General features: G+C 40.3%; 1 protein-coding gene across 2 annotated transcripts; it reads right to left on the bottom strand.

Moving 5' to 3' along the window:
* Positions 1-105,280: 105,280 nt before the first annotated feature.
* Positions 105,281-532,813, bottom strand: CDH13 (cadherin 13). 2 transcript variants are annotated; one of them, XM_058845796.1, is made up of 14 exons: positions 532,663-532,813; positions 447,554-447,665; positions 380,039-380,247; positions 351,067-351,183; positions 326,138-326,290; positions 284,158-284,302; positions 234,617-234,795; positions 185,285-185,425; positions 156,324-156,506; positions 155,084-155,337; positions 134,724-134,866; positions 126,141-126,374; positions 124,698-124,913; positions 105,281-110,693 (listed from the first exon to the last, which is right to left on the bottom strand). In XM_058845796.1, the coding sequence occupies exons 1-14, from the start codon at positions 532,705-532,707 to the stop codon at positions 110,686-110,688; spliced, it is 2,139 nt and encodes a 712-aa protein (XP_058701779.1). In that variant the 5' UTR covers positions 532,708-532,813; the 3' UTR covers positions 105,281-110,685. The 2 variants fall into 2 exon arrangements, with proteins under 2 accessions (XP_058701779.1, XP_058701778.1); XM_058845795.1 differs by lacking the exon at positions 105,281-110,693 and having other exon boundaries at positions 124,660-124,913.
* Between the last annotated feature and the right edge of the window lie 43,903 nt (positions 532,814-576,716).

The following is a 576,716-nucleotide window of genomic DNA, read 5'->3' as shown; positions in this document are numbered from 1 at the left end:
CAGGGAGCTGTGAATTAATCACATTTTGGGAATGCACAGCTGTGCCAGGCTGGGAGGCAGCCCAGGGGCAGAGCCTGAAAATCCTAATTTCAATCCAGGGATTTCCAATCACCCCTCAGACACTTTGCTTAGGCCTGCTGGAGAACACCCTCCCAGAAGGAGATGCTGCCATGGGAACAGCAAAGGGAGCCCTTTAATATTCTGTGCATTGAGCAGCCTTGCTATCAATATGCTTTTAGGATGGCAGCATTGCTGAGTTTAATGATTAAAGATGCAAAAGTGCAGTTCGGTTCTGTACTTCCCAATGAAAATTAGACCCTCCAGAGATTATGGATAAATGACTACATATCCCAGAAAGTAATTTGAGCAAGTTCCAGATCACTGACCAGAAGAAAATTCAACTACTGAACACAAAGACATGTTTGCAGCCATGAACGCTATCTGACAGGGTAACTAGATTATGTCAGATTCTGCTTACAGGCAACTGAAAATAAATAAACCTGAAAAATTACTTCACAGGGTATGACTGTAGGTGGTGAAAAATACCACTCACCAAGAATTGTGATCCAGACCAGAATTACCTTTATGTTCCTAATCTGCTCTCAAGGCTTCTTTTTTGTCTTTAAAATAATAATAACAATAAAAAAAAGCTACAACCTTAATATTTCTTACATGTCAGCTCAGACCCCCTTGGGTTAATACATTCTGCAGTCTTGTTGTTTACTTCTCATTAAGCTAAATGTTTTATGCAAATCATCTGACATAAAGCCAGACGACCAATCTAGAAAGGCTGTAATTCCATCTGATGAGTTCATTCAACTGAAATCTGTACTTAATTTCCATAATTATACTACCCTATTCTCATAATGTGAACTGATTGCTGCAAAAACACAAAATAACTGAAATGCATTCAGATTTAAAATATGAAAATGATACGTCCCTTTGGGCGCAAGAGTTATGTTTTACAAACAGTTTCTCTATTTTCTTTATTTTCTCCAACAAAATATCTCTTTATTTAAGGCTTTGCCAGCCTCATTTAAAGACTATTAAAATGATAAGAGCTATTTCTAATGCAGTGTTGCCTTGCTGGTAAAAAAAAAAAAAAAAAAAGGAAAATTAAAAATAAGAAAAAAAGCAGGGGAAAAGAGAAGAAAATTGAGGGAAAGAAAAACCCAACCACACCAGGGCCTTAATAATTATATTAATACATTATGCTCAAAAGCCTGAAGATCGCTGTCTTGTCATGGAGCTTAAACTCAGAACAAACTGGCTGTGCTCTTGCTGACAAGTCTAAGTGTCTCCTTAATTATAGAATCAGACAAATGAAGTTGCTGCTGCACCAATCGGGCACGGGCAGAGCTTGGCTGGAAGGAGCTGCCAAGGGCCTGAACTTTCCTTGGGAAGCTCAAACCTTCCAAAAATCAGCCCCAAAGATGCCCTTTGGCTCTCAGGCCAGAAAGAAAAGCTGTGCTCCAGCTCTGGGCTGGGTTTGTGGAGCTATTTGAAGGAATCTGCTGTATAAAAGGGTGATAATTTTCAGCATGCCCCTTCCTAAGGTGACAGCCCTAAAAACTAAGTCACTAAGTCACCAGAAGACCAGGCTTTTTATCTTTTATTTATTTAGTTTTTCTCCTTCTGTCTGGTTGTATAACCAGAGCTGTCTTATTGGCAACAATTACAGAAATTTGTGCTGACCAACACTCAGCACACCTGATGGGAAGGGCAGGATGCCAAAGAGGTGTTTGAAGAGGTTAAATGACATTAACCTGGTGGTGTCACCAAGCCCTCCCCCCCACCTGTAGAAAGGTGCTGTGATATTCAGAAATGTGTGTTTCCCTGCAAAAAAAAAAAAAAAAAAAAGTGCATTTAAATATTTTTCTGTCTCTTGCATAGAACAACCCAAATATTTCCTTGGGTTACTCAGAAAAGCAGTGGCTATTTTTATGTAAAAGCACTGATCCCCCTCTCAGGTTGACCCAAGAATTGCAATTTCCTTCTCCAGTGTCAAGGGGGTGCTTATTTATATCACAATTTGTGACCACCCATTTGTCTGTCCCCACGGATTTGTGTTTCCAAATCAATTTTTTAATCTAGGTGCGCTCTCCTGCCCGGTAACTCTGTCTTTAGTGCTGCAGCAATTCAGCTCTGCTAATGATAATTGTAACCCTGCTTTGAAACCCTCCCTCCTTCTCTGTGGGGGGAAAAAGGCAAAATTGCAGCAGTTTTATTTCTGTTCTCGTTTTAATCGTTCTCATCTCAGGCGTTTCTGGACTCTTCTGGGTGGTAGCTGGTTTCAGGTTTTGCCTGGACTCTGTGTGCTCTGAACTTGCAAAGAGCTGGAAAATGCAGCTCAATTTTTTTTTTAAACCTTTTTAAACCAGAGGTTTGAGTGTGCAGCAGACAGTTCCAGATGATGGATGGCGAAACCAGTGAAATGTGCCACGCTGCTGTGAGCCTGGGCAATAATACTGCTCCAGGAATTCTATGGGATGCAGATAATTCTGCTCTTACCATGATGACCTTTCTGGGGAGGGAAAAAAAAAAAATAAAAAATAGAAAAGAGAGCAGAATCTCTTTATAGCTTTCTAATAAAAATAAGAAGTAATCCTGTTAAATTCAAGCTCATCCAGCTAAATCACTTGAGCTTTCTCATATCCCTGCTTTAAATATCCTCTGCTGACTTTGCTGAAATGGGAAACACTCCTGGATAAACAGCAGCTGGCCCTGCTGGGTGGGGAGAGGGATGGCAGCACATCTGTCAGTGCTGGGAAATGCAGAATTACACTCTTGGGTCACAGAGATGTTCGTGGGGCTCTGGAATTTGGGAATTTCTTAAAGAACTGGGGCAAACTTGGGACTTGTGTGGAGTTGCCCAAGTCTCCACTCTGGTTTGTTCTGTTTGAGCAGAGCCCCGTGCTGGGACACTCAGAAGGACGAGTGTCACTTACTTCATTGCCACTATCACTTCCTGGAGCAACTGGTTATTCTGGAAGAATGAATTCTCGCTGATTTAATTAGTTTAATGGCCTGGCAGTGTCTAAACCCAGAAAGCTTGTTCCTGCTAACTGGAAAGCTCTCTGGGCTGAAAACAAAGGTTGCTCATAGCCTCACGGATTAATGACTTTATATTTTTTAAGTCAGAACTCAGAGAAAAATGAAAAATATTCCATAAACCAAGTCCTAGGGATTTCACAGTGGAGAAAAGTCCCTTTAAGAAACTAAATTGCATTTTGCTTGTCTGCAGGAAAGGCTAAGGAGGCCAATTGGAGAGGGATGTCATTTGTTCTGAAAAGGGTTGGCCACTGTAGATTCCTTCATCTATTGGAGAAAATGACCTAATTTTAGTCCAGATGAGCCTGCTTTGGATTCAGCACTTTGGATTTGTGTGCATTGAATGATTCTGCTTTCACTGGGCTTATTTGCATGAAGCAATTTGGATGTAGTTTGGTCATAAAAAGACTCTTGTCTGTATTTTCCTGGAGTTTTCTAAGTGATAAACTGTAGTATTTACTTAATGAGGAGCATAAGAATATTTTTCCATTGTCAGTGGCTCCCTGGGATTTACCTGAATCAATCTCAGTGTTTTATTGCCACAATGTTCACCAAATACATATTTTTGTTTCTATCTCTCCCCCCTTCCTTTTCCTGCCGTTCGAAGTTACAATAATTCCAATGGGTTTGGTTTATGATACACAAAATTTCCAGCACAGATTTGCACTCCAGCTGAGCAGATAAAACCATTAATAGATTTTTTAAATTATTGACATTAAAATATTTTTATTGTGGTTGCAGGTGCTACCATTTCAATTTACCACACAAACAGCACCGCCTTTATTTTTATCTTTTTATTTTTATCTTTTATTTTTCCGTTAATGAGATCTCTGTGTGCCTCCCAGAGCTGTTGGTTTGTGACCTGGGGGATGGAGGGGATGAAGCTGCTGGGGTCACTCTCTTGCCACCACAGCTCTTCTCCTTCCAGCACTGCTCCCTCCTGGCTGCTCTGCCTGGAAATACTTATTTCTTGTTTATTTAATGTGTAAAGTGCCTATTTAAAGTAATATCCAACATATAATAACAGAGAACGTGGTTCTTAAGTCTTATCTGCAGATTTTCTGAATATCAGGCACTGGGAGCAGAGGGAGTTGAATAATCATCAAGAAAGTGCCTGAGAGAAGGATTTTCAGATTTTCACTTAGGCACGTGCTTCTGTCTCTTTACAGTCCAGGGCTTTAAACCCAGCCCTTAAAAATGAGATTTTAATGTTGTTTGCACCAGGTGGAACCAAAATAGGATGAAATAAAGGACTGAAGAGAGACTTGGGGGATAGAGAGGTGCCATTATACAGAGGGAAAATATTTAGTATTTAATAATAAGTATTTATGAACATCTGCAAATATTATTGCGTTTTACGTGAAGCTCCTCTGGTAACAGCTTCGTGTTCCTCCAGGCTAAAGGGAAATTCATTGGGAGAACCTCTGCTTTGCTGGATGATCTTTCTGTGAGAAGTGATCAGGGTGGAGAAGGAGGAGGGAAATAGAGCAGCCCCTGGGGAGGCAAAAGGGATTAAATTGAGGTGTGTGGGTGGAAATCTCCTTTGCAGTCTTACATCAATTTTACAAACCCACAAATTAATTGAGGTGATTCAGGACAGCTTAAACCATTGGAAGGTTTTACTCACTGCTGGTCTGAAAGGTTTCAATGAAAATATACTCTGAATGCTGGCTCAGTGATTGGAATTCATGTATTGGCTACCAACCCAACACCTAATCAGAATCTATTACTGCAGCTCCTCCTAACAAAAAAATGTATGTTCTGGAGTGTAATTCCATCAAATTATCTGCCATATCCATGGATTCAGCCCCCTCATCTTCAGAGAAACAATCGTGCAGAGCAAATATTGGCACATCTTGTGCACCTCAAGCTGCCATCCCCATTGTTCCAGGTTTTGCATTACATTTGGAAAATAAACTCGATTTTAATTTTTCTCTAAACATCATATGATAATCCCTGCATGTTTGCTTTACAAATATGCTGTCTAATTAGTAGATTTCTAATTAAGTTCATATGCAAAATGGTTGTATCAGGTGCCCATCTCAAGCATTAGAACCTTTGGAACCCCCAGAATTTCTGGTGGCCTCGAGTAGCAGTCCCATCTGCACGAGGCACACGCTGTTGCAAAGCCCTTTAATCCCACGAGTTTCTGCCAAAGGGATTTAGGAACAGATCTCACAGTGCTGATACAAGCTGAGCCTGAAGAAGCCTGATCAGGCAAAGCTGCCCAAGATCCTTGGGATCATCACCAGGGTCTCCACCTGGCTGCAAACTCACACAACCGTCCCCACATGCAGGATTTTAAAGTTTATTGTACAGGTGAAGCCAAAGCCTTGCCCAAAAGTCACGGTCCTGGACACTGCAGCGAGCTCAGGGATAAAATGGGAATCAGGAATTTCCCTGTTTTCCTGCTGCTGGGGCAGCACAAGGGGTGTTTTCTGAGCGTGCCTGTGCTCAGCAGAGCCGTGTCTGGAGCTGATAGGGGAGATCAAGCTCTGCTGGAGCTCTGCTGACACATCCTGGTGCTGCAATCCCTGTGCTAATGCCTAATCCTGCTCCTTCACCCTGCCTCGCTGAAACACCTCGGCAGCAGATTGCCAGAGCCAGAACTCGCTCCGTCTGCACTGCCTGCAGCTGTACATGAGGCTGCATTGTGCAGAGAGAAGGAATAAACCCATTATCTGCTTAGTCCCACTGCTGACAGTGTGGCCATGAATAACGAGAGCAGAATTTGGTTGTTAATCCTTCATGTGCAATTAATTTCTCTTTCAAGTACATGCTCAGTTCCTCCTTGAGCCCGTGTAAATTACTGGCATCTGTAGCATCCTTTTGCAGTTGTTTCCCAGCCCTGCTGTGTGTGGTGGCAGGAATTACCTCTTTCCAGGAGTTTGGATTGTGCTCTTTCCCATTTATTCCACGCCCCTGCTTTTCCAGGGATGCAATAGTGAACGGCAAGTGAGGAGTTATTGCCTCTCCATCCCTTCAAACCTGGCACACTTCTGTCATATCCCACCAAATGATTCTTTTCCTAGGCTGAGTAGTCCCAACTTATTCTATCACTGCTTTTGTGGAGAGTTATTAGACAGCCTGGTTTCCACTTTCTGAATTTTTTCCACTTGTAATATATTCCTTTTGAGATGAGAGAGCCAGTCCTGTGCCAAATATCCAAAGTCTTTCTGTAATGGCTCCTGATGTGGTGCACAGGATTGTGGCTGCCCTTTCCTCAGGGCTGAGATATTCAGGTCTCTGGGATCTCCCTCTCAAGGGCTTTTAGACTTGCTTTGGCTTCTAAATAATCTTCTTTTTTTTTTTTTTTTTTTTTTTTTATTTTTCCTTTATTTCTTTGCCTTTTGTCTGTATGCTTTTTGTGATGTGTGCCCTTTACCAAATAATTCTTCTCAAGAGAAATTGTGAAATAATTAGAACCCGCACTTCCCCCCTTTTTGGATTGCTGGGGAACGTGGTTACTTGGAAGCCAGTTGTGTCTCTGGAGCTTTCCCTATTCTCTAAACTCAATGAAGGGCAAAAAATACAATGGAAGCATGAAATCTGAAACTGACTTTGTTATCAGTATGAACCTTGGATGTCTCTCTGTTGTCACCCAGTCCTTGTTATGGGTGAAATCCAAGGCCACCTAAATTCCAGCCTGTGTAAATTTGCAGCACCATCAGCAGCAGATGGACTGTGGGAATATTCTGCTTCATCTTTATTGCCAGTTCCTGGATATTTGGGACCAACAGCTGTGCCCCAAAAAGGTAAAACAGGAATTATTCCCTCCTTTTGAGGCATCCCCTCCAGGTTAGCTTTGTTCTGTTTCTCTCAGTCCCTTTTGTGCAGGAATGTTCACCTGTGAGGCCGTAATGAGCACCTTGTTAAAGCCGGGAATATTTCACTTTGATCCTTGGGAGGGATGACAAGCTCCCTGCATAATCAGAATGGCTTGGGCAATCAACCTCAGCAGGAGCTTATTTTCTACTTCTAGTTCATTTATAATCCATACAATATTTCACTGTTCTTTAAGGATATATCTTCACTTTTATATATATTTTATATGGACTTTACATTATGGCTTCTCAGATGAGAGTCTTAATGTGAGATCATGCATACATTACCCACACACAAATAAATTATACATGTTCTATTACTTCTCCTTTTCCTTCCTCACCTCTCATGTACAAACTGAGATACCAAAATTATATATCTTGATACCAAAAATGTGTATTAAATGCCTGCTTAGGGTATTCCCACTTTTCTGAAACATTACTTACTTCTGTTTATTGGACTAGAGTGGAGATTAAAATTGGAAAAGATATTTTCATAGTTTGTCTGCTTTGGAAGAGAAATCAAAGAGAATGAACTGATTCCTGCACCAGTGGAGACACAGATTTAGTGTTAGCTTGCAGGAGAGACTGATTGGGAAGAGGAATGGCTTGGCTTGGTAACTCACATTTATGATGGATTATAAACCACAGTGATTTACTATTTAATGCAGGGGGAAGAACTGTGGCATTTCTAAGCTTTGACTGAGGGAAGGAATGAAATATTCACAGAGTTCTCAGCCCACAAGTGGCCCGTGTTATCCCAACAGAAATCCCCACAGGTTGTGGGTCAGGCAGCAGGCAGGGCTCTGCAGCAACCTGACTTTTTAACAGCAGCCACTGGAGGAGGGAGGAGTGGGAATTAAGGATGCTGAAGTGAATCATCTGCTGAATGGCTGGGAAACAGAGTGCCCTGTTTCTGAACACAACATTCTGGAGGACTTGGAGACATCAGGAGGGCTTGCTGCAGAAAAGAAGAGTGGCAGAAATAGCTCGGAGCTGTGATGAGCTGTAAGCAAAATACCAAGAATCTGGTTTGTTTTTTTCTACTGCTCAGGGAGAAAGTGGAAAAGGTAACTACCCACGGATTCCAGGTCAGCATTCCCTGCCAGAGCAATCCTCTCATCGCAATAGCTGTGCCCATCATGGAACATGACAAGTGCAGGATGACTGTCTCTCCCTGGCAGATGCATTTCAGGATGTTAATTAGAATTTCTTAGTGAAGTGCAGCTACACTGCAAAATATTTATGCTCTCAGTGCCTGTGCTGGGGTTTGGATCAAGCACTTTGGGGAAAATAGCATGATTTTTGAGGAAAATAGCATGATTTTGGTGCCTCACTGTGCTGTGGCTGGACTGAAAGCTGGGAGAATACTTTTCATTCTCCACTCCCACCATCCCTCTTGAGATCTTATTTAAGTTCTGAAAAGAACTTTCAACAAAATTGAGTTCAGTCCCTCTCCAGACTTCATTTCATGTGAATCTCCCACCAAGCAATTTTAATCACAATCACCAACCTAAGAGTAATTTTAACAGAAGGCACATTTGTACCTGTCAGTGTTCATTCCAGAAACCTTGATCTAGATGTTAAATTTGGGGAAACACAAATATACAGAAAATTCCATGCATGCAGCTGAAACAATTTATATTCTTCATTCTGACTATTTGTAAGTGAACACCCAGCCAATAACTATTCAAATGAATTTATTTGGGCTGAAATAATGTCAGAAACTCAAGAGCTTTTCATGTACAATTCAGCACAAGGAAAGAGGTGAAATAATGTACAATTGTAGCTTGAAATTTCTATACCAAGGCATTCACCCTCATTTTCTCAGTCTCCCTCCGTTAGTAGCAGGAGGGTGAATCCTTTCTGGAGGGATTTTCTCAGTGCTGGGTGTGTGTGATAATGTGCTGAGACTTTACTCATAAGAGATCAAACTGACTCCTTAGATCCGACTCCTCGGTGTTCCAACTAATCTGAATCCTGTGTCTGGTGTAAAAATTCATTTTAACGCTCTCCCTCTGGAGATGGATCCCGATGGGAGAGGAAATCCAGCTCAGTGAGGGTCCCTCCAGGGATGGAATCTCAAACCAGACAAGTTCAGGGAGCTTCAAACACAACTTCCACTCCTTCTGGGTCAGGACACCCACACCAGACCCACACTCAGCTGCTCTCCCTGAAGTGTGGATCTACTCCAAGCAGAGGTTTTGGGAATAAGCTCACACAAAGGTTATGTGAATGGGGAAAAAAAATTGCATTTCTAAGAAAAATGCTGCATGTAGAAAATGCATTTCCTTCTTGCAGTGGCATTCAGTAAGAAAATGATCTCCCAGCACATTCCATCATGCAGAAAGCAGCACACTGCAGTCTGTGCTCTGCAGTCCTCATGCTCCTACATCCCTTTCCCTGACCCCATTATCTGCATGGCAGCACTCTAGAATTAAATTTGCAGCCTTGTAGAAGTAGACTGTGCTTCTCACAGTGAGCATTCCTTTCCAGCAGAGCTTCTGAACACCTTTTTTTTTTATTTTTTAATTTTTTTTTGTGCAGCAGCAGCTACAATCTGTCTGTTCACATCTGTTCATGCAAGGGCCCTAATTTATGAAGGCCCCTCTCCTTGCCAGCAGATTGTGTTCCCTGAAATTCTCTTTTAAAAGAGTAACTCTCAATAAGGAGCATGAAACAACCTGGTGGCAAACCCAACATGGGGTTTAGTGGCTTTATTTTCCCAGCTGTGGGGTGCAGTCCATTGCAGAGGAGTGGATTAGACACACCAAGGTACAAGAAAACCTCTGTATTTTCTTGAATTTCTGCAACAAACATGCATAAATCAATTCTTAAATGCTCCACTTCTGCCCCCCAAAATGTAAAGATAGATGTCATTTAGCCCTGAGCTGCTTTTTGGGTGTTGTACTTCCACTAATCTTTAGCACAAATTGAAGGGCAGGTCGATGGTGAGTAGTGAAAAGCTGTTGTGCTGCCTGCCTTTTGAAGCTGAAAAAAGAAGGGAAAAGGGCCTGGAACAGTTTCCTCTTGGATTTAGTGTCCAACAGCAAGATGTGAACAGCCTTGGTAGAGAGAAGGATTCTTGTCTCCCCAGATTTTAGCCCTCAGCCAAAAAGAGAGCACTGGAGAGCATTGGCAGAGCAGGAGTGGGAGCCACCTCACTGCAGCAGACAAGAAAACCTTTAATTAGGAAAAGAAGGCATTTATGAGATGAGAAAGTTCCAGCAGGCCTTGTACAGGGTCTAAAGACAAAGACAAAGACACAACCTTTGGTGTTTATGTGAAAACAGGAATCTCCTCTGGTTGGAAATGTGATTTCTGTGTGGCACTAAACCATCACACTTGTGACATCCTCCACTTCCAAGCACAGATATTGCAGGAGGGCTTTGTCTGCCTGTCCATCCCCTAAAGGGGATGATGTTTGCAGCCTTTGGAGGAAAGGAGGGCAGGGTGGAAGTTCCTGGAGGGTTAGACCTGACCTGTGGCTGCAGCTAATCCAAACTTCCCAAGAAAACCAAATATCGTGGATTTCTTCCACGCTGCTCTTGCTGAGGAGCGTTTTACTAAAATCCCTTCTGTGCAGACACATCCAGACTGAAGCTGAAAAAAGAGTGTTTGACTTTTTTGGGCCTCTATTCCTTTCCCTTATCTTCCTGTCTTTTATTGCACCAGATGAAATGAAAACTACAGGACATGGCATTTTTATCTCCTCCTTCATCCTGAGACACCTCTTTTCCTTGCCATGATAAGGTAAATGGAGTGAGCCTTTAAGCACCCCATTGTAAAGCATCTATTTGAATGCCAGAGTTTCTCTATCAGCCTCTGAGTGCTGGAGTGTTCAGGAAGAGATAAAAATCACATTTCTGTTTCTGCTCACATTGCCTCTGTTTATAGAAAGATTTCATTAGTGCTTTTTGTTGCAGCATCATCCTGGAAATTCATCCATTCCTCTCTGAATCCACTCGGAGCAGCAAATCTTTTTGGAGTAATTTATTTCCAGGCTATAAATCCTCTGTGTGATCGGGATAGGCATGGCCAGTTCCTTGTGTTTGTTGCATTTCCCTGTCTCAAAGTCTCCTTTGTTTGAATTCCCCCAATTTACCAAGCAGTTTTGTTCAGGTTTCTACCAATTTTTCTCTCAAGCAGCAGCTACAGCAGCCACCAATTTTCTCAATAGTGATTTTATATTTAATTCTGGATCACTGATGAAAAGATTGAATTCTAGGAGGCAGCGATGCACTAAAATTCCATTTTTCCATGACAACTTTCCTTGAAAACAGGTTTGTAAAACCTGCCATATGGCTGGTTATTGATGCACTTAATGTTTATATGAAGATGGTACAATACTAAATTTAAACAGAATATTGTAAATTACACTGCTGTAACATTACATTTACAGGAATTTAAGGGTTTTACCTCCATAAACTGCACTTGTAATTCTACCAGGCTATGAAATTAGGTTAGGCTGGCAAATCTTTCTCCCACAGAACCACAGTGACTCTGGTCAAATTGTAATTCTTTATCAGATAAATTCCTTTTCAAATTTTTGATGCTCTGGCTGAGTCATTTCATTTGGTCTTCCTGGCTCAACATTTCCACTCTTACATTTTCTTCCAAATTTTTTTGGTGGTTTGCTTGAATAGTTGAGCTATCTCCCAAGCCTCTTCTCATCAAACTCTTGCAAGATATCCGTTCTGTCTGATTTTTGATGTTCTGATGGACTCTATTCAGCATGCTCTCAGAGAGGATTTAAGCCCCATGACTGGAAGGCACTTCCAAGCTTCTTTCACTACTGCATAAAAATCTCATAAAAATAAGATTTAAATCAAAAGCCAGTCACTTCTTGTTGAATCCTCCTTGCACTTTGTTTTCTTTCTTTTTCCTGACCAATTAAAGCAAAAATATAAGCACTTGTTTTCCTGAAAGAGCCCTTCTGCCTCTCAAGCTTTCCTCCTGCTTGTAAAATTCCACAATACTTGTTTAGAAAGACTTTTGGGGCGTGCTACTTTCACTAAATTCAGTTTATAGCTGTAGTCTTTGAGCTGAAGTCATCTGGGCACTGGGAATTTAAAAGAAAAGCCACAGGAACAAAACAGTTTGTGAAGGAAGGGAGAAAAAAAAATCTCCTTTGCAAAGCAGAGAATTCTTTTTCTGCTTTTCCCTGGATACATTTAATGAGAGGAAAAGGACTCTTGCAGTGACACCTAATTGCTTTTGTTCCTGTGTATTCCCCCTGCAAAATGTTAGAAACTGCAGATCTTTTGCTGGATTTGAGGACAGTTGTCAATCACTTTTCACTGACAAAAAGACAAAGAAAGGATCACCAGCCCCCTTTAGGCATCAAAAATCTTCCATTTGGTGTATTTTCTGGCGTGGTATTTTTCATATTTCTGGACACAGGCTCATTTCATACCCCCTGTTCCCTCCATCACCTGTAGGACTTGCACCACTGGGCCAAAAAATGTCACACCTTGGGGAATATTGCATTTGCACAGTTCCACTTCCAGCAGGGTAAAAAATATCGGCCGCATTTGGCGTTTCCCTTTGAAGTAGAAGGGAAATTTGGATTGCAGAAATCCCCAGGCCTGTGTGTAAGGGAGGGGTGACCTGGTGAAGAAGATAAAATAGGAACCAGATGTGCCAGCAGATGTGGCAGAGCCTTGCCTGGTGCAGAGCCCATCTCACCTGAGCACAGTGATAAACAAACCCTCCCAGCTCCCCTGGTAGCAGGAGATTCCCTTATCCCATTTTTATTCCCTTATAATAACATAATATAAGGATTCCCTTTTTCCAGCTGAGGTTCCTCTCCCCTCAGTTTGGACAGGATGTTCTTACCAAAGCCTTATTTCCACCTCAGAGTACAAGAGCATTTCTTCAAGCCTCAGTATTGCTCTGGGACTGAGAGGAGAACAATGGGCACTTTCTAATTGCCCCAATTATTTGGGGTTTGATCTCATTTTGGTGGGATCTTTTCCGAGCAGCTGCTCCAGGAGGTGAAGTGACAGCGCTTCACTCTGCTCCAGCACAAATCTGTCACTCAGACAGGCAGCAAACACATAAAGGCAGCCTCATTCCTCCATCAGAAACCTCGCTGCTCCCGAGTCCAAGCTGGAGATAATTGTTTGGAGAACTCGCTCTGCCATCTCCATGCTGAAACACCGGCCTCGTTCCGCCAGGGAAGAGTGGGAGTTTCATGGAGCTGGGAAAAAACAATGTTCAAACAAATTGCTGGTAATTTATAAGTGCCAAATGGCACTTCTGGCACCTTAATTATGCCTTGTTTCATTATCCCTGGGCTGGTGAGAGCAGTTCTGATGCACAGATTTCACTTGTGCCTGCTCTGAGGCAATGCAGGGAGAGGAGAAGCAGCTGCTGTTTGCAGCGATTTCTGTGGCATGGGGCACTGCTGGGGGATCCTTTGAGGGAGCTCTTTTTGATGTGCTGGGCTCTGAGAGAAGCTCTGGAATGCTTTGGAAGTTATGTGAAATGCTGTTTGTTATTCTGTGGGGATGGAGGCCCTGAGGCTCAGCAGGAATGGATACCTGTGCTCCTCAGGTGTCGCTGTATTGGGAACGGAGAGAAGAACGACACAGACTCTCTTGTGGGTTGAACAGGAAAGCTCTTAAGGTTTATTACCTCAGATCTTCTTTTGTAGACCAAAAGTCTGGAAAGGTAAAACTCTTACTGGTCAGTGAACTAACACATCACCATCATTGGTCAGTGGGGTTCACCACCCCTCCACCTTCTCTTGCAAGAAAACAAGAACCTGACAAACAGCACCTGCATGGCTGTCTTCTATCTCTGAGGATTGTTTTAACTCCTCCTTATGATTTCCCAGGCCACTTTCTCAAGTGAGACTGAGAGAGTTATGCAGCCTGCTTTTCCCCAGGCACTGTGCTCCCTGTGTTTGCTCCCAGCATCCATTCTAGGTGCTCAGGAAAGGGCTGCAGGCAAACCAGAGCCTGCAGGGACACTGCCACAGCGGGCAGAGCCAGCACACAGCACCACAATCCTGGGGCCATTCTGCTTTTCTTGAGACTGAGCTCCACCCAGGCAGGCTCCCAGCTCCTCTCCAACCTGTAGTTCCATTCTGCAGGTGACCACCCTCTGCAGTCTCTGTGCTTGTGAGGAGAGGGGCACAGCCATGGCAGTGACACGTTCCCCACCCTGGTGTGATCTCGGTGGAAGATGCGAGGTTTGGGTCTGAAACTCAGAGCCTGTGGTGGGCACCACCACCGTGAAGCTCAGGGGGAGCCTCGTGGTGCCAGGGGAGCTGCAGCAAATCTGCCACTTGGTTGGCCCAGGAATTCTGAAAATAGGCCATTAGGCTGGAGGGGTGTGCTTGGGAAAAAAACAAACAAACAAAATTCCATTATTTTGAAATTGAGTCAGTGAGGAGCTCTGCCCACCACACTGAGGCTGTGCTGGGTGTGCTGCAGGAGCTGTGGGGTTCAAGTGGTTCTTTACACCAGCCCAGCGTGCTGTTATTACTGATTATTAATTATTATTTATTGTTATTATTAATTATTCTGCTGTTTTCTGGGAGCTGGTTACATTTCTGTGCTGCTGTTTCAAGGATTGCAGCCCTGGCTGTCCTGACTCAGCTCAGTTTAACCTGACTAACACCCAGCTCAAGGGGAGAGCAGCAATCTGTACGTGCCCAGCCCTGGTGGTGTGTAATGAACTCCTCAATTCCTCCCTTCCCCAAACATCCCTTTTATTTGCAAAATTGAGTTGAAATGTCAGAGCTTCACGCTGACACGCTCCAGTCTCTGATGGATTCATTTCTGCTCTGCTTCTCTGTATTTCTTTTCATTTGCTCTGTATAAGGAAAAGGTAATAACTAAATCAGATTTCCAGGGTTAACCTCTTGTGTGTAGTTCATAATTTGAAGGACCTTATGTAGTGCTAAATGGGAATAACCCTTTGGGCAGTTTGAAAAGGCTTACTCAGAGAACTTTTTATGATTGTTTCCTTTGGCTGCTGCTGGGATTTCTTTGGCAATTACTTTTTTTCTTTATTTTTAATATATATTAGCAAGAGATACTGATATTTTTGCGGAATCCTTTCAGTTTCCTATTAACAAAACACATCCCCCCTTTTTTAGAAGACACCCCAAAACTATTAGAATAATGAGTAACAAAAATAAAGTTTGTTTTTATTTTTTTTTCATATTCTTAACTGCCTTCCAGCATCTCCACAGCTGTGCAGCCTCATTTCAATAATGGGCCTTGAAGCCATTCAATGAAATGTGCTCCAAGAGGGCAAATTATAAAGAAGCTGCAATTTGCAAGGCTACACTGACACCAAGTATTAATTCACTACAGGAAGGGTTGGGACCTCAGCAAAATGAGGTGAAAAACAGCCCTTATAAGTTTCTTTGTACTTTTAAAGTTATGTCTCTATTCTAGAATTTATTTTTCAATAGCATCTTTTGTATGTCTTGGAGTATATTGTCCAGCTCTTTTGTTTGATATTAGAAATGACCCAGGCTTTATTTTCCCCCCAGTTCAGTTCCATGGAGCAGCTGTAGGAGGCATTGATTCTCTGATTTACAGAAGAGATCTTTGGGGGTTTTTCAGCCAAAATTCTCCCATTGTTAATCAGTAGGTAATAGCAAGGACAAAACATTCTCATATTCCTCCAGTCCCTTTAGAAGTCTTCAGTGGTTCTGCCCTCCATTTCATTAAATCATTAAAACCCTGTAAATTTTAGGTATAATGGGGAGAAGAGAATATTTTTCTCATTTGCTCTGGGCCTGTCACATACAAATGATTTATTTGGGCTTGCACAGTTCCATTCCTAACAGGGTAAAAAATATCGACCACATTACACATTTCCCTTTTAAGCAGAAGGACGATTTAGATTGCACAAATCCCCAGGCTTCTCTTCAGGATATGTGACCTGGTGAAGAAGATAAAATAGGAACCCAGCTCTTCCTGGAATGTGAGATGGATCTGGGAGAACAGGTTTCAACCTGCTCAAGGATCTTGCCAGAATTTCCTCCCCACAGTCCTCTGTTTCCTCCTTCTGTGAAGGGGAAGGGACCTATTTTTGGGAGCTGCTCAGCACTTGTAACCTCCTCTGTATTCCTTGGGTTTGAGGCTGAAAAGTGAAATTCACCTGTACACTGAAAGCAGCACTTCTTTTATCCTATTTGATGGGTCTCCTGTGTAGGAGTGGGAAAAAAAAGCACAAAAATGTGTGTCAGATTAACTTTTCAGTAATGTGTATTAGATACACCACAAGGAAATCTGTTTACTCCTCAGGTAGGAAGGTACAATTTCAAAATTTTTTAAAATTTTTTTATGAGATTTCCAGCCAAGCTCTGTATCCCCAAGGTTTCTGCCTAATTTATCCACAGTCTAAAGTTCTAGAAAGAGTAATTATAAAGATTTCATAAATATGATTCCTTGGACTCCCACACCATTTAGCAGGAATAGAAGACAAGACTCAGGCCTGAAAAATCCGTGATATAGAGATGTTCCTTCAAGTCCTGTCTTTCCATAAAATTCATCCTTTCCTGGGCTGGGTGATGTTGCTATACCCAACAACCAAATAAACTGATGCATTGCCAGCTTGTCATAATTTAAAAATCATTAATAATCTCCTTTTGTGATGACTGAGCCCTTCAATCCTTACTCCCCACAGTAGCCTTCATCCTTGGCCCCAGGAGCAGTCAGGAATTCTGCTATCCTGGCAGAAAAACACTGGAGGATCTGTCTTGTGGCTGCTAAAAACTGGCACTTTCAGCATTATTTCCTGCACAAACAGAACACAAGGATGTGCCATCTTTGCCTGCCGCTTAAATGCCTTAAAATTTCATTCAGACAATTTAAAAAGGTGCAAAAATGTAATCAAGAGCTGCCAACCCACAGTAAATTATTCAGGTTCTCGATTAGAAGGGGGATGTGAAGAAATAAGATTTGTTAATGCTTCTAGTTTGTGTTGTCTTGCTGTGGCAATTATACTTTCAAATATGATGTGCCTGGATCTGCAGGGATTATGTGCATAACTGATTGATTGGAGAAGCTGAGGATGCGCTGCCTGTGCTAATTTGGGACAGGGGGAAGGCTCAGGAACAGCCCCTGGCTCATGTTTGGGGCTGAGCCTAGAGCTCTGTGCCCTCTGACACATTTGAATGGATTTTTATCAGCTTTTCCTAAGGAGCGTGTGATGGGAAGGGAGTTCTTGCTGGTATTAAACCAGTTGGACCTTCTGAGGCTTTTTAAAATTATTATTATTATTATTATTACTATTATTATTATTATTTAATATTAATATAATATTATATATAATTATAATAATATAATATAATAATTATTATATATTATTGCTATATAATTATCATCATAATAAATTATTATTAGTATTATCATTATTTATTATTATTAATATTAGTAAATAACAATAACAATAACAATAACAATAACAATAATAATAATAATTCTTCATGACTTGCCCTAAGGGGATGGGCTCTGCCTTGGATCTCTTCACCTTTTGTCCTTCATGCAAATGTACCAAGAGAATTCCAGAAATGCTTTACAAATGCTGAGTTTTAGGGCTGGATAGAAGGGAGCCTGGAACTGAGAGCTTTTAGAAACAGGGCAGGTCTAGCTGGGAAAAGTTCACCGCCTGCACTCATACCTCTTACACCTCATGGTTTTTCAGGTACATTCTCATCCCAGCAATCTCCAGCAGCTCCCTGGACTGCCACAATTTCAGTGCACTCCTCTCTCATACCTTGATTTTTTTTCCCTTTCCATCTAAAACTTGTTTTGAGTCTCCTCTCTTTATTTGTTTGGTTTTTTTTCAGACCTCTCCCTCTTCAGTGGTTTCAGTTCCCTGATTCCTGTATCTCTTTTCCCCTGCCCACATCATCCTGCACTGCTGATTTCTCCTCTCAGAGAACACACCGTGGGCTCCCAGCACAGAGTGAAAACCAGACCTTTCATCTCTGTGTCCAAGGAAATTTCCTGTACCAGGAGCTTGCAGGGAGCACAGACATTGGTGTGAGCAGCTGTGTTCAGCCAGTGCACGCTCTGCTGTGAGCAGGGCTCGGTGCCACAGCCAGCCCAGAGCAGCTCACAGGGCTCCAGCACAACCACTGACACTCATCTCAGGCCTTTAGATGCAGGAAGGTGAGGAAGAAGGGAAGAAAGAAAAGAGAAAAGAAGGAGAAAAGAGAAAAAAAAATAAGCTGTTTTTGTAGTAAAGCTCCAGAAAAGGTGTGACAGTAAGGCACAGCTTAAGTGGCCTTGCTTAGGAAAAAAATGAATGTGTGGGGATGGTTTGTATCCACCTTTCACCCATTCTGAGCTTTCTCCCTTCACTGCTGGGGAGCTGCTTTCCTTTTCTCCACTGTAATCACTGTGTACATTTATTTTCTCAGGGATGCAGTTTAATGCCAGGCACAGTTCATTTTGTCCTTAAGAAGGTCAATAAATCCTGGCTGAGCATCACAGGACGCCTCTTCAGCTTGGTGAGAACGTGAAGCTGGAGTACACACTCACATTAAACGTGTCTTTCTCCTCCTCTCTGTGTGCCCAAGGATATATTGCACGGAGCAACCAGGTGTGCTTCTGTCCAAACACACAGGGACAGAGTTTTTGGGTGCTGAGGGGAGCTAAACCAGCTCCTCCACAGTAATTTAGCAGTTTAACACCTCTGTTACAGCTCAGGCTGTCTCCTTTCTGCTGTTCCATTATTGTCCCTCAGAATGTTCCTCCAAACAGGGATCTGCTGATCCTTGCAAGGAGGACAGGTAACTCCTGGTTATTTGTTGTATTATTTTTATTGGCCAAATTCAGCTCCTTCCCAAGTGGGAGCAGTTCTGGAGCTGTTGCCACAGTTCCATTCACAGTCACAAATAAAGGGAGTTTAGCCCATCATCTCTTTCCTCAGAGAGAAATCACAGCCTGGCTCTCGCTCCTCCTTGATGCATTTATCTCCTTTTCTGCCAGGTAAGGAGCGGAATTAGGATTTAATGAATACAGATGGATTTACACGTGGAGGCTGCTGGACACAGACAGACTCCCCTTTTCCAGCTGGCTTTTCCAGTTGCCAGAGGGGCAGCACATGCCTGCTCTGGTTTGTGTCAGCACTTGGAACATCCATCCTGGGGGCAGCAGGCACTGAAGGGATGACACCACACCTCCATTCTGCTGGGGAATGTGCCTTGTCCCCTAGCACTGCTGTAAATGCCTGTTTGAGGGGATTCAGCATCTCATTTTACACTGTTTTGTTTTTGGTTTTTTTTTATCCCTTCTCTCAAACTGTCAGGGATCCTCTTAGTAGAAGTAGGAAATTAATTTCCACTTCAGAAGCTGCTTTGGAATAGACACTACACTGCAATTTGATTTTTGGTATAACGTCTTTCCTACATACTGAACCCATATCTCTTTGGTAATTTTGCCATTATAAAAAACAATGGCTAGTACAGTTTATCCACCCCCCTCCCTCCCCCCAAATCTATTTAAAACTTAGAAAATAGCCTAAGGACTTTGTTCTCCATACCCAGCATTTAGAATCATTATCATCAAATCTTTTACAGGCTGGACATTATCTTGTCTTAGCATCACTTCCCAAGGTATAAAGCACTGGGGGGTTAAGGAATGGCTTGCCAGAGCTCATGGACAGAGTAGTTAAATGACTCTGTTATATCCTTCATAAAAAGAGATTTTCATGCATTACTCCCAGCACACTGAGACATGAACGTCTCGCTGTCTACATCTTAAGGTGTCCTTGAGAAATCTCCCTGTGACAGGAATGATTTGCTCTAAGAGCTTCAAAAATTGGCTTCCAGGAAAAAAGGCAGAAGCGAGGAGCACATCCCTGGCGTTGAGACAAGCAGGGACAGCAAATGGGGCTGGGATTTTCTGAGGTGCTCTGTTTTCAACGGGGTAAAGCAGAGAAGTCAGGGATGGAGGGTTTCCCCTTCAGATATCTCAGCCCTGAGTACTTCAAAGCCAAGGCTCGGTTTCTCTGCCTCGGAGGAGCAGCAGGACTTGCATATTTTAAGGTGAACTTGTAAATGGGCCCTTCTCAAGGCTCCTTAAGAGCACTTGGAGATGTGCACAGGAGGAGAATCATTATTGGTGCTTCTCAAGCTGCAGCTGGCTCTGGGTGATTTGAAAGACCCAGGAACACCGTGACAGTTCCTGGCACTTCTCTTTCCTCGAAACACAGGCAGGAATTTTCAGTGTTAGTTAGCAGGAGAGACAGAAGAGATGGGGAAAGCAGAAGAAACAAATCAAATCCAAGAGGTCACGTTCTGTAGCATCCTTGTGATTGGGACAGCAGTGGAAAAGGATGTTCTGAAATCAGAGCTGGTTTTAGGCTATTTTGTAGGATTTGTACCCAAAATGAGAGAAATCCAAGGGCAAATCTGAATCCTGGGGGAAAATTCTGTTGTGGCTGTCGTAGTGCAGCAGGTGGCCCTCAGTCAAAGCAGGCAATTCCAGGCAATTGGAATATTGGAATTGGAATTGGAATATTGTGGTGCTTGGAAAAAGAAGAGGAACGTGAGGGTAAAGCAGCGACATTTTTGCCTTCAGCTTTAAATGCAAGAGGACTAGTTGAAAACCTTAACCTCAGAAAAAGAGTGGAATAAGGGAATCTAATTAAAGAGCTCAAACCTTGTAATGGTAGAGCTAATGTCAGCATTATTCATACCTCAACGTGGAAAAATTTGACAAAAGAGCACAAGCAGAATTTAAATTGAAATAAAGACACAGGGGGGGACATCTTTGTCTGAAAGTAATAAATGTTTGGAGCGAGCTACCTGTCAAGGTTTAGGAGGTGATGGCATGGAGGGCATTTTCAGGGGGCAGCTCAGGTTTGCCTGTGGGAATGAGGGGTTGACATGGATGAGCTCAGGTGAGCCAAGGTTCTGGGGGAAAGAAATTGGCAGGAGACAGACTCCTGTTTGATGTCTTTATTAGGATTCAGCTCTTGGGGTGGGGGCCCGAGGGGTTGCTTGCACCACGGCTGTTCCCACACTGGCAGCTCCAAGGAAAAGGCACAATTCGGCTTTGTTTTTTTGGTTTTTTTTTGTCACACTGCAGAGCTAGGGCTTCCATCCTCATGGGAATAACCAGGAAATCTGTCATTCTGGCTCATTGTCTAGGGTGGTCAGTCCTTTCCTGTCCTCTTAGGCCATGGTGATGCAGGAAGATGGTTTCTAAGCAGGCTTAGGTGATGCAGGGAGATGATCTTTCATCATAGCTTGCTAGAATATGTTTCTTTGCTCTTTTATTCCTCTGTTAGCTCAGAGTTTTGGGGTCTTGCATGTCTTAGTTTGCACATTATTTGGTTGCACAGCTCCCTGGAAATTGCTTGGTTCTGTGGCACAGCTCTTTAAGGGGTTGCTTTTGTCACAGCATGGCAGGGAGATCAGGGAAAGGGATAGAGGAATGTCTCATTAGAACTCTTAAAACACTTCAACTGCTAAGTAATTAACATTATTAATAACCATCGGAGTAAACAAGGGGTACACCAAACAAGGTTTACAAATGGGATAAGAACATTAACTGTACATAATAAAAGACAGGATTTTAACCAGGGGGGATTTCTGGAGAGATTTTATTTATGACATGGGGGTTTGTGCTCCTGAGCAGCAGAGCACCAGTGGAACCTGCTGTCCTGCAGTGGACAGAATTTCCTTGAACTCAAGTTTGAGATCTTTGCCATGACCTTTGTGAAAACCTTTCTCCCTGGGGCTGGGCTGTTTTCCCCTCCTGCCCCAATATTTGGTGGCCAAGGCAAAAATTGTTTAATTTGTTACTGTTGCCACAGAGCTAAAATAGGTTATTTGTTCATAAAGATGAAGGAAGAAATGGGAGGAGAATGGTTTGGAGTCAGCTTTACAAAAAGATCTTTTAAAGACGAGTTTTTACCTTTTTCTGGCCATTATTAACACCTTTTCTCAAGTGTTAGTGTCCATCACTGATCCCAGGTGAAATGCTGCCCATATTGGCATTTGGGCCTTCTCCTGAATTACCAGTTTCACAGTCTGGTGTTTCCCTGATGAATTCTCTTCTGCTTTAGATTGGTTTTATTCTCAAATTCAGGCCACTGTTAAAATTTTCGGAGCCTCACAGAGTTTAATTCCATATAATGACATGATGGAGGTTGTTTTGACAGCTCGTTGTAGATTCGCTGTAAACACGGTTGTTCTGTAGGAATTGCAGCTTCATTTTCTTCCATGAATTCAATGGAAATTAAAAATAAAATAAATAAAATCTTTAATCCACTGTCACTGGCCATTATGAGCTTCCAAGAGAAAAGGACTGCAAAGAGCATTTTTGGGATTTAGACACAGAATCCAAGCCTGGTAAAGTCATGTGGAGTCTTTCAATCTTTTTTCATAATCTGAGAGTGGGACCTGTTTCCATTTGGATAAATGGATCTTTTTTTTTTCACACAGATCCAAATTAATGAAAATCTTTCTGTAAACATCTACTGATTGCAGTACCTTGAATTTCTCATTTATTTTTTAGAAGACTCTTGCATGCTTCAGTAAATATTTTCTCATTTACAGAAAGTTTTGTGAGAATCCCCAGAGTGCTTATTGCAGGGGAACTGAGGCATTCACAATGACAGTTTTTCTGGCAAAAAAATAAAAAAAAATTAAAATTACCATACAAGTAGAATACACAAGGTTGTTTCCTCAGCTGCCACAAAAATCATCATTACATCCATCTGTGCGTGTTTGTCAACATGATTTGTTTCAAACAGGCCAATTTGGAAGCCCAGACCCATCTGACACCCATCTGGTGAGGATGCACCCACACAAACACACTCCCTGTGCCCAGGACTCATCCCTTAACACAAAACCCAGCCTGGAACCTGCAGATCCCAAATGCAGAATTTCCTACAGCTCCTGTAGGAAATGAAGGTGGATTTTAGCTGGGCCATCAAGAAGATTTGTTTGATTGCTCATTATGTTGGTGTCAGCTGAATTGCATTTGTTGTGCTTCCAAGTGATGTTCTCTCACTGGAGAAATTCTCCTTGTCCCCAAACGCAAAGTTAAATTGTTTTTTTGTCCTTTGAGTGAAATTTCATTGCATCTATAAGTTTGGTCCTTTACTAAGTCCTTTAGACTGCTCAATAGAGCAGGAGGCAAGATTGCTTAAAAAACATTTTTATTACTATTATTTTAATTTTTATTTTATTTTTTTATTTGTTGGGCAGGCAAAACATGCAGAAGTCTACCTTCCAGAAAAAAACAAATTAAGTACCTATAGAAAAATAAAATGTCACAAAAAAGTAGCTGCAAACACAACAGAAGAACAACTTCCTATGGCTGATTTCTATTTTTAGCAGATTCCTACTTTCAGCTGGCAACAATGGAACTGTCAGTTCAACTAATGCAGTGCTTTAAATTTAATCACCTTAATTTATTCACACTGACCAGAAACAGAAATACAGGGTCCTTTTAATTAAATAACAGTCCCTCAGAATGCAGGAGAAGGAAAAAAAGAAAGAGATACCCATAGGGGATTATTATTCCAACTTTCCTGCTTTCAATAAGGACTTTCAAAACCCTCAAGAGTCACTTATGGTCCTTTCCTATTAATGAAATGATTAATAGAACATCATAATTACTCTTTAACAAGGCAGGACATGCTTCCCTCGGAGTCAAGGGGAAAAGCAAAACAAGGATTATTCTAAAAAATTTGGTCAAACAACTGAGAGGTAAAGAGGGGAAAATAAAATCCAAGCAAACAAAGCAGAGCAAAAAAAAAACCATAAAAACCCAAAACCCAAGCTCTCTTTAACTGATATTGTGGATTCTTTAAACTCTTCTTTGCAAATCCCACCTGAAGGCAATGCCTTCGTGCAGCCTCTTTTTCTGCAAGGTGATATGATTTTTATTGAGGAATTAAATTTTAGCATTTACTGGAAATTGTGAATTTTCCCTGCTCTTTCACCTCCATTTTATTTGTTCTTTTTCTTATTAAAACCAGGCTACATGAGTACTTAAACCTATGAATAAGCAATGAATCAGAGCTTCAAAATGACGCTCAGACATCGCTGGAACCCAGTGCCAAGAGTTTGAAATCCCCTCCTTTTTCTGGGCAGGGTGTTCTGCATGGGCAGGGCAGATCCAGGGAGCTGCTGAGCGGTGAGCTGGGCTCAGTGCAGGAATCAGGAGCCTTCAGGAACCAGATAAATTCCCTTTCTGACTCAAGGTGTAACCTCAGGGCAAGCCACTTAACCCCTTCTGGCTGCTTTTGTCACCTGCTGGCTGATGGTGTAGAATAAAAAATATAAAAATAAAAAATTCTGGCGCAAGGAATATTATTGAAAAGAACAAGGGAAGAGCCAGGAGCCCACACATTTCACATCTCTCACTCCTGGGTGGTGCTCTCCAAAAATGTCTCATCTGAATGGCAATGTCTGCAGGAGTCACAAATTACCAGAGTTAGAATGGATTATAAATCTCAAGTAAAGCCCAGTCAATTCTACAAGTGATATATTTCTTTTATTACTGACCCTTTATTGCTTCTCTCTCACACACGCATCTATCTTTATCTATCTTTTGTTCTTGGGCACAGGGGGTGTTGTGCTGCATTAACATTCCTCTCTGCAGCTTTTCTAGCCAGCCCCATTTTCTTTCCTTCTTGCATCAAGAAATTTGAATTTATTTTTTTTTTTAATAGTTTTTTATTTTATTTTTTTTTCTGGACCTCTCTTGGCTATGAAACAAAACACAGGGATATGAGAGTTATTTAAAAAAGCATCCTGGGGAATTTGAATATTTATCCCCCCCCAGTGATTGCCAGAATACAGGGGGGTCACTTATTCTCACCACTTTTTTTTTTTTTTGAGGGAGGGAAGGAATAAAATATTTCATTTCAGCTTCATTTGGAATCAGAAAGGCAAATTTTTAGGTTAGGGAGCACTGATTTAATTGGTCTGGGGTAATTATGGGGAAGGGAAGGGAAGGGAAGGGAAGGGAAGGGAAGGGAAGGGAAGGGAAGGGAAGGGAAGGGAAGGGAAGGGAAGGGAAGGGAAGGGAAGGGAAGGGAAGGGAAGGGAAGGGAAGGGAAGGGAAGGGAAGGGAAGGGAAGGGAAGGGAAGGGAAGGGAAGGGAAGGGAAGGGAAGGGAAGGGAAGGGAAGGGAAGGGAAGGGAAGGGAAGGGAAGGGAAGGGAAGGGAAGGGAAGGGAAGGGAAGGGAAGGGAAGGGAAGGGAAGGGAAGGGAAGGGAAGGGCTCTCTGGTAACTGATCCTGAACAATAACCTCAGAGTTTTGCAGAGCTGCTCAAAAGCCAGGCTGGACCCTCAAGCCTGAGCAATCAGAAAATGCCAAACCAAACCCAGAGGACACAGAGAACGTGTGAGGTCGGGTCTGCACCACAGACAAACAGCAGAGATAAACCTCTCATGAAAGGTTTATGATGCCAGTGTTCAGTGTTGAGGGGCAAGCTGGACTCTTTATTTTACACCAGAAAATCTTGCTCCACTCCTGGCAGCAGAAGAGGAAAGTTGTGCAGATCTCCAAGTCCCCACCATTGTGATTCCTGAATGTGAAAATCTCTTGTAACAAATACACGGAATGCCACGACAGAGAGAGACAAATCTCTCATCTACCCTCAGGGACCAAATGCAACTTACAACTGCTGAGTGAATAATTAGTGTTAATTAGCAGTAGAAATTGATGCCTTTGGAGATAGTCTGCCAAGTTTTTAAGCACTTTAATACTAATGGATTTTTTTTTCTCTGGGATAAATCTTTATAGAGGAAGCGAGTGCAAATTGATTTTTAAAGAGCCTGTCCAATGCTGAATTTATCTTACGAAAACATTGGCTTTAAAAACAATTACATTTACTTTCAGTGTGTTTTAACGCTTTTTCCAGTGGATTAATTTCTCTTTAAATATTTTTGCTATCATTTTTTTTGCCTAGTTTCTTGGAAAAGGAGTATGTGGAATACGTGTACATTTTTGGAAGTTGTTAGGATAAAATATGCCACCATGTCAAGCTACTTAGTTCCTAAATCATTCTTCAATTATGAAGAAGTATTCAGCTGTAATGATAATGGCAGTCTAATGACACTTTGAATCACGAGAGTAAAGTTCACTGAGTAGAGGCAAAGACCTAAGAGTTAAGAAAATTGTCCAAGCAATTTCATGTCCTCTCTGTTCAACCAGTCGCTGCCTGAACCCAGAATCCTTTTATTTAAGTTTCTTTTCACATCCTTCAAGCGAAAATCAAGTAATAAGGCCAAAAGGATTTGGAGCAAGGGCTTGGCACTGCCCTTCTGACTCAGCTAGCGTTTGGGATTTGGGCATTTCCATGGGGAAATCAACATTCCCAGCCAGGATTGAGGGCTGGCACATGGACAGTGGCACATCCATGGCTCTGCCCTGCTGCTCTGGGCAGGGACGAGGGCACGTCCACTCTGACTCCTCTTGCTTACCTGAGGAATCAGACTGAAAAGCCAAAGTTAAACAAAATATCCCAATTTCCAGAAGTTCTGGGCACCTTGGTTTCTCCCTGAAGTTTCTGAGAGAGATGTTTATTCAAGACATCAAAACTCTGACGGAGAAAGCTTCGAGACATTTGCAGGCAGTTGATATGGAAAACTCTAAAGCAGCACAGAATAAAAGCTGTTTCTTACATTACACTGCAGCCAGGAGTCAGGGAAGTAAAACAGTGAAGTAATTTCTTTGTTTTTATTGCCAGAAACACATTGAGGACTTTCTGGAGAAATCATAGCTGAGGGGAAGGTTTGAAACAGATACATGTTCAATATTAAGCACATTAATTACCACAAAAGTGTGGAGCTTTTCTAACAGGTGGTGTAGCAATTCCAGGTTCCCTGAAAAGTCTGCTGCGTTTTTTTTCTAACACTGTTCAAAATGTGCAGGCAACATACAAACCAAATTAATTTCCTGCAGCAAGAAGAAAGGACCAATTTAGATTTACAGGGGAAAATGGTTCTTTTTTGCCACTGATGAGACCTCAGAATGTTTGTTCACAGAGGTACAAACATGAGAGTCTCAAAATGAGCAATGGCTGACAAGAGCCTCTCTGCTTCTCCCTCCCTTCCACCTTTAGAATTATTTAGAATATTTTCTTACAGGTCATGATCCAAACCCAGCTCAAATCCATGAAATACCTCCAGTGATTTCCATAACCTTTGGATGAGGCTTTATTTGAAAATCGCTGGGTGCTCCACAAGAGCAGATAATTCTGTGACCCTGCAGGGAACCTCTGAGGACAGGTTACATTTGCCTTAATGACAAATTGAACTTTTGTTCATCACGTGCATAAAAAGGGAGACAAGCCACAGAATTTATCTGGTGGATCACAGCAATGGTGAATTAAAACCTTGAATTCAAACCTGTCACCAAAGCCCACAGACCATTTTTACAACCTAGTTTCTCAATCACACTGCATATATAAATTGGAAATGCTTTTTTTGTTGTTTTGAATAAACATATTTTCGTGTTTGTCTTCCAGATGAATAGAATGATGCACGTGTTCTGCGTGGTTTTCTATGCAAAATTAAAGATATGTGGACCACAAAGAGCCTGTGACAGAGCAGTGAGAGAGGGCGAGGGTGTGAGCCCTGGCAACACAAGTGATGTGGAGCTGGCCCAGCCTCTGCGTGGTTTCACTGCTGGAAAAGCCCATTCAGGCCCCTGAAGCACAAACTTTTCTCAAGAGAAGCCTTTCCATGATTTACAGGAAAGTTTCATTCTCAGGTATTCCGAGATTCTGTGCATTTTTAAATCCTGAGACACCATAATTCCTGAAGAGGTGTTGTTTTGGGTTGTGCTTATACTTTAGAGCAGCACTTGTTGAGTTTAATTTTCCCTCTTAATATCAGAGACAGCATTGATTTGAGTTTAGGGTAAATAAAAAGTAATTATCGTACGAGGTATTTTACCCAAATAATCCCTGTTTCAGCCTTTACACAGATTTCAGTGATACAAAGCCTCTCCACACAGCCCTTGCTCCTCCTCTCTGTGTTTTATCAGGCAGTGTTTCAGACACACAGCTCTGAAGATGTGCATTTATGCTTGGTTGGGCTCAGGTTCTCGGAATTTTTCTCCTGAACAAAACATGAAAGGAGACAAGCAGTGGGTATTGAATTATTTTTGTTTATACCAGCTAACACCAGAGGCTTTGGGGATCACAAATATGCTGTGTGCTGGTATTAGGAAATTCAGCACTTTATCAGAATGTTGGGTTTACAGGCCCCTGGAGAGTGACAGTTTTTCCTGGTTTTCAGTGAAAATACAGAGCCAACACTCGGTGCTCACACCTTTCCCTGCCTGCACCCTCCTCCTCCCCTGTTCAATAAAGTCCTTTGCTCTCTGGGTATATTAAATACAGCTTGATTACTCGGGAGATTACTCTTTTTTTATTGCTTTTGACTCTTTATTACTGCTCATTAGAATGTTATTAACTTGGCCTCAGTTACCTCCATCCCCAACACCTGCTTCTCATGGCAGAGCCTTCCCAACATCCCCAACACCTGCGCCTCGAGCGCTGCCCTTGGGCTGCAATCCCTGATGGATTCTCGGAGGTAAGAGCCTTTTAATTTGTGAGATGCTGTTGTTAATGATGCTGAGGAGTGTTTCCATCCTGCCTGCCTGTGCTGGCTGACACCGACAATGTTTTGGAGCAGTGTTCCAGTGGGAAAGAGGCAGGGTTCAGTCTGCTTTTAACTGCAGTGAAAAATCTCTGTGATTAAAGTGTTTTTCTGTGAAAAATCTCCCTGGGGAGAGCGCAGACATGGCATGCCCTGCCATGGTGGGGGAAATCCTGTGATTTTGGGATGTTGGGGGTTGTCTGGAGTGTCCCCAAGGCCACCAGTCCTCTGCAGCCCTGGCTCCACTACTCTCAGCATCTCGGCAAAGAAGAGTCTCTGATTTTTTTTGTTTTAACTCAGAGAAGGCCAAGCTAAAACCAGAATTTCTCTTTTTATGAGTAACAGTCCTCAACCTGAGGCTGTTAAATGATTGCAAAGCAAAGAGCTGTAAGAGGAAAGGGAAAAGAAGGGGGAAATGGAGAGCATCAGGTGATGTTGTGATAGCAGCTGGTACCTGAGGAAAGGTGCATTTCTGGGGACTGTCACGCACAGAAATGCTTCCCCACCTCTCTCCTGATAGCTACAGCTCACAAATAAACACCACAAGAGTTTTCAGGCTTCCTCTTTTTCCCTTTAGTCTGATTTGTCTGTTTTCAAAGCTGGAATGAAATCACAAACTCCCCCAGAGAGGAGAGAGAGGGCAGGGCATCAGGATATAAACTTATCCACACAATTTAGATTTTGTTTTTACTGAATTATCCAGTACCAGAGCTCTCAAACCTCATGCACCTATAATCCCAAGCCAGTGTTGTGGGAATTGTCAGAATTTGTAAGGAAATAAGAAGCTCTTGAAAGTCTATTTTTACCAATGCGAGACCCAGGCAGCTGGAGTGCAAAGTTGTAATAAAAAATAAATTGTATAACCCTTTTTGTGCATTAAAATTAGCCATTTGCTGAAAGAGTTTTGGATCAGGTCTGAACTCCAGCATGTATAAAACTCCTATGTCTTTCTATTTTTATTGTTCCTCTGTTCCAGAATTCTTTTGATCTGAAGAGACCTATATTTATTCTCAGCCTTTCCACCGTGGGGCTTTTTCTTGTTTGGTTTTTGTTTTCCTTTGAAATAAAAGATTGAATTGAATTCAAACACGCAAATAATGGATTTCTAAATGGATGGTTTGATATCATAAAAGTAAAAAGGGAATTTGACTGCCTTCTAAAAAGGCCAGGTTGTCAGAGGAGATTTGACATTTCCTTGGTAAACTGAAAATGTTAAATCGTTTCAAGCCATTGTAGTTCATCTGCTTTACCTTTAAGCAATTATAGAAATCTTAACTAATCAACATTACTAATTGGAAAATGATTCTGAATTGAAAATTCAAGCCTATTTCCTGAAAAATGCAGCCACGGAACATTGTATACTTTTTAGGATTCAGAGTGGAAAGGTGGAAATTTGTTCAAGAAAAAATAGCTAAAAAATAGTGTTTGTTGGGTGTCTTTTTGGCAGTTTGTGCCCAACTGCAGAACTTCTCTTACCTGCTCATTGCTAGTTGATATCCTGGGAATGGAAACAGAAGGAATTCTGGCTCCCTTTCCCAGTGTGTGTGCTGGGAATGTAGGAGCTGTTTGGAGCAGAGAACACCTGTGCATGGCAGCCAAAATTTAGATTTTACAGCGAGTTCTGAGCAGTTTTTAAGCATCCCACTCATTGTGTAGATGTGTAAGATGATTTAAAAATCAGGGTTTTGTTTGACAGCCTGAGCTCTTTGGCCAGATATCTTGATGTCTGGAATGGGGGAGTATTGGAGGCAGGATATTTCGGGTACCAAATGAATGCAGAGGAGCCTTTAGGGGATTTCACACCCACTGCAGGGCAGAACCCCCTGATGGCAGCTCTAAATGTCCTGAATGGCACCAGAACCCCTCCCAGCCCTGCTCTGCTTTCTGTTCCATCCCAGAGGGAAAGGAGAGGGAATTTCCCAGTGACCAGGGAGGTTCCCCCTGCCCTGGGCTGTGTGGGAGCAGCTGCTGCTGCAGTTTCCCCTGTCACTGTGTTGAGTTTTAACCAATATTTGTCCATCTGAACTGAAAAGGAGTTAGCAGCAGCCTTTCAAACAGAATTCCCTCCCCTATTTGATACCTTTTTATGGTTATTTTTTGGCATGCCCTGACAATAGTGGATATTTCTATGCCCAGGTTTCTTTGCACTGCTCACCACCCACCTCTTGCCCCTCTTCATTCACAATAATGTGATTATTAGTCCCAACAATGTGATTATTAGTCCAAATAATGTGAATTAGTCACAATAACATGATTATTAGTCCCAATAATGTGATTATTAGTCCCAATAATGTGAATATTAGTCACAATAACGTGATTATTAGTCCCAATAAGAGCTGAAGCAAGTGATTGTGCTGCTGGAACTGAGGCTCCACTTATTTGTCTTTAATGAGCTGCTTTTTTTGTCTTTTTTCTTCTCAAGGCTATAAGGCAGCCATGAAATAGCAATGAGACAGCAGAAGGTCATAATTTGAAAAAGCTTTTTATTTTTAAAGAAATATTGATACAGTGGAATTGATTGTTTTGAAGATAAATGAGGTGACAGGCACTTTTTGTATCTCTTTCTATGAATTTTCTGTCTCAGCATAATAGCGACCCTTTTTTACCTCAGAAAACAAAAAGTGACTTTTTCAGCTTGAAATGCTGTGCTGGAGACGGCTTCAAAAATCAAATTGATGTCAGTGGAAACAAAGTTTTGAGGGAGGAGATGAATGGAATCATGATGTGATGTTATCAATACGTAAATCTGGGAAAAGGAGAGATAACTGAATTTTAAAATGGAAACATTGCAGGAATCTGGCGGAGCAAGGTGGTGAAACCCAGGAAGCCCCAAGTGCCACATCCAGGTGGATTTTAAATCCCTCTAGGAATGGTGACTCCATTCTCCTTGGGCTGCCAGCTCCAGGCCTTGACAAACCTTTAGGTGAAGAATTTTTTCCTGATATCCAGCCTCACCCTGGCCATGCACAAATTCAGGTTGTTGTTATTAGCAAGGATAATTGTGTCAGGGTGGCTGAACACTGCTGAGCTGCCCAGCAGAAGAGCATTGATGATTTTTTTACTCACTTGAGCATGTACAGAAGTCTCCAAGTAGCAAAAATATCAAAAGGCCACTTCCAGCTGGGAACTGTGTTTTTCCCCATGACTAAACTGGCCAACAGCAGGATGAAAACTAGATGGGGAAAAAGTTGCACTTGAAAATCACTTGTTGCTCTCCTTAGCAAAAGAAAAAAATCATGGGCACACTGTGAGAGAAAGGGATTTAATCTGATAAATATCATCTCCTCAGCCACAGGAAAACGCAGCAATTGGCCAATAAACCACGTGTGTCCCCATGATGGATACAGGAAAGGCTGAAAGTCCCTAAATATTTCTTAAGAAAAGAGGAAAAAACCATTAAATTTGTGTTCTGTAATGCTGCAGTCCGGGCTGGATAATAAACAGCTGTTGCTCTCAAGTTCCTCAGTACATTAAAGGCATATTTTATTGCCATTCAATTAGAACTGTGTTGCACTTTTGCCTGTGTGTCTGGTTCCCATACTGACAGATAAACTTGTGCTGGATTGGGGAAATCATTCCTGGATTTCCCGAGCTGTCCCGTGCCTTATGACACACCAGAGGAACAAAAGGACATCCAACAGAAGCTCTTTCTTCTTATTTCTGTATTTTATCTTTGGTTGGGCATTTCTTTGAGGGCTACGTGATAAAGTGGTGTTATTTTTAATTGGCTTCAATAATTACAGCACACCATAAAATCCTCCTGGTTTATCTTTGAAGTTGGTTATTATATCAGAGATGAGCGATGCAGAAAGCCCAAATGGTCATTTTTGGGGGGCAGACTTTAGTGGTTCATCCAGCATTTTGTACACCCTGTTCTCTGCTCCTTGGGCTTTCCAGACCCAAGAAATGAGTGCAGATTTGGGAGGGTTGCCAGCCCCAGGTGACACACAGCCAACACTTTTTTCCCATTCAGGACTCTGCTGTTTTGTTTGTGCAGTGGCCATTATTTAAATTCATGTTTCTGTGAGAAATAATTGGTTTTCTGCTTATTTCTAAAGCAAGCAAAGAGTACTATGCAGACCAGAAGGCTTTGTTAATCAGTGTGGAATGTGCCATGGAAAACTCTTTGCCAGCTTTTGCTCCTGGAAAATCAGAAGGCTGACAGAATTGTGCCATAACTGCAGTCTGGACAATTTTCTTTATTTCTTCTCTTTTTAATGTGCTTCATTAGGTTTCACAATATACATACATGCAGAACAAACCAGGGAAATGGCTGAAATGAAGAGAAATGTTCTCTTTATTCTCTACAAAGGCACACAAGAAAAGGAAGATCTTAAAGATTGGATTTTGTTAACATTTTTTTTTTTTCTCCTCACTTTTCCTTTGCTTCTTTGTTTCCCTTCTCATTCCACAAAGACATTGATTTATTTTGTTACCATTTGGGGGGTTTGTTTGCATGATTTTTATGTTTTAATTAGAAATATGTCTGCACACAGCTTTGTGTTCACACACAGACAACTCCCCCCACACCTTCAGAAAACCATTTTCTCCTGCCATGTGAATATTTCCTAATGCCATTTGCTGATCACTCTGCATGATCAGAGTACAATAATGCTTTCCCTGTAGAAATGTTTGTGGCAAACTCTATTATTGTTACAGAAACAATCACTCTATTTTGATTCCTGTGAAAAATTGACACATTTCCCGCAGACTTTATTTTCATTTCCCTCAGATATCGTGGAAGTCAAATCAAATCAAATCAGCCCCAATTTATTACAGCATTTAGCACCACTCACTCGTTGGGAGCTGCTTTTTAAACCACAGCTCAGCCCTCTCCCCACCTCCTCCTCTGAATAACCAGGAAGGAGCAGAAAGCCCAGGATTCCAGGGCAGGAGGATGATTTGAGCAGGTCCTTCCTCTGCTGCCTGAAAATTGGCTCCCAGGCAGAGCAGCAGGAGCTGGAGTCTTCCCAGTGCCATTGTGAGCTCTGGGTCACACCTGAATATTCTGGAAAATGCCGTCCCCAGGGAGCTGGATTTCCATGGCACAGCTGCTGCACCTTAACCACGTCGTTTGTCGAGCTCCATTTGGTTTTTTTCCCCCCATGTTTTGAAGAGTTTATCAGACAAAATTACAAATTAAGTTTTATCAGCCTTTCAAATGCCAAGACTTTTTGTGTTTTCTCTGCACACAGACCCAGAATAAAATTACTGCAGAGAGCACGGGAGAGGAGCCAGAATTTGGTTTTGATTAATACTTTGAGCACATTCCTAGATTAAATATATATATATATGTGTGTGTGTGTGTAAATATATATATGAAAACATTTAATAATAACCTTTTTCCTGGCTGAGATGCCATGCTTGGCATTTTACTCTCATCCATTTCTGAGGCTGCTGGTTTGATTCCTGAGGTCAGGGTTGTTTGGAGCTCTGCATTTCTCAGGCCACACCAATGTGGATGTTTATTTGAGCTGATGAGCTGCAGGAAAATCTCTCTGCAGCTGTAGCAGGATGGTTATGGCAGCAGCACAGGTTATTATCCCTCAGGTGTAATTTTGGCTCTAAATTAGCGGGCAGCAGCCCTTTCTGTCAAGGCAGGTAGCTCAGAGACACGAAAAACCCCCTGCAACAATGATATTTAGCATTTTGCAGTGGCTGATCTCCCTTGCATGCCTTGCAGCAGCACTGCAGCTCCTCTGGGCTGGATCTGCAGCTGCAATTGTGAGTTTGATGTGGCTCTGTGTGTGCCACAGACGGGCCTGGCCAAGGGAACTGTGGCACAGGGATCAGCTGCCATGGGATGGCTTCAAACAGACCAGGCTGTTGTGTGAGCGTGTCTTTTGGCAGGAATTATCACATTTCCTCTGCTCAGTTTAAGCAGGGAACACACAAAATGTGGGTTACAGGGATGAGCAGGCATTGTCTCAGCACAGGGCCAGGGTGGAGGGAATTCCCACCTCTGAGTGTTGAATCAGAGCCTTTCTTGGAGCTGAATATCAGCTGTGACAGGCTCCTGCCAGAATGACAGAGCAGCAAGGCAGTCACTTGGAATATAAATATTTCCATGTATCTGTTGAACAGTTTCTTCGTAGATATTCTGGCTGAGCAGTGTTGTCCTGTAATAAAACCAGCTAATTAATGTCACAGAGGGTTTGTGCATAGCTGTCCATCCAGCTGTGACCAGGGGACTCGGGGACATTGTGCTGGCTGCACACACACTTCACACCTTCAGTTCTGCAGCTTTGGAAATGTTAAAATATTACACAAATCCAAGTAACTCTCAAGGAGCTTGCAGATTTCTTAGGGAGCCTGAAACACTCGAGAGAAAGGAACCTTAACAATATTATTTCTTCGCTGATAAGATCCCCAAATCCCTGGCAGCTCAAAAATTACAGAGGATTTAGAAGACTTCATGCTCCAGGTTATAAACTGACAGTGAGGCAGTCACAGGGAGAAGTTCTGTCTTGCAGGGACACTGAGCCACTATTACTTGCAGCTTTCTAATTCTCTGCAACCTGAGCCTTGGCAGGTGGCTGTGAAGAGAAGCCAGAAATGTCACTGCTTCCACCCCCTATCATGGCTGAGTTATTTTCCTGAATGCTTCCCCCATCATCCTCCCAGAGAGGATGGAGATGGAAAGGAAATCTGTCCTGAGAATTCAGCTGCTCTGAGAATCCGAGCTCCTCCTGCTCCACCTGGGGGGATTCCTGAGGGAGACAAAAGTTCTGGTGCTGCACTGGGGAAATCCAAACAAAAGGGATGTTCTGCTGCAGTAGCACAGCTTTGGGGAAGGGCAAAATGATATTTATTCATTTATCCATCTATCCTGGCACAGATTTGGCACTAAAGGACAGTACTGCTGCACCTCCCCTGCCTGTTAGACCTTGGGTTTTGATTTATTTATTCATTGGGTGGAATCCAAGCCTGCTGTGCCGTGGCTCTGGGCAGGGAGGGGAGCAGTTTTGCTGGGGCCTGCCCAGGTGAGATTGCTCTGCCACATCCACTGCCTGCTCCAGAACTGGCCAGAAAAGGCATTTTCTCCCTGCTGCTTTGGCTCTGGAGTCCAGTTGTGCCATTCAGTTACAGTGCACAGAGCCCCAGAGGAGCTGAACTAACAGTGAGCGAGTTTCCTTGGCAATTTGATATCGATGGGTGTGATCTGCAGTGAATTCAAAGGAGTTTTCTAGGAGCAAATGGTTATTGTAGCTGATGTTCACGCCAGTTTGCTTTGCAGGTCGTGCATTTCAGGTCCCAATAGGTTTTAAGATGGAACAGATCTCTTAAAAGAGTTTTTGCAGCTAGGAAAACTTTTAAAACTTTTCCCAGGCCCTTTGTTGTCTGGAATAACGCCACCCCCGAGCAGATGAGATGGGCTCAGGTGGAGGTGGAGCTGTGCTGCTCCCCTGGGATGGAATGGGAGCAGCCTGGCACCAGCTGAGAGCCCAGCCAGGGGGGTTCAGCATCTTTAATTCCAGGAGAAAACCCCACTTTGCTGCAGGCAGCCCAGGCAGGGAGGCTGGGGTGCTTTGCTCTGTGCTGCAGTCCCTAAAGCACAGCGAGATCTCCAGACCACCCTTGAGCCAACGCTCCAGATCTCCTGGGTGTGCTCAGGAAGGCACAACTTAATGGGGTAAAACTGCTGAATTCTGCTTTTCTGGAGGAGGGAATGCTAATTTAATGAGTGTGTGTGTCTTGGGTAAGTGGTTCCCTCCATGTTTTTATCTGTTGATATTAGTTACACTCCAGCTGCCTTCCTGAGCTCACTCTTTTTCCATCAGGATGGTTCCCTTCATAAATGTTTTGCATTTAGCTGCTTCATAAGTATAGAGAAAACAAATCCAGGCCTCCCCTGAGGAAAAGAAGGGAATTATTCTGTCTAAAATAGTCTTTTTTCCACATGGATTACTGCCCACAAGAGCAGTTCATCTGACTCATGGATTCCATACTTTGAGAAGGGTTTTCAGCACACTCCAGAAGTCTAATGGCTTTGTAGAGTTTAATTAAAGCCTCCTAAGAAGTGTTTTTTCCTAAGGGAAAACAGGCACCTGAATTCAATGACTGTTTTCTGCTGGACAGTGGTTCTGGGGTAATTAACAGGTGCAGGTACAACACCAGGGTGGGAATGTTGTAGCAGGATGGAAGAGCAAACCTGAAAAGAAATGGTTTGCTGAGGATATTTTCTCATAAAAACACTTTCTCTGAGAAGTTTCTGTGCTGTTCTGGGACTGAACTCTTCTGTTTCCTGCTGCTGGAGCTCTTGGATGATGAAGCAGCTTGGGGTATGGATTTCCTGCCCATCTCTCTGTTAGGGGTAAGATGTGAACACAACTTTTACATATTCCCAGTCTATATTTGATCACCAAAATCAGAAATTTGGAAGTGAGGGCAGAAATACAGCTTAGTCCTTCAACTGTCTGCAGGGCTCTTTTTTCTCATTTCCCTCATCCTTTTTTGAAGTTTTATCTTTTTCACTGAGAGTAAAGAAAATTAAGTTACTTATGGGTAATTCATGAGCTAGAGACTGAAAATTTGGATTAAATATTTAAGATTTTTTCTAAACAGTTTAATGAAATAAGCAAATGCTAGATAGGTATTTTTCTTCCACATGTCAATCATTCTCAAATTATGTTAGCTCCCTAAATTCTTTTTACATGATAATGACATCTCATTATTCTATTAATGGGCAGCAGCAGGATTATCTGTGTTTGTTTTCCATTAGTGCTTATGCACCTTGGCATGCCTGAACAAGTATTTGAAAATCAAACTTCCTCTTTCCTTGGGAACTCGGGACAGGTGAAATTTCTCATAGTTCTCTCAGTATGGATATTTAAATGTTAAGTTTTAATTTTTTATTTGCTTTCTTTTCCTGTAAGCTTTTTTTGTTTGATTTCCAATCACTGAGTGATTGAGCAGTTGGAGTAGGAGCTGCCCTGGTGTCCCACAGCAAATTCCAGGGCAGAGTTTGGGAAGTGCTATCAGTGGATTCCACTCTGCTTGTGCTGGATAAAGATCTGGCTCTAAGCTCTCTAAACACCCTGCCAGTCCTTAGAATCTGAATATCTTTATTAGTTATGTTTGTAGAATATTTACATCAGGAAAAGGTGGAGCCAAGTCAGTAAATTTGACTGAGGCAGTGAAAAATGGAGCATTTTTCTGTTTGTTGGTTTGGTTTCTTTTTTACATTTATTGCTGAAGAAAGCCTGAAATAAGTTCCAGTTCAGCACCAGTGTGGGGTTTTCCCTTGTGATTTCCAGGGCTTGGTCCAAGCTCTGACAAGATCAAAACCTTCTGGAGTAGGTGTGAGGGGTTTTTGAAAGAAACACAATATATTTGGTGATGATGAGGTTTGTCTGTCCTGCAGGTGAATTAAATTTTGCCTTCCAGCAAGAACACAGGCTGCTTGCTGAGAGCTTCCTCAGGGAGATTTCCACATGACTTAATTTAGGCTTTTTATAAAAGTAGAGCAATGGCTGGTGAGGATTTGCTGGTGCTGCTATAGGACATCAGTACAACACAGCATTTTCTTCTTAAATCTTGCAGCCTTTTTTCCTCTTTTCCTTTAAAATATGTCTCAGAATGACTTTCTTTTCCCCCCTGTGTTATTGTGAAGCACTCTGCACTTCCCACAAGCCATCTAGACAGAAATCTTCTCTGACCAGGCTGATTTGCAGTATTTCCATGTTGTCTGTAGCTGGGGGGTTCCTGTGACACCTTGGCAAAGCACACACCTTATTTATTCCGTACATTAATCAAATAAAGCTTGACATGAAGTCATTGGGTTTGACAGAAGATTTATGGGGGTTTCAGCTGGCTTTGCAGGAGCCCCATGATATTTTTTGATAATCTATTGAACAGAATTAGTTAAAAGCACTTTTATTTTTTTATTAAGTCCTTCTGTCCCAGCAGGTTTGTAAAACAGCTTGTGGAATCTCACACAGCTAACCCCTAGTAAACTTATAAATGTAGCCTAATGCTTTTCTTTACTTTCTTTCCAACTTTTGTGAATTCTGTAGAATTTTGTGTGCTGCTGGTCCTTCTGCTCCCCATCTTGGTGTTTGACCCATGAGATGCTGTTTGCTCCCCTTCACTTTCTTCTCTCTCCCTCTAAAAATGGTCTGAAGCCTTGGACAAAATGCATTTAAAGGATGATTTTGGCTTTAATAAAGAGGACCAAGGAGTGGTGCAGAGAGGGGTGGAAAACAGACATATAAAATTATAATGATAATTAAAGAAAACCAAATCCCAACCCTAGACCCCCTTTCGATCTTGTATGTAGACTTTGTCTGCAAAGTTTTTGCATCAGAGAGTTGTTTGTATTGACTGTGATGATTACAAAATTTCTGTGCTATAAAACTTCTTTTCCAATCCCACAGAACATCCAGACTCAATGTCAGTAATTCAATCTTTCCCCAAGGTCTGAATTCCCTTTCTATACATCAGAGTCAGATCAAGGCAAGCTGATGGATTTTCTGGCAATGTTCGGATCCAATCTGTGGCTAATTTACCTCCAGGAAAGTGAATATTTCCTTCCATTACATCAGAAAGTTCTGTTCTTGAATTTTCCTGTCAGCTTGACTTGTACCAGAATTTTCCTTGATATCAGATTAGAGAGACATAATTTGGTTTGGTGGTGGCTGACTTTAAAGCCTACCCCTCCACCATGAGGGGTAGGTGAGGTTTTAGTGAGATTCAATGGAAATGTTGACAGAATGGAAATAAATGTCCCTGTGGGAGGTGTCAGCTGTGCCAGAATTTACAGATCTGCCCCCAAAGTCTTTCCCAGGTTTGGTTCCTCCACCTGCCCACTTCCCTGGAGGTGTTCTGCTGGTGGAGCTGTAGGCACTGAAAATTAACCTGCACCAAAACAAACTCTGCCAGGAAAAGCTGCAAAACTTTGGTTTGCTTCGAGTCAGATTTTAAAGTCACCCGCTAAATGTTGATTTGTTTGCTTTCAAAACTGCAAAATACATCCTACAGCCAGCACCTCCTGCATCCAAGAATGGTTTCAAAGAGAGGTGGCAAACTGTGAATGCACACCTGAGCTGTCTTTGACTGCAATAAACCAGCAGAGGAGAAATAAATATGTATTTAATGTAGAAATTAAAAAAAAAAAAGCAAAAAAAAAGCTTTCCTGGCCAAAAAAAAAAGTTGAGACTTTGTCCCACACATGCATCAGCTGAGTTGCTGTTTCTGGGATATCCAGAGGATGTGTTTTACATTTGCCCCTTTCCCAGGTGAATTTATAAACCTTGCTCCATGTCCCCTTGTAGGAAACCGTGCCAGAAAACACACAAGGAAATACCTGGAGCTGTTTTCCCTCGGTGCCACGTTTGAATGACTTTCCTTGACTACAGTGGAAAACAAACTCAGATTTATTGCACATTCCAAAAGCACTCCCCACGTAGCTTTGCAGCACTCATTTTTTTTTTTTTTCAGGATCAGTAATCAGCAGCACCACAAATTCATCCACAATTTTACCTTTCCTCGCCTCTGCTTTGCCTCCCTGCATGGCATTTGCTGAGAGATGACTTTTGCCCATCAGTTTGCAGAGGGTCCCACACAAGTTGTAAATAAGGAGCTGGCCAGAGGGAATTGTGGAATTATTCTACCTTTTCCTCCTGGGTAAGGAAGCCAGCCTAATTAATGACTTCCCTCCAAGTGGAGAGGTGCAGAATGGTAATTTGGATATGGCAAAGCTGGGATTTATTGTTAGTTCAGAAGGCTGTGAGTGCCAGCTCTGCAGTTCTCTGCATCTCAACTCACAACTGGGATCAATATTGCAGCTGCAGCCTCCACTTGTATATTTTATTTATGGAACACATATTTCGAAACTTTTTGGTTTTGTTGTTGTTGTTTTTAAAGAGTTACTGACACTTTGATTTAGGCTAGCCAGGATTTATTTTGCTTTCTTTTGAAAGTGGTACAACAGCTGCTAGTGATGGTGTTTGGGGTGTGTGCACCTTCGCCTGTGTGCATCAAACCTGTCACTCTCAATTCCACTGAACTTAATTTCTCCCCCAGCCTCCCCTGGCAGAGCTTTTGTCATGAACACATCCCATGGCCAGCAGAATGGAATAAAGCCTTTGGTATTTGTGAGAAATATGCTTTGGACAGATCTGGGAAATTCCAGTGAGCTTTCTGAGCAGCTGCCAGTGGTGGCAGAGGTTTATTTAAAGCAAGGTCACAGCTCTGAGCATCCCTTTTCCCTGAGCTGAGGGCAGCATCTCTGCTCAAACCTGCAGCTCTCTGCCCTGTGCTGACACTCACAGCTGTCCTGGCTGTTATTTACTGAGGAGGGCACAGGAAGTGAGCATTAAAATGGGAATTGCTGCTTCCAAATCCTCCACATGCGCTCTGTGTGTGTGTGTATTTATAAAACATGCTGAGATATACTTTGGGTAGGTACTGGAGGGGTGCAGGGTCACGGCTCTTTTGGAGTTTTCCTCTTCTCAACCTTAATTTTGCCTTTAAGAAAAAGAATCATTCAATTAATGATTATCTAATAAGCCCATTTGCAGAAGGGTTTTTTTTGTATTTTAAGTTAGTTGCATTCCCATATTGCTTTTGTTTTGTGTCTCCTGGTTATTGATCTCTACTAAATATCTGTGAATGTTAACTTTTTCTTTTTTCTTTTTTAATCAAGAAAAGAGCAACATCAGCTGGACAAAATGGAGATCAGGCAGTTACAATTTTCCTCCTTTGCATTTAATTCCTTCCCACTCTCTGGGTTTTGGGCTTTCCTTGTGGCTGTGTTCAGGCCAGTTGTGAAACCCCAAAATCTCAGGGCTTCAGGAAAAACTTAAGCTTTAAAAAAAGCTTTAATTCAATCCCTCTTTTTGCCACCAGCCAAACAGTCTGCCCTCACCCCTGAGGGGTATATTTTTAATTTTCTATTCTATAAAACCACAGCCTAACAGCCGAGTTGTTGCCTAAAATGTACCATGATGGAAGCCTGGCTGTAGCTTTGATATATTGCAGGAAGGCTGCATTCATGAATTGTGAATAAGAGCAACAATTTTTCAAATATATATTGTCAAAGCCGTTTTCTCTCCAATAACACTGCCCATAAAATGTAACAAGTGTAATGGCTGTTTTACTCCCAGTTAAAAAGTGCATACAATTGTAATATATCAGTCGTTGTTAAAATGACATCTGGGAATATAGGGAGATTTTTCTTGCCCTTTTTCCTGCTTCTTTACTACCAATGTTTCCTGGTAAAGGTATTAATATTAAAGAATTGCTAGATTCTAGGGCAACACCTCCATGCATATGTGTATATGCACATAAATATGGATATATCTGTATGTATTTGTTGGAATAGATATAACTGTGTTATATATATGTGTTATATAACTATAAAAATATGTGTTTAGTGACACAATAATTTCCCTGTAGGTCACATAATTGACTTCTCTGTGTACCTTTACTCACCTCTGCCAAATCCAGGGTGGCTGTAGCTGGCCATGGCCATTCTGAAAAGTTTTTTGTTCCCAAATCTCACGGAAGGAAAGGGTTGCTGCTCCAAAGATCACAAAGCTGAAAGGGATGGTCTTGATTTGACTGATTCAATGAAGTCAGTTGCAGTCAAATTAATTCTTCAACTGCACTTCAAAAGCTTTCTAATGCAGGTTTTTAAAAGCTCAAAAGGTCTGACAAAGGAATTCAAAGTGACTTCTGAAGGAGGATTTCTGTGCTCTAAGCAGCCAGCCTGCAATCCTCCATCAGCTGAGGACAAATGCAAAGCTCCCTTCTGCTGAGGCCAGGATTTCATCCACACTCTGGGATTTTGGGGTACTTCTCATCAGAGATGTTTGAAGTCTTTAACAGGAGCAGCAATGTTGAAAATCCCTCTTAACAGTGTGGCACTCACAGAGCCTCATGTCCCCTCCCCAGATCCTCCAATAAGTCACTCCTTAAACCTAAACCCTCTTTCCTACACTCGCTCCTCCATCCTGCACTGGGGCTTGTCCTCACCGAATTCGTGATGGAATCGGCTCCAGGGACTCCAGCTTTGGACCAAGGGTTTAGAAGGCAAATCCTTGAGAGCAGGAAACTGCATTTATTCATTTGGAAAGCTGTAAAGCTCCTCGCCTCAGTTGTAGGGCCAGTGAATGAGCTGAGGCCTGGCTGGTGCTGGATTAGGGGTTTTCTCCAAATTTCCATTGCTTGATGAGCAATCTGGATTAGCAGCACAGCTTCTTGCCCCAGATGGCTTTCAAAGCCTGGCAAGGGGTAAAATGAAAGCAGAGCTCTGTTATGAAGGTTGATATAGTTAAATATTCCTGCTTAGTCTGAAGTGGCTGCTTTACCCTTCTTCATAAAGCTCTACCCTGAACGGGTTACCTCATTCAGGTTGGTGTTTGTTAGTGAGTAATTGCATACTAAATACATAAATCAGAACACAAACTGTATCCAGCCATCCTTTTGTTTCAAGCAATGATTTGGAAAGCATTCAGAAGAGATGTGAAGTACCTTTGTCATGGGCCAGACAGAGTCAAGGATAGCTCTAAAAATAAATTCTAGATAAATGTTTTATTACACGGTGTGTCTCTCAGTGTTTGTGGACAGAAATTGCTAATGTAAAGATGTTGTTCCAAAGTTTCTGATATGGAATTTGACAACAGGCTAAAACTAAAAAAAGGGTTTTTTTAAAAAAGTGAGTTCTTTTCCTGGTTATGCTGAGCTGAAGCTGACTTTCACAGGATTCAGTCCTCCCAAGAGAGAAGGTGAGGTAACACTGAGCCAGGGATATGCCACAGGACAGAATTCTTTAGGTTTAATACCAGCCATTGCTAATATAATCATGCTGAAGTGGTGGAGATTGAGCAAAGCTGTGATCAAAGGCCTGTGGGCTCCTTAGCAGACTCTAGGCTACTTTGGATAATAAATTTATTTCTGTCAGAGGGAGAAGTTGCTATTGTTTCGTAGGATGTAATTTTACTGGTGCCACCTAAAAATCAGGTTCTGCTGCTGGAACACCAATTGTGTTTTCTGTGCTCCAGTGCATCTGCCAAAGATGGGAAGTGATCAGGAGTTAACCTTGCCCAGTGTGTTTGTCGAAATTCTAATGGCAGGCTCAAGAACAATGGTCCATAACATCCAAATGTAATAAAAACAAACCTGTGCTGATCCCAGCCAAAGTATTCAGTGACATGGAAATGCTGCTCTAGCCCTGATTTCTGTGCTCTGCTGTGAATCCTGGTGACTTCAGTTTGGTGTGTACAGGTGAAAAGAGAGCAGATCCAGAGGCGCTCCTGTCCGTCTGTCTGTCCCTAACCCCCCTGGGTGCTCCTTTCTGATGTCTGGAACCAGTGCTGCTGCACATTCTCTGCTGGTTTTGACACACCCAGGTGGTGAGGGAGACAGCTTCACCTGGCTGGGGGCACAGGAGCTTTAATCTCACTGTGGTCCCCTCTGGGCTGGCAGGGGGGATGCTCCGGGTGCCCCTGGGTGATTCCCCTGCTCTGCCCAGGGCACAGCTGGCTCACCCCTGGCACTGGGGGCTTGCAGGGTGCCCGTGGTGGCAGGGAAGGATGTGAGCAGATAAATGTCCTGTTCTGTTTCCCTGACTGCAGTCAAAGGGGTGGAATAGATGGGCTTGGAAAGGCACTCTGTGATTTTGCCTGAGACTTTCTGGACAGCAAGAGTGAGAGTGGGGAGGGCAGAGAGCTCCTGTGCCCGTGGGAGGAGAGGGCAGGGTGCAGATAAAAGAGAACCTGGAGAGCTCTTTGGAGCAGTGCACCAGGCCCTGTGGCAGATGAAGCCTCGGGGCTGTAGAGCAGACAGCAGGGCTGAATCTCAGAGGTTTTCTGTCCCTTTGAGGGGTCTCTTGAAGGTTGCTCACTAGGGGGAAGGTGTGTGGAGCTGTAAATGTTTTCAGGAGCTGATTGTCTCTATTTGTACTGCTTCTCCTCTCCCAGTTCATTTCTGGTAGTGTGAGGATGCTGTGCCTGAGTAGAGAGGCCCCATCCACAGTCTGGCTGTGGCACAGAGCAGGTGAGACAGCCTTGGTGCCACAGAAACATTGCAAATTCACATTTGCTGGAGCACCTCTTTCCCCTGGCCCTGCCTCTCCTCTCTCTGCTGACAGGTGGCTGCACAGCAGCACTCCAATATTCACTTTGATGTCCCCTTCCTCACGCAGCCTGTTCCGATATCAACAATTCTTTTTCTGGCACGGATTCCCCGTTATTCCCTGAACCTTTCCCTCCATCATTGCTGAGTGCTCAGGATTGGGTAATGCTGTGTTAAGGGATGTGGCCACACCGGGAGGGGTTTCTGCTGCTGAATATCTCATAATATCTCATTTTGGAGGTGTGGCAAACACAGACTAAAGCAGGGGCTGTCTCAGTGGGGTTTTGTTTTCTCCCCTTCACTTGTTCCTTCTTTAACATCGGTAACTGCAGCAGAGCAAAGGCATTTTGAGATAAATTCTTGAAGTTTCTTTAAATTCTTGCCCGATGGAAAGTTTGGGCTCTGGGGAAAAAGAATCGCAGGGAGGTGAGCAAAAGTATCTGAAATTACACTGAAATCGCTGCTGGTGTGAAAAGAGGAGACTTGAGAGCCTGAAGGGAAAAGTTTGTACTCTGAAAATTCATGGTGACAGTTGAATAAGCAATTCTTTAATATCGGCTTCCAGAAGCTGAGTGGTAAAGGGAGACACAGGTGTTTTGTTGAACAGTGAATTAATAGATCATGGTCTCTTAATATGAATGTTGCTGCGTTGTTAGTATTGGAAATTTGTAACAAGTTATTATTCTGCAACTTTTTACTTCTTTTTTTTTTTTTCTGTGTGTGACTTCAATCCATCTTCTTTTCCAAGTTGCCATTTTGATACATGGGAGGAGAAAAAAGGGCAAGGAAAATAACAGAAATCTTGAGGAAGAAACACTTTAAAAGCTATCCATAGAAAAAAATATTTCTTTTTCACCTTACTGTGAGTAAAGGACTGAGCTGGCATGAAGTTGGCTCATCCTCGCTTTACCCAGATCCCTGTCATGGTATCAGGAGCTAATGACTCCTCTTTACCTATTGAGATAGTGGTAAATTCTATTTACTGTTGTCCCCTGAACAGCTAGGGCAGAAGGGGATGAGAGAGGATGGATAATCTCTTGGAAGGCAGCGTTTAACACCTGTCTGGGAGGAGATAATTGCTGCATTCCAGGGGGATTAGCAGCCAGGAACTTTTTCAGAGCGAAGCCTCAGCTATCTCTCCCCAGGTGGATGTCTGCAGACACTGAGCACAGAACGAAGGATGCAGGAATAAAGCACGGTGCGTGCAGATGAAATGTGGCTTGTGCCTCAAAACCGGGGAGAGATTTTTCTTTCTCAGAGCTCTCCTGGCTCAGAAGGGCTTGGGAATGACTGAAGCGGTGCCTGTGTGTCGCTGGAAGCCACAGAGTATAAAGTGAGGTTCATATCACAGCAGCTGGGGTTTTACTTTCTCAGGAGGGAAAAGCCTTTATTTCGGGGTTTTCAACCCTTTTTATAAGGTGTTCTGATCCAGATTAACCTGATTGGTATGAGGAACAACACCTCCCTCATCCCACTGGTGGGACAAGAGAAAAACACTCTCAGAACATCTATGTCATTGTTTTGAGAACTAAAATCTTATTTACAACAGCAGTCCTTGAGACAGAAAAGTTTCCCAAAAGACTTTCCTTTGGGAAACAGCCACTGAGAGCCTGAAACTCTGTCAGGTTCCGAAAATCATGATCATACCTGTGTTCAGCAGGAAGGGTGGCTGCACAGGAGACGAAAGCTCTGCACTCACCTGTGAGCAGGAAACTGCAGAATTTTACAGTAGCGTGGCTTTGGGATGGATTACCCCCAAAAAGCAGCCTCAGACAGAGGCCTTGGTTTTGTTTTTGGCACTTAATTTGCAGTATTAAGTGCTGCAATCAACACATGTAATAATTAACACAGAATTATTTTAACAATAGACTTGATTTTAACTCTCCAATAACCTTTACTCTGTTTAACACTGAGATTTGTGTCAGACACAGAATTTTAGGAGAGAGGAAGAGCTGTTTTGTAGTTTTCTGAAGAGTAATCCCAGAAAAGCACATTGCTTGGCACAGCATTTTAATTTTGGAGTGAAATAAAGCTCCAGTGAGATTTGCAATTTCCATTGTAGCCCTGTGACCGCTGTCAGTATTTACAGCCCTGGGTGAGCACAGTGTTCCTGACCTGCTGGAAGAACACAGGAACTGAAATTCTGCATCAATTGACCCTGCAAGGAACAGGGAGTTGGACTCAGAGATCCCTAAGGGTCCCTTCCAGCTCGGGATGTGGCGCTCGGTGCCATGGTCAGGGTGGTTGGTGTGAGGTCACAGTGGTGGAGGCAGAGGCACAGAAAATATTCCTTTATCTGTGCTGACAGGCTCAGACACTCCAGAGAACACCGAGTTTAATCTGAGACCATGGAGAAGGCTCCTAAAACTAAGTGGAGAAACTGAGAATAATGGGAGTGTGTAAATTAGAATTATATTAAGTCAATGGGTGAGAGAGACTTTAGCATTTAAGCTGTATTAGTAAATAAGAGATAACATGGAGGATTTAGGGCATTGTCCCTTTCTCCTTCTTCATCTTCTTCTAGGGTTTTTGGGTAACATTAAGTCATTGGATAGAAGAATCTGCATTGTAGGACACAGGTGTTTGGTTATTGGGTTATAAATGAAAATAAGTAACTTGGCATTTCATGATTGGCTAGGTTGACACTTAAAAGACCTTGAAGAGATATCTCAGCCCTCTATTTCATACCTTGTTAGCCCAGTGTGCATAGCTCCTCACTGTCTGTAAATATGGAATATAGGGGAGGGAGAATAAACAACAGAGCCCAAACACAAAAACTCTCTCGTTAATCCTGGTCCTGAGGAAAAGAACTGAGCTATCAGTGTCCTCCCAGACATCGTAGGTTGGACTTGATGATCTCAAAGGTCTTTTCTAACCCAGTTAATTCTGTGATTCTCTGGTAAGCTATGACTCCCTGTTGTTGTCTAATTTCAATGGAAGCCAACAGCCCAGTTTTGTGGATTTTATCCTGAAGTTCACCTACTCTTTCCTTTCCAATACACTCAGAATTTGTCATGTTGCAGTGATCCTTGTTGAATGAACACAAATCTCTTACTGTAACAGCATCTCATGTAGAGAAATTATATTTTGTAATGTGGATGTATTGTTTCTAAACACTCAGATGAAATTGCAAATATGGTTGAAAACACCTCAGGAATGATAATAATTCTAAATTCTCCTCATTCTGGCATGCTTTGAAAATTATCTCCCACCTTGCTGCTGTGCTGGGAATTACCTCCTGTTTAGCAGGTAAGTCGTGACCCAACAAACCACTGTGGTCTGAGGCAGAATAAAGATTTAATCACAGCGAGGAGGCAGAAAATGAACTGTTTATGTTCCAGTTGCTTTCCTGTCACACCGTGTGAGTGGTGTTAATAGAGAGGGGACCAGAGCCACCAAAGGTGTTTGCAGCTAATGTGTCCTGCTTTGCATTTGGAATAAGCAATAAAAAATGCTGATTGCACTTGTCTGGCCATCAGCTGAGTTTGTCATTGTCACACGGGCACAAATAGAGAAAAGAGCTGTGACTTTACCTGATTTGAATGTCTTGGAGGTTGTTTTTTTTTTTTTTTTATTATTTTTAATTTTTAATTTTAAAAATATTCCTTTCACGCTGGAAACATTCTGCACCAGCACTAATTTCCGGTGAAACCAAAGGATCAGAAAATGCGGAATGACCTCGCAATCAGAAGCAGCAAGTGGAGTTTAATTCATTTTCCTGGAGAGTGCTTGCCAACACTGCCATGGAGAGCTCGCTGCTGCTCCAAAAGTCACTTGTGCTTATAATAATTAGAGTTCCAATGATCTGGAACTGCTTGATTCAGCTGAAGTTTTGGCAGGTGGTTGACACAAAGAAGACAATTAAAACACTGTGCTAGCCTTGAAAACGTCATTTCAAATTATTTGCGTGCCTGTAATACCATTACACTCATTAAAAAAAAAAAAAAAAAAGTCCATCTATTAGCTATGGACGTGTAGTTATCGTTTTCTGTCACATAAAACACGTGAATTACGGATTTTGGGAATAAATGGATTGAGAAAGTTCACTTGGTTAGCTGCATTAAGCGTTTGGATATTATAAATTAAACTGTTCCTCTCTATATTTTGATATATGATAGCTCAAGCTCACTTGGCACTCTTAGTAAGCTTTTCTATCTGGAATTGTGCCTGATGAGCAGGTCTAAATGTGGAATTGCCCAAAAATGCATGAGAAGTGTGCCCTTCCTCTTCCAATACACACACAAAACAAGATCACCTATGGAAAGCTCATAATAAATCCTTTCTATCATTTTTGAACCCGCTCAGATTTGCAAAGCCCCATCCCTATATGAGAAAATGCCAATTTTGCCACCAGATGTCAGCTAAGATTTAAGGAGCTGATGTTTTCCTGGACCCAAAGGTACTTTTGAGATAGTGCAGCCCAAATCAGTTCCTAACAACTGCTAATGGACTTTCAGGCTTATTTTGAACTGAGCATTAGAATGTCTTTTAGATGAAATATAAGATAACACATCTTTTATGATCGGTGACCATTCAGCCACCTGCTTCTGTCTCTGTGCCTGTGCAAGCTCCTCTCACACAAGCTTTGAGGATTTGCTTGACCTTTTGTGCTTTTTTGTTGCTAATTTGGTGAGAAGATTATGCAGGACTTTGTTCTTAAAGTGCACCTTAAAAGTTTTATCTTAATGTTAAATAGGCTCTGACCACGATGAATTCCACATCTAAGTGTAGAAATGTCGCCCTGAAAATTAAACCTGATAAAGTTTTTATAGTTTTAGTTACTTTCCCATGAAAGTTCTATAAACATAAGTTGTTTATCACATTCCTTCTAAGAAATGTCTTTTGATGGACGTTTCTCATGACCAGTGTGCTTGGGAAGGTGGTGACTTAATTATCCAATCCCTGCTCATTGTCGAGAATCTATAAATACTGGAGTCAGAGAATAAAGGGGTTTTCTGTTCTGACCCTGAGAGGCATCTGTGTGAATCATTTTGTCTCTGTTAGCCACACAGAAGTTTTGTGGACATTACCCCTCAGAGTTCAGTGCTCAGCTGGCCGTGTTTGGGCACTCTGTGCTCAAATTCCGAATTCCAGCCTCGATGATGCCACGCAGGAGAGCAGAGTGATGTGCTAAAGAGCACAAATTGTATTTATTTCTTCAGGACAGAGATGCTCGTGCCAGTGCTGGAGGAGGGGTTGGAAGCAGCCACAGAAAGGGGAGGGAACAGTTGGAAAGGAACTGAGTTTAATTGGGAACTGTTGGCTTTTTACCGCTCTCAGGACCATAACATTTCTTTTGTTATCACGTGGACTAGCTGCATAAAAAATAACGACTCCTGTTGACTCAAGAATTGGTGTTTTCAATCTTAAAGGGTCTGTCTTCCTTTTTGTAAAATTCTGTTATGTCATTCCCTGTGATGAATTCTCTGATGTCAAATCATGGTCCTGTTTCATTTGCTGTCAACAGCCTTTTGTGATAGGTCCTTTACTTGTCCCAGGCTCTCCCGAGCGAAGAGAACTCCAAGTTTTGCATCTCTCATGTGATTCAGTTGCTAACAGCAGTAGATGCCTATTTAGGAGAATAATAATCAGGAAATAAATGTGTGGAGTTTGGTTTTTGTTGTTGTTTTGGTGGGTTTTTAATCTCAGGGTTCTTTTGTCGTTTGGTTTTAAACTCTCAAATCTCAATACTGAGCCAAAGTCCCGTTACAACATTTCCACCATGGAAAAAGAAAATTGCAGGCAGTTTTTCCTATTAAATGTTGAACTGCTGAAAGCCAAAAAGCCATCCAAATGAGAACTTGCTGTGCAGGGCTTTTTGAAATTTGAGTCATGACATAAAGTGCCTTGTGAACTGCTGCTGCCCACAGCCATTTCATTAGGTTGCAGCAGGAATATTTCTTGCACCTATCAGCAAAACATCTTGAGGAAAAACTGTCCTGACCTACGATCACAACTGCTTGCCTTGTGGAAGTCAGCACTGCAAGCTTCATATTGCATTGCTCAGGCAGCACAATATTTGTTAGATATTAATTGGTACCAGTGTAGAAAGTGTTCCGGCCATGTGAGAAGTCCAAAGCCAATTTTGCTGCCTTGCAAAGCCCTGAAAACAACACGTGGCTGCCATTAATAACTGAGACTTTACTAAGTGGTTGAAGAGGAATGTAGGTTATAGCAAGAGCTACTGCTTTTCAAGAATTAGCTGCATGGAAAAATGGAAGGTTCAGAAAAGAGATCTGTGACTAACTCGGGCTTTTCTAGTCCTAATGTCAAGACTAAATTATGAAGGGACATCCAGGGAAGAGATGTGTGGCAACAGACTGTTAATCTTTGCTGGCAAGGATGTGAGGAGATCCAGTGGCTGGAAGCAGATAAAATCTGGCATATTTGAGAATGAAGGGACCTCTGAGGGAGTGTCAGAGCTGCAGCAGGATTGAAATGCACAGTGAAAGTTGTCCGAAGGTTCTTGAGCTGTGTGCAGGTAGAGGGCTCAAAGTTCCTCCTGTAGTCTGAAATCAGTGAAGAATCAATTCAGTGCTGTAAGGAGAAATTGCTGTGGCTCTGCAGTGGAGCAGCTCAAGGCTCTGGACTCCTGGATTCAGTTCCAGTTTTGCTCCAGACCTTCTGGTGGTGTTGGACAGCTCCTCCTCTGCACTTCAGGCTTTGCTCTGCAAACTGAGCGTGGCGCTGGCTCTGGGATGTCAGGCTGTGGATGAACTGCAGAAGCTGGACACAAAATCCTGCCTTTGCTTTCCTGGGAAGTGGCAGAGCCTCCTTAGTTGGGTGTGCCATTTGGCAAGCAAAGTTAGCAGCTCAGGTCAGTGTTTTGGGGGGATGTGTCTTGGCCAGGCTCTGCAGCGCTGTCCATCTTTCCCTCCCCGTGTCATCCCCGCTCTGCCTCTCCACCTGCATTTTCACAGGCGGTTTTCCTTTTGTCTCACCCTTGCTCCTAACCCTGCCTGGCCTGGATAACGGGAAGCTGAGGGAGATGTGGAGTTACCTGCAGCAGAGGTGGTGGATTACCTGCACAGCTTCGCTTGTGGTGGTGTGTGAGTACCCGAGAGGGGGATGCTCACAGACACAGCACCTGTGGAACACCCTCCTCTTCCTGGGGACAGCCCCCTCCTCACACAGCCTGCTCGGATAGCACAAAGGTTTCCTCAGGGTTTTATCCATTCTAACTCTGCTAATCTCCAAAAAAGAAGCCTCTTATTCTCTGCCACTGCCAGACCCCCAAAGGGAGGAAATGCAAATCAAGTTTTGGTAATAAATAAGGTAAGACAGCCCAGGAAGAACCGGCAATGAGGCTTGAAAATGAGGTTGGGAAATCTGCATCTGTACAGATGTGCGTGGTGAGATTTGTGCACATAAAATGTCAGGCTCCACGTTACATGAGCCCATTTGCAGTTTTCACAAATAAAGCACCAGCAGGCTTTCCAGGGTGAGGAAATGGGACTGGGATCTTCTCTCCTGCCGTGACTCATCTCAGCCTTTATATTCCGATATTCAGATATTCGAGCCACTCTGTGCACCCAGGGCTGTGTGTGTGCAGGTATTTATACAAGAACAAATAGTCTGAAGCAAATAGCTTTGAATATTCAGCCCTTAATGTGTAACATTTAATCACTAAATACCGAGTTCAACGCAAACTGTTTTGCTGATGATGATGATGGAATGATTAATAAAGTGGTCTGAAATGTAGTTCAGAGCTTCTCTCTAGGGAGTCTTCCTTCGCCAATTTTGGCAAGATGGCCTCCTGCAGCAACAGAATCAGAAATGCCAATCATAATTGAAATTTTTAATTACATTTCCTGCTTTATTTCAAGGTAACAAGCGTCTGGGTCGGTGGTGTTTTATTTTTCCTCCTCTTTGAGTGTTGATAGTGCTGAATGTGTACAGGCTTCCTGTGAGCCCTTGGCTTTCTGAAAATGATAAAGGATGAGTACAACGGCAAAATGAGTCCCTTCCAGAGATAACCACAGTGTTTTGCAAGCTTTTTCAAAGCCCTGTCAGGCACGCTGCAATTTTACTTAAACAAAATCCTCAGATTTCACGTGGCATTAAAGGGAGGTTTGAGGGAGTGGAATGGTGCAGCTGAGCTGAGCAGTGTGCAGGGGCTCCAGCCTCACAGCACCACCCACACCTCAAACCATAAATCGTGAGGAAAAGGTAGAAGAAGACAAAACCCAAGCAGGGATTTCTCAGAGAGACAATTTCTTTGCTTCTTGTGAAAGGTTAAGGCTGCCATCCTCCTGGTCAGCAGGGAGGAGAGCAGAAGGGCACTGGGAGGGTGGGTGAGGTTTCCAGGGTCAGGCCAAGGAGGGGATGAAGGAATTCACCCTGAAGATGGAGAAATCATTGCAGCCTGCTCAGCAGGGGCTGCCTCAGAGAGTGCCCAGCTCTGGCACCTGGGACTGCTCCTCCACAACGCCCTGTTTATTCCAACTGATTCCCATTTATCATTTATATTATGTATTATTCCCAAATTCCAATTGATTCCCGTGAGGTTTGGGATCTGTGCAACCCTGGAATAGAAATGGTACAATAAAACCTAAGAGACGCCTCCCCAGACTGTTTTGCCTCCTGTTGCCTGCTTAGCCCACCTGCAGTCAAAGTCCTTTAGTTACAGACAGTTACTTTTGGCCAGGATGGGTTGTTTTTTTTTTTTTGCATGTCTAACTACTTTTTTAATGTCTTAATGATTAGGAAAGGCCATCAGGGAGGAAATAAAGCAAGCTGGAGTTTTGCCATGGAGTAGGCACTCGGTATTGAGTGGCTGCTCCTCAGCAGACCCTCAGCTGCCAGGTCATTACCACAGGGACCCCTGTGTGTATCTGTGTGTGCTGCTGTCATGTTTTCCCTTTGATATGGGCTTAGCTCTGATTTTCCTGCTGAAATACAGTGAGCTACGCTGAGGCTCTGGCCTGAAGACCCTACTGCATGACACTTTCTACATTTTAATTTTAAACACAATTTATTATTATGCTGGATGTCCTTCTGACAGAACTTTTCAGTGCATAAAGTTACTGTATGTCTTCCTGAGGAACTCCTGCTTGGTATTTCCGTTGGCCAAGGCTTTGAAACTTGAACACCTGAATTTTTTTCCTTCTGGAAAGGCACTGAAAATCCTCACTTCTGTGCTGGTTTTGTCTGTTTGTGATAAAGCTGATGGCAATATTTCTTAGACACAGCAGGGTCAAATTCCTCCTTCATGTGTCTTTTTTACCTCAGAGATGTTACAGCAGAAATCTCCTTCAGGCTGTGTTGTCAAAAGATCTCATCTCCTGTTTGAGAACCAAAGTTGCCCAGTTTTCAGAATATATCAACACATCAAGGACATTCTCAGCACAGAGTTTCAGTGGAAACACCCAGAGTTTCTGAAATGTTGTTCTTTTTCTTAGATACATAAATTGTAGCTGAGCTTGTCAGAAAATCTCATCTTGGCAACGGAGCTGGCAACGTTCAACTCCAGGTCTGAGCATCCTGTAAATTAAACTCGATGTTAATCTAGCAAAGTCAATAGCTGGATTTTGCATTAGAGGTTCCTGTAAATATTTGCTAATTTTAAACATCTAATTTAAAAATATAAATCAGTTATTTATAGTGTTCTATAGTGCTATTAGTGCTCTTTTGTGGGATTTCCATAATACTGTATTTTTGCCTTTCTTCATTTCAAATTTAATGTTCCTATTTAATTTTTGCATTTCAAAAAAACTAGCTAAAAAATTGTTTAAGATTCAGAGAGAACTTCAAATTCTTGATTTTCAGATCAGGGGGAGAAAAAGCACAAATGCTTTTTCAAATGGAAATTCTAGTACGAAGGTAAAAATTACTTTTGAGCCATTAATTTGCTTTTAACTCTGCCATGTCTGAAAACAACTGTGGGAAAATTAGTGTTTGTTCAAGAGTGAATTTGTATAACCAGCATTTTAGCAGATTATACAGCAAATATGCTGTTTGTTTCTTTTTTTTTTCTGGGGACTTGAAATACAAAATGGTTTTGTTGTTTTTTTGGTTTTTTTTTTAGTAGAATTACAGGTTTTAATTAATTTATTTATTCATTCTGCGTTGGTTTGTGCTGTGGTTTTGGCTTCATTGAGATGCCAGCTGCAGCAGAGGCCCCGGGGTGCTCGCTCTGAGTTCTGCTGGTGCTTGTTTTACAAAAACTGCCTCGTGCACCACAAGGATGCTTTGGGTTCAGGCAATGGAAATTCTGTCCCTGGAGAGGTGGGCACCGTGTCACCGAAACTGCAGGAAAAACAAAACCCCTCCAACAAGGTTTTTAGTGCTGGGGAATTCAGGTGTAAGTCCCTTGTCGTTCTGGCCGGGATGTGCTGCAGAATAATTTCATCCACGCGCTGCCTGGGCTGTGCAGAGAGAATTGTTCCATCACACGTCATCTTTATTCCATTTCCCCCACACTTACACAGCCAAAACCCAGAGAAATTCTCTGGCTCCACGTTCACTGGGCACAAATGCAGCTCTTAGCATTTGGTTTCCTATTGTTTATTGATCCTTTTGCCTTCTATATTGATTAGTTCTCATTTTTTGTTTTCTTATGGATGTTTTCCCAGAGCAGGTGTCTGCAGCTGTGCCTGAGCTGATGTTTGGGGATGATGGTCATTAATGGTCATTAATGGTCATTAATGGTCATTATCTTGTGTGTATCTGTGCTGCCCCCAGTCTGTTGAGAGGTTCTTTGAAAAGAAACTTAAATTCCTTTCCATCTGGGCAAAGGTGAAGAAAACCTCTGATTAAAGTTATGTGAAAAATGTTAAATTTGGGATGGTTTCCAGCACTGCTGCTGCAGGATGTCAAATCCCAGGGGACAGGCAGGGCTGGCCAGCTGCCCAGCAGGGGCTGGCCTGGCACAACTCTCAATAATTTCCCCTCCTTTTTTCTCAGTTTCATGTGTGGGAGCATTGCTTTCTGACTCTTTAATGTCTAATGAGGAATTTCTTATTTTCAAATACCAATTTCCTTTGGAGATGAATGCAAACTCATCTACCAGCTTCTTCCCTCCTTGATGATGCAGTAAAGAAATATTCATCAGGCAGCCAGAGCTGTCTTTATTTACTCCTGTTCTCCTTTCCTTAGAGCTTCTTGTGCCTCACTTGTGCTTTCTGCATAATTATTCTTCATAGTGAAATGAAAAACCGACTCTAAGATATTTTCTTGGTGTGAACACAACACTCCATCCCAAGGCAACACTTGCAGATTCAAATTTAATTGTGAATTAATGGAAAAGGGAGAGAAAGAGGCTTTATGTTGTAAGGGAAACTTACTCTGCTTGTTGCAATAATGAATGTTTTAGAGATTTTTTTCATATTTATCCTTAATTCTTGTAGTTATGCTTTGCTTGAATGCTCAGATTTTTCCTCTGGAATGTCTCTGGAATCTCTGGAATATACAGCTTGTTCCTAAAGATCCTTTCAGCCAACATTCACGAGGAAATTTCTATAGATTCTCTAGCAACATCCTTTTATTTTCACTTGGCACTCATGCTTGAATCCATTCTTTCACAAAGATTTTTTTTTTCCTTTATCTGCTCCTTGGACCGTGTCTCTGCTCTCTCTTTACATTCCTGCTTTGCCTCTTTCTTTATCACATCCAATCGAATCTCTCAGGTTCCCTTTTAAAGCCATTTGCAGCCTCTCTTTGCCCTAACCCTTATCTCAGGGCTGGTGTCCAAAGCCAGCCCCATATCTGATGCCAGCCCCTATCTCCTGCTCTTAATATGAGGAGCAAACAGCTTTCAGCCTTCTCCTCCTCACTGGGGAAATGATTTCTGTGCTAACCACAGAGCCACGGCTTGCTTCTCTGTCAAATTCCTCTTTTAAAACAAATTTCTCCTCTAAAACCCCATTTTGCTGGGATTCCTTCAGAGCTCCTGTGTGACTCTGCTGCTGCTGAGACAGAACTCTGCCATGGGATGAGTGCTCAGCACAGCCCTGCTCTTTATTTCTGCTCCTTTGTGCCCAGGAGTGGATCCTTTTCATCAGAAAAAATGTGTTCTGGAGGGTTTATTCATTATTTTTATTTTTTTTTTATTCTGGTTGCATATGTAGGTCATCCAAAACAAGTCATAAATTAATATTGGATCTGTAAAAGTGTCTCTTGTCTTGACAGGGAAAAGGTTGAGATCAATTCTGAAAAATTGAGAAAAGATTTATTTTGACAGTTTTTAAATTTATTTTTTTAAGTGACAGCTCTTGCAATAGATTTATTTTTTTTTTTAAATGCAAGTGTAACAACTGGGAAACAAAATCAAATCATATTTCAAACTGAATGATGTGTGCTTGGAGCTAAATGCTCTGAGTTTGGGGCTCATTTAAGGATAAGAGAAATTCTTTGGCCTTTTGGAGATGTAAGGAGAACCTTCCCTCTGATTAGAGTGGAAAACTTGTGGGAAATGTGCAAATTTGATGCAAAATCTTTGTCTGCCAGTCCTCAAGCTAATGGAAAGGGAAAATAGGATGTGTCTATGTAATTGTAGACCTTGATGAGATTTTCAAATATCCCGTGTTCCGTATTTTTTCTCCATTGGGGTCAAGAATATTTTTAGGATCTGTCAGTCTGCAGCTTCCAAAGTCATTTTTTAGTACTTTGCTTAGTCTGGGAAGGTATTTCTTGTTACCTAATGTGATTTTTCTTGCCTCAATTTAAATCTCTTTGTTTGTCAAAGACAGAACCCTTCCCTCCTGGATCAGTATCTGATTTTTTCCTCAGGCTTCACAGCCACGTTTGTCCTCTAAGGAAAGTTGAGATGTATTTTTGAGACCTTTGAGCCTCATCAGAAGTTCCTATAGATGTTTTTTTCTGGTCTTCCTTCATCTTCTGAGCTCATATGAGACTTCACTCTCTCTTTTGTGCTCTGAAGACATAAACACACTTGAAATACTGTGCAGCTTTACAGAATTTTCCATGTCTTCACTGAAGTCTAAAGCTTTCATGAGAACAAAACAAAACAAAAAAGATCAAAATTTGATTTCAATATGCAAAAACAAGGACTTCTCCAAGCCCTGCAATCCTGGATGGGGAGGATTTCACAGAGGAGAGGAATTTCTGCAGCAGGACCAATGGGTGATTGAATAATTAGTGAGGAATTCAATCACTGTATAGATTCTCTGTGGGCCTTAATTACACTTTTCCATGCATGATCCCGCAAGCCTTATGCAAGTGAATTTTCATTAAAGCTGAAGAGAGATTTTTATTGCCTGAGAATTACAAATTTAGGCTGTTGGCATGTTTGGATTTGCCTGTTTATTTTGTGTGGTTTGGATGGATACCCAGTACTGGACTTTTTTAAGCTCTGAATTTCAAGCACCCAGATCTGCTCAACTTCTCTGTGGTGAAAAAGGACAAAGCTCTGCTTGGCAGTGAGGTGCAAAGAAAGAGAGAAATTCTGCTGGGCATTGGACTTTGTGTCTGCAGAAAACAAAAGCAAAACATCAAACTTGGAAGTACGTGGTTTCCTGTTTTTCCAGAAAATTCCTCTGATGGACAGAGGCAGTAAAGCAGCTGCAGGAAAATAACAGGCAAGATTCTGCATGGGTAGAAAGGCGATAAAATAATAATAAATAAATAAAATCCTGATGGGAAGCTAAATCAGGTTGCAGGGCTGGAGGAGAATGTGGATATTGTTGGAAAGTTCTAGCTTGTCTTTATCCAGGAGCTCTGCAGTAAAATCTCGGTAAATATTCACCCTCAAAGGAGTGCACAGGTTCCCTGCCATGAAATCTGAACAGAACCAGCTGAAAGATTCCTTTGGAACCTTACACAAACCTGGGGAAAAGTGTTTGGAAGATATATTTTCAGAGGTACTATGTTAAAACCTCACATTTTCTGTGTTGTAGCACAGCTTCACCTTTTTTTATTTTTTTCTGTCACAATGTAAATGTGGCTTTATTTTCTTAAAATGCTGAGGAAAAAAATGATCAGAATTTCACTGTCTTTGCTTTCCCTAGCCACAAAAGGGGATATTCTGAATAACCTCTATAGAAAAAGGAAAGCTGTATGAGGGAAATGACATTTTTAGTCTGAATTCCCAAATCAGTGACTTGGCTCTGGGATTACAGGGTGTGCAATCAGGACTGGAGAGGAAGGGTTAGGGCTGAATGAGATGTTTCTGTTTCAGGTTTCCAATTTAGATATTCCACTTTTCAGTAGTAACAAATGGCATTGAAGTTTGTGGTGGTCTGGTTAGAGTTCACTGCCTGTTCTAGGGAACGAATTTCACATCCTGCAGCATTTGCAATGGAAATACTTTGGAAATTATTCACATCAATAATATTTGAATAATTGTGTATAATGGAATGTGTTTGGCAGGGCTGTGATTGGAATTGGGTATTTTGGGAGGGAGGAGGGAGAGGGACGAAGGTTTGTCTGTGAGATGTGTGATCCTCATGGGGATGAACTGAGAAGAAAAGAGTCAGGTCAGGTACAGCACAAGTGCTGGTCACACAAATCTGTGGTTCTGGATCCTGCATTGCTGGAGGAACCTGGCTCTGCTTTTGTGCCAGCACTTGGGGCTTGGGAAAACACTTCTGTTCCCCCAAGCTGTGAGATTCCCCCTCACTTTCTGAGAACAAAGGTTCTCAGAAACAAATGTAAGGAGGCAAAAAATTTCCTCTGTTCGTTTTTAATTGATTTTCAGGCCAGATCTTAAGGGACAGCAGAACAAATGTTTCTTATATACCAAGAAGAAAATACTTTTTTTTATTATTATTTTTTATTTTTTTTTGCTACCATTAGGTCAAACATCAAAGGAGAGGATAAAGCCTTGATGTTTCTTTTCTCATTGTTTTTTATGTTACTTTTCTGATCTTTGGGACGGGTTTTGTGGGGACATTTCTATCCCAGAACTCTGACATTTCCTGGGCTGTCATGAGGGCTTGTGCACAGAGATTGAAACCACAGGGCTCCAGGGACAAATGGACATCCCAAACTAGCAAAACCTGACTTCTTTTTTGTTCAAAAGACTGAAAGTAGGTGTCTGATTTTGTTCACTGCTCTCTCTTGAGGGCTGTTCATTAATCCAACTCTTCTAAAATCTCAGGAGACATTTGGCTCTGACTGAAACCTTGTAGAGCATTTACTCCTTCCTGGAAAAGGTCCTGATCCAGTGTTAGATCAGGCTTGCTCTGACAGATCTGCTTTATTTGTGGTTACAGCCATTGACAATTACTTTGGTAACTATAACTACAGACTAATTAGGAAAAAGCACTATTTAAATGCTAAATAGATAAGGGAACTAGAATTCTTTTAGCTTGTCAAATTGATCCATTAAATCTCTGTGTGTTGTACCTGTAATTTCAAAGCTCCAATTATCATGCACTTAGTGAAAGGAGTGATAAGGTTTTCTGGAGCAGAAAGTGATAAGAGATTAAAGTGAAAAGTTGCCTAATAATAACTTTCACTAAAAGCTATCAACAGCAAATGTATACCTCTGATAAGGACCAGGAGGCAAGAACTTCAAATCCTGATATCTGCAAGCAGACAAAGTGAGGGAGAGCAGGAGCTGGAGGGAAATGTCATCACTGTTCAGACGGGGTTTCAAACAATGCCCTGGCAGCCCACGCTCCTGCTGAGGGCTGTGGGGTGTCCATGAAACCCAGCCACCCTGGCCTCTGGAGGAGTTCAGTGTTCCATGTGATCCAGGACAGAGTCATCTGCCAAAAAGGCACCAGAGGCCAGAGGATCTGAGCCCTGGTGACATTCCTGCCTCTCCGTGGGATTGGTTTTGGCTGAAAGCATCCCTGGAGACAGGGATGCTCCTAGGGGTGCTCAGAGCTTGTTTGGAAAATTGTGTTGCACTGCATCTTCTCCTGAAAATCTTTGGTGGTAGGATGGAGAGGAATGACCTAAATGCAGATGAGAATTCAGGCCCTGGTGAGGACTGGAGTTTATGGAGGGTTGGGGGTGTTTCCATTTCTAATCCACAGTGGGGGAAGCTGAGTAAACTCTGTCTGGGCTCAGTGCTTTTCTGTTGATCCAAATCTTTGAAATGGGAGCTGGAGAGGTTTTTAGAAAGCCTGGAAACAATTTTTGAAAGGGTTTAAAGGTGAGAGATTTCTCGCGGGACAAATAATTCTGAGAAAAATATAAAAAGAGGAGGAGGGTGGCCTTAAGAAATGGTGAGATAGAAAGGATTGTTCTTGCTAAACAGAACTCACTTCACAGGAAAACAATGCAGAACTGGCCGTTGTTTGTGAGAAAGGTGAAAGAGAAGAAAAGAATCATTCTTTTTTGAGAACCCAAGAGGCTTTATTTCATTTTGAAACCAATTCTTTGTAGCATAATGGCAAGAGAGCATATGTATTCTAAATGGCACTTCAACCCCTCTTCAAAAAAAAGCCATCAGTGTTAAAACATCCTTTCTTTGTGGTGTTGCTTTCTTGTTTTCTTGCTGTCTTTCTTTCTCTGTTGGTGGATTGGAAATGCTCAGCCTAACTTCGGTTTTAGAGATACTGCTGGTGAAATTTTGCATAGAAAGGGAATGAACCTGAATCTTTTTCAACTCCTGATAATAGAGAAAAAAAAACCCGAGAAACATGCAGGTAAAAGACAAGAAAAAAGTGATCATTTTGCTTTTAGAGTCTCTTTGGAAGTTTGACTTTAAATGAAGGGATGTTTTTATTTGAATGGTTGAAAGAAAACAATTAAAAGGTTTTGCCTCTCAGAAATAAAAATTCCAGGAGAGGGAATGTTGATGTTCAGATGGTTGAAATACACTTTTAAAGCCTCCTTGAGCTGAAGTGCATCCCCTGGACCAGGGGCAGCCACACATGTCATGGGTTTGTAGGAAGGTGGCAGGAGAAAAGAACACTGGGGGAGAAGGAAGGAAGGAAAAATATGGGGTGAGATTCTGGTATTTTCAAGATGTATAAAGGAATCAGCATAAGATTTCTTCATGTTTTGTTTTGCAGAACCTTATTCTGAAAGGGATTTATTTTCTGAACACACTTAAATTTTGTGATAAGGGTTAGGGAGGAGTCAGGAAGCAACACTGTCCTCCAGACAATTAAAAAATTATCTGCCTTCATAATAGGAACACTTCAACAGCAGCAGCCCTAAAATTGTGGCTCAGTTGTCATAATATTTGCCTTTCTTACAAATATACAATTTTTTTTCAAAAGCTGTTAGTAACAGAATAGGTGAAGAATTATTATTGATGGTGAAAACTGTGAAACCTCTAAATGTAGTTATGGTTCCTTAAGTGATGGGAAGATGTGGTTGTGCTGTGATTGTGTTTGACAGACTGCTGATGTCCTCTCTGACAGGAGAAAGAGGAATGACTCAGATTTAAACATTTCATTAGACTTTTTCCGTGTCTCGGGACAATTTAACATCAAACTAATAAATAAGGGATTGGAGTGCTGACAGAGGGGTGGGTGGTGAGAAGTGGCTGAATATTTTTGGCTGTGTGAATGTCACCTCAAAGAAGGCTCCCAATAGTGGAAATTGTCCAAATCCACACTCCCCAAAGAACAGTTTGGTACTGGGGAAAGGTGCAAGGTAGAATTGTTCCAATATTGGCCTGGCAGGGAGCTTTTCATATGGAATAATCTCACTGAACTTCAACGTGAGCAGAAATAACCAAGCAATATCTTTATGCCCGCTGAAGGAGCACAAATAATTTCTTTTAGTAATAGTAAAATAAGGATTTTTGGTGTTTCCTTCCTCACTGTGGGCCTCAACACCTCAAACTTTTGAACAATTTGTCTGCACCAGTGACTCTGTGCTGCTGGGTCATGGGATCTGTGAGTGCTGACTGCTCTTCCAGCCGCAGGAAACAATTTGTTCCTTTATATATTTAGAGATTCTGTGAGATAAAATGCAAGAACTTTGTAATAACAATAATAACACCTGAGAAGCCACAGGTGTCATAGGGGACTTAGATTTTTTCTTAGCTAACATGCATTAAGTGTGAGTTAAAAACTAAACACTGCATCAAAGGTCTGCAAGAGACACTGCCAGGCTGAAATAATCCATCTTGACCAATTTGAAAATTACAGCAGATTTAAATCTAAGTATTTTTCACTTTTTTGAGCTACTTTTTTTTTTTTTTCCCCCCTTTGGGATTATGGATGGCTGTTGACCACATAAAGAGGTCTCTTCAGGGAAATCAAAGATTCCTGGAAGGCTCCAAAATCCCCTCTTGGAGCTGCAGAGGGAGAGCCCCAGCCCACTGTGTGATGCTGGATGTTCCCAGCAGGAAGAGAGCCAGGTACCTGAACTGACATGATAGATTCCCCTTCCACCTGCTGCCTCCATCTCATTAGACTGCAGTGATTAAAGAGTTATCAAAATTTAATACTTCAAAATGACTGCACAAAAGCGACTTCTCCTCACGAGAAGGCGTCCTTAGAGGCTGTCACTCACGTACACAGAATTCTTCCCACAAATCTCTTCCTCTGGGCGCTCCCTCCCCACCTGCACACTCAGCCCTTAAATTTATGAGGAAGTGGTGAAACCTTTAGCCAGCAAGAGCCACTCCTGAGGATAAATATGGGCTCTAAATTATTTCAGCCCATCGGGCATATTGTTTATTAAACTTCGCCTGGTGAGAGGGGGCAGATGGATGTGCTGTGTCATTGCCAGCTGTATTAATTGCATGCTAAAGATTTTCAATTATTTAGGTAGAAATATGGATTGGAATTATACCAGGATTATTCAGGTGACTCTGACAAGCTGCAGCTCCAGAGATGTATGGAAACAAATTAGGTGCAGCTTAGTTTGATCAGGCATCGACTGTTGTCACCTTGCTGCTGTTTTCTTTTCTTCCTCCCTTCTGTGCACTCCATGCACAGATGAGATGAGAATGCACAGATGAGACCCAGAAGAGCACGAGCTGGTGCTGAAACAATTAATTCCTAGCATTTTTCCATCAGTACATCTGAAATAGTCCTGTTGCCACCCTCATTACTCAGGAGGAAATGCTAAGGAGCCCAGTGACTCACCCACATGGAGAAAGGTGAGAGCTTTACTTAGAGTCTGTTTATCTTGGATTCAACCCATGGCAGTGGTTCCTCAGCTGTTTCCCTGTGTAAAACCCCCCTGACACGAAAAAGCACCTTCAGAGGGTGGTACCTGGGCTGAGGATCAGGGTTCTGTGCTCCCTGCACAGTGTTTGCTCGTGCCAGCTTGGAGCTCTCTCTGCATGAGGCTGCAGAAGCAAAGAGGATGAAAAAGTGGGGCAGAAAAACCCTCTTTGGAGCCTCTAATTCATCATGTTTGCCTGTAGCTGACACAACATGAATTTTCTTTTCTGGATAGCGATAGATTCTGTGAATTGTGATCGAGTGCCTGGCAAAGTTCTGCTGTGCAGAGTGGGTGCTGATAAGGCTGGCAGCCCCTGTGGAATGGGATCCCTCAGTATCTGTGCTGGGATATATTACATTTTCAACAACTTCATGTAAGAAATTCAAGAACTTCATGCAGAAACCCAGAAGTAAACAAAAATCACAGCATAGGAAAGTCTGAACTAATGGAAAACAGTTAAACTTACACAAATGCCTGTATTAACCACCTGATATTTACTGCTGCTTTTATCCCAGTTTATACCCTGGTATAAAAAAATCCAAATTTTTGTGGTCAGTTTTATATATGCACTGGCTCTGTCTTCTCACAGATTAGCTTTAAGGAAAAAGAAACAATTGCATAATACGTATCATTTGAGTTTAGAGGCAAAGGAATTATTTAATAAAAAAAAATAATCAATCTGCAATCTGTCTGCCATCAGAGACTTGGTATAGCAGCTCATTCTTCTGCGTCAGGCAGGAAGGGTCATACCTCTGCTTTTATATAGATTATTTACTTCCTAGATGTCATATTCAGCTCTTAATTTCCAGTATATTAGCGTGTCCCTTTGGCTCCCTCTGTGAGTTACCTGTGTCAGGAGGTTAGGGCCAGAGCACATAAATGTTAATTTAGGAGGTGCAGTAGCTTTTGCAGCACTGAGCTTACACGTCAAAAATTTCTAATATAATTTTCAGAGTGTGGAAGTGTGTGAAAGATGTGGGAGTTAAGGGGTCAGAGACAGCACAGGGTAGAAATGGCTGGGGGATAACTGCAGGGTACAAAAACTGGTAATTTGGTATGGTTTTGACCTGGTAGGGGTGTGAAAAACCCTCCCCACCTTCATTTCCTTATGTCAGCTTACTCTAGGGAACATAAACGATAGCAGAGATGCAAAGAGGAGGAATGGAGTTCATTCTGCCCTTCATCTCTCACCAAAAACAAGCTCTAAGCAGCTATTGATGGGCAGTGGGAGGTGGAAAACACTGGGGGAGCAGTAGTAACACCTGTAATGGGATATGAGAGCTGATGGGTTTATTTCCAGGCAAGCTCTGGTTGGTTTTCATGGTCTCTCCCTATCACACTGTGGTTTATTATTCTTTTTCTAATTGACTGCACTTATTGGTGCTGCAGGGTTAAGATTCCCTTGTCCTAGCACTGACCACTTTCAGTTTCATAGAGACACACCCAGAGCAGTGCAGTTCACTTGCTGCAGATACAAAGAGGAAGAGTTTTACTGATTTATGCATCAATCCCTTCAGCATTGCTCTGGAAGCAGAGAGGCTCTTTGGCCATGGCACAGCACACTGCACCAGTGGGCAGACTCTCACCCTTGGAGAAGTGGAGCCTCCAAAGGTTGACATTTTCTACTTGTGGTGGGAGTAAAGACAAGAGGTGGCCAAGCTGGCCAGCCAGAGGTTTGTGCAGTTGCAATGCTGGAATTGGCAGCAGGTTGCCTACTTGTAACTCGTTTTTCTCTGGCCAAACCCGAGGATGTTGCTGCAAACTGCGTGTCCTGATGATCTCAGAGCTGCTGGCTGCAGATGTGAGAATTGCAGCTCTTGTGAGCAATAAGGAGCTGCACAGAGGCAGGAGTGATAATGACAGCATGAATATGCAAGCAGAGCTCACTGCCAGCATCATCAGCACAGATGTTCTCCTGCATCTGGGGTCCACACACGATTCATCCATTTTGCACATGTTCCCACACAGCCAGCTCCTCCCAATATTTCCACCCAAAGGGGGATGGCTGACTCTTCAGCCTTTATCATATTCTCCTCAAGTTTACCCTGCTAACATCTGTGTGCAGCCATTATCAGCCTGGCTCTTGCTCTGTGTTGGTGCTGATTTCCTCTTCTGGTGACAGCAACGCTCTCATTTTCCATCCCATTGAACATGGAAAATAAAGCAACTGGTGCTGTCAGACGTCAGCCTGCACTCTTATCCCACCCAACCCTGGAAGTGCTGAGTCCTGTTATCACTTCTGGGATAAGAGTGGAGCTGATGGAATCACCTCTTCCATGCATCAGGACAGCTGGGCTGTGCTGCTGGGCATCACCCTGCAGTCAGGACATTCCCTCAGCTCTGTGTGACACACTCCACCATCCACCCACCAGACTTTGCACCTTCCCTTCATTTCTGTCCTGTCAAAAAACCAAAAAAAGCAGCCAGCCTATTTATCAAATGGTTACAGAGCTCTTCTGGTCTGTGGGTTTGCTGGAGTCAATCCCATTTTCTGTAAGGAAGGCCTAGAATCCTCTTGCCCTGTTTTGAACATTGAGGAGTGATTTATCTGTAAAGGTAGGTGTCCAAAAATTATCTGCTGCTTCTGCCACATTCGAGAGGAATACCTGTCAGCTCAGCATGACTTTATCCTGCCCATATTTGAGTTTTTACCTGCCCATATTTGAGTCTTCAAGCACCTCCAGTCATGTTACAGAAGTCTGTGAAAGTGTGGAATAATTTGGGTGGGAAAGGACCTCTCAGATCACTTCATTCCATCCCCCTTGCCATGGACAGAGAACTTTCTACCAGGCCAGGCTGCTCCAAGCCTTGTCCAGCCTGGCCTTGAACGTTTCCAGTGGAGTTGAAAAGTCACGTGCAAGCTGTGAAAACGACCACAAGCGCAGGATTGGCAGCATTCCCTCAGATATTCACCACGGTTCTTCCTCCTGGGAAACACAGAAATTGTTGAAATGAAGGAGCAAACAGCTTTGTGAGTCCCTTGGAGCAGGACTGGGTGAGGTTATTAAGAACATGTTGCAGTTTAGCTATCAAAAGTCTTTGCAGGAGTTGGGTTGTTCTTGGCTTGCTCGTTAGCGGTGTGTGCTTTCCGTGAGCAATAATTGAGATTAAACATCCTCTGGGGAAGGAAGTAATTTATTTTGTAGTAAACTGATATCTGTTGATATTTTAACATTTTCTTACATTATTTATCAATAGATTTGCACCCATGAACTGGAAAATATAATCTGTTATTGGGTAAGAAAAGTAATTTAATGTTAAAATTAAATAAAATATTAATTACATATGACAAGGCTTATGTAGCACAGACCACGTACTATATATTATTACAAATTGTTCATGCTGAATAAATTGCTTTGCAGAGGAAATAGGAATGCATTAGCAGAAAATAGAAGCACTGGAAGGTGGCTGTTCACTTTCCTAGATTGGTTGGTATGGTTGAGCAGGTTGCACATGTGGATTCATCTCCTGAAGACAGGAAAGCAGGAGAGAAATTGGGGGATGGCAGCTGTCTATCCTTGAGTCTGGAAAGGCTCTGCTGGCTGGAAGCTCCCTGACTGCAAGGTACTGTAATTCTGTAATGTGAATTGTTTTATAATTCTGTAATGTGTGATCGGTTTATGTCTCCTTTTCCTCTCCTGTTTGACAACCTGCAGCTGGGAAATTTGGGGCTTCCACACCACAGTTTTCCAGTTCATCAGAACCCTAATGATTCAAGGAACGGTGTAATTGGGCAAAGAGCTGGATTAAGATTGTGACAATTAATTTAGGACTTTAATTCATGTCAGGCAGAGGACAAGCTTGGCTGGCACTGGGGAGAACGGTTAAATGGTGGTGGGGAAAGCATTTAATTTCATCCACAACATCAATATTCTCTATTAACACCAGATCTCAGCGCAGGCCTTCAGCACACAATTATCCCTGGATTGTACATTAATTTCTGTGTTGAGTCTTGGCCTCATTTAGTGTTTTATGTGCTGAACCAGCTGATGTCTGAAGCAGGGAACTGCTTGCTTAGATGGATGATGTCCTGGCAGTGAGCACAACACCTCTGAAAGTTGTTGGAATAACCTGCATGGTCTCTCAGGCTGGAAAACCTTCCTGAATTTCACACAGTCGAGAAAAATCGTGGCTTTGAACTCGGCGTTGCTTTGGGTCAAGATGATTTATTCTGAGGAAACGCTCTCAGCTGCTGCACCCTGACCCCGGCAGAGCTGGTTCCACTGCACCTGCACAGCCTCTCCTGCAGCACTGCTGGAAGGTCACCTCTTTGTAGGATTTGTGACAAAGATGAAAGTTCTCTCCAAGACTTTTTCCTGAGAGCTAAATCCACCACAAAACCAGGGCTTTCAAGACTTTTTCTAAGCACAGAAATGTTGAGCACTCAGATAAAGATCATACTTTATTATTTATTTTTTTTTTTCTCCCTTCAAGCCACCTCAAAAGGCATCTGTGTTTAATTCACAGATACTCTGAACCCATTTGGGAGTGTTCTGCAACTCCCATCCCTTTTCTACAACCACTGTAATATTCAGCTAATTTGACTATTTTTGTTCTTATGCAAGCTATGTGTTTCTCTGGGCTTGTTGTTGAGTGATTAATTATTAATACTTGTGTAATTTTGCCTGAATATCTCAAAGCTCACGATTTTTGCAGTATCCTTTAGAGTGCTGGATTGTCAAATGCCAGTAAAACTTAGTGCAAGAAAATTAATTGTCAAATTTATGGAATGAGGCCTGAATAATTGCGTTGCAGCTGACTATATTTTAATAATATCCTCCACCGAGTGATACAATAATCTAAATATTCACTGTGTGTATCTGTCAGTCCGTGTCCATCCTTCATGTTTTCCTTATCTAAGGGCCTTAACATCACAGGCCCTCTTTGGTGCATGCAGTCATGCATACATTCAAATTCACTGCAGTGAGATGATTTTCCTGGCATTCCTTTGCACATCTGATGATAAAATTCTGGTGTACCACTTAGTTATGATGCAGGATGATTCCTGCTCCGCTGTCTCTCAAAGCTATCAGTCTATTTCATCTGTATTTCCACCTTGTCTCTCTGAGCACACGAGAGCAGTGATGAATTCCACTCTTAAAAATGTGCTGTATTCTGGTTACACAGACACAAAAAGCAGCATTAACTACCCAGAACATCCAGAGTTTGAGGAGAGTGCTCAGGGCAGCTGTGCTGGAAACAGCATTTGCTGGATGGATCCAGCAACCCTGAGCTACGAGCAGGAATCCCTTTGCTCTAACACGTGCTCTCATGAGCATATTAAATTAATCTATGCCCCTGAATCAGGGTGTGTGGATATTTCCTGCCAGGAATGCTGGTGGGAGTCTATTGCCTGTCATAACATTGATCCAGGCAGTCAGCTCCGACGGATTTGTTAAAGGGGTTTTTACATCAGCACATAAAGCCAGGAATTTATGGCTTGCCATAAGGCAGGGAAAGCGAGGCTTCAGCTCCCTGTGGCGCTCTGAGCATCACACATCAGGAATGTCACTGCTCCTCCGAGCATCTATTACTCCAACCTGCTGCTAAAACGCAATTCCAGGCTGTGCCTCATGTATTCCAGGAGATGGGCTAAGACAGGAGGATGGATAAGTTGCTGTGGGGTGGTGGCACTGAGCTGGTAAAACTTATCCTGCTCTGGAACTTTTTGTGATTTTATTTCTGAGCGTGGTCCTTTCCAACCCCACTGTTGATAACCCTGGCAGTTCAGATGGCTGCTAACGGGACGGATGAATTGAAAACACAGGAAAATCCAAGTGATGGAGTTAAAAAAGTGCCACAGCTGAATGATGGATTGTCAGTCTAAAATGAACTTTTTCATGCCGACAAACTCCTCTGCAAGCTCCATTTGTGTACAGCAGCTGATGCTAATTGCTGCTAGCAGTGCTGCTCGGGCTCTCCTCCAGTGCCTCTCTGCTGAAGGGCCTCTTTCAGTTCTCAAGAGCAATTTTTGTCCCCCTGTGCAGCCAGCAGCAGTTTCCCAGCAAGTCCTCACAGCCTTCCAAAAGCTGCTGCCAAGACCTTAGAGCTTCCTTTCCATCCATCCATGATCTCCAGACTGAGTGCTCCCAGTGACAGCAGCAATTATCACCAAAGAGGCACAGCACAGGTGAGTTTGGACTGTCTCTAGGAATAATTCACACCTTTAAAACAATGATGTGATTCACAGCAGCCACAAGCACCCAAAACCAGCCGCTGCTCCAGCTAGGTTGAGGTGGAAGGGAACCCTTTGAGTCTGAAGGGAGCATTTTCTTCTCTTCAAAGAGCTGCAGAATCTACTGATGGTGATACTTTGGTCTGACAGGTATGAACTCCCTCGTGCAGATTTTAATTATGTGTGATCTGTGCTTTTCTGTGAGTCAAAGTATCCTCACATGGATACAGCGAGCCCCTGAGCTGACTCCTGCTTTGCTGGGCGAATTTCAGCCTTGTTTCATTTTCATTTCATGCACCGGTGTACAAATTTCTTATCAGCTTCTCGCCAGAGTAATGTGTGTCCCATGCTGGGCAGCTGGATGTCAGGGCAGTGTAAAAATAAAATTGTTTTCCATTGGCTGGGCTTTGGGAATGGAGAGTGAGCAGAAAAGCCAGTTACATCCCAGCCCCGTTTCATACATTTCTCAGGTAAATAGTGACCACAATCAAAGAGTTGCCTGCTGGCTGCTTGATACCTGGCATGAGGAGCAATAACAGCACTGGCTGTGCCTCTCACTGATGTGATCATTGCTGTCCTTGGAGCTGCTCTCCGTGGGAGATGTGGGGTGTCAGTGCACATCTGATGTGTGGCACACACACTCACACTGCTCCAGAAAAGCCTCTCAGTCCCTCTCCCATCCCAGCTCAGGCTCTCAGTGTCCCCTCCTTCCCTGCGCTCTGGAAGGGGGGTGGCAATGGGTGGGTGCTGTCAGAGCCCCGTGCTCTCCTGCAGTGATGGAAATCTGCTCTCTCAGACACACAGACCTTTCCCTTTACACAGACAATCCAGGTTTTAGCTGGACTGCAGCGAGGGCTGGGCTCTGTGCCGTGTTCTGGAGCGAGTCCTCTCAGCGCTGCTCTCAGAGGACGGACAGGAAAACAGGAGAAGAGGAACTCTGGGAAGGAATGTGCTGGCAGAGGCTGAGAGCCAGAGTTCCTCATGAGCTCAAACTGCTCTTTGCAAAAGTTTGGTCAGAAATCTCTAAAAGACCCACACAGGTAAAGAACATAAGGAAACCTGACTTCCCATGTGCTTGGGTCTATGGTTCATTGATCTAGATGACTTTCTCTTTTTATTTTGAATGTTTCATTGTGGTCACAGCCCTGATCAGACATCAGAGTCTGCTTGGAGCAAATTCTTGGGGTGCTTTAGATGGCCCATTGGAGGTGAGAGAAGCTTTAAGAGTAGATGACCTGGAGTCCAAGAAAGGTCTGGCTCAGAGTGCAGCCTTTTTCTCAGTGGATAACCTTCATAACCTCTCTCTCTCTGCTGCTTCTTATAAAGCTTGCAGGTATTCTGTAGCTTTTAAACTTTTCCCCCTCAAATTTGATTGAAACCTGATGGACTGGCTGAAAACCTGATTAGTGAAGGAAAGACAAGCTGCAGACCCTTTCATCTCTCTTATTCCCTGATAAGATACCAGCTAGTCTCTATAAATTATAAAAGAGCCGCCCTAAATTTCACAAGATAGGCTTTATCACGAGGAGGAAGAGAGGGAAAAAACCCAAATTATTTGTTTATTCCCTGGATAATGCTTCAGCCATCATTATTCTTGGAACCCTGTAGCTTGCCACATCAAGCGAAGCATCAGTTTCCAGGCACCCTGCTGACCACAGGAGGAAGGATGCCAAGTCCTTCCCAAGCCCAGGACAAACAGATGTGCTGCCTGCAGTGCTGAGGTTGGATCAGCTTCTAGGAAATTAACATTATTTAGCCTTTAGCAGAGAAATCCCATCCCGGGTACTCTTTAATAATTTTTCTCGTAGCCTCTGTTTCATTTGTACAAATTCCCCGGTGTCTCTGGTGATTTTTCGGATCTGCACAGGATCCAGTGCAGAGGATCAAAGGGCAGAGGCTGGAAGGGCGAGCACGTGAGCCTGGCTGATGTGGCACAGGAGTGCAGGCTCCTCACTCTGCTGGCTGCTGCTCCCAGCACAACAAAGAAAATCCCTTTCCAAGTCCAATGACTGTCTGAAGCCCATTCAAACCAGAGCAGGACAAGCCTCAGAAGGGCCCGGGGTTCTGTTTGGCTCAGATAAGCTGCAGAACTCTTCTGATGATTATCAGGAAGTCTTGCATCTGCCAGACTTGGCTGCAAAACTTGTCAGAAGCTCCCAGCTTCCTTTGGACATTTTTTTTTTTTGCTGCTGCCTGCTTTGAGGCAGAGGCACCTCTGGAAGGGGATCAGTGGTGGAGATGTGTGGCACAGCAGAAACCATTCAAATGGACAAAAGTGTCGGTGTTCCAAGGAATGTGGCACTCAATTCTCTGATTCCAGCTGGGCAGGGATGATAGAAAAGTGTGTGGAAAGGAGAAACAGCCATTGTCTTTTAGATCCCAGCAGCAACAATAACATTTCCACTCTTCTGGTTGCAAAAATTTTTCATTTCTGGGCCGGTTTCCAACACATTTTTGGAATTTTTCATTTCTGTACATCTCATGCAGACCAGGACAGAGCTGCTCCTCCTGCCATCTCCATAATTTTAGGTGGAACAAACCACAGATTGTGGCTAACATTCCGACAAGGTACAGATTATCAGTAAGTGGTGCTCATTTGGCTGCTCTCTTTCCTCGGATTCTGCTGATGTTTGTGAGACCTCTGCCCCATGCAGCTGCCTGGGTTTGTGTCAATCCTGCTTTTTCCTATTTCCACCACCCTTTTCCAGGGAACCATCAAGAGGAAATGACAAGGCAGAAGAAGTCTGAGTGTTAGAAAAGAACATCCTTTGAAGAATTACACCAAAATATCCTCATTGTGGAGATTCTGATCCTTGTGCAGTATTTGTTTGAGGTTATGCCTGTCCATGTTCCATTTCTGGAAAGTTCTGAGTTGCAGATGCACAGGTGGTGAGAGTGTTCTTTTCAAGTAATTGCATTCAAATGGCAATTCTGGGACACTGACATCCCCAAACCTTTAGAACAGCTTTCTTAAGTGGTTTGAAAAAAATAAAAATTCACCAGGATCCATTAAGAGCAAAACCTTTATGTTAAAGCTCAAATTTTGCTTTAAAAAAGATTAAGAAAGATTAATCAGCAGTTACCAGGCTACATCACATGTGGAGGAAGTTCAGACGAGCCTAGAGTTGAGGAGGAGTTTAACTGACATGAAAGTACGAGGCTGGGATGATTTTGCCATTTGGAAATTTCTCTGGCTTTGCTTGTCAAGGAGCTGATTCTAGAGGAATCTTTGCACTGTAGGCTGAAAAATGCATTTTGAGACCCAAATTCCTGAAACATAATGGTTGTCAGACCACAGAACAGTGCAGGGAGTGAATTCTGAGGGAATCACTCCATGGATTCTCCCCAAAACTGTGTATTATTGTTACTCTCATATTTCCATTGGATCAATCCTTACTCCAGGAGATGATTCCACAGTCGTGTCCAGGTTTGTCTCAGGGTTCTTCTTTCTCTGGGCTGAAGAAACCTGTCTCTTGTTCCCTACATTTTTTACTGGTATTTTATTTTTTACTGGATTTATTTTTTCTGGTGCACCTGAGCTTCAGCAAGGGGGGGAACTTTGCAAGCTCTGCTTTTTGCCATCAGCTTAAGAATTTCTGTTTCTTTTTGCAAAGAGAAGACTGTGAGAGTGTCAGGCATCTTAAGTTTTTCAGATTATAAATTCTATTATTTCTCAGCCTGAAGAGCCCTTGACCACAGCTTCATTCTTTGTTTCCCACAAGACCCCCTGATTAAGTCAGAGGGAATAGTCAGGATTCAAAGAAAAAGTGTCACTTCTAAGTAAAAAATAATGACTCAAGTAGAAGGATTTCACATGAATGCTTTTCCACTCTGATTTGGATGTATTTTGGGTATAAGTGTTAAATGTATTATTCTCTTTGGTGATTCTGCAATAATATCTTGCATCTCTAAGAAAAAGATTTAAAAAAAAAAAAAAAAAGAAGTTCTATGCTGGCTTCAGAGCCGTGGCTGAATTAATTCTTAATATTCTCAGGGTTAAAGCATCATCTTTATTTGAATGGCAAGGGAAAACCTTGGGGTTATTCTCTTTACAGACAAAAAAAATCTCTCCAGAATACCACTCATCAGTGGGTGCTGTGTTATCCCTGAGCAGCACCTGAGCACAGGATCCTCTCACTGTGCACTGCAGCCTCTCCTGGTGCAGCTGTATTCCTTATTATTATTATTATTATTATTATTATTATTATTATTTTAGCAGTTTCAATTGTGGTTTCTGTAGAAGTGAGAACAAAAAAAAAAAAAAGTCCACCTAGGAGTTTTCTGCTGTCTCCCTCACAAGGACCATTTTGTTTTTACTTTTAACTCTGCAACACATCCTCAACTCGGACTGGAATTAACTGGAATTAACTAATGGGATTAACATTAATCTAATTTAGATTGTTAATTACCTGCCTTCAGGTAGGCTCGTGGATCATCATGGGCTAAGGGGAGCTGCAGTGATTGTGCAGTAATTCCGGGCTGGCAGCACATTAAGAGATGTGTTGAGGCACAGAGGCTGGCTGCTGGCCTGGGGACAGTCCCTGGGTGTGTGTGTGAGCCCAGGGCAGCTCTGATGGTGTCTGAATGCAGGAGGGTTTGTGGGTTTTGTTCTGGTGTGTCCAACTCCATCAGCTGTGCCCACAGGCAGATAAAATCCTCCCTGCTGTCCCTGCAGGGGAAGGGCTTTAATCAGCCTGTGCTGGGAGACAAATCCTGCTAATTTCGTCCATGCTGATAGGCTCCTTATCTCTAATGAGACAATTTCGGCTGATAATAATCTGGAAGTTGTTTTGTTTCACCAAGAGAAGGATGGCTCCAGCTCTCCAAACCTCACTCCATTTACTCAAATACTGCAGTGCATGGCAGGCTCTCCTTCAATTCACTGGCAAACTTCTGCTTTGATGGATTCAATTGCTGTGGTAATTCTAGTAATTAATTCCCAGCAATCCAGCAAAGCTGTTGAATCGAGAGGATCTGAAACCTGTTGCTGGGTGTCGATGGCAGTGACTGGGCAGCACAGAGGGAGAGCAGCCAGTGGGACTCTGCACAGTGTCTGTGGCCAGGGCCTTGCTCTCCTTCTGCTCTCCCTGAGAGCCAGCCAGCTCTGGTGAATGAGGATACAGGAAAGATTTGCATATATGTGAATATATATTTATATAAAATAAATATAGTATGGCTTTTCAGATGTGGCAAAATATTTGAGATACTGATTTTTTGTTTTGCTTTGTCAAAGCAGAAAACTTCTCCTTCCTTCCTTCCTTCCTTCCTTCCTTCCTTCCTTCCTTCCTTCCTTCCTTCCTTCCTTCCTTCCTTCCTTCCTTCCTTCCTTCCTTCCTTCCTTCCTTCCTTCCTTCCTTCCTTCCTTCCTTCCTTCCTTCCTTCCTTCCTTCCTTCCTTCCTTCCTTCCTTCCTTCCTTCCTTCCTTCCTTCCTTCCTTCCTTCCTTCCTTCCTTCCTTCCTTCCTTCCTTCCTTCCTTCCTTCCTTCCTTCCTTCCTTCCTTCCTTCCTTCCTTCCTTCCTTCCTTCCTTCCTTCCTTCCTTCCCTCCTTCCCTCCTTCCCTCCTTCCCTCCTTCCCTCCTTCCCTCCTTCCCTCCTTCCCTCCTTCCCTCCTTCCCTCCTTCCTTCCCTCCCTCCCTCATTTTTGGGGTTCTAGACTCTGTTCTGAGGTTCCAGGCCCAAAGTTTTTGGGTTCTCATCTCAAAATTTTTGGGGTTCCTGGCCCAAATTTTTGGTGTTCTCTACCCTAACCCTTCTCATCCCAAATGTTTTGGCTTTTAGACGCAGAATTTCGAGGTTCCATACTCAGAATTTGGGGTTCCAGACTCGGAGCTTCAGGGTTGTGGACTCAGGTTTCGGGGTTCTGCAGTCGGGGTTTGTGACTCGGGTTTTGGGGGTGTCCTAGTTTAGGGCAAATTAGGGAGGAAAACTCCAAATGGGGATTTCTCCAGGGAAATGCCCCCTCCCCACCAACTGGTCCGGGAAAGGGAAAAAAAAAATAAAATTCCTTGGAGAGAAGTGGAAAAAGCTGTTTATTTAACAGAAATTTGAATAATATTAAATAATAAAACCTCTTGCTGTTCGATGGGACGGGAAGTCTAGGAAGAAAAGTCCTTTTCATGTGGTGTAGCTCGGCTCGCTCAGGTTCTTATCAGTCCCTCTGGCGCTGGAAAGTGCCGAGGCCCAGGCCCCGGTGGGTCACAGGTGTGAGCTCCTGGGGTTTGGCTGGGTGTTCAGTCCAGAGCAGGCTTGCACAGATCCAAGAAAAAAGGGAAAAAAAACAAAGGTGCAGGGAACTCCTCTGCCTCAGCTAGCTAAAACTAACTAAAAGCCAGAGAGAAGCTCTGTCCCGCTGTCTGTCCGTGCTGCAGACACCACAGTCCAGGAGCGAGATGTGGGTGAGTGATGTTTTCTTTAACACAAACTGCGGCTTCTTCTTCCCCCTCTCTTGCTCTCAGAGCCAGTCTTAAAGGTGCAGAACTTAATATAGAACATAAATCAGACGATTGGGGATACCAGTATCATAAAATCACCCCAGGACAGGGGGTTCTAAGTTCGGGTTCTAGACTCAGACTTTGGGATTCAAGGCTCAGGTTTTGGGGTTCTAGACTCAGATTTTTGCGGTTCCAGGCCCAAATTTTTGGGGTTCCTACCCTAACCCTTCTCATCCCAAATTTTTGGTGTTCCTGGCCAGAAATTTTGGGGATTTTATCCCAAATTTTTGAGGTTTTTGTCTTAAATTTTTGAGGATCCAGGTCCAAATTTTTGGGGTTCTCATCCCAAATTTTTGGGGTTCCTACCCTAACCCTTCTCATCCCAAATTTTTGGGGCTCTCATCCCAAATTTTTGGGCATCCTACCCTAACCTTTCTCATCCCAAATATTTTGGGGTTCCAGGCCCAAATTTTTGGGGTTTTTATTTTCAGTGTTTGGGGTTCCAGGCCCAATTTTTTGGGGTTCTCATCCCAAATTTTTGGGGTTCCAGGGCCAAATTTTTGGGGTTCCTACCCTAACCCTTCTCATCCCAAATTTTTGGGGTTCTCATCCCAAATTTTTGGGCATCCTACCCTAACCCTTCTCATCCCAAATATTTTGGGGTTCCAGGCCTAAATTTTGGGGGTTTTTATTTTCAGTGTTTCGGGTTCCAGGCACAATTTTTTGGGGTTCTCATCACAAATTTTTGGGGTTCCAGGGCCAAATTTTTGGGGTTCCTACCCTAACCCTTCTCATCCCAAATTTTTGTGGTTCCAGGCCCAATTTTTTGGGGTTCCAGGCCAAAATTTTTGGGGTTCCAGGCCCAAATTTTTGGGGTTCCAGGCCCAAAGTTTTGGCTTCCTACCCTAACCCTTCTCGGCCCAAATTTTTGGGGTTCCAGGCCCAAAGTTTTGGCTTCCTACCCTAACCCTTCTCATCCCAAATTTTTGGGCTTTTTAACGCAGAATTTTCGAGGTTACATACTCCGTTTTTTTGGTTCTAGACTCGGAGTTCTGGGGTTCCAGACACAGAATTTTGAGGTTCCAGACTCAGAATTTTAAAGGTTCCATACTCAGGTTTTGGGGTTCTAGGCTTGGGGGTTTTGGGGTTCTAGACTCGGAATTCGGCGTCCCAGACTCAGATTTTGGGGTTCCAGACTCAAGCCTCGAGGTTCTAGACTCGAATTTTGGGGTTCTAGATCGGGTTCTAGGGTTCTAGATCGGGTTCTAGATCAGGTTCTAGGGTTCTAGATCGGGTTCTAGATCAAGTTCTAGATCGGGTTCTAGGGTTCTAGATCGGGTTCTAGATCGTGTTCTGGGTTCTAGATCAGGTTCTAGATCAAGTTCTAGGTCGGGTTCTAGGGTTCTAGATCGGGTTCTAGATCAGGTTCTAGGGTTCTAGATCAGGTTCTAGGGTTCTAGATCGGGTTCTAGGGTTCTAGATCGGGTTCTAGATAGTGTTCTGGGTTCTAGATCAGGTTCTAGATCAAGTTCTAGGTCGGGTTCTAGGGTTCTAGATCGGGTTCTAGATCGGGTTCTAGATCGGGTTCTAGATCAAGTTCTAAGGTTCTAGATCAAGTTCTAGGTTCTAGATCGGGTTCTAGATCGGGTTCTAGATCGGGTTCTAGATCGTGTTCTAGATCGGGTTCTAGGGTTCTAGATCGGGTTCTAGATCAGGTTCTAGGGTTCTAGATCGGGTTCTAGATCAAGTTCTAGATCGGGTTCTAGGGTTCTAGATCGGGTTCTAGATCGTGTTCTGGGTTCTAGATCAGGTTCTAGATCAAGTTCTAGGTCGGGTTCTAGGGTTCTAGATCGGGTTCTAGATCAGGTTCTAGGGTTCTAGATCGGGTTCTAGGGTTCTAGATCGGGTTCTAGATCGTGTTCTGGGTTCTAGATCAGGTTCTAGATCAAGTTCTAGGTCGGGTTCTAGGGTTCTAGATCGGGTTCTAGGGTTCTAGATCAGGTTCTAGATCGGGTTCTAGATCAAGTTCTAAGGTTCTAGATCAAGTTCTAGATCAAGTTCTAGGTTCTAGATCGGGTTCTAGATCAAGTTCTAGATCGGGTTCTAGGGTTCTAGATCGGGTTCTAGATAGGGTTCTAGATCGTGTTCTAGATCGGGTTCTAGATCAGGTTCTAGGGTTCTAGATCAAGTTCTAGATCGGGTTCTAGATCGGGTTCTAGGGTTCTAGATCGGGTTCTAGATCGGGTTCTAGGGTTCTAGATCGGGTTCTAGGGTTCTAGATCAGGTTCTAGATCGGGTTCTAGATCAAGTTCTAAGGTTCTAGATCGGGTTCTAGATCAAGTTCTAGGTCGGGTTCTAGGGTTCTAGATCGGGTTCTAGATCGTGTTCTAGATCGGGTTCTAGATCGTGTTCTAGATCGGGTTCTAGATCAGGTTCTAGGGTTCTAGATCGGGTTCTAGATCAGGTTCTAGGGTTCTAGATCGGGTTCTAGATCAGGTTCTAGGGTTCTAGATCGGGTTCTAGATCGGGTTCTAGATCGGGTTCTAGGGTTCTAGGTCGGGTCCTAGGGTTCTAGATCAGGTTCTGGATCGGGTTCTGGATCGGGTTCTGGATCGGGTTCTGGGTTCTAGACTCGGGTTTGGGGGTTCTAGACTCTGTATAATTTTTGGGGGGGTTCAGGGCCAAATTTTTTTGGGGTTCCAGGCCCAAATTTTTGGGGGTTTATCTTAAATTTTTGGGGTTCCAGGCATCCCAAATTTTTGGGGTTCCAGGCCCAAATTTTTGGCTTCCTACCCTAACCCTTCTCATCCCAAATTTTTGGGCTTTTAGACGCAGAATTTTCGAGGTTACATACTCCGTTTTTTTGGTTCTAGACTCGGAGTTCTGGGGTTCCAGACACAGAATTTTGAGGTTCCATACTCAGGTTTTGGGGTTCTAGGCTTGGGGGTTTTGGGGTTCTAGACTCGGAATGCGGGGTCCCAGACTCAAGCCTCGAGGTTCTAGACTCGAATTTTGGGGTTCTAGATCGGGTTCTAGGGTTCTAGATCGGGTTTTAGGGTTCTGGATCGGGTTCTGGATCGGGTTCTGGATCGGGTTCTGGGTTCTAGACTCGGGTTTGGGGGTTCTAGATTCTGTATAATTTTTGGGGGGGTTCAGGGCCAAATTTTTTTTGGGTTCCAGGCCCAAATTTTTGGGGGTTTATCTTAAATTTTTGGGGTTCCAGGCATCCCAAATTTTTGCAGTTCCAGGCCCAAATTTTTGGGGTTCCAGGCCCAAATTTTTGGGGTCCCTACCCTAACCCTTCTCATCCCAAATTTTTTTCTGGGGTTCCAGGCCCAAATTTTTGGGATTTTTATCTTCAATTTTTTGGGGTTCCAGGCCCAAATTTTTGGGGTTCTCTACCCTAACCCTATTCATCCCAAATTTTTGGGGTTCCAGGCATCCCAAATTTTTGGGGTTCCTACCCTAACGCTATTCATCCCAAATTTTTGGGGTTCCAGCCCCTATTTTTTGGTGTTCTCATCCCAAATTTCTGGGGTCCCAGGCCCAAATTTTTGGCTTCCTACCCTAACCCTCATCATCCCAAATTTTTGGGGTTCTCATCCCAAATTTTTGGTGTTCTCGGCCCAAATTTTTGGGGTTCCAGGCCCAAATTTTTGGCTTCCTACCCTAACCCTTCTCATCCCAAATTTTTTGGGTTCCAGGCCAGAAATTTTGGGGATTTTATCCCAAATTTTTGGGGTTTTTATCTTAAATTTTTGAGGATCCAGGTCCAAATTTTTGGGGTTCTCATCCCAAATTTTTTGGGTTCCAGGCACAAGTTTTTGGACTTCCTACCCTAAACCTTCTCATCCCATATTTTCTGGGGTTCCAGGCCCAAACATTTGGGGCTCTCATCCCAAATTTTTGGGCATCCTACCCTAACCCTTCTCATCCCAAATATTTTGGGGTTCCAGGCCCAAATTTTGGGGGTTTTTATTTTCAGTGTTTGGGGTTCCAGGCCCAAATTTTGGGGTTCTCATCCCAAATTTTTGGGGTTCCAGGGCCAAATTTTTGGGGTTCCTACCCTAACCCTTCTCATCCCAAATTTTTGGGGCTCCCATCCCAGATTTTGGGGTTCTCATCCCAAATTGGATGCCCCCAAAGCCCTTGGAGCTGCCGTTCCCAGCAGCGTGAGCTCGGGAAGCTCGGCCTGAGCACAGAGGCATGGATACAGCCCCGGGAATGCCATCAGGATCCCGGGAAAATGGGGAGAGGAGACAGGAAAAGGGAATCGGGGACCCTGGGACAGAGGGAAAGGGATGAGGGAACGGGAGAGGGGATGGGAAGAGATTCCTGCTGTAACCGGGGGGAAATCCATTGAAATTCCCTCTGATCCCAGGAATTGGGATTCCTTCCTTCCTTCCTTCCTTCCTTCCTTCCTTCCTTCCTTCCTTCCTTCCTTCCTTCCTTCCTTCCTTCCTTCCTTCCTTCCTTCCTTCCTTCCTTCCTTCCTTCCTTCCTTCCTTCCTTCCTTCCTTCCTTCCTTCCTTCCTTCCTTCCTTCCTTCCTTCCTTCCTTCCTTCCTTCCTCCCTCCCTCCCTCCCTCCCTCCCTCCCTCCTTCCTCCCTTTCTTTTTCCTCTTATTTTTCCTTTTCTTTCTCTTTTTATTTTAACATTTCTTTACATTTGATGTTTGAGCACACTCCCCAGCTGGTGTATCAGCCAGGGCTGACCACCCTGACCCAGGGGAAGGTGCCCATGGCAGCTGGTTGGAAACAGGAGTTTTCTGGTCCCTCCCATCCCATTATTCCATCTCTCTGCTTCCACACGACTGGGCTGGGTCAAATAGAAACATCTGAAAGGTGAAGGTGGCTGATTAAAGTGTCAGCTGAGGGTTTGGGGTGTGCTCTGGGGTGCTGATTAATCAGAGTGCAGAGGTGCAGGAGTGAGGCAATGAGGCTCTCCAGGGCAGGTTTCCTGCTGGTGTCTGTGGAAAGGATCATCCAGAGCGTGCTGAGACATCTCCCCACCAGCACTGGCTGCTTTTGCTGCAGCTGAGCTGTGAGACACTTCCCCAATTCCACGGGGGCTCTGTTTGGGGTGAGTTTCCTTTGGAGGGGGAGAGGAGCAGGGTGAAGTTGTGTTTTGTGTTCTCACCCCTCTCATCTCTCACATTTTGTGTTTTTAAGAGCTCTCCAGGAGCTGTTTGTGCTGAGGTTTCCTGAGCTTGGGAGCTGTGCATGGTGAGGCCTCCTGACCTCCCTGTGGCGTTGGATAAAATAATAGTTCCCTTGCAAATGCTTCCCCGTTGAATCACTTGGCTAAATTCAAATTAAGCCGCTGTTCAGAGTGAACGAGGATGACAGGATTGAGCCATCAGAGAATTACAAAAATCCAGCACAATTGAAATTGTACTACCTACAACTTTCCAACTTTTCTGCAGGAAAATGAGCATCCCTTGTTCCCAAGAACAGCGTGCTCCGAGATATTCCAGCTGGAGCATGTAATGTGTGAGCCAGCCCGAGTCTGCCTTTGAACCAGAATTTTCATTAAAGTCTACAAAAAGGGTGCTGAGTTTCAAACAAAAACACAAGAAATGAAACAGAGCAAAACTCTTGAGTTTTGATGAGTTCAACTTTGAATTTTGGTTGCATCTATAGAGGGTTGGGTACAGGAAATCAGGAAAAAAAAACAAATTAAATTTGAAACCAGTCTTCAATTAACTTCCCTCAGATAAACAATCCTGAAGTGAGCTTAAATTTAAAAGTTTATCCAAAGACCATTGGAGTTGCTTGGGGTTTTTTCCTGACATGTGCAGGCTGAAGTGTCCAAATGGCATGGTTTAATCTGAAATATGTGATTGTTTTATCTGAGTTTATCATGAGTTTAATCTGAAATACGTTTCAGTGAGGCACAAGCCATGTTTGCTACACCATGCCAAGGAGCTTTTTACCTTGTTACTCTAATGAAATATTCAATTAGAACAATCGTTTAGTTTAATTGAGCAGTTGCCTGATAATCTGCACGTGCCTAATGGGGTAAATGTGTAAGGCAGGTGCAAAAAAAACCCCAACCCTTCAGTAAATTAAACTAATACAGCATTCAATGAGCTAATGAGGTGTTGTGGGAGTTGAATTTCAATTAAAAAATCTACGAGAGTGTAAAGAACTTATGGAAGTTGTTTGTGAGTTTTGCCTGCTTTTCCATGGAAGGGAGGGTTGGTGAGAGGCTCCTTGAACACGTGGCTGAGTTGGAGAGCTGAAATCATGTTTTAATGAAGGTAGCACAGTCTCTCTTCCACCTGCATTTGGCAGCCCAAGTTTTTCACAACCTGCCTGGCCTCGGCTACCCTCCACAGGGATTTTCTGGATTTTCTCCCCAGCCTTTTTGAAAGGGCCAGCTGTGGGAATGGGCAGCACATGCCTCAGCTCCTGCAGGCACAGCAGAGCCGGGCTGTGGGGCCGAGGAAGCTGCTAGGTTTATGGACTTTGAGAATGAATAACCCCTGATATCCCTGCAACAAACCCAGGGGATGGATCCCTAATGGTTGTCCAGACACGTTTAGAGTTATTCAGCAATTTGAAACTCCAGAGGTTGCAGCTGAGGTGTCCGGGAGCAGATTTGATTGTCAGCCCTGCAGTGTCCCAGGGAGGACAAAGATCATTTCTGGGAGCAGAGTGCTCCAAACGGGTTATTGGAGAGAAGAAAAGCAATTAGGACAAGATGCAGCAAAGGGAGTGTCATTGGCAGGGCTTCTGCCAGCCTGAACCCAAGCTTTTTGAAGTTTTTGAGACTCTTTCCTCTTAATGTGATGACTGCTAAACCGGACATCCCCTCTCCTCCCAGTCTGACAATGCTTTAATGAGTTGTAATTGCACATCTTGAATTGTGATTACAAGAACATTATCCACAAAGTCTCTCCTTTTCTGCATTGCTCACAGGAATGTCCAAGGGTGGGCAAAACTTCTCATGGGCTTTCTGCTCTCCTGATTCTGTAAAGGGGGAAAACTTTGTCTGTTAGAATTTATGATGTGTTGCTATGTGTGCTAAAAGAGCACCAGGAGCAAAAGGGCTCCGGATTCAGTCCAGGGATGTAACAAGCAGTAAACACAATTAACAAAATTAGCAGCAGAATATGTTCCCTGCACCCAGGGAGGTCTCACTGAGAGAGAGGGGTGGCTGAGTAACTCAGAACTCAGGATTTTGATTATTCTGGTGCTCTCTCTGCAGTGAGATGCTGTTCCTGTCCGCTCTCATCACCTTGGTGTGCTCCCAGACATCCAGCCTGTAAATTTAGATTACAGGTTTCTCCCCAAAATAAAGTAAATATTTTACAGGAATCTATTTAGGGACTTTCCAAAAAAAGGCTACAAATAATCTTCTAAACCCTCAGAAACAAAGGGACATCATTCTTTACTGGAGTAATTACCAGCTACAGTATTAATGAGTTTGAAATTTGTTGTTATTTTGTTAGGATTACTCTTGACAGATGGATCTGTGATTTAGCATAAAACTTTCCTTTTCTTTTTATAAATATTATATTTTTAACACAAGGAAATTATTTGTTGTACTCAAAGCATCAAAATGTTCAGAAAGCTGCCCAGAACAGGAGTTAACCAAACATTGTGCAACGTGAGTTTTAACGTAAATTGCATTGTCTGCTCCACAAATCACAGTGCTGTATTTGTGCACTGGTTTATCCTGTGGAGCACCTGAGCACGAGGGCTGGGATTTGAGGATGCAGCAGATGAGTTGTAGGAGACACACAAAAGCTGTGCTTTTGGAGAGGATCAGACTGTGGGTCCCATCCCTTGGTCTGTACGAGCCAGTCTCCAAATCTGCTGAAACCAAAGGAAAAGCTTATCATAGAATCCATAGAACCTTCTGCAAATGGCTCAAACCCCTTCTTCTTCTTAAATCCATGGCAAAAACCCCAAAACTCTTAATTATGGGTGTTGTTCTGGATTCTGCTTTTGAAGGTTTGTTCAGGTTCCATACAGAACAAATCCAGGAATGATGAGAAGCTGATGAGTGGGAGAGGAGCCACCTAATGCTGTAAAACTTCCATTTTCTGTTCAAGACAGGAAAAAAAAAGTGAGAAACAGCAAGACCTGAAGAATGATGAGAACCTGTGCTGTTCAAGCATTCAGGATTCCATCCCCTCGTAGTTTTTCGTGAGTTTTACAGGTGCAGCTGCTTCTCTCAGCAATTTTTTGACATCTGGTGGGCGTTTGCATTGTTAGGCTTAGAACCAACCTTTAGTCTTAATACAATACAAGCCAAAACGAGAGTTTAAAATATTGATCAGTTTTTGGCATTTTGTCATTGTGGCAAAGTTAGAGATACCTGCAAGCAGCCTGTGAAAATAGGGGTGCTGGAGGAGGCTTAATTCCCTTTGATGAAGTGCTTATTTTAAAGCACAGGCATTATCTGCACTGCAATCCTGCATGCTCTGGAGTTTTGCATAATTTCCAGCAATCTCAGTGCTGGAATTCTTCCCCATTACGTATTCCACCGGTTAATTTATGAAGTGTGAGGAATAAAGCTGGTTAAAAATAAATTTACTTTGGTGATACTTAATCTTTCTCCACAATACGTGCTGTAATTAACATATTAATCTGTAACAAATGCTAAAAGTTTCTTCCTAATCGCTTTGCCATACATTTCATTTGACATTTCAGTTATATTTCTGCCTTGCCCCGTGAGCAGAAAGTGATAAAAAAACCTCAATGAAATTGGGCATATTCATACTAAGAATCTGATTTTTGTATAAGATTAATTTGATTTTTTGTGAAAAGGCTCCATGGCTGGGAAGAACGTGACTTACATGAACAAAACCACCATTTGCTAAATGCCAAGGGGAAGGGGCATAGCATCAGAGCTTAGATGTGATTATGTAACATTTTAGATGCACTCTGAGCTAGCTCACTATAAGTTAAGTGCAAAGCATGGCAGAGGCCCATTAAGTTGCGTCTTTATGGGGAACCAAAATCTTACAAACCACAAAAGCTGCTGCAGCCTGGAAACGAGTGCAGGAATCTGCTGGCACCACAGCCTGCCGTGGGCCAAACTCCTCTCTCAGCACAACAGCCGTGCTCAGTTTAACTTTGGGAGCAGTTGGAGGAACTTTAATGAGATTGATGGAGTGCTTTGCTCTCTTACAATGGCAGCAATATTTCGGGTTTTACTTTCTCCCTCAGCGCTGGGAATTAAATACATCAGCACTGAGCTTAATCTGGAAGAGTTATGGAAGCAGGGTGATTACAAAAATGCCTCCTTTGGTTCCATCAGGGTGGTGTTGGATCAGCTCTTCTCTTTAGTGGCTGAGAGCTTTTTGGTAGACAAATTATTGTTGTTTGTACTGGAGTAGCAGCTGAACGTGCCAGTGGACAGGGCTTGACAGAGTGACAAAGGATCATGAGCTGGGTCCTGCCTCAGGTGATTTATAATCTAATAAAAGAACTCTAGAGACCTTTTGATAGAGTACTGAAATGGTATTATGGCATAATATTCAACGTGGTTCACCTAACTAAGCAAACTCATTAATCTGTTTGTTAATTTTGAATCCATTTCCCCAAAGCCTCTCTTGCAGACTTTTCAATTACTGCAAAAGGGAAAACCTTTTTTCCTGAGATTACAGGGGAGTGTTTCATTAACTGAGGGATGAGGTGGCAAATTCCCAGCATTTCTCCTGCAGGAAACAGTCCAAAACTCCAGATTCACAAAACTGCTGCCCATTACTTTTTCATCAGTAAGTGTTCCATAATTAAAAGATGTGATCCTGCCAGAGCTTTGGCCTGAGGACTGTAAATTACACCACAATATGAATTTGTTTTCTGTGGCCCCCTCTGTTTTCCTTTCCAGAATTTCACCTGTCCTACTCAACGTCTACTCCTGCTGTATTTGCCTGTTTGAATTTTCCTTCCAAAATGACGTTATCAATGTTCTTCTTTTTAACACATTTGATAAACTTTGGAGTATTTCTCTATTTTATTAGTTCAATGGATAACCTTTTTTTTTTTTCCAGAAGTATTTATTTATCTGCTGATTTGGCATCATTTTTAGAGTTTATACCCAGACAAGCCCAAGGCCAGGCTGGATGGGGTTTGGAGCAGCCTGGGACAGTGGGAGGTGTCCCTGCCCATGGCAGGGATGGCACTGGATGGACTTTAAGGTCCCTTCAGCCCAGACCATTCTGAGATCCCCTGAGGAGCTCTGGAATGACCTGGCTGTCAGGAATGACCTGGCGCACATCACGCAGCCTCTGCAGCATCAATCCTTCAGCAACAGCTTCAAGAATTTGCTGCTGAACAGGAATTATTAATCTCACTTAGTCCTACTGAATTTAAAATGTATTTAAATGCTTGCAGGCATCTCCTGCTCAAGGTCTCCTTGCCAGAGATGGAAACCAGACAATTTTGACATGATGAATTCCTGAAGAATATCACCATTTCTTGTCAGTTATTTATTCCCCTGGCGCTGACACCTTCATTCTCTAATATTTTGCTCCAGAACTTCTGTGGGCACTGCAGTTAAATCAGCTGATTTTCAGCCGTCTGTGTCTTCCTTTTCACCCCTTTGTGGAGCTGGGTGTGATGTTTGCCCTTCTCACTCTCCTGGGGCCTCCCCTGTGTTTTGAAACAAGGCTGCTGTGGGGGCTGAGCTCTCATCCCCTCCTGGCTCCCAGCTCTGCCCTGGCGTGGCTGCTCTTTGGTTCAGCACCTCTCTGATGGCAGCAGCTGAGAGCAGGCAGGAGAAACTCCTCGCTCTCTTTTCCTAGTTAGTATGCAGGGAATGACTGGAGCAGGAGAGAGAGAGATGTCCAGGCTTAGCAGGATTATAATTAAAGAGAACAAAGAAATTGAGAACAAAGGTGAAAAATAAAAGGGAGGGGTGAGAGAGAAAAGAAAAATAAAAGACCTAAAGTGAGAGTAGCAAGAAGTGGATCTCTTGATTTAAATCACTGATATGTTTTTAGGTAATTTTTATCATAAGGTCTTGCTGTTTCTCCCTTTTTTTTTTTTTCTGTCTTGAACAGAAAATGGAAGATTTGAAGCTAAAAAATACTGCCATTGGGATTTCCCTCTGCCAGACCACCAAAGCATCATGTACATGCCAGTATATTTGTGTATTTTATAAACAAATAAATATGCATATATACATCCTCACTCAGCAGAATTGATGGTTGCCAGGGATAGTTCTAAGTCTCCAAACTAGGTAGAAATAGATTTACTTGAAATCCTGGCTGCAGCTCATGGCACATGAGATCCCAGAGGTCCTGAATCATCACTTGGTCCCTGAAAGAAAATTCCATGAGAGCTCAGCACGGGACAGCTGGTCCAGCCCTTCCCTGGCAGGATTTATTCCAAATCTCCTCTAACATTCTGGCTGGAAGATTTCAGCCAACAGGTTCAGCATCAGCCCAGGGACCAAACCTAGGGGCTGAAATCCCCAACTCTGATGTGATATTTCTGTCTGTGATAACTCACTTGGCTCTGGGTGCTTCAAAGAAAAATTGTTCTGAAACTGCTGTATTTGTAATCCAAACTGTTCCAGTGAATTCACCACTGAAATTCTGCTTTGTCCTTACGCTAAGAACGCCAGACTGCTCATTTGGATGGATTTTGGTTTGGTTGTTGTTTTTCAGTTTGGTGACTCATTTTTTAGACAAGGTGAAGTAAATAGTTGATGTTTCACTGATGTGCAGTAGATGGGCTCATTCTTCTGAAATATAACAGCTTTTTTTTTGTTCTTCAGTAGTTAAGAAAGCTAAAACCTTTTCCTCACTCCTTTTACTCACTTACAGGACTCTGCATTTAGCAGTTGGAGGGCACTTTTTCACTATGGTTTACAGGGAATATGCTGTACATCTTCAAAAATCCCCACTAAAATAATAATAAAAAACCACTTTCAGATGGATTTTGAAAGAGGAACGTTAAAAATCATCCACTCATTCCCTCATCTGTGGACTCCTACTGATTTCTGTCTAAATGGGGTTAATTCAATTATGTCAAGTGTTTCTGTTTTTCTCCTTCATGGCATCACGTGTGACTTTACTGGAAGCAGTATAAAGGAACATCTAAGAGCACACCCACAGATTTCCTTTTGAAATATGCCTGACATATCTCCTAACAAGAGATATTCAGCTCTGGAGAGCTGGGCTGGCTGCTCTGCTCTTGGTTTGCAGGATGCCTCTGGCTCATCCCCACAGGGATTTTTGTCCTGCCCTTTTGTGGCCGGCAGGGCTGGACCACACCGAAGGATCAGGAGAGGTTAGGGTGGGTTTTTGGGAGAGGTGGCTGACCTGAGGTGAGCATAGGGAGGAGAGATGTCACACCAAGAGCTCCTGTGTGTTTGGAAATGAGTTTTCTGGGGGAGGGCAGAGGTGGATGCGGGTCCCATGGCACAGCGATGGAGCCCCAGCAGCATCCCGTGGGGGTTTGTGCTGGAGTTTGTGACAAGGACTGTGCCTTTCTAGGCAGAGCAGGGCTGGAAAGCAGAAAATGCAGAGCTGGAAAGGGCAGACAAAGGGCTGCAGGCTGAGTCAGAGGATGTCTAAGCCATGTTCAGCCATCTGCCAGCTCAGCCGTGCAGGGATCCCTTCCCCAGGGCTGGGAACTCTGACCAGGTTTGCTTTGGGTTCCTTCTCCTTCCTGGCTCCCAGAAAGAGCTTCCAATTCAAATTTCCTGGGCTGTCTCCACCTCTGTGTACTCCTGTCACCCGTCCCTTATTGCTGACTCTGCCCTTCCTTGCTGAGCTGCTGATCCATGGTGCTGCCCTGGGGACCCTGCTTTGGACGTTCTGCCAAATCCCTCCTGCCAAAAACGAGGCAGGGAACCACCCTGAGAATCAGAAAAGGGAAGGTAAAGGATTCATGACAGAGCCTCACACCGTGGGCACAGATATGGATGAAGAGTTTATGATCATAAAGACAAAAATACCTGAAGGAACGAGGTGTGCCGTTGAATAATGGGGTAGTGCCAAAGATTTTTGTGTAGCTGGAGGAACTCTTACCTTTGGGAGATGTGCTGTAGTGTTTCCTGGGTGGAGACAGAAAGTGGATAAAAATTGTAGTGTGATTTGGATCAAAAAAAGAAAAAAGGAGAAACTTTTCCACCACACAGAAATGCAGTGAGAGCTGGCTGTCATTGGAGGTGCTGAGAGCAGGAATATGGCTATGCAGCTCCTGGAAGGGAAGAAACAAAGCTCCAGGATCCTACTGGATGTGTTTGGCAGCTGTTAAAACATGCACCAGCTGATCAGAGATGGGTTTATCAAAGTATTGCATCTGCTTTCAGGTGCTGGCTATCGTTTATGCACTTTGTGAAAAAGCTGCTCTGCTATCAACAGAAAGGAATCTGCAATGTAAAATGCCAGAAAAATGTGTGGGCAAGCTTTTAAGGAAACGGGGTGCAAATTTATTGCCATATCTGTGCAAAGAGGCTGAAATGAGGGGAGAATAAAGCAACCAAAATTTGTAGCAGGGGGAGGAGTACCAGGGGATGGGGTGTCCTGCTCCAGGGCTGGCTCTGAGCAGCACCTGTGTCACTCAGGTGGATCCCCATCACTCCCTGAGCTCTTCCCTCAAAGGCTTCCAAAAAGCCCTCAGGTGTTGAAAGATATTTTTAATACTGGGTATTTTAACACAGCCCTATTTCTTGATTTCTTTGCTGCTCCTGGTCAGCAAAGGCCCCTGGAACTCAGCAATTTGTCACGTGTGTGTTCATAGTGAAGAGGGCCACAGATTTGTAGATTATTTAATGTAGAAGGGAGTGAAAATGGGGAAAGGGCAGAATTTTCTAGCGGGGAGTTCCATCAGCAGAGTGGGAAATAGGGCTTGTGTGGCATTTAGAGGTGAGGACAGGTGAGCATCCAGAGTAATTTGAAAAAATACTGATGTGGGGATTGCAGTGTCTGATCTATTTTGTCTCAGAGAAAGCTCTTAAATGTGAAAAACTGATGTCTTCGGGGCAAATTCATATCTAACACAGATTGCTGTACCTCCAGTGTTTCAGGAAAATGATGACATCCTCTATCAGCTGAGGAATCTATCTGAAATTGTACTGGAAGCAGCACCTAAAGAGAAAAATAAGACATCTTGGTGCACAAACACACCCAAAGCAAAGAGCTGTTATGATCAAATATTTAGAAATTTAAACGTACTGCCAAAGTGTAACTCATTAAAACAGTGATTAAAAACCTGTTTCATAGGTGATATTGTAAGGCCACACATTGATCTGATTTCCTAATTTTGTGCAAATTTCTGTTATTTTTTTATTGCTTTAGAGGAACACTTTTCTTAAATTACATTAAAAATTAAAAGGCCCACATTAATTACTTTTTTTTTTATTATTTTTTCCCAGAATGATAAAATTATACTCAATATTATGAGTGACTGAAAAAATATATGTACACTCATGCATAAGCTCCAACATCCCTGTACTCTGTGCTCTGCAACGTTAAAATTCTGGAAAAACTTTCTGATATCACTGCAAAACTTTTAAAGTTGTTGCTTTTCCCACAAAATATCCAGCGTTCAAGGAAAAGCCGTTTATCGTGGAAAACACATTGTATAACAAAGTTACAATCTCTAATTAATACAGGAGCTTTTCACTGTGCATTGAATCCCAAATTTGGAATTATCAGCCAGCAAGGTAATTAAGGATGAAGCTGCTGGAGATAAGTAACTCTTCAGCCATCTTCTGGGTGACATATGAAAGCATCTAAGCACTCCTGTGAGCAATTAATCTTCTGGAACTCACACCACGTGCAGATTGAGAGCAGATCCAGTCCTGAGCTACACAGCACACGCTGAAATTTCCTTTTTGAACACGGAGCTGGCATCACATCTCGGGCTTTGCCTCAGTGGGTCCTCCATAAAAGGTTGATTCTTGAGACAAGAGAAATAATATGTGCTGTTTAATTGTTTATTAGCACGAGAACTTCACACGGTGGAAGGAATGATTGTTTATTGAAACAAGACCTTCAAGGGACTCTTTAATTATAAAACAGCTTGATATTTTAAAGGAAATGACAGCAGCAACAGAAAGAACAATTTACTGTGGGTAGCAGGTTGAGTATAGCTTGGGGCCTATTAATCAGTCATGCACAACAACTATCCCATAAAGGAGCTGGAATTAACGTGCAGAAAATCCTGCTTCTGCAGGAGGGTTCACAGAAACACGGCTGGGTTTTCAAATGTTATTTTGCATCATATTGCACAGAGAGGAGCAGAAGCAGTGCCTGCCCCACAGCTGGAGATGGATAGAAGGGAGATGTCAGTCCCCAGGTGTGGAACCCTCCAGGAACAGAGCAGTGTCACAGTTCTGAGGAGATGGGGACGCGTTTGCTGCTGCTGCTGCTGAGACACAAACCAAGGCTTTGAAGCAGGTGGATTTTTTTGCTGGGCATCTCCAGTTGCACAGGCAGAGAGATGGAATGGAGAATGTTGCCTTGAAGTTTCCTGGAAAGGAAACACAGACCTCAGCTGTTACCTTTTGAAGAGCACACCTTTATAAATGTGCATAAATGCTTAATGATGGAAAAAGGATGTTTGTCCATCAGAACTGTGAAGGGATGTCATGGAGAGAAACACGGAGTGGGGCAGAATTTTCCTTGTGTGGGCCATCAGTGTGGATTGTCCAAAGGCTCCACAAAGCCCTCAGGCAGTTTGTGAGAGCACTTTTACTCTGTCAGGGTCCCTGGGGCTGTGAATCCCAGCAGGAGGAATGAGGATGCTCCACAGGGAGCCCTGAAGTGGAATGAGCAGTGCAAAACCAGCACAGCCCTGCCTGACCACACCAAAGGGAAGGGTGCTGGACACCTGAAAAGCCACCAGCCACTGGAAAAAACAGAGGAGAAGGAAACAAGGAAAAAAAATCAGGTGATGAAGAGTTCACGTGTGGTCATTGAAAGACATTTTTAGTACTGGGTATTTTACCACAGCCCAATTTCTTCATTTCTCTGCTGCTCCTGGTCAGTGGAATGAGCAGCCAGTGCAGTGCCCAGCAGGGTCATTCAGGGAGCTGGGGTGAACTTTGGGGCCAGCCTGGCAGAGCAGTGGGGTCATCACCCTTTGGGACATCCCTGAGCAGGGATTTGTTCACCCCAGAGCCTGCTCTGCAAGGTCCAGGTCTGGCATGAAGTGGCAAACCCAGTGAAAGGGCTCCACAGCTGCCCAAACCCTCTAATACTGAAAGCAGATTCTACTTTTATCCTCAGAACAAAATTCCTTGTAGTGACAAGGAATCTCACAGCCAGGGAGAGGGCTGAGGGATTGATTTCATTCCTGCTGCCTCATGGTTCCATTTGCTCCTCAGTAAAAACAGACCTTGGGGATTTCATCTGCTGGCTTTTCCCAGAAGAACTGAGATTTCTTGTGTGTAGACTCAGAGATGGAAAATTCTGGCTCAGCTCTGAGGTTTCTTTTCTTTTTTCTTTTTTCTTTTATTTTTTTCTTTTTTTTTTTTTTTTCCCTTCATTTCACTGGGGGTTCTGTGCTTGTGGTATGTCAGGTAATTAGTTTTTAGGTAAATTAATCTTCAAGTGACACTAGGAGGTGGGAAGTTAATTCTCAGGCATTCCTGGTTCCTCTCTGACTATCTAATTATTCCTGAGAGTTGTAGGGGCTGTGTTCTAGAAATGCAGCTCAGCATGGGGTTAAGCAGTGCCCGAGCACAGGAAAAAAGGGTAAAAAATTACCATTTTTGACAGGCCCACAGCTGCTTGGAGATTGTCATTCCCCAATTTTCATTTCTGTCCTGTTGGTGTTGTAAATTATTAATCAAACAGTGATTACCTGTACAATCCTCTGAATTTCCAGAGAGCTTTCTTAATGTGAGCTAACACACCTGTCATGTGCTCGAGAGAAGTTGTGAACTCTGAGCCAAATTTTCCCTTTTATTCTGCTGCTGCAGCTTGTTTATGAGTAAAGGAGTTTGGCATGCAGGAAGGAGAATGATTTTGCTGTGAATTAAATAGGGAAAGGGAATGCTTGTGATACAGGTCGAAGAACAGAAGAAAATGCTGGCTTGGGTACCCATAAAAGATCTGTACAATGTGAAAATAAAATTCTCCAGGCACAGTGGTTTAGAGGACAAAGCTGAAAGTGCATAAAAATAATAAGGAAAGAATTTAAATAACAGACTTGGGGAAAGCAAGGAGATATCAAGATAGCTGTGGAAAAGAAAAAAAAACAATACAGGCTGCAAGAGTTTTGTAAAATCTGATGAGAGTCTAATTGAATTTTGGGCATGTTTAAGACAAGTAAACATAAGTGATGTCAGCAGATCTTGAAAAAAGGAAGAGAGGCTCAGCTGCAAGGTCTGAAGTCTCTCTGGAAAGATGCAAGATGAGATCAGACAAGTAGGATTGGGAGAGGTTTTCATTATTTTATCTTCTTCGTGCTCAATTGCTGGAGCTGTGTTTGATTTGCCAGGAGTAGAGGTGATAAAATACATCAGTGATCAGGAGAAATAAGGCCCCAACAGCACAGGTTGAATACTTAGAGTAGGGATGGTGTAAATGCCTCAGTACAAAATAACCTTACTAATTTGGGAATAAAAATGTGGGATGTGGTTTTTTTCTTTGAGTTTTTAAAGGGGAATTGTTACTTTTCTAAACCCAGAAGGTATTGTTTTAGTTTTGTTCCCCATCAGCCTTGAGGGAGTTCAAGACTGGAAGACAAAAAGAGCAAATGTAAAAAAAGAAAAATATTTTCCCACCTTCTTCTTACCTTTTGACCTTTTCAGAGAAGAAAAGCAAAGTCTCGTGTGGAGACACCAAAGAGAGGAGCTGTGGAAGGAAGAGGCACCGAGGTGAACAAAAGGGAGCTAAACCTCAAAAGTCAGCTTTTATCTGAGGCAAACTGGAACAGAGCAACGTTTGAGACAGAGGAAACTCAGCAAGACAGATTAAAATGACAGCTCCCTCACCTCATCAGGAGAAAACATTCTGAGCAATAGCTCAGGTATTATTTTCAATAATATTCTGGGACATGATAAAGAATAACAGATATTTGTGGTTTAACCTGCCTGCTTGAGGCAAATTGCCTGGCTCCACTCTCTGCTTTCCTGCCTGTTTCTGAGCAGCTCCATTTGAAACAGCCATTTTTGGAGTATATTCATTTATCCAGCGTGTGTGGGTGCACAGCTCTGCAGTCCCACAAGTGGAAGGTGTTTTCAGGCACAGATTGTCCTGTGTAGCGTGCAGGAGACAAAAATTCAGCTGTCAAGGGTTCAATATTCCTCACCATTTTCATGCAGGATCCTTGGGCCTTTCTCAGTCCTACAGATTTCAGTGCAGAAATTTTCAGATTTCAGCAGGGTCCAGTTTCCAGTCCTGCTGGAACACGGGGCTGTTCTCTTTCCATCTCTTCTAAAGCTCAGCTGCCTCTGCCCCCTTTGAAATCCTCAAGGCTTGTTCTGCACATTCCTTATTTCCTGCCTGCTTTTCCCCACCCTCTACCCCAGAGCCTGCTTTTCCTGGTTGATTTCTGCACTTTTTCAGCTGCTTCACAAGATGTAGCAGCTCCTGCTCAGGCCAGAGGGTCTCACCTTTGTCTGGGCCACAGGGATGTCAAGCCAAACCTTTTTTTTCTGCCTCCTCTACTGCAGGATTTAAGCAGAGCAGATCACACAAACCAAACAGAGCCGCCCACCTTCACACTCTCGCTTCATCCCACAGTGAAACAAACACCTGGAATGTTTTGTTAAAAGGCATTAAATTGATAAATTGATAAACTTTTCCAGTATTGCCAGGTCAGAAAGGTGCAGACATGCAGTGGTGGGCTCTGAGGTGGTTTTGGGGCGGTGGGGGTGCTGGGGGATGGCCAGCAGAGGAGTTTGGCCAGCTCAGCTTGGGGTGCCCAGGAGATGCTGGCACTGGTGTCACCTCTGCTGGTGACAAGGTCGCTGGATTTTCACCGTGGCCACAGAAGAAGAGCTGAGAACCCAAATATAAGAAGGCAGCGTTAACTAAAATAGATGAAGAGGTAATTAACCTTCAGACTTGTCAGTATTTCCAAGAACTGTAGGCAGCCCAAACACTGCCAGGCTTCTCTGTGTCACTGTATTGTGAATCACCCCAGGAAGATTTATTTTTCACGTGCCCAATTTCGCTGCATCTTCTTCATGTAAAAATCAAAGCAGTATGGCTTGCTTAGGGAAAAAAAAGAAAAAAAGGCAGCATAATATCTTGATGATTTCTTAAGAGATCTCTTTGCACAGTTTTAGGTATCTTAGGAAGGAAATTGATGCATCTTCCTTTCTTCTTTGTGTGTTCTTGGTGCCACAAGCTGTGCACAGCATGCTTTCAATTAATTTAAACTAACTTTCCATCTGCTCCAGCAAATGTAGGATTTGAGTGAAAGACAGTATGATGGAGTGACACGGAGTCTGCTGATGGCCACTAAAGTGGGAGCCAGTCTGCTGTGGAAAATGGAATATCCACTGCAAAATGGAATATCCCTTTCTACTCCACGTTAAAGGCTCGCTTTAGTGAAAAATGATTATTGTTTTCAATATTTGCCTAATCAGGACGGGGAAGGAAAGCTTTAGTGCTGGAGATGGTGATTTACATTTTACAGAGCGTGGTAATGTGGAGAGCAGGATGTACCAGATCGATTCCTTTTTAATTGCCACTTTCATCAAGCTTTATGGTATGGAATTATTTCATTATGTTTCTGCACTTAAAACAAAACCACAAAAATGCTGAATATGATTGGAACTTGGAGAGCTTTGGCTTCGCTATCAGTCTGATCAGAATACCGTGCGTGTTGCAAATATTCTGCTTTTCCCCAAGGAATTAAATTCCAGCAAAGGTATTTAAATTAGAAAAGCCAAGGCCACAGCAAAACAGCGACAATGGCAACATTCAAGTAATGACACAGTCTAAATTATAGTAAATGTGTACAATAAAAGCCTTTTGCTATTAAATGCGTGCACTTTACAGACATTAATTAGTCCTTTGTGTGGGGGTTATGCTGTTGGGTTTTTTTCAGAGCTGATGGTGTTTTTTCTTTATTTTTACATTATGAAATAGGAACTAACTGTAATTCTGGCACCAGCCCTTCAAGCAATAACTGTTTAAAGCAATGTGGTAATTAAGTTTTACCTGCAGCCCAACCTTGCTCCCAGTTTAACTCCGGAGAATAAGTTTATGGCTTTTTTTCCCCCCAGTTTAAATTAGCACATGAATTTGCAAAGTGGAATTAATGCGGGGCCCTGCTTCCTCCTCCCTGTATTTCTTACTTTAAGTACTGTGCTTTCAGCCCTGCTTGGCCTCTTCAGCTGGTCAAACACACGGAAATCAAAATCCTGGGGCTTGGTGGGATGTGCAGGGAGCTGTGGTGGCTGCGTTGGTGTGAGCAGCAGCAGGGAGAAGATAAGAAACTGCCCCTCGGAATTCAAACCTCAAACTCAACACCACTTGTGCTTAGGAGTGGATTTCATGGAGAATAATAATTCTGTATAATCCTGTGCAGCTTCATGGAAATTGATGCCATGTTTTCATGGCAATTATGTACCTGCAGTCAGGGCAGATTCCTCCCTACTGCTGCCACCTCTGTCACCTCAAGCACTGGCAGTTCTTGGTTTGGGGGTGTTTTCTCTTTAGTTTGCTTTTTCCTTATTTATTTTTTTTTTTAAATACCCCATTCTTGGCAAGGCTGAGCAAGAGCTGAATTTCAGGTGACCTCATAGCCTACCTGTAGATCAAAGAGTGTAAGATTTCCTTCCTTCCTTCCTTCCTTCCTTCCTTCCTTCCTTCCTTCCTTCCTTCCTTCCTTCCTTCCTTCCTTCCTTCCTTCCTTCCTTCCTTCCTTCCTTCCTTCCTTCCTTCCTTCCTTCCTTCCTTCCTTCCTTCCTTCCTTCCTTCCTTCCTTCCTTCCTTCCTTCCTTCCTTCCTTCCTTCCTTCCTTCCTTCCTTCCTTCCTTCCTTCCCTCCTTCCCTCCTTCCCTCCTTCCCTCCTTCCCTCCTTCCCTCCTTCCCTCCTTCCCTCCTTCCCTCCTTCCCTCCTTCCCTCCTTCCCTCCTTCCCTCCTTCCCTCCTTCCCTCCTTCCCTCCTTCCCTCCCTCCTTCCTTCCCTCCTTCCCTCCTTTCCTTCCCTTCCCTCCCATTTCGGGGGTGCCATTTCTTGCTGGATCTGTTCCATTCTGCAGACAAGAGTTTCAGATTTCCCAGGGCAGGTCGATGTGTGAGTAGGAGCTGTTTAATTTCCTTTATTTCCTTTCTGGTTGGCTGCAGACAAACCCAACCAAAGAGATGTCTGCCCATCTAAGAGCTGCTTTTCCTCACTGGATATGTTTTATATGTAGCAGTGGTATCAAACTTAGAAAAATACGAGGCAGAAAAGTTTTTTACTAATTTTATCTGACCAGCTGAGAGAGTTAAGGAAAAGAAAAAAACAAAAAGAGGTTCTTTTGGGCACGTGGTGAAATCATTACTCACTGATATTTAGCAGAGATCCCATGTGTCCAAAACCTTGTCTGATCCCCCAGTTATGTCATCTTGCCTAATGAAAAGTGTTAACTTTCCCTCCAGACCTCTCCTCCCCGCTATTCTGCAGGACATTTATACACCTACAGCAGATAATGGCCTCAGGAATTTATATGCTCAACCTGAAACCCTTGTAAGAGAAGTAATTAGACAGGCTTAATTAGAGCTGGCATGACAAAATTTATGTCAGTAAACGTGCCCAATTCTGCCCAGAAAGGCATTTTCAAAGGGCTCTGACTGCTGTGTTAGTCATGCTCATTTTTCAGGCAGTGTGTACAAGTGTATAATATTTAACCACCATTAAATGTTTTTCCAGTTGGAACTGCTTCATGCGGAACTCATCCATTTAATCAATCCATCTCCTTCATTGTTAGACTGCAACTGGTGTGGCTGCAAAGAAGGGAGAGAAAAGGAGAAAATGAGATGCTCCATTAGAAATCACCATTTGGAAGTGACAGATTAAGCTATTTGAAATGAAAGGAAACGTGAGTCATTTTGGGGACACTTTATTTAATGCGTAAATTGGATCATTGGCTGAAAAATAATCACTTGGTCCATCAAAGACATAACCCAGAAATGAGGTGGAGAGAGAAGTTAACAGAGGATGAGTAATAGAGGTAAGAGAACAAGCGTGTAGCAAGGCAGGGGAGATAATACAAGTTATTTAACATGGCAAACAATGGCAGCTAATGGTAATTAACAGTTAAGTGAACACATTTTTCCCCTTAAAAATCTGTTGTTGGTGTCAGTGGGACTTGCCTGACTGCAGATGTGGAGGGGAAACATGGATCTAAAGCAGGAAAGGATTATCAGAGCATCACTTTTAGGAGGAGAGGGGAAGTCCAAGGAGAGGAATAAAAATTAAAAAGAAGGATATTGGGAAAAATGTGCAGTCTCATGGCTCGTGTTTCTAGATATTTCCTCTGCCCATCAGAATAAATTTCCTTTATGAATATAACAAGATGTATGTTTAACCTGTGGTTTCCACGTGTTGTCAGGGCAATTCTGCTCCAAAACACAGCCCCTTACAGCTCTTCCAGGGTGAAAACTGTGTCCTGAAACCATTCCAGGGTCTCTGGAAATGCAACTGCCGCAGCACAGGACTCTTCCAGGGTATCACAATAACCTGGAATAAATCTGGCTTGGTAGCCAGAACAGCTCCCTGCTAAAATCTGTTCCCAGCTGTGATGGTACAAACATTTTATTCAGTGCAGTTCCAGCATTCTTTGTATTGTTAATACAAAGGTGTGTTTTCCTGCTGGAACAGGAGAAAACATTCTGAGCAATAGCTCAGGTATAATTTTCAATAATATTCTGGGACATGATAAAGAATAACAGATATTTGTGGTTTAACCTGCGTGCTTGAGGCAAATTGCCTGGCTCCACTCTCTGCTTTCCTGCCTGTTTCTGAGCAGCTCCATTTGAAACAGCCATTTTTGGAGTATATTCATTTATCCAGCGTGTGTGGGTGCACAGCTCTGCAGTCCCCACAAGTGGAAGGTGTTTTCAGGCACAGATTGTCCTGTGTAGCGTGCAGGAGACAAAAATTCAGCTGTCAAAGGTTCAATATTCCTCATTCAGCCACAGAGAATTCTCTCTGTCTTCTCCCTATCTTCAGGAATGCTCATTCCTTGGAATAATTCTTTGTCCCAGTCATGAAGGATGTGAAGAAGAGGATTTAGGGTTAAGTAAAGCTGTTTTTACCAGAAAGATTCACTCTGGGGTCTTGTGGGTTCAGCTGGAAGTCAGATTTGTCTGGCAGTAGCATAAAATCCAAATATCCCATCCTGAGCAAGGAGTTCAATATTCAGGGAGAAGACCGTGGTTAAAGGACATTAATCATTAACCATTATTCAGAGACAGTTTGTATCAGGCTGAAGGAATTATAAAAAATACAAATTAAGGCTGGAAAAGTCAGCTGAGTTTGAAATCACCTTCCTTCCCAGCCTATATTGTATGTAGGATTAAGAATTGGGTTATTTCAGTTTTTTAGGGCTGCACTCATTCCTGGGCCACTGGATGAATAAAGATGTCTGTTATTTTTATAGCAGGCTGTTGAAAATACAAATTTATTTATAATGCAGATAATGGTTGAAAGCATGTAATACTTTTAAAATTATTTTAGACATTAAATTTTAGCTTCCCAGTCTAAAAATGTATACTATAATTTTTAAACATTTAAGGTATTCCATGGTTACAAGGAATGTTTCTGGAGCACTATTTACTATTTTCTTTTTTCAACTTAATTTCTTGTTTTTTGGGAGGTTGGGAGTTTTTGTTCCTATTTTGTTGTTGTTGTTTTGTGGTTTTGTTTTGGTTTTTTTTTAGGAAATCTGTCTTTGATGCTTATGGTATCTTGTAGGTAATTATTAAGCACCTGGCTTCTACAAATTGTTATCTCAATTCACATCCAACTAAATCAGAATTGCAGCATATAAGAGAAGTCTTTCCAGAATTCTCTTAAAATGCTGGGATATTCGTGCACTCCAGTTCTTCATGCTCTCATTTTTGTCTTGGTTTCTGTGGACTGCTTTTAAATTAATAAACAGGCTTTCAAGGCTCATGGTAGGTCCTAGATAAGGTGCAAAAATTATGCTAAAATATGCGGCGATAATTGGGTGTCAATTTAAGAACATGTTTCCCATTGAACAGGTGCCTGTTGTTTGCTGTGCACCCCAGGTTATTGGGAATTCACTGTTAACAGGTTCCCAGGGGGCTCCACGCAGTTCATTTCACACTTGGACCTTGCAATATTTGCAACAATTCTCAGAGTTCAGAGATGTCCAGGGGACTTTGGCAGGGACAGCCAAGCAAAATGTTAATAAGGAAAACAGAGCAGGAGCCCGAGCCAGGATTCAGCTGTTGCCAGACTCCATCAGCGCTGCACAGCGTTGACACGGAAAAAAAAGAATTCTTTCATCCCTCCCAGCCCTAAACCAAAGGGTATTTTATTTATTTATTAACAGAGAAATAACAGAATGAAATGCAAGGGAGGGATTGGAAGCAGGCACTGTGTTAGGCCAGTGACACCTCCCTTGAATGAGCGCCTGTGAATGGGTTTTGCTCCTCACCACAGCTAAAAACCGCAGTGCTCCCACGTCAGAACAGAGTGTGCCATCCTGCAGAGTAATTTACAGCTCTGCAAACTGGGGGAAGAGCTCCAGCATCAAAGCTGAGCTGGTTTTACCATCTTGTGCTCTGGTGTAAATGCTCCAGCTATATCAACGTGCTCAGGTGTAACGTGAGACTCAAAAGGATTCCCAAAACCAAAGCCAGTCGAGCTCCAGGTGCTGAGAACATCTTTAGTACAGGTGGGAGCAGCAAATATTAAAGTTGTGTTATGTAATGAAAGACTGACCTCCACAGGGCAGAAATCAGAGCTGGCTGCTTTGTGAGGTTCCCACCAAATCACACAACAAGGCTCAGGCTTCCAGCGGGGAGCACCAGCACCAAACTCTAGTTTGGCTTTTAGTCTGAAACCCATCCTGGGTTTGGGTGTAAACAAGTGTTCTTAGTAAATCTCTGCTATTTACCTCTCTGTGAGATGTTCATGATATCAGAAATGAGGGGCAAATTTCACTGTCTTGACTCCTGCTTCTAAACAGGAAAACTGTTGGATTGAAGGCTTAAAAATGCAAACAAACAAACAAAAAGGCTAGCAGGCTCCTTCAGCGGTTTTTTCCTGAGAAAGATAGCATTCTTCTTTCATTTCAGCTATGAGAAATGCAAAATCCTTCCCCTGAAGATCTGGTTTATACCTGGTGAATGTCTTCTGGCTCACAGGAAATTGGGAACCTTTTAACAATGGTTCATGGCACAGCAGCCTTTGGGAAAAACCAACTTACAGGGATCTCCTAAAGGGAAAAATGCTCCATGGCTGAGGAGCTGAGCAGGCTGAGGATTCTGTTGTCAAATCAAGGTAATTTCAAATGTTATTTGTTAAAAGGAAAGATGCAGAGTGCCAAGAGAGGGTCTGTGCAGAAACAAAGGGAAAGGTGTTTTATGGGGTAAGTAGATTAATCCATCATCTTTTATCTTTTATCCAGACCGTGTGAAAACCCACAGAAAAAAAATTCCCATTTCACTCCCCTCTATGTCCTTTGAAACTGAAACCAAAAAATAGAACCTTCTCAAAGGCCTCAAGAAGAGGGAAATCCATCTGCCAGGCCAATCAAGATGACTGGTACAAATCCATGCTGCCAACTATTCCCACGTCCACCTCTTTAAAAGTATTAGAATTGCCTCAATTCCCATATTAATTAGTCTGTACTATAATTTAATTGCATGTTATTTTTTTTTCCAATGAACCGAGGTTTTAATGAGCATTCACTGTTTAATAAGCAATTAAAAATAGCCTATTATTTAGTGTGTGCGTGTAATGATGAAGCTCATCACCTTAACAGCTTATATTTTTATGTATATATATTTTATTACTTTGATTTGAACAATGAATCTCGTACACCTAATTATTTATCTCTGTTTTAAATGAGCTATACCTTCACTTAACCACTCACAATGCCTCCCTCACTTATTTAGCTTAAACAGGAAGAAGAGCTGCAGTGGCAAGAGGACTTTGCCTGAAACTGAAGGAAGAGCTGAGGAAAACAAGCCTTGGATTGCATCCCCTGAAGGCCAGAAGAGATGTGACCACAGCACCCATTTACTTTTGCTTCAGGTACTGGGAGAACCAGAAGAGTGAAGAACCCAGTGCCAGAAAAAGGGAATTTGGAGTGTGAGGAAGAGCTGAGCTGCCCAGGTGTGAGGGAAGGCAGACACTGCAGCTGGAAATAGATTTATCACAGAACTGGTGAGAGAGAGAGCCCTGGTGGTTCTTCCACAAGGTGCCAAGGACAGGAGTGATGGCAGGACATCAGTGCACAGAAACCAGAGCTGAGACAGAGGAGGAAAACTCCAACCAAAGGGTAAAAAGCTCCCCCAAGCAATGTTGTTCCATTTCCTGGGTGTCTAATCACCCTGTCCCGCTGCTGACTGGCACAAGCTGGGTCTCTGGGAAGGCTCCAGCTCCCTGCCCAGTGCCTGGCTCAGGTTCTGGGGTGAGGTGTCCCTGCACTGTGGCTCTTTGCTGTCACACCTCTGTGGCTGCCCTTGCAGAATCTCCACCTGGTGTGGTTTGAGCTTCTCAGCACAAAGGATTCCTCTCCAGAGCCATTTCTGCTTTGACTCCTCCATGCAGGATCCAAGGCCAAGCCGTTTCCACGTGGATGAACGCAGTTTCTGGCATTTGTCACAGTGGCAGAACTTGCCAGGCACTGTGACTGTGCTCCCCAGCACCAGGGTGGATCTAACATGATGCAGTTAATGGTCACAGCTTGTACATGTGAGTTTAATGGCACAAAAAGTTTAAATCTTTCCTTCAGACACTCTTGTAACAACGGTTTTTCTAATTACTGCAATATATGGTTTCTCCTGTGCTTTATCTATGGACTCTGTCACATTCTCTGTGATCTCCACATGAATTACACATCCCTCATGTTGTTCTTTTTCTTTTCAGCAATCAAGGGTATGAAAGGCTGGGAATCTGTTAATTGGGGCCCCTGTTCTCTGGAGGTTTTGCTGCTTTAGCTCAGTATGAAGCATGATGCCAATTAAGTTACCTTGGAGATGCAGGAAAAAATTTAGTGTGTGTATTAGCTCATGATGACTTAAAACCAAAGGAAGTGCTTTATAGTTATATAATTATTCTATCAGTTGGGGGAGGAGTCGTTCAGCTCTTAGGCTTTTAGGGTTTTAGTGATTCCAGTGGGAACCAGGTGCATAAATCCCACCAAAGGCTATTTCCCTTGGTGCCAGCTGAGCCAATACTGCACACTGCAACCCCACGGCAGGTTATAATTGCTGCTTTCAATTATATGACACACTTAATTACAACTGTCCAGCTATGCTTTGCTTTCTGAGTTCTCAGCATCCCTGGCAGTAATCAAAGAGTCTAAACACTTTTTCTTGTTTTGGGCAGCCTGTCTTGGGAAGTGCATCCAGGCACAGAGCTGGTGGGGATATCCCACAGCTGGACATGGAGCAGTAAGCTGGGAATGAGAGGAGTGAGCTGTGCTGCCACAGACCCTGGGCTGGGCTGGAGTCACTCCCTGCAGCAGCCACATATATCCTGGAGATATCCTGGAGCAGAGAAAGGTCAGCAGGCACTGGCAGGAGGATGAGCAGAGTCCGGCTAAAGGCGAGGAGGTTCAGCCTCCCAAAAGCTTCACAGCAGGAGCAGTGACCCTTGCTTTGTTTCTGCAGGTAAGAAGCTTGTGCTGAAGGCAGAGGGATTGTTCTGATTTACTGCTCCTGGAGAAAAACCATAACTGGGCTGAACTGTGCAAAGTTACCAACTAACAGCAGTCTGCAGTCCAGACAGGGAGGTGTGAGATGAGACACGGGAAGGTTAAAAGGGCAACACAAAACTTCCCCCAGCTAAAAACCATTCAGCATTCTCTCTCTGTTAATGCCTCATTGCTTGTGATTTAACTTTGTGCTCTTTCAAACCTTCTCTCAAGGTACAAGGCACAGCATTAGCTTAGGACAGCGATCTCAGCTGGGACCAAAGGAGGTGACACATGTTTGCTGTGGCTTTCAGGTAATGAATGACCTTTTGCTCAATTACACCACAAGCTTCATGTAGACTCTTTCATCCTCTACTTATTATGGACCACATGAAAAAACCCCTTTAGATTCAAAGCCTGATAAAGCATCAGCAATAGGCAGGAGCTGAAGGTGGGTCTCAGAGACAGAAAGCTGCTGGGGCTTGTACTCAAAATGTTTCCTTTAACTGCTGCCCTCCCTCCCCAGGTTTCTCTATTCTCACAGGTATTAAAAGGATATTTTAAGAGCTATTCTATCTTTGTGTGGCTCTGTCACTTTAGATAACTTCCTAGAAGATCTAAAATACAGCCCACAGGAATTTCAGGAAGACGGCAGGCTTCAGCTTTAGGCTGGGATGAGAATTCCCTGGTAAAGAGGCATTTGTTCAGCATTTTTCTGGGTTGTTTGTGCAGTTCTGGTGCCTGGCTGCTCTGTCCAAGCTGAACTGATGGTGGTGGGTGGGGAAGGGGACCAGGTGAGGCAGAAAGGAAATGCACAGAAATCCGTGAGAGCTCCTGGCTGCAGTCCAGCCTGGGGATATCTGGTTTGGGTTTGGCTCAAGGCAACGTCTTTAATGGAAACAGAGCTTTAGACAGCAAATGGTTGTTGTCACCTGAATATTCAGCTGCTGCTCTCTTGTGTGTGCAGAGCTTTTTCCTGTGTGGTCAAACCATCCCTGGAGTGTCCAGGGCAGGCTGGATGGGGCTCTGAGCAGCCTGGTCTGGTGGCTGGAAGGAATATCAGTGATATTTAGATCATTCAAAAGATGGTTTTTAAGGTCCCTCCCAACGCAAACCATTCTCTATGATTCTATTTACCTCTCTAAGCTCCCGATTCTCATTCTCAAACCACATCATGGCTGCAATTTATCCCCTTCACTACGAACATCCTGGGCTTTCTGATGTTCAACACTTCCATTCCTTTGCCAATCTGGAGGTCAGTTTGTGGCTCCCCGTTCCTGTGGTGAGGTCTACGTCCAGACAGAAGGTAAAAGCCCATACATCCTTTATTTGAGCATTTCACAAATAAATTACAAGTTTCTTTGCAACCACGTCATAAATCAAAACGTTTATTTACACCTCAGAAACAGCAAGCGATTCAGCAACTAGGGCCCAAAGGAATGATTAACTGGAAAAGTAGCTGAATAAAGTGTCTTGAAAATCAAACAAAATATTTTCCTCCTTGCTTGGACTATTAAAAAAGAAAAAAAGAATCACAAAAAAATTAATCTTCATGGTAACTTAAAGGGACAGAGGTTGTTATGGGGTAGATGTGGTTTTACAGGAAGGTTCTGGATGAAATGGCAACAACAACACAACTTGTTTGTGCTGAGTTCCCCATCACAGTGCCCCAGACACGGATTTATTCCTCAGCTCCAGTCCCAGGCAGGGCGTGTGTGCACCTCCAAACACCCAGCCTGGCTCTAGACTACATTCATTTCACCCCAAATTACGGGGTGCAGTCACTTGCTGACGCACAGGAGGAGTGGAATGTTCAAGGCTGGATAAACTTTCCCAAGCAGCTGTCCCACTGAAAGCTCAGGAATGAGGAGTTCTGGCTCTTAACCCTTCCCTTTCCACCACTGGTGACCTGCTGATCCACAGACAACTAAAAATGAGTGGGTAAACAGTGATGCATATCTTCAAATGATGTAATTGTGCTCCGAGGGGACAGCTCAAGGTAGCAGAAATACAACAGGAGAGTTGAGATAAGCCTAGGGTTTAGTGTGTGGGCTTTTGCCTTTTTTATTTGCTTCAAATCAGACTGCCAGTGCATGCTGTCCCTTATCTCATGAATTCATCCTTAATTGAGGGAATTAATCTGCTCATTCCAAGTCCCTGTGTTGTATCAACCTCCTTCCACCTGCATATATATAATATATATATTTATATGTGTATATCTCTATATATCTACATATATACACACATAGCAGTTGTGCAACTGGAACCTTTCCCCAGAGGGTGGGGAGCACATCCATCCCACAGGGACAAACCCAGAGCAGCTCCTGGGGGGTGAGCGAGGCAGGAGAGCAGGGCAGTCCGTGGGTTATGGGCTTTGTGCAGGAAAGACTCAGCTCTATCTGCTTTAAAGAGAATAGTTATAATGATAATTACTAATGTGCACTGCATGTTACTTCTTCAGGATGATAGAGCACAGAGGTAACTGAAAGAAAATAATTGCTGTTTTGTTTTCCTTTGTGTTAGCATTGGACTGGATCTCTCAGACAACAGAGTTTCTGGAGATGCAATAAAGTTAAGACAGGAGCAGAGTTCTGCTTTAGACTTGGTGCTCCCAAGCCAATGTGACTTTAGTATAATTATATTTTTCTTTTTGATTAAATAAGACATTTTTAAACCTATTTTGAAAGTAACTTAGCCTTTGGACCAAGTGATGTAAAATTATTTGTGTACAGAATTCTGTTCCAAGCGAATTAGCAACATTTGAGAAGAAAATTGGCAGCTTCTCAGTATTTTAGACAAGAGGCCTTTGCAAAGGAAAGACAAAAGTTGTCAATATCATAGATGTCTTTTTGTAGTGATAAGGCATTTAAGATAGGGCCCTACAAACTTCTTGTAAGTCCATAATTTAATAAGGTTTGTATTATAGTGATCCAAAAAACAACTATGCAAGAAAACAGGACAAATTATCTGACCCCATCCATTTTAAATAAAGATTAAACCAAATTATTCTGGGAGCTTTAGAGACACCTTCAGATGGTCAGGGAAGGGCAGGAGTCACCTGTGGGTGGCTGGATGACACAAACCCCAGATTTCTGATAATGTGTAAGCACTCAGCAATCCTGTGACAAATACTGCAGCTTTACTCTTCACAGCCAACCAGCAAAAAAAAAAACAAACAAAACAGTATGTGGGGAGGTAAAATTTCACCTAAATATGATTATTTGATTCTCAGTTTGGGTGATGGAGCTGCTGTTTGATTTCCAGCAGTGCAAACACGATGAGAACAGGGCTCAGGGAGTGGGTTACCAGTGCTCCACCCTCACCTAATTTTCCTCCACACCCAGCAGGAAATTCACCTCATTTCCCTCTTTTTTTTACTCTTCAGACCTACAGCTACTGAAGAAAATGGACATTAATAAATGCACACAGGCATCTTGGAAAAGCACACAGGAGGAGCACAGAGCAGGGTTCAATTAGCAAGCACACCAAAAATGAGACCTTTCCCTTGCTAATAAACCCCTCTCACTGATTGTTATTCCCAATTTTTGTTTCAGCAATACACAGCCTTTTCAAGTGAAATGACTTTTACAAATAAAAAGTTTTGTGCATGTTACAAAATGATAACAAGTTCACTGCCTATTCAGGTCTAGACAGAATTTATATATTTGCAAAGACAGACTGAAATAAATGTTGGTGGGACTGAAATAGCTGGGTAGGAATAAGGGGTATGCTATAAAACCAGCAAACTTGGCTGAACAAATGTTAAACATAATCAACTATTAGAAAATGATACAAGCAATTTTGTAAATTTTCTCCTTTTTCATTGTATTGTAGAATTAAATCACTGGTAATCATAGGGTAAATCATTGTTGCTCCATTGTTTCAGGAAATGGACATTGTTTTTTTGAGCCAGAGGTGACACTCGCTATTCAGGTAGGAAAATTCAGATTTTGCTGTGGTTCCTCACTTGTGTCACACCACGAACGTGCCACAGTCTGTGTCAGATGGGGAGAAGCATTGACAAGGCAGCTTCATCTTCTCCTGGAGTGCTTGGGTTCACTTGGGAAAGGCTTTATTATTATTATTCCTGCTTTAGTGTGGGAGCAGAAATAAAGGGAAAATAGGAATGGAGGCTTGGATGCACCATGGGTCAGAGCTTCAGCCAGACTCTGACCTCGATGCACATCAAAATTTTGCAGTGGATCCAAGAAGAAAGATCTCATCCTTGGGCACAGGGTGGTAGGAGGAGCCTTCCCCCTGTTCGAGCTCCAGGCAGAAGAGTTTTCTCTTTGTTTCTCATTTTGGCTGCCCTTGGAATGATCCACCAAATGCTCAGTGAGCCTTGGTTTAAAGCAGGGAGGGGCAGATTTTTCTGGCATTTGTTGACACCAGAGTCAAGGGGGGTCTTTCCAGAGGTGGGTTTGGCTGGGTGGAGAGAGGAAAAAAGCAAGTAGAAAAGAGTATTTGTGGGGGAGGGTAATATAATTTCTTTTATTCAAGATAGAGGTTTTGTAGCTCAAAGCACAGGGTGCAGAATATCTTTGGGTGCATTCATTGAACATACACGTTGGAATTCCAGAGGTGCCGTACAGGAGTTTAAATCGTTCCTTTTGGAAAAGTTTAATTGAAAAGAATATATAATTTTTTTTTTTTAATAAAAAAGACGTGATCGTTGATGGCAAAGCAGCAGCGTGGGCAGGGAGAGAGGACAAGAGGAGTGACCATGTCAATGTTTGGGATCAGGCACTTCCCACCTGGGATGCCTGAAGCTGCCAAAGCCACTCCTGCTGTCCCTGACCAGCTGCCACTGACCCTGAGGAGCCTCTTTGGTGACCCAGAGGCTCCTGCAGGGACCAGGGGGGGATTTCACTTGGTCAGGACTGCAGGAGTTAAGCTGGAAGAGAAAAACTGGTCTGAAGGCAGCTCATATCTTATCAAGAAATCTACAACGCTAGGAAAGCTCACAACACAAACTCATTTTTCCTCTGTCGCTGTTGTTATTACTCCTTTTGATTAAAAAAAAAATGGAAGAGATAAAAAAAAACCTGTTTCATATTTGGTACAATACAGGTAGTCGGAGAAAAGCTATTGTACAGCAAATTTTAACCACCAACACACATTTAATATCTAGTGTAGCATTATGGGAAACTAAATATATGTCTGGACTTATTTTTAACGTTTCCAAAAATCTTTACTATTGTGAAACATAGACGTGGTGTGGAAGATATGCTCATAATCTCACTGTAGTAAGGATGCCATTGAGTATGACCCATAAGTACTGTAAAAATGCTAACTAAAGAATGCAGCTGCAAAGTTCTATTGCATAAGGAAGCTTTCTTGTTTAAACTTTAAATAAGCAAGTTTATTAAAATAGTCTAAGACACTTACCTTACCCTAGTTACTGGCAAGCTCTAATAAAAGCCACAGTCTGTCACTAGTATACTTCTTGTGTTAATTTTATAAAAATTTGGTGTGAGCTTTGATGGATCATTTACAGTTTATTAACAAGATGATCATCTTCATACAGTTAGAAGGAATTTTTTTTTTTTGACCTTACATGCTCACAGAATAAAAAAGGATCCATATTCATAGAGAACAAACACCCTTTTTTCCCATGTCTGCAAACAGGTGTGGTAAGTTTACACACACAAAGAAATGCTCTTGTTACTTTTAACTGGAAACTGTGTACGTGTGTATGTATGTATATATATATATATATATATATCTCCAAAACGATGGGTTTGTGTGTTTGTGAGGGTATTTATAGAACAGGGCACCTGTGCTGCTCCTGGCACAGAGGCTGAGATCAGCGCTCTGGCAAACACCGAGGCTCTGTTGGCTTCTCACCTGCAGAGCTGATAAAAACATTCTGAAAAACATCCTGATAAAAACCCGCCCCAGAGAACCTTTCCAGCCTTCAGCCCCTCAAACCAGGCTGAGCTGTGCTCGGGTCACACCTGGCTGCTCCTCCTGCATCCTCAGCTCCCTCTGGGGCCCAGCAGAGCAGTTCAGATCAGGAACAAGCCCCAGGGACTCGCATTTCTTGTTTGCTGAACCTGAGGTACGAGAAGGGCCACGACAGAGCCCGGGGTGGGGTGAGGTGGCCACAGGCTCGCTCCTCCTGGCCACGCTCTAGACAGCAAACACAGCAGGTTTAACCATGGTGGAACAGCTACAATTCATCTGTGGCTCTGGTTTTCTGCTCCCTCCCCTCTCACGCTCCAGATGAACATGGTATAAAAGCTAAACCTGTGGTATAACTCTTCTCTCTATATAAATATATATATATATATATATACATACACTCATACATATACAAATACTAACCCACAGACAAAATATTTTCTGAACAGTTGAATAGCAACAAGTCAACAGATAGAAAAAAATGGAGTCAATCTGTTTTGATTTGTGTTTTTTTTCTGCTCCCCCAAGGTCGGGTTTGGATGTCATGGTCTTTTAACATTCAGAGAAAATTTTGAGTAAACCTTGTGTCCTGCAGGAGGAATCCAGGGACAAAGGGCAGAGGGGTGGAGGCTGTCGAACACCAAGGTACAGTCGGACAGATTGAGTGAGATTGCAAACTAAACTGGAGCAACTGAGGCCGAGGAGTGAAGAACAGTAATTGTAAACTGCAATCTTCAGATCTGACGGGTTTTTCCTTCTTCTCGTTGCCGTGGCAACTCGGTAGGACAGCTTCAAATGGCAGGAATTCTTACAGACCTAAAGGACATGAGATGGGGGTGAGTTTTGCTATGCAAATCACAGGATCTTTCAACTGTTTGGGGTTTTTTTTTCCCCCCAGTCAAATCACTGATTGAGTGCATGAGCATTACCAGTAGTTAAATATCAATTATCTGCGTCCAGCAGCAATTATTTGTGAATGCAGAAATGTCCAAGAGGAAACCCCAAAATGTCATGTGGGGCAGTCAGAGACCTTTGTGGTGCAGTTCTGGAAGATGTGGTGAGGGGATAAATCCTGAGCCAGGACCTGATTCCCCTCCTTTGGACACCTCCATCAGTTACATTTGTGCAGGAGCACAGGGAAATGCCAGCCCCTCCCTCCCTGCACACCCTGACAAGAAAAGAGCAAACAAACAATATCTTTTGAAAAATAACACTCTGATAGAGCCTTATAGTTTGTGAATATACCAGGGAATAAAAGGGCTGGTGAATCATATTAATATCAGTACAGAAATATAAGACTTATATGTGGGGCTTTTATTAAATAAAGTGGATGTGGCACTTGAATTCTGTTTCAGATGGACACTCTGATAATACCAAGGCAGTAAAGAAATTCAGAAAGGAGAGTTTAGGAACAAATCTAACAGTAGCTGTAGCTTACACTCAGCCTATAAAGCCAGGAGAATGACACATCAAAACTCACTCAGGAAATGTTTGTCTAATATTTATTGTATCTGTTCGCTTAAAAGATTGTGAGATTGCAGTGTTGACAGTTTTGTCACCACCACAGAAATGTAATGGTCAATGGTTAGATGCTGATTTGTGCCCTGTAAAGTTTTTTAATGATCTGTTTGCCTTTTAGGGCAAATCAAATTTAATATAATTATTGATAAGGCTGTTTTGTTTTATCTGTTTCTTTCTTGTTATCATTTGAATTGATGTCAGTATTGAATTCTGCAGCGATGCAGGCACCTGGATGCCAACACCTGCCTGGCCCCTTCCCTGCAGCTCTTCAGTTCTGGTAAACAAAGGTAAATAAAGCAAATTAAGTGTAAGAAATCCATAGAGGTGCTGATGGATGGGGCTCACTGAAGTGAGAAGTTTAACTGAGATTTCCAAATAGGACAAAATCTGGAATTGCTTGGCACATGGATTTATATCCTGCTGCTTAAAGAAAAAGTCTGGCCACAAAATCAGGATCCAGACTCACATATAGGAGATTTATGGTCATGACTGCCAAAGTCTGGATATATTTGAGTTAGGGATTCAGCTAGAACTAAATTCTCGTAAACAACCTGATCTCCTGGGTAGTGAAAAGAAAGAATCTGAGACTCTGATCTCACAGACAACCTGAAAAATAGCATTTCCAGATCCCAATGAAGCTTAGTGTCATTAAAGGGCATTTGTTTAACCCTGGCTCAAAGGAGCTGACACTGGCTCTGGGATTGACGAAGCTGCTCTGAATCCTTAGGAGATCCTTGGAGGGCTTCCTGCTAAGGACTGACACTTGTACATGATGAATGAGCAGCAGCTGTGGCGCTGAGTTTCTGTGCAATCCACAGGCTGAAACGTCACCAGAGAAATCTGTCAGCACAAATTTATAAATATCCCACCAATCTGAGCAGCCAGTGAGCTGCTTCACCAACAGCCTGCAAATAAAGGGCAGGATTTGGTGATTTATGTGCACACCTGAAGGAAAGCTTGTATATTTGACATTATATTGACAGACATAATGAATGTCACTGCCTTTCGTACACATTGTCTTTCCTGAGTAAACGATGTACAAAAACTAGTTAGCTCAGCTTTAATTATGAATCTTTTTCCTTTGTTATTTTTGTGTCTATGAAAGGCCGGTTTGTCTCACAATAACCTCTTGATCCTCCCTCTTTCCCCACCTGCCTGTGCAAGCACCACCCCTCTCCTTACTCCTTTCACCTCGAAGCTCTACAATCCCTGACAAGATTTTCTTTCACTGAAATCGCTTCCCAACATCCTTTCTTGCCTTTGATCCATTAAATCACCTGCCTGAAAATCTGATGTTCCCTTGGTTCCTGGGACTATCTCCTCCTATAATTTTACTATGATTTCTCTAATCACTTTTCCAGCCTGTCCTTCGGCCTCGTTCCTCCAGCCCCTCATTTTTAAAATTTTATTTTCATCCCCACTTTGGTTTCTTCCCCTTCTCAGTGACACCATCCATTCCTGCTCTGCAATCACATCGATGCTGACAGTTCAGAGCTCTTACTCTCTTTTCCCACTTTTCCATTTAGTCTAAAATGTCAGCCTCTAGCTCTGATAACTTTTGGATGTTTTCCTGACAGCTCTGCACAGCTACAGCTCAACTCTTAAATCTTCCCCCTGCAGCACTCCCTTCTTTGATTGCTCAGGACACCACCATCATCCTGCCTCTTGTTCAAGCCTGAAAGCACAAACAAACCAGAGGAGGTTTTTGTCATGGAATCTCCTTTCTAGCTCTGTATATTTAGGTTATGTCAATCTAGAGGATTCTCTCTCACACATTGTCCCGAAGGACTTTTTGTAGCCATTCAAACAGATAAATCTCCTACCCAGGCTCTCACTTAGCAGGTTTGCAGCGTCTTTTCTGAGCCCTTGACAAACTGAGCTGCTGTGTGCTCATCTCCTGCCAGCCTTGTGCTCTACAGAGCATTTTCCTGCTCTGCCACTTTGACAAAACTCTCTAACTGTGACTCCTTCACTGCCTCTTCCCCCTGCACATTCCTGGATTTTCCTTGCAGCACCTGTTTTACCTCTCATTCACAGCCCGGGGTGACAAATTCCCCTTGATGTGTGCTCAAAGAAACCTGGATTTTTCTGTTTTCCATTGAGAGTTGTGTCCCAACATCTGCTGACACTTCCACAAAACCCTTGGCATTGGCAGAGGGTGCCAAGACTACTCTGAATTCAGCTAAGCCTTGACTGAGGTTGTGTTAAAAGAATTATTCCAAACCTGGAAGCCATTAATGGTGATTGACCCTTTTTCACAGGTGGATTATTGAAGGAGTAGCTTTTGCCTCTGGAAATCAGATTCAACACTCAAAGTTATGGTCTGTAGAGTTTCAGTAGAAAACCATCTTTGGTAAGTAAGAGAATGCAAGATCAAATCTATCTTGGTTCTTTCCATTGCACACAAAATTGATTGGAAATTGTTTCTGTCCTAGAGAGCATCGGTCTTTTTGTTTCTGTGGTTAATAACACTGTCAGCTACAAATTTACTTCCTACAGAGCGTGATAAGGTCATATAAGGTGTTAATTGGCCAAACATTCTGGCCAGTAACTTTTTTAATACAGGAATCAAGGATAACCAAAGTATTTCCCAGAAAACTCAACTCTGAATGTGGGGAAATCCACTGAAACCAACACAACTGCTCTGTGAGAAACTCACTGGGGAGCTCTGAGCCTCTGGTCCATATTTAAAATCTCTCTGTTCTCCCAGCTGGATCTCCAGTGTTCATTATTGTTTCCTGTATAAGAATTGTAGTTTTCTTGCTGGCTTTTCTTTTTCTTTATTGTCCCCATAAAGAAGGAACAAATAAAAGTTCCAGAAATGCTCACACAGAGCCAAATTTTTTGTCTACTTCTTACTTGAGCCCCAGCTCTAACCAGCTCACCTGGTGACTTTTCCACTCACTTTGAAGGGGTGGCATTGGTTTTTAATTTTATTTTTTTTAACCCATTCTTATGTATTTTATAGCACAGACAATTTAAAATTTGCAGCTGGCAGCAGCTCATAAAGTATATTAGTATTTAAGGAATACTGTGAGCATAAAATGTGCAAATAATGTGTGCAGGGAGCGCATTCGCTGATCAATGAGAACTATTTCTTTTAAGAACTTAATTCCCTGGTAAGCCTGTGCCTGGCAGGTTTAGATCTGCACACTAATGATAATTAGGCCTAGTAATTATTTTATTTTCTTTCTGTCAGCTCTGTCTCCATACCTGGCCTCAGCACTCAGGAATTATTGCACACCACGTGTTTTAGATGCAGGCTGACAGAAATTACCTACAATGAGTGATTTGCTGCCCAAGACATTCAAGCCACGAAGGTGGGGTGGGAATTTTTGCTCTTATTTTGTCCCTTCCACCTTTCCCTTTGGGTACCCAGGGGTGGACAGCAGCACCAAGTGAACACAGCTATAGGGAACTTATTTCTCCTGAAATCTCTCTCATTTCAATCTCTAATGTGATCTTCACCAATTCTATCTCACAGTTCTCCTCTGCTCTTCTTTGATACTTGAGAGACACATTCAGCCTCATTCCTTCTAAGATAACAGTGGGAAAGCAGTGAAAAAGACAGGGTTGGTGCCATGTGCTTCTGAATTATTCCATTTCTGGTCAATGGGCTCAGATAAGAAAGCGTGGCACGTTCTCAGAGTCAGCTGCTGGCTCTTGGCACCAGGGCTTTGGCCTTGGAAGAGGAGATTTGCTTCTGCTGGTCAAGAAAACTGACAAACATTGTGAGAGTTTGCCTGGATCTAATGCACTGATAGCATTATTAAAAATAATTATGATAGCATTATTAAAAATAATTATACTGTGGGGATATAGGTCTAAGTACCCAGTTCAGGGTAGGGAGACTCATGACATAGAAAATTAGATGCAATAATCCCCTCTTTCTACTAAGCCAAAGTCTGCTGACTGCATTTGGAGTTGATGGTGGCCAACTCCACAGGAAATCCCTGAATTAAGGTTTTAAAAGCTGATTTGGTTTGAAAAGGTGCAATTCACCTAATTCAGCCCAAGTGTTCCTAATATTGGCCTCTTCAATGCCTGCAGAGACAGCTCCCTGCCTCTTTCACACTGGGCTGACTCAAGGTTTGCTCCTCACAACAGAAGAAATTGGAGGAAAAAAAATACACATAATTTAAGAGAAAGATTTCATAACCTGCATTCCAGGGAAAAAGCAACTGGTAGGATGTAAATGCATTCCCTGTGCTTCAGGCTGCCAAGAGCTCATATTGCAGCAGAACCCTTCTCTTCAGCCAGCTAGCAGTGGTGTTTGCAGAACTTCTGATCTCAGAAAACGCTCTTTGGGTATTTCCCAGCTTTCCCTGTTGTGGCCTGAGCTTTCTCTGAACGTGTTTACATATTATTTTATTTTTTAAAAATGCTTATTTTAAAGAAACAGGTCAAGATTGAGTATCCAGCTTGGAAGATGTGCTCCTTATGAGGCCAAGCTCACCCTCTATGACACAGACTCTGCTTCTACATTGCAGTTAAAACCTTATAAAATTTAAAGGCTTTTAAGTTTCCTGCTGACCCTCTGTACAGGAATGAGCTTTACCCAAAATGCATTCATCCTTTAATTCCCATTAAAATAAGAGAGTTAACGCAGCTGGAGTTTGGAGTTCAGTTCATGCATGCTCCATTTCTTTCAATTACCCTTTCATCAGAAATATTACATTAATCTGGCATAATTAAAAGTCTACATTACATCATGGACTTTATTGAAACTTCAGTAATGCTAAAGAGGTAACAAAAATGATAGAAGAGATCAGCACTGTGTTTCTGATTAGGCAGCTAATCAACATCCAGGTATTTCTTTCCTGGATTTACCATCTAGGAAAGGTCATTAATTAGAGGCACAGTTATTAGTTTAGATGTAGAACTTTGAAAAATATAAATTATTTTCATGTGCATCACTGGTTGATTTGTCACGGGTAGCTTTCAACTTCAGAAGTTTCACAGTGTTTGCACCATGTGCCGATAAATTATTATAAATTTCCCCCCAAATCCCACTGCATTTGAAGGACAATTCCCAGACAGATACCCTGTGTTTTCATTCCTGCAATTAAGAAATTTGGGGTTAATACCAGCCAGAGCAAACTGGTGATCTCACTGGACACAACACACTGGGGAAAACTTTATAAAGCCTCCAAGAGTAAATTAGTTTATCCTGAAAATTTCCAGTTTATAACATCACACACAATTTGTTTCTCATTTATGTGAGAAATTATTTGAAAGTTATTAAAGATGGGAAAAGCACTGTGTGCATCAGTGTGTGTGAAATGAGAGGCTCATAATTGCACTCAGAGCTTCGGTGGGCTCTGGTAAATAAATCAGTGCTGGTGTTTAACACCAGGAGCTGAAACTCTGCCAGGAGCTCTGCAACCAGCAGGGCACAGGGGAAAGGTGCCAGTCCCAGGGGACACATCCCCTGCTGGGGTCATTTCCCCTGTGTGACACCAGGAGAGGATATTTCCCAGAGAGGGGTTCACATTGCTAATTTATTATAATTATATTTATTATAATAATTTATTACAATTTATTATTATATATATAATATATAATACATATATAATATATGATATATTATATATCATATATACATTATTATATTATATATATGATATATATAATATATTATATATTTTATATATTGTATATATTGTATATATTATACATATTATATATATATATTATATATTATATATATAGTGGCAGGTCCAAAGCAGTGCTGGTGGAAGCCAAAGTGCTCTTCTGATGCTGGCAAGGGAATTGCTGAATCCTTGTTTGTGCCTTCGCTGTCAGGTACTCACACCCCTCTCTATGGAATGAGCTGTTCCTAAGTGCAGAAAATAAACATTTATTGAAAGAAAAGTTGCTCAGATGAAGCAAAATTCCAACTCTCCTTGCTTGGAAATTCAGAGTCACGTGTTACCAGCTCAGTGCTTCCCTAGGTTTGTCAAATAAAACACCTCCTAACAAAATTCCTGTTCTCCAGGTATGTGAAGTATCTCACTGGGAGAGGGGGAGTTTAAGGGTAGAACAGCCAAGATGTACTCCGTTATTATTTTTTAAAATTGATGTGAATTTCAGTTGGATACTTTGCCAAAGCAGTGTTGCCTTCATTTGAGCAATAAAGGAATAAACGCTTCCTTCATTTTCCAGTTCTGTCAAAACTAAAGAATTGCAGAGGTGGCTGCCTGCAGCCTGCGTGGATTATTTTCTCCTGCTCTAATCTGATAAATTGAATGGAATTGTTGAAAATATTCAACAAGTGAAATGAATAAGTACAGTTTTGAAATAGCAGCACTGAACAAGTCTGCTGATTTTTTCACAGGGATGCTGGAAATGAAATGCATCAGCTGTAGCAGGGAGCCAAGGTTTTAAAGGACTGGAAGCTGCTCAGGCAGTCAGATCTCATCTCCCACAGCAGCACAGCACAGGTTACCATCACTTCTAAATAAGCAGAACATGAACAATCCAGACACATTCAGATCTGTAGGTATAGACGAAACCCAGCTTGAAATCCTAAATTAATCATCTGAAGAAATTCTTGTTGGATAAGAATAAAAACTAGAGTGAAGTATTATGCTTAGAAGCCACAGAAAAGGAGAAACTAAATAGAAAATTGCCAGGTTTGGCTGTGTTGGTATCAATGTACTGATTTCAATTTTTTTTAAGAACTGCTCCTAAACGTGGCACTTACCTAAGCACCAAGCAATGACCTATCCCAATTAATTTCATGAAAAAATTACGGCTTTGAGATGTAATCTGAAATACTCCAAACATTAATGGCCCTTTTAAAGGGCTTTGTAAGTATCCACTGGGTATTACAGAAGCAAAGGCAACATCACCAAACCTTTAGGCATCACAAATCTCCTCCTAATCTTTAATATCCCTCCCAAATCTGAATAGAAAGCTGTTTACATCAAATTATTTGGATGTTATAGAGTAGGAAAATATCCAAAACAAAGAAAAGAAACAAACATCCCACAGTGTATAATGACCATTAATAGCAGAAAAAAGATACATCAACTGGTCATCTGTTCAGTGCTAGCTTTTAATCATAGGCCACTCCAGAGCAATCCTGATGATAACTATCTGAAATTCGATATTTATGTGGCTTTAAGAAGTTGTTCGGCAAAGAAATACAAAATATTATATATCAACAATTACTGTGAAGTACTGTTGAGAAAATGAAAACATAAAAGCGCTCACTTGAATTCACAGCACTAAATGGGCTATCAAACCAATCTCTTTAAATGCCCATTCCATGTCTCCAGAATGACCAGCAGCACTAACAGCGTCTGCTCCCTCCAGCATTCCAAACACACACCCTCCAAACTGCCCTGTTTTCTCACCTCTGCACCTCTGGAACGTGTTTGGACGCTCTCAAATGTGTGGAAAATGCCATTTCCCACCTCATTGACTCGATAAAATGTGATGTTATTAAGCACATTTTAAATATGCTGATGTGTAGTTTGGGGGCATTTCTATTTGTCTTGTCTGGTGTACAAACATCCTGTTCCCAATTATGGACATCCATATGGATTGCTGGGCCATTCCAAGCCCCATTAACTTTAGGTGGGCTCCCAAACTGTGCAATATGTTGCAGGACTGGAAAAACCGGCAGAGAAATCAGAAGAGTGGACACAGCTCTGTGTTAAAATTGAGATTCAAACCAAGGCTGGCTCAAACTGAAGCAGCTCCTTAACCCCCAGGGCAGCCTTTCCTTAATAATCAACCAAAATCTTCACGGACACAAATAAAAGTGGTGTTTTCCTTGTACAGGCATTTGAGAAAGCATCTATGGCTGCAAAAATAAGAATATCAATGTGGTCCAAAGCATCTGTAAAAAGGGCAATGAGTGATTACTGGATATTGTTGTTGTTATTTGGTTTAGGAGGTGAGATTTACATCTCTGGAACTCACTAGATATCAATAGAAATATATAATATATATTGTAGTCTATCTAGATATATATATTATACAAAAATATCTATTATCTATATTTATTGTATTTTATATTTTATATATAAATATATCTTTATATAATATATATACTATTATATATATAATATATATATAATTTTTATAAACATATACATATATTATATATTATATATATATATAAATATTTTACTTGGAGAGCAAAATTCAGGTGATATTTTAGGTACCTACGTGGTTGTGCTCTAGCACAAGAATGCAATTCAATTTAGAGCAGTGAAAAAAAACAAAAAACAAAACAAACAACCACCTCAATAAAACACCTTTCAGAGCAAAACTCTCCCCATTTTGATAATTTTCACAATTCTAGCCAAAATAGGGATATTTCACGTTTCAGAAATGGGAAAATGTATCTTGCAGACTTCCTCAGTCTTTTTAATTAAACTGATGTTTTTTAACTTATTTTTAAATAAACTGCTCTGCAAAGTAGAAAATTGCTGTAGGAGATTAAAAGGTGCTAAGGCGACTTAAAATGTAAAGAGAAAGCCACCAAACCCAACCAATGAAACAAAGAAACAAACAAGAATTATTGGTTTTAGCAAATTCACCTATTGGGAACCCTTCCTCTGATGGTTCCTCTGGAACTGGACGGAACAGGGATGAATTTTTTCCTTTGGAAAAACCCAAAATTCGACTGTAACAACTGAACTGTTGGGCCCTGAAGTAAAAAAGCAACCTGAATGGTTAAAACTGAGCCAAGTAACTCAAAATAAAGGCTGAAAAGTGGGAATGAGCAGGTAACAAATCTGCACAGGTAATGGGAAGAGCAGTGACCTTAAAGTTCTGCTGCATTTCAAACCTGCTGGGGTTTGTCTGATTCCAGCACCTTTCAGGAATTCATTGTTTCACTTTTCAGCCACTTGATGTTCCTACACAAATAACAAGGGGAAAACAAGAGATACAGGGGCTGCTGTTGCTTTGAAAAATGAGTTGGGTGAGAGATAACACTGCAGGATTAACTCTGCCTGTCCAGCTCCATGGAAATTGAAACCCACCAGTTAAATATAATTAGATTTGGTTCTTTGGTGTTTTCTTGTTTTTTTCTTTTGTAGTGTTTTAATAATAAATATATCATTTTCAAGAGGGAAAAAAAAGCCACCTGTATTTTCTCTATGGGCCCTGTAGCTGCATTCCTCAAATCAGAAAAAGACAATACAGTGAGGGACAGCCAGCACTAAATAGGAAAAGTTTGTGGAAATTACTAGGAAATTAAATTCAGGGGTATCTCTAAGGCTTCTTTGCAATTGCAGCACAGACATCTGTGCAAGTCTCTGTTTTACAAACACACCTGGGGCCTTTCACCCTGACTTTAACAAATTAATTGCAATGTAGAGACCTCCAGCTTATTTAATTTCTTTAAGGAAGCATTTTCCTCCCTCGTCTGGCACCTCACTTTCTGTTCAGAATAATGGAACACTGCTTATTTCAGCTCAAGTCAACTTCCAGCCTTGTAGTCCACTGGCCAGGTGAACAAAAAAAGCTTCTTATTCCTGGTTGATAGTCAAAAAAGATAAAAAATTGGGTTTTTGCAACGTGAAGTGTGTGAATCTCAGTCTTTTTATAGCAAGGAAATGTAAATAAAATATGTGGCTATTGTGCCTTTGGTTGTTCTTTTATTCCCTTCATTCCACACATTTGAATCTAACGTGGTCTTTTATGTTGGTAGAATGTGAAAGAAGATATGAAATGCAATTACCATTCTATGATTATGCAATTAAGTGAAATAGTTATTATAAAATCAAAAGCCCAGAATTCAAATACTCTTTTAATTACTAATAATAATATAAATAATTTGTAATAGATCTAAAGCTTAGCTCTGCCAGCCAGAGTGGTTCTTTCTCAGTCTCCCATAGGGCCTTGGGGAGATTTTGTTGCTGACTTTGTTATGGCAATATGCACAAATTTGGTTTTTGCTTGTTTTGCTTTGCCTCTATCTCCATCCCTCATCCTTGTGCAATGTTAGAGCTGCTCTCTCCCTGAACACATTGAGGAGCCTTCCAGAGGGAAGCTGTTTGTAATTCTGGTGGTGTTGAGGTGTCCCTTTTTCACATTAATTCTGGGCAGAGCTGGGTCAGCAGTGTCCCTGGGAACACGAGGTGGCTGAGGCACCATGGGGACACCAGGGACAATCTCACACCAGCACCAGACCTGCTCCTGACACATTTTCATTTTTCCCCAGACCTGCTCCTGACACATTTTCATTTTTCCCCAGACCTGCTCCTGACACATTTTCATTTTTCCCCACTTGTTCTCTCTCCTCCTCAAGGAACTGATTGCTGTACTTCCCCTCCCTGACCAGGAACACAGATTTTCTTTTCATGTTTTTTCCTCAACCTGAAGCACTAAATTCTGGATTATATCTGAACATTTGATCCTGTCTCGTCTCCAGTAATGGCAAGGAAAAGCTGACACAGGACAAAATGCCACCACATGAAGTCTCATCTTAAACATGCATTAATGACAAGTGACAATATTCTTTCCAATATTTGTCACAATTACCTATTGAAACTTTGGAAACTTCTGTGCCTGTCCAGTCTCCATCATTCCAGCCTGACCTCAGTAAATCCCGGTGGTAATTAGGTCAAATACAAAATAGATAAAGATGCTCCTTTTTCCAATCAACTTTGTGCTCATCACCTTTTAATTCCACCTCGATGTTGCTTTGTTGTGCAAATCTGCCCATGTATTTTGGCATTTTATATTTTCTATTTCTGGCTGCCAGAAACTCCTACATTTTTCTGGTTCTGACTATATCTACCTTCCCAGGGGCTTCTGGGCATCTCTGCAGTCTGTATCCCATTATCCTTCAATATAGTGAGCACAGTAGGATAGCTCCAGAATGGGAGGAACTGCTGGGTTTTGCATCCATTTCAGTTTTAATCAGGCTCTTCACTTGTGTGCTCAGACACTTCAGAAATCTGCCACATCTGACTTCTTTCATGATTTACGAAGGAGGCACATATTCTAAGTATAGATAATAATTGCACCATTTAAATGATAATACCAAGATGTTTTCTATAGGAAAGATATTCATGCAAGGCTCTTTTACCACGAGCAGCTCTTTCAGAGGGCTATCTATCCTCACACCAGATGTCAAATACAAAAAGAAATACTTTGGCATGAGTAACAAAGTTCATTTGACTGAAGGATTTACCTCCCAGGAACAAGAGCCACATAAAACACAAATACTGGGAGGAAAGTGAGCCACGTAAGGGCTTTTGCTAAAATTAAACCCATAACTTGCCACTAGAAATGGGACGTTTCATCTGTTCAATAAGCACTAAAGTTCTCTTTGTTTTTATGGCATCGTAATCTTTGATTACTCTGATAAATATTTGGACTATACAAAACATTGCAATGGAGCTAATCACAGTTATAAAAAATCTGTGTGTGGAAATGAATTGGGAAGGGGATGATAGCAGAGCATTTCAGAGAAGTTCAAACACAGAACCACATTATTTTAACTGGCTCCCAGCCCCATTCTTTCCTGCCTCCGTGCAGTTGTTCACACCTGAGCAAAATGCTCAGGGGTGTCCTGGTGCTTGCTGGCTTTGCAGAGACATGGCTGGGTAACAGCTCCAGAGGTGGAATGCCAGCCATGGGATACCCTTGGGATACCCTTGGGATGCCCTTGGGATGCCCTTGGGATGCCCTTGAGGTGTATTCCACCCACAGCTGAGCTGGACAAGACCTGGAGCCAAGGGGAGCAACTCAAAAAGTGCTTTCCAATACTTAAAACTGGCTTTACAATTCAACCTAAGGAAAATGATCAGACTTCTTGGTGGGGGCTGTAAAGAACCAACATGAAAATAACAGCTTTCCAAAGTAAAAAGCTTTTCTCTACCTCATTGTATTCTGAGCAGAGGCACTAATGTAAATAAAGTTCAAGTGCAAATCACGTCAGATAAGAAAGTAATTCCAGTGGTGAAAGTCACGCCTAGAGTAGCAGCAGCAACATTTATGAAGTGGCAACAAGAATATATTTAAATCAATGGGCTGCATATTTATATCACTGCTGCAATAGTGTCACACCCTGTCAAATATTTTTAACATATTACTCCTAACAGCTGAAGTCTGCATTTGGTTCCAGGAGACTAAACCCAGCCCAGCTGAACCAAAGCCAAAGCAGACACTTTAGATGTCACTGATTGAGACTAAGAACAGGAATTTGCACTTAGCATTTATATAGTCCTTTTCATCTTCAAAGAGCATCACAAACATTAGCTGGTACCAGCTCGCTCACAGCGACCTTCATGCCAACCTTTTGGGATAAAAGGAGAAGAAAACATGGACAGGATGTGTAATCAAGCACACACCAAGCCTCAGATGTGTAAAGGATCTCTGCCTCGACCTCGTGGCAGATTTTCTCTGATGGACAGTACAAGGCCTTTCAGCACAGCTCAGGTTTTAAGTCACCATAAAATGTACCCTGTTAATAGAAGGTGAAGGTAACAGTCCTTAAATAACAGATTTACTATCTGTAGCTACAGCTACTCCTTTGAAACAGAGAAATTCAAAACTAACACTGCATCAAAAATTTTGCTGGCAGCTGTCACAGGACTAGCAGGGACACACCCAGTTTAAATGGTGGATTCCATGGCTTGGAATTCCTACTTTTGAATCATTCTGGGATTTTTTTTCCCCCCACTTCCAGTTCAAGTTAGCTTTCCAAATGAGATTTACAAAATTCCTTTCCCAGACACAGCAGAAATTTCTTTTATCTGTCAGTTCTCTCTGCCCTCCAACCCAGACTGGGCATTTGATTATCAGCTCTGGGTGGTTCTAAGCCCAGAATCTCAAATAAGTTCCTTGTGTTCCAGTCACTTGCACATTTTATGTGGAGGAATAGATTGAAGCAGACAGTCCTCGTTTTCCTGGTGACCCAGAACAGCCATTGTTACATGAACACCTTTAATCTCCTCTTTCTGGGTTTGAACTGAATTCAAGTGGGGAGAGATGAAAGCAAGCGTTGCACAAATCTGCTACTACAGCTGGTACTTCTTAGTTCATCATATGTTAGCTCTGATTCCCTTTGATTCTTCTTAAAATTATTGCTTCTATTTCTTAATTTGACAATCAGGCATTCATTGCTATTTTATTTTTTTTTTGCTATGGAAATCCCCCTACCCCCACCTTTCTCACAGCTATTCCCTCATGGAAAAAGAACCCAAAATTACAGCATTATGATACCAATGTGTGAATTTAACTTCTCCCTTGGAGGGTTTTCTGATGTAGAGTTCAAATGAGCAGATCAACAACACCTCATTACTTACAGCTCAGCAAAAGACTTACAAAATAAACTGAGGAGTGAAAGGAGGATTAGGGTCAGGCTGATGTGGAGAGCATCAGATGCACTGCAGTCCATTTTGGATTTCTTGCAGGTACACACTTGTAATCTCAGTTCTGTGGTGTTGGTCAGAGGAGGTTTTCCAGAATCTGTCACTGAGATGGGGATGTTGTAATTGGCCTTTTTCAGGTTCTGAAGCAGGATGACCTGGGCATGGGTATCTGCAAAGGATGAGGGGAGAATTAACCAAATGTTGGTTGCTTGGAAGAGTGAAAGAATCTACAAGCAACATCAGACACTCCAGTTGGTCATGGAAATCAGGAAGAAAATGAGAATACACTAAGAAAAAGACAAATTAATTGAATTGGAGGGAAGAGACAGTACTGAAACTCTTTCATGGGCTGAAATCGAATTACAAACTTATTCCAAACCCCACCAAAAGAAAGACTTGTAAGAGCCTCTTTTGTTTAAATACATTATTTGGTCTGCAAATTACTGGTAGAAGTTTGCAGTTAAATCTAATATACTATTGACATGATAGGGCATGTTACCCCAAAAACGACAAGAAGAGATAATAAATTAACCTTCTAAAGGAAAAAATAACTCTTCTTGCCAGGAAGTACAGACAAAGCTGCTGAAACACTTCCACAGTTTCCCAGAGAAGGCAGTGGAGGGAAGTAAAGCCTCTTCCAGATCCACAGATCTTCTCCAGCTGGGAACTGAGGGCCACAGCAGCCCTTGGCACACAGGTGGCTGTGATAATTCCTTTAGGGTGGAACAGAGGGGTGCTTTGATGTTTGGGGAATAGCCCAGAAAACAGCTCCTCCCCTTTGTCCTGCAGGCAGGTACAGCCATCACATCCATCTCTAGTTTCTTCTAAAACTATGGCATGGACTGAAAAATTGGAGAGTGGCAGAGAAAAAGAATACATTCCAGAATAGAAATAGGAATAATCTACATTAAGAAGAAATGTTGTACTTTGTGCCCATAATTTGGCATACAAACCTTCTGTAACTGGGGTATTTTATTTGGGAAGAGTTTAAATACTTAAAATTAGGAAGTTTTTCAATTACATTGCTAAAGTCCACGCAAAACTTTCATGCTGTCCTATAGCAAAGCCTTGTGCACCTTGTGTAAACAAATTGTGTGCCATGAGATACAGTAATCTTCACAAAATCCTCAGTCATTGTAGCCCCTCATTAATGCAAAAGTGAAAGGAGAAAGTTCAGCCAAAATAACAAGGAAAGGAGCTGCAGGTTTTGGAGCTGGAGTGTTCCACAGGCAGCTGGTCCAGCAGACACAGCACAGGGTAAAGCAGCAGCAGTGGGTCCATCCTACAAACCTTTCACACAAATCCCCTCCTAAATTCCCCCAGTCCCTCAGGGGGAGAACGCTGGGATGGAGGAGTGGGGGGAATCAATGCACAATAATCAAAATTACAGCCTTACTGTTAAGCCTGTTGATTCTCCACAACTTTTCTGGGCCGGATTGCTTGCTGAGTTCAAATTTGAATGGGTCTGTGTTGGGGTGAAGGTCTTTGTCTGACGCTCCTAGAACCACTACCCTGAGATCTTTTGCGTCGTCACAAACTTTTGCCAGTGTTGGATAAAGGGATGGGACGTTGTCATTGACATCCTCCAAGGTGATGTGCAAAGTTCCAGTACCCGTAGCAGGAGGGTTACCTATAGGAAAAAAAACAAACATCTGTTTATTAAATCACATTTCCATAAACTCTTGCTCCTATTTGCACCTGCAGGCTTGCAAAGGGAAATAATTTTTATTGTTCTTACCTCTTTTATATGGAAATTATTGCTTAAAAAACCTGATGAGTCACTCTTGTAAATTCGTTGCTGATTTTCAGAATGAAGCCTGTCTGATTCTCCACAGTATGGAAAATTATTCTAATGAAAACCTCTGGGAGAGGAATATTTTGAAGTTAAAATGAGAATAGGACATGAATAGATATCTGGAACAGAATCTGTTCATCAGCACATACTGAGAGAAACATCCCGGGAACCATCCCCCAGATAGATAGCGCTGTATTAAAAGAGTCAGGAATAAGATGAGTGAGAGGAGAAGTGTCAGCAGAGAGGAGTCAGTTGTGTGGTGGGTGCCCAGAAGCAGAACAGGAGCAGATCATTCCCAACAACGCTGAGGGCCACGTGCAGCTCTGTCAGAGAAGTGAAAGCTGCCAGAAGCAGCTCTGGGAAATGAGATGGGTTATTTACCCGGCGCCAGCAGCGTTTTCAAACCTTTGCAATGATTTGCCAGCCAGCCTCAGCCCTGACCCCAGAGCCAGCTGCAGAGGTGAGGCTGATGTTTATTCTGCACTCCAAGGCTCGGTGCCAGGGCTGTGAGTGACAAACCAGCACTGGGGGAGCTGGGAAGGCAGAGTTTGCCTGCTGGGAGCGGGGCTGGGACCAGCACCTCATTTCACAGGGGTCACACAGGAGCTGACAGGTAATAACTCCAGTCACTGCACTCTGTGCCATGGCTGAGCCACTGCCTCCAGCCCAAAGCACAGCAGCTCCTCTCAGCTCCCTTTGGCACCCCCATAAAATCATCTCTAAGTTTTCTGGATGCTCATTTTGTCCTTTATTGTGGCCGGCACTTCACGGGGTCTCATCTGAAATGCTGCACTCGTGGGTTGTTAATTCCTCTTTTTTTTCTGGTTTAGCACAGGGAAAACTGTGATCCTGCACTTCCCTGAGCACCAACCCTTCCCAGAATGGGTTCAGGAGGCTGCACTCAGGGCAAGGTGCCACAGCATTTACAGTTCAGCCCTGCAAGAGATTCCCCTCAGCATAATCAACCCTGCCTCAGCAGCCCAATAACCTGGGCTTTTGAAAGGAAACTTATCCATAGAATATTTTAATACACTGAGTTATTGCTGTGCTGGGAGAGAATCCCAAAGCAGAAGCAAATACCCCGTGGTCTGGATCTGATAAAGAGCTGCCTCCAGCAGAACCAATCAGTCCTTTCAATAACAAATGTTACTAATGGTGACACTTCATCTGTTTCCTGCACACAGAAATGCATCACAAAGGCAGAGTGTTCATCCTTCTCCAGCCTTGCCCTCCCTTCTCATCTCACACTTTGTCATCAGAAGGGTTAGGGTTGAGTTCTTTTTAATGAAAAAGAAACTATTTTTCACTTTTTATTGGACTAATTGAATTTACAGAAAGACTCCAATACGTTTTTTGTTCTTGATATATTATTAAGTAAAGTCATACGGCAGAATGGATGAAAAGACATTCTAGTATTTGAAATATGATCATAAAAGCCAGCCTTTCATGCACTTAATTAAACTGCTGTCTTTAATTTTGAATGCATTATTTCCACACTGGACTGATAATGTCTTATGCACTGCCCTTCTTATCTTTCTCTGAAGTCAGTGATATTAAAATCTGCCTTTTGAAATGAAGAAGCCAACAGCATTATGGATGTCCTGCTATTTTGTCACACACAGATATGGCTGCGTTCTCCCTGCCATGCAAATGTTTCACTCTTTGTATGGTTCAGGGGCTGGGCAAATATTACACACACAAAAAAAAAAGAGGAAGGAAATTGCTTCTGTCCATTTCAATGACTTATTCTCAGCTTGGTTTATTTATAATGATTTAAGCAAAAATCTTTCATTGATTTATGAAGACCTCCAAAAGAAAAACAAGCAAATGTCAGGGTCATAAACTGGAGCTTGTTAACACACGTCATAAAAATGTAACAAGAAATGAATCAAGCAAAAATGGTCACAACTCATCCATTGGGAATACATAACTTTCATAAATTTGATGGTATTATGCTGTTGAAATAATTCAAAATCCCAGGATCTCCAGACACCTTTGATTTTGAAAGGAAAATTATCCACAGAATGTTTTAATTCTGAGTTTTTAATTTGTATTGTCAAACCTTGTGTCTGAAAGCAGAACTAATGAGCAAAGCAAGACCTAAAGGGTCCAACAATCCTCAGGAGCAGCTTTTCCAAAGAGCTCTGATCCCATTTGCCACTGACCAGAACTGGCCTCCTCTTTATTTAACACTTTAAATATTTGGGTGCCCTTAGAGCCACTGGGAACAGAGAGAATTCCAGACTCCCAGAAGTGGCACATCTGGGAATATACCATGGCAATCATGGGAGTGAAACAGCATCACTGCTCTGTGTAAAAGCTGCTGAAACAACGGCTGAAGGATGGATAATTTCATCCTGAAAGAAAGTGAAAACTTGGTGGTGAACTGAGTCTCCAATGCAAAGGGCTGGTACCAGGAAAAGTGGATTTTATACTGGATTTTAGTGCTACCATCATAAATAGGCCATGTTGGTATCTCCAGTTGAAAAAATTAGTTTGAAAAGAAATGTTACAGAAAAAGATACTCTATACTTTTAATGCTTAAATCTTAATGAAGAGCTGCACAGATTAATAGCAGGATTATTAAAGTCACACGACTTACACCCTGCTCTTCAGACAAGGGCTCTGAGAACAGCACTTCTCACGCTTTCTAATGCTGCTGCTCTGAGAATCTAAACACAAATTTCTGTCTCATCCCTCACATTGGGTTTTTTTCCCCCTCCATATGCTGTTTTTCTGCTCAGAAAATCCGTGCTGGGTGCTTTGGCAGCAGTCCCGTCCCTGCAGGCAGGGATCCCAGCAGACAGCCCCGCTCCGCTGCATCCCCTGCTCAGGATGAACTCCAGAACGGTTCAGCCAAAGCAAATGGAACCAGGAGAGGGGGACGACACCAAAATCTGGGTGTGCAGCTCACAGAGCTGCTCTCCTCAAAGCCATATGCTGACATTTTGTCCCTAATTCCCCATGAATTCAAATTTCCTATGCGCTTTCCATATATAATAACATATAGATGCTTTGTAAAATATATAAAATAAATAAGCTTCCAAAGTTACAACCCTTCATTCATCCCCTCAGATAATATATGCTGCTTCTGTTTTTGAGTAATTACATTTCAGAAGAGCACAGCTCTTTCAGCATATCAAATTGCTACTGACATATGCCATCCGTCTTAAATACTGTTTTCAGCATTCTAATTTCTTTTTCCAATCATGAGTCCATGATGACAAATTAAAACAATATTTTGTGTGCAATTCATACTTTACTGAAATTTAAAACGGCAAGAAAAGGATGAGTCTTCAATTTATTTTCTCTTCTCAATTAATACAGCAATTAAGATAAGGGGTATAAAACCAGCTTAATTGGGTTGCCATGGTAACTAATTGCCTGATTTCTTCAAAAATAGCATGTTTTAGGTGGAATCAATCTATGGTAATTTAATTATGTACATCATGGAGCTAGAAGACAGGTTAGATACATGTAAGGAACAGTTCTGATTGCAAACTGCCACACATCTCTTTGTTACTCCAACTTTTCGAGGTTCTGCATGTTACTGCTCATCACACAGAGTGCAGAATAATAAGTTTTCTTTCTAATGATTAGCAGTATCAAGACCTGCACAATAAATGGGATTCAGGATTGTTTGGGCTCAGCTGCTCCTTGGGAACACGGGAAAAAGTGTAAACTAAACCTTAATTCACTATTTCTTCATTTTGCTCAGGAAAACTGAAACAGCTGCCCAGCTCACAAGTGTGACTCTGCCACAAGCAAGGTCCAAGCTGCTCCTTTTTTTAAACTGGCCAGTGTAGCTCAAGGCAAACCCTCAACTCACGACTAAAATTACTTTTAATGAGATTTATTCTATTTGGTTAACGCAGCAGAAGTTCTTATATTCCCAATTTTTGTCTCAGCAGCTCCCTGGTGATAGGAATGGCAGGGAAGGAAGGTGGAATTCTCATACTGGATCACACTCTCACACTGGGACAACATTTCTGGCTTGAGGTTGGACCCCACTGGGGTGCCACGAGAAAAGTGGAATCCAACTCCAGTTTGCATTTAACCCAAGCAGCAAAATTGTTGTGTCATTATTTGTCTCCAGGTGACAGCCTTGGGCAACACAGGTGGGTTTTCCGTCAGTCAAGCAACCAAAAAAACCCCAAAGATTTTGTTTTTACAGAGATAGATAAAGGCTACACAATGGGATATTAATTCCACAAGAAAAGAGTGATTATTGCATAAATAAGGTAAATCTGGGGACAAATTATTATTCATGCCTCTAAAAGGAAGTGGAGAAACGAATCTTTTAAAGATTTCACACATTTTCCAGGTATTTTTTAGCTTCACCTCCAGCCATGGCTTCCTCCTCCCTTACTTTTTCTAGACTGTGACTCAAACTCTCAGAACACAGGGCAAAAATGACCTTTCCTGGTGAGTTTCTAGCTTGGCTGAATGAGAAAATCATACAGGTGTTCTGCTTTGTGCTCCCCATCCCAGATTTCCAGTGAATAATAGAATCTGCAGGGTGACACCACAGTGTGGTCACAGAGCACATCTGGGAGGTGTGTTCCACACGGGTTTCTCAAACCCAGAGATTTCTCTGTGTTTCACAAGGGTGGGATGGGCAGAAAAGCTCCCAAGAATGCTGTGACACCGCATTGGCTTCAGTGATTAGAGTGCTCAACCCAGGAAATAAAATTATCACCATTGTTGGCACTTTTGTTAATTGAATGAAACCTCTGATGTTTCCCAAGTTTGCATAAACCTGACTTTGCCCCATTATCAGCTCATTCTCAGATTAAACACAGTTCATGACACTTTAATGTGTTAACTCTGCTGCATGGTATTTCCTACCAGTGTTTAATTTCTTCTTTAATAGGCCAGAGACTTTGTGCTCACACAGGTCTTTAATAAAAAGTTTTCAAATTCTAAGGACACTACGTTGACCTTTTACTGAAATCAAATGTACTGAGAAAATTAAGATATTTCTTCCAAAAAGTCCTTTTTAAAGTGTAATGCACCCCCATAAAAGGTCAAAAATTTTTATCTATAAATTAACACTCTTTCCATCAAATTTGCTGTTACACATTGTTTCGAGTGTGTTTGGGAAGATACAGGAAATGTTTAGATCAGGAATAACATAATTCATACTTAACCACCTTCAGCTGCAGTTAATTTGATAATGCTGAGAAATAATTTCATAAAGGTCAAAAGGAATCTCAGAAAGAGCTCATGTATTTCCTGCAGTGGAGTGACTTCATTTTCTATGCCCCTTCCACTGCTCCTGTCCTACTGGTAAAGAACAGTTTTGTGAAATCCCAAAAAAAAGATAAAGATGTGATGGATTTATACAAAGAACTACCAAGCACAAAGCTCCAGGTTTTACTTATGACAGAAATATCCAGCATTTTACAGATTAAAAAAAAAATGCCCTGGCACTTGGTCCTTGCACTGAAGTGTAGTAACAAGGAGTCAGTGCCTGCTGGAACTGGTGACAGATTCTCTACTGACATCAGCAAAAGGGGATGGAAAAAGGATCATTGTGGAGTTTGTTTTCAGCTGTCTCCTCTCCTCACCTGAGAATGTCAGGAGAGCATGGAACACAATGGGACAACAGAAGCTTTTCTGTAATCCTACAAACTCTAATGCTGTGAGCATTAAATATTTGTATTTATGTGTTAGAATATGTCTCATGTACTTTAGGTACAAGGTACAAGGCTTTGTATGATTTTTGAGTTATTGGCTATAAATTCTGTTAAAGATGACCACAGATCTGGGAGTGCCTGCTCTGCTGGGAGCTGCTCTGGGTTCCAGTTCCCACCCCTGGCCATTACCTGGGCTCTCTGTATTTCCAGGAAAGGAAAGGAAAGCCTGTGGCAGCTCAGACTTCCTCAGTGCCTGTGCCAGCACATCTCAGGTTTGACTCAGAGATAAGCTGAGAGGCCAAAGGAAATAAAAACCTGCACTGAACATATTTGAGAAAAGAATTTCTGCTAAAGAATTTATTTTTTCCTCTCTTCCCTTTTCACCACAAGTCTGTTAGCCCAAGCAAATGACTTGCTCTATTGGAAATGCCTCTAAATTTTCACTTTATTACCCTATTTCATTTGGCAATTCTTAATCCTGCCTTTGGCTGCCTTCTCACTGAGAAGTCCCAGGCATATTCACTGGAGTTAGACAGGCTCCACTTATTAACCTGAAGAGATCTTCAATCTGTGGACAATGCTGCTCTAAAGAGATGCAGATAGTTATACTCAATCTGATTTTTTCTCCTTTTTAAGTTAACATAACCTTCTTTTAGAGTCCTGAAATAATTCCATATTCATTTCATATCATTCTCCCACAATTTGGCTTCTCATCTAATGCAATATTTCAAGTTGGACATTAGCTCTGATGGTTGGAGAGATAAAGTGGGTCTCCCAGCTGTGCTAGCTCACACTCTCAGTGGCCTGGAAACCAGTTTGGGAGCTAATCCCAGGATTAGTCAGTCCCAGCTGTCCCTGCAGGGGACGAGGCTCACCCCCAACCTGTTGAGATCAGCTCTAAAACTTGCTCGGCTGCTTTAGCCACAGAGCCATTCATCCAGGCCAGCCTTTCCCACTCCCCAGCCCATCTCTAAGTTTAATGTGCTCCCCAAGCTGCCTGGTAATTAACGCAGAGCCACAAGGTTAATATCAGCTAATTAATTCTGCTGTTTGCTCCCTCTGCCACGTGTGGCAGGGCTGCATGCTGCAGGAGTGCAGTGCTCTGAAATGATCATTATTAACACCTTAGCATGACAGTCCGAGTGTGCTTTGTAATCATTGCCTGCACAGGAGTCAATATCGCCGGAGGGGATGAACTCCTGCGCTGACAGAGCTGCACAATCCCAAATAAACACAATTACAGGGGCTGGAAGCAGGTGCTGCCTCAGAACCCCAGCTGAACAGGATTCCTCTCCTCTCTTGCCCCCATGTTCAGCACAGCTTCCCCTTCTCTCGTGTTTCCAGAATGGAAAAGAAAAATCTGAGCGTTAAAAGCAGCGAAGTTTTGGGTTTAAAATAAATGAGCAAGGCTTAAGTTGCAGCATAAAGGTGTCCCCCAAAATCCACATTACTCAGGCTGCTTCCCACAGTCAAAAACACTCATCTTTCTCCACCTATTCTCTCTGACAATATCTGACTTCACCTTTAAAACACAGCTTTGTCCTTTGGGTAACCCCTCAGTAATATCCCAAATTTTGACTTTCATTGTGAGATGACATTTCCCAGTGCACCTGATTTTGAGATGCATTAAAATAAAATAAAAAAACCCAATAGAAAGCAAAAAATAGAAATATCTTTAGTGCTACATTTTCCCCCAAAAATTTCCTAAGGAAAATATGTATATCAATGTACAAGTAAATCATCACCTCAGCAGAATTTTTTTTCTGTTATACTTAAGGCGATATTTTCTTTCTCCTGTCAGACCCTGCAAATGTTCCCTGAGTCATGTGCTTACAAAAATGTAGAATTGCTCTCTTAAAAACAGCATTTTACAATTCATCACCAGAGCTAAACCAGCTGCAGCTGTGAAAAAATGTTAGCATATTAGCTGTTATATTACAGGCAAATCTTTTATTTATTTTGTGCCTTTAGCTCGGGAGATTTGGAATGTTCAGGATTTTCTCTTTCTTCCTCTGCTCCAAAGTCACTTGCTGAATTTTTCCTGGATAGCTTAATTTGGATTCTGTTTGACAGGAGGAACTTTAGTACACACAATATGCAAAAATTGTTGCATTTTAACAAGGAGTTTAGTTATGTTTTTATTGTCACTCTCATTTGTTGAATAGATCATAATCCAGCATATCAAGGATGAGTTGTTATTGGTGTTTTAGTGCCTCAGGCACGCTGACTGCTCAAATATTGTGAAGAAATTAACTCTGATTAGGATGATTTATTACATTTCCAAGAATGTTTCTAAACTAATTGCACCTAGCATTAAGACAACAGTGCAGGAATAAACAAGTGAGGTATAAACCTATATTAAAACTCTAATAAATTTAAAGTTGCAAATTAATTCCTCTTTCTTCTGTTTTCCAGAATGGTCTCTAACACATTGAGGTGTCCAGGCAGAGAAGTGCTGCAGCACATGGTTAATTTTACACGTGCAGCTTTCAGGACAGAGCATTTCAAGCTGGAAATCAGGATTTTATCCCTGCTGGGTACTCACCACTGTCGATGGCCAGGAACAGAGCAGTGTAGACATTGTTCTGCACGAAGGGAGATTCCCTGTCCAGCACTGCCGTGGTGCCAACGGTGCCGTTGGTGGGGTTGATTTCCAGCCACCCTGCTGGGTCCTTGTACACTGAGTACCTGAAGAGAAGTGCAGAAGTTGTTATCAAATTATTGATCTGAACATGAAACAATTGCATTGCTGCAAAGGAATTTGTCTGTGCACTCAGTGGCTTTCGTGAGTGGATCTCTTAATATTTCAAAAACACAATTTAAGCTTGTGCCTTCCCTTCGAGACAGTTGAGTGTTGTCAGGCTTAGCTGGCAGAGGCAGATATAGAGAGAGGTTTCAGTCAATTCCTTTGGATATATATATATATATGTCCCAAAGTTTAGCAGAGAAATCAATATTTAGGATATTATATAGGACCTGTTTCCTACTGCTGTGCAACACAGACACAACGCTTCCAACAGGCCTCTGCACCCACACTGACCTCATGAATCCTATCACAGCCCTTCTTTTTCCAGACCCAAAATTCCAGCTGGACTGGGAGTTGTATTTTCAATTTACCTTGGAGTGGTTTTAATTGTTTTTTTCTTATCATTACTTATTCTGGGTGAGCTGGAAAGGTACTAAATTGGGGAGATGGTAGCAAAAAGAGAGGCAATGAATTGCCCAGGTCTGTGGGGAGGTGGTCACACCCAGCCCTGCTTGCACACATTTGTTCTGCACTCTGGGGTCTGGAGCTTCCTCCTTCTTCTGATTAAATTCAAGCACATCCACCTTGTCTCAATCAGAGTTTGGAAATGCTGTCTCCAAGATTCCCCCAGCATGAAATTCCCTGGTGTGATTTTTTTCCCTTTAATCAGCACAAATATTCAGCCCCCAAAACTGGAAATGTTTAGAGAGATTGTGGAGTTTACACACCGGGAACTTCCCTGCCTGACTGAAGCAATAAATGTAAGAATGTTCATGATTAGGGCCTAATTCTATACTCAGTTAAATATATTAAGTAATAGAACAACCCAGAGCTGAATTAACTGACACCAATTCCCTCTCCAATTAAATGTGTTAATATTTTAAACCAAAACTCCAATCATATAATCAATACCTGGGATAATAACGTGTTTATCTTTTTTTTGTAGTGAATTGTTATAGGTAATAAACCACCATACAACCTTTTATAGACATTTTAAATTACCAGTAATTGACGTGGAACCTGTTATTATTTAATGAGTCTGTGCTAAGGCACTGCCTCTCAGTGGCATTCACCTGAAAGTGAATTCACCTGAAAATCCTGTGTGATAATGTTGCAAAAACAAAAAAAAAATATCAGTGCAAGTATGAGGGAATAAACAAAAATAACACATTTTTTTGGGAAGTAAAAAGAAAAAAGGTAAAATGAAATAAAATGCCAGCCTGTAACGAAGTGCTGACAGACAGCCCTGCCCAGGCTGCTGCTTTTTACCACAACTTTGCTTCAGGCTTGAAAAATGAAACTTCCTGGGGGCTGCTGAGCCTGACTGTGGTGCACAGGAACATTCTGGTGCTCAGGCAGCCAGAGGGAGCATCCAAACTTCAGCATATACAGCCAGGAAAAATTACACATCTTTATGAGCTCTTATGATGTTAAAATAAGTTAAAGAGCAGATTTGGAAACCAGAAGCTTTTGGAATTTATGCAGAAGAAGAGATAAATAGGGAAAATTGTTGGCTTATTTATGCTGGCAGAAAAGTAACTCAAGAGTTTCACCACTGGCTTCCCCAGGAGCAGAAATTATCCCTTAGGGAATATGTGGAAAGGAATCAAAGGAAATTGTTAGTGTGCAGTGAGATGTTCCATCAAGCCAACATGTCCCTCCTCTTAAAAGCCATTTAAACATTAATCAATACCTCAGCTTTATCTCCTGCAAAAATGAGTGCCTGCAATGGCAACAATGCAGATCATTATTTCATTTCATTTCTTTGTTTCTTCTTTTATTGTTGTTTTTATAACTTTGCAACAAAGGTATGCACAAAAATATGAAACAAGGGCAGCCTAAACAATTCCTAGTCTATTGTAAAACTGCAAATTCTCAATTAACCCCGAAACCATTTCAGAAGATTCAACACTTCTGAAGTAATGAGAATGTAAAATGGATTGTATTATCTTCCCTGATTGCTCTACAAAGCACTGTTGGCTGTGCAAATAAAAACCTGGATTGTATAACCTGTGATTTGGCACAGGATATTGTAAAAGTAGTACTTTGTCTTTCCCACCACATTTTTTACTTATTGTGAGAGCATATTGCAGTACAGTTAAGATGATTGTTCTTTGTTCCATCTTTTGAGGGCTCTGCTAGCAAAGGTTTAGAATAGAGCCATCATAAAAACTGTGATAAAAACAGAAGTTTTGAATGCAAAGATTCACTTCCCACTTTTGACTTTGGGGGGATCTGTCGATAGCACAGCAGCTTTTAAAATCAGACCATTTTTTAGGTGGTTAAACATGAGCTTTTCTACTTGTACCTCCTGTATCTTCAGTCCTGAGCACAGTGATATATCAGATGTACACAGAGCTGTGCTCTCTGCTGTGCCAATTACTCTTTAGTTTGGTTTTATTCTGCTTTGCAGCAGTGCAATTTAGTGCTGCTCGTGGAGTTTATTTCATTGTGGATTTTTTTTTTATTTTTTACATTGTAAACTGTGTCAAGAGCTCACAGTTCCCAAGGGTCTGTGTGACAAGAGGGAAGGGAAAGTGGGTGTAACATATTCTGACTGTGACCCCCTGCACTGGGTTCGTGTCCTGGTGCTGTCTGAGCCAGGTATCGCAAAGAGAGCAGCAAAAACAACTCCCTTAGACTGGAAATTGTCTGCTCCAATGTTTGAGTGTACACCTTAAGCACAGACCTCCAAGGAGATGCAGAGAGATCATGGATGCAGAACAGAAATCAGAATTTGCACTTGGTGCACAACTAAAATAGCAGATATATGGAAATAATTTAAAATTTATAAGCAGCATTACATCAAGGCTGGTTGAAAAATCATGAGCCACTACCCCTGGGAAAAGGTTCACAGGTATTTGGGAGAGACTGGTGCAGCAATTACAGCACAAATATCCACACCCGGGGAAGCAGCAGCGCTTCTCAGAGAAAGACAAAAAAACCTTCCCAAAACATAAGTGCAACATTCAAAATCTGGATCAAAACTGTATTGTGCTCAATATAGGGATGACATAATGCAGAGTTTGAGAGATCAACCTGCTTCCCACGGAGCTCTCTCTTCTCTACTGTGCTCTCATTACCTTTTGCCTGCACTAATTACGGCAGCATATGGCACCAGGAAGAGCAGAAAGGGAACCTTATTGCAGCACAGCAATTCTCCAGCTGAACCACTCTCCACGCTCATTACTGAGGACACACAGAAATTTTTCTGCTTTTTGGCCACGAGATAACAAAGGTATTCCTGCTCCCAGGCTGGGTTGTAAGCTTTGGGGAGGGCAAAACCCAGATATATATATAAATATACATTTATATATCTGTACATTCCCAGCCTTGCATAGCTGGGTCTCTAATTCCTATCCCATGTGAAATGAAAACAATAACAGCAATTCTCTAAATGCATATTATAGTAATGTCCTGTCACTATACTGACATTTGATTTTGTAAAGATCATTTGGATGCAGCTTCCAAGATTGTGTTGCTTTGTTTTGTGGGGTTCTTTTATAATTTTAAAATGTTTGTGGCACTAAAGTCATTGGAGGAATATTGGATCAGGGCTTTCATTATCCAAGGCCAGGTTGGATGGGGCCTGGAGCATCCTGGTCTAGTGGGTGCCATCCCTACCCCTGGCAGAGGGGCTGGAATGAGATCATCTCTAAGGACTCTTCCAACCCAAACCATTCCATTATTTTATGATTCACTTTCTTTTTCCACAATGTGGATTGATTGAATGTATTAATTACGAGGTGCAGGTGAATACAGAGATTTGGATTCCTTTTTTTTTTTTTAACTCAGATGTAAGTCCACTGCCTAAAATCTGCTGCTGCAGCCTCTAAACAGGGCAGTAACTCCTGGTCCTTGTGCCAAAGCCTGTCCTAGCAGCACAAGGGAGGCATTATTTGCATTGCCTGAATTAATTTCCACTGCAGGTAGGGCCTGAAGGCAACCAGAGGATTTCACCTCAAAGGGAAAAAGAAGCATAAATGCTTCATCACACAGTGCTATTGAGACAAAATGTAAGAATTTAGACATCTGAAGAACTACAGGCCAGGTTATGAGAGAAATGCTAAAGGGAGCAGTGGTGACCCCACTAAAGGGCTTTTCCAGATCTTCTCCTGTCAGGTGTAAATGTGTGCATGCTGGTTCCTGATCCTCAAGGCTTTCAGAGCTCTCTGTATGTCTGACTCCAGGATCCCACAGAATCACAGAGTGCCTGGGCTTGGGAGGAACCCCTGGAGATCATCATTAACAGTTTTTAAAACCTTTTGTGAGTCTTAAACCTTGCTGTGTCTAAACCTGAGCCTAAACACATTCCTTGTAACCATGCTCTATTAACAGAGTTAACCCAAAAGATGCTGTTAAAAAGTCAGAAAGGAAAATAAAAACTCTCCTCTGCCTGTGCTTTCCAGTGCCCATCTTTGATTTACACACTCCAGCTACCAAGCTAAGCCTAGGCAGGCTTCTTTACCATTAAATCACATGAAATGAACAGATTTGAATTTGGATTTAAATGCACTAAAAGTGTGACTCTATGTTACATGAGCAGCAGGCTGTGAAAAACCTCCTGCAGTGCTCTCCTGCAGAGATTCGGACATGCTCAAATTGTTTTTGGCTGGATTCTTTAAAAAAAATAAGAAATTTAAAATTTTAAAAAAGCAAATTAAACTGAAATTGATACTATTAGCAATGAGAATAAACATATCATTAACAAAATCTAAAACCTGAAATAAATCACATTTTCTGGAAACACTGTTAAGGAAGGTGTTAGGTCAGATGCAATTTTAAACTCACTAAAGATTGAGGATTGATGCAAGATCCATTTTTCAGCTTCATGGAACAGATTTATGGCCTTACAGTATTTCCACAGGCTAGAAATGTCAACTTAGAGTACAATTAAAAAAAAACCAAACAACTAAAACCTCCCATCAGTGTTGTGCCACAAGTGGCTGTGCATTTTTAGTCACTGGAAACCCAAGTTTCACTGCTAACCCAGACACACCCCAGGCTGAATCCATCAGCTCTGCTCGTGGGGCACCTGCAGCAGCTTTTACCTGGGTGATCCCAGAGCATCCCTCAAACTCCTGAGAGTTTATACCCAGATTGAACCTTGCAGATGATTTATGCAGTGCCAGCCTGGCCCTGATCTCAGATTTTAACCCTGGCAGGGGTTCCTGGGCCCTGGGGTGTGACCTGAGTGCAGGCAGGGTTTGCTGCAGAGCACTCACAGAAACATGCACCCCATTCCCCACAAGCAAAAAGGGTCCTCAGCTTTGTTTTGCTTGTCACATCAGGGATTTAACAGGCTGGTTCTCATCACAATCCTCTATCTCCAATGATACCATCAAAAAAAGAATGAAAAATTCGATGAAATTCAGTTTTCAGTCCCCCGCCACTGAGAAATGAGAAACTGGGTGACTAATTAGTTATTTGTGTGGAGAAGTAAACCCCTTGGTAAACATGAAGAACGTAACAGGAGAGTCATTGCAACTCAAATAATATAATAAATCCAAACTCAAAACTTCCAGCAATTAATCCAATCAAAATAATAAAACTGTATTAATGAGGTGGTTAAAGAAAATATTCTGGAAACAAAAATGGTTTTTATTATTATTGTACAGTCTTTCAAACATTTCCCTATGCTGAAACCTAATTTTCTCTTTTTCTTTCCTTCAGGGCAAAAAAAAAACCCTAGAAACTGAGGTGTAAAAATAAAATAAAAACCCCACAAACTCATTTATGTATGTTTTAATCAGAAGTGATTAGGGCTATGGTTAAATGAAGCCAGAGGCCATAACTATCAGTATTATTCCTAAAGCTAGGGAATAATACACCATATCTGGGACTAACACACTGGTATAATCAGGTTGCTACTGTTAGAATAATTGTCAACACATGCAAATCAGTAAAAGTTTTCTCATTGTAGCAATTGTGCCTCAAAAGCTAATCAGCGTCAGATGAGCTTCAGGGTCTTTTACAAACTACCCAGAGAAGGATTTTGGCAGCAAAACTCTATCAAAGTTTCTGCACATGCCTGTTCTTTGTGCCTGTGCTCCCAGCAAAGGCAGCTGCTCCCACTGCAAATCCAATTGCTGCTCTCACAGTCCAAGAACTGCCCTGGTAGCTCTTGAAAAACTGGGAAATTTTTATAAGAGCCCAGCAGATTCACCCCAGAAATGCCAGTATTGAACAGCCCAGACATTTTACAGCTTCTCCAGAATTTTTCCTAAGGGATGGGCAGAAAGGAGGTGGGAAGTGTCTCAGGCTGTGAAGTTTTTCTCAGCCTGGATTGACAGAGCTCCTGCTGGCCTGTGGCTGCTCCCAGCCAAGGGATGGCTCTGGCAGCTGCCAGGAAACCTCAGCTGTGCCCTGGCTGATCCCAGAGCCCCACAGGACACACCCTGGCCTGGGAACACCTCCCAAAAGGGCAGGGTAGGGGAGATTCACATCCTGAGCCTGAGTGTCCAAACATATCCCAGCCCTGGTCACCATTGACTCCGGGACCCATCTCTTCAGGAAGGGAATCTGTTTCTGCAAGTGAATTTCTGAGAGGGAAGGATAAGAAAAGTGCTGAATAACCATTTCAGCCCAGTCTGTGTCTGTGCTGGTGCAAAGCCCTCACAGCACTGATGCCTCAGAGCAGAGTGAGGGCAGCAGACACCCCTGGGCACCTTCAGCTGCCTCTTGCACACTCACTTACCTCTTTTGTTCCCCTTTCTAATCAATACTTTTCAAAGAATTCCAGTCCAATATAAATCTGGAGGACACTGCATATCCCAGTGATGAGGAATAACACCTTGCCACTGAAAATAATGAATAATAAAGACTAGAACTATCACAGGCCTTTCTCCCAGGACCAGGAAATATCAAGGGAGACATTTTGGGAATTAACTCCTGGAGATTTAGCAGAATTCCTTCCTTTGGTACTAAAAATTAACAAAATGTCCTGTTAATGACAGATCTTTGAGAAGGAAAAACTGTTCACAAATGACCGAAACAGAAGGGACACCAACAGTGTCTCAGTCTGAACATACACACATGGGATCCTGGCTACTCCCAGAAAAAGAGTTTTCTCCATCCTATCCCTTACTACATGCAATAGTTTTTACTTCTACAGTGCTAGAGGAAATCCTAGAATGGTTTGGGTTGAAAGGAAGGATGAACCAGCATGAATATTTTCACTTGCATTTTCTTAGCCTAGTAACAAACACCACCCCCCAAAAAAATAAAAAAAAATGGGTAGCCTAAGAAAGGACAAAATCTAACACACAATAAATTGGCTGAGCGAGAAATGGCAATTCAGAAAGAAAATCTGTGAAGGAGCTGATAGTGCCAGAAAGCAGTGGCAGTATTTTCCTGTGCTGACAGAGCTGGGGCATTCCCGAGCTGGCTGAACTTGCACAGGGCTCATTTCTGAGACTCAGCTATTCCCAAGGCCTAACAGAGAGATGATGGGAGAGAAATAATGTTCTGCTGACTTAGGAAAGCCTCCGAGTTTGTTGGCACGTTGCAGTCAGGAGAGCAGCCCAGCCCTGCTCCTTCGCTGTGCTGTGAACACGCAGCACTGGCCCAGCTCTGGTTAAACACGATGGGACAGCCAGGATCCTGCTGCTGCTGCTGCAGGGCTCCCCCAGACACCCATTCTGCTGAGATATTGCCTGCTAATCCCATGATTAAAAGTGTGTTTTCATGTATTTGACAGGCATAATCTTGAGTGGCAAAGATCCATGCTGGAATCCAGACTTCACTAAAGGAAAGGGAAAACGCTGATCCTGGGAGTTGAGCTGAACCTGATCCAGGCAAAATCTGGCTTAAGTCTTGGGTTTTTTCTCACATTAGGGCACTGCCTGAGCCATTATTGTGGTCTTTGCTGAGTGGAGCTGAGCCCCAGAAGGATATTTTGTGCTTGCAGTTCACAACAGCAGCTGAATTAAGAGCTGACATCTCAGAGAGGGGATTTGCTCAGTGGGCAGAGCTGTGTGACCCCGCAGGGGGCTGCAGCGGCACCCTCAGCCTCTGCAGGGCTGCTGTCACAGCCTCTGGCTGCCAGCAGCTCCTGGAGACACAGCCCAGGCACACAGGGACAGGTTCCCATCAGCTCTGTGCTCCTGCAGGCCGGGAGGTGCCAGGGGCACGTCTGTAGCCAGCCACGATGCCATGGATGCCAGCTCTGAAACAACAAAATGCCACTGCTTCTCCCTCTGTGCCCACTGCGTCCCTGAAGCAGGGAGCTGGACAGAGCCCTGTGCTGGACACTCAGCTTCCTGCTGCCACCAAGAGCCATGGAATTATTAAGATTGGAAAAGATATTTAAGATCATCAAGCCCAGCCATTAAGCCAGCACTGCCAAGGCCACCAGTAACTCCAAGTGTCCCCAAGTGCCACATGCACAGGGCTGTGGGCAGGGATGGGGACTCCAGCCTGTCCTAGCTCCAGCTGGGACACTGGCACTGAGAGGCTTCTCCTGGCTCCAGTTCTTCGTGTGGCCTTGTGAGATGTTTCCTTCAGGGAGACAGAGGAGTCCCAGAGCCAGGCAAAGCACTCCAGGGTGAAACAGAATCAAAGCAGAATGATTTTGGTCACAGTTTGATGGCAATTGAGGAGTTAATTAAGGCTGTTAGTTAGGAGTCCTTGCTGCCTAGTTAAACTCCAAGCATTATTATGAAAGCTGAACTCTTCAGGACAGTGAAAGAGCAGGAGATAATATATTAAAATAAAATATGGCACTTTGTGATTAGTAATGCAAAAACTGATGTGTTTTTCCTTTCAGTTCCTTTGTTTGTCTTTGTTTAGAAAGAACTGAATTCATAGTAGGAAAATAGACTCTCCTGGTGATGGGTAGAGTTATGTAGCCCAGAGGAATTAAGACCCATCAAGAAAAACCCTTTCCAAACTTGTAGCATCAATAACAAGAAAGGGAAAGGGTAGGTGAGAAATTCAGTAACATGTTTAATTATGTGAGTGCATAATATCCAAGGAAAAATTACATTACCACCTGATAATGTGAAGAAAAAGCACATTTATTCCTAGCTAATAATAACTTTTAAATTAAGATTTTGGGTTTTTTTTTTTCCAGCTGAACAAATACACTATGTACTTCATGGGTGTAGTTCTTACAGAAGAAAATTAATTCTCTTTCATTCTTTTGGTAATAATGGACAATCTCCTATTTGAGTTTTATTTGACCGATTACATTGAACTATACAAAAAACACGTGACCTCTTTCTGTCCTGAGTGTTGGAGCAATGCATGCTATCGTGTCACATCTTCTCCTTTATTTTCAGACAGTTTCTTTTGTTTGCCTAACTGGCTGTATTTAATGACCATGAAAAATGAGCAGGTCAGTGTGATTCACCTCCTCAAACCTCAGTGAACCAGATTCTCAGGCTGTCTCTGACCCACCTGGCCCTTATCACGTTTCCAGCTTGTGCATAACCATGTCTTTGGTGTTTTATTTCTAAAGTCATCAAGTGCAGGCTGTTCCATTTGTTAGAGGTTGCTGTGATGGTTTCCCCCCTCTCCACCTCTCTGCCTGTAGGAATCTCTAACATCCAACCTCCAAGGGATGTTAGGAAACAAAATACTGCTTGAACACTTGTTGAACAAAGCCATTAAAACTCAGATTCCACACTTTGTTATGTTCATTGTAACATCCCTTGTCTGAGTGATGTTACTGCAAAACAAAACTGTCCTTGCACAAGTAAATATTAATAGAGGATGCTCAAAATTAAATCCTGACAGATATTCTGAAAAAAAAAGTCACAAGGTGTTTTGCAATATATAATATACAATGTATTAAACCCTCCTGTGTTTTCCAATGAAATAAAAAACTGAAGTATATTCTTTAGAGAAAAATTATCCTTCAAATACTAAAAGGTGAGTTCATGCTGAAGAAGTCAGAAATTTCCCTCTGCAGGTTAAAAAGCTGCTTTCTTGCCAGGGTACACATCCTGTGTGCATCTGAGGGCTTGCTCTGATGTGCTGCCTACAACAAATCTACGATGCACAGCACAATTTTTATATCATGCTCATCTTCATAATAACCAAGCCCCCTTCAGACATGCACTAAACAACATGACAAATCTGTGTCATTTAAGAAATCTGCTGGCCAGTGATGGAAAATGTGAAGAGGTTAGAGGGGAAAGCTCTAAAGAAGTATTCATTTATGACACAAAAACAGCTTTCATTAGATGTTGTGGGCTTAGGCACGGAAAAAAGAGGAAATGGAAGATTCAGAGTTGCTTGTTTAACCTTAATTTACCTCCCTGACAGTGCTGATAAACTTTTTATCCAGGCCTTGCCTGACTGCAGGGTGGTACCAATGAGATAAGTACTTTACCAAAAGTATTTCACTATTTGGCCATATATAGTTTTATTTTCTGCTTGACATCCTTTGCATTCAGTGCACACAAATATAGTGCTCCTTGAATTTAATGTATTTTATCTCCCAAGATTCTATTATGCCCTAGTTACTTCATGCTGTTTTACCCTGGGTTGGATGCCCAGGAGTTAGACTTCTCACACCCTTGTCTTTTGGGATCTGAATGTTTTGCCAGCCACTTTCCATGGAGGTCCAGAACATCATTCTGAGGTGAATTTTAATGTTTCAATTTGACAGACAAAAAACTGGAAGCCTCAAAACCTGTAAAACTAAACTAATCTGGTTTTTTACCCCCCCTGAAATGACAGAAGCTGTAATAAAAAGACTCACCTGGCTGCACAAAGAAGGACGTGTTCAAAAGCACAGTTATACAAAGATTAAAGACATTAGGGGCTTTTCCTTCTTTTTCTTTTTCCTGGCACTTCAAAACCTAAACTCTGCAGCAGTTTCCATGAATCAACTGACTTAACAGCCTTGACATGGACATGTGCAGAAAGCTGAGACAGTGTTGTTTTCTTTCTGTGCTAAAATGTTTTTAAACATTGATTAATAACTTAGAAGATTCCAGGGCCAGAATCTGCACACCTTGTTTCCTCCTAATAGAAAAATTCCTAATTTTAGTCCTGAAGCATTATCAGATGAAGGCTGGGGCTGCATTTGTGCAAAATGCTACCAAGGAATCTCCAGAGAGGCTGGGCCTTAGGCTGTGAGAATTCTTGTGGAAATTTCCCTTGTGAGAGAGGAAACAGTACTCTGCCAGACCCATTAAAACCCGTAATTGTGTAAAAATTCTTCAGGGTTTGGAGTATTCAGTGAAATCTGGATGAGAAGGGTTGGTATCTCCAAGGTGATGTGGTGCTAAGCACGAGCCAGAGGAGCTGCCCAAGGGATCCCATGGATAATAATTATCTGGCTCTATGTAGAGCAGGCATGCATGTCTCTGTAGGCATATTTACCTAGAGTATAATGGTCATAAAATTAGGAAGAAGTCAGTCCCTAGTAATTCACATTTGAACCGAGAATGAATCTGCAGGCTTGCTGCTGCTTAACAAAGTGCATAATTTCACTCTTACTCAGAAACTATTTTGCAGAAATTGGCATCCTTATTACAAAGTTAATAGAAAAATTCCAACTGAACTCTACAAGGCGTTTTTCCTATTAAAGTAACACTGCAGAGCTCCATTTAGCAAAAATGAGTGCTTAAACCTTCTGACAATTTCTTCACTGAACACGAATTCCACTCCAAGGATAACTATCAGCGAGCCTGAGAGGAGATGGGGCTTTTGTACCTTGAAATGCACGGGCTGGGGCTGCCTTGCCACCGAGCAGTGGCTGCAAACACGGGACAGAAATTCTGCTTTTGGGAAACTCCTGCTCCCAGATGAAAACCTATTCCTGGCAGGAATTTTGCCACTGAATTGGGAGTGCCCATGATTTATTCTGTCCTTAGTCTGGAGATGGTAAATTAATGAAATATGGCCAGAATGTGCCAGACACCACCTGCTCAGTGCCACACAAGGTCTGTACCTGCTTTAAGGACACAAGTGCTGAATGGCTTAATTAGACACTTTCCCTTCATGGCAGGATTCAGGCTGGGGGCAGCACCAATCTCCTTGGGAAACTTTGGCTTCAGTGCTTGCTTTTGCCATCATGTAAAACACCACTGGTCCCTGGAGCTCCAATCACACACATAACCAGCCCAAATAACTTTCTATCAAAGCACCACTGAAAGCTCTAAATACACACAGACGTTCACACACGATCAAACCCAGCTGAGTGAGACTCCAAAATTCAACAGCTTTAAAATATTAAGAGAAATTCATACCACCCCTTCCCCATCAACACAGCTACTCACACTGTGTCCTCAAACTTGATAGCTAACTTATTATAATCAAGATACTCTTTACTCCTTCCAGAGACAAAATCCTGCCTTTTCTGAGACTAGAAGAGAACAGTAATGACAAAGTGAGTTATTGTCTAGATCTGCCTTCCACTGCAAGCATAACTTGTGACTGATAGATCCTATTGTTATATTTCTCAAGAAGATCTGCAATATTGTTTAGTCAGTGACATGAAAAATGTGCCCTATAATTTCACAGTTCACCGCCATTCATTCTGAGTGCTGACACGGTTGAAATCATAATGTGGCATAATATTGTTATGCAGGATAAAGACAGAGGGTCTAATTAAACTCCCCTTAAATGCTACATTCATCCTTATTAATCAAGAATTCGGGATTCTAAAGGTAATATCAAGGCAAGTTGAAATAGGTGACTGTGGCTTATTTGATTTCATGGAAACACAGATTTTCAATGCTATCATCCACAGCTTTAATATCAACATATTAAGTATGATTTATGCCAACAGAGTAGAGCAGTGGAAAATTTTAAGAACAGGATCTTCTGACAAGTGTTGTCAGGAGTGAGGAAGCCTAGCTTCAGTTACCTGGGCTCTGGGCAAAACTATGAATCATGGATTGAGAATTCCTGAGCCCCCTGCTTTAGGTAGCTTTTAATAATTTAATTCAGACACTTCTGCTATTTCAGAAGCCAACAAAGGAGAGAGGGATTGCTTTTTTTTTTCCCCCCTTAGGAAAGGGACACTTTTCACACTTTTACAGAACAACCTCACTCAGTTTGGGTAAAAATGTCCCCCCTCCTCTGCCTCCTTTTCTACCAGGAGAGGACAAGGAAATAATTCTATACCAACCTTTCCTCAAACCTTGGCAAGTGCTAGGAAGAATCGAGAATCCAGCCAAGGTAGCAAGGCAAAAACTGGTATAACAAAACTTAGCCCCAACTGGTGAGCTGGGATTGGCCTCAAGCACTGAAAATTAAGATTTACAAAAGCAGAAGGAAGTAAAGAAGAGGTCAAACATCTGCTCCAATACAGAGGCAGAGAATATCAGTAAAAAGAGGGCAAAAAAACCATCAGGGGAGACTTAGAGGTGTCCCTCAGGATGAGAGACACTGAAAGCAGCTGGGGAATCAGTGATCCAGGGATGCTCGAGTGCCAGCAGGGAGGTGCTGACAGGTTGGTGGCAAATTAAAGCAGCCAGGAAAAGCCTGTGAGGAACCAAGGGGCTGAGTGACAGAGCTTGGGAGGCAGATTATCAACATGTGCTCCCAGCTCCCAGGGAAAGCACATCCTGTTACTCTGCAGCTCTGCTGTGGGAGCTGACAGAGATGGAACTGGCTCTCCTGAATGGTCAGCATCAGGTGCTGTCCACAGCTTTTACAGGGCCTGCACCCCAGCTGTGGCAGACATTTCAATTCTCTCAGCAGTGGGATTTAATTCCAGTCTTTGTTCTCTTCTGTACCATCTCTGTAGCTCCCACCTGAGAATTTTTATTTATTTTCCTTTTTTTTTTTCTCTTTTAACCAGCTGCTTCCTCCACCAACCTTGGTGATCAACCCAGACAGTTCTGGCCAGCTACAAACAACCTTCTGCACAGGGAAAATGGGGCTGACTTGGCTCTTGAGCCATTTTCACCCTTCCAGAGTTACACCAGTGTGGTTCTAGGTATGACAGGAGGTACACCACCACTCCAGGACCGATTTTGCTTTTCCCTTACTGCTGTAGGCCTGAAGAGTTTGCTGTATGGGGAAAGAGAGGTCATTTACTTTGCTCAGTAAATGAAAACTAGAAGTCAGTTTGGGCAAGCTGACCAAAACAAACCAAAAAAATAAACAATGCAAGTTTTTTTAGTATTTTTTTCCTTCAGATATTCGTTCTATGATAGTAAAATATAAACATCACAATAATTACCCACTGGGTAATAATTATCAGATGTTATTAACACCTTCAAGGAGCAGTGTCAGGAAAGACTGCTGTGTAAAACACCCTTGAGCCAGTGCTTGACCAGTGGGAACCTGCAATTATTGACGGTGTTTGTGTAGCATGAGGGAAATGCCCAAGTTTGTTCTTTCAGAGTTGGTTAAATCTTTTCTGCTAGATACCCCAATACCCACAGCTCTCCAGAGCTGGCATTTCTGTGTTTCAGAGTTTACAAAGACAGAAGTGAAAAAACTTTTCTTTGCTTCAAGCGGATTCCGTCTCTCCCTGCCTTTCCATCTAACTCAAAAAAGAGAAAGGAAGAGAAAAACAATGTACACTGCTCAATACACAGCAACTTCAGATCCAGAGATGCACTACAAATTCCCAGTGGCTGGGTTCAGGCAGGCCATCAATAAAACTGCAGAGCCAACTTGAGATGCTCCTGGGTATAACTTACAGTGAAAAACTCTGGTGCTGCATGCTGAGAGCATGGCTCAGCCATTCATTTGTAACAATGGAGCTATTCTTCTGTCTGCACAAGGAAAACAAATCTCCTGTTGTTAGGAATCAAAGACAAGTCCTTCAGACTCTAGGAGACATATTTAACCATGACTAAGTGTGTTGCTTCCTAAGCATTCACTCTTTAAGTCTTCCTATCCCTCTCTCATTATGTAGTACTTCTGGAAGTGATTGGAGTGTATCCCGAAAAAGCAAGTTTATTGACCTCCACCAGCAACAAAAGTGCTTTAAAAAGGCTTGATGTGCAACAAAGTATGCAAAATTGATCTCTTAAGTGGTTGTGAGCATCGTGATGTGAAGCTTCATCCTTGCTCACAGGGGGTTCAGGATCTCTTAAAAAATCCTGGCAAGAGACATGAAAAAGGCTTTTTGAATTGTCTTTGCAATTCATGGCTTATGCATTCGCTGTGTGGAAGGGTGGGGATTGGCAGCCAAGGAGAGGAACAGAAGTAAAACTCACTTTTTCCAGAGAATTCTCCTTAGTTTTCTCAACCATTTGAGATTTGGGAGAAAATCTCTGAGCTATGAATCCCATTTCAGTGTAGGTTCAGCACGATTTTAGAAAATTTTAGGCATTCATTTTATTGGCTTTTTTTCTTTTTTTTTGGACAAAGATGATGGCTGCCATTGATTAGAGTTTGGAACATTTCCACTGATCTCCACCAGCTCCATGGACACCAACCCCAAAGCCAGGATGATCTAATCTAAAGCAAAACATGTCCCAGCAGCAAAAATCCTGTTCCCAAAGACATTGACCAGTCCATCTTCCAGAGGTGAAACGACAAACCATGCACAGCATCATCAGGGCTGCAAGAGATCCTCAAGATCCAACAGTCAACCCAGATCCAGCTCCTAAATTACATCTCCAAGTGCCACATCCTCTTGACACTTCCAGATCTGTGTCCCCACCATCTCCCTGAGCAGATTATTCTAAATCCTGACCTCTCTTGCACTGATTTTTTTTTTCCAGTGTCTAATCTGAACCTCCTGTGGGAAACTGAAGGCCATTTCCTCTCGTCCTTTCCCTGGAGACTTGGCAGAAGAGACTCACCACAACCTCCTTCGAGGCAAACAAACACAGTCACTTTTAATTCACTTGGGTTCAGCCTCCTCCTTCCCCTGCTCTCATGCTCCAGCATGAAACCTCATTAACACTTAATTTGCAGCACAGAAAAATGCAATTTATATCAAGAGAAACAGAGTCTATCCCCTTCCAGACACACCAGTAGCTGTTATTTGGAGATGCTGGCAATAATAGATGAGTTTACTCCTGTTTCCAGACTAGCAGGGCTTGGAAAGAGCGTCCCTGTGCTTCCAGGAGCCACCTGTATTATGTGGTACAGCTTGATATAAATATTATATACAATTATATACCTTATCTACATATAGAGTTTCAGATATCTCTGCAGCCTTTCATGTTCCTGTAAAACTCGGTGCAGTTTGGGTTCTGAGTTCTCCAGCTTCAAATGCTGCATTTTAATTCTACTTAATGAATTAGATATGCTTTAGAGCTGTAATAAACTTTTCTTATGAAGATATTTCTGAAGCACTGAGTCACATTGCTTACTGAGAGTAAACACTGAAACAATATGTTTACATAAATAATTTAAAATCCAAGAGCACAGTAGGTAATAAAAATATATTGCCATGATAAGCCACGAAACCAGAAAACAACACTGCTCTAATTAAAAATTACAAATACATGGCAGTAAACAACTTATTTACACGTAGTTAAAAGTCTAACTATTGAATATTCTGGACTTGTTGAATCCCATAAAAGGGAAAAATACTGAAACCAATCTCTTCACACAGTCAAATATTGAGAACCATAACTGTGTTTAATTAAGATCTACTGTTAATAATGGATTTCAGAGTGAGGTTCTTCTTTTAATTTCCCAAGGTAGAAAATGTTATTAAATTTGGCCTTTAACTTCTCTTTGACATGTACACTTGAAACTTCTGATTAAAATTTCAGAGGTTGGGAAGAAGTACCCAAAATTAAACTCTCAAATCTGGCACAAAAATAACAATGGTCCCTGATTAAGAAATCAAATTTCAGAAACTTCATTACTGTTCTATTAATAAATTGTTGGGTTATAATTAAAATGGGGCCTGCTGGATTTCTTTCATTTTTTAATTCTAGAAAAGACGGAAACTGTAGAGAGATTTAAATGCTTAAAGAAAAAAAAAATAGAAAAAAGAAAAAAAAATAGAATAAAGAAAAAAAAAAGAAAGGTTAATGTATCTGAGAAATGTGACCCAGCTTGAACTGGTTCTTTTTCTTCCTGGGAGCAATGAGAGTGGAACAAACACTGTTTTCCACCTCTTATTTCCAGGATGATGCTTCCACATCTACGTCAAGTTCCTCTGGAATTTTAATGTCAATGGGATAGGGAAGAGCTGGCACCGAGCAAGTTCTGCCAGTGCAGACAAACGGCCACAGCCTGAGGTCTGTGATTTGGAGTCTTTTTTCTTTCACTGAAACACATTTTTTGCCAGCTTGTTTGAGCTTTGAAATGAAATTCTTCCTCAGCCTGCAAAAACACTTGAAGCTGAAGAATAAGAAGGAAAATTGCTTCAAAAGTACAGCTGTCTTCAGGAAATTTTACAAAGTAAGCTATGTTTTTCAGAGATAAGTAATTTGATTCTGATTCAGATCTGCATTGTTCAAAGAATAAATTCAATCTAGTTGCAGACAATGGCAAAAATGGTTTCTCTACTCTTTTTTGTTGGTCTTGAAATGCATTTATCATGTTATATCTAGTAGAGTAACTAAATTTCCTGATTACAAATAATCAGCAGCTCCTTCTACAAGTTCTATACAGAAAATTAACTAAAAATATCCCTGCAGTTAGATGTATTTCAATTGTAACAGGCTGAGAAAAAGAACCCAAAGCCCACCAACATTACTAATTTTCTGCTGGTCTGCCCATTTTAAAGAGATTTATACCGTGTTGGGCGTGATGTACACTGCTCACACAGCACAAATCTGACATTCGTGGCTTCTTGCAGACAAAACATTGCTTGCTCATGGTCATTAATATTCAAATAATCCACAGACTCATTCAGTAGCCTGTGCTGTCCCTGCTTGGCCTTTATTTTATCAAATAGCCATAGCAAGGACTGATGGCACAATTATAGACTGAGAATCACAAATTTTGTATCAGTGCTCTGTAAAAGTCCTGCACATTGTCCTTCACTGCAAACACACAATTGGAATTGGAGGTAAATATTTCAGCCAGACCCCAACCAGTGAGAGCAGTTTTGGCTTTTACACGTGGAATTTGACCCTGTCCTTCACTGCAGATGATGCTCTCATACCACAGCCTGCCTCTTTCACTGCTGGTACCCAGGTGTTTCAACACCTGTCAGCATTAAAACATCTTTTAAAATGCTGTTTTATGCTTCCCTGTGATTTTAGCAATGGGACTGACAGGTAGTCAAATTAGCCTTTTCCTGATGCATTCTACCATTTCCAGATTTCCATTACATTTGCATTATTTTCCTCTAACACAACCACTTTCATAGTTTCTTTATGTGATCATTCCTCATTCCAGTCTAGCTTAATTCTGCTTTCTTTTCTGCACATAAAAATAAAAATAAAATAAAAAAAAAATCTTTCTTTTGGCTATAAGCCTTCCATGCCTGGCTATGCAGATATAGTAAAACTTCTGGGAAAATTCTCTTTGAGTTAATCAAGATTTGGGGGTTCCTTGGCAGGCAGTTGTGAGGTGTGGTGAGCTGCAGTTTATGTTATTTGGCTCTTTACACACCACCCTTAAAGCTAATTGAAGAGTACTCAGTAACTCCCTGGGTGCCCTTTTCATTCTGGGTCAATGTAATTTGGAGAAATTCAGCAAAATCGTAGGTGAAGGGAAAATTTCAGCTAATAGCTCCTGAAATGCTGGTTTTGATAACAAAATCCTCACATTTTCATGGCTTTTCTCTTTTAGCATCACACAATCAGCTGTTACATTATGAATGTTAGTTTTCCCATCTTCCATGGAAATATGTAAATTAAGGAGAACATCAATAAATTTGTTTCTTAAACTCTGTCGAAAACCCAAAGGAAATAAATATCTGTTTCCTGCACAAGCCAGGTTCTGAGCAAAGCTGCTGAGGGTCACATTGCCCTGTCTGACAGGCAACAGAAATTCCATCCATAGACACAGACTTTTTGTGTTTGAAATAAGAGCTCTTTGGAGCAAAAGCTCAACTTAAGTATATGAAATTATTCTATAAATAAATCCATTTAGAAAACAAGAGAAATTATCTGCTAAGTATCATCCTCCAGACAAACTGTCATTTCCATGGTAGAAGAAAAACTGAACTATTAATGATATTAACTACATTATCTTTGAGGTGATGCAGAGAATTGTAACTTTTAATTATCTGCCTCTCATTTTCCTCTTTCCTTGGAGATGAGCACACTCACCTGCTTAAATTCACCTCCTCGTCATTCAAATCCAAGTCCTTTGCAGTGACATTTTCACCAAGACTTGCTACTGACAGAGAACATCTTCAAGATCAGCAGCTTTCTTTATTGTAGAGCAGTACATGTGTCAAACCTTCTTTAAGGATTGCACAATCACTGCTAAATAACCCTATGACAGCAGAGATCTCTGCCTGTGCTCTGGATTGACAGAGCCATTGTTCAGCTGCAGCTTTGAAGTCGTTCTCACAAAGTATTTATCCCCTTTTATATACACTGAGACCTGGGGGAAATGATACTTACAAGGAGAAATGAAAAATTAAACACGGCTGTAGGTTTTAGTGGTAGTGCCTAACCTGTAATTCTCAAATGCTGAGAAAATCTGTCTGGAAAGCCAATTTAGTTTTAGAGAACAAAGTGGTTGGTTTTTCATTTTTCATGGAATCTAAAGCTGAAAGACCAAACCAGGTGGAACAAAATTTAAGATGATGTTACCACGTAATGCCCAGGTTTGCTCCTTGAGACATGGCACAAGAGTGGGTTTATATTATAGCACAGAAAAAATAATTTATTTTCATTTATCTGGACAAGGCCAAGTTGTAGCTACCTTTAGCTTCAGTCTTTCACTAGGAAATATTTCCTCAGCTCTTGGAAGTGGATGGATGGCCATTATTTTACTGAGGAACATTATAAATGATCATAAACCGATTTAAACACTATGTAAAACAGATGCATCATTTCTAAAGACATTTTTAGAAATAAACAAGCAGGTTAAAATTTTGGAACTATTCAAAACCAAGTCTATTGCTTGTGGCACTTGATTGTTTTACTGTAGGAATCTCACGGTGTGGAAAATTATTGCTTCCTGTCTAATACAGTGCTGTGTTTTCAACAAACTGAATCTATAATTGCAGCAAAAATATATAAATTGTAACTTCATGCCGTGCAGAGCCAAAACAAGTTCAACTTAATTCTGCACTGGCAGGCAAATTCTTGGGCAGAAAAGACATTCCCACTTAGTGAGGGATGAAAATGAGAGGGCTCTGCTCTCACCTGATGGTCTGGTGCTGCAAAGTGTCGGGGTCGGTGGCGTTCACCGTGAGCACCACGCTGCCAACGGGGATGTTCTCCTGCTTGGTCACTGCCATGGGGTTTGGGTGGAAAACGGGGCCTTCGTTGACGTCCTCCACAGTGATCTGGACGGTGGCAGTGGAGCTGGGGCCGTAGGCGATGTCGGGGATCAGCGGGTCTTCGTTTTCCACTTTGATCAGCAGCGTGTGAAAGGCCGAGATCTCGTAGTCTAAAGGCTGCAGAACGGAGGGGCAAAGCTCAAAGACAATGACAACACTTTTTCCTTTAGCCCATGGCAAACGTGCAGACAGCAGAATTAGCCAGAAAGGGACAACAACATTCCCTGCACCCAGAACTTGGTGAGAGTTTAGGATTAGACACACTCAGTTCTAAAGGGCGTTGAAGATAATAAACTTCAAAACATAACAGACTTCAAAACCTGTGGAGACATCCCTCTGCCCAAGAGCTTACATTTTTTGCCATTTACAGACACAATTCAATGCTCATATATACATGTTTATTTATATGTAGCATGTATTTAACAAACAAATGAGTCACACTCAGTAGCTACTCATGACAATAACACAAGCTGCTTTCTCAACTTCTGTCTTAAAATCAAAGGCACTGCCATGGAAATACGTGCATTTGTCTTAAGAATTGACAATGCCTCTTCTGAAGCAAAAAAGAGAGCATTCTGGTACAGGCAGCAAACAGGGCTATTTTCTTCTTTATTTTTTATTTTTTTTATTTGTTAAGTTTGAGACATAGGACAAAGACAAGCAATGAATTTTCCTATGAGACTTTAGAAAAGTGGGACTAATCCTCTTTAGAAATGTGGATTCAGTCTGAATCCATGTCCCTTTCTTCCCTGCTACTTGCATATGTTCTCTAAGTGAGAACAAAATGGGGCTCCTGAATTCTAATTGTACCTCCAGCAACAAACAAAACTTTGTTGTCAAATCTCACTATTAATTGTGATGATTATTGCAAATCTGGGTGTTATTTAAACACAATGGCAATACAGTTAGGAACAGGCAGTCCTTGTGACTAAAGAATAAGGTTACTGTGACAGAAGAAGGGGTTATACACACAGTTTGGACAAGGGCTGGCAGCCAACTTTATATCTTGGAATAACCTATCCCTGCTGTGCCTTGTTTCATGCAATGAACCCAGGGGATGAACCCAACAGCAAAGATACAGGGCAGGAGGGGATTGCTCTTACCTTGACAACAGAGAGCATTCCCTCATTAGTCTGGGGGTTGGTGTGGATCTCAAAGCTCTGCCCTGGGTTCCCGTTAATGATGGAGTAGACGGCTCTCCACGCCCCGGTGGCGGGGTCGTCCCGGTCACCCACAGTTAAGTTCACTATTACACCTGTGACCCCCTCCTTCACTGTGGCCTGGAACTGGAAAATAAAACACAGAGGAAATCATTACTATTTCCACTTAATGACCACTCACACACACAAAATATCCAAGGCAGCATTAATTATTTACCCCAGCAGGAGGATGGTGGAATCCTTGACCGAAACTGAATGTTGTGGGCTTTAAATAATACATTCTCACTTATGAAATATGAGGTAGCACATTTCAGCTGTTCTTCACTTAATAGATGGCAGATAAGCAGCGATTTTATAGGAATGGAGCTCGGGAAGGTTCTGATCACAAGAAGAGAGCTCAGCTCGTATTGCTGGAAAGTGAAGCATGAAAATGCCTGCAGTGCTGCACAGCTGCAGGTATTTCCAGCAAAGGAACTGAGGGAAGAGGAACCTGCCTTGTACAGACCACTCATGCCTTCAAATCTACTTTTATTTACAAACAACTCCAGTTTTGCATTTCACACTCTTTTTTTTTTCATGAGTTATCCCACCCACATTCCTTTTTACAATGCATCCTTACCAGGACACAAAACAGGTCTCACAAAAACCATTCCCAGAGCGTTTTTTTCAGGGTTTGCTCTAAGACACTCAAAAATAATTGGACCTCATGTTACCACTTTGTCTGCATAACTAAAAGCCAGTGCTGTTTTGTTTTTGCAGCAGAAGAATTTTTTATAATCTTGCAAAATGCGTTGCTGAATGATTCAACCGGCCAAGCCCTGTAAGAAAATTCTAGTTTATTCTCCATCATTCTTGTTTATGTAGGAAAAAACATTAAGCAAACCATTGGAAAAGCTTGTAAGGGTCACACTTAATAACACTCCTCACCTTTCAAGTACTTGAGGCTGACGTGCTAAAAGCACTGTATAAAAGAGTGATAAGAAAATGCCTGCTTTGGAGGTGGATAAACCAGGCTGATAACAGACCTAATCCTGAGAAGTGCTGAACATCAGCACTGCCATTACAGATCATTAAGAAATCTTAGCATTTCCAGGGATTAAACCTTCAAAAGTCCAAAATTACAAACTTTAATGACACAAATAGGTTTTGCTGTACGTGTGCTCCTTAAAAGCTGCATGGTTGGTGATAATGCATCACTCAAGGGCAAGAGTCACCCAAGTGGCTTCAAGACCTGAATAAACTGAATGTCTTTCCCTCTTACAGAACACAAGAAGTCATAACACTGCAGAAGGGTTTGTGAAAATACCAAATCCAGAAAATGGTGTTTTATTAATATATAGATTTCCCAATCTGGACAAATAGGAGGTAAAGTGGATTTCCTCATATGAAAATAAAGAAAAGATGACTATGCCTTCCCCTGTGTTCACTTATCTTCGTTTCTCTTCTTTTTCCAATAGATTTCATTTATCTTCCCAAACCCTTTTTCAATTTGTCTGTGTAATTTGAGTGCATGCACTCAGTTCAAGCTTTCCAGCCTCAAACTTGATTTCATAAAAGGATGACATTAATAACTGGCTATTTCTATCTTCTTTGGTGAATATAACAAAGAATTTAAAGATTATTTTGATTTTGATAGTTAATATGTAACAGGTTGTGATTGAGCTTTGTTTCAGACAGTTCATTAAGCTCATTTGCAGTTTAATTAACTCTAAATGATAATATAACAATATTTTCACTTGCTTTGAAACAAATTAAAAGGAAAACTCTATTAAGAATCTCAGAAATAACGGGAGAATGATTACCAAGTTTGTGTTCCTTCCAGCTCAGCCAAATGTTGTCATAAGCAGACTTGGATACCTCTTACTCTGATGGAAAATAACCAATTAGCCCGATTGATATTTTATATTATTTCATATTGTCCCAACTTGAGCATGTTATGAGATAATTATTATTATATTATAATAATGAGACATTAGACCCATAAGGGTCAGAATTTTTCCCACAAGTGGTCGGTACCCACCAATTTCCATTCAGCTGCATAAAAAAGGTGACCAGACTTCAAGGAGCCTAATACTAAAAAATCTAACCCTTAGATTTGACCAGGCATCTGCTCCTAATTCATATTGATCCTTCAGAAAAATCTCTTCCTTAATCCTCCAGTCTGATTCAATTAAGTGTTCAATACTCCCTGGCTCACCTTGGGAGCTGTAAGAGCTGTTAGGGTAAAATATTAAAAGATATGGCTGTTTTATTCAGATGCATTATTGTGAAGCCTGTGAGAGGAATTTATTATTTTTACCCCATCAGTGCCAGACTGGGTTGGAAAAGGTTGCCATGGTGTGCCAACTAGTTCAAAAAATATGGAATGTCGGCTAAGGATATTTAAATCAAGGATATCTCAGCTGGGATTGGCTTTCTCCTGCATCCCTGTTTTCTCCTGGTTTAGGGAGCTCTCAGGAACTGCAGCTGCAGAGAGAAAGGGCACATGGACCTGCTGGGGGCACAGCACTGCTGAGCTTCTGACTCCTGCAGGTCAAGGAAATGCCAGCATCCGCAGAGAAAGGCTGTGCCAAGCCAAATAATTCCTGCTACAGTGGTACCCTCACCCCTAGCATCCTTCACATTTTGGAAACGACCACGTAAAAACAGATCTTTGAAGCTGTCTGGGAGGTTAGAGTAAAATCTGTTCAAGATGGATGGAAAAGCAGAATGATCAGACCACAGAAGTTGTCACAGAGGTCTACTCTAAATTTATAATGTGAAAAGTGCAATAAATCACAGATTTATGATAGCAAAAGACACATATCTACTGTGAAACCATGTCCCTAGAAAAATATAGTGTATTTTATCTAGAAGGTGAACTCTTTTGTCTGTTCAGTCACCTTTATGTAAGGAATAAACCTCCCAACATTTAGAAAAATCTGTTACACTTATACCGAGTCCCTTTCAAAAACAAAGGTAAAAAAGGGAATTTAAAAATGATAAAAGGGCAAAAATAGGAATTAGATTTGGAAAGAGAAAAAAAATAACCACAGGTTCCTCATATTTCACAGTGAAAGGTTTGCACTCTCAAAGCACAGTGCTTAAGTGGGAAAGCCTGAACCAGTGCTCTAAAATAAAACCCCACAGTGGCTAACACAAATAATTGGATCACAAGTTAATTGATTTTACTCATTTTAAATATCTGCACATCCCCTAAGCACCACTATAAATTAAGAATAAAGTAGATGAGTTCGGTACTTTATTTAAACTGCTATCATTTGGACCCATTTTAACACTAATAACTTAGAAGGCAAATACCCTGGGCCAGAGTGGGTTTGCTGGAAGGAACTCTGTGCATTTAATGCTTCTGAGTATTTGAAATGTGAGGTTAACCTGCTCTGTGATGTGCCACTCTGTCATTTATTGTGCCAGAGATTTTAGAAATTCTGTCATTTTTAAAGTTTTATAAATATAAGGGAGAAAAAAGATGCAGTTCTTCTTTTTTTTTGTATCCAAAATCCTGTGGCAAAATACACAGAAAATGGACTGATATGGACTTGGAAGGAAACACTGAGTGGCCAGCAGCTACTGGGGAACTGAAGGATTTTGAGGAAATTAAGTGATGGATGAAAATGAAGAGAGTGAGGTTTGTGAGGGTGCATAAATAGACTTGACAATGTAACGAGTCAGCAATGTTTGCCATCACGATGGACTGAGGGGAAGCAGATGAGCACGGTGGAATTCTCGTGAGGGATCACCAGCGTGGTTCCACAGGACATGGAGCTCCTGGAGGGTGACAAGGAGCAGTTTCTGTTTCTTACAGGAGCCAGTACAGGGATGGCAGGGAGACCAGAAATGTTCAAAGCTGCTGTGCTCAAACACAGCCTGAGCAGAGGAGAGAGTCTCATCCCAACAGACTGCTCCTCCCTTCCCTGGATTTTACAAGTTTAATTGAGGGGTTGTTTCCTGCTGGAGCCGGGGGGTAGCACTGAGCCAAATCCCCCTCCAGGCTGAGCCCCACCATGAACTGGAAGGACAGTGCACTGCCAGCTCTTACTGACAGAAAGTTCCTCTGCATGGTCTCAGGACAAACCAGTCCTGTCAGATTCCCAGCACAGGGCAGGTACAGGAAAATATCACTCTGCAAAACGTTATCACCTGAGCATCCAGGCACCGACCCCACATCATCTCAGACACAGGTGAAAATGAGGTTCCTATCTCACAGCCTCATTTAATGCTTCTGTAGTAAATGAGATTCTGTTTACTGACTTCTCAGAGCAGATGAAGAGATGAACTTGAGTGCATCAGAACCACCTGAATGCCTCCTGTCCAACAGCAGTGTGAGCAGGCACGAACAACTTCATGAAGCCGCTAAAAAACTGTCTCAGAGTGGGGCACTGACACCCAAATTAGAGAGCTGCTACAAGCAGCAAACACAAAGCAAGATAAACGTGCCTGGGGTCGGTGATCACTACCCAATGGCTCATTAAGATTCTGCACGCTGTGATTCCCAATCAGGAACAAACAAATTAAAACTCTATGTCAGTTTGCATTTATCAGGGTGATATTCCAGTGGAAGGTATTCTGTGCTGCTATCACACGTTTCTTTCCTCTTCTATATATCATAAAAGATGGAAAATAATGGGATGTATTAAATTCATATGTCTGTGTTTGAAATTCCACAGAGAAATTGTATTATTACAATTATCTCCCTCCACTGAAGCCCACTGCCTTTGTTACCATATTTTGTCTGTTTAATTTCCTGAGAATGTGATGACAAGTTATAGAATCTCTTGCAACCTGCTTTTTGCCTTTTCTTTTGCAGGCTGTCATTCAGTACAAATGCACCTGAACTGCCAGGATTTATTTGCCAAGGAAACAATGTATTTTCCATAGCTCTGTACCTGGAACATCTCCAAGTACAAATGAATTTTCAGAGTGGTCACAAAGGTCTGCATTCTGGATCAATCAGGAATGAGAGTCTCATAAATGTCAGAAATGAGCATTTCAGGTGGAATTCAGTGGGACACAAAGCCCAGTTTCCAAAGGACAAGCCAAGACATCGGTGTTTGAGGCAGGGGAAGCACAAGGAGGAAAGAGAGTTTGTGATTGCCCAAAGTGGTCCTGCTGCCTCTTTCCTCCCATCCCAAGGGACTAACCTGGGCCCCTGGAGGGCTGGAAAACTCCACCTGAGCAAAATCAGTTCATATCAAACCCCCCACTGGAGCAATTTAATGGAAAATGGTGTGGTCAAGGGGAATTGTGGTGCTACATCTCCCTAATCTCCTCTGCAGATTTTAAAGGTATTTTACTTCTTAAGACTGTGCACAGCCTTTGCTACATGGACACAAGCAGCGGCTCTATCTCACTACAGAAATATCTGTACTGAAGTGATGGATTAATTTGATGTAAGCTGCACACCAAGCAACACATGAAACACTTGGAAAGCCATTTAGATGAAAGACACCACATAAATATAAAGCATTATCATGGTATGACAAGGATTTGATGGTGTAAATGAGATGCAAAGCAGAAATTATAGCTGTGAGTCACCTAAACAGGCTTTATTATTGTCATTGTCTTACTGCCATAGTGCTGGCTTGTAGGCACAGCATTGTTTCTTAACAGAAAGTGTTTCTTTCAGCTTATTCTATATTTTTTCTGACTACATAATATTCTTCAACCTCCCTGGTAAAATTACAAAAATAATTCAATTGTAGCTTAGAAGAAAGAAAAATAAAAAACAAAACCAAAAAAACTCAACAACTTTTCAAATATATGAAATTGACCATAATAATTTTGGATGCATTTTCAGTTTTTACTTTTGATTTTTCACAGCCTCTGCATTGTAAATGCTTTGTGATCTTTCAAGGCACAAACCAGTTTGTTTTACAAAGTAAAAGTAGGACTCAGTAATGAAGGACTGAATTAATTTTTTTTTTTTGTCAAATCTTTGTCTACAAGTCTGCAGCAAGAACAACCAATCCAAAAGATCAGTTAGGTAAATGGAAGGTTAAGGATTAAATTCTGCTCTCTGGAACATGACTACAATGTCTGCAGGCTCTGAATTTGTGCCTTTTTATAGAAAAACACAAAGATGCTTAAAACCACTGATATTCATCAGGTATGGGCAAAGAAAGGGAAGTTTCAGCATGGCTTCGTTTTGTTCTGCTGCTCATCAGTCTACCTGGAAAGGTACTCACAGAAACAAAAACTAATTAATTAGGCTCCAGGTAAAAGTCCCTCTGGGAAAACCTCCCTGGTTTTCCACCAGGTTAAAACCAAACAATTTCTGGGACTGAGACCACATCAAGAACTCTTCAGATGTTAAAATTCATGACTGAGTTGTGGTGGGTTAGAATGAAAAAATAATGGGATAAAATGGGAGGGAGGGAGGGAAGGAAGGAGCTGGGTGCTGCAAGAGCTGCCTGTAAGGTTGCCAGTGGGAAGGGACATCCTACCCCCTTTTTCAGACACCATAAATCTTTGAAAACTTTGGAAGATCTACAGAGTAAGATCCTGACAGGAGCCATAAATTAATTTACAGAACTTTCTCCCTGCTTCTTCCCCACAGCAGTACTGAAAGCCTTTCAGAGCTGGTGCTGGTTTCAATCCTGTCATTTATAGGCTTGCAGAAGACTAAACAGCCATTTGGGGATGGTAAATAAGTGATGGTGAAGGTTACTTGAAAAACAGACACTTTTTGGAATTATTTTTAAGATTTTACACAAGATTCTGACTCTTTCTCAGCCCAGCTCAGGCCCTCACTGAGCAAAGGCAGAAAGATAATTCTAACACATATTAATCATGTGTTGAATTCCTGCTTCAAAGCCAGTTACCTCCAGGTATGCATCAAATGTCTGAAGATTCAGAAGGAAGACAAAGGTGCTCTCTTTTATTTTTTTTCCCCTGAATATATAAATAATTTAGAAATGATTCATTCTTTTTCACTTTTCCACCTATAAATGCAAGGTGCATTCAGTGGTTTCTGGAATAAATCAGGTACCCACAAATAATTGGACACCTCTAGAACGCTAGTTGTATCAGAGGAAAACAAATACTCCTTCTCCAGGTGGACAGAGCACAGTGAAAGGTCACTGCATTTATTACCTTTGAGGAACTTCTGAGAAAACCTCAAATAATGATGTTATTTTCTGAGCTATAAAAAATTCCTTCACCGCAGGTAGAACAAACCTTATGTTTAAAACAGCAGCATGAGAGAAAATGATGATCTGAGCAGGGCTGAAGGAACAGACTGCACCTATTCACCTGCCCAGGGAGCAGGGAGAGCTCTGCCTTTCACATTTATGAGGCCCCTTGTGCTGAATTCAGCCAGCCCAGCTCCTCTCATTTCTTCCTCACTGCACTTCCCATCAAGGGCAGTGGTAAGCCTGCATTCTTCCTAAGATGCTGGATGTCTTCTTTAAATGGAATGAGCTTTAAATAGAACACACCTCACTGGATTTTGCTTTCTTTTTTCATCCACTGGATTTGAGGAGCATGAAGGTTTTGCAGGATTTTTTTTTCCCCACTTGTCCTAATGATGGTGACATGGGAAGGGAAGAAGGCTTTGTAAAATGGTCCTTTTTCATTTTTAGCAGAGACTCTTTCATACCCAAACCAACTTTTCTGATGCTGAAGGTGAACACCTGAACATATATGGTGGAACTGCTCTCCTAAAAGGAAAAACTGGAAGTCACCTATGACTCATTTTGCAAGGAATTCCTGGCAGTCCCAGTTAGAAGTGGGATTCATTTGCTCCAAGGACCTTTAAGCAACAACTTCCTCCCACTGCTTCCCTGAATGTCACATTTTTGGGGCCTGGACACAGAATGTGTTCAGAAAACACATCCTCCTTCACTGCTGCAGTTGTTACCAGCACCACAAAGAGCCCTGAACAGCAGAAAAAGTGAATTTACTCTTCTCTGAATATTAAACTGGTAGAAAAAGGGAGAATTTTATGACAATAAATTGGTTTTTTTGGTTTTTTTGGTTTTTTTCTTAAAATTAGCATTAACATATGGAGAGACCAGTTAATTTGCTAGAAATTTTGGGAGAAGGAGGGAAGTGAAGGAGAGATTTCTCTAAGGGCTTTAGTCTGCTCCCAGGTGTAAATAAATGCAATGTGGTCTCAGTACTGATGGGCAGAGAGCTGGGCAGTGACAAGACCTTCAGCAGATTAAACCCACTGATGATTTTAAAATTATTATCATATTTACCTCTAGGAAGCAGGCAAGGTATTTTAGTGTTCTATAAAAATACTAAACTAAGAGGAGCTAAAAAAAACCCCAACAACACAAACAGAAAGGAATGCCTCATTCTAAATAGGTGAAAAACCAAAAATTTTCTAGATAAAAATCTAGAGGCATCTTGTTCAACTATTTTGATACCTTGATATTTGAAAACAGAAGCATATCTTCACCAGTTCAAGACTCCTGGTCTCTGCAGAGAGGTAGAAGTTGCAATGAAAATGAGACTTTCTCCATGTCAGAATCTCTGGCCTGGTTGAGAACAAGCAGCATATGCAGCCAGATGAGAAATCCTGCCTTTTCTGCCCCGGGAGGGCACTGATTCCAGAGGAGGGGCTCATTCTTTGTGCCAGTTTACAGCTGATGGAGAACCAAGCTGCCAACAACAGATGTTCTGACAGCGGTTCAGGTTCTTCACGGGGCCTTTGGTGGGCAGTGCTGAGCAGCCCCACTCCAAGCATTCAGAGCAACTTGTATCTCCAGAATATTTCAGCTACAAATTTCACCAATTCCCCAAACTTCTGGCATTTTAGGTTGTGCCAGTTGATGGGATGAGACGCCCTAGATTTACAAGCCCCTCCAGCTGAGAGCTGTCTGAAGTTATCCCAGTTTGAAAACTCTATTTTGGAAGCAGATAAGAACTGTGCAAGGTTTCACACTGTTCCAGTGGAAGCAGGAGGTACAGATGGAAGTTTACAGGCAGCATAATCTGCAGTGATACAGAATCTGCCTGAATTTTAAAAATGAAATCTCGAGCCAGCATTTTGTTTTCTGTGAAAAGCTGAGTGGGGAAAGGAGAATTTGGGCTGAACGCTCCATATTTCAATCCATCTGAACACAATAAGTCTTCCAAGTCTGCTGACAAAGTGATGAATGAAGTCTACTGCACACAGTTTCTTCTACTGGATATACATGACTTTTTTTTTTTTTTTCTCAAATTATCCAGTCTACATCCAGTTGGCTCAACATTCATTGAGCAAAACATTACTGCTCTATCAAAAAGCTATGATACCAGAATAATCATTTAGAGATCAGAGACATAAGAGAACTTTCATGATTAATGATCTCTTTCCTTTTCTGTTTTCCTCTCATAGCAGAAAAATCTTTATTATATCCTGAACATCCAGGTGAGCATCGAGTTCTCATTACCCAGGATGGGAACAACGAAGACCTGGGGCCTCTAACCCTGTTAGCACAGAAAAATTCTGTTTCCAAGGTCAAGAATAAAGAATAATAGATATAAATGCAGTTTATTTGACTAATGACCATGGGTGATGTGAGCCTGCCCATCCAGCACTGTGAGGGGAGCATTCCAAGGGCAGGGTCAGGGGAGTTCACTGGCAGCTGGGGTGAACCTGCTTTGGAAACTGAGATTTAAGCATATATTGCAGCAACAGATGGATGGTTTGGCACTGCACAGCTGTGAAAAGGTCAGGAAAAAATCTCAGCTATGCTAAACGGATTTATTTCTTTCTGCTTTAAGGCTACTGATGGTCTCCATCTCCCACCACCCAGCTCCTTTTGCCAGTGCTCATTTCATCTTTCCTTGAAAGAAAAATATTTGTGATAAAGGAAAATGAAACATTCCTCTTGTAAGGGCCCGTTGTGTGCTTATTTCTTGTCTAGAATGTCACAGGGGGAACATTCAGGGCCCTTTCATTTTCTCACTGGTAATTTATGTTTTCCTACCCAAACATTCTCTGTTTTTTTTTCTCATCCTTCTGGAACACAAACACCACTGTAGCCTCAGCTGGATAAGTTTTGTGCAAATGGTTAAGCATCTATTTGCTCCTTTTTATTAATAAGGAAGATAAAAATGAGCTAAGGGTATTTTTCTATCCTGATACTGAATTCTCTCGGAGCCATTTAGAGTTTGGGATTGACTGGCAGGACTCCCCAGTCTGAGAATTAGCAGGGAGGTCAAAACAGGCCAAGGTTCTGCACTTGTGTTCTGGGCAGAGAGGAGAGGGGCACACCCAAACACACACCCAAAGCTGCCAGCCCTGCCTTGTGTGGGCTGCAGGGTCCCCCGAGGCTGCAGCCTTAGAGCCCCCTCCAAAACCTAAAGGGCACTTTTGTATTATTGTATTGTATCCCATCAATACATCATTGTATTGATGAGTGATAGGACAAGGGACAACAGCTGCACTCTGGAGAAGGGCAGGGGTGGGATATTGGGAAGGAATTCCTGGCTGTGAGGATGGCAAGGCCTTGGCACAGGGTGTCCAGAGCAGCTGTGGCTGCCCCTGGATCCCTGGAAATATCCAAGGCCAGGCTGGACAGGGCTTGGAGCAGCCTGGGATGGTGGAAGGTGTCCCTGCAGGGGCAGGGGGTGAAACAAGATGAGTTTTAAGGTCCCTACTAAAGTCTCTGGGGGAGATCAGGCAGCACAAGGCACCTACACAGCCACCAGTCACTAGAGCTGACACTTGCTGGGATGCCCAGAGTTGGTGCAATTCCCTCATCCCAATCCCAGCTAACACTCTGGGATGCCTGGAAATCCTTCAGCAGCACCTTAGGGCCTCTGATTCCAAGTACACCAAATGTCTCATGCTAATAAAGGCAATTCCTGGGAAATACAGGTGGCACCAGTAAGACAAAAAAGAATTTGGTGTCATCTTCAGTTTATATCAGAAAGCTTTTCCTCAGGGCTGAATGTTTATTAAATCAGGACATGTGTGAAGAGCACGAGTTCATTAAGAGACTCTGCTATTCCTCTCTTTTAAGGCTGGTTCTCCTTCTCCTACAGAATCCTCCATGTAATGTGCTCATACATCTGCATCAATATTGCCACACTGAGCCCTTCCCAAGGACAGCCAGTACAGGAGGAATTAATTGGATCCTGACACACATTTCTAGATACAGATTTTTCACCTGAGCTTGCCAGTTCTAGGGGAAATCATTTTAAGGGACAATAAATACCACTTTATTTCTGTACACAGCAGTGTGATATACTGTAAGCAGCCACCCTTCCTCCCCTTGGAAGGCAGAAAAATGCTGTGCTTGCAGGTACCTCAGAAACATCTCCTATTTCTTGCCTCTGAGTAAGCTCGTAATTAGAGTAGAAACACGAGGAACAATTTCAATGGAGCTGTAAAACTCCAACAGGAGGAAAAAAAATCTATTTGAGGTTAGAACAAAATCTTTTTTTAATCTGGCTAATGCTGCTTTTGTGCTGATGCTGATCATTATATTTATGACTAACTGTGGGACATTCCAAAGCATTGACACCTGACTTCACTTACTAGAAAAGCAATCACTTGTAGATATTCAACTTGGTGATTAATATGTAGATACCTAATTTTTAGTGGATTAAACCATGTTGTATCAATTTGGTGGTCTTTAGGATTTATAATCAAACCCTGACGACATCTGATTAATGCCAGCTCAGGCTCCCTGAACCTTACAATATTCTTGCTCCTTTGGAGCTTGGATCACAGTAGGCTGATTACCCCCTGATTATCCTGAATAACTGGGGTCAGAGGTTCGCTGGCACCACAGAACACATTTAATTCAATCAATTCAGCGAGTGAAGCAGTAGGGGGAAGAAAAAAGATATTACAATTGCTGTAATATAACATTAGAAAAATTGCCCAGGACTTCTGTGCTCCAACTGATGAGCATTTTTGCTTAATTTCTAATTTAGTATTCTGCTGGGGTTTGCAACTTCAATTACTTGTGATATTTTCACTCAAAGTCAGGGGCACTGAGCTTGGAGGGAGGGAGGGAAACCAGAGGGAGACAAGTTGCCTGCATTAAGCTGGATAATGACCTTTGTGACAGCCACACACATAGCTCAGCTGTGGCCTTCCTGGTTACCCTCTCCACTGGCAACTCACAAACTCCTCCTGGCTCTCACTGCCTTGCCTTTTTGCCACTGCCAGATTTTTTGGTCTTACTTTCATTTCTGCTGGATTTTTACTGTTCAGCTGAGAAGCACTCCATTTTTCTTGTAAGCAGAGAGACTTTGATCAGCTGTGACAGCGCGGTGGTGATTTCAGACAGCCCAGCGCCCTCGTGGGTGCTCAGAGGAGTTGGGGAGCTCATTAAAGGCACCTCAGCCACCTCAAGCACCAAGTGCTGTGTCTGGGATGAAATACAAAAAGCTCCTCTTTCTGTTCCCTGAAAACCTCGAGGCACTTCACCTACAAGTGTCCAGCAGCTCAGTTTGACTCCTGCGAGTGAGGTTTGCGTCCTACAGAAGGATCCTGCGCCTGCTGATGCACAAATGTTCTTATTGTGCATCCTGGGGCTGCTGCCATAGCCACACTCTGCCTTCTGTCCCTGGGGTGGGTGATCAGCACTGATGAGGGTGGGGAGCCTGCTCAGGAGGGGCAGGAGAGGATCTAACAAATGTGAGGGACATCAGAGACAGGAAATTTGGACCTAACGTGGAGCTTCAGGCCAAGGAAGAGGACACAGCACACAAAAACACATCCTCAAAGACATAAACGTGACCCCAAATGATCCCAAGGGCAGGAGGGGGAAATGATCAGAGTCTGTTTGTCCTGGCAAAGGACTCCCCACAGCACCCTGAGCACAAATACTGCAATGAAACCAACTTTATGGCCCAGAGGAGCAAGGAAATGGTGAGAGAAACAGCAGGAAAAGGGGTAGGAGTTAAGAAAGTTGTGTACAACACTTTTACATCTGTACTATTATCACTATTGAAAATTTTTCTAAGTCAAAGAATATTTGTTTGTTTGAGTAATTCAATTGGAATTAACAATGATACTTGGATTAGTTTCCAATTTAATTAACAATAAATTCTGGGCTTTATATATAAGGTGAGCTTCCCAAACAACAAGATTTTGAGTGTAAAAATACAACATCAGGGTCAGCCATTACCTGTAATTCTTCCTCAGAAATGAAAGCAACTTTCCTGAGTAGAATTCTTTAATAAAAGAAATGAAGTCTTACACCTCTGTTTTCTCTGCAAGCAGCAGAAAGTTGCAATTTAATTTTCTGCTTGCCCACTGAGAAGATCCATTTTCTGCATGTTCCTTTGGGGTTCTTTGGAATGAAAAATGCTGTATGGTTATAAAACATTCTTCTAATGAAGCTCACTCTCAACTATCCCTGGAATTGATGAATTTCCTCCTGAAGTCCTGGGCATGTTTGCCCACAAGACAAAAGTTTGGTGTGTTAGAGAAGATCACAGTGCTCTAAATGGGGCATAAAGCTGGGAACCTATAGACAGTGCCTATAGAGCCCTACACAGTGCCTATAGAGCCCTACACAGTGCCTGCAGGCTCTCCTTTGTGTGTGAAATATTCTCAGCCTGCTCTACTCAAAAAATCCAAAACAAATAATAAGACAACACCCAAATGACTTAATCAATTCTCCACATCAAGCACAAAACCACAGGTAGAGAAGAAAACAAACAGCAACAAAATCCCATCGCATCAAAGTCCTCAAAATCTATACACTCCTCCTGTGCTGAGGATGAAAGGAGAAGAAACCACAGCCAGCAGATGCTGGTTTTGTCACTTTGTGCTGGAAAAAGAATTGTGGACAATAAAGAGGATTTGATGTGCAAACAGCAAAGCTCTGCTGAGAAGTGGGAGGAGTTGCTGCACAGGCAGGGCAGAGGCAGGAATTGCTCCATCTGCTCGGAAATGGATGGCCACAGCCCCTGGCTCCTGCCCACAGCTGGAAGGAAAGAGCACTGGGACAGGCAGAGGTCTGAGAACGTGGCCTGGGATCATTCTGGGCAGAAAACAGGCTGTTGTGGATAAAAGGATTGTCTGGGTGTCACCTGCACAGGGACAAGGCCAACAACTCTGGGCTTCACTGGAGAAAAGGGAAATCTTCCCCAGATATGAGGCAAAACTTGTTCCCTGCAGGGAAGCTGAAGGACTGTAGAGGATTGCAGGGAGGTCACAGAGACTGCAACATCAAAGCTCTTAAAGGAAAAACAAGCAAATACTGGAAATTATATAAATAGGAGGGAGGAATTTGAGGATACCTTGAGAACCCTTCCCTGAAACTTGCACCCAAATCCAAGAATCCATACAGAACAAAACACTGATTTTCTAACATTTTTATGGTTCATGATACTCATGAACACCCTGGAAATTTGCTGGATTGCCATGTTTTTGGGGGTTTTTTCTGTGCCAAAATCAAGTGATAGGAAAGAATTTCCCAGCTGAGATTCCAGTCTGGAACTCCCCATCACCCAAGACTCTGCATTATGCTGGGTTTGGTGCTGACAGCTGGAGATACAGGGTGGAACTACAAAATAACACTTGCCCTCCTTACTGCAGATAAAAATTGTGCCTGTAGCTTTCCTAGCTGGTCGTGTCCTCTTTTGGCAACAAAATGTAAGGAAAGGGGAGAGGAAAATAACTCTGATCTCAGCCTGGGGAAGGATCCAAAGAGGACAAGAGTGGCAGCACTAGATAGCGAAATTTAGTTGTTTTGAGGCTACAGCGTGGCCACTGTAGCAAAATTCCTGCTCCAATTAGAACTCTTCTGCTTTTATTAGTGAATTAAAACTCTTCCCTTGCAGTCCCACAGGAACAAACTGCTCCTGCCAAGCAGACAAGATTTCTGAAGAAAATCATGCTTTTAACAAATCTCTGCCATTATTTCATCATTTTCCTGAATTGTCTGGCAAAAAGGAATTTAAGGGCCTGCATTTAAATTCTGGAGCAGCTCTGAAATGAAGAAAGCAGATTGATTTGCATTCTGTTCCACTCCTCTCTTTGCCAAAATGATTTTTATAAGAAAAACCTAAAAATTAAAAAGACTTAAAACCCTACAATCTGAGCCTGAGAATTCAGTTTGCAACATCAAACCACCAAGGTTTTTTTGATTTGCTTACGATATAAGCCCTTAGAAATACGGTTTACAGAAGAAATGCTGCCAGAACCCCTAGAACGTGTCATCCACTCATTCCTCACATGGAATTAAAGCAAAATGCCACCCTTACATTGCCTACAAACCCTGCCAACAAATAAAGATTGCGACAGGCTGAGAGCACTGTCTGGGGTTTTTATGCTCATTTTTTTCCATGGCAACATCTCCGTCTCACGTGCACGGTTTCATTGCCTCCAATCTCTGCATAGTCTTGTTTGGTTTATCCCTTCCAGGGAGCACCTGCCACGTCTCCACTCTGCTGCAAGACACAGAAAGCACATTTGGAGTGTCTGGGGCCAGCTGACACTTGTTCCTCAGCCATAAATTTCACTCCAATCACACCCACCCTTCTCACCTCTCACCACTCCCAGCCATTATTTGTCCCTCCCTTGGTTTCCCCCAACATCCAGCTGAGAAATTGCATCTCCTGCAGCGGCACTGTAAATGAAACACTGCTCTGTGCTGTCCTGTCAGGGACAATGTCCTTGGAGGCCACCTGCACTGACAGCAAGGGACTTTTCCACTCAGATCCTGGGTGTCCCAGTGCCTGGCTTTTGAGAATAGCCTTGAAGAGATGGGATTTAAATTGTATTGAGGGTATTAGTCTAAAGTGAATGAAGTGGAGAGTATACTTCTCCTTTATATCCCCCAGAGTGATAAATGTGAGTGGAATATTTTTTTTTTTTCCTTTCTAAGGCAAAGAAAATGGGAAACCAACATGGATTTCAGGCACATGAGAAATAGCTTATGAATTTAGATGATAGTTCAGCAGAAATAAATTGTACATCTGTTCATTCATTTTAATAAAGCAGGGAAATGACACGCTGCTGGAGCCTTTGGAGAATGCTGGTATTTTTAAATGATGATCCTATAATAGTAGCATTAACATTTGTAATGCTGCCCATACTTTAAGAATTTAAGAAAAATACATTTATGGGATAAGTGAGCTTCAACCTATAGTCTGGACTCCAGGCATTAAAAAGTGAATAAGGTGCTTCCTGAATACTCCCAAATTAGTTCAGGAGAGGCTCTACAATGGCTTTCCCATGTACCACAGATAATCCTCTCAGTGTGGTGATAAAGCACGCTTATTATTTCTGAATAAATAATTCAGATGTGCAACATGTAGCTGAATTTCTGCTGACTAGAACCCCAGTCTGCATTTACAGGCAGCTAAAGAGGAGAGTTTTCCTTGAAAGTAGTCCATTAAAGAAGCCAACGAGATGCTTTTCCCAGCTGCATGGATGCATGGAAACATGTCCTACCCCCTGCTGAATTCAGGCAGGAAAAGAACCTTTCCCCTGCATCTCCCATAACACAGAAGTTAGAAATGGAAACTACTCCATTGCTTCATTGTTTCTATGCTGCCATTATTTACAGAGCCAACGTGCAAATTTTAGAAATAAACTAGTGAGACTGCAGGGGATGGTGCATTTTAAAAGTTATGTTTTGATTTTCCAAACTGATCTCTATGGGAAATAATAAATTAGGAGTTCAATAATAGCTGCCATGTTCCCTTTAAAAGCACAATTATTAAGATCATTAAAATCTCCTTTTAATTGATTGCATTAAAGCAATTGCTGCTGGAAACTGATTAGCGCTCACATATTGCTCTTTGATCAACTGGGGTAACCCTCACTCAAGGAAAGGGAAACAGGCAAGTCTGGAATCCTTGAGAAGTGGAGAAATTCACCTAGAATTTGATCCCAGAACCCGAGACCCTTTTATAACGTGCCAACGCTGTTCCCCCCGACAGCAAAGGAGTGGAGGCTGCGCTATTGGATCTCCCCAGAGCAGAGATTTCCCAGAGGTGCTGCTGGGATCCAGCAGGAACTCCTGAGAGCTGCCATCCCTGCCTCATCCAGCAGCGCTCAGAGTGCTCCTGTGCTGCTCCCTCCAGCTCCAGGCAGCCAAAAACAACCTCAGTGGGCAGGCCAGGTGAGCAGGGCTCTTGGCAATTTGCTTCTCTCGTGAATACAGGAGGATTGAAGAAAAGAAATACCCCTGGGACACAGAGGCTCCCTGCATGAAGACTTCCCAGCCACAGAACCCTCACAGATTTATTGATTGGAACTGCATTTTAATCATTTGTCTGGGGGAAAGAAAACAGTTCCCAGGGACTGTCAGCCAGCCCTAGCACGGGGCATGATAAACCTGTTTGTGCCAGGAATATCAGGCAGTGCCTGTGTCGCAGGAAAAGGACATTAAAGAGTTCAACATCTGCAGGCAAAGTTGAATTTATTTACTTAGGGCTTCAATTATTATTTAAGATGGAAAATTTGAAAAGGTCAGAACTGCTAAATCAGAAAGGCTGCCTTTCATTTGTCTTCAGACCTACACAGGTTTCTTAGCTTCGTTCTGCACTGAATCAATTAATCAGAAACAATGTTCTTTGCTTTCAAATGCCAGTTGTGTTATTTCTCAATATGGAAATATATTGTGTTATTTCCAAATGGACTTGTTGATCTTAGAGCCCTTTTCCAACAGAAATGATTCTGTGGCTCTGTGAAACAGACAGGTAAATCCAGGTTTCATTTTTGTTTTAACCCACGTTAGAAAATGCAACTTTAGGTAAAGGAAATATCAGGTCTTCAGTTTAGGTAGGCAGACACCTGTGGGCCTGTGTTTCTATTTATATGTATATACATGTATAGAAATCCAGATTTACTTCCCAGTCTAAAACTGCACTCCCATCTCCGTTTGGATGGGAGCCACAGCTTGGATGCAGGCAGTTAAGAATATCAATGCTACAGATAAATCTTCCTCCCTGATATTATTTCAGACAACTGTTGGTTTAGATTTAAGCTTATTTAGCAGGATTGATTTTCCTTATGTTTCTTTCAAAACTTCCTCACATAACTCCTTTGATTTTTCAAACTTTATTATTTTTTTTTAGCTAAAAGATTGCTTTCAACCCTTTAAACTTCTTGAGGACAGCAGCGCTCTCCTCACCATCAGTCTTCTGAATGAAGCAAAATCATTGCTCTGAGAACATCTGAGAGTAGCAGTTAATGTATGGGCACTGCCAGCCTGGGTGGTGGAGATGGGCAGAACAAATGAGCAGGGGAGGAGGAAATAAAGCCTAAAAGGAACAAATGAGGGGATGTGTGGGAGCCAACAGCAATGGGGCTCGATTTGTAGGAGGAAAAGGGAGTTCTGTGAGCTCTGAGCAGATAATCTGTTTAAGGCACTGAAAACAAGAAGGTGGCTCCCAAGGGAAGCAGGTGATGAGGGCATGAGGAGGAGTTCACTGGGGGATGGTTTCAAGGGGTGGGAGAAGGAAGGTCTTCAGAAATGATGAAAAAGGGGAAAAATCGTGGGGACAGAACAAGGATCATGAAAGGACAAAGGTCAGAAAAAGATTTTTGGTTGTATAGTAAAAAAAAAAAAAAGTTTTCCATGTAGGAAGACGGGAGAAGTGATGAAAATAAGAGCAGAGGGAAAGAGGAGTCTCAGCAAAAAGCAGTCAGGGGTTGCATCACTGGAGGGTCTCAGGAGCTCTGAGGCAGCACCTGGAAACAGGAGCAGAGGGGTTCAAGGAATGTGAGGTGATCAGGCTCAGAGTCCAGGAGTTTGGAGAGGAAGGAAAATGTAAAGCTAATTATTAAAATTCAGAGAAGGCTCCTAAGAGATTCCTGACTAAAGAATAGGCTCGGAAGGGGAAAAACCCAAGAGTTTGTTCCTTGGTTAGTTGGAATGGGGAAGTTTGCTTTGTCCTAAAAAAAAGAGAATGATGTAACAGGCAGAAGGAATTTTGAAGGATAAATTTCAGCACTGGGCAAATTAAATATCAAGGAGAGGGCACAAGTGATTAGCACAGAGAAGTGCAAAAAAATAAAATCTCTATAAAAGGTGCATCAAGAGGAGAACAGGAGTTAGAATATAAAGTCCAAAGGACTGGCTGTAGAGCAGTAGTGTTGGAGGGAAATATTGGGTGAGGAAAACAACTGGAATTCAGGGATTTTTCCTAATCAGGTCAAAGTCTAGAATGGGAAAGGGAGGATAATGTCAATACTCTGTGTGGAGCTGGGCTTACACTTTGTTTGTGACATATGGACTGAGAACACTGGGAACACATTTGTAAAACAAACAAATATTATGTGACTGTTAGACAGACGGCTGGAGAAAGGGCTGCCCTTTTAGCAAATAAGCATCTGGAACTCTAAGGCAAACAAGTCCTGGAAACAGGCCAAGGTAGGAACTACAAGGATATGAATAAATTCCACTTCTGAATCATTTCCTTCAAAAGAGACTATAACTACAAGGAGTGCTCTACAAACCCCCTAATCTGCTTTCTCTTACATGTAACAACACCATTTTCATTCCACTAAGTTCAAGATACAATTAGGATTATATATTTTAAATTTTTCCAAAATTAATATCTTCCACAGGCATTTGCTAAAAGTTTTATTTGAATAAACCTACAGTTCCTTTTAGCATGGTGAGTTTTAGCCATTGTCTATTTTAATGCTTCAGAGCAGAAGGAAAAAAGATATTTTGTCTAAATAATCCTGACATTTTGATTCATGTGCACAGATGGTTAGCAAATTTTGGAGTAGCCAAATCAGTTTTAGTGTTGCTGAGAAAAACCTTAAAATCTCACTTGTCAGTGAAGGAATTGATAAACTGATCACAAAACTCATTCCACTCTAGCAGAATGACCCAAGCAGTCACATAAACTATTATTTTTGAATGAATAGGCTTCAGCTTTACAAATTCCCTCTGCTCATATAAACTGCAGCTATGATACCAGCTCACACATATTGTGTAATTGGTATTAAATAGGGTTTTGTCTGCTGCAAATTGAATATGTTAAGATCTATAGTGTGTTATCATGTTTGATCCTGCTTTTAAAACAGAACTCCCACAGATGCTGCAGGCATATTAACAGTGTGGGTTTCTGAACTCGTGGGATTACTGTGATATTTTGCAACACATCTAACAATTCCTCTATTTGTTATTTCTCAAATCAGCTGCGCTGTGCCAGACAAAGAGATTTAGCATTCTTGGTATTTCTGTTAGAATTCCGCATTCCACGGGTGAGGAACTGAAATAATTTATACACGGAGTAAAAGGTCCTTTGAGACTAAAGAGGTAATACCTGGTCATCTCTTCCTCACTGCCTGACCACCAGTTTACATTCTGAATTATTTAAACTGAAAGAGGGAAGATTAGATTGGATATTAGGGAGAAATTCTGCCCAGGGAGGGTGGGGAGCCCTGGCACAGGTGCCCAGAGAAGCTGTGGCTGCCCCTGGATCCCTGGAAGTGCCCAAGGCCAGGCTGGATGGGGCTTGGAGCCTGGGATAGTGAAAGGTGTCCCTGCCCATGGCACATGGAATGAGATGATTTTAATGTCTCTTACAACCCAAATAATTTTGGGATTCTATGAACAAGATAAGGATAGCTTAAGGATCACTCTGCAATAAATATCACGAGTAGAAATCACTGTTTCCACACTAAGGATTTTTGTCAGCTGGATGTCACACAGTCAAGTGAGGTCTCCCAACAGAGACCTCCAAAGCTAATTTCAGGAAAGAGATTGATGCATCATTTTGTATCTTAATCTGAAAGCAACTGTGTGAAGTTTCCTGGAAGTATCTGTGTCATGTGCCAGCACTCAGTGTTGAAGCTGGAGTTCCTTGGACAGCTAATGAAATACAATATGCTGTGAATGCTCTTGGAGAAGAGTGAAATCAAAGGAATTTTCCATGGACTGCTTCAACAGTACATTTAGAGGAAAAAAAATATTATCGGGGGAAAATCCTCAAATTTTTAAATGTCCATTACAATTGAAATCTGCAGAAAACAATTCTAATTTGATTTGGAGGCAACTGCAAAATTCCAGCTGGCAGGGGTGTTTTTTGTTTAATTGGAACATCACACAGCCACTCCTGGCAATGATTGCTAATAATTGTGTTTACACAGCTTCCCTGAACAAGTGGTCCAAGACTAGGTCTGGAAACATCACATTATCTTTGTTTAGCTTGTGCTTCCCTCAAGAGCCTTTGTTTGATCTTTCCTTCCTTTTTAAATTCTACTCCCCAGCTCCTCACCCAAACGTGTTTGTGCTAGAGGTACTCCAAACTCTCACTGCTACTGTTTACTTTGCAATCCTGACCTTAATATCTGTCGTAAAGTTCACACTTCATAGACCACATTGAGGAAGCATATTAACCTTCACTTCCTGGAGAAGAGAACAATAAATTGTGGGTTTATGGCTTTTCTGCTGCTCACAGTGTTTGGATATTTGCTGTCTGCAGAAGCAGATGGAAGAAACCTTCCGAGGATAAGTCGGCACCGGAATGGGTTTGTGGTGAGAATTTGCCAGCTGCAGTGGGAATTGCTGTTATTACCACGGAGCTGCTGCTGACCTTCCCAGCACAACCAAAGGCTTGCAAAAGGCAAGGGCTCGCACAGGAGCTGGCATCGGGATGGGTTAGATCAGCTGATGACAACAAATCGGGGCAACTAAACAAAGGGCAGGGAGGGAACAGTGCCAGAGGAGTGGGGAAAGAAAAAGGACTGGCAAAAATGCAAGTTTATCCTGTGAGCCTACTTGGAGAGCAAGAGAGCCAGGAGGAAAATCAGATCTGAAGGAACAGCCCAGTGCCTTTGTGCTCCTCCCCAAATTCCCACTGTTTGAAGGGTCATTTCTAGTCACAGACCCTTTCCCTTGTGCTCCTCCCCAAATTCCCACTGTTTGAATGGTCATTTCTAGTCACAGACCCTTTCCCTTGTGCTCCTCCCCAAATTCCCACTGTTTGAATGGTCATTTCTAGTCACAGACCCTTTCCCTTGTGCTCCTCCCCAAATTCCCACTGTTTGAATGGTCATTTCTAGTCAGACCCTTTCCTGTATCGTACAAGTGTTTCTCAGCTGCTCCCAGGTTATAAAGCAAGCACTCTGTTGTTTTATGTACCACTGAAATGTGTTTATCCAGAGATTAAATAGACAACTTCATGTATTCCCTGACCTTGGTGGAGAGAAACAAAGCAATGAACTCACCCCTCACAAGCAAAGATAAATGCAGGAGTCTGCTGCTCTGCCACGCAGCGTATCCAGCCCTAATTATGTGATAAGTGGATGGACTCCGTGTTAAACATATTTTGCAAAAGTTCTTGAACAAAATGCTTACACTGGTTATGCAGATAGCTTGCTGAAAGCCACATGAATACAGATTATTATGCACACAGTGTGAATCTGGATGAGTGCAGGAACCACTGGTCTGCCAAACAATATTATTTCATTCCTTTGGTTTTGTTTTTTTGCTGAAGAGTTCTGTGTTTCAGATGATGCACAGAATAATCACATTTGTTCTCCTTTCTCTGAAATTATTCTATTCTTGAAATGCTACAGCAGAGTATTTGTTGTTAAGGTCATTGGTAATTCAATCCTGAGTGGTGCTGAGCATTTCTCATCCTCAAGCCAGAATCCTCAAGCCAGCTAATTCTGATAAAAACTGACACAATATATTCAAGAAAAGGTAAAAAAAAAACCAAACAAAAAGAGTAATTTCATTATCCAGATAGCCAGACTGTTTAAATAAGTCTTCCAGATGTCCTTGGTTTGGTAGCACCACAACACAACTCAGAAATATTAATCAACCTTCTTCTTGATCATGGGCATTTTTCCAGGTTATTTGAAAGTGTTTAGCAGAGAGACAGACATTTGGAATCCTAATTGCACTGAGAGTCAAAGCAAGCTATGCTCCTAAACCCACTGGGCACTAAATGTCTTTACAGCTACTTTATTAAGTCAAATAATATTTCAAAAATTATTTTTGACATCTAAAATTAATTAAGGAAAAAAAAACCAAAAGGAGAAGATGTCTACATGCTTGCTATTCAGATTTTTAGGTTCCTAAACTGCTCATGTGATTTTGAAATCTGTTCTGCAAGTCACGAGAGCTCAGAAAACTCTTGAAGTGCACCATGGGTGAGACCAATGACCAATTATTAACCATGAAGTAATGGTACAGTCACAGCAAATTTCAATTTCACTTTTGCAGTGACAACAGAATGCTCACAGTCTTCATTTAGAAAACAAAATATTTGCTGCTATTTAGATGTTTGTTTCCTTTCTTGAATTCTGCCTCTCACACATGAGAAATATACCAGGTAACATCTCTGCTTTGCTTTCAAGGAGACTTTTGGGCACTTGGAGATATGTCAAGTGTGTTGGTGAACTGCTGCAAGAGGATGAAGTGGAAACAAAGCTGAGTGAAAAGGTCAGTGCAAATATTTATCTGGTGTAGAGGTTTCTGAAGGTTAAGATATGCTCCAGGAGCCTTTCCAGCTGTATTTACAGCTCTGGAAAAAACAGGGGTGGCCAAAGAGCTCCTCTGTGGTGATCCCCAGCCATCCTGAAGCTGTTCTTTGTGCCAAAGTTTACTGACAGCTGGAGAGGCTTTGCCCTGCTCTGTCGAGCTTCTGTATGAATCCTGATTTCTCTGCATGTAAACAGTCTCACAGCCCAAAAACAGGAGCCAAATGGAAATTCCAGTATGCATTCTGTTCATGTGGTTTTGCTGTAATGGATTTATCCATCCCACAAAACGATTTCTCCTGACAAATCAGCTCTGGGTTGAATCAGTTCAATTTGAACAAGCTGCTGGAATTTTAGATTGGTTCCCATCACTTTTAGGCCATGATGGAGCTCTGATTTTTAGCTGTCAGCCTGGCTGGAAGAGGCTTGTCATCTGCTCAGATGTGCTGATGCTGCTCAAGCACCTCAGCCCTTCCACCATGGGAGTCTGTGATGTGGGAAGGATCCAAACTGCTTTATTTGGCAGCTCCTGCTGGTTTTGTTTCTGTTCAGCCTGGTTTGCACTGTGATTTCCATCCCAACAGGGAATGGGAGAGGGCTGCAGCCCTGGCCTTGCTCCCCAGCTGGGTTTGTCAGGGGACAGCACCTCTTTGGCTCTGTTTTCCACACAGTTGTGGGTCTCACTAGAAATTTGTCCTGTCAGATGTAAAGGTCTGTGGGAGAGGGTTGGAAGGGGAATCATCTACCATAAACATGATTGTGTCTAAAGGTGTGCTCCAGCTCACTGGGAGTCCCAAAGGGCAAAATTTTCCCTGCAGGACAAGGTAAGAAGGACTCAGCCCACAGAAGAAGGAGAGGTGATTTTGGCTGGTTTTAAACATGCAAAGCCAATAGGCAGATCTGGTCTGGGTTGCCAAAGTCCGTTTACCACAGAAAATAAAAGTACCATGTCCAAGAGAGATATTTTTGTAAAAGAAGAATGGAAAAGTGATCCAGGGGGAAACTGAAAATTGCTTTTAGCTCCATATCTGTTCCTCAATACGGTTTAGCCAATACCAAGAATCAAGACAGGCACTCTCAAAAGCTTCAGGCCCATTTCTCAACAGTCTGAGCTGCAGAAGAAATCTCTCCAGATGGTGCTGGGAAAGTCTCCTGTCCTCTGAGAGCCACGAGCACACGGAGGTGCAGATTGTCCTCCAGGGGCTGCTTCACCCAGTGGGTAACACAACTGAGTCAGGAGACAGCGCTGCAAGTCACCATAAATCACCGTGACAAGCAACCCAGCCACTTACAGGCCTCTCCAGGAACTGATGAATCATTTAGTAAAGCTCCCATTAGTCACTTATTACTCTTTTATAAACCATTTATCAGCTGGTATTCAAAATGTGAGCAAATCATATTTTTCATTTAGGAATCCCAGCACTAGTGTATCTCAAATCTCACCGTGGTGGTGTTTTGTCCAATTACACAAATTTTATTCTGTTCACAGGAGACAAGATCTTTATTTTACCAGAAAATTCTTTTCTAAGAACATATATATATTATTAAAAAAATATACCAGGAAAAATATTTTCCCTAATCTTGCTCTCCCTGGTGTGACAGAATTATTTCTGTGTTACATTTCTTTGTCCCAGAAATGGATGGGATTGAGGGTGAGGCTGGAAGTGGCAGAATGAGGAATTGTGTGAGGAATGGCTGTTCCCTGGCCAGATGTAGTCTCTGTTGTGTGCCAGGGACAGTGCTGTGACAAATCCCACTTTTCCAGGTTTGGCTAGGGATGGGCTGCAGTCCCAAATCTGTGGCAGGGGAGAAATGTGGGAACTGGGGGCACTGCAGAAAAATCCTCCCCTTCAGCCACAGCACTGCATTCCTCTCTCAAGTGCCTGACAGGATTTACCCAGGGAACACAATCTATCTGGCATTAAGGGAAAATAACACATTAAAGAGCAACAATGGAAGTTTTAAAAATTCAGGGCAGAAGATAAAGGCAAACAGTCAGAGGAATCTCATTTTTGAGCACACACTCTGCAGGCAGGAATGGGATAAGTAGGATTCATTGGACTATTCTTTTGGAGAAGGAAGAAAAGACAGAAAGGGGTCAAGTCCATATCTTTCTTGTGTTAAAGCTCATTTTTTCCCTCCCCTAGGTCTTAGGCAGTATCTGGGCACAGCCAGGCCTCCAGGAACAGATACAAGAGGAGAATTTGCCAGTTCGTGTCTTTCAGCAGATGCCACATTGTTAATTTTTCATCACACCACAGCCACAGTGACATTACCTCTGGACTAAAATCCCTTTTTTTTTGCAGGATACAGCGCTGCAGTGATCTGTCAGGCACTCTTACAGGGACACAAGAAAAGAATTCTCATTTTTGTGAATGTTCTAGGTACAAAAACAATACTCAGCACCATTAATGTTTACTCAGTCCAGCTCATCCCCACCCACCTGGAATATCCTGCAGGATTCAAGACAGGTATCAGATTTTCCAGAACAATCTGTGCCTGCTCCTTGCATTGCTTCATTCCTTATTTTCACATAAGCAAACCCTGAACAAAATTTGAGCCAAAGGCCTTTTTCTGCTGGAAAGGAAACTCCAAAATCCTTTGTGACACAAAATAATAATTCACAAAATTAATCTTAAAACTTTTTCCCATTATAGAAATAAGGTTGTAAATTTTACAAAGAGGCCACTAACTTTATAAGTATCTCTATTTTCAGCCTCTGTAATTTAAATCTGGCACAATATCCCAGCCACTGTGACCTTTTAAAAGGTAGACCTTGCTGCCTCACCTGGGATTTTTGCAGGAACTCTTAAATATTGCTCTATTTGGCATTAAAGATGAAATTATTAAAACCCCTGGAGGGAACAGGGTACTGTTTGCACACCTGAATGGATTTTTACACTGCTCAGAGCCTATTATTAGCAGCAAGTATGGATGTGAGAGAGAAGAGCTATTTTGGAAGAGTGTGGAGTGATGAGGCAGTAAGCAAACAATGAATCCACAAAGCAATGTCTCATTTATTGAGCCATCAAAGCACCTGCCACACGCTCAGAGCCTCCAGGGCTCTGCTGGATCACAGCCAGGATGCTCAGCTGCTCCTGGGGTCACACCCTGACACTCATGGATGAACTTTTCCTGCCTCAGCCTGGCCCAGGAGTGGCTGCAGGGAGGGGAAAAGGCTGGGTGGAAGAACAGAACCTCGGGACAAGCACTCCCTGTTCTAGGAGAGGCACTTGTCACAAGATCAGGTAGGGAGAGGACAAGTGGGAATAGCCTTTAGCTGAAGAAATGTGGATTTTAAAGAAATTTTTGAAGAATTTTTGAAGAAATTTCTCCCTGTGAGGGTGGTGAAGAGCAGGTCACCCAGGGAAGCTGTGCCTGCCCCAGCCCTGGAAGTGTCCAAGGCCAGGTAATAAAATAAATAAAAGAAGCTGCACTCTGGAACCAGAGCTTCAGATTTACTGAATTTGAGCTTTCTCCTTCAGAAGTTACCTTGAAAAATATTGTCTCTTTCTTTCAGCTCTAATTCAAATCAATAGTATTGCAGCCTGTGGTATGCAACTGGTATTAAAATGCAATAACTAAGCACTTTCAGCAGAAAATCAAATAAAGTGGCATTAAATCAGCTGGGAGACACCTCCCTCCCCTTACACTGTTAATTTTAAACTGAGAATCTGCTCCTAAAGGGGGCTGGCACCATACATTAAAGGCTGATTTTTCCTGCCTTCTTCATGGAATATGAATATCACCTAGCAAGGCAGAGGGATGATTTCCGAGGTCATTAGCATCTCTAAATAGTGAAAGGTTCAAACCCACGTCAAACCATTAAAAAGAAAAAGAGACGCTGCTTCAGAAAAGAAAACAAAATGAAAGAAAAATATCTAAGAGCAGACTTTTCAAAGAAAACAATATAAATGCTTCTCTTCACACCTATTTAATTTCCATGCTAAAACCCCCATAACTTTTCAGGGTATAAAGTATCTTTCACTGTCACTGACAGAACTGAATGTATGAGAATTGATGAATTTCCACAGAAATTGATGCTAACAATACATTTGTAGCTAAGCAGGCACATGAATTTTTGTGTCCAAATCACCAAATTATTAAGTCAAGCAGGACTATAATTAAAGACTTCTAATATAATTCAATCTTGAAATATTTTTCCAGAGAAGAATTCTCCAACTTCAGAAATTCAAGCAGGTAGGACTCTGACTGACGTAAATTGCTATCAATATTGATTAATCCAATAAATTCTTATTTCTAAATACACCAAGCTGTCCTTTTACATTGTTATCTTCCAGGGGGTTAAAAAAAAACCTCCAGCATTTCAAAGATATTTTAAGTATTGGTTGTCAGGAATCAGATTTCAGAGCATTAAAAGCCTGATCTAAAAGGTAATTCTAAAGGAATTAAGAGTTTGATCATCGTTGTCACTGATGTACTTGAAAGGTTTGGATCAGTCTCTCCGTGGTAATTTTTAGGTGACTGAAACACTACTGCCAAAGCATTTTACTGATGTAGTTATAGATATTCCCTTGGCAAAATTGTCATTGCTTCTACTTTATTCTTATTTTTTTCTTTTTTTAAAAAGTCCTTCTCTGTCATGTTTGAGTCTGGTATTCATTTACTTTGCATTTACAAAAGAAATAATTATTCAAGTAAAATAAAGGCAATATGTTTCAATATAATCTAATCTCAAATCACTCATATTAGGCCAGGAAACACATTTTAACAAAGGTAAAAATATACTTCAGGTTAAATAAAAAAACTTCTACAACAACAGGCTTCCCTTTTCTTCTTCCACAATTATCTTAAAACCAGGATCCCTCATATTTTGGGAATTTTTCCTTAAAAGTTTGCAGAGCCCCAGGAAACTTTTATATCAAGATCCAACCTGGCTGTTCTTAGGTAAAACTTTTAAAGCTGTCTCATTCTGTCCAGATACTGAAAGATCAGGCTCATGGAAGAGAACAATGTGAGCAGGGCAGGAAATCTGGTGGATTCAGGCAGGGAATTCCCTCCCCTTGGTCTCAGCACCCTTCACCTGAATTCAATTTACAGGCAAAAAACCTTTCCTTGCAAATTCCACCTGCAAGTTAAGTTTGAAGCTTTTAGGACTGGAGTTTTAATTACAGAACCCCAAACTCTGGCTGGCTCACAGGGGAGGTGCTGTAGACAGGAAGAAAATGTTGTTTTCATCCACAGTCCTGACCATGCAAAGCCTTAAGCTAGTTTTGCTATTTCCCCCCACAGGAGCAAAAGGAGAAAGTTACCACCAGCAGATTTATTTTACAGGTTTTATCCTGCTAGCCAATCTCTAAATGACAGGGTTTTTTTTCACCTTGTGGTTGCACTGTAGTTTGGAGGTGATGCACACACGTTTATTAACGTGAAAAAGAAAAGAGCAGCTCCAGGAAAATCTGTCACACCGAGCTAAAAACATTCTGTACGTGTCTTCTTTCCTTAAAGAACATCTTTATATTTAGAAACAAGCTAATTATGATTACTTGCACTGTTTTGTAGAGAACAGATGGCCAGCTCTTACCTCCTTCTTGGTGAATTCTGGTGCATGGTCATTTTTGTCATCGATAAGAATGGTGGCAGTGGCTGTGCCCGTCAGTCCCACGTCCATCCCACCCATATCCTTGGCTTCTATAACCAGCTCATACTTCGGGCTTTCCATAGTCTGAAAAAAAACCCAAACAACAGAAAAGGAAAGGTTAAAGAGAAAAACTACTGAGATAACATCCTATTTTTAATTAATATTAAAATAATAAATTTTAAAAAAACCAACAAAACTTTATTTGGCCTAATGAAACATAGAGAAACAGATCTGTTATCACAGTTGTAATGAAACACAAGCACAGCTTTCTACGAGATCAGCTGCTACCCTGGGAACCTCATTTGCAATCCAGCATGAAGGTGAATATTGGTAAACAGCTCATAATTTATCCTGTTATTTAGGAAGATTAAGAAAGAGGTAAGAAATTAAAATATACTTGCTCTTTAAGAGTAAGCTCTACTTTCAGTGCACCAATATTTAGCAGCTTGCTTCATCAGTGTTATGATGGGTACATAATTAAATACTAATGTCACAATCTACATATAAATTCACTTTATTAAATCCCATTCATTCTGGGTATTAGCATTTAGACTGGTAATCTAAGTTTGCTTCACTGTGAGAAACAACAAAGCAGTTTCCAAAACAGGCAGAAATTTCTAGTTATGGCCCAAAGCAAAGGTGTCAAGTGATATTAATGATTTATGTTGCTGATATCTGATTTCCATGTCATGGGTGCTTACCTGGCTGCCCACCTACTGCAGAACCAGGCAGCACAGGCCCACAGTAAAATCCAACTTCATTTCCTCTCATAAAACACAGCCTTAATCTGGAAAAAATCCCATTTGTGGTCAGCTCTGGAACGGGAATGTGCCAGCCTCTGGAATTCCCACCTCTCCCAGCAGGGATGAAAGCACAGGGGGGGGCAACGCTGTCACTGGGAGCTGCTCTCAGCACCAGAACCTGCTCCCCTGCAATTCTGAGGTGGATTTCACTTCATTGAAATGGATTTTGTGTGGCTGCCTCGAATGGAACCACCCTCCCAAAGCCCACATGGGCACCACCAGCCCAGAGGACACGGCTGGGGAAGGGCTGCGTGGTGAGGACACCACACTGCCCAGGAATGTTTATCCAAAGCCTCCTGGAAAATAAACCTGGATCCCATGGGGAAAGCTGCAACAAAGCCCCTGCTTTTGGAACCTTCTGGAACCTTTTGGAACCTTTTGGAACCCTTTGGAACCTTTTGGAGCAGTGTCTGCCAGAGCCCAGGATTTCCAGCTTTGACATTCCTCATCCATGTCCTCTATCCAACACTTTCCCAGGGAATTGGCAGCAGGGACACAGCCCAGCAAAGGAACCTCTTGGGTTCCCAGTCTGCTCTGCAGCCAAGGGATTTGGAAGCTTTTCCCAAATGGTGAATTTTGCACTATAAATGTTCCTGGGCACATCCCACCATCTCTTTTTTTTTGGAGAACGTGTGAGAAGGAGATCCCTACAGCTCCTCAGTACGTAGATTTTGAGGCATTTTTAGCAACCACCTCGATTGCTCATCAGATCAGCTATTATGAAACATATTTGCATGTAAAGTCAACAAGTCAAGCCAGAAGATAAATTTTATTCTAAAAACATATGAACTAGGAAATCAGACGCCGCTGCCACACAGGCGATCCTAAGAAATGTATCTCCTGAAGTCTTACAACGTTATACCATGAATTTCATCTCAGAAGGCAGAAAACCAAGAACAGGAATTTGATTTATAACATCATAAAGATATACGCAAAGAAGTATTACTGATATGTCTGCAACACAAAATCACGTCATGGAGGGAAACTAAATTTACAGTTTTCATATATTTGTTTTCTAAATTGCATTAAAGCCTGAATGAGACTTCTCTCCCCTCCCCTAGCTGCAACTTTTTCATTATTTTGATTAGAAAGTTGTTATTATTGTATGGAAAACTTGCAAAGCCATTTATCACTTCATGTTTATAAGCCTCTTTGCTCAGAAAGAAGCCCATTTTTACTCACAAATTGGCCTTTTTTCCTTTGAAAACCGTCCCATTTTCTATTGAAAACAAGCTCATTTATGCTAGAAATTGCATCTACTGCAGCAGAAATGTCTGTGACAGGAGTCCAATGTTTAAGCTCGTGCAAAATGTGAAAAACATTGAATTTTGAGTAGTATTTGATATAATTATGAATACTTCACACTTCCCTGCTATGCAGCACTTCCTACAACTCGTTCTGACACCAAATATTTGCTTTGTTAGAGGAAGCAGCTGCTAACAGATGCAAACCCCGAGCAGAGCCTTGTTCCCATCACAGGCTCTCTTTGCACTCGCTTGTAAAGGACCTTTCAGAATTCTCCTGCTTCCAGCCCAGTTGAGTCAGGCAGAGCAGGGATTGTCTGGAGCAGTGTGATTTACCAAAAACTGGATTTGTGCAGCTGGAGCAGGGCTCCCTGCGCTGCCAGCAGCCCCGTTCCGCAGGGATGCAGCTACAGAGGGGCTGCCCTGGAAGATCTCATGGCACCTCCTCAGCATTTCCCTCTTCCCAGGGCTCAGAGCCTTGACCCCAGTGTGTTCTCCATCCTTTTTCTCCTGTCTTGTGAGGAATAAGTGCTGCTGGAAGGAGGCAGTGGAGGAGAGGATCCTTCCTTCCCCATCTCCATCCCTGCCCAGCTGCAGGTGAGCAATAAATGCAGCACCCAAATTTGTATCATTTTGGGACCCCACAGAGACTCAGATATGTCCCACCAAGTCACTGCCTGTCACTAAACCCTGGCCAGCTCCTAAATGACCTAAGCACAGCCTTGCAGAAGCAATCCAGTCAATATCACTTGGACAGTGAGATGCTGGCAACAGAAATAAGCCCCGGCTCTCAACAAGTGGGATCTGCAGCTCCAGAGGATAATGGATTATTTTAATAAATGAACATCAAGTCACTGCTGGTGTGGTTTATTATTTATCAGCTGTGACTTTGTGGAGTGTGACACTGTTGAGAGGGTTTGTATAATTACAGCAGGAGAACCATTCCTTTCCCCATAAATTTTCCTGTTAGTCATTCAGGCGCGGCAGGGGTGACACTGCCAGCTTGTGTGGTTTGCCAAGGAGGTGAGCTGTGTCCTGCTTTCCTTCACAGGTCCCTGCCATCCCCAGCAGAGTTCACAATCCCGTCAGCTCCCACTCCCCTGCTGCCCTGCAGAGCTGGCTCAGCACCACAGAGCAGGGAGAGGCCAGCAAAGGCACTTTTCCAGAGTTCAGCTCCAGGACAAAGCCAGCAGCAGCTAACCACAGCACAGGGAAATAAACTGGGCAGTGCAGAGTGAACCAAGGGAGAGCTCTGGGGAAATGCTGAATGAAACCACACGATGATGGCTTTCTGCTGGGCTTCAATCTTTCAGTGTCACAGCTACAATAAAAAGCCATCGGTGAGTGAAGAGGAGCGAGCCCTGGCTGTCAGTATTTCACACCAGCATCCTTGGTCTGGGCTGTAGGCAGCCAAATTCAGCTGGAATTGGCAGCACCGTGGGAGCAGCACAGCTCCAAGTGTGGGGTGGGAACCAGGGGAGCTGCTTGGGTGGTTCCAGGGGAGGTTTCTGGCCCCTGGGGCTGTGATTCCCCACAGCAGCACCCAGGGCTCTGTCAGCAGCAGGACTGCAAACACTTTCCCCAGAAGCCAAGAGGAATCCAAGGTTCCTCCAGTGCCCCCCTACAAGACACCCATGGGTGGCTTATTTTGGACAGGGCACGCTCAGTTCCACAGCACCAAGACTTCATTTAGTGCAAAAAAAAAATATATAGTGGGGAAAATAGGAACCCCAAATTTGCAGAAAGTTGCTGAAATCAAAATAAACTGTGTTTGGGAAGAAAACAACACACAGAATGTTCAAAACCTGTACAATGGTTTAAAGGATCCTTTCAATAATGATTATCAATAGAGAGTTTTCTGACTATTCCATGGATATTTATATTTCTGTAATGATGCAACAGTGCTTCGACTCTTCTACTTATAATTGTGTTTATAAACTATGTATTCATGCATAATATTGTATCAGGAGTGTGCTGCCATATCATATTTGGTACTAATGACTTTATAATATAATGCTAACCAGAAAGAAAAAATCCTTTGGATTGAAATAATTTCAGTTGGTGCTAAATAAATGCTTGTGTTCATTTAAGATGATAATTGCATATAATGCATACTGAATATGTCCTATTAAGACATAATCAATGTTCTTGTTGAGTAACAATATCAACATTGAATCTAACATTATCTCAGAGTAAGCTTGTCAGGATTTTGACAAATGTAAAATTAAAAAAAAAGGAAGCAAAGTGATTATTAGCAGCTCTAACAGACATAATGCTTTGATAATTATAATATCAGCATTTATTTTAAATGCCAGTTGCTGCTGCTCAAAAAGGGCGATATACACAGAGGCTTTGCATTTAGAGCTTGAATTACACTTTGATGAATAGAAAAACCCAAACTATTTTGTAATATAAATCCTCTTTAGCTCACCAATTTCCAATTTTTTCATATCATAAAGGAATGTCTACAGTTTAATCACTGTAATAATGTACTTCTGTTATGAAGAAAATCAATATCTATTTACTACCCAAGGGAGTCCATGGGTATATCTGGAAGCAAAAGGAAGACTAAATTTTCTCCTTCAGTAATAGCCATTAAAAAAGGAAAGAAGTTGCTCCAAAGTGTTTGAACCAAATTGGTTTCCTGGCCAGAGTTATTAGTTTTTCATCATGATGAAATCTGTGACTATTTAATATATAGGATGTATAGGATCAAGACTTTAATTTGTCATAACTTACACATATATTTTGAATTACACATAAATTTACACATTTAATTCTCCATAATGCTGGCCTAACCACAGGGCTTGTGTACATTGATGGGTTTGTTACCTTCTACATGAAAATACAGGAACTTTATGGCCATATTTTCAACAGTCTGTGTAAAATTATAAGTTCTGACTGCTGTGCAAATTAGGATTTGGATACTGAATTAACATCACTTTGTAGAAGGCTGTACACACGTGCATTGTGGCTGTTATATATCTATTAATATAAATATTTATATAAATATTAGCATCATTTAAGGGAGTTTCCTTACATGGATGATGATATTCACAAGAATTTCTCCTCAGGTAGAGATCACCAATCTCTAAGACAGAACAAGGGCTGAAGCTCAGGTTTAGTCTGAGATATTTCCCTTTAAATCATTGTTGTTGGTTAGGCTACTACTAAAATTAAGCCCAGAGAAGAGAGAAATTATTCACTATTGTAAATAAAATTGTCATAAAAGACACAACACCAGTAAAGTTGGTGCATCTACACTGGTTTTTACCAGGCAAAGATATTTCCCTTCATAGCAGAGGGATGTTGATCTGCTACAGCAATTCACAAGATGCTCATGGTTTGGGAAAAAGATCATTCTCCATGCCAGCTGTGCTAGAAATATAAAGTACTATAATAATTTTTAATAGCTTTGGAGAATAAGAATCACAATGTTCCAAGGAAAATACTTGCTGTCAAATATACTGAAATCACTCTTTTCTTTTTAAAATACAAGCTACATTTCAGCTTTCCTCCTGGACTAATGTATGTAATTTCTATTTTTTTTTTTTTCTTTTTCAGGCAAAAAAAAATCAGTTGTTCCTCATAATTAAACAGTGCTGCAGAAATCTTTCACTCCAGTGTGAAAGCATCAATTATTATGTAACTTCTTGTGCTGATTTTAGACCACAGAATCACCCTTATTATTCCGCACTCAGAGGTGCCAGGAATACAAAGCCAATGCTGCTCTCAGCCAGACCCTCTGTCAGGGGCAGACAATGGCTGGAGAGAGGATCTGCTCCCCAGGAATGGGCTTGATTGGAGAAAAAACAACTCCATTATGGTCTGGAAGCAATTACAGACCCTGCTGGGTGCAAACAGTCCCTGCCTGTGTGGGGACCTTTCCAGGGGCTCTAAGGAACACACACAGCCATCCTCGCTGGGACAGAGCTCCTCTGGGCTCACAACCCATGGCAGTTCCTGGGCTCAGAACCCATGGAAATTCCAGAGCTCAGAACCCATGGCAATTCCAGAGCTCAGAACTCATGGAAATTCCAGAGCTCACAACCCATGGCAATTCCAGAGCTCAGAACCCATGGAAATTCCAGAGCTCACAGTCCATGGCAATTCCAGAGCTCACAACCCATGGCAATTCCAGAGCTCACAACCCATGGAAATTCCAGAGCTCACAGTCCATGGCAATTCCAGAGCTCACAACCCATGGAAATTCCAGAGCTCACAGTCCATGGCAATTCCAGAGCTCTCAATCCATGGCAATTCCAGAGCTCTCAACCCATGGCAATTCCAGAGCTCACAGTCCATGGCAATTCCAGAGCTCTCAATCCATGGCAATTCCAGAGCCCACAGTCCATGGCAATTCCAGAGCTCACAACCCATGGCAATTCCAGAGCTCACAACCCATGGCAATTCCAGAGCTCACAGTCCATGGCAATTCCAGAGCTCAGAACCCATGGCAATTCCAGAGCTCACAATTCCTGACAATCCAGCCTGCTGGAGCTGCCCTGCCCTTCCTGCAACCCCAGGATTCTTTTGGGAGAGGAACCATGGAAATCATGGCACAGCTTCCCATGTGCTGCATCACAATTCCCCGTTCCCAGAGCCTCCCACCCTCCCTGCACATGCAGCACTGAGTATTCTGGTGCTTGAAATGGTACCTGGCACTACTCCTACTCCTTACAGACTCTAAACCTATCACTGTTTATACTCCAATTTTTGGTGCTGGACAGAAAATGCTCTATGTCATCCATCTTAATGAACTGTACCCCAAAAAAACCCCAAGGATGGACTCGGTTACATCATTTTCCTGGTGCTTAATGTTTTCCAAAGCTTCATGCTGAACACCTCAATAAGGTTAGAAAGCAAAAAAATTTCCAAGGGTTTTTCCATTCAAATCAGAATACATGGTTGGAGACATTAAGAGCCTGACTGACAAGTGTAGGAGGCACCATTCTTACCAGTCCTGATTATTACACTTCTAAAAAAATATTACAACAACTACACAATCTGCCAAGTTATGTCTAATTATATTTACCAAGGTAACAATTTGGACAGAACACACGAAAAGAGCTGTGTCTCAGAACAAACAAATGTCTGTGTCAGGACACCTGGCTGGGTGAGGGAAGGTAAAAAGCAGTTCAACTTTTTCATCAGGACTTTCAATCTGGTTGTCTCCACCAGCAAAATCTCAAGTGAGCTGTCAGGAGCACTCAAGAATTCCCTTCTGTATTACAAATATTTACTTCAACAAAGTTTTTTATTTCCAAATCACTGTGTTGCTGTAATAAATGTTCATTTCGACAAACCAATATATTTCCATGAAAACTGGTCTCCTGCAACACCCAATCAGCTCTATTTGCAGTGTTAATTATATATTTCATTTTAACAGTCACAATTTGCAATTCAAATAATCCACAGGCCAAAAGGTATTTGCTAAAAAAAATGGTCAAATAATTTTCAGCTATTAACATATTAGAGTTGTACAATTGTCTGTTTGCAGACAATTTGCGAGGAGAAAGGAGGGCAAAGTTGTTCTAATAAATTATTAGTTGCAAATTATTAAATCATTCCTATACCCTGCTGTAGGTAGGAATGAGTCTATTTAAATCCAAAAACATGAAAGGAGAGACAAGTTTCTCCTACACAGGAACCTCAAGTGGCTTTTAGTAGAGACAGCTTTTCAAAGATCTCTGTATAAAAATCCCAGGGCCAAGAGAATTCCCAGAGTTTGTGGAGGGTGTAAAGGTGAGATAAAATGATCAGGACACAGATGAGTTCTGCTGGAACTCTGAGAGGAGAAATCAGGAGCATCTCTGAAAAGATTCTCAGGCTAGCATAAATCAGCACAGCTCCACCAACTTCAAGTGGACTTCCCATGTTTATTTACACTTTTATTAAGCTTTAGCTTGCCCAGTTTGTGAATGAAAAACTGGCAGGTTCCCATGGGTTTGTATTCAAAGCAGAGCTCAGGCTGAGAGAGGCTCTTTGTTTGCTAAAACAAACCAGGCTGGGACAGGATCTTTGCACAGCAGCTGAAGAGAAAAGTTTTCCATGAGTTCTGATTTATAATCATCCAACCCAGTATTTTCTGCCTAGGCAATAAAAGATAATAAGTTTTGTGATACTTGCCTAATGCCAAATTTTTAGATGATGTGTTATCGAATGAATCAAAATGCACCTTACTGGGTTAACACCAGAAACCACATTGCCACAAATTAGGCCCACTTAGATTATATTTTCCACCCTAAACATTCCAATTCCCCCAACAGAAAGCAATGTGATAAAGGTCAGGATGAAAATTGTGTTTCTGCTGTGTAATCTGCTTTGCAAATTTGTATCAGTGGTCAAAATGCCCAGAAAACTCAATTACCGACTTGTTACGACAACCATACATCAGCAGGCCCTGGCAGACAGGGGTTATTTCTAAAATTAGTACCCTAATGCAAAAAGCATATTCTATGATTCCAGATGTACTGCCTTTGCTTGATGTTTATATTGTTAAATATTAATGGAAGCACTGTCTATTATTTCAGGCAAATTATCAGGGACATAATAGTCTAGTTAAATAGCTGCATTGTCAGCTGGAGCTGGAGGGGTAAAAAAGCCTCTGTGTCTGTTTGAATACCACATTTCAACGTGGTATTCTAATCAAAATAGTCATCAAATGTTACTTTTAATCACTATTATCATTTTTTTCCTTGAACTTTCATTTTTTATGCAAATCTTATTTTAGAGTTTAGTGTTATATTGCCAGCAATAATTCCAGGTAGCTTTTGAAAGAGAGGACCCTGCTGAGAGTGTAATGAATCAGTAAATGGTACCAGCTTTGCTCGTGGACAAAAACAATTCTGGTGGCTGCATTTACACTCTCATTGGGTTGTACCTGCAGAATATAAATTGGCCTAATTCTAAATCATCCAAGGGAAAATGATGCAAAATGGATTTCAATTACACTATTTCTGTTTTACCAAAAAGCTTATCGCACTATGGGGTGAAAAATCAACCCCTCCATAGGATTTATGTTCTGATGAAAGATGTAACAATGGAATTTTACATTTAAAATTTCTCCAGTCAATTTAATTCTTTTCTTTCTTACTCCTACTTATCTTTTTATCACTTTCCTTCATGATAAAAAAAATAATTAAATGCCTTTTTTGGAAGTCCTGCATTTTCTGCTTCAGTTAAAAAGTTCTCTTTTTGCTAGACTTTCAGAACCCTACTTTTATTTTCTAAGAGTATCTGCCAACCAAACCGCTGCCCGCCATCATCCCTAAGTCAGGCTTTGTCTTTTTGCAACCCAACCAACATTTGTAGGTTATTCTCACTTTCAGACTTGGCCTGTCACTGCCTCATGCAGATTTTGCTCTGCAGTACAGTTGCTTTAGTGAAGCAATAATTTACATGACAGAAAATATAGGACAGGTTGCTCAAATAAGAAATAATACTGCAGTATAAAGTCGGCTTCCCTGCTGTGCTCACGCTACTCAACATCAGAAATTTCTGGAGGCCTGGTGCTCTAAAAAGTAGTTTTATGTAAAGCTTATATACAACTCCCAAGGCACACTGGAAAGAAAAACAAATTCTTGCTAATGTGCAGAATTAAGAAAGAAATGAAGATAAGAATTAATGACTGAGAGAAATCCACTGGATTTGTTATTAAAGGAGTGCAAACCGCAATTAAGTGAGGAACATGTAGCACCATGAGCCAGAGGGGAGGTGAGTGCAGGAGGTGGGACACAAGAGGATGTGGGGGTGAGCAGAGGTCAGGGAACTACAATGGAGAGAGCTCAGAAAGAGTTCTGCAAACTCCAAATCCCGTTCCCAGGCAGTTCTTGTAGACTAAAAGCAGTAAAGCCAACAAAGGGGAGAACGGTATGGGAGGCACTGGTAGCGGGAGGAGAAGTGGGAGGAAAGGAGACCTGAGCCTTTGAAGAACTGGGGAGAGACATCCACAACGTTATTAAAAGAACTTTTCAAAGGCAGGAAGAGCTGAGCTGTGGATCTGAGCAGCATTTCCACACCCAGCCCAGCCCTGGGAGCCCTGTGCCTCCGGGGCAGCTTTCAGAATCACAGCCCTGTGCTCCCCTCCTTTCCTGCACTGAAGGTGGAGGATTTGGATTTTGCTGCTTGTCCATGCTGTGCTTCCTGAGGGCACGGAATGCTCCTCAACTCCCTGGCATATGGGAGGTGAGATACAAATCACAGCTTGGGAGCCTCTGCTCTGCCAAACCCGCTCCCAGCTGCTCTGGAGAGAGGTGTGCAGTGTCCCTGCTCGCTCCTGAAGGGATCCACACATCCCTGAATTCCCAGCGTGGCTCCCATGGCCGCATCTCATCTTATTGTGATAAGCGAGCAGGGCCACAAGCAAGACGAGAGCTTTGAGAAGCATGAAAGAAACCGGGTCAAAACCTCTTCGACACACGCAGACAAATGCAATTTTGTATTGCTGACAGCTCCTAAGGATCTGCAATTAAACCAATTCAATGACTCAGGCACCTTTTCCATTCTTTGCAGGTTGGCATTTCCTGTGTCTGGAATGTGCACTGTGAAACACCAAATTTGTATTTCAGGGCGTCCTCCAACACCCATTGGTCCAACAGGACATTTGATACTGACCTCAACCAGCTCAAGATCTAATTCCTGACATTTCTGCAGGCCACAGATCATCTCACATTCTGGAACCTTTACTGAGCCCAAGAAACTTTTATTCACATAATTAATTTATATGCACTAATCTCTTGCTGAAACTAACACTGAACTCCAGGATCAGGTTCATGTGCTGGAATTACTCCAAAACACTTCTGCAGAATGGGAATCAAAGCAGGCCCAGCAACCACAGTTCTAATGGGATTTAAATATAATTAATATTGAATACTAAAAATTATGATGTGTAATCATAATGACAGTTCAAGCTTAACAAGAGCAGCACGGTACTGAAAGAATTAAAAGCAATACACTTCCTCACTCTCAACAGAAGTGTTTGATACTATGTTTTAATACAAATCCACTGTTTGAACTGAGATTAACAAATATTAGTCTCATTATAAATTTTAATATTATTTGCATAAACTTTATTGAGAGAGAAAGGAAAGGAAGAAAGAAATTTCAATTTCACAAAACTGGAAAATTGAATTTTCTTAAAAGCCTATCTTAAAAGTCACTTTAAGTTAAACAGATTTCCAGAGGCAGGAAACGCTGAGTTAACATTACAACAAATTGGAAGGGAGGCTACAAGTGAGACTATTAGCTTAATAAACAGATGGAGAAGATGCTTCTAAAATTACTGCCTTTGTCAACTGTTCAGCATCTTAAGCCTGGTAAGATGCTCTTCATCAAAGCAGGAATGCGATTGCTGGTGAAAAATGTGAAATAAAATGGATATTATTAGACAGACAATGTTTTAGAGCAGGACTGTGGTACACAACCGAAAGTAAAGCACAATAAAAATAAATCAGCACCTAGATTTCTTCTCTAGTACCCAAAGGCTGGCAACAGATAACCAAGGAAGAATTCAGTTGTCTCCCAGTGTTCTCCCTCTCCCCAAGCTTTTCCCTCTCTGTATCTCCCCTTGATTAAAAAAACACGTTTTCCCAAAAATGTGGGTGTTTTCTTGTGAAGGAAGACCTAAAAGAGAGGGTCAAAATATGGTGAGTTTGGACACCACTGATTTCCTTGGACCTGATATTTTGACTTGGTTCTAGGCCAGGGTAGGTAAAATGGATTTGTAATATCCATGGAATTTATCAGACACATTTTTTTTTCGTGCTAAGTGATTCCAATTCCAGGTGGTGAAGAACAGCATCAAACAGCACCCATTTGAGAGGTCATTCAGATCATTCATCATCTTGTGTATCCCACTGAACCCTCCTTACACAGAGACAACCAACACCTTATTTGGGCCATTATGGAAATTTTCCCTTACAACACACTTAGGAAAGGAGCACTTGAAAGGAAAATGTCACAGCACCAGGAGAGGAAAATATGCAGCTTTTAAAGTGCTTACAAACAGTGGAAAATTATGAAGCATTTTTTGATTATTCCTGGCAGATTGAAGGGTTATATTGAAGTTAATCAATATTTTTGAGACATGACTGCACAGAACCCAAATCTTTTAACCAGGATTTTATACACCTGAGACATTCCTCCATGAATATTGAGACCAGATGATTGCTCCTTCTATTGGACAGAATATAATGTCTCCAAAACCAGCCCTACATTAAAAAAGCATCACATCCTGCCTTTAAAGTTTATTTACAGATGCTCTGTTTACCAAAGGCCAGCATACTTATTCCTGACAGCATCCAGAACCTCACCCTGCAGGGATCTAAGGAAATATTATGGCATCTTTGACTGGCATGGAACTGCTGGAACTTTTTCCATCAACCCCCAAAACAACTGGCTAATAATAAAGGCATTTCTGAACATAATTCTGTCTTTAAAAGGAACTATTGGAATGTGCAGTGGGGACTGGGCCAGGAGGGTTTCATTTCCACCTGGAGGATAAATCCAGCAGTGCCCGCTTTGTACGTGCTGTTGGTATCTGGTGATTTGAGAATTCACATGCTGCTCTTCTATTCACTCCTTTCCCCACACAGAAAAGTCACCAGGAAATGCAGTTTGATTATAAAATGAGATCTCCTGGTTACAGGTGGAAAAGGAACGGGAGGAAAGCTGCACAGAAATCCACACTTAGAGTGAAGGGTACTGCATTGTCTCCCAAGTCAGCAGGTGTATGAATTAATGTCAATGACCATGTTTAGGAAATAACAGTTTAGGTTAAGTAACTTTAAAAAAAACCAAGATTTCATCCTCACAAGTGCCTTTTTTAGCAGGACATCTTTCCCCAAGCCTTGCAGGACTGTGAGGATCCAGCTATCTAAGGACACTATTTAAATCTGACAGTGTTACTCTTGCTGTACAAGCCATCAGCTCTGTGTGCAGCAGGACACCCAGAAGTTATGAAATGTGTCCTCACATGCAGATCCTGATGCTCAAACACCCATTAGCTGGCTGCAGCAACAACCCACGGGCAGATAAATTGATACTGTGATAAATGGCATGGCACGAGGTCATGCTGAAAATCTCTACATCTACAGATAGAGAGCGTTCCAGTTCTTAATCTGGAGCTCTAAGCCCTTCCTCCCTTTTAGTTATGAATGAAAAGATTGAGATTCCCTTCCTGTTTTTATAAAGACCTGCACAATTCTCTTGATGGCTGATGCACCAGTCCCTCGTGCTCCTCTCTCAGTCCCCACCTTGCCTGGCTGGCTCAAAACCTGCAGCCTGCAAGGTCGTGTTCCCCACAAATCCAACACCACAGGAAAACAGCACGTGTCCTCCTTGTGTCTGCTGGCCTGGCTTCTGTGTTTCAGCGGTTTTCTTGTTTGAATATTTTCATCTTCACCGAGTGTTTCAGTAAAATCAAGAGTTTAATTACCTTGGGAGGCAGCAGGGTGTCAGGGTTTCGGGTGAGGTCAGCTGCTGACTGCTTGTCACTGAGGGACTCTAATTGGAGCATTTGCCTGACAATTTTAAAGGCAATAAGCTTCATAATAAGATATTTGCATTTCTAGTTTGGTTTAGGTTTATCTTTGCCCTTATTAGGGCTTCTGAGGAAACAGCATTCACATGCTTATTTTCCTGAGACTAACTTGAAGCCCTCTGAGCCTCTCGAAGTTTGTTTCTACCATGTAATTGCTTGTTGGTGTTTGGTGCAGCAGGGCTCTCTGATGCTCGCTCAGAGTTTGAGGCATTACTGCTCAGATGCAGTTTTTATCTGGAGGACAGCAGCTGAGCTTCACTTGGGAAAACAATAAGGAAAATAAAACCAGAATTCATAAGCCACATGCCCTAAATTTCTCGATGGCCAAGCGACACAGAGCTATGTAAATGTAAAACCACCACATATTCCCTGCAGAGGCAATAAAAATATTCTGATAATAAAGAGATCATCACACACACTTAGAAAATACTCTGTGTGTGTCAACCTTTGAAGGCCTGAGGAAAGACCTCTGTTATTCATGCTATTGTAAGCTCTGTGTACCTTCCAATTCTTTATATAGAAAGCTTAATGGCCGTGGATTATTTGCCTCATTGGTTATGGTGCTTGGAAATAAAACAATGGGAAATATTCATTATAATGCTCCCTTGTATTGAACTTCCACTTGGCTGAAGTATTAAAACAAGCTGCAAGGAAAATTAAACCTCAGAAAAAAATGGCAGGTTTATTTATGAAAGTGAGAGACAAACTAACAGCTCTATTCCTCTTGGTTTGCAGCGGTTCTGCTGTAAGAGCTCTCTGCTCTGGGCTTACCCTGTCTCTCCAACAGGTTTTTGTTCTCTTCTATTACTAGGTGGCAGCCTAAGAACAGGAACTGGGGGCATGTGGGAGGTGAGATTACAAAAAACAACAACAAAGCCATCAAATGACTGCAAAGAATAAAAAAAGAAACCCATATTCGGTACCTCAAAAAAAAATAATTTGTGTTGTCAAATTTGAAGGTCTTAATAATTAGAAAATCCAAGAGAGACCGACTAAAGAGTAATCGCAGAAAAAGATTTTAATGGAACAAAGGTTTTGGCTGAGGCCTACTGGAGTGAAAATTTACCTATAATTTCTTCATCAGTTATAGATTATAGCAGATAATTTTTGAGAAACTTCTGAAAAATATTTTGACAAAACCAATATCAAAATATCATCTCAAATGGCATGGAAATATTCATTTATATTATTTTATTGTGACTAAAGATCAGAGATTTACCAGTTGATTATAGTTTGCTGTGTAGAATCAATAACATCAAACAGTCAGAATGATCCCTAAAAGCTTTAAATTATGCTTAGCTGAGAAGCTAAATACAGGCTTTAAATGAATGCCTGTGAAAAGTGTACATCAGATATCGCTGGATATTGACAATTTATTAGCTGAATATTCACTAATTACCTTTTCTGACATCCTAATGACCAGTGCTTTTTGCTGTCAATAAACTGTGGCTGTAATCCCAAAATGCTGCTCTAGGTCAACACTGAACTAAATCCACACCACTCAGTAAAAGTGGTAAATTACTCCCCTGAAACTGGAATTCCTTAAGCCCTGGTTAGTGCATTTGATGACTGTCTCATTAATAATAGAGCAAAAATGCTTCAGGGATTTATGGTGGCAAGAACTGATGATTAAATCCTTTTTTAGATTTAAGGGTGGCATGAAGGAGCCATCTGAGATGCAGGAAGAGCGATAGGGATTTCGTCTTGCTTGCTTCTTCCTGAAGATAAGGTGACTTCTTTCCCAGCACTTCTACATTTCATCTCTAAAGTGAATTAATATTTTTAAAGGCCAAGCTTGTGGTTTCATTTTTCACTTTGACAGGTTCTGAAATGCAGATAGATTTGATATCATATAGAATACTTCTCTTGTTTTAGTTTAGTCATCTTTTGTTCTAATGCCATGGAACAAACCACTGACTTTTCAAATGACCCTGTAAGAACACAGCTCCAGAAAACAAAGCTGTTCCTGTCCAGCTGGGAAATCACCTTCTCATCTTGAGAAAGCTGCTTTTTGTTCTTATTTTTTTTTTATTTTCCCAGCAGTTTCTTTTTAATCTATTTTAGCAAGGGGTTTAACAACAAAGGATCTCTTTGAAAAATCCTGTTGAGGTTTATAATAGTGAAAATTCTTAGCACTGAAGTTCAAAGGTGACACGACAACAAACCGCTTGTCTCACCTGTGTCCTTTCATTCTCCTGCTTGCTAATTATTTTGGGGGGTTTTGCAAAGCTAAAAGGAAACACCAAACACTGAGAATTAAATAATTACAATATGTAAATATAGATTCCTGTAGATAAAGCTATAAGTGAAGAGAGGGAACCCATGGACTGTAGGAATAACCAATGTCCTTATGTACATCGGGCCACAAGAGATGGAAAACACTTTCTAGGGAATGGATTTGCCATTTTAAGGAGAGTATTGTTTTATTTGCCATGGAAAAAGATACTTTGCTTTCATTTTGGGAAAGAACTGGCAGTTTTAGAAACAGTTTTTCCTCCCAGCTGTCTGGGTCACCCTGGTGTGCCTGGGGGAAGAACTGATGAAATCCAAGCCTGTTGAGGTATTGAACTTCCACTTGTTTTTGTAGAGCTGCAGGTTATGACTCTTTTACAAAAAAAAAAAAAGAAAAATGTGTTTATTAGAAAATTGTCTATATAATGCATGCAAGAAGTGCAAAGGAGATGTCAGCAGGGTTTATCTAACACATGAATTAAAGCATTAGCATGACTGTGCTGACTATGCAGAAGATATAATTTCTTGGTCTAGAAACTTGCTTTAAGTGCTGCAATCTTGATTTTAAATTAGCTAATAAATTATAATATGTAGTTTACTAAACAGTAATTAAAATCTAATTTTTATTAATGCTGTGAATATTAATCCATCTCAGGTTAATGTTATTTATTTTTTAACAATTCTTATAAAGCAATGCATTGCTGCTCTTCTAAAATATTTTTTGTGCAGCAATTCCTCCAAGAAGGACTGGAAAAGGTCCCTGTATGCATCCAACAGTTCTCAGTGTGATTTATTTTTGAGAAACTAACACCATATGGGCTCTCACAGCATCCACTGTAATGGTATTGGGCACTGGCTTATTTTTCTGTGCTGTTTTGTAGACTCTGAGGACATGAGGTGAATGCAAAACCTGTCTGGAAGGTATCAAAGTGATGGAGTGTTAGTCAGGAGAAGAGAAAACTTCTCCAAGTGATGATTGACTAGGGATGTGTTTTCCTGCAGACATTTTACATTGTATAATGAAGCCATAATATGAGCATACATTATCCTGTGTCTTCATTAGAAATTTAAACAAGCTGTAACAGCACCGGGGATGGACCCAACGTGCACAGCAGAGCTCAGAGGGTGATTTATTTTCATCTTAAACAGAAGCAGAATTGGACTTGACACCGCAAACTTTGCTTCACCTGCATCAAGACAACTGCATGTCACTAATTCCAGCACGAAGTCACACCCAGAATACAAATTAGTATTTTCCAGCTGCTTCAATTTGTTCTAAAACAACAGGCAAGTCATGACAAGATGGAAATTAATTTAAAAAAAACCAAAAAATTTCTGGCCAGTATCTGATATATCAATTGCAAAGTCATTCACTTGCATTGTACAGCTAAAAGGCTAAAATTTTATATTACTTGATTAAACAGAAAACACAAATCAGATGGTACAAGACACAACACTGAAAAATTTATGTAGCAGCAGGAGAAAAATGAAGCACAAAGTATTTAAATATTTCCCCAGGTCACAGAGCAAATTTGTGTCAGCAAATGATTCTAGAATCCTCACTCCCAGGACAAAACTTTAAATTGCAAATCTGTGTATCTTGAAGCAGTGTCTGACTCCTAATAAAAAACAGCTTTTTATTTAGCAAAGACCTTCAGCCCTTTGCCGCTCCCTGTGCGGGGAACAAACCGAGGCAGGGACAGATTTCTGTTTGGGAATAGCAGGATGAGGAGGAAAAGAGCTTTTTGAAGAAATGTCATGTATTTACTGCAGTGAGCACACAGCTCAAACTCCCATCTGAAATCCCTCTCAGCCATGGGCAGCTCCTCAGCTGCTGCTGAGCTTGGTGCTTGGTGTGGCAGAGCTGCAGCCCAGGCAGGGCTCAGTGGGCAGCACGGGCTGGGGCACAGATGGCAAGGTGGAAAAACCTCTCCATAGTGTGTGCAGCTTTACACCACTGACATGCAAGGTACAGAAACCAAACCCAGAGCCAGGGACTGCCCTGCCCACGGGCTGCTCCTGCAGCTCACCCCACACTCCTGACCTGAGCCAGACACTGCCAACAAGAAACTTTATTTGATTTGTTTTTTCTTCCTCTTTCAGAGCCCTTGAGCAATGAGGGGCTGCTTGGCATGGGTTAGTAGCAGTGATCTCACACCTTGGCACTGGCAGTAAGTGAGCAGGCAGTTCCCAATACATGAACAATTCCTGCCTGAAACCCATGGAAAAGTCTGTCTGTGCTGGCTTTTGTGGCAGGCCAGATGCTGTTCCCCAGTTTGTGCAGAGCTGAGTGCTTTGGATTGCATCTGGTTTTTAAAGTTCTTATTCTTTGATTCTGTCAACCACCAGTAAAAAATGAGTAACAGGCACCCTGATTTCACAGAATGGTTTGGGTTGGAAGGGATCCTAAAGATCATCAATTTCCAACTTCTCTGCTGTGGGCAAGGAACCTTCCACTAGACCAGGCTGCTCCAAGAATCTGGCCTCAAACACTTCCACAACTTCTCTGGGCAATAAAGAAGTTTTTCCTCCCTTCCTCTTAGGAGGAAAAAACCCCACATTTTTACAAAAGTCAAGCATTAAGGATTAAATAAGTTCACAAAATATACTGAAATATAAGTGAAAATATCAAACTTAGATGCTTTATGTTTTAAAGCTGTTGTTCCCTTTCAGATTGGTGTGTCTGAATTTCAAAACCCTGCTACCTCATTTCAATCCCCTTCTCCTATTTTCTTGCTTTCTACCCAAGCTCAGTAATATCTGTCACTGCCTCCCCTGATAACAAATCCCTTTGATTTAATTTCTCTTAATTTATTCACTTTTTAAAAGGGCACAATAAACAATAATGTCCATCGAAAGACCAAAACTGAGGATAATGAAAAATCCAGTCACCAGCAGCACAAACTGCAGTCTATTATTAACCTAATGATGTGAGACTGTTTAAATATGATAAAGCTCTTGTTAAGAGTTAGAGCTAAGACTAAATAAATATAAAGCCTGCCTCATTTAGATCATTTGGTCTGTCGTTTCATTTAAGTTAAGTGAGAAATAAATTAAATATTTTATGATCTATGCAGTTAGGAATTCCTTAATGTTACATATAGCCATGCCCTCCTCACCCTGCAAACACAAGTCTGAAGCTGCAGTCATCAGATGAGTCCATATTTATCATTAAGGGCAAAGGGATAAGTTCAATTTCAGTAACATCTGCACACAGGGGAAACATCTTGGTTGACAGCACAGCACAGGCAGCCAGAATGATGAATTTTTGATGTTCCACCTACGTTACAAACGCTTTGCAGAAGAGCTGAACATCAAACTGCCCCTGAACTGCCTTGGCTTGTGCAGCCTCCAAGGCAGAGCCTCACCCTGATTATTGATCCTGGCTGGATATTGCTCCTGTCTTTGCCATTGCTATTTTTGGAAAGAAGTGTTTTTCTGCTCTGAGCTCCACTGGTGACTGATTCACCAGCACACCCCAAGGCACATCCAGCAGCAGCAAACCCAGCACCACCAGTGACCCCTGAGAGGAAAAGGGAGCAGAGGGAGGATGTTGGTTGGTGTCCTGTCATGCCCAGGGCCCTGTGGGGCTCGTCACCCTGCCAGCACAGCTAATTAATGCCATCTCACCCATGTGCTGAGGCAGCTACACTGGCTCCAGTCCCAGCAGCGACCTCCTGAATGATGCTGCAGCTCAGTCTCCACTGCTCCCTGCCCCTCCTCAGCTGGCTTTTTGTCAGAATGTAGCCATCAACCCACAGAAATAATACTCTTTTTTAAAAAAAAAATTATTCTCTGTCTTGTCTTTCTAAATATATTTGAGTCATGAGGCTTTACAACAGGTAGCTGAGCACATTGGTTTTAAATGGACAAAAATGTACTCAAGCAAAATCAAAGCATTTAAAACCTTCTCCACACCCTTCTACAACCACAGAGTAGGAGTTCAGCTCCCAGATTTGTCTCAGGCTGTCCTGACTTACTAAACTTCAGGTTTCTACTTGCCATCATTCATCCAACACAAGTGTCACTCTGCCCCTGCTGATACCTGTGACTCCATCAGGAGGTGCCACTTGCCAGCCCTGCTGGCTCGGTGGTCACCAGCTACAGCTGCTCTGGGCACTCTCTCCTGTCAGAGACTGGCAGCCACCCCCTCATCATGGATTTAGAATATATTGCTAAAAGTAATCTACTGCAATATAAAAAACACTTTTATCCAGAAAAGGAAAATGAGTGGAAAAATGAAGATATTTGTTATAAGTTGATATTTTCCCACTCTACCAGCAGATAGTCATCTACTGTGATCAGATTAGCTTCTGTTCTGGATTAGTATTTATTATCCTCTTGCTTTTAAATGGTTGTGTGTGTAAATCCCTTGAATGTGAAATATGAATGGAAACATTTGTTGCTGCAAGGATAAGACTGAATGCCCAGGGCATCCAGAACTTGTGAGGAATTATAACACCTCCAGGAAGAGAAGAATGGGTAAAGCAAAAGGCATCTTTTCTCTCTTTCTTGTTTCTCTTTCTATTAGTAAGAAGTTAATAATTCTTTGTTTTGTAGGAGTTCTCTTTAAAGAGTAGAGGTTATAGTTAAATGCAAAGAAGAGGTCTCTTAAAAAAGTGGCAAAAAGATGATAGAAGACAAAAAATTAAAAGATAGATCAGAGGAGTTTGAGCAATTGTGCAAATCTAGCAGAGTTCTCCCAGTCACCAAAAGCACAAACCCTGGCATCCCTGTGTGCACTTTAACTGCTCTATTTCTGTGCTTACAAGCAGCTGCTCTGCACATCATCCCCAGCACCTCTCTGAGGACAAACCATAAACCTCCCCCTGGTGCTAGGAGGAGCTGACTTCCTAACTTAGACAATTCTGTGAGACTGAAAGCAATCGCAAATAAATTATTTTAGTGGAAAACAATCCAAATCTGAGGGCTGCCATGCAGAAAAGTGTGTGGGGGGAGATCACAGGGGGGACAAAGACTTCAAACTAGTGCATTAACTTCCTGAACTTCCTATCACTTACTCTTATGTCCCTCTCCATTTAAATGATTTCCTATTGAATTGCTCAGCAGTGCCTCCCCATTACAGTCTGAATATGTATAGACACAGCAGGTGGTTTAAAAATAGCTGCAAGTGTCTTGAAAAAAATCCCTGGAACATATTAGGTTGGTTAGGGAGAATTTTAATGACACTTACAGCAATTTACAGTTGACAAATTTTTATGTTTCTGCCGTGCAGGAAGACCCAAAATGAATTATCTTGTTTATCACTGGGAAAAGGACAGTAATGAAACATGCTAATTTGGGAAGGAAAATTAAATTGCAGCCAAGGCAGTGTTCAAACAGGTGCCATCCGAATCACATTTGTTCCACCTTGGACTAATATTCCGCAGTATTAAAGGCAGAGAGGTGTCCCACGTTCACCCAAAGAGAGCTAAGCAAGCTCTGCACTGTTCTGCTGCCTCACAAAGCCTCACTCTGCCTGCATTACATCTCAGGAGGCTTTGCAGATTACACGGTGAAGGAATTTTCTCCATGGGATATTAAGGAATAGCTGCATCACCAAATAAAAAGCTGCACATTCCCCAAACTACAGCCTCGGCTGAAACTGGAGCCCTTCAAATGTACATGTGGCAATGACAATGACCCCTTCCTAAAATGCATTTTATGGAAGAAACCAGAAAACAAAGATAATTAAAACACACAAACTAACAAAAAAACCTGAGCTCTCTCTAAAGATCATTTCTATTCTCCCAGCAGTATTAATGCTCTTTTGGAAGATGCACTTTTGATGCCACCATTTGCTATCGGTCATGACTCAAATTTATTTTTCCACACGCTCTACAGTTTTACTCCTAAGGCCTTTGATTAGGAACTCCCAGGTTTAATTCCAAGGGATTGTAGCTCTAAAGTATCTGATAAGGAGGTGATGTGTCACTCTGTGGAGACACAGTTATTGCTTTGGATCCGCCGTCCCTCCCGTGGCCACCCACCATCATTTCTAATTATCGCTTCAAATCATACAAAGCACATCCCCTGCTATGCACAGAAGGCAGGTGGGTGAGTGGAAATCTATTATAAAAACAGGCCTCCAGGGAAGGAGAATTACACAGGGCTATTTTTCTTGGTTTTCAGAAAGTAGTCCTGTTAGTTACAGCCGTTTTCCTGGAACAACTGAAAAAGCTTTAGGGTCATCCCTAGGACGGGAAGAACCTCCCAGCAAGAGGTGGTGGCTGCACCTCATAAAGAAAGTGGTGTGTGTTTCAAAGTAGCAAAAAAAAGTAGAAAAACAGCAATTACTCCAGGATGACATACATGACAAAATGCCTCCAGAACAAATCAGTTGTATTTCTGTGAAGAAATCCTGAAAATATGTTGAGAGCATAATGGCTCACAAAGCACTTTCTGGGTCTGAAATGAGGATTTTGGTATCCAAGGGAAGAGCAGAGCTCAGTTTGGCACAAGGGAGAACACATTCATTAAATCTGGGAAATTAGGGAATACAAGGTAGCTCTGGTTAAGAAACAAGCAGAAAGTTCTGTCTCAGGATGTGCTAGTGCCCATTCTCACCCAATTTATTAACTCTCATTCAGCATGAACAGCAAGCTCTTCCTACTCTGCAGCCCCAGCCACACGAGGTAAAACTCAGTGTAGCAGGGAAGGTGTTTCAGCATTCTCTTCCAACATCCTCCTCAGTTTCCCCTACAGCCTGGTCTTCCAGAGAGCTGCAACTACAGCCCACCCTGAGAGAAAGCCCAGGTTTCACCTCTACCTATATTTCCCAATATATTTCCTTCTGCTTGAAATGACTTCTTACAAGGAGGAATAAGAAGATTTTACCTCATGCTCATACAGGCATGTGATATATTGGGTCCTGGTCCAAGACTGAAACTCTTCCTTGTAATAAAAATGTCCCAGATGAGGAAGAATCACCTGTGACAGGATCCAGGTAAGACATGGCAACAACAGCTGCAATCAAATCACCTCTAGATTTGCCTCTCTGCCATGATGGAGATTTAAACTGGACAAGATGATTTTTGGTAGTCCTCAGGGAGTCATTAGGAGGGAGTGCCTTCTGAAGCTGTCTCCCATGGCTCAGCTGGATTCATTAGCTTGGCTAAAGAAGCTCTGCTGCTGTTTTTGAGCTGTTCAGAACACACATTTGAGTCCTGCACATCTGACTGGGATGGAGCAGCCAAGCCCCCTGCAGCAGGGTGTCTGCAAAGCTTTCTTAGTTTAACAATAATGAACATCACACACAGAACCTAGATGGTTTAAATCTAACATTGCTCTTATTTAATTTATATTTTTTTATATAAAAGCCTCATCACAGAAGTGCTAGACTGCTTTTTTTTTTTTTTGTTGCCTGGCATGTTATAGTAGCACAATAAAAAGAAACTGCATGGATCTTTTATGTAATCAAAGCTATTCCCCCACATCACCCAAAAGGGTAAGACACCCATTTCTCAGTAAAGACATAGGAGGACATACAAAGAACTCTCTCAGCTGCAGACATGATAACAGTGAGGTCAGGAGGTGCTGTATTTTCACCAGACTGTTACAAAACCAGGCTTTTAATGTACAAGTTTTATACAAAAGAGAAAAGGGAGGCAGATGGTGAGCAGGAAAGAATGAACAAACACAACGTTCTACTTTTAATGGGTCAGGGATGGGAAGAGCCTAAGAAAATAAGGCTATTTCAATTTCTCTTTGAAAATCCTAGTCCCAGTTCCCCCACTCTCTTTTAAGGATAGGATTAAAATGTCAAGACTCCATGGGTGGGAAGCAAAAAAAGAAGTGTGGCATTTCAGAGAATTTCTACTGGACCCTAAAGGGATAAACCACCAAACAAAATCCAGGAGACGACTCTGGAAAACAAACTGAGCCCATCACAGTGAATTTGGATAGGGGATGGCCGTGGTTCAGAGGAGCAGCTGCTGGTTGCACACCATCAACACTCAAGGGTGTGAGAGGCTCCCAGGTTAGCCAGGCTTTGAGGCAGAGACAAAATGACCATCTCTGAGCTGTATCACATCAGAATACAGACTCTAGTGGCTGGAGCAAGGCTTGGAGGGTGTGCTGGGTGGGTACTTTGCGATTTTGCATTTTCTTAATGTGAAAATTCAGCTTTAGAGGGTGAAATGGATTTATAAAAGGCTTTGGTGAAAAAAGAAGCCCCTCACATTCACTCCCTGGGCACTGTCAGTAGGGATCAATTTTGCTCTCCCTCCAGCAACTTTCACTGCCTGCTCAATCTGTAACAAACTGGTACAGACCGCTCAGGAATTCCCTTTTTCTCCATAATCACTCTGGCTTGGCTGGAGATCTGCTCCCTGCTTTTTTGGTGTGTTCTGTTGCTTCCTGCATGCGAGGCTCAGCTTGCTGTCTTCCTCCTGTGCCTGCCCTCCTGATAGCTCTGTTCCCAGAATTGCTCACCTTGTTGCTCTTCCCAGAGGATGAAAAACCCTCCTGTCACTGCTCTCTTCCTTGTGCAGGAGCCAAGACAAGACAATCACCATCCCTTTAGCTGCCAGCCTACTGTGGTGACAAATCATGCTGTGCCCACCCAAAAATGAGCAAATACTGCAGAAACACCTCCTGTCCCAACGGGTTGCTATGAAGAACCTTGAAACTAATGCGACAAGGAACTACAAATGAGAGAACAGAGAAAATAATCAGTAATGGGGTGAAAAGAAAAACATGTGACCGCTGATCAGCAGCTGAGAAGCCACCAGTGACCTCTCTGAATCCTGCTCAAACACCATCCATGTGCTGATCATGTTTATTCACTTCATTAAATATTTTTTCCACTTTCACTGTAGGAGCTCCAGCATAAGACCTGACCTTTGTTCTCCTTATGGCCAGTTAGAAATGGCCTCAAGTTGTGCCAAGGGAGGTTTAGTTTGGATATTAGGAAGAGTTTCTTCACTGAAAGGGTGGTCAAGCACTGGAACAGGCTGTCCATGGAAATGTCTTGGAAGAGTTCACCGACCCTGAAAATGTTCAAAAAATGGGTGGAAGTGGCACTTGAGGACATGGGTTAATGGTGGCTGTGGCTGTACTGGGTTAGCAGTTGGACTTGATGACCTTGGAGGTCTTTTCCAGCTTAATGACTCTATGAGTATTAAAATAACTTTTAATCAGCATCTTTGAGGACCATAATTTTTAATTGGAAAGAGCCAGTTTCAATAAAATATGTATCATTAAAAATTTTCAGCACCAATGTGGTCTGTTAAAAGCAGATTGAGGTTCAAGTTCTTATAGGGAAAATACAACTAAATCTTTCCAGGTAGACATTTTCACCATATCACTGTTGGCTTTTGTTTTTTAACAGTCTCAATCCTTGTGCTGATCCAGATCATCACTGAAAACTAAGCAGGAGATGAAGCGTGTGCTCTGTCCTAGGCTAATAAAACTTTTCCCAAAATTTCTAATTTAAAAATTCCTCTTTCCCCGCCTCCCCCAATTAAACTTTTGTCTTTAAAGCTTCCAAGTAAGGTTCAAAAAGCTTTAAAGCTGTCGTAGGAGCCCCTGCATTCTGATGAGGTTCTTTAACTCTCCCAGCCGGTAGCACACAAGAGTCCAACATAAATCACACATGAAGTCACTCTGCTGCCAGATGGAACCCATTTGTTGAGTGCTTGGAAGACAAGGACCTTCATCTCATCTGAGCATTGCTTCTTATTAGTTACAGGTCATTCAGTCACAAGATGTTTCTAACACCTAACACAAACCGATTATGGCAGCACATTCTGCACGGGGAGGGGAGCGTTGCCCTCTTGGGGTGCCAGGAGCTGCTCGAGGGGCTCTGATTAATTAATATGCAATCAGCCTGATCAGATTCGAGCAGAGCAGCCCCTGCTCCAGGAAAGGAGGGTGCACAGGCTCCCGAGCTGCTCGTATTTCTGACAGCGACGGAAGCGTACGAGGCTCCAGAAAAGGAGAACACAGCCGGGCTCGATTCCGTTTGATGTGCCGTCTTATGTCTCTTTTTACTGCATTTAAAAATTCTGTTTCATTATGTTCATAAAAGCTGCATCCATCACGCTGCCGAGCCTAACAGCTGTGTTGCATAGAGATATTGATACCCACAGGCAAAACCCTTTTATGGGACATCTCATGGGATCAGAGAGAGACACTCCAAATGTTTCAACTAAGCCGTAGCTGGGATGACAAATAAATATTTGAGACACACAGACGTGTACTCAGGCTTTCCACTTTTGATTCCTAAATAAAGCCTATAAAATATGTAGCTATGCCTGGAATCAAATGCCTTGTGCCACACACACTGAAACTTATTACCTGGGTTTTAGAGCACTGCTATCATCTATTTAAGCAGACAACTTATCCTAAGATTGTATCAGTGATAAAGAAGATTAGGTTTAATATTTATTACCCCTCCTGACCCATATTTAAAGGAGCCACAACTGTTGATTTCTGCTGCACAAGGGATTATCTGTGTGGGATTTCTAACCAAGTTAAAGCAGAAGCTGTCTAAAATTGCCCAAAAAGCTTTCCCTTGGAGGATTTCAAGCCTAATTTTCCATTTATGAAAACAGATTTTCAAAATGGTGGCCTCACTTGTGAAAGTGCAACTTTTTCTGCCAGAAAAATGGAAAACGTACTCCAAAGAATTGAGCTCCTCGTTGCAGTTGACTTATTGCATTGCCTAAGTATGAAGCTGAACTGTAAAAGTATAAAATAATGCAAAAAATCACTAATTTCTTTCTATATTAATCACAACATTAATATGAACATCTGTAAGGCATTTAAGAACAGAAAATGAACACTTACAGGGTCTAATTTCAAAAACTGTGTAAGCATATTCATGTTCAGCTTTACTCGTATATTTTACTCATATTTTAATAGTGATTCAAGTCAATTTTATCAATTCAAATTTTCTAGCTGATTTTGGCCTAGACATTCAATATTTCCGATGCTTCATCCTTCACCTCCCCCATGCACGAAACTGGTGCAGCAAGAACTCATTTTGCTCTCAGAGGCATTGGAAGGGATCCTCACACCTGGGAAATGAAGGGGGGCCACAAACAGCACAATAATTTGGCAGCCACCACCATTGCTGAGAGACAGTTGTGCTTTCAGCCTGGCTGCTCTTTCTGTCCTTTGCTGCTAGTTTTAGTGCTTATTTCTGTCCTAATGGATTGCTGCAGCAAAGGACTAGAAATGAGTAATAAGAGTAATTTGCTGTTTCCATTGCAAGACAACACAAAGTCATATTTTCGGCGTCGAACAGAGAATATTGCAGGGAGAGCAGAGCCATGAGCGAATCCCAGGGAAGGTTAAAGGGAAATGTCAGGGCTGCAAGGAGCTCAGTCACTCAGAGACAGGCAGCAAAGTTCAGGGGGTGAGGGCAGGGAAAATGTGACTCCAGGCTGTGCCACTGCAGGGCTGGGGCAGCAGCGAGGTCACAGCTGCAGCAGAGGGAACAATGTCTGGACATCCCAGGCTTGCAAAACCGGGTAAATCCACAGAGAGGACCTGAGCACAGAGGCTGTGAGAATATATCCTGAGCTCAGTGTGCTGCAGAGCACTGGAGGCTGGTGAGAGGGTCCCTGTCCTGCTCACGGTAACCAAAATGTCACATTTACTGTCTCAGATACATCCCCAGCATTTTAACCTGGGCAGGTTCAGGTCTCGTGTCAGCTGCCACATCCCCAGCAACTCAGCCAGCACTGGGGACAAAGTGCCTGCCTGGCAGCCCTGGGAATGCACAATCCCAGCAGGACAGCCGGGGACAGGCACAGCCTGGAGCCACAGCTGGAACAGCTGGCACCGGTGGGGGCATCGCCTGCCTTTTGGGGGAAAATCAGCTGGATTGGGAATGGGACTGAGATCTCCCTTCCAGAAACTGCATCTTTTTAGCATTATCATCCTCAACAATCCAGGATTTATACCAATGTGCGGCCCCTGTTGAGGTTTTAGGTCATGCAAATTCTTCCAAATATATTAATACAATTTCTAGACTGCTGTACCAGAGAGAAAAAAACTGGGATAACTGTACGTTCAGCATAAAATCTGTCTTGATTTTCATACACATTTCAGATTTCATTCTTGTATTAAAAATTTGGCGAAACTGGATTAATTTAACAACAGGTGGGGGTCTGTAAAACCCCTACATAGGATAGATGTATATTTTGTAAATATTTTACTAAGCAGTTTAAATTGAGGTTCTGTTGAAGTGCCCTTGAAAGTCAGACCCTCAGATTACCCAGTTTTATACATTTCCTAAATTCCAGGAGGTAAAACAAGCACCAGGAAGCAAAACAAGCGCTCTGATCATGCTACTGAAGGAGTAAAGTAGATTTTTGCTGTTCACAGGCTAGATTTTTATTTCATTACACTACTATAAATCCAATTTAAACAGTGTTAAAAGACTGAAAAGGCTTAAAAGTGCATGTGAAAACAAGAAGTGTGTAAAGCATCCCCTAGATGGAGCAGGTTGGCAAGGGCCGTGCACAGGAATCAGCTGTGCTGCCACACTCAGCTTTGCAAAGACTTCAGAAACAAATTTGGACGAAGGACGCTCATTTTATACTCATTTTCCAGTCCTTACAGCACATGACTGATCATATTCAGTGTTGGTCACTCACAAAAACCATCAGGACATTCCTGTGCTGAAAGTGCCACGCAGATCCTTCCTGGCCAACACATCTGCAACCTTTCACTAAAATTAGCTCCTCACCCATCACCAATACATTATTTAAAATATATATATATATTTTCTTAGCCCAGTAGAGCCAAGTAGAGCTACCAGGGAGTGTGATGTGATCTCCCAAAGGCTCTTTTACTACATCAAAGGTTTAAGATGAATGAAGGTTCAGAGACCCAGGTATCTCTTTCAGTTATTACATTTCAAAGTTCTGAGGACAGAATATAAATTTTCCATGTCTAAAGCACTTAGATCTACAGGGAAGAAAAATAATCATGCCTGTAAGGCAAGCAATTATATTTATTTGTCAATTATTAAATTAGATTTAGGAGTCACTAGAGAATACCAATTTTGAATGCCCCATAAAGCTCTGCTAATAACTATAGATACCCATGATTTTGACCTTTCTATTATTTAGACTTGTATTTCCTTCCATTTATATGGCTTGATAAAAATTAATGATGCTTCACCCTTTAACTGAATTTCCCATGCTCAGAATGACTTCTGAAAATTATTTTCTCTGTGTTTTGTTTGTTGTGCAGACCAAAGCTGACAAGAAATCATGTGGCCCACTTAAAATCAGGCCGTGCAGGACAGTTTTTGGAAGGTAAAGAAGTATCTGGGACAGACAAAGAATTCCCTCTTTTCCCACAGTGAAATAAAATCCCTTCAATAAGCACAACCATCTAACATTTTCTAAGAAGGAGAAGGTTTATATGAAAAGCCTCGTGAGAATTTACAAGCTTGTAAAGTATTTCTCTTCAGCTTGCCTCTTTTTTTTAATCTTTTTAAAGAAATACTCTAAATACAGCACACAATCTCAGATGGCAAAAAAAAGGGATTAAAAATAGTAGCAGAGTATTTTAATGAAATGGGAACAGTTTCCCCCACCTCAAGTCCAGGCAATGAGCATTTCTGACATCCTAATTAACAGAATGCAATCAGAAAAGCAGCAGTTTCCACAGGGTGGAATATTTAGTTCTGTCTTGTTTTAATTATTTTGTACAAAGGGGGCAAAATTTTACTCACAGCAAGGAGTTTGTGTTTTTTACCTAGGTCAGGGGTGTAAAAACAATCTTACCCACCACCTTTAGAACTGCTCAAATCTTGAACTTTGGCAAAACTTTCAGTATAATTGGCTTCAGGGTGAGTTTCCCTAAAATATGTTTTACCTTAAGCCACTCTGAGGTTTTACATATTAATGAATCCTAAAGATTTGGTAAATTTGCAGGAAATTCTCCGAAGCTCTTATGTAACTGCTGTGTGATCCCTCCTGATTTCCAGTATTTTCAACACTCAAAAGTGCATTTACAACAATCAAAAAGATTCCTTTTGTAAGTAACGTGATTTTTTTGAACCTGAGCAGCAAGGCTGATGAGCAGAATATATGTATGGCATAAATAAACATAATATAGCTGTACAATTATATAAAATAGGATCTCAAATAATTTAAGGTCACTCAACCACGATGACTCAATTCTGGAAAAAATAATAACCCTGAGTCCAGGAAAAAAAAATAAAAACATAACCCCTTTTGACAACCAAATTGCATCTCCAGCTAAGATTCAGAGTCTGAGACTGCAGCCCAAAGTAAGAATTTCTCTGTGCAAAACAGGCCTTTTGTGTGTGTTCCAAAGAAAATGGCATTACTGTCCCCCATCTAAGAACATCTTCATCCTCTCAAGCAGCTCTTGACAGGGACTGAGGACACAGAATTGCTTATTAAAGTGTGAGGGACTCAGAGCACGGGAGATGTGGGATCCCAGAGTGAGTGTTCTTATCTGCCTGTCCAAGACTGAAGCACAAGGTAGTCTTGGCCTTTGTATATGTTGTTTACAAAGAAATTGGAAATAAAGAAATAGCAACAGAAAAAAGTTCTGCTCTCCCAGGACTTTGATCCATTTGATTTAATGTTATTTTCTCCATAACAAACTTCCACTTTCTTGACAAATATTTTCTATTTTCTATTTTTTCTTGAAAAATTTCTTTAATTTTTCTTCTTAATTTTTCTTCTATTTTCTTAAAATAGAAATATTATTTCTATTTTCTATTTCCTTATCTGCTAACACAAGCAGAAGGAACAAGTTAGGTGAACTCCAGGCTGAGGAGTGGGGCAGCTCCAGATGAAACATCTATTTGAACCTGGGAGAACCTCTCATTCTGCATATCAACAGCTGATTAGCTGGAAATAGATTTCCCTGTGATTAAAGGGGATGTAATAAAGGGTATTGCTGTCTTCCTCCTTCTATTAGCTCATTTGAAATCCCTCATATCCTTTGTATTTGTAATACGCATCTTTGAGGAACATTTTCATATAAATGATATTTTTAAAGTATTACTTCCTCTCCACTGGTACGTGGAATATTGATATGATCATTCCACTGCCATTTCCTTCTCACGAGGCAGCTGAGATTAAGCCAACGCAATTGGATCTGACATTCTGGCTGTCTGAAATGAGATTCCTGCACCTTCCTTCCACCAACCATGTGGAAAACAGTCTCATTTAAAGGTGTCGAGCAGCCCCACCTCTCAGCAAAGTCAGTACTTTTGAATCCCTGACCCTGCTTATTTAAGTGATTAAAAATGGACAAAAACATCCAATTTTACCCATCTGGATTAGAAATTTTGCCTCCAGTCTCTAATGCTCTGCATTCTACTGCCCCATGGTTTCACCTAGGTCAGGTAAATATTCACTGTATTCATCATCTCTCACTTGGATTGGGTAAGTTGTGTCTTTGCTGGAAAAAACAACCACTGCCACAGGCCAGAGATTTGCAGAACTGATGGAGAAGTTTGTTTTTGGCTTCCTGGCAGGCTTGGACACACCTCCAGTGGTGATCAAACTGCACACCCATGCTTACAGCAACAAAAACCAAAGGAATATTCAATGCAAATAAATAAATACAGCACATTTAACACAATTTTTTTTCTCAATAAAAATTCCATCAGACTACTTTCTCTTAAACCTTATACTGTCAATGGCAGAGCAAATCTATGCAGGGTGTCTTGGAGCCAGAACCTCCTTGAGGAGAAAGAAGTAACCCTCAACATGCAGCAATATTCTCCCCAGCACTGGATGCAGCAAAGCACGTGCCAGAAGGTTTCTGTCTCCACTGAATCTCTCAGTGTGCTCCACGTGCTTTTAGAAGCTTGAAATATTATTTATCTGCTGGTTTTCTTTATGTGAATCAAGCAAATCCTGATTTCAGGAGTTGGTTTTGACAGATTTTTACTTATCAGTGATATCACCAACAATTTTTTTCATTGGTTTGATGGTCACAAAAGGAGGTACAGAAAGAAGTCCTTAATACAAGCCCCATAAATATTTACATTAAAATTTATGCCTGTACTTCAGAAAACCTTGCACCTTGATTGAGTTCAAAGGCTGGAACTGAACCAAAAGTATCATTTAAATGTCCATTTCTAGCAAGATGTGAGCAAGAGCTGTGAGGCTATGAACAAATCTGGAAACACAATTTTTGAGCTAACTGCCTGGAGCAATTTCTGAAGCAATTTTCCACAGTCGAGAAGAAGCTCAGATGACTCATAAACTCTAAAACAATGTGGCTAAAACCACATTTCAAACCCTTTCTTGTTTCTATTCTTCTGCCATGCTATATCTGTCGATTTGCATTTTCTCTGAAGCGCTCAATTTATATCTTTTAAAAGACTTCCAGAGTCTGATGCTATCTAGAGAGAAGTTTGTGCTAACTTTAAATAGCACCTTATTATGTGAACATCTGGATATTCAGAAATGAGCTGTTCCTCACAAAAGTCATCAGGGCTCTTCAGAAATATCAGGGATGCTTTTCACCTGTTTCCTTTTCCATGACAAGCACAGACACACCTCACACCTCTCGGGAGGCTGCTCTCTGCTCATCCATTTTTACTGTAAGGACTCCCTTTAATGGGAGATTTAAAATCATAAAAAGTCTGGCCTGGAAGGGACCCTAAGGATGATCTCCTTCCATCCCATGCCAGGACAGGGACACCTTCCACTGCTCCAAACCCTGACCAACCTGGCCTTGAAAAGCCTCTAAACGTACAAGATAAAAGATTTTGGACCCCAAAATTTATATTTTCTAATTGAGACATTGCTCATAAATGGCTTTTTGGGTTTTTGTTTTTTTGTTCAAGCACATATATTGAAGTTGTTGGCTCTTTTTCTGTTCTCCTCCAAATTATACCCATGAAATTCTTTTAGAGAGGAATTTCATAGTTTAATCTTTGCTAGAAAAGGTTCCTGGATATTTTCCTTTACCCAGTTCCAGTCTGTTAACCATAAATACAATCCACACAAATGAATTCGCCAAAATTCCAACTTAACAGATTATATTTTATGCTTCATGATATTTTAAAAATTTCCCTATCCTTATTCCTCTCTCTTTTTCCCAGTTTTGCTCCAATGTATTCCAGAGTAAAAAGCTGAGGAATGTTTTATATTTTCAGTAATATATTTGTAGCTCCTTGGTGTTTATTTTTTCTTCTTTCTTTAACCTTTCTGATGTTGAAAACTTTTAGAAAATGTATAACTTACTGAAACATAAGCTGTTGTTTCTTTATAAAGGAGAAATTCATCTAGAAGGTGAGAGACATTGAAGGGGTATTATTTATCAGACAAGGACTTCAGAAGAAAAAGGAAAACAGAACCAGAAGAGAAACCAGCTTTAAGATAAATAGTTCCAAACCAATCTTTTATTCTTCTGTCATCATCCATTCAGTTATTACCTCAAAACATAAATTCCTGACATTCTGGCTACCCAGTGTTCTGTTGTCAAACACACGAGGATTAGCAGAGGAGTAAATCAGTGTTCCAGCAGCACAGCAGTCTCTGCTCCTCCCAAGGAGACAATTATCCACAGGAAATGTTGCTTCCAGAGATGGATTACCCAGGAAAGGCTGGATGTGTGGAGAGGCCATTTGAGGTTTCCCCTACTGCAGGAAAGGGCTGAGCAAAGATGTAAATCTTAGTGGTGCTTTCCTTGGGCAGCCTCCACCAAAATCAGGATCTTGGGGAAGCAGAAATGGGTGGTTCTGTCTTAGCCTGGTGCCCTGGTAAATGTTCAATTATAAAATGTGGAAGAGGAGCAGCAGCTGGATGTGCTCTCCCTTAATGTACATTTTATCTAAGACCCACTGGATGCTGACAGCAGCAGGAGAAGAATCCATGATTTTTTTACAGGGAGACAAAAACCAAAGCCATGGGTTCTGTCACTGGTTGAGTTTCTTTGCAGATGAAGCCTTGTCTTTAATCTGCTAAGGATGTTGTTCTTTTCTGCTCTGACAAAGATCACCACATAAATTCTTGAGATCTTCTGATGTACACCGAGCTCAAAGCAGAAATGCAGAAATTTCGAGAACCATTTCCAACAAAATTCAAGTGACTGAGATTTTGAATGCACATAATTGTACCTCTCCAGATGTTTGCACAATAGCTAAAATCCACACAGCAGTATTGCAGAGAGAGGAAATGACCATGCAAAACCAAATTTGTCCTGGGCTGTTTTTAGTTCCAGCCCTTCCTGTGCTGCTTTTTGTTGCAGTAGTTGAAGAATGCACTCACCCCTTGCTGTCTGCAAGGAGAGGGAAACTTTTCATACCATTCCTACCATGGAAAATTTCTAAGCACATTCTGGCCTGTCAGAGCTCAGTGCCATTTGTGGTGTCACACCTGTGGAACACACCTGAGAGCCAAACACCCCTTTTCTCATTCAGTGTACGAGAACACATCTTGCTCAAAAACATAAATGAAGTACTCTGAATCCCTTCACCAATTCTTGAGCAATTCTTATTTGTTACTCATTTTCTTCTCTACTCATTATTTTCCCCCAGGATTCTAACAAGAGATTATTTTTTTAGCCTTAACCTTCCATTTGCAGCAGATTCCTTTTTGCCTACGAGTCTTAAATCAGCTGTTGCATCTTTGAGTGGTTGCAGGCAGGCCCATGTACAAATAGGAAATATATTTATATGCAAAATGCTATAACACATTTCCAGTGTTCCCCAATATTTATAAGTGAGTGGAAAATACGTTTAAAATTATATCAAATATTCCAAAATGTTTTCTGCATTGCATTGTATGATTTGTTTTAAAGATACTGTCTAGTACTTTCTGAGATGGGCTGCACAGGAAATAGGAAAGGGTGCAGGAAGTTACCTTTCTCACTCCTGTTTATTGAAACTTAGAATGTTCTGTTTGATCCATTACACTTATCAGTAATAGTCTGAACTACACTACATAATTTATCTTCCCTGGATAGGATTGAAAAAGACAGGTTTTACTCAAACTAAAGCGCACAGCATCTTCTGCTTATCCATTTCCTCAAAATGCCATCTAAATTCTTAATTTATATTCCAAAATCTCTGTCAGTTTTCGGTCTTCCATCTTCATAAAACAAAAATTACATACTGCTTTCTATCATTTCTGAGATGAAAAGAGAAAACCGTATCTTGCTTTATCTATTGGAAATGAACATACTCAGTTTAATTTAAACCCATCTCTTCAAGTAGGAGTAACTAACCAAGTCACTGAGATCAAATCAAACTCCCCTTTGCCTCCCAAAAATAACATTGACATGTCAGATCATGCAATCAAATCCTGTTTGCCTCATGTGGAGGCTGATAAACTAAATATGATATATAAACTTCAGGGGACAAATAAGGAGCTGATACACAGATGCTCCTGGAAAGCACCTAACGAGGCAGGAGTTTCTATTAAAACTTTCTGAACTCAGGACTTCAGTATCTTGCTCCTCCCACCCAAAAGGAGACAAGACCTGCTTTAAAACTGAAAAGAAATTCTACTCATTTACACAATGCAAATCATGATTTTTATTTATTAATTTTAAATACTGCTTCCATCTCAAACCAAGCTGTGAGACTCCACTGGCAGCTGCTTTAGTAAAAGCTTTTTTTTGCTTCATCTACACTTTTCTATGTGATGGGATTGACTTTTTATGCTGAGATATGTCACCAAAACCATATGAAACTGGTTCCTATTAAAGGCAAGACAGTTGTAAAATATCTTTCATAAAAATCCAAAATCCCCAAAGAACCAACCACATATACGTATACAGATTGACATATATATAAATCTATATGTTCACAATACTCCAAAGATCCCTTTTAGACAATAAATTTCAAATCCTCCCTATATCTGGTGCACCCAAAGAACTGAAGTTTTGAAGAATTCCCCTTACCTGAAGACACTTCTGAAAAACTCAGCCCTTAACAAATTAGGGAAGATGCCAGATCCCCTGAAGGCTTGAGGGTATTGCTAATGGAATTTTCTCCTATGTAAGAAACAAATTCCCTCCCATGTTGGCTGGTGAAGAAGAGCCTTGCTGTCAGCCATGAGAGTGCTGAGGGCATTTTTTGTGGGGTGGAAGTGCCTTCATCTGTGTCGTTCTGCACCCAGGAGGAAATGAATGCGCTCTGCAGAGGCACGGCTGGGCACAGAGAATGCAGAGTGGCAGCACAGTGCCAGCCTGGGCTGTGCTGGATAGAATCCAGCTCTGGAATCCTTGTTCAGTTTGCTTGGTTGGAGTTTGGGGGTTTTTATTGGGTTTTTTGGGGGGTAGGGGGTATATTGGAAATTTTGATGCAACATCGTTTAATTCAAACTTTATATTAGGTTAATAAACAAGCTGCCAGGCATTATATATGCTTGAAAAAAAGGCAAAAGTTGTATTGATCAGACTCTGTAGATAAGTGACAGGAGGCTGGGAGCTGGGAAAGGGATTATCCCCAGAAGATGAGGAAGGGAAGGGCTCCCCACTATTGACAAGAAAAGGCTTCACAGGCTCTGCTCAGCCCCACGGCTGCAGGCACAGCCAGAAACAAACTCATAACAACTTCTAAAACTTTCTGATCAAACTTAGACCTTTTTACTCCTCATAGGAAAAAAAAAACAAAAAAAAACAAAAAAAAAACAAAACCAAAAAAGCCAGACACCAGGAAAACCAATCCATTTTAAAGTGCTTAAAGTTCCTAAGTGAACCCCACTGTTTTCTCCCTGGAATCTCTCCGAGCCATCTCTTCACACTGCTAAAAGCAATGCTTTTACCTGTTGCTGTCCCAGAGTGCAACCCTCGAGCCTGACAGACAGCAGCCTGCAGAACCTGGTGATTATTTCTCTTTTAAGGCAGGAACATGATGCCTTAATGTTATAATTAGGCCATGGTGAGAAGTCAAGAGTCCAGTAAAAAGCCCTGCTATCTCCAATTCCCCCCGCAGCTGCCTTGGACCTGCTGCAACTTCCAAGGTGAAAATCAATGGCAGCAACCTCCCAGTTATCTCAGAAAAGCCTGAATCAGACCATTATTAGACCAGCACAGATTTCACTGCTTTTCCCTCATTTCCTCAAGTAGTTAATCACATTAGTGGAAATTTCTGGGCTTCCAGATATTAGAAGTGCATTTTTGACAAACTCTCCCTCATTTCAGCACTTTCCATCTCTCTAATGGTTCACTGGAAGGACAGAAATCCCCTGGGAAAACTGTGATCTGCCTTCAGTTTGTCTCTTCCACGAGTTGTGTATTTTATCAAGGCTACATTAAAGCACACAGAGACAATTCAGACGTTTCTTAGACAAGAGAAATTAGAGTAAGGGAAGATAATGCAGCCAACACAATTTCTGACACTTCTGTCTGAGACAGCCCTGCATGACAACATGACTCAGAACATTCATTTTTCCTCAAGTCACCCTTTCTAACAAAGATTTTAGTGCAGACAGCAAGGTTCCAGTGCTGAGGTAAATGTCAGAGTAGCAACTGCTTCATTCCTGGAATTTTTCTAATTAAACCACATATTCTTTTTTATTATGCTGAAGATCGCTTTCCTCTCCAACATGCAACTTCCCCTGAACTGCTGCCTGGATGGCCATTTAAAACTGCATTCCTGAGCTGTGTGGAGCTCCACTGCCTGCTGGCAAAAAGGATTTTGGCAAGCCAGGAATTATTCAGGAGTGAGAGATTAGGCCAACCCTTGTATTTGATCCCTCACAGGCTGGGTCAGTGTTTCATCACAGAAAGCCACCACCTGTGGTGGCCATGGAACAGCTACTGTTGTCCTCTGTGATATTCAGATTAAGATATTAATAGAAGAAGCTCCCTTTAGAAGAGGTCTAAAAACTAAAAATTGAAGTATATTGGAAGAAAATTTAATTAGGATCTTTTATTTCATCAGAGGGCTGTGGAATGAGTGTGAATGAACTCACAGGGCTACAGAGACTTGTAGCTCCCAGAGGAACATGACTCTACAACTTTCCTTCAACATTTATAATGAAAATGCAACTGCAAAAAAAAGTGTGATAAACCTAAATTGAACTGAAGCAGCATATCTAATTTTTACAGTCTAGTTACTGCTACTATCAAATATTCATTTCTCCCAACAAGCAGGTAACTATGGCAACAAACACACCATATCTGTATGAAAAGGTGCCAAGAAACAAAAAAAAAAAGGTAAAAATCTTTACATTTATCTCAGGGTTTTTTTTTTTTTACCTTCTTTAGAACTACCAACACAGCTATCAACTATTTAAAATATCTGCAAAGATTAATTTAGTAAAATATTATGAAGACACTGAACAACACAATGGGAAGGATCCCACTCCTCTCTGAAAACTGCAATCAAATGTAATTTCCAATTAAAATACTTTCTGACAAGAAGAAGAAAATTAATTTAAATTTTAGCTCTAGGACGAAAGGAGAATGAGCAACGTCATGTTTCATTTTCTTCAGCCTGTCACTTCAATTCTCTTTTGAGGAGGACTTATTTTCAGATGATATAATTACAATCCTGAAATGGCAGTTTTAAATATACAAGACAGATGTTTATTAAGTTGAAATATACTTGGAATAAAATCTACTATTTTTCTTTGCTGTGGAAGCAAAGGCCAGATTCTGGGCCTTTTCTCTCTTGCAGTTCCCTAAAGCTGGAATATTTCCATGATTTTTAATGGAATTGTTTCCTATTTCAAAGATTGGAAGTCTCCCTGCCATGGCACTACCACACATCTCGGGATTCTTAAAATCATTAAATGAGCAGAGCCAGGCAAAATATTCTTGAGATAACAGATGTTGTTTGCCAAAGAAAAGTTACCTTTCATAAATACTTCTCCCTGCACCATCAGCCTGAGAGGGAGAATTCATGTTTTGGTATTTTAGATGCAGGTATCTATTTGGGGATGGTGGGATAATATGGCACAAACTTAAAGTGTTTACAAATTACTTTTCTGAGTGAGCAATATCTTCCCTTAAAAGCGATTTATCTCTGGTCTCCAAGGAGCCAGCTCATACTTGTTCTGCGGGGAGAATGATGCTTTATGGATTTCCTCTCAAGGAAATAAAGTTTGCTTTGGAAAAAAATAGAAAAAAAAAAAAAAAGGAAAAGAAAAAAGAAAAAAAAAAAAAGAAAATAAAAGCCATAGCACAAAACAGACCAAGTTAAAGATGTTACAAACAAACTGTAAAAAATAATCAGCAAAAGTGACTTGGGGCACAAACAGCAGCACTGTGATCACTGACAGGGGCTGCAGGGATCCTCCAGCAAGGGGAAATCAATCACCTGGGGAAATGCCAGAGCTGCATCACACAGACAGAATGCACAGAAAGAACCAGAAAAAGATGACAGAAAGAACCAGATTAGGACAGAAAGAACCAGAAAAGGACAGAAAGAACCAGAAAAGGACAGAAGGAACCAGAAAAGGACAGAAGGAACCAGAAAAGGACAGAAGGAACCAGAAAAGGACAGAAGGAACCAGAAAAAGATGATGGAAAGAACCAGATAAGGACGACAGGAAGAACCAGAAAAGGACAGGAAGAACCAGAAAAGGACAGAAAGAACCAGAAAAGGACAACAGAAAAAAACAGAAAAGGACAGAAAGAACCAGAAAAGGACAACAGAAAAAAACAGAAAAGGACAACAGAAAGAAACAGAAAAGGACAGAAAGAACCAGAAAAGGACAGAAAGAACCAGAAAAAGACGACAGAAAGAACCAGAAAAAGACGACAGAAAGAACCAGAAAAAGACGACAGAAAGAACCAGAAAAGGACAGAAAGAACCAGAAAAGGACAGAAAGAACCAGAAAAGGACAGAAAGAACCAGAAAAGGACAGAAAGAACCAGAAAAGGACAGAACCAGGCCGGCCCTCTGTGCTAAAGGGAACTTCATGTCTGCACTGATCCACCACAATCGAATGTCTTCATTTATGACTTGGAGCTTCTGAAGGGTTGAAATGCACATAACAGGGTAATGGGCAGCATTTACAAATAAAAACACACTCAGAGGTGGCCACTGACTCACTAGGGTGATCCAGCTGTATTTTAATTAAGACTTCAATTTTTGAGATTTACTTAATATGTAAAAATTAAAAACAATCAGGCAAAAAGTTCCGTGAATGTTTTACAAGTGGAACATCAGTGGATCTTCCAGTCCAGAAGAGAAGCAGAGGAGAATTTGATTAACATGATTCATTGCATTTATTCACATTCTGCCTTCTCAAATTGCCTTTTAATTGATGCACTAAGTATAGAAACAGAAAACTAAAAATTAATGTTATCCGTGTAGACTAAGAGGAGTTTATTTTAACCTTGAATACAGTTTTGTAAAACTCTACAGTACAGACTGAAAACTAAAAGTTGAACACACATTTAATTAATGTTATTGTAATTAGATACTTCAGCACAAAAGAGAGTTAAATTTGGGTAGAATTTAGAGAGAAATAAATTTCCCAATTGATGGCATTAAGATACAATCTCCTAAAAACCAGAATATTTTAAATGATTTTTTCTACATTTACTCTAAAAATAGAAAGTCATAAGAAAACAGGAAAGATACAAGAAAGTGAAAATAAAATGAGAAAGATGTGTCTGTTGTCTGATGACATTCGGGGAATCAAAAATAAAATCCCACTGGCATTAGAGGAATTATCCCAAAATAACATGCTGGGAAATTGGAATTATCCTAGCAGAACTAAAAATAATCACCTACATATTTGAAAATATCCTTTTCATGTTAAAAAAACCACCAAAAAAATCAGATGAAGCACCTCTGGGGTAACTCTTGTTGAGTCCCAAGTACTCCAAGCTGCAACTCCACCAAACAAAGCAATTATTCCTGTAGTGACTTTGAAGTAATTCCATTTATTTTCAGTGCTAACTCTGCTTGATTCATGCTGGTTATAAACTGACCACCTCCAGATGTTTTCCTTTCTGCTCTCTTCAGCACTGAGCATTCTGAAAGCATTCACACTTGTGTTCAAAAGTCAGACTTGGAAGATAAAATGTCCAAAAGTTTTGTTTCCAAGCATTTTTGTTTTAACTGTGCTGCCTCCACACTACTTCTATAGCAAGAAGTTCATTCTGTCCAGCCAGCAAAAAACATTTGGAAATGGGAAACTTTTAGGAAAAATTTGGATTAATAAATAGTGACACACATCTACCTTTTGGAGTCATATTCCTTGGCCCTGAGCAAGAGCTGAAAAACATTGCCAGTGAGAATTCTTCAGATTTTCTCATCTTTTGGCTCTTCCCACTTCTCTCCCTGAACTGAAACCACTGCCCCAAACATCTACAAAAATAAAACAATGCATGGTGTGTCTGCAATTTTTAAGTTTTACTGTCTTCAGTCATAGATGAACTTTAAAGATCATTGTGCTCTTACTCCTAGCAGAATATGTTACCAACATTTAGCAGTTACCCAGCTCCTCTGCAAAATCTGCAACTGGAGGGTTTTTTTATTCTAAGTCCATCACTTCTTTTCCCTTCTTAGACAGTCATTTGTCACAAGAGGGTTTTCACATCTCAACAGCCATAAAGCTAATATTCCTCTTTTTTTTTTTTTTTTTTAATAAAGAAACTCTCACCAAAAAAAGAGACATTTCCATTATCAGCCTCTATTGAAAATATGTGGGCAGCCGATATCATGTTTTGTGTCACTCTTTGTAAGTGCCTTGAAAATGATATTTTAAAAAAATCTCTCTGCAATACATCAGTGTCAGAGAAACTCAGGATTTTTGGATGAGTGACATTTCCAGAGGATCATCAAACTATCTGCCACAGGAGTTAGTGATACCCAAATTCCTAACCCAAAACATCTGAGGGAGAATGGAAATATCTCTTAGTGCAGCTACAGGGAGCTGCAGGTTTGAAAAATCAAGTTCCCACATTATCTTGTGGGAAATGTGGAGATTTTCCAGGAAACAAACCATGAGATTGATGAAAATCATGATGAAAATGATGGTTGGAGACATCAGCAGCTCAGAATCCCCTGAGTGCATAACGCACCCGAGAAATAGATCCAAGATCCTAATGAGGAACCAGGAATGCTCTTTCTTCCCTCCTTGTCAGAGGGAAACACAGACAAAGCAAGAAAAAGATTCCTTTGTGAGATATCTTGGGATTCCTTGGAGAGGAGGGAAATGTCCTTGTAGAAGCTTTGCCTTCAAGAGGCAATTTATCCCACCTGCAAGCTCCAGGCTGAAAAGTCTGCCAAGGACATCCAGCCACTATCCAGGATTTATTTGAAACCAAAAAAAGAGCTCCCACAGGTGGATGTTGGCCAGCAGAGCTGCAGGAGGATGCCCTGGGGGCTGTGATGGTCAGAAGGCTCCACCTGCAAAGCTGTTTCCAACAAACCAGAGCTCAAACAGACACAGAGGGGCCGAGGCAGGGATTGGAGAGCATCTCCAGAGGGTTTGGCTGTTCAGTGGAAAAGGAAAGCACAGAGGAGCAGCAGCAGCTTCTGCAGGGAGCTGTTCCTTCCAAAGACAGCAGAAGTGTTTGCTCATCCAAGGGTTGCCTTTTTCCAGAGGTGGGATTCTCACACGCTGTGCCCCACGAGAGGAAGAAAAACCATCCTGGGATTGATCTGCCTTGGCAGGAGGAGACAGGAACATCCTGCTGGGATGGCTCCCTGTGAGCCCCTCATGGGATACCTTCACCCCTCATGGATTTTACAGGAAAGAAACTCCAGAGTAATAAGTAATAACTTATAGGAATAAGTATCTATTGTTGTCAGATAATTTTCCTTTTTCTTCTTTTTTATCGAACTATCAAGCTATGTGTTGAGTTAAATGAAATTAGAAATTATCTAACAATGCCATGAAAGTTTTGTAGGAATTCTTCCACTTCAAACAGATCAGATTTCTTTTTTTTAATGAGAACATAGATATTCTCTCATGTTCTCTCAATAGGAGCTTTTCTTCTTTGTAACCAGAATCATACTACTCATATTTTGACATATAATTTTTACTTTTATCTCTCCTTTGCACATCTTTCAAGATTCAAGTACTGATTAATGAGTTTTCTCATCAAAAACATAAAAGGAATCAAACTAAAAATTGCTGGTAAACTAAGATTTTTTTTTTTTCCTTCACTGCAGACATTTAAGCCCAATACTGAAAAATTCATCATAAAATTAACTTTAAATATAATTTTACATCTCACTAAGAAGCACTTTCAATCTCTCTGTCCATTTTTCCATATGTAACATTATAAATGGAAGATTTTATTTCTCCCCATTTCTAATATTTCAGATATAATGGGCTATGGAGTATTCTCTGAAAAGCGACCAAAGGCCCATGAGTTTTCCTCTGACTCAAGACCCTCTGCTGTTTATGTTTTACAAGCACCAGAAACCAGAATGTAAGAAATGCATTAACCAAGGGGAAATGGTGAATACCTTGTTTCTCTTGTATTTTAAGCAGAAAAAAAAAAATAAATAAAAAAAAAAAGAGATATTGCTATAGCTGTTACTAAAACCCCTCAAACCATAGAAACTGAGGTTCAGCTCTGGAATTTACCATACTGTAAAACAAGTTAAAGGTGTGCAAGTGGGAATTCTGTCAGAGAAGACAAGACAAAATGATACAATTATTCCAACTCAGAGCTGATATGCTCCAAGGTATATGTTTTCCCACAATTGCTGTAAATATGAATATTTTAGAGGTTAATACGAAGATCAAATGTGGAATGCATTTGCTGAAAAGATTAATATCTTTTCATTAAAAATGAGAGAGCACTGTTAGTTCAGCATTTGCATTTAGATCGAGTAGGTAATAAGTATATTGACTGCTTAAGACACCTATCTCCAAAATGAGAATACCAATAGAGAGGGAGGTGTCTTTTGCAGAAGTGGACGAGATTTTTCTATTTTCCATTGCTTCCCCTTCAGAGAAGTTCAGCCCTTTGAACCTGAGGGCTGTGATTTATTCATGCCAGCAGAGGTGGTTCATGCTGTAAAGAACATTTCTGCCCCGCTCCACGCCAGCAGTGTGCTGCTGAATATGGATCAGGGGGTGCTGCTGACCTGACAAATTGTCACCCACCGAACAGCCACGTGTCACTCACAGCCAGGAGAGGCACTGCCTGCCGGTTATACTCTGCTTTTTGCTCTGGTTGTGGATTAAATCCCAGAGACTTTGGTTAAGAGGGAGGTTCAGCTGACCATTGCAGAGTCATAAAACAGGGTTGGAGCCTCGGGACATCGTCCAGTCCAAGCCCCTGCCGGGGCAGGAATGTCCCATTGAACAAACAAAGTGCCCAGGTGGGGCTGGGATGTCTCCAGAGGAGACTCCACACCCTCCCTGAGCAGCTGCTCTGCTCCCTCCAGGGAAAGTTCTTCCTCATGTTGATCTGGAACTTGTGTTTTAGTTCATGGCCATTGCTCCTTGTCCTGCAGCTGACCACCAAAAAGAGTCTGGGACCATTCTCTTATTTCTATTTGTAAGGACTGGTGGGATCCCCTCTCAGCCTTCCCTTCTCCAGGGTAACCAGGCCCAGCTCCCACAGCCTCCCCTCAGCAGGAGGTTCCAGACCCCAAACCATCTTTGTTATCGTCAGCAGTTCACACAAACACGAGCTCTGTGGGCTGATGTAACACCAGCTTCCTCACAGTTTACGGCAAAAGCTCCATTTTCCCAAGTCATAAGGAGAGGAAAAAGTGTTTATGACTCAAAGCACGGCAGATTGATGCACCAAGATTGGTTCAAATGGTCACAGAACACAGCAGCTGCTTGCTGAGCTTGTGGAAGCCTGCCAGAGTCAGCCCCAGTGCAGAACACACATCTCAGCCAGCCCAGGCTAGCCCAGGGTCTCCTCTCACAACCACAAAACACTTGAACTGCTTTCCTTGAGGTGTTTGAAAACACATGTGCCAGCACACGGATCAGCATGCAGCAGACAGCTCAAACCATTTGCTAACTTTCACTCAAATTAAGCACAGCAGTTCCTATCAAAAGCAGAAGCAGGTTACTTCTCAAACTGTGAGAAGTAAATATTTCACTTAAGCAACTGTGGTGACAGCTTTCTTTCAGTACTTTAGTCATGAAGTTTATAGAAATCACAGTTACTTTCCTACAGAGCACAGGGGTCTGTAACACTGGCAAAACAGCACTGTGGGCAAGCAGCAAACACAATTCCTGACCCATAAAGGAAATTTCAGAGTTGATTCTACAAGACCACAAGTGTTTTCATCGCTTATGCACATGAGGAGTGTTATTTTCCTCTCACTGCAGGGAAGTGTCACTTTGAACTGGTGCCTCCATCCCTGAAATTTAGGACATTTCCTCAAGGTTTCTTTCCAACTTCTTCCCCTCCCCCTGTTTTTCTTGCTTTTTTACTCTCTTTCCCTGTTGTGCTCTATTTTGTGTCATTTAGACCATATACTTTGATGGAGGGCATCCTTCTCCTCTGAATTTATGAATCAAAATGTATTCTCTAACGGATACCTGGAGGTATAATTTGCCCCCTAACACTCTTCAATCTTTATTACTGACACATTCAAGGATGCCTAACTCCCACAAGAAAAAAAAAAAAATAAAACAACCCACATTAATCTTCAAAAATGTGTCCTTACCTGCCTTCTGAAAATGAAAATGGATGTTCTTTGAGAAATTACCTGAGTTTTGTTTTAAACCCTGAGGATCATGCACTTTTGGAAACAATTTTGAATCTAAAAAATTTATAAATTAAAATCTGCTGGCATATAAATACAAATCCTGCTCTGTGCTGTTTCCTTGGAGGCAGGAAGTGTTCCCTCAGCACCCTGCTGGATGGAGCCTGGGGGGTGCTGCACACCCTTTTCATGCAGGCAGGACAGAAGGATTTTTTTGTAGGGAATATTCCATGATGAAAACAGCTCCAAAGCAACTCCATCACCCATCCCTGCCCCATCAAACTCCCAGGCAATTCCTAACAGGAACATCCTTATCTCCAAACTCCCCATTTAGCAACAGACTTAATGAATGAGAGCCACAGAAAAAGAAATTTTGAAGATTTGTAGGAATCAAAAAAAAAAATTCTCTTCACTTTGAGCTGATCCTGCATAGCTAAAATGCACAGATGAAGTGGACCAGAAAAAGGTTTATTCTTTCTTTTCTCCTTTTAAATTTTGTTTAAATGTGTCTACTTAGAAATAACTTTGTGTTTCCTGATAATACTTTAGAAAGAAAACTATTCTTTCATCTCTTAATATTATTAGCATAGATGTTTACTAATGTATACAAAGATTCTCCTACTTATATAATTTGATTTAAAAACTGAGCTCTCTAGATGCCCAAAATTTATTTCATTTTAATATAAATACCTCTATTTTGATTCTTTGCTCTGAACAAGTATGTCTAGGCTATGCCATAGCTACTTTTCTGAAAATTCTGAAGCATGGAGAAACAATATAGACAATTCATTATGGGCAAAACCTGCCAGATGTTTTCTATGTCTACATCTCTGTCTCCCACTGGGCAAAACCTCCAGTCTCCTGTTCCCTCTGATGCACAAAAATAAAATAAATCATACTTAAAATAAAAAAAAAAAGACCAAAACCACCCCTCAAACAATTTACATTCAGCTAATTTGTCTTAAAGGCAGTGAAGACTTTCCCAAAAACATCAAGAACCAAGAAGTGGTAAATATTATAGAGAGATGGAAAATAGGAGTAATTTCCATCAGTGTTTTAACATGCTTTAAAAGAGTTCATATAAACCCCTGGTGCATATACACATTAATGATGAAAAATAATTCTCTCCATGTCCATCCTAGGGAATTTTTTACATTAATTCAGCTTTTTAATTGGTGTCTAGGGCTGCTACAGTTTTAAAGAGCACACCTACAATCACAGGCAGTTGTTGACCCAGTTAAAGTTTTAAGTAAAACCTAGGAGGAGCTGCAGGTTTGAACTGGAAATCATGAATAATCAAATTCACCAGGACCAGTTTTTGCAGTGTCTGAAATGTGGAATTCCCCAGCACAATCTCACTTTCCCCTCAACCCCTATACAAACCCTGATAAACTACACCTGCAGATGTTGCTGACTCAAATCCCAGATATCAAACAGGACCAGGTGATCCCAACATCCATTCTCTTTTCCAAGAAGTGGAAAACCCGATGGAAGGGTTTGCTGCTTCCCCTACGTGTCTACTATAGCCCATTGTCCTCTGAGATGCCAAGAAAAGCAAGATAAGAATTGCTGAGATAAAACCATTCCTGTCTCACAAATTCTCCTTCATGAGGATTTTGTCCTGAGTCTCCAGTTTGTGTGCTCTGGTGTTTCACACCTTCTAGCAAGGCGTTCAGGGGAAAGAACACTTCTTCCTCCCATGTTTCTACAACACTTTTCATTCAAGATCATGACAAAGAGCCAAAGCATTTAGGATTTACACAGGTTCCAAATAATCAGGCATTAATACCAGCAGTTATCCTGCAGAGGAATGGCACATGGAACTCCCTCCAGCCCAACACCTTTCCAGAAAGCCACTTATTCAAGCCTGCTGATGTGTAGACATCTTATTCCCCAGGCAGGAATCCAGTCAGACATTTCTTCCTCCTAAACTACTCAGACATTTCCTCTCCCACGTTTTCCTCCCCTCTGTTCCCACCTCACACAGACAATTTCTTATAATAATTCCATTTCATGAGCCACACAGAAATACACAAGAGTTATTTATATAACATCAATATTAAGCTGGTACCCAGATTTATTTTTTTTCCAGAAGAAAATCATTAGGCAGCTTGTCTCTAAAAGCTGCAATTATGGTTAAAAATAGAAGTTATACACATTTGACCATGCATGGCAGCTCCACAGATCTGAAAAAGGAGGCCTGACCACCACCCAAGACATATGGACAGGAAGGGGAAGAGGCTGAACCCAAAAAGATGACAGACAGCGCAGAGCTTCTTCTGAAAAAATAAACATCCTTTTTCCCAAGCCTTTCCTCTGACAAGACAAAGTGAGACTGGATTTTAACTGCAGATAATCCTTAATTTTAGTGTTAAAATCGCACACAGCTGTACGTTTTGGCTTGTAAACCATTCAGATTTGGAACAACAAAAATTACTCTGGAATTTCAACAGATTGGAGCTTGTCGTGTCACCTTCACAGTAAAGGTATGGAATTGATTATTGTTAAAAACCATGAGGAATTCTGCTTTCAGGATATACTAGCCAGCCATAGCACCCATTCAGCTGAGGCCAGATTTCTTGCATGGAGACAGCATCATTATTTCATGAATCACCAGTGACCTGTGGAAGGCACTGAGAAAAGCATCCATGTTCATTCCCTTCCATTGATTTTCTAATTTTGAGTAAATTGGTTTAATCTGGAGAATGGTTATCTATGAGGAATAAAAATACCTAAAACTGTCTTTAGACAACAGTAAAAAGATTTTGATCTGAAACAATGAATTTAGAAGGGAAACTTGAGGGGAGAAAAGGCAGTGATTTTACAGTCTTTAACTTGGGCACCATTCTGTGTCCAGCCACTCAAACATGAATAAAATTAGAATCCCTTTAAACTTAAAAACACAGACCTACAGGCCTAGACCTTAGTTTCACCCTTAGTTTTACTGCACTGTGTGCCTGGTATCTGTGCCTGATTTACCCATTAAATGCTTGCTCTTAGAAAAGCCTGTAGAACAAAGTACCCACCTAGAAAGGGAAATGTATGGGCAGCATTTTCATCAGGTAAAATGAAAAATAATGCGCTGAATATTGAGAACATTGGACAATGCTGAGTGTAATCAACTTAGGAGACAAGCTCAGTGACTCAGCACACACCTGAAACATCCTGCAAGAACAGAATTTGGATGTCTCAAGGAATCTAAAAGAGCTCAGGGCTACCTCGTCAAAGGAAATTGTGATTTATAGAGTAACTCTTTTTTGTGCCAAGATTTTTTATATTCTGCTACCTAAACCTTTGGATTAAGAGATTGCCTCTACTTTATTATCTTCTGAACATTAAATGATCATACCTAAGCTTTCTTTGCCATCAATTTATGCTCTCATAATGTTAATGATCTGTTATAAGCATAGATTTTGGCACTATGGCAATTCACCTCAAAGCCACCTGGAGATTACCTGTTCCTTTCCTACCCCTTCTTGTATTTCCTTTTTTTGGCTATGGGGTACCAAGTTAATTAGTTCATTAAGTCCACTCATAAAAATATTCTAGGAAAGATATAGAGCACTAAACTAATAATCTCAGTGAGCTATATGAACAATTAGTTCTAGGTGTCAATTACTAACTCTAAGCTGAATTCCACTTAATCCTGAGATCTTCTCTCTAGCACACAACATTAAATGTCTTGCACAGAAATTATGAACTACCAGATTTATAAATACTGATCAGAGCTTAGGTCCAAGTAAGAAATAAATAAAACTCTTAAAAGACTCCCCAGAAATGAGCATCTGCATCCCCACACAACAACATCAGAACCTCTTTGCATCCCCCAGAAGAGAATTCGAGGCACAACCATTAAAACGTGAGAGTGGAGATTGGAAGGTGCTCACTTACCTCCCTGTCCAGCAGCGTGGGGGACACCACTGTGACAATGTCTCCCTTCTCTGGGTCGATGTAGAACATGTTTGGGGAGGGTTTGGTGGGGGTCTGCTTGAGGATGTTGTAGCGCAGGAGAGCGTTGTCCGTGCTGGCGTCGTCGGCGTCGAACGCTGCCATGCGCATCACGGTGGTTCCTGGGGAAAGGGGCACACACAGCAAGCACTGAGCAAAAAAACCTCTCAAACTGGGCTGCCTGCACAGCCAGGGAGGTCCAATCAGTAAATACCTCATCAACACCACTGGGTAGTTCCACCTGATATTTAGGTTGTACTTGTGTTCAGATTGTCTTTGCTTGCTCATCCAGCAGAAGACTCGTGTGCTCTAACACAAATTCCCTGTGTTAGAATCTCTGTGCTTTGAAGCCACCCAGAGTAATTGCATTTCACTAAATGAACTACAGGTGTATCTCTTGCACTTTAAATTCTGAGGGCAGAAAGCTCACCAGTGGCTACAATGAAACAATACTGAAATATCTGGAAGGTCTCTATTTGCCTGGTAAAGTGTTGCAGTTCAAAATGCATTGGGTATCATTTGTGTCATAAGAAATGTTGCAATTTTTAAAGCCTACATTGTTCTAATTTCAATTTGTACAGATTTATGAGCAAATTTTATGAACATCTATAAGCTCCCCATCTCTATTGCCCCACTGTCCTTCCAGAGCTGAAGGTTTCTGTGACAGAAAATTCCCTGAGCACACAGTCCTGCTGCAGAGGGCAATAAGGGAAATGCAGCTCCCACCACAGATCCCTAAATGCTGTGAAGAGTTAAAAACTCACTCTGCTTCTTTATCAGAGTTATTAGAGAGAGGAGTGAGCTGCTGCCAGTCCCACACTTAGGAGGGGAGCACATCCTGCATCCCTGGATCGAGGATTTTCCTCTCCCCAGAGAGGCAGCCCAGAAGCTGACACAGCCTGCAAAACTCTGTCAGCATTTTATCAGCACTGTACATTGAGAAACAAAGAAAAGGTGTAATGAGACACCTGGGCTGAACTGTGACATCCTCACCCCTAGACCAAAATGATTTCTTCATCAGTTCATCTACAATTGTAAATGTAAGCATTAGTTTGGAAAGCAATCTAACTAAACAATGTATGGTCAGAGAAATATTAAATATTTCTGATAATATGGAGCTGAAGACAGAATGAGATTCTATAAAATAACAAAAAAACCCATGATCAAATCAAGAAATTCATTTCAATAGTGAGTCGACTTTAAGTAACAGATTGGTGGGAGATATTAGCAAACTATAAAGTAAGGAACCTAGGAAAGGATCCAATCTTTGGCCTAAAAATCCCAACTGAAGCAATTTTTCAGAATCCATGATCTACACCATTTCCATCAAAGTAACTTTGCAGTGACACCATTATCACATGTGTGAATCAGAGTGTCAGGGTGAGCCATAATTCTTTGTTACAGAATAATTCCTTTTTGGAAACTCACCTTTCTTTTCCCCATGGACTGGGCAAGCATTATTTTAAACTATCATGATCAACACAATTTAAATACAGCATTTTCATTTCTTCATGGATCTGTAAGACCATAGGATCTGTTTTCTGTATTCACAGAGACTTCTAAGACAAAATAACTATGAAAGGTTAAAACCTGATACAGACAAGGCCTAAGACATTGGATTGCAAGTTTCTCAGTAACAGAAATATGTATCATTCGTGTACAGTGAGTTGTTTTTTTTTTCTGAAGGTCTTGGATTTAAAAAAATCAAATAAAAAAGAAATATTGTGGTAAAAAAACCAACAAACCCAGTCTTATTTACAGACTGGTATAACAACTGCCTGATCACTGTTAAACAAACTCAGCTGGCTTGTTTAGACACTCTTCTTCTTTTTCTCCCCCCTATTTGTTGTAGTTCCCAGAGTACAGTGTTGCCTCTTCTTGTAGTGACCTTGAATATAAGCTCTCAAAGGTTTTATTTCATTGCTACTTTGGGCAGAGTTACCCCCTTGAGAAAAATAAGAGAGACCTGACAGCATGTTGGTTTTATTCAGCAGTGATTAAAGGTCAGACAGCTCAAAAAGAAGCTTACCACTGGATACTATGCCATGTTTTCCAGTGTTACAAGATGATCCCAGCCCTGATATTTTCACCTACTTTGTGTGAGACTGATTCAGAAGAAAAGAGAGAAAAGAACTGCTTTCTTTTTTTAAGAATTAAGATTCACCCTATTTTCACAAGTACAGCACAATGTGCTGTTTTTAGAAATTTATCACACTTCTGAGAAGATTTTTTTATATCAATGTTAGATAGCATGTTTCACAAGACTCTCCCAGTCACAGGGTTTCAGGGAAATAAATAAGGACTAGGGCAAATCTTCAAGGGATCTTAAAGCGTGCCCAAGTTCATGTGAAATTAAATGGGTTTCTGTACACAATGGTTTCCTGAAGAATGCTCTTTAACAAGATGCCATACTCAAGTGCAGTAGAAAACATCTTGAATGAATACACAGTTGCTATTATTATTAATCTATTAGATGAGTTGATGCTCAGCAGAGATTTAGAAAGTTATTACAATAGATATTCAAGTAGAAATCCTATTTATGCAGTTGTCCTACTGAAGTATTCCTGATGATAAAACAGTGCAAGGCATATTTAAATTTTAAGATCTGATGTAAAACCCCTAATCTCTTGTTACACTGACATAGAACTGGTTTAACATAATGGCTGAATCTGATTCTGATTTGCCAGCTGCAGTTCTTTAACCTTTCAACTCACTAGACATTATCTTGTTCCCTGCAATTATTCTTTTGGTGCATACAAATAGGAATTCCAGCAACTTAAATGAGCAGAATTTTACATTCATTTTGCATAGGGATGCCAGCTTCAGGAAAGCTAGAGAGAATTAAATACATCTTTTTCTCTATGCTTCTTCTCTCAAAAGTTTTGTGGTATTGGTTTCTGGTTACCATCAAAATGGCATTGAAATCTAATTTTAAAGTTATTCTATTCTCACAAGTTCTCATTATGTGTAAAAATGCACATAAAATGTGGGTTGTCTTTAGATGTTTTTATGTATTAGTACAGGTTGTGTCTGGTTTTTATTTGGGAATCAATACAGGAAAGTAAACCTGTATGTGCTTCATATTTGTGCCTGTTGCCTCAAAAATCACAAGATTAAACATACACCTGGAACCCTTTGGAGAAGTCTAATAGCTACATTTCCAGGGAAGAAATTCCCTATCCTAATTGAGGTGTCCATTGGGAGAACACAAATGACAAAGTGTTATGTTTGGATATAGGGATAGGATATATGGATATATGGAAAGGATAATGTTAATAGAGAGATCTCCTTCTTAAAAATATAGTGGCCCAAATGTATGTTTTGCAAGGCTCTGCACAGGCATCCAGTCCAAAAGAGCTTCATTCAAGATGTACACTTCTTCAGTATTTTCTCCTACATCATAAACTTTTATTCTTCATAAAAGATTCATTTCCCCAGGCCCATAAACTGACTACATCTAATTCAGTGTCGTTTTACAAATACTTCCATCCCTGGCATCAATCAAATGCAGCTGGCTTTCAAACCACAAAACAACAGCTTGCTACATTATCATGTTAAACAATATATATCAACTTATCAGGCTGGGGAAGGAATGTCTGCAAAATCAACAACTTCTTCATTGTGCTGATGACGCACAGAGATCCGTGGAGGAAACTCTCCCAGGAAAGCTGCAGCGCTGTCTTGCTGTGTCTCAATATTCAGGGTTTATTTGTCACACTTTCTGGGCAGAATCACTCCCAATTCCCAGGGTCAGTCACAACCTCCCACTGCACCTCCCGGAGCTCCTCGCTGCTCAGACACAGATCCCACTCCCAGCCCATTGCTCCAGAGGCTGCAGCTGTCAATGTGTTGATTATTTGAAAATATTGGCAAAATCTCCCCTTAGGCAGCAAGAAGTAAAATATAACACATGCACAGTTTTAGAGGGATTGGAACAGAGGGTTTCTTGGGAAAATCTCTTTGGCATTTTGTTAATAACCTGTTAATAACCTGTCTCACTCTTTCTTTCTTTTCTTTCCTTTTCTTTTTTCTGCCAAGATGTCAAGAGAACATTACTACAGAACTTTTGTTTATTTACTATATGCAGCTGCTGGGTTTAAAAGAGCGAGTAGTCAGGAGTGGAAGTGAAGCTTATCTCTAGCCTGATGAAATGTGAACCAATGGTTCAAGCCTACAGCCTTAAGACTGAATTTGAATACCAACAATAAAATATTAACCAGTTTAAGGACTGAAAAATGTTAACTTTATGAGAGCTACAGAACTCAAAAACTTCACTGTGGAGTTTTCTCAGCTGATTTTCACTCTTTTTGTGGTTCTCCACTGTGTGCTCAGTACATTAAATGTTTTCTACTTGTGTTACAGAAAGGGAGGGGCTTATTCTCTTAATTAACAGAACTGCACTGAAGAGTTGTGGTAGCACATTCCCCACAAGTTCAGCTGTGTCTCAGTACACGATAACAATCAGCTGCATAATGGTTAATTTTCCAAAAATACAGCTCTTTTAACCCAGTGAAGAGAACAAAGAGTAAAAAATGGGATGAAGGAGGAAGAAAGCAAGCGAGTTACCCATATCTCTAGAGCCCAAATTTCAGGAACTGGAACGAAGGAGGAAGCTCTCCTGACAATGTTCTCATGATAACTAATTATATGTTTGATTGTCATTTTGTACTTTAAGACAAAAAGCCCCAGGGGAGCAAAACAAATATAAGAAGAAAGGTTTGTTATGGTTCCAATCAAGGGCATTTGAATTGCCATTATGTGAATCATTAAAAACTTGAAGGCCTTGCTCAATAAAGAAGACATGTAGTAAGAATTATTGAGTTCAGGCTTTGAGTGTATCTTATATTTGTACAGGGCAATAATTTTGTACCCTGTAGGGCTCCTTCACATTCTCTATTTGGATGTCTGGCAGGTTCTTTAGACTCCAGATGAGATGGCATCACTGAGCCATCACTCTGGGAATGCCACTGTACTGCAGTCAGCAGGACTGGAAGGGTGAACGGGTGAACTGTCAGCTGTGGAATGAATAATAAACAAACTTCTCCCAGTACACAAAAGGAACTTCAGTAATATTAAATAGAGATGAAGAACTGTCAAGAATTGTTACTATCTATAGAGAGCTAATGCAGTCAGAAGCATGTAAAGTGAGTAAGAAATAATGGGACATTCCCAGCTGAATGTTATGACAGAACAGAGAAGATGTATGGGCAGGTCAACCTTTAGCAATACTGGTATTTAACCTTTTTTTCCCATGAGCAGCGCAGTTGTTTTGGCAGGATGAATTATTCACTCCTGGGATGTTTGGAACATGACTTATACCCAGCCCTGTCCCCAGCCACGCTGCAGCCACTGTCACATGGGGAGAACAATGTGAAGAGTTCCAGGTGCTCTCTGCTCCTGGCCAGACATTGATCTATGAAATGTCAGTAAGGGAATTTGCATTAGCTGGAGTTATGTGACATGTATCTTACTTTGGTGTGTTGTATTTTGTCTGCAGTGTTGTGGATGTTTCCTTCTTTAAGGTAAAATTGTGTGGTGAAAACATGGAAAATTGTGAGCCCCACCAAGGTTTCCCAAATTGTCTGCACACTCCAGGTTATGACACTTTGTGGTAGCATATTTATACTGAAATTGATCTCTGTTTTGTGCAGATACAAGAAACTGTGAAGAATGTAATTTATTTTTTTAGAACACCAAGATCCCCTTCACAGATTTTGTGTTGTACAAAACTCATGATCCCCTAACAAGATAATCTACATTTTAGACTCTGTACATTTTCCCACAAAAAAAAAGGAAAAAAAACCGATTTAAAAAAAATGCATGAAGACTTTTGTCTTACAGACTATAGATAGCATGAAGCAGGTATTTGTATGAGGAGTAAAATCAATGAAGTCTAATTTCTTATCTGGTGCTGTCCAAAAGTTCCTCCCCTGAATAGATGAGATGATGTCTTTTAGAGAGATCACAAAAACAGACCCACTATAGCTCTGCCTTCCCCTCAGCAGTTCCCCCAGTTCTACTCAGCACAGCTCCCCCTTCAGCAAACCATCCTTCCCTCCCAGGCAGGGGGAATCCCTCACACTTCTTCATTTACAGTCTCTCCAGATGGACTGGGAATTGCAAGTTTCGTGAAAGAGGACTTAGGAAAATGGAGATGCAGCTGAAAAAAACCAATATTCTTCCTCCAGATATAAACAGGATGAAGGTTTAAGCAAATCACCAAAGATTTTTTCTTAACCAGGATTCACCCTAAGGAAAAATGTCACGCTCTCAAGTCTTTTTCCCTTTTGACCAGCAAAGTTTACTTAGAAAAGGCATGAATTACTTCTTGGATCATGACCATAAGCTATAAAATGTCCCACTGTTCTAATATTCTAAGTGCCAATTCATAACATAATCTTATATGTCAGATCACATAATTCATAAAGCAATATAACACATTCTCTTGAAGTACATGGTTTAATGTAAATGATGATATGCACTGAACATCTCGCAGCAGGCGAACATGACAGAGCAGTGATTTATGAGTGAAAGAATATCTATTCAACATACAAAGAGCAAGATTCAGCCCCAGGCAGGAAAAACACAAAGGGCCCACATTCTCTGCAGAGTTTGACTAGCACTAGAAACCAATCAGGGAAATCACAGCTAATAGAGACTAGATGAGACATTTAAACATCATTAAAATCAGCCCCGTAAAAACAAGGCAGGACCATGCTCAAAAAGATACACGAGCGTGTTGGCTTCTTTGCTGAAAGGTCAGATGGAGAAATTTCCAGAAGGTCACCACGAGGGCATTTGGCCAGCACTGCAGAAAGGCAGCCCAAATCCCAAATCCCAGAGGAGTTTGGCCAGTGCCAGCTGAGCTCCAGGCTGCACCAGGGGAGGAGGGGGGTGCTGAGCTCTTCCCTCCGCTTTTATCAAACTATCAGAGGTAAAAATCTCGACACCTCCTGCCCAAAGGGCCCTGCTCAGTCTCTGAGCCCCTGGATCTGAGCTGCCTGCCAGATGAAGCTTTTTGTCAGAGATGCTCACACCTCACATGATGCACCGTGCTGTTTTCCCAGGTCCCGTGTAAAATTGGAATTGCCTGCAATCATTCAAATTTGATTTCAGGCGTATGCAAGCTGTTTAAATGCAGATGCAAACTTTATACTCAAGGGCAAGCAGAGAGCTTACTAAAAATATAAGTATTTTTATAATCCAAATGTTTTCTTTTAGCTTTTCTTTAACTTTTCCTTAAGATTTTCCCATTCTTTACCCTTCCCTTTTTATCTGGGTGGCAGAGTTCTGGCCAGAGCAATGTAAATTGTTAATAGAGAGCAATTTTTAAAGCCATACAAATAAGTGAAGCCTGATGTAAATTTTATATCCAGCAATACCCATGAGAAATTACCTCTTGAATGTGGTAGAAAGCTTCCTCTAAGCTTCATGACGAAAAATAAACCAGGAAAAAATTAGATTAATCATTTAACTTTCTTCCCAAAAAAAAGAAAATAATATCCAGTTTCTCCCAACCTCTAAGCAGTGTGGCATTCTTAATCAAGATAAATGTAGAAAAGAAAATAGAGGCTTCAGAGACTTCATTTAGGCTAGTAAAAAAGGATTGGCAATTATTTGCATTCTGAACTTCTGGGAGAGAACTGACTGTCTTTTACCTTGTCTCCATCTGGGCCTGTCAAGCAGAATTAGAATTCTGAGCATTTACAGGAATGGCTTCAGAACCAAGTACAGATCCTTCTCTTAGCCCTTGTTAAACAAAACACTGCTGATCACTGGGAACCCCGTTCACATCCATCAAGCCAGGAAAGACTTTGGATTTGGAGACCAAAGTGCATTTCCCACTTCTTGGTAAACAGCCCAGGCATATCTTATCCCACAACCCTTTCACAGCAGTGTGATTTAAACTGGGAGTGTATTAAAATCTAGTAATGTTTGATCATGAAAATGAGAAAAATATTTTTCCTTTCATTCCAGCGACAAATTATTCCAAATTGAAAAAAAAAAACTTGAAATAAACCAGTGTAATGTATGGATTTTAAATGCCTATTTTTTAAAAACACTAAAAGTTAGTCAGTGAGAACTCAATAATAAGAAGCCCAGGCTACACTCTGTGTGTATATTCTGCATTCGGACTTATTCCAGAACAACAGAATGGAGAGATTTTTCTAGGAAGGGAACATTTTCACAGATTTCAATAATCTTTTGATCAGGGCCACACTCACAGATGGAAGATCTCATTCCAAAAATTACCTACTTTTGTACAGGAATTGACTGGCTTCTCACAAATATAAGAAAGGCAGCAATTGCACTCCCCTGTCTCAGTGGGCTTTAATCAAAAACACATCATTACTTCACAGAAATCACTTTTCACTATTCTCCTATGTCCAAGGAAGGTACTCTGGCATCCTTCCCAATTAAAAAGTGATAATATTGTTTTAAAGAGATCTCATAGTGCAAGGCCAATTTTCCCTGATTAGAAATGTTTTTTGACACAGTGGGCCAGAATTTCTGTTGATCTAATTCAGCCCAGCACTGCTGAACCACAGGTGAGGCTGTGGAATACAGAGTTGACCTTGAATGTTTTTATTAGGTATACACAGCTTTACATTGCCTTTATTCCCTTTTCACCTCCATAATTTGTCACTTCAATATATGTGAAAAGAAAGAGAAAACAAAAGGATGATCTGTGCCTTTTTTATTTTGTGCCTCCTCTACGTGGGACCCTTTCCCTTCTTACTACCAGCAATTTGCACAAGTATCCAATTTTTCATATGGATGTAGGACTATGAATATAGAACACCACAGACTTCAGCAATTACTGCAGCTGGGAAGTTCTCATCTTTACTCTTTGCCTGTTAACTAATATGAACCGGTTGTGCTTTAATCTCAAATTACAAAGTGGAAATAGGATTGAAACACCCAGCCCTGTTACCCCTGAGTCTGTCACTGGCACTCTCAGCACCTACATCAATTCAAAATTAACCCAGAGAAGCTGAGGGTGCTTCAATATTACAAAAGCAGTGCTAATGACAGAAGAATCAGATGTCCTAATGAGGAGGACATCAATCACCTCACATGGCTTCTATCTTCCTCTGCAGGAGCCAGAGCACACACTTAATTCTGATGTATTATTTCATCTTCGTATTGATTTCATCGCCAAGTCCCAGCCATTTGATCTATTAAACATCTGGGAGTTTTTATCTGAGGGATAAGTGTGTCCATCATAATACAGGATCCTTTTAGGTGAGTTTTGTTTTTCTTCACCCCCTTCTGCAGCTGAACTCGTGGATAAATTATTTGGATGGTCTCACAGTGTCTGCCCTGTTGAACTTATTTAAATTCACCTGCCTGAGCAATATTTCATCGTGGTCTTCACTGCTGGACTCAATAAATAAACTGGGCAACTACTCCCTGTTCTTTATTCAGAGAATTGCATTAAGTCCATTGCATTTTTCTGGATAAATCATATCACAGATGCAGTAATTCCTATTAAAACTACCAACAGAAGTGGAATATTTGATTTTAAGGTCTCAAATAAGTATGGAACAAATCCTCAGTGAGGATCATAAGGCATATCTTGGAAAGATATCCTTAAGAAGGATTCATTCTTCCCTCAGGCATTCTCCTGAACCCAGTTCAACAGCTTCCCACTGTAAAGGAGTCCAGAGGAGGAAGGAGAGACACCATCAGTTATTCTGGAAACCTGCACTTCAAATTGGTCAGCCTTTAAATCAAGTCCACGCAGCTCATTCCCTAAGAGCAATCTGGGATAACAGAAGATGGAATTGTTTTCTGCTTTTTTCCCCCAATTTGAGATTGAAGTATCTGCACATAGAAATCTTTGCAGCCCTTCTTCAAATGATCTTTTTGGTTAAATTATATTTTAAAGCCATTGATAGCCAAATTTAATAAATGATTCAGGTGCTGCAAGAGTGTGCTGTGTGATTTTAAAACAGGCCTTTGAAACTATCTTGTATAAATCACAGGTTTCAAAACCATCCATATCTGCAGCAAGAATACGATTTGGGGTACGTGATATATATTTTCATTTGGGATCCTGATATTCTTTCCTGAATTAAGTCATTGATTAAATCACTTACTTCAGCAAGTGTGATTAATTTCACTCATTTACAACCATTTTAGTCTCAGATACCCTGTCTTTTAGGATTTTTTATGGTCACTAAAGGGAGACTGACATTTTTGGATGCAGTTCATCCTATTCTAACATAAAAGCTTATGAAAGATGAGATAAAGCCTCTTTAGAAGCGGTTGATTCTGGATGAAATCTGAGAAGATGCCAAACTCCAGGGCACTTAAAAGATGTGATAAACCCCCATTATTTCTGCCCATTACCACAGGTGTGGAAAGCAGGGTTAGGATAAAATGGTTCTCCTGGACTTTTGTTCTGGTACCACAGACTCCAGGACCTTTTCTCTCCCCATCTCATCACTGCTTAGGGCTGAAGGGATCTTTGTGCTGCACGACTTTACACTGGCACTCAAACCCTGCTAAGTGAAGCCTTGCAAGGATTAAAAGCAGGCCAAGATATCCCTGATTTTATTCCATTAGAATTGATGCATCATGTTGGGAAGAGACCTTAAGCAACAAATCAAGATATTCTAACACTCTGTTGTATTGATTTAGTACTGAAAGGGCTACATTATGTCCCTGCAAAGAAAATATGAGCATGGAAAAGCTTCTGTACGTCATAAACCATCTAAATATTGACTATGAAACTCCTTAATGTAAAATTAATAATTAAGCACAGAACAGGTCAAGATATATCACTGCCAGCAATTGGGTACTTAGAGATCATAAAGATTTGTGGAGCTGTGTGCAAATATGGTGTCATTAAGCCACAGGATTGCCCAAGTACATTTATACTTTATAAATGCACATATTCCTTCTTGGGCAGAAAGAAAACAAGCATCAGTCAGTGCTAAATCATCCTGAGAAAGGAGACCCCGAAAGAGATTTCCAATTTTCAAACTTTGACTATTCCACCGGGTACTTTTCCACAACTCTCAGCCTGAACACCCTGAAAAATTCAAATTTTCCACTCAGGGCTTCAATGAAATCCTGTGTCTAGGGGAGAAGGTGGGTCTGGCTCATGTAAGGGATGCCCTGGAGCCAGCACAGGTGAGTGTGTCCGTTCCACCCATGCCCTTTCCCTGTCTGAAGTAAACTGGAAGGCAAACAGGACTTGGGAGCAGACACAGGTGCTCCTGCCTTGGGTTCCCTGCTGCCATTTGCCCTCACAATTTCCAGGGTTGAAAATGTCAATGCCAATACACCACAAAATTCAAAGGCAATCTGTAAACACCATTTGCCAAACACATTCACAGAGTTTCCCTTCAGCCTCAGTTCTTTTACCATTTTGAGTGGAGCCCTGATGCAATGTATGGAAGAATGAAAATTCCAAATGGTATCAACCTTCAGGGTACAATCCCTAAGAGCTTGAGTGGATTTCTTCCATGCAAAACTTCAGTTAAATATTTTACTTCAAACCCCTGTGATTTATTTGTTTGTTTTCCCAGTAACTTATATGAAATCCTACTTCCTAGGGATGTGAGCTGTAAATCTCCCCAGCAGTCAACAAGGTCAGCAACTGAGTCAGAGTTTTTGTCTCTGAGGTGTCTGCTAATGTCCATCCCTGCCCCTGCCACACACTTCATAATTAGATGAGATCATCAATAAATTGTTACACATGATATTTATATAAACAAAGAGTTGAGGATCACAGATTTCCCACTGCAGCTGAATTGGAAATTCCTTGACTTTTGGCAAGACCAGTGGCTTCCAAACCCAATCCCAAACTTCATACCCACTAAAGAAATAATAAAAAAGAAACCAAAAAAAATCCAAGCAAAAAATTTTCCCTTAACTTATCAAATTTGATCACATTACATTATAATTATTTTATGCCTGTTTATCCACAGCAAAGCCCCTATGACATCTATAAATGAGCCATGATTATTTGTATCTGTGCATCTGTGGATTGTGTCTATGCTTGAATCACAAACCCACAACAGACCTGGAAAGCCTGAAAGAGGCATTCCAGTGACAGTCAAGTGAGGTTATTCTGTATTTTTATAGCATTTCCAGGAAGATGCATTAAATAACTGCAAACCCTTTTGTTCTGAGAGCTCGTTTAGCTTTTTATCCAAATGTGCTGCTTTAAAGAGAGAAGAGTTTGTGATTTCAGTCACTTCCACACCACGAAAAGTGACCCATGGATACCAATCCCAGCAGATTTCTCTCAAGATTCTCTCACATTGGATTTTCTCTGCCTAAACATCCAGATCTGACAAAGATCTTTGCACTGAATATATCTGTTGACACAGAACAACTACAAATTAAACCAAATGGGTAATTTGCTAAAGCAAATAAAAGATGGCACATTTTAACAAGTTTCCCACTCCCACAGAGTACCAGTAGAGTTAAAAAATGTAAAGGAAAAATCCAGCTGTGTATATCCATGCAAGCATTGACTTTTAAAACTACAAAACTGGTGGCAAGTTGGTTCTGTTGTTAAAAGCACAGAAAAACAGGTGCCAATAGCACTGTGAAAAAAAAATGAGGTAGGAGTAGGATGTTCTTAAAGAAATTAATCTCTAAAGATGTCAGGCATGTGATTTTTTCTATATATATTTTCTGAATTTTTCAGATTTCCCTGGTTAATAACTTTTTATATTTATTGAAATATACCTAAATATTAATCCCAAAGAGAATATATTTAAAAATATATATTAAGACTTTATAGAGAAGCATTTATCTCTCTCTGTTGAATACCAGGGATATTTTCTGTCCTTGAAGTGATCATGGATTAAGACTAAGTTTTAATTGAAACTTCTAGATGCATTCAGATCTAAAAATCTATGATTGAAAAATCTCTAATGTTCCATAAATTATTGTATTTAACAAATAAACCCCTTGTGCCTTCTGAGATTGCCATTTTCTCCTCTCCCTATGCCATGAAACACTGTTGCTCCATCAGGATTTGAGTGGAAATGTTGCCCAGTGGCCCCAGTGTCCAGGACTTGGAAAGAAATTAACACAAAAAGCAGTTAAGAAACTTTTTCATTCTCTGTTTTTGTGTCTGTTTCTAAAGCAGTGAGATCTATGTACAAATCCACAAATTGCATTATAAATTAGCCATGCTACAGATGTTTATAAGCCATAATTAAAATCAACCCAGTGCCCCTCAATTAAACATTTATGACAGATTTATTCAAAAACTAGTTAACCATTTATAAGGCACTTACATGGAAACAGAGTTTAAATGATGAGTTTCAGCTTTCTGGGCAAATTTTATGAAGCACTTTCATTTCATCTTCTGTCCTGGTTATTGCATGTGGAGACTGTGCAATACTGGAAATAATTTCTGACAAGTTTGGAGTTCATGATGACTCCATGAATAATAGCTCAGGAGCATCACAGGCTCGTAAAAGCAAATGAATGCTTTAAGAGCTGGCAGTGCATTCTTAAACCTCAAATCTATTGAAATGTACTGCTCTGAAGCAAAGAGAAATATTTTAATATCCATATAATCATGAGTGTGTATTTTTCTTTGCTTTAAATTCATTTTGTATTCGTGTAATGGAGTTAATTTCTTTATTATATGCACATAAACTTTGTATAACAAACATTAATAAATACATAGATTTAAATGAAGTTATTTTTAATTTATATCAATGCAAATGCATTTCAAATTTGGTGTTTTTTCATTGACACATTCACCTGCTGAGTTTTCCATGTTGATTTGACTCAAATAACTCTGGAAGAATCCCTTATGGAATAAGAAGCTCAGCATCAGTTCTTAGCTGCTGTAATCAATACTCTTCCCATAAATCTGATCTCTTACCTGATCAACCAGCTCTAGTAATTAAATATAGACATGTTTTTAAAAAGCAATTAATGGAGATATAATATCCATATTGTTCATGTTTTGCTGCACGCACCAAAAGTAATTAGTGTTAATAAAAAGTTACATGTGTTGGCAACTACATAGCAATTATTGCAGAGGAGGAAAAAAACATCATTTCTGCTCCTGCTCTGAAAACAGTTTCTTAAAAGTCCCTGGGAAGTGAAATGTGACACTATAATAAATACATCTGTTACTCAAGGAGGTTGTATTTTTGCAACTCTAATGTACAAAACTGCTTGTATCGATTCTTTCCCAGGCTTATTCAATTAGAATATTTGAAAAATAAACAAATGTGTGAGGCAAACAGCTGTAAATATTTGCAAAATGTAAGCTATTGATTTTTATGTTCAGAAAGTATCATAAGCGAAATTTTCATTTAATGTTTCAGTTCTCAAATATAGTAACAGAGAAGTAAGTACAGAAAAGTAACCAGCACTGGAATTTAGAGGAAGAAAACCTGATTTCCCCCATTTGTTTCATGTAGGCAAACATACAAAACCTAAACAAAAGAAAATTTAGAGATTCCTCTCCCTCTGTAAGAAAACAGCTTAATTTGCATAATCTCCTACAAGTCTAATTTTCCTTTATGATATTTTGGAATGTTTTCCTGATCAGTGAATTCCCTACGGCTGCATAAAAAGTTCTCCACTCAGTAATGAAACATTTTTTTAAATCACAAAATGAGGATTTGCAGTACAAATATCCCTGGCATCCTGCCGCAAGACAAAACTATTTAATTCCTTCCTTTAAACAGAATCCATATAATCAGTAACAGATTTATGCCTCTGGAATACAGCAAAGGAAAGCTTCCCTGAGAGGGGGATACTCATGTTTATGACAAACCACCTTGAAATGTTGATTAGAGCAGCTGAAGCTGTGATTCCTTGGAAATCTCTGTCCTTGGTGGGACAGGCAGGAGGAATTTGAATGGAAATTTTTTTAAAAAAAACAAGGTGTGGGCAGACAATTCATTAATTCTTTCCAACCTCAGCAGCAGTGAGGGTGTGAAGCACATTCCTAGAAACTCCTGCCTTAATCACCCTGTTTCCCAAATCCCAGAAATTCCTGCCCTAATTGTCCTGCTTCCCAAATCCCAGAAACTCCTGCCCTAATTGTCCTGCTTCCCAAATCCCAGAAACTCCTGCCCTAATTGTCCTGCTTCCCAAATCCCAGAAACTCCTGCCCTAATTGTCCTGCTTCCCAAATCCCAGCAACTCCTGCCCTAATTGTCCTGCTTCCCAAATCCCAGAAACTCCAGCCCTAATTGTCCTGCTTCCCAAATCCCAGAAACTCCTGCCCTAATTGTCCTGCTTCCCAAATCTCTTTCCCAGCCCCGAGTTGTGAGGTCCAGCTCTGGGCCATTCCCGAAGGCACAGCATCCCTGTATCTCCACTCCAGCATCCCCGTTATCCTCCCACATCCACACTGGACATCCCTGCCTGGCTGGCAGTGGAGGGAGAGCTGTGGGAAGGGGCTGTTTGGAGAACCTGGGCTGGGGTGAAGTGAGTGACCCCTGATCCATCAGGAACCCTTGGGATGGCAGAGCCACAGGAGAAGATGCAGACAGAAAAGCCACTGAGGTTCAGTGCTCCAGCAGCTGCAGAATCACCCAAAAAAGAGCAGGGCTGAGGAACCAGCCCCAGGCAGCAAGGAGAGCTCTCCTGCTCAGGCCCAAGCCCTCCTCTGGTAGAGGCAGGAGGTACCACAGAAATGGGCCTCAGACAGGTGAAATTAAATGCAAATATGAGCAGGGAAACTTAGACAGTTTGGGAAAAGTATTTCTGGTGATCCTGAAAGGCAAAATGATTTATTTTTACAAAATTTTCAGTCTGTTTCCTCCCACGGAAAAGGAGCAAATGCAAATCCTCTTGGTGCTCAGTGCAAGGGCCAAGCAGGGTCACAGCTTTATGAAGCACCACACTCTGATGTTCTGCACAGCTGGTTAGTGGTACCTCATGGTACTGCTGGAGAGGTGCCTAAAGTGAAACTCTTTAATTTGCTGTTTACAACTCGTGCAGAGAGGGTAGGCAGAGGTTTCAGAAGGAAATACAGACATCAAAATAAATCAGCACAAGACCAATATAAAATGAAACTGTCACCTTCTTCCCTGCCCTTGAATATACTGAAGGGACATTGCTTTGGCAGGTTTCATCCTTCTTCAAATATTAAGTAACCATGGAAATTGAAGGTCCTAAATTTAAATCCACATTAGTGAGCAAACTGGTTCCCAGGTACTGCCAATGAATATTTCCAGGGTAGTAACACTTCTCCTGCAGTGTACAAGTCTTTCTCTGAATGGAGGATGACTTAACAGACATTCTGACATGGGATCAAGTTCTTTGAAAGATGGGCTAGATTTTATTACACATTTTATTATATATACATTCCTATTAATGCAGAAGAAATGTTAAATAAATGTTACTACTGCTGACAGCAGTAATAGTAACATGATGGGCAGATCATTATTTATTTAGTTTCCACATTTCCAATTTGTTCTATTTCATAACTACACAAGCTTGAAAGACTTCTTAAAATGAATCAGAGAAATGAGAGAATCAGAAAACCAATTAGATCGAATCTCCATCATTATTTCTTTACTCTCCTGTTCTCTACATGTTACATATGTAGGAACATTAATGTACCTTTTTAAAGGCAATTCCAATAACCTTTTTTTCTAACATTAAGTCCAGGTTTTCCTTCCACCTCTCTACAGAATGCAGCAGTGACCATGAATATATTTATAAATGCATTTATAAATAGCCTGAAACTAGCTAGAAATGTGACAGTCCCACAGCACCCAACAGATTGTGATTTATTCTCAGCTTCCACTTGAAACCAGGAGCAATGTTTCTTTTTCTCTGTACTGTTTTTTGGTTTTGTTTTTTTTTTCAGATCAATGATTTCCAGCTGCATTTTAATTATAAAACTGTAACGCAATCTATTCTCCTTATGCATGCACAACACAAAATGCTCCAAGAAACGTGTATAAGAAATGAGGCTTGTTCTGAACATATCAACAGAAAAGGCTGATTCAGCTTTTCTCTCAAAAGCAGAAGAAATGGACTTGATTCTCAGCTCTGTCAAAGCAACAGAGAAGATCTTTCAGGAATGAGCAAAGAGATGAAGATGCAATGTGTCTCTGCCTTTCCCCGCTCCAAGGGACGAGCAAAGTCTGCCAAAAGCAACCTCCACACATCCAGATTTGCTCTTTTTCCACACCTGCTGTTGCTTGCTGATGTCACTAAATCATCCCTTGCTCTGACAATATCAGTGGCAGCAATTCCACAGAGGTTTGGGCTGCTCCGTTCACTGAACAGCTCTGAACCCAAGAGCAGGCAAACTCTGCACCTTAAGAGGCCTCTATAGTATGTGCAGGAACAGAAATTCCCATTGAATTCCAAAGCAAACAGGCCAATATTCTCCACAGAAAACCATCACTGATTTTAAGTGACTGAAAAATATAATTTTGAGAAAAGAGAAAAAATTTTGGGCACAATCTCTTACTTCAAGGGCACCTTTCAAAAGGGTTTGGTGCTCCAAAGAGAGTCTGCTGCTTCCAATTCTGTCGTACAAGTAAACAACATCATTTTTCAGAAGTTATTCACAATCTTAGGCCATCACAACCACAGATATGGGTGTGCAAGTGGGGTTTATGCAGAAATCTTTAGCCAGACATGTCCTGCCCTTCAGCTCTAAGGCAGGCACAGAAGATCCTCTGTTCCATCATTCCTGAGGTGGGATCTCAGCAGCAGTGATCCCCGAATGCCTCTGGCTCACGTTGGATAATTGCATGTTTGTGGCACAGGGAAGGTGGGCCTGGCAGCCCAAATCCAGGAGGAGAGAGTTTGAGCACAAGGCTCTCCCCACCCAGCTTGTGCTCCAGACAATCCTCTCTCAACGAGAGTCCTCCAGTGACGGGAGCAGCTCCTGCTCTGCCAGCAGCTTGTGCCAAAATGTTGGGCTCCATTTCCCCCTCACAGATTTGGGGATGCACAAGAGCTCACCCTGCTCAGACCTCTCTGGCTTTTCTCTGGCCATCACCACTGATGGTAAAGTTTGGTGTCACTGTATAACACGTGCTGAGAGAAATATCTGCCTGCTTCTCTTGGTCCTCTGCCAGTTCAGCTGTTTTACCAAGAGTCCTTTAACAGGGAAATTTAACTGCATCTGCATGAAAATTGTACAGAGTACAGGGCAGAAATAAATATTTTACCAATTTCAGCCTTTTTTTTGTTTGTAAACTTAAAAAGAGGAGCAGTACTGGGTGTTTGAGAGAGCAAATCTACATAAGCCCATGTGAGAGATTTCTGAAGATGAAAATTGACTCCTGCTTTTGTTACGTTTCCTTCTTCGTCCTTGGAAAACGTGCATGTATAATAAAACACACAGAGTTTTTCTGAGGCTGATTAACTAGCTTGTTTCCAGTAAAATTACTTTCCCTTGAGAGGAACATTAAGATTTCTTTAATGCAATCTTCAGCCATTACCATTGATTATGGCTTCATTAAATATGAAAATGAGGATTTACTCTTTGCAACAGATACCGTTTTCTGTGTGAGTGAGTAAAGACTTTCCTCTCTGCTCCACTCAAACAGAAGCGTGAACAAATATTTTATTTATGTACAGTTTTGAAGGAAGAAATTGCCTGTGGCAAGAACACAGCTCACTTTGCCAACAGGATGAAAGTCTGGGGTACAAATCACTTCAACCTAGGCAGCCTCTGAGGCACCAGGAAGTTAAATGCAATAAGCATTCATTAGTGAGATAAGCAGATGAATCACAGCAATCCTTATTTGTGAATGAATCCATACATATATTAAAAGGACAATTGAAGACACAAAGATATTTCAAGTGTAAAGCCAACTTGATAATAGGAACGGAACTCTGGCAGGTACAACGGCTTCATCTAAAATATACATAAAATAGCCACGATTTCAGGGAAAACAGCAGAGAAATTCCATATTAATGTGCCAATAGCACTTGAGCAGCACTAAAGATTTAGTTTTTTAAATTATCTTTCTTGTTAAGTGCTTTTTTGTAAATGTCTAACTTAACTGTCTTTGGAAGAAGAAAGGAAAAAAAAGCGACCTTTAAGAATCTTCTAATACAGAGAGAACATCAGAGGTTTCTCTAATTAGTACACTGTTCTATAATCAATATTCAGTCCAGGAAGCTTTGAAAAGTTAAATTCTGGGTAAAAAGACAACTTCTCTGCCTTGCTCTCTGGGTTACCCAGCACCAGGGGAGCAGGTGCTGTACCCTCCTGGTGCAATGAAATATTCTGAAAATCATATCCAGATTCTACCTCTACAACTTTTCCACAGACTGTAAGTCGACAAATTCACCAAAAATTTGCTGTAAAGGATATCCCCAGTTTCCCCATTTATCAAGGAGATCTTTTTAAGGACTGATCTATAACCTCAGGGATCAATTTACACAAAAGTGCATCAGATCAATAAAGTAAGGAAGAAAAAGCAAAGCGAGCAAGGAAGTAGAGAGGAATAGGAAGGTTTTACTTTTAAGAGCTCTGTACAGACAAGAGCTGTTCTCATAACTGATACCTCACTCTTGTCTTCCCTCTAAACTGGTAAAAAGTGAATTTTTAATTCTTCTTCACATCAAAGTGCCAGACATTGGTTTCTCTCTTAGGGGCAAACAGATTTCCGTTGATAGGAATTCAGCTGCTCTCAGCAGCTCTTTGTGAGGAAATACAATAAAGTAGGTTAGAAAATGTGCCTCCCTCTTAAAAAAATAACCCTTTGCATGATGTAACACTGATATAATTAATATACACAAGTTCCTGGTGAGGGAGGTGCATTCACCCAGATAAATTGTAAATGAAACTTATGCCTCAATTTAAATGTTACAAACTTTGTCCTGGGTTTTCATTAGAATTTATTACCACAGACAGAGAGAATTTCATTTTACCTCTCATGTAAAGAGTTATTATTTTATCCCCAGTACCTTATGGGATAAAGAAACTATATAAACTTGAAAGTCTGCAGAAGGAAGACAGTTTCTAAAAAACTTAAGAGCTATAATTTCAATGCCATGTAATAAATTGTACTTGAAATAAGATGAAATCATTCTGTCAAAAAGAATACAGATTGTCAATCAACAGCATCTTTTTTGAAAACAGACTAAAATAAACATGGCAAAAGAAGAGTTCCATCGAGAGGACTCTCTGCAATTAAAATCTTGCAATGGCATCTTCTAAATTCCTCTAAAGCCAGAGAAAAAGGGACCCTGGGGATTACTAAATACCAACATCAGCAGGGAAAATGTATTCATATTCTCAAAGCCTTGGACCAGAGCAGCTCCACTGTTTTCAAGGAAATTGCAATAATGGTGAAGACTAAATCAAGCTCCAGTGCACTGTGTGAAAGGACTAAAACTGGACAAATATAAGTAGAAAGCTTTCCTCCATCTCAAGATCTCGAAATGGCACGGGAAGCCATTTGATATTGCATGCATATGAATGGCCCCTAAATATTTTTTTCCTTAAATACTCCAATAGAAAGATAAATAACGGGCCCAAAATATGTAACAAGTGGATTTTTCTTGTGGAGAGATCATAATCTCTTAGAGCAGTCTTTGTTTTCTGCACAGCTTTGGAGCAGTACAAACAAAGAGCCAAATAACCAGGTGATACAAACAGAGATATTGATGTCACAGCAGGGCGCTCATGCCTTTACTCCTCTGGGAACAGAAACCTAATGAAAGATCTTTAAGGTCTTTTAAATATACCTTTAAAAGTGCTGACTAAAATCCAAATTAAAACAAAATTCAATGGGAAAAGGAAATGTCAAATAATTTGTCAGTCTCCTGAAGTATCCCAAATTCTGCTTTTGATCTATGACAGAAATCAGGCAGTGGGTGAGACAGAAATCCAGAGTGAGGGATGGGCTTACTGGGTCTATCCATGCAAGATTATCTTTCAATGTAAGTTATTTTCTGTGAATGCAGTGTGAACTTGGCAAAACACACAAGCATATTCCTAATTTATGACAGTTTTAATGGAGCACTGAAAAGCAGCTGCTTAAGTATTTATTTGTTTATGATGCTTTTTAATACTTTTTGTTTATTATCATCCTGGATATCCTTTTACAACGTGTTCATCTCTGCCATGAATCAAAAATGATTAGCATTAAAAGCCATACAATATTTATCACAGCAATGTGTTTCCTGCCTAAGGGAAGAAGCTAAAGAAAATCAGGATTTCAATTTTAAGAACAGGCAGCACAACATTTAAAGATACTTGGGCAAATATTTTTTCTCCATAAAGGTACAATCCTCTAAACTTCCCTTCATAGTGAGTATGATCAGAGCAGCTCTTATCTGACAAATGAAGACAGAACAGAGCAAAAAGGACAGTTTTGAACTAAATATAGCTTTGAAATGGGAACAGAGGAATCTTCTCAACTCTGCTAAACACTCATTGTGACCTAAAAAAAAATGCCCTGAACCACTTCATATTATTTTTCATTTTTGTATGGTCCCCCATCTATGAAATATGCTCGACCCACAGGAAGATAATAGAGGTGGTGGACTGTCAATCATCATGTAGATAATGAAATTATTTATTTCAAATAAGTAAACAGTCAACTGAAAAGGTAAATAAACACATTGAAATCATAAATAAATTATGTATAAGTATGAAAAAACTCTAATATTTACTTTACCAAAAGAACCCAAGACCAAATTAAAATAAATGTACACGCATTTTAAAGATCACAGAGTATTTCTTATCTCCACTTCTTCAGCTAAAGCAGAAATACCAGCTCTGAACAAGTACATGTGAAGGGTATCATAACTTGCCATTAAGCCGAAAAGAACCATGAAGGTTTCAAAAAGATTTACTGATCAGCTGGAGACTTGAGAGATCAAGGTAATGATGAATTTTAAGTGAAAACAACATAGTTGAATTTGAACTTCATTTTCTCATTTGCACTTCAATAAAAATACATTTTCCTTAAGAATACTTTTTCTTAACAAAACCCAAAACACTAGACACTCGATTCTTAATAAAATATTGCAATGTTCAGGACAACACCTTAGACATCTCCAACTGGTGGTTTGAAATAGCACTAAAAATTAGTACATAAAATCACAGAATCAGAGAATGATTTGTATTGGAAAAGACCTTAAAAATCATCCAGTTCCACCCCCTGCCATGGGTAGGGATGGGAAAAAAAGGGCATTTAACATGCAATCACCCTTAAAGTGCACATGGTACATGATTTTTTTCTAAATTCAAAGCCTCCAAATGTGGGAAATCTCTGCTTTTGGCAGGTTTAGTTTGACTGAAAGGGCAGTCAGCTAACGTGGTGGAAGATGAGGGTCGTGACCACCAAAGCTTCCAGCACCAAAGCTAAAATTCAAGTGTTTCAGGGATTCCAGCCACTCTTTCCTAAGTGATTTTGGCAAGTTTCCTATAGAACACCTGTCTCTGATCAGCAAAGCCATGAACAATCACATCAATCAAGGGCAATGAAACACAGAATAAAAATTTCAGGATCTCTCCTCAAAGCACTTTGCTCCTGTTCACCTCTCCTGCTCATCTCTCACCTGACCAGGGAAGAGCCAAGTAAACCCAACACTGATTAAAAGTCCATATTTTTCTCAGCTTTAATTAGGGGTAACTGCTGTAGAACTGTCAGGTTGATCTGTTACCTTTAAACCTGCATGGTGAGTGCTTTACCTCTGATGTTCTCCTCCCAGGCACAAATCCCTCAAGATTTTCCCCAAAAACAGAATCCACAGAAAGGAGAATTGTATTACAGCAGCTTGAGAAGCCAATGGGGAAAAATGAGAAAGAGTTATTGCAATGACTAATAGCACATTAAAAATATATTAAAAAGGTGTAGTGTAAAATGAGATAATAAAAAACAGGTTAGTAGAAATTCATCCCCAGTGAATCATAATTTCAAAATATTTGCAGAAACAAATGGAGTTACAATATAAAATCCCAATTATTTAGAATTGACTCGAGTATCTTCCTGCCTTACATATTTACCAAAGAACTATAGAGATGCTGAAAAAGCTTTTTAAAGTGTAAAGTAATGAGAAAAATCATTTTCTCATAATAAAGTCTTTGGCAAACATGTTATAACTGTATAACCAAAAATTCACCTATTATAACTTCCTAACTGCTCAAACTTCCTGCAGATGCACTGACAGCTAACCCTGTGAGAGGTGCACAAAATCTCTTTGCTGCTAGGAGATTCCAGCTGGAAATTTGGACAGCAAGGCTGGGACATGGGAACATGTTGAGTTCATGTTTTAACAGTTCACCCCCTGTCCTACACTGACTGACACTTGAACACAGAGCTTCGTGTTTCTTTTCTTTCTACAGGAGCAAACATTTGATGGCAGCTTTTCCAGTATTCCATAAAACTGTGAGTTTATTTGGAGTGCTGCTCAGTTTGGAGTTGACTGCAGATCCTACACTGCTAGGCACAACCAACAGCTGGGAATGAAACTTGCTTGGTTCTTTTGCTCTATTGGTTCTTGCAGAAGGTCACAAAGTGGGGAAATGCTGCTTCATTTGTCCTAGAAATGGAAAAAAAAAGCCCTTTTTCTTCCCAGTATCTACTATCTGTGTTTTCATCTCAAAGGCTGCAAGTTTTTGCTGTGAAACCCATCCCAGAGTTCAAGGCTGCTAGTTGAGAAATGAATGGTTGAGTAGCTCAAATCACAGACTCAATACTCGGGAAAGCCCTTTATGATCAGGAAATCCAGCCATGAACCAGCTCCAGCTCCGTGTTCACCATCCTCAGGTGCCATCCCCACGCGTTTTGAGCACTGCCAGGGGTGGTGACTCCAGCACTGCCCTGGGCAGCTGAGCCAGTTGTTCAATTCCTAACAGCCCTTTCTGCTGTAACAGCCCCTCCTGTGTCCTCTTTAAAACACTCATCAACTGGGCAGCAAAGCCAAAATTCCCCCTTTGCCACCATCATCATCATCCATGGCCTCTTGCCACCAGCAATTAGCACATTGGTGTCAAAATGACATCTCCCTATCACTCTTTATATGCACCCTGTGATTGTCAGCTGGCTAAATGCGAGGAAGAATTTATTCTTGAATGCTTTGCATGCATGCAATCTCTTATGATATTGGCATATCAACTAGGTATATGTCATTAAAAAAGAAATTTACTAAATGGCAGGTGTGAATGGCTGTAATTTATTCATTCTTTCTGCAATTCAGCTGTCAAAATTTCAGCCTAAAATTATATTGTTAAAAATAATAATAAAAAATAGATTCAATAACAGAGAATTACTTTTTTTTTCCCCACTAAAGGACTAGAGGCAGCAATCACATTCTGCCCTAAATCAGTTATCCAATCTTAAAATTGTTGTTGAAATGAGACTAAGAGAGCTCTAGGAAAACAGGAAGGGAAAACATCAGTGTTGAGACAAGGCTTTTATTCCAGTGAACTCTGTATATCAGTGCTGATTCTGTACTGCACTTACAGCAGCTGCTGAGTCAGAGAAGAACCTACAAAACAAGGTATGAGCCCCCAAATGCACAGCCAGAGTCCTGCCAGGGCACTGCTATAGAAGCAGAGCTCTCAATATATTTTTCTCTTTGTTGTGAGACCTGTCTCCAGTTTTCCCCCAAGGGGTTTTGGGGCACTGAACAGACCCCCCCAAGGAAGGGTCATGGCTCTAAGCCCCTCTGAGATCAAGAAACCTCTGGACAACGCTCTCAGGCACAGGGTGGGATTCTTGGGGTGTCCTGTGCAGGGCCAGGAGTTGGACCTGATGGGTTTCTCCCAGCTCTGGATATTCTGTGATTCTGTGATAGTTTGGTGACTACTTCACAGTTCAGAATTCATCGAATCAAATTATAGCCATGGCAGAATTAAACAATCTGATACCACACCCCACACTGCTGGAAGAAGGAGAACAAAAGTCCCTTTGCTAGTGTGGTTCACCCACTGCCCTAAAAATTTTGAGGATGACATGAATGATCCTCAAGAGTAGATAACAACTAATTTTTATTTTGGCTAGAGTTCAGGCACATTGTTGTCATCATTCTGACCTGAGTCATCACCCAAATGCCAGGCAAGCCCGAGCTCCACAGCACCCACCCTCACTTAATTTGATTCCCATGTCTGGACCAACCACCCTGATTCCCTCGAATCCCTTGCTGGATCACCTCTGTCTCTGTCTCACTCAACAGTGAAGTCAATCTTGTGAGGTTCAAGGCAACCTCAGCAAAAAGCTGAGCTCTTTTCCTACCACAGAATGAAATGGAAGCACTTCAGCACCTTGAAGGATCTGAGCCTTCTGGGGAAAATGAGAAAATTGCAGGAAAATAAATTGTTGGGATTTGAGGTTATAAAGCTTCCTTTCAAAAGCAATGAAAAGATGTCACTCAACAGCAGGACAAGGCTTTGGACCTGACTGATAATTTAGATATTGGTGAACTCTGTCTGTTTACAAATCCCAAGAGAAACAGACACTAAATTCCATTAACAATCCAGCAGCTCGAGGTTTCGTTTTGAGGAAAAAAGCAACCAAACATTAAAAAAAAAATTAAAAATAAATAAATAAATAACTAAAGGATGCATTTCCCAAACTGAAGGCCAAAACTCCTGGAGTCATGAACAAGATTTAAACCCAGAAATCAGACTGTTCACAGAGCACCATGGTTTTAATGAAACCATGTCTTAATGAAGGTGTGGTGCACAGACAGATCTCCTAAAAGAATAAAAAGCTCTCTTCCTGCCTGTGAAGTATCCTTCATCTCTGTCTTATTGTTTTGATCTATCACAATTACTTAGAAAGGCAGCAGGGGCTGTGCCAAAAACAGAAAAACATCTGTACAGGCAGTCAGGAAAGCGCCAAAAGCCACACAAACCTCCAGTACACGTAGAAAGAAACACATCATGAGAGAGATTGCCAAAACTTTACAAAAAGCAGCCAGCTTTGGGTACTGCAGGAATACTGAGGTAAGGAAATAAAACTACACTTGGTCTCTATTCAAATAATGGAAGTGAGATGCAGTGTTTAGCTTATGTTATCCTGGGTGAAAAAAAGTACCAGAAGTGAAGATTAATACAAGGGAGACAAAAAAGCAATTATTCTTTTATATATAAACAGTCATTCTGCACTTACATTTTATCTTTATATATTCTATAAAGTTATATGTGCATCTTCAACTCCAAAAGCTGATATTTTCACAATTACCTGCTGTGATTGATGAAAGTTTTTAACTCCCATTCTCAGTAACTGGAGAAGGGCACTGTCCCTAAATGATGTCTGCTGCTGTTCTTGTAACTCGATTTAAATATGGATTTGTTCTCCTAAGTTCTACTTCAGCAGGGGAGCTGTAGCCCCACTGGAGGGACATTGCGTGGAGGGCTTGCACTAAACTCTCAGAGTAAAATAACTCCTGCTGTACCTTAGAGGTTCAAATCAAACCAATTTGATTGGTTTGAACCCCCTAGAATTGTTTAGAGCAGGTCTCTGCTTCAATTCATTAATATTGTCCAAAAATGGACTGTGTTACAGATATCTGCTGATGACACCTGGACAAAACATGGCTTATTCCACACAAAAGGCCATTGAATTCCACACGGAGATGATTTAATCAGACTTCAAAGGAGAAGTGAAACATCAGTGTTGTAGGAGATATGTTTTTTCTCTTTCTAAATCAACACAAAAGAGATCCATTAAATTTTTTGTCATTTGGCCACTCTAATTTAAGGTATGTTAAATGCATGACTTGGATAGAAGGCTGTTACAGTAAAACTGAAATAATTTAGCAGTAATTTCAGCATCTCAAATCACGCATCCCAAGCAGACCGTGGAAAATGATTATTGTGCTATTAAAAATAAAACATGCTCCAAAACGGTTTGAGTACTGTGGATGAAATACAGTTTTCAAAATAAACATACAGCCAGAGAGAATACCCTTAAATCTTAAAAGCTGTTAAAAGCTCTGACGTTCCTTGTTATTAAAGGTGTTTCTCGTGAGTCTAGATGATTTTGTGATTTATTTTTATTTTCCTACTGTAGTTCCAAGTTCAACCTACAATTTCATGCCAAAATGCTAAGCAATTAAGAAATTATTACACCCTACTGCTTCTGAATTTCTCTGTCCTTCAGATAACTGCTAATTTAGCACCAAAATGGCACATTAGAGTGCTGGGCCCAGTGCTGTGGTTGTATCTTGATTTACAGAGCCCTGGAAGGGAAGTGCAGTGTGATGCTGTGACAGAGCTGCACCAATGATTCTGTTTTTACTTGCAAAGAATATTTCTCTGGGACCATGAGGACACAATATTTTAGGAGTTATTTTTCCCTTTCCAGACAACATCTGTGCAGTGTCCTTGGCAAAGAGGTCCCAGAGCTGTGGAAGAGCTCAGTGCAGGAGGAAGGGCTCTGTGGCTGGGCTGCTGATGGCATTTGGGGAAGGAAGGTTGAACTGGGAGAACATTCCAGACAGGGAATGGGCCATTTCTCCATCTCTTATCTATCTAAAATGGAAAAGCAGTGGATCTGCTCTGACTTTGGAACCATGTGGAAAAGCAGTGGATCTGCTCTGACTTTGGAACCATGTGGAAAAGCAGTGGATCTGGTCTGGCCTGGCCTCAAAGCATGGACTTGGAGCACCCCACTGCCTCTTCTGGGGGGAATGTGGTCCTGTGTTTTCCAGGTCCCTGTGGCTGTAGATGTAGAGTGAATAATATTGCTTTGGGGAAAAAAAACCGCTTACAGTGATCATAATTTTTTCTATATATTCTCCACTGTAGCTTTTGGCAATTGCCTACTCGTTTGAATTACTTCCCAATTAATGAGTTTGCAGGGAACTATCAGCCAATATTTCATTTAACAGCTCCTCCTCTTAGTCCTTTTTCCATTTTCTTCCCCTACTCTCCAACAACTCGTTGTCTTTGTTAGATGTTCAAGCTGGTACGTATCGCTTTAGCTTTTATTTAATTGCTTTTGACTTTCAGTTGCCACAGTGCCCTTTTTCATGTAATAAGAGACAGCAAGGACTGCCAGCAAAGCTGTGAATTTTCAAGGGTTACTGCAATTTTTTCTCCTGTAAATCTATTCCTTATGATAAAAGGAGCAGTATACATCTGTTCTGCAATAGAGAACTCATTATCTTTTGGGGCTTCTATTAGCTACAAGCTGTGCAACATATTTTTTTTTACAAAGGATGGTCATTTGCAAGTGAAGTAGGGGATCTGTTGGATACATTTAGCAAGAGATTTCCTCTGTAATTTCTGTGGTTGGGGAGCAATGTTAAAAAGTTAAGAAATAAATGAAAAAAAAACCCTCACCAAAAAAAATCACAGATAAAAACTTATAGAAGTTCCAAGTTGTTCACAGTTCACCAGCTGCCACAAAGAAAAGAGGTTAAATGAGGCAGAAATAAAGAAAAGGCTACACTTGTATAGGGCAGCCCCATAACCATAAGTGTGCAAATGTATGTCTTTTTTCTTCCTCTTTTCACTACTCACTTATAGATTAAGTGAGGCATTAAGAAAAATACAAAGCTTTAGCGCTATGGTTTTTCAGTAAATTTAACACAGTGGAATGATGTCACCTTCAGCAGTTCTTGAATATCATTAGTAGGTGGCTCCCAGCCTCTTGAGAGGTCTAGTTCAGAGATGCTTTAATTATTCCTAAACTATTCTTAACAGAAATTAACACATCAAAACAATGAGAAACCAATGAGAAAAAATTCCCCTTGTAGAAGTGCTCAAGTTCATTGAGCCTGACACCTGATTATAAAAAGTAACAATTCTGGAAAAGTGTTGTAAAAAGAGGACATAGAGAGAGCAATGAAATAAATTTATTTTTGTTTTTCACTCAGAAAAATCCAGTTAAGTGAAATTCCTTCAAAGCTCTCAATATTTTACAGACAGGCTGCTGGAATATAGTTCTTCAGAATACGCACACACATGCATTTGTATAAATAAAATTCTTGTTTAGGAAGGTGTATGAGGCAGCCTTAACTTAGTTTTCTCTTGATCCTCTTATTTACATTAAAGAGCCAAAATGAATCCTTGCTGCTGTTTAGCAGCATCAGCTTTGAATTCAGCTCTTTGACAAGAGCTTTGTCCACACCAGACTGAAAGAACCTGGACACCTGACACTTCAATTTTGAAAATAATTCTAGGATGGATTAACATATTAAAACCAAGAAATAAGAACATTCAGTTATAATCAGTCATTTGATAATTCCATTCCATAAAGGAGAGGTCCCAATAATTCCTGTCCTCCAATGCCACCGCTGAAAGTCTTGTTAACAAAGGTCTCAAGGCAAAGGAGTTCCAGATCATTGGGCATTTTATGTCACTTTAATGTTTAGGGAGGCAGCTGAGGAAATGTATTGGTTTATACCCCTGTTCCAGCATTCATCATAGACACAATTTATAGGCCAAATGAAGGACCAGGTTTCCTTTTTTAATAGATGCCTGCGATGCTATTTCCACGGTATAAAGTATAATTAAATTCAAATATTCATCCTATTAAACATTTCTACTTTAGTTTGAATCAAGTACAGAGATACATTTGCTGGCTTGCTCTGCCAAGCTGCCTGTCTGCAGGGAAGATTAACAAGGGAGACAGGCTGGGAAGCAGATTCATTCCAGCACTTGTGGATTTTAAGATTAGATTGGCCATTTCTTTTTATGCAAAATGTAAACATATCTGCAATTACCTCGAAGAGAAAGCTAAGTACTTGTAAGTTATGACTGATATGGCAGCTACTGTATAGAGACACACAGCAGTGCTCTTCCTTTCACTCGATATTCAAATTAATCCATGGTAACTTTGTCACAAATCAGATTTACCAGCAGTGCTGGCACACGACTGCTTTCCCCACTCACCCTCCCTTGAAACAAACCCACAATCAATAAACCATATTTTGTCCCTCTCCTGAGAAGGAGCACATGTTTGATGGCCACTGTCAGCTCAGCAGTCAGCACTGCTGGTAAATCTGGCGTGCATGTTAACAAGAGATGGGTGTGCTTGGATGTGCCTCTGCTCTTTGGCTCCTCGTTGGAACTGATGGAGGAAAAATTACAGCAGTATTGACAAAACAACGGTATCATTGTGCAAGGGACGTGCAGGGAGGTTTCTCAGTATCTGCTCTTAAATTCGCTAACTGAAAGTTGTGCAATTTCATCAAAGACAGCTCCTGAAAGATTCACGTTTTCAACTGCACTGTCACAGCTCCGTGTCACAGGGCTGGGGACACGACCCAGCCTCTTCATGGTGGGAGAGAACAGAAGTCATGACAGAACCTGAGACCACACAAAACACAACAAGGACAATTCCTACACTCTCAAGTAGCAAAGGATAAAACTTAACATAATGCTGCTCAGACCAATAAATGGCACAGTAATAAATGCTCTGAGAACAACAATCAGAATTAGGCTCTAAAATCCTACAAGCATTGCAAAATCATGTTTAAAATTGCATTTTGAGATTGATATTGTAACCTCACGCAGAAAAACTCACAATGAGGGCTCTACAAGGAAGGAATGTTCCTTGAGTTCCTTTTCAGTCCTTTCCCCATTGTTCAGTAGCACTAAAGACTATCAAGACTTCATCAAAAATTGATAGAAATGAAAACCTTTAATAAAGGAAATCTGCATCTTTTAAAGCACCTTGGACCTGGCAGTCTTTCTGTCTGGAGAATCCAGATGAAACATCCTCTGGAGAACACTTGCATCTTCCCCTACTGAAAATGGAAATTCCCTGGCCCAGTGTCACCAGAGGAGTGTGCAGAGAGACAGAACAAGGCTTTGCCAGGGCAATCTCTTGTCTCCTGTCCACAAGATCAGATATTCCTGCCATCCTTTCTGACTACTCTGGGGGTTTGAGTTTTTTTTCTTCTTCTTTTTTTAGAATTTAATATCTTATCCAAGCACAGCTACCCCTCCTCTATTCCAGACCTAGGCTTTGCAGAATCTGAAGAGAAGCCTTGGAAAGCAGATTTAAGATGACATGCAGAGCTGATTAAATGACAACTGTTAAGTTAGAGAACTTTAAGGATCTCAGCTTGAATTTTATATGAGTGTAAAGGACAGCATTAGCAACATAATTTTTAAAGAAGAAAATACCCAGAAGTAGTGCCAATCTGCCTGCAGATTACCAATTAAATTTTTTCACTCTGGCAGTGATGCCGCAAAGTTATCAAAGAACTTCTGCACTGAAGCTAGATAACCACCAACCCTAAACAAAATGACCTTTATTCTAAGATAGTAAAGCAGCATGCAGCACATGTAAATCCATTCCACTTTATATCTGTCTGCTTTCCAGTTCCTACTGAACCATCCCCAAACACCCACAATCCAGCAAACCCATAGTCTGGCTCCTTCTTCAGCCCTCTCCCAGCTTTAGATCTTTGTTTATCTCTGTAGAATTATACAATATGTGTATCTCTTTAGAGCTCTGCTTAGCTCTTTGGTATTAGAAAAAATGGAAATTGTTTGGGGAATCATGGACCTACAAAAGACACTGGGAGTTCAGAAGCTGTTACACTGCACTGCTTTCAATATTCTGGGTTATAGATCTGGGTGAAAAGGAACTGTTTAAAAGGTATCACATTAAAGGTTATTTGAGCTTTCCTGTTGGAAGAAATGGGAACAGATCATTTTACAGTTAATTTTGTGTAATAGTTTGCCTTGTTTTCCACAGAACTCCCAAATAACCGTGTTTACAAGGAGAAGTCGGTTACCCAATATAAATTAATTGTACCATCAACTTTGCTCTTATCAAGTGTTTTTATTGTGAGACCACTTAAGGATGGGTTTTATATAAAGATATTGTAGATAGAGAAGACAACTTGAGTCAGTGCCTGACACGTTTCCAGCCATTAACTCATCAGTGGTAAATAACAGAGGAAAAGATATGTAAAAAACAAAACCATGTGCTGAACCAAAAGCAAATAAATAACTTGTGCCACCGGTGTTATTGGGGCAAGAGCTGTTAATGGCAAGCAATAAACTTAATTAAGGTTTGCCAGTAAAATAAAAGTGGATTTGTTGGCTTTTTGTTCTTAATTCTACTCTCAGTCCCTGGTTCATTCACTCTTTCCTTTCCCATTCCCTCTGCAATAAATGAGACCCAGGACACAGCTGCAGCCACCTGAACAGCAAAGAAATGGAGCCACACACCCACACACGGGATGGACACTGCCAGCACCGACCAGTGAACCCTCACTGTGGCATTTGCTGGCTTTTCTTTCGAGCTGTGATCATAAAAACCATCCAGGAAGGCTTTGTGAGATTAATTAACAGCAGCCAAAAAACCTGAACAGGCTCTAACCTTTCTAATTTCATGGTGTATAAAACAGAAGTACACAGACGATTATCTCATAGGGAGAAACTCAAGACCTACAAAAGGTTTAACAGTTCTGAAATATTTATAGAGACAGGCACAGTGAATGTTATGTCACTGAGATCAGGAGAAGAGAAGCTTTTCACGCTCACATGGAAACTGAATCTCTACACTGACTTATATATTCTGCTTGCCTTCTTGTTTACCCTTTCTCTTAATTTTATCTCACCTTCCTTTACCCTACACAGCAGGTGGGTATAATGTCAAAAACTGCATAAAAAAATGAATGGAGTAAACTTGGCAATTTGTTCTGCATTTTACATGTTTGGATATTATATAAAGATACTTTTATAGAAAAAGAACCTTCATCTTGGCTTTTATCTTTTCACCTCAGAATTGGGTGATTTTTATGGTATAAACATTCATGCTTTTTACCTACATTTGTTTTTAAAGTAAAAGTATATCTGCTAAAAACAAGTAAATGAAAAGCATGCACACGTGAAGTGAAAAGAAGTCAAAACCAAATCTAATCTTCAAAAGTAAGACTTAGCTTGTTCAGTGGATACAACTACAGATAATATTTTTTTACTGGTGAAATTAAAAAGGACTTTTCAAAACCATAAGAACAATTATCTTAATGAAATATAAGAATTAAAAGAAATATATGGGTGCAAAGGAATGTACCCTTTCAAATTTAAAAAATATTTAATAACTACACAAAGCTGCCATTCAAAACACAATGGAAGATATCTGGTTCATCTTTTTCCCTGTTTTAAGTTAAAAATGCTCCTCAAATTTGATAAAAACTGTGCAAAGTTTCAGGGTGCCAAAACTGCAGATTTGAGATCCTGGCTGTTGTGCACACAAGCCATGATTGAGCAGGGCTTCCAGTACAGTAAAATGAGTAAATAGACGAGCAAAACAAACATGAATCAAGAGCAAATGGAGAGAATTTCAACTTTGAATTCCCATTCCTTCATTTCCCTTCACTGTAGCCCAACAGGATCATTACAAGGATTAGGTATCCATGAGTAACCAACCAAATGTTTACCCTTCCCAAATCAACACAAGCCAGACATCAAACCCAGTTTCATGACAAACGTTGATTTGGCTTTAGAAGCTGCCTTTAAGCTGATGCCCCCCAGCTAAGAGACCCTCATTTATCCTGGGTGAAATTCAGTTTAGTGTGGAGTGAACATTTCACAGCTCCCACGGGTTCACTGCAGGATTCCTCACCCTTCGGAGTCACCGATTTCTTCCCACTGACTCTAGAGGGAAGTAGAGCACCGAGCTGTGATCCACATCTCGTGCATCACAGAAATCCTCCCACTCTACAGCTCTGGCTGTTTTACTGCCTTATTGGGAAGGTGTTTGCAGGGGTTTGTTGATGCACGACTCAGCATCTACCACCTTTTAAATTCTTGCCTTCTTTTTGGTTTTTATTTTTTTATTTTGTGGATATTGATTATGTTTGGAAATTGGACACTGCTCTTTAAACATTTTTAAGGCTGAACTTTAGTCTTGTGTTTGATGGCAAAGCTCCCAATGTATTCCCCAGAAACTATTTCACCTTGGAGTGAACAACATTTTTAAAAAATAAAATCACCCCCAAACTTCTCTAAGTAGACTTTATATCTCAGTATTGTCTCTATTATGATAATGTGTGCCAATATGACCATTTGGGTTTTGAGGGCCATTCGAAAAAAACATTAGTAACTTATAAAATATCACATTTAAAGTATTACATCTTCCTCCAGTAATTAGAGGGAATTATTAATTCCCTGTATATTTTTTCAAAACTCCACATGCTCTATTATAATAAATGTTATAAAGATAACATTGGGTTCGACATTATTCAGCTTTTAACAATTAATTTACATAATGTAAATATTAATGTAGCCTTGAGGAATTCTGAACACTGTGCATTTCATTACCTCTAATACTGCAGCAAGTTAATTCCTGCAGGGCACTTGGGAGATCCTTGGAGGGGTTCATATTGTGTATTAAAGTAACAAAATATAGCATGAACTTTTTAAAACTCAGGATGTTCTTCTAGAGCTACCTAAGAATCTCTTAATGATCCTTTTTCTATAGACTTTTGTTTTCATTGCTAAAGGATTCAGGACCACTCTTCATCAGAGCTCTCCCAAATGTGTTTTGGTTTATAAATCTCAAGGGTTTATGATTCTCTTCACAGGGTAACATGACTGATGGCAAGAAACAATGACCACATATAAAGCAGTCAATATTTTCTCACTAACAAATATACTCCAACCTCCAGTGAGGCCAGATTTCTGTCTCTGCTTTCTATCAGACCTACACACACCTGATGCACTTTTTGTCATCCTTCTCTGTTAACATCCCAAATGATAAATGAATTTGTTTCATCTACAAAAGGTAATTTTCATGTTTTTAATCATTTTAAAACTTGACCCAGATAATGTAAAGCTATTTTTCTGACTCTGAGAGGAACCTTCAGAATTGGGAATATAAGGCATTTTACTTGATTCTAATAAACATTAAAACTCAACCACACAGTGGAACTTTATGAATTAAGATGTGAATATACATCTACACACTTTGGGTACGTGATGAGCACATCCAAACATCATCATTCACCTTTTCAAGCCAGCAGAAAAGATCTCCATAGCAACTTTCTGTTGCCAAATGTGGCAGCCATTCCCAACCATGCAAAAAAAATTAATTGGCAATCAAGGACTTGTGTTCTTGACAATTAACTCGAAAAGTCAAAAGTAGGAGTAACAATTGCTGTATCCTGTGTCAATGTTCTCCAAAACTGATCTGAAAAGTTCAAGTGATTTGTTTAAAAGTAAACATATGAAGATATAAGTGCTCAGCAAACTTAAGGAAACATTAGGAATCAGTACCTCAGAGCAGCTTTCATGGGACCCATCCCCAACAGTGATTTGCAACAAAAGACATTGAATTTGTATTTACATGAGCAAGAAGGCATTTCAAAAAGTGCCATCTATCAACACATAGAAACATACATTTCTTGGAAGCTTATGGGCAATAAAGTGATTACTGTGTCACAGATCACAAGGTCATAACACACATCAAAGCTGAGACTATCAAAGCCACTTCAGATATCCAAGATGCTCACCTGAAAATATTTCTTACACATTTAAAGAAAAAAACTATCCTCAAATCATTATCCTTTAAGAAATAAATAAGTTTACAAAATACATCTTGTGGAGTTTGCAGTTTAACACTCGAGAAAACACGCAGCATATGTGATGCAGAAGAGGTCAACAGAGCTGTAAGGCAAAATTATTTCAATTCCTGCCTTATCCATACTAAGCTTGTGCCCTCGCAGCTCCCTGGGACTGCTCCTCAACACGAGGCATGGCAGAAGCAGGGCAGGGGCAGGGAGGTGAGGAAACATGCTGCTCTGGAAGGTGTGGGGCACCCCAGATTTGCTACAGCCACAGGGAAAGAAAAGATTCTGCTCAGAGATCAGAGAGGAGCTACACGTGGGTGGAATGGCACAAACACAGCGACCACCAGAGGCCACACCAACTTCTCCTGACAGCCAGCAGCCCCTGCAAACATCTCAGTGTTTGTCTCTCCACACCTCTGGAGTGTTGATCTTTTTAGATTTTTACTTTTTATTGCCCCAGGAAAAAAAAAAAAGAACTCAGGAAAAATAACATATTTTTTTCCCCAATCCATTTTCAGTGGGAAAAAAAATCTGTAGTTGCAATTTTTGACCAGGACTTTAATTTCTTGAAAGCATCTCCCCCTTTTGCAGCACAAAGCAAAGAGGAAAGGTGTTAATTTTTTAGCTCCTAGATAAAAGCAAATGCTGCATAATGGTGGAAGTTGTACCAAGGCTGCGGGAGATCTGTAAATGCATCTATGGATAAAACCTAAATGGATCCACAGAGTAAACCCTGTCACTTGCAGGAAATAATTTAGAAATCAACTGGCTGGTTCTGGTTTTCTCAGAAACTTGACCTAGATTAGAATTTTGGGAGAGTGAGGAAGCAAGCACCATTCTCATCTGGTACATTCCCCTCAGCTTCCAGCTGTCCTGGACCCTGGATCATAAAATATAAAAGGCAAAATCTGGCAATTAATTTGCACACTTTTAAAACAAAAGAGAGGAGCAAAGAGGATTCCCCACCCCAAAAAGCTTTGTGTCCCTTCTCTCCACGCACTGACAGGAATGAGGAGAAAGCCTCAGCTGCAAAGTGATACATCCCTCTAGGAAAGCTGTCAAGGAGAGGAGAGTTTAAGGACATCCCATGGCAATCACAGCAGCCACGTCTGCTGCCAAGACTCTGTGAAGCAACCACATCCCACTGTCTCTTGATCTCTGAGGTTCCCTCACATCAATCTGGGGAAAAAGCGTGCTTTAGTTCAGGCTTGAGACAACAGAATTAGCCAAATAAATATCTGAGAGAAAAACTACAAAAAGTTTTACTGGAGCACAGGTCCTCAGTGCTTAGCATCAGGCCATTAAAATTCTTGGCAGCAGCTCGCAGTCCTGGCTTGCCAATGGCCCACTTTTCATGCAGCCTATTTTTGTTTAGGAAAAAACCTTCAGAACATCCTGAATATTAAACCTTTCTTCAAGCTATAATGATCAGGGAGATTAGCTCTGATCAGCAGTTTTAGGCCATATGTAAATTCAGTGTCCCTAGGCAGAGTAGCACACCATGAAATACCCTTCTTTTCTCCCTTTGGCTGGCAGGAATGAGGAGGCTGCTCCACAGATCCTCATTAGTATTGATCCACACCACCTATTTAGCATTCAACAGGTTGTAATTCCTGCACCTATGAGGGACTAGCTCACAGCTAGTCCCAGATTGGCAAGAGAAAATCCACAATAACAAAGAAACCTTCACTTCTTTTGGTTTCTCTTCATTAACACTTTTTAAAAAAATGTTTTCACTACTTTGGCTGCTGCAGCCCAAGCAAATTTAGAAATATTTAAACAGCATCACCACTACCCATCCTCACATCTTAAGAAAAGGCTGAAATCTAAAACCCATAAGCTAAGGAGGATTTTTTTTCCTCTACTTCAGCACACAGTGTTTAAACCCCTCAGGGCACACCAAAGTAATAGAAGGATGTACCAGCACTGGGTAAATATCACACCACTTTTTATGGAACAATGTATTTAGTATAGAGCCATGGTGGGCATGAACAAACTCCCTGCTACAGCCTGGGCGGGAGAGCGTCTCTCCCTGGATGAGGTCTGAGAAAACAATCTCTGCCTTTATCAGGAAATTTGATTTAGTTTCATTTAGGAGAAAGACATCTCCATTCAGCAGCAAAACACTCTGAACAAAGGTTCTTTGAGAAATGGTTTCCAAATTGTGGCGCCTGGCAGGAGGTGGCACAATCAGCAGCTGGGGATGTGTCTGTGCTGGGGCTGCTCCGAGCACTGCACGGACCCCTCTGCTCACTCTGCTTTGAGGAGAGTGTCAATAATGCTGAAACTGCTGCTTTAACCTGTAGAGTGATCCAGGAAAACATTTGGAATGTTGATGTCCTTCCCTACACCTTCCAGTTGGAGTAGTTACCTGTAAAGGAACCGACAGTCAAATTGTAATCTGCAAAGCAGGAAGAAGGGAAAAACAGAAGTCTTGACTGCCTGCTTGCTTCCAAATGGATTCTTCAGCTTGAAGAAAAAAAAATAAATTAAAAAAACCCAAAAGAGAATAGAAAAATGAGTTAAAACTTTATTCAATAGCAATGAAGCCTGAAGCTGATAATTTCAGCTTTCTGGGATACAGCTGTAGCAATGAGAAAATAAGAGCCCAAAGGATGGATAAACTATATTATCTTAACTAGCAAAGGCAAGCCTTCAAAAAATGAAATTGGAAAAGAAAAGCTATACTATTAACTGCTTTTTTCCCTGGCTAAGGAAATAGGATCAAATTTTCAATTCTTTAGTTGTCTCCTCGTAAGCCTGCAGCACACACCAAGCCTGCTGAAAGTGTAACCTGCCCAAATGAAACTGCCAAATAAGCAAGATTACAACAAGCCCAAGAGGCATGTCTATCTTTTGGTCTTGTAATTATTTTGAGTACAGTAGTTTTTTTCCAACAGAAGCTATGATAGGGTTCAGCTTAAAATCAAGAAGGCAAAACCATTTAAATTAAAAAAAACAAGAAGTTTGCAAAACAATGCTCGCCAGTGTGCCCAGCAATAATGTCTGCAATTTCATGATCCATTACCCTGTCTGTTAAAACATGCTGATGTTTTCCCTGTGCTTCTGTTTTCCAGGGCCCTTCTCTGCCACAGCTGGGAACCCAGCTCCTATGTCAAGTCTGGCCCATCAGATTTGGGGACCACTCATCCCATCTGCACAAAACGTTGACACAACAAGATCAGTACTGTCCATGGTACATTGATTAAATTTATTGCTAACTTTGTCTGCTAAACCTGCATCTGTTTTGATAACCTTGTACAGCAGTGATGGCAGGCTACGCAAAATCCATTTGCTCACACCAGAGAAATTTCAGCATTTCAGGTCCCTCCATTAACAGAATTACATTATTTTAGTGATATTTCTATTTTTTTTCTGTTTATATGAATATTTATTCAGTGTCTGGCCACTATTTGCCAGAGTGGTTCTAGGGTATGAGCTTTCTCTCCAACATGATTTATCTGAGTAGTTCTTCAACTTCTTCATATTTTTGCAGAATTTGTCAGGCCAAAGCCTTAAACTACTTAGCTGCTGCTGGCACTGAATTACTGTGTCTCATGGAATGCAGATCCCACATCCCAAGCACCCAGATCCCATTTTTCTGCCTTAGGACGATGACCTGCTGTCTGCTAGGGGAAGAACCCAGAGCCAGTTCAGGTGGAATACATCAGTAGGGTGCTCACCCATTCTACATTCACCTGACTTCAGCCTTATAGAAAAGAGGAATAGGGATTTTTATAGGGCAGCTAGTGACAGGACAGGAGCACAGTTTTAAACTGAAGAAGGGCAGGTTTAGATGGAATATTGGGAAGGAATTCTTGGCTGTGAGGGTGGTCAGGCACTGGCACAGGTGCCCAGAGCAGCTGTGGCTGCCCCTGGATCCCTGGAAGTGCCCAAGGCCAGGTTGGATGGGGCTTGCAGCAACCTGGGATGGTGGAAGGTGTCCCTGCCATGGCAGGAATGGAATGGGATGAGCTTTAAGGTCCCTTCAACCCAAATTATTCCACGATTCTGTGATTCCAGGGCTCATTCAACCCCAGCCCTACTCTTCAAAGGTTAAAATTCCTGTGACAGTGGCACTTCCACAGCCTGTGGGAGGAAGAACCTATTCTTGCATGCAGGACAAAACTCAATAGTGTTTAACAGTTTGATTTGCTATTATGTGTGACTGCATAAGTTTTATTTTAATATCACGCAACTGCTGTGATTGCATTTTTATAATTGGTGGTCTGCCCCAGAGGAGAACTTTTTGAAGAGTAAAAAATGCTACCTAGGTGCTGACTCAGAGAACTTACAGAGTGCTTTAGGTAGCAGTACTTAAGCATGAGGCTTTCCAGCAAAGGTGCTGCAGGTGCTGAAGAATTCAAACTGCCAGATCAATGACGTTAATTAATGGTTCAGGCAAAAAAATATAAAAGAAAATTAAGGTCGTGAATTAAATCCTGAAAGAAAAATCTCATACAGAGTCGAGTTGAGATGCTGACAACCTTATGAAATTTTGTATATCCTAAGAAATCCAGGCCTACATGATGGCCACATTCTGAATCAAAGAGCTGGTGATGTAGCAGGGCTGGATTTTGCTGTGCTAGACAGGGATGGTTGCCAATTTCATCTCCAAAGGCTCAGATTTGTAGTACACGGGCTTTTAGCAGTAGTGAGCCTGTAGGAATTTCACTGACATTCCCACTGATTTCACAATATGCCGATCCCAGCTGACACAAGGAATTGTCATTTAAGAGCAAACCACAAAGAGATCTTTCACAGACACTCTCTGTAACTTCAGTGTTTCAGATGCCCTCCAAATTCTCAGATACGCCACAGGAGCACAGGGTTGATGGCAAGAAATGACAGATAAAAAAACTTTTAAATAACACCTCTTTAAAAATTTAAAGCTCCTTTAAAGAAAGCTACTGTATTTATAACTTCTAATGGTAAACGAGAATGACTGTTCAAGAGATTCCTTTTTAATCAAACATCATGAAATTCAGATTGTAAAAACATACTGAGACTGGCAATATTTTCAAAGCCCAAAGGTTGTCACTATAGATGAGAGACTTCTGCTTGGAGCAACAAATAACACATCTTCATTTGAGAAGTAAAAAGGGTTTGACAAAATGAATGTGCACAGTTGGGGCCTTTTGGTTGCTTTTTTTTTGCTTTTTTTTTTTTTTTTTACTTTGGTTTTGGTTTTTTTTTTGTCCCCACTCAGCTGGGGAAATACATCTTCCTTACCTCCCTCTGTGAGATCAGCTAAACTCTGCCCTTTTAGAGCCTAAAGCAGCAAGAAATGCAGCTTCCATGTGTGCTTAATAAAATTACACCCTCGAGTAAACTGGAAGAAAATTCATAATATATTAATTGAATGAGTAATCATATGGCCCCATGGACAAGACCGCAGTGTATTGCAAATTATTTCATTAATTAAAGTATTTTTGTCTTGAGGTGTGTCTCTCAATTTCAAAACCATGTTAAAAATAAATTTCCCTGCCAAGTTTCCTGACAATGTTTTTGATGATTAAAATGAAATCACCTTAAAAGTGGACTGTGTTCTTTACCTTCATAATGGGAATAATGTTTTGTTTTCCTCTCAGAGATTCCACAGAGGAAATGGAAACATTTTCATCCAGTAACATACATCTCCTTTCTCGGAGGTGTAATATCTGCTGCTGTAATATTTGCATGGCAAATATTGCTATTTTAAATAATATTCCTGTCTCTTAAAACAATTATTAAATACTTCTAATACTCTTAAAATCATGTTTTACCCACCCATAATTTTTAGAATAGAACATTCTGTATAAGCACACACAGTTAAAACCCAGGTTTGCAGCTGGGACAGAACTGTCCAAGAGAACATCCACTGCTGTCACCAACATAATTCTTGGCACGTAGTAATTTCCATTTTCAAACTACAAGAAGTTTTTAAGTACACTAAGTAAGGATTGATCAGTTAAAATTCTTTATCCAAGTTATTTTCTCCTTTTACTTTGGAATCAAAATTTTTTACCTAACTTTGACTTGTACAATTGAAACATGGAACTGAAGTAATGTATTTTCCATCAAAAGAATATTCAATGTATTTTGCTGCTCTGTGATTAAATTATAGCAACAATGAGCTACATTTATGTTCCCAAAAATCACTGTCTTCAATATGTATCTGTTAATATTTCCTTCGAACCCCATTTAAAAGACATTTCTGCTGGAGTTTCTGACATGTACCAGCAGAAGATGGATTGAAAGGGAGAACTGTGAGATCTCACCTTCAACCTGTCTATCACATTCCCTAAGTGTGAATCTAGTTCAGCACCAGCTGACAGCACCTTTCCCCCTTTCCCTCCACAAGAAAACCAATAATAAACTTTTCAACGTTTCCAGAAAGTTCTTTGGCTACAAATGTGCAATTTTATAAAAGCTTCTCTTGCTTTCCTTCGAGCATGTTAGTGGTGCCAGGAGGGTTTGATTTTTAAAAATAAATGTAATTTCCCACCTATTTTTGGTGGACAGCCATGGAAAATGGCTTTACAGAAACAGTGCAACTGTGTGTGGGAATGAATAGTGGTGTGCAAAGGTGATATTTTCTGTATTTAACAGATATGATCTGAATGAAGAAGACAAAGAGTGCCTTTTTCTAGAAGTTATGCTCAATATCTGAAAGCCAAGTGAACTATTTCAAATATTTCTATAAAATCCCACAAACTTCTCATACTTCACAATTAGACTACTGTGGGGTCATTCTCACTAAAATTTCCTTTCCTATTGCAATTGTTTTCATTCTTCCAAGGGTAGTGTGCAACTCCTTTTTGACTTCGTGGGATTGCAGACTGCAATTTAAACCCAAAGCACTATATATATATATATATATATATATATATATATTTAATGGTGGGGAAAGAAGAAATGTGAGGGCATGAAATAAAGGGAGAAATGAGGAAAAAAAAGTAAAAAAAAGGTTAACCTACAGTTTTAAAATATATCTTTTTTTTTTTTTTTTTTTTTTAAGGCACTGTCTGATAATACCTTTCAAATAAAATTGGGAAAATTAATCAGGTTAACCTGCAAGGGAATTATAAATCCTGCCATTGTGCAGTGGTGAGTTTTCCATCCAGCTGTGTATCTCTTCTACAATAAAAGTGGGATGGATCTGCCTATTGGCAATGCACACTGAGGCAATTCCTGCCTGCACGGACAATTTCCTGGATTTTTATCTTTGGCACTTGGAGCAGTGGCCACAGCAGGGCCCTGCTGTCACAGGGGACAATGTCCCTGCCACCAGCCCTGGTGACACCAGCCTGGCACCACCCAGATGGGTGTGAGGATGAGGTGGATGGGATGGGGCTTCACCTGCAGCATCCCTGCCGCCAGCCTCAAACCATATCATCAATTTATGGCACATGATCGCAGCTTCTGGGGATTTATCACCCTTTTCATGCACTTCTAAAGGATCTGGATGAAATATGGTGCTGTGGATGCTGCCAGGCCCCTGACTCCTGTAGAGCCTGCGGGGCTGCTGGCCTGCACAGAGGGGATGGCAAGGCAATATCCACAAAGGGTGATTTAGAAGTGTATAAACACAAACTGAGGGTTTATAACACTAATAAAGCCTGCCCAGAGGGCTGCAGCACGCTCCCTCCCTGCAGGTTGCTGCACAGCCAGGAGTTTTTTTCAGATAAAGCTTTCTTGGGACTGCAGGATCTTTCAATTTATTGATTACATGGGTGAGTTTATCTCATGTGTCCAAAGTGCTTGGAGCTTTAAATCTCATCCCTCTCTCTTCTGAGAGAACAGAAGGAGATGCAAAAAGCAGGTGCAAAAGCCCAGGTGCAAAAGCCACTGGAAAGTAAATTGGTCCATAAATTTCCTTTTGCAAACAATTACATCCCAAATTGCACAAATTCATTTGAGCTCTTGTGTTCCAGTACCCAGCAAGGATTCCAGCATTTTTAAAAAAAAATTCATCTGTTCTTTGATTAAGAAATATACTCATTTTTATTTCATGAAGCTGAGCTGTAATGCAAAAGGAGCCAAAACTCCAACCATCACTGCTCTGTGCAGGGAAGTGCGAGGACTCCAGGAATTGTCCAAGGCACAGAGACCATAATGCTTTTACAGCTTTAACATCAGGCATTATGCTGATCTGAATTTTAGTATATCTTGTGTGTAACTATGGAAAAGCCAAAGAAAGCTCGTTTTAGCAGGAGGGGCAGTGAGCACACACATCACTCGTGCAGAAAGGCAAAGGGAATTTTCTGTCTGGGGCTGAAGAAGGTGACTCATTTCCAGTCCTCCCAAGCAGACCAGTAGTATTTCTACCTGTGCACAGTAATTCTACCTGTGCACCTAAGCTGGTCTGGAGCCCTTCCTGGGTTTAACCTCCTTCTGCTGGAAATCAGGATTAATTGAACCCTGGAGGGGCCTGCAGCCTGCTGCCCCCAGACATCCCCATCACACACCCAGGCTGAGTGAACTGCTAATTGCTACACATGAGATTATTTTAACTGCCTCCAAATGCACTGGTTCAACCACACTTGCATACCTGGGAACCTGTTAATTACTTGCTAGCCCTTTAATGGGTTATTCTTTTCAATTCCCAACAGGCAGATTACAGTGGATGTACGGCTTTGTCTGCCATAATACAACAAAACATTAGTAAATACATATCTTTTCTTTCCACCATGTACATACACAATAACTAAAATATACCAGAATCCCTAATAAAAGATCAGATATTTGTGTCAATATGCTCATCTCTCTTCAATATATGCACATCATACATATTAAAAACTATATATATATCTATACATACACACAATAACCATATTCATGTACAGCTGTATTTTATTCCACACAGATCTGTGAAAAATTTCCTACTGGGATAGACAAAGCAGCTGTGCATAATTAGCCTGGCTTCTGCTTGGCTTCTGTTTGGAAATTTAAATATTGACATTACAGATGTTTCTACCTAGTTCACATCCGTTACATTTACAGGCCAGATTACAAAGGATTTGGAGGCAGTGAGTGGAGTTTTGCTGAAATGCAGATGATTAATCCCAAGAAAGGATGGCTGAAAGTTTGCCATCAGCAAGATCTCAAGTTTGCCCAGAGCTGAACACATCTGGAAGCAAAGGAATTTAGAAACTGCTCTGCTGAGCTATACCCAAAGCTGAGTGTTCCATCTCCAGTGGGAAGGACTGGGAAAAGCTCTGAAATATTGGTTTTAACAAATAAAGGAGGCTTGTGTATTCTTTAACTTCCTTTGACTCAGAGGCTTCCTCATCTACAGTTTCATTCCAATTTATTATTTTGTTTTCCACAAGAGCTCATAGCAGTCAATTCCATAATTAAATATGTAACATTTGACATTTCAAATCTCCTCCAAATCTAAGTATTGCTGTGAGTGCTGGAGCTATGAATCAAAAAACTTCAGGTTCAAACATTTAATTTTGAGATAGTTTTGAGGTTAATTTTCTGATATATTTCTGCTTTGCAGGTCAGATCTATAGATACTTCTAAGTTTATATTGCAAAAACCCAACTCAATAAAAAATAAATTAACATTTATGCACAACACTCTAACTTCTGTGAGAAAAAGACTCAGTTGTCACCCTAACCCTGGTGCAGGCAGAATCAGAAGAATGGAAAATTCCAGATTCTACTTTTACCTAAATAAAAATATATTATGTCTTTTACTATCCTTTGCTAATGTCTTCCTTTGACTTTTTTCAACATTTTAAATCTTTCAGCAAAAAGACAAAAAAGACTTGTAAACACACCCTTTGCTATCCCTCTGTCCCCTGGGATTTATAGGTCAAAAGGAAGAGAAAGACTTTGAGACTTCACCAAATTCAATGCAATTTGATTCATTTTACAGCTTTGGCAACCTTCTTCTGCCAGCAGCCAGCAGGGATTGCAAGGCACAGATAAAGAGAGTCTGGAAAACAGCACCAGAATATCTGAAATGTATCAAAGCCAGAAGCAGGTATGTAAAAGTCAATGGTGATAAATTTATTTTTACCACTCTGCTAGGCCAGCCAGCCTTTTGTTTCTCTTTCATGGACTCTTTTGACTCCATCTATCACATACAATCCCATTTCTAGTAATTTATGTATTAAACTTATTGTTAGGTTAAGTATAGAAAAACCCAACAAACCAACCATCCTGGCAGGTGGTTCTAAATAAAAAGGCACCATTTCAGCACCAGCTCTCGTTTACCTGAACCACTGCACTATTTTCCAGTTCAGAGCTACCAATGATGCTCAGCCTCTTCCTCATGCTTTATCCATCTCTACAAATTACTATTTTATGATACTGCAGAACCCTCTAGGCTATTCTTCTTAATTCCTTCTGTTTCCTCTCTAAATGTCTCCAAGTGTCCCTTTATTTCCAGCAATTATTTATAGACATCTGTCAGTCCAGGCTCCTTGGCTGGATTGCAATGGATCCAGGCTATTGTGCAGCACAGAAAACAAGTTCCTTTCTTTAATGCAATTCTCAAGCAATTTTGCTAAACCACTGCGGTTAAGATTTTACCCCACCGGGTTTGCAGCATATTGTTGTAAGTCACATAATGTCAAATGTGTTTAAAATAATTTCTGTTAAGTGCCTCCAGCAAGAGAAATGAGGTGGCTGCCAAGTTCATTTAACCCTCCTCCACTTCCCAACCTCTAAAAGCGAGATATCCAAATGTTTCTGCCTGCCTGTGGAATCCATGGGATTGGAGTCACCCTCATTAATGTGCTGAGGGGAGGCTGCTGCAAGACACAGATCCCCAACCCTTGAGCTGGCAGCTGGAAAAATCAGAGATCTACAGGAAATAAACTGGGTCATAACTCAGAAAACAAAAACATGAGAAATCAGCAGTACAGCGAACACAAAACCCATTACAGTCAGTCCAAAAATTGCCATCAGTGTCACTGAATCAGGCTCAGCCATTATTTTCCTGGTACATATATGCTGACTGCAACCTCATACAGAAATGAGAGCCGGTATAAATAAAAAAACAACAAATCAAACTGCTTCTTCTGTCTTCAAACAGTTTCTGCTGGTCTTCCAATTTATTTATTTATGATAAATAGTCTCCTAGTTTGCAATTCCTCCAGGAAAAGACCTAATGGAAATCTCAGCACATCTGTGGTCACTTTAAGCACACGTTAGAGTGTACTTTGTTAGGATTTGACTCTGGGCTATTTTCAGAACCATGACAATTTTCCCTGAAAAGAGCTAATTTACTGTAACTAACTATATTATTAAATTTCCCTAGGAATTATATATCAAGAAATAAATCTGCAGCAATATCACCTAGCAGTCACATATTTTTATCATTAATTATAAGGTCTGGCAAGCCCTAGCTTGAAATTCAGATGAATACTTATTGTAATGCAGTTTATATTCTCAGTAATTATAGGCAGGTACCTGCCACTCCAGAAATGTGATGGCACAGAAATTGCAGGTGCCCAAATAACCAGTGGTGTTTACTGTGAGTTTAAAAATCACACACACAAAAATGTGAATGGCCTTAGTGACATAAAAAAATCTATTTAAACACCATCCAAACCATCCTCACTGGGACTGTGCTCAAAAGGCTCTTTAATTATTCATAGGCAGATTAAATAAATACAAAAATCACACACTGTTTCCATGTTTTCTTCAGTTTTTTTGGATTTATATCTATCTCAAATACAAGAGAAAAGAAGATTCTTAAAAGGGGCTTGGTACAGGTTTTCTGTCATTTCTGTGTTGCTCCCTGATTAATGAATTAACATTCAAATCAAATCAAATCAAAACATTCAAATCAAAAAAGTTACATTATAAAACAATAAAAAGCTGGAAAATATGTGTTACAGCAACACCAGGGAAATCTAATATGAATATTCACATGACTTTTAAAATTAAGGTTCACATATTTAAGTTTTTGATGCTAACTCTCTCCAAGATTTATTTATCAGTACTTCTCTGATATTCTTGATGAATAGACAAAATCTAAGTTCAATTGTAGAGTCAATAAATGAGTGGAAAGTCTCTAGATAATTCCATTGATTTTGTGACTGATAAAATTGTGGCCTAACAGGAAAATACAGAAGAACCCTGTAATGGATAATTTAAAATAAGGTAAAAATATTGTCTGAATGGTTTAAAAAGGCCCCAAATTATTTGGATGAGTTTCACACTAGATTTACATCTTTCTCCACCTAATTGTGCCTCTCTCTTGGATTTATTTGTATCCATGGACATTTACACTTTGGCCCAGGGAATATCAAGACAAATCCAAGATACCTACTTGAGCATTTTTTTATTTTTAGCAGAATTTCAGTGAGTGGGTTTGATTGAAGCTGAAGGTGGCTGTGATAAGAAATAAGGCTATGCATCCAATGCAAAGCCTTTCTTTTTCAGCTTCAAAAATGAAATACAGCACAATTGCAATCCAAAGGGAAGGACTCAGGAATCTCACATGCAAACACATCAGGATTTCTATCAAGCTGTGCAGTGTAACCTTTGATTTGGAACAGCACGACAGCTGGCGGGTCCCTCCCAGCTCGGAATATTCTCTGATAACCTCTGTGATAAAATAGCAGAGCCTGATGAATAATTTGAAGATATGTGCCATAAGTTGTGAAGAACTATGGAAAACAGATGTAAACACCAGGAAATCTCGGCTGAGTGGGTGCCATCTGCATAGAGAGCACTGACTGATTCCAGCCAGCCCTGATTCCACAGGTTCAGTTGTGCACAAAATAATTTTGCAAGCATTGGTGCTCTTGACACCAGGCAAATGAGGTTATGAAACTTAATGTGATGAATACCTGGAGGGAAGGGAGGGAGGGAAAGGGAAGGAAAGTTGAGAAAAATTGTTCAAACTTTGGCCAACAGGAAAGGCAATTGAAATGTTAAATGATACCTGAGTCACTACAAAGCAGCAATAGGAGAAAATGGATGTAACTATTAGAGAAGGATTCACTGGAAGCTGGGCTGAGAAACATCTCTACTGGACCAGAAGTGTAAACTTCAATATAAGGAGTGGGAAAAAAAGGAAAATCAAGGGGAGTTTATTGATAATAAAAATAGAGAATTGCCAGTTTAAAAATGTACTAGAGACCTGCAACAGAAAGGAGTATTCCACTGGCAGCCATACTCTCACATATGAAACATTTCTTGTTTGGCTGAAAAGATCATCAAAATCTTTATTACATGCTTGTCAGATTTGAGGTAAATAAACATTTACCTCAAAATTTTAATCAGTTGAAGGAGCAGCTTGTAATGCATTTTATACCCAGAGGATTTTATGAAGATGGTTTCTATATGAAGAATTTTTATAGTTTTATATATAGAACTCTATGTGAAAATGCAAAATTCACCAGAAAACTGACATAATATAAGGGAAGAGTTTAACTTGGGTGACTGTACCCACATTCTTGGAAGAATATCTTACTCTTGTAGAATTTCATCAGACAATATAAACAGGAAGTTTAATCAGAACACTTTCCTTACTAACTTTAATTATCAATGTGTTTTTGTTTTGTTGCAACTGTTGTATCTGTATTTACATCTGTTTATCAGCATTGTTCGGTATTTCAATCTGCCCTACAACATTAGTTTATTCATAATGTGCTTTCATTAATTTGTGTTATTAGCTAGACTCATGCTACATAAACAAATAAAAATAACTCTTCCAGTAACTAAATTTGTGGGAAAAAAAGTGAAATTCCCACTCTGCACAGAAATTGTTTGTGGTATTTTGTTTGAATCTTAATCATATCCATGGGGTTGTCTTCATTGATTCCAGAGATGAATAAAAAACATGAACCTAGATCAAAACTCCTATTTCCAACTAATTTCTAAGGGTTTTTTTTTTCCTTTTTCTTCTATTTTTTCACTGCACAGACTTTTTTTTTGAAAATCATTACCTGTTGTCCTAAATTTGTGCCACTCCCATTTCTTTTTCGCAGAGGAAGAACCCAGTGAGCCACAAAATCAGCAAGAAAACTTGTACAACGTGGCAACAATACATTTATCAGAGGAGAATTTGTTCAGGCACTGTTCCCTGAGCTGTGACTGGCACGGACTCACCTGTGGCAGATCCCTCCATGACATGACCAACGTAGGGGCCCTCCTTGAACATGGGCCTGTTGTCGTTCTGATCGATGACCGAGATGTCCAGGCGGACTGGGCCGTCAATGGTTTTCCCATTCATATCCACCACCTCAACTTCCAGCTGTGTGAACAGGAAAAGGAATGAAGTCATGAGCTCACGGGCACAGGGAGAAGAGAGTAAGAAGAAAGGAGTTCTGATGAGTGTTGGTGCAGCCAGACCCTGCCAAAGACGCCTCTTGCAGCCCATTCTTTTGGAGCAGGCTCAGAGCAGATTTCTCCTCTAAGCAAAAGAGAGAGACAGATGTACATTCAAACTGAGATATCCCCTGGCAGCTTAAAAATGTCTTATTGCCCAAAGAATTAATAGACTAGAGCTTAAAAAGATCCTCAAAAAAAGACCCCTTGCAAATTTGATCCTAGTCATGTGAAGGTTTGGTTAGAATTTCTTTTACTTTTATCAAGCACATCTCCAGCAGACACATATAGAATTATCATGGTGGAATTGACAATGATGCTCTCTCAAAAACCTTTTTAAAAACAAGCAGAAAACAAAATCAAGAGGAAAAAAAACAGGAATTCTGTAGACATTCAGACACTTTCCCAATGGTGATGGCATGAAATGTTTGTTAGGCCATTTTCAGAGTTCTCTGGGTTTTCTAATCAGGTGTGGAAGAATGAAATAACATCTGCAGTCTCAATCAAGTTGGTATATTCACAAGCTGAAGATTTGTTTGGACTTTGTTTACTTCCAAAAACTGGAGAGAAAGACCCCATTGTACATCTCAACCTTCCAAACCTTGTGCAGTGCAAAGTCCCAATGAGTCACCAGGGCAAACTACACCAAAATTTCTTAAACAACAGAGAAATCAATTTAGATTGCAACTGTGTGTTATACCTGCAGTTCTCTCCCCTCACAAGAAATCAATAAAATATAGCAATAAACATGTCTGAGACACCACTATCATTCTCACCTGCCCTCCCCATCCCCAGCCTCAACTCTTTAATGGAGTTAAGCCAGCCAGAAAATGAACCTGAGCTCAGACGTTAATATCACTCTCTCCCAGTCTTTCCCTAAGAAAGTGGTGCCAGCAGGGGCTGGGAGCCTCTGAGCATTTTGTTTATACTGTTAATTTATTCTTCATTGCCCTGTCTTATACCTGTATGTTATTTATAACTTAGTGATAAATCCTGCTGGGAAAGAAATAGGTCAGAATCCTAATTCCTTATTAAAATGGATGGCTTATTATCACCTTTCTCTGTTTTTGTAATGCTTGTAAATACTTTCCACTCTTTTAATTCAGTGTGTTGGGTGTGAGTAGGAGTATTTGTTATGAGTGAGACACCTACTTACAGGCACTGTTGGTAAATAGTGTCACAGTCCATTTGAACATCTACTCACTGCTTACCCTCACTTGTCTGGCAATTGTTTTTAGAGCCTTTCCCAAGCCTTAGTTTTTATTATATGACTTAACAGCTTAAAGGCCTAAAAATATTCTGATTGGAATGATTCCCGAAGCTTTGGCACAGCTGGAGATTTCTGGGAACACCTCCCCTTTAACTTTTGGGCTTGTTCAACTCTGAACTCCAAAGTCAATGCAGGAACCTTTGTCATGGGATGTGATGGGGATTGGGAAGGGAAAAGTGATCCCATTCCTGAATGACATTAGTCAGATACAGTGTTAGCTACAGTTGGAATCTGCTGACAAAATGAATCATAAAATAATTTGGCTTGCAGGGGACCTTTCAAGTTCATCTATTTCCACCCCCTGCCATGGGCAGGGAAACCTTTCACTGGACCAGGATGCTCCAAGTCCCATCCAATCTGGCCTCAAAGGTTTTCCAGGGATGGGACATCCACCACATCTCTGGGCAACCCATGAGTGTTTTACCACCCTTATTGTAATTCCCCTCTCCTTATCTCTAGTTTAAATCTCTTCTCTTTATGTTGAAAACCATCACTCCTAACAAACAGGCCCTGCTAAATATTTATCCCCAGCCTTCTTGTAATCCCCTGAAAGGGGCTCTAAAGTCTTCCTGGAGCCTTTTCCTCTCTGGGCTGAGCACCCCAACTCTCTGAGCTTGTCCTTATAGAAGTGTCCCAGCCCTCTGCTGATTTTTGTGGCCTCCTCTGGATCCCCATATCCATGTCATTCCATCCCCAATATCCGTGTCATTGCTGTGCCGAAGACTCCAGAGCTGGACACTTTCTCATGGTAAAACTGGCTCATCAAAACTACGTTAATTGCTTTGGGAAGTGAAAGAATAGCAATATTTCTCTGTGAAATTCCAGCAAATTAATTTTCAAATTCAAGATAATTTGCTCCTAATCTATCTCTCAGTATCAAGTGACTGTGCTGTTCATTGGAAAGAACAAAGGCTTTGCTAAATTTAAAAAGCTACTTCAGCTGCTTTATCAAATTTGTAAGTCATTTAAAACAAAGTCTGATCTAACAGTAGTTTTGGGGTTTTTTTTCTCAGACTTGCACAGATTAAGGAAAAGAATAGGAGATTCTTATTAATGACTGAAATAGATTTACTTTATCTTTGCCAAGTCCACTCCATCTGAGAGCAACTGTCCAAAAAATTTGGCATGACAAGTCTGTAGGAGCAGTTACATGATATCTTCTTCATTTTATTAAGATGAGAGAGGACTTTATTTTATTAATCTTTGTACAATAATATTCAAACCTATCCTAAGCAGTGATTTAGCTCACCAGCACCTTTTAAATCCATTCTACAATATTTTCAAAATAAAAGCCTGCAGCACTGAAGTTATGGCCATCATTCTTTATATGACCTGTTTGTGAAAGAAGTTGATATCTTACCTAGCTTCCCCATTGAAAAAAACCAACAAAAAACCCACCCCAAATTAAAACTAAAACAAAAAAAATCCGTAAAATCTGCTGACAAAATAACAACAGAAGTACATTGTTATTTCCAAAAACCCAACACATGCAAGTGAGAAAAGCATTCAAGTAAAAGACAACATTGGCATTTTGAACAGGCTGTAAATAAAACCAGGTGGAAAATTAGATTGTCCTAACTTACAGAACTGCGAGATTTCAGTTTTTCAATGCAGAAGGCAAGAAAGCCTATCTGGTTTTCATGTAAAACTTGACTGATGTATGAAAGATACTGAATTAATTCTTTTGATAACAAGAAATTGTAGCGGCACATTCAGAAAGGGTTTAAGTTCCTACCTGACTATAACAATGCAGCTCCAAGGATATGTGCTAAGCATAAAGACAGAGTTGAATAAACTGAAAGAAAAACAACCTGCAGAGTTCTGTAGCTGTTTATTTTGTGAAAAACTGATGCTTTCCCACTTAAAAGTTATGGCATTATGTTCATGGGGGTGGACACTGGATGGTCCCTTCCAACCCAAAGCATTCCATGACTCGATGTTAATGATGAAGTTATGTTCATTGTAACCTAACCTGTGATTTTCAGGAACTCTCGAGGCTAAACCCCAGTTTCATTTTTGACACAAGTCTACATGCAATCCACAAAGGAAAATCAAGGCTTTAGGAGAAATTTTACACCTCACAGCACAGAACTCCATGACCAGATACAAAGCAGATTTTGGCTGGGGCCTCTGATATAGCACAGAAACCCTGATCAAATCAGGCACAGCAATGGAACAGGGAAAAGCAACACAAACCCCCAAAGTGCAGGCAGGAATAGATTTTATCCTATCTGGCAAACTCCTACTGAACCCTCTCCCTTCTCAGAATGAACTATTTCTAGACTTCCCATCCAATTTCCCTCAGCATATGCAGAGCAAGGATATTTCATCACCCCAAATATAATGAACTCACCAGAAGTTAAGCTTATTCAAAGTTGCTCATTTTAAGCTTTCTGCATTATTTTAAACAGCCTTGAATCCTTTCTACTCTGCAGTCAGCAATAACATTTACATGAGAAGATAACCAGTCTCGTTCTTACCATTACTTCAAGTAATTTCAAAGGTTTCTCTTCACAGAAGGGTTGTTTTCATTCATTTATTGCTTTTGGTGAAATGGTTCTGGAGAGCCACCTTCCCTCTCTGCATATAAATGTCTATTTTCACTTTGCAACCAGCCAGCCAATGGCCCACATAAAATTACATCATAAATTTGGAGACTTTCATAAGTAAATCTGGAATATCTTTTAGTGCTTAATTATCTTCAAGGCCTAAGACAGGCTATTTAGTCATTACCTGCCACCTAATTTTAATTTCCAATTTGTTGCCCACAGGAATGTTTCTCACAGAATTTTTCTATTTGTTTCAACAGATGTTTTTTCTACTTGTTCCTCATCCTCAGCTTCACAGGAGCACTGCACCATCCAAAATACCAAAACACAACACCACCACCTGCTCCACCTCAGTTATTCTAATCACTGCTAGATTTATTTATTGATCAGATTAATTATTGAGAACACTTGTTAAGTTTACTTATCATCAGTTTTTAAGTGTGGATTGACATTGAGGAAAGACAATGGACTTATGGATCTTTCATTCAGGCAATTTCCTGGTAACAAAGGAAAAATTTGGACATCTCTAGGTCATAAAATGTAGTAAAGAAATTCTCTTTATAGTGAAGGGCTATAGTAAGAATTTTGTGCAATTACCTAACACAACTCAGAGAAGACAATAGTTCAGACAAAGAGAAACTAATTACAAGTAAATTTTCCTGATTTAAGAGTATGAATAAAACATGAGCCAATAGTTATATTGCTCTGTAAGAGATGGAGAGGATGCAAAACAAAAATACCCAATTTCTTGGAAGTAAACATAATTCTGTCCACCACCACAGCACAACTGTAGAGATGATGGCAAAACCCAGCACAATTACTTGCTACTGCATCCATCTCCAAAATTAATTATTACATAGTTCTTATTATCTTAGCACAACTATCTCTTAACAGTGTTCACCAATTAAATAAAATTTTAAAAAACCCCAAGACTTCTATCTCTCCAAAATGACAAAGAATGAATTCTTTAGTAAAAGTCACTTCATCTTCTTTGATCACTTCAGAAGGTTTGTAGACTCATTAATAGAAATTTTAAGAAAAGGAAGAGGAATTTAATATTATAAACACTCAAATATGTGCTTTTTATCTCTGGATTTGAAGGCAGTGGGCTTAATATTTTAATAATTAGTCACATCAGTAGACTGAAAGGTCAGGGTCTACATCATATTTTAATTTGTGAAGCATAACACAGCAAGTTCTTCCAAGATTATACACTTTTGACTAAAAAGAACCTATTGCCTTTCCAAAGCTAAAGTTGCATCTGAACCTGTCAGTAAGGGGGTTTATCTGTGGGGGACTGTGACAATAAATCAACATTCCCATGTAATTTTAACTGGTTTTTCTTTAAACAATACCAGCCCAAGTCAAAAAATTTAGAGCCTTAATTAAATTTAAGTAAATAATAACTTTCTGCACATTTTCCACATTATTTTTTTGTGCAATAAATCTATTGTTCACCCTTCCCTTGCAGGATGAAGCACAAAAACATTTTCTTGGCCACTTTTTCAATCAGTACAGGCCAGCCCCAAAAGCTCCTTGCACCTGCAGCTCCTGTTGCCTTGAGATATCATCAGAAACTCTTTTTCCACTGGAAAACTTGGCACAGAAAATCCAGGAAAGCCACAATATTCCTTAAAAATGTCATCAGTGGAATATGCTCATTGCTGCAAAATGAAGCTACAATGTTATATATTTAATATTTTTTGGTTTTAATGTATTAAACTGCTCCATAACTCAAAACCAAGCAATTATGAATTCATTATCTAATTGGATGTATACACTGTGCCACCATTAGTGTCACAGGAAATGCATTTTCTTCCCCAGCTGTGTCTCTGAATCACAATATTATTTAAAAAAGTGCTGTTTTCTTGTACAACTTAAAGCCTGAAAATTTTTCTCTGCTCTCAGTATAAAATGGTCCCTTTCCCATGAAAAAGAATCACAGAGGAGGAACAGAAAAAGCCCCAGAATTGTAGACAATGATGGCATAAACTACAGAAAAAATACATTAATTACATACTCATAAAAATCTTACACCAAAAGGAACTCTGATTTTTCTGTACACTAAACCCAATTCCAAAAATTATTTTGATGCTTTCACCTCATTAAAATATAAAATAAACAATTTGGGATTGTGTAGCAGATTTTTTGCATGTCAACTGAAAAAATAAAACCACAATATGAATAATTTAATCTCATATTTTTTTACCATCTATTCCTGAGGTTGGTTTTAAGTTATAAAAACAAAGGTGTCAGCAAGAAATAATTGGTATTTTCAGGGTTTTTTTAAGTCAGTTTGGAGCAGACAAGATTCACTTGTAAGTTCTTGTGACTATTATTTTAAGATTTCTTATTTTTAAAGTTTATATATTTGTAATAAACAACTCTTTGCAAAGATTCCTTTTGACATTCACAGAACATTTAAGGTTTTATATAATATCAGACACCAGTAACCAGCAATTTTGCAAAGCTTTGGTCCATCTTTTGCCCCGGATGTATCCCTGTAAATTCCAGTCTCTCTGAGAAATGTCTCATGAGATCTCATGAGAGAAAACTGGGTTTAACTGGTGACTTATGCACAAACTCACAGGGAAAGAGGAATTGGGAGCACAGAGGGAAGACTCTGACATTATCCCAAATTCTCTCTTCTGTGGGCTGCAGGGATGGGAGCTCCAGTCTCCTGCCATCCTCACAGAGCTTCCCCAGAGATTCTGGGTGCATTTACAAACCTTCCAAACCCCCCAAAATCCCCATTTTAGGATGGACATAAAGGAGGTGTGAGGTGTTTAAATTGTAACTGTCCCAATTAATTATGATTGAACTGATGGGACCAACAGCCACAGAGTGTTTCAAAAGAGAATCAATCACATAAATAAGATAGGCAAAGGGTGGGAGACAGAGATGAAATGACTTCACCAAAGCCACAGACCAGAAAAAAATTTAAATCAAGCTTGAATCTGGGTTTTTGATCTCTTCACACAAGACTGATAGTGATATTCCATCTCTTGCTGAGCAAGTAATGTAAAATTAGATTTACAAAGATTATTAAGCTACCAACATGTGCACAGTATGATTTTTCAAAGTGCCTTATGAGACTGGATAATATATCCTATTAAAATCAAAACACCTTTGAAAGATCTTTGAAAACCCAATTGTCCTGACAGTATATTATTTTTCCCCCCATTACACACTATTCCACATCTGTAAAGACACAAAAACACAAGTGAAAATAATTTTATGCATCCTCACAACAGAAAGCCTCAAAGAATCTCTCATATGGCTACAAAAATCGAATTAAAATAACTTCTGAAGCATACATCCTGTTAAATATTATCTAGAAGTTGAAATGAGAATGCCTACTCCAAAAATAACCCCGGTGAACAAACGAGAACATCCCTCAAATCTGTGGAGCAACACAGCTCTTCAAGGAGCCACGTGCACTTCACACAGACCAAAAGTATTAAGGATGATCATGTAAATACTAATTAAAATCTTTTCATATCACAAGATAGCACATGTTGATCCCCTCAAAAAGGGAGCAGGGGTGGGGGAGAGAGAGGAGGCATCAGGATTCACCAAAGCAATCAAGTCTAATCACCACAAAAATATTCAAGAAATCAAAAAAGAGACAAAGTAGGACTGAAATAAAGGATTAAGACATAAGCTGTGCCAGAATTTTTAGACTGTGCTGCACCACAAAAGCAACAAAGACACTTACAAAAGAAAAACTGAAAAAAAATATAGCTTTGCACTTTTAAATAGCTCCTGGCATTATTTGACACTGCTCACCATTCTGGCTGCTCAAAAATAACTCTAAAAGTGGAGGAAGTGGCAAGAGTTTAACAGAATTCAACTCGTGGAAGGATGCAAGAAGCAACAGGGTCAGAGGGAGCCCGTAGTTAATCAGACCTAGAACTAAAATGTAAGATCTCAAATGCGTTGGTGACAAGAAAACTGACTTCTTTAGGCATAAGAAATAAAGGTCAGTGCAAATGTCAGGGATATATCACACATATGTATATTTGGCTTTGTTATTATTGCTTAAAATATCTGTTCCTGCAAATGAGTAGGAAAAGGTCTTTGAAGTCAAGGCTCACTCGGGCTGATACCGGGCTAGAACAGAGGTAACACATCAGGTCTCCCTGGTTTTAAGTAACGAAACAAGCAATTACAAAAGCACTTTACAGGCTGCACTGGAGGGCCTGCAGGTCCCTGCTGCCTTGCAGCACGAGTTTCCAGCCCTGTCACCATTCCTGGGGTGACAGCTCATCCTCTTCACCCTGTCAGTGCTCCCGTGGACAGCTGCAGCCAGGACTTCAAACCCATCCAAGAGCAAAATAAGAGTGCTTGGGATCCAAGTGTCAGTGGAGAAAACACTTGAGAGACAAGTGTTTTCCTGGTGAAGTTCCTGAAAAATTTGCTTTTCCTGACAATAAAATTGCTCTGCTATTCGAAATTTGAAATGATATCACCATATTTTGCACACTATACTTGTCGCAGCCTTGTAAGATGCGATTCTATAGCATTCCTAAACTTCACCTTTTGGAAGGTTGATCCCCAGAAGCCAGGAAAAGGGAACTAGATGAGATTAATTTGTCTCTGCTTTCAGGATCGAGATGACCATGCTGCAGATGCTAAGGGCCACGTGTTACAATGCCCATGAACATTTCAGAGCTGCAAAGCTCCCATCACAGAAGGATGCTGTGAAGGATTGGATTGTGGTACAAGGTGTCTGCCACACCCCTTTTCCAGCACATAGGTTGGGATGATAACCTGTTAAGTGTTCTGTTTTTGTATCTACACAGTTCCTTTCTCAGTTATTTATTTAATTATTTAGGATTTCATTTATTTATTTATTATTTTTTTTTTATTCTGCTGCTAAATCTCCCTCTCTAACTCCTTTCCCAAGCCCTGGCAGCCTCTCCTTTACTCAGTGCACCCACTTTACCAACTGGAACCTGCCTGTTTGACCACGTTCCTGCCATGGAGCAGCCCTCTCCTCCCTCCTCACATCCCTGGCTAGTAAACATTTGTCACTTTGCTGCCAGTTTGCTGAGCCAAAGCTGACACATTTCCATGCTGATGATAAAAGGTGTGGGAAGCACCATCTCCACGACACACTCCCTGCTGTGTGTTTGGTTACACTTGCCAGTAAAAGTGAGTTCATCGATCCCCCTCAATAGCATCAGAGCTTGGAAAGCTGTTATATTAAGAAATTTGACGTGTGTGTGGGTAAATATATCAAATATAGCCCAGAAGGATTCATAGTTTGCTCTTGGCTTTCCCTGCCCTGCTGCACCCCACGCCCTCAGCAGCTGCGGTGACGCGCAAGCTCTGGAGGTAACACAGCTCTCTTCATCCTGCCCTCTCATTCCAAACTAAAGGAGTTTTTGCTGCTTTTTTTTTACAGTAAGCTTTCTTGAATTTCATATTTTGCCCAGTTGTTTTGGTATTTCCAAAGGGTGTTTGTGGCAGATATTTTTGTAATTCAGACAGCTGATCCTCCTGGTAAGAGCAGCTAAACAGACCAGCACACCCCAGATCACACACACTGAGAAGTTTCTCTGCTTCAGTCCAGCAGTGTAGTGGATTTTTTTCTATTAGATCTATATTTCATTCATAGAAAAAAAGAAATTATCGGAACAGTTTCCACATTATTATAGCAGAAAAGTAGTTTGCAGACACGGATGTGGTGGGAAGATATTCCAAGGGCAGCCTGATCCAAAATAAAATGTCATTTCAAATTACCTCTTCTGTCTCTCTCAGCTGAATCTTTGTCACTGTTAACATGTTAGACCATCTCTCTACATTAACTGTGAATAAAGGAAGATTTAGTCAATGAGTCTCAAATTAGGTGAATTAACACAGTAAAAGTCTTTTCTGAGTAGTCAAATAGCTCTAATGTAATTCCTGAAGGATCAACAAGCATCTGCTGCGTAGTGACACATCGAAAGACAGAATTTATTTCTTCTTTTATTTTCCTTGCTTACATTTCACCCAGGAACTTTCTGAAATGCTTCACTGGTCTTCATCTCTCATGACAACATTACCTGCTAAAACTATTAATCTTAAGGTGTAATTTGCAGTTCTAGCATGCCTCACAGGATTTATTTATTTATTTTAAAATATCTCAGTCAACCATAATTTATTTCATTTAACATGTTAGGAAGGCACTTCCTCAGTAAATTTTATGCTCCACCACCACTTTCCCTTAATTCTGAGATCTTACAAGATGTTTCACAACACACAACAATTCCTGCACTGCACTTGGATAAAATCAGATCTCAAACCAAACCCACAGACTTCTGACTTACTGGTTTGTCACCAACTTTCAGGACTTTATCCATGCCACATTCCCACACCTATTTTGCTTCTGGAGATAAAGATTTCTCTTTTTCTCTTCTTCATGCTTCTCCTAAACTCCAAATTATGATAACCTTATCTGAGCAATTTTCTGAATTCCAATGTCATCTTTTCTCTTTCTTTATCCTTTTCAACCCCTTTTAGTATCCACAAATACTAACAGACATGATTTTGAGTCCAAAAATGAAATCAAAACTTTTTTTTTTAACAAGGGTTATGTTGCAGATGTTTATTTTTTCACTGCTTTCATCAAGCTGAATCAGCTGTATCAACTGGAAAAATAATTCCTGTGTAGAATGTTGTATTTGGCAAAGGGAGAATTGGAAAGTCAGTTATTCCAGCAGAAAGTTAAGCCTGGGTATAGTCAGTCAAAAAATTGATTAAATCCTCTTAGCACCAAAAATTGGAAGTGAAAAAATTTTGAATTTTTGAATTACAGCAATCAGCAAGACCCCTTTGTCATGCACCCACAAACCAAATGATCAAAAAAGGAGTAAATTCCAGAGCTCGTCCCAGTGAGTGTTGCAGGAACATTTGCTCCTCCTATTGCAAAACTGTGACTCAAAAACCCAAGAAAGGGATCTCTGGGACCCACAAAGATCACTAACAGAGTTCCAGGGGTCAATTAAAGGCATAACAGAAATAAAAGTATACACTAGTACAAAGTAAGAAGAATTAAATAAAGGCAACTAATTTCAAACAAAGAGGTTTGCTGTGACAAGACTGGAATTAAACAGACAGTAGAAACAAATATGCAATGGAAGAGAAATCTTGCAGTGTTTTGAGCTGTTAAAATCTACTGGGGAACAGCAATATTTTAAAACTTGAAATGTCCTAGAAGAGGAAGTCCTTGCAGAGACTTTTGAAGCTGATGCTCCAAGGCAACACAGGGACTTCTTGCACAGATCAGATTCAACCTTGGTTTATCTATTCCCAAAAGTGTCACTGAAGTCACAAGGTGCTGGAAAATCATCCTGTGGTATTTTACTCCAATACACTCCCCTTGAGGAGTGCACTCCCCTATGTCAATTAAGGAACTTAACATCCCAGTACAGATCTTTCCTAAAGATGATAGGTGTGTGCTAAAATCTGAATTCTTTTTAAGCAATGGGGAGCTATTTTAACAATACAGCATGATTTGCTTTAAATGTATTTAATTATAGCTCCAAGTGTCATTATTTCTGCTAATCTAATTGCAACAAGTCTCTTTCAGTACAGACAGTATCTTATTTAGAAACTTTAGAAACAGTGCCTAAAAAGAGGAAAACGAAACTTATTCACCAAATTCTGCTCTGTGACTCGGCATAGTCCTGTCTCTATTCCATTGTTCCTGTCACCTTCTTTTTAAGTTGACAGACACAGCAAACATAATGACTGGACTTTACTTTCAATAAAACAATTAGTGGCAAATTGCATGAGCTCCTCACTCAGTTCTGCTACATCACCAAAACAGGTTCTTCTCCTTTGGCCTGGCAAGGTGACTTCTCATCAATATATTGCTGGTTCAAACATAAGATAATTTCTTTTATTTGGAGTAACTTATTTATAAATCTATCACTATTAAGTAACTTGCTGGGTCAATGCAGAACACACAGAGAAACTCAGTCCAATCGATCCCAGGAGTTTGATTTTGGAGCTGAAATCAGCAGCAATCCATCAACCTCATGGAGCCTATCAAAAACAGTAAACTATTCTGCTTTTAGCTGAGGTCTTTTGTAGAATTAAAGGTTTGCTGTTACGGCACCAAGTAAATAACAAAAGGCTCCTAAACCCATGTTTGGGAGGGATGTGGTTGATTCTATGGTTCTATAAGGAAAGCAAAACCAACTGCAAAAAAACAAAAAAACAAAAAAACTTAAAATTATTGCATCTGTGTAGGAAGGCAGAAAGATCTCAAAATATTTTCTCAAACCTAAAGAAGGCCATGAAGAATTATTTTAGAACTTCTGTGTTGGTTTCATTTTACACCAAACAAGGAAAGAGGAATGAGAGGAACCAGTTTTTCTGCTTGTTTTTGTGGAGGTGAAATGTTTTATTCACATGGTTTTGTATCCCCTCCTTCCCAGGCCAGGCTCACACCAGTGTTCAGTAGATGGCACTCGGTGTTCTGCAAGCAGCTCTCACCATCACACGGAGCAGCCAACAGACAGACTGCTCTGGTTTACCCAACTGCCCTGATTTTACTACAGACACCACTTAGAAAGCTTTGTTTTTATCAGGAGATAAATGACCTTCATGCTGAATAATGCAGAGAAATTGTAAGTTTTGGCCACAGAAAAATATGCTTGTAAAAAATGTATTTTAAGTGATCAAACCTTCATCTCTCACTAAGAGGTCAAAAAATAAGCATGAATATGGATTGTGTCTTCAGCAAGGAACCAAAATTGTATAACAGGAACATTTCCCAGCAGAAATAAAAAGACATTCAGGGAAGGATTCAGAGTGTTCAGTAGAATGTCAGGGAAAAAAAAACCTTTAAAAATGTATACTACTAAATACAACATTCATAGCTCATCAAATCCTGACATGTTCTGGAATGTGATAGCACCAAACTATGTCACTTATCTGGGTTTTACAGCAGGTAAATTATATCATGTAAGAGTTTAACTAAAATGAAGTTGTTCACTCAAAAAAAAAAGATCTTGTCCTATACAGGCTTTCCAGTGTTATAAAAATGTTTTATCACCAATGAAACAAGATACAAGAAAAGTGACATTAAGCTCATTTTCCTGCTTCATGTTCTGCTTTACCCAGCAGAAGATCATAGCAAGCAAAACCAAATAAACACATGGAAACATCTTCTTTCTTTTAAACCTTTTTCTCTGAACAGGTTTCTTTTCAGAACCACATTTTTCTTTTAGAATGACCCATCAAACCGAGCACATTTCAGCCTTTAGCTTTTGAGCCCAGAGTTAAGTGGCTGTGCTGACTGATCCCTTCAGTCACTTGGCATTGCTGATACTCTCTGACCTGCTTTATAAACATTTCTAGGGCTGGAATATGGAATTTCCAGCTCAAAACTTCATGGCAGCACATACTGGTGTGCTTATCCTACCCAATAGCATGACTGCTATTTTAATTCTATAAATATACAAATTTCTTAAACTCATACCATTAGAAAATAGATACATAAACAGCTTCTGCCACTTCTGCCATCACAACAAACTTGGGGTTTGCTGCACAAATAAATATTTGACTTGTTGCTTTTTCAAGGTTCACATGATACTGCTAATTTCTGCTTTTCATGGTATTTAATATTTGTATAAAATATTTATTCATTAATAAATGTAGCTGGATGATTTAACATACAGAGCCCAGTAACCTAGAGATGGGCTCACATTGAAACCTACAGTGGAAAATCGTATCTGCAGTTACCAATAGCTGTGAACACCCAAATTTAACCCAAAAGTGCCTGATTTTATTGATGGAAGTGTCTCAAATGTTCAGTGTTTCCTGGAAGAATGCAAACTGGCTTTCTGTGATCTTGCTTTCATACCTGTTGCAGTTTTATAACCTGTTCACAGGAAATAAGATTAGAGACTAACATCTGCTTGGTCAGCCTGCAGATTTGGAGCTGGGTATTTTTAAAAGTCCTTCCCATAGAGAGAAACTTGGAATTGGGGTTCTTTTTTATGCCATCACACAGTAAATATGGTTGGTTTAATTCTTGTCATAATGAAACATTAACTTGTATAAGTTAACCTCTAAAGATCCAGAGGACAACTAAAAATTGCATCAAAGAACGAAAAAACAGGTAAATTCTGTAATTACCAAGGTAATAAACTATATAACAGCCTAAGAAATATTTCTCTAATGATCACTCAAACTTCATATCCTCCATTCTTTGCCTGCCAAGAAACTTCACTTTTCTATTACCAAGGGAGGTTTCTGTGCATTCACGTTCCCCCAGGTAAATTTTACTCCAAATTTGTCTATTATTAATGGCAACATTTCTTAGACTTGTTTCTTGTTCCTTCCACCAACAACCACCAAAGCTCATTTACCTTATGCAGAATGCAATTAGTATGTATCGTATTTATTTGACAGATTTCTCATTTTCTCAATTCTATGTAATTTGACAGGGACTATTACAGATCTGTAACTAGTCTTTCAGAATGACTTTCACAAGGTTAGTTCACTTATTAATTGACCCTTGGTAATGGTAATTTAAGAAGCATATTAATCTCATCTGTCAGTTCCAACACATACTAGATGTATAAAATAATTCGTCTTTTGCAAGGAGCCTTGCAACAGAAATGAAGTGTCTAAATTTTTAATTAATATATATTTTCTTTCAACAAATGAGATTGGACTGGAAGGACACTCCTTCTCAGTGTTTTTCTTTATTCTCCTTTAGAGCTCCTGTTTTTTCTCATTGTGAAGGTAAACACAGTTTCACCAGTCAATAGGGCCTATGATCGAAATAATCTTCTACAAAGGACATTCTGGTATTTTTAACAGATTCCTGAAACTTAAAAATGTGCAAACAAAGCATTTGGCACTTCAACAGCAATGTCTTATTACCTACACAGATTAATGGTTTCTGGAATTAAGGAGCTTTAATACATGAAGAACACCAAACTAAAGATTACTACTCAGAAACAGAAAAACTTCCACCAGTAGCAGATGCTTGAAGTTGCTTTAATCTTATCAAATCTTGTTTTATGATGCACCATAGCTTGAGCAGAGCCTGCAGTTTGTGCCTAAGAAAGAAGCACTCGACATTCCTAATCCCAAGTAAGGGCCTTATGTAACTTCTCCCTCTTTATTCCTTTCGTTAAATAAATTATGGGAGCGGCTAACAGCAAGGGAACTGCGTAAAGAACCACTTGTGTCCTTAGTGTGCCATCTGCACTCGGTGAAACACAGGGGAAGTGCAGCTCCTCCCCTGAAAACTCCAGAGTGAACAAGCTCTCCCTGATGAACCTGCAGAGTTCTCATTAAGGGCAGCACAGGTCTGAGCTGGAACAGGAATCCTGTGGGCTGTGGGTGAAATTCAGGGTGAGAGCTGAGGTGGTCCCTCACCCCTGTTCTACCCCTTTTGTGCCCCAGAGACCTGAAAGGTGCCTGTACATAGAGCAGCCCCTTACCCTGAGAGCTCTGGGGGCTGTGCTGAGACACTTCTGCATTACCCCACAACCTCTGGCAGCCTCAGTTATCTTTGCCTCATGCTGGCAGAGGACTCCTGCTGTTAATGTCCTGCAGCAACACAAAATCCTACCTGTCCTGCAGGATGGAAAGCCCTTGCCAGCAGCAGAGCTTTCCAGCTTTGCAAGAGTAACCATGCAAGATTAACAGAGGGGCATCCAGTGTTCACAATCACTGGGTCCACACCAGGCTCACAGAGGGACTCCAGGGGAAAGGAAAGGAATCTGGAGGTGGCAGAAGCTGGGCACCTGCCCTGGGTGATGCAGTCAGCCCCCAGGAACAGGTGGGGGAACAAACACCATGGGAATCCACCCCACAGAGCTGGTGTTTTCTGCCATGGGAAGGTTCTGTGGAGCAGGAATGGGAAGTCAAGACTACACTGTTCCCTCATATTGCTTCACATGGAACTTTTTCCCTAGTAATGACCACTCTGTTATTTAGAATAATCTGGTTCCAAAGAGGAGTAAAGTATCCAAACCCAAAATATTGTCAAGCACATTGGCCAATGCTCCTTTGCTTAAATTCCCACAAGTTCCAAATGCACTCAGGTCCGTTCAATAGCTCATTAAGAAGTCACTTTTCATGAAATGAAGCAAATATTGTAGAAGGCAGAAGCAATAATGCTCTGATCTCTTGTTCACTGAAGCTTATCCCACTGCAATATTTAAGGCACTAACAACTTTGATCATTAAAAGCTATAGGCAGCTAAACCAAAACCACAGATCTGACTTTACAAAATTTCACAGGCACATGAATATCCTTTTCCTCACAGCCAGTATGACAGATTTTGTTGGCAACTATTTCAGATACATTAAAAAAAACCCAACATAACCATCCTATTTATTGGCTGTATTGTCATAATGTCACCCCCACTGTTGGTCTACAGTATAAACAGGTATTCAAGCAATTCTTTAAAAAAACAAATTACTCACTTGACAGAATATAGTGTCTCTTTCAGAATCATTAGTGTCAATCATGTGAGTACAAGTTTTAAGTGCTGTTGAAATTCAAGCTACTTAAACAATTGATCATCATATGGAACCACTTCACCACTTCCTACAGCCCATGAGTAAACCCACTGTTAAAAACTCAGCTCTAAAACTCCATCATTATTTTTAACAATACAGTAAAAACTGACAGCAAAAGCCAATGCCTGTTTCTTCACTCAGTTTCCTAATTTTTAACCTTTTAAGCTTGGAAAACTATGATTTCTTATGAAGGTCAGAAGTGTTAGTGCACATACCTCAAGAAAAGATATGGACCCTTGTATGTAGGTGTTAGAAGGCAGGGAAATCACACCGGACTGCAAAACTGGTAACAAAATTAGCTTTTGATTCCTAGAATTCAGTGGCATCATGCATTGATTTCTGCCAGCTAAACATTTGCATTTCATTGGAGGGTTTGAATTTAAAATTATTGTGGAGACTTTCAAGTGTCAAAGAACTTTGCAGAGACAGAAGGAACATTTTGTTCTGTCCCAGGGTGGAACACGGCAGCAAAGGACAGAGGTGATCTGGGACATTTTTTGTGCTTCATCACCCTCATTATTGGATTGGCAAACCACACTAATCAAAAACAATCCTACTGCTGGAAGAGCTATTGACAACTGGAGAATCCCAACTGTTACACTGTTTTCAACAGCAAGTGAGGAAGCTCATCATATTGTCAAATAAAATAAATCCTGAAAGCTTTCTTTTATAACATCTCAGTCCCTAACTTCCATCCAGTACCTTCACTTGAGTTTCTGTAGATCAATCTAGCAAAAAAAATGAAAAATGGGGAAGTGGGAAGAAAGGCAGACTCGGGCATTCAGTGAAATAATTTTCATGCATTGGAAGGTTTCTGACTAACAAAACTCCATATTTTACTGCTTGTTCATTTTTATACCCTGTTTTGCCTTATTTTCTGATGATCACTTGTCTTATATATTTGACAGGAAACCTATATGCTCAAACAACTTTCTTGACTTCCTATTAGGGAGAGCAACACAAATATTCACACACACACATAAAAAGAACATAAACAGCAATGCATTAAGTGTTTACTTTCTGCTTTGGATAAAGTATGACCCTTTTAATACAAGAAGAAAAATCTCTCTCTTGAAAACAGGCTGCTTTTGAAACTCAGAAGAGATGAATGCCCTATTTAATACTTTTGAAAAGGCTGAATTACTGCACAGATGGCCATCACCTTAGCAGTTCTCACATAACTGTAAAGAAACTTCACGCACAGTTTTGCAGACCTAAGGGAATTTTAATGTGTTTTATGGAACCTTTCAATAATACAAAAGGAATCCATGCTTGCCAGCTAGTATGCATTTTAATAAGAGAACAAGCAATTACTCCCAGTGGTGTGATCCGTGGTGCTGGGATTGAAGCAGCCAGGGCACAGAGAGGTGGATGGGCCAACAGGAGATCCCTGGAGCCAAAGCCAGTGTGGAACACCTGACACCTGCCCTCTGCTCTTGCTCCCCTCTGATGGTGAGCTTGAGGATGAAAGGTGAGCTCCTGAGCAGGGCTTATAGTTTGATTTCATTCACAGGGGTTCAGATCATCACCTCCAAGCCTATTGCACAGTCTGAACCCAAACACCATCAGAGGAGGCAGCTGCAGAATCATTTCTGAAGCTCCCTCCCAATCTAAGCTAAGAGCTAAAGAGGCTCCTCAGGTGAAATCCACTGTCCCACCTGCTCAGCTGCTCTGCAGCCTGTGGCCCTCGAGCTCTCATGCAACTCATCACCAGCTGCAGCTCCAAAATTGTTCAGTCTGGATGGAGCCTGCTGCTGACCCTGCTTCTCTTATGATGAGATGAGCCTGGGGTACGAAACCTTTGCATCCTGTCTGAACAGCAGCTTTGCAGGAAACCTCACACATAAAGCTGTTTGTCCTTCATGAAGATGAAACCCAAATTGAAAATAGGCCATTATGTAGAGAGAGCTTAATTTATGCCTCCCTTTACAAGCTGGAATGAAAGCAGCTCACAGAAGAATCTCAACACTGAGCTTCATCTCTGGGCAAGTCAGAATTCAGGCTTTTAATGTTCATTTTGCCTTCCTTTTTCAAACTGTCCGGGAGAAAAGGATAATAATGGAACAATTTTTCATGTAAAATGTGCATTATGAATAGCCATTAGCTGACAAAAAAAAAAAAAAAAAGTGAGAGGAAAAGCAGGTAACACACCATGTAAATCTTTGATGAGAATGGAAGCTTCAGGAAGATGTAAAAGTCAGTGCCGAATATACTGAGATTAAATGGAATTCTCAATTATGCTGTTGGAAAATGAAGTGAGTATAAATTTGATTTGTCTGCAGCTGCAGTCCTGTAGGTTGCTTGGTAATGGACACTGACAAATAAGTCTAAAATCAGTGAAATCTCTTCCACAGGTTGCAGGATAAGACTGTGTCAAGATACCAATGTAATGAGGAGTTAAAGAGCAGTTTCTCTACTGTTGGCATAGGAATGCCATGCATATGTGCAGAGATTAAAAATGAATAGGACAGAGGCAGGAATAGGCAGGGAGAAGGGACAAATTTGTAAAACCCAACCATAAGTTTCTAATGATCCAAACCAATTTTGTAAACTAAGCTTCAAACTGTAAATCGCCCTCATTCCTTCAGTAAACTGTCAGCATGGAATTTAAAAATGTGAAAGACATCATTTTTAAAGACTTCTAACTAAAACTTCTGCTCCCTACTTTCACATTATTTCACCTTATTGCTCTTATAATTTGTATTATGGTAAGAGTGGGAATAAATCAGGATCCTTACTGAGATGAGGAGCATGTTAAAAAACCACATGGTTAGAGACAGGCCCTGCTCCAATATGCTCAAAATCTGAATTTAAAAATAATCTTGTTACTACAAAACAGGCATAAGAGTGTTTTTATTTCAAACTAAGATACAATCTCTGGGCCTAACTTTGGAGTAATCTGCAGAATCAACCAATGCTGCACTGCCTGGACACTGGGTCATGAGCTAAGCTGGGAAAAGTGAGTGATAAAGTTTTGATTTTGTCCTGTGAAAAACTCATGGACAGGTTCTCCTACATCTTGATAGATCCTCACTAAGCTGTCTCTTCATCCCTGCAGGAAGCTCTGAAGGCAATAAGAGAAACAGTCCTAGAGGTGCTCAGGTACTGAGAGAGCTGAACAGAACTTGGAGGTCACATCAACCTACCACAGCTTCAGAGAGTCAATGTAAGTAGAACATTCAAAATCCCATCATCACCTAGAAAAAGCCTGTGGGATCCTCTGATTTGGCATCACAGAAGCAAAACATTAATTAAAGGGTGGGAAGATAACAGCACAAGAAGACCCCACTCAGGTCCTTCCCCAAGTTATGGTCATTCTGGTGGTGTTCTCATTCTTTCTGTACATCCTCTTCCCCTTGGCAGAGAGGTGTTGAAAAGCAAAACACAAACACTGTTCTCCAGTTCATTAATAAAAATAGCATGGTTTCATTCATGTTGCATTTTAAGAAATAAATCAACAATTTTTCACCATGTTCTGATCACTGTGTCCAGAGAAAGTCTCTGCTCTTGTCACTTCTGCTCTTTTTTTCTCTCTGACAATCTCGGTGAATTTCTGAGCTATTGATGGGATTTTGCAAATTCAGAGAATTTGTTGAAGGTGATAATGGTAGCTACAATGCAAATGTTGTCAGTCTTTCCAAAACTAAGAGAAATTAATAGCTGAGACAAGCTGATGATCGCACCCACTGAAAGCAGTAAGGAATCTGGCTTGGACTGCAGGACAGCCAGGATTTTACCTTGTGGGTGCCATCTGAAAATGCTCTGCTTGCCATATTTTGCTTGTACCATATGGAATGTAAATATAAAAACTTCCCTCCTACTCCAGAGCACTCAGCCTTGACTACAGCCACACCTCACATCTTCTCACAAACAGATGGCAAGGCTCTTAATATTTCATGGCACTGCCCTTCGCAGTTACAGGCTTTGCACAAATAAACAAAACACACATTAGACAGCACTTTGCATCTTGCCATGAAATACATCAGGGGGAACATTTAGCACAAGTTTAGTACATGGAACAGAAGAGCAGAAAATAAGGATTTTTATTTTTCTAAAAAAGAGTATACAACAGAATTCCCCGTCTCCATTAATTCTGTGAGTTCTCAATAAAGAATGCCTTTGGTGAATACACTTTTAATGTTACAAATTTATCACTGAATGGTAATTACTGCTGTAATAACTATAATGTGTAATGCACTACTTGTTAACATTCAGCAGTTGACCCTTTGATTGTTTAGTGCTCTCACTTCACTGGGGTTATTTAATTACAAATGGATCCTGTTATCTTGTATTAACCACCCTATCAAGTATTATTGTCCAATTAATGAAGAGCTATTATTTACAAAATAGTCATAGATGGTATTTAGAATGAACTAGTTGAATATTTAAAGCATATATTTATGCTCAGCAAACTCAGCTCAAGCAAAGCTGAAGGTTTATCCAAACAGTCACAAGTAATTGGACAGTACAGGAGCAAATCACTTCCTGATTCTGGCAACTGCTCCCTTTTCGAGATGACTGGAAAGACATTAAAGAATTTTCTGGTCAAAAATTGTTTTTCTGTATTTTAAAGATTTTGACATAAATTGAGGAAATGAAACACAAAGTGAACACCCACATTCATATTTCTTAATATTAACCATCCATGGGTTCATTCCTCAGCTAAGAGTCACATGTTTGGACTATAATCCAAAGATCAGAAAAGCCAAGAAAAGTCTTCCTTATTCCTTTTGTATTCTATTTCTAAACTATTTGCTAATCAAACTCCACTGAAAACATGGGAATATGCCTAGGGATATGTTTTATTTGTATAGTCTTGCCACAGGAACAAGAGTAACAGGAACCAGGCAAGGCTCTCCAGGTACAAATCTGAGATTTTTATCACCTGTCCCATGGCATTTCGAACACACAGAAGTCAATTGATCTGTACAGACATTTCACATAATTTAATGTATCCTTCTGTTCTATAAAAATCCCTGTGGAAGGACACTTTATATGACTTATATTTAATTTCCTGAAGCCCTTTACAGAGGCTTGGTATATATTGATAAGAAATTAACACCACTGATGATTCAAACAGTAAGAAACCCTTCAAAAAGGAAAAAAAAAAAGTGAAAACTGGTTCCAGGGTGAAAATTTCTGCATGGGGAGAGACACAGGACTCGGCTAGTTTATATTTTTCAGTGTTTTTTTTTCCCCAACACTGCTTTTCCCTTATTAGCCAGAGAGCAAGAAACAGGAGTCTATGTAAAACCCTTTGTCAGAAAGTGCTCAACTTTCTTTAAAGTTCTTTAGTATCAGCAGCACTCAAAGCTATTGTTCCAACATGACACATAAGCACATTTTCCTTTCAGAGTGAAAGAAAGTAGGTCTCTAAAACAAGCTGTGAGTAATTACTTCTCAAGGTTCTATTCATAAAACACATCTGCTTTACAGTCAGGTCACATTTATCCCACATGGTTTTGCACTTCAAGTTGATTTAGTCAATTCAATGAGAGGGAAAAGTTTATTTTTTTTTTTATTTTTTTTTTTGCCAGTATTTTTCAGGGGCGGGACAAGTGGTCCTTCACTCACCCAGGTAAAAGAAATAAGAATTATTGAAGAAATTAGCCATCAGAAAGCCTTTGTTTCCTGTGTGAGCTCCCTGCTAATGGCAGCATTGTGGTTCACGAGCCCATATGTGTTGTGGCTCATCTCAGGATCACCAGCTCCTGAGCTCTTGTTGCTAAGAAACAGCACTCTGTTATATTTGAAATATATATTATGAAAAGGTGCTGCTTTTCTTTGTGAAATAAATATGTTGCTAGATTGACAGCCAGGGAAACAGGCTGAGGGATGCATTGTTTCTTTCAGTGTTCCACAATACCAGCCGTGTGCCCTGATTAAAGCACTTTAAACTGTGGAACACCCTTTTAGCTGATGGCATTGTGCTAAAACAGCTCAAAAGTGCATTGTACAAATTAAATCCAGCCTTCATTGTAAAAGATATTTATTCCCATTGAGTTAGAACCTGAAACTTGGAGTCCTCATTATCTGACTAAACATGGAGCTGGTACATGTCCATGACAAACATGTGTGTGCATCTCTTTTCTGTGTCTGTGTGTGACCAGACAACTTCTCATGAGATTTTCCCCAGTGGAGAAAATTATTTCAACAGGACCATGATGTTGCTCCTAAAGATAAAGAATTTAAAGCTTCACACCTTCCTTTCCCCTCCAGCTTTTACCTTTTATCAGTAAAGAAAATATGCTAAATAACCCCAGATGACCATTAGAGGAAAAGAAGTTAAAGCAAAGTCTGGTAAAAGGAAATTTTTTCTCCTAAGTATATATTAGCAAATAACGTAATACAAAAATCCATAACATCTGAAAAGTGCTTTTCTCAACCTAAGATTTTAAGATATTTTGTATTTCCTGCTTCAATAAGATTATTCTTTGCCAGCACATTAACTGCAGTCATAGACAATAAAAATTAGGAGGATACAATTAATCTTAAAAAGACACATAAGATGAATGTCTTTTTAACAATGCACTAAATTACCAAAAACAATTGAGAATTAAGACAGCCACCTCTTCAGTTCCATTGAATCCATCTAAAATTTTTGCAAGGGTATTCATCCTCTTACCGATTATAAAATCTCTTGTCCCTTTTATAACAAAATTTAGGAGTTCAACAACCACAATTTACCATATCATGGTTGCTCCTGAGGCAATTTATAAAAGCCTTTTCCAATGGCAAGTTGTTCAGTTCATTACCTCTAATTAATTAGGGCTGAATTGCTGCCCTGATGAGCCAGTGATGATTTGGTAATTCAGAGGATGCAACTGGAGATCCCAGTAAGGTCTGCAGGAGAGCTGCACTCCTTTAGCTGTTTAAATCAGGAACACCCATGGGTGCTGTAGCATACAACATCTTCTGTGATCCTCTGACTTCAAATAACGGGAGTTTGAACAAATTAATGGTCTGAAGAATGATAATAGTAACAGCAAATTGAGCAAGAATGGGCTGACATGAGCAAATTTTAAGAGAAATAAACAAATTTTTGATACAGAGTCATTCCTGAGTCTTTTCTCATGAAACTTTGGTTCTGATTCTGTCATACATCAGTGGTCTTCTAAAGCAGATTTGAGATAAGAAGTGAAATAGAAGCAGTCATGAATATAATTAAGACTTACTTAATGAATCCTTAACATTAACCCTGTCACATGCAGGGGTTTCATTTTAAGTTATGGTGTATATCAGTCCTTGCTATCCTTGGTGATGTGATATGGGACCACAAAAAAACCAAACTGCAATTCCTTATTTAATTTCCTTTTTTAAATATGTATATGTTTATACAACTATATACATATGTATGTACATTTTTTAATGTAAGGATCATCAACAAAATAAAAAGGGAACTGTTCAAAAGAAAATGAAGCAAAAAATCACTCAAAGTGCCAAACTTCAAAGGCTTTCAAATTAGTTGATAAGTTTACAAGAAGTGAAAAAGCGGGAAATTTCCACACTGATTTCTGCTTAAAAACACAAGGCCAGTATTAGGGCACAAAGAGAGTCCTAACAAAACAACTGAATCCAGATTCTGTAAATACAGCTTTTATAATTTTCCATTAGACAAAATTTGAAAAGGTTGTTCTAAGAATAAATTGTCTCAATTTCTAATCTCTATCCATTTTATAAGAGTACACTGGTTTTGTATGTCAGTGACTTAATCCACACCTTAAACTTCACTTCTCCTGAGGTACAGCCACCTTTCCAAAAACGTGTGCAAGTCTCTTTGGTCATTCTTTATTTGCATTTGATCCAAATTCCCCTCCAGTGAAAGATATCCAGTGTGCAGCTCCCACAAAGACTGGAGATATTAACGAGGCTGCTTAATGAGCTTAGAACCGTTAGCTTTGGTCCAAAGGATCAACCTGGCTGAGACAGATCTTAGCACAACACACAAAACAAGTGACTTCATATCACAGTGTGGTTTATTTTCAAGATGAAAAAAAATAAATCATAGATTAAGACAGAAAGAGAGCTCACCAGGACTTCCAAACAAGAGCACAACAACAAAAAGAAATCCCCAAGCTGAAAGAATAAGCTGATTACTGTCAAAGTCTATGTTCTTACAAGCTGCAAAGTTATAACCTGGGATTTCAGCAGTGGTCGAAATGTTGGCATGTCAGTCTCCTCTCTCACAGGCTGCAGGCAAAACAAAAATGTGATGCCTTAGTTTGAGACTTGACTCTGCAGAATTCTGCTCCAAAGACAAAACATATATTTGCTGTTGTAGGTGATAAAAAAATCAAAATTGAGAGGGTCTCTTCTGTAGAAGATTTAGGAATTTTGAAACTTTTTTTTTTGACAGATTAAAAGCAGAGGCTATTCAGGTAATTTACTGCCTATTCCTACCTCACAAATCCTTGAGGAAAATTTATCTTAACTTGTTTGGATCAAAACTAAGGCTCTTTGATTCCAGAGAGTATTTTTTTTTCTCCATTTATTTATTTATGTATTTTTAATAAATTTGAAGACACAGAAGTAGAGTAGAGTTCAGAACAGTAGAGTTCAGAAGAAAACCAGTGCCAGGTTTGTTATGGCTACACAAAACCAGCATAATGTATATTCTAGAAAATTCTTTCATCTCTCCTTAATTGTTTCTCCTTTGAGAAACACAGACAGAAGAAAAAAAAAAAAGCAAGTTCAGTTCAAGGATTAATATTTGTATTACTAATGTCTTATAAAGGACTTGGAATGGGTTGGTCCAAAAAAAAAAGAAAAAGCAATCCAAATCCATTTCAAAAAGTCAATTTTGTTTTCATGCTGCTGTACCTTTCTTCTGAGTGAGTAATAATAATATGCAAGATTGCAAGGAGAGGTTTGCTGTAGCTGAGGCTACAAGGAAATGAGAATTGCAAGAGCCAACAAACAAGAGCAAAAGGACAATTTCCTGAGCCACAGGATCCTGCTGGTTGGCTGGCACAGCAGGAGCCACTCTGTGCTACTGAGACCATTACTCTCACAATCTGAGACATAAATGATCCTGAAGAGAACTCATTGCCTCTCCACCCAATTAAAAACAAGTTACTAAAACAGACAAACAAAACCAAATCAAATTCCAAGTGAAACACATCCATTTTTTTTGTGTTACATTCTCTGAAAAAGGAATGTAGAGCCAGAGGAGCTGAAAAGCCTCAGGACTTCATGGAGTCCCAAAATGCGGCAAAACGGAAACTTTTAGCGCTTGGCGGAAGCAGATGGCAAAACATGGGAACTTCTTAGCAAGCTCCTCTTCTACACCCTGCTCCATCAGATGTGAGCCAAGAAATTGCCTCATTCTCTTGAAGTTCACTGGAGATCTTCCCATACGGGATTTATTGGCAGCTCGGATATTACTGCGAGCTCGTTGTAAACCACCTGGTTTAATCTTAACATCAAAGAGCTGGGGATTTAATTTATGAAACTTTTTAAAGTTTTTTTTTCTGAGCCCATAGCAGCTAAGTATATTTCACATCCCATCTGCTTTCATTCTTGTTTCCTCCTCACAAGAAACTATTCTGGTAACAATCACACTTGGGCAGAAGTTAAAGCCAGAAAAATGCAATAAATGAATATTCTGAAAAATACAGAAATGAGGAGCATGTTCATATCTATTTCACTGCAAAAGAGAATTACACTCATAAATTTTTTTCTGAGAAAAATTATGATAGATTTTTTTCCATAACGATGAAAAATACAAGTTTCAAGTAGTTTGGAGGGTGAGAGGAGAAGAAAAGAGGGAAAATAAGTACCGGTTAATACAGTAGAATTCCACTGCAAGGATTATCAAGTATTTCTACTTCTTCATCGATAAAAGCACAATGGCTTAGTTCACAGTGTTATATTTTTTGGTGGTCCATTACTCCATCTTTTTGACAGCTACTTCCATTCACAATGTACAGTCATGCTAATGTTCTCCAATGTTGTAATGAATATTAAAATATCAAGCATTTTCCTTTCACTAACAAGAGATTTTCTATTTCCAGCACCACTCAAAAGCTCTGAATGCCTTTCTTCCTATTCAGACTCCTTGATATTTTCTTGAAAATGGCTTGTTAAAGGCATATTTTTCTGTAATGACTTAGTATTTAAGTTAATGCTGAACTAAATTTTGAAGTAAGGAAAGAAAGTCTAGAGCATACACTATTTTGCCTCAGCACAAAATTGGATCAGCTCTTTGTGCTTTTAATATCTTAGGTATCTACCCCCTCTCAGATATATAAACAAAACCATTAATAATTATTTCTTCCCTGAAAAATTGGATGAGGTTGTGCAGTATAATCCACATCAGTATCAGTTCAAATCTGCAGATTTTAAAGCACCACCAGATTCCAGAAATCATCACTCTTATTTTCCTTAGGTCTCTCACAAGTTTGATTTCAGCACTTTCTGGTATGTTCCATGCTCCCTATGCAAGATATTTGCAGCTTTAATTTTACTGCCACTGACAGAAATTCCTTTTATTAGGAACTTTTTATTCCTAATTAATTATTCTGTACAACATCTTTAAATGAAGAAACCCAGACTTGCTGGTTGTGATAAATTAAACAAAAAGTTTTGAATACAAATCTGCTCCCCACCCACTCTGTCCAGTTTTAGTCCTCAGGAGGAAGCTCACCGTGCTTTTTGAACAATGAGTGTTTTCCCCTCAGTCTTTACTCACTTTGGGTCACTTTTTAATGTTAAGCAACAAAAGTACTTTTCATCTTCAGGAAAATCAGAAAATATATTTGGTTTGGGTTGGGTTTTTTTTGTATAATAGGAGCCAACAAAGGGTGCAGAGAAAGAGGAAAGCAAAGAGAGCACAGGGAAAATCCCACAGACAGGAGATTCATCAGAGATGCTCACAGAACCAGAGATTGGACATCATTTGAAAAAGGTGAGGATAAAAATATGAGGAAATTGAGGTTTCCTTACCCAAATTATGATGGACAATGCCAAAAACACCATCACTATCTTAAGCTGAACTAGAATTTACTTCTCATGTTTTACCAGCTCTCTCCACCCTTTCCTTAGCAAGGTGGGTAGAAACATCACATGTGACATTTATATTGTGGTATAATGAATCAATTTTGTCAAGCCTTTTAAAACAAACCCATTTCTTCAGAACAATAACTTTCAGTGACGTCAAAACAATTACAGCCCGTTTCCAAAGTGCCAATACAAGGCATAGTAATTAAAAGCACCATTTAAGCAACAATAATAAGGATATGAAACATGTACCCATAGTTTATAATAACACAATGTGCTCTATACCATTAACTTTTAATTAACTCCAATTTTGCCACAATTAAACTCAATTAGAGGAGAATGTCTGACATTGCAATTAGCTGTATATAAACACCCCAGTTGGTGTCACATTGAATTAATGTCTCCTGGTGGTGGCCTCTCTTTCCAAGGATAATGGATTTACCACCATCAGGCTGTTAATTGGACCTGGCACCTCGTGTGTTGTGTGTATCTCAGACATAACACCAGATCTTTGCTTCCTCAACAACTGTGCTTGTCACAGCTACACAGATTCCAAATGTAACCAGCCAAATTCTTTACTGCACTGTACATTCCCTAATCATTCCCGTATAGAGAAGCTCTTAAAAAAAATTCTGCATCCTGTTTGTTTGGTTTTTTTTAAATCCCAAATGTTACATTCAGTTTTCTCTTCATTTGCTTGTCAACAATGAAAATTATTAGTTAAAAATGCCATCACACACGTAGGAAAAGAAATCACATCTATTAGCTAGCGGTGTTTAATGGAATAAACTGTTGCTTTTTAGCAGAGTTCAGTTTGAATCATCTATTTTTTCTGTCCTTTTACGTGTTAGAAGTTCAACCATTGCTCATGAACAATCCTGAAATTATTAAGGCTTGGCCTAATCCATCACAGTCTCAATGGGAAGCAGTTAGACAACAACTAGTCTCAGTTTAATTTTGGGTACTGATGTAATTATGCAGCTCCAAAGGCAGATATTAACACCACCCATCAGTTCCTTGCCACCTCACCACTGCTGAGCCACGTGTGTGACACCACTGCTCATTACTCATAGAAAAAAATCAACATTTACTACTACAAAGTGCAACTGTGCCTTGCCATAAGCAGCAAATCTGTAAAACTGAGGAAAGAAAGAAACCTGATCCTAACATCTCTAGGAAAATGGTTATTTAAATCCTCTGGATCCCCTAACTGCTAGGAAAAAGTTACAAATCTGACTCAATGACAGGTAAAATCCAAACACTGGCTTCAAAAGGAAAAGTGAGCATTTGGTTCCCTGCATATTTAACCCTAAAAAATTTGTAGAAAAATAAATTACACAAAGACTATAAAAATACAGAAATATCACATTGTTTAAAGAGTTAAATCTTGTTCCAAAAGATCCTAAGTATTTAACACTGAAACCAATGGGCAGTGGAGTTACATAAATGCTGAGCTGGTTGTTTGTGGGTATTTTTGAAAATTATACACTTAATTTCCTAATTCTATTGAACCTCTGCTTCCTTTCCTTCTGTCCTAACACCTCCATTTCATCCCTGTTCAGAATAAAGAAAGGAGCTGTGCAGAAGCTGTTAAATTCTCTATGCTACTCACACATGGCAAGTTTTGAGCTCTGAAAAGGAAAACATTCTCATTAATAAGCAGCTTTAATAAGTCTAGTTTAAAATGATGCTTATAAACTTCATACACATGTCCTGGTGTTCTCTGTGAACAGATAAAAGAGAATTGACCCAGTGGAAATGACTTTCCGTAATTACATGCTTCTCCAAAGTTTGGGGATTTAGAGCAGAATGCATAATTGGTTCAAATCACACCTTTTACAGTGGCCATAAAATACTGTAATTTATGGTGCTGAATAGCAAAAATTAAGCCCAAGTAGCTCCTAGCAGCACACTTGCTTCTCACTTAACCAAGATGATAATATCAGCAGGAGCAAAGGATCCTTCAGCAGAGCTGCAGTTTGAGTCAGTGCTGATGCTGTGTGAGGAGCAGCAGCAATTAAATCACTAAAACTACTTCTCTAGGGATCAGAATGTGCTCTGCATGGCCAAGGGGTGAGGTGAGCAAAATACGGCATTTTGCAAGGACTGCTGAGGTCTGAAGTTGTGCTCTGTGGCCATTTCCAATAACACAGGACAATCTCACAGCACAACTGAGAAAGCTGGATGATGGAAATAGAATGAATTATGAAAATATGTTCAGAAAGTCAGGGAGGGAGGGAAGGAGGGAAGGAGGGAAGGAGGGAAGGAGGGAAGTAGGGAAGGAAGGAATTTCTCTGTCATCAGGGAAGCTTCTGGTTCAGACTGAAATGCAAAGATTCGTGCCTGAAGTATATCCTGACTCTTAATAACCTGTAAATAACAACTGCAATTAATATATAGTGCCCATATTGTCACTTTTAGCTGCATCAATTGGAAAAAAGAAATCATTATATGCTACTGATGTTATTTGTCGGTAATTTTGTTCCCTGAATCACATCTTCAGTATTTTCAAAAATCAATGGAATTTCTTCTTTAAGCTGAAAATACTGAAAAAAATATATATTACATCTTTTTTTTTTTTTTTGTTTAGCAATTGCAAATAATCTAAGAGATTAATTTACAAAAAGAAAAAAAAACTAGCTATTGAAAACTGTTTTTATTCATAATACAAACCTAGTCAAAAACCTGTAATCTGACTGCTACACTTTGAGCAAATGACTTGAAGCCTAAGAGATACAATTTTGCCTTTAATTGTAATGGTAATTCAGAATTCAACTAATCAATTCATTAATCCCACTGACAAGAATTTAGGAGACAAGTTGCCTTCCGTATCTCAGCCTGGGTAGATGAGCCAGGAATCGACATGGGAAATTATTTATACGCTTACATCTACAAGTTCAAAGCACATGGCAGAGGTAGTGAGCACAGCATTGATCAAAGCTCCCAGGGAAGAAATGAAATTAAATGCACATCCTCAAACACTGTGTTCCTTTAAAGCCAGTCTCTAATAAATACATTGCACATAGCAATTGCAAATGGGCTGAACGGGAGCTGGAGATTGGTGTTGTTGGATCACTCAGTACCTGGAAATTAATAGTGCTCGTTAATTTTTTAATTTGGAACCTGGAGGAACTCAGGGTGTCCTTCAAACTGAGACACAGAGGGATGTTAAGGGCACAAATGAGTTAGAGTGTCCCAGCTGTGCAGTGCCACATCTGTGTCCCACCAAGCTGGGGAACAAGGGAGTGACACATCTGGAGAGCCAGGTCCTCTGAGGCCAAAAACATCCCAGGCTGTGCAGTTTTTGTTGGGTTTGTGGACAGCACATCCACCATTCCTTCAGCTCATCCTCCCTGGACACTCAGCAAGGTGTGAGCATCCCAAGATATCAGCTTTAGGCCCAACAAGAACCAAAATCGCTGGGTTTTCAGCAAGTTTCTGTTGGAAGTTTTGGATTTTTGGCTGGACAAAGATTGCAGCTTTTTCTGAGGGACAAGTTCCAGTTTCAGGGGATGAGGCTGACACAGCGGAGAATCCCTGAGGAAAATCAGGCGCTCCCTGAGGGACAGAACATCACACTGGACACAGGGAAACTAGAAGTTCATGAGAACTGGGAAAGAGACTAAAGGCCTTTTGCCACAGAAAATGTCCTCTTTAAAGGATAAAATATACAATACAGTGAAGTTTTAGAACATTTGGGCAATATATGTTATTTTTAGAACAATTTCTTTACCTCCTTTTTGTCCCCTTCCTATGTTTCCTTAGCAGCAAGGAAAAAAAGGTAAGTTTTTCACAGGTTGTTTTAAACAAGAAAAATTGGTACGTTAAAACTCTCGTGATTTTCCTCTTAGTAATTTCTAAATAATAAATCATAATCTCGTTATTTCCTATTATTACTCTATTAAATCTTCTGAATCCAACAGAAATGTACCTGTAATACATTGCTTTATTTGTTCCCATCCACAAATAAAATCTGTACCCTGTATATGAACACAGATCACCTGTGTTTTATGGATACATAATACATTTAAGAATATATATAATAACAGAGCCTTAAATAGATAATAGGTATTTTCAATTCCTTACATTCAGCTATCTGAATTGCCAGTGTGTAAAATAAATATTAAGAATAATGTCAAGAGCAGAGGTTGTAAAGAATTCTGCAAAGATGAACTGTCTCTGCTTTGCAAATTTAAACTGCAAATGCAGCTGCAGAGCAGGGCACAGCACATCACACTTGTTAATGACAAAGCTAGAAGAAATAATTTATATTTTTCCAGGCTTTCCATGCACAGATCTGTTCCAGATGGAGGTTTTCTGGCTCCACACCACCTTCTCCAATATTTCCCCCACTTTCCCACTCAGAAGCCTTCAGTCCCAACTGGATCATTTGATTTTCTTTTATGTTCTAATGTTGGACTTGAGAAAAGTTTGAAGCAGAGCGTTTCCCAGCCCTGGCAGAAAAACAAGTTTGGACAAAATGTTTTTAAGAATACAAAAATCAGAAGGAAAAAATGTCCTTATGAGGTAACTTCAAATGGTTGGGATTCCAGTGATTGCTTTGCAACCTTCCAGTCTCATTTCTGGACATGAGGGATTTTGCCAGCAGCTCCTGGGACCTGTTCTATTCTCTACAAAAAAAAGTACAAAACCCCACAAAGAAAAAAAAAAAAAGATTTATCACATGAGTCTAAACATATGGTGTTTTACATGAACTCATATCAGCAAATTATCTCTTGAAAATTCGTAAGCTAAAGTCACATCTCCTGTTAATGAGCTACTAGGAGAGGAAAAATAAACCAAGACACTTACATAAATGTAGCTCAATTTTAGAGAGTTTGTCTAATTAAGAAGTAATTAGTTATGACCTGAGCAAACCAGGATAAATACAGCAAGAGTTTTATCATTTACATGCTAGTAAAATCATGCCAAAGTAAAATTTCCATAATATTAGAAGTCTCTTCATGCAGTGTTCTCTAAATATTTATAACTTTAGTTCCCTTAACCTCTCTCACTCATTTGCTCTTATGCAGTGAAATAGATTTAAAGAAAGAAAAATCTGAACACAGAAGAATCACCTGTTTCCATGAATGTTTCCATCAAAAACAACTAATAAAGGAAAAAAGGGGAAATTCTCACTGCTCTGCTTGCAGTGTAGAGTGTTGCAAACTTACATTTTTATGACTTTCATGAGAGTGAGTGGCTTTTCTGAACTTCCACCTGTTGAGTCCTTTCATTTTAAAGAATTAAATATCTAACTGCTAGAATTCCAGAGTTCAGGTATTGCAGATCAAAAAAAACAGGTTAAAAGGACACACTTAGGGTTTATGAAATCAAACATTTGTGCTCGTGCAGTGACATATATTTTGGGCATATTTGGATGCATTTTGTCAAAGATTAGAAAAAAAGCAGCCTGCACACACACATGTGCAGCAGAGAGATGTGCAGCTATATTTTCTTAAAATGGACAAGTATATAAGTTAATCTCTTCCTGCTTGCTTGGTAGATGTAGCAGTCAGAACTATATTAAAAAAATCCTTTTATTTCTTGCAAACACCTGTGATGCTGCAGGAAAATGGGTTTATTTGTGCTCCTGCAGGATTTGTGAGCTCAGCTGCAGCTGCAGGGCCCAGCGGTGCTGGGGCTGCCTCGAGGCACTGAGCTCCAGGTAATTGTGGGGTAACAGAGAGAGCTGATGTGCTCTGGGGTACAGAAAAGACAACCCACAAAGGGTTCTAATTCAATTTCCACAGATCAAAATATAAAATGTGACTATCAGCCACCCACAGGTGGACATCTGCCTCACCCCTGGGCTGGGATACAGATCACACCCTGCAGAGGATTTAAAATGTAGCAGTCAAAAACTTTGAGGGTCACCTGGCCAGTTGGACTCTAATCTTCTGCATCTTTTTAATTTCTTTTCCAGCACACAGTAATTTTTGTATCATTTCAATAATGGAGACCCCATAGTCCATAGTGTCATCTTTCCTCAAAATATTTTACAGACACCTTAAAAATACATAAAAATGAACAGTGTTTGGGGTCCTGTGAAACTGCTGCATCATAAGGACTCCTAAAGCTTGGTGAAAAAAAAGAACGGATACCAAAAGTTTGGATTTTGAAGATAACTGCACATTCAGCTGGACAAAGATGTTTAAATTTTCTCACTTGTAGCCTTATTCCCTCTAATAATGTTACAGTAACTCACTGAGTCCACAAGCTGAATGCTTGAAGCATCCCTATTTCTTCATTTTATACAAATTCTTTTCACAAATTTTGGAAAAATATCATATTAATTAAAATTTAATTCAAATGAAAAACCTTTTCAGTGCTTTTGCCCCAAACACAAGCAGACACAACTTTAAAATTATGACCCATTATCCTACAATAATTTTACAGAGATCAAGCATTAAACTCATAGTTCTGAAGCCACAGAACTAATTATTATATCAGGCATGTTCACTTTTGAGCAGACCACAACTCCAGGGCTGACAGAACTAGGTATTAAAACTACTTGAATAAACTAAATGCTGGCAATTTCCAGATAATCATACACTTCTTCAATTAATACCCATAAGCTGATGGAGGAGATATACAGACTGAAAGGCATTAACATGGAAACAAAGTTCAATTTTCCACTAAAATTTTCTTAGCATCAGATATTTACAACCTGGGCTATTTCACAAAAATTGCAGAAATGGCAGAGTCTTGTAGCAAGCAATGAGAAGTCAAAGGTTTCCAGAACACAGCTTCTAAAGGGATTTATTTATGGACACAGCTGATCAGAATGGATAAAGCAGCACAGCTTTTGCAAAGACAGTGGAAAGGTTCTACTCAATAACCAAACAAATTTATGCTCAGATGATGGTTGTGTGTTCCCCTCACAACATGATTTATAAAGAGCAGAAAACAGGTCAGTGTCTAAACAAGGAAATGCAGAGTGTAGGAAAAGTGGAAGTGAATGACATAACACATCAAGAAAGGGGGAGTAAAAAGTTGTGGAATGAAGCTAAAAGTGCAAGGGAAAAAAAGCAAGAAGGTGGAAAATGGAATGAAGATGGCAGGAAAGGGTAAGACTGGTAATATGGTTTTCTTCAGGTCCATAAAGAACAAGAGGTCAGAAAGGAGGCAGCAGCTCCTCTTGCTGCAGACAGGGAATTATTGACAAAAATATAATGAATTCATTGTGCCAGTTCCTAAAAAAAATAAAAAAGAAAAAGAAAAAATAAACATTACAGACCACACCCATCTTGTTTAGGAACAGAAGCTATAGATAATCCTGGACCCACATTTCCAGGTTCAGGACACAGCCATAGAAATCAAGGTCTTTGCAGCAAGTAGAACATTAAGATTCTGAATTTTGAGCAAATATCTAAATAAGACAGAATTCTTTCTGTGTTGTGAGGAACAAGAGATGTGGAGGTTTGAGCAGCCAGACTGCAAAAATGTCTGCATTACATTCTGAAGGTTACTGATAGATGACAAAAAGGTATTATTAAATTAGTAAGTAAAGCCAGACCTTCAAGACTTTGTCTTGAGCCACAGGACAGGTACTCTGTGTCAAAATTCCCATTGCAACATTTCTGCACTTTCTAGCAAAGGATCAGGAAACTCAGAAATTGTGAAGTTTTCCAGAAAAGCAAACCAACAAAAATTTACACCTAAAAAGAGATGAAGAAAGATCCTCTTATCCATTCCTAAAGACAAGACTAATATTTTTTATTTAACCTGTGGTTGGTTGTGTGTCAGGCTGGCTCAAGAAAGGTTTATGAGCAGATAAAGATTTCCTACCCAAGTAGTTTGACTCACACCAAGAAGAATAAAGAGATATTCCCATTGTTCCCCTGAACTCCTAAGATTCCTTATTTCCTGCAGGAAAACACAAGTTCTGGGGAAAAGGCAGAGTGTTTTCCTGGATGTTGTTGCTGCACCCAGAACAATGAGGCCTCAGCAAGGTATTTTGAGGGTTATTATAATACAAGCAGGGAAAAGAAACAAATAAACCAATCATGCTAAATAGCAAAGAAGAATCATGATGACTTTTAAATGCCTTAAAATGCAATTAATATATAACAACAAAAACAGCAAAGAGGCATCATGATGACTTTTAAATGCCTTAAAATGCAATTAATATATAATAACAAAAGTGGTTTCATAGACAATTAACATAATATGACAAAAAATGTTATTAGTCTCCTTGTGTTTTACTGAACACATCATTATTCTTTCCGGGAGTGTTCTATTAGAAAATAATTTTGAAAAACCCAAAGCAAGAAAACAACAGACAAAAAAACTACAAAAATAAACCACCATGAAAACAAATTTTATGTCATTTGTTATTGTCTCAATAAACTCACATTTTCCCATAGTTCCTATTGCTCTTCATTTCCACTCTCCTACTCCTCAATAAGAAAATACCCATTTTTCCTGGTGTTTGGAGAGTGTGTTATCTTTAGGATGGAAATCCAAGCCCACTGCCCCAACAGTTGTAGGTTACAAACAAAGCTTTGCTGATTTCTCCTTTTTCCAAAATTTCTCTCTCTCCCTGCTACAAATGACTCTCCAGTGCTGTTGGACAGCAGGGATGGCAGAGCCACATGACCAGAGCTCAGAATAAAGCAAATGCCCTCCAACAAAACCAGCTGTTGACTTTTGCAGGCTTTCCCCAGAAATAAAATGAAGATGTTACTGCCTTCTGAAAGGAATCACAGTTCCCTGCTGATATCTCATAACATTAGGAGGTATTGATTTACATACTGTATTTATTGAACAGGCTATTGCCAGTAAAAACGAACAAGAAATGGTAAATTAGAGAGTTCATATAGAATATTTTGTTCCCCCAAGACAAAATACATAAAACTGACATGAATTTTAGCTTCCCTTCTTGTCAGATTTTCTCTTTATCTCATAAACCAACTTTGGGAGAGAAATGTTTCCAGTAGCTGGAAATCCCATTTCCATCACAGCTGGACAAGCAATACTTTAAACCATAGTTTTAAGAAATGTGACTCCACTTAAAATTTATATGCTCAGATATTTGATTTATGCCCACAGTAATGGTGATCACCTTGGCTTTGACCCTGGTAAACAATCCAGGCCTTTGTTTCTGCCTCCAGGTTTTTTTGCTTTGAAGGCTCCTCTCTGAATTTACCTGGAGGCCCAACATGTCAGCACATTAATGACTATATATGTAAATTCTGCAATATAAAGGAAAGAGCCATCCATCTCCTGCACTCCCTACATATAACATGCAACACAAACTACAGAGATCTTTGTCAGAATTTTCAGCTGTATTTCAGTTGATCTGACTGCAGCTCATGTATATAAATAATTCTCTCTCTGATTAATAATTATATTTTATACTTCCACAAGAAATCTTTTTTTTTTTCCCAGTAAAATTTTCTTTCATTTCCCTTTGCTAAATAGTCAGGATTCTGCCCTGAAACTTTGAACCCTGCCATTGCTGCATGATTTTTTGATGTGACAGATGCAATTTGAAATCACCAGTATTTCAACAGGCTTGATCTGTATATTAATGATTATTTAATTAAATCAAGCCCATTTTACTTCAATTTACATCTCTATAAGACCGGACTTTTTTCCATGAAAGACTGAATGCCTTCTTTTTTTTGGGATATTAGTAAGAGATGGCTGGGGCCTGACATTCCCCATCAGCTGGTTTCAGCTCAAAACAGAGCAGATCAGTTACACTCCAGACAAGTCTGCCAGGGCAGATAACCAGGGTTAAAATACATTTTACACTGTTCTTGAAGTTAGAAGCAAACTGGTGATTTCTGAAGGAGCAGCATGTTTCTGTGTGCTGTCCATAGATCTCCACCCAGCATCAGCAGGGATTCAGTACCAGAGGATGATAAGTCATTCTAAAAAAGGATGTGGCTGCACTAAAATGGACTTACACAGATGACAAATTCCTTCTCCTGCATACGGTAAATTACAGCCATTCACTTCCAGGGTTTTGCTGTAGTAACTTCCCTTATCTGCAAAAATGCATTAAAGCACTCACAAATCTTTCCCACAAAATGCTCCTCAGCACCTGACCAGGCCAGTTTTCCTCATCATTGTGAAGTATTTCCATTGTTAACTCCTTATTAAACAGGGAAATTGAGCCCATTAGGGCTGCAGCCTCCCCTCAATGTTTGACTCAGTCCCGTGTACCTGAAGTGAGGCAGTTCACAGCAGAGAGCTGTTGATGGGTCAAATCTTTACCTTCCTCTCAGCCTACTTGTTAGCCAATATATAGAAGCAATTCTTCATAGAACTACACATTCCCAGTTTGCTTTTCAGTCCTGTTAACATAAGTTTTCTAAATATCTCAGTCTGTCACTACCAGTTGCAAGGCATCCTCTCACAGAAGTGTGATCTGCCATTATAAAAAAAGCTGATCGCTGATTTCACACCTCTGCTTGTTAAGTATTTTTTTAAAGCAAATAAAGCTCTTTACTTAAAAAATAATTAAAACTAACTCTTCATTAACAGTTCAAATTGCCTAGGTAAATTTGGTCACAGCTCTAATTCGCACACAGTTTTATCAAGCTGCCTCATTTCATGCTTGCAGAGGATCACTTTCTGATTATTTCTCTTGCACACACGTTTGTTGCCTTTCAGTGATGCCTCACTCTTTAAAAGCTTGAGTCCCAGCTGGAGCACCCCAGTGGCACTTTGCCACTGATGCTTTAGAGGCTGCAGGGCTGGATTTCACTGCTGCAGGGATTCCATGCAGTGGGAAGTGATGGGAAACGAGCTTCTGCAGCTGGAGGCTTTGTCCTGTACCCAAGGAATGCCCAACCCCAAATCTCATGCATAAATAATAAAAAAATAATGGAATATTCTTGCCAATTCTTCTGGACCCACTTAACTTGCAGTAAAGAACACAACAGAGTTCTTTAACTCAGAAACTTTTCGTCATCTTGGCGGTGGAAATCGACCTCTGCAACTTTTCCTGCTTTTTCTTGCATTCTGCCTACAAATACATTATCCAGGTAAATGTGAGGTTTTGAAAATGAGCCCAGGGGTTTTAAATAACAGATTACCCCATAATCACTGGTTTTCAGACTTCTATTTTCACTGGCCCTCTATCTGACCCTTTGTTTCCCAATTCATTGGGGTTTTATCAACACTGAGCACGAGTAGCCTTCCAGCCTCCCTGGAATCCTTCTGCTCTGTTATCACATCTCTTTACAGAAACACTTGATTTTTTTCTTTTTTTTTTTTTTTTTTTTTTTGCTCAAGGAAAGAACTGAAAAGTCACTAATATTTCTGCTCTGCTGGAATAAGAAAAGACTAAGGGTCTGAAGGGGACTCTGAATTGCATAAATTATGGGCAGGTTTTGCATGGTGTGCACACCTCACTGATCTGGGCTAGAAAACCCATCTGAAATCTCCCCACCAATCTCCACCTCCTTTTCCACATCTGCACTTTCCAATAGCAAATAAATAAACTATTTGCCATTGTCTGAAATTTCCGACTTAGTCTGATTTATTCAAATCTCAGGAGAAAACCAAATATGCTTGAGAGCATATTTGTACAATGCAACACCTTTTGCTCCCACTAAACAGGGGCTCCAGGCTACCTCTTATCTCACCAGCCCAGAAGCAACTCCATAACGTGCCCAGAGCCTGCTTAAGCCAACTCTTCAAAGCATCATTTAGCAGTTTTGTCAACAAACTCCAGCCAGCCCCAAAGTAAAACCATTCCATGTAAATCCACAGGTGTACTCTGACCTGCAGAATTCCTATCAGGATACTCCTTAATGAGCTTCTTGAGAAGGAAAAACTGAGTTGCTACACAATTTTCTACCGATGTCTCTCTTTGCTGGGTATAACTTCATCCCTGAATCCTCCTGCTCCTCTTTGCAAGCAGCTTTCACTTAAAACTGAAGCTGACTGACATTCCTTGGACTTTAAGAACACAAATCACAAAGTTTCATAAGAAATAAGCTCATAAATCAAGTGGGTTAATAAGTTAATTTCAGAGGGTGAGGTTGGTGTCATTAACACGAGCTGCCTTACATTCCTCTTGCCAGTTTGAGTTCCTTTGCTAAAAATCAAATTTTAAACTGGTCTGAAAACACAACTTCAACACAATTGGCTTCCACCAAAAAGCCTGGCAGCCCCTGACCCTCAGAAAAATGTTCTCACTCTATTTTAAGATATTTTCTTACTTTTATTAGAAATAAAATATTTTAAAACAAACCATAGAAAGAAGAGATTAAATCAAACAATGAACAGAGTTGTCTGTGTGAAGTTTAATATTCTCTAATTTAATAATGTTCTCTTGTTGTGAATCCAGAGATGAACTCCTACAAGTTTTTCAGCATTCCTCCAGGAGAAAGAGGGCAGCAAAGCCCAGATTTTCAAACTTTCAGAGAAAAAAAAAATAAATAATAAATTAAGAGATTAAATATTCGTAGCTAATTTAAGTTATTCTGGTAAAGTGTGCAAAGTTCTATGAAATACCATGATAGCCAAAGCTCTGTTTTGTGCCCTATTAACATTTTTCAATTCTTACCCCTTGGGCATATATGCACTAAGTACAGGAAATAAATCAGTGCTCAGGCAGAGCATCCCTGGGTGTAGCTGAAGGGTTCAAACAGATTTTACCTTTGCATCCTTCTCCCACCTCTGATTACACAATCAGAATATCACTTGATATTCTGATTGTTTGCAAAGAACTTGTATTTTTTCATAATGATCTCTTCTTCGTTTGCCTTTTGCTTTGAATTTTTCCTTTCAGAACCACAGTGCTGGGCAGGGGGAAGCTCAAACAAAACCAGAAAACATTTTTTGAGAGAAATTCAAGGATCTCTCAGGTTATTCACCTTTCAGTGTACCAAGGAAATCAGGGAGAAAATCCTGATGTCTTTCTGACACCATGATACATCTTTATTGGAAAATAATAAGCTGGATTTGAGACAGATAATCAAGTTGAGGGTTCTCCTTCAGAACACCCCAGCCCCATTTTTTGCTGCAGGATGGGGGAGAGCTGCTGAGCAGAGTGCTGGATGCCAGCTCAGGAAGCACCACAGCCTCTCAGGCTGTGCATTCACATTGCTCTGGATCACCTGCTACGTGACATTTCTTGTGCATAACTTACATTCCTTCAAAAAGCCTCCTCTGGGGAAATGGGTTTGTCTTAATTTAAGTGTGTTTTTTGCCAGATCAGATACAAGAGCCATTTGTGGTTTGCTGCATTGAGTTGGAAAGTCTACTATGATTTTCCAGGAGAAAAAATATTCAAGGTTTATACTCAACGCATTAAGGTGGAAAGCCACTGATAAAATAAGAAACAGCTGGCAAATGAAGACAAGGAACAGCGTTAAAAAGAGAAACTGCAATGTTTTTCCTGCAAGAAGGATGTCAGCAACTCCCATAAATCCTGTGCATGTGCTTAACACACATTTCACTGCAGACCCAGATACGAAGGAGATGTTCAAGTGTTGAAAACCAGCATATGGTAAATTTTAGCAGTGTTGTTTGAGCAGTAAGGTCCATCATCAAACTGGGAAACTCTCCCAGAGGAGGAAGGAAACAGCACTGGAGGTACAAGTGCTGATTATTACACTGCAGGAGATGAAACTGAGGGGTCAGGGATGGCAGCCAGAACTGTCCCCCACAGGGACCAGGACACCATGTGCTCCCTCTGCCAGAGGCTGGGACATAACCCCTGTGTGGGACACAAAAGGCAACATTCACCAGGCACTGGGCACTTGGAATTCTGCTGCTCCTCTGGATCAGCGTGGCCAGGGACAAGTGTGAGCACACACGCCCAGAGCTGGATAGAAAACATGAATTGACAGGTCCTCTATTTATTTGATGCATTTTGGAACAAGGTGGGGCAGTTGTTTTGCAGGTTCCAGAGATCATGTGTTGTGTATTCAATGGAGAGAAACATATTTATTGACAAGAAGAATCTTTAGAAAGACTTTTGTAGGTGATGTAGATTTCATATGTAACATTTTCATATCACCAGTATCTTCTTTATCTCTATTAAAGACACCCATTACTAAAAACGGAGTTCAATAGTATTTTTCATTGACCATTTGACAATAAAAATGTATAATTCTGAAATACCATAGTGACAACTTCCCCAGAAAATCTTCCTTTGTCCAAACAAAATTTCGCATTTAGAAATCGAATTCATACACAGTGTTCAGACAGCATTTCCACTGAAGATAAAAGACAGAAATTCCATGCAGAAAGAAGACAAGTTTCAACTGCGTGAAAAACAAACACATTTACCATTTCCAACAATTCTTGAAATTTCACAGGACAGTGGCAGCAATTGAATCTTCAATTGAAGTGCAGATCTTTCAGGAGCAAATACGCGTTCAGAAAATGCATGCTATCAACACAGAGGCAGAGATGTTATCGCTCTGAGTACTCACCTCGTAATTGGCAATTGCTTCTCGATCAAGGCTTCGGGTCACGGAGACGTCCCCGTTCATTTCATTGATTCTAAAAATTCCTTTTGGGTCTTGATCTACTCCCTTTCCAGAGAGCCGGAATTTTACTCCGTCTGTCCCTTCACTTCTGATGACCTGCATGGCAGGAAACAAGTGACGGGCCACGTTGTAAAATCTTTTAAACTCATCCTAAAACCACATAAGTCATTTCAGTCTTTTAACTAATGCTGAGCTATGTTCCCTGCCAATAAAATGTAACTATAAAATATGATTTCAATCATTCACAAGACACACTGCAATTTTTGTGTTAAATCCTGGAAAAGCTACTCATGTTCTTGGCCAGTTCCTATCTTATCTTTAGTGTCTTCAATTTCACTACTTAAAGTTACTGTTATTCCATCACTGAATTCACTCTATGTCTAGAATTTGACATTTCATTTAATGCTGTTTCTTCTTTTCAGTTGAATTGATAGAACAGCTACAAACTTACAAGAAAAAAAGAATATTCTATTGATTGCCAAGAAGCACTCTCATTTCACAACAAGCCTTACCACACCAGAGCGCCATCACACAATATTTTATTAGTCATTGTGAAGTCATTACACACAACCTTCAGGTTGGATTTTTTCCCCTCAATTCTCTTGAACTCTTCCTTTCCCAGGATTTTAAATCCAGGGAAAAATCTCCGCTTGAAAATATCAGAATATCCTGCTCAGAATACTCCTGAGTCCCACAGCTGGAATTAGTTCACAAATTTCTATTTATGTAGATACTCACACCGATGAGTGTATGGCGACTCCTTGTTACTATCACCTTCTTTTCCCATAAGAACAAAATTCCCAAAAATCCCATTTCATGGCAGCCTCACATTAGCAACAGTAACATTTACCAACCTGCAGAGCCACACAATGTCACTTATAAACTACACGCTTTGCAAATTTGTATTTGTACACCAGAATCTGAGGGATTATAAATTAATCTTGCCCTTTAAGGCTGACAATCCTGCCAAGCCATTTCTTCCCTGTGCTGTTCGATGTTCTTTTGTTTCTAGCAAATTCATATCGCTGATTTCCGCAGAAACATTAACTCAAAAATTTATATTCTGGTCTGAATTACAGCTCAGGAAGAGGAAGGGAGAAAGTGGCCTTAGAAATCTGGACCTTTTCCAGTTTTCAGATAATAAATGTGCAGGGTATTTAATAATGTCCCTGAGGAAATAAATGTTTGCTGCCCTATTGCTGTGGGTTGAGCAATGCTGGTTTGCAGATTACTGGGCAGTGAGATTTTGACTTAACCCTGTAATCATTATTCCTTTATTTTAATTGAGGAAAAAATTGCCATGAGATATGAAATAGGAAATCAGCATTTTCAGAGATAAAGTTTTGCTTTCCAAACCCTTTGGGGAAGGGAGACATTTCAAAGTAAAAACCTGTTTCACTTCTTTTTTTCTCCCTCCTTCCAACACTCAGAAACACTAATGGTTGAAGTTTCCTTCCTGTGTATTTTTGAGTAAATCATGCCAAAACACAGAGGCAGACAACACTGCAGGTGACAAAAGGGCAAAGTCACTTCTGGTTTGGTGATGAAACTCGGCCTTAATGTCTCCTACTGAAAAGTAACCCGCTGTTCAGGTCATTTTCTGACCAATTTCTGGTCTTTTTATACAAAGCCTAAAAATACAAGTTTTTCTTAACATAAAGCTATGCCTGAGATTTTGCAATGTCATGACCATTTCTCACTTTTATAGGGGACAGATGAATTTATCCTTTTCTGCCCTGATGTCTGAGATTTATTATGAGGCACCTTCCCATATAAGAGCAGTTTGAAAGGCCTGAAATGAGCCCCAGGCCAGCACAAAAGTCTAACTCAGAGATGTTTACACTGCAGCCATTTTCACCAGAACCACCAAACATTGCCTGTTTATGACAAATTTAAGACACAGTACAAACACAGTGCCTCAGTTGTAGCAATCCATGATAGGAAAGAAAAACAAATATTGGGCTCTGAAGGGGAAATTTGTAAAAAAACATACAGATATTCATATGGAAGCTTTTCTGCACACTAGATAGAAAAGCAGGAATGCAATAATAGTAATAATAGTAATAGTAGTAATAATAATAAGAATAAGAATAAGAATAAGAATAAGAATAAGAATAAGAATAAGAATAAGAATAAGAATAAGAATAAGAATAAGAATAAGAATAAGAATAAGAATAAGAATAGTAGTAGTGGTCCCTGCAAACCCAAGTGGTGGGAAAATTTCTTCTCAATGCCAAATCTGGCAAAGATCTTCACATTGAATTTGATGGTGAGACATCCCAGTGCGGTGCCTGAAAGATTTGTGCTCCTTGGGGCTGACACATCCCATATCTCATCTCAGCTCCAGCTGCAAACCCTTCTGCACCATCATTAATGTATGGGAGGAACAGAGTCACCAGAGAGCAGAGGTTTTCTGAGTGACTGGAGGAGCTCACTCAGTTTTTAGAAGACTTCAGGGAGCAGCCACATTCCCGCTGCAGCCCTTTGCAGCCCTTCTCCTGTTATCAATTTACCTGTCCATGTCTCCAGGCACTGCCCAGCAGCTCCAGCCCGGGATTGTGACCCCGAGCCCGGCACGGAGCTGTGTCTGTCCAGGAGCTGTGGGCAGCTCACAAAAAGTCATTTTCAGAAAGTTCGTTAAAAAGCTTAATTAGCCACAAGAGGGAGCCGCGAACTGCCCGGAATGGCAGGGAGAACATTACCATCTCCTAATTAAGATGCTTATATAATGGCTGCATAGTTCAAAGAAAGTGCATTTCCCAGTTCACGCGGAGCCCAGTACAATGAAAAGTTTAATAAAAATCAGGCTTAATTTGCCATATGGTTTGGTGCTTCAGCAGGAGCAAGGAAGAAAACAGGAGGACTGTCTGTCATCTCCTGTGGCAAGGCTGAGGCTCGGAGCACTGGCATAAACACAGCACTGTTCACAGGAAAATTTCCTAGCTCGCAATGCATTTGCAGAACAATGTTTTCCCAATATCCTGGTGGAGATAAAACAAGGCCAGACTATTTCTACTGCAATGTTTACTTTGGGATTTCATTTTCACTTTTCTAAAATACATAAATGAGATCCCACAGTCAGTGCTACCTGAAGCCCAGACAGAAGCAGATATTTCCATAATTTTTTCACAGCTTCAGGAACTTCAGTGCAGGTTCTAATACTGAAAATGTCTTCACCATATGGCAGTGGCTATGTGTTGCACATAAAGGCTCTGCATTCTTTGGTTGTTAGTGCAGCACAGGACCCCACCACCCACCCACTGGGAATATGGATAAGGCAGGAATACTTTATCCAGCATCCCAATTCCTGCCTTTTTCATTCTCCCTTGCCCTGATCTCACAGGTCAGAGGGGATTTTCTGTGGGCAGATGGCTCAGAATAGACACCAGCTGAGCATCCCACAATAACATGGATGTTGGAGGCTGCTCCCTCACCCAGGACACACGGACAGCACCGGACGGACACTCAGACATCGCCCACTTCCCCACCTCAAGGGTACTTCAGAGAATAATTGGGAATTGAAGTGATCCATCCCACAGGCACAGCAGCCACGACAGCCCAGCAAAAGGCTCTGTGATCCTGCTCAGCTGAAGGAAAGACACTTCCAAGCAAACAGAGCATCACGGAGCTGACAGGAGCTGCTTCCTGCTGAACCATGGCCAAAACGTTTCCCCAGCGCAATTTTTCAGCTGGCACTGTGTATCCCTCACAGCTAAACTCATTTCAGCAATGTGATCCCCCTGTTGTTATGGGTTTATCGCAAAAGTAAATCAGAGTGTTCTCAAGAGAAGAAGAGAAATAGAAGTACAAAAACTCCACGCTGCCCTGAGAGAGAATTCACACTTCTGCAGCACCAGCAAATCTGTCCTAAACAGCTCCATCCCCAGTTACCAGTTTTATTCTTTAAGAAATGTTTGCCTCAACCACTCCCACAATTTCTTAGTTCTTGATGCCAGGTGAATTATAGATGCATCATAATAGTTTAGCTCACTTTTTAATTAAAAAACTAATCCCACCCCTAGAAAGGAATATTTGGTTCATGCCCCAGTTCTTTTCATTTCAGAGCATTACAGTGTCTCCCTTGTGGTTTATTTATTTTTTTATTTTATTTTTTTGTAGGGTTGCTTGGTTCTGGTGTTTCCTGCTTCCCCTAGCCTCTTAGGAAGCAAATTTATTCATGGAATATTTAAAGGTGAACTATTTTTTCCTCAAATCACTGTGCTCCACAAGAGGTTTAGGCCCATTGTTTAGGTATTGTATAAATAAACAGATACTTCCTGTCCTGCCATACTGAAAATTACTCTTTACAGTCAGAGGCTCCATCTGCTCCATGCTGACTCAAATACTCTTTCAACCAAAACAAATGCAAAATATTCCCATCGTTATTCAAAAGCATTAACCAACAGAAACTGCTTCATTACTGTAAGCTAAACATACAAAACCCGTGGCTAGAAAGGAAATTATATATTTGTTGAGTTAAATAATTTATTATGTAAAAATTAATACCTCTAGCTTCTTTAATGAAATACCAGATAAAGTGGCTGAGCCAAATTGTGCTCTGTGATGAAGGCAGATATTGGCCAAAGCTGACCTTGGCTTTCCCTCTGATCAGAACTTTCTCCTGATTCACTCCATGGGCAGGTGACAGCCAAGGAAATCCAGGGGATTCATTCCCATAATGGCAACAGGAATTATAAAGCTTCTCTGAGGGCCTGTGTCCTTTTTTGGTGATAACTGGGGATAAACTCAGCACAGGAAATTTTTCAGGCACCTCTTTTTCTTGTTCACATAATGGGCTATTAACTTCACTCTATTATCAATCAGAACACATCTGGGAAGATGCCCTTTCAGAATTTTATCCAAAACATCCAAAGCAAGTTAGTGGAGACCAGATTGAACGATATTTGTGAAATTCAAGTAAACAGCAAAACAAAACTTCAGCAATCAGAGGTGTTTATGGAAAGCAACAACACAGGCAACACCACAGTCCTAAATTTCAAACCATTTCCAGCTCAGTTTTCAATCTCCAGTCTATGGAAGAGGCAAGTTTTCACAGCTGTGTCTATCTCCATGAGCTTTCCTACAAAGCTGAAACCAGACAAAAAAAAAAAACCATCCCCAAAATCCTGATATCTGTGCTTGCAACTGGAGGGGCCCTCAGAAATCCCAGGATGGAAAGGGAAATGTCACCAGCAGTGGGCATGTGCAGCACAGACCCAACATCTGGGACAGCCAAGGCAAGAGAACACAAAGTTGAGGTGAAGAGTTTGGGTTCTGGGGGGAGCAGAGCTGGGGAAAACTGCATTTAGTGCCTCAGACATTCCCTCTATGCCATCAGCTCCTAACTGTTTGCTTGGTGTCGTTGACAGCCCAAATAACAATGAACATCTACAGATGTCCCAGAGAAAAGAGATGGATGTAGACAACAGGCTGGATTTAATCCAGCAAAGAAAGCCATAATTCAGTTATTTTAAGCTTTAAGGACCTATTTTCTGTTTCAGAAACTATTTCAGAATAGTTGGTTACAGAAACCAAGTATTCTTTTGTTACATCAGTGCAAACACAATGTTTTACTAAGTAAACAACTGCAAATCTGAAATTTGACAAGGTTTATAAATTCCATAGGTAAATATTTCAACAAAGTATCTCAACATATGAAAATGGCACGATATATTAAAAACCAGTGAAGCTCTTTCACCACCAGGGCTCCATTTTCCAGGCCTTTTTAGAATAATCAAAACCAATAGGATATTCGATATTCAACCAAAAAAATATCTTCTCAAGTTAATGGGTTTTTATCATAATTACGGATAAATGTTTACAAAATTCAGATCAACTTTGTAGTGGCATACACAGGTGTTCAAGTGAAGCAAAATGAATTTATGCATGTGGGAGCCCTGGGCACTGGTGGATCCCTTCAGCCCCAGGTTCATTATCGTAGTTGTACACAGATGCAAGAATTCTCCCTGAAGAACCCTTTCCAGCAGTTGCAGGGATTTAAATTTGAGGATTGAACCAATATAAATAGCTAAGAGTGAGCATTTGCTCAGAGATCGAAGCAAAGTAATTCAATAAACACATCAAGATGTGCATTAGCTTTTGTAGCAGGTAATTCCTCAGCTTCCTTTTACTCCTAATTTATAAAGAGCAAGAAGATTCATTACAAATAATTTTCCCTTTCCCTGTTCCTAGCAGTCTATTTCACAAATATATCTGCAGACTCAGGATTCTGTGCACAACAACCCCTCCCTGCTGACAGCAGAGAATCCACAAACACAGGTTTTTGTGACCTCAAAGGGAAAGGACTTGGAAGTGTTCCCTGTCACAGGAGGCCTGGCTGTTTCACTGGCTGGTCTGGCCTTTCAGGAGCTATTTAAGCACCATATTTTATTTGCTTCTTAAGTGACTTGCAAACCTGTCACTTGAAGGAATTGGAGCACCACTCTCTGCTGAGTGACAGCCAGACAGGGTAGCTCCAAAGCTGTGGTCTGTTAGGGAAAACCTGACTGTGATTGACAGTATTAAAAGAAGAACTCAAAAGTTTCCCTTAAAAACAAACAAACCAAGGGATTATTTGGATTTATAGAGAGGTTTGCTGAATGCATTTCACAGATCTAAAAGGGCAGAAATTAAGAGGCGACATTGCCACATTTGATGATTTGGAATTGCAGCAATTCAGGACCTGGGACAGAATACACAATGTGTAATCACCACAGGTGCAGCTAAACCTGGAAGAAATGGGAGAAAAGAGAACAGACCAACTTTACAGCGCCTCTTCCCGGCTATTTCACAATGCTATTTATTCTGAATAAGACCAAAGTCCTAATTTTTTACTGAGGGCCTCTTGTGCAGCATCCAGACAAGCAGGAGGCACTGATGTGGCCCTGGGCTGGGAGCACCAGGGCAGCATTTGAGCTGGAATAATCTGCTGATGAGGTCTGGAGAGCCCTGCCCTGGCTTGGCTGGGGAATACAAAACCTGGCTGCTTCCTCTCCCTGCAGCCACATTCACGGCCCCTGGGACTCAGCTACAAATGTTATCTCTAGATCCATGCACGCAGCAAAGAAAGGAATCAAGATCTGGATTAAGTGGGACCCTCCAGCTGGGCAGAGTAATTGGAATTGTAGAATGAGAAACCGAAGTTTCAGAACCGACCTGAGGAACTGAATAGGAGTAGTAAAGTGAGAAAACGGAGCAGATGAGAATGAGTCACCTATAAATGCTCTTGAAAATTAAGAGTGTTGAAGCTGAAGAAATTTCTTGGAAGATTTTGACTAATTTTATTTTTGCTTTAGCTAGCGACCTGATGAGTCTTGAACGTGAAAATATTTTGCAATTAAAATGAACTTAGAGGAATAAGCACCCTATCAAAAGTACTTAATTTTTATAATTGAAGATATTAAAAAAAGAAATATCATGATGAAGGGTACTTTTTTTCTAAATTTGGTTCGATTACATGAAGTCTGTCTAATACTTCTGGATACTTTAAGAACCTGCTTAGCACCCAATTCCCACTTGTAGCAAACAACCCACAGATCTAATTATAGATTTTCCTCAGTCACTAGTTCCCTAGGAAACGAATCCATGGCTCATGTCATGCTCATGGAAGGTCACAGGAGGAAGATAAATATTTTTTTGTGTATAGAAACTTATCTAGAGGTCACAGGTCTGCACCTCAGCAGATGCTGGTGCTTCTGCCAAGGGCAGACGGCAGCTGTGACACTTATCTGGGATATCTAAAATTTTAAACATTTTGATATGATGAAGCACTGAATACTTCTATTAGTAACTTTATGGTTTTTTTAAATTTTTAATTAAGATTTTAATTTTGGTTCTCTACACTCGTTTCTATTTTTATCAGTGGATCCACCTCACTTTTTATCTGAAATCATCAGAGGTCAATTTGAAACAGCTGTGAGTAGTCATAACTCCTTAAAAATTGTAGGCAGTAATGCAACTTAAAGTTATGAATGGTAAATGTAATTTGTGTTTTCTTCATATTGGCCCTTAAACTATCAATGTCTGAAATGTCATCACAAACCTGATCAAAAATTTTACCTCCACGCTTGAAAAACCTTGTTAGCAATTCCATGTGTGACTGTGTTTGAAGGTCTAACATGGACTACTGGCAGAAACTTCTGATAATCTGACTCAAAAGAAAGTTTTAACTACACCTTGATGAATTTGACTGTTTCCAATTTGAAATAAAAGCAGTCTATTGTGACTAAATGTTAGCATTAATGTTTTTTTCTAACCAAAAACCAGGCAATTTAGATAATATTATATTGATCTACTGTATTGGTAAAAATCCTAATCATACTAACACTGAGAAGAGATTTAAGAAACAACAAATTAAGTATCTACCAGAGTGACTTCTGTTTGGTTTTAGTAAAGCCAAGTACTGAGATCATAAAGTAAAATCATTACTTGATTGGTCAAATTAGAAGAAAATGAAGGCTGGATCTCAGGTCCTGATATTTTAACTGCAGGTGTTTCCATTTATTCTGTAGCAATTTTATTTCAAAATGATAATTTGAATATGAGTAGACTGTACCCCAAGCCACAAAATGCTAAACATGCAGTAATTCGAGGGGTTTGGGGAAGCCTGAAACACAGAATGTCTGTCCAGGTACTCAACAAAAATACAGGATGTGTTTGGAGTGAACTCTTAAAACTACTGATACATTTCTAAAAACACAGAAATGGATCAAGGTAATCACAGAGTGCTGGAAGGTACCAAGAGATCAGGATGGTTCTGCTCCACACCAAGGATTTACTTTATGTACCCTCTGTAAACAAGTCTGCCCCTGTTTGTGGCCTTTATAAGGGCTCTCTCCAATAAAATTGTGGACAATAGGTTATTCCTGTTTACTCACATCAAGATATATATATAGATATATATATATAGATATACACCTCATACCTAATTCCAGACTTGCAAAAGGATTCAACTCAAATTTGCAACAGCACCAATTACCCAACCTGAATTCATGCAAAAATAGCTGCTGTAGGTTAGTGTGATAATTCATGTAAATTTTACAATTTCCTTCCTCAAAAAACTGGAAGCTGAGCCATGAAGTTTAAATGCAGAGAGCATCTACATTTTGTGACTCAGCAAGCTAAAAGTTGTCACTGTTCCAAGTGAGGGTGCTGTGTTTCAGTCTCATCTCCTATCGACACAGATATTTGTATCAATATTTCTGCATAAACATTTGCATTTGTGTGTGAAGATTGGCATCTATACCTGGAGAAACTGTGGAAAAAGTCAAATTTGGAAGAGGAAATACTTTAACAACTCTTTTCTACATAGTGAGAACTCTCACAATCACAGGTCTTAGCAAGTGTTACCTTAAGTAAACCAGTTGCCACTGATTTTCTCTGCTGGCAAACAAATGTGAATTTGATTTAATCTAACTACTCATTTAGAATAAAAAACTCCACATAAAGCCAAAAATCTCCTACAGAAATAATCTGAAGTATCGAGGGGATTACAAGGGTATTGGAAAGAGCAGCACAACTGCCCTCTTTGAGCTCAAACATTATTTTAAGAGTATAAGATTTACTGATATATCTGAGAATAAATAACAAATAATCCACAGATTGTTGAGTGATCAATTACATTGTATTTAGAGCTTGAAGTTATCTCTTTCAAGAAGCCTTATTTTGGAATTCAGCCAAACCAGTGTCTTGATGACCATCAGAAAAAAAAGAAACTTAAAGTCAGGTGACACAAAAATATTCTTCAAAATATTTTCTCAGTTTTCAAAGTGCATTGATAAACACAGATCTTTTTCTCAACTTTCATTAAGCCACAAATAAGACTACAATGTAATATTGTGAAGCAATGATTATCACAATCAGCATTGCCCACTTTTGTGGAAGATTCCAACAAAAATAGTAGAGCTAGAAATGTAAGCTCAGTTAAAGCTTCAGTAAATTGCTTCTTCAAAGATTACACATTACAATCTTTGGATGTTTTCACCAATAATTATTTAATATGGGTTTAAAATTTAAATGCTCTTTTAAAATATGAAACATTCCCAAAGTCTAAGATGACCTTTATGGGAAGCTCTTGACTGAAATTATTAGCATAACAATCTGTACTGCATTCTTTTTAGGCAGCTTTCTAAGCTGCCTGAAATGTGGTAATGTTGTCATACACATCACCAGCTAAATAAATATATAAATATATAAATATATAAATAAATAAATAAATAGGTGAATAAATAAAATTTTAAAATGCAGCTTCAAAAATATTCATCATTGTCACTTATCTCTTTTTTTTATCCCATATGCAGCTGTGTTTTCCAATGTTCTGTGAAACCCAGTCCATCAATGTCTAACTTAACGTCTTTTCATAACAAATATACCTTAAAAAGCAATATTTCATGACATCTAAGACTGCAGGGAAAAAAATATTCCATATTGCAATCCCTGAATGTAACAAGAGTATTGTTGGCTTTCCATCACCAAGTATTAACAATTAAAACATTAACATTCAAGAACCCATATAATACACAAAGAACATAAATTCTGTTCTTGAATTAACTGAATAAAATTTAAAGGCAGGACCCAGAGGGAAAATACACACAAGGTTCCAAAATAAAAGGTTTGATTTTGCCCAATGGCAGCCTGAGGCCAAGAAAAAATTGTAGGTAATAGAAATAATGGATTATTTTTTTATTTTTTTTTAACACTGCATCCCATAAACATGCAAGTTAGTATCAGCCTCTGAATTTATCAATTATCATTACTCAAATCTTAATTACAGTTATCACACAAGGAAAAACAAAAAAATTTCTGAGATTTTTAATGCACTTGTGGCTAAATACAAAATATTTTTCCACTACCTCTATCAGCTTTATCTTTTCTAACTCTGACAAAATTAGATGCTTTCCAGTCACATACAATTGCTTTGCCATAACACTGTTCAAAGTCAAAAAATACTATTTAAAGCTAATAGTAAGATTTTGTGAAAGTTTGAGCTGTTAAATTACTAAAGTGTTACATACATAGGATTGGTGGATAATGGCTATGGCGTTCTTTATCTTGCAGAATGTAAATGTAGCTAATAGTGTGGAAAAAAAAATCATTTTAATACTTTAGCTGAGATTGAAGAAAATAAAGGATAGAGAAAGACATTCAAGAAGTAAAATTCACACTGAATAAACCGGAGCAAAAAAGAAAAAAGGGGATATTTTTATGAAGTATTCTAAATGTTAGAAAGAAATTCCCTCTTTTATAACAATGAGATTTTGATTTAAATGATCTGAGGAGTCAAGGAGGTTCTGTTCCATCTACCAGAACAAGCTTATGCAATTTTAACCTGACTTAAAGAGTTTAATGCTGTTTAATGGGAATGAATCTGACATAATCTAGTCCTGCTATTCTAAGGGACATATTGGATTCCAAGAGAAAAATCCCCACTGATCTGAGCAGGGAGGTGGATTCACCCCAGGAGTGATCCTGATGCCAGAGCATCCTTGGAGTGGCGTCTTCTTGGTGTGTCCCTTAATCCAGTGTCCTCAGGGCTTTACCCCATGGTGCTTAACAAACATGTCATCTATCCCATAATAGAATTAAAACTGGAGTCAAACAGAAACACAGGTCTCCAATGCCATTTTAAACTGGTAAAATATAAATATCCAACCAGTCTGTGCTCCAGTTTATTGTGCAGAGAGAGGATCCAGCTGGATTGTGCACCAATATTGGAGCCACAGCTATTCTGAGCCTTGGCTTCAGCTCTGGAGCAGCACCCAGCCAATCCTGGGGCCTTGGATTCCCAGCCCTTCCAGGGCACTGACACCCTGCTGAACAGGGGAAAGGAGAAAGCATGCCCAAAAAACAAACCAGGATCTCATTCCAAGGCTGTTTACACTTCCTGCTAACCTTACTGATAGTGGCATTATTAAGTGATAATCTATAATCACCCATGGCCATATTTGACTTCAATTACAGAGCTGTGAATCCAAAATACACCTGGTTTTCATAGACATTGCTTCAGCTCAGTGTTAACAAACAGCTCAATCCATTCTCACCAGTTCATACAGGCTCAGATCATTACTGTAATTCCATTATTCAGAACAAATGAAAGCATTAGCAGCTATTTCTGATGTAATTAATTGCAGTCTCCCTGTATTTAACTGCAGTTATGGTTTGACTAAAACATCCAAAGATAACAAATATTATATTACCTATACTTATATATGCAATATAATATTTTACCTGTTTTACCACAAATCTATTACATATTTTCAGATAAAAAGGACTAAGCTTCTCTAAGATATTAGAGAGTCTCATATGAAAATATAAATGTATGGAGATCATCCAAGTTCTATGTTGACACCTATAAAGATGAATGCACGAGAGTGCCCCCATCCTCACAAAGAATTCAGCAATAAACTTAAAATAATGTCTTTTTCTCTTCTAATTTATGGAAATGCAGGTAAAACTGCAGCAATAATTAATGAGGCAAAAAGAGCCTTTAGATTAATGAAACCAGTTCATTTTCCCAGGCTCAGGTATTGTTGTTTAACTTTTACCAGAAGTTAAGGCTGCAGGCATATGATCACAATTCTCAAAGAGAAGTGAAAAAAAGATATTTAATGGTATTAGTAATTTTTTTTAAATGTAAATTAGTCAACAACCCATTGTGGAGGTACAAAAATAATTTAACATCTACCAAGTTTATTAATAATTAAAATCACCTTAATATGTATGTTTCTATGGCTACGCTTAATATATTTAGAATACAGAAAGATCTTAAAACAGTCCCAGGATTTCCCAACTAATATGAAGAGCAGGGACAGCTTTGAAATTGATCTTTAGAAAGAATAGTCGAGTCATTTCAACTGCAAATCATTCATTTCAATTTCAGCCAGAGAAATCAATGGGCAAGAAAATAGATCTCTCATCAATTAGGACTGCTCCTCTATATCTATCACTTTGACCTATCTTGGGAATTTTCAATTGACAGCACAGTATATCAGCATTAAACTAAACCTAGAGAAAAATAAATTTTGGAGAAATTTATACTAGAAAATTTAGTCACTAAATTTAGCTCTTCTGCAGTATCCTGGAGAGGAAACCTGAAATCACCCAATTAAAAACTCCAGATCTAAATGACCCCAACCTCCAGGACAATTCCTGCAAGTGGAACAGCTCAGGACAAACAAGGGATGTGCCAGCCCAGCATCCCAGGGGGGACAGCAGCAAGGAGCCAAAGTAAAGCCCAGTAGCAGACATTATAATACCTCCTTTTACACTCCAGGACAACTGGAGATCCACAGATTATCAGAAATTCCAGAAGAAGGAACTTTAATTCCATTTTAACTGCAGATTACACACAACATCGTGATGAAGGAAATGAGATACCTAAATTCCCCTGAAAACCTTGGCCTTGGTAACTTAAATCTCACTGCTATCAGAAACAGTTTTTTTGTTTCTACCATTGCCTACATGCTTTTGAAATGCAGAACGACTCTATAAATAATAAAGCAATATTTGAAGACAAATAATGAGTCAGACATTCCTCACCCCTTCTTTCTGCTTTCCAGATGCATTTGAATGATAGGAATTGTATTTAGGAGAACAAGAGCTTAAACTAGACATGGTGTGTGGAATTACAGAACTGCAAAATAATTATTTGTGCAACCACCCTGAAATGTTTCTGTGGTGTGTTTTCTTTTCAAGGAGCAGTACAAATAATTCAAAGATGAACCAAAAATGACATAGGGGTCATTCCTGGATACATCTGCCCTGGATTCTCCCTGCAGTGGTGATCGATGTCATTCTGTGCCAGAATCAGAAACCCTCAGGCACAACAGCAAGGACACCCTTTCCTTTTGGCCTCTACATCTTGTGACAATTCACAGAATATCACAATGCTTGACAAAAATTATCAACCAGTTCTAACCTTCAGTACTGTTAAATCGCTCTGCAACACTCTAATCTTGCCATTACTTGTCAATCTCATGACTCATTTTGGATGATCTGCAAACTCTGCCACTGTAATGTCTCCTCTTCCAGATAATTTCTGTTGTGTTAAACAACACAAATCACTGTATAAATCCTTGAAAATATCTATTGGTAAAACCTTCCCTATGGAAATCTGTTTCCACACTGATGTTTCAATCATTTTTAGCTGAAGGAAACATTTCCTCTCAGCAGAGAAACCTGGGTACGGTTTATTGATCAGATTTATCTACACCTTCAGCTTCTCCACAGACCTTAATACATTTAGGAAATATGATTTGTCTTAAAAAGATCCATGATGACTGTTCACTTCATGATCATTCCAAAGTTTATCTATTCCAGTGACTGCTGCATCTTGGCTTTGACTGATTGCCTGGTGCAGGAATGGGATTCAGTGGTAGTTCTTGTATTTTTCAAGGCTTCTTAGGGAGCTTTTAATAAGAATGGGAAGAATGTGACCCCCACATTCCAGAGCAAGTGAAGCCAAGGTGCAGGAGTATTTACATGACACAGCCAGGAGTTAATTCCCAGTTTGAACTCTCTATAAACTTGCTCTTTCCTATTTTATAATTTTTTTTTCCTCTTTTGCTCTGAATCCATTTCTTTTGACACTTCATTTTGAGATGCTCCTTCATACTCTTGTCCCTCCACTGAGAACGTCTGCAGTGTGGCACAGCCTCCCTTCTTTCTAAAATAACTGAAATATTTACTGGTACTTTATCATTTTCTCTTCCACTTTGGCAGGACTTTCACTATTTTAAGGGAGGTTGGGGATTTTGAAGAATCCTCTTACAGTCTTTCTAAACTTCCAGTAGAAATAAAACTGTTTGCAAGGTTTTTGTTTGTCAGGATTTGGCCTGTGAAACTCAAAAACTCCTGACTGTAAATTCATGACTGAAACCAGTGGCAGAACCTGTTCCTAAATTATGTGCAATGAGATAATTTCTCTCTCTCTTCAACATAATAATTTCTTGCTTTGAAAGCTACTTCATAAGGGTCTACATGGTTCATTGCACAAGCAACAGGGAGTCCCTCCTTGGAAGAATCAAGGACAAAAAATGACAGCTGAGCTCTATTTTGCCTCTAGTCCCTGATTTAAAAAGCTGTTAGGAAAATGTCTCCCTAATTCTAAAAGTCTAATTAACTCTGATGTCCAATAAGAATTTTAGAAGGTAGTTCTTTTGAAAAGCATGTGAAGAAGAATTTATTTTTTGTTCTTGGCTCTGCTGCACTGGACTGGATTGTACCTGTCTCCATCTGCTATAAATTATAGGCACCTATGCATACACATAAGTTATCATCAGGGAACATGTGCTTCATTTGTTCCCTGAATTAAAAGGCTGTTTAGGAAAGGAGGTTTCAACATGAAAAATGTGGTCAAAGCTTGTGTTCTAGTACATGAGGAAAAGAGCTGGTGGGTACAAACAGCAGCAGCACGTCCTGAGCTCACAGTGGGTGACTGAACCACATCTGTACCTCCTTAGATGAAGAATTTGGAATCACCAATCTTCATGGAATCTTGGGGAAATAAATAGAATCAATTTTCTACTACTTACAGAAGTAACTTTCCAGTACTTACAAAGAACATCCTTCATCAGTCATGCCCCAAAGGAAACAATACGTGGTTTTTGAGATTTCTCATTAACAGATAATTACACTTTTTTTTTTTTTTAAATCATTATTGTATCATTATTGTGTTGACTTTTGTTTTTTAAGAAAAAAGAATATGATTTATTAACAATTAGGATTCTCATAAGAAAATTACTTAATGTGGTAATGATAGTATAGGAGTTTTAAAAAAATAGTCCATCTACAATAAATTCTATTAATTCAAGTTAATTTTCGTGTTCCAGTGACCCTTAGCAAATTCAGCTTTGCCCAACAGCACAGTAGTAATAGCACTGGATGAAGTTGATTCATTTTGTTTTCCTATTTGTACACTTTCAAGATGCTCTGCATTGCCCATTTTGTTGTATGAAATTCATACAGTTCCTTAAAGGTTTTTTTATGTAATTAGCAAATTGTCCACTGCAGACATTGCTCTTTCCATGTGTCTGATTTAACCATTATTCCAACCCTACAACAGCTTCCTCAGGAACATTTCAAGGCTTCTTTGTCAAATAGAAAAGGATCTATTGAGGAGGAAAGGCTGTTTTGGTAAACATTTGACTCTTTAGTCTTATCTCTTGAAAAAAATAACCCTTAACTGACCCAACTTAAGCCTTTTGGCTAGCTTTGACCAATTTTGATTAAAAAAACATCCAACATACAAAGTTCCTAGAAGTTCCACAAAAATTGGAACAATGCAGAGTGAAAAGATTTATTGACACCTGCCAAAACAGAAAGGGAGAATTTCCATTTTTCACATGTATATTCATTGCCTGATCAGGTCAGCTGCAGCTCCAGGATTTGCTCCCTCTTATCCCAGTTTGAATTATCAGGAGGCAGAAAATAACCCCATTGGTGCTGAGGGGATTATTTAGGGTCATTGTGCTCCAAGCACTAATATCGATAAGAGCACCTGGGTTTATTGCAGAAAGCTATTATTTGTAGGAAACCAGCTTTCATCACTTCTATTATCTTGAAATACTTGTAATATATTGTAAATCAGGCTTGAACATGAGTTCTGTTAAATTAATATAACCCCTGAATTCAAGTTGTAGCCAAGCTCAGCTACATCTATGCTGCTTTTACTTTTTTTTTTTTTTTCCCAATTCTAATAAGTAAAAAATATATTAAGACACATGTTATTGGATTATAGGGATCACTACTACTTTCAATTTCTGGACTTCATTGTTGAACAGATTCCTATTATCAAATCCATTCTCAAGCTCAATTGGAAATGTAAGCTTAATAGCTTCGTCCATGCTTTGTAGAAATGAAAAGAAAAACTTCTGAAGCTGTTTGAACCTTGATGAAAATCCTATTTTCCAAGTGCACTTTAAAAATTTTCCCTAAAAACATATTGAATCGAGTATTAACTTGATATGTACATGATCAGCTTAACTCACACTTCCTGCAAGGGTCCTTTTTTCCCACTGCAATCTCCCAGGAGGGTTGGCCTTATGAAAATTCCTTTCCCACTTTGAGGGGAGAATTTCTGTCAGGTTCAATGTGTTTGGGGTCAGGCAGTGGTACAGGAGAGTGAAATGCTTTAGCCTGTGCTTACAGGATCCCATGGCTGGCCCAAGGGATGAGCACAGGCTTAAAAAGACTCGGCTTAAACTGCAGCTCAAGCTAAAGAATATTACTAAAAAATGCCCTGGCAAAATTGTGCAAATATTTTAACAGTCACTTCAATTCTTATACAGAATTTGTATAAATATTTATCCCATGTTACCCACCTGTTCCTCAGGAATATGGCACAGATGGAAACGTGGTAGGGAAATAAAGTATGGCAGAGCAGCAATGCAATGGAACTTTGTGGACAGAAAAATAGACTTTCCAATAACACTGATAAGAACCCACAGCAGCAATTTATAGATAAAATTGGGAGAAAAACACCTACAAAGTCAACAGCACTGACCAAGAGAGCTCATGAAAGTCTGGATGTGTTGTACAAACCTGTTGTCATTTATTGTTGTGCATCTCTGGAATGTGTTTATGCACAAATGTATATTATGTATATTTAAATACAGCATGGACAGTATGAGTCCTGTGTTTAAACCCCAAATAAGTAAATTCCAATAATCACCATGACTTCATAAACAGTCTGAGAAAATTTAAGGAATATTGTGGCCTAACCAGAAATTAACGCTCTCACTAAGTTAAATACAGAATTTTGGAAAACAGGTTAATCCCAAAAAGCACAGTTCTCTAAATTTTAAATTTGCCTTTGTATAAGCAAAGTTTCAGTGGCAGAAAGTGATTTTTCTCTTTGTGAGTCATTCTAGACAAAGTAGAGTGGTCAAACTAAACTCTTTTTTTCCAAATACACACAAAAGGAAATTGCTTAATATGTGGGATTTCTGTAATTGAAAATTTTAGCAATGGGGCATTGATTACAATGAAATAATTTACATTTTATATATTTGACCTGGAAAGAAAAATAGGTCAATAGAGAAGAATGACATTAACTTCAAAATTAAGTATTCCAGAAATCTTTTCCAGCCTCAACATTCCATGATTCTGCCCTATAGACCAGACTTTACTTTTTCCATTTCTGAATTCAACCAACAGGGTTGCAAAGTGATAAAGATGATAAAGCAGAAAGGTTAAAGAAAGGTGCCTTTAGAGGGCAGCTGGAAAAGAGCACCAGATGTTTGGGAAATGAGAAGGGAAAATGTTTCCTGAATTAAAACACAGCTGTCATTATGGATAATAGCATCATACTCCTTTATTCACCCTATTGATCTGTTGCTGTACATCACCCTAAAATGCAAGGGAAAAAAAAAAAGCAGGAATCATCCATGGATGATAAAAGCAAGGGCAAAATGCAAAAAGGTTAAAATTCTCCTCAATTAATCATTGAAGAGAATCAGCAGTTAGAGAGAAGGAAGAAAATTACTGTTGTTCCCTGAGTGACAGCTATTTACTCCACCTTACAGATGAGCCATATATAATACATATAATTTTTCCTTCTGGAAATGCTCTGCCAACCATCTTTACTTAATACCATTTTAACAATCCACAGCTGGTAATATCAAATTTGTCGCCAGACCAGTCTGCAAAATGCTTTTATTAAAGTCTTTCATTAATGAAAGCACCAAGGTTGACAGTATGACAGTATCTAGTTTGTAAATTGGCAGCAATAAGTTAATTTTGTTCCTAAAATGTCATTCATTTGGATATTGCTTTATATTGTATTATAAACTTGCTAACAACTGACTGTGTAACAAGAAACTTGAGGAATTATTTGGAATGGAACAGGAAAACAATCATGTTTGAAGCAGCATGAATCAGTTCACAGTTATCAAATAAATATCTTAATTGATTTAAAGGAAGCTCTGTGGTTGTGTTCTCTCCCCTGACTTTGATATGATGCAGTTTTTATGTTTTTGCTGGTAACATATTAACACAGCACTCCGCTAAATAAAGCTGGATAAGTCTGTTGCATCTCTCATCCCACTTAAGATAAAGTGTTACTCTAAGTAGATTTGTAGGAAAAAACTTTACAAATTAAAGGGATTAAGCAAACAGAAATCCTGGATCCAAATATCCTGTTTTACCAATCCAAGATTACAGATGTAGGCTCTACATCTTGTTAAGTTTCATACTTGGCCCTACTAAGAGTGCAGAGACCAAGTTTTTGCTCAAAACCACACATTCAACATGAAAATAGATTATAGAAAATAGACAGATTGAATGGGTATTCCAAACAACTGAATTGAAACAAGACAGAAAGTCAAGGTGGAACACAACATCTTCCCCTCAGCCAGCTCAGGATACAGGATCATCATCAGACTGTAAAGATGAAAGCTAACAAAAAACCAGTCATGAAAACCACAGGGAATGGGGTTAGGGAATGGCAATTCTTATTCTCCATCCCTATTCATTAAATGAAATAGCTGTTATGTCTGAAAATAATCCAAACATTTTAAACTTGAGCCTACAATTAAGTTAGTGTGGCAATGAAAAATTACTTGCTGGGGTTTTATTTCATCTGAGTTACTATCCATAGGCAATTTACTGGCAGGGACAGACTTCCTTCTCACCTCTACTTTAATTTGCAACACAGTTTTAAATTATCAACTTCTGAAATCAAAGTTAACATAAACAGTGTGGCAGTTAAACTGAAGCATACTTTGCTGAACAGCTTTAGAGCAAAAAATCTCTTCTGTTTGCGGCTTTCCTTCAGGTCATTAACGTGATTTATTATGAAGCAGGAAATTAGCTACTGGATATATCAATATTGTTCAGAAAATTCGATTCCATCATTGCCATATAACTGCTTTATCTCCAACAAACTTGTAACCATAGTAACTAGATTAGAAAATATTTCCCAAATGCTTTAAAATTCTTTTATTCTTATTAGCAATACCAAACACTGAAAAATAATGGTAAATTATTATTTTCCAGTTTTCCAAGGCATTTGCAACTCATGTGTGATTCTTCTGAAAATCTTAAGTAAACAAGTGTATTTTAACAAATTTTTCCAATAAAATTCTATTAGGTTAAAGAAAACAAATATGTTCCGTTGGAATTCTTGATGTGAATTCTTAATAAAGGGAGGGTTGAAGAGACACATCTCAGAAAAAGAGACAAATCAAGTGCTGTTTTCACATAATAGTTTGTTAGGACATCAAATACATATCCTTTAATGAGAATTAATATGCTGTAGCTTAATAATTCATGTACTTGCATTGAAAGCCCTTTAATTTAATGGAGTGCTGCATCTGTCATTACTCATTGCTGAGGTAGGTTGGTGTTTTTCCCTGAAGGTCAGCAGTGTGCCATTCCTCCATGCAAGCCAGGAATTTTATCAGATGTCAAACTCTGACACCTCCAGCTGCCCGTTCAGGCCTGGCTCAGCAGGGCTCCCCACATTTCCAGGAGCACCAGAGTAGCAGGAAAACTCGAGGTGTCTGTTCTGTCAGGATCAGAAGCAGCTGTATTATGCAATTGTGATCACATATTTATCAAATGTTGTGTTCCCTCTTCACCACTGCATTTGGAAATTAATTCCTCTTCTCTGGGTACCAGAAATTTTTCTTTTAATCTAATGCCAAAATTTATATCCATTATTTATTCCACCAGTGTATTCCTTTCACTTAAATCATCTGGATTTACAGAAAATGCTTTTGCTAGGCCAAGCAAATTGAGCTCATATTTATTTCTACCCAATCCTACCGTACCTGGACCATAACTTGATTTTTTCTGTAAACCTAATCTTTGTTTCTTGATGGATTTCAAAGAGCTTTATTTATTGCCTAAGTGCTATCCATAAATAACATCCTTTTCCACCTGTACACTTTTCTACCTTGTTTACTTCTTGTTTCTATATCCTCACCTGTGGATATGCTTTTCCCACATGGAATTGTAGGCATGTTTCAGCAGAATGCTCTCCAAATTTGCCATCAGACTTATTCAAGGACTCAGAATTCCTTGTGTCTCTGTAATTCCATCTTCTCTCTCAGAAAGGTCCTCACCTACTTCTTCAGCTGTCACCAAAACATTCTTGTCCTCTGGACAAGTCAAAACTCTTGCCAATGACCATTTTCTATTTTCTGACCATACTCTGGCACAGCACAATCATTGCATTTGACATGGTGATGATTTAAAAAGGAGAAATTGAATATTAAAATATTAATTTTTAAAAATCAAGTAGATTTTTCCTGTAGAGCCCATGTCTAGTTCCATCATGAGAAGTAGATTCTTTTGCTTCCACATCATTTTTAGTAACTGAAACAAGGATTTAGGCCAATAATTGGGCCTAAACTAAGCTGCTGATAAGCAGCCACACAGAACTCTCTCATGGTGCTGTAAAGGTTTGGAGGTTTCTGCACATTCTTCACATCTCTGTGAGCACACACCATTATCTTCCAGGCTTGGACATCCATCCTTGCCAGGTCCTTTCATCCTCCACTTTTCTTTAGACTCCTTCTCATTTTCTGCTTAATTTTCCTGTAGTAACAAAAAACTTCTTAATTCAGCTTTTATTTCACTGTTTTATTTCTCTTGTGTTTCTCATTTCTTCCTCTAACCTACAAACCTTCTCTCTAGGTTTTCTTCCCAGGCTGAGAGATCATGATCACCTCTTTTTACACTTCATTTTTTTGCCTTAAGTTTGACATTTTTTACAGCTGCTTCTTTAGTCCATGACAATTCTCTTCTGTGAAGCATGCAATTTATTGTATATAAATAGTTGCACTAAGATAGCCCCTCAAAAATAGCAGCTTCCAGAAGCTTTTTACATCCAGTTTTCTTCACTTTCCTCCCCTCTTTGAGTACTTTTCTACTGCTGCTTTAAGAGACAAGATGCATTTGCTCTTTGCCTTAAATTCACATCTCAGAGGAGGAAAAAAAAAACCACTTCCTCATAGATCTTAAAGATTTTTATCTTGTTTGCAAGCCTGGACCAATTCCAGTCTTGAGCTTTTGCTGGGCTCCATCCTGCCATGTAACTGCAGCTGACAGCCAGATCAGAGGCAGGAAGTGTAGAAAGTTTCTGATCCAAAATACCTGATCCACCCCCACCCCCCTTCCAAAAGACAAAACAGACAAATAACAACAGCAAAAAATTCTTGGGGGAAAAAATATGAAGTTCTGTTTCTGATTGATTCAGTAATTTCCTGCAAAGACTCCTGTGTACCTCTGTCTGTGTTCTGCCTTTCACTGAGAATAAAATGTCCTGCCAGTTTTCACCAGGCCACTCATGGCTTCCAGATTTTGCATGCCAACAATTGCAATACTCATTTGTACACAGGACAATTCCTTTAAAGTGAAGAACAGAATCCTTGATTCACCATTTGTCCATCAATAACATGAAGAGCAAATCCTCTGAGCCTGGATAAACACAGTCTCACTTTGCAGGTGTCCTTCTCTTCTGATGTGTGGGAAAAGAGCTGGGACTTGTTGAGCATCTCCACAGTTCCCTTCCTGCTCTTTGGGAGGATCAAACTTCAAAAGCAGCAGCATCAGTTAAAGGGTGTCCAAAGATGGTTTTGTAGATGCACAGAATCGCCACTCTAAGTTAGTCTTAGCAAACATTTCCATGGTGTAGTGGAGAATAACTTGCCAGTGGAAGTACAAAACAATCCTGCATCCCACTGCTTTGCACTTCATCTGACTTCATGTGGACAAATAAACCGGAAAACGAACATATGGAGAGAGACTAAAAATTGAATATCACATCCCAGTGCTCTATCAGCAAGAGCTAAACAAAACACATCAATAACAGTCAAGAGTTGTAGCCTGGGCCATCTGGTCACAAAGGCCCACATTACCAAGGTTCTATTAAAATGTTTTAATCTCAATGTTCTCCCTCAGGCACGAAGCATGATATGCAAAATCTTAAATCCTGCTAAAAGGTGAGACTTCTCCACCTACAAACACAGCAGGTCTAGGACACTTATTTAATTAAGAGCTACCCTAGTGAAGGGTGTGGAACTGGCAAGGCAATAGTCCAGTTCCTGAGTGGGGATGTTGGAAAGCCAGTAACAGCACAGAGAGCACGCTCGACACATGTACTTTCTTGTTAAGCTAAATTTGTAATTAATTTGAACAAAACACTGTTTTCCCTTGCCCAGTGCAGTCTCCTTGGTATAAGTATATAAAACAAAATTTCATGAAGGAAGTCCTCTAAAATTCCTATTTTATTTTTTTTTTTCATTTATGGTATTGTCTCCTAAGTGTGAAATAAAACTCAATTAATTGTTCTCACCCTGCTCTCCTCTTTCCACACGTGCCCTGCTCCCCACTAAGTGCTAATCAGCATTTCAACTGTTGGCTGCAATCACTTCCAAACAACCCTGTGCAATTCCAGCCAACACAGCATGGGGTGGAAAGCAAGAGGAAGTGGGGACAAATTAATAAACCACACTGGTCACTTGCTAAAGCAGGAGAAAGGAAGGGAAAGTAAGAAAGAAAAGGAAAATAACACACTGGAAACCTGATTTCCATGTGAACAGGGTCAGAACAAGTCAGATCTGAAATTATCACTGTCATCCATTCCATGCAGTCAGGAAAGTTTCACATTCCTTCTCATTTTTTAAATTCTGTTATAACTTGCAAATTACTCATCCTCTGGATGTTTCACCTCTTCCCCAAAACACCATGGAAAACACAGCTAATGTGCAATGTCCTTCTGCAGGGATTGCAAGAGAGCACAGATGGCAAAGCTGAGGCTCAGGAAACACCAAGAACCAGAGGAGCTGTGATCCATCAGTCCATGTGGTGACCCACAGGCTTCTGAAGATGAGCCCCAAAGTATTTTGGAAGAGGAAATGAACACATTCCTCACACCTTACAGATGTGGGCAACTAAATGCATTTTTTAAAATTCATGAAGTTATGGAAAGTTGACAATAAATATCTAAATTTAAGGGAGGGAGATAACTTTTTCTCCAGTTTGTGCACGATCTGAAACAGGAACCAGTACCCTGAGTTAGTACAGACATTCATTGCAGTTAGCAAGACCTCCCAGCCTATCTTATGAAGATCTGTGACAAGTCAAAAACACCTGAAATAACTACTTTTCTTTTCAGCATCGATTTTGACTGAATTTCTTCCCTATGATCAGTATTTCTGAGACTCCAAACCTTTTTATTTATGCTTTGTTCAGCATTCAGTTGCAAATTACCACAATTGACCTAGAACATGTCATTCCATTATTTTAAATATCTCTAAAATTTTTTGTCTCCCCTGACACATGCATAATCTCTCTTTCTGTTTGCAATATACTTCAGCCAAATTAATCATCTGGACACTTAAATTAGAGCTATGCTGGAAAAAAAAAAAAACAAACATAAAAGATTGTAAAAATTATGACAGCTCCAAGTATTTCAGGGTGCTGATCATTTGCAGTTCCTATAATTTAAACATTAGTTGAGGACAGGTTTCTCAGAGCCTTTGAAAAAGAGCCTCTCACAGTTCTGTCTTTGCACATCCTCTAAGGCGCTCGTGATCCCCAAGCAGCACTTCAGGAACAGGAACAAATCAGGATGATGAGATGCTGGGAAAACATTGCAGTACAAACAGGGCCTGGTTTGTCTCCTTGTGACTGAGGAGCCTCTGCTACCAGAAATCCCATCTTAAACTCCACATAAAAATATTCATAATGAAAGAATTTCTATAGAGAGGCTGCCAGAGATCCAAAGATTCAGTGTTCACAAGCAGAAGAGATGGAAGAGAGCAGGAAGAAATCTGGAATATTATTACAATGTGATAAGCACTGCAAAACTATAAGAGTAATAAACCAGTTACTTAATATCAAAATTTGGTCCAGTTTTGTTGACTTACCTTGCCAACTGATCTGGGAAACGGAGGTCTTTGATTTTCGGGAATTAATATTGGAGTTGCCAAAATAGCCCTTTTTTGTCTTGGAATTCCAAGGTTGCCTTCTAGTTTTAAGATTTCCTAAAAAAATAAAAAGACCAATTAGGAAAACTTCCAGATATTCAGTTGTTATTCCCTTTCCCTGCACTTTTAGGCAAAATTACCGTGAACCACCAGATTCTAAGTTCAGTATTATATATTTTCCAGCAGGGAGTGATAACATATCAAGGCACAAATATAATCTTTCAGGTTACACACTTATTTCAGTGGCAATAAACAGCCCATATTTATTTTGTACTCATGTAAACAAATAATAAACCTAAACAGGTGTGTCTATAATCCTAAACTGATAACTGCTTAAAACAAGCTTTGAGCAAGGTTTGGTTGACCTCAAATATTTGCACAAGACCAGTAAAAAGCCACACTTCAAATGTCTTTAGAGAATTTTCTCTAAAGATATATGTGATGATATCTGTAATGATATAGATGATATGACATCATTCATATTCAGTCACTTCTCAGTCCAGGCTTTCAATCAAACAGAACAGAGTGAATTTGCAAACACAGTCTGCAGGTAATGAACACTCAATAAACACCAAAAGTTTGTATCTTCAAATTAGACACCAAGCCTCATAATAATATTTATAATATTTATATAAATAATTATAATTATAATATTAAAATATATTTAATAATATATTATATAATAATAGAAAATTAACAATATTATATTAGGTATTAGATATATTATTGTATTTTATATTAATTATTATATATTGATTATTATTCATAATAATTCAATTTTATAATACTCAGATATGAACTAGTAAGTTGTTGGTTGTCCTGCTTTAGGGATACAAGCATCATAAAGTCACCCCAGGACACTGGTGTTGGATGTTTTGTGTTGGGGTTTTCTTTCTCTTAGAGAACGCTTCGTGCTATGCTCTCAGCAGGAACAAAAATAAAAGTGGTTTATATACAAGAGTTCTTTTTCTGCTGCATTTTCTGGAGTGTTTCTTTCTCTCTGAGCTTCAGGCAATGCAGCACTTTATGAGCTGAGTGAACTCTCCTCCGTGGCCTCTGGAAAGCTCTGCCCACCACACCTTTGCTTTCTCTTCCTCCTGCTCTCTGATCTGCTCAGTGCTCTCCCTGCAGCAGCTGCAGCTTCCCAGAGACCACTCTACTTCTCTGAAACTCTCTTCAAGCACAGCTACTACCAAGGTCAAAAAAAGCCTCTCCCCATCTCCCAGAGCTCTCCCTTGATCCAAACTCTTTTTTGGAAGAGAAAAAATAACAAGAACCCCACAAAACAAACAAACACCCACAAACAAATGAAACAAAACAAAACAAAACAAAACAAAATAACCAAAAACCTAACAACAACGCAAAAGTCCAGAATTGTAATGTGTTGGGAACTGTGAAACTTAAAAATATTTCAATCACTACTTTTCATTCAAGTTGTCACAACAGTTTTATAAAAAAATCACTTGTTGAATTAAATGTCTCATTCCAATAAGGCAATTATATCCTGCAGATATCACTTTACTCTCTTAATGCAGAAACTCCAAACCCCTAAGTTTTCAGCCAGTTCTGCAATCCATGTTGTTGTTTTAATAATAATTACACAGTCAAAGCTCCAGTCCTAGGCTGCATTTTTAAAAAAACTTCAAAACTGAATGAGTTTTCTTGGTGGCACAATCTGGATCCATCAGCCAAGTTCTCCACAGGCTGCTCCCATCAAATGAGCCTCTCATCACAAAACTCTGCTCTACCTCTGCTGGCTTCAGCATCACTTCTCAAATTTGACAACAAACAGGGGCAAGGGAAACTCAAGTTTTCACCAGTTTGCTTTAGTCATGATAAAGTCAAAAAGCAGTGGGAACCACACAGAGAATCTCTTCTCACAGTGTTGCCAGTTTTCATAACTTTTTGAGGCTCCCCCTGGTAGAGTTCCCAGCTCTCCCCAAGGCTTTGCCATTTCTCTCTAATCTTTCAGTCTGAAGGCCACTCGGGTCCCGGTTTTTGTCTTTCAACTCCTCTCCCAAGAGAGTTTCCCTTAATAAAAATTCATGAGAAAGTTCAAGATAAAAACAGTTGAAGTGTCAAATGAAAAGAGCTGAATCCTGTCCAAAGGCAAATGCACAGAGCAATAAAGCTTTCAAAATCACTTGCACTGTAAGCACAGACACGTGCCTGAGATGATCCTGAGGAGCAGCAGTGACTCCCAGGACATCCACAAGGAAACTCCAATTCTTTAGCCCAGCAGCAGCGACATTTATCTGATCACCCCCTCAGTCCTGCTTCGACTGTCGTGGTTTTCCTTCAGCTCAGGGAGATGTAGGGCAGAACTCCCAGATCTTTGCAAATGAACAAGACATTCAGATTTGCTTCTCTTTGTGCCATGGAGAGATTTGGGTTGAAAGGGACTTTTAAAGACCCTCTGGTCCCACCTGAAATAAGCAGGGACATCTTCCACCAGATCACTTTTCTCAGAGTCCCATCCAACATGACCTTGGATGTGTCACATTTCTTTCTGTGCTAGTTTGAAATGGAAAAGCAATTTCCAGATTGTTCAACATCTAGGTCTCACAATTTTGGTAGCCATAGACCCATAAGCAATTAGCTCATCACTTTCCCCTGAGGAGTTATCCTTACACATTTCCAAAAGTTCTCAAATGGAAGTAAAACCCAAATTATATTCAGTGAGTCATTAAAATAAAGAATTGAAGTTCTAAAGGAAAGCAGTAGGGTGGTAAGACTTAAGGCCTTTAAGTCCAGATTTCTAAGCAGAACTAAGAAAAAAAAAAAAATTAGAATTATTGTCTTTTGTTTCTAACACAATTATTCTGTTTCATGAAGAAGGAAGTTCTGCAGATTAGGCACAGAAATGTAAGCACTTCTCTGAACGTGTTTCATATTCTTCAAATCTCACTGTGTTTTTCTAAATAGCGATTTTTTTCGTGATGATTTCTTTCTTGTTATCCCCTGGTGTCTAACAGCAATGACTGATTAAATGAGCAGCCAAAAGCACCACTAGGGAATGCAGGTAAGCAGAGGACAAGAAAAGGTCAAGAGTGCTTCACCAACACATTGAATTATTCACTGCTGTTTGTGGTTATCATGATTTCCACATTTGCAAAAAACTAAGAAAAAGGAAGCACATTTCACCTAGTGCCAAGAAGCTGCAGCTGAAGGTTTGATCCTCAGTGTAAAAGCAGAAGCTGAGGAATCTGACATTGTTTGTTCACTTAACACCTGCCTCAACAGCTAAAGCTGATAACCCTCGTCCGTGGATGGATAAATATACCCATTAAATATATATATTTTATATATGCCATAGCATATATAATAATTTTTACAGGATTCATCTATATAATTTCTTGGAGAAGCAACTCACAGGGGATGTAAAATTAATACAGATAGAGTTGGCAATTTTGCTTCAAACTTTCTCAGAATATCAGGCTGGCATTGTCACAGGAGTGATCTTTTGGACCTTGCTGTGAGTTAAGCCCACACAGGAATTCTCCATCACCTTTGTTGGAACCAGCTGATCAAAACTGCAGTGGCTGCAAACTCCAAATGTGTATTTTTGTGCCAGGACAGGCTGGAATGTCCTGTCCCAGGTGGGTGTGTCCCACCAGCACCCAGAGAGACAATGGCTGTGGTCACATCTGCTTCTCCTGCCTCATATGAAATACAGGAACATGAAAGTGTCTGTCCACAAACACCCATCCATCAGCAAAATTTCAAATATATATATCACATCTGACATCATGAATACGTGCCTACATAAAAAAGTGCACCAAAACCAAAAATTCAGTATTTTTGATTGCATTTGGTGGTTTTTAAAAAACAAAAAAACGGTAGGAGAGAAATCCTATAGTTATGGTAATACTGTGATCATTATATTTCACATGGTCAGTTAAATATACTTTTCATGGTCAGTGGATTATGATCAGAATCCTACTATTATTTCACTGCCATTTCATAATTAGATTTTACAGTCTTTTTTTGACTTCCTTAATTTCCCCTTCTAGACATGGAATCACCTAAGCCATAGTTTAGCTGATTCACTGGCAGTAAAATTTGATTTCCTGTTCCAAACAAAAAAAGCACCAAACATGGTCTCATTTTTCCAGCATTTTGGCTAAACCTGAATTGAGAGATGTCACTGCAATTTCCCTACATCCTTCAAGAACTCTTTGTTTTGTTTTTCTTCCTTTTTACCAGGCCCTCTTGCAGTGCTTGAATATCTGAAGGAATGGCCCGGTCACTCTCCAGCAGCACGAACCATCACTCTTGGCAAAGAAAATTTCATTAGAACTTGTCATGGGGATAGGGTGGCTGAATTCTGCTATCGATTTGTCACAATAAGGGTTGGAAACACCACTGGAGTGGCAATCTGTAATCCATCCTGGTGACCAGAAAAGTGCTTGAGTTTCTTGTAATTTAGTTGTTCTTATATACTAAGGTTGATGGTATAAAATGGGGTCAGTCTTAAATACAAAAAATAAAATTAATTGGGTGCTTGTTGCAAGCAAAGTTCATCTGAAATAGGGAATGGGGTGTGGTACTCTGAGGTGTTACCTCAGATTATATTTTGTCTTCCTACAAAATAACATCACAAATATGCTGAAAAACTAGAACTCTTTGCAGGTGAACTTAGGAAATAATTTTTATATAATTCTTGAGTGAAATTTTTAATCATGCTGTAATACTTAATTCCTTTATGTATGTTATTTCTATAATCAGAATATTGTTATCATCAGCAGTATTGAAGTTAATTATTTCTAAAATAGATGCCTAAACCAGAAAAATATTTTCTCATGCTGGTAGTAATATAAAAAAAATCTAATAAATGTTCTGGAACTTTGTTAATGAACAACTGTTTAAACACATAATGAACTCAATGAATAAATTTAAGAAATCTAAAGGTCAATGGCATTCACACAAACATCTGCTCAAAAGTAGTCTGTCCTCGATGCCCATAAATGTCACCCTAAAATCACTTTGTGTACTTGGGAAGAACAAACCCAGCTAAAGTGCAGCTGACTAAGGGGAATCTGGTGTTTCAGAGAAAAAAACTTCCCAGCTGGTGATGCATGGTCAGATACAACATCTGGGTAATGGAAATTGCTGGTGGAACTTGGTTTAATGGCATTGGGTGTTCCTACTCCTATAATTGATCTGTAAGTGGAGATGCAGAGCCTCACGCTGCCCAATTTCTGATATCTCCATTAACTGCAGAGACTCCTGCTGATCTCAGCCCTCAGCTTTGCTCCTCCATCTGCCTGGGCCACAGGTATTTTTGTAGGATGGAGGCTCCTGTTATCTTCAGAGGAGTCAAGAATAGGTGAAAAAAGTTATTCTTGTTCAAATCATCTGGTCACATGTAAATCAGAACCAATTTAATGTTAATATATTCTAGAGTGTTTTTGATACAGAAGTGACAAAACTATGATGGAAACATGTCTGATTTTTTACTTTGAGAAATAATTCCTTCAATTATTGCCCTGAAATTCTGCAGTACATCTTTTGTGATGGAAAAGTCTGGCTTCTACTGAAATATAAGTTCCATTTATCTACACACCTGCCTTATTCTGTGACAGGGAAAAGTTTTTCCTAAGATGAAAACAAACAAAGTACCATTAACTTTGCTTTAGCCATGGGAGTTACCTGTTCTGAGAACTCTTCTTTTAAATTAACATTTCAGGCTTTTTTTGTCATCATTTAGAGAATGTTATTCTCATTTTGAAGCATATGTGAATCACCCCCTCTTACTGGAAATCTCATATTAGTTCAACAGTGCTCATTAAATATAATGAGGTGTCCCTTATACACAAACAACCAAATATGCTCTGACTGCCTCATCTGTCAAACAGCACTGAAATACAGGCTTGAGGAGGAAGACAATGGCTGACCTTATGCCTCTGTCTTCACCAGGATACATTAGCAACACATCACTTATCATGGGTAAAAATACCCTTTTCTCCATCCCTGCTGTGCTTACACTTGTAGCAAAGCAAACAAAACCTGCTTTTACAGCACACCAGAAGAAATGAAAAATTCCTAAAGATGTCCCAAAACCTTCAGCACCTCAAATAAATGTAACTGAAATAAAGAGAGCATTTTTGGATGCCATTGCCTAGGCATAAAAGCCTTAATAAAAGTGTCTTGCAATAAAAATTTACATTAAAAATAAGGGGGTTTGTTTTTTCTTTCATTTAATGAAATCATTTGCTTTTGGGTGCTACTGAATTGCTACTGAAAATAGAAACACAGTGGAGATTTGAAGCAATTAAAATATTTCAAAAATATGATTCTTTTGAGACTTAACCAAGGCCACGTGGAAAACACCGTGCATTGCATGAACACAAGGCTTTAACTTCTTACTCTCAATATTCCTGCTCTCAATATTCCACTGAGTGGACTCATTTCTCTGCTTATATTGGAGGAACTCAAAATTCAAGAGTCCTCTGAACATTCAAAAAGGAGAAAGAACACACAGGACACAAATCGCAGTTCTAGGGCATGATAAATGAGTTAAAGAAGAGTTTTTGGTGGGGCAATAATCTATGTGAAGCCACAAAATCTGCAGATCAGTAACAGACAAATGACAGCTCCAAATGTGGAATAACACAAGAAGCTGTGAACAAACAATTCCATGTTTCCCTCCTGGGATATAAGATCATTTTCTAATAAAGAATGTTTATTTCTTATGTAAAATAAATATTACTCATAGCACAAGTTGTTTTACCTGGGAAAACCAGCTTTCTGTGTCTTGCTGTAGGCAACCAGCTCTAAGTGTGTGCAAACAAACACATTTTATACACATATTCTGGGCTTAAGTGCTACAGAATTCTCTGCATTATAACAGCGCTGCACAAAAGCAATTCCATGGTACCCTAAAGCAAAAATAGTTTATGTTAAAGCCATGTGTGCTGTTCAGGGGCTGAGCAGCTGCAGCCCCAGACCCCTGTCTGAGTGGACACACAACCACACCTCTTCCCCTGTACATTTTGGTCACTTGACCTGTGCAGGTGCATCAGCTGGGCACCTCCAGATGAGTCTTGCTCTTTGCACAGCATTAAGCACACAGAGGAGACCCACTTATGGATAAATTTCCATTTCCCTTAGGCTGAAAAACAAAAAAAGATCACATTTATAAAGAGTGTGAGAAGTCTGTTTCTAGTTGGAGCAATCAAGGTGAGTTTAACTGGGAGGAACTTTCAATAATTTCCATTAGAGTTGGTACTGTCTTGCATGTATAATATTGTAGTCATGTGCCTGCATGACTTCCTCTCTCCTTTCCTGCTCTACTATCTCCTAGCAAAAACAATTTTGCCCAAGCCTGCAGAGCAGGGCTGCATTATGTTTGGATCACAATAAAAAAGTCTGGGTATGTTCTATTAGGCCTGACTGTGCATGCAGAGTTCTCTCCAGAGCTGCATTCCTGAGCTTTCCATACAGGAGCTGCCAGGCTGACAAATGAAGCCGTGGTCTGTGATGAAGACAAAATGCCCACTTAGATCCAGGCTGCAGCAGAGCTCCTCAGTCACCAGGCTGGATTTCACATTTGGTTGAAAGAAGAAATGTTAGTGCATTAATCCACTTCACTGCTTGGTCCAGCTACACTCGGAACAAATTAATTAACGGGCATTAACTGAGTCCAAAAAGCTGAAACCATAGTGTATTAATCCAGTTCACAATTTGGGCTGAAGTTTTACTCCTCAACACAAATGAACAGGCAGTAACTGCCCGACAGCAGCAGCTTAACTCTGTTGTGTGGCACAATAAAGAGGCAGTGCTGCAGTGCCTTGTGGACAGCTTTTCATTATCACCTGAGTGCTGCTGGGCTTCCTGCTGCACTTTGGCTGCATTTTTCAAAGGTGACAATACAAGACCTAAACATGCCCTGTGTTATTTGTTCCCCACCACAGTGACCCAATTAAATTCACAGGACAATGCTTCTTAGTTCTAAACCTCTCATTAGTCTGGACAGTCTCAAAGACCCACATAGTATTACTAAAGAAGAGAGTGCCCAGTTGAAGTTCTGACTTAGATGAAAGGTGTGTAAAAATTCACATGCAATAAACCAAAATTTAAAAAGTATTAATTCCATGACACATTAAAAAACCTCCAGTCATTCAGTCAAATTTGACTTCTAGATTTAATTTTTGCATAATTTATAAAATGTGCTGGCTAGAAATAGCAACATTGTTTTGATTTTGCTGTATCTGTTTTGGGGTGGGAAATCAAAGCACAGTCTTTGTTTTTTGCAGAAGATTTCCAAAAGTGAAACATGCAAGATGGAAACCCAGCCACAGGCTTGGACATCTTTGTGATTCTCACATTTCTCCTTAATCACATGCTGGCAATTAAGTCTGCTTCAGGAAATTCAAAGAGTGTACCTGTCAGGAATCAGAGGCAAATTAATTGCTGTACTGGAACAGATCAATGATTCATGAGCTGTAACATCAAGCTGCTAACAATATTAATTGCCACATACTTCAGGGAGAAGAGCCTAAAATGGCAGGAGTCATAGTTTACAATGGTTTGAAGATGTTTTTTCTGGATTATAACTGCTGAAACTAAAGCCAAGTACACTTTACAATACATGAAATGTGACATGAGAGTTCCCAACTGTAAATCATTCCAATTCATGTTTGAATCTGAGCATCTTGCCCTAACAACCTGCAGCCAGAGGAGCACAGAAATATTTATATTCCTTAGTTCACACCTGCTGACCTTTAAGTGAGTGTCTCCGTGGTTTGAGAACAGTTTCCACCTACACAAACACCAAGTAAACAGGTTTTATTAAGGTTTCCTGGCCAAGAAAAGACAGATCCAGACTTACTCCCTGCATGTCATTTGCCTGCCAAACAGTGCTACTTGTTTTTGTGGCACTGGCCCTGGGCTTCCCACTCTGTGTTTCTGAGCAGTGGGAAGCAGAATCCAAGATTATTAGAAGGAAATGATGCTCTCAGAGCTGTCAGAGCAGCTCCGGTGCTCCTTGTTAACTCCAATGCAGGGACTGAGCAGGGACAGGCAGCCCAGCAGCCACAGCATTCGCAGGGGACTGAGGAGACACAGGTTCTGTATTGTTCTAATAATTGCTCCCACAGACCTTCCAGTGAATGCTGTTATTTTAGCACTCCACAGATCTGGAAACCCTGCTCAGGTCTTGATTTCTAATCTAGTGTGTTTCTGAGGAAGAAATGATACATTCAAATGCATTCAAAAGCCTGGGCTTTGACCAAAAGAGATTATCTACCCTTTTATTTCCACTTTACCTTTTTGCTCATATTTCATATTTGTTCAGTTCTATTTTTATCTATATGCATTTTCTTGCTCCCAAAGTAACTGAAGTCATTAAAACCAGACCTGTGATGTCTGCTGCCTCTACTGACACATTAGAATTTAAACAGGACAATTCTAGAACTGAAAACCTGGGTTCTCACAGCTTGAGCTAAATCAGCAATATTTCTCTACCCCTCATAATTATCCATCATGCAGCCAGCCCCAGAAGAACCTCGAGTGGACTGTATTTAAATGGTTTTATGAATTTGTAAGATGGATTCTTTAGTTCTCACTGCACATGCCAAGTACAAACGTCCTGCCTCCGAACGTGACCAAAGAGCACCGTGTGTGTCAGAACAGGCACAGCATGCTGCTACCACAGAGCGCAGAATTTCCAAGGAACGTGAGAAAAATTAATTCAACCCTGCATTATTCAATTCTCTTCACACCCTTTGGTATCCCAGCTCCAAAATCAAACCTTCAGCACTGTGCTGGAGGGTCTGGCTGCTCTTGCCTGATCATTGCACACAGCAGTGAAGTGCAGCATGACTTTCTTAGCCTAAAATAGCTTTATTTTGATGGAGCTATCTAATAGAGACAAGTTAATAAATTGCAGCATTCCTAATTTGATACATTTTTGGTCCTGTTTCAGTTTACAGACTGTCCATTAGCAGACCCTGAAATCTGTGAACAAATACATTATCTACCATTATACGCAAGTTTTTCAGATGAGTAATTTTTGATCTTCAGATTGCTCAGGCAGTTGCTTGGAAACATTTGTCTGTATTAGTTACACGAGTCATGTGGCATTATTTGTCTTTTCAGATTGGATGGCTTCTGTGAATAAGCAACAGAGCATGAAATGCAAATTTCATGATATAAAATTCAGAACTTGCTTTTGGCAAGGATTTGATTTATTACATTTAGAGCACAAGATGAAAACAAAAAGGTTATCTCTGTGATCTGAATGACTTGATGGGAAGTGATGCCTGTGCCACTTGGAGGAGTAACAGCATAAATTACAAAACCAAAAAAACATTTTAAAAGATGGAATGAGGTTTGGAATGGTCGTGCTGAGGAGAATGAACCCGTCCAATGGAAATACTTCTGTTGGTTAGTACTTTCCTAGATTAAAACATAGGTGGGTAGGTCAGAAAATTCATGGGAGCTCAAGTAAACTATTATTTTTCTTATTTTAGAGTTTTGAGCAAGCAAAGAAACAGAAGCAAGTGGTTTTGTTCATATTGATGGTAACAGCCTGGTATCATTCAATAAGATTGAAGAAAGCACTCATTGGTATTTCACTGTACATTATATAAAATACAACAGAATCATTTTTCTGCTGATTCTATCAGTATGAGGGAATGGGAAACTCACACATTTTCGCTTTTAACTTTGTAAAAGAACCACTTGTATTTGCCTAAGTGTTTCTGCACTGATAGTAATGATTTTTCCTCTCTATTGGATGCAACAATTTATAAAAAATCATTGGTTTGAAACTAAATATAGACTTTTACCAGCAGAGACTGGTCCATTCAGTAGAAGAGAACCAAATATGGTCAAACAATGTTACTGAGCACACTCAGACTGAGATCCAGGCTACTTCTACCAGCTATAAATCCCACGTTCAAAACACAGAGTCCACAAGACTGAACCCAACAAACTCTGAAGGAGGAAATAGTGCTAAAACAGTAAAGAAAAGGTTAGAAAATAACAGGGTTTTTTTTCCCCAATAAAGTTTTAAACCCAGAGTGCAAGGGCAGTTAAAATCATTTGTAAAAAAAATATTTCTGAGGTTTTTTCTGAATTCTAGTGCCACAAGCAAATATAAAATTAGTCTATCTTATTATTCTATGCTGATTAGGTAAAGTCTGACTAACTTTCCTGGTGCTCCCAGGCTTTCCCTGGTACTTTTCAGGCGGGATCTTTGCTAGGAACAAATGCCAGTGGGTCCCAAACCACAGCCAGTGCCTGGCAGCTGCAGCCTGACTTCAGAACAAAATATTTCTGCCACCCATGATTTAAACCAGGCTTAGTTTTGAGTGGACTATGAGTAACCCATGATTAAGGTCAAATCCTTCTGCTGGCAGAGACAGCCCTGAGTGTGTGTGAAATATGGGTGTGCAGTCCTTGGTTACTGTTTAATGCTTTGTCTCATAAATCCCAGCAAAGGAGCTCCAGGGAGCCAGAAGTGGTGTCACACTCTGGGCACCTCTCACAGTGCAGTCAGATGCCAAGGGGTTATTAATGAACTGTTCAAACACTAAATATAAACTTGTTTGGAAAACAAAGGTATCAATTTGTATTTAACAAAGCCAAATGCTTCAATAATCCCAAATCTCTCCACTGCGTGTTGTTTGTATAAAAATCACGCATTTCTTAAATGCCAAAGAATCACTTTTTTGTCTCCATCCTTTCTCCAGTGCACATCTCAGTCAGATCATGCTCATCCATTTTCAACAGCACATTGTTCCCTTCATAACTGCATACAGAAACTTGCTTTAAGGAGTATGAGCTTATAAATCATCACCCATTGCCTGTGCTTTAAATCAAGCATAAAAAAATAAAACTAAAAGAACCAGCATCCTGGGCTAAGATTAAAAGCTGGATTCATATTAAAGAATGGTGCCTTTTAACCATTGAAACTGAAGCTGTAGATTATTCTGTGCTGATTAAGTACTACAGTGGGCAAAGGACTTTCTCATAATGAACACTGCTGTAAAACAATTTATCTACAAGAAAGGGAACAAGTTTGCATAATCCATTTATGGTTGATTCAGCTTTAGAGGAATTTGTTATATAAATATATCTCACCCTGGGGAATTGTTTTGCCAAAATAACTAATGAAAGTGTTTGAACAACTTAACACTGATAATTAATAGGATTTTTCAGTATCACAATGGAAAATGACACCTTCCCATGTACGTTAACCATCACATCATTGAGAGACAAAAACTTGGCAAAATCCAAGAGCCAAACACATCAGAAAGTGGAAAATGAATTAATGAATTAACTTAGCAGACTGAAATTGCTAAGCTGGTGACATATTTTAACTGAGCCTCAAAAGATGTTTAACAACAGTTTCTTAAAAAACATTCCATAGCTCAGTAATTACCAATTTTAAAAATTCATAATTAATAATTCAATTGTTCAAGTGACATCACTAATATTCTAACTGTCATGCTGGAATGTTTGAGAAAGCATTATCAAGTCCCATTATGTTGTTATCCACTTTTCTGGCAATCCCAAGTAATGTTTTAAGTTTAGGTGTCAATATTTAATCACCAAGAAGGATCACAAGCTCATCAATAACTCCTTGCCAACTGCAATTCCCTAGAGACTTAAAACTTACAGTGAACCTCACCTGCTTTTGTGGTCAGATAATTATTTTTATTATGCTTTGTGGCAATGTTGGCTGCCAAAAAAGGTTGTCCTAAAATCCCAGTGTGACAAAAATCAATTTTCAGATGCAAATGAGGGTGCCATAGGTGACATTTTTCATACCCAATAAATTGCCTGTCTGTGGCTTTGAACTAATGGACACATAAACAAGAGAGATTGGTGCCAAGGTATTGCATTATAATCTTAGTGAAGTTTTATGAGGCTCATGCTACAGGCTGCAAAGGGAAAATAAAACAGAGGGAGGGGGCATGAGCAGTTTGAGGAGACTTGTAAGAATAGATATATTTTTTTTTGTACAGTATTCTCTTAAATTTTTTCCTGAGCAATGATTTTCCATCCAGCTTCTTCTGCCCTCTTCTCCTCCCTCCTTCTTTTATTTTTAATTTTAGGGCCCTTCATGACCCCTTCTGTCTGTCACAACTTTTATTTCATTATGATCCTATACTTCTCTTCTGCTCTGTCCCGTACCCATCTTCCTAATTTCTCTCACAGAAAATTTATGCAAACAAAATTTTTTCCTGTCCTTCATTCTAAATTCTGACAGCTCTGTGTCTATCTCCACCTCCTTGAGGTGATATTTAAACTTTCTTTAAAAATACAAGAAATACACTGAAACTCTCATTACCTTTAGAAACAACAAAGGCTTTAAGTGAACCCTCTGCTTGTGTCATGCATGGCTACACTAAAATGAGATCTGCATTTGCACCAAACAAGTAGCTGGGATTTCATAGGCTTGTCTGAAGCTTATCCTGAATAATCACAAAATTCTTGAGCCTGCAAATTTAGGTTGGAAGTCCTATGAGATATTTACCCTTGCAATACAAATAGAAACAAGATAAACCCAATATTTTTATGCTATGTTGATAGTATTGTTTCCAACTGCAGCTGAAATGAAAGATATGATTGCATAATAGCTTTTCAAGCGTCTTCAAAAGATTTAAGTAAAGTTCAAATCTTAAGCTTTTGAAACTTTAATCTTGGAATAAAGAACAATCTTTTTGTTATTTCACATTTCTCTCCTGTTAGGAAAACACGAGTGATACTAAAATGACAAAGAAATGAATCCTTCATCAGACTTATCCCCATGCAAGAGCTGAATAATAATTTGGGGGAAAGATCTGAAAAATACCCATTTCAACCTCTCATCCTCTCATCTTTACTAAACAACATTATTGCTGCTGATTCTCCTTAGCTCCTTCGAGTTCTGTTTGAGGTGGGAGAGAGGAAAAGGTTACTTTTTCTGCTGCACATCTATTTCCCTCCTCCTGCAAAATCAGAGCCCTCTGAAGCCAAGAAACCACCACTCCTTGTCTTTGTCCATCAGCATCACGTTCAGAGTTGGAGAAGGGTTGGGACAGTGCTCCCAGGCACAGGGGGGATTGTTGGGTGCCCTGTGCAGGGCCAGGAGCTGGACTTTGAGGATCCCAGTGGGTCCCTTCCAATTTAGGACATCCTGTGACCATCAGCACGACAGCAAGGCGGAACCAGTGTCTCAAACTATGCAGGCACAGCCCTGAAAATCCAGTTTTAAACTTGTGTTTGTGCCACAGCTCTGGCTGGCCTAATATCACCAGTGTATTCCCCTGAGACAACAGTTTATTCCCATTGCCAGAGCAACAGCGGGCAGGGCACACAGCTGGAATCCAGGGCAGAACGCCACGGCCTTCGCCCATGGTGGGAAGCGTGGGACGTCCTGTTCCCTGCCTTTTAAGGGTTGCTGCCCAAGCCTGTGAATACCCACGGCTTCTCTCTCTTCCTTCACTCCATTTCTGCATGCTTTGTTAGTCATGCAAACATTTAGAGAGTCTTTAATTCCAAAAGTCCACAAGTGACTTCAGTGGCCAAATTCCCTGGTCAGATTAATTATCTCTGTCACTGCTGGCAGCACAGGAAGTGTCTGATAGAAAATTCCCAGGTGCTGAAGAATTACCTTCTAGTAAATTTACACCACACAGCAGTACCACGGTCTGCTCTTCCTCCAAAGCACCAAAGGTACCTCAGAGTTGTTCACACTACAGGTTGGTTTCAATGTAAAACTCAATTTTACAGTTTTACAGTACTTCTGGAAGCAGCTGCAAGTTATATGGACAAAAAAAATCTACACTTAAGGCTACAAAATAGGATTATATTTCTGAATGATATTTGATCAGCTCATATCTCCCAGCAGCAGGACATACCTGTTCAATCACATTCTCCAATTTAGCCATGTAAAACAACATCAAAACAGAATTTGGAATAACTTCTTAGATACCAGGTATATTAATTTAAAGTACATCAGGGACAAAAGGTGTAAAAAGAAGTTCAGGGAAAAAAATGTTCTGAGAGCTGGTTCTATGGTCCTGATCTGTATTGCCACTGTTCAAAGCTATTAATTTATACAAAAAATTAATTTAAAAATAGATGACATAAGGTGGCATAGTTTTATTCAACATAGAGCCCTAGGACTGAGTGTACTTTCATTTTAATTGCATTCCACATGTAAATATTAAAGACTTAAAAATATTGGGATAAATTGATGTAGACTTGCTTAAAGGTTCTATAAATAGCCCTCTATTATGTCACTTTTCCAGGTGTCTCCTTTGTTGACAGTCACTTCATTGCAGTTTTCCTGTAGTGAACATGAAACAGCCGCCTAAAGAAAACCTTTCGTAATTAGAACAAGGCAGGTACTAAACCTATCCTGTGGCTTATCTCTGCATTTGTAGCTGGAGTTCATTAACTTGTCAGCACTGATTCCTTTTGAATAGGAAAGTGAAATGAAAAAATGACGTGCAAATCAATATCAACTCTTAAGCCATGTTCTCATTTAGCGCAGTGTCAGATATGAAATATTGAGAATCAAAATGAAAATTTCTGGTGGAAAAATATGTTTAGTGTGCCATTTTCATAAGACAATTATTACAGTGAATTAAGTTACTTTTCATCCCATGGTAAAAGTTATACCATGGGGATATTTAAAAGAAAATCTTCTAAACTTTTTGTTTGTTTTCTGATTATTTTTAAACAACACTAAGCTTGATAAATGGAAGAAGCATTTAAGAATGTATAATTCATGCTTATTAGTTGAGACAAAATCCATGCAGCAGCTTCATATATATCTACAGAAAGAGACATCTCCTTAAATGAGTTCCACAGAACTCAGCATTCCATCACAAGTCCATTGATATTTTTGAAAAATACACTTCACACATACAAATCTGTTATCAGAAGTTTAAAAATTACTCTCCATGGACTAGATAACAATGATGCTAACGGGGTGCCAAAGATCAGAGGAAATTTATTGGAGATGAGCACATGGTAGAGGCAAAGATCTGTTTGGATATCCTGGTACGAAGTTGAATTTCTTATTTCTTTCTAGGGAGAAGCCAAGCGAGGCAGCTGCACCTGGAGAGCTGCAGGGCACATCCAGAGCTCCAGGTGTGGCTGCAGGGCACGAGCCCCTGGAGCTGAGCTCGCCTGGCACCCACTGAGCCGGTGTAAGAAAATCAAACCATGCAGAGGAACAGCCTCAGTGTCGGAATTGCTGAGTCTCCTGCAGCAAAGGTAAAAGTTCTGTATCCAAGCACCTGGATCTGTACATCAGATCAGTGTCTGACCTGGTATCACCCTGGACCCAAACACCCCACCTTTAATGTGCTTATTGAATAACTCCATTTTCTGCAGGGGTCAGACACAGAGAGGGATCAAAGTGAAGCTTGGCAGTAGTAACACTTTTTCCTTTTACCCAACTTGGTTTCTCTTCTGGAAGCTCTTTGCTGTGTTTCCTGCATGTCTTTCCTAAAGCCACAATCTTTCTCAGTGTTTCAATACTGCAGTGAAATGAAGCAGAAATGCCAGTGCAGGAGGTTTTTGCTCTCCCTTCGTTCTCCTAAGCAGACACCCTCACTGGAAACCAGAGTCTTATCTTCCTACTGTCTAGACACGAGGTTAATTCACGTTATTTTCTCATTTTACAGTTTTAAAGAATGGGTTTTAATCAAGCCACTTATCTAATTCAAAATTGTTCAGAAACATATTTTCCATTAATAAAATGATCCTAAGTGCAGCCTAATGCATCGAGTGCCAACAAAAAGAAAAGACACAATAATTACCAGCACTGACAAGGAATTCAGAAAGCCATTAAACAAAACCAATAATTTCTCCCCCCAGTCCTCCAACTATAACTGTCCCATATTTTTATACCACTAGAAGCTGCAGTAATTATGTCCCTCAAGTAAACCATCCACTTTTCTGTTTAGTAGACAAAAATTAAAGGAACCCTTTCCTTTTAAAACTTCTAATATATTCCCCATGTTTTTCTTCTAATTGAATTAAATATGACACGTTGAAGAAGGAAACATTTCCATTTGGGATACAGACGATTGAACTTTTCTGACAGATGTTAAATTTAATAAACATCATAGGACTGAACAGAATCTCCTTTATGTTATTTACAAATTTGAGATATAATTTTAAAGTAATTACAGTCAGTACACAAAATCTGGGATTAAAAGCCACTGAATAAATGCAAAACTTCTGAGATCCTCTGAAGAGCTGCTTGATCAAAAAAACATTAATTTTGGAGGGATTCAGCTGAAGGCAGAAGCGACATTAAAAATAACTGAAGAGTTCTTTTTTTCCTGTTTCACAGACACAAAATATAACTGGCAGACTGTGACTACCCACTAACATTATGCACAATTAATATTACATATATCAACTTGATGTTAATAGTATTCAATAGAAAGGACCATACCATATGATAGTGCCTCTAATGCATTCAGCTTTCCTTGCAATTAAACAACATGGAAGCACTAACAATTAACATCAAGGTCACCCCCAGATAAATTTTGATTTGGACACTCCTCACAGCAGATTTATGAGTGGATTCAAAGCTCATTAAAGGCAGTGGAATGACTCCTGTTGACTTAATGGGGATTGCATTTGGTGCACTGCTTGCTGTGTTTTCCTATGACAGATTAATTACACGGTTTTCTGAATAATCAGGCCTAAAATCAACCCTGTAACTTAAAGCTCCAAGCCCTGCTCACACACTCGTGTAGCTTTGTCAGTGATGAGTCTGAGTGTTACAGATGTGAGCCAAATTCAGACCCAGATCTTCCCCAGCTTTGACTTTTAATCTTGAAACTGAAATTTTAACATTCCCCCTCTCCTTACCTCTGCCTGAATTCATGATTTGAGCTTTAATGACCAAGCCAGCTGCAAAACGATGGGTGTAGAGAGTGGAGGGAAAAACAGAAAAAGGACAACACAATACAGCAATACAGAGAAAGTGATGTTGTCTGCAAATACAGTCAGAAAGGTTCTCAGGCTGCCCTGCACCTGAGGGATAAGGACACAGAGTGTGAACTATCTACAGAAGAGCTGCCAGTTTTGCCCTTGACCTGCTGCTGAAACAATTCACCTCCACTGGAAACCAAAACAGGAACAAACAAATCATTTTTTTTAGTACCAAATTGCAGTGGTTATTGAAACAGAGTGGATAGAACAGCCAACTGTATCAATTTTAAGGTTGAAGTCATGCAGGAACATGACTTGGTTGAAAAATTGTCACATACTGTTCCTTTTTTTTGTCCCAGCCTATACCTATGTACATACCTATATCTCAACACAAAACTACAAAGTTAACACTGAACAGAATGTGTTTTAAAGTCTCTCTTGCAAGATATTCCACACTGATATATCAGTAATGTTTCCACAGGCATAGCTGGAAATAAAATACACGTGAGCAGTTCCAATGAACCTCTGAGTTTAGAGGTTCAGGCTTTGATACAATCAGTGACAGAACTGAATCAGTCCATGACTATTAATTGAGGTAGTACCAAAACAAATCATGAAATCCCCATCTGCTAACCTAGGAATTTGATCTAAGTTTTTTTTATTTCTAGCAGGCCATTCTGCTGCAAAGGACTGGCAGGATTAATGCATGCCAGAGCAAACAGACAATATTAGTGTAATCATTATAGTCTACAGCATGAGTTGAGAGTTTGCAGCAAGAGCAGCAATAAGAACAGATTTAATGTGAAAACTCTTGTTGCAGATGCTGCCAGGCTGGAGAACATTCCTGAGTAACCTGGGCCCTCCTACCAGGGGTTTTGTCACCAGCACAGTCTTTCAGCAGTCATGAGTCTCTTATCAAGCAGAAGTAGTTTTCAATTTCATCTTCAGGGAAAAGGAAAATGTCACAGGTATGAGAATATTCTCTCTGTGCAGAGAAGAAACTGCAATGCATAGTATTTGTCAGCCAGTCAGGAATTTTGTATTTATTGGATTTTTTTTGTGCATGAGTTCAACAATATCCAAATCAGAATGATCTGGCTCTGGAGAGCACTTGAGGTCCCTGTTCCAGAGAGGTGACTTATCACCACACTGCTGGGCTTGAAGGGAACTCTCTGCATTTTGATACAGCTTTTTAAGCTGCATTAGTAGTGCAAACATGAACTGATTTCTAGCTAGTATTCTCATTGGGTTGGCCAAAAATTCAGGTAATACCAATTCACTCTGATATCTGTGCAGGTATAAAGCCGTCATCATCTCCCAGTGCTTCTTGGGATCACAGCCTTGAATCCCTGGACAAAAAATTTCTGTGCCAAAATCTGAGAATGAAAGTTTGGTTTGGTCTTCCAGATTAAAAAACAACAAAACAACAACTTCTACTATCACCTTCCCCCTGGGGATTAGAGGATAAATCTTTATACAATGCAATAGTGTTCAATACTGTAATAAAAGCCCAGTAAACATTCAGTAATTTAACATACAGCATCAAATGGGTTCTAGATGAATTAAAAGAAAGAAAATTTGGATTTTTATGGTTTTTAATAGCTCAAAGATTATCATGAATAAATCTGCAAACTGTAAATCTTCATCTGATGGATATATTTTGCACACTTGTTCTATTAGTTCTGAAAAGACTTTGTCCATCAGGAGAGTATGAAAATGCTGAAGTCTGTGGTGTTCCTTATTAGCAGAGTCCTTAAAACTCCATAAAATCTGCTCATTTATACATTTATATTCACAGAAGACATGTCTAATCTGAAATCCACACACACACACAAATAAGACTCCAAGCTTCCATTTATAAATATACAGGTCATGTCACACATTTGACCCTTTGTGAGACAAAACAAACCAAACCAGCCCACCCACACTGCCCTGATATTACCTGGCCACACCAAATATTCAGCAGTTCTGCAGGACCATTGGTACCATCAGAGAGACTTTAAATGGAAGGAAGCATTTGCACTTTCTTCCTGTGCAATCACAACCCCAGCTGCCCTCTCAGTAAGACACTGCATAAAACAAGTGGTAAAACTGTTTTTTTTTTTCTTAGATGGATCAACAGCTTAATGCAAAGGTTATTCAGTTTGATTTGGTGGTGAAATAAGTGAGGGGATGAATGATTAATAACTCCAAGATGACTGCAAGCATTAGCTGAGCTGTTTATTATGAAGACACCAAATTGCTCTAAGCTTTAACTCTGTCATTCTTCAAGTTGCCAAGTTATTCTAGGTACTTTAAAAAAAAAAACCCTAGCTGCAAAATAAGATGCAAAGAAATAATCATAAAAGCATCAAAATAGTAATGATCAACAAATAAGGAATTTTAGGTCCAGAAGGAGCCATCTGTCCTTGAAATGGCAGAATCAATTCTTGGGGGAGGACAAATGTAAATTTTATCCTGTGATGCTCCATTAAATGTTTAAGATGTGTGCTGAGATAGGTGTTACTGTAATAACCATAATAAATGTTCCTTCAGGATTGTGAAAATCAGCATGGAAACACTGGGACAATCATTAGGGATTATTACTGATGTGTCCAATGGAGAGAAATTGCTAAACTCTTACTCTGGGAATCATCTTTTCATGTGAATGATTTCTCCTGTCATGACTCTCTCAAATCCATGCTGCTTCTGGAAGCTGAGGGAGCAGCTGACAGTGGGAAAACACCAGCAATATTTTGTGTCTGTGACTTGAAAGAGAACCTTGAGCTTAGTTTTGGGCACAACTTAGTTTGATTTCCTCCTGGAATTGTCTCTGGTCCTTAATAAATCTGAGAGCTCTCGGGTGGATCTGGGGTAGTTGTGGTGCACCAGCTGCATCATTCCTGGTGCCAGATGAAAGAATAACCATGGAATAAATGGACAATTTTTCTTCTCTACCCTGTCTCACATCTTCTGGTTTCTGTAACATCTTTTTCACAATGGATTTGAGGACATTAAAGCTGTCATGGCAATTCTAATATCAGATCAAAATCGCCAGCTCCTTTTCCATAATCCCTCTTTTAAGAAGACTCTGTTCCTATCCTGATGTGAAAAAGTATTATGAAATAAGTATCTAAAATAAAGATATCTATGCAAATGCCTCTTTTTAGAGATGTTTGTATTAAGACAGGCACACACACATTCTGTCCCCATGTACTTAATAGTTGCACTTTGAGGATCTTACAGGATGAAAGCCACTTTAGAAATTAAAGATATTGCATATCTTAAGAGATATCTACTTATCCTATATGATCTTGCCTAATGTCCTACTAAATCATTCTTAGCCTCTTTCTTTCTTACTTATATCTCCATCTACTACACGAATTTTAAATTTAAACCTTTCACAAAGGGTTTCTTCAAATGTTCTCCCCACCTCTGGCACGAGTTTCCACAGAACTCCATCAGTCTCTGAAGATTAAGGCATAGGACTGGCACAGTTTTGTCTCTTCCAGAATATTTCCAGGATAAATACTTGAAAAATAATTATATGCCAATGCATGATGGTTTATCACTCATCCACAATATTTAGTGGATTTTTTTCTTTTTATGGATAAAGGACAGTTAATGTAGTAGATCATAAAGAGAAGCTAATTAAACTCAAAATATCTTCAGATAACTAATCCACCATTCAAACTCTCATAAAATGTTTTAGTCCCAAGAAGTATGACTATGTGCCAGATTCAATTTTAGCTCAAAGGCAAGACTTTAGCAATCCTTGAGTAGTTACTCAAGCTCTCATTGAGGCTTGTGGGAGCTTTACCCTGAGGTCTTATGGATGGAGGATAAGACAGTGTGTTTTAAAAGAAAATAGAATAAATTGGTGCATTCTAGTACTGCATCTGGGTCTGAGTTTCCACCAAAAACTGAAGTTTCCAGCAGAAGCACATCAAGCCATACTGAAATGGTACCTGTTGCAGAAGAGAGAACCAGCTGAGCAGCCAAAATGCAGCTCAGGGCTGAGAGGAATTCTGTTTGTAACTGGTTTTTTTTAATAAAATGCACTCATTACAAAGAATTTTGCCTGTCATTTCACTTTAGTCTATAAATAATTTGAAATCGTTAACAAGGTGTGCGTTTGTCTCAAGATTAATGTAATTTCACCTTTGAATCACTGCTAAACACATTCAGTTCTTAGCTCTGCCTGCTACTGAAGAGCACAAAGTCCCTTTTCCTGGATAAATACATCCCTGGCTCACATAGAATCTGAATGTAGATTACTCACAGAGAAAGGCACTGAGCACTCACGGAAGTGAACACCTTCTTGTTTCACAGGCAATTATTCATGTTTCCAGTCTACAAGCCCGTTTTTCTCTCCTTAAATAACCAAGTTCTTCTCATTTGCATGCTGAAGTTGCACACCGAGGGAAAGAGGAGGAAAGGGAGCCCACACATTTGATCTAAGCACTTACACACAGAGTGAATAAACTTACGAGTCACACTTTGTCCAAAAAAGGAACATTAAATTAATGAAAACTACCAGTGGCTCCTGTTCTTTATAGCATTTACTCTGGTATTCAACACAATATGTAATTGTTGCTATGGCAACTGCCACATCTCTTGGCACCATAATAATTCTCAGATAAATGGATCTTTGTCAGAGCAAACTCCAAAGGCAGTGGATATGAAACCTGCATTTCCTTGGTGCTGGGGAAGGGTAAATTCAGTGCAGGCCTGAGGAAGCACAAGCCTGGCAAAGGAGGGGAGGCTGCAGAGCTAAAGGGAAAGGTGGGGGTCCATCAAATCAGAGCTGCTCTGGGTGGGGCTGCAGGGACACCCAAAAACTGCCCAGCAAAGGGGCAGGGGAGTCACAGCCACACAGCACTGCCAGGCACAGCTCCTGCTCCCAGGGCTGGAGCTAAATCCCACTGGAATCTGATCATTTCAGCAGCTTCTGGATCTGGCTGAGGGAAAAAAAGGGAAAATAGGTGACTGGAATTTCTATGGAAAGGAGAGTTTAAGGAGATTTCCGATATAAAAGGATCTCGTTGTTGTTTCTGTGACAGCAAGTGGTGTGCACCGAGGATTTTTATAAAAATATAGTTTAAAAGGCAGCTAAATGACAGTACAGAACGACCCATTGATGAGAACAAGCTCTTGCTTTCATTGACATTAATTGAGATGTATTCTGTGAAATCCTAAATGTAGCATTGCAGACTTTAAAAGAAAAAAAAAATAGCATCTATTCACTGGTGATTATAGCAGGGAAAAGTCATTCATGAAAATGCCACCAATACACAGGTATTAAATTCTGAGATCACTTTTACCTCAGCTTTTTATGCATGAATTCCAAGTCAATATGTGTTTGCAGTGTGATAACAAAAGTAACAGGAGTGATAACAACTTAATAACTTAATGATTGGGAGAATGATGATATGTTAAACTTTCTGCCAAACTGAACACAACAGTGAGAAAATTACTTTTTTGTTGTTTGATCTTTAAGAAAATCCTTCTTTATATGCCTGAAGGACACTTTCATATCTGAAGGCAAGGGATCTCCCCAGCTTTTCTGGAAATGCTATTCTATACACAGTTTTGATCAGTATAATAACTCAAACATATCATAGGTATTGATGCACCCCCTGTGAATTATTCTATTTTATACCTTAAAATTAAATACAAAAAATGGTATTTTATTTATGCAGTGCATCCCTTTCTGCAGCAACTGCTATGTGCAAAGTCTAATAACATGGAACTCTTCAAGCCTGTTTGTCAATATCTCATATGAGAGTCCATCTCCATACCACTGCACACTCATTTTCTGCCTATTTGGAATTCTGTTCTAAACAGAAAAATGCTAATATACGTTAATGGGAATGATTGCCTGCTGTATCAGAAGGGCTGATTTTTGATCTTATTTTCCAAATAACTTATTGAATTGCCAGATGAGTAAACTCAACTATTCACACTTCCTTGCCTGAATATTTTCTGCTGTGAGAGAATCCTGATTCATAATAAGATTATTGATCCATTATCATCTGTTCTAAGGCAGAAAACCATACATGTAGGATTTAAGGCTCTAGGCACTTTTTATCTCATATCCATAATATTTGCAATCTCTATCCTGTGGGGATGAGCAGAGAGCAAGACACAAACAAGAAATGCTAAGGTTTAAATCCAAGGAGCTTAGTTTCATTATTTCTTTTGATACTTTAGGAAACATGCACAGGCAGAAAGCAACTGGCACAAAAGGTATCCATGCAGACAGAGACTTGGTAGGAATGAGAATTCAGCTCTTCAAGGAAGTTTTCAGCCAGGCTGCTGAGGCTCTGTCGCTGCTGTAACAAACACAGCTGAGTGCTGGCGTTGGGAAAAGCAGTGGTTTGGCAAAGAGAAAAAAAGCAGCAGCAGTTTCTGCCCAGCCCCTGGCTGATACAAAGTGCAGTGGACAAAGTAGCAGGACTGGGGCAACTTCATTTCCTTCAGTCTGAGCTGCTGCTGGAGATGGCTTTAAACTTTGCCTACAACATGCTGTCTCAGGGTGTGCTCCTCTCTCTTATCTCTTCTTTTCTTTCTCCTGTTCCTTTTCTATCTAGTGCCTGAAATGTGTCCAGAGGGTTTGACAGCTTCTATTTAATCATTTCATCCTTCTGTATGGAAGACTGCTGAGCACCATGCAGTGAAGTTACTACCAGCCTGGAATTTCTGAATATCTGCCTGCCCTCTTATCTGCTTTGGTGCCAGACTCTTGATATCTCACTCCCCTCCACCCCTCACCCTGTGTCTGTAATGGTGTAACAAATAAAAGTTCTAAATAACTCCCTTTGCTGTGGGGAAGGAACAAAAATAAAGGCTGCCAACACAGAGAGGCAGAGACAGATTGTGTCCCAAGGTTTACTTTTAGCTCCCAGTGTACTGAGGGTATGTTCATTAAAACCAGCATTAGATTTCAGAGGGGGAGCAGGACCAGCAGACACCATTTTATTTAGCCTTTAAGGACACGGTTCAAGTCCCCACTTGCCACCTTTTGCAACTGACCATTTATTATGAGGCTCTACAAAAGCCTGGCTACACTTTTCCACAAAACCTGACTCTTTCAATAAATACATAAATCCACTAATATCTTGACAAGTGTTCATATGAGATGAAATTTCCAACTTTCAGTTGTCCTACTTTCTCCATAAAACAAACGAGGGATCCAGCATTGGACAAGACACAAGTTTTTTAAAAAAAGAGAATGCTGGCAGTTATTGGCTCAGCCATTTTCTCCCCAACTAGGGTTTCTGAGAGTGATTTATTTTTCCATTAGGGATTTGAGGCTTAGCAATTCACTGAATTATTCAGGATGAATCCAAAGTTCATTTGGGGAATCCTGGGTAAATCAAAACATTTCCAGGTCTCTTTTTTTCTTGATATCCTCAAACACTCCAGTCCTGAGTGTGAGAGGGCATCAAGCAAACCCTGGGCAAAGCAGGGCACAGGCAGAGCAAGGCACATCCCAACCCTGCTCCATGGGGAATGTTCCATTGCTCACCAGCCCTGCTCCATGGGGAATGCATGTGCCATTCCTCTTTCACTGAGCACTGATTGCATCAGGCTCCAAGTGTGTACAGGCACATAACTATTAAAGAGTTAACTATTAATACCTTCCACAGGCTTTTCTGTGCACTCACACTCAAAAGCCTCTCAGAAACGATAGAAGATTTTTTGGGAATGTTTCCCTCTGTCAAGACAGACCCAGACGGGTACATCTATCCAAAATGATGGGAAGCAGGAGACGCATCCAGCTGGCTGCAGAAAGCAATTCCAGCTGGAGTCTGATCTGGAATCTGATGTGGAATCTGATGGACAGATTTCTGCATGTATCAATACGTGTAGGTAGAGATTCACAGGGTTTAGAGTATGTTAGACATGCAGACACCAGGAAAAGCAGCAATGCAGTATCTGCTCCTGCAGGATTGTGTGATCAGGGAGCCACAGGCAAGCTGGCTCCTGATTGAGGAACCACCTCTGCCCATATTATTGCCATGGCCACCCCGGGATGGAAAGCTGCAGGCTCTGCAGATCTATTATGCTTCTGGCAGGAGAGGAGGAAAACAGGCCCTTCAGATGCAAATAGCAGTTAAATAGTAAGTGATATTCCAACAGCCACTGATTATACTCTGGCCATGAAGTTAATTTAGTTAATCACATAGGATGGATCGCTGAGGCCAGCTGGAATCATCCCCCATCTTTAGCAGGAAAGAGCTGCACCCCTTCACCAGCAGAATACCAAAAGCTTTTCTGCACTCTCCAGATTGCACCTCTAAATAATTTCCATATTCAGCCAAAGTATGGTTGGTAGCAATCAGAAAGTTTCAGGAGCTACACGCTGTTCCTAGGATCCGTCAGCACATCAGAGATCATTGTTGAGAGCCATTCCCAAACATGTTGGGAATCTGCAATTAGCAACATTAACAATGGGATTTCACAGATGTAGGTTACATGCTTTCAGAAAAGAAATGGCAGTTGCTGGCAGTGGGGAAATACTTAAGAACTACTTATCCTCTAATTAGACAAGGTACTGTTCTCTAAGTACTGAATGCTAAGCACTGCTCCAGCATGTGCTCATCTTAACCCCACAGAATTATGCTGAATTACTAAGGTTCCATCTGAGCATTTCTTAGCCAAGGCTCCCTGCATAAACAGATGGAGCAGTTCTGCTGCTTCCGTGCTGACACATTTAGACTGCAAAAGTACAGGATTGAGTTCAAATTTATCATAAAATCACTTTAGATAGGACACTGTAGTCTTTATATCCTTCTCAAGTATGACAAACAGAAAGACAACATTGTCTGTGTGGTGTTTAAAATAGGCAAATGGTTGGAAAGGTTGGGAAGAAATACTAGTTCAACAGCTACAGGAGACTGGGTGAGGCCAGAGCAGGACAGCCAGCCCCAGAGATTTTTATATTCCCTTGAAGAAGGCATGGTTCTCACTAGATGGATTTCCCAGGACACATTAAGGCATCATGTAACTCACATTGGCATTGCAGACACTGAATACCACATTAAATGTGTAATCGTCTGGTTATGGGCACAATATCAAAATCCAGAGAGAGGTGATAAATGCAGGTTGAGATGATGTGATACTGTCACCTGTGAGGAAAGGCTGGCAAGTGGCAGAATGTGCCTGATTTAGACTGCTTTTCTCCCTCTGAAGCAACACAAAGTGGTTGGAACAGAATCCAGGAGTGGGGCCAAACCAGCCCTGGCTTTCAAACGTAGTCTGGAGAGAGATTTCAGCACTAGACATCAATTAATATTTCTGGAACCTTCTGAGGGGAGACTCCCCAGAACCCAAACAGGACTTAAAGGGAAAAGGTCACTGGCAGAGCTTGTCATGGTCTGTGCAAATACACATCCTGGAACTCCTGCTCATGAGACAAGGCTTCCCCCAGATTGTAGCTTCCATAGAATATCTGACAGGATTTCCATTGCATTGTAGCTTTCATAGAAAATCTCCCCTCACAGATATTGAAGGGCTGCTTCTCTAAGAAAACCAGAATAAATCTTCAGAATGTGATTCTCAGAGAGTCAGATCTTCACACATAAACCAATCCCTTGAAGTTTAACTCCAGACCTCCTGTCAGAGACGTTTCAAACACCTCGGTGGTTTTAGTTACTTCTAACCAGAGAATGATGATCCCCATTTTGAAACTGCTCCTAAGATTTCAAAATAAAATCATTTGAACATTCTTGTGAATGTACCAGAAGGAGCAAGACTTGCTAGTCTGAGGCACAGGACAGCCAAGTGCCCTGCTTGCTCCTGCAAATGTAGCTTTCCTACGCTGAATTTGGCAGTCTGTGGTCCTAAACTCACAGCTCCTCCACGTAAGAGACTTCCTCAAGTATGTGTTAAAATTTAATTTTGTGAAGAAACGGCATATTTAAATAAAATTAAATTCCATTTCAGTGCTCTGATCAGCTTTCTGCAGTTACCCATTCTGGTTCTTTCTCTCCTGCTGGCAATCCATATTCACATCGTGTGCTGCTGAAAGTGCAGAGCAAAACCTTTCCTCAGCCATGGACTTTCAGAAGTTTGTTCAACCTTTCTCCTCAAGATAATTTGTTTTTATAATGGAAGACTTAAGTTATACTAATATATAGTTGGGAATATAATGAGAATGCTGGTAATTGAATGTCTAAATACCAAACTGGGACAGCAGTTCAGTCAATTTTATCAAAGTTTCTTTATACCTCTGTGAAATTATAGGTCTGCAAATGTGCCAGACTTAATTGTCTAGTGAGCCACTACCTTGGCTGCCTCTCTCCTAAATGCCAGGTCACAGAAGTGAAGGCTATCTCACATCTTCTTTTGTTACTTGCAGGGGTATGAAGTAAATAATTCAATCAATTTCTGAAGTGCTTTATCCCCCAAAGGATGAGGTTTGTTATACACTGAAATTCAGGAAGGGGAAAGAAAGGACAAAACATTCAGTGGACAGAGCAGAACAAAAATCACCAGGGTGTAGAGACACGTGTAAATTCATGGCACTGTTTTTGTGCAGATGCTTAAGTAGTTTACCACATAACAATGTCAGATAAGCAGACCAATATGAAAATTTAAATTACACAGAATTCATTCCCACATCCTCAGACTTGGAGCGAAACACGAAGGTTCTGTAAATTCTAAATTACACATTTAAACTATGATTTTCTGTTTTCACTTGTGGCCAAACTGTGATTACCTGGCATAACATGCACTGGAAGAAGCAGCCAATTTTAATACTTGGTCTCTTTCATTTGAATAAAGTCTTTATGAATGTTTAGCATCCACACCTAAAGATGTAATACATCTTCCAAAACCCAGGAAATCTGCATCACAAATTAAACCAAATGCTAAATTGTTACTGAAATATCTGCATTGAAGACTGATTTTGATCTCTGCTAACAGATTAAAATTGCCTCCAATCCTAGGTGACACGTGTAAATATTTAGCAGCAGCATCTCCTTGGCCTGTTTGTTTGGTTTTTTTTAATCTTTGGTATTTATCTTACCTTTAATGCACCACGTTTCTCATTTGCTTCAAGAATAAAGATTTCTGCCATATCCTCGGCGTGCTCCGACCGCGCGTGGACGAACAAGGCTCTGCCAACTTCTGATACATTCTTGAGTGCAACCAAATTCCCATCAAGTTCCACTGTAAAGTCTGGGTTAGAAACTTCAAAGTTCAATTTGTTGTTCCCCTTGCAGTCATCAAATTTCACTGGGGGTGAAAAAAAAAAAAAGGAAAAAAAGGAAAAAATGTATTATAAGTATCCACTTTGGAACAGAAGCTTCAGATATCTTTATGTTATTAGCTTGTCTACAGATTTGAGAAGAAATGTCTCTCAAAGTGAAAAAACCATTCAAAGAAATTCTATATTTTTTTCCTTTTCTTCATAAATAAATCCATGAATATGCACTTTCAGAAAGATGAAGAGGCTTTGACCAGTTGAACTGAGTAGCAGATAAACAAAACACTTTGGACATGAGCCTTTTGTGATCACTCCAATCAAATGCACACCCAGTTCCACAAACTGAGCAGTGGCAATAGAGACCTTGTTGTGCTCCTCATCACAGCCCAGGATCTCAAAAGGCTCTTCTGTGGCAAAGTGCTTTCAGATATTCAGTATATCTTTAGGCTCAGCACTGGTTGTTTACAGAATATTCAGCCCCAGGCTACTGCAAAAGTTTTATGAAACTGAAAAAACAAACTATAACATTTCTTATGACCAGGATTGTCAAACAGTTCATGAGCTGCACTGTATCTAAGGATTGTGAGAACTTTCTATTCAACAGTAGTAACTGTCAATAATCCCTTTTCACTTTACATGGAAAGTTTAAAATATTTAGGAATGCTGGCATAAAGAGGAAAATGTCCCTAAAGCATGAAGATTTGAGACTTTGTCTCAAATTTCTTCTGAGTCATTTTGCACAAAATACTGGATAAAATATTAGTGATTTAACTACCTGCTATATGAGTAAGAGATCTTCAAGTAAGAGATCTTCACCACAAACTTGCAATTGCTAAATGAGCTTTTCAGGTTTTGATATCTCTGAACAATGTACTTGCACCTGAAAGGTTTTTATGCAGACAACTTGTTCAGTATTCCCCACCTACTCCTTGAGTTACTGCTGCTGCAGGTTTTTTACTTACCTGTATGCTCTCACTATTTTTATTTCACATTTCACTTCCACTGGATCTTTAAAAACTGCATTACAATTTCAGAAAAAAAAAATACAGACAGTGATGCCAGCTACATAAAATCAACAACAATGGAGTTTTACTACAAAATAAAACACTTGGCATAATTGTTTAAATTCTCTGTATAGACTTCTTGTATTGGGTCATTATTTTTAAAGGAAGAGAAACAATCCCAGAGTGTCTCATGACTAATCCCTAAACTCTTCCTGACTGTGTGATCTCTATAACTGGGCCTAAACACAGGAATAGTCTCATAGTGGGTGGCCACTCAACACTCCCGGGAAATTACACAGAAATCCTCTTCATCAAATTTTGTATCTCTCCCAGGCAGACCAACATGAAGACAGGGCTGCCAGAGGACTTTGTGACTTTGTGGAGATCCTTCTTTTCTGGGCATTCACTGGATTCAACCCCAAAGCAGAACACCACAGGGAAAAAGAACCATCGCTGGTTCCAGAATTTACAACTTCATTTTATGATGAATACTGATGGTATGGGTTGAATTAAAAATTAAACAGTGTCAAAATCTCAAGCATTCAAACAGAATAAGGCACAAAAAGAGACGTGGGGCACTATTTATCAAAACAAAAGTGGAGAGTTGGCCTTGGGCAGCTCCCAGCCTCCCACTCAGTCACCCTCTCACTCCCCCACCTCAGCAGAACTGCACAGAAACAGGGAAAGGATAAAGACAGGGAGGTCTCTTACTAATTACCATCACTGGACAAACAGGAATGACTTGGGGAAAATTAATTTAATTGCCAATTAAAACAGACGTGGATGCTGAAAAACAAGACAAAATTAAAACCACCCCATGAAGCCGTGACCCTGTGAATCCTCACCACACAATCCTCCTCCCCAGGAGAGTCCACTCTGACAAACACCATCGTCTCTGGCAGAAAAACTCCCCCAGCAGCTGAAAGATCTGCTGCTGCACGAGGTTTAAGCTCAATTACATGTCTTTAACTAAAATCTGCTCCCATTTCCTCCACTTCACTTTAGGGCAAGAGAACTATCTATCCTTGGATTCACAGTGGGACAGAAAACCACAATTTCATCAGCTCATTTGCTGTTTCATTGAATTTTGCTGAAAGCAAGGGGGATTATAACTAAAAAATAAACAGAAACTCTTTTCCCTCAGACACTGCAGTCTCTCCAGACAAACCTATCTTGGGCTGTCATGTGGAAGATCCTGCCTGCAAAGTCTTGTACTGAAGTAGAACCAGGAGGGGAAACCACTGAATTTGGGAGCAGCAGCAGCTTAAAGCGATTTCAGAGTTCTCAGAGTGTTCTGGTGCCCACACTCCGAGGCTGGGAACAGCTTCCAGGAGGGATCTTGTGCCCACAGCAGGATTTTGATGGGAGGCTCGCTGAGCAAGACCTCCCTGGTGAAAAACCACCCTTTGCAGTTAAAGTTGGGTTTATGACAGGTGTTTTAACAGATTCATTTCGATTTCCCAAAGCTACTGACCAACAAAAAGGCAACATTTTCCTGTCACTACAAATGTGGGAAGTTGAAATTCTCTGTACAAAGCACTGTACAGATACTGCTTAGATTGCAGTATTTTACAATTACAAGTCTCTTATTTTTTAATCCCCAAAAAAACCCAAACCCCAACTAAATAATTTAAGAAAAAATGAAACAAGTTTTAGGAAGTTGTTGTATTGGTGACTTCCCTTCCCACTGCTGAGGGTTTGGAGCTTCATGACCCTTAAGGTCACTTCCAACCCAAGCCAGTCTGTGATTCTCTGAATAAATACGTTCTTTTCATAATCAAAAACTGCTGCTGATTTACTATAATAACTTACAACTGGAAAAAAATTTGCATTGGCCTCTGAGAAATTACATCAGGAATGAAAAGTTAAAGAAAAAAAAAATTAAATGCCAAAGAAAACGATACTAAAATAATCCCTTAAAACCAAATGTCATGGTTCAGAGGTGCAGCATCACCCAGCCAAACACTACAGGTCCTTTTCAAGAAAATTGTGCAAACTGTGTTGCATTTCTAAAGCAGGGAGGACCTGGCTGGGAGTGCACTGCTCTCACCCCTCTGCTCAGTGTCCACAAACCCTGGCATTCCTGCATCCTGCCATCCCCACGCTCTAGGGAAATTCAAAGACCACATGCAGATCTGGCACATGGAGTCAGGAGAAATACTTGAATCTGTTCTACATTCCCTTGGAAGTATGAATTTGACACTTTTAAACATTTTATGTTTTGCTGTCTATTTGTTTTGCTTTATGAAACCCTGCAACTATTTCCAAAAAGGGCTAAGGCAGAATTGTTTGAAAGTAGGAAACTGTTTTGTTTTTTTTACCATATCTCATCCAAAAGCACTGATTCTTTCAATTCTCAGTCCTGCCACAGAAACGAGAGTATTTGGTGAGGTTAATAACAAGGAGAAGGAAAGAAAATGGAAAGGCTCTGAGAAGTACTGATATGTAGGAGAGAAATTAGAAGTGGGAGGAGATGAAGTGATCATAGGGATAGAGAACATTGAAGATTATTTGGCCTAAGGGCCAAGAGGGATGAAACTGAAAGCAATTGTTGAGAGAGTTGAAGGGGTCTGGAGCCTTAGATGAAATCCCTGGTCTGAGCTCAGGATCAAACATGGACCTTATCAGGACGATGCTGTCTGCTGGACTGGGCTGACCAGGGAACATCACCTGAGGTGAATTGCATTCCCAGTCACCCTCACCATGCTCCTCACTGGGAATGTTTGCTTCCTTAAACTCAGGTGGCTTCTGGGGAGGAGCCAGTGCAAATACCCAAAATTTACCATGCTTGAACTGCCCCTAACGAGCTCCAGGAGCAGCTACACAGCCTAAGGAGCTGGGCCTGGCACTGACCACCTTCCCCACCAGGCACTCAGGAGAGCTCTGAGGATTTTCAGCTTCATCATCTTCCTCAGATTTCCCATCCATGGCATTACATCTATCTCTTAACCAAACCTGCACATTGTTAATGCCTGTTAAATACAAGGGAAATAGGATTTTTACTTTTTATTCTCTCTCAAATCTTGCTTTGTACATAAAGCCAGTATAGAAATCTCTATGCAAAACTATAAAATGTGATTTATTAATTACTCTTTTTGTCCCCCAAGTACCAACTAGTGTAGTAAGAAATGAGACAGAAGTTGTGGATATCAGCTGTGGAAAGTGTCAGCCTGAGCTGCAAAGGTGCTCTCTGAATATCCAACACTTTGCTGCTTGGCAGCCCTGGGAACATATGGTCTGTGTGATGATGTTTGTGATGTTCATGCATTTGTCACGGAGCTGAGGTGTGAGGAAAGCCCTGAGATGGATAATTGACATTATTCCCACTACCCCCGTGCATTATAACAGGTTGGGCGAGTGGCAGCCTGATGAGAGGGGCCACACACCCCAAAATTTCCCATGTTCTCCTGCACATTCACTCTCTATTAGAGCTTAAGGAGTTTAACTGGATTTTAAACTCCTCTGAGCAAAGGCCACTTGTTCACCCTGTGTCTGTACAGCACTTGCAACAAAATGAGTCATGTTTGGTGCTCAGAGTGCTACACAAGTGCAAAAAATGAATAATAGCAACAGTTCAGCTCTAGCCCCAAAATAAAATGTTGGTAATGCTGCACCAGGCATGACAAGTGAATGTCTCATTGACAAGAATTCAATGGGCAATTAAAACAGTGATCTAATATTTATATGAAGGTGGAGTTCTTCATTTATTGACGCATCTATGACTCTTTTGATGTTCCTAGTCATGCTCCAGCTGCCAAATGAACATCTTTATTGTGCCTAATATGCCACATGCTATGAGACAGGCTCCAAAACTCCATGCAAGCAAAATGAAAACACTGCCAAGCAGCTCCCAGTGAAAAACACGAGTGTCATTCATCGCCCTCTGTTCATTTCTCAGCCTCCTGTGTTAGATTTTTGCTCCTTTTTGTAAAATTCACATGTGAATTGTACAGAATATTTCTTTCCACTGAGCAATATTCATTACTAGCAATACCTGCATGTATGCCAAGGCTTTAATCACTTACTTTGAGCTTATTATCACCAAAAGACCTGTTGGAAAAGCTTGTGCAGGATCCCAAATCCATTAGTGCAAAGTTGTAACTGGAAATATTAACCTTTATAGATCTCAGCAAGAAAACTCATGTTCCTGGGATTCCTCCCTTCAGTGCATTCTGTTTTCCCTGCTATATCACAAATGTGAGGTTTCTACACCACTGTGATATTTATGATAATGACCCACAGCTGTTTTAAAGGATACCATTTTAAAACACTGAAAGGTTAGCAGTTGCATTTCTTGTAAACTAAAGTGAAAGAAAAGCTGAAATAGGTTTGTATTCAGAAGCATATATTGACCTGATATATTCCACTTCCAAAGTAATTTTTTTCTGAGTTTAATTCTCAGAAGTTTAATTTGTTTTGAGCAGAAATACTGAATCCATAATTTTCTCTCTGGTGAAATCTCCACAGAGGTATTCCAAATAAATAAGTACACATATTTATCTATAAGCACACCAAAACTAACTCTGTACATCTCTATGCACAAGCATTCATATTTTTCTGTTAGCTGATCATAACAAGAAACAAAATGTCTCCTGAATGAGGAAATTTCACATTGAAAATACAGACTTAATTACTCTATCAATGATTATTAGGATACTTTTTGTAAATATAACCTAGCCTTGCTCAAATCCTTGGGAATTACAGTAGCAAAGCAATGTTATTCTGTGCATTTGTTTCTTCTCCTTTCTAGCAAATCACTTGAGATCATACTGAAGCCACAAGTCAGAAGGTGTATCTGTGAGAGGTCTGGAGGTGGAAGAAAAGCATATTACAGCTGCACAAAGGCAACTTAACTTCGCACTCAGCAGGGATCCCCCAGCTCTGCTCAACGACATTTGCAAAACAGGGAAGTTAGACAGAGACTGGCGAGGCTGAGCTTCATTAACTACAAAGAGAGAGAAGTGATGGCTGAGGCAAATGGAAATGCTTCTGAGTGCTGTTGTTGTGTATAAAAATTCATAAAGCACCGTGACCCGGCAGGGCCCTTGTTAGCGATGAGCAGAGTGAAAACAGCGGGACAGGCACTCAGCAGCTCCCACTGCACAAACACAGAGGGCAATGAGTTATCCTGCCAGTGTGGGGAGCATAAAATCTACCTGGAACCAGCACATCTGGGCTACCTGAATCCATCCCAGAACAAGAGAGGGAGCTGTCACAACAGCTACCGGCACAGGAGCTGGGAAACAAAACAAATCCTGCCTTTCAAGCCAACAAAAAGGTCCACTAGGAGAAACAGCTTCTTTCTCTGCCTTTGAGGTGCCTTCAAATCCACCTCTGGAACATGAGATCTGGCAGTGAGCCCACAGCCCTGTGTTTCTGCTGCTTTTCTATAAAATACCTGAGCAGCAGAAGGAAAAGATGTTGTTTGCCCCATGACAATTTGAGGGAAGAATAAAGTCCACTGTCAACAGTTAACTCAGACAGGTTGCTTCTAAAGATATGGTATTTTCATCATTTCATATCCAAAAGTGCTGCAGAAATAATGATTTCACAGATTAGAAAACCTACTAGCATGACTCAAGTATTTACACAAAAAAACTTTCTGAACATTTAATAAAATGAACAAAATCAATTTAAAAAAACCCTTTTTTCAAGGTTTTTATACAGCTTAATACTACATTCTAACTCTGCAGTAGAATTGCTACAGAATGATATTTTTTTTTAAGAAATCCAGCAAGCAACAGTGGGTTATTATTTTGCACTGCATGTTTATGATTTTCTTGCATTTATATAATTTCTTTATGTGCCCCTGAAGTAAATTACAATGATGACTTATTTAGTATCCAGAGAGTCAGAAATTGAGGGAACATGAACAACAGCTAAATGTTCGTCACAACACAACAAGAATTGCTTAAGACAAATACACATTTATATTTGACTTCTTTGGAAGAACAAGTGCTAAACAACAGACTTCATCCCTGCGCACACTTTTCAAGTCTGAAAAAATAAACTGATTACCTAAACTGGCAAACGTCCCTGTGTGGTTTTTGTGTGATGATTAAATTTGTGCAGAGCCCTGGTATGATACAAAAATTAGTCCAACAGTTCATCTGCTGGGCACAGGGTGTCCATTCCTGCCCTTTGGAGAACACCCTTCCCACTGGAGAAATGGTCCCTATTAATAGCCACAGCTTTCTCTGTGCTGTCAGAATCCATTGCAAGCACGTAGCACAGATAGGAGATAAAGCTTCCTTAGATGATGAAAGACAAGGGATTTCACCCAAAAGCCAGCTGCAACCGAGGAAAAGTCTGATGTTCTTACAAAGGAGTCACACTGGTCTCTCTCCTGCATATTCTCTACTAGCTACAGTCACAGAAGAGCTGGAAAATTGCTAAAAACCTGAAATTCTGCAGCACGGATCACCTGAGCAATGTTAGTGCTCAGGAACAACAACTAACACCTGACTGAAGGCTCCCTCTTGGATGATGGGTTTGATGTGTGATTGCAGAGGCAGTGACTCCATCCACACCAAAACCCCCACCTCAGCCATGCCCTGCTCTGCCCCACCCAACACTGCACTCTGGCATCTTTCCACATCTCACTGAGCTCTGCCTCTCTTCTCCTGGCACATCACACTTGGCTTGATCTGAGTATCACATCTGGTACCCTGAACTAAAAGTGATCAACTCTGCTCTAAAAACAGGGGCCTCACAAATTGTATCAGCCCAGGTCTGGAGCAAAACGTCCTTGCCCTGCAGTGCTGGGGTTGCTGTTTGGGATTCCAGCAAGTGCTTGCACAGGGCACAAGGTGGCTCCATCAGCACCAAACTCAAGGATTCCTGGCTTTTTCCATGTCACTTCTACTTCTTGCCTTTTCCCACCATGCTCCTCTTTCATTTCTCCTAGAAAGATCCCTCACTAGCAGCTCATGCTCTTCAACAAATTTATTCTGACAACAGGGCTCTATCAGCTGTCTGTGACTGTTTGAAATTACAGGAGAATACAACCACTGCAATCAAAACTGAAGGCATTCCCTCCTCCCATAGCAGACTATACCAGCTCACATTACATGATATCTTCACATATCATTTTGCTGCCCATTGTCTTATTTAGGGCAAAAATTTAATCAGGTGGAAGGAGCTGTAATGAGTTGTTCTCAGTTGGAAGTTATCTTGACTTATTCATTACAACACAGAGGTGTTATTGACTGATCTCCTGGGTCAGTAGCTGCATTATAAGCCACAGCAATATTGTAGCTGCTGCTCTAAACCCTAGAGAAAAATTACTGTTTCAACAAAAATATTATGTCAGGGAGTGTGTCTGAAGGCAAATAAATAAATAAATAAAACCTTTAGATGTTATATCACAGTCATTGATCTTCAGAGCACAACACAGAGTTCAGGTTAACCGGAGCTGTTTTCTCTCTGCAAATGCACACAAACTGACACCACATTTGTGGAGCTCCACTCTCAAAGGAGCTGTCACATCTGGGGAGGAATGTGACATTTTCCTGTTAATGCTGCATCGCTTCTGAGCAGCCCAAATGACCCCAGAGCCAGTGCAGATATGTAGAAAAGATACCTTTTAACTTCGTTGGTTTCTGTGAAAGGGTTTCCCATTACAACGCAAATGATCAATAATATTCCATTTTAGCAGGTTTACACAAGGTTCTGCTAAGATCCTCAGGAGAATATAAGATGAAATTAACTTTGTATTCTTACAATATCTTCACTGGCTGGGTCTGAGACACAGGCAGACAGAATCAAAGACATTCACATGAATTCAATACTCTCATGGCTCTGCAGATTGCTGTGAGAAGTTTGTCGATATGAAATCAATCGTGTCTATAGAGGAGGGAGATCAGACAGAAGTCTGAGTTTGTACAAGAATTCCCAGTGGGATCCAATGGATTATTTCCTTTGAATGCTGCCTGAATAAAGCTTGGAGAGGCAGTGTACTACTGACCATGAATTTCCTTGTCTTCTGCACACTTCTGATCTTTGAGCAGTCACCCTAAGTGCCAGCAAACTCAAATTTCTTGATAGATGTAATTTATTAAAAACTAATCAGTGGAGATTAAATTCAGGGGAAAAAAAAAAACCAAACAGTGTCCCAGGAGATTTAAGTGTATAAATAAAAGGCTGCCAGCAGATGTCAAAAAGTAACAACAAGCAATCACTCACAGGAAACACCTATAATGAAACCAGCCCAGAAAGTACCTTATTTACACCAGTATGTGTTTCAAAATGCCTCCAAAGTCACAAATTTAGTTAGTAAAGGTTTTCCATTAACTAGACAATTAGTCAAAGGTCATGGGTATATTTTCCCTCAAGTTGACAATTAAAACTGTTTATCTTCAAGGTCAGTTTGTTATAATTACAGTGATCTGCCATTTTGTAATGTGATCTGCCAAAATTTTATCTTTTTTTTTTTTAGTTTTTTTAAAGGCACAAGGTTCTGTCTGCTCTCAACTACTTATCTGTGAGTGTTAAATTAATCTAAGAAAAATTGTGATATTCTATTGGATGAACAGAAGATTGACTGAGTTACACATTTCCATTTGCTTGAGGTTGGGCCATTAGCAAGGAAGGCAAATAAATGATAGAAGTGAAATATGGAGCCTCACTGGAGGAATGGAAGCTTTGTCTGCTCCTCCAGTGGCAAGTTCAAATAATTTGGTGATTTGAGGCTGAAAGAAGAAATTACTATTGTAAAAACTATCTTTTGTTCTATAGCAAATCCATGGCAGCTACTCACAGCCTTATACACTTGCTTTTATCAGAGATGGGAGAAAAAATATTGCTTGAGATATCTCTCCTGCTGTGGCAGTGCTTGGAGACAAGAAGTCAAAGGGCAGGAGCTTTTCATTAAATAAAGCATCACTACAAAGTGCTTTTTTGCACATTAGCCACAGATGCTGTGTGAGGCAATATTGCCTCCACCTCCTCAGTCTTGGGTCTTGGTTTCACCTTCTGTGTGGAATGACAACTAATCTGTGATTCATCTCACTGCTTCCTCACCTCAACACTTCAACAGAACCCAAACTGTTGGTCAATACATGCTAGGAAATGTTAAAAACCCTAAATACATGAACATCTACATACAGCTGCCCTTCTGGAGTGATAATAATTATAAAATTATAAAAGTACAATAATGTTTCCTTAAAAGATGTCCGCAGGAATAAAGCTTTCATCCTGTGCCCTGTGAAATAATTTCCAAACAGCACTCAGTGGTAGGAGTTTGTTTCAGAAATAGAGGATGATGCATCATTTACAATACATAAAAGGAAATAAGAGTGAGTAATAAATCCACTGTGCAATATTTTCCTTTCAAAATGGATACTGTAGGTTGCTGGCCCATTTTCCCAGCTGCTGAATGAGTAATGCCATGCCTGAAAATCTGCTCAAACCATTTATTCTGTAGATTGTTCAGCTTTCCCAGCGAAAAAGTGAAGCAAAGGTCCTTCCAGTTCCAGGGGAAATCTTTTGATTTCTCATCTTCTCCATCAATGAACCTGACAGAGGAATAACAATTCCTCTTTGTGGTTTTACCAAGTTCTCTCAAGAGAGTTCCCTCAAACTTTTTTTAAGGGTCACCTGTGAAAAGTTTATTTCTCCAGGCTGATCTGATAAATGTGCAAATAACTGACCTACACTCCTTTTCACCCCTCAGTCTAAAAATCAGGTTAATAAAATTAAGCCCTTGGACACAGTTTATTAATAACTTTTCAGAAGGCCTTCAGAATCTAAACTGCATTTAATTTTGCAAACTGAGCTGGTAGTTAAGCTTTTGTTTTACTCAAGTAACCATCCAATTCCAACACACAGATAATTCTGTAAGCCACGCAAAAAATCAACCTGCTAAAACACAAAAAATTCCTGAGAATAATGAGGAAAGCCACCTCTCAGAACTGTGATGGATTTAAACTTGTTAAACTTATTGTCATCCCTTTCAAACAATAGCAGTGCTCGACTAACACTTACAGAACCAAATAACCTTGGTTTGAATTTTGACTCTCACACTAAGATCAGACAAGTTGCATTGCTGAGAACAATGTAATTAAAATTGCACCATGTAATCTTGCTCTGCACAGTCATTCCCAGAACAGTTTCTATTCAGATCAAACACAGGCTTTTATACTTTAAAGAAAGACAGGCTTTGGTATCTTCTACAAAAGAACTGACCTTAGGGAAAGTATATTCTGTCAGTCAGGATTATTTATAAGCAACCTGAAATTTGTTTACATAGATAAACCAAGAGAAGAACATCAGGCTACTGAAGTTTGTGCCTCTTCTAATAACTAAGGAACAGTAAAAATAAAAAAAATAAAAAAAAAGCAAGAGAAAACACAAACAGCTCAATAGTGATTATTTGATGATCTGAGTGATGCTGTTATTCACATTTGCTACTGAAATGGGTGGAATTGCTCAACGTTTAGACAAGTACTGCACATGAAGCAAACGACAATGAAAAGTTGTGTCAATTGCTTCACACAATCTGTATTTCAGATATCAACTCTGCTTCTTTGGGCCATTTTCTGCTGGCTGCTTGTCACTGGTGGATGTCCCACCTTCACCTGACACCACATAGGTAACGCTACACCATTTACACCATTGGAACCACCAGCCAAGATTGGGATCAAGGCAGTTCTTGATTCCAAGCCTTTATGTCACCTTCAGGAGCACAGATCAGGCCCATAACTGGCAGTTTCCACAGAAAGTTGTGACCAGTGAATAAAATTATGTCTTGTATTAAGCTCCACAGTCAACAAAAGAGTGCAGTGAAAAATTATCTGAGAATTTTATTACCAGATACTCTCTTAGATTTAATAAATTACAGTTATCCCTAAAAGTACATGAACTCCAGCTGCCATCATAGTTGTCAACTCAACAAAATTTGTGTCAAAGTCACAAAAAGGAAAAAAAAAACACCTTAATTTCTCACCTTCCCTCATTTCTCCTTAGGCTTAGTATAGGTCCCATTAATGACAAATGCTCTGATGGCTGAACTGGGAATTACTCATACAGATTTTCTACACTCTCATCTCACTTTGAAGCATTAGAATGCAGAAACCTCAGCACATCTGTTTGAATAAGTGTCTCTTTTCCTTCACATTAGAATAACTATAATGATTATAATGCTTATGAAGTTTAAAGAGGTGAGATAATAATCAGTCAATCTTTACTTTGCTTCTGGTTATAAAGCCATTAAAAAAATAAAAGATTGCAAAAAACCCCAACCCACTGAATCTGTGCACTTTTCCTGCTCATGTCCCCTCCCAGAGCATCAGTCTCTTGTGACAAATAAAGCTCTGTCCTTGTGTACACTGATATCCCTCATTTGTGACCCGCTGTGCTAATGGCTACAATCGTGACAAACAGAGAATTCATCTGGTAATTGTGAGTTGCCAAAAGTTTTCAAGTAACACAATGTTATATATTTATACACATAGCTGCTTAGCAACTTTGTAGTAGCTCCATCCAGGAACTGAGGCATAAATAAGTAATTATGCTATAGCAGAGAGTGCATGAGACATTTATAAATACAGGAACAGAAAGGTTATCAGAATTCATCACCTAGCAACAAATATAATATGATCAGCTCCCCTGTCTAGCAGGAATCTAGCAAGAAATGCATGATAAACTCTGCTGCCTAGTGAGTTAACTTGGGAGTTTGAAGTTGAAATGAACTCTACATCTAATTAAACTTAGCTCATTGCTTCTGTAGGCTGCTTGTTTGCGTTTCAGCACATGCTTTATTCTGGAATAAACAGTTGCCATTCACTCATCCACAGATGGGTCACATTCAAATGCTAACAGAAGCCAAGAAAATAAAAATACAGAGACACCCCACACTTTCTCACAGCTCCCAAGAAATTGAGACTGGCTGGTTAATGCCTGTAAATACAATGCACAGAGCAATTCTGGGAACGTGTTGAGATCCCTCAGACTCAGAACATGATCAAACTGTAGTGTCAACATGGTTCCCACAACGCAATTTTGGGGATGATTCCAATACAAAAGATTGGTTTTACAACTCCACACTTGTCTTAAACATTTCAAAGTGATGGATGTAATTATTCACCAGATTCACTTAATAATAGACTAGAACTTGCATCAATGAATATTAACTAAAAATAAAATTAGTTTTGAAGTACCAAATGCTTTGTGTATTCAGCCTGATAGACAACTTTCATTCCCTCCCTCCCTCCTCTTTCCCCTCAGTGTTTTACATAAATACTCTGTTATTACAAAGCCTGCTGTCTGGAAACTGATGAGACTCATTATTGCACAGGCAATGGCTGCTGTTGTACTGCAATGTAGAGCGTTAGAGGGGCAGTGTTGCCACCATACTTCATTTTACTTTGTTCATCTCATATTATTTTTGGAAAGCAATACCTGATCATCACCTCCAAGCCGTTTTATTTCACAAAACTCTTCATTAAAATTTCCTTCCAAAGCTGAACAAAACCAGATTTCATTACAACCCTGAAAGATGTCCATTAATGCTTTGAAGTTCTGCCAGAGACAAGTCTGGATTGGGAGCACTCTTCACCAGGGAAGCTTTCACAGAAGAGTAAATTACAGACAGAGAAATGAAACCTGAACTGGCAAAAGCAACACAACCCTTCTATCCATTTCCTAGACATGGAACAGTTATCTTCAATGAATCCCAATTCCAATAGCTGAGAACATTTCCTCAAAAAGAGATGGAACCCAGCAGCTCTGGCTTAGTGCAAGTAGATTACCTGGCCAATCATGACAAGCAATCAAGAAATAAAATATAGCCTCTTTACATCCTCTACATCTGCTCCTGCCTTTGCAGAAATCCTCTCTGGTTTGTACACTCATGGGCTCCTCCTCATGACTCACATCCTGGGAGCACGTTCCCAAACAAGCACCAGGAGGAACGAACATGCTCAGCTCTTGGGGAAGTGTTTCTCTTATCGTGATTCCCGTGCCTGCCTCCCACCCCCTCTCCTGCTGACACAACCTTTCCCTACAACATTCCCTACAGTAACTGGCAATGAGTTGTGCTGCTCAGTTTAGTTACCTTTCCAGGCTTGTTTCCCAATTATTCATTCCTCCTCCAGCTTGCCAAACCACCAAAGGAGTAAACATGACTTTACTACTGCATTCACTTGCCATTCCTGGAAGAGACACTGCATTTCTCCCTCTTTTCCTTTGGAAGTGTCTAGACCACCCTCCTTTATAGCCACGGAAAATAAACCAACTTTTATCTGTGTTAACATGTCAGGAGCTCCAGGTAAATTGTTCATTTGAGGTCACACAGCAGGCACTTCTATAGAGCCACAGAATAGTAAAGGTTGGAAATGACCTTTGAGATCAAGTCCAACTTCCAGTCCAGTTCCACCACCACGTCCTTCATTAAACCATGTCCTCAGGTGACACTTCCACAGGTTTTGTCCAGGGATGGTGACTCCACCACTTTCCTGAGCAGTCTGTTCCAGTGCTTTACAACCATTTCTGCCAAGGAACAGTTCCAGAGCTCAGGAACAGTGCAGGGAGCTCCACTGCCCACAGCTCTGCTGGGCACTGCTCTCCTAGAAAAGAGCTGGAATCACCACACAGGGTGAAGGTGCATGTATTCCAGAAAAACAGCATTTGGACACAAGCATCAAGACTTGCCTAGGAAGAAACCTGCAAGTGCCAGAATAGTCAATCAGCATGCACAGAAGAGTCTCAAAAAGTTAACTACCACCTGAAAGCACCATAGATGGCGTCACAAAAACTGCCACTCTCAGGAACAGAAAAGCTTTTCATAGACGAAGTATGTTAAATGTATTGCATTGTCTCCATCTACAGAAGCCATCAGGTTTTTATTTGCACTGAAATGGGGTTTGGCTACAAGTATTGAAAATTCATTTGTTCAAAATGCATCCTGTGACCTACAGAAGCCTATGACAAAGTTTATCTCGAGGGCAAGCACATGTGTAAAGTGTTGAAAATGTTAGACAGGGATGATCAAATTGATATTTAGGATTAAACAAGGATGTTTAAAGTTCAATAGTACCACCATGAGTATGCACATGTTGAATGTGGACAATAATATTTTAAAATATGAATTAGTGCATTTAATTGTTATTAGAAATGGAAAAAAAATCCACCAAAGAAGATTCAAATACCACATCTCTATTCCCATTCCCAGATAGACAGTATTTATAAACATGGACCAGCCTCTTAGCAGGCAGACACCAGTTCTCCTCAGGCATAAAAGACACAACATGGAATAAAATCAGCAGGAAAAATCAACAACCAAAAATCAGGTTCCACAAAAAGTTACAAGATTATGGATAAGAGACAAATGGAAAGAAAATGCACATATTCCAAAGGAAAGTGTTACTGGTCATTTGAGCAGGTTTGTAACAGCTGGACAGTTCATTAGTGGTGAGAGTATTTGATTCTAAATGATGGAAAAAGCTGCACCCAAAATGAGTGTCCTGATTTCTGAGCTGGTGGAGAAAGAGAACACCAGCACTAGACTTTGGTAAAAGGATCATGTGGGATTTATTTAATTCTACCTTCACCACTCATTCCAAGCATGACTTTTTATACTAGGTCAAATTAAAAAATAATGTTAATATTAAGAGATTTTTAAAATAGATTTTTAACTTAAACAAGGGGGAGAAAAACTAGAAAAAAGGACCACAGATTTCCAAATTTAAAAAAATGTCTGGGTGAAAAAGCAATTGTTCTCACACATGCATGAGGTGAATTATGAGGCATTATTCCAATAAACTGATGCATAACACTGCTCAGGAGTTATGTCAGAAGCAGAATTTCATTATGGAAAAAAAAAAAATTCATAACCAAAATAGTCAAAGCTCATTTAAAAAACATCACCTTCCAACCAGTAAAAGTATTTAGTGTTCTTTATCTTGCTTCATGAAAAGTTAAAGCAAACCAGATAAACATTTTTTCTATTTTAACTATCTATTTTAACTTTTTTTTACACAAACCCAATATCCATTTTACGTGAAAACAAATACTAGTGCTGTGTAAATTAATTTCTTGTTTATTAAAATAGTATCACATTCCTACAGGCACAGAAGGGAATTAAGAATTTCTCTTTTCAGATTTTACCTCCTCTATAAATCTTAAAACTTTATACATAGTTAATTAAAAACTGCTGCAATGTATAACTCATCATTACATATATCAGCTAACATTTCTCATTAAGGCTACAGATTTTTCAATTGCAGCTGCTGCATGGCAAATAAAGACTTTTTTATGTATCCTTCATAAAACAGCCTCTGTTGCACATTCCTGGTAGATATTTCTGCTGGTAGATATGGACTTTTCTGCTATTGCTTTAAAACTGCATTTACCTGAGAAGCAGGAGTTCAAATTCAGAACTTTACCAAAGCTCAAAAAAAAAGACACTTCTTAACAAACATCAGAGCAGAGCAAATAATTCACAACAATTTTCATTTATTTATTGGATTTGCCATTTATTTTTCTATTCACCACAGATTGCTAAATTCTTATATGTAAATTATTCATGAATTTCTGCCAATGCTTCTGCTATTTAAATTACTGTGAAAATGGAGTTGCAATTATTCAGATTTCAACATTGGCTCTTTCAGGTTTTTGGAGCACTGGTTCTGTTCCATGATTGGTTGCAACTTGCCAATTTGGAATATGTTTCAAGCATTACACTTGAGTACACTGTTCAAAATTTACTTTGTCGGTTCTATACTTGCAATTTGTGCTCTGAATATAATGTTTTCTGACATTTCCATACTGACAAAAGCTCTAGTGTAGACACAGCTATATCTTGCTTCAATGGACATTTCAGTGGCATTATTTCAGTCATTTTCAGCGCCAAAGCCATTACCAAAATACATAAGACTGACAGAGAAGGTTTTTGACATTAACTGTCTCTATGTTTTCTGCTGTTTGTAAAGGTTTCTGAGTCAGGAGGGCTCTTGCTGACAATCCCAGCTGGTTTCTGCTCAATCCAGAAAATGTGCACCCAGCCCTCGAGGGAGGAGCACAACAGATCCCACCCCAAGAGCCCAAGAGGAAGGGAAAGGAATGGCAAGGAGAACTCCTTCCAAGCCAGAGGAGCTTGGCTCATTGGTCAGTTCCTTCCACCCAGGAGGGAGAACTCTGCCAGGGAATTGTTAATCACTCTAGCTAAAGCACCCTGGCATTCCATCAGGCCTGCTCCAGCCCTTCTCCAGCACCTGGAGCTCACCAGTGTGCACGGAGGAAAAGCCTCACACTGCCCCTACAAACCTCTGCCAAAAAATAAGTGGGAAACAGGGATATTGAGACAGTTCAGTACCAACACAAAACCAGAGCTCCCTTAATGTCAGATGGGGCTGAGGGGTTCACATTATTCAATTTCAGAGCCAATGTGAAAAGTGATTCACCTCAACGTTAGCATTACTGCAGAACATCCCATTTTCATCTCAAAATCTCCAAAGCTACCTGTGCTGGGGATCTGCATTTGGATCTTTACTGTTAAAACTTGGCTTTGTAGCCAGTGACTCTCCTGACAGCAGACAAATGGCCTGAGGTTACACACAGATCAGGAGGGACAGGCAGAACAAGCAGAGCGACAGAAAATACTCCAAGTTTCAAAGTGGTAACTCACCACCTTTTTAAACTTTCAACAGTTTACTTCTTCCCATCACTTTTCAGAAGATAAATCTTGGGAGAGAACGGTTATAATTGAATCCCCCAGAGTTAGGAGCAATGCATTTTACATGAGAGAGCCTGATCTCGTTTTACAGGGTTGAAGAGTGTTTGCAAGCCAGTAAAGCCCATCAGTTACTGTAATACATCCCTCTCTCCTCAAAACAGTAAGCTCCAGCAGTGATGGAGGAGGCACTCAGTCGAAAAGATCCGAATTTGAAAGTCTCATCATGTGAAATGAGGATAGATTATGTGAGACACTCAGCCTGCTCATTTCGGGAGTGAAGTTTACCTAAGAAATGCACCTTTATATTGGTACAGACAAAATGCACTCAAAGAAATTATAACATAATCTAAAATTAAATCAAATGTAATCTAAAAAGTCAACCTACATTACATTAATAATTGTAGCTGGGATTTGGAAACAAAGCAATTTTTAAGAGGATGTATTTTGTATAAGTTTTTCTTTGAAGTCCCTGGGCACCACATCAAAGAGAGAATGTAGTATGATTTTTCTCTAGGGATGGTTCTTAAAAAAATCACAAAAACTCTATTGAGGACACACTTTGTCACTGCTCTCAGCAGAACAAACACAGAGAAGAAGGTTCTGTGTGTTGCCTCCAATGGAGATCTGATCTGATTATCCCATTTTGGTACAAAGAGGAGCAGATTTGGGAATTGGTGACTCTGCACAAAGTCAGGAGCAGAATGTGTCACCCAGGAATTACCCAGTGAGGCAGCTCACGGGGACCACCAACAAAGTGAAGAATCTCAAGTTCTGCCCCCAGTTTTTGGTGGAGAGCAGGCTTGAGCCAAGACTTCTGAAGGTAAAACCTCTGAAGGAAGAATTGTGCATCTCGTGTGATTTCATTCAATGGTATCAAGTTTTTAGTTTTTCTTTTCCAACAAGTGTTTCAATACCATTTCAACAGTACTTGGAGGAGCAACCTGAATGCTTTTGCTGCCTGGATACTTGTTAGAGGAACAGAAGTAAATCAGTTAAATTAAAGAAAAATCTAGATTGTGCACTGCAAAATTTTGTGCAAGCCACTTATGCCGCAGAAAATTGATTTTCCCGCAGGTTCTGCAGCTTTGCACTCCCTTTTGAAGTAGAGAAGCTAGATATATTTTTCTACATATATTTCTCTGAGCTAGAGCCTAGAATGGTTTTATATTTTGCTGAACATTTTCCAGCTGATTAATGTTATGTTTACCAAACTATAAATATAGGATGATGCCTCCTTGAAGAAGTGATTTAACTTTTCTCCTCTATTTTTGTAAATTGTTTTTGCTGTGTGTTTTTAAATAAATGGTGTAAACATAAAACTGAAACTGGATAACTACATTACATTTTATGGAGAGATTTTGTCTTTTAATAATGAGCAATATCAAAATAGCAGTACCTCTCCTGTGTACAAGCACAACTCAGATCTTTAACATAGAGCATGTGCTGAAGTTTAATATAAGCTCAATAAGCTATTCAGTAAAACAGAAAATTATTTCATTTTTAATGAGTTGACATTGTAAGAGGGTTTTAAGTAGAGTTTGACATTTAGTGGTTTCTTCATGTCCTTTCTAGGAAACCTCTCTGCTGCCATAAACACAGCCTTGTTTTTTTGATTACTTTTTTTGCTTCAGAGAGATTTGGGACATAGAGTTCTTTGTCTGGTTTCATCTGTTCACTGTAATGTTTCTGCTTTTACTTTCTCACATGAACAGGAAGCTCATTCCTGCCTGCTATGAGTTTGTACCCACTGACAGAACTGATCAGGTCACTGATCTCTCTGAAGGTTCTGGTTAAGCTGCAATTGGACATATTGTAGTTGAGATGTAACTGTACAGATATTTTTCATTCAGAGGGTGATGAGGTACAGGGTGCCCAGAGAAGTTGTGGCTGCCTCTGGAAGTGCCCAAGGCCAGGATGGGCAGGGCTTGGGGCAGACTGGGCTAGAGGGAGGTGGCCCAGCCCAGGTTGGTCCCTTCCAGCCCAAGCCAGTCTGTGATTCTGTGATTCTGTGGCAGACTTATCCTCACAAAAATAAGTTTTCTTCTCCCCTTCCTTCATTTCCACAATAATATACTGGCAGTGCCCAGAGGTGCTGGAGCAAATGGAGATATTTCAGTGCCACTGCAAGACCCACCTACAGCAGATGACATTTCCCCCCAGCCACACTGGGACATGGGTTCATCAGCACTGGGAATGCAATTCCTCTAATTGCCCCATTATCCTGGCATTAGGAAATGTCTTTGGTAACAATTTCACCAATCCAAACCAGGGGTTCTTTCCAAAAATCCTTTGGTAACAGCTCATTTCCCATCTCTCATTTCTTGCAGAGCTCAGTGCTTTTCCCCTGTGCTAAGAATTCTGGATTTTGTGTAGTGTACAGATTATAAACAATGCTAAAATTAATTTGTGTCTCATGCATTCAGCTTCACCCTGACTTAATCATTCTGCTGTGTGTTTACTTAGATAAATGCCTGACAATGTTATTGACACTTCAAAGAAAATAAACCGTTTTCTTTATGCACGTACATCAGCACTGCTCACATTCACCAAAAAAAAAAAAAAGAATAAAAAAAAGGAAAGAGGGATAAGATTAAAAAAATAATAAATAATCCTGGCTTAATCCAAATTCCATTTCCCCAAATTTGCAAGCATTGTAGTGCAAATATTTCACTAAATTATGCTATTCTGTCCTCTAAACAGCAAGGAGCCATGAACAACAATCTGATTAGTCAGGGCCCCTTCTGAATGGCATTAAAATGATTTGTTTTTCTCCCACCTCTCAATTCTCTCATTTGAGAGCTCCGTTCATTTCAGCCCTTGAATAAACTCCATTCCAAATACACTGACTGCTCCTGACACTTATTGGGGAAAACAAATTGTTTCCATCAGAAATAAAGAATCTAGCTAGTAGTAAATAATACTTTTTTCACTAAATGAATTGATTTTTCTGCATCAATTCCTGTAGATCTTGGGTTTAACAGGGTAAAGGAAATCTTCACGTTTCTCTAACACCATTAAAGCAGTGCTTCCTTACCTGCCTTATCTAAGGCCCTGTAATACCACTGAGGAAAAAACCCCAAACTAAAGAATCTTATTTTCTTTTATTTTCAGAATACAGACCTTTAATATTATGTTTACTTTGAAAATTTGGAATAAAATAATGCTTTGTTTTCCTCTTTTTTGATTGCACAGATTCATTTCACTCTCCTCTTCCCTCCAATTCATGTCAAAAAGCTCTTAGGAGTCCGAAATTTAACTTTTATAAGCATATTATTTTATAAACTTATTTCATAGACTTACTGTTGCTATTCAGAGTCTGGTAAATTTGTAAACCACATTTTTTTTTTCATTAGAATGCTTTGCTGTCTTTACAGTAATGTTTCTAGGTCAACATTTTTCCCTTTTTGTTTCACAGATTTGAATTCTCGTCCAGATCTAATAGAAAGTAATTTGGTTTTTAGGGTTGTTTTGTTTTGTTTTGTCTGTTTGGTTGGGTTTTTTTTACAAAATTTGAAAATTTCTATTGGACATTGATTTTTTTGCAAGAGCAGGTTCAGTTTGTGTTTTGTCCCCTTAGAGCACTGAGAGGTTACAGCATGGTCAAATATGAAGAATAAACATTGGTGTGGGAAAAAAACCCAACAAAACTGAATGTTACAAGGCAAAGCAGCTTCTTAGCATTTGAATCTGAGATCCATAACAGAAACTACAGCATTGTAAAAGCCAAATCTGTAATACAACTTAGGCTGGCAGATAAAGAAAACAAATGGTTATTTTGCTGATGCTGAGGTATAGGTACATTCTTCTGGATGTTAACAAATTTAATCACTAAATAGTACAGCTACTGGATTCCCTAAAACATGAGGGGCACTGCAGCTGTGTTCATTTCAGTGCTTGCTGTGATACTGAAATCTTTAGCAATAAAACCAGGGGAACTCAAAATCAGAGTTTGTCATATTTGGTTTGCAGTTTCATGTTTGGCTCAATGGGGCCTGATGGGCTCTTCCTAAATTGTGCCCCTCTCTGCAGTGCCATAGGGAGAGTCATTTGAACTGGCCAAGGGAACACCCCAAAAATTGTAGCCAGGTCCACAGGAACATCTGCAAAGGTGTTAGACCCAGGTTTAATGCCTCACCTTTCGTGCAGAGCCCACAGTGAACAGTCTCAGTCAGATTTCAGTGTCACTCACTAGATTTGGGGACACAGATTGAAGCATCAGAGGTGGATTTCTCTTGGGTGAACCCAGGGAATTGGTAAAACTGCGGTTTCTCTGCCATTACTAAGGTTTGTTCATTCAAAACAAGTGGCTTTTGCTGAAGCACTCCCAGTCCTGCCTCCATACACAGGTTTTTCCACCATCATGTGCTTACAATTCTACACATGTATCACCTTCACATGAAGGAACTTCATTTTGTGTTTGCTTAAAATATCATGTAATTTAAAAATGAAAACACAGGGTGGTCAGCAGCCATCCCAACTTGACAGTACATCCCAGCTACATGGGGAATTTGATTGCAGCAAGGCTTTGCACAGCATCAGCCTCTGGAGACAGAGAGCACTGAAGGAGGATGTCATTAATATGAGCTGTTCAGGTCATATGCTCTTCCCTTTATCAGGCAGAGTAATTTTTTAGATAAGACCTTCTCAATAGTAAAAAAGCATGATTTTAAACTATGTGTTTTTAAACTTTGTTGGAAATTGTAGGTGGAACTCCTAATAGTGGAGCACACTTCTAAAAGTTATGTAAACCACTTAATTCTGAATATCAATATTCACAGTAAGTCTCTGAAATTATTTTCCATCTTTCTGTGATTGGATCACTTTGAAAGCTCTTCTGCCATGACTTTCAGAAGTACAATTTTCAAAGTTTACACTGGTTATTCTATGTTGTGCCATTAGTTATGTGATCTCATATAAATTTGCAGACAAAAATTATTCAGCAGAAATGCCACAAAATGTGGAGTGTGTCTGCATCTCCTTTATAATAATTACTAACAACGTAGGATTTACCTGAAACTTTTCCCCAGTGCTTATCAAATAGTTTATGACTTTTGAGGGAGGACTTTACGATGTTCCCATATCTCTGTGGTCAGGACAGGCAGCCACTCCTCCCCTGCCTGGTTTCTCAGCCACCACCATCAGTGAGTCCTGTTCCGTGCTCTGATTATCAGCTGCAATATGGACAGCACCATCCTCCATCTGAGCAGTGTCACTACACACAGCTCCTCTGGCACTCTCTGGAAACACTTGAGCCTCCTGATAAGATCTGCTGTAAAGTCCTGATATCTGTCAGTAACACTGGAGCAGGTGCTCCCCTCAGCAGCAGGGACAGGTGAATATTTGCACACCTAATGGATAATCCATGTATTTACCCACTGTAATTACTTGTGTACCTTTGAGAGCTGCACACGCTTCAGAGCACACCAAGTTCTGGAAAACCTGAGTCTGTTGGTTTTTAACAAAGAGAGAGATTTTCTCTGCCCTAGTTGGGTGGCAGTGTTGCATGCAAGGAACCAGGACCTCAGATAAGGCTGAAAGATATTTATCTCCCAACAATGCTGTTGTGGGTGTTAATCTGGGGAGTTAAAAACACACAAGCTCGCTACATTTATGTAACTTTTTCAGCAAGTGATCAAATATCATTACAGCCTAAGACACGAACCTAATTTGGATGTAAAAGATTCATACAAATCTACCTAATTAATGATAACTAAAGAACAAAATGCATTGTTAATTTCAAGAGAAATTCTATCACAGATTCTGCAAAACTGCAGCAAAAGAAAAAAATCCCAGTTTCTGAGCTATCAATTAGTTATTGTGCTCTTTCCCTGTGAGCTTTTCCATAGGTTATGCGTTAAGGAAGTTTAAATGATGTCTGCCTGACTGTATTTTCTATACACCTGACAGCTGCTTTCAACACAGCGTTGTTAACTTGAACTTGCTTTCAATAAAGGCTCTTTCTGCATTATTTTGAGCAGCACATTATAGTCCCTTTTTAGGCAGCACCTTTCTTTCCTTGCTGATAGCTCTTCACTGATAGTTCAGGCTTTATCAGCAGTGCTTGCTTTGTCAGGTGTTCCTGACACCTGTAGGCTGACCATGGTGGCTGTAGAAGAGCCTCCCCCAAAGCAACACAATTTTGGTCTCAGAAGAAGCAGTGGGGATGATTCCAGCAGAATTCCAAACCAGCTCACCCCACATGGTGTAGAAATAAATATCATAAATGTGCTGGAAAGCGTGAAAGATTTATTTGTCACGGAGCATTCAGCACAACACTCCTACTGCTCCATGTAGAAGCCATCAGTCAGCATCCACAGCATCCCTCTCCCGAGAGGGAACAATCCTTGCAGCAGAGGAGAGGAAAGGAAATTTCTCATCAAATGTCTCCAATGGGACTGAAACAGCAACACTCCAACATTCAAAATAGATCACCCTTCTCTGTGGGATTTTCCACTGGCCACCCTTCAAGGAATGGTGGAAAGGACTCTTGGCCCCTCCAGCCCTGTGAGACACGAAAGGAGGGCGGTCACTGCCTGGGAGCTGCTGCCTGCCATGCCTGGTTTCATTGTGAGGCAAAATTCTGTGTGAAGGGAATGGGGGATGGATTGGAAAATACCAAGGAATGGAAAACAAAGGAGACCTTTGAGGTATCATCATTTTCAAGAGAAAAAAAAAAAAAAAAAAAAAAACACAAGGGGGAAAACCCAAAAAAGAATGTTTTCTATTAATGCTTCTTCCCATGAATGCTTCATTTTATCAAGAACATTTGTCTCTATCTGGCCAGACTTTCTTTTTTCATTAAGCCTTGAAATTGTTGCACCCCGATATATATATATATATATATATATATATATATATATATATTTTAAAAAGGTCATTTTTTCAGTACAAGGAATTTGCAATGATTAAAAGGCTGGTCTGCTTGTGTGATCAGCCACAAGAATAACAGTAACATACAATGCCATTCCCTAGTTTAGTATAAAAAACAGGTACAGATCTGTTTATGAAGGGATATCTTCTCCACCTTTACTCTTTAAAGAAACCTCTAAGTTACTACAAACAATTCAATTTCATTCCACTGTAAATTATTTTTCAGGATACTTTGGGGTTCTTTTTAATTTGTTTGTTTGTTTTCCCGTTTCCACAACAACTTGAAATATAAATAACTTAGAAAACAGATTTATAAATACATGAGAATCCAGAAGGGGAAAAAAAGAAAGTCACCATTTACAGTATATCTTGGTGTTAAGGAGCAGAAAAATTAGTGTTTTAAGGAGCTGAATGTGATGTTGTTATTGTCTTCTACTCTTGGGTATTAAATAGTGCCAAGAACAAAGTTTTGAGATATTTCTGAGACCTAAACTTCCATTATGGAGTCCAAAACATCTATTCCAAACAAACTCATTAAACCCCCTTAGATTCTGGCAGAAAGTACACAACACTGAGGTCTGTAAAATCTCCAGAGTAGAACCAAATTAAAAGAAAATGAGGCAAGTAATTTAAAGGGAAAAGTCTGATTAAACTCTCCATCTTTTAAAGAATTCCAACACCTTCAGCTGAAGTTAGGCAGAACTGTAGTGTCTGTGGGCTTCTGAAGAAAGATCTCCAAGAACCGGGATTTAAAAATAAAATGAGTACATTTCATAACAATAGAGATGCAGCATGGCCACATTGAGATACTGCACCAGATCTGCAGCCTAGTCCCCAAATGGGGAGAAAATCTGCAAAAACTAACACAGGAATGGCTTGAAATGCTTCAGAACCACTAATGAATCCCATCCTGCTCAAAAAAAAAAACCCAAACAAACAAACATGCAAACAAACAGACAGAAAAGGAGCTGGCATTGCTGTGGCAGTGCTTGAATGCTGCCATTATTCCATTCAGTATTTGCTAAGTAGATTCCCAGGGCTGCAATCCTGAAACAGACAGTGTTCAGCAGAAAGAGAATTGAAGGTATTTTATTAAAATGAGATTGCTCCAGTGGCCAGTCTTTAAAGCCTCCTACATTTGTATTAGACAGAATAAAGGTAGAGCTCAGTGTTTTAGAGCTATTTAAATTCAAACCAAGATATGCCTGAATGGCAACACTTGCTGAGGCAAAGTATTTCTTCTGAAAGGCGGCCTATGGGGAAGTTAATCTTGGAAATCCTGGGAATTGCTTACACATTTGTCACATTCTTGAGGACTTTTTAAAACAGGAAGCAAAATATAGGTACAAGAAATTTTGTACACTCCCACCCTCCAAGATGAAGAGTCACAAAAGTCCACCGAGTTTTCTGCCCTGAGCATCCTATAAGGTCCTAAATAAAGTGTAAACCTGGATGAAAAGATTTTCAGTGAAGAAATTATTTTACATCCACAGGAATCAAAAGGCAAAATCTATATTATACATCAGGAAACATTTTTGTCAAGCCTAACACCTGATGTACACAGAGATGCAAGCGTGGCAGTTGACAGAGCATTCCCTAAAAAGCCAATTAAAGAATGGATTCGATGATGCCTGACGTGATCCTTCTCCTGAAATTTTCCCAAGCAGCTGTACCATTTAAACACACAGATTTCAGACAGCAAAAGTAACACAAAAGCTTTAAAGTTTTTCCTTGTTTTGTGTCCATTTGCTCAAACCCCTTTGATGTTACCATGGCCTTTACCTGGACCTTTCTGCAAAATGAGCTGTACCCCAGGAACAGCTCCCAAGGCAGCCGTGGGATGTCCTTGCTGAGCTTTCACCAGGGAACAGCTCTGAATTTGCTCTTATTGCCATTCCCTGGGCACTTCTGTTATCCAAAGGCAGAAAGTTCCTTGGCAAAGGTAGGAGGGTGCAGGGCACCCCACAGGCTGGGAGCAGAGTCCTGAGGAGCTGCTCTTTGGAGCTCCAAGGGACAATGGCAGCTGGAGAGGGTTGGGTGGAATGGTCACTTCTTCCTCCAGAGAAACCCTTTCTGACAGCCTGCAGGGAGCAGAGCCAGGCTTCTCCACACAGCCTGGTTACCTGAGTTACACATCTCATTAAGAACTTCTATTCCCTTAATGCTTCGTGAAACTAGACAGGACATTCCCCAGTCTAGATAAATGCAAAAAAAAGAAACCTAACATCTGGTTTTTTACTCTTGGAAATGGTTACAAAATCAGAAGCTACGTCAAAGGAACTCACCACTGCAAGTAAATCAAGGACAAATTAGGAAAATTGTTGCCTGTGGTAATGCTGAATCTCCAGCATCCAGACCACCACGGTCTCTCCATGGCTGAGAAACCACCAGGACTCCCAGCACTGCTGCATCCCTGAAGAGCAGCAGCAGCAGTGAGGAGCAGCGGTGAATGCAGCTGTGCAGCAGTTGGCCTTTTTATCACCAGCCAGGGAACACTAAAAACACCACAACTGAGATCAGAGCATGGAGATCTTTACTATAACACAAACAAGCTGCCCTGGCAGCATTAATCAGGCTATACAAGGATAGAGAGCTCATTAGACTAACAATTCCTCTCCGAGGCTCCATGATTAAAGCAGAATGAAAATAACATACAGCCAAAGACACACGAGAGAATACTGAATACAATGTAGGTGTCAGCACTGCTAAATCTATATTTTGTAGCAGCCATAACATAAGCTATTGAGCCACTTTGTAACTCTGGGCAGTTCTCTGAATACAAATGTAAGACTTAGAATGCCCCAAAGTCTTTCCTATGAGGTTTAAAGGAAACTCTGTAAACCTTACATGTGTTATCAGTGAAGCCACATTCAAACTGATTTGCTGCCATTGCACCCAAACTCAGCCTTCTTCTCACACTGAAGCAAAGGCTGTTTTCTGGAAGTAAAGTGATCTTTTCTGGTGTTCACCCTTACTAAACAGAGCTCCAAGAGGAATTTGTTCCTTTTCCATCCAGTTGTCCCAGCCACATTTCCCAAAAGAGCCCCTTCATTAGGAACTCATAGTTTGTGACTTTGAGAATTAAATAGCAAAGCAAATGTCAGCTTGCAAGGTGGTCTCAGTCACCATCTCCTGTTTGGCAGTTGTTAAAATGCACCTCATTTACTGAAAACTTCACAGAAGTGTTGACTTGTTTATCTTCAATTCTGTTACTAGATTTTTTTTGCTATATCTCCCATAATTATTAACATGAGAATAATAGTAGAATAGTAGAACATTCTGTTCAGAGGGACACGATTAGCTTGGCATTATCTAGCACAATAGTTCTGGTGTACTTTGCAGTGGGGGAGAAAAGAAAAACTTAAAAATTATATATAAATCTGTTTCTGGTCTATCTTTTTTTTGTGGTTGATCCCATTTTCTTATTTGTTTCTTGTGCTCTGGCAAAGCCCATCCAGATGACAGAGCAGCCACAGGGAGGTGAAAAACACAGTGGTCTTCAAGCTCATCAACACCTTCAAGTGTAAAGCAGGGATGTTCCTCAAATTTCATCAAATTCAGGATTCATGCAGATTTTCCTTGTGCCTCTCCATACCATAATGGATGAGCCTCACCCCATGGACACAGCTTTTGTTCTTTTCCAGCTTTGTCCTGGCACATCTCTCTGACCTCTTCCAAAAAATGTTTGTTCCAAAGCCTCGTTTCCCCACAGCTGGAGCTACTCTCATCCTGTACCACTTTTCCTCTCTCCTGCATTAGGCACTTTCCCCCACCCCAAACCTTTGCTAAAAATTTCTTTCTCTCAATTCCTTTTAAAGTTTTTTCTCCTGCTGCTACTAGCCAAATGACAGACTTTCACATTTCATTCACCACCGAATATCTTTAAATTGCAATAACCTGCAATTTCTATTGTGTTGCATTTCCCTTGTCCCATTTAATTCCAGAATGTGTTCTGGCATACAGACAATGCATTTGGGAAGTGGAAGTGGGAACAGCAACTGGTAAATAAAAAGTCTGAAATTTTGTGTTTGCACTGAAATGTGTGTGAGACACAGTTAATGGCTACTGCAATATTGTCTTCAGCTTATACAATAACAGCAAAAAAATAAGTATATGAACATGATTTTTTTAACATACATAAACCAGTGAAACATTATCACAACAAAAAAGTAATTTTCAGTATTTTAGAAAGTGAAAGTTTGAAAAATTTGACATCTTTTCCTGACAGTTATGACACTGGAAGTACACTATTTGATAAGGGGAGGAAATTAAATTAGCCTTGAAGTCATGTACAAGTTATGCTTTTTTAAAATATTTTTCTCTCACTGGCTTTGATCATATAATCCTAGCAAAAATAAATGTGCATTTGGTTTTGGGTTTGTTTTTCTGATGCAAGTTTTGTGCTTTAAATTATTTCCAGGTTCATTTTGAAATGGTGAAAAACTGGCTTGTAGACAGAATTGTCTGTTTAAAAGTCTTGTAAAAGGCCTGAAATTTTTGAAAAGTCCTGGATCTTTTCTGCTCTTACGTATAATTTTTCCTCTGTTCAAAAGAGACAAATTATGAGAATGCAAGGGATTCAATGTCATTCAAATGTCATGTACTATATTTCATGTAAGTGTAACCTGACTGAAAATGAAAATGAGAGTGGCAGGTTCTGGGTGTGACTCTGCTCTGCAGTCCTTGAGCAGGGAAATTCTTGTTTGTCAAAGAAGACACAGCAGGAGAAGCTCAAAAATCAAAGCCAAAAGCACCTAAGATTTGCAGTAATGGAGCAAGCAGATGATGTGGCTGTCTACAGAAATAAACTTTTCAGAAAAATTTAAATTGTTCATGCTTTGTTGTTCCCATATGCCTGAGTGTTTCCTCAGAAGTCTCCAGGATTTTGATGGAAACATGAAGTACACTCAAGTGGAAACTCTGACCAGGAAGGAGCTCGGTCTTACTGGGCCTCATCAGCCAAACATCCAGCACATCAAGGTCTTATTTCTACCTAATTCTTGAAATTTGTGTGCTAATGCAGGGTATGAAGTACAAAAAACTCCCGATGACAATTCTGGAAGAACATCCAGAATATATCCAGCTGAAATAAATCAGTGTGAATTTAACTCAGCTCACTTTACTGCCATATGAGGAGGATTATATAGGATTTCAGAAGAAATCCTATCTCTTCTTTCCTTTAAAAAGATATATAATATTAGTTGATCCTGTTTAGATTAACCCGACCAAACCAAAGCATGTGAAAAGAAAGCCATCACTAACTGCTTTAATTCATCTTGGTCATAAATTCAATCCCTGGAATGGGTTCTCAGCTGAAATTCAATAGACTTGAAACAGTTCCACTGCAAAGAATGTGTGGACAGTGCCAACAGCATTGATTGAAATGGACATTGAAATGTCCCTGACCATCTCAATGGAAATCTAAAGTGTTTTTCCGAGGATGAACACAGTGCATGTAGATATATAATTATTCCAGAGTTTTCTAAGTACAGCTGAGAAGAGCTTGGCCTAAATTTGTATTTGAATATGTGCAATATAATACAACATACATGAAAAACTTGTAATGATTCTTTCAGAACTGTCCTTCTATTTAGCAACAAAGAAACAACAAAAACCTGCTACAAATCCTCCACTTACACTCTTACACATGGAACTGAAGACAGACTCCAACATATGTATGGAAATACAACCTCCCTAATGCTATGAGTAAATGGGAAAAATGCAAAGGAAATCCATTTTGGTATATAGATCTGGAACTAAAAATCATTTGTGTTTTAAAATAATGTCAGGGAGGTATGCTGTGATATTGATTTTTTAAGCAGAATTCTGTTTAATTCAACAGAGAAGTTCTGCTGGAAACAAAAGGCTCAGCATGCCTGCTGTATTTAGGGCCAGGTGATGTATCTCAGAACAACACTGATTATTATAGACATATCTTGATTCATTTCAGCTGAAAATTTGGCTTTTGGAAGCTGATGGAAAACATTTGTCTGTTCCCCAGAAGGATGAGAACAGAAGCAATAGTATTGTTTGGATGCCAGCAGGCAAGACATCACTGTAGAAGAACATTTGCTTCTAAACCAAATTAACAGCGAGTGAAAGTTGCCTTTTCCAAAAGCTTTACATGAAGCTGCCGCTGGGGCTGCTTGCTTACATGTTGATTTCATCTGACGTGGGTTTGAGTCTGTGATCAGAACAGCCCAGGAACCCGTGTTCTGCTCCCTGGTTCTCAAATTTATCTTCTGCCAATAGAGCCATGAAACAAATCATGACTCAAGTACCTGTAACAGAACTTAACTGAAGCAGAATAAACCAGGAGACTTAATTTGTATCTCCTTGGGTATGAAAACACTTATTATCAGGATGTATGCACGTTAAAGTTAATGTTAAAGTGATCTATTTGGTGTCAGTGTGGAAGAATGTGTGCACTAAAGGAAAATAAAGGGGCTGTCAAAGAAGCCAGGCTGCGAGCACGCTGTGTGTGCCACACCCTGGAGTTAAATCCCACCGTGCACATTCTCCTGGCACTGGCACACAGCAGAGCAGGAATTGCTTTAGCTCAGGGAATTTGCCAAAGGAAGGTTTTCAGGTTCATCTGAACACATGCTGCACTCAAGGAAAACAGGGAGCAATAGGGACACCCCACTTTGCTGCAGAAGACAAAGTACTATTTGCAAAGGGTGAAATTGAATTTCTTCTCAATTCTCCACTACTGGTCATTTTTTATTTTATTTTCTTCTGGTTTCCTCCCCACAGAACTGCTCAGGGTCAAGAGGAACTAGTTTAGGGAAACCACCTGACCCATCAATGAGGGAGGTAGAATGAAGCACTCATAGGGGTCCTCTGTGGATATGAAAGGTGTGAGTTCTCTCCAGAGTATGTTAATTACTGAAAGCAGAAACATTTGTTGGCATTACAATGTAATGGAAGATATTAATCAGGGTAAAAAACCCATACTGGCATTTTGAAAATCATACCAACATTCAAGGCTTGCATCATAATTCACTTTAAAACAGAAATTCTGTATATTTAAGCTAAAGTACAGAGAAAATACAAATATAAAGTTAATTATATTAGAAAATATTAGGATTAATCTTCTCCAATAAAATCTCTCAACTGTCTCAGCAGCTGAAGTCACTTATTAAATGCATTCTGTGATATTACAAGTCACGGTTTGAGAGACAGCAAAGTCTTCTGTAGACTAAATGGTTTTAAAGTACATGATACAATGATTAGCACTGATTGGCACATAATTAAGGAGCGTTACTGATTGATTATTGATTCACTATCAGGAGGTTTCAAATCTCTGATTCTTATTTTAATGTCAAATTTCACCCTTGAACAAGGTTATCTGCACTACATATCTCAGACACAAAACTATATTTTAAGTAAGCATAACTAGTCAATATAATGCTATGTTAGAATTATTCAACAGCAGCAGAGCCCTGCTTCTCTTATGCTCTGATTTAAAGAGATGATGCAGATCTCTATCGAGATAACAGATTTTTCTGAGCTCCTGAATCAAGAGATAAAAATGAAAAGGAAAAAACCAATTCATGATTTTGCTATTTCATTTGACTTTGTCAGTCTATTACCATGACTTTGCTGAATGCATCACCCTCCACTGCTCTCAGGGGCATTTACCCACATGCACCACTTAAAACAGAATGACAAAAAGTCTCAACAATTGATGAGTGGGGACTTGGACTTTGAATCAATCTGGGAAGAGATCAAAGCTGCTTCTCCTCTCACATGGAGCATGAAGGGAGTGTGGTCTGTGCTCTGGTATCTCTCCATTATTGTCACAGACATAACAAGTATTGATCCTCTGAGCAGAGGCCCCACAAACACAAATGCTCACACGGTGAAGTGAAAATGAGCCTGTTCTTCTTGAACCCATCCACTAAACCCACGATCCCTTGCCATTCATCCAGCTAAATAAAGGATAACACAATTAAGATAATTATCCCCTGTGCATTCATGGTGTATTTGATGCACGACATGCCTCCTTAGTCACTCTGAAATTACTTTATTTATTGAGAGCAACAATTATAGCACCAAAACAAATTATAGCCAAGAAATGTTCTTTCCACCAGGGTGAGGGAAAAATAATGCTGGGAGCCAGAAGGGCTCTTATTTATTCTGGGCTATGCCTAAGAAAATTTTCAGAGTCAAGCAGAAGGACCAAAAACCACCTGGTTTGGAGGTGGTGTTGGAGAGGAGAGAATAAGAAACTTATTCAGAGCTTTGTTACTCTCTGAGATTCCTGCAAGTATAAGTTAAAATATTTCCCCTTATTTCTGTACATGCAACAAATGTAATTGTAAAATATTAATTAAAATAAATCATAAAATAAGAACCTCTTCCTTTTCACTAAAAAGTACCTAATAAATGGAGCTAAGAGAAAAATGATCACAAATTGTTTTAACCAAATAACTCCCCAGCATAAAGTGAAACTGATACATTGATGGAATTGAAAATTTGGCAGAATATGAACTTGTCCCAAAAGCACCAAGGAAGGTGTCTGACACTGCAGTATCCTGTGCTGCTTTAGCAAGTGAAGTGCCAGATTTGCACCTGATCCTGTACGAGGCAGCCAAGCATTATCTGCCCAATTTAATAGAATGCTCAAACCCTTGTATTTCACAAGTTCACTAAAAACCCTTCTGAAGTCTGGGATCTGTCCATGCAGTGAACATTTAACAGTGAGCGAGACACTCGAGCATATATTTAACATTAAATACAATCCAAAAAGGCCTGCTCATTAGCCTGGGTGTTCTGCTAAATTAAATGATGGATTAAGCACTTGCTCCAAGCCAAGTATCCAGCCTTCCAATTTTATTGTCTCATTCTCTTACAGACACTCACTTATGCAAACAGAGGTGAGTCTCTGCCCACTTTGATTTGTTGGGCAGCCTGCCATCCTTACTTGGTTTTCCAAATCATAGTGTGGTTTCTCTTATTCAAAAGTAGAGTTTCTGCAATTTCCACAATGAAGGTATTTCTCCATTTATTCCATTGCAAGCCCTACTCACTTGGCAAATTTCTGCTGGATTTCATCAGCTATTCACAATAATAAACAACATTAACTAGATCAGCTTTATATACTGCTTTATATAAGATCCTGCTTTCCTTAGCATCAGGTTGGTTACCAAATTATTTCAAGAAACGCTTTGGCAAAAAAGGTTGGATCCTGTATCAGATGAACAACTGGCAGAAACCAAAACAATACCAACCCTATGTCAGGAGGTTACTAATAAACATTTTCTTAATTATATATTCTAAAATAACAATTGAGAAATTCTTTTTCTCTCTCCTATCTTTCAAAACAAAATCTACATTTTGATTAAAAAATTTTGATTTCACTCTTCCTCAACTCTTCCCTCGTCTTTGATCTTTGAAGAACCCAGAAATAATGACTTGCCTGGAAATACTTCTTCCCCAAGGATAAAGTGTAAATTTATTTTTCTGACTGTGTTATATTCAATAACACAGTCAGAAGTCAAGAATAGATGTAACTTCCGTACATGCTGTTTTTGAAATTTGAACACGTTGGACCCAAAACATGCATCTTAATCCAAGATGAAAGAGCAATTGCTACCAAGAGAAGAACAACGATTTACAGAACAATTGCTTGAAGTGTTTCAGTGAGGGCCTGACTGAAAAGCTTCTGAAGTCAAAGGGAATTCCTTCGACTGTTCCAAGCAGAATTTAGGCAAGGTCTTTGCTTTCTCAAGAACGTTTATTCATCAGGTCGTGATGAATAAATGCAAATGAAATGCTCTCATAATAAGGCTCTCAGTGGTTACAGGAAAGTGTCCTGAATTCAACTGGCACGGGGAGAAAACACATCCCAGCCTGGCACAGGGAGAGGGGAGAGGTGTTCTGGCCACGGCTGCTGTGGCATCACCCTGGCCCAGGGAGCAGCAATGATGCCTTTTACAGCCCTGATGGCAGCTGGAATATTGCACTGCCCTGCAGAAAAGCACTGACGAGTCACTGGAGTGAAGTACAAATAATCAGAGGGCGAGAAATATTGATCTGAGGTAATGACAGAGAGAGCCAGACCTGTCCAGCTGGGCTAAGGGAAAACAGAAGGTGGGACCTGAGAGCTCTGTTTAAACACTTGAAAAGGGCAGCTTTCAGGAGAGAAAGGAATTATTTAGGGTCTTTCACAAAAGAATCAGCAGCAGAAATGGGAAGAAAGGGGAGGTGGTACCCTCATCCCATTCCTCACAAAAACAAATCTAGTCCTCTTTGAATAACAGAAGTTTGTGCACTGAGAATTCAGGGGAAAATTTGGTAGTATCTCACAAATAAGTGACCCAGAACCGATTGGGCACACACAGAGCTGTCCTGTGGCTTATTCCATGTTTGCAAAATCCACTTGACTCTAATTAGACTGAAAACCCTTCCAGGCAGGGCACAGAGCAGTAGAGTCTTTATCTTAACTGATGTTCTTGTTATAAATAATACACTAAGCTGGTTAACAACAGACTCGTTAGAAAGCTTTAGGCTGGGTGCTTGGAAGTGTGGTGGAGTTTGGGCTGTAAATAACTGCAAACTCCAACCCAGCAGAGCTGAAACATTAGGGATGTTTTAAGGAGAAAGTCTAATTTGGGGAGGTTTTGAAATCTATATGAACATCTGTTTTATTACTGTCCTGGCAATCTGTAAACCCTCCAGTTCAGAAAATTCCCTTGCAGCAAGAACATTAGTGGAAGAAAATCAACAAAAAGAATTCCCCAAATTGCCTTCTTCAAGAAAACCAACATCTTTCTTCATCTTTTTGAACTATGAGTGGAATTTAGGTTATGAAATCAAGGCAATATAATACAGTAGGAGCTAAATTTTCCAGCACTCATTCATAGCACTTGATACAATATCTAAGGTATATATTTTAAAGTACAGCAAAAGAAAAAATGTCATATGAACTGAATATAAAAAATACTAGTACAATAAATAACACCTGAATCACAATGCAGGAAATGGCCCTTTTCCCATTGCACTCCAAAACTCCATTATGATGATGAGAATAGTCTTATTTCTGCCTTGTTTTTAGCTCTGTGTGGTGACAGATGGGCTTTAGACCTGAATTCTGGGACTTACATTAGGCAAAGGACTTGTCAGATGGAATATTTATACTTTTTCTAGTTTCTGAAATATTTCAGAACTTGTTTATTTTCAAACAAGAAGAAATAAAGTGTAAGCTCACATAACTCAGGGATGTGGGGAAGTATTTTAAAGACATATTTACAAAAATTAAGATTCCTTGAATTTGAAAGTCAGTGCTCTGGATGTCATAGGACATAGTCATAAGACTGCAAATTCCACATCAACAAGAAAACAGCATCCATTTAAACCACTCACTGTCAAAAGACAATGATATTCAAATAAATCCAAAATGGAACTGTGAGTTTTTAGTTTGAGTTGAGTGAGAACAAGGAAAACCAAACTTTCCAGCTTTGAAACATGAACCTTTCCTGTCTGATGTTCATCCTCTTGTTTAATCTGATGATGAAAAGAAAAAACAAACAAAAAAACCAGACCAAACCAGAAACTTCAGTGAACAGACAGATTTTCCCATTGAGGCAGCAAATCCCAATTTAAAAGAACACAAATAACAGTCCCATATCCCCTTCATACACTGCCCAAATCCTTGCAGGCCTCCTGGGGCGCATGACTGTACTCATGAGCCCTACAGGCACATACCATATTTATTTGTGTCTTCAATAAAGTAAAGAAAAATAGAAAACACAAAGACCTACAAGTCCTCTCTATCCCCTTCAACATTATCCTTTCTATTTCCACAAGGCCCAAGTAAATAGCTTGAGTTCCCTGGTATAATTCATCTCACTAACACTTATTTACATCATAAAACCCAGCACATGTTTTTAGTGGGATAATTAAATACAGAAAGAGGAAAAAACCAAAAACATCCTTCCAGTCCAGGCAGTTGAGGTGTTTTCTGCAACCTGAACATGCTCCTTGGCAGGGACACAAAATAAAGAGCAGGAATAGCAGAGATTATGTCCAACCTCAGCTGCTCAGCCGTGTGCTGTGCTCAGACCTGGTGTGTTCCACAGAATGAGCTGGGGTTTTACCTGTAATACATAAACCCTACACACTTCATCTTGAAAGCTTATTTTTTTGAAGCATGAGGTTTAGTCCTAAAAAAAGGGCTGTGTTTAATTGCACTACAATGGACGGATTTGAAGCAAAGCTGTGAATAATGGAACTTTATCCCCCTGCAAACAAGAGAGCTGACACAATGTATTCAATAGTAGAAATCCTGCTGTGCTGCCAAACTTATAATAAGGCATTCTTAGAGGAAAGCCTAATGATGGGGAAAAAAATACACTTTTTTTTTTTTTTTTCCTTACATGAGATCATAAATTTTCTCAGAATCACATCTCAACAGTAAGTACCTTACCTGCAGGAAAATAAATTACCATTAAGCTGTTATGTTGGTTTTGGGTGGGGCTTTTTTTGGAACCTGATACAGATTAGGTTTTTTCCTGAATATTGCATTAAAAGTAGGTATTAGAGCAGAGCTTTTAACACAAGCAGTTTGAAACATGTGGAAAACAGCTTTGGTGAAAGATTCCTCTTAGACTCCTGTCTGTTGGATTTGTTTAAATGCTTCAAAAAAATTCATATCTGGTTAACTCTGAAGTCTACAAACACATAATGATACTTTGCTGTACAATATTGAAGGTTAAGCTGTATCTGCCATGAATAAACCCAGTGCATTAAGAGACCATGTTGGAAAAATTCAGTTTCCTATTTTCCTTTCTAGATATGAAAGTGTGTTTTGGTTTCTTTAAGGGGAGAAGAAAGACTTTGTCTTCTTTTTTTAAGTATAAAGCCTTTGGACACAAACCCAATTCTTAGTAGTGGAACAACTGAACAAGCAGAAAGTGCTGCAAGACAATAGAAAAAGAGATTTTCCTCATTATTTTTACCTTGTGGAACCCAGAATGTCCTTTTTTCTCACCATCCAGGAGGAGATAAACACAACGATTTGTGGTATGTTCACAAATATTCCTGGGGATTACTAAATCCCTCACCTTCAGTTTGCCATTTAATTACACACAAAAAGTGTTTATTGACTAATGTACTTCTCTATTATGAGCAATTAATTGATGTAACTATTCCAGCTAGGGCTCAGCACACACAAAAATATCCCCCTGCACTGAGGCACAGAGAGAATTAATGTCTCAGGTAGACCCACGTGGAGGTGAAACTGACTTTGGTGTATTTTATGCTACTGTTGTTAGGCCATAGAATTACACAACCAATGCTGTTTCCAGATAAAACAGAATTCATGAGAGGGTGAGGCTTTGAAAACGTGTGTTGTACAGAAATCCTCCATTCATCACCGAAAGCTACCCAGCAGATATCTCATGCCACAGCAGGAGTCAGATACTGTACACCAAGATAAAGAGTTTTGGGCAGGCTCACCACCCTTTTACTGGGAAAAAAAAAAAAAAAAAAAAAAAAAAAGTGAGCACTGTCAGTGCTTCTCTGAGCTCTAATAAGCAAATCATCCTCTGCTCTAATGACAGTAATGAATTAAATCACGCTTCAGTAATGAATTGCTCCCATCTAGGTCTGAGGATAAATCATACTTCATACAAGCATCCCAGTGCCACAGACATTCCCATGGAGGCTTGCAGGGCTCAGCAGCCTGAAGGTGCAGAGTTAACATAACTGGGCTTCTTGTTTCATGCTGTGCAATTTGCATTTTTCACAGAGCTGCTCCAATTCCAAGCTGTGCGGGATGGGGCCATGGCAGCAAGGCTGGACCTGCTGCAGAGTTAGAGAGCAGAGCTTTCACCAGCCTGACACTGACAGAAAATCTTGTTTCACTTAATGACCTTCCAAACAAGACGTGGGACAGATCAAATTTGAAGTAATAGCAGTGAAAACAAGAGCTTGTATTTTTTGAGTGTGATTTGTCAGAGATCACTCTGTGCAGGACAGGAGGTTAAGAGGATCATGACACAACCAGCAGATTCCTATTATCCAATCCTGAGGAATCACCTTAGTCTTGACTTCAAAGAATTTGACTGGACTTTTGCCATATTTTCTAAGAGAACAGGATTAGAATCCCAGAAACACAACCACAGATGAATTATCCAGGATGTCTAAAATGAGAGGACAATTGCAGTCAGTGCAATGCCACCACGCTCTGACAAGTTAGGGACATGCCTTACACAGAACATGTTTTGGTAAGGCTTTATGGGGGAGGATGTGTGTGAAATGAGTTCACCACAGAAAGGAAACAATGAACCAAGAATCAGTTCTGACCCTTTGTATGGGCAGAAATAAAAATACAGAATAATAAGCATAAAATATTTCAAGAAAACTTTCTTATCCTGACTATTTGGAGGGAGCAAGCCTCAAACCAGCATTTCAATCACAAAAGAAAAGATTCTTAATAATTATTAAAAAACCCCACATTATTCTGAATAATGCATTAGAGCAAAGGATCATAAAGTGTAACTTTATAATTACTGGTTGCAGTAGTTATAGTTTGTATTTCAGGGTCATATGTTTCAATTGTACCATCTTAACATGATCAGGGGGTTAGGCTTTTTTTTTTTCTACCAAAAGAAAGGACAGTTTCTCCATAAAAACAATAACTGAATAATGTCCTAAATATCACAAATTTGTGGTTTTTTGCACTAATCACACCAATAATGTGTTATCTTCATGACACATTGGACTATTAACTTAATTCTCTAATTATATTGTTTAAAACACAGAGATAAACAAAAGCTATAATCATGACACGACTCTATGCCATGTCATTATTCCAAAACAGCAAGTCAAACATTTTTCATTTAACTCCTAACTGAAAAAACTTTGTATCAATCAGATGGGACATTAAAGGAAGCAGCAGCATCAGGAGGATCAAAGGATTTTTACAATCATTTTGCAATCATAACCAGATTGATAAACTGTTCTGCTACCACAAAGCCTTCATGTCTGATACATTTAACTCTGACATTTCAGATAAACACAGCGACAAGAAACAGAGAGCTCATTTTGTATAAAAATACCTTTTGCCTTAATCTCACTTCAGGAGCTGATACAGGAGACAAAAGAGCACCGGTCTATCGCGTATTCCTTTAGAGCAGTGTTTAATTTGGAGATGTGGAATTGAATGCCTGTGGACAGACACTTGGGAAGCGTTTCCACAGGAAGATAAGGAAATAGGCTGCACTTCACAACGGGGCTCGTGAGCAGCTGTCGGGGAACTTTTGAAGCACTGATGTGATAAAGGTGAAGGCCCCTGTGGAGCAGATCTCAGCCACCTTCCATGTGCTAATCTTGTTATAAAGGATTGCTCTAATAAAAGAAGACTAAATAAAAAGCCAGACTGACAAAACCCAGCTTTCTAAAGTTCAAAACAGGCTTCTTTGTCATTAAAGTCCAATGAGAAATACTGACTCCTTCTGTAACATAATCAAGAACAAAGCCTTTCAATAATGAAATGATGCTGTGAAGAACGGTTGTAAGCACGTCTGTCTCAAAGAGATCAATCCCACAAAAATCTGCTCCTTTATGGACCCAAAGAAGAGTCCTCTAGCACCAAAAACTTTTCTTCCTGTAGCTTTCCAGCTTTGCCTTGGCTTTTTCATTTCTAGTGGACAAAAGAAGTTGGTAGGTTGTAGGAAGCAGCATCAGAAAAGCATACTGAAGTATTAAAAAAGCTGCTGCTTCAAAAGTAAAATCAAACCCCACCAAATCTGGATTCTTTCACGTTAGCCACTTTCAAAAGAATATGTGATTACATTTTAAAATTCTGCTGCTCCATCGCAGCAGTTTTGAAACATTTATAAGTCAGCCTGTGTGTGTTCTAATCCCAGCGGCTGGCGTAACAACGGCCTGAGGATCCGAGGTTGTCAGGAACAACAAATTGCCAACAAGAAACACATCCTGTAAAACACTGCCTGGGTAGTTCATTTAAATTTGAATCTGTATCTCTGTAGTTGGCACATAGCATTAGTCATGACTTAAACCATTAGTAACAGAATGCTCTCCCCTCCCTAGCACCCAGTGAAACAACAAATGCCGCTGCCATATCAGCAGAGAGCAGGCTTTTTATCAGTTTATTTTCAAAAGCTGGTTATTTGCAAAAATAAAACAAAATCCCAAAAGCCAAGCGGAGTGTGCAGCAATCCTCAAGTGGTTATCTAGCTCCCAGAGCAAGGACAGAAACCAGAGCAGTAGAGATGCTGCTGTGCCTGTTGCAATGATTTTCATGCTGGCACACTTGGAATGGTGCAGGAGCATCAGCACATGATAAACTACAGAGTGTTTTGTAATGGGATGGTTTGCATAAAAAAGGAAAAACCACGAGATTTGCTGGGTGTAGGCCACAGCAGGCAGTTTTTACTGTCTTGGGGCAGCATGATTTAGGGTGCTCCAGCACACACCAGTTTGTATCTGCTCTAGCAGCTGTGTTTAACCACCTTCATTTCCCTTTTGCCAAGAAGAAAGCGCCCACCAGCCAGTGATGCAGCCAGCAGGGCACTGCTGTGCTCACACCTACACTAAAGTGATGCAAACCAGCTTAAAACACTGGGAGAACCCACTCTCCTAGGGAGACTCTAAAAAGCCAACCAAAATGGACAGAAAACTGCAGTTTTTCCACTTGATTCTGGCTTATAAATGCTTCAACAGGGACTCAGTCAGTTCAAGTTCGCTTCCGAGATGATGGCTGTGGCTCTCAGGAAGGCTAAAATCACTCTCTGATGGTACCCACATTTTCTTCATTGATATCACAATCACTTACTTTGTTCTGGAGCATCTCAATTTGGGATCCCAAATAAATTCTAGAGAAGTCTGTACACTGATGGTTCTTCATTTACCCTGAATCAATGAAGTCTCATGGTGTCAGTTGCAGAGAGAGAATTAGGATCACATGGGAAGCTTGTGTCTCAATGAGGAGACATCCAACACCTTTCCAAAAAATATAAACTCTCCTGATTTATCTCAATTTTAGGGCCTGTGACATAACACAGAAAAGAATGCAATATAATCCCTGGTAAAGCCTACCCCAAAGAGTGGGGATGATCCTAAAAGAGCATTAATCCAAAGCTATGGCAAAGCTACAAGATGGATGAGTTGGTTTTAAATGACAAAACCACAATAACACATTTCTAATGGCAAACCCACAACTTGCAGTTTTATCAAGGGCCAAACACACTGAATTTTTAGCATCTTTCACCCTTTTAAGCAAGTACTCCAGAGTTTGGTCCTTGGGCAGTAACAAGCCCAACTGATGTGAGGTTCATAACAATTCTCCACTCAAAGTGATGACAGCTTGAATTTGTCAACATTACAAGAGATAAACTCTTCAAAGCAAACTTATTATTCTTCTACCCAAAGAAAAAGCTAAGTCTCACAGAAGTTTGAGTTGTGTTTTCCCTCCTCTCACTTTGTCTTTTCCTGCTCTTGGAACACATTTCACACAATCCAATTACTCCATCTCTCTTACAGTAGTGCCAAACCTGCAGCTTTGACAGGGTAACCTGGAACTTTTCGGGGTTTTGCCATCCCTGAAGGAACTCCTGAGCTCAGAGAAACTCCCTGTGCCTCCCTCCTGCTCAGCTTCTGGTTTGGTTTCAGGTTTGCTTTTGAACCAGGCCTTAACCTTGCAAACACAAAGTACTGAGTGCAACCACAAACGTGATCCTTTTACAATAAACTCTTTCTCTGCTCTTTTCTCAAGGTCTCCAGTGGTCACACTTCTGTCTTTTCAGCTTTCAATAAGCACATTAGATTTAGCAAAATGCAGTCAGAAAAGGTAATAACATGCCAGAAAACCAAGAGGCATAATGCATGAACAAACCATTCATCAGGACAGGAATTTTGCCGGTTGTTTGGAGCTGTTTGATTACTTAATGGAGATCCAGTAAGTTTTTCCCATGCTCAAATATTTACAAACAAAACAAGTTAAAATAGAGAGGGAATTGATATATCAAAACTTTGATTATTTAGAGAAATATCTTTAGAGACAGCAGATATTGGAAGCTGAAAGGATTTTATAAATAAAATTAAGAGTCAATTAAGATTAAAAATTATCTCCTAAAGTCTGTTGAATGATAACAAGTGAAAGGGTGTTAGTAAACAAATAAATTGGATTACAACAGCCCTGTTAATTTGGAATGGACTCAAATTCACAGCCAAATGCATACACATTCTCAGGCTGAATTTTCTTTTAAGTGTCCTGAGATTTTTATTAATTGCTCTGCAAGCAGTGTATGTGTCCCCTAAGGTTTTTCATGTACTTCCTACTCTGTTTATTAGAGAATAATTACCAGCTGCCTCTTACTAGCTTATATTTGTAGCTTTGAAGAAACACACTTTCATATAATATCAAAATGAAAACTGCAACTGTGTCCTCCAAAAGCAGTTGTTATAATTACTTCAGAAACCTTGATCAATTTAAAATATGTAGCTCTGCTTTGAACTAATAAGAATCAGTCTAAGCAGAAATATTTAAAGTGTGGTTCAGATCTGCAGCAAAGGTGATAGGCAGAGAAAACAGAAAAAACTGCAAGAAAGAAAACCTTCTATTCCATGAAAATGGGATTAAAGTATGAATCTTAAAATAAACATGAAGAAAAAAAGATATTAAGCTCTAATCCAACACAACTGAGCTGAAAAATATGTTGTACTACATTCACAATCATCTATTTTGTCAAAAATTTGCTTTGGTGACTGTTTAATATGCATGGTGTATATTCAAATGCTTTTTGCAAATAAAAAAGTAAATCTTTGAATGTAATTGCTTTACGTATACACTGGAAACAACAATTAAAGAGAAAAAACAAGGTAGGAATCGGTGTTAAAACAAAAAATAAAGCAATCAAACTTATGAGCTTGGTCCCCAGTTTTACAGTTTCTCCAGATTAGTTCTGCTGCTCCCCCACTTAAATATTTGATTAAAAAGACCCATCTGCAGAGGGCTGCATGCATCACACACTGCTCAATGAACCCTCCTGTTCTTTATGTCTCAGTGCAGGCTGATCTCCTTCCAGAGAGCTGATTACTGGCCCATGTCACTCTGCAATACAGGACACTTCCCTTCTCTGTCTCACAAGTTCCCCAACTTTGCTTACCCTTGAGAGTCACTCGAGCCTTTTAATAACTGCACTTTATCCATGCACTGGCCTTGGAATAATTTTGTCACTCATTCTCAAGAGATCATTTCCCAAGCATAAGAAGTTCTGTGCTCCAGAGCTGCTGGGCTCTCCCAGCTGTCCCAGCAGCAGATCAGGATTTGATCCAGTGGCTTGGTTGAATTTTGGCATCTCTTTGTGATACACAGCCATTTGAATGCTTGGGATATGACAGAACATTTATCATCATCCTCCTCCTTCAGCAGAATCCTTGCTCAGTTACTGCACACTGCAGCAGCTTTTCTTCCTTCTATGGCAAAATAGGATTCTGAGCCCTGAGAAGTTCACCCAGAGATGGCCATTCCCATTTCTCCCTTACCATGAAGGCCAGATTCCCACATCTCTCCCACATTTGTCTCTCTTTAGCTTGGACTCGCTCTATAACCCTTAACCATGACTGGTTTTATCTGTTTCTCAAATTGCTGAGAGAGTGCCCCAGAACCTGTTAGTTGCTCTAATGTGTAAGGTATTCCAGGCACCACTGTTCCCCTGACTCCTCTTTTCCCTTCAGAAAACAAAGCAGAGGTCACATTGTTGGCATCCCCTTCCTTTCCAGGTCAGATGAGTGCATGGTCCAGCAGTAGTTGCCCTGCTTTTGGAATTTATGTTGTCTTGTAATCCAAACCCCTCAAAGGCCCATAGGGCAGCACACATTGTTTTATCTGTATGTTCAACCCATCCCTTCTCTTCAGTGGGCTGTGCTGGGCTGAATTCTGCCCCTGAGATACACAGGCAGAATACTCTGTGTTTCTAACACAGAATTCTTTATCACCAGAATTCCTCCAGGAGGCACCACACTCATTCCAGCCTGGTTTCTCAGCGCTTCCACAGCCCCACACTCTGTTCTCCTCTCTGGTTTTTGTCCACACCTTCCTCCTCTGCAACCCAGGTCAAGGTCCAATGCACTCTGCACAACCAAATTCAACATTGAGGAACTACAAATAGAAAAATGATGTGCCAAGGAAGCCCACTGTGTGAGAGCAGTCAATGTCTTGCTGGTCCAGTCAGAAGCATTTTTTCCAAAAGCAATTTCATGATATACAAAGCCTCTAGATTTGCACAAATTTCAGAATTTCCTTTTATCCCCTTCTACTCCACACCCCAGGTGAGCAAGGATGAGGAGGAATGGGCTCTCTGGACAAACTACCCCTCAAAGTTCAGCTTGGAATAAACAGCCAAAATTCTGGTATTCACCCCAACTATTTGGTTGCAAAAGATGCTTTTCAGTTGACTGTGCAATGTCAGATTGCCTCACTTGAATTGCAGAGGAGAAATTACACATGACCTTTATCCTTCTGCTCACTGTTCTCTGTCCTGGAGCTTTTTAATACAATTTAGCACAATTATTTAGAATGATTTCACAGCAACACGAAGGCAACATTTTTCATGCAACCTTCTAAAAGGCTTCTAAGATATAAATTAATTTCATGGACACTAATTCTGCTGAGTTCTCAAAAGAAAACATAACTAAGAAAGTTCAACTGACAAATAGTATGGAGCTGTGCAATTACAGAATATTCTTAAAGGGGAAAAAAAAAGCTGAGTTTTCATGTAAACTTAACTTTGGCATTTTGCACTTTCATTGGAAGAATTTACTCTTCACTTAATACTGAATTTTCTGTTTTAGAATTGTACATTATTGAGAGAGAAGAACACAACACACACTTTTGGGACAGATATCATGTCATATAAAGTGGTTTTGCCTAAGCCTTCATCTTATAAAAGTACTGAAGCCTCAGAAAGGCTCTGTTCACACTGCCCAATAATGCAAACACACAGAATATACTATTTTATTTATTCAAACAAAGTTCTCTACCCCTGCCAAATCAAAACCAGTTTTCACCCAAATAAAAACATTTCCCAACAATGAGTAATTCTGTGTTACTGAATTTCAGCTGTCCTCCTACACACCTTGAACTGTGAGCTGCACAAGATTTGTTTTTACAGAAAGAAAATGGGAATTCTTCTTCCTGCTGCATAGAAAAATACCTGTTTTCCTTTTTGAGTTGAAAACTGCTTTGCTTGTTTTGGTTGAAGTTTTTTTTCTAGATAAAATAAAACTGAAACTCAATAAAAATACAGACAACAACTGGTTGATGCCATTTCCAACAATTGAGGAAAAATGTCTCAGATATGAAAGATTAAGAAAACTAAAAAGTTTAATGCAAATGCTTGGGCAACCTTAACTGTACATACTTTTTTTTTTTTTTCCACCTGTATTAAGTCCATTAAGGTACATTAACTTCAATAATTGCAGACTCTAATCATAAATCATTTAGGAATATTTTACAGAATTACTTTTCAGCAAAACTTTAAATGCTGATGTTTTGTTTGGTTTTTTTTTTTTAAGGTTAATACTATTCAAAAACTCCAGAGGAGCAGGGACATTTATCATAATCTGAAATTTATAAATGTACAATTTAGCATTCTCATAAGTGCAATAAACATCCCAATACATGAAGAAGACACAGGAAAGTAATTTACTCTTCTACAGAGGAAAGTAACTCTTGAAAGGTTTGCAGTAGCCAGAAAATAAAATTTCCTAATCTACAGTAATAATTTCTGTAACTCACTAACTTTTAATGAGGATAAAAAATGAAATAATTAGATTGATGCATAAGACATTGTATTATATAGAAAAAATACCCTCTGGATTAGAAACACTTTTTTGAGCTTCTACTAAGTCTCATTTTTCTCCCTCCAAATGTCCAGCACTCTCAACATCATCCTTTACAACAGAACTCAGTTTTAGCCTGACAGATAATTACTACCATTTCTTCAAAACAAAAGAAAAATGGATAAAAACATTCTTGGTGGCTTTGAAATTTCATTACTTGTTCCATGTCAGCAGTTCTTCCCCATGTCCTTTGAAATAAAGTGCCAATTTAGACAGAAAAACCTTACAAAATCTTCACCTTCAGTTCTGCTGACCTCGAGTCTGTATCTCCCTGCTCTGAGATGCCCAGACAGCAAACGCCTCACAGAAGTCATAAAACAAATGAAACTTTGAAACTTGATTTAGATTTCCTAAGCTTCAAAAGGAAATGATCAAAATAAATGCCGAACATTTCATTCATAGTTTGATCAGTTTGTTGCAAACACGCACCAAATAGGGGTTTTGATTAAAAAAGTCAAAACAGCAAGAGCAGTTTGTCTTGTATAAGATTTCTAAGAGCACATTATCAGAAGAGAATTGTACACCCTGAATTTAAAAAGAAACTGAGATACAAACAATGCAGTCAGACACAGAAGACAACTTTCATCGACAGGGATTCCAAATTAAACACTGGCTCAGATACTGCCAAATTTATAAAGAATAGTGATCAAGAATCCTCCAGGAAAAAGACTGACTTTTGAGAACTGCAGAACAGACTCATGAATGGGCAAAAGTCACTCAAACTTTGTCCAGCTGTAGTGGCTGATGCAGCAGGTTTGGTCAGCATATTCAGCTATTGACAGGGCAGGAATTACACAGTGCTTCACTGTGTTCACTGCACTGGTTCTGTGCCTCAGCTAATTCAGACTGAGTAGCCTTAACCTTATAAATACAGATCAGAACTTAAAAATTGATATAAGCTTTTAGATTTATTAATAAATGGGTCAGGGTCTGCTGTGCACACATTGCAGCCCAGGAAATTTTGCTTGGCCAAGGCTGCTCACATGCTAAATACCCTTGCTAAGAAGGGAACATGGCCTTGCCCATCTCCAGCAGCTCTGACTGCTCAGAGCATCAATATTGCTGATCCTCACATGAGAAACCTGCCAGAAACACGCCTGGCACATGCTGGCATTGCCATATGTGCTCAAATCCACTGCCAGGCACACAAACAATAGCTTTGACCTGAAATGTTGCTAATCAAAGTGGTCAGTTTGGTCTCATTAGCAGCTACCACAGAATTCACACAACTACAGCCCCGAGGTGACTAAACAATGCTGAGAGGCTTCATTTGGATATTAAAAGTAAGAGTTTGCTCAGGAGTTTTGAGAGGTTTGAGGTCTGTAGATATGAAAAGGGCTCTGGAGAACAAATTTCAGAGGAGTCCTTTTGCAGACACACCAAGCTGGAAGAGAGGCTGGGAGCCTTTGGAGGGGAGCAGCCCAAGAAAGGGGTTCCATTTTCAAAGGAAGGGATTCAAGATCTCCTGCTGACTACAGTGGCAAAGTACTGCTGTTAATTAGCATCAGCTGGAGGGAGAAACACAGAATATTCTAAACAGGACTTTGGTCTAAGTCTTCAAACACTGAAAGATTTATATCCAGCAATGTATTTCACACAACATTGTCCGTTACTCATAAATTAATGATTTCTGTTGCAGAGCCTGGTGGGTTTTTGTTAATAGACACCAACAAGAATGGTAATTAAAGGATGCACTGATGGGTACTCATTATAAACAAAATGCTCCCTTTGATTCTTCAGGTCCAGGGCCCTCTGAAAAACCTTTATCTTGAGAGGAGATAAAAACAATGTTTGAGAACCTTTTGACTTCCCTGCTATCAGCCTTGAAACTTTTTTTAGTTGGTTTTTAATGTTTCCCTATATAATTAGCAGCACCAACGTAGAAGCTGATTGACAACCTACCAGCAGCTGTTTATACAGTGGGAAAACCGGAAAATTATAACAGTGTGAGATGTTTATTTAACTCCCTGTGCAAACACAACACATTTCCCATTCCCTGTGCTGCCTCAGAGCCCCTTGCATGGGGTGTGGCAGTGAAAGACGTGCTGACCTCAGGATTCTCCCCATGCTGGTTCTGCACAGGGCACACACAAACGGGAAATTCCTGCCAGTCCCCACGAGTGCCAAGGCCTGGGCACCTGTTAACCACCACGGAGTCCAGCCTGGTTCTGTCACTGGGATCAAACCTAAAAGTTAGTGTCTGGAGAGCAGCTGTATCAAACATGTAAAATCATATCCCTCCCATCAAAGGAAAGCAGCTCACAGTTATGTCATCTCCAAGCTGAGAAGCAAAACCTTCTTCTCTTAGAACTTCTTAAAGCTCAAAAATGTTTTAGTTCTTTTTGTCTGTGCCATACAATTAGGAAAGAGCCACATAGAAAGAAGTTTCCTCTTTTTTTTCTGCAGACAAAAGAGAAATTTAAAGACAGTATTTTCCAGTTGGATAAACTGGTAGAAAAGGTTTTGGGAAAACAGCCTTAGGAATTAAGCCCTATTTCTCCAGCAAGTATCTGGAACACCACTGGTATTGACTCAGCTCCAGCAGGTATTTAATAATTTGCAAACGTGATTTTAATCAATCCCAGAACACACTTGTAAAGAAAGAAGAGTTCTGATTCCACATCTTTGTGATGGACAGAGTTGAATATCTGGGCACAGATCACCAAAAGTACTTCAACACATTTCAGGGATCTTTGCTAAAATAACTGCTCACATGAAATCTGAACTTCTCAGGAGTAAAAGGAAATCTTCTTAGCTCTGAGCAAATGCCTGGTCTCTACACTCTCATTTTTTAATGTCCTGGCCATGACGAGGGAAGACAAGGACCCTGCTTATCTTCCTCTACAGTTCTACTCATTTTTGCTCTTGAACAACAGCTTTTGGTCATAGGGAATTTGATCCAACTCATCAAAATGCAGGATATAATATTCCGAAATGTTATCTTGCATTTGATCCATCTCTGTTTTATAGTTTCAAGAAGAACATAACTGAATACAGGAGAAAAAAGAGAAGACTGTGCCTATCAGAACAGCAACAGCAGACAAAAGCAAAATAGATTATTTTCACTCCATTTCTCCCACTGTTTAATAGCTTGACTTTTGCATACCAGCATTCCACACGCATAATACAAAGACAGCTACAGCATAATGTGTTTTCCTTTAAAAGGTCATCATTATATTTGCAGTATTTGATGCATTGTGACCAGAGCACATATTTTTAGAGATAACAGCCTATCTAATATTTTTCTTTAATTTATTGCCATCAAGAAATTCTATTTAATTTCTGCTTTCAGAAGAACATCTGCAAGTGATTGGCATAACTCAAGGGACCTTTGCAGCTGCAACTTTCTCCAAGAGCAGAGCAAAAAGCCATGTTTGTCAATATGCCTGAGTAGGATTAAAAAAGAACAAAAAGAAATAAAAAATAAAAAGCCCCAAACTACATAACAGCTAATTATTGGAAGTAAATGTTTCATGATCTGTGTATGGCACCCAGAGCTGAATAGATCATTAGCTAAACTTCCAGTCAGCATTCCACACAAGCGTATGTTTTCCTCATAAGTGCTTGCATAAGTTTGCCAGCAGCCCCAGTGACTTTACTAGAAGTACTTATGTACGTTGTGCAATAAGCAGGGCCATGGAAAAGCAGTGTTTTTTTAGGATCTTAACTCCTTAATAATATGCATTTCCAACAGACCTAAGCACTTTCTTCCAGCTCTTAAATTTTCCCTCCCTATTGAATGCTCAAGGTAAAGCTGCTCCATCTGGTAACTGCTGCCAAGAGCTGCAGCCGAAGCCTCAGTGCCATTTAGTGCAGCTCCTTCTCTTTTCCACTTGTGCTTCCTTGTGGCAGCCTAATTGTGTTCCCAGCCCCGCTTTGAGGGGTCAAGGATCATGCACAGGGAGCAGCTTGCATGCAGCCACTCTGGGTTTGAGAGAGAGAATTGGAAGGTTTGGGTACAGGCAGTTCAGACCCGCTGGCTCAGGTGCCATCGAGCAGTCCCGGGCACTCTCCCTTTAGCAGCAAAATAAATGTGGCTGCAGAGCATTGATGAGCACCACTGACAGGACTTGGTGAATTCCTGTTTCCTCTCCTCACAGTGCACACACACTGTGCTGGCTGAATGCTGCCTGTAAATTAGCTGACAGCTCAAGATCAATACACAGTGCAACCAGCTAAACAAAAGCAATTCCAGGTAGAAAACACTGCAAAGATCCCGAGGGAGCCCATAAAGGAATAAGTCAGCAGGTGCTGACAGTGACTCCAGCCAGTTCAGGTCTGACCCACAACTATTTTGGCATGAGGTGCTCAAAGTGACCATCTGGGTGTAAAGGTCCCTTCAGCATTAGGTTCCCAGCTTGGCAGCAACAGCCTGTGCACAGGACAAAGTGCCCTCAGATAACCCTGAGAAATGTCATTGCCCAAAACTCCAAAGCCTTCAGTGCCCTATTTGTGTTTATCTTCCAAGAACATGCTGAATTGTTTTAATATTTTCAACATTTTATGAGGCATTGTAAAGCCAGGAAAAGTTACTAATCTCCATTTATTTCCAGCAGTGGTCTACTAAGATTCTGACTGACTCAAAATAGATGTAGGAAGATATTCCCTGCCTTAGAGGTCATATTACTTCTGGCAGTTAGAACATTTACCAGCTACAGGATGCTGCTGTACGTAGTGTAAATAGGATGCAATTTCAATAATGGACCTCCCCTCTCTAACCCCTCAAACAGGTTATTTTGAGACAGGTTCTGCATCTCATTTAATTTTAGAACAAGGGGGACATGCAGATTGCTGAAACCTTCTGGTCAGAGCTGTTTGTTTGCTTATTTCTGGTCTGTAGGTGGGCTGGTGCTGGAGTGTTTGAGCTCAAGGAAGCAGGTGGGTGGCAGGGACCTCTCTTTCCCACTGCACCAATTTCCAAAGACAGAAATAAACATAAAAGAAACAAGCACAGCTCACAAAAGGTGTTGAAGCACATCAAATGAGCTCCAAAGTCTCCTGGAGGCAGAGTCTTCCTGAACAGAGAAGTTGCAGTAGTAAAGGTGCAATATTAATTAAACATATGTAATAATATCTGCTGGGAGACACTTAAACAGATCCTGGTTTGTCCTGAAATTTTCCAAATGCAGCCATGGATGAGGACTGGACAAGAAGTTGAAAACTTGAAAATTCTGTCTTAGAGAAGAATTTAAAAAATAAAGAAATAAAAATCGTTCTAGTGGTATAGCACATGAGGCATATGGTAAGAGAGGAGAACTTTCCCCAGAGCTTTATTACACTGTCTATTGCCTCCAAAGAAATATTCCTCTAAATAAAATCAGGAGAGTTGTCACAAGGTTCTGAATTTCATCCTAAAAAGCCTAGTGTCTTCCTCACTGGTCCCCTTTCCATAAGCATCATTACAGCATTATTTCAATTACTGCTGCTGGCCAGGCTTTGTATGGATTGTGACCTAAGCTCACCTTCCACTGCTATCCAGCCCTTCTGGGGCTGCTGGCTGCTCACAGGTACAGCTGGACAGGGACTTGAAAGGCACCAGGATTCTTTCAAACCACACAGCAGAGCTAAGGGAACTAAATACATTATACGTGAAACGAGTAAATAAATCCCAAGAAATGGAATTAAGATCAGCATTAGTCAGGAGAGGATTGAGCATGGCCCGTGCATGGCCCAGTTCATAGGAATCTTGCTAACTGCCTTTCAGAGACCACTTTATTCTATTAAGATTATCCTCAGGAGACCCCCAAGACTTTGGGGGCAGTGGGGAAGACCAAAAAAAAACTGGTCACATTGATCACATTTAGAAACAAACAGGAATTGGTTTTCATTTATCTTATGAAGCAAAACCTCCGTTATCTTCCTCTCCCAGTATTTAATCCCATTTTTTTCCTAGCAATATAAATAATGAGAAAGACCAATTAAGCTCAGGGCAGCCTTCTGGGTAAGGAGAGATAAATGCCTCGACACCAACTGCAGTGAGCAGCACGTGCCATTTCTCTTGTGCACAAGTGTTGATGCAGATTACGTGACAGTTTCAGACTTATTGCTGAGGCAGAGCCAGGTATAAATTATGACAGGCCCACGTGGATTACAGATGATTTGAAGGAAATCAAAGGCATTAACTTTAATGTGGTGCTCTGTCTCTCTTAAATGCCACTCGTACTTTCTGTAACAGCAGCCACTAAAAATCAATGACCAGAGACCCCTAAGAGCTCCAGGGCTGTTAACCCCTGGAATTTCATCCAAAGGAGGCCATGCACCCAGACCACAGCCCCAGCTTCTACACTCCTCTGTCACACACAGCATCTGCAGGAGCTCCATCATCAAAATTCATAATTAAAAGAGGTGTAAATATTTCTTACTTTCAAAGTCTGTTCTAAAAGTGTCTTCCTGAAAGCTCCAGTCAGGGTTCACAGTGCCCTGCATATTGTGAGATCTACGAGACAGACATTGAGGTGCTGCAGAGCTGGGAAGGGCCTGGAGCCCAAATGTGAGGAGGAGCAGCTGGGGATGTTTTTGCCTGGAGAAAAGAAGGCTCAGGGGAGACCTTATTGCTCTCTACAGTTCCCTGGAAGGAGGCTGTAGCCAGGTAGAGTCGATCTCAAAATTAACAAGTGATGGGAAAAGAATAAACAGCCTCAAATTGTACCAGGGGAGGTTTGGATTGAGTGTTAGAAAAAATTTCTTCACTGAAAGAGCAATCAAGCATTGAAAGAGGGTTCCCAGGGTAGTGGCTGCATCCCCATCCTTTGAGGTGACACTTGGATTTAGTGCTGGGGTGATGGTTGGACTCGATTGCTGGGGGCTTTTCCAACCCAACAAGCAGGACCACATGCACAGCACAGCTAACATATAAGACCTGAAAGAGATGGAATATTGAATCCAAATGCTAATTATACTTTCAATAACACAGCAATAGTTCAAGCCAGGTCTCAGCCAGCTCTCAGGGAAGTCAATGAGAGTTGTTTCATTGAAATCAAACGATGTGTGATTAGGTCCTCACAGAATTATGTGTAATACTGTATTCAAAAGTGTGAGGAGTTTCAGGTTGACATCTAAAAGCCCATTTTCCTTCTGGAATTCTGTAATGAAGCTACTGCAAAAGAATCAATACATAATTCAGTATAGCAGAAAGATTATTATAAAAGGTTATTATATAGCTCCACAATTGTGGATAAAAAGAATAAAATCCCTCATTGTTTCAATTGTGCTGTACTGATGTCTACCAAGCACACTGATTCAGACAAAAAAAAAGCTGTTCCAGATTTCAAAGTGGAAAAAGAAACAGTAAAAGCAATAACAGCAGGGTTTTTTACAAAAAGGGGGTAAAGCAGGGAAAAAAAGTTCCTCAATCTCAAGATATATTTTAGTTTTGTACACTAATAAAAACTTATAATTTAGTTTTTTGTGAAGTGTGCCAGGACAAGGCAGGAAAGTGTTTCTTAACTTAGTTTGCCAATTTTCCTTTCAGGCTAGCACTGTTATTGATAATATCCATCACAATTCTTTGTCTTCCCAACAGGCTGGCAGAAATATCAGAGTAAGTGCTGACTCACACACCTCAACACCTCCCTGTCAAAGTTAATCTGAAATTGATTTTACTTTCCAGAAGTAAAACAGAGCTGCATGAAGTCAGCTACAAATGGCATTTGCAGATCAGTGTTCAGCACATTTTATAATTCCTGTAAGATTTCATGACTACACCTCAACAGTTTTCAACAAACTCTTGCAACCTTCAGATGAAAACTGTCCATCATATTTCTACTATTTTGGGAGGAAAATTAATGTGTATTTTCCTCCATTTTGTTCCAGTTCCTGTAATCCTCTAATTAGGTAATTTTTTTAGCACAGAATTGGAAGGGAAGTGCACAGAATATTATTTCCTTTCATTACACCAGACCTTGCAGAGTTTAGGTTTGCCAGTAGAACTGGCAGAAACCCCTCACTGTTTTCAGCACAGTAGAAAAGGAGCTTTGAGATCAAGACAACTTATTAGAAGATGCTACTAATCAAAAATTTTTCTTTAGAGCTAATTTATTCATTCTTGTTTCAATCCCTTCTTTCAAGGGAAGGTTTCTCTACTTTTTCCAAGTCTCCAAAACAAATGAATCAATCTCCTCCAAACCTGAGGAAGCACATGCTCTCTAAATCCAGAGACCTCCTGGAAATCAACCATCAGCAGCCAGCTACGATCTTGGAAAACTGAGTGAAATTCCAACCATTGCTGTCTCCCACGCAGGAGGGCAGGCCCAGGTAAGCTCACCTTTGCCTTTGATCCCCCTGCTGGTCCCAGAGCACCCCAGCTGGCAGATCAGGCACAGCCTGGCTGATCCATAACTATTCCTGAGCGAGGAGCAGCTGATGCACGGAGGAAGGGAGATGGGCTCAGTGTCTGTTGTAGTTTAAGGCCTGGCAATCTGAAGAACTCGGGATGTTACGGAAAGTTAGCTAACCCCCCTCTCTGTTAGGATAGTAAAACCTTCTGCAATTAGCCAATAGCATCTGGGTGTGATGTAAGCAAATGGGAGTAACACAGTGACCCCAGGATATAAAATGTTAAGTTTCCCTGCAATAAATCGCCATATTTTCCATCCATCACATTGATGCAGTGGGATGTGGACCACGCGGCTGAGGATAGCCGCCCGTGCTGGTTCCAGCCAGGGTACCAGCCTTGCTTGAACCCAAGAGTCCTTCAAGGACACCCACATTGCTGTTCTCATTTCAGAGCAACTGCCCAGTTATTAATTTCTCTGTAAAATTTCCATTGTTATTTATCATTAATAGCAATCTCTTTGGGGCATCCCAGAGAGGAAACGCAGTCTTGTGTTCTAGAGATATCAATTTACTAGCACCATTAGGACTATGTAAGTAATTTTTTTGTTGTTGTTGTTCAGCTTCCAAGCAGAAGGTGCTGAGGAGTTCCACCAGAATCAAATTTAAAAGAAAAAAAATCTCTTTTCTTACCAAAATATAAACAAAGCAAAAAGCTGTTCAATGCAAGAAAAAGCATTCTTGTTGACAAACAAATGTTGAATTTCTAGCAAATATAGGAAAGATAAATAAGAAATACAGAGCAATACACTGGAGGGAAGAGACCTCATTTTCTTCATGTAACCAGGAGCTCCAGAATCCCACCAGGATCTGGAAGGCTCCAGTTCACCTGCACTGCTCGTTCTAAGCTGCTGGAGCATGTACTGCCCCCTCTACTTTACAGAAAACTCTGCTACACTAACAAGCTGTGCCAGCCCCCCTTTCTGGAACCATTTCTGCTGTATCTGATTAACTATTGCATGAAAAAAGAAAAAAACCCAAACCATTAGAATGATACTCTAGGACGTGGCTTGAAAATCCAGAATACAAGGCACATTTTCCTCTGCTTCCTGCTAAAAGTGATGTTTAAATATTCCTACGTACTTTGGAATCATTACATCCAAATATTCCTGTGCACACAGAAGAAAGCTCCAGTTCCAGTACCCTCAATAGTGATTAAAATACCTATTAAAGTAGTTATTTTGAAATCACTGATGCTTCTCATGGTTTTATCTATTCATTGATTGATTTAAGGCGTAAAAAATATAAACACTCAGGTGAGTAGGGATTTAAACAACCATTTTAACTCATGGAAATGGGCAAACTACCAGGCTGTGGGGTAACTGAAATAATGCACATGTCCATCTGTGGACCATCCATTTGAAATAAAACTCTTTCAACAGAAGGAAGAGACAACAGAAGGATAAAAACAGGTTTATGTGCACAGCTAAGATTTCAATCTCCTGGGAATATGACACGTGTAGTTCAAGTAAAAACTCTGCCCTTCAGGAAAGCCTCAACAATAAAACACTGTAAAATCTCAAAGATTGCCACAAATACTCTCACAGATTATCACAGAGAGGTGAGAGGACAGGAAGAGAAGCAGAGGTGGCCTGTACTTGCCTGAATGTGGCTTTGAGGGCTGTGTTCTGTGTTTTTATTTGCTCTGGTGGGGTTTGGTTGGTTTTGGTGTGTTTTGGTTTTTTAAACAAGCCATAAAGGCAGGAGGTCCCATTGTCACCTCGCAGCACTACCCAAGCACACAGTTTAGTCCTGTCTGGCTCAGCGTGTGCCACCCCCAGCACATCCCAGCCCTTCCCAGCTCCAGAGCCCTGCTGTGCACAGATCCATGAACTGAGCGATGCCTGGGCTCCTCGCTGTGTCCTTTTGGTCTAAAAAGGCTCTTTTGCTGACCTTTGCAGGCACTATTTCTGGCGAGAAGCACTCAGGATGAAATCTGGAGCACTGCAACTTGAGTGAAGCCTACGCTCCCCCACCATTCCCAAACTGGCAAAGCTCTGTTGAAATCACCAGGTGCTTTCCCAGAGCACAAACTGAAGGCTGAGGCTGCCTCTGGGCTCTCTGAACCCCAAACTTTAGCAGGAAGGCTTTTTATACACCTGGCTTTAGAGACCTGCATGAATAGTAAAGCTCGAAAGAGAATACCTTTACCCATAACCTATCATTTTCAATCTGGCCGAATCAAATCCGGCCTTTAATCTAATTTAATGAATATTTATCTCTGCATTAATCTATTAAATCTGTCAGTTCTCCTGAGGGCAGTGCCAGCTGTTCCCCCACAACCATTTTCAGCATCCCAGCCTCCCGAGGCTCTCACCCACACACTGCCAGCAGCAGGTGCAGCACCAGCCCCTGCACCTATTTCCAGAGCTCAGCCCTATCCAGAAAATTGTTATATTTAACAGGTCATCAAGAGAATATTAAAAAGACCAGTCTAGACTTGTTTAATCAGTTACCTAAAATCCAGTAGCCCTTGCAGACAGACAGGATGAGAGTTTTGGCACCGGCTTGCACAGGAAAACCCAATTTCAGCAGGAACAGCACTCACCCGTGGAAATTGAACTCCTTGCTGTATTTATGGTTCTGAGCGTAATCAGCCCAAATCATCTGTTTCAGCACAGAAAACTCATGTGCTGGGAAGCTCTCACACCTTTCCTTTTGCATGGCTGCATGGGGAACAGCCTCCTCCCAGCTCAGCCTGAACCTTTCCCAAAGGACATTCTGGGCACAAAAAAACTGAAGCTGAGAGAATCTGGGCCTCAGGTGCCTTGACAAAGCTCTGCAGAGTGGGGAAGGAACTGAAATTAAGATGCTACTTAAATACCTTCTAAATCAGGATCTAAAGCACAGCTACAGTGCCAGAAAGAGTTAAATCAAAGGTGTCCAGCCCTCATTCATCATTTGAGTAGTTTCATTTCAATTAATTACCAGTGCTGACTGTAGTTAGTATCTGACAGTTCTGGGAAGCAGTGCTGACTTGTAAAAACAGCAGTAAGCAGTCAATGCCTAATGTTTTCAGAAGCATTACAATTAATAGATTTATTATGGAAGCGTTAGAGCTTCTGTATTTCTTCGAACTTTATTGGAGAAGCTATTAAAGGCAACTTTTTTATTCTCAAAGAATAAAAGTAAAGTGCCAGAAGTAATAATATAATTTTAAATAAAATTTCTTATTTTGATTTACATTGAATTGACAGAAACTGCTATTCCATTATGCCAAAAACCTTCTGCCTACCTGCACGAGATCTGACTGATTTCTCAGAAGAAACACCAAATCTTACAGAACATTTGGAGAGTTGCATTTTCTTATTAATCGGAAGAGTGAACTCATCAGCTCTGTTATTAAAGATAATTTTAGGCTCTTTCCTCTGTCACAAATGTAACTTTTAAAAATTTAAATGAAATGAGCTCTTTGGTTGCAAATTACCCTGTATGACTCCCACAATACTGCTTTCATTGCTCTAGAAAAATACTATAAAATCACTATTTCTTATTTGCACTTGAGTGGTTTTTCCATAACTACAAACCAGGCTGAATAAAAATTCTAGCTAGAAGAGTCTTGATTAAAAATAAACACCAAAAAATTCTCCAAAAAGCAGAGCAATAGTAAGTGGACAGCCAAACACCAAAGTTTAGGCAGCTGAGCTCATGGCTTTTCATTCAGTCAGAATGACCCCCTGGGAAGCTCTTGACCACAGTATTGAATTACTGACTTTCTACCCCCCCCCACAATTTTTGTTTGCATCCAGCACACAAACAAAACCACAAATTGACCACAAATATAATATGATGTGAAACATCACATCAAAAGTTAGGGAAGAAGATATTTTAGCAGTTGATGCTTCACCTGGCAGCAAACAGCGAAAGAAAAATGTTTCAGGTCACACGAAGGCAACCTGTAACTTTGGCATTCAGACATCTTCAAGTTTTCCCTTTATTATGGGACATTTAAAGTTTCCTTGTGTTTACAGCTTCAAGTCAGTTTCATAAAAGAAAAACGTGACATTTATTAACTATGCTTATTATATATTAAATCAACAACAAGAGAAGACCTGGAGCACACTATTCATCATCATTGCATGATGACAGAACTAGAAAATATTGTGAGCTGCCACACGACAACTCAGGGACTATTTCAGCCAGAATTAACCAAAAATGCATTTGGACTTCCTTGTGACCATAGAATGTGACTTGTGGGCAGGTGCTCCCACACCTTGCAGCCAGTCCTGCTGCCCCTGTGATAAGTCAGCAGTGCTGCTGCACTGACATTCCCATCCAACACGGGCAGGGACTGTCCTGCTCCATCCCTCCTCTTCCCCACCTCATTCTGCTCTGGCCTTCAGCAGGAAAAGGGAGCCCTTGGCCCAGGGTACAACTCATCACAGGGGACTGGCACAAACACTTCAGCAAAGAGGAGATTCAGAGGGAATGGGTGGGCACCTGAAGTTTCCTGAATGGGCTTTTCTGGCAAACGAAACAAGCTGGCTTTTATCCATCAGCATTTCCCGTGGGGTTTGGGCAGCATCCTTTACCCCAAGCCTCACAGCAGCACTGATTCCCCCAAGTCATGAAAAAAACCATGAGAAGGTTCCTCTGCCAACAATGCAGCATTTCTGTACGAGGATCACGAGATGGCTCAGGAAACCAAACTCACCAATATCACACTTTGCGGTCCACATGAGCACATTGCTGTGCTTTTTCTAAAAGTTAAAGTTTCATAAGTACACTGTTTTCATAATTTCTTGAATTCTGCCTCCCGCTGTATTCTTTTAAGCTGAAGTTATGTTTTTGTATAGGTTGGTGTTAATGTTTTATAAAGGTCAAATTACAGTTGTCTCCCTACGGTTTTGTTGTAAGTGTTGAGTGCTGGCACTGTAATTAAAATTCTAGCTAAATAAAGTCTGCAGGGGTCTTGCTTGTAACCAGGCAATTTGGGTTTTTAGCAGACCAGAGCACATTTTTGTTTTTCCTCTGTTTCACTGCCATACAAAGGCAGGTAAACAAAACCCACGTGCCTTAACACATTTACATAAGCCATGTTTCCTATCAGTGTGGTTAGTAGAGAATATGAATATATTTAATTATAGAATACAAAAATAACAAAACTAAAAATGCACCCATTTTCTGCAACCTTGCTTTACACTATTTTAGAAAAAGTCCAAGGCAAGACAATCCAGTTTATACATAAAACCAGATCCAGCCAAAGCATTCCAAACACTGTTGATAAGGGAGAAAAGATTCACAATCTGCTCTTCAGTAAAACAAACCTGACTCCCTGGTAGCAAAATGGTCCTGTGCATCAAGGAGATTATCACTTACTTTAGTCTAACCTGCTTTTAGGTTCTGCTACATGCCAGCAAGTGTTTCAAAAGTGTCAGAGATTTACCAATGCCTCCTCCAACTTCAGGGAGGAATTTCTCTTCTGCTATCGACTACCTGTAAAGCTGCTCGAGCATTGCCTCTGCTTTGCTGCCTTATTAAAGGCCCCTCAGTTCTGCTTCAGTTCTCTCCGCAGCTGAGAGATGAAGGTTGCACTGGGTTTTTTATTGCTTTTCTTTTTTTAAAGAAAGTAAACAAATCAAAGTGAGTATTGTAAGTGGGATTCTTGTCTAAAAAGCATCATCTCAGGTAGGAACCTTTTAGGTCCACCCAAGGCTCATAGTTTTATTTTAATTTCTTTTAAAATAATTCCTTGGTAAAGGAATTTCAAACTTTGTTAAAGATAATCCCTTACAAGTAGGGATTCTGATTTTTCCAGGGACTAAAAAAAACCACAAGACCAAGATTTTAGTTATTATTCACATCAGAGAATATGACATGCACTTATTCCCCTCTCCACAGGTTCACTTGTCTGCCCCAGAAGCAGCAGGTACAAGGCATACAAATATGCACAAAGTCATTCCAGACTGATCAGAATTTTCAGAATCAACCCATTAAAAGTTACTTTTCCTTTCCCTTCTCTAGAGGAAAAAAGTTCAGGTGGATAGGCTGAACAGAGGCATAAAACAAAATCAGAGCATTAGCCTCCAGCTAGAAAAATCCCCCAATCTAAGAAATTTCTGAAAGACTTCCTGAGTTTACAGCCAGTGGTATTTATTCTCAAGGCAAGACTGAGAAATCCCATGGCGCAGGAAAGCTGCATGAGACGGAGATATGTCCATTAAAGCAGACAGACTGCTCTGTCTGAAAAGGACTGATTTAAATAAGCAAAGGGAAAGAAAAACTGCAAATTGAAGCATGATCATAATTACATTAGAAAAGTTATAATTTGATTTGGATTAACAGAGAAAAATCCTAAAAGCTCAGAATTAATTGTGAGCCACATCTGCAATTATTTTCAAGAATACTTGCATGCTTTAAGATATCATTAACTTAAATGAGATTCTATGTTTAAAGGAAGATTTAACCTCACATACTCCCATTAATTCTCTCTAAATGTCCACACTGCACTTTGAAATGTAATGGAAAAGGTTAGCTAGCCATGATTCTTTTGAATGGTGCTTTCCTAAGATCCTCAAATTAAAAGTCCTGTCAGATAGGCAGTCTGTGAAATATCAAGAAATGTTCTACAGAAATGCATTAATATCTCAGTGAGGGATGATTTGCATCTCTTTGTCAGATATGGACAATGTTTCCTCCTGACAAAGCTGGGCTGGTGCTGGATCCTCTCCAGAGTGGCCCCAGCTCTCACCTATAACCAGAAATCTCCCGTCCCTACCTCTCATTTCCTCAGGAAGATGACCCTGTTAAAATGTCAGCCATAAGAAATCAGTATCAGGTTATTTGCTTATGGAGTTTGGCCTGAGCTAAGTCACCTACACTTTCCTAAAAGAGATTTTGGCCTTCCAACATATTTCTACACCTGCAGAGAAGGAGCTGCCTCGTGGCCTGTGTAGATAATCGGTTCAAGAGTAATAGCTTAGTTAATTTGATTTTTTTTGTTCTGAAATTGCCAACTGGAAATGAGCAGTGAATTCTTCCACTGAAGCATCTGGGGACATTATTAATACAAGGTTTGCACTGCACTGAGCAAGAGACCCAACCTGCTAATACCAAGCAGTTGGCCATTGATTTAGATTATTAGGAGAACAGCTGGCATGTTTCAGCCAACCAAAGCCCACACCTATTTCAAAAAAGTGTTAGCTGTGAAACACTATGGCTCTTGGAAAGCCTCCAGAAACAAATTAAATCTCAAACCAAGTAATCTGCTACTTTTATCTTCTTAAATCCAGACCAAGCTGCTAACAGAGCATTCACTGTCACTGCAAAGATCCTCACCCACTTTTCCTGTGGGTTTATGTTTGTTTTTTCAACAGGATTGTGTGGCTTTTCTCAATGAAACAGACAAGAAACTTTGGGTTTAGATCCTCATTTACTCCACCTTGGAATTAAAATGACAAGAGGAGGTTTCACCAACACATATGCCTTTGCCTCTCTTACCCCACAAGAGCTGATTGCACCCCTGAGAGGTTTTGATTCAGCCCTGAAGATATTTTTCAGACACTAAATAATTATTTCACTCTGCTTAGTCTAATGTCCTACCTTTGCAAACACTAGTTTAATTAAATATATATGCATAAAAATCTATTTTTGATTCCTTCTCCTCAGGTCCTGGAAGCTGACACTCTGTGTTTGGGAGGGAATTGTCTGACCACCTGGCACTCAACAACTATTCTCTCCTATTTTGTTTTGCTCCAATCGTGTGTGAAAGCAGTTAAACAGATGATGTGATATTGTTGTGCTGTAACACCAATCTGCGTGTATCTATTCAGAGGCACATTTGAGACATTCTGCATTATTTAGCCATAATATATTATATTATATGTATATCTATAATTATATATTCCCAGACAACTTTCTCCCTCCATGTAGGAGTTCAGCATCAAACTTCAATTAAAAGGCAATGCATCAGGTATTTAGGTGCAAAAGGATCTTCCTCACCCTGCCTCCACAAACATGCAGCACCTCCCACTTTAAAACTTCCACAACTTTGCAACCATTTTGCACACAGCCTCAGATATTTCCTGGGATTTTAACTACAGGAGTTTGTCTTTCTATGACCATTTAAATAGAAATAGCGTGTTTAAGATGTGTCGCTCCAAATCCTGACCAATATTTCTGTTCACATGGAATAAGAGGTCCAGGTGCCTTGTCTTAACCACGTACCCAAGTGTCAAATTGAAACTCTAAAATTTTATCCATGCATATGAGCCCATTAAGACATATATTTTAGGATTTAACAAGCCCTCCCATATCTGGGTAGCAAAGTTGAGATGCCTTTCCATTGAACCTTCTCCCTCATGCCAAGGAATGGGAACCAAGTCATTTTTCAATATCTTCTGAAGCACATTCTTAACACAGTGAGTGATTTATGTGAATTGAAAGAAAATTTAAGATGTTTGTAAAAATCAAAATGCATTAAAAACTCTTCATTTTGAAAAGCCATAACAGTGTTTCAGCAAGGACATACTGAATAGGTGGAAAATCCACAGTTATCTCGCTATTACCCAGAAGCCCAGACAGTTTTTCCTGCAAGAAATTGCTAAGCTTAAAATCTTACCTTGCCTGAACATGTTCTTTTGTAAGCTACAACTACCATGTGCAATCCCAATTACCCAAACCCTGCAATATTCAGCATGAAGAGTTAACATCGCATCCAAAGCCGGTGTCAGAGCCCTGCAGAGGCTCTGCCACATCCCAGGGGGCTGAATGAGGCTCTGTGCAAGGGGTGGGGAAAGGCAGGGAGGGGAGATGAACGAGTGGGTGTGATAACTGCAGGATCACAGTGGGCAGGAGAGGAGCAGCACCACTACTGGTGGCATGGAACAGGCACAGGAAGATTCCAGCTGTGCAGTCAGCTGGCGTGGAATCAGTGGGAAGGGTGGATGTAATAAATCACAGCTCTCACACAGCATCAGCTCAGAATCAACTGGAATTATCTGGATGCAAGCATGACCAAGGCCATGATCCATGTGCACACCAGGCTGTAGGAGGAGGAATGATCTTCTCTGATCTTTCCACAGGTTTTATTTGGTTTGAACAAAGTAAAATATTGTTGGAGGTCACAGCTTTGCTACACAACTGAAAACCTGCTTTTAAGCATTATTAAGGTCAATAAGATATTTCGCATCATATGAGTAAACAATGATTTTGATATGGTTGAATAGAAAGCTCTTTGTTAAAATCCACAGAATAAAAAGTACCCAAATGCAGGCAGACAAAACCTTGATCTTGAAGCAGCCCAGGCTCTGAACATGCAATTTATCACGTAAGAGACACAAGAGGTCAGCCATTAATTAACATCCAAATTAAAGCTTTTTAAGTAAGGGTCAAAACTTCCTTTGTTTTGACATTTAAAGCACTGGCAATGCCGTCCCCAGTTTAGTATGCACAATGCATCACCTCGTGCCTTATGTTAATTGCCTCCATTATTCAAGTGCACTATTTGATTCATTGTCAATTAAAATACCCCCAAAAGCCAAACCCGATGTGTGTTAAGTATAAACGTGATTAATGTAACACAATTACATTCCCACATTTGTTGAGTCTGATTAGGAAGTTTCCCTCAGCCCAGCGTGACAGAGCCCTGTCACTGCCAGTGACCTGCCAGCCTTGGCAGGGCCAGCCTTTCTGATGGGGAGGAATTTCATGGCCACAAGTGCTTCTGACAGCTCTAAAACCTGTAATTAAATGCTGTCAATTAGCACTTCATCAAGAATGTGGAAATCTTGATGATCTTCTCTATTGGATTGCAAAAGGTGATCCTAGGTGTAAAGTAAAAAAACAAAAAAAAAAAGCAATAAGGAACGAAAAAACAGTGACACAATTGTTTGCTAGAATAATGATTATGTGGACAGAATTACTATTTCCAGAAAGTGACACCATGGATCTTTTCCCACTTCATCAAGGGAACATCTGGTTCTGCACGCAGAGAAAAAAACTGGGCAGACCAAAATAAAAGAGCAATGCCTTATTTTGCTTATGGTTATAGAAATCACAAGTTATAAGGAGATCTGGAGGGGTCTGAGGGAAAAAAAATGACCAAACTGGGACAAGGAAATGGTCAAAGTCTGGAAGTTGCTATTATATGAGATGCAAGAGCAAATAAAAAAGAATTAAAAAGTCAGTCCAGCCTGAGCACAATGACAGAGAAGCTAATAGTAACTGAATACCAGTGAGAGGTAGGAAGGAGAATATGCACACACAGCTGGACTTGCTATGGCCAGCTTATAAGGAGGCTTTAATAAAAATTGCTTTGAATCAGAACAAGAACTAAGAAAATTCTGTACCCTCACTATGGTCTTCCCTTCATTCTTCCCATCAGTAAATGTAAAATATAATTAACACTGCCATATGCAGAAATAATAAATGCATAAGAACCATCCACAACCTATATTTAATTACAAGGGAGATGCTAGTAATGAAACATACAGTAGGTTTTTGTTTAAATTGAAAAAGAAAAAAAGAAAAAGACTGTACTATTGCATCTCAGAAAAGAATTAAGGAGCTCCTTGGTTTATTGAGGACTACAAAAACAATCACTGCTATAGGCCTGGTTTACATATTTGCTCTATTAATTTATACAGCCCTGGTAAGCCTCGCATTGCAATGCAACTGCTAAATTACACTGCTCTTCATAATGGGCATAAAAAGATGCAAGAGCATGCAAAGTGTATTCAAACAGACAATTAAAATTATCAATTCTGTTGACAGCTGAAATGAAGGAACTGTGCTGAGGTTTAATGGTGCTGCATGAAGGACACCCTGTTTGTGGATGATTGAATTATCTAGGATCACGTGTTGACAGTCTGCTTCTGTCCAACACTGCACATTAGGCCAATTTAGTGTCTGCTTATTAAAATAATTTAATTCCAGAGATTGTTCCCAGGCATTTCTGAGTCTCTTCCTGCTCTTTCCTCCTCTTCTCACTAATGATTGCATCTTAATTATTGTGCTCATTTTATGCCACCACAAATGGCTGGGTCACCACAGAGCAGTCCAGTCAGTTTGGCTGAACCAACCATCCCTGGGGTGATCCTCTCCAAATCAGCAGGAGGTCTGGCCAGACACACCACAGCCTCAAAGTTCTAAAGCAGAAAAAGTGTTCAACAAAGGCTGTTTTTATTCAATTTAACACTAGTTTATCCATGTTTTTTTGATGCTTCTTTTAATAGGTCTTCAAATCTGCATGTTTATTAAATCTATTATATTCTAAGAATTTAAACTTTTAGCCATGTAGGAACAATTTGTTTGACAACTCCAAAATAAGAATTCCAGAGAAAATCAAATTTCCCAAAGAAATAAGAAGTTTGAAATCTCTTTTCTAAGCTGAACAACAATCTCACGTCTCTGACTCTAATTACTACTCGTGATCTAAAGTTCCTGTGAAAAATCAGCTCAGACTAAGCAACATCAAAATTCCAAGACTAAAAACGTCGAACTACAGGTTTATTTTAGTACCTCCAATGGCTGAATGACTTAAGTTTAAGAGTTATTTCAATAGATTTTGGCAACATTTCGTTTGGAGAAGTTAGAGCTATTTTAAAGTGAATGTGCACAGATTACACCTTCATCTGAAGTGAAAACACATCAATATGCAGCAGGGATATCTGGAGGGAACTGAGATGGGAAATGTGTGCATTTGGTGAGTAATATTGGTTTGCATTTCTCGGTTCCACCGAGCTATGGGCTGTATCCCATTGTAGGATCCATGTATTGCACATGGGAGCCAAGCACCACTGCCCAGTGCTGGACACCCAGGAGAATTCCTGGTTCAGCACCAGCAGCCAAGTACAACAAAGATATCATTAGTAATAAATATCACCTGTAAAAATGCAGGTGTTTGGAAGTTATGAAAATGACAGCACTTATATCCTTTTTTAAGTCTTTGAAGACACAGACCACTGGATAAGGCACCACTTCTGTTTGACCGTGCTCAAGTTCCAAAGTCTCAGAGCAGAATGAAGAATTTGTAACCCTGATATATTGGAATGAACTAACACAAGACCTGAAAAACTGTTCAATCTCCTTCATCTTAATGCTTTGGGTGTACAGTGCCAGATTGGGTCTTATAATGTGGCACCTGCTCAATGGAAATATACTGAATATTCCAGTTGTGTGACACATTGCTATCACTGATGATCCCAAACTTCTTCCAGCCTTTGAATTTCATGTGAAGACTCGGAATTATATTGGTTGTGAATGCTTTCAAAATACAAACTTCTAAGTCTGAGTTGCAGAGACAATTTGATAGACATGTTGATGGGAAAGTCCTGATTTCCAAGCTCATAGGTAAGATTATAAAAAAAAAAAATTCAGAGTAAATTTAATTTTTAAGAAGTGACTGATTCTAGGTTTTCACATAGCCCTAATTGATTATATATTGTATTTTGCCATTTCTAATACGTGAAACAGAGTAAAGTCTGTAGAGACATAAGATTAATGCAAGGGAACTCTGAATCATGGCAATATCCAAAATCTTAGATATAAAACAAAAAAAGCTTTCTGATAAATGGCAGGAATGAAATGAATACATAAACAATTGTGATTTTTACACAATAGTAATATATGAAAACAACGTACGGTTCAGAACCAGCTGGTCCTCTGTGAATTCAGACGGCTTTTCTATATAAAAAACCTTCTGCTGGAATCCAGGGACACATTCTAAATCTTCTGCACATGCAAGCAGCAGAACCTGAGGGGAAAAAAAAAATCAGAAATAGACTTTTAACATCCACTCCTTCATCCATCATGTTGGCTTCTGGGAAGCATAGCGGGTTTAGGCTCAGTGCTCATAAAACAAAACACTGGGGTCCGTATCCATAAAACAAAATATCCATCACATCACACTTCCCCTTCAAATCTTGCTAAACAATTTTTTATGTAAGGTTGCTTTTATATATATGGGCTGGCATTGAAATTACAAAATAGTAGCTTTCAAGGTGAATTTCAGTTCAGAATATCAATAAAGAATGTTACTGGACCATAAAAACATAGGATGCAATGCTGTCCCTAAAAATCACATTTATTTAGGCCCAGCTGAATACAGCTGGAACCAAATATATGCTGAAATTAAGCACATGAAAGTTGATTTGAATACCTGATAAACTAAGAGCTGAAAATCTCCCTCAAAGTCGATCACCTAGTTGCAGAAAAAATTCTATGTTCAAGGGTAAAGTCTCACATGCAGAAGTTTCATTTATAAAAAAATTTTTGCTAGCAAGTCTAAACTGTTTCTTTTCTTTCCCTCTAAGCCACAGTTTGTCCATTTTCCCTATAATCAAAAGCTTGTTTACACCAAGGGAAGACTGAAGAGGAAATGTGTGCATCATAGTGGAGGTAGATCTGAAGGTTCCAGTTGAATACAGTTTGTGTCACTGTTGGTACACGGTCACTCAAGTTCCGTGTCACCACAGGAACATCAAAGGAGGAGGCTTAAAAGCAAAGTAAAATTGCTGGGAATAGGTACAATTCTAATCTTGGACTCTGAAGCGTTTTATCCCTGAATAGAGAAAACAACCTGAAGGGCTGTTTTTCTTGGCAGCTGTTAAATGACAGCAAGGAGGTAAGAATGGTCAAGAAAGAAGCATCAAGCAAAAAAGAAATTACTGAAAGTTTAAAAGGTTAAAGAGAGAGGCAAAAGGAGGCAAGGTTAAGAGTAGGAAAAGCCAAATCATATTTTCCAACACATATATGTGTAAGTACATTTTCAGAAGTACTTTCTGCTTTAGAACATCTAAAGGTGTTTTACAAAGCCTGACTTTCAGGTGGTGCACTGACCACTCTGATCTCAAGATTGTTATGGGCAATCTGCTGCTTGTCAGGCAGCCCGAGCACAATCAGCTAGAGAGGGCACATGTGGCAACCAAGAAGGAAACCAACACAGGGGCTCTGAATGACATTTGCTCCTAAATTCAAGTGGCTCTTGAATGGGTCTATTTACTCAAGACATCATCAACACACAATTACAGTTTTGGAAATAAAGTTCTTCAGGGGTAAAGTGAAGACAATTTCTCCCCAATACCACACCAATGGATGCTGAAGGCTCTTTTCTCCTTCACCGGCTCAGGTGGCAATAACACTCTCACTTCTCCCAACATACCAGCAGCATCTCTCAGTCCCACCTCAACTCTTTTATCATCCAAGTCTGCTGATCCTGAGCCTAAAGAGATGCCCTGCAATATTTTAACATCTGCATGTTTCCCTATTCCCCACCACTCCCAGTCCACTTGCTAAATCAGAGTGATACATGATCTGATCTCTCCCTCCTTACATTTCCCACTCATTCAAAGTCCTGTGTGATCCCATTTACAAAATCCAGAGGCAGTGATGCCCCACCTGGTCTGCATTCGCTGTTCTTATGGGAACCAGCTCCTGGATCGTTTGTTTCTCTGACAGTTGCTATAAAAGCTTGGCCAGAAGTGCCAGCAGACTGTGGGAAACAGCCAGAATATTTCATGGTAATTAATCTGGTGGAAGGTAAATGCAACAGATGGACACCTTTGCCTTCCATCCAGACCTGCTCCATGCTGGTTTCTTGGAAAGATTAACCAAGAAAGAAGAGAAAGATTTAAAGTAATACACCAAGAAATATGCAATACACTTGACTACTAATAATTTCGGTATCATCACACTACTCCTGCCTTTCTTGAAGAGATTTAAAACCACAGCTCTAAGTTCCTCATTCTCTTAAAGGCATTGATATATTGATTTTATTGGAGATTTTGGGGCTGAGAATTGGATGTGTCCCCTTCAGCCTTCCAGCAGGAGACATCTGCAAATATGAACTGAAGTATTCAGAGCCTGCCCTGAAAATTGTGCATAAAGCTTGATTACTGATTGTTAAAAAACCTGCCTTATATACATTTCAATGGGCATATGCACAGGAAGAAAGGCACATATGCATCTTCTGCACACATTTCTGTGTGCACAGGTGCAGGTTTAAAGTACCTGTCTTTCTGACTCAGTGTTCCTGGATGAATATGCATAAAAATGTAATCACAGCAAGAGAAAACCTCTTCCCATCTCGAGATGTAAGCAAAGTTATATAATGAGTCCCCACCAGAAAAACAGTCCAAGCCATATATCCTGAAATTTATCTACAAACAGCTCTTCCCCTAAAGGATTAACACAGCAAGTAAGAAGCAAATCATGTTCTGATCTCCCAGCTACTCAAGCCTTAAAGCTGGAACTCTTGTCTTACAGAGCTATAAATAAAAAGCCTCTTTGGACATCATCTATGGCAGTACTTAGAGAAGCGAATATGTCTACTTTATCAGATTTGTGACAGTCTAAGTTGACTTTGAAATCTGGGCAATCTAAATGGGTCATGAGTTAACTTCTGTAAGCCTGGTACAGAAGCCTCACATAATAGAGATGCAGCAAATAGAAAATGACCTTTACTCCCTTTGAAATAATTACAAGACTCAAGCTTGGCCTTGCTGTGAAATGGAACATTTTATTCCACTTGTGCAATTCCAGGCACTTTCTTCTTCTCAACATGTCAGACAAAATGTTAAATCTGTCATCACGTGGACAGTTTTTAATTAATTGTCTTTTAAAAGGAAAATTATTCTTTTAATTTATTTTTCTCATGAATAAACTTCTGTTGAACTAAATGCCTATCTCATTAAAATAATTTCTGTTAAGGTTCTTCACACTGGGGACAGTAGTCTTTAAAAATATCTTATAAAAAATAAGCCAGGCAGATATACGTTTAAGGCAAAGAGACTTGTTCAAAGCAGAATACATTCTGAATTTTAACACCACGTAGATGTTGTATTTTTTTGGTATAATAAAAGGGTTTATGGGCTGATAGATGCCTAAAGAAAGGCTTCATCTAAATACACTCTAAATAATATTTAAATGTCACATGTAGAACTCTGAATATACAAATGTTTTTCACACAACTAGTCAAGTACTGGGCAGTTAGTACAAAAGGATCCTTCACCTGCTACCAAGAAAAAAGCCAAATTCTTCAGCAAAAAAGACAGTTATGCAGCAAATAAATTTGCTCATGAAAATCTAAATGGGTCCAAGTCTCAAAATCAAAGCAGAGTCGTGACTACTCAGACCTACAGATCCTGCGTTCATCAACAAGTGAAATCAAAGCTTTTCATAACGTCCTGCTTTTCAGAAATGTTCAGACCAAAGACTCAGTGTTAATACTGACAGCTTCTCTTTCAGAATTGATTGCCACTTGGTGTAAGGAAAAGTCATAGTTCAGATAACTCCTGTGCTAGTTTGGCCACTGCGCTAGGACTGGACTCCTGGTGAGATATCAAGCCTAAGAAACACCTTTTTTTTCATTAATAAACCAGCACACACATGCTAGTGACCTTGACTGACCTCAACATTTGCACTGAAAGCTGCTTATATAGAATATGGCTGGAAAGAAAAAAAGAAGAGCAATTTAATACTGTACTGCAGAGGAAATGAATAAACTCCCTGATGCTAAAGCACCTTTGGATATCACGACACCTCAACAGAACAGGGTCCTTCTACCTTCTCTTTTGGTGGCTGAAAGTCATCTCAGAAAGGTCTTTCTAAGGAATTTCAGAATCTTTATGTTCTTTTCAACTTGCACAGTTTCAGTTTGGCCACATGCTCGTTCTGCAAATGAATTTTCTCACCTTTAGCTGTGCACACCCTCACATCTTCATTAGCCCTACCTTTAGGAGATCACCTAGCACAGAAACACAAGCTGCAGAATATTAATTGCATTTCACACGTATTCTTACAGTGTGAAATTCATCCTTGTGTAAGGCTTTATTTAATTAGAAATGTAAATGGTGCAGACACCTGTGAAAGCCATCTGCCCAGACAGGAATTCTGCACAGAGTAAATGTAAACAAATCTCATTTCAGAGGAAAATATTCTGTGGGACCACATTCTACCTTTGACTTCAGGAGAGTAATCTGAAATGAAAACAAATCAACATAGAGCGCAAAAAGGAGGAGCTAGGATTGAAATCACGTTCGTTTTTACTAAGAGCAATAATTTCAAGAGTTCAAAAATTATGAGGCACTTCCTGAGAAATGAGTTTTTAGTTCTGGTTGTTTTGTTTGGAGTTTCTGGTAGGGTTGGGGTTATTTTTTTATCTTTAAAACATGGTTTTGGGGTTTCTTTTTTATTTAACTCATTTACTTGGAAGTGGGTATCGAAAATTTATGCTTCTGAGCTTTTTTGTGGAAACACGAGAAACAGAAATTTGCTTTTTGCATATGAAAACTTCAGATTTTCATAAGAAATACGGTGATCCTTAGAGCTGAGAATGGAGAGAAAAAAGTAATCAGAATAATGAGAACTGCCAACACTGAATTAAATTGCTCATGACAAAATATTTTTATCATGCAGATTGAGATCTTTGAATCTTAAAACCTTTTCCATGTTCAGGTGCTGCAACACCAGACCCACAAAAATGGATAGGGAGGAGACCATCAGAGAAGAAAACAAGTGATAAACAACACACAGTCATAGGGAGATGATGAAATTTGAAATCTTCTCTTTAGATTTAAATGAGGAAGTTATTCAAACGAAATTAACAGAGGGATACTTAAAATAAAATAAAGAGAACGTTGCTCCAAGTAAGATTCTGATTCTGCATGACAGACTCCAATTAGAGTGTCAGCAGGTCTTAAGGCAATTATTTCATCAAAACACACAGACTGGACATTAAGTTCTCTGTGTCTTCTGTGTTTTTTAATATCAACTGGAACAAAAAAACTTCAAAAGCTTGAATAAATTATCCTCTGATTGGCATAATTAACAAAGGTGTGTTAACTTTACATAAAGGTATGTTGAATTATTTATCTCTGAATGTGACTAATTACACACACAGTTCTTTTAAATTAATTTGATTCCTAGAATGTTATGATTTAGGGCATATTTTATGCAATATTTTCATTTGGGAGAGAATTTTTCACTGTTTCAGGCTTTATCTGCTCTTTTTTCTATCAGTAAAAAGTTAAAAAAAAGACTGCTCCCAATCCCTACAGCTCTACCTCTATATCTGATAGAGAATTCCAGTCATTTTGTAAGAAATGCTATTAAGATTTGGCACTAAGATTCTTCAAGGATGATAAATATCCTTTTAAAGGGCCTACCTATCCATTTACTGCACAGTTCCATCCTAAAAGGGAAAGTCACACTCGAAGTACTGAAGAGTGGGCTATGAAAATGCAAATTAGAGTGACTTTATTGGCTTAAATGAATTCAGTTCTCCTGTCACTGAAGCTGTGTGACTGTGGTAGGCATCCATTAACTGGAAACAAAATGTGACAAACCCTTTTGTGAGACTATCTACCGCAGGAACTTCCCTTTTATGGGCACTTTCCTTACATACCTATGTTTATAAGAATTTTATCATATATTCAGTAAAAGGTGTGCATCTTTCTTGGCACTGGGAATCTCGTTAAGTTATTCAAGGAGTGATTTGCCAGCGGTAGTGTCAGAACAGGTAGTTTCAAACAGCCACTCGCCTTCTGAAATTGAGGAGCTCTGGAAGAGGCACCGTCATTTTCTTCAGAAATGATTTATTCATTTATTATTGCTCCCAGGGTCTGTTCTGACATCAAAGTGACCACGGAGCCCAAACTGTTCAGGGTGAAGAAGGATAATATGGGCAGTGCCTGCAGAGTACAAGAGCACTTTGACAGCATCCTCATTTCAAGGCAGAGCTGGGACAATCCTCTCTCCCCAGTCACTTTTCTTGCTCTCCCAGTCCCATCTGCCCCATGAGCCCAGTCACCACAAAGTTCTGTGAGCCCCAGTGCCCACAGGATGATGTAGCTGGACAAACAGGGCCTGGTGTGAGACCCCCACAGTCTGCAACCCAGCCTGGGGCAGCCACCATGAAACTGATCCTGAAAATAAGCTTTTTCATTTATTCTTACTAACATATTTTACATGCTTCAGAACTTGAGCTGGCTTAGATTTCTCTTGGAACCCAGGAAAAGCTCGGGAACTTGAGGGAAGGCCTGACATTCCAAACTCATCTGGACATGTTCCCGTGTCACCTGGACCAGGAAGGCTGATCTGGATGGTCTTCAGAAGTCCTTTCCAACCCCAACAACTCTGTGATTCTGTGAAACCCTGATACAGGAACCACTGTCACAAGTGTCACAAGCAGTCACAAGTGATCTGCTGGCCAGATCACTTGATCCCAGTCATAAATAATTCCTACATTTCACAATTCCTGACCCTTATTCTGATGGTCATTTCATATCTTCCAGAATAAATTTGTTCACAATCAATTTATAGCCATTTATCCCTGTACAAGTCTTGTCTCATAACTAAATTAACATTTGTCCCCTCTAAATCTTTCATTTCTTGAGACAAACCAAACTCTTTCCATCTCCTCTTATTTGGATACATCCCTGTGATCATCTCAGTAACATTTCTTGTGCCTGCTTAAGCTCAACCTGTGCAAGATACGTAAAGAATGCCAGATAAATGTTCTTCAGGGTCTGGATATTTCCTTAAGCCCAAAATATGTTGCCTAATGTTTCCTAAAATTCCTTTTGAAGTCTTGTCATGCTGATGGCTCACAATCATTCTAAAATTAACCAGCACACAAAGAGCTGAGAAATTTGACATTGGTGGAGGCACGGCTGCCATTTACCTAAAACAATGTTAAGCAGCTTCTGCAAACAGAGCCAGGATTGATCTTTATGAAATATAAACACAGATGCAAACCCTCATGCATTGATAAATCAATGCCCTTTCTGACCAGCTCTGCCCATGGCCAGCAGAAATCTTCCAGCCCAGAGCCCAAGCTCAGCCTTCCCTCTCCATACAGATTCCTAACTGAGGTTCAGGATCTGCCCCTGGGTCCAACAGAGCTCCCAGCTGAGAATGATTTGTACCCACATGGCTCAGAGTGCAGGATCAACTCCCACTTTCAGCAGATGTATCTGAACATTGTTCAGATTTTTGTAATCCAGGGAATGGCTCTCATCCTGCTTCATTAAATATTTTTTGATTAATAACAGAGACCAAAACCTGCTACTTGTGTGCAAAGTAAGTAATATTTTAAATTACTCAAGTATTTAACAAGTAAATAACTACCCATCGTGATTAATAGCACCATTTAACACACTAGACTCCAGCAAAAGGACGGGTTGGGCTCCAAGGTTATTTTTTGTTTATTTTTAGGCATTATGAAAGAAGTAATCATGTTTTGCTGAAACCCATACACCACCGGAATGAGATTACAACTGGTTAGCCTATTTAGAGAAGCTGCATAATAAATTCATTTTACAGGGTACAGAATAATGCAAATGAGCCATTCAATAGCACTCCTGTACCAGTGAAAGAGGCATAAAGAAGAAACATTGAAAGTCAGAGTTCTGGACTGGTTGTGCTGCAAGGTGTGGAATTGCTGAAACCTAAACTGCCTTACAACAATAACCTTTTTGAAGATCTGCTCATACCAAATGTTTTAGTTATTTATTGCTTAATGAAATAAACAGGCTGATCCTTTTTTCCAGCAGTAATGACTTCATGAAGCATTTACACCAATGAAAATATGGATCTCTGGTTTTCTAAAAAGGAAATATATTAAAAATTGTTTAAACTTAGTTAAAAGCCTTCACATGGAGTTGCATGGGGCAAAGTCATTATTCCACATAGGAAAACACTGATGTGGCAAAAGCTGTTAGAGAAAAAATTAAAATCATATTTCTTACAGCAGATAGTGGGTTTTTGGATAGGATGCCTGGAAACTCTAAGGAACATGATACATGTTTAATTTCCCAGCAGTGTGATAGTTATCAAAAAGAAAAAACAACCTTCCACCTATTATTTTCCTCGTATTCCACAAAGTTAGAGTCTAAAGCAATTATTACTGCAGCACAAACTGATCTCGGTGTAACACTGAACATCTGTCTTTTGCACTGCTAAGCTAAAACTGAAAATGAGCTTGCTGAAAACAATCTTTGAAAGTATAACATGGATTTAAGGATTAAACACAAACAAACTTCTGTCACCTTCAAACATTACAAAAACAGAAACCAACCCCCAAAACTCATAAAAGTATAAGGACAAGTGAAAATATCTGTTTTTCAACTTCAAAAAAAGATCTGTTGAACGTTTTCTGACCTTCTCCTAAACACTCACAAATGCAAGATTTTTTAAAAATTAATACTTTCAAGCAAAATCCCTTGATTCCAGCAAGGTTATTGAAGAAAAAACAAGTCTAACATCCAAAGACTGATAATAAAAACTGAGAAATTTCTGCAAGGAGCCCAACACAAACCTCTCTACCAGTTTTGACAAGATTTTATTTGACATCAACAGGAAGAGGACAATCTATTCTATACAAGCTATAGAAGCTTTTTCACAAAGGAATCTGCATATCACATGGTTTCTTTTTCTTTACAGCAAATAATACAGAGTAATAATAGTATGAAAGTGTTAAAATGAATAGTTCTGAAGATTGGCTTCTTATGGGTTTCTACTTAAAAACCAAGCTCAGAGGTGTACTCTTAGTAAGGACAGGGCTGTAAATCACCTTAATCTTTTTTAGTGGGTCAACACATTCTCTATCTTCCCATCTGTTTCTTATTTTCACAAAAATCTTGTGAGCTGATCTTAGAAATCTTCTTCAGAGCTGGTTTTTAAGTGATTTTACTTTATTTTCTTAAAGAGCAGTAACTGTACATTAGTAGTAGTACATATGTGGATTTAATTAATTTTGACCAAAGTTTTTTCATCGCTGCTTATTTTATAAGTCTGGACCCTATGTATTTACCTACAACGAGTAGTAATTCTCAAGCTCATGGAATCATCTAGAAATAAATATAAAAGGATTTTTTTAAAACAAAAACAGGTATTTTTGGCTATGTCAGCTGTTTATTGGGGAGTATTTTTAATGAATTGCAAAAACACAGTCAGAAATTAAAAAAGAACTTGTACTAACTCCTCTGACTTGAGTGAAAGCAATCCCCAGGGGGAAGAGAGAAAATAGTTCAATATTTTTGAGCTCATCACAATCAAACAAAATGTTTAAAACTTACAGGCTCACTTGTGTTAACAGTGACATTACATCAAGAATGACCTTTCGGAAGGAATAAAACCCATTAATGCTAGGAACAGACAACTATTAAAGATCAACACTTTGTAGCCAAAGCAGGGGGAAAAGAAAATCAGTCTGGTAAGTTAATTAGAACATAAATAATGTGAAACCAAGACCCTGGTCTATAACCCTCCCTTTTATAATTGCTTACAATTTAAAAGCTGAATGAAATCTTTTATGCAAAAGATACAACTATTGACCTCACATGTATTAGGTAGTCAAAGAAAACCCTGACACGTTGAGAATGAGATCTCAGGAGTATTGGAGAAAGCCTCAGTAACACCCTGTTAAATACTTATTTCCTTACAAAAGAACTTTTTTATTTTCAATTGTCAAGGAATTATTTTTTTTTTCTGGGAAACACTGGATGTTAATTGCTAAAAACGTCAAGGGGCTTTTTTTGTTCATTGTAGAAACAATAATCATAGAAAATGATCTGTACCCATGGGAACAGTGTTTTCCTTAGGTGGAGGAATAGCTGGCAGTCCTGGGGCACAAGAACAGACAAATCCCACAAACTCCACCATGGAACCTCTGCAATAATTTGCATTTGGAATCCATCCTTCAAATCAAGTCCAGCTCCTGCAGTGGTCAGGAAGCCACTGTAGCCTCCCCACTAAACCTTGTGGATGGCACTTCCACTACATTTAATTGTTCTGTAATTATCTGTATTCACCAAACTAATCAGCTGTTCCACATGATATTTAACAGCCAACAGACACAAACAATAAACATAAAGCACATGAGAAGTTGTGAAAAATGTAAATCTCTGCTCTGTATCCTGCTTTAATAATAATAGTACTGAGAACTCCTACAGCAGGATATGTGACATTTGATTGTGGAATGTCCCAGCATTACTACATGGTACAGAGGTTAATGTACTATTTTGCTAGTTTATAAAATCAGATTGTTTGGCTCATTTTTACAAAGTAAAACTATTTGGGTTGTACATAAAAATAAGAAAATTTAAAGAAAAAAATGAAATATCCGGTAATTTAAAGGCCCTTTGCCTTGTATATAGCAATTTAAATTTACTGGAGAACTTCAATCTTTTTTTTTTTTTTTGGTATGTGCTTCAGCCCGAAAGTGATTTGGGTTCTGTGCTTGCACAATATAAAGCAATTTAAAATTATTCATCTGCTTCAATTTTTATAGGTACTTTTATTTGAAAATGATTGGGGTGCTGATCATGCTCAGCATTGAACAATTTTAAATTATTTAAATGCCTTTTTTAAATCAATGCCTAATGTTTGGGCCTGAATTCTACGAGGCTATAGCACATTATCAGGCAGTTTAAATTATACAAGAATATTATATTTTGCACAATCTTTCATCTCGTAAATAAGAATCAGTTTGCAAGGGTGAAAGCATAAAGCATTACACTTCAAAATAAATCAGTGTTATGCAAAACCAGAAACCTAATTTTTCTTCTTTAAATATTGTAAGAGACCCTTTTTCCATAATCAAATTCCCATGCCTTCCTCCATCTTATGAAGCAGGAGCATTTCTGAAGCTACATATATTCCTACTCCCCTAAACTGATATAAACAATTTCAAAGGAGGAAAACAGTTTTAATGACATCTGAGTCCCTGAAAAAATGAGAAGGATTTATTCCCACAACGTTTGTCTTATCAGACATTTTATCAAACAAGCAGTCAAGTTCTCTGTTGTGAATATGAAGAAGTTCAAGCACATCTAGTGCAAGTTTATGGTAAAGTATGTCAAAGTTCAGGTTGGATTTCAAGGACATCATTCTCGATTTAACAGGACTGATGCACAAAAATCTGTTGCATTTTGAGTTTTAATTGATATCTTATTGCTCTCAATTGTAAAGAACACACTTTGCCTTTAAATATTTTTCTATAAAAGGAGAGGAAATTGAGGTGTGAGGTTTGCAAATGGTGCTGGAGATGTACAAGTGGAGAGTTGGGAACTACAGGTGCCAGGTCACATTTTTAGTGAATCCTCCACTTTATTCATGCCTGATATCCTCTGTTGATGCTCTGCCAAGGTGTTCATATTTACTACAAAAATCTACTCCAAGTATTTTGTACTTCCAACCAAGTTATTCAGCAAATATGAAGGTGGACTACACCTCCAGTTTAAAATGGGATATCCTGGAAAGAGAAACTTACTGACTTCTTCCAAAGTCTTATCTCCATAAATCACCTTTCACATTTCAACCCAAATGATGTAGGAGAAATAGGATAATTCCTCACCAAGAAAAACAATCCTGTGTTCCTCTACACATTTGAAAAGATAGGAGCTAGCCCTCAAAGGTATTGGCATGCCTTACTAATCACAAGCTTTTAATTCTGCCTCTCCAATTTCAATTAATGAGTAAACACTGACATCCTCAATTGCACTACACAGAGCTCCCCTTTATCCAGTTAATCATGTTCACTGCAGCTATTCCCCAGACTAAGGTTTCAGAGTTCCCAGATTCTGTAAATCCTCAGTATTACATCTTTTGATTCAGGAACAAAAATACTGACACATCTTATCATTCAAAAACATGTGTCCTGGGCTCTGGAAGGAGTGTGCTCTCCTCTCTCCCAACAGTCAGCTCCTGTGTACAGAATTAAGTTGCAAAGCATCACTAAACTCATCTGGAATATTTTGCTTAAGTTAAACCTCATATTATAATAATTAAAGTAGCTGTGAGAAACCATAATTAGACTAAGAGTCCAACAAATATTAATCAGTAAAGTAATATTCTATTATTAAGAAGTAGCTATTCACAGTAGGAGTTTCTCTTCTGAGAAACTAGATTAGGAACTGAGCCAAAATCAAACCAGAAGGCACAGCAAATTGGGTCATTTGGAGGCTCATTTTAATGTATGAATATTTTCACCTATATTTCACACATTTGTAGCACCATTTTAGTGCAGAAGGTATGAGCAGGCTCCAGGTTTCACTCCTAGACCTGTTGGTAATTCCCAGTGCCACTGTTAAAAGGATTTCCCTTCCTCAATTCTAATCCATGCCAATAGACAAACTCAGGCCACACCACTGGCAAACCATTTAACCTCCCCATGTTCCCCCATCTGTAAATTAAAATAATGCAATTAGCACACAAAGCAGGGAGGCTCTGTGATTTGATTCAATAAATTTATCAAATCCAAAGAGACACTTTCTCTAGAGGACAGAAGGAAGAAATATCTACAAAATAGAAGAATTAAAAAATTGAGACTCCAAATTATTTTTTTTATTAATTAGGCTAAGTAGGTATGTTTGTAGGTATATATTTAAGGCAAACATCCAGGTATTATGTCCTTTTCAACACCATAAATAATTGTAACAAACCTTCAGTTCTGTGATTTCCAGCACTGATAGAAAGTTCTTTATTACTGAAGAAGCAGCAAGTGAACAAATCACACCACCCATGGCTTCCAGAAGGCTCACATTTTCTAAATGGTGAACTGCAACCCATCAATTAAAACTCATTCTCTAACTTCACATATCCTAGAACGTTGCCTTTTCCTTTTGTACTCATTAGTGCCTTGACAACAGCAAAGGCTTTATTAGTACCTAACAAAAAATCAGGTTTAATACACAAGATTGAAGAATAAAGCCCTTGAAAGATGTTTATGCTATGACAGTGGCTTTCAAATTGACACAGGAGATAATTTTACAATTCTAATTCAAAGCAGAGATCTGCATTGTAAGAGACAAAGAAAATTTTGAAAAGCAAAGCCATAGTGCAAATGAGAGGATCATCTTAACTTCTGCCAACAATTAAATTACAATTCCTCATTGCATCCATTGGCCACAGAAATAAATAACAAGCAGCAAGAGGAGCAAATATTATATGAAGCAGATGGAGAATGGGAAATTGTTTGATCAGATGTCTGGGAAACCACCCATTTTTTACTTTCTATTTTAAAAGAAAGAGTGAAATCCAGAAAACTAGACACAATAGATGGGGTAATAGGTATCTACTGGCAAAAAAGCTCCTGAAAAGCAAGTTTGCTGCTATAATTTATTCTCATGTAGTGAGATAAGAAGGCACTTGCAGGTTGGCTCTGTTTTTTTTCTAATCAATTGATAAAAAACTAAAGGAAAAACTCAGTGAAAATAAATTAGCCCAAGGGGGAAGGACCTCAACAGGGAGGACCTGAAGGAGAAATGAGGGGGAGGACATGGAATAATTGTCCTGTTTGCTCTGAAAGCTCCCAGGAGTTATTGCAGAAAGTGTTCAGTGGTTCTGCATTCAGCCCCCAACAGCTCACAGGCTTCTCAGACTGTGTGCTTTTCTATCCTACGTAAGGGCACCAGTGTTTCTTGGCATCCAATTTGTTTCACTAACATAGTTCATATTGTTTCCATGCTTACAAAAAACTGTTAAAAGCAGGCAAGAAAAAAGAAATAATTGCTCTTTCATAGATTGCTCTAGTCAGCTTAGAGAATGGAGAATTCCATCAAGCAACAAGGGCAAAATCCATCCTAACCCGTAGGGAAAGTCTCATGTGTGACAGAACCAGAATCCCATCCCATTTATTTTTATTTAATCTCCATGCCTTTTCACTTAGCATTTTGCTTTTTGCTATTAGCTACCCCTCTGTCCTAGATTTGGGTTCTCTCTTTTTTTTGCCTTTCATTTCTGCTTCCTTATCCCCCATCCCAGAGGCTGCTAGGATTATGGGGCAGCTGGAAGGGGCTCATGTCCCTGAATTCCCTCCACAGCCATGACAGACAGGAGCCTCCACCTCACTCTGAGGAGTGTTCAGGTGCCAGCTCTAAAGATGCAGGTGGTTTGTGTGCTTACAGACAGTATTTTCAGAGAATTTCTCATACCCTTGCACACACAATCATATTTAATTCCAGTTTCCAATGGAAATTGCACTGCAGCTGCCAGACCAGACCAACACACTTTATAACCTTCACCTCCACTACAAAATTAACTCTTGTTGAAGCGCATTAAACACATCAAGAGCTAGAAATTATTACCTTGGTTAACTCATTAATAGACACTGGCTTCTAAGCTGAAAGGATGCAAGAAATCAGCATGTAAGGCTGTTAAGATATCAAGGGAAAGTTTTGTTAGGAAGAAAATTTCTATTGAATAATTGATATGCACCTTTCTGCTTGTGAAGAGCTCAGGGAACAAATAATAAAGTCCATATCTTTGAGGTAGGTCACTATTAAAGAACTGCAGTGGGAGACCAGAAGACCATCTGAGACTAGCAAACAGTAAATGGGGAACAGAAATCAGATTAAACTGTTTTTTCTCCAGGGATCCAAACATGAAGAACAGGACTTCACAAAGAATAAATTAAACAAAACTATTCCATTCTGTTAATACTAGCCATATTTGTTGTCATTTGTTGGGCATATCTTAAAACAATATTCTAAGAAAGAATAGAAATGTGGGGTTTTTTTCCCTCCCCTGGGCAATATCACTGCTTCATGGAAGTAACCCTGGAACCATAAAAACCAACAAAACATTTGCAAATTTAAAAGCGTGTGGGGGAAAAAAAACATCCTGGAAGTGCTGAATCACTTTGTTTAACCATTTTTGAAGAAAATGAGCAGTTAAGACTCCCAAATCAGCGTGCTTCATTTTTTGTTTAAGAGCCAAATTATATTAACTCATTCACGCTAGCTGAACATTATATTTCAACTGCTGTGTAATGTCCTGGAAGCCAGGAATTTTGTCTCTCTTGTTGTGTGAGACAGGATCTCCACCTGAGTGACCCCTCTGGATGTTCCTGCCCTGCAGCCAAACGGGCTCTGTCGATGAGGCACCTTGGGGCCATCAAGCCTCACCCCAAACTCTTTTTAAACTGGCATCAAAGAGAGTTCTTGTTTTATCTTTCAAAACTGATATTGCTTTTGTATTTGGTATTGTTTTTTCTTACAGAGTAATCTAAAACAGGAATAAATATTAAGGGAGAAGCAGTAATCTTAAAGAGCAAAGACATGCATTTCTTAGTCAGGATCATGTTTTGAAGTATAACAATTATCAACAAGCTGTCTACATAAAGTGTTACAAGCCAGACCTGTGGTCTATATCTAGTTTTAATGTCCTGAATGACATGAGAGTTTTGTGATAGATACTACAAAATCTATCCTTTCAAATTTTTTTATTAGAACTATTTGATCTAGAGTTTGAAGATGAATAAAGCTATAATAACATCTCCAATTTACCTGACCTAGTTTCTACAAAGCTACACAGTAAGCTACACTTTCATTAAGCAGAGTGAATGCTCACCAAAGTGGATTCTGGCAAACAGGAATAACTCATGAACTCTAAAGGTATTGAAAGATGCTTTCCTTCTCCATTATCTTCCCTAGTTTGTATTCCCCATTATATTTGGGTCCCCTGTTGTGCCATAAAGAATGGTGAATCTCTCTTGAGCATAAATTAATGGGAAGCTACTGCAGCAGTTTCTTGCTTCCCCCATTCTTGCCACAAGACACCTGCTTTAAGCCTGCAGTAATTGTTTTGCTGCTACCTGCTCTTAGAAGAAAGGAAGCTTGATAGCAATGAATTGAACTCGGCCTTTGTCCCCTTTCATTGTATCTGCCTACAGCAGACAGCTGCAAAATGCAGCTCAATTAAACACAGCCCTCTTGTCATCACAGAAACAGAAGCTCTTCTCACAGCAGAAGCAGGAAAGTTTTGCCATGACACCCCTTGTTGCATTTGACAAGTTTATTCAAAAGCAAATATTTCAGTGGGGAGGTCTGTCATTCCAATCCTGTCCTTTATGCCAGAGCAGCTAATGCAATTTCAGCTACCTGAATAGGAGGGCTCTCGCTTCCAGATGTTCCATTGTGCCTTGCAGACAACAACTGACACCAAAAGACAGGTATTATGAGTATTTTTTCCATCGTTAGCTTGCTCCTAGCACAGGGTTTACAGCTGCTTTGTTGATTCCTGTAATTCTGATAGGCACAGTCGGAGCCAGTGAAATGCTATCCCTCTATGGCTCTGCCATAATAGCAGCACAGAGAGGGCAAATGGACTGAAGCAAGGTGGTAAACTTAAACAGCCTTCCAATAGCTCAGGAGCAACTCAAAAGATGAGAAAGAAGCTGATTCAGTGAATGAAAGCTTGAAGAAATTGTAGAAATTGTCCTGTTTGTGCTTCCAGGACGCAAAGCTCAAACTGCAGTGTCACAGGAGAGCTGCAGCTCCTCTGCCTGGAGCCGGGGCCAGCCCTGCAGGGGACACCAGGGCACAGAGCAGGGCAAGGAGCAGAGCAGCCAAGCCAGGCTGGATATTGCAGCTGGCTGAGGAAAGCACCTGGAGAGAGGCACCATTAACTGCAGCCTCACAAGACATCCCAGCATATTTCTTGCCTGCTGTGATGCAACAAAGATAAAAAGTAAAAGAAAACGCACACTAAGATGTAATAAAAAAACAAGGCCTCAGCTTTTCCTGTCACATGTTGCACCGCTGGCTAACAAATAAACTGCTTTCATTTCATTAATTATGTACCAGTGTTTATAATCAGTGGAACAGGCTTTATCTATGCAGCCTCTTCAAGGATTGAAGACATAAGCCTCACCATGAGACTGTTGAACTTTTTAATCCCATTGGAAAATAGCAACTAAGTGCAAATAAAAAGCCAGGCATGGACAAAAGAATAATTTTAACAGATTGATATTTGCACTTCTCTTTGGATCTTAATATCAAGATACATTATTTGAACATGTTGTTTATTGTCTAATAGCAACATAGTTTCTCTCCCCACCTGTGATTTGTGGTACATCAGCTACATCTATTTTCCATGAGCTTCTGCTAGGAAATAAAGTGCTTTCCTTATAGAATTTCATTCTACATACTCAGGCGTGAGCAATCACTATGTTATCACTTCTCAAATGTTTTCTAGTTGCCAAAATCTTATGGAAAACAATCTGTTCTACTAGTTTTCTCCTTCAGAATAGAGGATGTGTTATAAAGATCAAAATCTGATCCAACTGGATCAGGAGTCAGTGATATTTAAGAAGTGACGTCACCAGCCTACCCCATCTATTTCCTAAGTGCAGAGATGCATTCAGACACCACACATGGCTCACACTCAGTGAGATTGAAAGAGATGACAGTGTCTCAGCTTACACAGAGAATGATTATTATTCTCCAGGGGGGAAAAAATCTTATTTTGAAGTACTGTAAGTGATCCTCTTTTCTCTGAAAGAAAAAAGTAATTGCTCCTGATTTTCTTGTTATCAAAGCATGATGATACATCCTCTTCTTCTGTACCAATTCATGTAATAGACACACGTAGCTGTTCAGATATGCCACTTCTCATCCATATGCTATTTTCTTTGCCCAGTGTTTTCGGGGAAAAAATGCTCCAGCACAAAGGAAGGCAGGCAAAAATTCAAATCTGTTCAGCAATGTTAAATAGCAATAGAGATGTTCTTCCAGAGACTTTAATGCAGACTGTACCCTCCCTTGTTAAACATACTAAGTAATGGGAGCAAATTAGCCACCTGGTCTGTATTCAAATTCCTTTTCCAACAGCAATTCTTTTGTAATTCTTTCCCCTGTTAATCTAGTGTTGAAATAAGAGAGAAATCTGTACAGCCTTAGAATACAAATTGCTATTAGATAGTAATGTGGTGCTCCGTCTCCATGAATTATGTTGTTTTTCTAACTGCAAAAGGAGAGAAGTGGATTGTAATGAAAGCACTGTCCTCTAACTGAGAAAAGCAAGTCAAACCTCCAGCATTTGTTTTCAAATGTCTTTCAGAGTGGCTGGCAGATTTCTGACTGACATCCATGAGGTTTGGCTCGGGTCCTTCACAACTTGCAGGAAATGTTTCTAACACAGCTGCCATCTCTGCCTGTCTGATCCTCTGCTCCTTCATTTACCCCATAATTTGGGGAGACAGATTTATCGGTCACGGCTCCCGGCTCCACATTGCCTCGTGCTTCCCAATCCCACTCAAGCAAGACCTAAGAAATCCTTGAGGTCATGTCTGGATTTCCTCCCTTTCTCCAGCACAGAGCCCCTGCTATAATAAATCATCCCCTGAAATGGTAAGTGACAGAGTAAAAACACTTTGAATAGCAACATATTTACACCAGATGCGAACATAGGTCACCAGAAAGATGCTGAGAGTAAAACAGATGGAGAATCAATGAGGCAGAGAGCTATAGGAAAGCACTTCTGGATGACAGGAGCAGCAAAGGAGCCTGTGACTTGACTCTAGGAAGGGAGAGAGACTCTGAAGAAATCCAGGGAGAAAGCTGCCAAGGTCCTTATGATTTTCCTTTTTCTACACTGCCACAAACTGCTTTTGAACTGAAAGATCTTAAGGAATGTTCTAAAACTTATGGAAATCAATCAAAATCTGTCCAGAAATCACAATGGGGTTGGGATCAGATAAGCAACAAAATATTTCCTCATAATAAAAAGAGATCACATTTCTCAGATCATGAAGTGAGAGTAATAAGTATCCAAACATCTGCCAATGTTTGCCAGGGGACAGCAGCACACACATAACATGGGGCTGCTCAATTTTACATCAATGCACAATCAAAGGGAGGATTTATAGCATCTCCTGCATAGAAACAAAAAAGAATAAATGGATAGAAAGGATAAAGTATTGTAGGACCCAACAAAAAAGCAGAAAAAAAGGCAGAATATCTTAATATAAGTCATAAATTATATGGTGAAAAGACTACATATATATTTTATAATACTCACATGAATATTCCTTTTCTATAGAAAACATTTATTGATATCTTAGGTTTCATCTCAGCAAGTCAGAGCCCAAAGCAAAAAGAATTTTATTATCATGTTCTTTCTCTGAGACTTTGAAAGCTTCATTAACTGACATTGGTTTGTGTCCTTCCTACTCCTCTTTGCAGTTTTGTTTTAGTTACCTACTCCCTAAATCAACAGTAGATGCTTCAAAACATCTTTTTCATCATGGAACAAGTTTTAATATTTTCGGTGCAATTTTACAAGAGCCAGGGAGGATGCAAAGCATGAGAACGAGATCATCCAATTGATCTTTTTATATCTAGAATGTATTTGCACAAAGAAGACACACACCAGTGATCCAGGCCATGTTAGTCCTTGAAGTTATCTTCTTTTTCAGGTTTCTTATTTCAAAGCCACACAAACCATATCTGATTTGATCCAATGTCTACTGGAAATCTCTCCTTGGATCAAGTCACAGATCAGAACTCTAGGAATTCTTCCCCTTGCCAGCATATTTACATCCAGCAACTTCTTTTTTAAAAGATCTCTAACTTCTCTGCTGTTCCAGTCCTCTCAGTTCATAGTCACAGCCTTAAAAATGGGATTTGAGAGAAAGTCTTTATTTATTTCCATGATAGTTATCAATACAAAAAGAATCCAGAGCAATTAAGGAATAAAAAAAAGATGTCACATACATGTTTGCTGCTATATTCAGTGTTGAAAAAAAACCAACAAGACACTTACTGAGTTTTTGACTTTTAAATGACTTGGCTCAGTGAGGGTCCCACAGTGTGAGGACAGGCTGACAGAAATGGAGAATAATCATTTGCAAGAACAGTCTTTAAAACAAGGTACTGAACTCAGTTGAATAATGAACCACCAGCAGCTCCACAGGCGGTATTTTTCACTTGTATAAAGAACAAATTTAGAGGACTTTTTAATTTAGAAAGCTTAATTTTAAAAAAGAAAAAAAAAAAAACCCAAACAACTTCAGCTCTAAACATTTCTTTCTCAAATAATATACTTCAGTGCTAAGTCCTTTCCAGACTGTTTTATAAAAATGTTCTATATCAATATAATTTGATGATAACTTTCTTATTCCTTGCTCCTTTCTCTGCTGCCTTAAAAACATCTCCTGGATAGACACAGCAATCCCATTAGGAAAATATCCTGCTGCCCAAAGATTTCTTTTCCACTCAGAGCACACGTTCCCCCTCCCAGAGGTACCATGGAGTGAGCACACACAACAAATAGCAGCCATCAACTTGGTGCATCCTTTTCCCACTCCTCTGCTTGTTCCCAAGACGCTTTAACCAGGCTTTTTCACCAGTCCACAACTTCTCCTGCTGCCCACCTTCACAGAGCAGAGGATTTCCCTTTCCCACTTGGCTTTCTGAGCCCATTTCAACACAGTCTACCTGTGTGGCAAACCGAAGTCACAGGGAAGAGCTGCCTCTGCCAGCTGAGATCTGTGTCCCACAGCAATGATCCCATTGCAGTGCTCGAGTCTTTTTTGAAACAAGCCAGGAAATGTGGATGAAAAAATGTATCAGACTGGTAACTTTACTCCTGAGGCAGCTTTCCCAGCTTTTAGAAGAGAATCCCATCCAAGAGTGCTTCTGTACTTTGGATTCATGATCACAAGAAGATGACATAATAGCAAGCAGGGAATTGGGTTCTCCTAAAGAGGAGCTCCTTGAAGGACTGTGATAAATGAGAAAGATACAGCAAGAGAAGGTAGACTTGGAAGTCCTGTTGCTTTTGCAAACTCTGTGGTAAATCACTGGAGTGTTTCAGACTGCATTTTTCATCTCCCTCCCCTGAAATCCCTACATAGGGGGCTCTTCAATAGACTCGAGTCCTACATGGATATGAAGCTTGTGGCTTCAGGACTGCTTTGGCTCCCTCACAACATTACAGTGATACTATCCCTGGGAGTATTTCCAAGGAACTATAAATCTTCTTGGAATTCTACAGTTCCTAAGGTGACATAGATTGTAAAGTCAAAAAGAAACACAGTGACCACCCAGGTCCAAATTACTTAGCAAATGCCAAATATTTTCCTTTAGTAACTCTTCCTTTGAGTTCAATGACTTTAGCTCTCTGCACCAAGGACAAGAGGATGCTCTAGCTCATTGAAATAACCTACTTAGGGACTTTGCTTCAGCAAGGGATGTAAAAGTATTAGGTCAGAATTCTCATGTGATGAAAACCCTAAATATGGAGCAGAACCCATTTCACAGGGTACTGAAATTCCCCAACTGCTAAAATATTAAAACCTTCCCACTCCCTGGAAATGAGATTTACCCACCTCAACCCAGAGAGGCTTTCCTTGTTGTGGGGCTTCAGGAGGTGGCCCACAATAACTCAAAAGGGGCCCCTATGATGACTGAATCACATTGTGTATTTTAACAAGAATAATCTTAATCTATACCACATTAAGTCATATCAACGGAGGAAGTAATAAACAGAGCCCTTAATGGATATTTATTATTATTTCTTTTTTTTTTTTTTTACACAGCATGCATAAAGATATGCATGCCAAAATGTTTTATCCTTTCTGCAAATCAGAAAATAGAAATCGAGTTCTTGTAGCAGAAACAGTTTGGGAGAAAGCCAGAGATACACAAATGAGATAATTTTTGCTGAAACACAGAGCTGACCAGTTAGTTTTCAACACAGGAGCTTTTTATTAGAAAAGGCAGTTTTACCAAGAAATAAATTTTTCAAGGGCATCTATTTCTGTTTAAACCTGATTTTAGTGATGCCAAAAGAATTAATGTCTGATCTGCATAATATTGAGTTACATAGTGGCAAAGATTTAATATTTAATATCAAAACACAATGGTTCAGTAATGAGAAAATACGGCATTTAGACAATTCCAGTGGGTTGTTTGTTATTTTGCCATTTGAGGTCTATAGTAATTTTTACTGGAGAAATATTCAAATGTTTCCTTGAAGTGTTTTCCTCTCCTTCAGAATATCAATTCCACTTCCCAGTCAGTGCTAATCCACTGCACTTAATTGAAATTTGGTTTCACTCCATCTCCGAAGTCCCAACCCAGATGCTTTAGACTTGTCTTTTTCCTAAGGGTGTCATCTATAATTACAACCCTGGGAAGGAACTTGCATTACACCTCTGTTAATTCAGCAAGCAGGGGGGAGATTCCTCAGCTTGCAGCATCCTGGCCAGGAGAACAGACCTTGGATAAAAGCCTCAGGGGCACTTTCTACATGTGCACACTTGTGTTTGTTACATGGTTCTTGGGCATATTTATTTCTGATTTTCAAAAGCCAACACACCATTTCTCTAAAGACTCTGGGATATTTTTATAACCAGTTGTAAATGAGTAATGCCAGCAAACCTTCATAGAATCATAGAATTGTTTGGGTTGCAAGGACATTAAAGGTCTTCCAGCCCCAGCCATGGGCAGGGACACCTTCTGCTGCCCCAAGCCCCATCCAGCCTGGCCTTGGAAACTTTCAGGGATCCAGGGGCAGCCACAGCTTCTCTGGGCACCCTGTGCCTGGGCCTCCCCACCCTCACCAGGAAGAATTTCCTGCTGAAATCTAATCTACATCTACACTCCTTCAGTTTAAGGCTGTTCCCCCTTGTCCTATCATTACCTGCCTTTGTGTTAACACATTTATTCCCCAAAAGTATTAAGGTTCTCACCACTGACTGCATTGGTTTTGATTTAATGTGATTACATGGGTTAAAAAGATGCAGAAAAGGCTGGTTTTAATAAGCAGTACTTGTGTGCATGCATGTATTCCTGCAGGGCTGGATCTGCCCCAGGAGAGAACTGTTCTGCTGATACGACTGAGCTGGCACAACTTTTGTTGTAGGAAAAAGCATTAAGTGAAAGCAGAATTAGGCCAGGAATGACCACTTGTGACAAAGCCCACTTAACAGTGCTAAGGTGGGAGCCCAGACAATGGCACTGGGGAAGGGAGTGCAAGGCACAATAGGAAACGCCAGCACATGTCAGGCAGAGCTGCCTGCTCTGCAATCAAGGGAAAAGGCACACACAGCTCCCCAGAACTGCTCCATCCTCTGCCACCACAATGTGGAAATTGCAGGCTCACCTCCTCCCCAGCAGAGTTCAGCTGAGCTCTAACAGACATACCCAGGACATCAGGAGTGATGCATGGGAGCATCTTCTCAACGCCACGCGAGTAATCTGATACAAACGATGGCACCTGGGTGCCACATATGAAAATCAGCGTGATTTCCCTCAACCCTTAATTGCCATGCAGCATCTAATGCACCTTACTCTGATATTCCTGGCAGGAGACAACAATATTAGCTATGAAATCTGTAGGCTTCTGCCAAATTCACAAATACTGGCAGCGAAACCTAAGGAAGGGGCAGATAGGGCTGGGAAAATGAGGAGTAATTTAATGCAAATGTTCTGTACAGCTCCCCAGGCTCCATGATTAGGGATGTCAAAAAAATTTAAGTGCTCCTTCTTTAATATTATGGAGAACTGATTATTACTCATTGTATACAAGGTTTTCTAAAATGATTGTATTTTTCATAAGTAAGTCTCTCATTATTTCCTTCACTAAAATGTATTTTGCTTTGTGCTCAATAATTTCCCCCCCAAAGTGAAAGCTAATTCTTGAGTTGTGATTTTAACCATGATTTCCTTTTTACTTAACTTATTTTACTCCCTGGTGTAGTAGATAATGGTATATGTTGAAAAAAAAAAATAGAAAGAGGGTAAGAAAAGAAGAAAAGAGAAATACTTTTGCTAAGGCAGGTAGGCATAACTAACTTACATTGAAAGCTAGATTGTTTCCAACCCATACCATCTAATTTTCCAAGGGAAAAAAATGTTTAAAAATCCAATTCAGAGATTGCATTTGAAGGTGAAAGTCCTCCTGTGCACAAGGTGAGTGGGAGTTATATTTATGTTTTTGTCCATAGTTTCAGTTGATGAAGATCACGTTTGTACAGATTACTTTGATTCATGGAGCTGGATGCTCCTTACAGTCACTTTTACATAACAGAAATTGTCCTGATTAATTACTGAAAAATTCTGGATTAACAGCTGTGCTCTCATTCACAGCTGGATAGTTCATTAGAGAATTTAACCTCACTGCAATATGTCTAAAGAAGAATAGAATATATTGAGAAAGAACTGTACCAAGATAAGAATAGTCTGCAGTCACCTGTGAAAGCTAAAGTAGACTTCTACTTCTAATGTTTAATTTTTTTTTCCTTCAAGTTGGGCTGAAGGAAAGTTTTCTTTCTTGAAACAACATAATAAAAACTGCCAGTGAAAATTCATCATGTCTGATTTATAAGCATCCTACTCCCAAAAGGCAAAGACTTAAGTGGCAGCATCCAAGAGCTAATGCTCCACAGAAATAATAATCTGCTATCTCCAAAAATGAATGTTTTCATGGGAATACAGACTGAACTTCATCAAGGTCTTTGGTTTGGCATAACTGCTTCAGGAACACAGCTCAAATATCAAAGAGATCAGTCCTGCACTGTGGTTAAGGGATTCCACTGTACAGATAAACCCTTGTGGTAAAACCCTGCAGAGATGCAGAGTGAAACCGTGTGGATCCTTCCTGCAAAGCACCTGTTTGGAATCTCAGTAGTGAACCAACACAAGCACCTGTTTCACATTCCATGAGCCAGCAGCTGTCCACAAGTTAACATCCCAAAATGTGATCTCCCCTCTGCCCATCTCATCTGTGGAAAGTGACATGTTTCCTTAATTTCCTTAATTTCCTTTATTCAAATCTATTTTAAGATTGTATATAAAGAAAAAATCAAGTATACAAGCAAAAAATGCTTAATGTTCATTGACTATTAAAACAGCCAGGAAAATGAAGTCAGATAGAGCCACAGACAGACAAATCCTGAATTAGGATGGGATGTATGTAATGAAGCACCCAAAGAATGGTCATTTATGAGAATCTGTCTCTCTCTCTACATATATGAATATACTTAATCTGATCCAGCTGCTCCTGTAATTGATAAAAGCCACCTTCTTTTATTCAGGGAAATCCAATTCCTTAGTTCTTACTATAGCCAAAAAAATATCTTCAACTACTTTTAAGAGGTATATATTTTTATCCTTCTTTGTTTACTGAAAACAGTCATAATGAAATTCAAGTATTTGCTAAAATGCTTTATTTCCAACAGCAGCATAGTCAAGATAGAGCCACTGCTAGAAAACTGATGGAAAGGGTTCATTAATAACTAAAGAGTAAGTCCATGAGAGATGCAACTTTCTTTTGGTTCAGAAAGAGATAAAGTTGCCCACATTCCAGAGAATCAATCTGAATTCTTTAAGAGATGCATAGCAGATTAATCTATAATCAAATGTTCTCTAACAAGATTAAAACTTTTTAAAGTCAATCCACAAGCAACGGGATCTGTTTATTACCCAGTCTAAAACTGAACGTGAAATTAAGGAGATGGTATTCACCACAAAAAGACAGTATCTCTTACTGGAATTCAAAGTGCAATTAATTAAACTCTTACTCAGAGTGATTTATCCTACCCCTGTCTCCACTGGTGCTTCAAATGCCTGCTGTGAACATCAGGTGCATTACTCTGCTTTACAGGTTATTCTGATTCAAGTACTAAATGTTTAAATGATTCAAGTATTAAATGCTGAATTTGAGATATACTAGAATTCTACAAAATTTCATAATTACTAATATTTCCAGCCAAAGAAATCAGTATCTACAGTTACACCCAAACTGAATACTGCTGCAATACACCCCCAAAATGTACAGAACCCAAGGATAAATGCAATCAGCCAGGTACAGAAAGAAACTTTTGAGATCCCATGAAATCACACAGATTTGAATGCCCAGAGAGTAACACCGGTGCCAGCCTAACACGCACAAATGCAGTTTCCCATCTGAAAAGGCTCTGCAAAAGTTGCTGATGTTATGGCTTCGAACCATCCCTTAAATCTGTCTTTATATCTCTCTTCCATGCCCACAATAAGCTGCAGTTTCTTACATTTGGATGCTCATCGGGTCAATAAAAGGAGAAAAATAAGAAAGGGCAAGATGATATTTTGACAAACATCTGGCAGCTAAAGGTACTAAGCTGTGATGCAGAAGATAACAATGAAAAGATTAAAGCAGATAAAAATAAATTAAAACAACTTAAAAAAATAAGAGCCAAGCTTTTTCTATGACACCCACTTTGGAGCAGGGATGTACCAAAAGGATAAAAAAGATGATTAAAAGCATCTACCCAATAGACCCAGAATACCCCCACTTCATTCTGCTGGCTTTATAATCATTCATTGGTCTGGCTCACGAACCAGAAGAACAAAAAACTTTCCTGCTTAGTGGTAAAGATGTTTAGAAAGTTGTTTTACATTTCATTTTTCTTCATCAACTTCCCACCCCTCAGGGGATTCAGTCTGAATTGCATGAGTATGGAAAATGAGTTAACCACACTGCAAAGTCAAGGCTGCATATAAATACATGCTCCTCTAGCCATTTTTGACTGGATTATCTCTTTCAAGAGAAGGATACTCAGGTAAGAGAGCACAAACATCTCTAAGATTAACAATGTCCTGAAAACTGTCAGTATGCCTAAACAGACCTACTCTCCCATAGATAAAAAGCTCAGGTTTAGTCAATTTTTACATCTGGACCATATAAAGTAATAATGTTGTTTTACATTTTTTTTCCCAGGCATTTGGAAAGGAAAAACAGATCTTTACAGGAACTGATCAAAAGGGAACATCAGTTTTTGAACCAACCCAAGCAGTCAAAACACATGGTCTTTGCTCGCTGCCAAAAACATAACATCCAGATTTGTGTCCCTTTGGAATCCATCATAATGCAATCATTAATCAGTCTGATTTAGAATAATGTTTGCAACAACTGATTACTGCTGCACATAACCATTTATCCTTTAAATCTGAAAATGTTTCCCCTGCCATCTGAAACAATGCAACTAATTCTCCCAGTGTGCTGGGGCTGGGCAGAAATGCCAGTGACTCATGTCAAAAGGATGGAGCCTTGCTTAAAATAAACAGCACATACTTTCAGTAAACCCAAAAGCTAAAAGTTCTTCTCGAGACACTCATGGCAGACATCTGTATCCAGTGACTTTAAACATCACTTGCAGGCAGGATGCAGAGCTCTGCATCTTTTACTTTATCTTTTACTGCTCTGATTATCAGATCAGGTTTCTGTCTGTCGAAGTTGGATACAAGACAAACAATTTCACGCCACACAATAGCAGGAACTCTGGAAATAGCTGTCACACGTATTACAGAGTTAGAATTGCTCTTGCTGAGTGTCATTTGAAATAGGAACTGATCAGACTTTATAATAGGTTGGTTCCAGACAGATTTTTGTTTATCATTCACAATGTATACAAATGAACAGTTCTGTTCAAGTTCAGACATCACTGGGATATTTCAATCTGGAGATGGCCCATTTAACATAGGAACAGGTGTCCCTGGTGAATCCAAAGGGAACACTGGAACCAGGAGAAGAAGGGGAAGCAAGCAGCGTGATGGGGAGAATGAGCATTTTTTAGTTGGTGAAGGTGTTTGCCCCAAATAAAAGTAGATTCCAGCCACAGGGAGCTTGCAGCATAGCTCTGTCTTTTGGGAAAGGGTTTTAATATTTTGATGGGGGAAAAAGTTTTTTAGGTTGTTAGAGGGAAAAAGTGTAGATAATCATGTAGTGTTTCCTTTCAGAGAAGTTCTCAGAGAGCCTTTTAATGGTGGATCCCAGTTCCAAAACATCTGTATCCCTAAAACAGCACTGAAATCAGTGGAGATCCTTCTTTTGGTGTCAACAAAGGACCCCAGGAGAAAACTCCTAATACAGTTGGCTCTGCCCTCTGAGGAGGTCTTCTCTTTGCTCAGCATGACATTTAGCATGATAGGGTCTTAGGGAAATATTAAGAAACAACCAGATTAAAATTAAATAGTTATTTTAAAGGCTCAAGAACCATCATTTCTCTTTCTCAGGAAAAGAACACTTTCTACTAAAACAAACTCCAGCACAAAAAGAGAAGAGAAAGACAGTGAAAAACACAGAGCTAATGAGAAAACAGATGAAAATGTAGATAGGAAAAACTTTATCTCCCAGTCTAGAGACATTTTTGGAAACTGGTATTCATCTGTTCTAGGAGAAGTAATAATAAAGCCTTTAGACTCTGAATTAACACTAATTTACTGGTAAGGAAATTTAATCATTTTCTATATGGAAAAAGTAAACTGCTAATCAACAGAGCAATGTGCCTAAGCGTGTGTTGTCTTGATGAAAAGTCACACATTAGTAGCTGTACTGCAGAAATGATGAAATAAATCAGTGATATAGCCATACAAAAATCCAAGAGGATCCTGATACTTAGTACAGAATATGCACACTTTGTATTTCAATAATTAATTATCAGTAGTAAAAGATGAGAATCAGCTATATAACAGTCTGATTATGTTCTTAATCAAATTAGGAGATATTAAAAAATGTTAATGGAATACCTTTGAAGCAATACCAGGAATAAGAAATAGCATAAGCACTTTGGTATTACTCTGGCTAATTAAAGACCAAAAACATTAATGCCTGGAGTTAGTTAAGAACGAGCCTTTATTCAAGGCCATTCTAACACCAAGCAGAGTTACAGCTTGGACTTCTCTTTATACAGATCCTTATGAAAGGCTCAATTCTGCCCTTAAACTCTTCCCAAGCAGTGAAAGAGTGGATGCAAAGGGGGCAAGGGCAGGATAATGACAGACTCACAGCCAAGAGCTGTTCCCTCTCAACATCCTCTGCAAGTCTCTAAAAGCTCAGAAGGTTGAAGTGCTTGTGTATTAAGAAAACAAAAATTTAAACCAAAAAAGCTGTAATTTAAATAAACTCCAAATAGAACCAGGATGAAGCCATACTGCACCTGTACCTTCTCCATGGATCCACACTCCATTAACTCCACCAGCATTCCAACACCTGCAGGAGCAGACTTTGCCTAAACTATTTTTAGAGCTGGTCAGTCAAAAGAGCATTTCAAATCATTCTCTCATATCACATTTCCTTGCTCAATGACACAGGTAAAAAGAAACCATCTGTCTGTGTGTTTTTTGGTGCAAACTCATTTGCATGCTATTAATAAAATTAATATCATTTAGACATTTGTACCAAAGTATTTCTGATTCTTCCAGCTCAAAATACTCCAATTTGTAGACTGGAAGGCAATTTTAAACCTAAGTGAGCTTGAGGGCACTTCAGAAGCCAACTAAATTGGGGAGAGGGAGAAAAAACCAAACCAAACAAACGTTCTTTATGAACTGACAGGCTCATAACAAGATTGTATCAAAAGCCAGTTACATTTTTGTCTGAATGCAAAAATCATTCAAGGCAACATGATAACACTAATGAAAAAAGATATTTTACAAAACCTGTTTCATTCTAATCATGTTTCTAATTTTGGTAACACCACACATTAAGAGGCAATTAAAGCAGCTCTAATGTTGTGGGGATTTTTGTTTTGTCTTTGAAATGACACAATTTGCTTCAGTAGCAAATCCAATAAGCCATCTGAAATTATCTTTGAAATTGTGTTCGTGACAGTTACTTAAAGCTACAGAAACATAATAGCTTCACTGACATCATTTCTATTCTGAAATGTGAAGAGAGCCTTGTTTTTCTGCATGGGCACAGGAAGGCTGATGTTATCCTCTGATTAATTCAGAGTGTAGGACTCTCACCTGGCTTTGCTGGATGTGCTTCAGCACTAGAAAGCAGCTCCCCACAAACCTATAGCATCCCCTTTTTCATTATAACTATTCTACAGATATGGGGCCCACTCATATTTAGCTACGATTATAATATCCATTATACTTTAGCTACAAAAGTAAAGCCAACTCACTGCCTGGGCAATATATACCTACACCATACAGCAAACATTTTCTTGCCATTAAACCTCTCAGGGATTTGCACCCAGGCTAGTCACAGAAGTATCAGCCTCTGCTTGGATCTGGGGACAGCACAGAGCAAGAACAATTTCCCAACTCTGCAGGAACAATAACATTTCATGTGGAATGGTGACAAACACTGTGTATGAAGCAGTGTCAGAGTAATTAGTTAGTGGTGTCTTTACCAGAGAGGTGATAATTTGGAAAACCATTGTGCCATAAATGTTTGTGGTTTTTTGTTTTGTTTTGTTTTTTTAAATACTGTTCTACTGAGAGAATTTATCAGGTCAGAGACACGGCCAAAAAATTCCATCTTAAGAAGTAAAGTCATGGCACTTTTCAGGCCATGTTTAAATTGCTGCAAAGTGAAGAACCTACTAAAGAAAGATCAGTTTGCTGGTCATAGAGGAGCCTGCTGTAAGCTGGAGCAGCAGCTGTGTTATGGTGATAAACAGAGAACATCTCTGTGGCTGTTTAATCTGACAAATTAACAGAGAAAATCTGTAGTGGCCATAGCAGTGTGAGTCAGCCTGGCTGCTTTATCAGCAGCTCTAGGTCTCCTCCTCTATCAGCTCTTTGCAGTGTAGAGCTCAGTGAGCTGATGGACCAGGATCCAGGCCGCTGCCTGCCCTACCATCATTGCAAGAGCCTGGCAGAGATGAAGTGGGTGGATGAGATGAGCACGGGCAGGTTCTGCATCCATCAGACACAGCAGAGCTCCCAAATCAGAGCACAGCACCACTGCAGGAGAGTCAGGAGTGAGAACTGCACAGTCCCAGCCCCAAACTGCTGAGCTGCAGTCAGGCTCAGTACAAAACATCATTTAGAGTCTATTAAAGAACCTTTTATAATCACATTTACCACCAATATACCTCTTTAGCCTTCATAGATAGTCCAAATACTTAAAAATTTCATGCATTAAGGAATCATATTTTAGACGAAACAAGGTTAAAACTGGTGCCAAAAAGAATGAGAAGGAGCAATTTCCCTTTTATGAAGAGTAGATAACACTTAGAGGCAATCAATCTAATGCTCCTGAGCTACTCCTGCTCGAGGAGCTGTGGCTGGGACAGAGATTGTCCTTGTGCTGATGGGCTCAAATCCACCTCATGATAAATTCACTAATCTCTTCTGATATCTTTTTTTTTTTTTTTTCATTTATGTTCATTCCACTTTTTTTCCACTGCTTGGAATAAGATGTATTTTAAGTTCATCTTTCTGGTTTTCTCATGACGACATTTTCCAAGAAAGCTATATGTTGTCCCTTTTTTTTTTTTTTTTTTAAGGATGCTGGATTTGTCCAAATTACTTTATAATGTCTGAAAAATAAATAAAGGAGTCCTTGGACAACTGATTTGAATGTTTGTAAAAGAAGGTTGTGTAAGCAGCTGGGCTGCTAAAAAAAAAAGATAAATTTGAGAGAGGGAAGAGTTGATAGACAACATTTCTATGGATATTTACATATCATAAGCCAAGACATCCCATCCTCCCATCCCTTGGTCTCCCACATTTATTTAAACATAGATCTACTACTCAAGTCAGTCAGGACTATTTGGATTATAAATATTTTGAAGTAGAAGCTGTGTTAGACTGTGTCCAGGCACGGAAGAAGAATCAAAACTGACATCTGAGGTAGAGCTGAAAGAGAATCTCTCTAAACACAAATCAATTACAACAACTTTAGAAAGAAATAGATTTTGAGTGTGCTTGATTTTCTTTTCCTGAAAATAATACGGGATGACCTATATATAAATGTGTCCAGTAAAGGCAGTACTGTATCCCTGTGGGATGTTCTGCCTCTGCCCCAGGTCCTGGAGGTTCCATCCAGCACTCCGGAGCAGCTCCGGAGGACACGCTGCTGGCTCCCAGCTGCAGCACGCTCTGTCTTCATTAGCATGTGATCCTCTCCTCTTAGTCAGAGGGGACCCTGGGAGTGCACATAGCAATGATCATTCCAGCTAATTAATTTTAACTAAGATGTTCAAGCTGATAATTTCTAAACTTGGGCATCTGTGACTTGGGATGTGCTACCCCCAGGAGAGATTTATTTATTCTGAGAATGCTTGTACCAAAGAGAAAATTCCATTAGTTTGTTTCCTCCCCTTCCACTAGCACTGATAAAAGTCTTAGGGCATTTAAGGCGTTATTGTGTCACCCATCCCTACACCCACAGCTCAATTATTATGTCCTGGTTGGTCCCTTGCAATGCAGCTGCTCCCCTCTCCTTCCCACTCCTATCAACAGCCTGCAGCCATCCTGCACCCACAAGGATTTGTTTTTCATCTCAAGACCAGCCTGCTTAGACAGGGGAATTTTAGACCTCACTCTATATTTTGTGTTTTATTTATCCACATCAAATATTTCAATCAGGAAATTAAGTTTTGATGGAAGATAAAAATGGTTCTCATTCACTCACTTTTATGTGCTACTGTTCAATGCTTTTTTTTTCATTGCTCCTACAAGGGAAACAGGGGCAGAAATGAGTCATTTGTAACATTAAAGTTTAATATAAATTTCATATCTACATAACTGAATATTGATGAATTGTGGCCAGTGCATTACCAAGAAGCAGCACACTTCCCAATAGTACAAAGCTCAATTCAACTATTTTTTTATTGGAAATCAAGGTGAGGAACTGCTTCTACACCAAATACTTTCTGGCACTGTTTTTGAGTTCTTAGTTCCACTTCTTGCTGCAAGCTCTGGCTCTACAAGGCTCCCTCTGGTCACAGCTTTCTGCCTTGGAGAATCTTTTCCAGGACTTCTTTGTACACTCCTGTAAGAGCATCTCACCTCCCAAAGGCCCTTTCCCATCCCTTTATATTTTATTGTGGACTTGGAACATTTGGGGATGCATTTACTTTTTACTTCCATGGAAAAAAGGTTATATTATGTTGATGTAGAAAATATATTTTTTTAATATTGTGGTTCTTGTTAAAGCTTCATTACAGAGCCTTGTTCAGCTTCATCTCAAGCTCAGACACTTGGAGGTAGCAAATCAAGGCACACAAGATGCTCCCATTTAGAGTGTGGCCTTTCCTAGGCTAAGACCTAAATAAAATGACATGCAGAACTATTCAGAATCAGTGAATTCACTGGAAAATTCACTTTTTTTTAGTACATATATCCATATATTCATTGCATTTCATTGCATGTGAAAATAACACATAAGAAGGAATACACTGGCCTGGAAAAGGAAAATTCTGATCTATAACTGTGTCTTGAACCTTTGTGTTTAAAAACACACAAGGAAACAGCAGTTTGCAATTTTAAGACACCCTCAAGTTATCAAGTAACTTCCTGACCATGATAAAAAAAAAATTCCACAACTTCAAATTTATCATAGCTTTATCCAGGAATTGTCCTGTGATAGAAAATAGACAATTTTTACGCTGCTGAGGGGAATTTATAGGCTTTATCTGTGATTGCATTTGTAATTTGGGTAATTGTGTATGCACAACTGGCCAGCTGCACACAGAATCACCCAGTTTGCACATGTTGCCATAATTGCCACTTGAATTATGACATTTTACAGTTGTGTGCATGCAAATATGAGCAGAACAAGACTCATTTGATAAACAAAGCACTTTGCACTGGCTTTCAGTCCTTCCTAATCAGTCAGAGTACTTGAAGCCATTTCTGCTGACACTTGAAACAGTAGCTGTATCCTGGATTTAGTACTGAAGAAGCATCTCTGACCTTATGTAAGCGAGGAAAACAGCAATGGAACGTGGCTGGAACATGGCACAGTAAATCACCTGGCACAAAAAGTATCAGCACATCTCTACCATGTATCACTCTGTGACATCCTGGATGCAAATCTTCATTGATAGTTAAAAGAAGTATCTTTGTTGCTTTGCGGTTCTAGGAAATTGTAGAACTACCCACTGTCTCCAAGTTAAACAAATACTAAAGGTCAAACAATGAAGCAGCACCCAGAAATTCCACAGAAGTGAAGTTATTCTGCCTTGGTCTGCTTTGAAGGATCTCAGTTATGCTGAGACTGAACCAGCAGAGCTGGATCTTCCACTTCAGCCAAGTTTGTGACTCCAGAGAAAGAGGTGAAGATTCAGGATCAGCACCTGGAGCCTGCCAGTGATGTGCAGACTGCACGAGTTACAGCACCCCTAAGATCACCTTTTAAAAGGCCAGGAAAATTAGCTCTGTGATATACTGTACATGGCATAGGAAATATTTGAATTCAAAAAGGTTTCCTTCAGAGTTTAACAGAAATGGCCAGATGGGATTTAATTAAAAAAATAAAAATCTGCTCCACAAACCTACCCAAATTTTCCTTCTTCACAGCTCATCTTGCATTCAGCTGTGCTGTGTGGTGAGGCTGAGGAAGTCTATTTCCTCAAATATAAAAGTATGACTGGACAGAGGCACCCTGGAGATTACATCATCCTATCTTCAATAAAGTCACAGTTTCTTTTTCATTAAATAAACCTTCCTGCTTAGAGAAAAGTGAGCCTTCCTGTTTACACTGAGAGACAAACATAAAGAAAAGCTATCAGCATAAAAAGATGCTCAGCCTTGGGAGTACAGAGTGAAGATTTAGAAAAATGCATTTTCGAGTATTCACCACAGGTCCGGTAAGAAATGAGAGTCACATTCTAAACTTAATTCCAACCTGAGCATTTGTCCCTGGAATGTGTTGTTTAATAATATCTGAAATGACAAACACATATTCACATGTTTCTTTTTTCCACAAAGACTAAATCCCTGCAGAACCTGGAAGCCTTCTCGATGTATGAATTTATTCTCACTGAAGCTGGGAAGAAAGTTTGACACTTTGTTTAGGAGAGAGCAAAGAAAGGAAACCAGGGACTCAGATCATGGCCTGCTGAGACTGACAGAGGAAGTCTGTAGCAGCTGTGACACATTTCACTGCTGCCACAAGGAACAGCCCAATAAAGTCAGGTTGACAACTCAATAGCCTCAAAAGGGACCATTCCCTAAAAAAGCTCTTCAGTCTGTGACAGGGGCACCAGGACTGCCTCTGTCTCACCTCTCACTTGGTTACAGCTCTCCTAAATCATTCCCATTGCATTAAAGCCACTTACCAGTGCAATTACAACAGCAAACCCTCCCTCCCTGCTGCATCCAGCAGAACACAGAGGTGGATAATGGATGCTCATTGTTGAGCCTGGGAGGTCAGGTGTGTGAAAGCTGTAATTGCTGTTTCACATCTGCTAATGCCAATTGTCCACACATTAAGGAAAGAAGGATGAAACTTTGGGTTCCTCCCTACCCATGAACATAAACACCATGTTACATTTCTGCTCCGCAAGCAATTAATACCCAGAGAGTTAAGAACATAAAGGTATCACACAGGACATGAATTCTAAAATAATAATTTCTGAGCTACATAGCCATAAGTTTTCATGTGAGACATAATTCTACCTTTATTCTTTATATATTATACACAGGTAGTTCAAGAACAAAGTTTCAGGCTTGGGCAAGCATCTGCCAAAACATATGGGATATTCAGCCAATATTCAATTCTACTCAAAAACTGTTTCTTCTTCAAAACTTCACACAGGAAAAATAATTAAACAAGATTCCACACCCTTGCAATCATCTCATCCAAACTATGGTTTCTTCTGCTCTCTTGAATTTCTCAGGTTTTGTTTAGCCTTGTTCCAAATACAAGTTTTTTCCCCACTGAGTCATGGCAGACTGAAACATTTAATTAGTGTTACTAACAACCATCTCAACAAATAACCTTTGCAACTTGGTGAAGCTAAGGGCCAGTAAGGATACAGGAAGTTTCAGCCCATAATAGGGTTGGGTGTGTGTCTCTGAAGGTTTTACATTACAGTCTCTAATTTTTTATTAAAGTGAGTTGCAGATGAGGAAACTAGTTAAATTCTTTCTGGCAAAGGTAAAACCCAAAGACAAAACCCTCTCACATCACCTTCTGCCTGTCAAGAAGAAGGTCTGCATTTACAGAAGTTAAGACCCTGGAGTTTTATTTTTGAGCCCCACACTTCGGGGGACAGTAGATTTCAATTTCTCTCTTCTCAGGGATTGGAGATTAAAGAAATATGTCACACCCCATTGAAATATTAGGGCCTGCATTCTGTCTGCCAAAGCATTGCTGACACTTTAAAGGTCAAATACTTTCTCCTCATATTCTCTGGACCAAAGCAAAGTTCTGCAGTGCTTCACACTGGCTTTATAAACAATCCTTGTTAATAAGAGCACAAGAGCAGGAATCACACTTTATTTTTATACACCCCTCCATCTGCCACATGCTGGCAGTTTTCAGAACCATTTCCCCCTCTCTCTTCCAAGTGTTTGAATGGACTCAAACTGGCTGCATCAAAAGTGTGTTTCTTAAGCAGCATTAGGAAGGCCCTATTAAAAATACCTCAAGCAGTGTAACAAAATAGAAAACAGTTTCCAGAAAAACAGAAGAACTCAAAGCCAGTGAAGTTAAGGGCAAAATGTTGATGGGAGCCAACTGAGAGATTGATTCACAACTGTTTATTTTTAAATATACAAATCTTGGTTCAAAATTATAGGCTACATTCTAGATATCCTTGCAGACAAGGAGTAAGGGAGCAAGGTCTCTTGAGACAACAAAGTGAGCTGGCTGAAAACCCACTTGCCATATTCCAACAAATCGTGGAGGGTGTGAGGCACCTGATATGTAGAATTTCCCCCTTTTTTATATTCAAGCATATCTAGAGAGGAAGGGACAACAAACCCTGTAAATTGCTGGATGCCATCCTTCTCCTTCTCATAATTTGCAGAGGTGTCTGCACCTTTTCAACTATTCCAGATTTAGGAAACAAAGAAAAAAAACCCCAAAATAACAACAAACAAACACTTCAGCTGAGAAACAACACTTAGACGGGAACAGACCTTTTATTTCTGTGGTTTTTAAGGTCTCCACAGCAAGACATTCCCCCAGTGTACACCACAGATTTTCAATATCTCCACCTCCTCTGGTGATGTGCATCAGTCCAAGCTAAGGTCAGCAGGATGCCAGCTCCCTTCCTCCGTGAAATCTCACAATTTTGGATTAAAAAGGATACTACACAATACACCACAAAAAAAAGTGTTTTTCTACTCTTTGGGAAGTCTTCATTGAAAGCCATAAAATATACACATGCACTGTTGAATTATCTATGAGCAAAAAGGATTTAATAAGCGTATTTCCTATTTTTAGAGAAACACTACAAAGCATAGATACACAAATTTTCTACTGCCAGTTTCCATGCCTTGGCTTTCACTGCTAAAACTTACTGTGCTGCTATAAGTCTAACACCCACTGGAATAAAAACCTAAATTAAATATCAGGCATTTTTACCAGTATGATTTATAAATGCACTAATCATTTCCTAAAATGAAGGCTTTATCCACTACAGAATAGGAATCACTTCTGATTATTCTGCACAATTGCTGTCCACCAAGTTTGTGATTATTGCTTTACACACCATCAGGAGGGAACATACATGTATCTGTCACTTACAATTTATTACAATGTCCTGGAAGCAAGTCCATCAATTTATTTTTAATGGACTCCTAAAAGAATTTTTAAGTACATCCCTTAGACTTATTGTAGTTCACCAACACTTTCAACACATGATGGATAGTTTCCATTTTAAAATATGACATTTGTTGTAATACAGTTTAAATTACTTTTCTTCATGGAGCATGTGTTATTCAGAGTTACCATTATGCACTAAGAAATTGTACATTATGTTGTTACTTTATCTCCTTTTATGGCTCATGTTACAGTTGCATCTATTCAGGTACAATTACACTGGGAGAAAATGATTTAACATTTGTATTAAGAGCAGTTCTGTTCAACAAATTTATTTTAGCTTTTGGTTAATTGCTAAAGAGTGCTGAAGATAATCTAAAACAGCTACAGAATGTAGATTTTAAATTAAGCAAATAAAACATATTCACCCCAAGATATGTACTCACAGTACAGCAGATTTATGACACTGTATCTACAGGAAAAGTTGTAGTAACTTTTGTGTATTCCATAAATTCCTTGCAACATGGGCTTAAGCCATTTTTGCCTACAGGATTAGATTTTAGTATTAGATCATTTTCTGAGTTCTCTCAAGTTTCACTGAGAGGAGTTTCACAAGATGAACATCATTGAGGAAATATGTATTGTAGTATATACTTGCAGTAATGCATGACTTGAGTGCAAATTTCTCAGATTCTGGGCATTATTTCATTGTATAGAACTCCAAATAAAATAATTAATACCTGTTCAAAATTATACTTTTTCTCTCTTCTGCTTCCAATGAAAATGTAAAACATTTTCCCTATCACTTTTTACATCTATGGATACAAACAATAAAATTTATGCTGTAAATTAGAATCTGTTTTGTTCACATTGCCAGTAAGATGGTGAAACAATATTTTTTTATATACAGAGTGCAACCTGTTGGACAAGTACAAAGATATTTTAATCAGGCTATTATACGTATTCTTTTTCTGTTCATTAAGATAAAGAAATGTTTGGCAGGCAAATGTTTCATTAGGTTGTAATTTGCTTTGATATGCAAATTAAGATGTAATTAGTTTTGCATTTCTGAAGAGGTAGAGTCTATGTGCTACACATTTTTATGTGTTGAGTAATGGAAGCTCAAGTAGATACTTTTGTTCATCCCCAAAACCAACCTCCAAACCTCCACTCCATCCTCTTGTAAATATCCTTAAAACCAAGAGCCACCTTTCTCTCAGATAAGTTCTTAAAAATTTACTTCAAAAAAGAAATTACCTCAGAGGATGCCTGGTCAAGTTGCTTTATTTTTTGTTTGTTTTCAACTCTCTTCTGCAATATTGGAAATTGTGAGGCAGAAGGAGAAGCTGCTGTAAATAAACATGACTGCAGCATCTGCAGGACAGTTCCAGTGACTTACACCAGCTGTAAACCCGACCCTGAGAGCAGAGCTGAGGTTAAGCAGGGCTGCATATTTGAAATGAGAGAATTAAGCTCAACACGCACAGGTATCTGGGGTTATTAACAAACAGTGAAGGAGACCTTGATTAGTTCTAATTCCTCCTTTTAACAAGGCAAGCAGGAAGTATAAAGACAGATTTGAAATTTAAAATAATCTATTTGGCTCAGCCCACTACAACAGATCAGTAAGAATTAGTGGAGTAAACTATGAACCACGCCACAACATTGTAGGTTTTGGGACACATCACAAATTATGAGCCACTTATCTATGGTTAGGACCTGTCAGTGTGGCATCCTCTGAAAGCCATTTTGTTAGAAGACAATAATTTTTCTCTGTATTTAGCCAGAAACCTGGAATATTTCAACCTATGAAAGGTTAAAATATTTATGTTAAGGGTTTCAGGTGTCATGTGCTATGAGCCGAACAGGGACTGATGTCTACCAGTTTCATCAATGCTGTTGAGGAATTCCTGATTTTAGAAAGAAAACACATACTTTTCAGTGTTTTAAGAAAGTCTCAATAGGAAAACTTACACAAAAAATTGTGAAAGAACTTTGTCAAAAGCTCTTTGGATAGGAATCCCCCTTTTTATTTTTTTTTTCATTTCTGCATCAGTTCAGGAGTGCCTCATCACTTCAGTGTCTCCATGCATTCATTTTTAACAATGAATGAAAAGACAAAACTAAAAGTTGGCTTAAAAACATCTCACAAACCCTCAAAATTTCAAAATTAAAATGTAAGCATTTTAAGGTGCATATTAATAGTTGGATTTATTTTCATTCCAAGCCAGGCTGAAAGTGGTCCAAAATAATTCACACAACTGAGAAACCAAGATTTTTAACCAGGTTCCACCCTAAAGGTGAGAGACTGACTGCTTAACACAACTGGATATCATTGTGGGCTTTTTGTATAATTCTGTATTCTCCTTCCAGCGCTCCAAGCCAAGTCAGGTTTACCAAGTGTTGTCCTACTGAATGTCTTAGTGCCACTCCAGCAAAGCAAACATTTTTCTTCAGCATGAGTTGCCTCTGCAGGGTTTTTGGGCTTTTGCAGGGAATAATGCACTTGTTTTTAAATTGGACTAAACCCACATGTTAAGAAGCAGTAAAATGTTCAACCTGTACATCAGATGAGCTCTAGCCTGCTGCCAGGTGACAGACATGCATTTCTGAATTTTAACATTGCCCTTCTTCATACAGGCTGACTGGACAGTATCATGCATGGAATGCAATTATTGAGGACTAAAATTACAATATAGTTTTTAATATAAGCATGCATTAATATTAGCATGCATTTAAATCAATTTTATCCATTGTTTTTAATTTTGTGATCTGATAAAAAAGGGAAATTTGGAGATCACTAAAGGAGACAAAGCTAGCCAGGAAGCATCCAGAAATCCAGAGACAGTGAGGAAGCCTCCCAGAGGCCAGGCTGCTGCTCAGTTTTGTTGCTAGGCTGATCTGTTCATCTTTCAAGAGATAAGGAGGGAATAGGAAATTATTTAGCAATGAAACAGCAGGTCTGAATTTGAAAGAGGTAAAGAGGGGCAATAAAAAGTGATATTAGTCCATAAAATTGAGGAACTCTTGTTATTTCTAGGTGATAATTTTGGTTTAACACACTCAGAGCAAGCACAAACATGAGGGAGATGAGGATGTGCTCAGCCCACGGTGACAGCAGCCACTGCTCTGAAATTGCACTGACGTTCCCCAGTTTCTTGCATTCAGTTCCTCCTCAAAAGCAGCACCTGCCAGAAGTCTGCCCTGAGTACTCACATGCTGGCACATGACAGCCTCAACACAGGTAACAGATGCCACTGGAGAGTAACAAGAACTCTCTTTAGATATAATCAGTGCAGTAGTGGCTTTCAAATACATTATTGGCACTTACAGATCATCTACAGCTTTTGGGGTTTAAGATAAAGCATTCTTCAGAACACATGCATCTTTTATCCCACAAGCCTGAAGTGTTGAGATCTATCACACTGAGAGTTTACTATGCTTATAAACAAAAGCACAGCATTCAAAAAACAGGAGTTTACATGGATCTTTCACCCTGACACTACATCCTGAATGTAGCAAAACATTCAGTTCCCCTCTGGTTTTATTTTCACTGCCTGAAATAGGAAGATGACATGGATTTAATGAAATTGCATATGTTCTATCAAGACACAACCCAAGAGAAGAGGGCTGAAAATGAAAAGCTTCAGGTTTTGACAATGGAAATAATGAGGAGACATTCACAAGAGATAAGGAATGAATGATACTGATCTACAAAGATTTACAAGTGTGATTTGTCATGTTCTGAGCAGGTCTGATTTTATGCCTGTCAAACTCAATAGAAATATTCCCCTGAACTCTACTGTGTTTAGGTGCAAGCCCTTAATCTATAATCTTAACAAGATCTACAAGCTAGAATTTCAAGCTAGAAATTCTGGACTTGAAATGGGATCACAGTTTAAGTGAGTTGCTCTCCAACTTTCCAAGGCATATATCAGCTAGACCATCAGTGCAGTCTTTAGAAAGACATTGAATATTGATTTAAAGGTAAGCTGTATTTCAGTCGCACAACTGAGACCGAAATTCCCATTTCAGATCTGCAGAGACACCACAGAGGTCAGCAGCTGAAGCAGCTCAGTCTCACCTGGAAACTCCTAGAGGCTGAGACTGAAAAATGTTGATTGAACTTCTTAGTTTGTTTGCTACACAAGAAAAAAAAAAAAAAAAAAAAAAAAAAGAAAAGAGAAAAAAGGAATCAAATCAGTGTTGCCATAAGGTGTTTGGTGCTGTCACTGCTGCTCCAGGGAGCACAGATGAATCTCATTTGCAAGGGAAGAGCTGTGTGAGAGCAGTGGGCCGGCACTCACACACGGGATGACAACTGAAGTGTTGTGCTCAAAACAAACAGCACCAAAGCTCCGGCACAGTGATAGCTCACAAGCTCTGCCAGCAGTCTGGAATAAAAATAAAGTTGTTTCTTCTGTCGCACTTTCCCTTTGATAAGCTTTCAAGAGCATTGCAAACGTGAATTAATCAGTTCTTGGATCACTCATGGCATGAAAAGATGGCTTCGGCAGAGACAGGGGAAACAGGATAAGAGAGAACTGACTGCTTGTGCTGGAGAAGTCATCAGCTGCTAATGGAACTCTGCCTTATCCAATGGATAGAGCCAGGGACAGTCCACAAGAAATTAAGGTCCAACATATTAAAGGATGCTATTTAAAAGATCATCCCACATCTTGTATTCATTATCAACCCAACTCTGCCGCAGCAGAAACATTTAGGGCCTTTATTATAGGCTCACATAACTGCACAGGAAGGCCAGTGACACATCTTTGTGCAGTGTCACCCTCAGGCTTTGCTGAAATTTATTACAAAATGCTGCACAGAAATTCTCCTTCTTTGGTCACTAGTTTACAGTTTAATTATTGCTTCAAAACACCCACACAACTCAATGTCTTCAAACTAACTCCAGTAAAGCATGAGATCTCCTTAGCTCTGTGGTGAATTCTTAGCTTAGAGTTTCATAGATCTAACACAAGTAGCAATAATGTGACTTTTGGCTGTTTAACCTGAGCAAACATATTTTAGCTTTAATGCTCCTGTCAAGCCTGTGATTTTTTTCATATACAGAATCATTTTAATACAAATTTGTGAAAGACTCTGTCAGATATTTAACTGATAATGATTTAACTTCCCTTTCACGAGTTTTTCTAACAGAAGTGCTGCAGACACATGTAGACAAGGTCTTGAAGTGCAATTCAAACAACTACGATTAGTGATGAGAAACCGCACAATCTGAGTTACAGATGTGACCCACTTCACCAGCACAGCAATCTTAACTGCTGTCAGGAGACTAGAAAAAAATACCTTTGCAATATTGGATTTCAGCAGCCCCACAGAAAACATTCTTTCTGATGTATTATTACTAAATTACTTTTGAATATCTGCAATAAAGCATGAATTTATATTTTTTTTCTAAAGTTACACATTTTCAGTAGAAATGAGAATCTTAATTGGTTTTGTTGCTGTTAATGGATGGAAGAGTAAAGCTTCACTTCATACATTAAGCAGAAAAAGCACATCTGAAAAAGACAGAAGCATGCAAATTTACACCATGCTCTAGTCTACTTCAGACTTGTAGCACAATATAATTCTAAACTAAAATAGATCCCAATGAGTTTTCAAGTTTTTAATTAGTCGGTACAAGTATGGGAACATGGGATTCTCTCTCATCCCTCAAGTTCTTCAAGTGAAGGCTCAATCTCTTTATAAAAAAAAATCTGAACAAGACTTGATATCACAATTAAAATATGGAACTGCCAAGGTCATTTAACTTTAGAATTTTGTCTCCACACAATTGCTCTTAGAAACTCCTTTATTTACACATCTCTTACACCTCACCATCAGTGTCCCACCAGTCTACTTTAGAAATTGTTTCAGTTGCTGGCTTGAGCAATAGAAGGTCACAAGCCTCTCCATTCTTTTCTAGATGCTATGAAAGAAGATTTCTATATCTCACAGACTCAAAAGTTTTAACTCTGTTTGCCTGACAAAATGAAATTTTAACTGCACTCATCTTGACAAAGTGGAAAAATACATATATGCAGCAGTCACCTGATCCTAGTAGTTGCCATGCTTGCTGCTCACACTGTATTAATATATAATAAAAAGAATGTTCTGCCTTATTGATCTTGAGACCACAGCTAAGAGCTCTAATGCTTGAAGCATACCAAAGATGTCTTGCTCTTTCCCTCATTCTCTCCCTTTTCCTTGGTTACATTGTGCTAACCTCTGCAAAGTGGTTTTTATTACTTGATATGTTGTTGGTCTTTTCACCTTGAAATTGTTGACAGGAGAATAGAATGCTCTGTGTTGTATATTTAATCTCTATTCAAATATACATCTTGCTGGTTTTCACCCTGTCAAGTTAATCCCTTGGAAGTATCATAAAATAGCAGTGAGGTATAAAACCATAGAAGTGCTCAGTGTGGGACAGAGCTCAAACGTGCCAGGCATCTGCACGGGAGCCTTGTCTCTCCCTCAGAGTAGGCAAAGAATTCCTTTGGGCTTTTTGTTTGTCATCCTAAACTGAAAGCTGTCTCGGTGATAAGGTGACTTGAAATAGAAAGCCTTGCATACGAAGCAGCCTCGCTTTGTGCTTTCCAGGATCAAGTGGAGTTTTTTTGTTTGCCTGCTTTTTTTGTACTTTTCTTTACTCACTTCACAGCTATTGCTCTCTAGGATTTTAATTATAAGCTGCATAGAGCCTAATATTCCTTTTTCTGTGCTTTTACTACCTCTCACTCGTGTTCTGAAATGTTCATAACCATCTTATTACAAGAGAGATGACAAAAAAGCCTTTGAAAGGGCTGGCACACAGAGCTGATTCTATCAGAGGGCAGCGATCAGCTGCTCTATTCCCACCAGCACACGCTCAGGAGATCAAAGGGAGCGTTAAGATTGCGATTCCTCCATGGATCCATAGACAGGAGCACGTGAAGGTCACTCTTTCATGTGGAGGATACCATCACACTAATTCATTCAAATCACACTCAGAATTTGCTGTGAGGATTTCCTCACTGCAGAGCAAGGAGATTCTTCTCAGATCTGCGAGGGGCATTGTGCCTTTTGATGTAGCGGGTTTGAAGGGCAACTGGAGCAACTCCTGTCAAAGAAAATGAATTGCTTTGGTTTCCACAGCCACCCTCACCCGTCTGTGAAATACAGGGAACTTGCTTAGATGTTACAAAGCCACACTAATCAAAGTTTCATAAAGCGTAAGTAAGGAAACAAAGAAAGATACTTTAGTTTCTTGTTTAAGACTGTTCATCACTGGTGCTACATTATTTATCTTTGTTCATGTTATTTTAAGTTAGATGCATTCTATGCCAAAAATACAACCTGTAAATTCAAAATAGTAAGCATGGAAAGGGTGTCTTCACTTTGTAAGGAACTTTCCCCCTTGCTCTCCTGGACATGCTACTTAAGCTGGGTTCACAAGAAAAAGGGAGCTATTCACAAGTTTCTCTTTCACATAATGGACTTGGCAGTGAACTAGATTGAGAAGCCTTGTGAGGAAAGTAACATAAACAAAAAACCCCTAAACAAGTCCTAAAAATATCTGAAGTCTTGTGTACTCTCAGCTGTGACCTGAGGCTTCATTACAATGAGAGTCCTCCATCACCTGGACTCAAATTCCATTTCAGCAGTTTCCTATTCACTGATATGAAAGCTTCAGCAAGACCAGTTTTAACACAAAAATTTCTATGTCCTTTGAATCAGGACCAAGATTTTGTAATGGTTGAAGCAATCCTGCAGCTATTGTCTCCATTTGAAGCTGATATTAAAAAAAAAAAGACAAAAGTTGAGCTCTTCAAATAGATACTCTCCTTGATTTTCACTACAGGCTGTCACTGTTCCTCTCTTCAAGGAAGAGCAGCAGGATAAAATTGAAGTTGAATTAATAGCAGGTATTATGTGCTAATGTAATCACACTGATATTAACTGGACACTGAGCATTGGAATATATTATATGTTAGGTTTTAATCCATTCCCATGACACATTTTAATGCTTCATTCTCTCATTTACTGGCATAATATTTTCATGCATTCACATCCAATAAAACACTAAAATCTAGAGAGAACCAGCATCCTAAGGGTTAAGGTACATATTGGGGTATGAGCATTTAAATCCTTCTACAGGAGATAATGAGCTGGGCTTCTGGAATAAAAGCATGCTAGGGTTCCTACTGACACAGGGATTGGCTCACAATGAGAAAAATGATAGACCAAGTTTGGCTCAAATTGGCTCCAATTCCTCAGCCAACCAAGCAATATTAGCATTTTTCTATGATATCTAAATTAAAGGAAGAAATGTTTTGGACTGCATATTTTGAATGAACCCACAGGGAAGGTCATGGGGATGCTCCATCTGTGCTATCTTCATCTAAGCAACCACTCACATCTATCATATACCATGCAATTAGAATTGCTATTAGGTTTTCATTTCCTTTTGAATGATCTACAGCTGTTAAAAGGCAGCCCTTTTGAGGGAACATGCTGATTTGATTAAGGTTTTGTCAGGAAAATGTTCCTTAGCTCTACATCTTAGGAAGGTACAAATAGGAATTTCCAAGCAGTCAACAGATCAAAAATTAGAGCAGTTCAGTTAAAGCTCTCCAAATTTTTGTTTCCTTCTGGCTATTCAAGAGTGTCTATATCGATTGCTTAAGAATAAAAAAAAAATTAAAAAAATCTTTAGGACTTGGGATCATAAGAGAATGACAAAACAAAACCAATAAATTCTCAAACACTTTCCTGAGAAAATTATTTCCTATGAAAACCCATATTAAAAGTACTTTGACCTGAGCTTTAAAAATTACAATCAAATACTCTTTGCTGAATCTTGTGAGAAGTTACACTTCTCACTGCTAGCAACTATGAGAAAAACTTAAAATATTTTTGTTTCATTTAAACCTTAAGGTTAAATATGTATCAGGAACACAGAAATTGAAGATCAGGACTCCGTTTAAGATTGACATCACTTCTGTTGAGTAAATAAAATTTTCATTGCTGTCTTAGTTATAACTGTGTTCCCATTCCCAGACAGATAAAAATATTTATGGTTTTACAGAATGTGTTGTACCGCCAGCTCTGTTTATTGCTATATCAAGCATGGATGATGCATTAAGATTGTATAGTATGAACACCTACAGAAATTTAAAAAGACAAATTCAGGCAATATGGCAAAAGTGAAGTTGCAGTCAGAATGCAATTTAGAATAATCAATCCTCTCCTCCAGATTAATATTTTAGTAACCAAAACTGGAATCTTACTTTAAAATTCTAGTGGTCAGTCAACAATCCTTTTGTTAATTGTCCATTAGAATTATTACTTCTAATTTGTCACAACAGAGGTATTGGGAAAGAACCCTTTAATTCCTGATGGTCAGAGTGAATGATCTAAGAAACATTTTCTGGTTTAAATGTGCCCTAGTGAGCAAAGCAAACACTGCGTACATCACACCAGGGCAAACCAGGAATGAAACGTTCACCACTTTTCCCTCTGCTTCACACAGATCTTCAAACCTTCAGAGCAGTGTCAGCAGATCCAGACTTTGGCATCCCAAGGGTGGAAGAGCAAACCTGAAGAGCTCTGCAGTGCTGCAGTTGCAAACCCTGCTCCAGGCAGGTGAAAAAAGAGGGGCAGAACAAGGAAGAAGAGCTCAGACCCTATTAAATGAGGTGTCACAGCACACGTCCCTGCCCTGCCTCTCAGAAGCAGAGCTGTGAGAGCCATCAGCAGCCCTGCAGAGAGCAGAACAAACTCTTGTGAGTGCTCAGGAGCCCTATTCTCATCTGCCTCAGCTCAGAGGCCACAGTCATGCTTTTGTGGAGTCTCCTTGCCCCCCACCAGCCCTCTGGCATTGTAGAAAATCACCTCCTTATTGTCCAGGGTAACTCCAGTGCTGGCACTAAGGTGGGGTCACCTTATGTGGGAAGAACAGCAAAGAAACTCTCAAAACATGGACAAAGTGCTTGCAAAAGTTGTCTTTGTTCATCCTGTCCAATAAAAGTGATCCTCACATCCTAAATTATTCTGTACACAGTGATGAATCTTTTAGCATAGAGTAGAAATTGCCACCAATTTTTGTAGCTCCATAAAACAAGATTTGTCTGTCCCCAAATTAACTTGTACAATAGTGTAGGAAGCAAGCTGTCTGCAATGAACATGGTTACCTGTATTTTGGGAGCTCAAAAAATAAGCCATGAATTGGCATTCAGGTGTACTGAAGAAAGCCTTGCCAAAAAGAGTAGACAAAACTGCATCTGTGCTAATACATGGCAAAGAATATTAAACAAAAATACTTTTAAAATAAAATGCACACAGTTCAACCATTTCTTACTGGAAAAGAAAGAAATAAAAAACATTTTTCTAGATTTATATGAAAGGAAGACAAATACAGGTATTTACAGCATTTAGTCAGTTGCAGTTTTAGGGAAATTTACTGTAATATAAAATTAACCTTCAGTATTCCTGTCCTTCACCCTAAAGCTTGGAGCATCTTTTGAACATTCCATGTGTGTTCAAGGCACACATTACCAGTTTAGAATGACCAAATAAATTTAACCAAAAGAGAAATTCCATTGTCAGAATGTGTTCTTCCACTTCCAAGTAAACTTGAGGTTTTTGCTTAACTGCTGAAAGAGTACAAAGAAACCAGCAACACTCCATGAAAAGGGAAATTAGGAAGCCCAGGTAAAGAGGAACCACAATGCATGGATGAGGTTTAAAATGTGCACCAATGCATGAGAAACTCATGGGACCACATAGCATAGCACTAATGGAATGTAGATATTCCAACTCCCTTTACATCAGTACAAGTCATCCCTAACTCTGGAAGGCAAGGACACCAGAAGAAGTAAAGAACAGAAAGAAAACTTGAGAAAGAGATGACAGCAAGAAAATTCAAATCCTTTCTCAACTCCAAATGCATCAGCTGAAAAAAGGCAGGTAATGACAACAAAAAGGGGTGCAAACAGAAGTTTCACGTCAGCACATATCACCTCAACTCCTTTTTTGACTCAACTGTTTGACAAGCTTTGAAATAAACTGGGTAACGACAAACAGAAGTATCAATGAAAATGTAACCAAAGAGAAAAAGCACTGCTACATCAATTTTCAAGAGGCATCTGAGCACTTCCAACCTATTCATACTCTGAAAAGAAAGGATTGTCAATGCATGTTTTGATTTTTCAGAAGAATCACAGTAATACGTTCGCACACTGCATTGCATTTTAAATTACTGAGTAACATAAGTATGTAGAATCCTGATTGCTCTAAACTGAGTACAGGCACAGGCAAGTCAGAGATATTTCTCTGAAGTTCAGCTTTGCTATTTTTAGTCAGGCTAAGCCTGGAGATCTGCTCTTGCTCTTACTTCCCTTCAAGAAATATTAACACCTTGAATAACAGTCACCAGAACAAATAAAACCCAGCGAAATTAAAATGAATAAGTCAGCAAAAGTGACTCTGCGTGTCTGTAAAACTCCAGTATCTGTCATCACAGATGACTCAGCAGAAGATCGATGCTCTCACTGCAGAGCCCTGGGAATTCACAGCTTAGCCCGTACTGAGACTTTACAGGAGCAGTTTCACATCCCCAATTACAAACAGGTACAAGGAGAAGGTGAGAGACAGGACACGACAGCAAAGATGCTGGTAGGAGTTGTTTATGAGGGCTATAAACTACATGGGGAAACATTGCCCTTCTACAGCAGCGGAAAGGTAATTTTCAAACAAGACAATGGAGATGATATCATAAGTCATAGGGTGCTATTCACATATCCATTAATCATGTCACAGAACATGCCCTGGTGTCCCATTTTTGCTTTGAAGTGGCTGGGATAACCTTCCAAGGATGACTACACCTGCAAGAGACTCAGTAGATCACCAAAGCAACAAACCTTTCACTGTGTGCTGTTGGTCAAGGTATGATAATTGCTGAACACACACTTCAATAATGTCCCCAAACCACAGCATAGATGGTGACAAGGGCCAGATCCAGAGTAATTCCTGACTTGTTTGAAAATACTAAAGTAATTGCATTCAGTCTTTGGGAATATCAATCAAGATACTCTATCACCTGCAAGGCAGAAGTGGATCCCATTTAGAATTTGATGACAAGGCTGGTGCAGTTGCTCCTGTGCCCTGGCATTTTAGTTCAAGTGAAATGTTCATGGTTTGAAGAGAAACTAACTCAAGGTTCATTTCCCAAGTTTAGAAAGCAAAATTTCTGGCTATTCTCTAACCAGCACAGGAATGGCTCTTTACTCCCTTTTGGCACATTTCCTCTGACATTGCATGCCATCTCTATGTTTGATGGCAGTGGGATTTCCAGAAGGCTGTACCTCCTAAAGCACCAGGATCCTGCCTCTACAGAACAATTGCTGTGGGCACAAAACTGTCTGGGCCCAAAAAACAATTGTTTTGAGGGAGTCCAAAGCACATGGGAAAATATCAGGCTATAAAACCTGTCCCTCTTCTCACAAGCTCTTTCCTCCTTGGTCACAGGAAAGTAAAAGGCTTATTTGAAAACTAAAGACACCTTTTTCATTTCTCCAATCTGTTCCACTTGCAACACCTTCAGTTTATATTTAAACAAAACGCTCACTCCTGTTAGACCATAGACATCTGTTCTGAGGTGCTCAGGGTGTACCAAGGGCACAGGCACCAACAGCCTTTCCAAAAGCATGTTCTTAATTGCACACTTAATGACTGGTAAAAGTACAGAACTGATGGATAAACAAGCAGCTGCTTCATCTATCTGGAACCTATTAAATTATAGCAATCAGAGAAGTCATCTGTTCTGCCAATCTTTATGCTGAAAGCACAAAACTACAAGTGCAAGCCAATAGTCCCACCAGTGTTCCCACGCAAGGAACTCCAGAGGAGGTTATGAATGGAGGGATCCTGGCCATATTTCAGTAAGGGCTGCTCAAACTGAACCATTCTGTCTCATAAGCCTAATCCAAGGGGTTTTTCCTTCTAGGCCTAGAGTAAGGAACAGTGCAAATTTTGCTTTTAATTGAAGATTGGCAGAGAGAGGTCTCTAGGGGAAGAATCATGTACAACCAATTAGCTAAGTTAATATATTAAGTTCTTACTGAAGAGAAAAGAATTAATAGTCACCAACTCTCAGGTGAATGTCCTGCTATGAAGCCAAAATATCTCTACTTCTTACCACAGCAGTCAAATCCTCAGCAAGACTGCACAGGTTACATCTCCTGTCTCTTAAAGAGGGCCCACATTAGGACAGCATCAGTGTGTGGTCCAGGTATGATGAAATGTGTGCACAGGGGGAATGAAGCTCCAGTATCCAAGACTAAGTGCTTATCTCTTATTTTTAAAAGTAATTTGCTAATGCAATAGCGAATTCCCCAGCTGGGTGTTGATAATTTAGACATAATCTACCTCAGGCAATAGCAATGCTGAGAAGTGACCTTCTCCATGCCAGTCAGCCTCAATTATGCTTTGTACAAAAATGCTTTCTCACCTGTATATCTAAAATACAGATATAATCCTTTTTGCAGTGCTCACTATAAAACCAGAGAGGAGGTTCAAATCAAGTCCTGATGCCAAGACACATTTTGAAACAGAGCCTCAAAGTCAGAAAAGTGGAAAGATGCAAATACAAGTAGTTTGATTAAATGTTCAGTGAGTAACTTAAGAAGGACAAGAAAGGGAAAAAGCTCATTTGTTTACACATTAGATGAAGAGAGAAAATTCGTAATCCATGGGCAAGAGACTACATATCACACAGACAAAAGAACTGTATTTGCACAGGCTAAAGGACAACAGTCTTTCTGTAGGAAAGATCCATTTGTCATATCTAATCCAATTTTTGCTTCTGAAAAAGACAGTCAAGAGGGCACTGTCAAGGTGCTTTGGCACAATGATTGATATCTCCTGACAGCAGCTGCTCAGCCTGGAAGATGCAGCCTCCTAGAGCACAAGGATTCAGCTTTCCCACCAGCTGCCAAACACTTCCTTCTCATATGTAAGAGCTTTGAATTAGCGTAAATAGCCAATCTGTTGTTAAACTGACAGAGTCAAGTGTCTCTTTTTACTCAAGTTTCATAGGGAAACTGGCAGGTTGGTAGCAGTAAGGACATGCTGAGGCTCCTGTTGAGGAGCAGCCATGGTTGGTCAGGGTGTGTGACATGGTGAATAAAGAGCATGGCTGGGATCAGGCTGTAAGTTATACATCTTTCCATGCATGAAGTGGCTGTTCATCATGTAAACATCAATCCTTAGCAATAAATATTAAAGATTTGTGTACATGAATACTGCCCAAATCCCAAAAGCCTCATTCCAGCAAAATCTCATTGACTTTTTGGTCAGCGTTTAACAGAACACTAAAAGAAAAGCCCTTATGTGCTTTTGGAGATGAATGTGCAGCCTGCCTAGAATGAAGCGTGTACGAACATTTCATTAACAAATTTTCACTCAATTCATAAATATGCATAAATATTTGGTGCTCGTTCTTTATCATTTAGAGCCTGACCTAAAATCCTCTGAAGTCACTACTGAGATTTCCATTAACTTCTCTTGAAGCTGAGCATGTCACCTAATCTGGGAAGATAATGGCAATGAAAATAAATTATATGCACTGAATATTTTTAAGGTATGATAAAGTTAACAGGGAAGAAATGTTATTCTGTCAGTTCTAATCTTTATCCTCATCTATGTACATTTTTTTCCTTAGGAAATCTGTAATGCCAGTAATAATCTGTATTTATTTATTTTTTAATTCAAATCCACAGCTCCATTACACGTTACAAGGTCGCAAAGGAAAGGAGCTGTTCTCCGCAAGGTCCTGCACGTTTGGTCGATGTGCTCCTCTTGCTGTGTCAATCAACAAGTTACACTGAATAAATTCAGCTCTCTTGGAAAAACAGCTTAAGAACACTTAAAGTCTAAGGGTAGTAAAGTAAACAGGCTGCTAATCCTCCAAATGCAAATAAAGGCTCAACATCCAAACAGCTTTTTTTCTCCAGGCGATTATATGGCAAATGCACACACAGGCCTTTGAAGTGCCAGCTCTTATGACATTTTATTTGCATAATAAACCTCTCAATAAACTTTTCTTTGCACACACTACAGTAAAACACGATGTATGGATGCGTGATTTGTGGTCTAGTATCCCAACATCCTATAGATTTACTCATTTTGTAGTCGACCCAGCATTTATTTATTCCAACTCTACCTCATTTTCATGAAGCTTCAGAGTAGCATCCACAGGACTTGCTCACAGCTGGAACACCACTGTTCCAAACTGGCGAGCTGTGAAATCTGTCACACTTTGCCTGCACTTAGACAAAACATTACAATTGCAACAATCTAAACAGCAGCAGAGGAACCAGTCAATATTTTGGTTGTAAGGAATTATTAAAATGACTGATCCTGGTAGGTTTTGGGAATATACAAGTTTATTGCTCAGTCTATTAGAAGATACAAGTCATGCCACTTCCAAAGTTGTAAGTGGTATTACCAAGGAGTTATACTCAGCTAAATCAAGCTTGCTTTAATAAGTTCCTCCAGGAGGAAGGTGAGCTTTAATTAAATGAGCATAAAAGCCTTTCCAAAGAGGCTCTGGTACTTTCAATTATTTCAAAATTAATATACAGCAAGTTTTCCTATTGAAACTTCTCTTTGAATAACAAAATAAGTTAATTTACAATGATTGATGAGATTGCAGCTAAACAAAAATGTCACAGTTGGTTTGGTTCAGTGTAACCTCAACTCTTTCATAGCCACCATGAACAGAATACTATGCACATGACACTGAAGACAACAGAGAGACTATCGGCAATTTTAGTAGCCTTCTTATCAACTATTTATCAAATTAAGTCACACCGTGTGTATCCTGAGTGATGTCACTGCTCAGAGTCAGAAATATTCACAGAGAGAGGTTTGACATGATCTGTCAGTCCCTGCTGTGAAAAACACTGGAAGTTTCCTTGGTGGTTCTGAGGAACCACATTTCATTGTATTTTAAAATGTTAAATGTTTCATGTTAAATCTTAATTTTAAATTGCTACATGGTTTTCTCATCATACCTCTAATCTGCATAGCTGATACTCTTTGGGGGAGTAATGGGGAAACTTCCATTAATTAATTACATTCAAGAGCCTGAGTAAACTGTAGCTAAAGAAGTTCTTATAATTTCATAGTAGTAGTGCTTTTCCACTTCACTTATGTTAATATTATACTCATATGTAGGAACAATACTTGCATTTTACAGTAGAAACTGAAATTTCATTTTCATGCTAAAGAAGCCTTTTTTCCCTATACAACCAGGTCACCTGCACAGAATAGAGTAGGCTGAAAATAACAGCATCAAGAGACAAAGCAAGGAAAGAAAAAAGGGCAAAACCAGTTTTATCCTCTCTGAAAACAGGATATTAAAATAGAAAAAGAGAAAGCTGCAGAGACAGCTTTCAACCTCTGACTGTCTCTCTACAAGAGCATAAACTTCCATAAACTGCTGGCATCAGCAGCACAGCTCTACAAGTAGCAAGGAAGACAAGATCCTCCCTCTTCATCCCAGTTTCCCTTGCCAGCCAGAGTGTGCCCAGGACATGGAAGGGACAATCTGCCCAACATTTCATTCTGAGGATATGGGAAGGCAGCAAAGAGGCAACTCTTGACCTTCCCAGAGCAGGCAGCAAGAGGAGAAGGGAACTTGGATCCTCCCACACTGTTCCCTGATCTCACCCTCTCTCAGTTGGCTCCTAGAGATCACTGCAAAGGCAGAGGAGCTCAACATCTCTTCCTGCTCCCTCTCCCTACAGACTTAAATTTTACATTTCCATATTTAACATGGCACACTTGTATTTATGGATTCCCAGAGAAAGGTTTACAATTTAAAACTTTGCAGGATTGCAGCAAGAAGGAATCTAAAAATGTCTTCAAGTGAATGGCACAGACTTAAGACTGAAAATTAGCAAAACCTTATGACAGACATTTCTAAGTTGTTGAAAAGTTTGGCAATTGGTATATGAAGTTTTAAGATTAAATGAATTATGATGTCTATAAAGAATTAACTTATTAAAGGAGTGTTCTTAGATAATGGCATGGACTACAGCTGTTTGAACATGGTAGTCTGACTGCTCCTGGTTCAGCACTGAAAAAGAAAACTTCTCAGATAACCAGATCAAAGGCTGTGTCTGTCAAGGCTTTCAACAATCATCCCAGTCTGAGAATGGCCACTGATCTTCCTCTATCCTTAAGTCTCCCTTTCTCTCATTAAAAGAGTTCTCATCTATATAAAAACATTTTTTCGAGGACAAAGCTACAGAGAACATGCAGCAAGTGATCAGTGTCATGCACAGAGAGTGAAGAAACAGAAACCAGGCTTGTTACAATGACAAGTTTTACAGAATTTAATTTAAAAAAGCAAGGACTAATCTTGCACTTTGCTGATCCCAGCTGATCACATCTATGGGAACCAAATAACAAAATTCATGTAAAAACCATCAATTGTAGCAGATATTTAAGATAATTCTCCTGTGGATGTTCCCAGCCTCAAAGTGGAACATTTGGAATCATGTAGAGGGCTGGAATAATTTCTGTTTGTCTCATATCCAAGCCACAAAGCTAAAGAAGGTGTTGTTTTCCCATTTAGAATTGCCACAGCTGGATATTTTCAGGGCACTCCATTTGGTGTACCTTTTAGTATGAAACACTGTAAAAAGTTAACTAATTTGAGAGCCATTATTACCTTGGCACCCAACCTAGTAACAGCAGCAGCCCAGATGTTTTGTTTTTACTGTCAAGGTCATAAAACAGAAACAGCAAGTTCTTGTATAGAGCTGCAATAGTGCCTTGCTGGAGCTTAACATGATTTACAAGAGATCTCAGTATCACTTTCCACATCTTGATATGTGAGAATATGAAATAACAGAGCCTGCAAGAAAACACCAGAGGCAGTCACTCCTAACTACTAGAACAAACACTATACTGGTTACATCAGCTTCTAACAGCAGTTTCATTAAACTGCTAATTAAACATCTCAAAACTCTGACAATAGGGAACAAAACTCTGACAACAGAAAACACTGTCTGGATTTTTAATTTATTTTTTTTTTGCTTAATTCAGACTTCAGTTTTTAAACCAGGTGATGCTTATATCAGCAACACCTTGCTCCATCTCAGCCAAACAAGCAGAATAGAAAACAGCAACCCAGCTGCCATGCCCCCCTGTTTTTCCATCCATGACAAGCAGAATTATAACAGCTTGACTGCCATGGACTCATTGTAGCATGCACTGACATTCACACCTGGTACCCAGAATTCAATTAGTCATTCATAGATGCTGAATTTGTGGCAGCAAGGTCAAAAGCCAACTTTTAGAAGGTATTAGTCGATTTGGCATGAGAACAGAGCAAAGATGCCAAGAAAGCATTGAGATAAATTGTCAAATGAGCAGTTAGACAGGGGGAAAAGCCCATTAAAGTTCTTGCTGGTGAGAGCACAGCAGATCCCAGTGTTCCTGGTGAGAACATCAGAAGCAGGCCTGTAAAAGGATTTGCAAAGCCTGTGGTTTGTCGGTATTTGTTAATAGATGCCTCGCTGTTAGCAGGAGAGCCAGGCAAGCCCCAGGCTCTGCTCTGAGGCCGTGCCCTGCACTCAGCACAAGAATTCCCAGTTCCTCAGTACCCCGTGTCTGTCCTGGGCAGCTGCAGCCACACTTCTGCCAGGGTAGATGGGTGATATAAAAGCAGTGAGGGCATGGCATTCACATCTGGATTGTAAGGAAGAATTGGATTGAACCCTTGACCCAGAGCTGCCTCTGGATCTTTATTCTTTCAAGCATTAGACTCTTTCTGTTGTATATATGGTACTTTTATTGAATACATGCCCTCCTCCCCCCACACACTTTGCCACGTTCTAACCTCTTTCACACCAGCTCCTGAACATCCAGACAACTTTTGTCCCAATGTACCTCTGGCTTGGCATTAGGAGTTGCAAGGGGAAGAGGATGCACTCTATAGTGGGACAAGTTTTGAAAAGCATCTTTCCTCAAGTACCTCTCCTAACAAAATAATCAAGAGGAGATAGACCAAAGATTGCAACACCGTGAGTACTTGAAGAGGCAGGTATCTAAACCTGTGGGTAACAGGGCTGGGACAGAGAGCTCTGCCAGCACTGCAGAACACTCCAAAGGCTCAATAAATCAGTATACAGGTTGTATAATCATTGGTACTTTTCATCCAGCAGCTGGTTGTGCACTAGAATAGGCACCACCATCATCACTGTTGAAGTCTGAAGTCTAGTTTAATTTGTTTCTGCAGATCATGAGCACATGGCTTAATTAGCTGTTTTCAGAAGCATAAATTGACTAGAGAAGCATGGGTGACCAGAACCACCTCTTTACTTGGCAGTTTTAGTGTTGGCTTAGCTACAAGTGCTGTGTGTGGCTGTGTCTCACCATTATTGTGCACCTGAATACTCTGTTACCATCATCATCCTCTCCAAGAACAAACTACATTGCAGCCTGTGATGTTTGCTTAACCACTGCACTAAAAGGGCAAAAGGTGCTGCATTCCCACTGCCACAGAGCCAACCTTTCTCCTTTTAGGAAAAAAAATAGGTCTCAGTTAATAGAGAGAGAACAAGGAGATCACCAAATCCTTCTAAGTGTTCTTTCAGGTCTCTTGAATCAATTTAAGACCTTCTTAATGCTCTCCCAAGAGCACCTGCCACAACAAACAGAATTATCATACATTGCACTGTTCCTTAAGTCCTTTCTTTTCCCCATTTGCATGCATCCTCTGATACGAGTTTGCATCTGATGCCAAACTCAGCACCTGCCAACACTCACACCCCAAGGGTCCCATGGCTTTAGCTCAGCCCATTATTTTCTAGGTGCCAGGATTTGTCGCCTTTCTCCTGCTAGAACAGACATCTCCCTAAAGGAGCACAGAGGAACACAGAATGAAGATGGAAAAAGCTTTATGGACTAATAGGAAAATCATGCATTTTGTATGGTGAGAAACAAACATTTGAATATCAACATTTAATTAGAATGAAACTAAAATAACTAAAATACGACTATTCTGAGAAAACCACACCCTTTCACAAATCAAGCTCTAAAGCGTAGTATTGCTCCTTCTTTCACTGAGGAAAGAATATTGGATGCATAACTGCACTATGGATGGTGGTGATCATTTCTTTAAACTCCTTTCTGCATAGATCCAGTAACTCAGAACTAGAAGCTGCTGCTGATGGCACTGATAAAAAACATTGAGGCTGATGGTCCAAGCTGAATAACAAATAATATGCTGCTAAAAATTCAAATCTCTATAAGCTCACCCTTAACTTGTATTTCACTTGTACATTTCAGCAGTTCTTTCACAGGAAGAACCATCTGAACACTCTAAGATTTCATAGGAGTTTCTGTAGAATTGCCCTTAAAAAGATTTGCATTTGATTTGTAAGAAAAACACTCTAGCAAAAAGCAAAGACCAATTATCTCCACTTTCTTTGCTCACAAAGCATACTGCTGCTTCTGAATAAGATATTTGGATCTAATTGTTAATAAATAACTGGCAGCTTGTAGAAGACAAGCTGTGGGATTTGACATCATTTTGCCACTTGAGTTATTCCTCCCGTGTCTCACTTGGCCCATATTTATTGAAGTTGTAAGTTAATGCAGGCTGACAGCATTAAAGCAGCCTGGCCTCCAGTATATCAGCCAGAGATGCATCCTGTGTCATAAAACAGAATAAAGTGTCATGCCTCTAAGTGTCATGGTAGAACATGCAAATAGCAAAAAAAACAACCCCTCACAGGTCCCATTTTGGTACCAGATTTAAAGTGCTACTTCAGAATATCTTCTCTTTTTTATGTGTGCCATAAGAGTCACACAGGGTCAAAAAAAAAAAAACCACATTGCAAAGGTTTACCTAGTGAAATCATTAAAATGCACAGGGTATTTGAGTAATGATTGCAAGGAGAAGAAAGTTAAATTATGCTCACTTGGTCTCTCCTCATACAGTTCAGAGGCCTGCAAACCAATTAGCAAAACTCTTATTTCTTTTCTATTCATGAACTGAATCCTTCCAGTGAGGTGTTTGCCCAGTTCTCACAAAAAGGGAAACAAAACAAAGAGTGTGGAGAGTTCTGTTAACATTCTCATCCAGCATAACCAGCCTCTTGGGTCTTTCACTACAGACTAATCCCTCTTCTTTCACAACTTGCATGCAGATGGGGTCACTCTAATGTCCCCGGTGAAGGAGTTTAGAGGTCTGTTACAGCTCAGTCTTCCCATCTGATGCTCACAGGGGCTTGAAAAATAAATGAGACAGCAGCTTAGATTATTCTCATTACATAACTTGTCAAAATCAGGCACACAGCTTCATGATACTGGCAGAAGAAAGAAGCAGATTCCTAATTTAGATGCTTTCATTTGCCTGCTAAAGGCTGAATTACCATTGGAAAGCCTAGGTATCTAACTTAGGCTCTTAAATCTGTATGGGATGAATACATTTCCTTCTCCAATCTCGCTCTCAAAGCTGCCTTTTATTCACTAATTGGTGAGTGTCAGAAGGGAGCAAAAAGGAAACACCATTAGGAAATCTGCCTGTGAATTCATACAAGTGTCACGAGCACATTCAAGAGATTCAGGTGCAAAGTCAATACCTTGAATGTTTCATGCTAAGATTGCTCATATTGATCTAATGCCTTGGCAAGTTCTCTGAGGTTTACACCAGGGTTTGCTATTTACACACACAGTGGAAGGATTCCCCAGGCTAGGGCCAGTCCATGCACAAATTCAGAAGCAAAAATCTCATGCCCCAGGCACCCAGCCTAGGACACAACAAATGAATCAGAAAGGAGTGGAAGATAGTCCCAATTAGTGTTACTTGTCCATAACTCCAGAGTGAAGTTACTGATTCCTTACACAAAGAGAGGAATTTTAAAGAACAGTTAAATGAGAATAAAATGGCCTTGCAAATGGCTACAGGCAGCTCCTCCTGGGTCAGAGTGGCAGCATAGAAGAAAGAATTTGCATTGCTGTTCTCATCATAGGTAGATCATGCAAAGGGCCATAGAAGTGCCCATACCCAATGAAAATCTTGCCTCTTCTTCCAAATAAGAAATACAAGAACTGCTTAAAAAAAATTATAGTGGGTCTCTGATATAGAATGTTCAGATTCTGCTGTAATGCAAGAAAACAAGCAAATGAGGGAATTATAAATATCTCCACACCTGACTTAGTGACATTAAAACTTCCATTTAGCAAAGCCATTAAATCTTTTGAGAACACATGCACAATTCAAGCCCAACTCACTTGGTACAGCCAAATTAATGAAGTTTAGAATTGCTTTAATGGTGAGATCAAAAGGTCTCCTTCACTGTACACTGAAAGAACTTATTTTTCAGAAAATATCTTAGCAAGTATCACCTAGAACGCCCTCCATGGTAGCAGCCCTCTTACTGAGGCACAGATGCAGCAAAATAGAAAGCCTGTATCAGCTTGCTGTTACAGAAAACCACATTCAAAGCTCATCAACTGTAAGTTACATGATGACACAAGCTACAAACAGCACTTGGGAAATTATTGAAGTTGCAATCGATATGTTTTGCCATCAAAAAGCCAGAATGAATTACAGAGAATGAAAGACATAAGCAGAAATACTCACTGTATAAGAAAATTTTCCACCTACTTATAAGATATCAAACCCCTACTTTCAGTTTGTGCCAGGGAGTTATCTCCCTTGCAATGTACAGATTTTATTCTTCTCATTTTCAAAGGCCACAGTAAGACCACAAGCCAATCCAGTTTGTAACATAAATACATCCATAAGGAGAAAGAAGAACATTTGAAAATAAGGACATTACAAATAACAAGATCACCACAGACTCACAGACTATTTGAGGTTGGAAGAGGACTCTGGAGGTCAATTAGACCAACCTCCTCCTCAAAACTTCAAAATCAGACCATCAGATCCTCCAGGGCCTCCTCCAGTTGAGTTTTGAAGTCTCAAAATATCTTTCTCTAATAGAGAGGCACTGCAATATCTTCACCAAAGATCTCCCAAAGGAAGTGAATTAAAATCTTACAAGGGACAGTTTTGTTTGCTTTCATTAAAATAGATTAGAAAGGCAGCCATAAAAAAGTTCTGGATGTGATTATCCTTGTCATGCGTGCTCTACACCAAATAAATCTTTGCTGTCTTAACCAGTTTGAGATAAAACAACCTAAGGTAAAGCACCTGCTGCCTTTTATGATCTTATTGGCTACAAGGGACTGAAAAGGTTCCATTACCTTTCAGATTCATAGCTCCAGGACCCAGGAACCCCAGAGATGCCCATGGTCTCTATTTCCTACACAGGGACCATTGGACACAAACACAAAGAGCATAAATAAAAAGTCCTCATTGTGTGCAAATGCTTAGAGGCAGCTGGTTCTACACAGAGCTCTTGGGTTATCTCCCAGTATGAGTACCCTGGCACATTTGGAAACTAACAGAGGGCAGAGCCCATTTCTACCAGGCCTTCTGCATGCAGGGGAAGACAGTTCAATAGCTGGTCACTGCTAGGACAGTCTTAAGCACATATGGCAACAACTTATGTCACCTCAGGTGGATGTAGGACGAAGTTCCTTCTATTTGAGATACTGAGCACTTAATTTTGACCTACTCCCTCTCATCCAGGCAATCCATCTTTCCAAGTGACAAAGGATGATGACAAGGTAATGGGTTTGTATCCTCTTATTTTCTTGTCTAATGCCAAGAGCCTTCACTCACACTCTGCTTCGTTCTCTGCCCAAAGATGACACAAACCCACAATTTGCTCTTTCCCAGGAGAAGAGCCTCATTTGCCACAGTGAGCAGGCCCAGAGCCAGCACAACCTGCAGAGGAACATTCCGGGAAAATGTGCAGGGGAGTCCCAAACCAGAGGAAACTCCACAGAAAATGAGAAAGCTTTCAGAAGCCCCCAGATCACAAGGCCAAGACCCCTCATCCACATAAGGGCCAGGAGCACCAAGCAGTGCAACAGGACACAGCAAAGCAGCTCATGCAAAAAGGACAGAGTCCAGGGCTGGACTTGGCTGTGCTGGGTAAACCTTAAAGGTCTTTCCAACCTAAACACTTGTCAGACTCCAATTTGTTGATGCAGAATGAAAACTCCCCTGTTCCAGCTGTAACCTGGTGACAATTTGTTGCATTTGCTGCTTGAAAGAGCATCATGTTCCAGACAGCATTGGCTCAGGTCTGGTTCCAAGGAAATATCCTGTGCACACAACCAAGCCAAGATCCTGTAAGTACTGAGAAATTACTGCAGCTACCCTATGTATGCACAGAAAAACCCTTCTATTTCACAGATGAGTTAAAAACTGCAGGATCTAGGTCATAGTTTTTAGTGCGCTTCCAAGCTTTTCAAAAAAGATTACATTCAAAATTATTGTGCAATTAATGGAGATTAATTGGATTTAGTAAGAAGTGAAATGTCATAATTTTATTTTTTAGGTAACACTTATGGTGAAATCCTGACATTTCTGAGGCCAAGGGAGTTTTACAAACAGCCCTCTGGGAGTCCGAATGTCATCCTTAATGAGTTATAATATAAAATTACTGATATTTAGCATTCTCCAGCATGAGGCTATGATTATAAATTATTTACACTTGAACATCCATACTTCATAATGCACTTAAAATCAACTTATAGGTAAACAATCTGAATCATCCAGTAAAATTGTCATTTCACTGTAAGAGAAAATTGGGAATTTTTATAGTTACACAGGCACAAAATGAATCAAAAAATCATGCCTACACAGTCAAAAGTTTACTTGTTCTGCAACACAGGTATACAGACTCATGGTAGGCACAGATCAAGATATAGATGGGTGACTGTTAACCACTGCTAGAAATAGGCAAACATCAAAAGAAACTCAATGCCCCAAGACAGAAATAAACTTCATTGTGCTCATGGTCTTAAAGAGTCCTCTCGTGTCCTTACTAAGAAGTGAAAAGGAAAAACAGACATCCAGTATCACAGTTAACCATTTGCACTCCTTGGGGATTCTCATCATACAGAGTGAAAAAATCTATTCAAGTGTCAAATATCAACATTATTCCATACTTAAAGTGACATTATTCTGTATGGGTAGTGTACACATGATTGGATTAAAGAATTGCTACAAGATTGGTGCCCTAAATAGAGCTCACATCCCAGAGGAACCCAGAAAATACCATCAAAAGAGAAGGAAAAGATGCTAGTGCCACATGTAGGGCTTTTGATGCTCTGCAATATTCTGAGATCTTATTCTGCTTCTATATAAACCCCACCAGCAGCTCCAGAATGACCAGCATCTGCCACAAGCAGCACTAAAGTCAGATTACTTGGCAAACCTCTCTGCTTCTTACAGTGGCAAGTTATAAAAGGAACAGTTTATAGAGACATAGCACAGGAAATACTGCTTGATTGTGCACATTCAGTTCTCCCATAAACACATTCCCATCTCTGGGTGTGTCTGAAATGGGTATTGCTCATCCACTGCACGGTAGAAAAACAAGCTGAGTACCCAGGGTCAGGGGGAGTCTCAGGAGGTGCAGCTGCTGCTGCATCATCTCCTCAGCCTCAAAGAGCAAATACACCTGATGGATGCCCCAGGAGAGAGAGAAATTGTGAAATGTGACACCACAGACACCCTGGCGAGGTGTCACAGGTGCAGCTCCAACTGCAGCAGCCCAAAGGCACCTCTGCCCTGCCTGCTCTCTGCTCCATGTGACAACGCAGCCCCCACATTTCCTGAGAATGCCAAGACAGAATGAGACAGGAAAAGCAGCAAGTGAACTGCTGTCACCTCATTTTCACTTTGCTTTGTTTAAGGGGGTGTTAGATGCTTTACTTTCCCTTTAGGGTTCAAGCACGAGTAATAGAGTTGTATGTATATCACCACAGTCAGAGCACTGGGTAACTTTCCTCAGAGGAATAGGGATTGGAAAAAAAACTCAATATGAACACAATCATAACAGATCATAAACTTTTAATGGGATGCACTTCACTACCAAGCCACAGTATATTTACAGACTATCAATAATTTTAGGATTTCTTATGAAGTTTTTTTCTTTCACTTCAATAGAAAACAAAATCTTTTTAGAAACGCAGCTGTTTTCCTAGTCAACATTTTATGCAGACCTGTTCTATTTGCTCAGGTTTTGAACAATATCTTAATTTTCACTCACTTTTTCTCCTGAACTATTTCATAGTGCATCTACTCCAAAACTAGTATTTCCAGGAAAATTAACTATAACAGCTATGGATAAAATCATGTTTTGTTTATATTTCAGGTACTAAACAGCTGCTACTAGATATTGCTACCAGATGCTTTAGAATTATATGTGACAATATGCTCAATCTTAACTTTTACAAAATTGCAAGCTAATAAAAGATGACACTGCTGCAGTCAAATGATTTATTAAAGGAAAAATCATTAAGCTCCTCTTAAGCTTCACACCCCACTACCCCAAATAACTCGTCATTATATACATCAGCGAACAGATGCAAACGTCTGTAACATTTTGAGGTTTACACACTATCCCATATCCCAGTTATATATCCAGATGCCTTTAACAGCCCCATGCACATCTGTCCACCTGAACCTGAACGTGTGATGACTGTTCATTTCGTGCTTGAGCTACCTGCAAGATGACACAAATCTGGGTTTCACACAGTTCACACAAAAAGCAGCTTTTTCTACCGCACAAATCAGCTCTTACACAGCCTAGGTAACAATTTATACATTGAAAACACTTGGAATATAAACCTTGGGATCACTGAGCAACAGAACATGCCAAGATTTGGGGTGTTTCGTTCAATTTAATTTACACCTCGCTCTGCAAATAAACATTAAAAACTGGAATATTGCAGTGTGATTTGAAGGGATACAGGGAGTGACTTTTTTAACAAAGTCTAATAACCTGATGGTAATCAAAGTACAGGTGTTGTTTTGTACAAGCTCCCCAACTGAAGCCACAGAGCAGCAATAGCCCATGTAGCCAACAACCTTTCCCATCCACAATCACAATAAACATGAGTAACATCAAACAGGAGCTGCAGTAATTATAGACCTGAACGCTGTCATGGGTTCTTCTGTGCTAATGGAGCCAGGCACAAGCAAAGTAAATCTAAATCTCAGTCTTCTAACAGGAAAATACACACATTCACTGGTCTACAGACTACTTTAGAAGTTTGTGTAAACCTGTGTCTAGGCAAGCAAATAAAACATTCCACCTAATTTCCCCCTCACATGTAACAGCAGCAGGTCCTCAGCAAGCAAAGCAAATTGCCACAAGCTGGAGCCTGTAACAGAGCCCATTAGAGTGAAGACACAGGGCAAAGGTCCTTGAACCGTGTTCTAAATCAGAAGCACGTTCACTTAAGTCAAGGAAATCCCCCCAGGACAAGAGGAGGGAAGAGAAATACAAGTGTAGAGTGGCTTCAGGTAAGTTTTAGTGGTTAAACAGCTTATCCTAGAGCAGGAACATGTGCATGTGGTACTTCATCAGCATATCCTACCATGGAGAGAAAAACAAGCTGAATATGAGAAAGGAAAAGAAACAGAAATAGTGAGGGAAATGAGCCAGAAATGATTGTTTATAACTTTAGATAGCAAATCCCCAGTTAATGCATACTAGTCTAGCTCCACTGAGGCCACAGTAGCCACACAATTTACACAGCTGAGCATCTGGCTCTAAATATTTAACTGTTCAGAATTCTAGTGTGCATCCTTGCATAGCAGAGCTTCTCTGACTAATCACACTAGAGGTAACCACATCTTAAGTGCGTAGTTCTAAATTGAGTAATATTACCATTAATAACAGTGCCTAATTAAGACATCTATAATGTTTTTAATTAGAAAAATTGAAAGTCCTTCTGGAATTTTTCCAGTCAAATTAATTCTGAGGACTTTGGACGTTATTACAAGCAATGTTACAGGAATGAAAATTAGGTCTAAATTAGGACATGTCACTGTACTTAAAAGCAGGAGGAAAAAAAGAGGAAACACATTCCATTTTCTGCTTTACACACCGTTCTCTGCTATAACATCGCACCACAGGGGAAAATAAAAACACCATTTTGTGGTTTGCTCTAAGTTGCCCTGCATATAGTTATACCTGATGTATCTCTAAGGTCTGCTCATATTTTGACACTTTGCTTTAAGGCTCTTTTTAAATATCACATCAGTATTCTCTTGTGAGCAAGTATTTCCAGAATCTTAAAGTGACAATTCCTGTTGGCTTGATAGAGACCCAAGTCCTTGTGGCTATAATTCATATGAATTATGCTTGTCCAAAGAAATCCTTCTGTGAAGCTGCATGTTTAGGTAGGGCAGCACTTGTGGTTAAAAACTATCAGATCCAGCCTGCCAAAACCAGACAGGAAGGAAGGATCCACATGGTCCTCAATGAAGCTCTTGAGGATAACAACCAGATATTTCAACAGCTACAAACCTGGCGAGTTTTAATTTGTACTTTTCATAAACCACTTCTTCAAACTACTCCATGCACATTTCTGGTCTGCAGCTGCTGTTGCTTTATCACTGCTCCCATTGTAAGAATTTAGCAAGCATAAACCCACGAGTCTAGTGCACAGCTGGATCAGGTTAATTTGAAGCTGTAAAGACACTCAATCCTTGCTCTCCAAAACAGCTTATTTGAGCACTTGCTTTCATACTGCTGATGTGAGTTTGGGTGTGTTCAAAAATGCACAAAGGTTCAAAACCTGGAAGCAAGAACCAGGACCGGGTTCTGGCTGGATTTTATGTGAATATCTCAGACTCAATCAGAGGAACTTGAGGTGAATCCTAAAAGTTCAGAAACTTCAATCTTAAGGCATGAACATAAGCAAAAGAATAATGGGTGACAAACCAAGCATTATATTTAGGAATGAAAAAGAAAGCCAGTGTAGCTCAACAAAACACAAGCTTTTGCCTGTCCTACATTGTGTATATGATCCTACGTCTATTCATATATATTTTCACATATATATGGATACATACAACATGGATATGAACACACTCAGCATTCTCCTCACTGTGGTACTTAATGCCTTCACATTTCTCCACTCTCTGCCAGGAAATGTTTCCCTCAGATCATTCTGATTCAAAAAAACAACTTTGAGTTCCGCAATTCATTATGTCTTTATTAAGACAAACACAACAGTGTGTGTTTCAGGCTGGTCTGTTAATTAGGTGGCTTGTCCTTGAGACAGAGATTGCACAAAAGGCTTTTTTTTTAATGCATTGTACTAACACTGAGGATGTTTTCAGGCTTTGATAATACTTTGAATGGGCTTGCAGCTTACAATGATTAAAGTTATGATAATAGCAAGGACATTTAGACATATACAAGTTCCCTAATAGCTCAGGGAGGTTTATCCTCTTTCAAATCATAGTGTTGTTTACTGCATCCCAGCTTAATTGAATTTAAGGACTCATCAGAGAAAGAAAATCTGATTTCTATCTTCTGTTAATACCATAATATATTAAATGCAGAAAACAAACAAAATGTTTATCTGTTATTAATACTTGACAGATAAACCTCTCGGACTTTGGAAACGACATCACAATTATTGTTCTCAAGTATAATGTCAAAATGATGAAAAGCTTTAAAAAGTGAGCATTTCTGTTCAAGATCTTGTCACTCAAATGCTGCATTACACTTAAAACAAGTCTAAGAAAAAAGTGCTAGGACAGAACTAATATACATGTGGATGTCATAATGTAATCTTGTATTTAAATTGTAACATTCACACTGGCTATCATTGTTTTCTTATCAAGTGTTTCACATAGAGGAATCTGATCAATTATTATTCATACTAACTATTACCTATCTAGTCTGAATTGTGTTATAAAGAAAAAATCCATTTTCAGCAGTCAGATGCCAGTTTTTTATGAAGGACTTCTAGCAAAGCACTTCACTGGGGACACAAAGGATTGTCACATCTTACTTTGGGCTGCACAGATGCTGCACATAGAAAGGAAATCACCAACTTGGGGAAGTTTGGGCAGGTCTCTCTGCTTCCCTCCTCAGATCAGAGTAAAACCACAAGAACTGGTAAAGGGTGACAAATGTGGCACTTTGAGCCATCTGAGGAGCATCCAGCCCCTGCACTAACATTTCACAAAGAGCTGTTGACTGCTCTGAAGTAGGTAGATGAACACATTATTCCAGTGAAGGGCAAAACTGTACTAATTTGTTCTTTCATGCAGAAGGAGAGAAGCACTCCTAGTAGACCACCTCTACTCCTTTCTTTGATCACAGCAACCTGCAGACAGCTTGCTGAGAGAATGGGAACCGAATTATTTCAGCAAGTTTAATGCACAACAGGAACACAAATCCAGCAATTGTCACACGTTCCAGCAGGTTGTTTGACATTGCTTCTCTAAAAAATACAAAAAAATTCATATCTTAATTCCCCAAGTGCCTTTGTCTATCAGGATGACAAAGAAGGATGAACTTGAAATGAAGGACAGCCTGATGACTTCTATGAGTCTGTGCAAGATGGGGTTTATCCAGCAATGGCAAAGAGCAGCTGAGAATAATCCATTATCCATCTGCCAGGACTCACATGGATCCTCATATAAAATATGTTTTTCAGTGCCTGATTATCGTGATTTAAAGGGTAGAGGGGAGAAGGTACAATAAATGCAATAAGTATAAAAACTTATTGTGAGATAAATCTTTTCTGCTTTCATTCTCAGATTTGTAAGCACACAATTTGCTTTAAATGCTCACAAGCAAGTTAATTGAAGTTGCCAAGCAAAGAAAATGACAGAGTACTTCTGGAAAAGAAAAGAAACCTTGGGGAAAGAGGATAATATTCTTAAATACCCATTGATTCTAACCTTATTTCTCTTTAAGAAAGCATTGATGCTGATGACATATTTCAGGTTATTGAACAAGAACAAAATGACAACAGTCAAGCTTTCCCTTCAGGTGAAATCATTCTGTTAACCACAATTCCCCAAGTGCCCTGACAATACATCTTCACTGGCACAAGAAGCCTGAAACATATCTTTAAGATGAGGACTAAATTCTGGCAGTACCTCACAAATGGAGGGATGGATCACTCATTAAGATACAAATTAATTACTATGATTAAAGTAATTAGTTCAAATAAACAGATTGAGTACAGGACTCTTTCCAAGATCCCCCACAAGCCATGTTGGTCTGGGTTCTTCACTACCAAGGTCAACGTGTACTGATGGATGATTTGGGAATCCTGAGCTGTGACTGCAAGCAAAACCTGCTTGATAAAGATTTCCTATAAGACTTTTCACAAGCTCCTTCTTTGATTTGTACTTGAGTTTCCTTTGCTCTTAAATTATATTATCATCTAACTTCTGTGAGGAGTCAGGAAAATAAAATCAGAGACATAACAGCATGCAGAAAGTGAGGTCCCTTCATTATGTCATGTTAATCACTGCCCCAGTGATGCAATTCCGCCTTGAAAGACACATCCAGGTGTTTGTAACTGTAATAAAGAGTTGTAAAATACAATTGAGAAGAGTCACTTGGAACACAGGCCATCTGTCTATCCCCATATTTGCATTACCTTCAGTTGCATGGCTGTGTGCAATTCCCATGCAGCTCTGTATTTGCAAAGGGCAGGTGCCCCAGTTAAACCCCAGGAGACAACAAGTGTCCATCATCTCCTAAAACTCAGCTCATCTGCCCAGAACTATGATTGCAGTTATAACCTCAAAACTAACAAAAGCTCATTGCTTAACTTCTCACTCTTCTAAATGCTGGCACCTTTTGATTAAAACTCTAGTCTTCATAGTTTTTATGTATCAGTTTCTGCCATTTTGCAGCCAACATATTAAAATCCCTTCCTGGTCTCCAGCAGTCCATAAAAATCTTCCAGTAAATCCTGCAGCTGGAGACATACTGCTGGTATCTTGCTGGGTGCATTAGACAGCAAAAAGAAATAAAAGGCTAATGTAACAAACAATATTAACTTAGTTCCAAAGAGCACTTGGAATTTTTTTTTTTAATTTTCTGTTTTCTCTTGGTTCATAAAACAATTGAAAACTTTGAAAGTTCTGAGAAAAGCAGAGTTATTTTTCCTCACCAGAAAAATCAGTTCTAGGGCAAAGATATACTCAGAAACTCCAGAAACCCTGGAGACCTGACTGCAGGACAGTCTGTCAGGCAGCAACTGACCCCTTTAAAGAAAACTCAGTTACTGCTTTATGTTATAATAGCTTTTTTTTTAGTAGTACACCAGAGATTTCTCACTGCTATATTTCCAAGTCCCTTCCAGAGACACACTCATTAGATCTTAGGAATCTCTGGGCAGGAAAAGTTCAGAGAGGACATAGACCTGGGTTCTCAGACTGATGCTCAATTCTGAGATCTTGACACAGGTCAATTCACACACAGAGAGATTAAGATTCTTCATTTCCAGTATACTTTTCAATGTTACAAGCATAAAGCAGCATTGAACATGTCAGTGACTACTCTTGGTGGCAAAATAATGTTTTCCAAAGTGCAGTTACCCACAAGACCATTCTGACATTTCAGGAGTCAAGAGGAGCTATTATTAGCTGTGACTAATAATATTGCAAGTTCCCACCCATGGAATCTGTGTGCAATCCTCCACTGAATTGGCAGCCTTTGGCAGTATCACTGCCACAGGATTTGAACCAGGCAAGTCTCAAAAAAACTGCCATAGCACTGTGTAGCCAGCTTGAAAATACCCTCACTGCTCTAGGGAGATGAGTGATCCCTTTGGAATTGGTTTTTGGAACAGCAAACTAATGAATCACTAACAGCTCTAAAGTAGACAGAATGTATTGCAACACAGCATGTAGTGCTGCAGAGCTGAAGGAAATCTGTTTACAGTGCTTCAACAGACACTTGAAATCAAGATGCTCAACAAGGATGAGGCTGTTAAGAGAGAATTGAGGCTCCAAGTGCTGAAGCTTCAAGTGAAGTTATCCCCACCAGGACCAGCAGCCATTCCCTGGTGCCAGGGGTGGGCTCTGACCCAAGAAAAACAAATGTAAGGCACAGCTCAAGGGAGGGAGTCCACATGGGAACAGGGAAGGGATGGAGCAAGAGACAGCCCTGTTCTCCTGGGCCTGTTGGTGCCTGTGCTTCAGTGCTAATGGAGATCAGAAATCACTTCTGTCATTCAGACACACTCAGTGCCAACCTCCCCCCAGCCACAGCCGCCTGGAAACCTTGTCACTATGATTTATGTGATATTTGCTAATGGTACAGGGTTGACACCCAGCTTTGCATTCAAGCCAAAGGTCAGCCCGATGCATATGGTTGGTGGGATGGGAAAAGGCACTGCTTTACAGTTCACATTCTTAGTGAAGCAGCACAGTCTGAAAAGAGAGGCTAAAACACAGAAACACTATCGAAGTCCACACACAGTTTGCTGGGCTGGGGAAAACCAAAGCTGAAAACACAGTTCAAACTAAGGACGCTCAAAACCACAGCTTTGAGTAAACTCACTGCCCTGCTTTTTCCCAGCCAAAGCTGGGCTGTTACACAAATATGATGCTTTGGTCAAAAGGCCAGAAATGTAGTCCCAAAAGTATGCAGAAAGGAGCACAACTGTGAAGGGAACAGTTAGAGCTTTGTCTGGAAAAGACAGAAATTTCAATTTCAATTCACTAGTGCTGTTTATCCAGTGACTAGTTATGTATTTTACTGCAGAGAATTACTTTTATCCTTTCCTACCCCTATTTTTAAGTCCACAAATTCTACAACCCTCCCAGTCCAGCAGCCTTGTTTCAGCATGAAACATTCAGTAGCACTGAATAAAACCAGAGAGAGCTTTCATTACAGGTGTTAAGGAAGCTGATCAGATCGTTTATCCATTCACACAAAAATATGGAAAAGGGGAAATTTAAAAGAAAAATTGATTATTACTTAAGCAGATTCCTCAAGATTTGTTGTTAGTGCAATTCATGTAAACACAGCCACAGGAGGTGACTACACAATGAACCAAGGAATAAAAAAGTGGGATAAAGGAAAAATGTTTCTCTCTACTGCACAAGACTTGACCAGCATATGACAGGCAGCAGGGTAGTACAAATAAATCAAAGATGGATTATCATTTATAGCTAAGAAGCTTCAGACCATAAAACCATCCAAATTCCACTGCAGTTACTGGAAAGTAGTTTTAGAAATACCAAAAATAGCTGTAACAATGCCAGATCAGAGCCCTATCCAGCTGCTGCATAGTCTTCCCTCCCTTCCCTCCTTCCCCAAAGAGGTTCAAGATGAGTTAACCTGGTCACCTCATTTACAACCTACCCTTAACCCAGAACCTGGCACACAATTCTGAACACCCTGTACATCTCTGGCTTGTGGGCTGGGAGAGATGGACTGCACATACCTCCTCTGCTTGTAAAGCAAAGGAATGTGCTCACAAATCAACCCCAGTTTTACAAGGAAAAGAAAGGAGGCTCTTCAGTTCCCATCATATTTGGAGCATTATTCAGAGCTGCACATCCTCTCTGGGAGCAGTGATGCCATGGGGAGTGGCAGTGTCACAGGGCTGATGTGCCTCAAGCACACTTCTATTTCCATCCCCTGCCCTTGCAGGAGGGATCCAGTGAGACTGAGCAGGGTCCTGACACCACAGGGCACCCACAGAGTTACTCCCTTTTTAAAGCAGTTCATAGCAGTGATATGAGGTGGCTGCATCAAAGCTACAGCTGCAGTAGCCTGAGGATTTTGGCAGGAACTTCCCACAGGTGCCCGAGCCTTAGTTCTATGTTAGTGTTTCTGATTTAAAGTGACACTTCCAGGGAAACTTTACACTTGGAATACAGACACCTGCCCACCAGGAAAGTCAGTCAAGACCAGAGTGCCAATTAGACAAGCACAGCATACTGAACAGTAAAAAGTTTTGGATGCAGCAGACATCAGGCTAGTCCCTGACCTGGGGAAATCAAAGTTCCTCTACACCAATACCAGGCTAACACACACAATAGAACAGGGAGAACAACAGTGGAGCTCAGGCCTGGAGGTCTCTGTGATACCCAGGCTCCCAAGGCAGAAATCAGAATGCTGGTCTGCTTGCAGTCATTACACTTGTACAAGGAAAAACTGCAAAGTAACTACTTTTCTATTTTTGTTTTCTTCTCAGTGTTTTGAAAGGTCAAATGTATTTGCACTCTGCTGTGTTGCCTTTATCAGTGCTTAAACTCAAGTACTGCCAGATGAATCACGAGTCGTAAAGCCCAGAAGTACAATGTCAGAAGCAGATCCATTGTACATGAACTGTCAGCTGTCAGGGGAGGATTGTTTCTGTTTGAAGCATGGAAGGACCTGCAGAAAACCAACAGCTAGTTTGCAAATGTGCCTGAAGCCAGGTTCTCTTCCTTTCATCTCTTGCTCTTTAGCTAGCCTCCAAGAGTTGCCAGAAAAATAAGAGAAAAGGGATAAATCTCTGAAAACATATATTAGCAAATGTGGTAGGAGAGGGGCAGTCACATAACATCTGTCAAAACTTTGGAGCATTTCTCTTTCCTAACAGTTGCTGCATTTCAGCAAAACATTGCTCAGCTGTTCCTGGTAGCTGCCTTGCTTCATATTTATTGCTAGAAAACCATAACAGAGTTGTACTTCCCCTTGAAGGTTCTCTGATCCTTTCCTACTTTTCCATTTCCTTTGGGACATACGTCCATCAGCAGGCAGTCAAAATCCTGCTGCTGTCACACAGGGGACATGTGGCAAGTCACCTTCCTGATACACACAAACCAGCTTCAGGCAGCTAAAGAAGTGGCATGTAAACAGGTCCAAAAGAAATTGCAAAATACTGTCCTGCAATGAAGGCTGCTTTGGCTTCATAATTTATAAGCCAGTTGTCTTCTCTCCACTCCCATTCCTTCCCCATTCAATTGGTCAATTAGAGGAAGAGATGTCCTACATTTGTTTCATCTGTGTGATAAGTTTCCCAAAGAATCAGGAGAATGGATTTAACAAATACAACATCAAAGCAGTAGGGATAAATGTTGTCCATTAGGACATAGAACAAATTATAATAATGCCCCACCGAAATATAAAAGGTAAAAAAGAGGAGAGTTCTGTGGCAGCTAATGAATGCTGGAAGTGGATAAAGAGTTTTACAAAGGATTAAATTTCCTGCCTCTCATAAACCAGCTTGCTGACATACACAAATGTGCATAAAACGTTATCACCACTTCCTGGTGCCAACAGCTTCAGATCTAGATATGAGCAAGAGCTCTGGATACGGGTGTCAGCCTAAGCTCTCAGGGAAGATCTGCAAATGAAGATGTGGAAATCAGGCAAAACCAGACTGTGCACCATTCCTGTATACATCTGTTGACTGTATCACAAACATAAAAGGCTGCTTTCCAAATCTAACAGCTGCAAAAAGTGACAGAACACTGAATATCATTTCATTTTTCTTTTTCCCTTGGTTTTGCTTTCCCTTCCATTTTTATGCTTTAAGGTTTGTTCTTCCTTCTTGTACTCCTCAGTCAACCAGTGAAGAGGAGAAATTCAGCAGCTGTGTCAGCATGTTTATTAACAAATAACCACCCCAGCACTTCTGGCTCCAGGAGATCACCAACCTAACACCATTAGTGGGGACAATAAATGAATTTTTTTTGCACATGTGCAGAAAGAACTAGACTTCTCTAAGGGACTGAGGGAGAAAAGAATAGGGTGATATGAACATACCAGGAAAGGCACAGGGTGTGGGCCAGATGCAAAAGTACTGACATTACAACATTTAGAGTTCCCTACCACATTAGCCAAAGGTTAAAAAAGTTAACACTGCACTAACTCCTGGGAATCTTCAGATTACCCAGTGAAAATATGACCCATGTGAAATGTTAATGGAAAGCAACTCCTTAAGTGGGTCTGGTTCTCTTCATAGTGCAAGAAAGCATCCATCCTCTTCTCTTCTATCACTAAAATAAAAACATCTCTAAGCACCAAGAGCAGGGATGGACTTTCCAGCAGAGCCTGTTAAACCCCATCTAAGTTAAATCACAGTAGTAAAAATTATTCACCCTTTCTCCCAGCACGGGCTGTTCTGGAGGGAAGTTTGAGTATAAAAACTAGAAGCACTCAGACTATCTGCATTATTTTAAACAGACAGAGAAGAAAAGGAAAAAAAAGTAATTTGAACAAGGAAATTACAGAAAAGCTGATGCTTCCAGTCAGCCTGGAGGTAAGGCAGAGAGAACCATTCATGCTGTGCACGACGGCTTTTTATTCTTACATATCCCAGCTAGACTCCACAAACACACAGCATGCAGAAATCAGAAGTCAAGAACAAGTTGGAGAAACAATTCTGTTCAGGTTCAACATGAGTTATTGCAGACAAGCAAGCCAGTTTGTTTTACGCAAACTCCTTCACCCACCCCATAATCAATGTTTAGCTCCCATGCACAGCAAGAAACAGGTTCTGTGCTTGTGTGCCTTTGACTCCTGAAGGAGGAAAAAGCCTTGAAAATTCTATTATTGGGAAGCAAGTGCAAGACTGAATCCTCCTTTCAGAGAGACAAACACCCAGGAAGAAGCAGCTGTTCCACAAAATCAGACTTTGGCTTTCAACAGTCCATACAAATTCAGAGTCTCATGCTTTGAGCATGTAACAAACGGTGCATCCATGTGTCTTAGTCCTCCCAGGAACATTTGGGTGCATCTCCCCAACAGTGACACTTTAGGTCAGCAACATCTCACTTCCAGAAGCTAAACCTGGGAGGGAAACAGCCACGGTCAGCAGCTCACCTCCTGCCAGAGCAGCCAAAGGTTTTGGTAGCTCTGCCTCCTCCAGACTGAGAAGAGGAAGGAAGACAGAAACCTGTCAGTGAGCAGAGGGTGGGAGAAATATTCTGCCACTGAGACTGTGTCTCCTGTTGCAGTGGAAAGATGCAGAACCTCTGCCCTACTCAAGCAGGGCTGGTTTTGAATTATCTGTCCCCATTTTCTACCCCAAACCTCTGTGGTCAGAAATGCCTTGAGTGTAAATAGAACTGTCAGCCTCATCCTCCTCCTCTGCTCCACCTGATCATTCTGCCACCAGCTATGAGCAAGCACTCTTCACTTCCTTATGCCTAAAGAACTCTGCACAGCTAGGATTATATTTTATTTTATTAGTTTCGTCTGTATGCAAGTAACTACTGTATAGAGATAGGCAGTTCCTTGGCAAATCATAACTAATTACATTCTCAAAAGTAGAGCTGCATTATTAAAATACTACTGAAAACACCACCTTCTGATTGGCCTAAAGACTGAATTTATTCTGGGCTCCCTCCAATCAGAATTAATCTTTCTGGAGTACAATGAAGTGTCACCACTGAATCAACACCAGCAGCCCAAGTGACAGCAGCCGACATCATTACTCAGCTAAGATAACAGACCTCAAGTCATTGAAACAGGCAGATGTTGGAGGCTGTCTCCAATTTCAGAATAATGTCCTTGTCGTAGCTGAGCAGTTATTTTAGGGAAGCAAGGATAAATTCATTACCATTTGTAGGGTGCTCAGATATCATAGCAATAGAAACCGTGTAAGCATCCCGGTACGGGCACTGTAGGAATGCACATGGCACTGACACCAACCATCCTTCACCCAGATAACAAAAAGGAGGGGCAATGCAATCCATCCACATCCTCTGGAGGCTTGCTCCTGTGTTGGTGTGAGCAGCAGCACCTAGCTATTGCATACACACAAAACTGAAACTGGGAGATGTGAATGACCAGATGTCATTTCCACACAAGACAAAATTTAGCAATGTGTCCCCAGCACCCTTATCTTACTTCCTGGTAACACATGGTATGCAAACTCATCAGCTGCTCTTTTTTCCAGATTAAAATAATCAATACCCTCACCACACCGAGTACCACATTTCTTCATTGATAACTAAACTGCAGAGATCAACAATTAGGGAAAACTATTGGTGACATTAAACACTGAAGATAGCATTCTTTTTATTATTTTTAAATGAGACATTGTAGTTTAAAAACATTAGAAGAAAACAATTACTTCAAAACTAGATGTCAGAGGATTATCCACTCCCAAAAAGTAGGGAATATAGATGCAAGACGGTGTGCTTCCCATTGCTCCAAGATATCCTGACCACCCCTACAGCTTTGTTCCACCAAATAATGACTCTTGCAATGATATTACCACGTTCCACACAGGTCCAGAAGCACAAGTGCAAGACAGAATGGATTGAGGGTGTTCAAGGCCAGGCTGGACAGGGCTTGGAGCAACCTGGTCTAGTGGAAGATGTCCCTGCTCATGGCAGAAGGGTTGGAAGGAGATGATGTCTAAGGTCCATTCCAACACAAACTATTTTATGATCCATTATTAAGGAAAAATTATCAAATATGCACCTGACACCTAGTTTAGTGTTCAGGTCAGAGCTGTGCATCAGTAAGTTGACAGGAATATCAATATCCATAAATCAAGATTCCTAGAGTTCAGAGTCCAGTTAGTTCAATCTGATCATGAATTATGAAAACAAACATTTTAGAAAATAATAAATTCACTTTGCCTGGCACAAAATACCACCTTCAGGTAGCAAGCTAATAAATATGTCCAGAAATCAAAACCAATTTTTATGTATTGTTCTATCTTAATATCAGTCTCGTTTATCTTTACCCAGAGGTATTTCATTTTGCATTTCACCTGGATAATACCCAGGACTTCCTGGCACTTGCAAGACCAGTTATCTTGGCAGAAGGTCAAGCTGAACACCTTTTAATTTGGCCAGCTATTTAACTGTACAGATCAACTCAAACCCGCAGCTGAGATATCCATTCCTGAGCGCAGTTGGAGTTGCTCAGCTTCCTCTGACAGAGCTCAGAAACAATGGGTTTAATGGGGAAGGAAATGCCCATCCAATTCTAATGCCTAATTCCATCTCCTTTCACTCAGGGAGTAAAGTACCAGATGCTCTGGATTTCCTGCTTTGTCAACTCCAGAGCAGTGCTATGTTCAGTTCTCACATTTTGTTATAGCTGTTTGTTGTCTGATAAAACGCAGTTCCTTGGGGATAACACAGGGCTGTCTCAAGAGAAGTGTATAAATACACCTTATTTGGCAGCAGAGGAACTTAAAGCAAGAAAGTTAGTCTATGGGAAAATGCAAGATCCTGGGGACACCATTCCTGGGGTTCTCTTCTTCCAAGCAGTTACCAACTACAGAAAAAGTAATTAGACATAAGAACACTATAACAGGCTAAGCAGGGGGAAACTTTACATGATACTCCCCCCTGCCTCTATCCTTATATGCTGTCTCTATGAGCTGTGGATCATATTCCTGTTTCAGGCAGCTGATATATCTCCCTTTACGTGGTGACCCCATGGACAACTGCCAGCTTTTGTTTTATACTTATGGGTTCAAAATCCCCCACATTTGACTCCAGGACTGTCTATGGTCAACTTGCACAGAAGCCCAATTCCAAGTTATTCCAAGAAGATGAAAAGAAAGTGATTGAGTGTCTATAAAGTAGATGAGCCAATCATCTTGATAAGTGCTTTGTAACATGTTTGGGGGTTTTTGCTCCATAGCAGTTTGAACAAAACAGTGTGTCAACACTTTTCTGGATTGATTTGAAGCGATATAAGCAGTTATCCATGCTCTTCCTGTGCGTGCTACAGCTGTGTTCCTGCCTGTGTGACAGCCAGCCATTAACACAGAGAATCAGGGCTCCCTCAGCTGTGTGTCCAGCCAAGTTTGTCAACCTGGCCTTGAAACAAGAAAGGATCTCTCACACCCAGCCCAGGGAAAGGGAGAGGGGTAACAAACAACGGCCTTCAGCACACAAATAATGACAGCTGAGGTAGCCTGAGCTTACAGGTACATATATTTGTAAATGAGCACCTCCTGTGCTAAATTCCAGTTGTATGTATAAATATCTCTTTGCCTACAGCCACATTAACAGTGCTGTGACATCTTAATGGCCTGGAACCTGAGGTTTACAGCATTTTGAGTCCTTGCTACACACAAATTCCATCTGCCATGATTACTCAAAATCCTAAAACATCTGCAAACTTTTAGAAACCAACTTGCTGTCTGTACTGTTAACACAGCCTTCGTGCACATAAGAATTATTTGCTCTTCATTACATACCAGGCTCCAAAGTCCTTGGGAATTAAATATTAACTTTTAGAAATATATACATTGCCTTTACAAATAAGGAATTAAGTATTAGTTGTTCACAGCAAGAGAATTAAATGATTTAGACTGAATTAGATAGTTATTAGTGGTTTGCTAGGGGTTTTTTATTTATTCAAATGATTTTGGGAGTAGAACCTTTATCAAATGGACTCTAAGGAATCCTACATAAAAAAATCTTATTAATTTCAGGGAGCTGTGTATGGGTGTCCAATTTTGAGACATTTCAAAAGCTTGAAAGTGGATGTTCAGTTTCTTAAGAACAAGGCCCATAAAGATACCAAATTAGACATCCATACATGGACATTCATAGATATCAGGAGTTATTTAAACACCTTAATCAGCTTTTCCAAGTGGTTAGAGATACTGAAAACTGCTGTGTGCTGAAAAGATTCACCCCACTCTTAATACCTCATATTTATTTTGGTCTGTTCATAGAACTGTTTTAACCAGCTCTATCGAACCAAATCTTAAAATCCTTCTTTTTTCCCTCTATCCAAGAAAATTAATGGCGCAAAACAGGAGAATATTGGATAAGATAGGAGCAGAATGAGTTCCCTTCATATGAAACAGTAAGGATTTCAAAGAATTAGATTCCTCCATTTGACAAAAAATACAGTCCACATCACACACACAAAAAAAAATCTTAAAAAAGCAGTAGTGGGCAAATTTCCAAGACCTCTGAATAATGAAACAGTGGCTAATAAAGCAAGTCTTACTTTTCTCTCCTCCTTGGCATTTAATATCCTCCTGATTTGTGTACACTAACATTGTGTTAGCTGCAGGACATGTGAAGTGACAGAAAAACACAGCCTCCCATCTGGACTGGTCCCATCCATCTGGTGATTAGGGCAGGGCACAGTGCAACCATATGGCCATGATCAAGAACCCACTAATATCATCCAGAGCTAACTGGGAAATGCAATAGCCCACTTAGTCTCCTAAGGATGATAAATGTCTCTCATTCTGTTTCTCCTCCCCACTGGACATTGTAGATTTGTCTTTTTGCCTGCACAGATGAACCTCTAGTTAGAATCACAGAATGTGTGGAATTGGAAGGGACACACAAGGAATATCGAGTCCAACTCCTGGCCTTGCACAGGACCATCCTCCAGAGTCTCTCCATGTGCCCAAGAGCATCGTCCAAATTTTTCTTGAGTTCCCTCAGACTCAGTGGTGCAACGACAGCCCTGGGGAACCTATTTCACCCTCTGGGTGAAAAGCTTTTCCTAATACTAAACCTAAACCTCCCATGACACAACTTCAGGCCATTCAGTCCTGTCACTGGTCAGACAGAGCAGAGAACAGTGTCTGCTCCTCCTCTTCTCCTCACAAGGAAGTTGTGACAATGAGGTGTCCCCTGACTCTCCTCTTCTCCAGGCTGAACAAGCCAAATGGCCTCAGACACTCCTTACACTGCTTCTCCTCAAGACCCTTCACCATCTTCATTGCTCTGTTTTGGACACTCTCTAATAGTTTAATATCTTTGTTATATTGTGGTGACCAAAACTGCCCTCAGCACTCGAGGTGAGGCTGGCCCAGTGGAGAGCAGAGCAGGACAATCCACTCCCTTTCCCAGCTGGCAAAGCTGAGCCTGATGCCCTCAGGACGTGCTTGCTTCTGCTGGCTGGAATACCAGTGATACACATCAAAACAATGAATTTTGCCCCTGGAACTGTCGACGAAACAGTATAAAAAACCTGCAAACCTGACCTTTGTACCCAAAGTCCTCCAGAAAGGTTTATGCTGTCATAGAAACTCCGAAACCTGAGGCCAAAATCCTGACACACAGCACAGTGGTGCAACCCAGCAGCTGAAGATTAGAGATGCAACTCCAGCAGTGATGCAGGAAGAGAGGAACACTGAGAGCTCTGTTATCTGGCTTGCTTTTACATATTAATAGAATGGGAAGAGCCTACTTGTCTTGCAGCAAACAGGAAGAAAAGGAAGGCAGAACTTCACAACTCCTTGAAGGGGCACCACTGTTGCCACCTACACAGTTCTAATAGTCCCTGCCCCACTGGTCTATTGAGACAGCTTTTAGGAATACTAATTTCTTAGCTGCCAAGTTCCTAAAAGCCAAGTCAATAACACCCAGTGGATCACAGCACAAATATTACATGTGCTAAAAAACCCTTCTTGAAGTTTTGATCCTCAGAAACAGAAAACAGGTCCCAACATAACACCTAAGCTGTTTAGATTGAAGGATTGGGTCTTAGGGGGTACAAAAGTGGGGTTTAATTGACATAAAACTGCAGAAGCATTTTCATGTTTTCGCTTGTCTACTATAACAACTTGCTTAGCAGTAAGGACTGTGGCCAGGTCCTGTGTAAGGATATTTTTAGAGGTTAGAGCTGTAGCCAAAAGCCGTCCTAATTCACTAGTGCCAACCTTCCCTCCAAGGTAATATTCGGGAAATAGGACAGCACAGCTGCTGGAATGGCTCTGTGTTTTGGGAGACACCATCTTATGAATGAGATATGCAACTGGAAGATGTTTTTTGACTGCTAGCCAAAAGTGATGGCCTGAAACTGTGGGGAGCCTGCTCAAAAAGTGCTCATCAGTAGAAATAATTATATGGAGTAATTGACAATCAAGATTCTTTAATATTTTTAAAGCATTTTTACAACTCTGATATAGCACAAAAACCACAGGACTTCTCAAGAACTCTCAAATAATAAGACCTACAGCAACATAATAGAACAGGGAGATACTTGGTCAGAATTTGAGCATAATCTGCAGTGTTATATCAACACCCATGTGTGAGCAAGACTTGTCTTTATTCCTGAAGCTGTTAAATTTCTTTTGCTTTCAATACCTGGGTGCTGCCTTTCAAGCTGTGCATGGAGCCCTCTTCTGGAGAAATTTGAACAAATAAAAGCTTAAGAATGCAGCAGTGTGGGCTCTGCATTAGGGGAAAGAGTTTGAGGACTAATTTTCTCTATTCACTCTAATGACAAGCTTGGAAAATCTACACATTTTTCCAATTCACTTAGTTGCAACCCAGTGAAATGTGACAGTTATTGTTAAAATTATCAAAAATGTGGGGGTTTTCCTCATCTTGTAAGCCTTTCTTACAAAATTTTGAGTCGTCTCTCTGCATGAAACACATAACATAGAAAAGGAAGCCTATGAACAACTTTTGTCTTAAATATTTTTTATTTAGGTTTTAGAAAATATCCTTTGGGGAAAACATAAAACATGCAGATTTTTAAAACTATATCAGATCAGAATATGCATTTACTATTTACTGTACTCTGTACAGTAAAGTGCATAAGCTACCAGAGTACATTTAGTTTTTATTGTCAGCATCAGATCAATAAAGCTGTATATTATAGTTATGCTTTGGAACTTTAAAGGTGATCCTGAATTAAAGGATTACTTGAAACATCTTTCTCAGTTATTCCAGCTAATGCTCAGTTTTCCTCTTGGTGAAAACAGAACAGTTGGTAGTAGTGTAAACTAAATCTTTGCAAATGGAAAAATTAATTTATTGCCCACCTGTTTACAACAGTTTTTGCATACATAATGGGCTGCTTTGATATGAAAAAGTAATTCTCCATCTTCATCCCTTTAATGCCTCAAATGGCAAATATTTTGTACTTTTAAAATGCTGTTGAATTAGAGGCAGACCAAGAAAACAAAAAACCCAAGTTACTAAAGCAAACAACCCAAGTTTTTTCACTAAAAATAAACCTTCTGCAGTTCATGTTCCTATTGACATAGAAGAACTTCCTCAAACTTTTTTCTCTATGCTGTAAACTTTTCTAGCATTACTTTGAAACTAAGTTATCACTATCTTCTCCTTCCACAAAAAAGATTACTAGATTGTTTCTGCTTAGAAAGAATTCGATCAAACTTGGTTCTTTCTGTGTCCACAAGCATTGCGTCATATGAGACATTCTTGCTACTCCTAAGGGAGAAAAAAAGAAAACTTGCAGAAAAAGATCCCCAAATGTGTTACAACCACTACACAAAGCAGATGGCTGCATTTGTTTAATATGTTGTTTCTCACATTCTTCTGTTTACTTTTCCCGTCACACGAAAGCTGTGCATGTGGGGTGTCAAAGAGAAAAGCCAAACAGCCTTTCAGTAAATCCCATTTCTTTCCCCAGCGTGGCACCCACTCCAATTCATACTTTAAACAGCCAATACTCAACAACCTAGACCTGAAGACAGAATTACATACACTTCCATATTACAGTCTGATTCATTCCCCAATTCATTAACTCTTAGACACAATCTAGAAAATAAACTTGAAGATGCATTAGTTCACATGGTGGAGTGAGACATGGCCAAATAGAGCTGCACATGCTGATAAAGAAGGTGGAGTGCAATTTGAGCACTGAAGCTAGAAGCAAGGCTAAAGCACCGCAAGCTCAGCCCTGTAGTACAACAGAGCTCAGCCCAGCCTGGGAAGAAACTCTGAAGTATCACTGAAAGTAATCAATAAAGTGCACAGGTGTTTTCAGAATCAGGTGACTTCACCTTGTCACTAATGTTAAAAAAATGCCAGCTATGTTTAACAGGCCGTAGAAGTCCATCCTCTTGTATCACATACATATTGCTTTCCTACAAGCAACCGCTAAAGAAAACCCAAACTCAAGCTGATTAACTCAGCGGTGTCTTAGAGAGGCAGTACCAAAAAAAAAATAAAAAATAAAAAATAAAAAAGACTGAAAACAGAGAGAAAGCCAAGCAAAGCAGATGGGAGGTCTCAAAGCCAAGATGAGAGAGCACCAGTTCAGTACAGCCACAGGTTCCCTTTCCACTGCCTGTACCCTCTCCCCCAGCCCCTCTGCTCCCTGAGCATTGCCTCCCACTGCCAGCCCAGCTGCCAGCCCGGGCTGGATCTCAGCCCATTTGTGACAGCTTCTCGTCCCCAGGAGCCCTCTGAGTTTCCCCAGCCCACGGGACAGTGTTCAGCCCCCCCTAAGCAGCAGCTTGGCCACTGTCCTGAGGCAGTCCCGGCAGAGCCAGAGGCTGCTCTCGGACACTGCCAGGGAGCCCCAGCCCGGGCTGGCAGAGTGGCCCTGCCAGGAACTCTCCATGTGGCACCAGCACACGCTGCTCGGCACCAAACCCATGGCCCAAGGCAGCTGCTTTCATTTGTTCCACAGCCCGGAGCAGGATTGTCATCCCGAACCCACCCAAATGCCTTTGTGCTTGCTCACTGCCGATGCCCAGCCACCCAGTCTCCTGCTGTCCCACAGCTCCAGCCGCCCACGTCCCTGCACTGACCCCTGCTCAGGTGAAACCAGGACCTGAACGTCCTCTGAACCGCCTCTCCTCGCACACCGTGTAGCTGCTCTCAGCAATAAAGCTCTCCCAGTGCTGATCCCTCACCGTTTCATTCCTTACTGCCCTGTTTGGGATTAGCAGACCTAATGCCTGCTGGAGATTGCGGCTACACAAACACGGGGCTCAAGCTCAGGGTCCTGAGCACTTGTTTGACACTAAACCCCACCAGCCTTCTAAGGGTTAACAAAACCACTCGATCGCAAGTCAAAAAGGAATTAACTTTCACCCTGCTCAGTGCAGAGCGTCTCAGCCCACTGCCACTAAACGCAAGTTTACAGAGCTCCTAAAACAAAAGGAGGAAGAATGCACTTTAGGTGGACAACAACAAAGGATTTCCGAAGCTGCTCTGAGCTGCCCAAAGTGAGCCCTGTAACAGCAGCGAGAGGGAAAGAGTGACCGGGAGGTGCTGAGAAGTGAAACGCAGCGAGTCCCTGTGCTTTGACAGGCAGCAGCAGCGGAGCTTCAGCAGCTCCGTGTTTTTAAGGCTGGGTGTTTTTTCCTCTGCTCTCTGGCAGAGGGGGATCTATTACATTTAATAAGAGAAAGGCTACATAGCAAGTCACTAACGGAGTATTACACATCTATCAGGAGAGTACGAGGAAGGGAGCCTTTTGCAAGGTCTGGTTTTATTTTGCCTCCATGTTCCCCCCCCCTCCATTCTTTTATTTTTAAAAAAGGCAATAAATAACGTGAGCTGCCTGTAACAGCCTATAAACCTACTACCCAGCACAAGCCACAGAGGAAAGAGGCAAATCAAAGTTGCAGCATTTGATATGACAGAAAATATTGCCGCTGCAGCTGCAACCGAGACACTTGAAAGATTCCCCGCACCACCCTTCCTGAAGGGAAACAAAAAAATGCTATATATCACCCAGCAAATTGGTTGTAATTGTAAATCAGGGAACTATGAGATCCTACATTCCTAGCAACTGGCTTAGAGCAGAGATCCTGCATCTTTAAACAGTAATTCAAGCAATGTATAATTACTCGGAAATCAGAGCTGAATTTCAAATACTTTCAAATCCAAAACGCACAAAAGCAGAAAGATGAAAGAAGGCAAGGAAAAAACACACATTTCTTACCTGGGACAGCAGAAAAGACAGAGTAAGTTGAGTTTTGTGCTGCATTTTGCCAGACTAGAAGGTACCAGAGGCTTTTTCATTCATGCACTCGGCTGCACTGAGCATATTTTCACTGTGAAACAGCCTTTGAGAAGAGACTCTGCCTTGAGAGCCAGCCAACTTCCCAAATAGATCAGCAGCATCATCACTAAAGCATTGGATAGAGTCTGATGACCAGAACCAATGGCTTTACAAGGATGATTTCTTCACAAAGCATCCCCATTTTGCATCACACATATTGGGCAAGCACCTCTACAAACACAGCACCTTTAGAAAGCATTTTGCTTTGGTGTATTTCTGTGTTTAGTTTCAGTCTAACATCATGCTTTACAGATCTCAATGGTATTTTCCCTTTCAGAGAATGGAATTGCACAGAGAGAAATAAAAGCAACTCTGAGCACCACTGCAAAGATATTCTCTTTATTAAAATGTTAATAAGGTAAACTTATTTTCAATAATTCAAAAAAATGACCTCTGCAGTTTTGGTTACTTCCAAGCCTTAGAAGGAGAACACAGTGAAATTTTTCAGTGCAGTAGAAGTATAGGTTATATTTTGTGTTTTTCCCTCAATCTCACAAATCACAATGAAGACAGATCCATTCTAGCCTGCAGAAAAAATGCATCATAAGGCAATAGATTTTATTAACTGCTCGGGTAATGGCAGAATTGGCTTTTAATTCAACAAACTGGAATCTAGGACAGAGTTTCGAAGGTGCCTGTCCTTCAATTAGAAAAAGTTTTCCTGTTTGAAAGAGGGGACCTGATGTCTCAAGGACCTGCTTTCTCTGGATTGGTTACGTTGCAGCCCAGCAAGCAGCACAGGCAGATGGACCAAAGATTAGGAATGAATTCCCCTGAGTGCATTTCCAACTCCACCTCTCTTGCCACTCCCCAGTATCACAACACTCCAGTCCTTTTTTGAGTTGTCTCCTGGCAGTCACCAGGGATACTTAGCAGCACCCTTCCCCCATTTTTAGAAGGATCAAAAGTCTCCTCAGCTCTCATCAGTGATGTTTTTCCCTCACTTGCTCATCCAGCACAACCAGCTGCCATCACTTTCTGCTCTGCCCCACCACGGGTGGCTGCTGCAGCAGTGGAGATGAGAAGAAACACAGGGAGGGAAAGGCAGGTAGGCAGATACGAAGGGATAAAGGAGCTGCCAACCACTTTGAGCTCCCCAGCATCAGCAGGAGCTTCCAGCTGTGAATAATGTTGTTTGATGCAACCACTGCTAGTCTACTAGTCAGAGCTTACATCTTCCTTTACATACCCACTGGACCAAAACAGAGGGAAAACACTGTCCTTCCAAGTCTAAACCCTCACAGGCAGCAATAACTCTGTTCTAGTACCTCCATTACACATGAGTTTAAATTAATACTCAAGTTGGAACAGACTCCAAACAAAACCCAGCAGGAACTACCAGTACCAATAATAATGCTCTACATAACCACAAAAGGTTCACTACTTAGATATAAAAAGAAAAAAAAGCAGGAAGGTTGCTTTCTTTTTCATCTTTTTTTTTTTAAGCAGAAAGTCAGCCTAGCAGATTAAAACAGAAAAACCTTAGAGCTCTTTATGACTAGAAATACATGACTGACCACCTCCCATTTCTCTTTCAAGGAGCCAGTATAATTCCCAGCCTCAAGAAGAGCACCTAGGAATTGATAAGCCAGGCTGGGTGAGGTTTATGGGGCATATCCCACAGAAAACAGCACCAGCCATTTCACAGTGTGCACAGCCTTTGTATGGGGATCCTAGGACTTGGACATTCTTAACCCCACCAACAGGGGCCAAACAGCTGAGTGAGTTACCAGACCAACCAGAAGTAGGTGGTGGCTGAAAGAAACAAAGGCATATCTGCATCCTGTTTTACAGGAAAGGGACTCAGTTAAAAAAAAATAGAAGTTAAGTCATGGGGTAGATGATTCACTGCGAGATAACGCAACATGAGATTTGAGCCAACATGAGCAGTTATTTTCTGTACAGGGCACGACATGGCTATGGGGCCCTCCCAGCACAAGGGCAGAAGGGAACAAGGACTTTGAGGTGCTCCCAATGGTGCTGCAGGAGCACAGCCATGCCTGCAGCCATGGCACCCCTCCATATCCTGAGGGGCTGGGCACCACAGCCTGGCACAGGGCAGGACCTTCCTCCCCAAGCGGCTCTCCCAGCCAAAAAAAGTCACATACCATAGCCCTTAACCTTCAGAAACAGCCAAGATCCTCTAGAGACAATTAAAGATAAACTTATTTTTTAAAATAATTTTATAACATTTTACCTCCAGTTCTACAGAGCTTCTTCCTCCTGCTGCAGCCATCCCTCCTGCTTTGACCTCTACTCACAGTGCTTTTACTTACCCCCTAAAAGGGCAACTATTGATTCCTGGAGGGGTGATAACCATTCTTAATGGGGCAATTAACCATACCTGGGGGGCTAAATAGCCATTCCTTGAGGGGCTGGGCCTTCACAGGCCGCTGCCGAGCCCTGGCACAATATGGCGCCCAAGCGTGAGGGCAGCCGTGCCCACGGGCAGCGCTCTCCCACAGGCCCTGGCCAAGCTGGGAACGGCCTTGTGGCACTGCTGGGCTGAGGACAATTCCAGCACTGCACAGCCCTGCGTGCTGGGCTTATCGGGGGAGCTGGGGACCCCAGCAGAGAGAGGTGGGCAGCTGATACCATCAGGCGGACAGGAGAAGGGTTTGACCGCTTGCACGTGGGCCCCCAGAGTCTTCTCTGTTAATTAGCTTATTAATGAAGATAGGTTTTTAATTAGAAATTAATAGTTGCTGCCTATGTCTCAGCTTTAGGTAACTGGAGGAGGTTCAAACTCTGCAAAACTTTACTGAGGAGCTGGACAGGAGGCAAGACTGTAGGTGATGGAGCGTGGTCTCTCTCTAAACCCCAGCCTGAGACAAGTTTTCTGCACAAATTAAATAAAGATGAGCAACATGGAGCAACAGTGATAGAAATAACAGCCTCAGGTTTAAAGCATAGCTAAGGAGAAGGTGGAAAGTTCCCCTTTTACGGTGAGCTGTGCTTCTCCTCCCTGCCAACACAAAATGTGTAGTAAGCTTAGGCAGTGATGGAGAGGGTCTTGGTTTGTGACAAAAAAAGCTCCTGCCAAGACCTTTTCTGATCCAGAACCATGTTAACTGATGGGTGTAATATGGTCTGTAGTCTTTAGACACAAAATGCCATCTTTTTCACTTATAAAATGTGGAGCAACTTGACATGTCAGCTCAGTCCCTCTCCATGACATTCCCTGGCCACGGGGGCCAACACTGAGCCGAGGCTAATGTGAACACTGGTAATTGCCTGCAACACACAAGGAGTTCCCAGAGATAGACCCATTAGCAGATGAGGGAGTGACTGCATGCTGCCAGAAATGCCTTTTGACCTTCAGAAGATTTGCCCTATTTTGTAAAAGCTGAGGATCAGCTGCTGTGAATCTATCAGAACAAGGGAAGTTTAATTTGCTATTAAAGTGGGTCACATGAGAAACCTGGATATGAGAGAGAGTGACTAATTTCCCCTGCTATAGTACTGGCAATCTCTAATCCTGGCTGCTTCACCATGTTGCATTTTCTTTAAGCTTGGGAAAATGTTTTAACCCTGGGCTACAACAGAGGGTGTGACAATAGGACAAGAAGATGTAGTAAATGCACCTGGATTGAGCTGGAATCCATAGAGGAGTGAAATCCCATCTTCCTGCCTGAGGTTCTCCAGCAGGAATGAGTGAAGCCACTGGCTGCAATAATGTTTTATTCTGGGAGATAGATATTTGGAAGTCTACAACAGAGCTGATTTAGTGACAGTTGAGGAATACATTTCCAGGTACTCTGGTTTTCTTGGCAGTTCTATCTAAACAGGTTTGGGTACTGATTTCCAGTCTTAGTGCAGCTGAAGTTTCTTTGGGAAAGATTCACAAAAATATCAGAAGTGGGGTTGCAGATTGAATTTGAACCCACAGCTTTTCATTATGTACTCAACCCGGAGCCTCTATGATATCCCAAACTCCTACAAGTCTTTCTTACATGTAAGATTTACTGGCAACAGAAGGTTTGGCATTAGTTCAGCTTTCTCTAAAACCTGTGGGGTTTCTGAATGCTCTGTCTACTCTTTCCCTACATCCCGGCCCAAACTCTGGGATAGTAAAAAGGTTTGTTTTCATACTTGCTAACAGGCAAGCCACAGGCAACTAGAACAAACTGATACTTCAGTGGAAAGAAACAGGGTGTGTTCCATTGTCAGAACATGACTAAAAATGGTTAGCCAAACAGGAGTTTAAAAAAATCCTTAAGAGACCATCACACCCTTTTTCATGCAAGTAATAATAATCAATGAAATCCCTGTTTCTGTGAATGCAGGATCCAATTTTTCAGTTCTTAAAGGAATAAAATCTATTATTGTTTGAGATTTGTATGTTTTTGGATCATTGAACCCTTTAGTATAACAAACTTCTAACTTACTGTTGAACTTCTACAACTGAGCTATTGTAAATCATTCTAGAGTAACAATTTGCAGTATTCTGCAACTAAATTTCTAATCCTTACTTGAACCAGAAGCAAACTGTTCCTTAATTCAACCTTAATCTGAACCAAGAGATACAAATTAAGATCATAAAGGTGGTCAAACCCAGAGCTGTAAATGTCTCAGGCACTTTTTTTTTCATTTGTGTATTGAAATAACCTGTGGCCTTCCTGGGGGACCCGCGACCTTCCTCTGTTATTGTACAAAACCTGACTGAACCATAGCCTAATTCAGCATCTCTTCCTTGGCTGAGCTACCTGTTCCCATTCCCCACATGTTCCTGTCCCTCCTTGTTTCAACACCACTGCTCCTTTGCCCTCCCTCCTACACGATTGTATCTGGCCAGAATACAGGTGTTCTGGAAGCAATTACAGCTCCGTGCAAGGAGAATATGATGCATGGCAGCTCATTAGTTGTTTGCCATTATTATGGGAATGACTCCTTGTTTCCCTTCTGACCTCACCTATTGTCTAGGAAATGAATGGATATAGGAGTAAGAAAATTTGTTTTGGCAATGGGATCTGTATTTTCCAAGGCTCAGTAATATTGAATTCTGCCCAGAAACACAAATCAGAATAATTAACCAAACAAATGCACAAAAGACTTTATCATTCCCTGTTTTGGTAGCAACTATACTAACACAAAGTCATTATTTAAAATTCACTGTGCAAGTTTATTAGAAAAGTTACTCTTTTATACATTTAAAAAAATAACATTTCCACAGGAAATAGGAGAAAAAGCAAGTTATCACTGTCAGAAGTTCTTCTAAGACATATCCAAACTCAAGATATTCATCATGAGTAATGGGAAAGTTAATACTGTAGGAATAAATTAACCACAGAATTTTAATGGCTTTATTGTGTGACAGTTTCTAAAGCCCAACCAAATATCAGCTAGGAAATTCAAATGTGAGAGATATGCTCTTAAATCTCACAGTTATGGATTTTTTTTTTTTTTTTTAAATCCCTTCTTATGATATAAGGGTCATTTAAAATATTCTACCATGAACATACAGCTTACTTTAGGGTAGAACATTTCACCATTCTTACCCAGCCACAAGCCAGCTTAATCTTTCATCTTTTCACAGAGGAACAGCAGATACATAAGTATATTTTAGGGGGAATAAAATAGTTGAGAGAGAGAGGGAGAATGTGTCAGCCTTTGAATATCTCCATGCACAGGACTTGAGCTGACACATCAGCCCAGAGCTGTTAAACCTCCTGATTTTGGGCATAGCTGCTTGCACTGGAGGTGTTAAGAGAGTGGGACTATGCTCTCTTTCATGTCATTTTCAGCTCCCTTTCTTTTTTGCCCAGGCCAGTGCAGCTCTGTATTTCACACACCATTATCATAAAAATATGTTTGCAAAGCCCCTCCATCAGAATCGTGATTGTATTTACCCTTGGCAAGGCAACAACTGCCTGGTCTTGGGTTAGAAACTGGGTCAGGTAGCAGAGGACTGTCCCAGCAGGAGGACGTGGCTGTAGGAAAAGAGACCTGAGCAAAACCTCCCTCAGAAAATGAAAAGGCACATCTGAGCAGCCTGGTCTAGGGGAAGGTGTCCCATCCCCAGGTCCCACCCAGCCCAAAGCACTCTGTGATTCCCTGGTTTTACAGCCTGACTGTGGAGAGCAGGCTGGGCAGCCCCAGCTCTGGAGCAGGGCCAGGCTAAGGCTGAGCTCAGGGATATCCTTGTCCCACTGAACTCAAATTGCCATCGATTGCAGCACCATCAACATTTCACCCTCCATCCTTAAACTTCTTCTTCCCCATTTGCATTCACAACCTTTTCTCTATGCAACAGTCATGGCTTTTAGGCAGATAAATATCTTACATGCCTCTCAAGGGTGTCATACGCTATTTAGTATTTTCCCTCTGGTATCAGCACCTGTTAAGCATGGAAATAAAATGATTAGTCTTACATGTTTGGCTTCAAAAATTGAATTTAGGATACATCTCCTTATCATTGGTAGATTTGCCATCTCAAAACAATGATATTCTCTTAAATGATAAATCTTTTCAGTCTCAAAAAGTAGGAATTGCATTGAGAATTTTTCTGGACGTCCCTTTCTCATGGAATTTTCTATACCTATCAAACCGTTTAAGACAAAACTCTCTGATACCATGTAGCCTTAGAGGAAATTTGTCTCTGCAGATCTAGACACGACTTAAGAAAAAAAAACCCTTGCGATGCAGGGATGGAAAAATTAACATTTGAAAATTGAATGTTCTTTTAATAACCAGAAAGCTGTTTTGTTTGGGTGCTTTAGGTCTGAAAATAACCTGGAATTTTAATTAGGATAATCAGATTGGATAAAATGTAGCGCTCAACCTGCATCAGAGGACCCTTTCGGCCCTCCTGCAACCAGAAAGTGCATTGGGCTTAATGCATCTTCAAGTTTGGCTCCTTGAGGAGGAATCTTTCTCAAACAAACCACTCTGTATACACCAAAAACATCTGATTCTTACACTGCTTCTTTACATGCCTTTGAAATACTGTATATTATGCATGAATTCTTGGTTCATCATGTATCTTGAGATCTCTTTGTATTTCATTGTTTGTCTTCAATTTTGTATCTTGCTTATGTAAAATTCATTAAGCCTTTGTAAATATGAGGAAAAAACCTGTTCCTTTTGCTGTCTCCCTTGGGATGCTAGAAGGTTACCTTGCCTCATGCTCATCTGTAATCTCTCTCTTGGGTTTAGCTTTTAATGTGTGCAACACTCCAAGAAAGAGGCAATCTAGGGATGTTTTACTAAGCTTAGCCTCAATGTGAAACAAACAATTCCTTTTGAATTGATGGAGCTGGATCTTCTAACACTACAGCAAAATATTCCTGTATTACCTTGCCTTGGTCAGGTTGTGACCATAAAATTACCTGCTTTTTGCTGACTGGGCCTCTCAGAGGAGGAGCAAACAGCTTGCACTGGGTTGTTCTGGGGCTCTGAGGCATCACTTAACCCTCATTCTGAGGTCCCTTGTCAGCTGCTCAGTGACAGAGTATGGGTTGGAAAGTTGCTTTGTTTTAATCAGGAATGAAGGAAGGATGGAATGCTGTGAGAATGACCCCCATCCACATACTAAATTCCCTATTTTTTTCCCATTTTAAGTCAAAATAGGACTTTGATAAATCTAAGAAATCCTACTGGCCACACTTGGTAAAAAACTAGTGTTGCATAGTCTCATGCCTGCCATGCATCAGATCTTTGGTCTCCTGGGAGCTGCAATCCACTGACATTTATTAGAGAAGCTTTGGGCATGTTCAACTTTAAGCTGAACCCAGCACTGACAAGCCAGTAGATCAAAGAAGCCACAGTTAGCTCCACAATACCTTTTTTCCCTCATGCTACAGTTAACAACATCAGATCAGGAAATCCCCTGAGCTGCAAATAGTTGGAAGCTGGAAAAGCACTCAGGGGAAAGATCATGAGAATGGCTTGTTCCTGCTCCTCCTTAGGCATCTGTTTATGGCCACTGTTGCTGTGGGTCTCTCAGACACCAGGGTAAATGCATTCCTAAAAGATGACAAAAGAGTTCCTGAGAAGGCAAAGGAGGAGAGCAGAATGAAGGGAGGTGGGGGGCTGCTGGTGTAGTGGTACCTGTACAGGAGCAGTGATGGTGGCAAAGGTTGGCATCTCAGGGATCAGCATGTGCAGGCAGCAGTCCCTCCCCATGGAAGAACAGGAGGTGTGTAGGTTGACCCATCTCACTCTGCTGGTGGCCATAATTTTACCCTTTTCCTTCTTTTAAATGAGGAGAAGAATTCCTCCCATCAGTGCAGGTGATGCAGGCGGCTGATGCACAGGGGGAAAGCAGAGGGTCTGTGCAGCTGCAGGGCAGGGACTGTGCTGTGCCAAGGGGAAGCCGTGTTCCTGTCAGGATGCTGTTGGCTCAGGCTATGCAGGTGAGATGGATGGAGCCTGTGCAGCTGTTCTTGTGCTAGACACTGAACAGAGCTCGCAAGGAGAAGAAAAATCCAAATAAATAAGAATTATCCTGCAGTACTAGAAGTATTCTATAGAAATAGAGATATTTTCTAAGTAGCTACTTTTGTCCTCGTTTGGAGAATAAAAGAAACATTTTCTTCAGAGAGCTGTTTAAATCTGGGGAAGCCAAACCTGTTTTCTGAGAGATTCCTCACAATGATGGATGTCTGCTTCCAAAAAATGGCCAACGTGAGCTCCTAAAGCCCATGTACCACACCCTGTGTGGCAACACCAGTCAGCTGCAGCCCTAGGGAAACCTGTGCATCACAGTTTGGGGATGCAGCAAAGATAATAAGATGCTGAGAGGTGCCAGTTTTCCACTTTTCAGCAGGTTTCAAAGAGATTCAATAGCACCAAGGCAACGAGAGCTCTTAGAAAGCTCTGGTGGAAGTGTTTCAAGTGCAGATCCTGGAATGACCTGGGTGGGTGGGACATGGGAACATCATTCCTGAGGTCCAGCTGCTCTGGGAGCAATGGGAATGAGCTGTTTGTTACATCTGTGCCACCCTTCCCTGGAGCCCAGCACATCCAGGGTGTTGCAAGGACATTCCATAATAAAACATCAGCTCAAGGCATTGGCTCTGTGCCTGGCACCCAGAGAGATGTGAACTTTTTGTGCTGTGGCAAAGGAAAAATTGGGTTTTTTAAGCTTTTTTCATCTTCTTTTGTAATTCTTCCCACTAAGTAAAGAGGGATTAAAATAAAACTTCAGATCAGAATGCGCAAACTAAAATACAGCTTTATTTTAGGAAGGCAGATTTTGGGAATGCTGACTCAGCTACTGGAATCAACACTTCCCTGATTGCCCTCAGTCTGAGACCAAAATTTAAGTATTTAAGTAAGATACAACAAAATGAAGCATGCAGATGTGCTTATTAACCAGTGGGTAGAGGGTGTACCTGAGAGAAGAAAGCTGGATCAGTGGAAGCAATTATTAATAATAATTATTAACAATTAACTCTTTCAGTCTATTGAACCCTGAAAGCCAGAGATATAAAGTAATAGCAATCAAATGTTATTAAACATGCCAAGAGTTGTAAGAGATAATCATATACAATCAAGCTTCAATAGGAAGAAATAAAATTTACTTATGATTAGATCCAAGTCAAAACAGTCAAAACAGATGCAAAAGGAGCGAGTAAACTCAGCAGAAAAAAAAGTCCTTGGGATATCTACTTATATGGAAATCTAATGGAGTTTGCTAAATGAGCTGACTAGAAAGTGATAAAAGCTGGTCTCTGAAGGAAGCAGTCAGGTTGTATGTTCTTTGGGAAATGTCATTGCTTATCTACTAACACCATTTCAAAGCTTGTAGTTATAATATTGCCAGGGAGCCATCAGCCTGAAAGTAGAAAACAATAGTTGTTGAAGAACTTCCTGAGAAACAGCTTTTAAACCTGGAAAGCTGAGAAGAGATGGGTTTAATCACAAACCAAGTTAAGGAAGAAAATGATGAAATGGAATTCCAAGGTAGACAGAATGCTGTTTCAACATTTAAAAACAGTTGCAAAGAGGAGCTGCAGACAACATTTCAGCTTTATACTTTATTTAAAAGATGTCAGCACATAAATTAGGAGCCTTAGTCTACCATGACAGGATATTGGATCACTAGCACAGAAAAAGAAGACACCAGTAATATTTTCTGCTTAATAAAGAGGGTGACTAGAGAGGGATCTGTTGATCAGTAACTTTCAGGCAACTTTAGGTAGGTGTCTCTGTACAGGTATGCAGCCAGCTAACACAGGAGTTGATCTAGGGTTTTTGAAGTTTTCAGCTGAAATGGAAGAGAAAATGGAGCTGAATCCTGGCTTCTCATAGCTTCTTTTTCCAACTGGTTAAGAAAATAAAGCATATTTCTCCCTAAATCTCTGTCTCACTGTGAACTCTTTTGTACAGTGTCATTACTTGGACGATGATGCAAAAACAGAAGAGAGGCAAAGTGTAATATTGTAATCCTTCAACCAAAGCCTACAGTTTTGACCTAATATTGCTGGAATATTGGAAAGATTTAAAATATTGGGGTTTGGGGAATCAATTTTCCAGTGGAATGCCAGGGTAACCTGCCAGCTCCACATGAGCTGTATCCAAAATTACTATCTCCTGCTGCCATCCCTCCCCAGCACCCTCCAATACTGCAGCACAAGCAAACTGGCTTTGCACTGCCTGCTGCTGCTGCTTTATGCAAAACCCTTGCAGACCATAAACCTCATAACAAGAACAGACAAAACGGATTTGTACACTGAGGAAAAAGCCCTGGAGGTCTGGCTGTGCCTGCTGGTGACACTTGCCCTAACTGGAAACTGCGTTTCTATTGATTAATCACGGAGGAGCAAGGAGGCAGAGTGCTAATACATCCTGAGGGCATTGATTAAAGGAATCAATGCTGTCACATATTTATGCCAGATTTTCTTTCTTGGCAAACCTCTTATTTTACGGTTCTGTGGTTACACAGGAGCCTGGTGATACTCTGCTTCTCCCAACACCCGCTGCTGAGCAGGATTTTACCTGAGCTCATGTGGTTTCACGGGTTTTAGCAGCAGTAATTTCAGTCGAGCTTAGCTCCTTGCTCTCCCAGTTTGTAGGGAATTTATCCCAAACCATTTCTTCCACACCAAGAAATACATTAACCTCAGCCAGCAAGTAAGACGCCGTTAGAGACGACAGGTTGTCTTGTTCCTTCCTCTTTTCCACAGAACAAGCAGCATGGAAACACATTCAGGCTGATACATTTTTCAAGCCTTTTACAATATGTACGCAGCTGGTTCAGTTGACAGAATTATCCAAGTATTATAAAGCATCCAAACATCACATCTTTATCTCCATCCTGGACTAGCAGGCAAAAATATTTTTATTCCCCACTAGAGAACTGGTGTATTTGTCTCCAGGTACGTTCCCTTCAGGAGTTCTCTCTTGCTCTTCAGGCAATTCATAACTGTGGCATAAATGGCCAGTTCATAGCATTGACCATTACGTGAGGAATACAGATGCAGATGACCTGGTTTCACTGAATATTTTATTTATTTTCCCACACATACTAAAAAATCTCCTAGATTTCATACCTATGAACATAATTCTTCATCAGGGGAGTTTAGGTAAGAGACAAGGTTTACTGGAGATTTTGGCAGGAACTGCACCACACCTGATGCTTTGCATTTCTTAAGGAGATTCCCTTAATAGCCAGATGAACTGAACCAGACAGAGAGTGTACAATAGCACCATCTGGTGACTCCCAATAATCTCACTGTTGCCCCAATTGCCAAAGACAGGATCCGCTAAAAAAAGAAAGAAAAATAAGGATGTACATATTTGTAAAAAGGAGAAGGATTCAGTAAGAAATCACTTTAAGTTAGAGAGCCAGACATCTCCATATGTGTGCAATTTTCATACTGCATGAAGTGGTAACAGCAAAAGGAGATGGTTCATAGAGGATTTGGGGAATCTGGTTATAGCTAGCTACTGTGTGACTTTCCACCCCTAGTCCAGCAAATTCTGGCATTTAACAAAATATCCAAAAGTCAACCCAAGCCCCAGGAAAGCCATACTTGGTTAGTATTTAATAACCAAGCATTTTGCACCTGTGCAAGTCAAATGGGATCACCTTTCTGCTTTCATTGTAACCTGTTTGGGCTGAATGAAGATGAATCTGCAGCCTCTGGGTGGAAGGGGCTGATCTGGGAACGTTGTTCTTGGCATTCTCTGGGAGACAATGCTGCAATCTTAAATCCTGATGAAATAATGACAGAAATATTTTCTTTCTGAACATAGAGAAGAAAATATCCTTAAAGGATTTAATAGAGCTCCAAAATTCTTTAGCTTCATTTATTCCTTGCTGGCGTTGCCCAATCTGAGCTGAATTTTGTAAACACCCAGCCCAGTTTTCTGCAATGAATGTGATGTGATTAGAGACAACATTCAGGTAACAAGCTGATGCTTGGGTAAATCTATGCCTTGAAACAGAAAAGACTGAAAGGTTTCTGTAAGAGCACAGGAGAAGCATGGAAAAGTCCAGGAGCTTCCTTACATGGTTGGTTATCACTTAGAAACGAATTGCAGGAGAAATATTGAAGAAAAAGGTTCAACTTGCTGTGACTACAGCTGTGTTTATTTTTTCTAAAAAAAAATCTGGAGTAGTTGAACACAATAAGATTTTCTGCAGAGTTAAAGCCAAAGGACAAGGCTTGGAAATTTAAGTAGCAGTCCCAGAGCTGATGAGAAGTCACTGGAGAGTGAAGCCAGTAATTACAAGGTCATTGTACATCTCAGGGGTCTAAATGATACCCTTAATGCATTTTTGTGCTGCACATGGATCCCAAAAGATTTCCATTACTCTGCTCATGTCAGCTGGGACATGTGTTTGGTTCTGTGCCATGAATTCTTCACTGACAGCACCACGTGATTTTACATTGGCTTGAAACAGTCTTTTCAGGTGCTCTTTTTTATATTCAGTTTTGTTGAAGGATGCATATGAAAGGACAATCTTGCTGCAGATTTTTCATTTAGGTATGTCTCAAAACTGTGAGGAAACCATTTTGAGCTGTCTTCTGTGGCTAAGAATAAATTATTGTCCTTTTGATTTATTATATATGTACCTGGTATTGCAGTGACCTGCAGCCAGCAGGAGCTCAGACTTTGACTGTAATACAACATGCATTAGTTTTCTCTATTCATGAAGACTGAACAATCTGCTCCTCTGCTATACATATATTCATATTCATATTTTTTTATTGAGGATAGAAATTGGAAATATCCAGAGAATGGGGTAGGAAACTATTGACTGAATGCCAAACATCTTTCCAAATCAAAATAAAGAACTAATAATCCTTGTTGTGCCTGTCAGCTGTAGCCAGGTTAATGGTATGATGATAAAAATAAACAAGCTATTTCACAAATTGTCTGTAGCACACTATGGAGCTCATAATTCCCCATTTGTGGTTGGCCTTTCCTGCTGATTTTTCCATTTTTGGGGGTAGCAGAGATTTCTCTGTGTTGTTTGCCATGTGAAATAGGAATTCCAGAGATTGGTTGTGGCTTAGTGTACTCTGTACAGCTGATAGATGTGCATGTACGTGTGTGTGTGTGTGAAAGAAGCTTTGCACATCATTACATCCTCCAAGGGCTTGAGCCATCCAAATCCTTTGGGCTGTGCCAGGTCCCTCTTTTCCAGGGAAAAGCAGACAGAAAATGCTTGTGCAGATGCAGGAGAATTCTTCAAGGAGACAGTGCTTTGTTTTTGTGCCATAGTGTCATCCTCTGGTGAGCTCTTGACTTCTTGTCTGGGATCCATGAAACATCATTTTGACTACAGAGAGCCATTTCAGGATGATTTATTGCACCAAAACCATCGCCACAAGCAGAGGAATATATTCTGGTTCCCACTTTCTGTCTGGTCCCATGTGTGCTGCTATCCCTCACGTTCAATACACAGGGGGATGAGTATGTGGGTGTAAATATGTATTATTTATTTGTTAAGCTGAGAGTGAGGTCTGACACAGATGATTTGCAGCGTTTTCCACATCTTCCTGTCGAGAATGTGTGCAGAGAGGGAAGGGGCATTATTTAGTTCTCTGTAACAAGCAGTAAGATTTGAGGAGAAAGCACAGCAAGTCCCTGTGAATACAAAGCACCAGCCTCTCACTTCCTGCCTCTCCCCAGACTCATTCCCAGTGCCACGGCAGCGCTGGCATGTTGGAACAGGGATTCACAGCCAGCAGATTGCTGCTCCTCACATGCTGGGTACAGGACAGGCCTGGCACTGCTGCAGTGGCTGCTCCTTATTTTTATATTTTTTATCTTTTTTTTATTTTCTGTTAGAAGCCTTTTGAAAATCCCCTCCTGACTCAGCTTGCATCTTTAGATACTTAAATATTTAAACAGGCACTGGATACTGTTCCCAAGAGGGTTTTGTTCCCTCCACTTGTGGACCTCGATGTATTTCCTGTCATTTTTAAGTGGCATATCGATGTCCTTGGAAATCCTAACCATGCTTATGACTGGAAGGGGCAATGCCTTGTTCTGATGATTCATGGAAGGTGTTAACATCTACAATCAAAAATAAGGTCCTCAACTAATATATGTTCCGGCTCGTTTTAGTTCTTCAAATTTTAAATCAATTTTGCTAGGTATTTTTTTAAAAAACAGAAATTTAAATTTTGAGGGGGAAAAAGTGAAGAAGCAGAAATCAGTTTATTCTTGGTATAGTTTTCTTCTCATATCCTAAATCCTTAAAAATGTGCATTTCTCTGTGTCCAGAGATAGAGTCCTGTCACACACTGAGTTTCTCAGCCTTATAAGCTATTCACTGAAAGTCAAAACTTTATTGAAGGGGAGCTGCAATGTAAAGTTGTTTCCTCTGAAGTATTATTAACATTTGACAGACACTGATAGATGTTACTAAAACATCTTGGAAAGGCAAAGGAATAATTCAGCCAACAGTTCCACTGATTTTGCTTTTTGATATATCCCCTCATAAAAAAAAAATATTCTTTTGATGGATATTTTTTTCCAGAATAGAATGCTGTATCTGAAAAAGGGAAGCACAATATTTCCTGCAGCTTTTTCACATTGCTTAAAAGCTTGCAAGAAGGAAAAGGTCACTGCACTAGGATGAAATGAAATAATTAATATGAAATAATTAATACCTAAGACACAATAGAGAAGAAATAATGACTAGGTTCTGCTTGAAATACCCAGTGCTGACTTATGGGTTCTTTTCCTCATATAAACAAGAAATTTGAAAGTTGATTTTTGAGGAAATCCCCAGCTGATTTTAAATCGTTCCTGATAAAATCTATTAAGTAAAAATTCTGATCTCTCTTCTTCCTTTGTGTAGAATCCTTTTCTGACTCTCAGTTCTGCTGATGACTTTGGGCAGCTAAAGTTTTTATATGAGACTGTTCTGAAACTCTTTTTTTGCATGAACATTTCCCTCAGCTTCAATCCCCTCTCTCTTTCTCTTGAATTATTCAGCAGCACAGATAACTTATTGGCATGAATCTGTCACCTTTGTCAGGAGTTTATCTACCTCTTTTCTCTGATAATCCCCTATGACTAGCTAATCTTTCCTTTTGACTTAGATCCCATGAACCTTTGAACCCTTATTTTTTTTGTTGTTGCTACAGCCCTAACCACTTCGATCTCTGCTGAGTATCTTATATTTATTTCAAGGACCAAAACTGTTCATAAAATGTTAATGGTGTCTATCTTATTTCCCCATAATGCTAAAATAACTGTGATGTTCTGTGGGCTTGTCTACCCCAAGAAACCCGTGAGCAGCAAAGCAAGGGATGAATTTACAGCTCCTCACTCATCTCACAAACATTTTAAGGGCACACTGAGTAGAGGATGAGTTCTTACACTTTTAAACGTGGAGTAAGCCACCGTGAACTCAAATGTTCACGGGGCTTTAGAAAGTAGCAACTAGGGCAGAGAAAAATCCATAACAGCTCCCTACCTCCTGTAGTAGAGAATTCCTGTATTCCTAAGCAGCTTCTTCCCTGTCTCTAAGAAGGATTTTCTTGTGGTTATAGCAGCATGGAGGAGAGTTGTGTTCAGGTACCCTGCGCATCTCCTGGTGGGCAGACATCAAAGCACTCCATATAAAATGGTTGAAAATTTCCTTTCAAATTAGTGCCTCTTTAAATTGGAAGCTTGGCTTGCAGAGAGCTAATGTGCATATTAATTAATTCATTCTTCCACTTCCTTTGAGAAAGCTTTTCTTTTGAGGGCAGAAAAGGAAAAGACGTGCAGGAATATTTTCATTGTTTTTTGTTGTTAGCCAAAACACTGAGGTTTTTAGCTGCAGCTCAAAATTTCCCATGAGAATTGTGTCAAAATTTAAATATTTTTCATTTTCAGCTGTATTTTTAATTAAAAGGTCACATTTTCCAAACAGCTGAAGCTTTACCATCTCTCTGTCTAAGTTCTCTGTCTGTCATTTGGGATTATAATTCTTTTCTATCTTTTTTTGTCTCCAGTCTATTTAGATTATAAAATGCTTTTTACTGTGTGTTGACCCAGTGCCGAGCAGAATGGGATCCTGAGCTTGGCTGGGATACAAAGTTGCTACTATAATGCAAATCAATATTAATAAATGAGCATCAACCAACTTTCCTTTTCACCTTTTACGTTTCACGTGTTTCAGTCAATATGCTCTCGAAATTATTGCTGGACTTTCTCTACTCTTATATATCTATTTATCATCTAAAATCATCTTTAAACCCCCATCATGATCAATGTCTCCTAAGAGTAAAGCCTTACAATTATTTTCTGTCCCCTGCTGCATTACCTTATACTTCCCTTCTAAAAAGTGTATCACCCATTTACTTGCACATAAGCCTAATTAATTTTGTCAAATTATTTTTAATTTGTTGGCTTTGTTCCATCACATTTGTTGCCCTTCTTCCCTGATGCTAATAAATTCATTCCCTTCTCAAAATACACCTGCTGCCAAGTTTACACATGTAATATGAAAAGTAGTCCCTAAATCATCCTTGATGGGACCAATCCCATTGCCTCAGCCACCCCTTCGAAACACGGCCGGTGACTTATTCCTTGTCACTCAGCAGCCTTTTCTGGAGCCAAATGAACAGCTTTCCCCATTTACCAGGTACACTGATTTTGCAGATTAGCCTTCTGTGTGGTGTGGCTTTTAAATTTGCATCATTTATATCATCTGCTTCACCTGTGTCTGCTAATTTGCCCTTGTGCTCAGCAGTGTCGCTGACGGGAGCGCAGGGGGAGAGGGGCTGAGCTCGCTGGGATCAGCTGCACTGCCCCAGGGGTGTCCTGTGGGAATTCTTGAATTCCACCTGCACACAGCAAAGAGGAAGGACTGCACTGCACCCAGAGAAAACCAAAAAAATCCTCAATAGGGATGCCAAATATTCAGGGAAAGGTTTGCTTTCTCTAGTTGCCAGAGAGGGAGGGAACTGGAGGGTTAAAAGTGCTGCGATGAATTAAATGAAAGAAAGCAAGCCATGACACAAACCGTGCTCTGAAGCTGAGCAAACTTTCAAATAGAGTATTTTAAAGGTAATTTGAGAGGAATTTCATCACTGCACATTTGTCAAGATGCCACAGCAGGTTGACCTTCCGATGCTTCTGAAGAGATCTGCACTCGAAGGGCCTGATATCTCATGAGCTCATCCAATATCTCAGGTAGCTCTTGAGATTGACAGGCCTTTTTTGCAGCCATAAAACTAAGCCTGAGTATCTTTATTCTTTGGTGCTATCAGGTCTGGCCTTCTGAGCTTCTTCCAGCAGAAGTAGAGAGTTTTCACAGGGGAAAACTGGAACAAAAATAGGTAGTAATCTTTCTAAAAGAGAGAATCAATTAATAAAGTCTGCTGGATTTGCTCCAGGTCCAGCTTTGCAGGAGCATCTTTGGAAGCACTGCCATCTATGAGCAGTCAGGACTCCCCAGGCAGCACCAGATCATTCAGTGTGTGAATTATAGACTTCGGCCTTGAGAGTATAAATGATGGTTGGGAACAAGAGAGCAGATACAGAGTTGTAATCATTCCAGCTTCAAAGTTAACTCAGCACTGTATTGTTTCAGTGCATGAAATCAGCAAAGAGATCTGATTCATCCTTGATGGAAGTTCCTTGACATGCCCTGGTTGTTAAAACAGACTTCCTCTAGCTCCTTCATGCTGTTTCAACAACAAACATTTGAACAGCTCCCACAGCACACAGACCTCAGGAAAGCTGAGGGATTTATATCATAAACTCATGCTTAGAAAGAGGTGAGTCCAAGATGACTAACCCAACACTCCAGAAAAGTGCACTTACCTAATCAGTTCATCAGCCTTTATTAATAAACTGATATGGTCCTAGACCATAATGTAGAAGGCAACATTTGGTCTGAATTTAGTGATTGATAACTTTTTAATGACAACAATTAAAATGCAACTAGCTCGGTGTAGTTGTTCCTACCTGGAACGAGGTAGAAGCCATCCCAATAGCATTCAGAAAATTTCTAAAAGTTAATACTTCAAAAACACCTGCACAGAAATTTGCAAGATCAGAGCAAAATCTGCATGTGCAGTAAAAACCAATCCCAAACAACATAAATAATTTGATAGAGCAGTAGACAATGGGACAGGCTCACCAGTCATCTCTAGAAAAGGACAGATACGTGCATGGATATAGATATATTTAAGAATGTATTAAAAGTACCATTTAGTTCCTACAAACCTGGAAGTGTAGTCAACTATGAGGGGTAATTGTAGTCCACTGACCTGTAGCCCCTGCAGCTACTCACAGAAGCACAGAGCTGATTATTTCTCAGAAATGCTCTCTGGGGTTGTAAAATGTATTTTGCTTAATACAGCGATGGTGGAGCTTGGGGTCATGGGGAGAGTGAATAGTGGGCTTTGTAATGAGCCTTAGAAAGAGAAGGGCTCTCAGAGCTTCATCTCTGTGTGTCCTGGAACACAGATCAGTATTTTCTCTCATTGTGTTTCTGCCCTGCTGTCAGACCGAAGCAGTCCTGAGGTAAGCACACACCCATGTACACACACACACAAACCAGCACTCTCTAAAAATCCCTTTAAACACTGGCTCTCCCTCTTAATAATCCTCCCGTTTGTGAAGAGTCTCACATTGGGATAATCTCATTATGGGGTATCTCCTTGACAGGTTAATCTTCTCAGTTACCTCCTGAAGATTTTGTCGTCTTTTAATCTGGAATACAATCGGATAACATCTACAGATCAATATCTTCTTTGTAGTCATGTTCCAAAGGCTATGAGAGCTGTTCTTCCATGCAGTTCAAATGCCTCATTAAAGATTTCTCGCACTGTAAAACCCTTCCAGAGACACCATGCCTTCATTTGCTATACACTCAGTATAATGTTCCTTAATTCACTCGAGTGTTTTAACGTCTGTCACAGTGTCTGTTCCTTCCTTAAAGTCAATATATTCCCTTAAAATAAACTTAACAGCTCCTACACATTTTCAACAAGTAGTATATTAATTTGAACAAGCTTTAAGTGAATCATATCAGAACATTTCTTATGATGCTCTGTCATATTTACTGCACACTTCAACATGAATATGGTATCTTCTCATTTGTTAACTTTATGTCTCTAGTGACAGTAAATTAAAATGATCTGTTGAACTCTGATTTTCTCTTTTTGCCTACACTTCCTAGAATAATTACTTTTCATCATTTTATTGACTTTTTTTTTCTTCTAGTAGAATGTTCCACATATATTAAGCTCTTTGGGATTATATTAAGAAAAGACTGTGAGGTTACCTGTTGAACATTCTCGGCTTTGTGCGTATTTTTAATCAACACGATTTCTCATGCATTCACAGAATTTTATTTTTTTTTTTTTCTTTTCTAAACAGCATGATAAGGGAAATATATGGGCCAGGAGATTCATAACCATTACCATTCCCAAATGCTGTTTTTTCTAATAATGAATTCTACTCACCAAAAAGCAGTGAATAAATGAACTAGGTTTTTCCTTCTATGACAAATATCATAATGACGGAAAGAAAGAGTAGACAATGTTAAAAAGACAAATGTAATAAACTTTCCAAAGATATATGAAGAATTAAGACTAGCAGTGAATGAGTGTTTCACTCAGAAAGGAGGAAAAAAAATCAAATCATGATTTGCCATTTCACTCTTTGGTAAGCTTCAGTGATTAAGAGTCTGAAAATATACCTGGTCTCAATTTACACAGCAAGGTGTTTATTAGTTTGTCAGATCTCACATAGGCAGAAGCTAATTTGCTCATAGGGTATTCTGTAATTATACCACTGAGTAGTTGTTTTAAGGGATCCAGTTTTAATTTCTCCCTCTTTTATAAAGTCATTTAATTACAACACAGCACAATTGATTAATTGTAAGTACAATATTTTTTTTCTGAGAATTCACCTACGAAGTGCGGTAGGGTAGACAGAGCATGGCAAAGAGCTGCAGGATTTAGTTTATGAGGCCAAAAGAGCATATACAGAATATAGAGCTGGTTTTTTAGGTAGAAATACAGCACATGCTGCACAGGTGAGATGATTCCCTGTTAAGTTCCCTACTTCAATCTCTATTAAATACGTGATGGGGGTGGGAATCTTCAGTGTCTCTGTTTGCCCCTTTGTCAGAGCTCTGAATGGCCCTGATCCACAACCCAGTGAATCCCATGAAAAGATTTCTATTGACTTCGGAAGCCTTTGGACTTGGCTGGTTACGAGCTCATCTTTCTTTCTGATCTGTGAGCTACCTCAAGCCTCTGAGAGCAGTTCAGAGTGGTGATAATTGAATCAGCACGGGCTCCTCACCTCTGCTCCCTTCCTGGGTGACGCCGGCCTTGCCCAGAGAGCTGGAGGCAATCAGAACCTGTCAGATGATGCCCAGATTGCCTTGTTACCTTTTCCTCAATAATTTTCCCCGTAAACACAGAGGTTAGAGACAGGCTAATAGCCAGTGAGACAGTTGGTGTCAGCAGAAAGCTGCTTCAGTGAGGGTCTAAATAGTCAGCTAAGCACAGGAGAGACAACAGGATACAGGCATTGCAGCACAAACACAAAACCTTTCGGGCTTTTGGGAGCCCTCAGGAACCCACTCAGCCCCGTGCTAGGTCAGAGGCTGCCAGTAACAAGAGCAGGTTGGCCTGCAGAGCCTTGCACTGATGCTCCAGGATTTCTGGGCACCGCCTCAGCTGGTGGTGGATCCTGAAATGCACTCCAGGCCCTCAAGAGAGCATCCCATCAGCCCAACCACACCAGACTCTTTGTGGTGTCACAGTCAGAGCGTTTGGATGGCACACTGCACTCCAGGCCACAGTCATGGCCATCCTGAGGGGGAGATACAGCTCTGTGTCCTCTCCTCACGTGCACCTAAGGAGGGAGGAGGATGTGGAGTGGCAGTCTTGATCTTTGAATTTTACCAGAGCCCCCTTCAGGTCTCAGTATCCTTTTGAGGATCTCAGCCTTAAAGCTGTAGTTTCTCAAGGCATTTACTGCAATAATCAGTAAAACCACATAGGAATGTTCTTTACCTTGCTGTGAAAAGGTTGAGCTTCAAATCTAACGAAATTTAATTACAGCATTAACACTGCACAGATACTGATTTTAATTCAGAACACCAGAGTTATAGGGAGCATCTCAAGAATTAACTCTGTCCTAACTTACCCTGTTTTATGTGGTGGATTTTCTTTGTAGACAAGAGGGAAATATTCTAGCACTGAATTCACAGGGAAGATTCTGCTTTGATATATGACTGAACAGTGCACCCAGCAGGGTTCAAACAGCCTGACTTCAAAATTAATGCTACAAATATGACCCTAAAACCATCTGGACTTCTAAAGTAGTGGGCCATTAACTTTTACAGTGTCAACCTATTCACTCTTACATCAGTTTAATTAGTGCACAACATAAGATATAAGAGTAAATAGCTCATGGACAAGCACAATACTTACTGTTGGCTTCAAAGAAATAAACTTTCTGATGAGCTGCAAAACATTAAAAAAGCCACCTACACATTGCCCACACATACCCATGGCAACAAACATTCATCAACACTGAGCAGAAAAAAGCTGAACCTATCGAAGTTCTAATATTCATCATCTGAGGCCAGTGTGATTGCATTTGCATGTCTTTGCTGCTTTTTTTTTTCCCCCCCAAGGACAAAATGAGGAGGGGAAAAAAGTGTAGAAATGAAACAGAAAGTGCTTTGAAGCTTCTGAATGGTTTTGATCATACATCCAAAACGAATCAACAGTTACTTAGTGCAAGTGTGTGCCTGTTACAGGACATCACTTATGCCCTCTGAAAACAAATCAAGATGGACATTAATCAATATGTGAATGTGCACAGAAAAGCAACTGGTGGCACTGCAGCCCTGCCTGTTGTCTTCTAGGACAAGTGGTCTGTCACCGAATGGACAAAAAAGTGTGATAAATTCAATGTAATTAAGATTCTTTTTCACTCTCTTGAAAGAGGAAGGTCTTTGCTCTTCTTATATCTATTATTTTGCAGTGGTAAACCAAAACATCTGGTAAATGATAACCCTAAATTGCTATAAAACATAGCCTACATTCCTTTCCATGCATGTGTATTGACATTCTTTTCCTGGCATGGGCTCGGATTTACTTCTTGGATGCAGTAAGTTTTATATTTCCTTCTGCTTTTTTTCATCCTATTTGCCTGGCATTTACCCAGCACTCTGGACCTTCTCTTCAAATTGTTTTTACAGCAACAGAAAGGGGCTCAACTTCCAAGAAGCCCAACCCTCCCTGCAAAACACCAAATGATTTCTGCTCAGTGAGATGAGAACATCCAATATCCTGCAGAACCTGTCAGTGTGAATGGGTCTCAGGGCAACATCCAAAGGGTTATGAGCTTTTGTTGTTGTGTGGTTTTTCTTTTGTAATAGGTTGTGAAATGGGTCCTGACATTGTTTCAGCCGTGACACTGTAGCTTGAATTGGAACCACTGGCCTATGAGATTCTCCATTAATGTCAGCTCCACAGCATCCCTTTCCTGCTCTCCCCTGCACAATTTTATGAACTCACCCACCCTGTTTGAGAGAAGACACAATGTGCAGATGTGGCAATAAAAGTGATTAGCAGTGTGGAGAGGCTCCTGCTTAAAGGGAGACAGGAACAGAGCAGACCACGTAATGGAGGCAAGAGAAACCCCTCGGAACAGAGGGAGACAAACAAAGTCAGGGGGATAAGAAAAAATGCATCTGCTACTGATATTTGCCCTCTCACTTAATGAAGTCACAATCAATTGACCTGAAAGGCGACAAATTAAAAGCTGATACAAAATAAAAGAAAGCACAGCGTGATCCATAGCAGCACTAACTAAAATGAAATATCACTGAGGACAAAAGCTAAATTCAATCCAAAACCAGATTAGATATGCAAACAATGTGAAAGTGGATAGTTACATTGCAGAGAAACACAATTGATTTTATTCATATCAAGTAAAAATTACTGTGATATAGGTCATAAGTCAACTGCCACTAATAAGGTTTAGAAGAATTTTCCCTGGGATCATTTTCCTCTGGACTAGGCAGACTAAAGAGCCAATAACTTCTGTGTTCTTCCAGCAATTACAGCCAGGCTTTTCACTGCAGATATATGGTTATGTCGGAGGGCGGAACAAAGTTTGCATATATACTCTATATCCAGGACAATGTCTGGAAACAAATAAGTCTGTGCAAAGTAGAACCAATGAAGTCCCATGCAACTGTCTTAAATCACAGCTGCTGTGTGAATTTTCTTTTAGTGCCACTTTTTTCATCAAGTACAAAAGCATTTTTAATGTCTGTTTTAATGTCTAAAGAGCTAAACATTGCAGGGAAAACATTCCTGACCACTGGTAACCCTCATCTCAATGGGAATATCAATTGTCTGCTCTCCCTGTTTACATATAGAAAATTTACAGTATTTTTACAGCTATCAGATTAGCCAATGGGTATAAAATGGGAATAAAAATATTTAAAAGAGACCAGTATCTCAAAATGCACACAGAGCACGCTGTAGTTGCATAAGCACCACCATGAGAAATCAGGACAGAAACATTTATATGGGAAGTGCACTCCAGCCCAGCCGCTTACCTCCCCCACACTCCCCCAAAAATCATTCAGGAACAGCAGATTGCAAAGAGCAATCACACCAGCCACAGGTTGGCAATCACATCTTCTCCAAACAGCAATCATGGCTCATACTGATGGACAACAACATGTGAGAAACTGTCATTTTGATATTTAAAATCTGTGGTGTGTAAAACACTGTCAGTCTCAGCTGGTGGAATCCGAGTTACTGGCGAAGAAACTGCAGAAATAACAGGACCTGAAATGGACCCTACAAGTCAAAATGTTTATTTTTTCACAACTTTTCAACGTTATTTGTCTATGCTGCAGACTGTACAACTCATTTATTTACCTGACACTGTATTTCACTGAATAACATTTGCTCTTAGGACTTGAAAATTGTATTTTTTTTCTCCCAACATCTTCTTACCCAGTACTGGGGACAAAAAGATTTAATCTTGCCCTAGGGTCTAAGAGCTGAAAGCAAAGGTGTCTGAGGCCACTTGTGTGGAAGAAAAGGCTGTGTTAGCAGCATCCCCCCTGTCCTGTCCCTATACACAACCCTGCTGAAATGCTGGTAGTGTGACCGGTGATGCTGGAGAGGGAGCAAGGGCTTGACCCAGTCAAACTTTATGGTTTCCCAGCTGACAGTGAGAAATTACTTCCTGTGTTCCCAGTGCCAAAGAATGACTTAACTGGAAAAATTGGATTTTTATTTTTTTCTTTTTCCTTTTTTTTCTTTTTTTTTTTTTTTTTTAAGGCAGACAGAAGGAGAGAGTCCTGATGGTTTTATGAGGAGAGGAGAACAGAACAGCAAAAATCGTAATGGATTGTCCAGCACAAAATGTCCATGGGATGAATGAGGCCCTTAAAACATCATTGTTGGGGCTGACATGCTGCCAGGCTTTTGAGCAGTTTCAAGACTTTGCTTTCAATTTGAACTTTAAATCAATCGCTCCCTTGATTTCAAAATTGAATTTCAGAGCATGAGAGACAAATGTACCCTTTTGATTCCAGAAATATTTTTTTTTTAAGTGCATACATAACTTGAGAGACCAAAGGCTCTCCCCTCCAAAGACACATCCAGTAGGGTTTCCTTCTGGAAACTGAGGTGCAGTATTGACAATGAGAAACCATAAATTGAATGTGTTCTACTGTACAATACTCAGAAGAAAGAAACATGGTGATTACACAGAGAATGGGAAAGTCCTAGAAATTATCATGAAACAAAACAAAAATATTACAGTACAAGTGGGGACCACATTGAGATGCAAAAGATGCAGCAAGTTGTTGCAACAGACCAAATTCTGTTCTCTTCATCTTCTGAGAAGTGTGTGAGCACTGACCGGCTCTGTTAGTGATGGAGGAGTTATGGTCATTATGTGGATTGACAAAAGCCTGATTCAGCAATTTGCAGATTTAGAAGGGGCTAATGGAAATACCATGCACTGAGGAAAAGGTGTGACACCTACTTATTCCATCTGGAGTTTCTCCATTAACCTCCACAGCCTTTGGAACAGGAACTAAGAGTGCTGCTGCACCATTCTCCCTGAAACAGGTACAGAGCCATCTATCAGGGGACATTGTTTGCCATATTTCACTGTGAAGTCTTTGCTTATTTTTGAAGCCAAAAGCGGGATTTTTTTTTTTTTTTTATTTTTTTTTTGCATAACCAGCTCTGAGGAGGACTCAGAGAATCCGCACTTTTTATCTGATTTTGGTGCTGGTTAACAATGACACAGCCCAGCTGATGGGAGCCTCAGCAGCAGCAGCAGCACAGCCCCTGTGACCCAGGAGAGGAGCCCGTTCCTTCTGCTCCTCCCTCATTCCTCACATCACCAGCCTTGGGCAGCGCCAAGGAGAACCAGCCTCTGGCTTCTCTGCCAGAACAAGCACATCTGAGAGATGTGCCAGTCATGCTGTGAAGCCACAGCTGAAACTGCTGCAAAAATGCCAGCTACAACGGTTGTTGCTTTTGTTTGCATGTTATTGGCACTGAGTCAGTTGGTGTCCTTCAGCCGCCACAAACTTGAGTTGATTTGGCTCTCCTTTAGAGGAATTAGCAAGAATCCAAACTGCATTTTTGTGCTAAAATCAAAAAGGCTGTCTGGGTGGTTTTACAGGGCCTTTTTTTGGTGTTTTTTCTTTTATTTCTTGGAGATCTACTGACACGGCCCTGTCCTGAGTGGAGCTGGGTTGTAGCAATTTGTCGTGGTTTTGAACCAGTAATTAACAAACAAGGGGGAAAGAAGAATTATTATTTTTCTGCTGTGAGATATGGATTAAAATAAGAGCAAACCAGGTATAAAACTTAAAAGGAATAAAGAGGAGTTTATTGACAAACTACAAGAATAAGAACACCAGAATAAACTTTTAGAAAAAACCTTTTCATTTCTCACTGCTCACTATTCCTTTGTTTACATGACAACAGAGACAAAAACTGTATAATTTTGATGGTTTAAACAGTTCTAATTCTTTTCATAGTCTTTTCCTCAATTTCTGTAGAGAAACAGAAGTTCCTTTCTGTTAATTTATGGAGTTTGTCACAAGAAAACTATTTTTGTTATAGTTTCTCGTTTCTCTGATATCAGCTGCTCAGAGCTACTGTTATTAAAGCCCACCCCTCCCATTCCACATCACTCTGAAATGTGTTATGGGTCATGAGTTTGAAGACAGCATTTTTAAGGATAAGTTAGTCAAAGGCAAAAAGTATTCTTCATCTGCTTCTGTGAGCTTCACTAAGAAACAGTTTTTCTCATTGCCTCTCAAGGCTTCAAATTTCTCAGCACTTCACTATACCACAATTACTTCACTTATTACTTAAATTTACACTTTGAACACCTTATTCCTCTCCATACTCTATTATGAATTAAAGGGGTTTTTCTCAAGACTTCATTGTCCATTTCCATAGTTTTAACAGAAAGATATTTCAGCTTAATTAAAGCATCTCCTTAATTCTCTACCTTTCTTGAAGTCTCTTTTCTTTCTTGCCACTAGTAGTTTATAAAGTCTCTTTTCATGTTGATTACTTTCCTTTTCTCTCTCTGGATGAAAAGATTAATCCGCAAGTCTCATCTGGATAAGAAAGAGTTAAAATCTTGCCCAAGCTTTTTGTAGATGGTTCGGTGATCTCTGCTGAACAGGAGCTAGAGCCGTCTGCGCTGGAAAGTTCTTCATAGCTGCTTTCAGAGAGCGTGGTCTCTGTCTTTGCTTGCTGCAGGCTCAGAGTTTCTTTCCTCTTTCACTCAGCAGTTTTCTAGTGAATGTAGTTACAGCAAAACCTCCAGCTGAACCAGAGATCGGGCCGAGCCCGGCCCAGCCCGACCTAGCTCGGGGCAAGCCTCATCTTCCGGCCGGGAGACGAGAGACGCGGCGGGCCCGGCTCGGCCTCGGCCCGGCCCCTGCCCGGCCACATGGCTTGGGCAGGGAACCGGAGGCCAGCCGGAGCTCCGCCACGCTTTACAGTCAGGAAAAACAAAGGAGCACCACAGACTTCTGGGTGTACACTTTAAGGTGGGGTTCACGAGTTGATTCTACTTTTTTAATGGCTAAAACTGCTGTCAATTCTCAGCAATGACCGATAATTGGTCAAGAGAAAAGACTCCCAGGAGACCCCAGCAACTTTAACTTTCTTAAAGGTAAAGGAACTTTATGACACAATTCATGAGTTTCAGGCAAATGTTCAGCCTTTCAATGATGAAGAGCTTTGCTGCTATTGGAGGGAAAACTGATCTGGAGTGCAGACCCATCTGTTCCTTAATAACATTTAGAGGCAATATTCCATTTCTACCTGGAAGGCAAGCCTGGAGACAGAAAATAATCATTTTTTATGAGATATTTAGATAACTATCAGAGACTCCTGCTTCTTACAATCAGCAGTATCTGCTACTGCTATTCCTCATCCTTTAGTGGTTTGGACTTGTGACAGAAAATTCATCTTTGGGAGGATACATCTGTGAGTGCCACAGCATATAAGATTGATCAACTTCTGTTATTGCTTTGCTGTGTTCAGTTCTTTTTCTGGATGTGTATCTAGCCAGAGAGATAGGCGGTCAATTTTCTCCTTTTTTTTTTTAGACCACTGATTACTTCCTGCTCTTAAGGCATGAAAAGACGGTGATAATTTACAAAGACATTGGACACAACCCAGAATTTGTATTGCAGAAAATGGTGGAGTGCAAGCATCCACTGGAGGTCTCCTAGAAAAAAACTGGGCTGCCAACGCTGCAGAGTTTTTTGTGTAGTAAAGCCAAATTCTCAGGTTCTAAATAAGTATGAAGCTCATTCCGCTGAATGACAGGGATGGAAAAGTAATCACTGCTAGAAAGGGAAAAGATAAAATTCTGTCGCTCTATGGTGCCTTTCACGAGAGGATTTTACTCATGTTAATGAGGCCCTGTAACATAATAGCAATATTGAATTTCTTATGGAGGATGGATTCAGGATTTCCAGAGATGTGAGGCAGAAAGTCAGAGTGCTGAGGGCAAAAGAGGAGCTTGGGTAACAGCTTGGCAGCCCAGACTTGGGTAACAGTTTGACAGCCCAGTCTTTTAAACCATCCATTAAATCACCATGATTTAAGGAAGGAAAAGAGCAGCTCCCTGAGGCTCCATGGCAGTGCTGTGCATTCCAGCCTCCCTTCTGCTCTGAGAACTGGGCAAAAAGGAGCGGGGAAGAGACCATGGCTGTTCAGCCTCACTCTAATTAATCTTCTGAAGGGGCTGAGAAGTCCTACCTGTTTTAGGATCTTTGCTCTGCAGCACATCAGGGGCAGGTAACACCACGCAGGACAGTCACCAGAATTAACACTGGGAATTACCACCAGTCACCAGAATTAACACTGGGAATTACCACCAGAGAGTCACCAGAACTAAAAGAGAGGAAATAAGTGCTTGCCTGGCTGGGGTGAAGCTTTGTGAGGTCCTTCTGACTCAAACAGTGCCAAAGCGGATGGAGGATGCAGATCCCAGCACTCCCAAAAGCTCCAGTCCTCAGCTCTCCTCCGAGCTGGGCTGATTTGTTTCCAGCAATATCTTCATTACATGAAGGTATATCCACAGTTTATTTGATTTTCCCTTTCCCAAAGCACAGTTAGCTGAGGGACACTGCAAAGTGTAATTGCTCGTGCCAATATCTCTTTTGCCTGCAGATTTCACTCACGCAGTTCATTCTTCTCTCCCTTCTCCTCCTCCCCAGCTGACAGTGCCAGGATGCCCTTGCTGCACTCTACAAACAGTATGAGCCTAATTATGGATTTTTTCAGACTGGATCTTAGCGAGTTTAAGTGAAAAACAAAATATTTAGTTTCTACAAATTAATGAAGACAACAGAGCACACATCCGTTGTACGTCAATTAGCGACATATGGTGAAAGGCTTGCAAAATAATCAAACGATCTAACAATAAAGAAATGAAATAATGTAGCAATTTCTCCCTCTTAGTAGCTAAATATGTTGCATGATGCTTCTTTCACAGATTTTCTAAGCAGATTGCGGAACACCTGCAAGCACGTAAGTACTGCATTATCAGGACAAGCAGCAGGTAGATTTTCCATGTACACCACTGTATTTTGATTTCTTTTGGGCAGTTTGAACTGTATTTAGGAAAAAAATAGAGATATCAGACAGCTTCCTGGGGTTTGGTATGGGTTTTTTTAATTAGGTTTTGGGGGTTGTTTTTGTTAGTTTTGGTTGGTGTGGGGATTTCCTAAAAAAGTGACAGAGGAGACAGTAGAACGTTTCCTTGTAAACTCAAACATTTCCACCTACTTTTTTTGTGCACCAACCAAGTACTGGGGGTCTTTGTACTCTCAAGATCAGCAAAGGAAAATGGAAGGGGATGGGATGTACTTCCCCTTGGAGGCCCTCTGCTCCTGCAAGCAAGCTCTGCTTCCCAGAACATGTGCACATCTTTCAAATTCTCACTTCTGAACCCTGCTCAAGAGCCCAAAAAGGCTTTTCACTAACACTTCTGAAAATCTGGCTTTTTATTTCAATGTGAAATATAAATTAGGACTTGTATTGAGCTTGGCTTTCAAGCCTTGTGTAGCTTTGTTGCATGAAGCTTTTCTGAGGCTCACACCACGAGCTACCTGCAGAAAAATCTCCCTATTGCTACAGATAGCTCTACTGCTTGGAGATAATATATGTACATCCTCAGATCCTGATTTTCTAAGGTTATAAATCCACCACTCCGAAGCACAGCAGCAAATCCAGTACCTGAAAACACACTTTACTGTTGATGATGATGGAAAATTGTGTTCACTGTCTTCAGCAGCAGAACTGCTGCTTGATCCAGTTAGCCCAGATGCCTAAATTGTAAAGTGAGTTTATTTGCCTGCAGAAAAACTTACAGGATGATGCCAAGAGACTGAGCAGAAGGACAGATGGGGATTACTGGGCCATGGAGATCAGGAGGAAGAGAAGAAAACTGGAGTAGAAAAGAAGGATGGGCGTGCAAATGACCATCTTTAGCTGTATTTTTGTGACAGCTCATGGCATGGAGATAAACAGTGGGGAGGTGTCACCAGGTAGTGCAAAAAACCACAAAGCATGAATATTATAATGGAAGTTTTACCTCTAAACTTTTCAAGGTCTTAAAAGGAAAGGGAAAGGCAGCAGGGAGGGGCATTACTGCCATAAATAAAGCTAAAGGTGTCTGTTCCCCCCAAACCCCAGAACTGCACATCTCACCATGCCTCTCTTCTCAGTCCACAGCTGTCAGAGCAGGTCCCTCCTCTGTCCTTGAACTGAATCCCACTTGGCAGGGATAAGACAGGAGTTTAGAGGAACCCAGGGTATTCCCAAAAGTATGCCAGAGGGAAGGAAAGCAGCAGAGGAAGTGTAGTGCAGGAAAACAATAGAAAAACTCAGCATCCTGAAAAAGTATCAGATTATTAAAATAATAAAGTGATAAACCAACTGTTCTTCTTAGGGGTCAGTCTTAAGAAGCTGTGGGATGAAGCTGAGGTAACCTGGAGTGGAAGATACTAATAACTTCAGTTATGACTTCTATAAAATGGACCTTATCCATTAAAAGGGCTTTATCTCCTCTTTTTTCATATTCAGGGACATATTCCAAGGTGAGGCAGAGCAAGAAATAAAAGATCTAGCCACTGAAGTACAACATGGTCCAGACCTTAAATTCCAGAGGAGGCAGGAAATGTGGAACCAGAGGAATGGCCCAGAAAGGAGAGGTGGAGGAGAAAAAAGGGTGGTGCCACAAGGCCTCTGACCTGTGCTCCAGGGCTGGCCACCACCAGGCAGTTCCACATGGGCAGGAAAATTCAGCATCTGGGAGCAGAAGGGACCTCAGGATCAATGGCAACATGACCAGGGCACCAGTGATCTGCTTCTGGTGCACAGAAATCCATCACAGAGCTGCTCCTGAGCAGAGAGAAAGCCAGCCAGCCATCCCTGCTGCTCAAGGTCAAGTCCAGACAGGGAATATAATGCTGTCCTTGACTGCACTGCAAAAGGAAAAATTGCTTTGGTGCCTTGTCACAGAGTTCAAGCGTTTCCAATCAGTAATCACAGTGCAAAATCATGCCTGGTTTGTGTTGTGGGGAGCGAGCCCAAGTGGATTTTTTGGCCTATGCATTGAAAACTAAGCTGAAAATAGCTCATTTATATAGGCCACCAATTACTTATTTAATTATAACTTTCACTCTCCCCATACAGTGATAAAAGGACTTTTAACTCTTACCAATGGCATAAAGCAAATCTTCTGGATTCTTTTGGCTCATACAAGAGATTAAACATTCCTCTTTAAGCATTGTGATTTCTCCCTTCTTTCTTGTAGAGTCAGAAATAAAAATTTAGTTTCCTCTTTGTTGTACCATGAAATCTCCCTTTTCTAATGAGTGTATGAACCAGTCATTTCGCTCTTAATAGGCCACTTACTGAATTTGATGGAGGAGATAATTAAATGTGACAGATATTCGTACGCATCTATCTTAAAACTAGCACTCAAAGATTATAAAAGCCATAACATTCTCTTAATGAAATATGGCTGAACATGAGAAAAACACATTTCAATGTATCTGAAAACAACCACAAAATTTAGAGATAAACACTGTTAACACTTGATAAGCCTGCATGGTTTTGATATGTACCACGAACATAACAGCAGCAAACAAATATCCTTTTTGAAGTAGATGAAAGCTGGAGATAAATTTGTTTGGCTTCCAAACAAGAGAGAATCAGTATGAAAGTCCAAGAGAATATACACAGTATAACTACTGAAGCAAGAAAGAGGCTTTTTATAGCTTGTGAAGAAAATGCCAAGGAAAATTCATTTAAATAAACCTTTTCAAAACTTCAGCACTGAATTTCAGTGGCCATTAGTCAGGCCTTGTGTTCCTGAGTGTTGTTAGAAGCCTGGACTATGGTAAAAATATGTTGGGAAACCAACTGGATCAATAACTCCAAGGATTTTCTCTATTCAATCTCAGCCCTGCTCTATTCACCCAGCTGGGTTCTTGGCACTTAAATTTAGTCCATTTAACTAGGGGAAAAGAAGATGATATGGAAGGTGGAGAACTAATTGTAACAGCATTCAGAAAGCAGGAAAATGGGATGATTCTTAGGGCTTGTGGGCTGACAGATGCACTGCCAGGAAAGCACTGGTGTGCAGCCGGGACCCAAAGCCAGTGCAGTGGAGAGGAGCACCAGGGCAGGGCAGAGCTCCCACTTCTCACTTGGCAGAGCTCCATTTGTGGAATAGCTGCTCTGGAAAAGTTTAAGCACTTAAACCTTTGTGACAGGTGAAAGATACTAGAAGAGAAAAGAGTAATTTCAAAAAAAGAGAAGTGCCTGAATTTGAAAACCATTCCAGGATCCAAATTATCTGACAGGGAATAACCTCCTTTTCCTGCTTGGGCACAATTCTCTCTCAGATACCTGCAGGATCACTACCCACTCCTTAAGTTTATTTACAAGGGATCCCTTGCTTTCACAGTATTTAGACTTGAAATTATGAGAGGGAAATAAAACAGTCACATAATTTCAGGGCTAAAAAACCAGTTTCTAGCACAGGTAAACTCTCCTGTTCCTCCTCTGCCTCTCAGGATGCTGCTCCTTTTGGGAACCTTTCTTGGGTCAAATGATTTGATGAGCAGCTTCTAGTGGAGAAAAGTATTATCCCACACAGTTTTGTATCAAGAACCAGACACAAAGTTCCAATGCAGAGCTGGAGCTGTGTCAGGCAAGAGGTTGGGCCATGCCCTCTTGGATGGTTGGTGCCATCCCAAAACTTATCCTCAATAAACAGAAAGAGGCATTCTGGAGCATGAGATGCCTGGTGACTGCAGGCTTTGCTCCAGGAGCAGAGTTCAGAGTTGAGTGAGATGCCTGAATTCCCTCTGCGCTGAAGGGAGAGGATTAAGTGCCTCAGAATGAGATTCAAAGCAGGCAGTGAGTAAAGCAGGGAACACTTAAGCCTACCTTAGGAAATACTAAAGAGAGGGGTGTATTTGAAATCCTCCAAAGATTAGCACTGACCCACATCCACGAGATAGGAGATGCTGTGAAAATGGGATTCAGAGCCCATAACGCCATTCCAGAATTAATTTGTCAACTTTGAGTAAAAGACTTCTGCTTGCTGCTAATGCCCAGGTTAGAAGGCAGATGGGGCAGGAAGTGGAGGATGTAACCACAGTCTACTTTTAGAGCAGCAAAAATCTGTGTCTGAGTTCCTTCATGAGTTTGAGGGGCAAAACCACATCCTTTCCTTTCCAGAAGGGCACACATAAATCTCTGGAGCCACTTTCCCTTTCTCCTTTTGGAGTAAGAGAGCAGCAAATAACAGTGGGCTGGAGATGGGGAAGGGACACCAGGTGAGGGGTGGCAGACAAAAATGAGCATCGCAATCCCTTCCCCACCAGCCTGCAAAGCGAGGAGCCTCAGCTGCCTGCAAGGACACAGAGCTTTGTGCTTCACTCACCTCTGTCATGTAAGAGGAATACAGCAGGTGCAAAGGTAAGAGGAAACTGTGCTTTGATCATGAACAAAATTTATTTCAGGCCACATGAGAGGAGAGAGGCCATGGGGCAAGAGGGAGAAGGCGATGGAGAGGAGCCAGCCATGGCAGCTGCAGGCAAATGTGCTCTCGTTACCAAGCTCTCATCTCACACTGGTAAAGCCTTTGGATGAAGCCCTTAAAAGAGCAGCCTCTAGCTATTAGCTGAAGATTTTATTAATTTCCATGTATGTGCCCTTGCAGAAGGTTGAATTTCTTTCCACCTCCTTCAGCCCTGGTGTCCTCCAGCTCTCTTCCAACATTCCGTGTTGGCAGCACTTTCCAGCGTGTGTCTCTAGGGAATATAATCCACACACTTCTCCTCCTTGTGTCTGTGGCATTAATAGGAAAATTCAGCAGGACCCATGGCAGGCATGATTTTTAGTCTCCCTCCCTCCTCCTCCTCCTCTCATGTCTGCTTTTATTCAGACAAATCAGCAGCACTTCAAAGCTCCCCACTTTCCCAGCATCCAGAGCACCTTACCCTGCCTGCTTCAGAGACACTGGGAAAAATCAGATCCGCTGCATTTCCTCTCCCTATTAATCTATTGCTTTTGGGGATTTGTTTTCAAACAAAATATCAGGATAGTTTGGCATGGGTTATTTTTAGCAAATTTTAGTCACATTTTCTGTTTTCCACTCAACAAAATGTCTTTTTCCACCCTGAGTAGCTCTGAACCTCAAGCAGAGGCTGTGCCAGGAATGGGGAATCTTTTGGGTTTTTTGGGACAAAGACATATATATTTTTTTTTAAGCATCATAATTCTTTCTCCTTTGTAGCAACCCAAATTACCCTGCACACCAAACCTGACTGATCAACTAATGGTTTGTTCTCCTGGGTTGAATAAAAACCGCTCCTGTTTCCTCTATGATGTTGGTTTTTTTTTTAACTTTTCTCCAGTCACACTGGAGTTGTCCAGGTTTGAGCAGTAAATTACCAGACCTGCAGTTTGTTTTGCCATTTCCCTCAGAAGTCTGGGATGGAAATTATCTAGTCCCCCTCCCATGGATGCATTAAGGTTTTTTCTTTAAAGGAATCTTAAAAATGCAAACAAACAGTAATAGGTAAAAATAAGGCTTTTTGGTCTTGTTGAGTGAAGGGATTTTTTTTTTCCTTTCAACACACTGATATGAGGAGGTTAATGTGTCACTATAAAAGAAATGTGGCACTCTGCTGTTCTCTCATGGAATACATTACTTAAATTCTCTCTATGAATTTACATCTTTTTGCTGAGATGTAGTTTGGCACTTAGTAGGAAATGAATCTTAAATATTTTGAAAGTGTAGTTTAACATCTCAGCAAAACCCTGAATTGTGAATTGTGCTTTATAGAAATTTTAAAGGCTTGCTGAAGCTGACTTTAAAAGGAATAGGGAATTACATTTTTAGGTGGTACTTTAGCTGCAGATGATTCTCCTATAGTTTTTAGATACCTTATTTATCCAATTGTAAACTTGGGCTGTAGTTATTATATTTTTTAGGGTGATTTTGTTTAATGACTTTTTATTCTCTGTATAAATATCATATATACATGCAAAAAGTTATTATATGCAACCAAAAATTGCTTTTTAACTAAACAATAGCAAAAAAATCCAGAAAAAAAATCCTGATACTCTAGAAAGAGAGATGAAAATGGTTTATAATTCATCTATGTGCTTTATAATTTCTGGAGACACATCTAAACCATTCAGATCAACTCCACAAGACTTGGGATAGAGCTGATATTGAATTCATCTTTCTGTTCTGTTCCCATCCATTTTGTTAGGAATAATCTGCCCTTCTGCTTATATCAGTTTTACATCAGTTTAAATCGATGCTCACACCCAACAATTCAGTTTTACATGGATTTAAGTCAGAAATTAGGGTTGTTCTGAGTGTACAGCTGGCAATCCCAAAACATTCATGGACCAAAAAAGCCCCAAAGTTTTACCCTGCAGAGAGCCTTTAGTGGGTGTCCCCAAGCCCATGTGCACAATGTGAAACCACTCATCCCTCTTTTATGTGTTTTTACAGAGAAGCAGCCCCAGTTTGTCCTGTGATGGCTCAAGAGCAGCACTTTTAAGTGGAAAAGCCCAGCTGTGGTGACCAGCTCCCAGAGAATGCCCTGGGACACATGGCCTTGGCAGATTTACCTGAACTCTCCCACACCTGGCACCTGCTTGGTGGTTGGTGTTTGCCATTCGATGTGATCATTGTGTTTCCTCCTAAGTGCTGATCCAAAATCCAGGAGTGGAAATCTTTCCTCCAGCCTCAATCAGCTCTTTGGGATGCGCCTGTTTCAAACTCTGGGTTTGACGATGTGTTCAGCACACACACTGGAAGGGCTTAGATTTTATTAACCTTCCCCCTGGACTAATGAATTGTTTTACTTTGCAATTCATTAACATCCTAATGGTCATTCAGGTCCTGTTCCAACACAAGGGGGGGAAAAAAGCCTGAAAACATACAAGGATGTCCATTTTGTTAGGCTGAAATTGATGTGTGTGTGTGTAGCTGCTGGTAACAGTGCTGGTCCATCCCAATGTGCAATTCCCCATAAATCCAGCTGCAATATGTTACACATTATAGGAGAAAGTATCATCATTTTCATCTTCTTGTGGCCAATGCTGAATAGGACCATCTGACCCACCCACACCACAGCATCTTTTATTTGGTAACATAACCTCCTCTTGTTTTTCTTCTTCTGTTAGAGAAACAAATCTGGAATGCCTCCTTTTACTGAGGCTCCACTTATTTTCATTTTTCTGGGGTTTTTTGGGATTTTTTTTGTGTTTCTCTAGATGATGTCTATTTTTGCTTTTTCTTTTCTTGAAACAAGACTGCCCAAATTAAGCACACACCATTTACAAGGTTACCGAGAGTTTTGTTCTCATCTTTCATAGTCTCACCCCTGGGTTGGTCTGTGTTTGCTGACTCGGGAAGTTTTCCTTTCCAGGATGGCTGCACCTCTATTTATTTCTTCTAATCAGGCTGAGTCAAACATATGCTCCCTTCTGCTGGAGCTCTCTCCTCTCTAAAATTGTTTTGGCTGAGCTTTATTAGGTTGTTAGATCTATGCTGCTTGCCCTCTTGCTCAAATCTGCTTTGGGGCTTTTGTTTTTTATGCTTGTCTCCCATCAGTCCTTTTAAAATGAGTAACTGTCAGAGCTATGAGATTTATTTTTATTCTCACCATCAGTTTCTGCTAACAGAATTACTGATTCCAGAGCATGATCCTGTGCCTGACTTTCTTTTCTTTCCCTCCATGAGAAATAAGTGCTCACAAGAAAGTTTGGAGATTTAACACTGGGAGCAAGAGGCAAGTAGGGGATCCAAGAGTCCCCAGAACAGAAGAGGAGACACATCCAAAAGAACTGAATTTCAGCTGGAGGCTGATCTGTGAGGCTATTCTGCAGCTAAAGAAACAAAAGAAAACCTGGGGGTGGAAGGAAATGAAAGCAGTGTAGAGGGCAAGAGGAGTCTTTGTGTTTGGGATAGAGTTTTAAGCTTAATTTAAATCATAATTGGAACCAGGATGCAATGGGGAGAAGCAGACAATGAGAATACAGCAAAACAAAAGACTGACCAGGCTAAGTGCAAGAGATGTGAACAAGTTCTTTTAAAAATCAAAGGCAGAGCTGGTGCAAGCTTGGAAAATCCTCTTCTTTACATTCTGGTCGTTTAAAAAATTCTGTTCAAAATCAGAATGAACCCAATGAGTGTATGACAATTTTCATCAGAAGGAAAATCCTGGAGAAATTAATTTGGAAGAATCAAAAACCTGTGTTATTTTGATGTTCCAGGGCAGCAGGGAACAGCCAGGCTGTGGGGAGCAATCTGGGCTAGCAGAGATAGACCCCAAAATCTGACAACACTGGGCAGAGTCAAGGCAAATCTGTTTGTACTAATGCAGTGGTTTCACATTAACCACTACAATTTTCACGTTATACCACATCACCACTGTAACTTTCACATTAAACCACTACAACTCATCTGTACATGCATATTTTTAGATAGAAGTTACATCCCCATCTTGCAAAAGGTAATATTGTATGGAGAGAGAAGATAGCAGTAGTTATTAAAATAGACATTTTCTTTTCAACATGCAGTATTACTCACAGTTTTCCCTCGGATTTTTGCATTTTTTAATGGAAATTTGGCCCTAGATATTTTCAGGAAAAAATGAAGCAGCCAGTGGCTGGCAGGAAACACATCTGACATATGTCTGTGCAAACATATGAAACTTATTGTGTTCCCAAGGACTGAGGTCTTCACATCTAGCAATAGATAAACTGTGCTGGTGGCCTGATATTTTATTTTGAGCCCCTAGCCAATGGTAATTTTTATTTCTTTTTTTATTTATCTCTTTGTGGTATGTGTAATGAACATAAAATTTATAAAGAGCACTTACAACAGCACAAGGAATTTATTCTCTAAAGTGACTCTAAATGTGTGGTACAGAGGAAGTCAGCTACGATGATCTAATGAACCTAAAATCTGTCAATCTATTAAACTGTAAACAACAAAAAACTCAATGCCCAGCACCTGTTTGTGAGCTGTTATATAAAAGTATCTCAGCTAATGGGCAGCATTCCCAAATGGGAAACACTTGTTAGCAATGCAGGAAATTCAATTCTGAAACTGGTCACGTTATATTGTACAATATATAACAATAGCAGCAACCAGAAGAGCCATTTTATCCCATGTTTTGACAGAGGTTTAATTCACAGCTGATTTATAACATGACCATGAAGACCTGAAAGTCCATGCACTGAGTATCAGCCTGGGGAGAACTTCACTTTTAATACTTTACATTAAATATAGTTTATTGTTGGCCCATTCTAAAAGGATGGAGCAGCAAGGACAAAATAAAACAAAAGTTGGTGGTGTTGGCAGTTTTGTGGCAGTTCTGAGCATCTTCTGAGTAGGAATCACAAATTATATCTACTGACAAGCTGAACTATTGTAAAATATAAATGAAGTGAGGAAAGTTTTGGTCCTGGCGTTTCCTTTCTTTGGTTTTCAAGGATTTTTTTTTTTTTAAGGATTTACAGTTTAAACCCTATGAGTAGTGCTTATGCCTCTTTTGAAGCTTGAAACGTGTCAGCTGAAGCCAGGCAATAATTTATAAAGCAATCTCAGTGCTTCTGCACCTCTCCACCCCTTCCTCCCCAAAAATCCAGCTGTTGGCATCAGGCTGAGCATCACCTCGGCAGCATCCTCGGTGCCTCAGGCACCCGCAGCACCCTCCTGCTTAGAAATACCAACCGAGGCTGCCAGCAGCACATGCTGCATCTGGGAAACCCCTAGAAATTAAACCCTGCTGGGAGGGTCCTCTGCACCCCCTCTGATGTCCCTCTCCTTCCAGCTGGTGACAGGGAGATAATGGATGGCTGTTTTTATCCGAGTGATCTGGAGGAATTGAGGGAAGCATTGTCCGCCACATGCCCGGCATTATTACACTCCCTCCGCTCTCATTAGGAGCAAAAACTTCGAGGAGTTAAAGCCCTCCAGCACAATCAACACCATTTACATCCCTGGCAACCCATGGGGCTCTGATTTTTATATTTATGGCCAACTGTTTAAAGTCCATTCCTGGTTTGGTTTTAGTGCCTGACCAAGGCTTGATTGCCCATTACTGAGGCAATCACTGAGTTCTTTGATTGAGTGAGCAGCACAGGTTAGAGGACAAAGGGATTCCTTTTGGCAATTACCAGTTGTGAAGCGTCTCCACGTTAAATACTTGATTCTAAACTAAATTTATAATCCTCCTTCTCCAGCCACTGCAAAAGAGATTTCCACAGGTTCTTTCTATTAATTACTATTTTACATTTCTAGATGTAGTTCTCGGCATTTCGAGCACGGTTTATGAAAGCCCAAGGAATGGATGTGCCTGGATGACTAATCCCAGGAAACCTGCAATCCACAGTCTAGGGAAGTTATCAGTAAATGCAAGTTTGGCAGCCCCTTGGTGCCTGCGCCAGAAAAACGCTGCTGTTGTACCCTCCAGGCATGGTGGTGAGAAATCTGTAGAGCCACAGAACCAAAAACTAACAGAGAGGAGCTCCTACAGCGTGGAAGGGCTCAGGATTGGGAGGGTTTGGCATTGCCCTGTGTAAGATTCCAGCACAGATCACACCCTTTGTGCACAGGGAGCTGCAGGGGAGATCCCAAGCACTGAATTTTCTCTCTTTGCCTCTTGCTTTCCCCATTGCTTTCCTCTGGCCTCTCACCACTGACACAAAGTACCAGCTGAGAGAGGATTTGGTCTTAAACCCCAACACAGTGGTCACAAAAGTCAAGGAAGAGAAAGCTCCTGTTTTTTGCAGAGCCCTGACTCCAAGCTGCAGCTCTGCCCCGGTTTGCTCAGAATTGCTCCATTTTGCTCCCCACAGCCAAGTGGTAAAAGGAGGGACCTCTGCTACCCTTGGAAAAGTAACCAGTGTGTGAAAGGCAGAACTGCCCCTTTCTGACCAATAACTTGGAGCTGGATCATCCTGCTGGAAAACAGGGATCCATCCTGCTGGAAAACAGGGATCCATCGTCCTCCTGCACCAGCTTTCAGGATTCATGGTGGAGAAGGGAGGTGATGTGTCCCAATTCTTTTTGCATTTCATGTGTCATCTGCAGGAACAAGGAGTTACCTCTGAGGCAGGGACAGGTGTCTGGCAGCCTGGAGCAGGGGCAGAGCATCGTAGATTTGGCACTTGGCTGCATGACCAAAAAGTGGCTTCTCACTTCAGCTTGTGTTTCACTCTCTGCAAGCTGTGTGGAAGAATTTAGAGCTGCCTGGGTAACCTGTGATATTCTCACTGTAGCTTGAAATTCATCTAAATGTTGACTCTTTCAGAGGAGCTTTGATGGAGAAAGGCAGCACCTTGGACCAGAGTGTTTGCACTAAACCCCTTGAAGATCAATGAGCCAGAATGATCAGACAGTTCCAGTTACTTTTGGAGTCTGCATTTATCTCACAAGCCGGCCTTAAAATTTGGTCTTCATACATTATTCAAAGTCCAGATGTACCTAGCCTTTATGAATTTCTTCTTGCCCATAAAGTCTCTTCATTGCTTTTATTACCACTGTAATAGTAAAGTGGCCTCTTTAATATGCACAGTACAGCCACCAGAGCTGTACTTACTAAGCAAATGTTTTGGATCAAGTCAGTTTGGCATAAAACAGATTCTGGTGGTTCCAAATGGAAGCCTCTCTCCTGCAGGAGCTCCCAGAAGCTGGGAAATGCTGTACTGCATAAGACACACGCACCTTGTAACCCTGGGAAAACATTTCTGGCCTGTTGCTCCTCTCTGTGTTGCAGCCAGGGTTTTTTTCTAACTTAATATGCCTAAAATGCACTGTCAGGATGTGTATGCACACAGCACAGGGCTACGTGATTTTCTTCCTCTGCTTGTTTGCTCTGTTGGATCAAAGCTTTAGTGAAAATATATAAAAATTATTAGCCTACATAGGCATATGATGCATTAATGTGCATGTTTGCATACATAAATGCATATATTTATATACACATGTACATATTTTACTTAGTATTCAGTGCCACCAATCCACATTTATAAGCTGTGAGGTGTTCCCAAATCTGGTCCACTGGGGTAGGCAGGCAAGGAAGACACGACCCATTAAAAGAGGCCACTGAATTTCCCTGGTATAATTCCAGTTGTGTTTTATTCATTTGCTGTTATCTTGCAATGGTTCTTCTTTGTGCTTTCTTTGTTTTCTCCCTGCAGCTTCTTTATTTGCCAACACTGGGGAATTTTGCTTTTATGAGGTGTTTACAATGCTTGCTTTAAGGCACATATTTAAGTACCTGAAACACTTTGGGTTTGTGATGTTTGAATTAAATATACTATTGCTCTGCCATGTACAACATGTAAATATCTATGGCGTAAGCATTTTAAAACACTCAGATATGAAGTCCTATTCCCCAAACACATGTTTTTTTCAATACAGGTAGATTAAGATTAAGTATAAAATGGCTGAATAAATGAACATAGGAAATTAAAAATTCCCCAAGACAGCAGTTTAAGTCTGCCTGGAAAGCCCAGGTGGGCTGAGTTCAGGTGCTGTACCCGGTGTTGTTTGGGTGTGGTGTGAGTGAGAGGCTTGGGATAGCTCAGGTTGAATTCTTCACTCTTCTTTAATTCTGTGCACCTCCACTGAGCCGAGAGAACTTCACCATTCCTGATGAAAGTTGAGATAAATGCACAGGAAACTGTGAAAGTCTGAAATAGGAGGTAGCAGGGCCATGTCAGCTGAGGTGTATTTTGTTCTGCTAATCTCTGGCTGCTGGAGTCTGCAGAGAGGAGGGAGCTTTTATGCTGAACGAGCGCGACAGGGTCACGCAGGACTTCGTGCACCTCGGGGACAAAGATTCAAAAAAGAGTTTCAGTCTTTCATCAACAGTCTCTGCAGCTGAAAAGCAAACAAAATTGTTTAAAGAGCTCCAACAGTGCCATACCGATGGCTGTCTTGGGAGAGCAGGGTGGTTGTTAGGCCATCACCAGGGTAAGCTTATTGACCACAAAGCTGTGGAGACAATAAGCACGGAAAATGTAAGAGTGCAAATTAAAACCTTTGGAAAAAGCCTTTGTGAACATGTAGGTTCTTGGAGGATGTTTCCCACCTCTCTATTGATCCGTTGCTCTAAGTCACAATGACCATCCTGCTCAGAAGAAAGGGATTGTTTCCCTCAGAAGGTTCTGTAGACAAAGATTGTAATCATTGCCCCCTAACAACAGCAAAATCCATCCTCAGCTCGGCTGCACGCAGCAGATCTGACAGCCCTGCATGGGAAGGGTGCGTCCCCAGCTAATTGCTGCTGTCTGTTTTATGAAGGTATTATCTACATGTCAAGCTCCATTTCCCTTAAGGGCCCCACGCTGCCTCTGAGCAGGCAGGAGCAGAGGGAGCTCAGCACCTCCGAGGGGATGGAGCCTTCCAAGAGACACCCGGCACGGTGGGAGCTCCAGCACCCGCATTTCCCACCCCGCTCCTCGCCAGGCTGGGGCTGTATTTATAGCAACAGGGCTCTGTTATGTGGTTGGTGCATTCTGCTGAGAATTACTTAGGCAGAGAAACGAGCTTCTGTCTCTGACTGGCATCAGAGCTCTGTTCCGGCTCACACCGTGGCTCCAGGAGGGCGAAAACCCACTTGAAAAGCCATTCAGACTTCATTATTTATTAAAGCTGGAAAAACAGGTTGCCCAAGTCATAAATACATGGGTAGCATCGGTTAATCCTGCAAAGGCAGCGCTCTTATCACGACTTCAAGCACAAATAAATTGTTTCTGGGACCAAGAACACATTTACAAATGTGACTGGAGCTACTGGCAGTATTAAGATGAAGATGCAGTGGGGTTTAGATCCTGCAATGAGTGATGCTGAGGACAGTCCTGAAACAGCCCCTTTTATTAGTGCTCAGTAAGCTTAACAGAAGTGGTGTGCCCCAGATTTAACCAGGCATGAATAAAAGCAAAAAGTGTGTGCATGGAAGGGAAATATTATATGAAATGAGTTGAGCACATCCTCTGTGTGGTTGTGCAGCCACTTTGGGGGATTGTTTTCCCAGCTCTGGTTTAGAAATTGTTCTCCCTCTAGAAATTGGGAGCCTGTACTCCTCTCTGTTCTGCATGGAACTGTGTCTGTTTGCTGCTGTGCAGGCATAGCAACAACGTCACTGGGTAAGAGCAGGGATTAAGATGACGCAAAACCAGGATTGTTCCTCTAAAATGAAGGCACTGCCCTTCTGTGTGCTGTGGGCAAATGTTGGTGTGTCACCTTGCTGCTTCTTGCACTGATATCACTGTTTGATGGATTACTACCTGTCTACCATATGCTGCAAAAGAGTGAGAAACATCAGTTCGTATAAATTCAAGTTTAATTGTTTCTCATGCCAGTGGCCTTGTTTATTTTACTTCTAAGGGATGAGGTTTTTCAACCCTTTT

The sequence above is a fragment of the Poecile atricapillus genome, chromosome 10 (genome assembly GCF_030490865.1).
Source record: "Poecile atricapillus isolate bPoeAtr1 chromosome 10, bPoeAtr1.hap1, whole genome shotgun sequence".
NCBI lineage: Eukaryota > Metazoa > Chordata > Aves > Passeriformes > Paridae > Poecile > Poecile atricapillus.
This window is presented reverse-complemented; position numbering and strand designations above follow the sequence as displayed.

What these genes read in the sequence shown, in the direction of transcription:
- CDH13 (XM_058845795.1), bottom strand. Translation starts at nt 532,707, where the DNA reads ATGCAGCACAAAACTCAACTTACTCTGTCTTTTCTGCTGTCCCAG. An exon ending in TTCCCAGATCAGTTGGCAAG is followed by an intron (nt 326,291 to 351,066) that starts GTAAGTCAACAA and finishes CCTGCCATGCAG; the next exon opens with GTCATCAGAAGTGAAGGGAC. An exon ending in GAATGCTCTCTGTTGTCAAG is followed by an intron (nt 155,338 to 156,323) that starts GTAAGAGCAATC and finishes TCCGTTCTGCAG; the next exon opens with CCTTTAGACTACGAGATCTC.